The sequence below is a fragment of the Meleagris gallopavo genome, chromosome 13 (genome assembly GCF_905368555.1).
Source record: "Meleagris gallopavo chromosome 13, MGAL_WU_HG_1.1, whole genome shotgun sequence".
In the NCBI taxonomy this organism is placed as follows: domain Eukaryota; kingdom Metazoa; phylum Chordata; class Aves; order Galliformes; family Phasianidae; genus Meleagris; species Meleagris gallopavo.
Genome location: NC_139416.1, coordinates 6,352,883 through 6,909,906, shown reverse-complemented (window position 1 = coordinate 6,909,906; position 557,024 = coordinate 6,352,883). Strand labels below are relative to the sequence as shown.

At 37.1% G+C, this 557,024-nt stretch overlaps 7 protein-coding genes and 2 long non-coding RNA genes across 17 annotated transcripts; 5 read left to right on the top strand and 4 right to left on the bottom strand.

Moving 5' to 3' along the window:
• Positions 1-87,408: 87,408 nt before the first annotated feature.
• LONP2 (lon peptidase 2, peroxisomal) lies at positions 87,409-126,244 on the top strand. Its single transcript, XM_085234926.1, has 15 exons — positions 87,409-87,692; positions 88,541-88,775; positions 89,575-89,706; positions 91,352-91,474; positions 92,345-92,508; positions 93,247-93,341; positions 95,821-96,079; positions 101,587-101,728; positions 107,174-107,324; positions 108,296-108,422; positions 109,983-110,116; positions 116,087-116,229; positions 121,251-121,458; positions 122,737-122,927; positions 124,689-126,244. The coding sequence occupies exons 1-15, from the start codon at positions 87,460-87,462 to the stop codon at positions 124,908-124,910; spliced, it is 2,559 nt and encodes an 852-aa protein (XP_085091052.1). The 5' UTR covers positions 87,409-87,459; the 3' UTR covers positions 124,911-126,244.
• A 3,263-nt stretch (positions 126,245-129,507) lies between these two features.
• On the bottom strand, positions 129,508-146,687 carry SIAH1 (siah E3 ubiquitin protein ligase 1). 4 transcript variants are annotated; one of them, XM_085234928.1, is made up of 3 exons: positions 146,549-146,687; positions 136,682-136,826; positions 129,508-130,908 (listed from the first exon to the last, which is right to left on the bottom strand). In XM_085234928.1, the coding sequence occupies exon 3, from the start codon at positions 130,904-130,906 to the stop codon at positions 130,058-130,060; it is 849 nt and encodes a 282-aa protein (XP_085091054.1). In that variant the 5' UTR covers positions 130,907-130,908; positions 136,682-136,826; positions 146,549-146,687; the 3' UTR covers positions 129,508-130,057. The 4 variants fall into 4 exon arrangements, with proteins under 4 accessions (XP_085091054.1, XP_085091053.1, XP_010716090.1 ...); XM_085234927.1 differs by lacking the exon at positions 146,549-146,687 and adding an exon at positions 146,095-146,233; XM_010717788.4 differs by lacking the exon at positions 146,549-146,687 and adding an exon at positions 144,962-144,983.
• On the top strand, positions 136,825-139,632 carry LOC146543475 (uncharacterized). Its single transcript, XR_014886121.1, has 2 exons — positions 136,825-136,953; positions 137,999-139,632. It is a non-coding gene; the product is annotated as an uncharacterized LOC146543475 (long non-coding RNA).
• Positions 141,652-204,825, top strand: LOC104912946 (uncharacterized). Its single transcript, XM_085235193.1, has 6 exons — positions 141,652-141,706; positions 145,555-146,831; positions 148,003-148,109; positions 149,346-149,416; positions 149,747-149,852; positions 197,521-204,825. Exons 1-4 carry the CDS (start codon positions 141,652-141,654, stop codon positions 149,392-149,394), a joined length of 1,488 nt encoding a protein of 495 aa, XP_085091319.1. The 3' UTR covers positions 149,395-149,416; positions 149,747-149,852; positions 197,521-204,825.
• Positions 197,584-434,065, top strand: LOC109369780 (uncharacterized). Of its 5 annotated transcripts, none has more exons than XM_085234933.1 (8): positions 197,584-197,730; positions 226,895-226,999; positions 361,590-361,655; positions 423,698-423,762; positions 426,516-426,554; positions 426,823-426,868; positions 427,631-427,693; positions 432,766-434,063. In XM_085234933.1, exons 2-7 carry the CDS (start codon positions 226,919-226,921, stop codon positions 427,667-427,669), a joined length of 336 nt encoding a protein of 111 aa, XP_085091059.1. In that variant the 5' UTR covers positions 197,584-197,730; positions 226,895-226,918; the 3' UTR covers positions 427,670-427,693; positions 432,766-434,063. The 5 variants fall into 5 exon arrangements, with proteins under 5 accessions (XP_085091059.1, XP_085091058.1, XP_085091060.1 ...); XM_085234932.1 differs by lacking the exon at positions 197,584-197,730 and adding an exon at positions 215,109-215,482 and having other exon boundaries at positions 432,766-434,065; XM_085234934.1 differs by lacking the exons at positions 197,584-197,730; positions 427,631-427,693 and adding an exon at positions 215,109-215,482 and having other exon boundaries at positions 432,766-434,060.
• Positions 201,092-214,986, bottom strand: N4BP1 (NEDD4 binding protein 1). Of its 2 annotated transcripts, XM_019619679.2 has the most exons (7): positions 214,601-214,985; positions 209,116-210,884; positions 207,041-207,171; positions 206,484-206,580; positions 204,699-204,806; positions 203,069-203,176; positions 201,092-201,614 (listed from the first exon to the last, which is right to left on the bottom strand). In XM_019619679.2, exons 1-7 carry the CDS (start codon positions 214,844-214,846, stop codon positions 201,278-201,280), a joined length of 2,796 nt encoding a protein of 931 aa, XP_019475224.2. In that variant the 5' UTR covers positions 214,847-214,985; the 3' UTR covers positions 201,092-201,277. The 2 variants fall into 2 exon arrangements, with proteins under 2 accessions (XP_019475224.2, XP_085091051.1); XM_085234925.1 differs by lacking the exon at positions 203,069-203,176 and having other exon boundaries at positions 214,601-214,986.
• LOC104912948 (uncharacterized) lies at positions 424,969-435,722 on the bottom strand. The gene is made up of 7 exons (XR_795033.4): positions 435,513-435,722; positions 435,110-435,198; positions 434,308-434,398; positions 431,385-431,467; positions 431,172-431,299; positions 429,506-429,576; positions 424,969-426,860 (listed from the first exon to the last, which is right to left on the bottom strand). It is a non-coding gene; the product is annotated as an uncharacterized LOC104912948 (long non-coding RNA).
• A 20,887-nt stretch (positions 435,723-456,609) lies between these two features.
• Positions 456,610-459,137, bottom strand: CBLN1 (cerebellin 1 precursor). Its single transcript, XM_010717987.4, has 3 exons — positions 458,782-459,137; positions 458,529-458,648; positions 456,610-457,580 (listed from the first exon to the last, which is right to left on the bottom strand). Exons 1-3 carry the CDS (start codon positions 459,046-459,048, stop codon positions 457,383-457,385), a joined length of 585 nt encoding a protein of 194 aa, XP_010716289.3. The 5' UTR covers positions 459,049-459,137; the 3' UTR covers positions 456,610-457,382.
• Positions 459,138-459,408: 271 nt separating this feature from the next.
• Positions 459,409-497,493, top strand: LOC146543474 (uncharacterized). The gene is made up of 6 exons (XM_085235001.1): positions 459,409-459,577; positions 459,782-460,484; positions 469,228-469,330; positions 488,014-488,028; positions 492,722-492,813; positions 497,396-497,493. The coding sequence occupies exons 2-6, from the start codon at positions 460,199-460,201 to the stop codon at positions 497,491-497,493; spliced, it is 594 nt and encodes a 197-aa protein (XP_085091127.1). The 5' UTR covers positions 459,409-459,577; positions 459,782-460,198.
• Positions 497,494-557,024: the final 59,531 nt, after the last annotated feature.

Here is a 557,024-nt window from a genome sequence, read left to right as displayed (position 1 = left end):
ATTTCCTCAAAAGCATTTTTAATGCTATTTATGATGCACTGTTTGGGCTCCAAACACTAATGCAAGACAAACATTAACAGCGACCAAATAACAGGAATAATGTCTTTTGTGTGATTTTACTCATTGTGACATAAGCCTTCAGCCCCCACTGCACATATTCTTCACAGAGTTGAAACATTCTTTCATAGCTCTTTTAATGAGTGTGATACTATTATACTTTTGGTGTTTATTTTCAGGATGAATTTTGTTCCAGCATGCCCTAAAGCCTGAAGGAAAAAAAAAAAAAAAAAGCATAGAAAAGATATTTGGAGCAGATCTAAAAAATCCTAAAGATTGCTAAAGTAATCAAGTACACTTTCCATTCCAGTTTGAAGCTATGGCAAAGCTGCTTCAGAAATTAGCAGTCATTCAGCTCAGGAGATTATATGCCTTGCTATTCCAGGTGTTATGAGCAGAGCATGGACAAGACTCAGCTGACAGCTGCAGAGCTTAGGCCAAAAGGTACTTAATTTTTTCATGGCTTCTGTAAACAAATATTGGAACTATATATTATAACATAGAATGACAAAGCTTGTTGCAGATTTTCCTTTAAACGTTCAAATACATCATCGTGAGACTTAATCTCAGAAGTTATTTTTCTCAGAAAACTATACTTATAAAAAAATTGATAGTAAGAGGTATCAGAATGTAAAAATATACCATAGTATTTGTTTGAAATTGGTTTCTGAAACTTGCTTCTTACTCAGACTTAAGATTTTGACTTTCCTGTCTTTTTATGGCATTAGTCAAGACTAAAGGAGAAACCTTGCTAATTCTTGTAAATCTCAGCTTTCTTTACAATGCAGGTTTTCAGATCCTGTCTGCCAGCTTCCATATCAATTGCACAACTTCACATGAGCTTTGGGTCAAACCTCAGGTGACAAAATGAATTTACTTTTCATGAATTCTTTTTTTTTTTTTTTCTTATCATTATCTGGCCCCCAGTACTGGAGAATTCCTTACCTTGGAGATCAGATTAATAGTGTACTTGTAAGAACTCATTTTGTATCTTGAAGCCTTTAGGTTACACATCCCATTGCAGGCTAAAGTATTATCTGATTACGTTTTCAAGTCTTCTACTGTAGTTGACCTTCTAATTTGCTTTAAACGCTTTTATTTCAGAACTCATGAAAAAATACCTTGCATATCCCTGAATATAAATAACAGACATTAAGAGCCATTTACAAAGTAAGTGCTATATGGCAAACTGACATCCCCTCATATACACAGTGCACCATCACTGCATACCTGCAGTGCAATTTGCAAGTAGAAACAGAGGAGCCTTAAAAGACAGAAGCAGTTTATTAAAATTAATGTGACCTGCCTAAAAAATGGCAAAAGCATAGGTAAATATTTATAGCTGATATGCCAGATATCCTTTCTAGCCTGTCATTATACATTATTATTTAGTTTGTATCTAGAAGGCCTACTATGCTGGAATCCTGTTTTGTACCCAGCTTCAATAACAAATCAAAATTCAAAACTATTTTCTAGTTCCATTTGTTTGAGAATGCTACATTTTAATTTTTCATCTAAGAGATGAGATGGAGGACATATCAGCTCGTTTTCATTGCTTAGAAAGGAAATTAGCTACGCCTTCACTGACAACAGCATAATCACTAAGTGTTTGATAGCAATGTTCAGAGACTGAAAGGAAGCCTGAAATTAACATGGAATTAACTGAAAAACAGACAAAGAAAATCACCTGATCCGCATTGCTATGTGTTCTTAAACCAATTTTTAGATATCCCAATTTTAAACATGCATGAGTAAAAGCTTGCAAATTTCATACATAGTTTTTCCTTGCAGACACTTAAGTCAGATCTCAAAGCATTTGGCACAGAGAGAACAGGGACAGGCACAGATAAATGCCTGAGCCTCGGATTAGTGGCAACCATTAAATGACCCAAGCTCTGCTCACCTGGGCTAGCAAAAGCATTCACCTCGTCTATCCTAAAAGTTGTCTCTATATTAAACTGCATTTTTCCCCACCAAATCTTCGCAACATGACATTGCAGATAGAAAATCTTATTCAGTAGTCAGCATTTGTTTTCAAAGATCTCATTTCCACATTAACTGACTGCTGCCTCTTCTCACATTTTTGCATTGCAGTACAGTATTTCAGGATAGGCTGAAGAATGCCAGACATAGCTAGCCTGAACACTGTATCATCCTCTTAACATGTCTAGGGATCTCATGTTCATCTCATGTACTGCATGTAAAGAAAGTCTTAAGCAGGCAGAAGATGACAGTGTGTAGCTCTTTTTAGCATTAACTTCTAGGCTGAGTTAATGCAAACCCCCATCTTGCAAAGACATCATACTCATGAAGTTCACATATAAAGTACATATAAAAGAAAGAAGTCTTTCATTGTTTTTTCTTAAGTACAGCATTTACTGTATAGGAAATTACTCTAAATATTCTAGAATTATACAGCTCTTAAATCAGTGCTTTGAATTCCAGTACAATCTTAGAAAGATAATTCTTGCATTTATTTCATTGGCAAGATGCAGTGCATTTCATTTGCATCCCAGTCAGGGATCTGTTAAGGCCATATATCTGTTTTATTCGGAGCGCCTTACAAGAAGATTTAAAATCAATTTTAAACTTGAGAAAAACAGCCTTGTAGATAAAGAAACCACTCCATACTGCCTCACTGACAACTGCAACATTTCAAGACATAGCAAACATATTCCAAATTTTCAAATCAACAGCTTTGGCTAAAGAGTCAAATACAAACAGTAATACAAACCTTAGAAGGCTTGGTCTTTTGAGCCTACGTATCTCAAGGACTGTACACGTTGTGGTTTGCACCACAGACTTCCATTTCAGATCCTGCCTTTATGCAGTCCTTAGCATGCACAGTAAATTTAAGATTACTAACAGATGTAATTAAGACTACTCTTGAATGAAAATCTGTCTGTATGAAATTATTAGTGGGATTAAGGCTTTTACATAAAAGTTTTAGTATACTAACAGCCCTTTAATGTATAAGTCTAATTTGAGATGATAATACTTTGAATTATTTTACAAATTTTCATTAAAAAACCTGACATGAAGTTGCAATCAAGACACAAACATTACTGCATTCCTAAGCTAATTTTATTAAAAATGGATACTGCCAGCAAGTGAGAACTACTCGCAGAGGATTTTCAAATGTATTCAGTTCAGTTCTTGATGCTGTTCTCTATAATACCAATGGTCAAGTTTCCGTCAGCTTCTGTGTAATCCCTAGGCATTACTCATTTTCTTTTCTCGGGGTTGCAACTGACATCTGTGACCCAATGCAAGTCTCAACCTCATGCTGTCCAGCTGTTAAAATCTCATACAATTATCTGTTTGAGGCTGTTAGCTTAAATGTGTAGTTTGTTAAATAACACTCTACAAGGAGTTAGAAAAACAGTATTACATTAGAAGACTCGATGTGTCTTTTAGAGAAAAGCTCAAATGCAGTTTGATCCAATCTGCAGTGCTGCAGACTGGGAAATGGCCTGTGAAGTTTTGTACTGACAGACCTAGATAAAATTTTAGAAGAGAAAAATCTGAGCAACTGCAGCTGTCTGGCATTCCCCGTTATCCAGTTTCCATGGATACAAGCATTAGAAATTCTGAAGTGAGTATTATTTAAAAAAATAAATAAATAAATCACCCTCTCTCCCAAAAGTCCTGGTGACAGAAGATGTGTTAGAAATCTTGAAACTCTTGGGTTGAAAGCCCAGCTACATTTCCAACATTGCTAAAATGAAGATTATGAAAGACAATAAATAAAGCAAACATTTCCCGTTTTGTTTTAGGTCAGGAAGACTAAGAGAAGGAGAAAAATGGTAATATATACAGGAAAATGGTTTCAAGTTACATAGATTGTCTTGTAACCACAAAAATAAATAAAGAAATAAAGCCAGCCTTCTTTCTGGGAAAAACAAACACACAAACACATCAACAAAGCAAAACCACAACAGAGAAAGGAAATTGGCTTTTTGGATAGTGATATATGGTACACCTTGGCCCATTTCTGTTGACCTCAGAATACAGTACTCCATGACAAATTCTGAATAAAGCTAGATCATTTTCTTAAACAACATTGGATAGGGAAATAAAAAACAAGATTCAAACCAGTCAAATGAAACACAAAGTAAGGCGATGTGCTGCCAACACATAAGGAAGAAAACTTTTAATTCATATGCCTACGTGACTCATTGGAAATACTCCTATTATTTACTTCACTCTATTAAGTAAGCAAAAACTGGCTGCTAGCGGTTATCTTCTAAAAACAAAGGAGAATGAAAATCTCAAAGAAGAGGCGTATTCATGAAGGTAAACTTCATTACCAGCTTTGTTAGCTACTATCTGTTTTTATGTGCACAAGGAAGTTTCATTTAAAACACCTCATTATTCTTTCAGTACCACTGCCTAAGCAGACCTAATGCCTTCTTTTTTCTGATAAGAAAAAGAATGTAATTCAGCCTTCTGAAAGATGTGGGAAAACATGACTAATGCGAGGAAGGAAAGTTTGTGTTTTTCTACTCAGACACTGTTTACTCAGAGAGTAACAAATGCTACAGAGTTATCCAGGAGAGATTTCTCTGCTAAATTATTCTGAAATTCATTTCAAACTACATTGGATTTTACCTTATAGATGTACCAATTACTAGCTGCCCTGAAGAGAGCTGATGAGCTCGTCAGATGCTTCATGACTGGAGAGTGGCTAACTCTATCATGACTTAAAATTTGAAATCCAGAAATTCAAAGCCCACATCTGGTTGCCAGCCAAACCCAGGGGTCTAATAAACTCTGTAAGTAAGTGATCAGTCTTAGAATCTTACACCAGACTCCATACTACATAAATTGTGTGCTCATGCTAATGGCCTCAGATTTTATTTTATTTTTTTACTTAACTCAAAGTTAAGAACACTTGGAGTAATTGCCTCTCCTGCATTTTCTACCCTAAGGCACTTGGTTAGAATTCCACTAAACACACTCTTTGACCTAACCCTGCCTGTTATTTAAAGGTAATTTCCCCTGCAAATACGACTGACTGCCGTTTTTGTGTTGAAAATTAGGTAAACTTGTTACTTTCAAGCCCCCTCCCTTTCCCACCATTCAGACTCACAGTGGGCATCATCTTTGCTTTGGACTTGTTGAGAACAACATATTGAAGAGGGTTCACTTAGATCTTGGCAAAATACAGACATGGCTGAGATGCAGAAGTCTAGCAGAAGCACTCATCCAGCTCTTAGGCATTTACTGTGACTGTCACACATAGAAGGCTGCATACTCAGAATGTTTCTTTAGAGATTAATTTGTTAATCTGTCCCTTAGATTGCGTTATCGCTTTTTCACAAGCTGACTACAATTAGGCTGGCAGCAAGTTAATGAATATTATCTCATTTCTTTGAATTCCCTAGTCTGTCTGTTTTCGTTTTATTTGCTTGTCTTACACTTCAAATTTCAAGCTCTTAGGGATAAGAATTATGCTTATGTTTTCTGTGGCATAATAATCCATAACTAGGGCATTGAACACTATCCCAGTAAAGGGTTCTGTACTTTTTCAGTTGGGAAATAGCAAAAATCAAAGCTATATGGTGGGCAAACAGGCAGCATAAACAGCCCTAGAGAGCACGTGGTAGACTAACTGCCAGAACTGATTTTGAAGTGATTAGCACAACATGCGTATTTATTGACTGAACACCTCATACTAAATTAAGACAAATTAGATTTAGAAGTTACGCTAGATTTGTGTAACATAGAAAAATAACTAAATATTAAGCATAACAAGCTTTTTTAAAAAATTGTTAGATTGAGCCATGAAATGGACTGGGATAGTTCACCTCCTTCCCACCTCCTTGCACAAACAGATCTCCAGAGCATGCATCCACGTGGAAAGAGAAGGGAGGGAGAAGCTAACACACACACAAACAGGTCCTGTTTCTTGTTAACTACTCCTCTGGGGTCTCAGCACTAGGATGGGAGCCAGACTATATTTTATGTATTAGTCCCCTTTTTCAAAGCTCCAGATGCAGTTTGTTTCTTTTAGTATTTACTATTGCAAAGCCAGTCCTTGGGCACACTTCTGGGCAATTGTCTGTTCTCTAATAGCTTCTGACCAAAATCTGAGCAGAAGCTGCGCTATCCAACAGTACTAAACCTTCCTACTAGGAATGACAAGCAACCTGAAATCAGAACAACTTCCATCAGACAAATGAAACAAATCCTCCTGCCTCTCATACTTTAAAAGGAAACCACAAAAACTGAATTAGAAGAGCTGACTCATTGCATATAATAATTAGGAAGGAAGCAGGGAAGCGTGAAATCCTATTTCTGTAGTGACAAAAAGGCTCAAACATGATTTGTTTTTAGAGAATAAGGACTGCTGAGGTTCCCCTCCAAATGACTTTCCCTACACTCGTGGTTAATGAGAGTCAGCAAGTATTGGCAGGAGGAGAAAAGACCTAGAGGACTCTGGGAAAGGTCTGTTTCCCAAGGGAATGTGACAGCTTCAGTAGCAGTTGCATTTTCTTTTCCACTCCATGCAGTATAACCAGGGAATACACATCTCTTCTATCCCTTTTTAAAGGCCACATAAAGAAGAATATATGTAATGTGCTACCAAAATTATTCTAACATAATTACTAATTTTTCAGGTATTTCCTTATAGTTTACTGCAGTTTTCTGATGTCTGTACTACATAGCCAGAGGGAAAGGGACATACATACATATTCATTACAAGTCTGCACAGCAAGGTTTAAAATACAAGTAAGATATTAACGTGGAAGGTGTCAGTGACTCCAGACAGGAACTACTGAAGTTAAATGAAGACTGAAACAGCATCAGGCTATTTTGGGGAAGCAGAATTTATTTCTGTAACCTAGATACATTTCCCTGTATAATCCTGTCACACACTATGTTACTGGCTTGCTGTCACTATAAAGTTTATGATTATAGATTGCTGGCGATACCTAGGAACATATAAGGTAATTTATCTGTCATGACATGCTGTACTAGTAAACATCACTTAGATAAATGGAGGGAATTTAAAACTTTAGTCATGAAAAATTTGCCTGTTTACTTGTACTTCCAGAGAGAATTTTTCATATTCCATAATACAGGAGGAAAGGTGAAGCTAGCCAGCAACTGCATTTATTTACTAAACATGCTGCATGTGGATTCAAATGGTTTTTCTTTAGGACAACATATCCCAGCAATGAAATGGGTTTCCACTACTTCCAAAAATTGTCTTGACAGCATGCATTCTTCTTTCAGTGCCTAAGCAGGCAAGAACTATTTAAGTGCCTTTAACAGTCATTTTAGTCATTTTATTATTGTTTCCACACAATGCAGCATTTTTAGACTAAAAGTTATAAGCCATGTATGAAGAGGACAACTTTAACAACCATTATCCAAGATAGAACGAATGTATTTCTGATTAATTGTTGAACAACGGCACCCCGTTCTCTCTCTCTCTTTTTTTTTTTTTTTTTTTTTTTATAATGCAGCAGAAGAAAAGGCTTTCCAATTAAACAAGTCAATTTGTAACTTGACATTTTCTTATTCCAATTCTCATCTGAACCACAAGAGATGCATGACTTCTTAGGAACTACCCCTGAGAACTTGCAGAAGCAGGAAAATGCCAGCAGCCCAATAGGCTAATATTCTAATATGTAAATTGTAAAAACTACATGCAAACATCCTTCTCCTCACGCTTCAGTGAACCACTCGGTGGTAGTTCATACACGTCTACTTACTATTGTATAACCATATATATTTGTTTGTGCAGTACCTTTATAACCTACACAAGCCTCTTCTGGAGGCTGAGTGCTTTTTGACACACAGAAATAGAATTTTGGGGCAAATAGCACAGTGTGAAGTTAGGATGCTTAAATATTGCCATACTCCCTTTCGAGAATGGAGCTTCAACCCTTGTATTTCCTAAACTGAGGCAATTGGAACATTCCCTGTTCTAGTTAAATATTGTCATGGGAACAAATTTATCTTTACCATCAGATCTGATACATTCTGTATCTAAAAATACTGTAGTTGTCCTTGACTTGTAGGTTTCCATTTTCTTTCAAGTTTCAGTGAAGAATATTTTGTGAAGATCACGTCAAGTATCGGTATGTGTTAGATAAAGCAGATAAGGTGCAATTACCCTGAAAAGATTTTCCTCATCCAAGATATTTAAGGAATTGGAGTCCATTCAGTATTGACACCTGCCTTTGGTAAGCTCCTCCCTTTCTAACTCATATCCAGGCATCCTCAAATATCTGTTATAACCACCATGTTTATAGACACACCACTTCCAAAAGCTTTATATTTGCTCCCAGACTTCGCAAACTGGATGGCCAACCGCCAAGACTTGAAAGCAGAAAATACAGCATCGATAGAAAAATTGTGTAAGTTGAATAACCTTATAGCATTCAAAAATAAGAGCAAAACCCCAAACACACTATGCCCTGGAACAACGAAAGAAAATCATTAAAGCTGTGAAATGAATTTTTCAGACCAACACAATTGAGCCTAACTTCCATGAAAGTTTTTTTTTTCTCCTCATTATCTTACAATATCTTCTCTTGAATGGGATGCTGAGGCCATTAAGACATTAATACAAGTTATTTGAGTAAAAGCTACTCAATATACTTAAACATCTGTTCTATCAAGTTTAGTGATAAAATCTGCTTTCAGGATTTCATTTGCATTTCCTGTTTTTCCTCCTCAAATTTCTTTCTGACATTTCTACATTAATTTTTATGTACAAAAAAATTCTAATTTATTTTCATGTATATCTCAGTCAATTCCACTGACAACCAATAGTGCAGTTTTGCAATGAAAAGCTCATTAGTTATTTTTTCTGCTTCCTGCTGAAGTGCAATCAGGTATCCAATGTAAGTCTTCAGAAAAACCTACAAATAATATTTAAGCTGTTATGCTTCATACTTAACTAACAGCATTTTGGGGAAAACAGAAAAAAGCATTTTATGCATGAGAGATGCATAGTGATAACCAGATAAAAAGGTATAAATGAATTCAAATTTTTGTTTTCACCACTGACAGTCATCATACTGAGCAGAAGTGGTACCTGTTCTTACCAACACCAGTTAACCATGGAAATATTTAGTTAGCTTGAATAAGCTCCTTGGCTACCCACTTAGCCATTCTTCTATGCAGGAAAATGAGTTCATAAAAATGAAATTATGTGAAACACATCAGGTTTTACATCATTATAGAGGAAGTAATAATTGAGATAGCAATAGGTGTTGGCACAAAAAACAGAATTACAGTAATACTATTCGTTAGTTGAACATATACATATTGTGAGAAAATATAAGTGAGGTAAAAACCTATCACCCAGAAAAGGAACATGGAGATAAACCTACAAACAGGGACTACCATCCACTTACTCAATTTATTTTTGGCTTTCAGAAGAAAAACTGTAGCAAAAACCTCCTTCTATTAAACTCCTATTCTCTCCATGCTATTTGTTACATATGGTTGATAAAAATCAAATGAAGACTCAATACCAGAAGAATAGATTAGTGCTCAAAAGTGGGGGGGGGGGGGGGGGGGGGGGAAAGGGGGAGGGGAAATGGAGACCAATATAATTTAGGAAAAAATGTCACAAGATAAACAATACACTGCATGCTGACAGCACACTGTATTTTTATTACATAGTCATTTTTTATTGTCATTTAAGTAGATAATTTTTGAGCTTGGAAAGGTGAGAGAATTCCTAAAGAATTCCTGGATCAATGGTTCAAAAACACAGTAAGATCTGGTAATATTTCAAATCTGTGTACATGTTGTTTGACCTCCCATAGAGTAAATATTGAATTTCAAAAATTACAAATATAGCCGAAAACAAGCTGGAAACTGCAGCTTGATTAAGAAGAGCAACACAGATTAAAGCAAGAGAGAAAACAACGTGCTGCAGCACTGAACCATGTCGATTTGCCCAACAGTGATGGCAGAGATTGAAAATGGCCCAGAACTGTAGCACCTGTTGCCCTGCAAATTAAACCCCAACACTCCAATTACTTTTTTTTTTTTTTTTTTTAAACACAAAGAGCACATTTTCTGAAGCAATCACTACTCCCAAGTCAATTTGAGACACACTGTAAACAGGCTTACATTGACATAATTTATTTTCAAAAATGCTTCACACTATGATGCAATGAACAGCAAAGCCCCAAACATTCATGGAGAAAGAAAACACAGGAAAAAGTGAACTGCCATGGCCACCCCACATAGCAGCACACACATCCTGCTCACTCTGACAACTAATACGGGTGCCACATTTGCAATATGGCCAAAATCTCCCCTATGATGCAGACCTTTGAGCACAATATAGATTTGGGTACGCTCTTCCTGGCAGTTGCCCTTCTGCCTTCCTTCTGAGACTAATTACAGTATCACCGGAGCTGCCCCAAGCTAGTCTGTCTCTCACCACATTTGCAATTAACCTTGAAAGGACGCTGGCCTTGCAGCTCTGGGAAAGAATTCCTCTTAAAGGAGAATCAGAGGGATCAATTAGATGTTCAAAGAAGAAACAGAATGAGAAAAAGCCTATCCTGTCCCATTCAAATCATACTTGACTGGATCCATCCAGTACATTCACTTGTCATTCTTTGTTTTCTCATCAGTTCTTAGGCAGATCTGTCTTCTGGACGCTCCTTTCTCAGTAGACACCTGTATGTGCACAAATTTTTAGAAGTGACTTGCTGATAAAAATGCTACAGCCACATCATCCTCAGGTATATCGTCTGATAAACCTGTTCCATTTGGGAGGATACATTATTGTGTAACAAAAGGAAAAAGTTTAATTACCTGTTTACTACAGCATTTCAGGTAACTGTAGCAGTTTGGTTTGGTTTAAAAATCTATTCCTATCTGTACTATATATATTGACAGGATTACCTTAAAGACAAATAAATAGCAAAAAAAAAAACAACTCAAGCAATTGATGTAAAGAGCAGAAAAACTGCTCTAAGGACATCAGCAGAGCTGTTTCTGTTTAAAAGCCTTCTATGCTGAATCCATCTGTTTTGTGAAAAAATGGCATTTATTCTGCTGTAAGTTTGAGGAAGCCTTAGATATTATTCCCCATCTGCAACATAATGTCACCTTGCATTGCTCATGTCCTGTTATGAAATAGAGTGGGACTGACACAATCCAACCTTACTTGGCAGAACCTGAGTTGACATCTATGCAATCTGTAAAAGTAGTTTTCTTATGCTGCAGTGATACAAAATGCTTTTTACATCAGACTATTTTTCAATACTTAAGGCAAAGAAAAACTATCAAACAAAATACTTTATTGGCTTCATCTGAGTTTCTTCATAGGTTCGTTTCTTCAAGATACTCATAGGCAAATTTCTGCTGATTTCATGACATGAATTAGAGCCTAATGATGAATGGTAGAATTAATCCAAGTAGGAGGCTGTACTACTTTTCCTGATAACCAACAGCCAGAGCTGCTTAGATAATTTCTGACGCCTCCTCCAAAATCATGATGTTACAGAAGATTCAGTAAGCAACTTAACAGCTTATTCCCTATCCTACTCTGTTATACTGTGCCGTTTCCTATTTTTATCATGCTTTAGGTCATAGCATTTGCAGTTCTCTGAACATCAATTTAATGCAATGGTCCAGCAAAAAAACAACAACAACAACAAAAAACAAACCTGTAACTACTGATTCAGGGAAGAGTCCAGTATTCCTCATCATGTCTAAATTAACCAAGTATGAGCAGACAAGTGCACAGTCACAATGAAGTGAAGCCTGCAAATGTGTGCATGCACACAAACATCCTTCTTGTAGCAATGACCCAACCCTATTTGTTTGGATTGTCCATCTGAGAAACTGCCAGAAAGACCGATAAACACAGCATAAGCCAGTGTTCTCCCCTTTCTCTTCTCTTCCTTTGGCTGCTATGTGCTAAACCTCTTCCTTGGAAGTTTACAGCATGACATAATTGCTCAGGAGAATCTTCATGAAGAATAATTAAGAGAAATGCATCAAATAAAAGCAAACACTGTTTAATAGGAAACAAGTTACAAAAGAAAAGTAGTAATGAAAGTCAGATACCACAAAATAAAAACGTGGGTAGAAACTGAAGGAGAATGTAGCATTTTGAAGATGAAGCAACTTGCAGGCATACTATTACATTAAAAAATTGCAAGTGTTCTTTCTCTGGAAATTTGAGATACATTTGCCCAAATAATATTTGAAAATGTTTGACATTCTGAATGTATCAGTGTGGAACATTTTGTGGGACTCAAACTGAGAAACAGTACAAATTGAACTTCATATACACGATACAAGTTTAATGGCCTTGCCATCCATCTATTCTTTTGCACTGATATGTCTCAGTATGTTTCATTTAAAACTGCAGCCAGTCATCTGAGATCAGCTTTTTATGTTTAGTTGCTGTCATATTTTTCTTATTCTTGATATGAACCATAAAACCCTGTCAGCCTCAATGTATCATATAGTAATATTTCATCTTACTCCTTTGGGCTCCTCTTTCTATGGGAAGCCTTGATAAGTTTTTGCATGGCAGTGTTCTCCAAAACTCCCCTTGCATATCTAAAGAGGCACAAAACAAATAGATTCATTTAGTAGAACGTATCAGCAGATCACAGTGAACTGTTCAACACTCAGATCTGCTGAGCATAGATGTTACAATGCTTAGTTCTCAAAGATATTCTGATATCAACCCATAAGATACAACAATCAGGGAACCCATCAAGAAATCCATGGTTACATGAGACAAGAAACTGCACCTGGCATCTTTGCCTGGTAGCTTAGCCATTCTTGGCATACCACTTCAGATGTTGTCAGAACTCATTTGCTCTTTATGACACAAAAGCACGAATCTTTGACTTGTACTTCACAGTAATATTTCTTTTCATGACAGAGTATCAGAAAACAGCATAGAATAAACAAATCAAACAGGATTATTTGTATGGCAGTGACAATAGAAAGGGGAAAAATTCCAAACCCCAAAGTCTAATCTACCAGATGAGTTTGGCCTCCAGTTTAAACCAGGAGAGAATAGCTGGAATGACAATACTATTTGCTAAGTTTTTAATGTTAATTAAGCAAACGTCACTGAAGGAAAAAATAAGACATTAAAAGTTATTTTAGACCTACCATTTCCAACAGTGATTCAGACTTCTATTATCCAGATCACCACATGTATTTAGTTTCATAAACTATGTTGTTTTGAATATTGTTTATATTACCATAGTCTATATATCTATAAAAGCAGTAAAGAGTTCTCTACATTTCTGGCAGCATCCCAAACAACTCTATAGAAGTACATAGTAGCAGAATGACCAGTAAAGACTGGTTCAGATATACACTACTTGCCTTGAAAAAGTGCGACTGATAGAAAATAGAAATGCACAGCAAGACTATACAGCAAAGGCAAGCTTTACTTCCTTCTAATAGATACAATAGGAACTTTTGGAACTTTTCCTGCACTTATTTTTCTCCATAGCCATCTCATGCTTTATGGCAGTCATTGTTCATAAAAATGTTCAACTCATTGAGGTGCTCAGGGATAGTACACCATCATTACACTATTATGAATGGAATTTAAATGCATGACAAAAAAGCTAAAGGTCACAAAACCAATACAAATTATATTGCAGAAGCGTTTAAATGATATAAGCTAATATCCTAGAAAGGGAACATTTCCTTCACAATTTTACTTTTTTATTCCTAATAGCATTGTTTTGTAATCAAACACTTAGCTTGTGTGGCAAACAAGATAACTTAAAATTACATTGGACTGCATTATACAGTTAAAAATTACACTGTGCACAGAAGCGTTACTTACTGAGATCTTGACATACCACTTCAACTATTGTACTACTAGCAATAGTATGGTATCTGAATTACTTTACACATACTATGAGTCTATCAGTAAACTTTGGACTCAATGAGAGAGTATCTCACATTCAAAATTAGCTTTGGATTGCTTCCACTCTTTCTTGGGAGCTGTCGTGCAGCTCTGGCCTGCAGAAGCATTTTCTAGTTCTGTTATTACCTTGGAAAAAAGGATTTTCTCTCCACGTATATGCTGTAGCAATTCAATTTTGAAAAAGTGAAAAAGTTTTACCTATTTCATCTAACATTTTCTGTGTTCTAAAAAAACTTTTATGAAGTTCGCATCATTATCATATTGCAGAGACATCCTGGTCCTTTTAAATAAAAAACCTGTCCTGTTCAGAGCAATCTGAAACATTAACAAAAAATGAGATTTTAAAACTCAACTGACAGAAGAGGTCTGATTTTTTGCTCTCTAGACAAATGCTGGGACTTAATCAGAGACAGCAGTGGGATCTTGTACTAAGAATACTTCTGGGTTTTGCGCATAACCTCACTCCTGCCGGCATGACTTCAGTGTGCTCTATAGCACTTACTGATCATATATGTTAGATTTAGGTAGGAAAATGGCTACTATAATGATACTTATCAAGCTTAGAAGTGAGATATGCACCAGGAAGCCCATAATGCCAAAAGCAGTTCTGGACTTGTATAGAGGCAGAGCTTTGAGCTGCACATCAAACTTCATCAGATCTCTTCTTTAACTTCAGTGCTTTCATCGTGCCTAAAGCTCATTTTCTACCTAGACCTCTTCTTTGATTCCCTAAGTCAAACACTTGCAGGTATTATAAAAACTAATGTTCATCACAGAAATACAGATGAGAACAATAGAAATAAGAGGAATTGAATAAGCTGGAGAAAGAACAAAGTATTCCCAGAAAATGGAACAAGTGCTGTGAATAGATTTGAAACAGCCACTGTAATCTTCAAAAAGTGCTACTAACTTGCTATGCTCTATACAGTGATTCCACAGCCACTACAGCTCCTTTTAGAATTCTATTTTCTTTTTGTTTTTATTATGCGTTATTCATTATCTGAGCTATTCATTCTACATTGGCAGCAGCCTCCTGTTTTATTATGTTGGCCCACAGTATCACAAGTGGATGGTGGTGGTATGGCAGTAAAAGCGGAACTTTCTCACCAATATTCCATTGCATTTAGTTGTTGTGCAACAGATGGCAGCAGTCTGACAAAATGGCATCTGACATGAAAGTGTGCTGGAAGCAAAGGTATCTCACTGAATTCCTCCATGATGAAAAGCTTACACCCACAGACATTCACTGACACTTGCTGAATCTGTATGGAGACCAAACGGAGGTGCAAACACAGTGAGGCAGTGGGGTGGGAGCACATTTCAGCAGTGGTGACAACATTCGGGATGGCCATGCACAGCTGTCACATCATGAAATAAAGATATCCCAATCAGCTCCTCTGTGTGAATCAGCTAATGGTGATAACTGTGTTAAAAAACACTGTTTTGTAGCTTAGAATTTGCTCTACCAGACAGTGTTATTGTGCTCTTTTGTATTTGTCAAAGTTTCCATGGAAATAAACAGGAGGCATTATTTTCAGGGCAATCTACATAAACAAAAAAATCTAGCTATCAAGAAGGCAAACAAGGATACAGGAATTGAGTATCCATTTCAAATCAATTTCTTAAGGATGTTACCATGCTCTATCACCCATGCTGGTTTAAGACAGAATCCACATTCTGCAGACCCAATTTTACTGCTTTCTTTTCAGGCCATTGTGAATTTCTATGCTTAATTCTAAAGGCTATTACTCTACTAAGCTTAAGGGGAAAAAATAAACTGTTTACATGTAAGCAAATGCATCAGAATGTACTTCTGTATGTTCTAGAGAATGTTTATGCTTCCCTTTAAAGATTTCATCAACAATTGCTACATTATTTATATATCATCTGACTTCTAAACAAAATCTCTTCTATCGAGAAAAAAAGTCTTTCAATCAGTCTCTTTGCAATATCATTACAGGATTTTATACAGGTTAATACTTCCTAGGCTACCTGGCATGCACCATCAAATAATTCTAAATTATTTTTCTGTAAGCACTCACAAGTACTTGACATGAGAATATTATTGTAGGCTGGAAAGTCAATATAATTCTCAACTTTGAATTGCTAATTATTTAAATGGAATTTGCCTGGAAAAATTTGGTTTTGTTATCTTAAGTTAAGACATGCATCACAGACTCTGAGTGGTAGGTCTTGAATTTAAAACCTCTTTCTCAATTGAAGAGTTCCTCCAACATAATCTAAAGCACAGCAGGCATACTTTTTATCCAAATGACTTGAATCACCCTGGGAAAACATAATGAGGTCCTCCTCAAATGAATCAGATATTTCAAGTTTAGCAAATTCAGAAGTGTTCTCCCATTATCTAGCCTAGAGAGCCAATAGCACTTTCTACTACTACAACTGCTCACCTAAGCAAAAAACAAATTCAGAACCTGCTCTTTGAATCTCATTGAATTCCCCTCTGCACAGAAGCATTCATCTAAAAATTGTCAGAAAAAGCTTTATGCGTTTTTAAAATACAAGATTCCACATTTAAAAAAAAAAAAAAAAGACAGTACAGAAGATAAGGAGCCCAGAACAGCAACTAGGTAAGAATAAATCAAATTGCAAGTAAAAGTTAAGGACCTGCAAATGAAAGAGAAAAAAAAAACCCACACTTTTTTTTCTTTGAAATTATGCTGCCCAAAGAAATAAATTACTAATACTAGAGAAAGAAAAGCTATTTACTTTGAAGGATGCTCTTCTTCAAGGTTTGCATCTTCTCAGCAATTAATCAAGATATATACTTGTTTCAAACATTGCCACAGGCCAAATTTATTTCTACTGAGTTGAAGACACTACTTGAAGCAAAGTATTATTCTTATGTAAGGGAATTAGACTTTTTCCTCTATTTATTGAGAATGTTAGTTTCATAGTTCTAGATTCTCTGTCTTCACTTGTTTACTTCACTCTCTTAGTATTCAATTCCTCAGAGATTACTATGACAACAATTTAAGAATAAAAGGTAGAATATTCTGTGCATTTGTCAACACAGTATGAATAAGTCATAGAAAATACAATTGAGGAACACATCTTCCTTCCAGTTGTTCTATGCTGGATTTTCTAAAGCTTCTTTAACTTCCTGTAATGAGAAAGAAACAAGCAAAGAAAACAAAACCTCCAGAAGAAATCACTTACTTTAAGAAGCAATAACTTCTAAAATGAAGGTCTCACCCACACAAACTCACTTGAAAGGACATAAAAACTGTGCTACCTAAGTTACCTACTCAGTTAAAAGCAGCTACCATTGATCTTTCCAAGACTGTAGTTCCTTCCCACCTCATCAGTGCTTGTCACAATATTCTTCAGTTTTAATTCTAGCCATGTTGGATTTGGACAAATGAGGCTGAGCAAGGGCTTGCAGACTCTGAGCCTTTCTCTTATTCTCTCCCAAGACAACCATCATAGGCAGCATATGCATGCACTGATCACTAGCTATTAAGCATAAAACTTCTCAAATTATTATAGACAATATCTACCCATAATTCAGTTCAGAAGGAAAGCAGTATATTTGCCATCCACAACATGACAAGTCAAGGGCGTTGGAGCAGTCTTTCAGAAGTCATCCAGCTGAACAGGTGTCTCCTGGACTTGCCAGCACTGCTAACATAGACAGTACAGCTCTGTTTGCACAACTGCAAAGTAAGATGCCATGGTAAGGTCTGTACACTGTGCTACTTGAATCCTGCAAATGAATCAGTATGCTGATAATGATAAACACATGTAGCATATACAAATCCACTATCTTTTTCTGATTGAAGGAAAGTACACTAACGTGGTTTTATTTAAACCAACATACAAATAGTAAAACACTCAAATTTACATTTGGTTACATTTTATCAATATTATAACTATCAGCACAGAACTTCTGCTTGACTCAAAAAAAGGGCAAAAGTCAAGATTTTTAACTACTCAGGAGATTACATTATTAGAATCATTTAACAACCAAAATGAATCAGTAGTTACTGCAAAGCAACTCTTTCCCTTGTAGAAGTAACTTTCCTTGCAGCTAAGGTATTACAACTAGATTCCACAACTTTCTTTATAATACCTTATGTAAATCACCCACCGATATTTTTACACGTTCACATATCTTAAACAACAACAAAAAAGCAACATATCATCAGGAAAAGTGAAATGCCACACATGGTATTATGAGCCCCGTATGCACATAACTGGTTAGTTACAAAACCAACTCTGAGCAGCATCAGGCACATGAAAGAACAGCACTGGTATATAAGGAGACATTTCTTTCAGGCTGCTCCTCCCAAGTCCAGCTCTTTAGCTGGGCGAGCAGAGACACCCATCACAGTGCTATAGAACCCCAAGCTCCAACCGAACCGTAATTACTGCTCACTTCATCGAGCAACACGAAGCTAAAACAGATATCAAGAAAAAAAACGGCTCTAGAACGAGTGCTGTGCTTGTTTTAAGAGAAACACGATAGAAAAAGTCCAGCAGATAAGACCCTGCAGCACCGGTGCTGGGTTCTACCCGAGATGGGCGGGAAAGTCGGAGGAAGAGCAGGGCACGCGCCAGCTGCCACGCGCCGCGAAACCCGTGGCTTCGAGAAACCTGAGGAAAATACCTACAAAACTGACGGTCCTCCAACTAAGCCGAAGAGTGCTGACGTTTCCAACAGCCTTCCCCGTCAGGAAAGGGCTTTACAGATCACGGCGGGAGCCACCACCCCTACCTGAAGCGGGAAGCCGCCTTCATGCCCATTCCCGCCAGAAGGAGGCACCGCCATTCTAGGCGCTCCTCAAAGGATGAGAACCGAGGCTGCGGCACTCACACCCACTCCCACCTTCAGAGCACTGCGACTGTCCCGAGATATTGAAGGCTACCCCTTTCTTTAAACCTTTTACATCAGTCTTTTTTTTTTTGGGGGGGGGGCCTCTTTCTGAGAATAGCAATACCTTCTCAGATTGCCTGGGGAAAACATACTAGAAAAGAAAGCACTTTATTTCAGTAACTGCCAAGTGAGGATGTAGAACCAACTAAACAATTTGAAGTAGCATTACTTCAGTCTCCTTTTTCAGGAACTCACAACTTAGAAGAGAATGAGCAACCACACATTGCCTGAGAAGAAAGTGCCCCACTGCTCGGTTAAGAAGGTGCCCAGAGCGCAGGGAAGGTCAGGTGGGTGCTGATCAGGTGAAGAGGGACAGCTGGAGGCAGGTGGGGCTGGGGGCCAGGAACTGCTCATAAGGGCCCAGGAGATGGCTATCAGCTCGGTGGGGGGAACCTGTGCTATATCTTCATGTTGTAATGAAAATTGTAGTTTAAGGTAGAAATAGGTGTATCTGGCATATGTCTTATAGTAAATAAAAATGCGAACTAAAAGAAAGAAATGGTGGAACGCTGTTAGTGAGCATAATCTGTTTTTACAGAGAAAGAGGTGATGCTTGAGTTTGCTTACTAGTAGCTTGTAGGTAAGAACCTGAAATGTTTGCTTTAAAGGGCATAAGTGCTCAACTGGAAGAGTATTTCATTTAAGTTAAATACTAGTATCAGTAGTTCTCATTAGTTTAACTTATCTCTGAATCAATTATTGTTCCTGAGGATTTTGTTACTAGGCTGTAATTGCTAAACTTGATGATGAGTGCCTAGAACAGATCTTACTAAATCAAAAGTGTCTCTGTGGTTCTCTAATTTCGGTTGTCATGTGTGTAAAATTAATTATTGTTGCAGTAATATGAAGGTTCTAAAGTAGAGGAAGACAGCAGATTAGAAATAATTGTATCAGGTTATTTGGGTCTGGGTTCAAACCACAGTAAGGGTGACTCTAGTGTGCTGTAATTTTGGATCAAGGCTCGGTTAGCATGGTGTCTTTAATAGTTTTAATGGTCTGCACAGTCTATAATTTAAACCATTTAAATTTGCTTGAGCATGTTATCATTCCAAAGCAAGGGAATTATGTTAATAGGATTATTGTTATATTAAAAACTATGCTAATTTAAGGCTTCTAAGAATACAAATGTACGGCTCAAATGCTATGTTCCTGCTAGTCATGCAGTGCAATGTGACATAAAGTAGGTACTTTGTCATTGTTAGAAACAGAATGGATTGGATGAACAACAGATTGCACATCTTTTCATTAGGGGAGGGAACATTCTTGTCAGCAAAACAAAGTGGCTCATAGGAAAACATTGCGGAATATAAGTACAAAGGGGAAGTTGTTACCTGTAGAAATAAAAGGGGGAAGAACTGTAATGTTGATGTATTGTTATTTGCTGAAAACAAAAAATAAAATTGTTACCTACTTTATGGTAAAGACTGCTTTTAATCCACTAGGGCAGATATAATAGAAGCCAACTCTGTTATCTCAAGTAATTGATTGATTTTTAAAAATGTAATGACTGCATTATTTAAAGAAGTAAGAAAGAAACTGCAGCTGTTAGGTCTATTGGGGGGGAGGGAGGAGGGAAGGAATGATGGAATCTTAGACATCTGCTGCAGAAACCACTGATTTGGAATGCCATGCATTTGTTTGCTTAGTGATACCTGCAATTATTTTAAAGAAATGTAGTGTGGGGAAGTATTTTGACGTCAAGAAATGAACCCCAATGTAATATTCATTTTGAAATTAATTATTTTAATTTATGCACAAATTTAATCACTTTTTGAGGAATGCATTTATACAAAATACTTCCACAAAATTGTAAGTAAACTAAGGAGATTTCATGTTTGTTCTTTTCCAGGCTTCTGAATGTTTATCCTTGAACAACTAACCTATTTTAATGAATGCTTCCTTCACCAATGTTAGCAGTGTGTTTTTTTTTTTTTAAGAACAAGTTGTAAGTTGCATTTGTATAGCCAGTACATTCTCGTCTGTGATGCCACTGGCGAGCATGCCTCAGTTAGGTTACCCACAGATTAGGTTGGGGTGTCAGGTTCTTAATACTTTGAAGTGTTACTTTTAGCAGATTTCTTGATCCTGGATTTTGTCTGGTTTGTGTTTGAGGGAATAAAGGACGAGGAAAATGTGTTCTTTATTCATGAAATAATTCATTAATATTTTGGTATGTTTTCCTCAGTAGCTCTTTGTCATTATGATGAACTGTCATATGCACAAATGCAATTTGGAATACTTGTAATTGATAACTGCAAAAGCAGTGCTATAACTATTTTTCTAATGTACATGTAGAGAGATTTTTAACCTAGAGGAAAACGTGATGTAAGTATGAAACTGCTTTTGAACCTCTGGAAAAAAAGGTGGAAATATGCTTTTATTGTGTTTTTGAGACTGATTTTTCTGAATAGCAGAGTGAAAAAATGTAACATTTAGTATTTTAAAAGCAAATGTTGGATGGAGTACATCTGAAAACATCTAATGTGTCTGCTGTGCTTAATGATAGATAGATAAAATTGTTAGTATCTGATGTGAACCGTGTAATCTTCCAGAAACCTCCATTAGCTATCAGTTTCCCTGGATGGATAATAGCTTTGATGGAGAAACTCTTGCTCACATTTCTGCACTACTGTTTTTCTTCTTACTCTCGATTCTGAGAATAAAAACAGCTTCTTTGTTATTCATGAGATGCCAGGTTTTACTAAGAGAAGTATGGACAAATAGAATGTAAGAAATGAAATGCTATGTTTCCCTCCCTCTTTATTTTGATATCAACTCTTTTTTTTTTTCTCCTGTTTTTTTCCTACCACTCCTCTTTCCAAACTTAATTTAAGACTATCTCTTTTCTTTGGCTGCTGCTTTGGATGAATTATCTAGCAGTTGCTAAGCAGATGTAAATCAGTTCATCAGATTGATCTCAGCTCTTTTGTGTATGTTAGCAAGATAGTTTCTATTACCAGATAGTCTTGAGAGGAATGGAGTATCTTTCTTCAGGTTATTTTTATTGTTGAATTCAGTGCAGTAATTCTCTTACTTGTTATTTGGATATTTTGAATTTGATATTTTCTCTAGAACATGTGAATGGCACACTTAACCCTTCAGTGAAACTTAAAGACAGTTATTTTAAGGAAATGTCACCTATTCTGTCATTTAGAACTACTTGTGTGCTTGAATTGATTCTTTCACTTGTAAGCATTGATGTCTTTCTCAATGGCAGTTGGGGTGGCTAAGGTTACCTTCACCTAATAGTCCAAATGAAATTCTATGTCTGTTTTAATAATATGTGGAAAAAATGCATTGTAACTAAAAAGAAAACAGCTAAAAGAGAAACCGCAGAAACCCATTTCATGTATTTTGTGGTGTATCTGAAAGTATACAACCCCCCCCCATCTCCAAGTTACCAAATTACTGTTCATCTGGAACATTTCTAATGTTACTGTAGTTAAACTGCATGTTAATTCAATACTGTTGTACTCACAAATAGCATATGTTTGAGTTTGAGATTGTGCCTTTGAGATTAAGGTGCTAGATGGAACCTAGAAACTCATTTTAGGAATGGGAATTTTAAGTTGTTAGAGCTATTTTGGAAGAAGAAATCTTCATGTTGTTTGCATCTGTTGTTGGTATAATTTCAAGTACAGATGAGAGAATGAAGAATGCAGACTGAGAATGTTCAGACTCTTGTTGAGTCCTGTGATGCAATATGAGTGTTCAGGCAATTTTGCAGGCTCTGAGAACTGGTATCTAAGGAGGACTGAATAAATAGAAAGCTGCAACTTTAATTATCAAGTTTCTTGTTTCTGTGAGTACGACTTTTGTAGTTAAGCTTGATCACTGCTACTCTTACATCTATACCAACAACTGCATAGATTAGGTAGATATAAGTACTGTGGAAAAGGACACTTAACATAATTTACAGCTGTCTTATTCAAGTTTTTTGAAGGCATTCTGTTGAAGTTGGAAAGCTGAACGAAGAAAGCATCTGAGCTCTGTTGTAGTGTGCATGTTGATGACATTTTAAAAAGTTCATGGCTAGTGTATATTTAATGGATAATTTAATGTAAATCATATTTTATCAGTAATAGTAGACTGCAATTCTATTGAGCTGTTTATTTGATGTATGAAAACTGGTGTTCTTATTGGTTGTTTTTTTATCCTTTCATGGTAAAGTGCTTCAAATGTAATACTTTTAATGTTTGCATCTTTGTTTCTTTTTTTGTGTGTGTGGAAGTAGACCTCCTAATCAATTTGTTGCAACTGCTTTTTAATTTGCAGCCCTTATTGCTGGAGGATTTGAAGAGGCAGCTAAAGGAATAACATGTTTAATAAGGAGATCTGAGAGGGCATCTTAGCAAAAGTTGTAAATCTCTTGGTACTAGCTTTTTAGATGATGAGGCTAGGCTCTTTTTAACTATCTTAGAGTGGATAAATCCTTAGTAAATAACATGAGCTATAGCAATAAAATGGCTTGGCATATTGAGTTATACATCAGTGAAGTTAAAATTAATAAAAAAAAGATATAATGTTATCTTAGAGAAGAATGTTGTTTCCTTAAAAAGAAAAACAGCACCAAAACAAAGCAAACTTAAACAAAAAAAAAAACTCCAACTTTTAGGCCTGTTTTTTTTTTTTTTCCTATTCCATTACGTACACTCGTGTCTAGAAATGCAGTAAAAAAAAAAAAAGCTCCTGAATTGGAGCCTGGAAGTTAGAATTAGTATTTTCAGACACAGACTGCATACAAAACAGGGTATAGAAAAAAGTAAGCCCTACTCATAATGCATGCTCAATTAAAAATGTCAAAACATACACAGTCTTTTAAGATGTTTTTATAAAATTTTCTTCTAATGTGTATAATTATTAACAAATGGTACGTAAACCTAAAGTCTGGGAGAAATGTTCTTCCAAGTATGACTCCAGGAAAATTCTTAATGTGGTGATGATATTTAAGAGCACTATTGATTCCAGTGATAAATGACCATTTAAAACTCAACGTGTTGTGCAGTTGATATGCAGAAAAAATCTATTCTTTTTTATAAAAGATAAGTGTCTAAAAATGCAATGTGCAGCGTAGTTATTTTTTCTTTAAGGACCTTTCTTTCTATCTACATGTTCTCCTGACATTGTGTAGAGCTACACTGTACAGCTGAGGGCTTTTTCAGGGGGCAGAAGCATGTTTACTCTTTCAAATTATTCTCTCAGCAATATTAAATGAAGCTTGTTTGCAGAGTGCATTAAATTAAGCAGTGTGTTGGTTTCATCTTCATTACAATATAAAACTAATACAGGTCAATCCAGTTGGTTGTGCATGCTGTAGGGGTTTGATTGAGTTTTCAAGTTTGCTCATACTTTTCTTAACTTCTTATTCTAGATGCTATTTCTTTGTCAGATATATATCCATCTGTTTCCTTGTATAGTTCTTGCATAAATCTTTAACCTGCAACTTCTCAAAATTCCAGCTTCAGTAGTCTTCTGAGGAAGGTTAACAAGTTAATGGCATCATGTTTTTAAAAGGACATGGTTGAAAGGTGCTTGTCAGACTCAAATAATTATACACCAGAATACATGCTAGTGACTGTTCAGGTTATGTTAAATACTTAACCCTCACTATTTCAAGGTGAATGTTATTACTCTTGGATGTTATCATTCTATATATTTCTGAAGTAGTGTATGGTGTCTTATCAACATAGAACTCTGTCCTTTGCCTGAGCTCTTTGCTTCGTATAAATGGGATGAGCAAAGACAAATCTGTGTGATTCTTGGTAGTGATCAGAATTGATTCACAGTATCCTTAAAACAAGCTCATCGTTTTCTGTCCTTTGAGAGAGAATTTCTAGGGTGTCTGAAGGATGTAGCCATCCCAAGAATCTGTGCTGGGGTATGTAGTTTCTTTCTAGTTTTCCTTGATTTTCCTTTTGGAAACTTTTTTGAAAGATTTTCATAGCTGCCTTGCCTGATGGGCAGCAACAGCATGGAAAAACAGTGCTTTTTCATCAAGTAACTTAGTTGCTTATGTCAACGTTCTTTGGTGGAATTTGGATCAAGTTTGCGTTGTTTACACAGTATAGGCTGACATCTCTAGAACTGCCAAATACTTTGCACTAAAGCTATGCCTGATGAGATTTCTTCAGTGAGAACGTTTTGACTGCACATGTATTCATCATGTTATCTTCACTTCTCTCATATGATTTCATGCATGAGATAGATTGCTCTGAAGGAGGAGAGGTGAAGGATGTTGTGATGCCATTATTATGGAAAGCACACAGGCACAGTATGTCCTATTACAGTGTATTCCTTGAAGTCATGGTAAGAAAAAGCAAGTCCTTGTTACTCTGTTGGGCTGTAGATATTGGAAAAGGTCTTTTATCTGAAGGAAAGGTTGAAAATGCCTTATGTTATCTAAGCAAGCTATATTGGATGCTATAAGGACAAGTTTTATGACTATATGAACAGCTTCGCTGTCAATAAAACCTGCTGCTCTTCACAGGTAGAGGTTGTGTAGACATTGGACTTGCTGCAGTTCATAAATCTAGGACCAATGGGTTTTTGTTTTTCTTTTATTCTTTTCTTTGTGAACAAGAATGATGCAACCCAAAATAACATCCTATTTGAAACATGTATTAAGAACTATACTGTGCTGTCTGAAAGCTGTCCTGAATGAGTTTTATGCTTGGCGATGCCTAACTTTCATTAAAGTGTTTTTAATACTATATGTGCAGTGTGACAATATAATCTAGTTGTGATTTATCACTTCACCAAACTGCACTATTTTTCCTGCAGTTCACCAGTGATCACATTGATAGATGGCCTTCTGAGAATAACAGGGATGCCATCAGAAATCACAGTGTGAATATTCTGTTTTTAACCTCCTTAGAACTTGATTTATAGCTGAATTTTAAGACTTTTCTTGCAAGTCTGCATTTCTCTGGTTTGTCTCTATTGCATTCTCCTGGCAAATTATTTTCCCGAATTGGGCAGGCTTAACTAATTCTAGAGTGATTCCTCATGATGCAAGTGAAAGCTGAGAAATAGGAGTGTTGGGCACTAGTAAATAAGTGAATCATTGAGTAATTTTCTCTTTTGCTTTTTCTTTCAACTTTTTTAGAAAGCGCAATTTAGTTCTGATGCTAGGAAAATACAAAGTAATGTTGGTGTGTTTTTGTCAGATTTTTTATTTTGCTTTCAAGTGAGATCTTTGCATATGTCAGTGTGGATCTGGTTATTAGAATGGTGTGGCATCATTCCAGCTGGGTACACTCTTAGTCATAGAACTGCTGAACACTTTTGGATTAGAGAATATGAATAAGGATCAACTGACCTACTGTTTCTCTAGAAGCTAATAAACATGAAATGATATCATAAAGCAAGATTTCTTGTGAATAGAAAGGAAATATATTGTAGTGTGCGTGTGTTCAGTGCAGGAAAAATGGTGCATAATATTCTGGTAATATTTGGAGGTGTTTGAAATGTGGGTGGTGGTCCTTAGGGACATGGCTTAGTGGTAGACTTGAAAGTGTTATGTTGATGATTGGACTTGATGATCTATCTCAAGGGAAGACTCCAGTCTAAATTCTGTGATTCTGAGGGAGATAACTGGTGGTGTACTGAACTCAGTCCTGTGCAGAGGGGCATATGATGGAGTATCACAGAGGTTTTAGGTGCAAGTCTGTTCAGAAGATAAATATCTGAACTGCTTTAAGAAATAATAAAAAATGCCATATATTGTAATTTTTGTTTCCATATGGCCTGCATAGCTTATTTCCATAAAAAATCCAAGATACTGTGGTGCAAAGACAAACATTTATCAGCAAATGCCAGGTGTTTGAGAGGTGACTGAAACTAATTCATTTGAACTGCATTGGAAGTGGCCTTTTTGTTTTCTTTGCTTAAAGCAGCGAAGCGTACTGTAGGAGTCAGGGTTTTGTTGCTTCAATTTCTCTTGATAATGATTCTAATTAGTGTTGTAATAATTAGGTATAGATGGCTTGCAGGTGGGGAATGCCAGGCTTCATCTTTTCTCAATTATTCCATGTCACCTGCTTCACAAATGAAGAAAATCTCTACAGCTCTCACCCACCCTGTTGATAACACTGAGGCTCCCCATGATTTTGTGGGAATTTAGTAGAGACCATAAATTCTACTTCGCTTTTTGAGATAGCTAACTATTTTGCAACTTGTACAATACCACGTATTCAAACAGTATGAAAGCAGTATCTTGAGGAGAGATGCTATTTGTAGATGAGTTGTGTTCATGATATCTTACTCTAATTGTATCCTTTCGCTTGTGCCTCTTAGTCCCAGGGAAAAGCTTTCTCCGTATCCTTCTCTTCTTTTCACAAGCTAGTAAAATCCTGAAGTGCATGAGGGATTGTAGAGGAAATTATATTTATCATGGTTTCCCATGGAAATGACTGTGTATGCTCTGCATCTTTTAGCTGCTGAAATCTGTGTCTGTCTTTGAATAATTGGGCTGTTCTATGTAAAGGTGGGAACTTTGAAAGGACAGTTTCTTCATTCCTGTCATACAGACAAGACTAATATAAGTCCCCTAGCTGGAGATGTGTTTATTGCTTGAGGTGCTAATATGGGTGTTGTCATCTAAGTGTTTTCTTGTTCCTCCAAGCCTGAGTCAGTTTGGTTTTCTGTTTATTTTATTACCCTTTATGTTCCGTGTATTTCCTCCTCACACAATTGAGGATGTCGAGTTCATCAAGCACAAAATATCACAGAAGGTTTAGAAAAACAACAGAAAAGCAGCAATTGAAGCTAAAAGTGTCTTTAAAGCATTCTGCTCGATGTGATTAAGTGGTTTGGAAAGATACCATTATCCTTGGAAAATGTAGAAATTTAAGAAATAAGCATGAATTTGGCAGGACTTCTGACCTGATTTATTTTATCCTTTATTATACTTGTGCAGCTGGCTGATCAGCTGTGTCCTAATGATCCCTGAGAGGCACACATCTCTGTGATTGACTGTATTTCTATATTTTCCTTGACTTTCCTGATTCTTTCAGAATGTTCTGTTCCTAAGGGATAGAAAGGACACTTCTTTTATTTTGGAGTCAATGTGCCTCTCTTTGGACTCCCATGCAGGAACTAGAGCTTAAAGGATCTAACACTGTGATCTCAAGAAATCGGTAAACCTCCTAATTAGATGTGCCCTAATCGTCAAATAATCAAGTTTGGTGTTCTGCCCACTTCCAGGGAGCAGGCAGATAGAGAAACTGCTGTTTTGCCACTTCATTATCACCCAGTGCACTGAACAGGAAAACTCTGTTGATGTCACAGAGTTGCTATAGCAACACTGTCCTTGCTTATCTCTGTTTCTCTGGCAACAATCCTTTACTTTCTGCTGTATTCAGGCTCTTTGTTGCTATAAAATTCCTTCGTTGTTTTTCATATTCACACTCACATCAGGCCAGTATTTAGGTGCAGACTTGGTGTCTTCCTTACAGAGAATGTTACTGGACTTTTACAATTTCACATTAATTCTGGTAGACTTTGAAATTGGTGAAGAAAAATAAACCTCTTAGGAGACTGTAGAGAGGTGTGGTAGAAGAAATATTAGAAATTCTTTTCCATTTTATAGGACCTAGGATTCATTTGCAAATTACCCTGGCTTGAAGTTACAGACATGGGATTCCTTGGTAATGTCCAATACCTGGGTTTCTGTTGGTTGCTGTCTCTCAAGATGACAAACTAACCAGCCCTGCTGGCTACAGTTTTAGTAATGCAGTGCAGATTGAAATTGGTGCAGAGGTTTCAGAACAAGATACAAAAAAATTCTATGAACAGTAGGTTCATGACAGTATTCTATAACACAGTATTCTTACTAGTTTTAAGTAATTAGCAGATTTGGTAGCTCAGGAAAAGGCCAAGATCTTTTGATATGGTTGGCATTGGCTGCTTTGATTATTCCTCAACAAACACTCTCTGTTGCAGAGTTATAGATAAATGACCTTTGCTAATGTTCATATGAGTCTTTCATGCAGGTGTTCCTATTCATTTCAATGAAAATTTATTGCTCAATATCTTAGAAGTAGAATTATGACCTGTGGTGCTTTGTTTATCTGCAAAGACAGTCATGTTTCTTTTCATGTGATGTAGTGCAATACTGACTGTTGAAGAAAAAAGGACTATTTCTGAAGTTCTTGTTAGTCTTTCTAAAGCTCTTATTCACAGCTCTTACTTTAGCTCTTGACAAATTTATGGATTGATGGATGCCGAGTGTTTATTTCATATCAGCACTGGGGCATTTTATCATTTCACACTTCTCTCACTGGAGAGACATGTTCTCCTCACATTAGGTCATTTTCTAAGCTCTTTTATTTGATGAAATATGAAACATGTACGCAAGGAATTCATAATGGCAAATTTGAATGAGCTCCAAACTTGATAAATTCCTTTTGGACGTAGTAACTACTTCATTCTTTTTATTATCATCATTATGTGATGGTTGGGTGTTCTGTCCATTATCTGTATGATTCTTGGGGCCTGAGTGATGGTGGAGAGGAGCTGATATGGGAGGAATCAATAAGGCAGTGTTGTGGTTTTTTGTTTGTTTGTTAGAATAGATACTTGCTGTCAGAGTACTCCCAATTAAGGTGAATCAGGGGAATTTAACTACACTCGAACTCTCATTTAAATAGAAATGGGTACATAGTAATTCAGGTTCCATATAAAGAAGGAAAGCAAACAGCATTTTATAATATCCTTAATGCTTTTGGTCCGTAATGAGCATCTGAGCTCACTTGGTTTATTACTGGAGGGATCTGTATCACCTTGTTCTTCATTATGTCACGAGAAGAAATCTGATTCCACAGAAGAAATTAGTTAAATATACGCTAGGTGATTCTTGATAATCTATTTTAATTTTTTTAGCTATTTCTGCATACTTGCCTGTTTTGCTTTACTACTGGTTTGCCATCACAAATGCTGGATGACATTTTCATGTGTCTGATTGCAAGAGATATTTCAAGCACAAGTTCAAGCCTGTGTGAAGACCATTTCTTGTAGTGTGTTCTAAGCACTGTTCTGGAAGGGTGCTTTGTATTGCACTGAAAGGCTGCTGATGAGAAAAGAGAAGTTTTAGTCTTAATATTTTCATATACCCATTTTCCCAAACCATGATCTTGTCTTTTAAATCTAGCTGTTTATTGCATTTTATGACCCTTGTCTATTAGTCATTCATCTTGAGAGCAGGTGAGATGGGAAGGGACATGATGACAAAAATCAGAAGTTATGGTTTTAAATAGCATTCTTGACAGATCCTCAATAAAAGGTAACTCAACAAATTGCCAATGCTTCTTGATCAGAGAAGTATTCAAAATGCAACAGAGAGGTGACTTCAGGCTTGGCAGGCTATGATCAGCATCCAGTGCCTAAGAGTCTTTGTGATTTGATATGTATCTGTTCTGTCACGTTGCTAATCAGTAGTCATTCCACGTCTGACTCCTTGCCTTGTGGGAAGACTTCTGAATGTAAAGAACATTTTGAAGTAGAAGTAAATGAACAAATCACTGATCTAGGACATCCGTTCATGCCATGTGAGATTAACAGCTGAAATAAATACTTGAGAGATTTTTACCTACAATTTATAATTATATTTAATGAATTTACACATTATCAGAAGTTCCTTAATTGTGTGCTTTGTTTTTCAGTTTGTGTACTTCCTGGTTTGTCAGGGCATCAAATACTGGGTGCTCAGATTATGACTAGATTTGTAATGCTAAAGCAAATTTATCAGAAGTCTGTCCATTCTTTGGTATTCCTGCAATACATCTGAGTGTGTCTTTGTGTATTATCTTTGTAGTCCTGTGTTAATATCATAGGTGCATGTTTTGGAAAATAATTCTCCTGCATGCTTTTAAGCTAGCTGTTATTAACTGAGTGGTTTTCACAGGCTTTCATGTGTTGCTGGAGACAGATTTTGTATTTACTTTGTATAAATACAACTAAATTACGATGTCTGAGAGTGCTGTAGTGAGTCATCAACATCTTTATGGCTATTATATGTTTTAGTCCATATAGTGCTATTCCTGTTATGTTAGTCTGTCATTAAAGACTCAAAATCACAACGTAGCTGTTGAAATAGATGAGTTGTGCCATGCAGCTCATTGTGTAGCTCTTGACATAAAGGCTGTTTAGTTCTGTCTTCTGTATAGAGTTTGCGTATCTGCTATTTATAGTGCTTGGATGAGATTTTGTATTGAGTTTGGTTTTGTTTTTAAATAGATGCATCAAATCTAGTACAAGGAAGCTTAAAAAGCAGGAAAAGGAACATAATTAAGAAATTGCGGAGTACCAATAAATGAATTGAAATGACTAAACCTGCTGGTGGCAATCTAGGTGTCCTATTAGGTCAGAGTAGCTGGAATGTGAAATAAATTGTGAATACCAAGGCTGAACCAAAAGTAAAGCCTCCTATTTTATTATGTTGACCCATGATATGAGAGTTGGATGTTTGTGATATGGCAGTGGTGGTTGAACCTTCCCACCTGTGTTCCATCACCATGCAACTGATGGTAGCAGAGGGGCAGTCTGACAAAATGTCTGACACGGATGTGCATATAAAGCAGAGGTGTGGAATTTCCTGTTGGGAAAAGTGCACCCATTGGCACTCATTAGTGCTGAACATATTTAGAGATACCAAATAGTAACAGTGAGGTGGTAATTAGTGTGTTTCAGCAGTGGTGACAGCAATATTTCAGATTATCATGCGGATTTTTACAAGTGTGACATGCAGGCTATTGTTCATAGCTGGTGAAGATATATGGATAATGGTGGTAACTGTGCTGAAAAATGGTGTTTTGTAGCTGAGAATTTGCTCTAAGTAGTGTTATTGTGCTCTTTTTAGTTCCCATGGGAGTAAATAGGAAATATTACTTTCAGGGAGACCTGTGTACTTTCAGAAGTCACAGAAAGATGATGGGACAAAGGAACTGTTGACAGTTCAACTGTAAACATAGGCATGACTTTTTTTGGTCAGCATACTAATTCTAAAAGAATATCTCCAGTCCAGACAAAATGAGACTATAAAATTTCATGATCTCAAATCTTATCTACATTAAACCGTTCAGTTAGGATCAATGCAAATGCTATGAGTTGGTCTATTTAGAGATGATTTTGAATCACTTGAAGATGAATTTTATGTTTATGATGCTTGTGCTCATCTCTTCATTGATTAGGATAATTTGAGTTGAATGAAGGTATTGATCAAGAAGAGCATTTTACCTTGATTCTAATTAGTGTTGTGTAAGTAGTCCCAATTTATGACCATTCATGTCTCCATGCAGGAGATGGCACAACATAAATTTGCTAAGATGGATTTTCTTATGGAATTTTTTATTTCTTTGCAACTTCACTCACTGGAGAACTGAATGAACAACTCACTGTATTTTTTTATCTGGACTTCCCTTGTAGCAAGAACTTAATTTTAAAACTTTTGAGATATTTTAGCTAAGAACTGAGTTCAGTCATTGTTCTAGGAGGGGGGAAAAGGGAAGGATAAGAAGCAGAAAGTATCAAAGCCTGTTGCTTACTCAGCTCGTGGCACTCATATGTGACAAACTGACTGTGATTTGCACTTTCCAGGCCAGACTATCACTTCACTGGGTTTTGTTTGCACATCCTGTTGGTGAGCTGCTGCTTCCATTTAGCACTTGCTTGAAAATGTTCTTATTAAAAAAATGCCGGTTTCCCATCTGCTGTTCTCAGATCAGACTTCATAATTCTGTCACCTACTTATATCTTTTAGAGAAAAAATGTCTACAATGTTTTCTATTTTCAGTGTTTTAGGATTATCTGCTTAGATTTCTTCTACTAGGATTTATAAGAATTGGGTAATTAACTCCAGTTTTGTTGTTATTGCTACTTTAAGGCTAACTTAATCATACGGAAATCTTATGTTGAATGCTCCTTGTTACCAAATAGATCTGGATAGGAATCCCTGTTGTGGTGAAGTAATTGATAGTTACGTACAAAATGCTTTAATATATGAACAGCTGACCACAGTTTGTCACCATCCATGATTCCTGGATGTATTAGGGTGCTGATTTTAGTGGTTTGCTCCGAGTTCATGTAATACTGACCCATAACATCTATTTTGTTAATGCTTTATCTCATTTAATACAATCTTCCAAGAGCATTAACTTATAAAAATGTCGATAATGTATTCTTTGCAGCATAACAGGTGTTCTTTAGTATGTTCTCCACTTTTGTGAAGAATTGTTATGACCTACTTTTTAGGTAATAAATTCTTTATAGTAAGTCATTTGACAAACTTGATGATAATCTCTGGTTTGGTATAACAAGCACGTGGAACTGTAATTTCTAGGTCCCATAATTGTCATCTAGTTTATGCATGTTGGATTATATGTCAAAATTGTCTTCATGCCATCTGTTCAAGTTAATATGTTCTGTACTACTTCACTGTAGTTCTGGTGTCTAGAGATTCATTCTTCACATTAGTTTGCAACATTTCCTTTCTTTCAAGGTGCTGTTAACTTTATTTATTAATTAGAATATTGAGAACTGACAGTAAGAAGGCAGAATAATGGAGTCATTTACAGAATCTGAACAAAGATCTTATTCTGCATAGATAAGAGTATTTGTACTTAAGTGAGAACTACAAGAACTGTTTTTTGTTTAATCTTGTTTGCTTTGGTAAATGTGGAAGAACTAAACTTTTCATAGCCAGTTTCACTCTGAAATGAATATATTGAGGTAAGCAGATATGGTTATTGCTTTTAGTCCATTTGATGGATGAAATACAGGATCCTACTGCACGAAAGTAATGTCAGAATATGGGCTATTTTAAGGACTTTTAGGCTACTGAGACTGCATCCTGCCTTATTAGGCTGGTAACATTTGAAGTGTTGTACTGAAACCTCTTGACCATCATTAGACTGTAATTAGTTGTAGTATTCTTGCCACCGTGTGTGTGGATCATTGCCAATGCTTCTCAGTATCTATTATACTTTATTATTTTCCATTTTATTTTTGACTGAGCTGGGGACAATCCTTAGGGCTCTCCATTCTGTGCTATTGTTTCAGTTACAGTTCTAAAAGATGTTCCACTTACAATTACAGCCTTTGAGCACTATCTCTAAATACAAGTTTTAACAATGAACTTAATCTTATAGCCAATGTTTTATTAGAAATATGAACTTAAAAGCCCTTTACTAGAACTTTAGTCTTAATTTTAAATTCTTGACAGACCTGTAGGCACCATCATAGGGTTGCGTCATAGAAGGCTGAGAGAACTGGCTGATGTCACTGAGAAGCTAATGACTGAGTTGTGTTTTGGGGGAGATTGGAGACTGAGGGAAGTTGGATCGTGTTTTCCAGAGGAGATAGGGGATTCTTTGCCTTGGGAAGTCTTCAAATCCTGTTAAACTAAGCAACCTGGTCAGAATTTGGTGCTTATCCTGTTTTGAGCAGGAATTTGGACTTAGATTGTGTGCAAAGAGTTCTCCAATGTGGATGATCCAAACAGATTGGATTTCTAAACATTAGAAATATCTGTGGATGAAGTTTAGGTTTTTCCTCACTCTGAAGGTAGGTAAATGTTTCTTTTTGTAACTTTTCTAATAATGAAAAAATTCCAAGCAAAACATGGGATTGTTAAAACCTTGTCTCAATTTTGATTTGTCTGTCAGTTTGAGACTTGTTTTTTATTCTTACCATTTCACTTCGGCAAATAAACATAGTGCTGTGTCTGATTTCTGCTGTTTATAAAAGCTCTGTTTTTCAGAGATAGCTAATTGTAGAGTAGATAAAAGAAGTGGGGAAGGAAACTGGAAGGAATAACTAGAGAATGAATACTGTGTAACTGCAAATTTGATAAAGCAGTCCCTCTTCTTTGTGGAACAAGACAGAAACATAATCCATCAGCAGTCTTCTGATAAGACAATTGTGAAAACTCAGCCACTGAAGTTTTGACATTCAGAACAAAAGTCTAAAGACACTTTGTGTTGTGGCTTCCATATGCCAGCTGGGGATGTGACAGGCTCCTACAGTATGCATGTTAGAAATAAAATAAATTTACTTTGCTACGGTTCTTGCTGACAATAGAAATTTATCCAGTGTAACGTATGAACTCTCAGAATTTCATCTGTAAACTGTCAGGAGGTTTTCAGGCAGGGGTGGTAATGGTGATGTCAGTGAAGAAAATCTGTGATGGAAACTTCAGGATCTTGATTAATCTGCTTTCTTCTAATTTTGAGAAACTTGGTATTTTTTCTTTTATCTGGCCTTGTGGATCAGATGGCTATTTCTCAGAACTCCAAAAAACGGTCCAGACGGTTCTTGCAGTGTGTTGAAGACAACTTTCTGATGCAGGTGGTGGAGGAACCGACGCGGGGAGGGGTGTTACTGGACCTTATTTTCACCAACAGGGATGGACTTGTTAAGGAAGTAAAGGTAGGGGGCAGTTTGGGTTGTAGTGATCATGAGATGGTGGAGTTCAAGATCCTGAGCGGAAGAAGCAAAGCAATAAGTAGGATTGCTACCCTGGACTTTAGGAGAGCCAACTTCGATCTCTTCCGGGACCTACTTGGAGCTATCCCGTGGGCTCGGGTGTTAGAAGGTAAGGGGGCCTCTGAGAGCTGGTCAGCATTTAAACAGCTCTTCTTCCAAGCTCAGGATCGGTGCGTCCCTGTGAACAAGAAATCGGGAAAAGGTGGCAGGAGACCTTTGTGGATGAGCAAGGAGCTCATGCGCAAGCTCAAAGGAAAGAAGAAGGTCCATGAAATGTGGAAAAAGGGTCTGATCACTTGGGAAGAATATAGGAATGTAGTCAGGGCCTGCAGGGATGCGACGAGGAAGGCTAAAGCCCGTCTGGAATTGAATCTGGCTAAAGTGATAAAGGATAATAAAAAAGGCTTCTTCAAGTATGTTAATAGCAAAAGGAAAACCAGGGAGAATGTGGGCCCCTTACTAAGTGAGGGGGGGGTCCTCGTAACGGGGGATGCTGAGAAGGCAGAGATACTGAATGCCTTCTTTACTTCTGTCTTCAGTGAAAAGGCTCCCCTGCAGGAATCCCACACCCTGGAGGTTAGGGAGAGGGTCTGGGGAATGGGAGACTTCCCTTTAGTCAGGAAAGAGGATGTGCGTGAGCGCCTAGGCAGTACTAAGGTCCACAAGTCCATGGGACCTGATGGGGTGCATCCACGTGTGCTGAGGGAGCTGGCGGAGGTCATTGCCGAACCGCTCTCCATCGTTTTTGAGAGGTCTTGGACAACAGGGGAGGTCCCTGAAGACTGGAGGATAGCCAATGTCACTCCGGTCTTCAAAAAGGGCAAGAAGGAAGATCCGGGTAATTATAGGCCTGTCAGCCTCACCTCCGTCCCTGGAAAGGTGATGGAACAGCTTGTGCTGGATACCATCTCCAGACAACTGGGAGAAAAGGAGGTTATCAGGAGTAGTCAGCATGGGTTCACCAAGGGGAGGTCGTGCTCGACCAACTTGGTGGCCTTCTATGATGCTGTCACATGCTGGGTGGATGGGGGAAGAGCGGTAGATGTAATCTACCTTGATTTTAGAAAGGCGTTTGATACTGTCTCCCACGACATCCTTATAACAAAGCTGAGGAAGTGTGGGATAGACGAGTGGACAGTGAGGTGGGTTGAGAACTGGCTGACTGGCAGAGCGCAGAGGGTCGTCGTTGGTGGTGCAGAGTCTGGCTGGAGACCTGTAACCAGTGGTGTCCCCCAGGGGTCTGTGCTGGGTCCGGTCTTGTTCAACATCTTCATCAATGACCTTGATGAGGGGATAGTGGCCACCCTCAGCAAGTTTGCTGATGATACGAAGTTGGGAGGATTGGCTGACACGCCTGAAGGCTGTGCTGCCATTCAGCGAGACCTGGACAGGCTGGAGAGCTGGGCAGTAAGAAACCGGATGAGGTTCAACACAAGCAAGTGTAGGGTCTTACACCTAGGGAGGAAGAATTGCATGCACCAATACAGGCTGGGGGATGAGCTGCTGGAGAGGAGCTCTGCAGAGAGGGACCTGGGCGTCCTGGTGGACGACAGATTGGCCATGAGCCAGCAGTGTGCCCTCGTGGCCAAAAAGGCCAATGGCATTCTGGGGTGCATTAAAAAGAGCGTGTCCAGCAGGTCGAGGGAGGTGATCCTCCCCCTCTACTCTGCCCTGGTAAGGCCTCATCTGGAGTACTGTGTCCAGTTCTGGGCTCCCCAGTACAAAAAAGACAGGGATCTCTTGGAAAGAGTCCAGCGGAGGGCCACAAAGATGGTGAAGGGCCTGGAGCATCTCCCCTATGAAGAAAGGCTAAGTAAACTGGGTCTGTTTAGCCTTGAGAAAAGAAGACTGAGAGGGGACCTGATCCAGGTTTATAAATATCTGAGGTGTGGCGGCCATAGTGGTGAGGCCAGTCTCTTTTCAGTGGTACGTGGAGACAGGACGAGGGGAAACGGACATAAGCTGCAGCATAGGAAGTTTCGCACGAATGTGCGTAAGAACTTCTTCACGGTGAGGGTGACGGAGCACTGGAACAGGCTGCCCAGGGAGGTTGTGGAGTCTCCTTCTCTGGAGATATTCAAGTCTCGCCTGGACGCCTACCTGTGCGACCTGGTGTAGGGAACCTGCTTTGGCAGGGGGGTTGGTCTCGATGATCTCTAGAGGTCCCTTCCAACCCCTACAATTCTGTGATTCTGTGATTCTGTGAAACTATCAATTAAACGTACCTGTACTTGATATACCTGAATTACCCTGTCATCTAATTGCATTACAGATTCATAGATGTTACATCTTTATCAATGTGACATAGATGATGGGATTAGTGCACACTCAGCAAGTTTGCAAGGATGGGTGGTGTGGTTGATAAAGCAGAAGGGAGGGATACCATCCAAGGGGACACTGATGAACTTGAAGGCTCGGCCCTTGTGAACCTAGTGAGGTTCAACCTAGCAAAGTGCAAGGTTTTGCGCTTGGGTCAAGGTAATCCCAGGTATGCATATAAACTGGGAGAACTCATTGTGAGTAGCCCTACTGAGAAGGATTTAAGGATCCTGGTTGAAGAAAAATTTTATGTGAGTCAGCAGTGTATGCTTGCAACCCAGAAGGCCAATGGTGTCTTAGGTTTTATCACAAGAGGAGTGAACAGCAGGGTGAGAATGGTGATTGTTACCTTCTATTCTGCCCTTCTGAGACTCCAGCTGGAGTACTGTATCCGAGTCTGGGGTCCCCAGCAGGGCAGGATGTGGAGCTTTTGAATAGTGTCCAGAGGAGGGCCAGAAAGATGATTCAAGGGCCCCTCTCCTTTGATGACAGGGTGAGGAAACTGGGCTTACTCAGCCTGGAGAAGAGAAGGTTGTTGGTGGAACTTACTATGGCCTTTCAATATTTAAAAGGAGCTCACAAACATAAGGGAAATCAACTTTTTATATGAGTAAATAGTGATAGGATGAGGGGGTATGGTTTTAAACTAAAGGAAAGGAAATTAGATGTCAGGGCAAGTTCTTTACTGAGTGGTGAGGTGCTGGAACAGATTGCTCAGAGAGGTGGTGGATGGCCCCATCATTAGAAGTGTTTAAGGCCAAGTTGAATGAAGCCCTGGCCCATCTGTTCTAATACTTGGTTCAGCAACTGGCAACCCTGTCTGCAACAGGGGGGTTGGTACTTGATGATCCTTGAGGTCCCTTCCAACCCAGCCTTTCTATGACTGTTACTTCATCCTGTGATGTCGACAGTTTCTATGTCTGTGTTACAATGTATGTGACCTCAGGAATTTGTTACCTTTCTGCATTTCATAAGGTTTCAGTCTTTTTTTACCTCTAATCTAAAAACTGTTTTTGCAGTATCATTAAAGCTTCTTTTGTTTCCTTTTAGGAGATTATCACTGCTGTTTCTACGCAAAATCTTGCCTGCAGCTATATTTTTATACTGTTCACTAAGCTCTTGTAATTCTTCATATTTCTCTCTTCTGAACATACTTTTCATGCTCATTGCAGTACCAAGAAACTCACATATACGTTGAACAATATGGAAAAAAATGTGTTAGTGCAAAAGTATATATTCCATGAAGTTGAAAGCTGTTTTTGCAAAGGAATTTGTTGTTTTAGTTTACTGTGTAGTATTTCTGTGCATTGTACAAAAGACGTGAAGGACGTAAGAAATATTTCAAGTTAAATCTGCAATAGATTTAAAATATCAGGAAATATATATTTAATGAGTTTGAAAGCTATCTCTCTCTTTGCAAAGGAATTTGATTTTTCAGTTTACTGTGTAGTATTTCTGTACATTGTACAAAATATGTTAAGGATGTGAAATAGATATTTCAAAGTAAATCTGTAGTAGATTCTAAATAATATTAGGAAATGGAGGAAATTTTCCTATCTGTCAATGTACAGTAGGGCAGACAAACATCTTTGTTTTTCAATTAAATGCTCAATTTGTACATTTACCTTGTCAGCTGCATAAATGCAAAGTAGTTTTCTGGCACTACTGAATGGAAAACCCAATGAACTTACAGGAAGTTCATTGTGTTTAAAGGGCGATTTTTAAGTAATAGTCAGAAAAGCTCCTGAGGAAAGGGAATATTTAAGATATTGTAGTGTTGCTGTTCTATATTGGAGCACTTAAGTGAATTCAAGCATGGTGTGAATATTTATACACTGTGTATCCTTAGATCTGTATCTTTTTACTCCCTGGAGTCTTGATAAATGTATTCAAAATTCTTACAGCTTCCCCCACTATTTTGTTGTTTCAGTACTCTTGGTTGTTTTGTTGTTGTTTTTGTTTTCTCTTCTCTTGTTACCCCATCTTAACCACTTGCTCACAGATCTGTGAAGATGACAAAGTAGTTCAAAGAGCAGAGAAACATGGAGATTTGTATCATAAATACCTCTTCTCTTGATTATTCTACCTTTTTGCTACTAGAATATTGAGTGCTTCTAAAAATATAGAGAACAAGGATGTTTCTGCAGACATTCTGAAGAATTGTACCCGGATGGCTGTAATGTAGATGGGTAAATATTAATATAGTAGCAAGGAGTCAATTTTTGTTACATATACATAGGAACCCAGTTTGTATGTTTATACAGAATTACATCCCCCTCACCCTTCTCCCTTTGCCTCAAAAAAAAAAAAAAAAAAAAAAAAAACCACAAGAATTTTCTAATTCTTTTAAGGCTATCTGCTGTGATCAAATGCAGTCCCCAGCTCTGTTTAGTACAGCAGCACATGGTAAGTGGAGACTTATTTTGGAAAAAGTTTTGGGAGGCCCATGGGTAGTACCTTTGAGTTATCAAGCCCTGCTGTGTGTCAGTTCCTTAAGGTATGCTTCATAAAAGTGCTTAATTCCTGATTAAGTCAAATCAATCACCTAGGCACGTGGAAACATAGCAGTTATCAGAACCCGTTATCGAGAACTCTTTTCTGTTTACAGAAGCCATATCAGACAAATTCTAGGAGAATTCCCTTTATAAAGTTAGTTTTGCATCTGTTGTTACTAATGGACAGAGTTAAAGTTCCTTTATTATAATAGATTTCATAAGCAAGAAACTTCTTACATGTTAATGACTGTTCTAGCAACTTAAACAATTCTGTATCATAGCAGCTGGTGTTTTGGACACTGGTTACTAAAATAATTTAACCTTTTCTACAGAGTTTTCTTTTTCTTTTTTTTTTCTTTTTTTTTTTTTTTGGAAAGCCAGAACTATGTAACTTTGTATAGATGTAGAAACTCCTTGATCTCTGAAAACTCTCATAGGAAACAACTCTGAATCAAGAAAAAGGCAGCTGCCAGAACTTTCCTTATTCTCACTATACATTTGCACTCCAATTGTGTAGCAGTTCATTCAGATATTTTAATAGGATGAGAGAAACCTACATGGAGGACTTGGGGGCATCAGCTCAAATTGCAGGCTGTTGGTCTTCATACCAGAATCTCACAGTTTGCTTTATATTATTTGCTCTTTCAAGTCATGTTAATAATTGTCTGTCTTATCAGTAAAATGAAGCAGAAATTGAGAAATTATTTCCTGTGATAAAGCAAATACTGCATACAAGGACAATGTCAAACATCATGAAGAAGCTTGATGTGAATTCAAAAGCTTGAATTCAGCTCTGAATTTAATCAGTGTGTGAGACTTGTATTGATATATTATTGATAAAGATGACCTTAAATGCAGAAATGGTAATGTAAATGTCAGTATCATTGGCTTCTGAGAAGGTCTGTTAAATGTGTTTGGGGGTGTGTATTAATTCCATTTAGAGATGTGACTATCCTAATGAATGTGAAGCATAAAAAAAAGAGATAAATGAGCAATGCAGCAAAAGTAGCATACCCTTTTCTTCCTTAGATTGTCCAGTGTGCCTCTAGGTAATGTTGGCTGGTATTCAGAGAACACCAAAAGTTGAGGAGGAAATGCTCAATCATGTGATACACAGGAAGTGACTGACTAATATACTTTGTCAAAGAAGACAGATGTGTAACTGGATATGATTTTAAATAAAAGCATTTTTCCCCACTTAACCAGCCTTACAAGCTGACAAGAAAATCCTGTTTACTCTCCTAGGGAGAGATTTCCTGTGATGTTTGAGGCAATGATTCTGCTTGTGGTCCAGAAAAGAACTAAAAACCCGAAAAGCTTACTGTTAGATTCATGAGACTCTTATTAAATGCTATTAGTTTCTTAATTGACTGCTTCAGTAACTGAGGAGGTGGTTGGTGTATGTGGTGTCATCTTACTTTCACTAAGACAACGTCAATAGCATGCAAATAGGCATATTATTTTGGGCATACTTGATAGATGATTGCAGCAGATTTCAGAGACCTGTATCTGGAGACAGACTACATGTGCATGCCTTCCTGAAGAAGGTGAATCATGCATCTTCCCAAGTACTACAATTCCTGAATAAACTGGATAAATCCTCTGTCAGGATTCTGTCAGTTTTGCCATCAAATTGAATTTGAGCTTCAAGTGAACCTACTGCGTCTCAGCGAAGCAAAATTTCTTATGAAGGCTCAAATATTTCATATTCATTTCATACTGTTATATATTTAATACTTCTAGAATGTAAGGACTCCTCAGGTACGTGGTTCCATTTCTTGATGTTGTCAGTTGTGTAGTGAAAGCAGGGGAGAGTGGTGTGAAACAGGAAAACTATAGATGTAGTTACAGATCTGATTGAAAATATTGACATATCAAATTTAAATGTTTGCGTTGTCACTTGACAATGTTTTGTGAGTCTCTGAGTATTGCTACCTTGCAGATTTGTTGAGAAACTTGGAATAGCTCAGGATAATTGTTAGCACTGCTGGGGTTCATTTAAGTTAGTATCATTTCAAGCAGGAAGATTCTGTTAGTCAAAAGAAACAACTTGGGTGGCTCCAACTTCATTAAAACTCCCAGAACGGTTTGAGTGCCACATCTAAATTTCAGTGCTAATTCTTCGCTAGAAACAACAGGGGGAGTAGGTTACCATTTGCCTGTAGCATGAAAGCCTCCCTCTGCCAAACCATTGTTTTGTTATATTAAAAAACATTGTTCCTGCTGTGTCTTTTTATGCCAAATGTTCCCTGTGGTTGGGCATGCAGGCTGTAACTACCTTCTGACAATTGCATCAGAGCAAATGAGCTGTGATACTGCTTGCCTGTTTTTAAATAAGCTCAATGTTGTCCATCTAATGAAGTGCTAAAGCATACTGTGCCTGTGGGAAATGCAGGCTTTGCATGAAGAGTAGTTAGGAAGTTTTGTTTTCAAACAAACAAAACAAGTATGTGTTCTCAGTGTTGCCATAACCAGCTGCTGTTTAACTTGAGCAAATCCCAAGTTGCTGATTTTTAGTTAGAATGGATGGCACTGATAATTCTGAGGAATTATGTACTGACTGTGTTAAATTTGTTAACCACACTTTGAGAACACTTCTGGAAATGTTACCTTCCCATAAAACAAGTTCCAAACTTGTGTTTCTTAGCTTTGCAACAGGAGTGTCTGGCTGTGCCTTTATTAGTTTGACAGTAGGCTAATGAGTATATGAAGATTTGAAGGTACCACAGTTGGAAGTAAATCTACTTGAGTGAATCCTAAACAGTTACCTATTTTGTTCTCGGCAAATAAGTGTTGGATCTCTTGACAGATACTTGGATTTTGTCTGAAACTCTTCACTATTATTAAGAAATGTCAAAATGTGTCTAAATGCCACAAAACTTTCCTTTCACGTCTGTGATTAACTTTCATAGAGCTCATGTTCTCTGAGCATGAACAGAAGCCTATGCGTTGTGCAGTTGTTTCAGTTTCAATTTGTTCACTGCATGTGAAATAACAGTCACTGAAAAACTGGCAGGGATTAGTCCTGCAAAGCCAGTGCTTTATTCAGATAGGTGCTATTTCTTATCGTGCTTCAAATGGCACAGTCTATTGTGGAAAAAATCATAGTCATCAAATTTGCCTGTGTTTTAATTTGAGGGAGATCGGTGCATAGCCTAGAAAGTAAAATCAAAAGTAGTTGGTGTTGGCATTGCCATTGTAGGCTACATGACAAGTATTACAGATAGCTAATAAAGCATTTTCCAGTTTTCCACCTTCTTTTTTGGCTTATGAAAGTGTGGCTTCCTCTGATTAAGGTATTTTTGCAATGAAAACCATTTATGTGCACTTTAGACTTTTTATTAGATCTCATCTACCTGTTTGGGAAATCAAAGCTTCTGAGACTTAAGCATTTTATCTTCAGTTACTCAGTGTTCTTTCCAGCTTGAATGACTTCAAAAGGTGCAAAAAGATTTTGCTTTATATCTTAATATCTCACATATGTAGCATCTCACTTTAGTTACTTTATTGCTCTAGTGTTGCCCGAAGAAGAATACTGAGTATGATCTGCCATGCGAGTTCATAATAAATCAAGTCGTCTTGTTTATTTTACCTTACATCACCTTCAGTGACATCATAATGGAAAGAAAAATACCAAAGATTCCACTCAAAGCTGTTGTAAGATGATGTAAATTTATTTCATTTTTACATCTAAATGACAGTGTTTATTGTAAGAGCTTTTTAAACTTTTTAATGCATCCTCCATGGCTTTTATAAATAGTTCTATCAGCGTAACTTTAAAGGGAGGAATCTCAAGAGGTAGAGAAGCTATTTAGAAGATGAAAGCTTAATTCACAGAATTCTTGTTTCAAACACATTTAATAGTCAGACCCACAAGTCTTACAGTCAATTCCCCTGTTCAAAAGTTAAATTAATACTTTTTTGCACTTAGAAATAGAAATTGTTCAAATCTAAAAGCGATGAAATTATGCTTAATTTACAAGATTGCTGAGAACATAAACTTTCTCCTTTCTACTGCAAAGGAATACTTTTTTTTTTGACTGCCTGCATAAAGGCACATATATAGCATTATTTTATTTGCTACAGGCATGTTTGAATTAATATATTTGGACTAGAATTTAGTAGTGTGAGTGCTAGTAGTGCTAGCACAATGGGTTAATAGCTGAATATTGTGAGAAAGGCTAAGATGAGGAAAGGGCATACAATAGTGAGGGAGAGTAATTCTTAAAAAATTCCCAGAGATATAAAGCTGAGTAAGAAAAAATAATACAAAAAATACAAGTAATAACAATTTTTTATTTGGAATCTATATGAGATTTATTGACATTTGATGTCAAGCATTTCAGTGAAAGGATAAAAAACCTTGTGCAATCTTTTTTTGCTGCTATTATATTGAATGCTTTCGGGAAAAGAGCTCATGGCAGGTAATGGTAGTTGTAAATTTTAAATCCTGCTAGTTATTTAAATAATGTTCTGTTATTTCACTAAGAAATATGAGTTCTCCATTTCTGACCATGCTGCTTGAATTCCTATGAGGAACTTAGAAGTGTCAGTTTTGAGTGATTGGAAGCTGGGAATGACTTTTTATTGGTAAACAATAATGCTTCTTGTAGATTCTCCACAAGTATTTGCATCAGTGACAATTCTGGCTGTATTTTCTTAATTTAAGGTCATCTGACTTCATTTAATAGAATAATAGCTGTTAACAATTTCAAGCTTTCCTTGAAAAGAAAAGTTTGGGTTTCAGCTACCATATATTAGCTGAGAATGAGAAATAAGGCTATCAAATACTACTGTTCTAGTAAAATTTGTTATTGAATTACTGCATCAGTTAAAAAAATAATTTAGCTAGAGATTTGGCAATAATATCATAATGTGCATTCTTTAGAGAGATTTGATTTATTGTTGTAGGAATAAATGAATATGAATGTGATCCAGTAATACTCTAAAGTTCCAGAGCCGTTTTTCATCTTCTACTTTATAAGGTGAAAATAAGCATTTTCTCTGCAAAAAGTTGCAATATTCTAAGTAAACCATTTAGGATATTTAGGTTTCAGGAGTCCTTAGTAAAAGTGCCAGTCGTGGATATGTGTAGATGAAAAGCATATTGATATTAAATTAAAGCCAGCAAGTCTTTACAGCTTATTCTAGGAGATTGTTTTTCTTCCAGGTTGTGGCTTTTTGGTTAAGCCTGATCTGGAACCTGTTTTAAGGAGAGAGTTAAGCCACTTCTTTGTTTGACTTATTCTGGAACAGCTTCACACCAGTCCAGCTACTGAAGGATGAAGATTTTCCATGGAGGTTAGTGATTCCAGGTGGCTGTTGCAGATACTAGAAATTTCTATAGCTGCAGGTCAGTACAGCTACACTTGCAAGCTAATTGTAGAAGGAGTGTTAGTTGTACAACTGCAGTAATTGTGGACCTCCTTGTGGAGTGCTGTGGTAGACTACATCCTAGAAAAACGTGGTGTTTTTTGTTGTTCTGTGCCTTTGTTTTTCTCTATTGTATGGTTTTGTTGTGGTTATAAATTAAGAATGAAACCAGTACAGTACAATGAGTTTACTTCTTAACATAGTGTTTAAAATATTTTTCAGTGTTATTGTATTTTAAAGTTACAAAGTAACATCGGGAAAAAAATATAAATACTTTCTCTGCCATCTTGAGATGGGATCATTCATCATGCCTCAAACAGAAGCAGGAAAAGCATTCAGCGATGTTCATGCAGTCTTTTAGCATCTATCTTTATTTGGTGGTGAAGAGGTTAATGTCTTGAAGAAAAATAATTGGTGTGGATGATACAGTTGTTTTTAACAATGCACTGCATAGGCAAAGCTCAATGCATTTGACACAATTTTCCACAGAATAGGAAAATGAATTAGACTATTTATGTTCTAGCTGAAGCTTACAGTATTTTCAAAAGCCACCCAGTTGTTTTAGAAGCAGGGAGGGAGAGCATGGTGAGGGATGTGGGTTCTTTCTTTTCACACACTGAGATCTAACTGATTTATTTTGGTTTGTAACACTACTTACAAATGCATATTCATTTTCTCCTACGATTTTCCCAGTCAGATTTGCAAATGGAAGTTCTACTGTTATTCTGTCATCTCAGACACTGAGATAACATAGGAACTGTAATGAGTATACAAGCAACTGTTGTGCTTTGCAATGTAGATAATGAACTTTAGTGCAGTCAAGTTAATTTTGCTTCATTATGCTTTAAAAAAAAATAATCTTATGGAGTATTATCTTCCAGTAGTTCATAATCCTGGAAGTATAAAATTGGAGGACTTCCATGATCATATTTCTGAAAGATGCCTAAGCAAGATGTTCTTGGTTGATCCAACAGTGAAGAGGAAGGAGGGATCTTTGAACAAATAATTTGGTGAATGCCTTGAAGATAACGTTGCCCAGGATCTCAGCCACTGGAGTCTTGTGATCTGCTTTATGAAGGAAAGTTCTTGTAGCAGTTAGTTCATATTGCTACTTTTTTTTATCAAGATCATAGGGATTTAAGTAAACAGTGCTGTTTCTTACCAAGATGCATCCTCAGAAACTGTTTTTTCTCTTCTTTACTTCCACAGCTCCAGACACTTGTAGTGCAGGTGTCCAACTCAACAGCAGTACCACCTCCAACACTGCTACTGCTTCATTACTTTTTATTTGATACACCTCAAAATCATAGTTCTTGCATGGTTCTCTTGCAGTCTATTTTACACATTCTTTCCTATTCTTTTTTTCTGTACTGAGTTTTCTCTGCTAGTCTCTCACCACATTCTTCTTCTTTGTCTGTGCCTGTATTTCCCAGCTGTGTTGTGAAAGGGAAGGAAGACATAAGCCTTTATAAACCTCTCTATCATAGTATCTTTCCATTATAAATGTCTAGCCTGAAAGTGTATGCTGTGGAACATTGATGCAGGGAAGTCCTTAGAATTTGAATTTATGCATTTTGGATTTTGGCTTTCTCTGATGTTTTGGACATATCACAGAGAAGCTCTGCTCTACTTGTTTGTAGAGTATTTACTGATTACCTAGCTCTGGAGAACAGAGTATGGAAAGGGATGTCTCATTATTTCACAATGGCTCCTTTGAAAATGAAGCACTGTGTAGTGGAATGCTTGTTTTCTCAAACTAGATTCTACCAAATATCTTAGCAGTAAGGAGAGCTTTGCCTTCCAATAATCCCGTAAACAGAATCCTAATTTAATATGGCTTGCTATATAGGCTAAGGGAAAGAGATTAAAGAAAAAATTGTCAAGATCAAGAGATCTTGCTTGACTATCTGTAATATCGACACACTTAATTTTGAAATACAGCTCCCTAATAGTCTTCTAATGTTTTCCACTTTCTGTAGGATTTCAAAGCTGAATGCTTAGATCCAAAAACATACGGAGCTGTGCATTAGGTGACTTTTCTGCCAGTAGGGATGACTGGTGAGGATGGTGTGGGCGGATTGGAATTATTTTTGTGAGACTGAAAACAGTAACCAAACCATTCTATAGGCAACAGTGATGTGGGTCTGTATTGTTTGAAACTATCCTCAGGCTATTCCTTATTGCATCTTTTTAATAGAAAAAGGGAGATTGGGGAATCAGCTCCTCTAAATTGTTTGCCTTTTTATGGTTTCTACCTTTTCCTGATCATCCTCCTGCTGCTGCCTGAAGGTAGGCAGGTTCCTGAGATATGTAGCAACTTTACAGAGGTCAAAAGATTTCAAAAACAAATAATTTTAACAAGGGAGCCAGCTCATAATATCCAATTTAATTGGAACAGAGGGCAACATTCTTGGGTGCAGAATTGACCCTACCTTTCAGGGTTGGCCAGTATATTTTGAGTTGTCTCATCACATCATTAATTCATCTGAAATGCATTGTGCTTTAGTGAGACAAGTGATCATAAGAATTCATCTTGTAATAGCGTGCAGAGCATAGAGATTCTCTGATCTTACTTCCTGAATAAGGGCCAAGTATTTGTGTAAGTATTGCTCCTTAAAGTTAAACTGCTGAAAATCTGGGTTTTATATATATTTTTTTTTACCTAGGGGTGATGAACATGAGCTCATGTTCTATTTGTGTGCTTCTATGCTTTTCAAGGAAGAGTCTAAAAACAACCTTTCTGCCTCTGTCTGATCTTTATTTTTTGCTAGTGAAGTGCAAGCTTTTTTTATTATAACTTTTTCAATTCCATAGAACATAACAACTAGTATTTGTGATTCATAGGTGTAGAAACACCTCATTTGTTAGGTTATTAAATAGTAAGGCTTTATCTTAGGATGTAACTTCTAGTCTGAGCAACCTAGAATGAGATGGAATGCCTTTTCTTATGGCTGTCACTATTTAAAACAAAACCCCAAGACCAAAACATGGAAAAAGAAGAACAAAAAGGACTTCTGCCTTTTCCTTACTTTTGTGTACTCATGCTTGTTTGTAAGCATTGGGAAATATGAATAGATAAGGTGAGAACTGAGTTATAATCTGTAGTTGCAGATGACTTTCTACAATTATTCTGGCTATTGGTTGTTACATCATTTTCTTCATCAAATTCTTTCACATAAAAGTAAAAAAGAACAATAAAAAGGAAATCCTTAAAACCTATTAGAATAAATAAAAATCTCTCATAAACCTCCCATCACAGTGGGTGGTGAATGGGAAGACAAAGTTATTGTTGAGCCCAGAACAAGTCACGGGAATGGATGAGGTTTTTCTTGTCTTTCATGACAAAAGCTCGTGTTCGTGGACATGATTTTGTTGTTCTTGTTTTGTATGAGGATCCTGAAAGCAGTTATGTGGCTCTGTCAGAGACTCGGAGTAGAATGAGGTCCTTCAAATAAGGCAAGTATGAAGGTTTGGAGGTGGAACACAAAAAATACATATGGAGGTTGTCTTTCTGGTGTTATGAGATTAAATGTCGAAGTCCACGTTTTGTGCTTTGGTGAAGGAGCCAGGACATGAAAGGGTTTTTCCTAGCAGGACTTTGATATGCTCATTTTGTTTTTATTCATTTGCTCTTAAATAAACTTAAAACTGCATGGATACAAGAAATTAACAAATCTCTCTGAAGACTCCTTTGCAGACTGAATGCTGAGGCTAGGAAAAGCAAGCAGTTGGAGGAGTCCCAGGCATCTCTTTCCAGTTTCTTCTCCAAATGGGGTGGAGCTGCCACTTGAACATAATGAATAGGGATAAATGAAGTAATAGAGCTGTCTGCATCCACAGCCATATGGTTCTTATTCCCACAGGCTTGGCAACATCAATCAAACGTGAGTTAGAGAGACGCATTATACCTCTGTTGCATATCAGATAGCCATTCAGGCATTACCAAGTGTAAGTTGGTTTTAGAAGCTTGAAATGAGACAAAAGCATGGTAACAATATAACTAGAAACTATTTGCTGTCCTTGATTAAGTCTGTGTAGCACAATCTGTCTCAGCTTCTCTTGCAGTACAAGTCAAAGGTTTGATTCTGTAGTGACTGAATAAAAAAGTATCAATAGGCAAATCATCTAGAAAGAGATGCGTAGTCTTCTAGCTTGTACCATCAGTATGATGTTCTCATGCATATCTGGTGGACAAAGCTATCTTAGAAGAAATTTAGCTGACTGCTGAATCCCTTTCCTTTTGGAAGGTTGTGTAGAGGAAGTATAGGTGTATATGCTGCTGCTTCTACCTTACTCAAGAATGGCAGTCTGTATTTAGGTGATGGTGTGATGCAGCTGCCCTCGTTATACTAAAATACTTTAATCTTGCCTGTTTTTTTTATGAGATTAAAAACAGGTAGTTCATAATCTGGAAACACGTATAGGGCTTTCCTGTATTTAACTATGACTTACTAATGTAAAACTGTGTCTCTGCTACCAGATTACTGCTGTATTAGATTCAATACAACTTTTAACGGGAATTCAGTTTACCAGCACTGATATGAGTGAAATGTTTTAGTGAAAGGTCGCCTGTACTAATCATAGAATCGTAGAATCGCTCAGATTAGGAAAGGCCTTGTAGATTATTACATCCAACTGCAACCTAACTGCTGCTCTAACTTGAACAACCCTCTGCTAAATCATGTCCCTGAGCACCACATCTAAATGGATTGTAAACACAATCAGGGATGGTGACTCAACCACTTCCCTGGGGAGAAGTTTTTCTTGATATCCAACCTAAACATGAGTCTATGAACATTAGAGGCTTGTGCTACCCCAGTCATTCATTCTGGGAGGCTCCAAACTGGCAAAATAAAAATTTTTGGTGGCCTAGCTAAGATTTGGGTACCAGATTGCCTGTTTTTTGCTGTTGCTTAGTCTTTAGTCAGGTATCATGCATACTAGCCTCAAAGCTAGTCCCAAAGTTGATATTTGACATCTATGTAGTAGATGATAAAATTACTATACCTATAATGTTGGGGTAGAATTTAGCTCCCAGTAATAGCACTGCTGTTTTTTTTTTTTTTTTTGTCTACCTTTATAAAAAAGGAAGAGTCTCCATTTTGTGTTTCAAGTGAATAACTTTTATTTTCTATGTGCTCTACTTAATTGTCTGAAGTAGTAAGAATGGTATTGTATGCAGTTTCCATGCAAAAAGACTTAGTGTCCTCATTTAATATTCCTTCTCTTGCTGCTATTTGTCCTTGCTCTTGGTTTTTGGCTGTTTACAATCTGACATTTTCTTCTCCTGCTCCCAAAATGTAGACTTTAAATAAACTAGCGCCACGCAAAGGTCTCTTGGAGCCAAAAAATGTATATACTTTTAGACAAAGTAACAGCAGACAAAGTTGCTAAACTTACAACTTTGTTATCCTGGCATGGTTAGAAGTAGGGTTGTATTTAGATAATGTATAAAATGTTTGCATTTCAATTCCCATGAAAAATGCAAGGAAAGGCTATAGCTAGTGAGAAAATACTGGAATAATATATAAATAATTTGGGTACTAATATGTAAGGTGATTATTTATTGATGTGTTCTTTGTTTTATCTCTTACTCTTGATTTGGTTTCAGTCATAACATTTCTTGATTTCTCGCAAGTATAATACCTTTTTCAGTGCCCAGTCCCACCAAGGTATCACTTCAGACAAGGTCTGTGTTATTTGATTTTTGTACAAATTACAGTAGATTTTGGGTGAGTAGGCCTGAGTTACTATCTGAATTCAGAGTGTTGTTACCCAAATACTAATAGGAAATTTCACATGATGTATTCTGTTTTCTTTTCCCACACAGTAAATGTAAATTTACAAGGTAAATTCATAGTAAAATGAAATCTGAGCCCCAAGGAATATTTACTCTGAATGCAGAATACTTATCTACTACTTGGTTCAGATAAATCATACATCTATAGTGATATGTGATATATACATCTAGCACTGTAAGTGAATATGTGACTTTACTTATGATTACAAATGTATGTGTACATATGTATGTTCATACCAGTGCATCTCCATTTGGGTTTCAGATTTAGGTTATGGGCAGTAATTCAAAACTGCAGTGGTTGAACTTTGTTCTCCGAGCAAACAAAAGACTCCTGAACCCAGGAAAGCATGGAGATAAGATAATATAAGCATTTATAAGTAAAATGGTTTGTTCCAGATTTTTTTTACCTATTTTACTTTCTATAAGGTATATTTGCTTTTTATTTATGAAGAGGTAAATGCTTCCTCTGAGGTGATTATTGAGACAGGTGGTATTGCTCCCAGTGCCAAATCCAGAGCTTGCTTTTCAGACTTGAATGCTGATAACTGCATGTGGGAAACCCCAAACCCTCTTTTTTTAAACTTTTGACTGTGGAGCTTAACAGGACGCATTTATCAAGATTTCACTTTCAAGATTCACAAGAGAGAATTCATTCTTCCTTTTTCCATATCAGGAAGATAAGAGATTTGTATGTCATTTTGAGTTGAAGGTTAGGTGTGTTTTTTTTTTTTTTACCCCAGAACTAATTGTTGCATTACTTCTTCTTTGCCAATTATTTAATGTCTTTTTTTTTTTTGTAGGCTTTTCAAATCTTCTGATTAAATCAGGAAATGATTCTTTTTATATACTGAAGTCAATCAGGGAAGAATTTGTGATGAGAAAATGAAAAAGCTGGAATCATGTTGTTAGGACTTCATTGAATTTACATAAAAATTAGGTTTTCTCTTTAACTCCATTTTAAACTACCTCAGTAGTTAAATAATCCCAGAAATTTGATCAAGAAAATTATTTTGTAAAAATAATCTCAGCGCTTAAAATGTGAAGACCTTTAAAATCTGAGAATTCAATGTAAGTTGAAGGGCTTCAATATATTTTTACCTGCTGTAATATATATGAGGAAAAAATGAGGAACAAAATCAAGTTTTATGCTGTCATTCTTAGTAGCTCGTGAAAGATCTTTGACATCTCAGACTTGAAAATATGAAGAGTTTCTTAATTTTTTTTAGTCTAGACCTGGGTGAACTGGTCTAGAAATAATACAATAAAACAACAACAATATTGCACACAAACAAAAAAGAAATACCCTAGCTGTTTTGCAAAGAAAAGAGCAGAGTAGAAAATTAAATACCGCAGCAACACATTTTTGCCTTGCAGTGGTCACTGAGTTCTTTTTTGTGGTTCTAAGCATTCTGTTTCTTCTAACCAGAGCAACATCTAGTGGCTGGAAAATACTCAACTCTGAAAATAGAGCGGAGTCCTGGTGTTTGGAGGGCAGGAGGCAGAGAGATCATCTTTCTGATCAAGCATGGAATAATTCCATAATGATGGCTGTAGGATTGCTATAATTCACTTAAATGCTACAGTACATAATATTTTTTGCTCAATGGTCTTAGATGTATTTGATTGTGAACACCAGAGTAAGTCTTAAGCTCAATATTTCAGCATCTGAAGAAACACAATGCAGCTGATATGCAGCTTGATATGAGTAATATTAGAAATCAAGAAATAAAGTTGCAGGTCATCTGATACTGTGGATTTTTGTAGGGCAGATTTTGGCCCATGGAGGTACGATTGACGGTTCCTTGAGAGCCAGTTCTAAGGAGCAGAGGGGTTCAGAAAGGTTGAGCACTATTATAGAATAAGATGTTGTAGGCACAGAAACACACTGTCCTTATGTGCTGAGAGATGAGTCAGTGCAAAAAGGCCATCCTGGCTGAACAGAGTTTCTTCTGCAACTCTGGAGAACTCTTTTGAAGAAGGACAAAGCTGTCCTGTGGCTAAGCAGGGAGGCAGGAAGCAGAATGAGGCCAGGAGAAGTGGTTAGCTGTCTACCAATTATTCACCTGGACACCCACAGATCCGTTGAGCTAGATGGAATCTATCCAGGAGTTATGGAAATGCTTACCAAGCTGCTCTGAGTAATTTGTCAGCAGTCCTGGCTATCTGGGAGGTCCCATTTGACTGAAGGCTGGCAAATGTTGTAATGCTCATACAGGAAGGGTGGGAAGGAGGAGCACTGAAATTACAGACCTGTCAGTCTGGCCTTAGGACCAGGGAAGGTCTAGCAGCAGATCATCTTAAGCCATCACATGGCATGCATGGGAGAAGTGGGTGCTCAGACCCAGTCAGCATGGAAATATGAAAGGCGGGTCCTGCCCGACTAACCTGATCTTCTCTGGTGAGATGCCCAGCTTCATGGACGGCATCTGAAGTTTTGCATAAATTTTATGCATTACTTCATGTTTGTGTGCTGCTTTTGGCCTTGGTGGAATATATGAGAGCTGTATTTATAATTCAGAATGGTTATCTCCTTTGTCCCTGGAATACACTTCTTTTCTCAGTTAAGACTGTTGCAATTCAGTTGCTTACTTGTTTATCTAGACTGCATATTTGTTTACATTAAAGAGGAACATCTTGCAAGTTCTTATGCTTCAGTTCTGTGCTGGTATGCAGTCACCATACATCTCCCACCAGCTCACAAAGATGTAGGCAGTTACACTGGGGAAAGAGTTAGGGTATGAGTGTCATTATCTGTTCTTGTTTGTTTTTTTTTTATCTGATATGGCATAGCCTTATCTGCTTGAGGTTGTAGACAGTCCTGTAGATTCTTGTGAAACAACTCAAAAGAGTAAAGTGCCTGCAAGACCATTTCAGTCTGTTTTTATCTTGGAACCTTCTAGCATTTTTGCAGAATAAAGGGCTAAGAATAGATTTTTAATATAACTTTTCTGCGTTCTTTTGAAAACACCATGATAGTCAGTGTCAGGTTGGAACTGCTGAGTTGAGAAAGTTTAACCTCATTTCAGTACTGAAACTGGAAATGAGTTTTTTTCCTCTTTGAATTGATTCCTGTTGTATATATACAGATATAGGTCTTGGCAATTTTGAAAATCTAGCCACACACAAAAAATATAAAATCAAGACTTTTGAAGCTGTGTTACTTTTCTTTTTAAAATAAGTTTGCTAATGAGGTATAGTGTAGCATGCTGACTACTAATAAGCAAAAAGCAGATGTACTTGTATATTTTTCTTTAGTCCAGCTGTGACTTGTGAAGGGCTCTGTGAAATTAGCTCTTTGATTCTGAAAGTTTGCCCAATTACAGTTATGTGTAGCATAAAGCAGGAACTTCTTATTTAGAATTCTTTTGAGGAAATTTACATTTGGAGTAGTGGAACTACGGCTCTTGATCTACACTTAATTAATGCTGACAATGTTACATTCATTCAGCTAGATCTAAGCACAGAAATATGTAATTTTTATGCCAATTAGTCCAGTCAAGTGAGGTTAGCTAATGAAAGAGTATATTTAACTCAGGAAGAAATTGACTATTTGTTTTAAATATATATATTTTTTTATTCCAGCCTCTCTCATCATTGTTGAACATAGCATACTGATCATATACCTGGGAAGGTGCCCCTTGGTGGTGTGAAGATTTACATGTTTGAAATCTTGGGGCAAACAGAAATAAGATAACAAGTCTGTGTTGTAAATTGATGGGAGCAGGTGATTTTAGTGGTTGGTGGTTTTGTTTTACTGTTGGTGCTAGCAGAGGAGAGGTCTGGTGAGCTCTGTGAAAAGTAAGCATGTGGAGGAGGTGTAGCTGCCAAATTTGATCGTGAGCAGAGGGAAGCAGAATTACAAAACTGTTTCTAAGAGGCTGGGAAGTTTTTGTGGCCGTGTTAGTGAATTGTCATGAGCAATTGTCTCGCATTTACCTTCTGAGAATCAATACATGCAGGATCTAAGTAGGAAGATGAAAGTGTGGAGAATGATCATCCATGGGAAAGCTGAAGACTCTATATGCTGGGTTTTGGGATTGGGGTTAAGTAAATCTAGCCTGTGATAGACAAAGAAACTAAAGTGGAGAATCAGCCTGATCAATTTTACATAAACTGGTAGAGAAATCCATCTGTTATTTAAGTGGGACTTGAATCTAGAAATGGCAAATGCTGTCAACAGTATTTTCATGTGGTGTGTGTGTGCTCTGGTCACATGATGCAACAGATCACTAGTGCTTATGTTTACCTTTAGCAGGTAGTGATTTGTAATGGAGAAATATTCTATTTCTTGAGTTTGTATTTTATCATTCAATTTGTAGATACGATAGAAAACTATTGTGTAAGTTGTATGTAACATGTCTTTCAGATGATTGGTAGAAGAAAACCAGAAATAAAGCTATACTTTAAAACTGTAGTGAATTAAAACAGTAGTGCTGGCTTCTGAGATAGAGCAAATACTTGTATAAAAAGATTACCTCTGTTTCCTTACCATAATCTAGAGACAAAATTAGAAAAAGATACAACTTTAGTAAGGAAATAAAATGAAACCTAGCTGTTCCATGCACACTATTTCCTGTTTGGTATCAAGCAACAGAAATTCACTTTAATAGTATCTATGTTAAACTATAAGCAATGCCAGCTTAATGAATATGAGTTGTTTTCTGGAGATGGATATATACTGTATTTTTCTTCCCCCGATGAAAAGCCATGCTCTGTTTTGTTCTGCAGTACTAAATGTTAGGAGATGATTTGGAATTTTCAGCAGAGGAGTCTCCATGATCTGAAGCAGGCTGTTCCACCTACATCTGCTGAGCCTTGGAACTTGAAAAGGGCCTGAAGAGCCCTGAGGAAAGATGAGCAAAAGTCAGGAGAACTGTAATAATGGTTCTGTTTGTATGAAATGTATAGACTGCACAGCTGCTTGAAGGTAATATAGTTGGAGGCTTTGCTGATCTCTGTATCAGTTAGGTTGGATACGAATTCTGTAAATAGAACAGAAACCTCAGGAAGGTTTTGCTAAACATCATCTTGTTGTGCACTCTTGTGCTAGCTGCTCAGGTTGATTGTTGCTGATGTTGAACAGCTATTGGGGCTGTCTGGCACTTCATGCATCCCTAGCATAAAAGAAGCAGGACAGATATTGGCACTTGAAAGTGTTAAGTGGTTTTTGAACAACTAGCAACTAGTTTTGGAACAACTAGTTTGATTAAGCAATTTCTGTATTTAGGTAGCTTGTGTAATATGATTTTGATCACAGGAAAGTTTAAGAGCAGTGTTACATGAGTTATGACAAGTACTGCAACACTACAGTAACACCTTTCAGTCTGATTACAGTGTGGGATTGTAAGCAATGTTCATCTAGAATTTGATTTGAAGCAATGTCTTCCCAAACTCAGCTACCAGCAAGTTAGAAGAAAACGGTTTAAGTAAAAACATGACTGTTCCTCCATTCATCTCCTTATAAAGCTAATTTGGGTAAGAATAGAGGCCATGAAGTAGAGCATTTCGATTCAATTTTTTACTTTTTATCAGAAAATAAGCTGACTTGAAAACCCAAAAATAAAAGAATTCAGAAAACATTCTTTCAAGTATTTGCCAGATCTGATCAAGTATACAGTTACCTAAAGGAACTAAATTGTATCTGAAGGATGAAGAAATAGAATTTAAAAAGGTGAAAATGCAGGGTAATAGGGCCAAATTACTAAGTTACCTTTAACTCTTTGTTGGAGTAATCAAATCTTTGCTATGCATTTTAGTACAGTATTTTCATTCTATTTCAAATTTTTCTGTGCTCAAATGTTTATGGAGTTTTAACAGGAAAAATAACCTGGTTTCCCAATGACTAGCTATTAACACTTAGGGAATCATTACCATTCTCAAGAAATTGCATGTTTTTCTCAAGTGTTAGCTTCCTGCAAGCAATCTTAGCTAATTAATCCTTGCCTCACTTCCGAGAGTGGCTGCATTTACCTGTCTGATTAATGTTTCTGCAAGAAGGATAGTATATTATGAAGGTAGGTTTATAAAGGTCATAATACAGGCAGCTGTAACTTTGACAACAAAGTGAGCAAGGTATTCCAAGCATACATAACAGTATGAGAGATGACACTGATAGTCTTGTGGAAATGAAGTGGGTACTAGCAGTTACTAAGTAAGACTTTAAAGAGGGGAGGAAAAAGAGACCTGGCATTCATTAATTTCTTCTGTGTTTAGATGACATTACTCTCAGTTCTGAATGTAGGTGCATGAACAGTTGTACACGCCTTGAAAACATTGAAATAGAAGGCCAGAGGTTGTGTGAGTTTAACCTTTCAGTTAGTCTAGTGAGGAAGAAGAGTGATCATCAGTTACAATGAGGAGAAAAAGCATGCTGGAAAATGCTTTAGAACTCAGCCTAAAATAACAGCTTGTTAACCCAGCGTGTTGTGGTACATGGTGACATAATTCTTAAAGGAGGGAGATTTCTTGAGACTGCTCCACTCATCTATAGTTAAATAATATTAGTATTTCTATTATTAAAAAAAGTGATATTTCATATATTTTGAAATAGCTTTTGTAGTAGTTTTCAAAATCTTATTCATTGTGGATGCCAAGGCCAGTGAATGAGGTTTGTATTTAGTTTCCAGCTTTGTTCAGACTGTATAAACTTGAGGTATGCTCCTGACAAAGTCACTTGGAAAACAGAAACAGACCAACTGTTATGAGTGCTAGTACTTTTTCCCAGCCTTGTTTTTGCTTCAGTTGTTTACAGCTTGCAGTCTTCACCTTAAAGCCATATAATGAAGTTTGGATCTCATCTGAAGTAGTATTGGAAAAAACTGAGCTTAGATCATGGGAATTAGAGCTTCTATAACAGTACTGCGAATTAAAGTGTACACAAATACTTGTTTTTGTTAATCCTTTGGGAAAAACATGAGTTTGTGATCATAAAAACAACTGTCATTATTGGACTGGTTGCATTCTTGAGGAATAAGAGTTTGCAACAAGAGAACAAGAACATTAAGAACAGTGTAAGGAACTGTACCGATTTCAGAGCTGCCCACCAGGATCGTACCAGAAGTTGGTTCTGCTAGTCAAAACTGTGCTAACTCCATTTCTAATGGAGACTTGTCTGCAGAAAATGTAATGTGGAATGATGTTTTAAATAGTTATTCATAGCAGATACTGCACATAGGAGCAGGGGTTTATGCTGACAGTCCTGTGATTGAATATCTATACTTTTATTTTTCTTACAGATAAAATGTAACTGGCCTGAGTGCAAGATTGTGTCATTACGCCACATCTGTCAATTGGAGTGCAAGAAGAATGTACCATATTATGGTATGTGAAATATGCTCATACAGCTTTCTGCTTTCAGGTTGTACACTGAAGATGTTAATAACTGCTCCTTAAAATTAAAATGGTATTATAATAAAGGTGGTATTCGAAATTCTGTTGAAAACTGCTCGGAAGGTTTGTGATTTTTAAGTAGGTAGTTTTAATATAAAAGTGCAACTGAGACAGTTATTTCTGCTGGTATAGGATGTACAAAATAAAATTAGTATACAGCAAACTGTCAATAGCTTGTTAGATTTGTCAGTTTCAGAACTAACAGTTTAGAAATGTCCATGACAACTCACAATTCTTAAATGTTTTTTAATCAATTGAAGATGATAAAATCTGATTTAATCTGCGATGTTTATTCAACTGTAAATGGACAAACAGATATCCATGTGCTAGGGTAACATTTTCATTATTTGCTGAGTAGGCAACATTATTTTCAGTTTGTGGAAAATTCAAGAAGGAACTTCTAAATCTCCTGTCCTATAGATTGTTTACATGGCATAATGATATGTTGCATTGTAATACCAAATCTGATTATGTGCTCTGACATCCTATACTTATGCTGCCATATTTACATACTGCTTAACATACATTAGTAATCTCTGTTTCCCAGTATTATTCATTAACATATATGGACTGCACTAGATGTAGTGCTGTTTTTTCCTTAAGGTAATGTTTTTACAATTGTTGTATGCCACTTTACTGTCCTGCATTATGTACTGTGGTTCTTGACAGAATAAAATCATAGTTTCTAGATAACTGTATCTAGAACTGTAGGTCAGTAAGAAATTTTGTATTATATGGAACAAGAAAACAAATGTGGACTTCCTTGTTTGTTGGATCTTATCAGAACTTGCCTTTCTGAAGCTGATGGTTTCTTGAGCACCATGTTTGATATTTAAGCTTCTGAGAACCCATGGGCTGGTTTTCTTTGTTTTGACAACCTTTAAATATAATTTCTCTGAATATTTTGGAACATCAGGAATATTTCTCAGAAGTGGGGAAAAGTGTATTATTGAATGCATGCACTGTCTGTTTTCTCTTATATTTTAACAGAATTTAATGTATTTGTATAAGCTGGCTGTCACATCCACAGGTATCTCTTACCAGGGCATATTCCATTATTCAATTGAAGTAAAATCTTGCATGATTCAGTTCCTATTCTTACACACACCTGATGAGGTCTGCTCAGCCAGAAAAATATCAGGTGTAATTATTGGAATATCACTTTTGTTCATCTTTATCTATAACTCTGTTGGGGTAAGGAAAGTGACTAATCAAACTAAAAGGCTGCTTAAGAATGAAGCAATATAAAGCTCATCAACAACAGAATTCAGTGATAGACCCCAAGGCAATTTCTAAGCTATTATAACTGCCTGTGGTGACTGCCAAGCTGCAATAGCTAGAAAAATAACTTTCACAGTTTGATGTGAAGTCCTTTGTTTTTCTGGCATCTCTTCTTACTAAAAGGAGATGTTGCATAGCTAATGAAGTGCAGTAAGTAGTATAGTTACTGTGAAATTTTAAATATATATATTCTGACAATCCTGTGATAATGTTACTACGTTGTGTTGATTCCTTTGTGCTAGTTTTTGATATGCTTGAATTTTAAGAAGTGATAGACTGAGGTGAAGAAACTAGTCTGAGAAAAGCCTTTATTGCATATCAGCATTTTATTATGATTAGAAATACTTGCAAATATAAAAAAATGAAAAGATAACTGATGCGATACCCTGAGACTGTAAAATGGTGATGTTTATTTTAGAAATAACGCTTCCATTTATTATGAAGTAAGCAGTTCTGTTTTCTTTTATGCTGTGAAGTAAACCAATTTTTTCTTAAAAAACAAAAAAAACCCTTTTCTTAACAAAACTAAGTGTTATTTAGGATATGTAAATTCTAAGTTTAGAATAATTGGTTTTTCAAAAATTTAATAGTACATAAAGATGGTAATGAAAATTGGAGTGCATTGTACAAAATATGATGCCCTTACAAAATGAAATAAAATTTTAATTTTGCCATTTAATAAATGAAAGACTTTTAATCTAATTTTAATAAGATATTACAAGTGAGTTCATACAGCATTTTGTTGTACAAGAGCTCTTTCCAAAGTTTGGCCTTTTACCTCATTCCTCCATTGCTATGGTGGCAGAATGCTGTTCGATTATAAGCACAGCAGAAGGTGGCCCAAATTATTTTCTCTTGAACTGTGCAGTATAAACAGTGGCTAAAATGAGAGAACTACATTTAACAGTATCATTTGGTGATATCAACCTGTGAATATTTTACCTGGTAGGATAACATTAAGCCTTTCTGTGTAGTGCTTATAGGTATAGGCTCTAAACAACTAATAATGCCAGTCGAGGTCACAAAACTAATGAGAATATCAATTCAAAATGCAAACCAATGTGATACACAGCTGAGTAACAGAAACATGTTTGGCATTTACTTAAACTTTTTGTACCTGAAATGAAAGCAGTTTTCTCTAAAGCAGGTTCTATATAAATTGAAATTTCACATCAGTTGAAGTGCTGGTTTTAACATAAGCTTCATATATGTTTTTATTCAAAATACTATACAAATTGACTGAAGCAAGTATGTTCATAGAATCATGGAGTCCTTAGAGTTGGAAGGGACATCTAGTCCAACTCCCCTGCAATGAACAGGGACGCCACAGGCAGATCAGGTTGCCCAGGGCCTTATCGAGCCTCACCTTAAAAGTCTCCACAGACAGGGCATCAAGCACAACAGTAGGCAACCTGTTCCAGTGCTTCACCACCCTCACTGTAAAGGATTTTTTCCTTATATCTAACCTAAATCTACCCTCTTTGTGCTCGAAGCTATTTCCCCTTGTTCTATCACCAGAAACGCTGCTGAAGAGCCTGTGCCCTTCTTTCCTACAGCTCCCCTTTAGATACTGAAAGACTACTATCAGGTCACCTCACAGCCTTCTCTTTTCCAGGCTGAACAGCCACAGTTCTCTCAGCCTGTCCTCATTCCATTCTATGGATCATTTTTGTGGCCCTTCTCTGGACACACTCCAGCAGCTGTCTTCTGTACTGAAAATTCCACATCTGGATGCAAATCATAAAGAACCAGTTCAGAGTACTACATTTCTGAAGTGAAATACTAAGTTCCAAAGCAAATCTGGTAGGTCAGGTGTTCTTATTACTGTGTTCTCATGTGATCAGGGAACCTGGACCTCTGCTTGCCTCTTGGTGAATGTGTTTCCTAAGAGATTCTCTATATTTTCAGCTATTAGTTTGAGAAGCAATTTTCTTGAGCATATTTAATATTTTCTCTTTACTAAATATAAAAGTGTGTATAAAAGGACTAGTATTTGGTATAGTAATAAAATGTCTTGTTTACCAGCTCTGACAGACTGGTGGATAGACTTTCAGCGCACACACTGAAAGGTAAGTTCTGTGAGAGTATGGATACTGAAGATTGCACAGTGTGATTGCCTCTGGACTTCATAATCCACCTTGATTGTGTGGTCCTTTTAGATTAGAATGGTATCAGTTAATGAATCATTAGATTACTAGCTTAAACAAATCCCATCTAATGCATTCTCTGTTCCTTTATGTACTTGTACCTTCATACTCTTTGCATACTCTTTGGGTTGGATAGCTTCCTCAGTGATACATACAGTAGTACTGGTTCTGTTAAGAACCTGCTGATGAGTCACTGAACTCTTTTTCTTTTAAACAGTTCTAGAAATTGCTTAAAACTCAAAGGTAAAAGCATGCGCTGTGTTTAAAATTTGGCACAGTGAGAGGGAATTGTATTTGAGAAACTTTTCTGAAGATCTGTAGTAGAAACCAACAGCTTTCTTGTGGGCTGCTCATTTTCTAAATATGAAAAGCTACAGGATTGTTTCTGCTTGTATAGCATGATAACTTTGAAGACATTCTTTTATCATCCTGTCGAGGTTCCATCTAAGTCACTTGGGTTACCAGCCTATAGTATCTAAAATCAGCTCCATCTGAAGGCAGTGTTACCTATTTAAATCAGAAAAAATGAAACAAAGAATTTGTGATTGTTTGATACAGTCATCTTTTCTGTAATAAACACAGATTACTTTGAGACTTTGCACAGAAGAATATATGAGACTAAGCGGTGATCTGCTGTTTTCCATTATTTTCAGTTCTTGATTAGCTCTCAGAAAAACTCTGCAACACAAAGGAAATAAAATACACCAATCTTAGGTGTCAGTAAAAACAGTGGGTGAAAATCACAGCCAATTTTGTATCAATATTAACTCATGTCAAGCAATTTGATCTGAAACTTTTCAATATGTGAACTAAAAGCATTGTTTATGCAGTATAATTTGGCTTGAATGTCCATGAATGTAGAACTCTGTATATTCTTTCAGTATCTGCTTTTATTTTCATATCAGCTGAGTTCTGCTTTCAATTTAGAGAAAATTGAGACTGTGGCTTTTTCTTCATTTTTTTACATTAAATATCATGCACCTCCAGAGAAGTCTACATGAAGGTAGTCCCTGTGTTTCCTGGGCACAGTGACAGCAATTTTATCTGGATTTGGTAGAGCAGTAGAAATTTAGAACAGTGTTCTTGCATGCAGTTTCCAGAAATACTAATTTTTAGCAGTCTATCTTAAAATGCCATCTCTTCTTTAGAGTAGTAGCTACCATTTTCAAGTTCCCTTCAGTTTCTCAGGTCACTTGGCAGTTTTACTGTGGCAATTTGTGTACCTAATTTTATAACCTGTCACTTCTACACCTACTTTTTCAACTCCTCCCTGAAGGTTTTAACATAGAAAAATACTAATAAAGTACTCAGAATCTCCTGTTGTGTTTCAATATGCATAATGCTTTACTAATGAGATTATGCAAGATTCTCACCCTGTGAAATCTCTTACATTAAAATCTCTTATATTACTGTGTTCTTCTCTTAGTGATGGAATATGAACATTGAAGTATGGCAATACATACCAGAAAAATAATTATAATTCTGTAGTTATTGTCAGAAAGGGAGAGTAGGCTGAGGAATCAAACCTAATCAAGCATCTGCCTTTCAAAAAACAAAACAAAACAAAACAAAAAACAAACAAACAAAAAAAAAACAGAACACCTGAATTCTTTCTAAACTCTTTGAAGTTGTGGCTGAATGTAAGGTGGTATCTTTGAATTTGCTGTATTTTTGCGTTGTGGATTGCTCTCTCACTTGCTGCTCCTGCTAATATGGCATATTTCTGGGTCTTTGTTGCTAGCTGTGGGACTCTGGGTGAACAGGCAATAGCATCTGACATGTAACTGTCATCTCATTCTACACAGGTTAAGAGACTTAGCTACATTAAGGAAAAAAAAGGTTTAACCAAAGACTAAATGTAGCCCTTTATATAAAACAACAATCGAGGGCTTGCTGTGTTGGATGTGCTTGCTATTTAAGGGTCTTGGTTCCTCAATTTTCAGCTTCTAACTCTGCCTTTACAAATGAATCTGCAGGTCTGAAGTTTTTGAATAAAATAAGGCAGTGTACTCTGTAAGCTTTTATTGTTCAAACAAAGGATCATTCAATATCTTGAAAGAAATGTACATCAGATTGCTTTAAAACAAAACAAAAATAATAGCTGATAGCAACTTTGATTTGCAGGGAAAAAAAAAAAACCATGAGTTATGACTGGAATAAAGAATGCTTTAAACTCCTGCAAAAAGTACTCAGCATGAAGTGGGACGCTCATGACCAATTCATCTATATTATTAGGAAAATGGTTCATTAGCCTGCCAGTGGGAGTTGCATCTGAGAAACCTGTTGGACTCTGTATCTGTGGACAAAGGAAAGAGCAGAATCACAAGTCTTTGCCTTTTATTGTAGCTAGAATTTATGTAGTAGTGCAGACAATAGCTTTAATCTTGGCCAAGATTAAAATTACAGGAACAGCAAACAATTTTATTATAGCTTTTACAACATCATCAGTAGTAAAGCAGGTTTTGAAAGTTAAGTAACGATCTTGAAAGTAAAATAAATGTTTTTAAGTCTTTGTTGTTTTCCTTAAGTAAAACAAAATAAATGCACGAAGGCAAGAATATCAAGAATTTGATGACTTCATAGGAAAATTGTACTACCTCTACTCAACTGGGACTTGTACACAAATAATAGCAACTGAAGTTACAGCAGATTAAAGCTGCTATTACAAATGTAGGTTCACAGAGTGATAGTTACCTTTTTGCTTCAGAAATTTGAGATTCTTTATGAAGATTAACTGATTGAAATCTTTTTAGAGATAGTACTTCCTATCTGATCTTTTTTGCTCCTTACAAGCAGTCAAGTATACACTTCTAGAAAACTGTTCTTGTAATTAACATACTTCAGGTATTTTATCTCAAGATGGGATGAATCTCACTTATGCGGTTTGTTTTTCTTGAGAAAGGGTTAAGGAAGTCTTGCTAAACTAGTATTAAATAAATATTCTCTACTAAACATAAATCTTAAAACTAGTTGCTTTAATTTATAAAACAAATTGTTGTGTAATATAGAAACATCCCGTAATGTTGTCAACATAAAAATTAAGCCTTTAATGATGCTTAATGTGCTCATGGTCACCATGCTGATTCTATGGACTGATCAATATAAGTATGTTGTAGGGTTACTCGAGTACTTTACCACACATTTTATGACTCAAATGCTGTTTTTCCTTCTTTTTTTTTTTTTTTAAGATTGTTTTTAAATGCATGACCTGAATCTGTTATCTTCACTTATATGGTAAGTAGGAAAGGAAGATGACATGACCCCTGAAATGGAATAATATTATAATGCTTTCTTTTAAAATAAATAACATGAATTTAGAGTCTGAAGAAAAATGGTTTGTTTAAAGCAGCTTTAGGAAGTCTCATGCATAATATATCTTTATTCCACTTCATTTTGAAAAAAGCCTTTAAGGCTGTAGCATTTATATGAAGATCTTTATTTGTATAGGTGCTACATTTTCTGTATTGAACTACAGCTTTTTTGTATTTTTGTTGATTTGGGGTAAGTGTTTATATAAAGGTTTTCCATGCTTAATTTCACCATCTAAAAAACACATTTTGACCTACATTTTACTTTTGTCTTCTTTCAATACTTCACTTTCACTTGATAAGACTAAGCGTATTTTAGCACAAAAACCAGAGAAAAGAACTTGTGTTATTTTATAGGAACATTTGTCAAACGTATTTACTAATTTGTAAAACCCTTGCCATAAGACAGCTCTTAGCAAATACTCCTTCCAGCTTTATAATAGCTAATGAATGACTAAAAAACTGTGTTTAAATCATATGCACTTATTAAGAATGATGGATACATTTAAGTCTGCATACAGACTATTTGATTTTTTTTCCTTCCTCATCCTTGACAAAACAAAGTCAATACAAAGAAATGCACAGCCCAAGTTTTGTTCTTTGTTCAAGTAGTTAAACTCAATTTTTCCCTTTGTGTTTCTGAATTGAACTAGAGGGTAGAATTTTTCAAAGCATAATTGATTCTGCTTTTATAGTGGAATTAAAAGCTGTCTCACTTGAATAGTTCTATAGAATCAGCAGGGTTGGAAAAGATCTCCAAGATCATTTAATCCACCTACCATCAATATTTCCCCACTAAACCACGTCCCTTAGTACAACTTCTAATCATTTCATGAACATCTTCAGGGATTGTGACTTCACCAACTCCCTGGGCAACCTGTTCCAGCACCTGGTCACTCTTTCAGAAAATAAATTTTTCCTAATAGCCAACCTGAATCTTCCTTGGTGCAACTTGAGGCCATTCCCACTAGTACCTATAGGCCTACTATATTTGCAGTGCCCTTAATCTACAATTATTTCCACTGATTCCTTAATGAAAATCTTGCGAAAGAATTAACTGAGGAGACTGAGTAGTATTGTTTGAATAATTGTTTATGTTAATATTCTGCTCTGTGGCAGATCTCTTACAGTCATCCCCAAAATACATATTTGGTGCTTTTGTGACTTCATGCAGATAGGCTTGTAGGTTTTTTGCTACTGAAGGGTAACATATGCAGTAGATGAACACAGGTGCATTCTTAGGAGAAAGTGTTTAACCTTAAAAGACTGTGTATACAGTTGTTTATCTGCAACCCTGTACTGTGAAAGTAAACACTGCTGTTTAAGTGCAACCAGAAATGATAAGGTGGTCAGCTGAAATACAAAGGAAAGAATTAGTTAAGGTAAATCCTCCATCAGTGTTAAATCCACCAAGTTATGCATGTAGTATTCTTTTTATTGTTCTATGTTGTGCTTGTTTCTAACTACTAAATCATGCAAGATCAGTAGAGTAGCTGGCAGATTATTCTTTTAGGATCCTCCTGTGTTGTGTATGCTGCCTTTTTTTATCTCTCTAATCTTACGATCACATTAGCTGAGCCTTTGATGCATTAGCATTTACTCTAGGATATGTTCCTGTTTTTGATTAGCTAGGACTTTTTGATTAGTATAGAACAGTCTTTTCTAGCTTATCTTTCTAGTCAGCATATGTTGATTTGTGTACCACATGCTGGCAGTTTGCTTTTATAAAGCTATAAAGAAAAATCTTGGAAAAATAGAACAGAACGTTTTTTTGCGATGTAAATGTTTTTTTGCCATGTAAATATGGAAGGAGAAGAGTAATGAGGGAGCAGAAAGAGAATATTTCTCTTCCAGGGTTGTAAGAAGGTAAGCATGAGAAATTCCATCCATAATTCTGAACCAAAACATCTATGCTTCAACTGTGCACTTGAGCAAAAAAAGGTGGTGATTTAGTGGGTTGGAGGTGCTTAAAGCACGATAAATAGCTTATTGTTATGGAGATGTTTACTTGAGCATAAACCTAGTTCTGCTGGTCCATTGGGGCTGTAGAAATTCAGAAGTCTGGGATTGTGTATGAGACAAATTAAATTAGCTGTCAGTGAGGATGAGTTTAAGCCCGTGAAGAGCTTAAATCAGTCTTTGCCAAATCTGAAATTAAGTTGTAGGTATCAGCTGTTTAACAACCATGTATCCATTAAGAAATTAGTACCTAAGCTTTAAAGGGAAGTCTAGAGGTGAAAAATCATAAAATTTGTGTAGTTGTGCCCTACTGACACCTATCTCTCTAGCTAAGAGAGGAAGACCTTAGACAAAGTAAGGTAGGTGTGTGGATAACTTATCTATTATAAGCTGACCTAGAGGTGGTCTTACATCTGATGTTTGAAAGTGGGGTCATTTTCATTCCGCTACATTTCTGAAAGAGAAAGATGAAATCCTGAGGGGGAAAAAAAGCCTGTATAACAAGGTGCTATCTTGATACATGATTGCATCAGCTTTATGACTGATCACATTAGCATTTACTCTGATAATTAGAACTGCTATATAATTTGAAATGCATACCTTTCTAGTAGTTGAATTAACTTAATCAGCTGTAGTATAATTTTATACTGTAAAATTTTTCATCTGCATTTAGAATCCCTAAATGCAGATCCAGGATTAGTCACTTAAAGGAAGTATATGATTGCCTTTAACATATTTGAAAATGTTTGCCCTTACACATAGTCAGAATCTTACAGGATCAGGAGAGAAAAAGACAGTTTTACAGTTAATTTATCTTTTGGAAATAGCTGACTTAAGCATTGAGAGATGCTTAGCATAAAATAGTGTAGCTATACGTTCACTTCAGTTTACTACAGCTGAGACACTGGCCCTTGTTGTTGGACTCTAAATGGCTGACAGGGACCGCACAAACCCATGGATGCTCAAATAGTAGAAGAGAATACCATCTGTCTCCTGGGTCTGCTGTAGAGCACTGCTTGCTGTAAAATCTGAGTGAACCTCTGCATATTTCATGATTTAATTTTACCATCTTAGCTAATGTATGAGAGTATGTGATGTAACTTTACTCACAAGAGTATAAGAAAAATATTAAGATAGTAGAAGTTGCATCTCTTCATATGTAGCATTACCTTGAAAAGACAGATATTTCATGGCTTATTTGAGATTCTTAGAGGCAAACTCACCAGTGTTTAAAAAAAAAAAAAAGTGTCACCAAATTGACTGCACTTAGAATTCACGTGTGCACGCACAAAGTTTAAATTTTAAAAGTAGTTCATTGAAACTTTGAAGTTCAAATACTACAACTGTATCAATCATTTTGAAGTCCGTTTAACTGTGTGGACTTCTTTGATAAACACTTCTAAATGTATTTTTTTAATTTATTATTTGAAAGGAAGTTCTCTAGCTTTTTAAGAGCTAGCTCTTAGTATGGAGATCATTACAAAACAGAAACAGAGAAAACACACTTACCTAACCTTTGTTGTTCTTTTCACTGAGGAAAGTAGGATAGCAATTGAAAATTAGCAGTAGGTTAAGCATGGAAATTGTGCTTAATAAATACCCTAAGAGAATAAAAGGAGAAAAGAATTCAGTGGATTAAAAAAAAAGTAGTATTTGTTTTAAAATATAATAGAGCACAAGTGCATACAATTAATGTGTGTCTTTTTAAAGAAATGCGACCTCTGTGGTTAAATCTAATGCAACCATTTAATTTTTCAAGGCCCTAATGAATATCTGAATAGCAGCAGTTTCTTCGCTGAGACTTCTGGTACATTACTTTGTGATCATTAGGATTCCCTGAGGCAAACTCTTTCTGCAAGTAATGTGGGTGAAATTAGATGAAGAAAGCACTTGTTCTTTTAACCGTAAGTCTTCTTGCCAGCCAATTTTCTACCATTTTATTATATTACTACTTAAGCTACCTTTTTTTGTTTTTTAATCTCACTTGCTACCTGTTTAATGCTTTATAAGAAGTCCAGCAAAAATACAAGAAAATCACATGCAATTCCCTGTTTTGCTCAGTATTCACTGCCATTCCTTTAAATAAACTTGTCAGGTTTCTTGCTAGTGAGCAAGTATCAGCGAGCCTCTAACTCTTTTCAGCTTCAAAGTGAGACTGTGCTTAATACCTCTTAAAAATGAATTAGGTGGTTTTCTAGGGCAGGAATGAGATTTAGTGGTTCATAATTGATAGCTGCAATTTTTCTCTGGTCAGAACTGAACCTTGTAAATTAGTATTACAAGATGAATGATTGCAAACATCCACTTAGATGTTATTAAAAATTATTAAGAAAAAAAAAGTTTATCTTCATTTAGAAACTGTTGTAATTAGTAATCACCTTTGTTTATCAGCTTCATATTTATCTTGAAGTATTTAATAGTAATCATTCTTGCTTCGGGGTACCATGCAAGCTGCTCAGGGGAGTAGTTAAACTGTGGCTTTTTGGGAACAATCATTTAATACAAATAGTGGAAAAAGAGGGGAAAAAAAAAAAAAAACAACAAACAAAAACCACCTAAATTTAAAGGGATTTATTAAAACCAAAGCCTCCCTGAGGGACTAGGAAGAAAACCAACAAGTGTCTCTTTGGAGGTGGAAAATAAAAGCTAAAAACTAACAGTCCCCATACAACTGATGCAATTAGTTTCAGGACAGTAGCCAGTACTACACACAATAATTGTCAGAGCAAGATTTACACTCTGTAAATATTCTGTGATTTCCAAAAGGTTCTTCTCTACGTTTTGTGTACTTGCAAAATACAAAGAGTTAAAGATCTTAGAAAATTTTTTTAAAAGCATTACAAAATAAATAGTTAAGTGCTGATCATTCTATCTGGCAAAATGTCCTTTACTGATTTTCCTTCATGAAGTTGTGATTATTAGCATGTTTTGCATGCGTGAATTGAACTCCTATTTTCTGTACTGTTAACTGCATATTTTGTGTAACAAACAACAGAAAATAAGTAATCAATTTGCGTATTGTATTTTAAATGGAAGAAGACACTAATAAAATATTTTAAGCAAATGCATACACTGCAAGACAAACTTTCTGAAAACTTATTTTTAATCTTTTCATGATGCTTGACATTATTTTACAGTGTTAGAACTGCATTATATGTGAAATTCTATATAATTTCTATCTCAAAATTATCAGAATTACAGTGCACAGGTTTTCCTCCTATCAAACATTAGTTGCCGTAATGATCAGGATACAAATTTACCAGATGAATAATTTTGCTTGTTTCATCATTTTCTTTTGCAAGTGATCTTAGTCTGAGATGAGTGTTTGCTTGCTCAATCTACTAATTTCCCTTTTTTTTGTTGTGTTCGGTACCCTTTTATCTTTATTCAATTCTGAATGTCTCTATTTTTGTCATTTTTAACAAAGCACACATATATGACTATATGACTATTCTGCTCTCTGTGTACATACCGATTCCTCTTTACCAATTAGGCCAAAACTGAGAACTATACTGCATATTACCCAAGATGTTACATCTCTGTACTTATCCTACCATTCTGTATTTGTTTTCCATCCCATTTGAAGGTAAGTATTAGTATTCACACAGAAATATACCTTAATACAGTCTGATCTTGTGACCACATTTTTTTAAGGCATCATATTTACTCCTTAAGATCAATACATTCAAGACTTGCTGTCTTCCTACAATTTACAGAAAGTAAGCTCCAAAAAGATTGAGTTGTTCCTCAGCTACCAACTTCTAGGGATGGGTGATTTGAGAGAAATAGCATCAAAAGCTATTTGGAGAATAAGGAAATAATTTATGAGATTAAGTGAGTTAATTATGCATGGTTTAGTTAAAGAACACCTGTGTGGTTCAAGAAGATTGGCAGATATTTAACAGATAAAAGCAGCAAGGAGAAGGTAAGTGGGATTGTTCAAGGACTGCTGATCATCTGACTAGAATAGGGAAATGAAACTTTTTTTAAAACAAACAAACAACTCCATTGTTTCAAAAAACTACAATGTATACTCTTTGAGAGCCTCCTCGTGTTGGACAACCACAGTTTTAAAGTATGCTTCTTCAAAATTATAGTTTTTTGATTACTGTTGCTGAAGATATTTCCTGAGAGTGTTTTATCATCCATTTAATGTGTGTTAAAATCTTAGCATTTGCACCCATTTAACTTGCTGAAATTGCTGCTAGTAAAAAATAGCAGAGTTTAGCCATCTTAGTCAGCAATAAATTTGTTAAAATGATTTAAAATTATTTCCACAATACTAAAATATCTGACCAAGAATGAACAACAGTGGAAATAATTTTGTTGTAACATAGAAATGATATAAACTGTGCAGTGCTTTAGTGATGCTTTAAGCGATATTTATCTTCTGATGTTCATATTTTCAAGCATATGCACATCTGTATTCATTCATTAAGAATGTTAGTTGAGGCTGCCTTTCTGTATCTGTCATTGTCTTGTAACAAGTGCATATGGAAAAAAATCAAAACCAAATGATCCTCCGTGTTAACGGCTTGATTAGATATGAAGCAGGTTTACATTCAAATATAGAAAAATTAGAGCTCCTGAAAATATGAAGCAGTTCTTTCCATGTGAAAGTCTTTATTTCTTCAGGGTTTTATAGTGTAAGATTTTATTACAATGGAATTGGAAATCTTCATCCCATGAATGATAGGTAACATATTCTACTTTCAGAAATTTCAGCAATAATGGAACTACTATGCCTTCCCTGAGAACAAAACTTAACTGATATCTTAGGTTCAATATTTAAAGGTGATTTCAAGATGAATTGCTTTGAAGACCCTTGGTGACAGTCCATGGATCCACATAAAATAATGGCTTATTATATGAGCAATGCTTACCCTTGCATTGCTATGAAGACCCCTGTCTGGGGTGTTGTGCTCAGGCAGTGCAGAGATGAAAATTAGAATGTTCACATTACCTGTGGGGGTTAAAAAAAAAAAAAAAGTCCCGTTAATATGTGAGATGCTTATGTAGGAAATGCTTGAGTAATAAAATTTATTGCCTTACTCTGTCAGTTCATGTGAAGGCATCTTCAGGAGCAATACACTGGGCACATTTTCATAGAGCAACAGCTCATGGAAAGAATTCTTTATGCAAAATGATTCCTCTAGGAAATTATTAAAAATGAATCATTAATTGAGAATTTGTTTCACAAAGACAGACAGTCTTAATTTTCGAGCTAAATGTAGACCACAGTGGAATAGGATGAAAACATGGTAGTTTTTTTCTTCAATCTCTGGAGTGAAGTCATGGAGTGATAATATTAAGTTGAAATGAATGTCAGTTTCCAGCACTAGAAACCAAACTTTCTTCAGGTTAATATTAAATGTAAAACTCATTTCCTTTCACAAAGCTTTGCAATACTTTGGACTTGATGCTATAATATTCTCTGCATCCAACCCTACTCCATAAACATGAATTTTGGGCTATAAATATGTTTTATTGTCATCTTCAATGTTTATGCCAATCGGGAAAAGGACATCTGGATTGGATTCAACTTATACAAAAGCAATTTAAGGCTTCTGTTAGTTTTTGATTAGGGCCACATGCTAGTTTGGCTGAAGGCACATGCAAATTGCTGAATTTTGAGAATAATTCTTCACACCCTTTTTCATTTTATGGGTAGAGACTAGAGATTGTTCCACAACACTGCAAAAAGAGATGAGGCAAACCTTTTTTTATTTTTGCTTTTATATTTATTTTGCTGTTTTTCTGTTTATGCAGAATTCCTACTTGTCTTTTTATGTTCTTTTCCTCCTACCATTTTTATTTTATTATTCTGTCAATCCTGTGCTGAATAAGATTATATTAACAGTACAAACTTCTTTGCTGCTAATCTATACAAATTCTTCAAGCTTGCATGTATCTCCAATCATGAGTAACTCCAGAAGGTCACAGAAATAGGAATCTTGCAGTAATAATTGGCTAGAACTGAAGTAGTAGTGCCATTTTGTCTACACTGTTATAATATCGTAATGGTGGTAGGCTATCCAGTAATGTTGCATATATATCCTTCATTAAGGGTAAAAGCCAAAGATACATAACGGATGAGAACAAACATATTTGCCATGTTTGTTTTATAGTTGTCAGGTTGATCTTATAAATTTTAAGTACAGGAGAATTGTGTTCTGAAGCGTATAAAGATCTTTTGATGCTTAAAGACCATCATGCATTTCTTAGGAGTGTGATAGACAACCTGAATACACCACTTAGTAATTAATGGTAAGGCCACGTTCATGGGCTAAGAACTTCTTTCCATCATTGCATGCTGTTTGCTCTGCTTCTGTGATCTGAAGAAGCTTCTGCTTCTTGAAGTCAACTGGCATTTGCTAGAAATAACCAGCACCCTCCTCATACTGCCAGAGGGCATGCAGAGAGCATCAGTGTGTATGTTCATGTTACCTTTCAACATTGCTGAGATGTCGTATCCTAAGAGTTTAACTCAGCTCAGGTTGTGGTTAAAGATTATGTTGACAATGCTTTGACCCTGTTAAAAGAAAGAAAAGTAAGCAAGACACAGTATTTTATGATGATCCAGGTAAAGAAATTTCAGTTGTTCTGTATGCTTTTTATTTTTCAAATACAAACAGATTTGACTTTTTTTTTTGGATGGAAATCAGTTTTTAAATTCTGTTCCTAGTTGTGAAGGTTTTATTTAATTGTCCATCTGCCTATTTTCTACTGGATTAATTAGTATGCTGGCATTTCATTTCCAGAGTTTCTTATCAGAATTTCCCTGGAACAAAAAATTAAGAATGTGCAAAATTAATTTTAACAATTTTAAAGGAGCTATCTAAGCCTGGTGGCAAACTTCCTGAGAATTTTCCAGTTGTGAAGAAATGTTATTAACAGGGATTTAGTGAGAAGTGTTCCAACCGTGTATGTTAATGTGCATATATTTATATGTGTGTATCTTAACTAGTGGAGACTTACAAATCCCACTGATGTGAGCATGTACAGGACTAATAAATCAGACTAGTTTAAATCTTCCAGTCAGTATTTTTCTCCATTGATATTTGTCAGTACACATTGCCAGTGGTTAGTCCTTAATCACAGGCAACGGACATTCAGAATATTACTTCTGTTACTCCTTAACAATCTTGTAAACTAGCTGAATGTAAAAGAAATGAACGACAATAACAAAAACCAACCAACCATGGACCTGACTGTTTGTGGTTAGCACTGATTGCAGAGTTCACAATAATCAGAATTATAAACTCTTCAACAAGGAGAGCTGGAAGTGAAGGGGATGTTACTTTCCCCACCCCTCCTCTGATCTTAGTATTTCATGCTTCTCACCCCAGTCTAAAGATTCTGGGTGATTCTGGATGCTTCTGTCACGTCATTGTTTTGTTTCTTTTTTTGGGATGAGAGGATGGAGGGGAGGAGGAGGACTTACAGTCTTTTGGTCAGGCGTCTTTCTAGCTTATTATTCTCTTAGTATTCTGGTCTTGTCAGACACTGCGTTTTCTGCAGGATAATTCTGATTTCACAGGCCATCTTTTCTGCCCATTTATTTTCTTTGTCCTTCATGTAGATCTTGCTGCTTGAAGATATTTTTCTCTGCTCTGTTTGTGCAACTGTATTACAAATCTGTTTGACTTCTGATATGTATATAAGAGAATATGCTTAGCTGTGTTACAAAGTGCTTTTGTTATGTTTTGGTGTTTTTTGGGATTTTAAAAGATGTTTTGATGCTCCTAAATGCTTTCTACATTGTCACTGATCTGGCTGTTGTATAGTGCCCTTATGTCTAAGTTTAAAATACAAAAATATTATTTGAGTAATGCATCAGGCTTCTGCCTAGGCTACAGAAGTTTCTCCATTTTCATCTCTGTAACAGCTGAAGTGGGTGTGTGTGCGTATGTATGTATGCATGCACGTGAAAAATTAATATTTTAAAATGCATACCTAGGTACACAGACATGTATTTACAAATACTCCAGAAATTCTGTAGTTTCCTACTTGTTTTCTAGTGTTTCTCTGTCATTATAATTCCCTTGTATCAAGTTCTATATCTTCTCCCTCCTTGGAGTTTTTATCATCTGCATATTTGATCAAGGCACGGCTCTTTCCAATCTCCATAAATATTAATTATGTTAATTAAATGAATATAAATCATAATTAAAATTAAATGATTAAATATTTAGAGATCTATTGTTGAAGACTGTGAGACTAGATACCAGAAATTCTCTCCTAGTTAACGGTGTACCATTTATAATTGTTATGCTAATGAACGAGCAGCCAATTACTTGATTTAGACACGTATTCATGTTGAAATCACATCATTCATTTTTCTTAAAATAGATTTTTTGGGCTGTACCACAGCAACTGATAAAAATATAGCAAAGATTTTGATTTTAGGGAAAATGATTTTAGTAGAAGAACGGAGAATTTTACTGACTGAAGGATGCTAGTGTTGTAAGAAGTGTTGGAAAAAGGAGCTACTTGGTCTTTCTCTGTTTTGTGCTGAAATATTCCTGATTGTGTATCATGTGGCCTTGTATGTTCAGCTAAAGTGCAAGCTTCTTGACAGCTTTATGTCTTACCAAGTCATCTTCAAAACTAAATTTGGAGCATGTCTTAACATAAATTTCAAGTGTGATTCTGCAAGGTGAAAATGTGAAAACTATTTTGCTTGCTTTTGTCACATGTTTTCTCTTACAATATTTTTTGTATCTTTTCCATGAAATATTATTTTCTGTGAGAATTTGAGCTGTAAACCGTTTAGGGATAGAAGAACAGACTTCTTAGGGGCTGTTTTCAGAATCCTAATCTGTTGCAATTCTCAATGTGGTGCTGTTTTTCTTTTTTTCTCTCTTGTGGGGATCTCTTGTTCATCATTTCAGTAAAGAGAAATAGCTGCCAATTGGGGAAAAAAGGAGAGCATTCAGTACTCCAGAGATTTTCATGTTTCTCATCTTGACTTCATACTATAGCAAGGCTACATTATGAAGACTAGACTATATGGTGGGAGGTGTGCTGCTAGCAGGTGGAGGGAGGTGGTGCTTCTCCTTTACTCAGTACCAGTAGGTCTGGAGTGCTGTGACCATTTCTGGGCTCCCCAGTGCAAGACAGATGTCGACACGCTGGTTTGAGTCTAGCAAATGGATGTGAAGGTTGAGTATTTGGAACACCTAATGTCTGATGCTTTTCAGTATGGGAAAAGAGAAGGCTTGGAGAGATGTTACCAAAGTAGGTAAATACTTGATGGAGGATGAAAAAATGAATCCAGACTCAAGGTTGTGATATCCAACAAAGGTAGAAGAGTCAGTGGGCAAAACTGGGATAACAGTTTCTATTTAAGCAGGAAAAAAAAAACTATGAGGGTGACCAAAAGCTGGAGTAGATTGGCTAGTGAGCAAGTGGAACAATGCTTGAGATGCTCAAAATCCAAATTGATCATGCAGCATACTTTGGTCGATCCTGTTTTGAGCTGGGTTTATACACTAGGCATCTCTAGACATCTCTTCCAACTGACTGATAAAACACCTCACTAGAGTTAATAACAGAACTGATGCTAATTTACTAGAGCATGTATATGACAGCATGGAAAAAGTCACATTGATATTTATAGTATTTGCATTGTCATCTCTTTGTACTGCTTAATTTAGTTTGAACTTTTTACAATTTCCAAATACCTGCCCACCTTTTAAACAGGCAAGAAATCTGTCTTAAATTATTTACGCTAAAACAGCATTCATGAGAAAGGTGTGAGGAGCTGGCATGGTTCCTATAAATAAATAGAAGCGTAATATCTGATATGAAATGCTGTTATCATTTTAACCTGTGAAGAAAAAGATAAAATGTACCTGAAACCTAGAAATCCAGCATGTCTGAAACAACTTATTTTTTATGAATAGGACTAGATATCATAGGCAGATTAAAATAAAACACTTTATGAAACAAGCTGAATATTCAATATATATTAATTGTGAACTCTTCTGTGAACTAGGGCTAAGACTTTCAAAAAATGCTTGAATATCCTATCCTGAATTGCATGCTTTAAAAGAAACAGGGAAAGCGTACTTTCTTCTACATCAGTATTCATAGAATTTTTTTTTTTTTTTTTAAATTTAGCTCTTGTCTTGTCAGTTAATTTCCTGTAGGCTACATTTCCTGGAAAACTTCTTTGCTATTTTTTCCCCTTCTTGTTTTTCATGTAGCCACTAAGAATTAAAAATAATTATTCATTTAAAATGCATTGGTATTTGCTTTGCAATAACAATTGTACTTTAAAAGATTTTTAATTGCTATTAGAATTAAATCAGAAAGATCATGAAATACTCACTCTAAGTACTACCTGCGCCACCTAGTGTTGGACATCTTAATATCAATGCTACGTTAACCTGCAGTCCGTTGCTCAACTTTTGTTAGTCTACCATAAGTATTGTGGGTAAAAACAAAAGACTTCAGACTACAGGTTCTTCCACATTGTGCTTGCCTTAAATAGGAATTAAAACTCTTGTAGCAGTATTAATAGTAGTAAGATCAGTTTTGTAAAGCATAGGTTTTGTAAACTTTTTTTTTAAGGTTTGTGGGTTTTTTAAGCTGTTCCTAAAAGAGTTCTTTTGTATTGACTTATTGGAATGTTCACTGTATAGTGACAAGTCACAAATAAGTGCTTTATAAATACTGCTGTTGAAGCAGATGACACTAAAGGATAGCTTTCCCTGTATTTGGAGTAAAATAGTGAGGTATCCTGACTTTGAATAAAAACTGTAACTTCAAATTTGGTATTTTAAAAAAAAAAAATTTTTTTTTTTGAAAAAGTTACAGTTAGGTCCTAAATATATACATAAAACAGTTTGTTTCTCCCTTAAAAGAGAAGGAAAAGGGAGACTATTACTGGGCATATGTTACATATTTATCAAGTCTTTCCAAATCTCAGGTCCTAATAAATTCTAAAGCTTTTCTAAAACATTTCAGTGTTGATGTATCTAAAATTAATTATAAATTAGATTATACATCTAATTTAGCAATGTTGTCAGCCATCAGGGGCCAATTAAGTAACATATTGCTACCACAGAAGCAAAGCGCTTCTCGCTGGGCTGTGCCTACAGGTTACTCCAGAATGTGCAAATTCACAGCACTTTAATATTTCCTAGATTTAAGGATGAAGATGTTCCTATCATTAATACTTTTATGTCAAAATCAAACCTAATGAGCATTCTCTAACGCAATTGATAGGAAAGTATGGTCCTTCCTTCCTAAAAACCACATAAATGTTAGAAGAACCTTTTTTCCTCTCTTGTTATCCATTTCCATAATGTTAAATAGCTTATGTCAAAGGGAACATACATTACATGTCAGTACCATATCAATATTAGTTCTTTCCAGAGGTGATTAGATTCATCAATAGAGAAGATTGTTTGTGTCAGGTGAGGGCATAAGAAAAGTGAGGAGAATGGAGTGGACTATGACGTCAGGATTTATGCAACTACGTATGGAAATAAGCTTGCTTTTACTTCTGTTTATTTGTCCATGCTGGTACTGTTCCAGCACTGTTTTTTCCTTGGTGTTCTGAAGAATGAATCTCAGCTTGAGTGATTGAATTAGAGGCAGTTGTAATTAATAGTTGCATGACTTGTAGTCTTGGATGTTGTTAGAGCAGAATGTACTGTACTCTTCATGTTTCATTCTGAAAACTGTCCAACCTAAGAAATCTGCGTGTATCACTGTGACATGGTTAATCTCATACTTGTTGTAGGGGTTATACTGTCCTTTGCCTCTCCAGCAGCCAGAAAATGCAGAGATAACTCACGTCTGCATTATAATATCTCTTGGCAGTTCTTTCATTTCTACACGTCCCTTTTTACAGCAGGTTTTTTGTAACAACTGGGACCTTTTTGATATTTATAGACATTTCAAATTTTGTAATAGATGCCAAAGAAGAATTTTTACGCACAAATGTAACAAAAAACAAGGGAATAAGTAAAAATAAAGAGGTATATCTGCAATGTTTTTTGTATCCTGTATCATACTATTTTATTGAGAGCCAACTAGATTAAAATGTAGATTCTGCCGAGCTTAGCTAATACAATCATTTCTATGAAAAACAAGATTTTTCTTTTTAACTTATGTACATTAAAGAAATCAGAATGAAGTAGAAGAGTGGGTGGTTGCTGCATACCTGTGATATGTTTCAATCAGAAAGATTACAGAATTTGAAGCAAACGAGGTCAGTGGCTACTTGACCTGAATTTAGACAACTGCATTAGAGAGCAAATTGGTTCTGGTGTATTATTTCTTGAAACATCCTCAGGGAGTATGCAGTTATGATTACTTAGTGGCTTTAAATCAATGCAGCTGAAACAATTTTTATGATACTTGGCACCTTAAAAATACTTTCGTAAACATGAAATTATGGATGACACTTTGGCTAATGACTCTAGTTATGATGATAACCAAAACCAGTAATGAACAACTGCATGCTTACGTAGCACTGATTCTGCCAAATGGATGTGTGAAGAAATAATTGCAAAGAACTGACCAGTGTGAAAAAGATGACCTGGCTAATTCAAGATAGAACAACTGCTTCTCCAAGTTGAAACTTTGTTTTTGAAATCCTTTGCCTTTGGAAAATTATTTAATGTAGATAAAAGTTGGATGAATAACTGAATGTAGGGTAGGTTCATGTTTTGTGTAGGAAGTCCTATTTAGGATCAGGAAGTGAAACATTCTTGGGTTGGCATACAGAGTGCAGATGATGTGTTATCAAACTGTAAGAACGCAGAAAAGTGTCTAAATCCAGGGCAGGTAGACTATTCAGAGTTCGTCTCTGAATGGATATGATAGAAAGCACATCATATTGCGAGATGAAGAGGAGAAAGGAAGAACAGAAATACAATGAAGGTGGGAGGAAAAGGGAAGTTCAAGGCAAAATACAATACCAGGAAGGACTGAAAGCACCTTAATGCATGCAAAGACTGCTAAACAGCTCAGAAGTTGAAGCTGTTGAAGCTGTTCAGCAGTACTTTTGCAATCAAATGATCTAGGGGAAAAAAAAAACAACAAGGGGAGTAAATGGAATCAAGAAATACTACTTGATCAAAAACATTGCAAGTGATGCTAAAGGAGGAATAACAAGAGTATGAGATTTTATACTTACTGTTGCTTAATACACCCAAATGTGAGGCAGGGCAATAAGAGGTCTCAGAAAGAAATAGCAGAATTTGACAGACTGTAAGAGGTGCAACACAAGGCATTCTTGTTTCCTATCTCTCTCCTTTTATATTGTCTCTTCATCCTTAGTGCTTACTGTGTCTCTTATCTCAGTTGCCTGTTTCTTCTGTTGATCATTTCCTTTATTGCCTGCTACTCTGTATTCTTTCTGCTTGTGTTGTAAGGGTTATACTGTCCTTTGCTTCCCCAGCAGCCAGGCCTGCTGCCACATCTATCTTGTGAGCTTTTTGGCACTGCTATTCCATTCTCTCCTGTTAAAGCAGCACTATTACAAGAGCTAGAAGCAAAAGCCAAAGACTTGATTTATATGCTGAAAGGGAAAAATAGCTAGACTACACAGCCAAACACCATCTAGGTGGTAGGGAGCATCATTTGGAAACTACAGTTCCTCAATCTAAGCTAAACCCCCCACAGAGTCAACACATGCAAAGATATAGAAAGACTAGTTTGTTAGTAGCATCTTAAATTGATAGCATGAGATTGACTCTTTGTTTCATAAAGGAATGTAGAAAACCCAGACTCAGAGCATTTATTTTATCGGCTGGTCTGGGACCCTGCAAGATTTTCAGGTCTTCTTCCATAACAGAATATTAAGTAGTTGATAAGACATGTAGGCAAAATTCACATTCATAATACTACAATTTTGTTTAGATAATAAAAGTGAAAAACAGGCTTAAGGGCTCTGCTGTCCCGCAGAGTGTGGATTTTTTAAAAGGGAAATCTCAGAAGTATTCCAGAATATTAGCACGCTAATTTTAGATTGCAGTCAGCAAACATTCCTTTGAACAATGGAAAAGAAAATGTTTTATCTGATAAGAGGAATACAAGGAAGTGATTCTACAGCTCTTTCAAACTGTTACTTCATTAAAATATGGACTTATGAATATGGTTGCATTTGACTCAGGAGAGTTATTTACTTCAAATAAGCCACGGCAATAACTGCAGTATTTTCTATGTTTTATCTCATGTTTGTTGGCTACTTTCTGGGCTTATTCCCTTTTAGAGTAACAATTAAATAAAAAAGGGGACAGAGCTTATAAAAATACACCAAAGTTACACGAACCTCAAACCTGTCCAGCTCAGCTCATTCATTCAGTTAAATTGTGCAAAGGAAAATTTTTTTATCTCTCATTAACAGTTCCCATAAAAAGGTTGATTTGGCAGAATGCAAATTAAAGAGAAAAAAAATCTAGGTAGTGTGACAATGTGAGTGTTAATCAGCACAGCTGTACTGACTCCATTTCTTTAATTTCTGGTGGGTATTTCCTGTCCTGCAGAAATTCTTCTGAATTCTTATTATTTCTGTGAAATTTATCTGTTGTGAAGATCTTGTCTTGCCTAGCCAGACAGGCAAGGGCTATGCTATTCTAGACCAAGTTTCAAATCTGAACAGTTTGAATTTTCTTCTTAATTTTCTTAATTTTTCTTCTTTTCGTTGGACCTATCGCTTCTGAATAGAAGATGAAGTGTCTAAATTCAGTTCTTGTGAGGTCTGTTACCAACTGTAATATGCATTTTACAATTACCATGAAAGTCCTACTCACAGCTTTAGAAATTTCCAAAAGGTCTCACATTCCCTTAGTCAGTAATGTTCTGCCAGCAATTTCTGGCATCTGTTCCATGTGCTGCATAACCAACTGGTAGCTTTTTCAGCAAGCTTCATGTGAAAAATCAGATTCTCTTGTATGAAGAAAGAATGATTAAGGATATGTAATACAGAGCCTAAAAAAAAAACCAACAGATTTTAAAATTTCCTCTGTAAAACTAGTGTAGAAAAATTAGACAAAAACAAATGAACTTTTAAATACAGTTAAGTTACATTCTGGTATAACTTTGAATAGCTTACATAATTTTACTTCCTAGTACAGTATTTTAAAAGTTTTTGAAGAGTTGACAATGCAGGCAAAGATGCTAGGAAGCTAGGAATCATCAGAGTTCATGCAGCACTTGGAAGAGCATACACTAAAAATAATTTAATGAGAAATAATTGAATGAACAGTTGATTTGTGTGGTTCATCTTATGCATAGGGAATGGACAGTGCCTGTATAGAATCTCTCACCTGGTAAGAATGCAAAATCTACATAGTTTATCAACTGTATTGTGAAATCCTGACAGTAAGTCCTTTAATCTGCACTAGTCTTGCATATTTTTTATTCTTTCTATTAACTGATATATAAAAATACAGGTTGGACTAATTCAAAGCAACAATTTACATCTTAAAGCAGTATGCTTAAGTACTTTCTTGCAATGGAAAACAGATTATATGTTTGTTAGGAGAAGCTCAATTTTTGTGGAGAGAGAATTTGATAAGAAAATTGACAGTTTTTTCCTCTTTCATTCACAGACATAGCAGTTGAGACTAGCAAGAAATAATTCCTTTAGAATACCACTGCATCAAACAATCTGTAAGTTTAAACTAAAAATAATATGAGAAAGGGAAAGTTTGATGACAGATTGAGTGTCATAACATAGCTGCAGGACCTTCAAGTGAGGGCTTGTGAACAGTGGGGATTACCAGTGAAGGGGCAGAAGAATAGAAAGTAAATGGACATCTTATGCAGGAGAAGAGAATTTACTTGAGAGGCAATGAAACATAAACAGGCTAGGAGTCCATACTGTATGGAAGCTTAATAGTGGATGTTGTTGGTTAGAACAGTGTTTTTATTATTTAAAGATGTATTATTTTACAATTCAGCTTTGCAAACAAATTCAAACGTGTGATGAGGTTAACTTCTACAGAACTTCTCACACATATGAAACTTCTACCACAACCCCCAAGGAAGAAATATCTTCAGTATATGCAGGTTGGCAGCTGCAAGAATGACTTGTACCTCTTTCTTGATTTTTTAAAAAGACAGAATCATTGCCCTCAGATAATGAGCCTCTGGAGAAGGCTAATTTCATAGAGCTTTCATAAAGCTTTCACTTCTTATGTAACCAGTGTCAAAGCGTTGTTATTGGGCGCCCTTCAAGGTCTTAAGACTATTGATTTGGAATAGAAGGACTGAAAAGTTATTGTTAATAACTGCCATCTAGTCAATACAAAAATAAATAGTATTAGGACTGATGAGCTAGTTAATGTTCTAGCAACTCTAAAACATGCAACATATTAAAGATGCACAATCTTAGTGAAAACAATCAAAATGCAAAGTGGCTTAACGTTTGTATGCATCTATAAAGTCATATTTGTTATAGCTGTATTTTCTTTCTTCGTGTTAAATGACTCCCACTTTAAACTAATAGTAAATATTATTTCCAAACAGTAACAGTGGGTGCGAAATAATAGAAATGTGTTTCAAATGCAAATTGGTATATGTACAGCACTTAGATGGTATGTTCCAGTTGAAGGCTTTAAGTAGTTCACAATACAAATTTTCAAAAATATAAAGCAGGACAATAAGAATAAAGAAGCCATCAATTTTTAAAGGAAAAACTACTGAGCATGTGTTACATATCTATCAAGCCTTTCCAAATCTCAGGTCCTAACAAATTATAAAGCTCTTCTAAAATATTTAAGTCTTGATGTATCTAAAAGCACTACACAGATATGAATATAGACAGAAGCATTGTCCAGATAGAGAGATTCTAGTTATTCTCCTACCAGGAAAAACTAGGGGGAACTCAGCCATTATCACTTGCATTTGACATCGACCAGCTGGTGAATTAGCGTGCTTACTGTTCCAGCTGAGCTGTTCACTCTTGTGCTGTTTATTGCGTGGCTGTCTGGTGTAAAGCAACCCAGATAAGGACTGTGCGAGGAATCCAGCAGTACTTGGGGTAGGGTGCATAGATGTATTTTCCTGCCTATTAAAGCTCAGAGAATGATGATTTTGGAGAAAAAGATAAATGTTGATACCACTCGTCTATTTCTGAATTCTCTTTTTTTTTTTATAATTAGCATAAAGGTTTGGTTGAGTTAGGTTAATTTAGACAGTCATTTTATGCAGTCCCTAGCTGAACAAAATGCTTTCATTTATATTAAAGTCAGCTGTAGTGCTTATGAAAATTAATAGTGAGAAGTGATGCTCAAGTTTATTTATATTGTATCTTAAAATAAATGCCTACATCCTTCAGTTGGGAACAAGGAATTTGGAATATATATGATGCAAGGGAAATCAGATCTGTGCAAAGTGGAGAATTATAGATTAAGGATCCTGAGGTCTTTTCACTCTTTTTCTGCTGATACGCTGCATGCCTGAGGGATGGTGCTTCAGCTGCGTCTTCTGATCTCAGGCCATGTTTTATGGAGCTACTGAATTCTCCTGTTAATGAAGGTGGAAGAATTAAAGCTGAGCTGGGGGAGAGGGGGATAACTTAGGTGAGTTTTATAGGTGTAAAATAAACACATTTGTGAATTGCTTGAAGACACATGTCTTGCAGAAGATCGGTATTGCAAAATGATTAGTATGATCTTGTCAACAAGCTCAGACAGCTTTGCTATCCTTTCAAACTTTGAAAGAATATTAATGGGACTACTTATGTGCTTAATTTGAGTGAGGTTTTTTTTACCTTGCAGAGCTGGGATCTAAAGCGGTGTAGATTTTTTTAGTCAATGAAAATTCCCTGAGGTCTTGTTGTGTCAGTCTAGCTTGAGAAAGTGGAAGGAGGAGTCTGCAGAGCTCAGATGATCAGCACAGATTTATAAGGTGGGAATCATAGGTGCTCCATACCATCTGGTATCACATGCACTATCTTGTACCACATCACAGTGATACAGATCACCATCAGTTAGATTTGTGCTGCATTCTTCCCACAGTATTAGTGCATAAGCTGTGTGAAGTGATGCCTAGAAACTTCAGGCTTGATTTTATGAGAAGAGAAATATCAGACTGAAATCGGCATTACCCCCCTTATACGTCGGTGGTGAGACTACTACTAAAATGCTAGTTATGGGCTATATACATTTTAAGTAGGACTAAATCACATTAAAACATCAGAAATATGCTTAACAAAGAAGCTTGATCCAAAGAAAGTTAAGTGGTTAATTGATTGTGAGGTGTTGGTAATGTGCACAAAGGAAGGATTTTTCTCACAGTAGGCAACTCTTCAATCTGTTAGGTAAAGACACAGCAGAAACCAGTCTTAAAAAAAACTGATTACAAGCAAGGTGCAGATTTTGGCCATGTAATCAACTATTAAAACACTTAGCTGTGCAGGTGGTAACTTCTCCATTTCAGTAAGTCTTTAAGTCAAGGCTGAATTCCTCTCCAGAAAATACAGTGCATCTCAGATACTGTGGACTGATGGAGAAGTTGCTAGTGAGATTCAGAGGAGGTCAGATCACGTGGCAGCTGCCCCTTCTGATCTGAGGTCTCTGAGGTGCAGGCACAAAATTCTCTAAATATCTTAATTCTGATTCATTTCTCCAGGCGTTGAGAAGTTCAGCACCTTGAGAAAAAATTTCAGAAGAGTTGTTGCTCAAGTGTGACCCGATTCTTTTCAAGCAAAAATGCAGTAAAACACTGCATAGACATCCTAATCAGATGGACACTGTATACTATGTTTGTGTAGTAAAACACAGGATTTTAAATCACCCATATATATATTTTAAACATTTCAAGAATGAACTAAGGAACTGTTTCTGATGACCACAGGGACTCATCTGGGGGAAAAAAACAACACCTGGCCTGGAGAATAAACATGATGAGATTGTAGATTCTCTTTAATTGAAAAGATTCAGGCTGAGAGAATCCATCAGTAAATGTGATGAGCAAATGCTTAGCCCTTTGGTTAGATTTGTGTTTGCATTCCAAACCAAGATAGCTAGAGAAGCTTAAACAGTTGGAAGTTCACAAAACATTTTCCGTATTTGTGTTAAGTGCTCTCTTACATCAGTGCTTTCTAAATACATATTGAGCGTTACGTAGCATATTAAATTCTGGGTTTCTTTCTAAGTTACCTAAGGTGGCTGCTAAAGGAGAAGATATTTATCTCAGCTGCACTTTTGTTGTATTTAATCGTAATTATTTCCATATATCTTGTTACCTAAGTGTTCTACAGTAGGTTGACAGAGTTGAGCTGTTACCAGACTGCATGACTCAGCGAGTTTCTGCCTGCAGCTGTGCTTGTGCATTTCACACGGTCAGTTGGTGTAAACACATTCCTTACTGAGATTTCACCTCTGTACAGGGTTACCTTTGTTCAAAGCATAGCTAATAAGTCAGTGATTAACAGGGGATTGGTTAACACAGCTGATTATGTTATGCAATTTGGATATTGCACCTCTTTTCTCCCGGGGAGGGTAGGGAAGAGAGAAAGGGGGGGAGGGTTAGGAAGAAAAAAGGAGGGGGAAGTTTCTGTGGTTTCTGGGCTCTGCTTGTTCACCTGAGCTTGCTGTAGGCCGGAGTGCTCAGAGACCAGTCGGGTCACACAACCGAGTTGGGCACAGCAGAGCTGTAGCCATGGCCAACGCCTCCATCTTGATGGAAGCCGCACTGAAATAAAACTCCCCCAGCATTTACAGGATCCCGGCACGAAGGGAAAGCTGAGGCTGGAGCTGGCAGCAGGTGCAGGGGACGCTGCTCCCCCGCCTCGGGCCAACTCTGGGCGGGCTCCTGCCCCTGGGAGCGCAGCGCGGCACTCTAAGTGCTCGCCTGCCATCTGCTGGTAGCAGCAGCCGCGGTACGGAGCTGTGCCCGCGCCGTCACCCACGGGATTTTAAAATCGGCGGTAGGGGCGGCTGTAGGCGCTGCGCCCGGCAGGGTCCCGCTGTGGGCGGGGATCGCCGTGCTCGGCGGCGAGCGGCGCGCTGAGCCCAGCCCGAGCCTGAACCTGCCGGGCGCCCGTAGCGGGGCGGGGCTCTGCGGAGCGGAGAGGCGGCCATGGCGGCGGGCAGCGCCATCCAGATCCCCAGCCGCTTGCCGCTGCTGCTCACCCATGAAGGCGTCCTGCTGCCCGGCTCGACCATGCGGACGAGCGTGGACTCGCCGCGCAACATGCAGCTGGTGCGCAGCCGGCTGCTGAAGGGCACCTCGCTGCGCAGCACCATCATCGGCGTCATTCCCAACACCAGCGACCCCACGTCCGACTGTGACGACCTGCCCTCCCTGCACAGGTGCCGCCGCCGCGCCCTGCCCTCGCGGCCCTTGGCCACGCTGCCCTCGCCTAGTCCGCGGTCGCGCTGAGGGGAGCGGAGCTCTGCTCCCGGCCGGGGGAGCTCGTGTGCGTGGGGCGGGGGCGGCGCCGTGCGGGTCTGCTGGGCGAGTCTGGGAATGGGAGCCGGCCGGGACGGAGGCGCGATCCGAGAAAGCGTCTCGGGGTCATTAGGGCTGTACCGCTTATTAGTGATAGAAAGTCAGTTAGTTACTTTGTTTGGTTAATAAGAGTAGTGTGGAAGATCCAGTTCATGTGAAATGAAAACTAATTGTATTTCTGAGGGATCAACTGCGTGTAAAATGAACGTGCTGTATTCCTTGCAAAACTTATTTCCATCAGTGGATTTAGTAAGGTTTTGCAGTTTGTTTTAATTCTGCTTGAACAGGCAGTTTGACCGGATAAACGTGATCTAAAGCGTTAGTTTTGCATAAGACAGGCAGTTTTGCTAGAAAACTGGAAAACTGTAAATTATGAAGAATCATTTTTGTAATGCATGCAGTTTTTTGAGCAGAAACGCAGGTTTTCTGTTCCTGTTCCAAAACTTAGTAATTTATTTATGAAAAAATTACTTTTCTCGACACATGTATGTGTTATATTACTATCATTCATTTTTTAGTTGTCTTGTTGTTTTTTTTAAAATTCAAAGTGTGGTTTCATTGATCTCTATCACAAAGGAAATCCTTTAATGTTGGTGATGAGGATCAATGATGGCCTGTGAGGCTCTGTAGCTCAGTTGCTTCATGTGAGGGGCACATGAAATGTTCTGTGGAAGGTGACAAATAATACAAAGATTTGATCTGTTTTCAGGATTGGCACTGCTGCTTTGGCAGTTCAGGTGGTTGGTAGCAACTGGCCCAAGCCACATTACACACTGCTGGTTACGGGCCTTTGCCGGTTCCAGATCTTGCAGCTGCTGAAGGAGAAGCCATACCCTATTGCAGAAGTTGAGCAATTGGATCGACTCGAGCAGTTTACAAATCAGCATAAGTCTGAGGAGGAACTTGGAGAGTTGTCAGAACAGTTCTACAAATATGCTGTGCAGGTAAATTGGTTTAATCCTATTCATTTTAAATCAGTGTATTGATGCATGTGCTTTGTTGCTCTTTTTTTCCTTTTTTTTTTTTTTTCTTTTTCATTTGTTTGCTCTCTTCTCTTTGTACCTCTTACTTTTTTTTTTAGTGAAGGTAGGATTTCTGCTAGAAAAGTATTGTCTTTGGGATGGCTTGAGATTTCCATGTTGAGTTTGAGAATCTGTATGCAGTGCATTTCAGGATGAATTTAGCTGTACATGTTAAAGTTACAATAACTTTATAGTAGTTCTTATGTACTGGTACAGTAAGTACATTGTAGCAAAAAACAAAACAAAGCATATTTTTATGTATATACATGTATTGCTTTTGAGAAAGTGTTTTTTCTAAAATTCCTGGTACATATAATGGATTTTTAAAACTGTGTATTATTAAATGGGAAAAAAGCACACCTGTATAGAATCTTTTTATAAATACATGTCCTCAGGTATAATAAATTTAGTGTTTAAAGAGGTACAGAGAAGGGAACTGGAGTGATTTTTATTGGGGTATTTGAAAGGTAATAGAAGATGTCGGCATTGAAGAAAGCACTAGGAGCAGTGATGATAATTATGATCTTCTTGAACTAGTATAAAGTCCAGAGTCTTGGTTGTCTATTCTCCTATGTGCAAATACTTTTTTTCAGAACATTTTTGGCAAAGCATTTATGCACATTTCAAGGTGCAGTGCTCTTACAGTCAGATACTTGATTAAATAAATTAAAGAAGAAACATCCAACAACTATGAATATTGTTCATTGTGTGTTCCTTACAGTTGGTTGAGATGCTGGATATGTCTGTTCCTGCAGTTGCAAAGCTGAGACGTCTTCTGGACAATCTGCCTAGAGAAGCTTTGCCAGATATACTGACTTCAATTATCCGTACATCCAACCAGGAGAAGCTTCAGGTATTATGTCCTTAAACTGTTCTAAGGTGAAGTGTTTGCTACTTTTCTATAGTTATAACCGCTTTTAGGGTAATTTTGATAGGTGGTGATAATATTGTGCGAGAAGGTATTTCTGTTACAACCAAGCAGAAATATTTCTTAAATGTTTTCATGCTTTTGTTTCATATATCTTTCTATATACCTTTACATAAGAATTCACTTAAAAGCTAAATGAATGTAGATAGTGTGGGGAACTGTTCATTTAATTGAGCGACAAGAGATACAGCCTGGATTTCATGGAATTGTAGAATGTTTTGGGTTGGAAGAGACCTTTTAAGATCATCTAGTTCCAGTGCCCCTGCTTGCAGGAGGGGATATCTCCCACCAGACCATGTTGCTCAAAATCCTGTCCAGCCTGGCTTTGAACATGTCTAGGGTGCGGACAAGCACAATTTCTCTGGGCAACCTGTTCCAGTGTCTCACACAACCCTCACAGTATAGAATTTCTTCATAATGTCTGGTATAAATTGAAAGAAATAAAATATAAATTTTATAAAATATAAATTTTAGTATATAAAATATACAATAAATATAAGTTTGGGTTAGATATCAGGAAAAACTTCTTTACAGAAAGGGCTGTTGAGCACTGGAACAGGCTCCCCAGGAAGGTGGTTCAGTCAGCATCCCTGGATGTGTTTAAAAACCGTATGGCTGTGGTGCTTAGGGACATGATTTAGCAGAAGGTTGTTAGAGTTAGGGTAGTATGGTTAGGTCGTGGTTGGACTCGATGATCTTTAAGGTCTATTTCCAACCGGAGTGATTCTATGATTCTATGATCCTGTTGCTGCCTGCCCTTAGAAAAAGTCCCTCCCCAACTTTTCTGTAGGCCTCCTTCAGGTACTAGAAGGCCATTAGAAAGTCCTCCAGGCACCTTCTCTTCTTCAGGCTGATGAGCCCTAGCTTTCTGAGCCTGTCCTTGTAGGGAAGCTACTCCAGCCTTCTGATCATCTTCATGGCCCTCCTCTGGGTCCACTCCATATCCTTCTTGCACTGGGGGCTCCAGAACTGGAAATAGTGCTCCAGATTGAGTCTCATGAGAACAGAGTGGAGGGCATTTCCCATTGCCATGGTAAAGATGATAAGCCTTTCTTCAAATTGTGTTGAAATCTTGCTTATTTAATGAAGCTGACAGATCATTATATAAATTTTGCTTGTTTCTGCACATCAACTTGAACAAACGTGAAAGTGAAATAATGTATAAAATACATGTTTTATTTTAAAAAGCAACAAGGAAAACATGCCTTATGGCATAAGGTGATTTTTTTGGGGGGGGAGCTCTTTTCTGAGATTCAGTAATTGAGAAGTAAACCGCTGGTAGATGTTTTCTACATAAAATGTAACCAAAATAATAAGACAGTTTAAAACAGAATAAAAAATTACATATTTTTTGGTACTTTTGAATTACTTTGTAGTTTTGCTGTCCAGACCTTGAAGATAGGTTTTGTGTGCTGTATTCTTTTATTTTCTTGCTACCTCTTTTTTTCCCAAACCATTTAATTTATAACTCTGATCAAAAGATTGCGATGACATCCTGTGTGTTCCCCTTCTCCTCAGCGATGACCCATTAATGTGAATTTGTTGGCTTCTCATAACTCCTTGCTCTTAGATCCTAGATGCTGTTAGGCTGGAGGAAAGGTTCAAGATGACTATACCGTTGCTTGTTAGACAAATTGAAGGACTGAAGCTTCTTCAGAAAACAAGAAAGCACAAACAGGATGATGACAAAAGGGTATGGACCTTTAAATCTGGGATTCTTAAGCATCATACATAAATATAACAATGCTCTTTTAAACAGACTAGTGAAGGTGTGTAATTGTAATCTATTCAAGGTTTTAACCTGTGGTCATAGTATTTAGTGCTTAGGCTGTATCAGTGGAGAACACCCAGCTTGCAACTTCAGCTGTTCAGACATCTGAAAAAGAAAACATTTTTTTAAAGCTGCCTGGACATCATTTATTTCATCTGAGCACTTTCTGACTTCACAAAGGTTCCATTAAAGAGTCATTTGATAGCCAATTAACTTGCATGATATGTGCACACTGCAGTGAAAAGTGCACATATCAATAATAAGTGCTTATTAATAGCATTAAAGGTGAATCACAGCTTTTGAAATGCGGATAATTGATGTGTGTTGTGAAATGTAGTTTGCTTAACTGCAACAGGCTGCACTTTTGCTGCATCTAATTGTACATGTACAATTTAGCAAACAAGAAATAACTGAAAAATGAAAAAGAGTAAGAGAGATTACACCTGTAAATATTTTGCTTATCCTGCTTAATAAGATGGGCTGCAGTGCCAGCTTTTCAAAATATTGGAAAAGCTTTTTCAATTTTGGTTTTGTCTTCTGTTACCTACTAGATTATGGTAGATGACAAATGAACTTAGTAAATACATAAAGTAAAATAAAAATGGTAACTTTTTAAAGTAGTACCAATAACACTTTGTTTAGCTGTTTATTGGATTAAAATTTTCAGACTTATTCTGTTAAGTAGTTTCTCCCCAATCCTTGCATGTTTTTCTCATGGTATCCATAAAGTACTCACCTTATTTAAAAAAAAAACACAAACTGGTGCTACTTTCTGACTGTTACGTTTCATAGGTTGTAGCTATTCGTCCAAATAGAAGAATCAATCATATTCCAAGCACTGCAGAAGATGAGGAAGAGGAGGAAGATCATGATGATGTTGTCATCCTTGAAAAAAAGATTAGAACTTCCAGTATGTCAGAACAAGCTCTTAAAGTTTGTCTTAAGGAAATAAAGAGGTAGGATAATCGGAAGTGGTGATTTCTTTTTTTTTTTTTTTTTTTTTTTAAACAAATCTTGCATTAACATTTTACTTAATGATATATTTGTGTTGGTTGTGTTTTGGAAATAATTTTTAGAATTTTATTTATGTGCTGCTATTTTGCTTACAACTTTCCTCTACTTGTTGTTTTGGAACATCAGAGAGGAGAACAATTAAGTCTTTTACATGTGGCTTATGAATTAATATAGCTTTAAACTGCAAGCTCTAGATCTCTATGTTATGAAGTGAATGCCTCAAAAGAAAAGGAGAGGAGACAAATAACACCACAGTTGTTAGTAATTAATGAGAAAAGTGGTCTGCATATTGATTCTTTTTTCCTTTCTCTGCCTTTGTGAGCATATAACTGATATTGGGGATGATATGATCATTAACAACCTCGTCAGTGATACTGTGTTTGTGCATATGTACATGCATATCTACTTATATATTTATACTGTGGTGCATGCATTTTGTATGCAGCGTATGCTTAGGAAGATGATGTTTGTTTTTTTTTCTGCAAATATCATACAAATAAGCTATCATTACGCAAAGACAAATCTTGTAATTGATGTAATAGTGACTTTCTTTTTTAGTATTACAGGTGTTGGGAAGTAAAAGGGTTTGCTAAATATTTTTTTTTTTTTAATGCAAGTGAGTGTCTTAGTTTGCTGTTAGTTCCCCATTAGCCTTATTAGTTCTATGCATGTACTTCCAGATTAAAGAAGATGCCTCAGTCGATGCCAGAATATGCTTTAACAAGAAATTATTTGGAACTTATGGTAGAATTGCCATGGAACAAGAGTACGAAAGGTAAACCCTTCTGTTATTGTTGACTGTCTCTTGCGCAGACATTTTCGGACAAGTAGCTATGATGTAAAGACAGAAGAACATACTTAGTTCTCTCCCCCCAATTTTTTTTTGCATTGTCTTGTAGTAAAATGCTATTAATGGACTTGAGTCTTGCAGTTTACCATGTTTAAATGAAGACCTGTGTACTGAATAGCCCATGTAGCTCAGTTGTACACCCAGAAACGCAAGTTAAGCAAGCAATATCTACACAATAAAATGGCGGTGTTGTTACTTGCAATCCCGTGCTATTGCATACTTTGTTATTCTAAAAACTGGAATGTGGTTACATCACAGTGCAGAGGTTATGTTATATTAGCTAGTCTTTATGGCAGTCAAGAGCTCTGCATATTTACAGCTTTTTTATTTTTGCTAACTGCATTTCAGGTAGGATTAATTGCATCATATCATATTACTGTGGCAATACAGTGAGACACTAGTAAACAAACCCATACCGTGCTTCTCAAAATAGTGGGTTTCTTTTCTTAGATTTTTCTCACTGTCATGAAACACTGGAATTGTTTTCCCCTTAATTTTTTTTATTAGTCTCAAACAGACTATTTTATAATCAGTGATTATTTTCTGTTGGGACTTTTTTTGTTTTTCATGTCTCACTGCAGACTCATTCATAGCATATTCAGCAGTAGTGACTGAGATGTCTCTGCTTCAGAGACTCTTCTGGATGGCAGTATTTAGTAGTTATGTTTGTGATCTGCTTTTGGAAAAATTGAATCTAGAGTCATTATCCTGGAAAGCTGCTCAGGTGAGGTTTTTTCCCACATCAAATAAAGGTATTGTTCTGTTAAAAGTACCAAAGAAAGCTGTTGCTATCTCTTACATCAAACAAAAAAACTTTTTAACATTTCTGCAGCATATATCTTCCTGAAGAAGGTTCTGGTATATCTGATGCTGATCAAGTTTGTTAAAGATCAAGAGGATGAAAAAGCAAAGTTGTATTTACTTTTCATAGTTACAACTTTGGATGCAATAGGAAGAAAGAAGTACCATCTCAAATTTTTACCATTGATTTCAGAAAGTTTGAGCAGAAATTGCTATAAATATAGGAATGGGATACAAAAATGGATATCAGGAAAGTGTAGACGAACATGAATAGATTCATTGGGCAGAAATGCTTCCCAGGAGTGTTCTGAAGAATGAAGCTTTTGGATGGCATTTAAAACAATCTACTTTATAAAGAATGTGCACACCAGCAGAAACATTTCTGTTTTTTGCCTTCTTAGTGCACATGGTGACAAATGTTGACCTTTTTGAATTAGAGCCTAGCATGTTCACCGATCTACTTACAAATATTTTCTTTAATGACTGAATGGCAAAAAGATCTGCTTACATGTGTCAGTGTTACTCAAAAAACCACAGACTGGGTTGCCTCTCGTGTCCTCTAACAGGAATTTGCTCTTCAATCTTGCAGAACTATGCAAAGTCAGATGTGGTTTGAAGGTTTTTCCTGGAAACAAAGTTGGAAAAAATTATATTTGTATTCATATGAGTGATGCTTTGGACTTCATGGGTAGAGAGAATAAAAATATACATGAGTGGAAAAATGGGAAATACAATTAAAAAGACCTGGAAAATTATTATCATTAATTAGTTTTTTATTCAGTAATTTATTGCAAAGGATGACATGGTTGATGATGGGAATTTCATAACAGCTGTCCATAAATGAAACAGTTACTGGGATGAAGAGTTTGTATCTGCAGTGCATAGAAGCTGAAGGGTAGGTTTGTGCAGAGTTGATCGACTTTATTGTTTTCTGCTTTCTCTTTTATGTCATAGAGCAGATACAGCTGCTTTGTGCCAGAAATTCGTGCTCTGTCTAATGCACTAGTTAAAGTCCTTTTATTATGCATGACAATTTATCTCAACTTATGGCAATTGTAAAAACCAAATTTTTCCAGTCCTAGTATCAAATGGGTGTTTTGCGCAGCACAGTCACTTAAAGTATATAGCTAGCAAAGCCTGCCATTCAACTCTTGTGAGGTAATAACAGACTATAGCGTAAGTCGGTGAGATGAAGACATAGGGTTGAATTTATCTTTTGATAAGACCTTATGGCTTCAGATTCAGTTCTGTGAGATGACAAATGCTGAAAAATGTGCATGTTGTTCAGTTGCTGTTCCAGGACAGATATTAAGTTCATTTGAACCAGATTTTAAATCTATGACACAGTGAAAGGATGTTTCCATTTCTGTTGTAAATTCTCTTATCTATAGAGTGATCTCTCCAGCTTGTGTTTACATTTCTTCTTAAAAAAATAAGGCTTATAATTATCTTAGCAAAATGTTGGGTGGAATATAAATGTGAGTATTGGGTGATTTATGTTGATGAACATGTGAAAATGCATTAATTTCTGTTATACAGTAGAATTGTTTCCATTTCTAAAGGTAAATGTGCTGATATCCTTTCTGTTGTTAACGATTGATAGATCGCCTTGAAATTCGTGCAGCTCGAATTCTTCTGGATAATGATCATTACGCTATGGAGAAGTTGAAGAAAAGAGTTTTGGAGTACTTAGCTGTCAGGCAGCTAAAAAACAACCTCAAGGGACCCATTCTTTGTTTTGTGGGACCCCCAGGAGTTGGCAAAACCAGTGTGGGGAGATCAATTGCTAAGACTTTGGGTCGAGAATTCCACAGAATTGCTTTGGGAGGTGTCTGTGATCAATCTGATATCCGAGGCCATAGGTGTGTATTTCCTTTTTTATTACATGTAATTTATTATTTTATTACAGAACATGCTGATTATTTTTGTTGTTCAGCTGATGCGGAGAAGTTTTACTTATTTCGAATACTGTTATCACTCACTGATTCTCTTTGGTATTCAGTGGTATTATTCAGGAGAGAATTTTAATAATGAGAGTGGGCATTCACTGTTGAGATTTGTTCTTTATTCTTTTCTGCTACTGCCTTTTTATTCTAAGTGGAGAATGGGATAATCATACCTGGATCTGGAACTGTGGCAAGATGCATGACCTGTGAACTTCATGTGTTTGGGATAATTAAAACTGCCTTTATATTTCTAAGTCATTTCTGATCTTCAGGTTTTTTGTTTTTTGGCATTATGATTGAAATTTTTGAGTTCTAGGAGGAGTGCAAAAATTCAGTTAAATCAAATAGTGTATGACTAACAACGTATTACTTTATAACTATGTTTGTTATTAAAACTGTGAGAGTGATTCTTAAAAGTTGCTTAAAAGTTGGAGAACAGCAACTGAGTTACTGAGAGTATTTCAGCCTTGTTAGTATGTTTTCCATTTCAAGAAGGTATTTATTCAGAGACGCTTATGCTGAAAGAGTTTGATGCCCTTTCCTTAGGGCTTATTTTTTTAATTGCATCTCTTTACATCTCCTTCTCAGTTCTCTAAATGATTTGTTTAAGCAAAAGGCTTAGTGGGAAATGTACTGAAATTCTTGTACCCGAACTTGTAACAATCTAGAGTTTAATATACTGTTGGTATACTATTGATCACTTTTTAGACCAGAATGTGAGAGAAGAAACATTGGAACAGCAATGTTGTACTTGACACACCTAGCTACACATGGAGTTTGTGGCATGAATGATATTTGTGAGGTTTTCTTAGGGTAGGTTTGATCAGCATGCACAGAAGCGCTGGGGAGTTAAATATTGAGTTTGGTTGTACATTTGTTTGATTAAATAAATCAGGTTTTTGTGTATAGCAGCACTCTTTGTGGTTGTAAACAGGCTGTTTTGTAAACATTTGTAATATCTGGCCTTTTTGCCCGTTTACTTAGACACTAATGGAAAAAGAAGCAGAACTGTTCTTCACAGGGTTTTATTCCTTGTATTTCATAAACTGACACTGTTTACTAATGTTTCAAATTATTTATTGTATGAATCCTAAAAAACAAGCATAATGCAGCTACTACAAGTTGCTGTTTGATATTGGAACCACTAGGGGTTGTTGAATATTAAGCATTTGCAGATGCTAGGGAACTTTTTCCAGGGCTGAGTAAAACTTGAGCCTTTCTAAAACACCAATGTGTATGAAGCAGATGTTATGGAAAGAAAGTAGAACTGTCAACAGCTGTTACTCAATTGCCAGTAATTCCTTACAGGTTGTTTGTTTGTTTGTTTGTTTATTTTTGGCTTTGTAACTTGTGTTTACTTCTGTTATGGAGAGCTGCAGTCATGGGATAATGACTTCAAAACCAGAAATTCAGGTACTTGTGGTATTTTTGCATGTTAGAAATTAATCTTTAGTACTGAAATAAATACTTAAAATTAGAAAGTATTTGACAAGACAGGAAGAGAAAAATACCATCTAGAATTAACAGGAGTTACAGATGGTTACTCTTCAGCCGTGTAGCTGAAGACCAAAACTTAGTGGTGGTTAGTGAGGATCCCTTGTAACCACCTGTTTTGCATGTTTCATGTTAAGTAAAATCTAGCAGTTGAATGCAGATTTTTTTTCTGTGTTTCTGTTTCATTGTTTTCTGTTTCTCCTCAGCTTTCCTGTAATCTTCCCTCCATAATGTTGTTTTCATAAATAGGTCCTCCAAGTTAATCCTGGTCAAGTGAATCCATATTATGCTTCCAGTGGCAATCACAGAAGAGAATTTCAGAAGCAATCTAAAAGTGAAGAAGACATAAGCTCTTCTTCTCCAAGTTTCACTTTTAAGTGGGCCTATTTTCTAATACTGCATGTTAGGAGCCCTCCTTTTTAGGCTTTCAGGCTTAAGTTAAGCATTCCTATTAATACTGCAGAAGAAGGATAGTATATGCACCTACTAATGTACTAAACATTTACAAAATGTACCAAATGCACTAAAGCATTGAAAAAGAAATGGTGGATGATTTTCACTTGCAAGCAGATACGACCTGGAATAGCACTCACTTTGGCAGTGGGTAACTGTTACAGGTGGAAGGAGCAAACTGATAGATCTAGCAAGCAAAACAAAATATCTTGCATTGCAGTGTGGAGGGCGGTGATGTTTTAGTTTAGATGCTGCTCGGGAAGAGGTGTAGCTTGGGCAGTCTGCAGGCACTTTTTATGCACCATTTACGTGTGCATCGTGTGGCTGCAGCGGGGGATTCTGTGGGTTCTTTTTTGACTGGGTGAAGATATTACAGGGCTGCGTTCTCAAAATGAAGTCATCATCTCGGTACAAATACAGAACTGCTTTATCAGACATGCCCCAGCTGTTAGCATTTACCACTCATCTGTACCATATGTAAATGCTTGCTGTTGCATTTACTGGTAACTTGTATTTATAAAAGCGAAAGAAGACGGTCTGAAATAGTTGTTTTTATCTGAAAATTTCCCTGAGCTTAAGATCTCCTCAGTACTGATACTTTGTTTAATTCAAGAACTGTATGATCTTCTCTACTGCGTGTGAGCAGGTTTCTATTTTCAAAAAGGAAAGATGTTGTTGCACTATTTATAATAGTGCTAGTGAGATATTTTTTTTCCTTCTCTCACCTCTGTGTGAGGCTTTCTTTTTTTTATATCAGCACTTTTCATTTTCTGCAAGTTTGGGTAGTTTACTTCTGGTTTAGTCCTGTACTGAATATTTGCTCAGGTGCATCTGTGCATGAAAAGGTGAGGTTGCACAGGACTCCTTGCACTGGAAAAAAGCAAACGGGGTTTTCACCTGGGCAAAGTAACTTTGTTACACAACTGCAGAATATGGATACACATGTAAAGTAACTGCAACCTCTGTCCTTGAAAAAAACAAACCAAGACAAAAAAAAACCTCTGACCTAATGCAAGTAAGTTCATAAATGGTTTCTTTGGTAGTATGAACTTTTTTCTTTTTCTAATTTTGTGATTTGAAAACCACTGTAGTTTAAAACAACTTGAAACCTTCTGTCTTTAGAAAAATATGAAGAAATTAGGTCGTGTTTTTACCAGTAATACTAGTACTGCTTTAGGGGTTCTGATACATAAACATTCCCAGTTTACACTGGGAGAGCTGTTAAGTTTTCCAGCTGCCTTTTCTGTGATACGTACCTCCCAATGGCAGCTTTAGTGTCTTTAAAGGGTGATTTTTCACTGATCTAAGAATAAGTAGAAAGTTTACTGAAGTACAGACCTTATGTGGCATGATCTGTTAAGGTGTTTTTTGTTGCTACGTAGGAGAGTGCCAGCAAGATTGTTCTCAGCTTCCTGTTTCAAATGGAAAGCAGCTGATTTCTCTTCGTAGGCTGAATGCATGGAGAGAAACTGTGTGTCAAAATAATGAGCAAAGCCACATTTGTATCAAAATGCTATGATTAGAATGCTGTTTTTCTTCCTTTTAGCTGTAGCTACAAGAATGGAAATAATGACTAAACATCCTTACAGACAGAGGCTGCTGTTCACAAACAGCAGTATTTAGTTTCACAAGTTACAAGGCAAAGGTTAATGTCCAGACAGATAAATAGCCATATCTGCTCGTAATTTTAATATGTCATAGTGGTTTTTTACATAAATTTCTGCAAAGTCTATCTTACAGAGAACTCTTGAGTTGTGTTCCCTAATAACCAGATAGGAATAAAAATAGGTATATCTAGGTTTGTGTTTTTAATGTAAAGTACTAGGTTATTGTCTGTTGTCACTCTATGTGTGACATTTGCATTCTTTATTCAGCTTGGAGATCTTGAGTCTGATTAGTAGCATATAATAGATACTGGTCCATCTTTAATAAATGCAAATGTAGTGAGGGCTTAGATATGGGAAGAATAAATTGATATTTAGGCATTTTTAATCCTAAAATTCATAGCCCAATACAATACACATTGTGTAGCATATAAAATTATTTACTAGTGTAGTAAGCACCTTTTGTAAAAATAGAAAATTGTTGCAATGATTAGTTTGATTGAACTGCTAAAAGATTCACTTCTGTGAACTTCAATTCTGCTTTGGTCTCATAATTTTTTGATAGCATTTTGTAGGATCTTTTCATGCTTTTGGCAGTGTTGACTGTATGCAGATGGAGAATGAAGTGACATGCTAATATAATAGCTCCCCCATGCAGGTTCTGGGTTGGTAATAAATGTAATGTAGTATACTTCTCAGTGGATGGGAGTGTACTCACTCACTGCAGAATGAGGCTCTGCACAAAAGCAGTGAGGTGACAAACTTGTGCATGCTGGCTGCTCCAGTCTCTAGCAGCTGTCTCGTGAAGGTGGTAATAGGCAAGTTGAATTTCTGTTGCATTTCTGGCTGTTTAAAAGATGTCACTAACCTTTACCTTTGCTCAGATCCACAATTAAATACTGTAACTTCATTTTTTTTTTCAGTCACTTGATAAATATTACCTGGATCTGACATTTTTTCCTCTGTTTACTCTGTGTTTGGAGGCTGAGTTGTTTTTGGTTTTTTTTTTTTTTGTATTGTTTTTCCTCTTAATTTTTAAAAAATATGTTTAAGAGTTTTTTGTTGTTGTTTTGAAATTACTCCCATGGTATTTTTTTTCATCATTTTAAATTTCATCCTGTTTGTTTTGCACTGTACGAAAGCAGAACCTATGATAAAGCCTGTTCTGTGTATGTGCTTTGGGAGGATCGTGAGATAGGTGCTTGTAGTTCAGCACTTTGTGTAATTCAGCACTTAATGCATCTCTTTCTTCTGAGTGACTAGCATTTTATACTATTAATTACTGTATTTTGTTTAGTTGGGCTCAGGCAGAAGAAACTGTGATAAATGCAGAAGTTTTACCAGCATTGCTGAATAAAATCAGATGCCTTTTTGTACTCATCCAGTTCACATTTCATAATGTTTCAACATATTTGGACATATTACCTAACTCGTAACATGCTTGTGTGAGCTCTGTTGTGGTGACAAAAACCCATTATTGTTATTTATTATTAAACTGTTAGTATCAATAAAATTCCCAAATCTGCTTCTGCTTGTTCATACAATACAAAGATACTTGTACTGGTTGGTGTGAAATGCCTGTAAGCCATTAAATTTCCATTTATTTAGATGCATATGTAGTTTGTCTTCCCAGACCAACTAGTGCACCATGGAACTTGAGTTTACACCCGCTGATATGATTGCTTGTCTTAGTTAGATGCATATTCCATATTTTTTATCTGCTAGATCTAGAAAGTTGTTTGAAAGTGGAAGAATTGTTAGAAGACTTCCTATTCTTGTATTTTCCCTTGAAAGGTTGTCTTTTGAATGCTTCTACTTTTTTTTTCATGCATCTGACCCATATTTTTCCCATCATATATTTATTGCTCACAGGCGCACCTACGTTGGCAGCATGCCTGGCAGAATAATCAATGGACTGAAGACTGTTGGGGTTAATAATCCAGTGTTCCTTTTAGATGAGGTTGATAAACTGGGGAAGAGCTTGCAGGGAGATCCTGCAGCAGCCTTACTAGAGGTAAGAGCTATCAAATTACTAACATTTTTTTATTTGTAACTAAAAAGAATTAATATACTGTATATTATATACTGAAGATTGTTCACATCTTACTGTCCTAGCACTGCTGAAGAGGAAAGGAAGGCATGTGAGAGGTAATAGTGTAGCAAGAGTCAGCTAAACTGAAACACTTAAGACTTTCCAGAGTAGACATAGCCCTAGTGCACTTAATGATTTTGGTATTGTGTACATTTAGAATTTCATTGTACTGATTTATTGTCTAAAACTTTTGTGTATTCTGTCTAACTGTAGTGGCTACCATCCTACCACTGAAAAACTTGAGCTGCTTCTGTGGTTCTTTACCGGTTTTGGTCAAAATCAGTTGGATTAGGAAAATACGTATCTAAATTTTTAGGGCTCATTTTAGCTAAATGATACTGGGAGTAGTCCTGGAAGGATCTCAGTTTTCAGTAGCTGGGAGGTTATGGGAGGGGATGAAAGTAAGTAGTTCTAGTGATATTTGTGCACAGTGGCATTTTAATGACTTTTTTACTGATAGTGCTTAATATAGTGCTTTGAGGATGAAGAGTACTACTTGCAGTTACATTTAAGTGTCATGCTCATCTGTGTGCTATATGGCTTTCTACAAATAAAACATCATTTGACATTCTATGGATGTCATTGTTTACTTCCTGCTAGATAGTACAAAGTTGCTATTTTGGCAAAGCCAGGTAGTTCTTTTAAATTCAGTGTCTGAACGGGTTAGGTTTGAGAGCTCTGCTTTTATCTTGGGATGTTAATGTGATCAAGCAGAGCTAGAAAATAATGTGGCTTAGCTTTTTCAGCTTTTAAAAATGAGAGTTATGGTTTTTTACCTGTCTATTTCTCAGGTGTGTGGTATACATTCCTAGAATGCAAAGAAAATAAGCAAGGGAGTCTAACAAATATTTAAATTTTCTTTGTATTTTTCTCTTATGAGATTTTATTTAATCTTAATCTTTGCTGTTAATGATAATGAAATCTGTATTTGCTCGTGGGTTTTTTTTGTTGTTGTTTTTGTTTTTTGTTTTTTTTGGTCATTTCTCCTATAATCATTAAACTAAACTGACCTTACTCTGGTCGACACGCAGATAAAATTATTCCTGAAAGTCAAATTCTTTTAGCTTGCTGAATGTGGTTTGCAAGGCAGTCAGTCACTAATAAAGCAATGATTTGTGTTTCCTGGAAAAGAGAATAATTTTTTTTTTTGAAAGTGTTCTGGTTACAAATCCTGAACATTAACATTAATCTGTTAACATTGTTATTTCTATTCAAACTCTGTGTTGCTTTTTAAATTTATATTTCCTTCTTTGTCCAGCAGCAGGTAAATGATCATTTCTGTCCTTTTCTTGTCCTTTCAAACAAGTGAAAGCAAATTAAATGAATCTGTTTTTGAATTATTTGTATTTGAATCTTTTATTTTTTTCCCCAACTGCTGTGGGAGTACAATGTTTTCAACATTTTAAAGCCTTAATCTTAGTGCAGGTACACAACTCATCTTTTGCTGTGAATTATTCGAGCTGAGGCTCATCGGGTTCGCTTTCACCATCTGCTTGGGCTGCAGTCTTTATGTAGGTTATTGCTAATGGACCAAAGGTTGCATGTGGAGAAGTAATTGCTGTATTAACCATGTCCAGGCTGCTCTCATGTGAGTTCTGTATATCCCTCTACTGTTGTCTGAACATCCTGAGACAGGTGCTTACCTCTAAGAATGGAGAACTCACGCTTGAACATAACAGCTTAATTTTTATCTGCTTCTGGTCTTTTACGCTGTTGGAAAGTGTGTCTGGAATGCACAAAGATAACTGTTATGTAGGAAAACTAACAATAGTAAGGGATCACCTGGATGACACTCTTGTTTTTCAGATTTCTGTTTCTTGTTTGATAAGTGCTGTCATTATGTGTAAGTGGTATGTCCTTTCTTCTGTATTGTGCAGGTGTGTTTGGCACTGTCTACAGCACAGTGTAGTGTGGAGGGAGACTGTCATACTCTGTGAGCTTGGAAGCAAAGCTCAGTGTTCCAAAATTGCTGAATATGTGTTAAGGTGCTGCTGCAGAGTTGTTGCTTGAGCAAAGCAAAATGTCGTCTTATCCCTGGTTACTGTTCATCAACAAGGGAATGCTTTGGTCTAAATTTAGGTGACCTCAGTTTAAAATAGGAGAAAATAGAAATGGATTCAAGTACTTCATAGTGAGTATTTGTATGCAGGAAATTAGACCAGGAACATAGCCAGGCAATTAAATGTTCATGGAACTTCTGGATTTTGGGGTAATAAAATGCTGATATAGAGAAGTCTTTGTACATATGTGAGCTGTCAACCATAAATTAATCAAGATGTTTTGTTCACTGAATGCTCTTTTTGTACGTAATGTTTTTCAGTTAGTTGAGTATCTGAAAACTTTTGAACTTGAACTTTGGCATAGATACCTAGCTAAAGAACAGTTCTGTTTGGTTTGGAAAATCTGTGCTAAATGTGTGGGTCCTGTTTTATGTCTTACTCTAAGAAATGATTACTATAGGAATGAATTATTAGTCTGTAGAAACTAAAGCCCGTGCATGAAATATCAGATAATTCACATACATTCAGCTTGCTTTACCTTTATCAGCTAGCATTGTTTGTGCATGAATAGAATAGCATCACTATTTTATATGTAGTATAATGTTCTAACGAGCAGTCTAGCGCTTAGTAGAAGTTGTACGAATTTCTAGTTACAGACTACCAGGAGAAAGAGATAAATGTATTTATAACCATTAATAAAAAAATATAATTTTTTATTAATAATAAAAACAAAACAAAACAAAAAAAAACACTAAAATGCTTGAGTTAATAGACTAGAATTTTGTGGAAACACTGTGTTGCCAGTGCAAGCTAGATTAGGATTTGCTGTTCGGATCAGTTTTGAAAATTTTTTAAGAGTACACTTTGAATGGAAGACTAATGTTTGATATAGATCAGCTGTCTTTAAAGAAAGTTGTAGATATTCTGCTTGGATGCATTATATGTGATTGTGTCCCCCTGCATTTTAGGACTAGATCTTAGGACCAGTGGAGGTAAGAGGCAACTTCCTAAGCTCTATTAACACTACTGATGGAATCATTCATCTGTGCACTTGACTAGTCAGGAAACTTCATGGCCTATGCTTTTGTCAGTAAAGAAGGGAAAAAAGGATAGCAGCTGTCTGCTGGAGAGGGTAAGAAAAGAAGTTTTTCAGTGGCTTGTAGCCAGTGAACAATAATCCTCATAGAGTTACAGCCTCAGTGAGTTAGAGTTTAGGTATATGCTTCAGTATGTTTAAATATTTCAATATTAAAGAGGAAGTATGATTTGTATTTACTGTAGCCACAGTACATTTCCATATATTCATCTAAAATCTTTGTAGTGTTTCAAAATGAAAGCAGAAATTGTTCTACTTAAAAGAAGTTCTGCTTTGTTTTCAGTATGCTAGAAAAAAAAAAAATATTCAGAATTACTTTTATCCAACCTAGCTAAGAAATGTTCAAATTTGATTTTTTAAAATTAACAACACTGTTCTTGGCTATGATTCAAATTACTAAGACGTGCATTCATTTTGGTACGGGCAGATACATTATTTTGACAGCAGTGTGCTAATTCTGAGGAGATGCTAAGGTCCTATTATTTGTAACGTGAGAATTATTCATGTCAGTGTAACATTGATAATTGAATATGTGGGAAGAAAAAGCATGGTAATGCTTTAACAGGGGATGGAAAGAGGCTGGTACATAAATGGAAGTAAAGAACAATTTCTGGTTGCATGGGTGGGTGCGCAGTGATTGGGAACAGTCAGTGTGGATTTATACCAGGGCAACTGATTCCTGACTGACCAGATTGCTGTTTACAATGGAGAGATTACTGAATTTGTGGACAGAGGAAAAACAGTGAATGTAACTTACCTTGACATTAGCAGTACTTCTAGCAGTTTTGCCCCCAACATCCTTCTATGTAAATTGTAGTGTTACAGTGTGTTTGGGTGACAACTGATGACATGCATAATTGGGCTCAGACTGCAGTGGTTAATGGGTCCTATTCTGTCAGCATGCCTGTAATATATTGAGTGCCAGAGTACCACAGGCTGTACAGGAAGCAGTCCTGTTGTTGCTATTAACAGTAACCTCAAGGAGATGAGGGCATGCACTTGCATCACATTAGCAGATGTTGCCAAATTAAGGAGGGCCGGTCAATAGGCTTGAGGGTAGGGCTGCCATCCAGAGGGACCTAGACAGGCATGAAGTGGGGGCCAGCAGGAACCTGAAAAATTCAGCAAGGACAAGTGCAAAGCCCTGAGCTTGGAGAGGAGCAACTTTATGCAAGGATGCAAGCTGAGGACTGGCTGGCTCTGGGTAGCTCTGTTGTAAAGCTGGAGTCCTTGTTAACACCACAGTGAACGTGAGCCAACAGTGTACTCCAGCAGTTAAGATGGCAAACAGTATCAGGAGTTGTGTTAACAGGAGCATAGCCCATAAATCAAGGGATGGGATTATCCTCTTTACTTGGCAGTCGTTAGGCTGCATCTAGAATAGTGAGACACACTTTGAGTTTCTCAAAGCAAACAAGATATCAAGAGAATATGTCTAAGATTAATTTGGAAGCCTGTTGTTAATACATTAAATTATATCAGTTGTGAACAATATTAGTATAAGATGATCCTTTGAAAAAGAAATAGGAAGAAAACACTTTGCATTGAGAATACTTTCTCAGGTCTATTTGCAGTCAAATTTCTCTTTACCTCTGTATAAATTGGCCAGAAATGTTTGTCTCTGACAATATGAACTAAACATGGTGCATATTAAGGTTTCTGTTTTGTGACCTAGCCAAAATAGAAACTGATAATTTCATGTATGGAGGAAAACAGCAGAGAGAATTTTATTTTGTCCATTTGGTGAAGAAATGCAAACACTTTTTTTTTTTTTTTAAATAATTGTGCTATTCATGCAAGTACACTGATAATGAAAGGAAATGTTACATTCCAAAAGTATAAAGAGTGAAGATAGGTTGAATCTTGGATGTACAGTTAAGTTGCTCACAGTGACTTCAATCTCATAAAGAGGGGGGGTCCTGCACGGGACCTCTTCAGCCTTTGGCATTAGCTGCCTATCTAAAGTTAGGCTGTCTGCAGTGGCTAGAGATATTGCTGGCATTGTGTATTAGAAAAATTGGAAAGTTGTTAGGAAATTAAAAAAAAAATAAGATAAAAATAATAATGAAAAAAGCTGTTTGGTATGTGATGTGAAATCTAGTTTAAGGTAATCTGAATTTGGCAGAGTATAACGAAGCTTCAGTAATATTCATTGTGTATTTTGTAAGTGTAAAGTGAGGTTGACAGATCCAAGTAGAGTATTAACAAAATGCTTATACTTCATTTACTTCGAAGTGAACAACTGCATTAATTTTGTTAACTCCTGTTAAGGTCCTGGATCCGGAGCAAAACCACAGTTTCACTGATCACTACTTAAATGTAGCCTTTGATCTGTCTCAAGTCCTTTTTATAGCTACAGCCAATACTACAGCAACTATCCCACCTGCTCTGCTCGACAGGATGGAAGTCATTCAAGTTCCAGGTAATGCTGAAGTGTTGTCATTAAAGTGGCTATTGCAAGTCCTTAAACAATGTTTTACCTGGAATAAAAAGCATTTCCTTAAGCTTCCTAGGAAACTAGACTGATAGCTAAAATCATCAAAAGAGAGTATTTGCAATGCTTCCTTTACAGTCTCTGTCACTTATGAAGTAGCAGTATGAGAAGACAACTTACTGAACTAAACTGTTTTCTGGAATTAAGATTTCTAATTGGTGTGAAGTAATGTAGTAAACTGAGGACTGCATCTTTAGAGAAATGCAGGAGGTACGAGTTTGTGGCCTTACCTTTACAACCTGAACTGGGAGCCTGCCTTCTATATACAGTAGCTAGTTTTGTTTCTATAGCACTCACCAAGCCATGGGAAAACTGTGTTCCACTTTTTGTGCTGAAGACTATTTGTCCTGTTAGATTAAATAATGATTTGATAATATTCTGCACCTATCCCTTCCCTTTTCTTTTAGACTGCCTAGTGACTAAGATATAACTATCCAGGGTGACTACCACCACACCAGGCATCAAAACAACTTTTAGGATCACTGAAATAGTGATGAATGCTGTCTTTTTTTTTTTTGTATGCATGCATACATATGATGCCTAGTTTTGTAGACATATACAATATATGTTTAATGATTACCCTATCAGATTAGCTCTGTTTAGAGATGTAAAGAACTTGTGCATCCTGATGCCATGTACCTGAATTGAGAATTTCTTTAACAGGAGGAGTTATTTCTTGATATGTGTGCCCAGCAGCTTAGTAAGCTAGAACTACTGTGAATGTAAATGAGAATGTTTTTCTGATTCTTCTGAAGTCTTACTTTAGGGCTCCATGTCATTTTTGTTTTTGAGGTAATTTTAAGGTAACCTTTTAAATTCAGTCAGGTATGAAGTTGTAAGAAGTTTGACATTATAGTGTATAAGCAAACAGATTAGTACAAATATTCTTTTTTTTCTAGGATATACACAAGAAGAAAAAATTGAAATTGCTCACAGACACTTGATTCCTAAACAGCTTGAACAACATGGTCTTACTCCACAGCAGATACAGATTCCACAAGTAACCACTTTAGACATAATTACGAGGTAAACCCGTTACTCATCACTTGAAGTTTTCAGTAACTTATTTTTCTGGTAACTAGTAAATTTTGAAGTGATAATACAAAGCATTTTGTAAGATCTGTTCTCCTTAACAGGCTTGGAATTCCAAAAAATATTAATTTTTAGAATTGCTTTTTCTGTGCTCGTTTGGGTTCTGCTTTCTAAACTGAATCTTTCTTCCTCCCCCTTCTCTTGTTTTTGGTTCTCAATCAGTGGCTCCCAATCAGCTGTGTTGGCACCATTGATAAGGCAGTATAAATAAATAGAAACACTTGATGCTAATATTGCTTCAGTGTTCAGTATGTGCATCCGTGCTTTTGGCAACGGACAACTCTTTTTTCTTAAAGAATGGAGTTTTATTTCTGTCATCTTCATACAAAAAAAAAAAGAATTATCATTTTGTTTCTTGTGAATGATGGACCACATTTGTCTAAAATTGGAATTAGTTAAAATTAAAAATGCATTTTTGAAATAGCTTGTATTAATTAGAACTGCTGTGTTCGTTGAACACGTTAATCAGAACATTTTTTTGTACTTGGAAGTGACTTGGTTACAATGGAATAAGTGTATTGGTAATGAATGAAGTATTTTATGACCAAGAACAGAATTCTGGCATTTAGTAAGTGCTTCTGCCTGGCACATCTTTTTAATTCATAGGTTAAAAGAAAACATTCTTTTTCGATCAGTTCATGTAATGTCAATGATCAGTGTTTTGAATTTAAAAATGGGTAGGTTTCTCTGAAAGTAATGCCTCCTATTTATTTCCATGGAAACTACAACTGATACAAAGAGCACAATAACATTGTTTGATAGAGCGAATTCTCATCTACAGAGCACTATTTTTCAACATAATCACACTGTACTTTTTTGACAGCATTTGAACAAGGGCCTGCATGCTATGCTCATAACAATCTGTATCAGTGGACATGACATGCTGTCGCCACTGTTGAAACGTAGCATTGACCACCGTGCTGTGCTCACATCCACTGTTTGGTCTCTATAAACATTCAGCAAGTATCTGTGAATGACACTGGCTGCTATTTCTTCTGCATGGAGGAATTCAATGACACACCTTTGTTTCATCCACACCTCTACGTCAGATGCAGTTTTGTCAAACTGCCCCTCTGCTGCCATTTGTTGCACAGCAACCAAATGTAATGGAATTGGTGGGAAGGTTCAACCTCCGCTGCTGTACCACCGCCATCCACCTCTGACATCATGGGCCAACATAATAAAATAGAAGGCATTATTTTTGGAGCAGCAATCGTAATATCCCGTTGCAGTATTTTATGATTTGAGAAGAGCTCATTGTTTTCGAAGCATTGTGTAGCATTTCATTAAGGTTTGACTCCAAGTGTTGCTTATGTTTCCTTCCAACTCAGTAGTTTATCTTTCTTAATTTTATCAGCAAACAACAATTATTTTGATATTTGCATATGATAGCCCAAGATCTTACTGCCTTCTACATTTCATTTGGATGTGTTTTTAAAAAGAAAATGTGTTTAAATACAAACAAAATGTCACTTACAACTGTATCTACACTAGGTACACTAGAGAGGCAGGAGTCCGCTCTCTGGATCGAAAGCTGGGGGCTATTTGCAGGGCAGTGGCAGTGAAAGTGGCAGAAGGGCAGCATAAAGAAACAAAGCCTGATCGTTCTGAACTGGGTGAAGGAGAAGGTGTGTATCTTTTTTGTGTTTTACTAAAGAGGACTCTTCTAACATTGCAGGCTCTAGTTTGCTGATTTATCAACGTTTTCTCCTTTTTTATGCTTCTTTAAAGGCTTTATTTTCAAAAGCTTTGCAAATAGACTAAGATTCTTAGTGTGCACATTCAAGTAGTACTGAATTATGGCTTGGGACAAAAATGGAATAATTTCAGCCTGCCAGAGTGGTAACTGAGAAGGATAGTGAATCTGTTTGTTATCTTAGGTAGGCAGTTCTGATTTGTGTATTTCGTTATGCTTTTTTATGCAAATCTTTTACTTTAATTTTTCCTTTAATAAAAGGCTTAGCAGTGGCTTTAGTTAATGTGTTCCTCTGTGTGGTCTATCAACTCAAAACTCAGTCTGCTTGTTTTATTGTACTCTAAAGTAAGTGACTGCTTGGAGATCTTTGAAATTAGAAAGGTTTGGAGGCTTTTTTAATGTGTCTTTGACTGCAGCATATCCATCACTTGAGGACCATTCATTTAACTTAATAGTTAGAACAGAATCCTAAGAAATGATGCTTAGGGATCTTCAGTGATTAGAGTTTTAGCACTTTCTGTTTATTTATTCATTTGCTGTCTTGAAGAATAGGAAGCTTTGACGTTTCACTTAGCTCTGAACAGTGGAATTGATAATTTTGCACTTTAAAAGTAGTAGAATTTGTATTTGATCCAAGTGTGTAGTAATTCTTAGTCTCCTGGATTTTGTCATCTTCATTAAGTCTGTTCTCCAAATATACAGAAGACAGTGATGCATTATTCCCAGTGATCCAAAATTTTGTAAGCTTTGTTAGCAATTGCAGCAGTTCAAGGTAGATGAGGAGTGTGAAAGGACTAAATCTGTAGCTGACCTTATAAAAATGTGGCTATTTTTAAGAGTCAGAATAGTCTGGGATAGGGAAGACCTTGAGGATCATCAAGGCCAACCATTAACTTGACATGCTGAGTGCCACTGGTAAGCCATCTCCCTTAGTGCCATATTAGTCACAGTAAAATCTAGCAAGCAGGGTATTGGGTGATTTGTTCATTTTCTAAATATTGCTGTGAATCTGGTTGACGCTTTTGGACTAGAAGTAACTGCAAGTCTTTGTGCCGGAAGATATCAGAAAGCAAAAACTGCTGAATGGCTGCTTACTTTTGCTTGAGACATGAAATACTAACAAGACCTACTGGCTTGATGTTGCAAAAGATTCTACAAGTATGCCAATGTCAAAAAGCTTATGGTTTTTCCTGCAGCAAGAATAGTTCTCTGCTCGTTTACAGGAGGACAATTAAGGGGACTTGTAAGCTGCCTTATTTTATTGGAAAAGATAAGAAGTCTGAATGGTTACCCCTTACACTTCAGAGTAAAATCAAGGGCAGGAAATAGAACTGTACAACAGTATTGTTAATTACAAGAGCATTTGAAGAAGAGTCTTACCCTAGATGTCTGTTTATTTAGTCTTTCAGCTTTTTCTTGCCTTTTTCTCCTAACTTGTTATTTCGTTTCTGAAAATTAAGTCTTCTTTTATGTTGTTGAGTTTTCTAAGATGATCAGAATGTCTGTGGAAACTACCTGTAATAACAGAAGTTTGTATTTGGTCCACAAATCAATGGTTGCTTAAGTAGATACAGCTCAGTTTTCTCTGAAGGCTTAAGGAAGATAATCTTTCACATTAACAGTGGCTATGCATGAGTGAATGACTGTGCAGTTTAAATTGTCCCATCTACATGCTTATTTATTAATGCTTTCTGTTTCTACCTGTATGCTCTTCTTTTTGCTGAATATTTCTGAAGTCAGATTCTGAGTTTGTTGACACTTCCATGATGCTTGTAGTGGCTCCTGAACCAGGCTGCTGTGCCTTTAGGCTGTGGTAGCAATGCTCACTGGCAGCAGGCAAAATCAGTTATCTCAACTACTGCCACTGCTGTGATTTTGACCCGAGTTACATTTTTGAAGTATTTATTTGCACTGAAAGATAGCAAAATATGTTTAAAAGATCTAATATAATTGCTGAATAGAAGACCTATTATCATCCTGCTCTTCAAGTCTTTCAATAAAATAGAGGAAAAGTAGCTTCGGAGCACAGCTGATACTGTAAGATGAAACATTTTGCTATTAAAGCACAGAATGAAAAAGAGCTGCAGTAGATATTTTGATCCAGTAAGAGAAACATTTGCAATGTTAAAATTAGCACTGTGCTTGCAACTTAGGAGAGGTATTTACACTGTTAAATTTAGTATGGGACTTATCGAAGTTCAGCAAAAACAGCAATCTCAGTGCTCCAACAGAGGGCAAAACGCGAATGCTTTTGGTTGACACATGATTTGGAACAATTTCAAAAGAAATGATCTGTAGTTGTCTTTGTGTTTCTGGAATTGAAATTATCCATAAGAAAAAGCTGTGTCAATAAAACCAAAGTCCAAAGGAGAAGTGGACCTATAGTTAAACTGGAGTATTACAAAAACACATAAGAGAATGGTGTGGTCAACAAAATGCTTATTTTCTGCTAATGATGTGCTCATGCCCAATTGTAATTTAGCAAAATATGTCACCTGCTGAGAGTGTCTGAGAATGGGACACTCATTTAAAAACAAAACAAGAGCAACAACAAAACTCTTGTTTGACTTCCATTCAGTCTGGAAACAGCCAAGTATTTAAAACAAAATTTGAGAATAATCCCCAAACTCTCAATACTTGCAAGTTGATGCAAACAATGGGATTTATAACTTAAATTTCTTAATTTCTTTCTTTGATTGTATTGGATCTTTTTTTTTCTTTCTTGTTCTAGAGTGGACATTTTTGCTGTTGTGCACAGAGACAGTGAATTTTGATTTCATGTAGTTAAAGACTGGAAGAACCATTGGTCAAGTTGCTATGTAAACATCATTGTGAAAATTAATAGTTTAATTTTAAACTATTTCCTCGTTCATTTATTTTTATTTGTCTGTATAAAACATCATAATTCATTTTTGCTTTAAACATTTGTTAGTGGCTGATGTGGGATTGGGACTGCAGTTTATGCATTTGTATGTCATGGGTTTGAATACGAGTACACTACAAGCTCACCTTTGCTAAAGCGTATTTTGTGTGTGATTTGTAGGCTATCAGAGCAGTGATGTGCATATGAAGTTTATTCAGTTGAAAGCCTTCTGGCTTGTGGCTTTATAATAAAAGGTGAAAGTAACGAGATGCTAGAATCACAAAATTTCCATCATTATGTTGATTAAATCAGATCATTAACTTAAGTGGAGCAAGTGTTTCCAAGTCTTTGTAGACACGCGGCTTTTGACACTGTTTAGTAGTAAGCTCTAGGAGTGCAGGGTGCCTGCTGTGGCAGAGTTAATGCAAGGAGGTACACTGTCACTTTCCCAAACAGTGTGTCTGAAATACACTGGCAGCTTTGTCTTGCCTTTCTCACTCCTTTGACTCCTGGGCTTTATGACGAAGTTGGCAAGTGGAAGGCTTCAGTTTGCGTCAGTCATTGGATTTGTGTGGTAAGCTTCAGCAAAAGCAAATGGAGTCATCTTTCTGACCTCTCCAGAGAGGTCTTGTGTGCAGTAACATCATCCTTGTATACAGTGACACACACTATCTGCTATTTTACTGAAACTCTATCTCAGGTTTATGAGATGCTCCATTAGACTTTGATGCTAGAAGAAATTCTAAGTGACAAAAACATGTGAGACTTTCCTGTTTTAGAGCAGCTGCCTCGAAAGTACAGTGCAGCAGCTGAGTCCTAAGGTGTCTTATTGTGATAGAGTGGTTGAAATCCAGAATGAAAATATGTCTTTTAACTTCTACTGTGATACATGGTTGTTCCTCTGTGATCAATGGGAGCACGTATATGTCATCATTAATGAAAATCTTAATTGAGTCTTTATAGATTCTTCACAGTCATCACTTCAGTAAAGACGATGAAATCATATTTACAGATGCATACATAGAACAAAGTGGAAAAAGAACTAGCAGAAATAGGAAATAGTGTTGGTTAGATAGTAAAACCTTTTAAGTTCACTTTTGTTTTATAACGTGAACTGCTGTATCAAATGGCTTGGGTTTTGGAGTAGTACAGTTGAAATCTGAGTTGCAGGAATAGCATGCAGGGTTATGTTTCCTAGACTTGCTAGTATTTATGTATACAGAAATAGTTGTTCAACAAAAGTACAGAGACAAGCTGGAACAACAGGAGGGCCTTCTGACTAAGGCAGAGTTTACAGTAAAGGAATAGGATTTATGCATTGAGCAGTGAATTGTACAGTGGAATGATTAGTGGCTGTTGTATGATAACTATTAGATTTTAACGCTGCATGAAAGCTGAGTTAATATTTTAATAGTGATACTGATGTAGAATGTTTTCCTTGGTCCTGTATGGATGCATTAGTGAGAATTGCACTGTAACAAAATTAGCAGTAAGAAAACTTTTCTCATACATCAGGATTAATAAAAGTGTGGTTTGTATCTCATGAAGTGAGACATTTTCTCTTATACTGAATGTGACACAGTGCACCTCTTAATGTTATGTTAAATAGATCAGATCACCGGTTGGTGTTTTTCCACAACTGTTTGAAGTGCTGTAACTTCAGTTATTGTACATGCATTAATATGTGAAGGAAGACAATTTTTCACTGAAAGGGAAAAAAATTCTAGAAAGGAAGCAACTGTAGCCAATTTTCCAAAATGTGCTGCAGAAGGCTTTGGAGCTCAGTGCCTGGTTATGAAGGCTGTTGCTTAAAATGTGTCTTGATTTTGTATGTTTGGGATGGGATGAAGCATCCTCAGTACATGTATTTTACAATGCTTAAATGACAGCTTCAGGGAAGGGAGGCATTGCTGTAGAACTCTGCTACAAAACCTTAGAAACATCTGGACTGTTGAACTATTTTTCATTTCTCTGATAAATGTTTCACTAAAATATTGCTTGGGGCTCTCAAGAAAATAGCAGTGAGTCCTTTGCATCTGGCTCACATTCGATGGGAAGTCACTCCCTGCTTGCATTCTCCTTGTGTATGCAGTAATTTAAGTATATGTCAGTGTAGGCCTAATACAAATGATGTTTAAAACAATTTTGATACTTTCATGCTTATGTGTTCTTCATTACAGTTCATTTTTGTGCAGAAAACAAATTCTATCGAAAGCCAAAATTTTACCACTAAGGAAACAATTGTATAATCAACAACACAATCATACTTAAAATGGAGGCAGAAAAAAATATGCTTTTGAATCTGTAACTATTGCTGCAATTGTCTGGTCCATTCGTGTTGACCCTTGAGTATGCTGTATTCAAAAGGGTCAGGCCAACTGGGTTTTATAGCCCTTCCAGGGGCATGCATCACACCTATAGATATATCTGAAAACAATGACTATTCTGATATTTGGAGTTTGTTTTGCTGCTAGTGTCTTTTGTTCAAGACATATCAGAAATACCTCCTTCAACAAAATAGCAGAGCCATATTAAAGGATAGTATTTCAAGATAGATAGAAGCCACTGATGAAGGTAGTTATAGTGAAATTGTTTGGAGATTTTTCACTGAACAGAGGCAGTACACGCTGCGTGGTCAAGTAGGTGTTAAAAACTGGTTTTGTGAATTAAGATTTTACATAATGAAGCCATAGTAGTCAAAGAGACAAAAATCGAAGTGGAAAGCATAATGTGAGAGCATTGCTACCTATTGCTGCTATTTGACCTACTTAAAAATGTACTTGAGCAGGTGAATTGTACATCTGTCAGTGGTCTAGATTAAATATTATCCTCATAGAACTGTTAGGACAAGTTTAGCATAAGTAATTAAAATTTGATACTGTATTACCTTTAACTTGTCAAGAATTTTGTGAAAGATAACTTTAAGCTTATTTTCATGAGCTTTTCAGGTAATTCCTCTTGAGTGTTTTCCTGTCATAATTTCTTTAATTCCTCTGTCAAAGACTGTTACAAATCCTAAATGAGATTTCCTTCTCTTAGACTGCAAAGAACATGTCACAGAAGATGCAAAATCAGAATCCATCAGTGACACAGCTGACCTGGCTCTGCCACCTGAAATGCCAATTTTAATTGATTTCCATGCTTTAAAAGACATCCTGGGGCCACCCATGTATGAAATGGAGGTAACAACTTCATTCGTTTCTGTTTGACTATTGTTGTGTCTGTTTTCAGTAGTTGTCTATTTTATTGCTGTTGGCTGAATTTATACATTATTAACTTACTAATATGTGCATTAGAAATAGGACTGTGTTTCTTTGTGTACCACCGAATATTTTTTCACCTCAAGAATATGTATATATTTAATTCTGAGTACATAAATAACATAATGTCAGGACTTCCTGTTAACAAAGATGCCTCCCTGCAGCACTGCTTAAGAATGTGGTGGCATTTTTTCAGTTCATAACAACTTTGCTTTTGTTTGAGGGATGTTTTGTGGTCTTGGGAAATAAGCCAAAATGTAACTCAGGATTCTTGTCTCTGTAACAGCTGTGTTAAGGACTGTCCAACATACCTCCTTAATGCCTATCAGTGTTCTTGGGTATTAAAACCACTTCATTTTAGGCTGGATGTTTTCAAACATTCTTGTTAATGAAACTCTTATCTATTACAAATAATTTTAGGATCAGTCAGTCACCTCCAGCTTCCTAGTGCCTGCATTGTTCCTAGCTGGCCTATTACAGAATTCTTCCCCAGCTATATTTTATGGAAAAGGCCATTCATGAAATTAGTTACTTAAGCATTCTCCTTTCACTATTTACATTTCAATTATTCTCTGCTTTACTTTAGGCTCATGAACTTACAAGTGTAAGTAGTATATATAATACTGACAGCAGGCTGTTGCTGATGGAACACCATTTTTTTTTCTTTTGTTCTCCTGGAGAAAAGATTGGTAAACCAGTAAATTATGGAGAAAATAGCAGTGAAAGAAAAACTTTTAACAAATGTCCAACTTCTGACGACTTACTGTGGTGATTCATCCCTCTCTCCTAAATGAGAGAACCAGACACCAATGGGATGTGGAGGACAAAGAGGGGACAAGGTGGTAGCAGTAGTAGCAGAAGATGACTGATTGCTGAGGAGTGCGCCAGTTTTTTAGTTCTGAAGTTTTCAGACATAAAGATTTTTTGTTCTTGTTGAAGAAATTCTTAATGAAGAGGCAGAATTGAGGAAACAAGTTAGAAAGTTGCTACTGAGAGTTTTAGATGATGATGATGGTAGAAGTGGAAGTTAGGGGGAATTGGGAGCTAGGAAGATCAGGTCCTCAAGAGACCATTACTTTATGACTCCCTTGTCTGAGTTTTTTCATGTTGGCCATTTGTGTTCTGATCTTATTTTTTTGAAGAGATTGCTTTTTAGGCAGATGACCTCATAAGCAACTTTTGTTAATTCTTTTCAACTCTCAGAAGCTGCTGTGCCCAACAAAATCACATAGGGCAGTGTGATTTTAGCTGAGATGGTAGTGTGGATATACCTCAGCTTCATTTGGAATGGCTGTAGCCATCAAACTGTTTGTAAGACTCCTATGGACATTTTTAATACTCTGCATTACTACTTGTCTTCTAGAAACTTACTGAAAAAAGCACAGGTTTTATTTTGTTTTGGTTTTTTTGTTTGTTGTACAGAAAAGTAACTTTCTGTCTGAATTTTCACTTACGATGGATGTTACATACTTTGGACACCTGGTCTTTAGAGCTAAAATACTGCAGGATTATTTGGTTTTTTAATGCTCAAAATATAGATGCACATAAAGCTGCTAGAAAAAGTTGCTCTTAATATTCAAGTCTATATTATGAATTCCACTGATTCCACAGTGCTTATTATTTTTGTAAAGGTGCCTAAAAATTAAATGTTGCTCATCTGTGCAAAAGTTTTGGTCACTCACAATTCTATTCCCAGTCAAAAGTAGAATTAATTCAAATAAATATGAACTTAACACACATTTTAAAAAATGAGTTGGTAGGCCCAGAAGTACGCGTGACTTTCTTTCGATGTGCTGACTAGTTCTGAACTTGCCCTGGAGCCAATTATTTGTTTCTATGTGATAGTGCAGCTGAGTTGGCAATTTTCTGCTCTTTTGTTCTCTTTCTGCAGGAATAAGTTGTTCAAGTAGCATTTCTAAGGTGTGCTTCTTACCTCTGAATATGCAAATGTGTGAGTGCTGGAGTTTCTTTTTGCATGCACGGTTGCCATGAACGTGCTTATAAGCATGTCAGCCTGTTTAAGCTGAAGAAAGACCTGACTGAAGGTTTTGACTTTGATATCAGAAGTTTTTTAAATGATTCCATATTTAGTAGGCAAATTAAGTAGTGCTTAAGTAGAACTGGGCGAATCCACACAGCATCAATTCCCTGAGCAGTTTGGGATTAATTTTCATGTACTATTTACTGCATGCAGTAAAGAGGATATCTTCTTCCATACACATGCTTTTGCTCAGTGTAAATTGTTTGGATAGCCACATAATTCCAGTGTTAATGAATTTTCCCAACTAATCCATAATTCCTTTGAATTTCACGTGGTCTTAAGATCCTTTCAGATCAGTGTAGCTCCCGTGTTGGTGGTGCATCTTAGATCAACTGCTGCTGTTTTTTCAGGTGCACTGTCTGCAGCATGCCTTTCTTTCTTCACAGAGCTTTTAAAGCTTCACGTTTGACCCTGTTTTGTCATTTGTGATTAGCTGAAATAAAAATACAGTGGAGGCAGTCCTCCTGTCAGTACTTTGATGAGACTGAGCAAACAGAACAGAAAATACGATATGACTTAATTGATCTGTGGTCCTTCAGGGGATACCTTTAAATGAATGACTCGTCTTTTACCTGTTCAGAATTTGGTGTATTTTCTGCAGAGGTCTCCCAGCAGAAAGGCATGACAGATTACTCAGCTCGTACTTGTAGAATTAATTCATTTATCACAAATAAATAATTGTATGTGTCACCCTACAGAAAAAATGTTGAAATAAATCACTAAGGCTTTGGAAAAATAATTTTGACAACAAATGAAAGTGTAAGAGACTTAATGAAACATCTCAGCACAGTGTGCATCTGGAGGAAGAGGCTTGTGATATATCCAGCATTTTTATAGTGCTCTCTTTTGCCTTGGAATTTAGGTTTTTTTGTTGTTCTATCATCTTCTGAGCACAACTGTGTGTTTGTAAGTCAGCCATTTTTTAATATTTGTCTTTTTTTGGCTGATAACCAGAGGTAGCAGCTATAGGGTGAAGTTGTTCACTCTTGCTGTGCAAAAGTAGCCACTTTCTAATTATGAAAAAAGAAACTGATCATTAAGAATATTGTAGCTATTGTGATTATATTTTATGATTGTAATTTTGCGATGGGACATGTTTCAGACTAATACTGAAATGTTAATGTCTGGCTTCTGTTAGAAGGAATGTTCTCATTTTGATAATCACATGGAAAGCTATATTGTTTGTTTAGGTAAGCTAGTGCTGTTGTTGGTCTTGAAACAGAACAAAATGCACAACAACTTCAGGCCTGGGTACTACTTTCTGACTTTGTTTCTCCTGGGCCTGGAGGGAGATATTTTAGTAGGAGACTACAGTGGTTAATACTGTCTTAGAAGCTCACAAATCCAAGTATTTCTAATACAGGCATTTCAGAGCAGAGCCATATGGCTTTCTGCCTCCAGCTAGTTAAGGTGCATTTCAGTACAGGTGCCTTTCACTGAGAGAACTCCCATAGCTAGGCAGCCTTCCCACAGCCATCATCGTCCTAAAGAGGCTTCTATACAGATTTCTGTGATCTTGCAGTGGAGCTAATGGTTAAGAGAAGTCAGCACTGTGCATAACAAGTTTTGCATTTTTGGTGTCTGTACAATGTCTGATTGGTTTACCCTCTGCTGACTCTTGGAAGGAGACAAACAATGAAAGTATTTAAATTATGGGAAGTTGTACAGTGCAGAATGAATTGGTGCTAGAGGGGAAAAAAACATTCTGTTGCTCTGGAGTGTTATAAAATGGAATGTTGAATGTTCTTAGAAGGAACAAAGGTAGTTTGAGAAGTTTTAATGTGGACTTCAGAGTTGTCATACTTTTATTATGGTTCTGCTGTGATGCTCCATTCACTTGTTCTTTATCCAATAAATGAAACAATTCTTGAAATTTTCTCAACAGTTTAATGAAGAATTCATCCATTTCAGAAGTGAATCAAATTAACTTTCAATTCTGCATTTCAGTCACAGACTAAAATATTTTAAAATGGGCCTATTGCTTTACTTTACAAAGGCATACTTGTCTTTTGCTATGCTCACAGCCTGACATTAGAACTTTATCTGGTTTCTTTTCTGGCTTGTGAAGTAGCTCAGAACATGCAAAAGAGCTGTATGGTCTTTCATAGGAGCTTCTTCAACTTACTGTAGCACAGGATAAGAACTTTCTATATATTCTAAAAGTCTTTCACGGAATGGAAAAAAAAAAAAAAACCCCCACAAAACTAGAACACTCACGGAAAACATCTTGCCTCTCTTTCCTTCTACTCAACACGAGAGACTGGGATTCAGACCCTCCCATTGCTCTCATCAGTATCTGGGCAGAGTTTTAGATAAGTAGATCAAAGCCCTGCATGGAGCAGAGAGTTTGCTGACTACTAGTAATAACTAATGGAGGCAGTCAGGTTTCCCATCCTACATCTAACCTGAACACTCAGTTATTTCAGATTGCATGAATCACTGTGCTGTCTGACAGTATTTCAGGCAATAATGTCACCTTTGAAATGGCCCAAATGATAGGTAGTGTTTGGGCTAAAAACTGGCTTTTTCATGTAAGTAACAAGAGTCTGGATAAATACAATTTAATCCATCTGCTGGAGGTGTTTAGCAGTCGGTCAGTATTGACTAAATACTTAAGAGTCCCGTGAAGTGAAAAGAAAGATTCTCATTGAACCATTGGCAGTGGGGAAGGTTTGGAGAGCAGTTTGCCATTGCCGGAAGGTAAGGAGCCACACATGGGTACGATTGCTGTAATTTGCGTTTACATGTAGGCAGTATTACTGCTGTATTAAGAAAAGAAGAGAGATCAGCCCTAAACCTTTCTATTGTACTCAGTACAGTCATTTTGAAGGCAACTATCAAACTGTTTTTACTATAGTTTTGTTGCAGCTGTTTCTTACGTTGTTTCCTGTGATTCTTTCAGGTATCAGAACGCTTAAGTCAGCCAGGAGTAGCCATAGGCCTGGCTTGGACTCCGCTGGGAGGCGAGATCATGTTTGTGGAAGCCAGCCGAATGGATGGGGAAGGCCAGCTCACTTTGACTGGTCAGCTGGGAGATGTCATGAAGGAATCAGCGCATCTTGCAATCAGCTGGTTGCGCAGCAATGCAAAGAGATACCAGCTCACTAATGGTAGGTTGGGGAAAATGACAAAGACCGCATGAATGTATTGCATCACAGATATTGACCTCTCACTGCATGGATGCACATTCAGGAAGCATTGATATTGCATAGAAATTAAATGTCCTATCGCTTGGTATGTTCCAGTAATTAAATAGAAGGAAGCATTGCTAAATAACAGCGGAAGTTACCATACTTGTTACAGAAGTACTTTGTACTGCCTTAACAGAGAAAGGGTTTTCCAGCAATCAGTGCCATACAGAAGTTGAAATCAGCCCTAGAGGTCTCTGATGACTCTTTTTCTGATTTCTGCTCAGTTGCGGTTTTAATGGCCCTGTGAACAGGTGCAGCCTAGGCAGAGAGTGAGTTGTCATTGCAGATTCTTTCAGCCAGGTCAATCCCTTCCTGCACCAACATGGATGGCTGTGGACTCCGTGCCAGTATCCTTCTATGGGTTGTGACAAGCACTGCCTTTTACTCATTTTTACATGCAGCCTTTCCAGCAGTAGTTTCGTAATGTGGATACAGGTATTCAGGGCTGTAGTTTTCCTCTAAATCTAGGCTAAGGTTTCTGCCAAAAGTAGTTTTATATGTCTGCTTTTATATTTCGAGAATATTGAACTGAAGTGAAATAGGATCCAAATAACTTGTTTCAACCTCCAAAGAGTACTGTGTAGTTTGATCATCAGCTGATTAGCCAAATAATAGCTAAATAATTTTCTGGCATCTGTCAGCCATCTGTCCCTATTTACAGAAGCTTAAATAGCTTTAAAAAAAACTAAATAAATAGGTGTGTAAAATGCTGCTGGTGTAAACTTGAGAGGTAAACATAACATACAGTTAGGTCTTGAAGGTGAAGTAAGGTGAAAAGATGTAAATGAGAAATCTACATTATTATATTGATTAATACTGCTTTTTTTTAAGAGTGATACTTCTGTGGTATTTTCACTGAAATCTGACATTTATAGTTTAGGACCTAAAACTAAAAATTGTATGTAGGAATTCCTTGGTCTTTACAGTAATCTCTACTCTGAATTTCAAAACACATGCAAATGCTGAGCTGATGAGTTACCTTGTTATGATTTGTATTCTGATGTACGAAAGCTTGTGGGATTCTCTCCCCCCTGCACCAAAGCTAAGCAATACAGTGGTTTTACAACACACTTGGAAAAAAGAAATAAAAAAAATAATGCTAAGACTTGTAGTTCTCCAGTGGCCTTTTAAAAAAAAGACTGGGAACAAAATGGGTTTAGATTTTTCACATTCAAACCATTCTTTTTTTTCTTTAAGCTTCTGGAAGTTTTGATCTCCTTGACAACACTGACATCCATCTGCACTTCCCAGCTGGAGCTGTCACAAAAGACGGACCATCTGCTGGTGTTACCATAGTAACCTGCCTTGCTTCCCTCTTCAGTGGGCGGCTGGTGTGCTCAGATGTAGCCATGACAGGAGAAATTACACTAAGAGGCCTTGTTCTTCCAGTAAGTATTGTTTGGAAAAGAGCTACGTTGCATTAATTCTCCATATTCTAGGTATAAACTCTGTTTTTAGCCATTTTCAAAAGCATAGTCTTACTGGATCATCCCTTAGCAGCAGTCTAATCCCTTCTGGTGCAGCTGTAAGAGGCTGGTAGAAGACAGCCTAGGTTAGTACTAAATGCTTGTGTGCCTGTTTTGCATTCAATGTTACAAATGGCCTTGATGCAGTTTTCAGGAAGCACATGTTATTGATATGTCTAGTTAGAAAAGAACCCTAGAAATCCCAAAATTCAAGATAGTAATAGTTCCAAGATGCATATATTGCTGTTTCTAAATATGCTTCCTCAGTACTATTATTACAAGATTATCTTCAGTTGAACTGAAAAGCTGTTTCTTGGAGTTCTCACAGTATTTTCGTATTAATTATTCTTGAAATTTTCTCTATACATGTAGATATTTGGACTCTTCTTAAATGTTGCTCCTTATATAGAATTCAGCTGAATGATATTCCTATAAACCTTCTTCAAAGGCAGAAGGGCAGTTTTCAAGGACACACAATTTTAGTTTTACATATCACGTGGAGACCGGTATAATTAATTAAAGCAGGTAAGAGTTCTCATCCCATACCATATGCAGGACAAAGGAAGGATGAGGTTGGAAACAGTATTTTGTTTCATGCAGTAAAGAGCAAAGCATAGATAACATCATTAAAATATGTTTCAGAGTTCTTAAAAGAGGATCACTGACATAGCATTCTGGCAGCAGTTAGACTGACAAGATTGCTGCTGTTCAGGGCTCTGGTGATAATTAAGCAACTGCATTAACTCTGCTACAGTGCTCGTTTGCTTAGCATTTCAAATAAATTGTTTTTATCACACCAATGACTGTATTTGCCTGTTGTTTGAAGTGAGGAAATATCTGTACTTTTTTTTTTAATAAATCCTTACTGTATAAAGGTTGTTTAAAATCATTAGTAATTTTCATATTACTTCACCTGCTACATCTACTGCCTGAAAGAAAGCAATGTGGTAAGAAATAAGTAGCATTGCCCTGCCTAAACTGATTGCCATGAGTATTTCTGGTTCTCGATTACCTTCTTTTATAGAAGCCTGTTGCTGTGTTACAGTACAAGGCGTTCCTTTCCTCTAAAGCAACACAGAGCTATGAGTTTCTTCTGTAAGATGGTCTTAAAATAGGATTTGAAAAAAGTGCAAGAGGAAGAAGCTACAGCTGTGACTAAAAGAGAAGCTAATTTTAAAACTGTCTTTGTGTGTCATCACAAACATAGATACAGGTAGCTTGCTGAAGTGATGCCTACTTTTCTAGAACAAAAACATCCTTGTAATTTTGGGGCATTTTCTTTTGTTCAAGTGAATTTTATATAGGATTGGAAGACTTTCCTCCCTAAACCTAATGGTTTGAAATTGAAAGAAAATTGTTACGGGCAACTTTCTTTAGAAAAAGTACATGCATTCCTGGATTTTTTAATCTAGGGGTCTTTTTCTTCTGTTATTATCTGTAACGAAGCATGCTGTAGCATATTATATTTGGAAGTAGGTCCCTTCCAACCCAAACCATCCCTTGGTAAGCATATAGCAAGCTAACAATACTGTTGCATTCTTAATTACTTTACTAAATTATTGGGGGAGGGAGATGCTCATTAAAATTTAACTCCTGGTGTGATTTCCAGATTTGGTACAATTATTACTTTATGAGATTAGAGTCATAGTTTTTTCTTACAAATATATTTCTTTTCCTTATTAGGTTGGAGGAATTAAAGACAAAGTGCTGGCAGCGCACCGAGCTGGACTGAAGAGAATTATCATTCCTCAAAGAAATGAAAAAGATCTTGAAGAAATTGCATTGAATGTACGGCAAGATTTGACTTTTGTTATGGCAAGCTGTCTGGATGAAGTTCTTAATGCAGCTTTTGACGGAGGATTTTCAGTTAAGCCCAGAGTTGAGCGTTTGAATAGTAAACTTTAAGTAGACAGGCTGAGATTACTTCTATATCAAATTTTAATAGAGAATAGTAACTATCAACTAGAAATATATATCTAATGTAAGTATAAATATGAGCTTATAGTTTAAAATTCAGTGTAAATGCAATCAAAATAAAAATACTGCTTTAGCAGTTAACAACCCAAACCCATATTTGCTGGGTATGCTGCCTTTTACTATTACCAGCAAAGAATCTTGAAAAAATATTTTTTTCCTGATAGTGAGATTCAAGCATGAGTAACCTAATGCTATTGAGAAACAATTCCTTACCTTATCTGGTGTGTAGTTATATCAGTGTCAACAGCTAATGACATCTGCAAAGAGTTCAGGCCCACAGCCAGGGAATAGTACGCAATTTGTGTAGTCAGAGAACACAAATTGCAGCAAACACAGCACAGAACAGCAAGAGGGGTAATAATGGGGATGTTAACCAAAAGCAAAGTGATTTGGTGCACAGGTGTTTTCTTTTTAGGAAGTAACATTGAGGCAGTCTGTTAAGGAAGGCTGGCATCAGAAAAATCAAGATTTTGGAATTTGTTAGGAAATGCATAGAAGATTTAAGGATAACAGAAGCAATAGTTCTAGTTTGTAGCAATGTTAACGTAGGCATCATTTTTTCAAATGTAATTACAGGAATGCACTCATTTTTGCCTAGGAAGGGTAATAATGCATTAAGTTCACGTGTGCAAGGTTGTACTTACAGCCCTGGAAGTAGGTGGCACGTACTCAGAAGACTTATAGAAAAGACTGAGCCTGGTAACATTTGGGAGGGGCAAAGTACTCCTCCTTAATTCTTATGTGATACAAAACTAGGAACACTGCTGATTCTAGGATACTTAAAGTTCAGACTCTAAATACTACATCCATTTAAACAATACCAATAAAACTACTGGATAATTATATTTTATTAGGTAGTGCACACTAATAATGTAAGATTTGAGAAAGTGTTAATATCCCCTCTGAGTCAGTAGCTTTGTCTCTTCAATGTTTCAACACAGGAATTTAACTTTATGGAATCTACAATTCTTGAGTTTTTCATTGTTTTGTATGAGGGTAAGCCACAAGAGAAAACCTAGTCTCTAGTATTCTGTTCTTGCTCGTTAATTCTGAAACAACTGAAATATCCTTATGAAAATGCAAGTTGTATCAGTGACAGAAGAATCCTTTGTTTGGCTTTAATTTCGATTGATAAAAAGAAAGCTGATTTACCTGGAATATAACGGTAATTATATTAATAAATTTAGTGGGTATTTTTTCACTAGGTTATAAAAACTTTCACAGAAGACTTAATCTAATAAAATGATTAAAAAAAAAACAAACACTTTTTGCGTTACTATTTTAAGAATTACACACTTCAGTTATTCAGTTATATATTACCTAAGTTCCACAGAGACAACAGTCTCTATTTTTCTGCCTTAAAAATTACTTGAACGCAACAAGTGTGAAATAACTTGACAATCAATAAAACAGCAGAAAGGAATGGTAACTAGTATGCTGCTTTGCCTCTAATCAGGACTAGTAAGGGGAAAATATATTCTTTACTCAATACAGATCAAACGAGTCCTGCACTACTTAGCACTAGTAAGAGAACAGACGTGCAGTCTGTTTATACAGGTAGAAGAACTGCATTTTTTTTTTTGAAAGATAGCAAATACTTTTTTTTTTTTTTTTTTTTAATAATAAGCTTCTACAGCAACTTCAGAAGAACAAGGAATTGCTCTGAGGAAAAGATAAGCAATGAGTTTCTGCCACACTGCTCCAACTCATGTCTTGTCCACATGGACTTTAGCTAAAAGGTGAGAGCTACTTACAGCTTTTCAGTTTCCCACTTCAGAGCTGACTTAATTGTGTTACTTTGATGATTTTTTTTTAAATTCAAATAGACGTATTATCTATTATAACAGATACTGTAGTTAAATGTTTTTGGCTTTTGCTGAGTACTCTTGAGTATAGCCATCTGTGCAGCAGCAAGCCAAAATAATAAAGATCTTTTAAAGTAAAGTAATTTCAATACACTAGAGGCTATCCTGCGTTGCAACTGACAGTTAAATAGACGTGGTGATAAAGATGAGTGTGTCTTGAGGCTATATTGTAAAATAACTAACTTTATCCAAAGCTAAGAAGCAGCACTGGTATCTCCTTTCCTCTGTCCACAGTCCACACTGTAAATTGCTACAGATAAAACTGTCTCGCTAATGCAATTCATGCTTTTAATCACAGTAGCTTTGAAAACAGACTGCTTAATACAATGGCATAGGTAGCAATACAAAACAGTTAATCTGCTTAATCTATTTCAGTTTTAAAGCAATACTGCAAACGTGAACTAATGAGAAATACCAAATATTAACATCCATATTTATCAAACATTTTCCTTTTAAGGCTTTCTTTTTTTTTCTCTGAAGGCAATGAAAAACAACAGAGGTAGTACTAGGGGACAAATGCAAGATCTACTGCATTTCATTTAATCAAGACAAATGTGAGTACTATTTCTCCATACAGCAAAGTACTTTCTAAAGTAGCTAATGCTAAAACACTGCCAGGCTTTAATACACCATTTATTTTAGGTAAGGTAGTAAACTGTACAGATTTTTACGATGTTTTCATTTTTCATATATAACAGAGCATGGTTTTATTTACCAGATCCTCAAACTACTAAGAGGAAAGATCCACTGACTTATGCTTCCACTACTTCTGAGGATCTAGGCCTAAGTGTAATTTGTTTAATCATTCCATCTGATAATGGACATCAATTTTTTATACAGGTTGCTTTTTGTGTTTTAAACCAAATGGAACACTAGTTTACAGGAAGTCAGTACACATTATTTATGCTATAGCATTTGTCATCTGTAAAGCATGACTGAAGAAGTCTGACCGTTACAAACACAATTTTTACTCCCCTTCAGAAGTATATACTTGATTTCCAGCCTAATAAAAATCACCGTAGAACAGTGCAAGAAGGCTCGAAGTTCTTTTGGGCAACACAACACGAGTACAAGCAGCAGCAATCTCGCTAACTCATGCACTTACACAGCCCTGTGATGCTCAAGTTGCAAGTACCAGACTGCTCAGGGTGACCCTAGCAGGCTCTTAGCTAGATTTCCTTTCAAAACCTGAGCTCAAAAGCAGATAATGAGCACATGACCTTCATCCAAGCCAGCCAATGGGGGGAAATGGGTCCATGCCTATAAAAATAATTTGCATATTTAACCAAGTTTCTGTCAGTAGACCAAAAGACAAAACTCAGATACATGTAGGCACACCTAATCAGGTGAGTACTGAATTCTGAAGACTGCACACAATTTGTTGTGTACTTGTAAGGAAATGTTAGACTGAAGGATTACCTTCTTCTGAAACATTTATGTATTGCCACAGGATACCCATACATCTTGTACATTAAATCTGTGCACAATTCCAACAGCCTAAACTAACCTAATAAGTAAAACTTTCCTTCATTATATGACACCAACTGCTTCTGTATTATTTTATGAATCCAACTTCCAACTTGGTAGGCTTTATGTTCCTTACCTGCAGAATTACTTACCTCATCATGCATCAAAATAATATGAACAAGAGTTGTCTTAATAGATCTATTTCTGATAAGAAAGTTAAAGACAGTGCACAGTAAATAAACCGTATTTTAATGTGTTACAAAAGGAATTAATAGTCAGGCTACCTCTCCAAACAGATGTCCAATACTACTAGGTTTGACAAAGACCTCCTTTAAATAGCTTGAGATGAAACAGCTTTTCACGTTATCCTTTTTTCTTTCTTTGCATCTGTTTTGTAACACAAATACCATTTACATTCATGGTTAATTTTTTTCACATAGAGGCAGTCTGCACAAAGCCCATATCTTACAAAAGCTGTTACGGCTGGTGAATCATATCTGTAAGAGATTACTTGCATTTGACTGTGTATCATAACACCAAAATAATATACAAAAATCAGTTCAAGAAAATTACTTCAGTAACAACCGAGAGACAGGAGGACAAGAAAGTGAGCAAGAGTAGTAGTGTGTCAAACTTTGAGCTAAAGCACAAAGCAAAAAAATCATTTTTAAATTTGCCAGGTATTCTCTTAATGAGAAATGTAAAAAGACTGAAAACATCTCATTCTGTGCCCTTTGTTTTTTTGGTGTTTTTTTTTGTTGTTAAACAAATGGCCTGTTGTATAGTTACAAACACTGTGAAAGACAATACCTTCTTTGTACCAACAAACAGAAGGATGCAAGAGTTTCTAAGCATCTCTAAATTTGAAACATGATTTTTTTTAAATGCGGAAAAATCTTTGTAATTCATTTTTGTTAGATCATAACTCAAAGTACAACAACATCTAGAGCTGTTTTTAAAGGAGCTTTCTTTCCTGATGCATCTTTGAACATAATTACTCCTTTCAAGTTCAGTACGTTCACAAAATAGCTCAATTAAGAACAGTATCACCAATTAATTGACTACTGGAAAGAGACAAAATTTACCAAACATACAGAAATATTAATTTTACCATAGCAATTATGCATATCAAAAGATGACACTTGTATTTAATTTTTTAAAGATACAAAAAAAAAAAAAGAGAAAAACCTGAATTACAGAAAAGAAAGTCATATTTATTTAATGAAAAACTAGAAGTTAATAAAAATTAGCAAATACACAAAAAATATACACAAACAGCAGCAATACTATGTAGTGACTTACAAAGGAGGGGGGGAGGAGGGGTGCGGGAAGCAGCGGCCAAAGCCCAAACCGCTCAACATGGCTTGTCAGTCAAAGGGGGAGGAAAAGAACACAAACAAAACACGAAACAGTATCCTTTTCAACAGTACAATCAATCTACAAACAAGTTTTTAGAATTATTTTACAACATTTCCTGTAGAATCAATTCCTAATACAAAAGATGCCCATTTTGGGTGTATATATATTTTCAGTGGTTTACTGTTGACTTATTTTAAATATATTAGTGTTACTACATGCAACTGCTTCCTGTAATTTAACAGCCTTTCCTTTTATTTACCTTCATATATGTCTATCCTCCATCTACCAAATAATTTGTCTGACAGTCAACGATGGTTACCCTAGTTTCTGCTAAATTAAATGCAATGGTTTTAAACACTGGCCTGAAGAGGTTTGATTGCCATTTCAACACATTGATATAGTTACGTTGATGCCTAAATTGCCATTTTCTGCAAAGAGCTGTGCAATGCTGGTGTCAAAGACTAGACAGTCACTATTCATAATGGCTGTTGCAATTCCCTCATGGATAGATCGAGGAGTTGCTTCCCAAGTCAGTCGCCGCCTATGACCGTTTAACTCAAGTCGATAAGCAAAGTTTTCTGCTTGCTTGCGTGTTCCTATCAGCTGTACAATCGCAAAGAACTGCTGGTGACCATCATATTTTTCCTGTTTTTCCAATACTAACATGAAATGAAAGCCAAAACAAGACTGCATCATAACCCAGTCAACAGCACCAGGAAGATTAATGTCTGTAGCAAGGAACACTATATCTTCTCCCTGAAGTGTTGTAATTGACTTATGTTGATGCATCAGATGTGGCATTACAGCATCCAGAGAACCTTGCCATTTACATGAAGCACCAGGACATGGACAGGAATAAGGCCTAAACTCACATAGCTCCTCATGGTCTGCTTTTTCTGTGTGTGGCAGAGTTATCTCACATCCAGAAGAGGCATATTTACACGGGAATAGTACAGAATTGGCAACTTTCTCCATAGCCAGGTTACGAATGGAGCCCAGCGGGCCTCGGCAAGTTGGACAGCACGTAAGTTTGGGGCGACAGTTGCTACAAACAAGGTGGCCACTCTGACACTGAAGAATTGGTGGCAGCACATAGTCAAAACAGACAGGACACTCAAAGAGACTAGCCAAGTCATTATTGGAAGCTGTAGTGCCAGTCAGTGCAGGCACTCTCTGTGATGGCGTACACTTGGAAGTACCTGTAGGTAGTGCTGTAGCAGTCTGACGGCTCATTTCTACAAGAGAAGAGAAAAAAGAATGAGGATACTGCAGAGATTATATCTAAACACATTTTATTTTATTCTGCATACTGTATTGATTACAAAAACAAATCAAAATAGATTAGACAAAAAGAAGTGAAACCCAAACATGCAATGCAACTGTGCATACTTTACACGTGGATTTCCAGCTATGCCCAAGAGAGTAGACACTGGTACGACACAGATCTAAAAAGAAAAGATGTTCTGCTAACTGTTCTGAACTGGAATTTACCTATTGGAAGCTGCAGGGTAAATGTTACAGAAGTATTAAGCGTAGCTGAAATCTTCAAAGATTTTGTTGTTTTCTGGTTGATGCTGTTGTTTTTGTCTTTGTTTTTCGCTGTTGTTTCTTTTAATATTGCACTTACAAAACATTCCATCCGGTCAGGTGGGTGTAACAACTGAGCATACTACATAAAATAAATCTAAAGCTGAGTTTTAAGCTTTATGTAGAAGAAACCAGCCATTTGAAATGAAAAAAGAAATAAAAGCTTAAATATCATACTCATATTTACTGTATCAGGATAAACAACAAACCACCAGTTACAAGGAAAAACACATCTAGGATTATTACACAGCTCTTTCCCAGGATAGGATACTGACTCTTCACTTCTATAGCTTTTGAAACACATCCATTGCTTTCACTTGCTGAACTAAACCATGTGTGAAGACACCAGGAAATAAATAGAAAACAGAAATTATTTTACTTAGCTTTCTAAGCAAGACAAGAAATTCAAAAGATGAAATTTGGGAATTAAGAATTAAGCACTGCTCATGAAGTTTTACATTCAGTAGAGTTTTCAGTTCTATTCCTTCCAATGTCTCTGAATCAAAGTGACTGTCTGACTGCACAGTGCTTTCAAGCATTCAAGGAGCAATGGTAAAAGACCCGTATGTCTTAACACGTACAGGTACCATGCTTTGTCCTGGTCCTCCTGACTCCCCTCCTACTTGCACAAAAGAACTACTAATATTGCCAGGAAAAATAAAACCTTAAGCCAAGCCTTACCTCCATAGGTTAAAGTAAAACGCTATCCAAAATTGGAATCCATTATACAGAAACATTCTTAACTACCTTAAGTGTTTCTGTGCAAGTACATCAGCTCTGTATCTGCTGTGTATGAAACCAAAAATAAACTTCATCTTTAATCTCCTTTATATTTGACATGGGAATATTAAGCAATAGGCAAGCTTCCCATATTTAGAATTATTTCAGCCACAAACAAGCTTACTCATACTTGGACTAGATACCTCAAAGCAGCATACCGTGCGTGCTTTAGCAAGGCATGCGCTATTCAGGGCACCCGATGAACAAACTACAAGATTCCAAGAAGCAAAACAACTTATCCCTTGACATTCACAGAACAGCCACAGTGGTCAACGTCACTCTTCAGCCAAAGCCCCTTCTCTCCAATCCAGAGCTCAAACACAGGTGTTTGAGAGCTGGCATTCAGTCTGAGACTTCAGTCTCATGTGCCCCAGACCAGCATCATCACATCCCTCCAAGTTCTTTTCTTCCACCTTGAACGTGTTGCTCTCAAAATATCCAGATCTTATCTTTGGAAATAAAACCACGCAGTGGTTTTCACTACTGGACCCTACTGGTCCAGATCCAAAAGGAATGGTAATTTTTGGGCCTTATTTTCCTACTTCAAGCATTTCCTCTAGGTAGAAAGTTTAAGTGATCTATGACAAATCAAATCTATGCTCTGGGGAAGTGATACCCCACCAGCTTGTTGCAGAGAGTTCAGACAGTAAGCCCCAGTGATGACTGAGCACTACTGCTAGTTTTCTCCAAAATCTGTAGATGGGAGACTTTGATGTCATACTGCAGTCCAGGAAAACAAACTGCACACATGGAGTAATTGCACAGTACTGCACTGCTTGGAAAGAGCATAGAAATCACATACATATTCTTATGTAAAATTCTGAAAACATCACTTTCCAGAAATTGTAAACCCATTTTGGAAAAGTTTTTGTGTGCTTCATCTTACTTGCATCCATAACTCCTGATCCCCAAAACCCACAGACAACACTGGGAAAACCACCGTTCCCCAGGCAGTCTGACTGGCCGGGTGAGCTTTGCTCTGGCTGATAACACCCCCAGGAGCCGGTACCACAGTTAGGTAAGCAACCTCCAAGCTTTGCACAAGACCTCGCACACAGATGCACTTCCACGTTAGCTTTCAATGCTTCAGAAGCACTGAAGAAGATACTGCAAAGCCCTGGTTTGGTACCACTCCTGCCTGTGCCTGGCCCTCAAACACAACTGAGCACCATCCTGCCAAGCAGGGAGACAAAATGCACAGGAACCTATGAACTGAGCCACTGAGACGAACAAGGAAAGAAGAAACTGGATAATGCAAGAAACTGCAGTTTACCAAGCCCAAACCTGTCCAAAGCATAAGTTCCCATCATTTGTGAACATAAAAGATTAATAATGCCTCACAATGGAAAAATAAAAAGTTAATTTTTCATAGAGGTCTTAAAACCTACAAGGTAACAGCAAATCAAAGTGTTCATAGCATAGTACAGTTAACCTGTATTTTCCTTTGTCAAACTTTCTCAATAAGTTACCAACCAAAACCAAATACCTAACTGGAAATAAAAGTTTAATGTTATTTTTAGTTACAAAACATTTTCTATGGGCCAAAAAAACCCACAGAAGAACCCAAAACAATGCAACCCTATGTGCAAAGCTTGCCATTAGCTTTGTTCCACACACTGGGAGCAAGTGCATAAGCAATACCGCAGGATGCTGGTTGTCATCTGCAGAAAGTAATTCCTACAACCCCTGCCATTTGAAACATCAAACAAATTTGCCTACGTTTAACCAGCAGAGTGAAAGAGGAGACGCATTTTAACACTCTCTACCTCCAGCCTGAGGACAGCTTTGGGTGAAACCAGCCCAGCCCGCTGATGGCCAGCAGTGCAGGAAGCACATGGTAACGTCACCTCCTGCGAGCCATGGGGCTGCACTGATGACAGATCCGACAGATCACACGAGGCACATTTCAGCAGAGGCAGCACAGGAACACACTTCCAAGAGCTGTTCTGCTCACAGACAAAGCAAGGCTGCGGTACCTGAGTCTTAAAAATGCTTTCCTACTACTTGAAATTCAGGTTCTGAAATTCAGGCAGACTGTGGAAGCTTTTACTGACTCCATAATGCATGCAAGTTAACACCACTACCAAGGATTTGGTGCTCTTAACAGAAGACATTGGCTAAACACATGGTATGTTTACAATTCATCACTGTATGTCCCACCAGGTGAGAGTCAAGGAAGTTTCCGACCCAGGGACCGAGACGAAGAAAACCTGCAGGAGCAACCTGTGGAGCACATGCCTGCCAAGAGCTCAGCAGTCAGTAAGGCATGCCGAATGCCCGCGGCTCCGCCTCTTGCCACGCATGGCTGTCCCAGCAGCTGCCAGCCCTGTACAGAGACATGCTGCAGTGTGCAACACTTGAACAGGCTGTGAAACCCCTGAGGTAAAGTCATAGTGAGAGCAGGAAGGTACAGCAAACTGACTGAACAGCCCAGCTGATGTGCAGACACATGGAAAACAGTTTCAAGAAAAGTTCAGAAAGATAACATACCTCACGTGCCATGGAAGTAACAAAATACATATGAATAGATTTATGTCATCTCAGCTTCTCACCTCTCCAAGGCACTAGCTTCAGACACCATCCTGGAATACAAACTTAACCCGTTCCACTGAAATAGAGGGTACTTTTGACACCCTCAGGCTAACACCATCAACTTTTCCAACACCTTCACTTGCTCTCAATAGAATACACTGGGGACTAATGCTTTAAGTACCTTTTGAGAAGGTAACAGTATTAGTGTTGGGGGAAAAAAAGAAAAAAAAAAACAAACTACCACAAAATATCTGTATAGTTAACTTAGTGTTTGAAACAAGAAAAAAAATCTCTGTAGTGCCTAAGAGTGGTGCAAGGACAGAAAAATGGCTTAGCAAAGGCTTCTATATGTGATGCAGTTATTTCAATCACATTTTAGAACTAAGTGAATTCAGAGAGTTGCATTCAAGAATCAGTAACTTTTAACACCTAACAGTTATGACCAAGGTAACACAAAATCTTTTATTTTTTCAGCTGCACAATCATATTTGAGAATGATACCTATAAAAATAAAAGCCCAGTTGTGGAGCACTGAGAATTAAATCCCTTTGTTACACAGCACTCAAACTTGTGGAGAACACTGAGAGCTGGCTACTTCAAGATGCTGTAGAAGCCAAAGAATGCCCAAACCCCCAAACTAAGTCAATTGTTGAAAATACCAATTGCTTTGCAGGTCTAAATGATAACTAACAGTAGATACAGTTAGCCACTGCCATCAGAAATGCATGCAATTCAATATTCATAACATTTATAACATAAAATAAACTGAAGGATTCATATCACCAGTACTTCATTGGCAGCAGAAGGAAGGTTTAATGAATTATATAATCATGGGACTGTTCATCCTTTTGATTATCTGCAGTGAACCACCAGACCCTAACACTCAACATGTCTGATACTACCACGTATGCTCCCTTGCACAGAATGCTATCACCAGCTGAGTCATTACCAGTGGGCAATCCAGATCTTTTCCAAACTCAGCATCTGTAGTAGATGCAAACAGCACTGTGTAAACACAAGCACTATGTTATTACATCCGTTTAACTGTAGTGACATGCATCTCATCCAGTACAAAAACTTGAGTCTTGGCTAGTGCTATTTCATTTCAACCACTGTCATTAGCTCTTTCTGCCTGTTTCTAGCTACCAAAGGTTTTCTTCCCAATAATTTTATGATCTAAAATTAGGAAGGAAGAGCAACCTAGACAAGGTATACAACAACCACATAAAATATAGCGCTTTTTTTTTTTTTTTTTTTAGAAGAAACAAAGAACTTCATCAATTTCAAGTGAATAATCCATACTATATCAATCCAGGACTTTGCAGTTCAGTGTATAAATTCCAGAGAATCAAGATCAAAGTTAGCACTGAGTATCAGAGACTATACTGCTAGGAAACTAGTCCTGCAGAGAGATGAACTCTGAAACAAAGTACATAGGAGAAAAAATTCTAACCAATAAAACCCCAGATTTCATTCTAGAATGAAAACCAGAAATGTCAGATCAAAAGCAGAAATCCTGTGTCTGGCCCACTCAGTCTGTTCTATATAATTAGAGAATATTCCGTGTTTCACACATATTTATGCTTAGAATTAAATAAGAAAACAGATTGATTTGTACACTTAGGCCATCAAAGTGTTATACAGCACTATATGACATTTATCTCCCCCTTTTTTTGAGCTTGAAAGGAGAGGAAGCAGAACAGAAATAAAAGAGAACATATAAATGAAATTTCTGAAAATTGAAGCTGTACTAAAATCAACGCCACCACTAGAAAAAGAAAATGCAGGGATACACTATGTAAACTGGTATAAGCAAAAATCACTGATATTTGGTTGTCTCTTGTGATGAAAGGCTAGTGAAACAATCTTTTCCATTACATATAGTTATAAATACAGAAGAAAAAGAACCATTCTTTAAATACAAATCAAAACCAAATGCTGGCATTAAAAGGTTGTGGATCATTTTCAAACAGAAGTTTAGTGTATTTTTCCTTTTCAAAACCAAGTAAATAACTCAGCTTGCTGATACTGCAGGTCCCCACCCACCACAGACGAGTCAAGATGGTGATACAGAATCACTGTTCAGAGATGCACATTCTTGCACTGTACCTTTAGCGGTGCTCTGTGACCAAGCCCTCCTCTTTTCTCTGTTCACCAGCTCTGTGTCTTCAGTGTAACTATCAGCAGTCAGTCAGTGGTCAGAGCATTCCTTGACAGAGGACGCCAGAACCTCCAGCATGCCCGCACCTGGAACCTACAGCACAACAAAGTGGTTTGAATTCAGAACAACAGCCGTCCCGTACCGCAGCCTCCTCTGCCTACCGAACTGAGTGCACCTTCCTGCAGTCTGCCACAGTTTGAGTGCAGCAATGCTAACTGAGGTAAAGCAGAAGTATGGATTTCAAAATAAAGATCATGGCAGAAACCAAAGAATCTAACAAAATAAAGACATGGTTCATACGAAAACACATAAAACTCCACATGAACAACTAGCAACAGGAAAACAGTTTTAATTCACTTATTTATGTTTTAGCAGTATCTCATTTCCTTTTACCATGACTAGAGCAAACCAAACTACACTACCTCAGGATCATCCTGAAACAGTAATTCTGTCTATAAAAAATAGGTAAATGGATACCTTTTCAAAAGTTCCAGGCTTAGCAGGTTGCAATAAAAATTAAGCAAGGCTACAAGTTGCAAGTAAATCAGTAAGTGGCAGGGGAAAACAAAAAGTTATTTTTCATGCTGTAACACGCACTACCATCAGAAGAATCTGATGCAGAAAGCATTGAATCCTGCTCTATGAAACATCACATCCACAGAAGGACTCTAGACACAAGTTGAGGAAAAACAAACAAGCACAGAACAACTCTCCAAGTGTTAACAGCAAATCCTACCAAGTGCGACAAATTGAGGGCTGCCTTTCTCTCCTCAGTGTGATTTTGCAAAAACTATATTCTTCACTGTATACTGTAATTGCCATGCAATATTGCATCACCACTGCTGTGTCTGTGGCAGACACAGGGAAGAGGGTGTGGCATAGAAGTGCCTACCTTAACTCAATAAAGCTAAACTGAAATAAATATCTATGCTTTGACGTGCTTTCACATACAAAATCTTCCTGCAATAGCTATTCCAATTCCAGATCTATTTTATACTCAGAAACTTTCCTGCATAACTAAATAGTACTAGGGAACAGACCATCAAAACAACCTGACCTGATTCCAGAAAGACGTGGCTCACAGGAGACCAATCATAACACACAGAGCTACTTTGTAGAAGGAAGAGTCAGAAAAGGATTAGGTATATAGACTATTTTAATACAGACCTCTCCATTTTGTGCATTGCTTAGGTTCATGCGTACTTTTGTCTTGAATATTAATTGCTTCTTGTGTTCTTTAATCTGTTCTGTATTCCTGTACACAGGGCTGAACAATGGAACCCAGTGGAGACGTGTGAAGAATGGGTAACCTGCCTGGGTGACCGTGTTCGGGAGGGCACGGAGACCTTTCTGCCACAAGGTATGTCAAACACAGATGTACCACAGTGTGTGGGTTTCAATTACAACCCCACAGCTGTAGCACTGAAAGCGTAACAGTACAATTCACAGATCTGATTCCTTCCTATAAAATAGATATCCAACTGTCCCTTTTCCAGTTCAGGTATTTAATCTCCTGATGTGAGCTGGAATGAGAACATTTAGAAGAATGACAGCAAGACAATGTCCTCATTTTCTCTCTCACACCACACACAAATGGGATACAATTTTAAGAAAGAAACCAGTCCATATTCTTAAAATGGGCATTTCTACATTTTTGAAACAAAATGTTCATACTATAAATGATTGTTTAAAACTTTTCAGTACTTCATTTCCTTAAATTCCCATTTTCTACATGCCCTGTATTACTAGCATCCATTCTTTGAAGTACATATGTCTCCACTAAACCCAAAACTGTTTAAGTGACTTATTTGGTCTCTGCTCATTAGTTCTGAGTCAACTGCTCCTGTTGTACTGTAGCATAAGGATTCAACTTTCACCACTTAAAATCTTGTTTTTAATTGTTATTACAATGCTACCTGCATTCTTAAACTTGGTTATTGATAAGTTTACATGGTCCTATTTCTGCACAGAGCACCAACTCCACATTCCTTATTTCTTCAGAACACACTTTCCAGGAAACACTAGCTTGAGTACATGGCTTTATCTCACAAACAAAAGCACTTTTCAGTCTGTCTTATCAACCTCAGGCACGGCAACCAGAAATGCTGTGCATTGCTGACTCTACAGACCACCACGTTCCACAAGAAGTTTCAGCATTCCTTGAGATGTGAAAAGTAGAATTAGTGGTACTGAGCAGTCTGTGGCGTGGGATATTCGTGGCAGACCTGGGGTTAGTTCCTGCTCCATCACAAGTGTCTGAGTCACTGCAGGCATCTACTTCCCTGCCTTTAAAGCACTGTGTGTAGCTGCAAGTCTCAGACAAAAATGCAGAAGGTAATGAATTAACATGAGAAGGATACTAAATTAACTCCACAGACCCTTTTTAAATTTACTTACAGTCAGCAGTAACTAAATGTCATGACATGCTGAATGACATTACGTTAAACTATTTCAATATCTCAATCCTAATCCAGCAATAGTCAGACTGCAATCACTGATTACTTTCCAAGGATGATCCAAGTCCTGCTCACACATGGATAACTGCCTTCTTTCAAGCCCAGCATTTTCTACATCAGAGAGACAAATTAGGGAAATGAGGCATTTGCAACATCCTTCTCACTGACTTTATCTAATCTGAAGACCCTCTTCTTCCACCAACTCCACACTGACATTTTATGGAAAGCCAGTAATAGAAACCTCTCTTTGGAGGAATCCCTCTATTACCAAAAAAAGTTCTCTCAACGTTCTCTCTGAAGATCCAAGGTGAATAACCCAGGTTTTGAAGCTAGCAATTCATATTCAGCAGAACAATAGCTCTCAGACCAGAGATCTATATTTTCTTTTATCACTATTAATTTGTTCAGGTTTATCAAAAATATGAATAAAATATGCAATTTCACTCATTTGTATCGCCTGGGAAATGCTTCACAGCATACAAAATTAAAATCCAGCCATAATCTCTCTGAAGTCAGGCCGAGACTGTGCCAGAAAATAAACCACAAGCCATTACAAATGCTTGGGAAACAACAGGTGCAAGTATACCTTTCTGCCACTTCAGTGCTCCCTCAGTACTTTCTAGATCCAAACATTACTACACCCTTCTCTGCAAAGTATTGTCCCTCCCTTCTGTCACATGGTTAAATCAAAACTTTACGTTGCAATGCTGAATCTGGAACATCAAATCCTAACAATGACTCACTACCTAAAATTTAACTGTAAACTTCAGTATTTTGTAACCTTTTTATTTTATTGGAGTGTTACAAAGAAAAAAAGAAAGGCTTTAGGTTGGATAATCAAGCACTCAAAATTAGAAAACAACGAAAGTTTCACACGCAACTCTATTTCCTCCTATGCATATTAAGGAACAGCTCTCATGAAATACTTATGTCCTCCCACTCAATCCTTTAGCAGAGCAGAATCTGTATGTACCTGGAAGAATTCTATTTGCACAAAGAACAATACTTATTCTTTAAACTGATCAGCTGGTTTAAAATAAAGCAGTTTAGGACAGCAGATATTTTAACACACACAGAAATGCTCTTAAAATTACTGCTTTACAGGTGCCGTTTTAAACAAACATCCATCTCAACTTCTGTTATGAAGTGCCTGCTTTTATTTGTAAACTATCTATTTTACATGGTTGTACTTGACCTAACATAAAGCCAAACTAAAATTTTACAGTACACCATCAACATCTGCCAGCCAAATCTTCCCCCGTCACACCTGTGCAACCAGTCTTCAATTACACCCTGGGCACACTTGCATAATCACAGATATCAGCCGTGTGGGGACGAGGCATACGCAAACGTCTCAACTGTGTTAACTCTTCTGTGCTCCAAAAAGGGGGGAAAGAAAATTCTGCACATGGAACTCATAACCCTTATGATTTATACACATGTATACAGGTTTATGTATACTTCAAAATAAACAATTCAGTAATCAAGGGATCGGTTGAGAAGATTTTCATTGCTTTTACCAGAAGACAACTGCACATGCACAGAAGCAGAGGGCAAAGACCAAGACTTTAGGCATATCTCTATGCAAAATTGAACTACTTCACATCGATTTAAAAACTGGCTTTAACTAGGAGTTTATCCTTAAAAATGGGGTTATATATGCATCAATAGACGAATGTATATAGAAATATGTGTTTCAAATGTGATTTCCAGAACAACACTAATTAAATCAAGAAAATCATGACAATTAAGATATCTGATCCTAAGACAGGAGGAGAGGAGAGGAGAGGAGAGGAGAGGAGAGGAGAGGAGAGGAGAGGAGAGGAGAGGAGAGGAGAGGAGAGGAGAGGAGAGGAGAGGAGAGGAGAGGAGAGGAGAGGAGAGGAGAGGAGAGGAGAGGAGAGGAGAGGAGAGGAGAGGAGAGTCCATTTTCACAGACTGGAGGAGACTAAGGTACTGGTGCTGAGCTGATACAGTAAGCTATAGGTACTATTTTTCAAAGAGCAAGTAGCAATATTACACGTTTTAAGGGCTCTTAAATATTTTAATAGCACTTCTAAGAACTGCTCACTGTTCCTGAAGAGCCTTCAGATACCATTACAAACAACTGAAGAAAATGATTTATCTACAGTACAAAGAACAATCCGTCAGATCTGCGCTGCAGGACTCCAGGCACGTGTACATGGTGTGCCAGAGTGCAGTCCCACCATTCCTACAACAAACAAAAAGGAAGCTGTGCTGCCTTGTACCCATTCAGTTTCTCTCTGTTTAAGGTAATGCATTCAGCAAAATCAGCCTTGCACAACTACACGAGTGCTTACACTGGTGCAAGGAAGACATCAAAAATGAGCTGGCAGTGGGAGGGCAAGACTCTGAGCTGTAAGTCTGCACTTCCACTGATCCCAAGCTCTCCTACAAGAGGGGATGACCTCTCTTGCAGCAGCTCTTGCTCTTACGTTACGATGCAGGAGGCTATTCTGGGAAGTGAACCAGATAATAGTTGCCCATTCCTCACAGGTGATTAGTTTTCTCCTGAACCTGGAACTGAAACAGCCCCACTGCACGTTCACGCTGGTGCCAGCTTCACTGAAGTGCTAACATTGGTGTCACCACTGGTAGCCTGAGCAGAAGTTGTCTTCAGTAGCCCAGAAACCTACTCTCAGCATACTACAACTTGCTTGGGGCTACATCTTCTGTTACTTCTTTTCTAAAACTGAGGTGTTAACAGCAACAAATCACGTCATTTGGAAATAAAGCTCTCTATTAGAAAAATCACTTTTAAAATCCACTTCAAACCAGTGTACACATCACATTTTGGCATAAAGAAACAGACTAAGATTTACAACATTTATAATCCTAGTATTTCAGTTATCAACCCCTTAGCAGGTATAGAAAACATAGAACTTTTTTTTCCCATGAAAGTTCTATAACAAACAAGAGATGACTTTATATACACTTGCATTTCTAAGCTAAACATCAGCTCTAGCAATCTTTACATAAATGAATTTATTTTCAAGCTTTCTCTTCCCTAATTTAACACTAAGCTGTTTTGAAATACTTCTTCTCCACGTAAACCTTTTCAATCTTTTGACAATTTGTACATTAGTAAAATGTAACATACAATTTTCCTTCAACGTTTCATCTGAACATGTGTTTGAGAACAACTCTTAAAACTGCAGCATTCTACATTCTCCCCCTTGACAGCATTCAAACTACAAACACAAACACTGAAAAGCCACTGCTGTCTTTCATCAAAGACTAAATGAAATTTTGCTCTGCTTCGTACTACATGTGAGAAACGTAGGAAAGAACATCAAAACATGAACTTAAAAGCTTCATAGCATAGACACCAAAGTTCAAGAATTGCTGCTTCACTTTAAAGGAGCTGATGGCTACTTGGAACAACAGACATTATTATGCTCCGCTTTTCTTAGCATCTCAGTAAGGTCATCAAACTGTTACAAGAAAAGATACACAACTGCTTCTAGATAAGGCAAACAAAAAAGGAAACAGTCAACAAATGTCTGCAAATGGATTTCCTGTTCTTTCTAAATCCATTTCCCTGCAGGAAAATATTCATAGCAATTTTATAAACGCATTTCCGGATGCAGAAGGACAAAGACAATTGTCACCATTCAAATGTTTTATTTCCTACTGAAAACAGACAATCTCAGCTTCCATACTGAATTCTCAGTGCCATGCTTCTACAAAGAGAAGCAAGTCACAATCAGAAATGCACCATTCGGTTAATTGTAATCATCTAGCTCTTTATCTGATTAGAGCACTGGGGTATTAGTAACCAAATCTCTCATTATTCCTGTAATAACACAAAAAAATCACCATTTTTATAGATTAACTCAAGCAGGAATATATTCGAAATAGTTGTCCAGAACATTACAGAAGCATAGCATGTACTGTGGATTAGAACTAGAATGTGTATGTGTTTATATTTTTCTCTTTTTTAGATGAAACATGGCATAAAACTTAAGAGTATTAATGGAGCATTACTGTCAGGTTTTGTTTTCCTTTCCTAGCATAGCTAGCATCTGAACACTCAATAGCGTGGTAAAAAAAACCCAAACCAACAACCTCAAGTTAGCACTTGGGAAGATTTGTTAAGAACAACTGAGAACTAACAGGAAAAACTCCATAAAACCTGCCATGTGCAGTGAGCATGTAGCATTTATACGCATCTCTCCACTGCTAGTTCACAGTGCAATACTGTAACAGAAAGCACAGACCATAACTGCTTTTCTCCCATGACGCTGTGCTGATGCTGCTGAAGATATTAACGGCACATACATTCTGAGACAGTGCAAACTACCTCCAAGGATTCTTATTAATAAAACAAACAACGGAAAACATTTCACTGAAGAAAAGATGCCTCTACTTCTAGTGTATTTCTTCCCAAAAGGGAGATCTCCTACTGTTCTTTTTTTTCCCACGTAGCTAGTTTTCACTTTTCTTAACGATAATTTTCCTTTAAAAAAAAAAAACAAAAACAACAGAAAAACAATTAAAAAAAAAAACATTCAATCAATTAAAAGCCATCTCCTAAATGTTCACCTCAGAGAAGAAAAGCTAAGCTTTGAGCCTTAAGCAATAGCTGAGATGGACTAGAGCTTGACAGTGTCTTCACAGTGCACTTCACTGAGACTGGCCTCCTATGCTTCCCGTTTCTATGAAGCACTACCTGTGCTGAGGTGCAACAGTGAGGGATTCGGGTAACTCTACAGACAACTGCGGGAAACAGTCTTCACCCTGAGCACCCACAGACTGCAAAGGTGCAACACAGCTCAGTAAATGAGTTAGTTCCTTATGTGCGCTCAGAATTTCTGCCTCCATAGATTCACCTTGATTACTGTGGTTCAGCTCTGCTTCCAAAAATGAGACAACTGCTAAAGCAACATACACAGTGATATTCTACTTGGCAAAACTTTGCCCAACTTTTAAAGCTAGCAGTTAAAAACTAGAAATGCTATTACAAGCAGAAAAATAAAACAAAACTCTTCTAACTTAAGAACATCGTGTTTCTCATAAGAACCGAATATCCAGTTTTCCAGTATATTTTGTGTGAAGACCAGAGCTCTTAAAACTATTCTGCCTGATTTCTTCGAGCGTTCAGACCAGCAGGATTTGCTTCTGACATACACTCACTCATGCTCCCCCCTCCCTTGCCTGGGAGCCTGTGTCCTTGACATCCAAGTAGACTCCTTTCTCCGTTCGCACTGAGCAGACAGCAGCAACAATACTCACACCTAAGCACAGAAAATACTTATGCTATTTAAAATATTTACTTTCCTTAGTTCACACCTACTTAGCTGGAGCCACTGGATTTCAGAGCTAACTAACTCGTAGTACAGTCTAATAAGACTACAGCATTAGAACCTTACCAACGTAAATATAGATTAATTAACGAGATACTCCGTCATGACGCGCTTTCAGGATGAAAACGCTCATTATTTCATCTTTTACAATTTGTGGGTCACAACAGACTCCAAAAAGCATACAAGAGATTATTCTTAACCTTGTGCCTTCCTGCATAACTTTTCCTTACTGTAAAAATGCTGAAGGTAATTAAGAACATCCGTTTCCATTGAACTTCATGCAATTATCATTTCCAGCACTCAATTTCAACGTCAATATTACAGCATAGAGCAAGTGATAGAAACAGATACAATGTAATTTATTCTTCAAGCAGGCGTACTTTTCTGCAGCAGCCAGCCAGCCCAGAGATCTGAATTTTAAGTACCAGCCCCAGCATTAGTCTACCTGTTCTGCAGCACCTCAAGTGTTCTGAAAGATCAGCCAGAGGAACTCAGGGTTGAGAAGAGTCCCTTCTGTCTTCCTCCCCCTCTGGAATGTGCAGTGCTGGCCTCTGAGTTTAGGAGGGAGATAAACAGACAACTGAAACTACGTCCTGTGCGTGGAACATCCCACGTCCTTCCTGACCTACTGCAATTTGCTATGAGCCTTCCTAAAAACCACTCGTGCACCTCAAGAAAATTAAAGCCACTTTACCTATTTAACACTGAAGCAAATCCCTCATTACGAAAAAGAGCTAGCGCTCACCAAGACCAGTTGAAATAAAGACCGAAGAGAGAATATTAAGAAATACATTTACAGTTGTTACAAACTGTGAACTCAAATTACTCAAAGGTGCCACCAGTTCACCACTGGAATAATCACTCGCTTCTTCCTCTCAAGTAACATCTCCTACAATACGTGGTGCTGTTCCCCGTGTTTTAAGACTACGATAATTAAGAGTAGAAAAGGGAAAGAACTGAAGGTTTCCAGCCTTTTAAACGTGTAGAGCTAAGCGAGAATGTGCCCCACGCGCTGCTCCCGCAGGACCTGAACGGCAGGGGCACGCAGCCGCCCATGCCTCCCGCACAGCCGCCTCCCGGTCCCCACACCGCTCCCGCGCTCCCCCCGCCGCCGCGGCCCAGCTGACCTTCGGCGCGCGTCGCCCGGCTCGCACAAAGCGCGGCGGCGGGGCCGGGCCCACAAAGGGGCAGGCGGCCCCACGGCCGAGCGGCGCAGGCCTCGCGGCAGGCCCCGAGCCGGATCCGGACAGGGCCCGCGCCCGGCGCACGATAGCTCGGCGGCACCGCCCGGCAGCTGCCCCCCTTCCCCTCGGGGACCCGGCGGACCCGGCCGCGGAGGCCCCACCGCGCCTCGGCGCCCAGGTCGAGGCCGCCTCTCGGCCCGGCCGCGAGCAGAAAACCGGCCGCGCTTAGGCCGCGCCGGGGCCTCGTCCCGAGTCTCCCCGGAGACCGCCGCGCCGTCCCCGAGGCGGCGCCTGGGCCTTCCCCGGGCGGCGGCCCGCGGCCCCTCGGCGCCGACGCGGGGGCTCTCAGGGCGAGGCGCCGAGACCGCCGGGCCGCGTTCCGCGAGGCGCTCACCTGCGGGCGCCGGGCCGGGAGGACCTCGCTCGGTCGGCCTGGCTCCCCGATGGCGCGCGGCTGCGGGGCGACGTGCCGCGCGGCGCTCGGCGAGACGCTGGGTGCCCGGCCCGACCCGCCCGCGCGCTCCCTGCCTCGCTCCCTCCCGCCTGCCGGCCGAGGAGACGCCGCCGCGGGGGCGCGCCGGCTGCGGCGGAGCTCTCCTGCCTGCCGCGCGCGCTCCCGAAGCGGGCGGGCGGCGGCGGCGCGCGGCCAGCAGCGCCCCCGCGCACGCGCACCCGGCAGCAGCGCGCGCGGGCCTGGCCGCCCCGCCGCCGGCGCGGGGAACAAAGGCCGCGCTCCTCCGGCCGCGCCTCTCCGCGGGGCGGCGCCGGGCTCGGCCCCAGGGCCGTTCGCCCCCGCCGGCCGGCCGACCCCTCCGCGCTCCCTTCCTCGGCCCGGGCCCGCCTCTCACCTGTACCGCCGCCGGAGCCCCGTCGCGGCCACCCGGCTCCGCTGAGGGAGCGCGAGCGCGGAGCGGCGCCGCGAAGGACGGGCACGCGGCGCTCCGGGCCGGGCCCTCGGCCCGCCCGCCCCGCTCAGGGGGAGCGCTGCCGGGCTGGAGGCGATCGTTTTGGCGCAACGGCATCTGCGGCGTCACGGCCCCTGCGTTCCACCCGGGCTCCGGCAGGACGGCTCTCCATGCGCCGAGAAAGGAGAACGCCCGCAGCCGGAGCCCGTCCCTCCCGCCGCTCCCGGTAACGGCCGCACCACCGCCTCCTCCCCTCACCGCCCTTGCATAACGCAGCCCGGGCCGGCCCCGCTCCAACTGCGTATGTAACTGCAGCGCTTCAGCTGAAGGGAATCGTGTAATTGTGAGCGTGCTTACATACGCAGGGCTGGATTGGTTGTCTGCTGATGGTATTCAGCGGTTTGCCAGAGGAGAGCCGTTGTTTATCTTACTTCCAGTAAAATATTTAGGATGGCAAACATACATACATATGTATACATACATATAGACACAGAAAATATTTCTTTTAGCCACCAAAGCAGATTCTGGGCTAGTTTAATTTGTTACCCAGATGGTTCTTGCTATCCTACTCATTCCTGCTGGTGACCAGAAAGCACTTCTTTGTCTCACATTCCCATGTTGAATATGCCAATTCTGCCCTTAGTTCAAAGATTGTTAGGATTACTTTGGAGAAGGTGCCTTCAACGTGCATCACCACAGAGATGCAGTAAGGTATGCATCAAACCCGCTATTGAAGAATCTTCCCAACTGTAAATAATACCAATTATCTATTGCCGAAGAACACCTGGTACAGAAGCAAAACTTCCTTACGCACACTTTTTCTCTGCCCAGTTGTAACTTCGCAGTGGTTACTGAGCTTTCTCCTTAAGTATTCATGAGGCACTATGCAAGTGGCAGTGACTGCCAACCTGTAGTTGTCTTCCTGAATACTTAAGGAAATGCATTCTGATTAAGCAGAGTATTATTCTTGTTGTGGAAGGATATGTTCCTGAAGCATCGTGTTATCAGTATTAAAGGTGTTTTTTTTTAAACCTTTGATTTCAGTATAGACATAGAGAAGTCTATTCAGTAATGGAAACTTCAAAGAAAGTTGTGTTCTTTAGATAACAAGGAGAAAACCTCTATAGCAGTAGCAGCCAGTATTTTTAGGTAGGAGAACCACAGTGCTTATCGTTTGCAGCAATCTGCGTGGTTTACTACAAAATATATCTATGATTAAGGCTTTGATTCTGCAAATCTGCACTGACTTTTTGCATATGAAAAAAACAAATATCGGTACAGTCTCACAATCCTATATCAAATCAATGCATAGCTATAAGCATTTGCCTTTCAAAGAGTAGAAACTTGTTCCTTGAGCAGTGAAACTGGATTTTTCCCTACCTCTTTCTTTACCACAGCATCCTCTAACTTTGCTCTTGGCAACCTCAGCTCTGAAATGTGTCCAGCTTACTGGAACAGACCCCATAGCAACACCACAGAGGCCCCATCACAGTAGGAAATCAGGGTAAAAACATTTCAAAAGGTCATATAAGCCACCTTTCTGTTCCAAGGTAGAATCATCTGTGCCTTCATTATTTCTAGCCAATGTTTGTCTAAACAGGTCGTAAAAAACTCCTACAGTTGAAATATTAAAACTTGCCTTCTAAAACCTATTATAGTGTTTATCTGTCTTTAGCATTCCACTGTTTCTCAACATATATAACTTAAGTGTCCCATTATAAATTTAGCGCATTCTTGAAATGCTTCAGTGAACATACAAGCAATTTTCCCCCTTTCATTTCTGAAGATGTGAAGTGCTATTTAGGTTATTAGTTATATTTTACATTTCTGTAAACCTCATTCTTTGTTTCAAGAATGAAAGCAGCCACCAACAACTGCCAGATCTCCAGATGACCGTGGACTAGCAATGTATTGTAGCATTCTCTTGAGACTGAGAAATATGATTGCCAATGGTTGCTGAACTGGATACTCAGATTTTGTGGCTGGATCTGGTTTCTCAGGCAGAAGTACTGCTTCTGAGCATTCATAGTAACATTTGATCATGGCAGCTAAGTGCCTAAGTCCTAAGCAAAGCATCCACAAATAAACCCTTATCTAAGTCCATGTGTACTATCATTGAAGCCAGCAAAAATATACATGCTGAAATGAATTTTCTTTTTGCAGCATCTTAGAGTCTCTAAAAGTAATGAAGTATAATCTTTTACAAAGTTCTGAATATCCTATTTTGACTACTTCTTTTGGTATGAAATGAGAACATTTAGTCTTTAAGGAAAATGAATACACAGGTCCATCAAAATACAACTATTTTGAGACTTGTGTTGGAGAAGTATCCAAAGGTAACAGTGTGTGCTAATTACAAGTTAGTGATTACGCAAATGATAAAAGGAAATCTAAGATAACCATTTATAGAAGTAATAAATATAGTATAATTTCATGAGAAATATGCATTGTTCATCTGAAAAATGTTCTATTTACAAAAATAGAAGAAAAAATATTTTTACCTTCTTTTTTTCTGACCAACTAATGTATTCCTCATATATATTAGCACAGTGAATGCACTGTAAGGATTTCTACTGTCCATAATTTCCCAGTATCACAGAAGGGAAAATTACAAACCTTCACATTTTATCTCAAACATTCAGGAGAGTCCTAGAGGTGATACTATTGATTAAGATGGAAAATCAGTTACTTAAATACTTAGGTATTAATTTACCTACTTTTTTAAATCTTCATTTCACAGGCTGCAAAACATCTGTATTCCCAGGCAGAAGAATAGCAGAGCTACTTAGAGCAGTTCCATTACCCAAAAAAGTAAGATTGTTTTTCTCAACCCTGATATCTGTTTTGTATGTTTAGATCACACATTTTGTATAGTGGCACCATTTTGAACTGACAGGAATCCACAAGAAAGCAATTTGAGGATCCGCTTAAGATTTTCACATGTATTATTAAACAAAATCTGATTTGTAAGAAAGCACACATTCTCTGAAGTATGAATGATATCCTACTCCTAACCTGCAAAGTTTCATACATATATATACACACACATCTGTACAGACACAGACAGTATTGCTGACTCCTGTAACTGCATTGATGAGTACTTAACATGACATAAAGCCCTTTTTTTCTTTTTCCCTGCAGGGCTGTCTCTAACGTCTGTGGCATTTGACAGAATCCCTCAGGTTTGATCTCACCAGAGAAAGGGAACAAGCAAAACCTTCCGAAGTAGAAGCTGAAGTTTTAGAAGGTAAATGAATAAAATCCCAAACTTAATATTTTATATAATAAATATTTCATTTTAGAAGTAATGTTATGGTAGACTAGTTGGATTTGGCAGTCCTGATGTACCAGCTGACTTCATTGGATATCCTCATAGAAAATGCATGTTATAGTCTATTATTAATTACTATGCAGCTATGCACAAAGTGTTCAAATATTTAAAAGACAATCTGAAAAAATACCACTGACTTTCTGTCCTTAATAATAATTGACTGATTTCACTGATGCCAGTTATTTTTTTTAGAGAAAAACATTTTTATTTATTTACTTATTTATTTATTTTAGATTTTATTAATTTGGTTTATTTACCACTTATGACCACTTTCAGAATTTATAGGAGGCTGAAATTGAAAGAAGAGACAGAAGATAGGTTCTGTAGAAAGACTGAGGGAAGAGGAAACAATTTTTGGTTTTGCAATAGGGACAGTATTAGGGAGACAAAAAAAAAATGAAAACCTTTAATGGGAAAAAAATGTTAAGTGCTTTTAAAGAAGTTTTTCTTGAGGAGAAACGGTGCCTTGTTACTCTTTAGATAATATACACACAGAAGTATACTACAGAAGTATTTTTAGAACTGTAGAATTCAGAGAACAACAGATCTACTCACTCTTCAGAAGCAAGTGTAGTTGGTATAAGACTTGTCTTTTACCACAGCTTCATCCTGATATTAGCCAGCAGCTTGACAATTTGTAGATATCCTAGCATTTAGAAAACGTGAAACTAGTTTGCACATATTTTTTCTATATGTAGTATTTATTTAGAAAATATTTTTAAAATCTATCAACTAATTTTAGGCTATCTAGCAACTCTGATGTGTCACAGAGATCCACAAAAGTATTTGTGATCATCATATCTCTAGACAATTATTACCTTGCTATTTTAGAAGGGAAGCAAGTGATTGTCTGCCAACATGGCTGAAGTAATTCATCTATATTCTGTTTTAGAACAACAGGCTCTGATTTTCAAGACAAAAGTAGCAGCACATTGAGCCAACACAAGCACTGTCCGCCTGAGAACCAGTATGAATCCAAAGAGGAACTTAAGACCATCAGGTTCTTTTCCAAGAGTCCATAAGTAGTCATTAGACAAAACATAGTTCCAGTCAGCACCGTCCTGTTTTACATTACAACTGCTTAACTAAATTTAAAAAGCCTTTAAACCAATTAAAATCTCCTGAATTACCCAGTTCTTACATATTTAAATATGCAGTCTTCATTTGACTCCTCCCGAGTAAAGAATGAAATGTATAATTTTTTTAACAGTGCAAATGGCTTAACGTCATGAAATTTTTGTGGGCATGTAGCACACAAAACTGCACAGAAATAAATTCCTATCTGTTTAGTGATTCAATAAGAAAATTACAAGATGAAGTGATTTTAAAATAACGTAAAACACATAGTAACGTTTTGGAATATGAATGTCCTTAATAAGGTTAATCAAGACATGAAGGCATTGGCAAGGTTTTGGGGAGGTTATGCCTGGGAGGAACAAATCCATCTTATACCATGATCTGAAGAACAATTTAACTGGGCAATAGTAGGTATGCTATTAGAAACAATACACAAAATAAGTCATCTACTAAAAAATGATTTAAAAAAAAAATCTGCATATGTCAGGGACTATTACTCGATCTGAATCGGTTTGACACAACATACACAGATAATCAACCACTGGCTAGAGCTTAAATGTGATATAAAATGTTCTGATCCAAACTCAGCAGAACAAATAATATATGTGAACATTTTTAGCTAGCACACATAAGTTAGTTTTCCAGGAGGTACTCAATCCTGTGCCAAGGTAGTAACCGTGTAAATTTTAATATATTTTGTTGCATTGTTATTTGTCATTCAGGCAAACAGCCAACATTTAGAGCCTTCCTGCAATATTTCTATCAGGAGGTGACTCGTGTAGGACATAGGTGCATCTTTGGCATAAGCCTATTTATTCAAGAAATGGTTTCCTTGAACATACTGGAGGAAAAAAGGAGAGTGGCATCACTTTCCTTGCTTACAAATTCTTTTTCTGTTTTTGTAAAATAAGTCTGACAGAAGCTCATGGCTGCTCTTCAAGTTTTCTGATAAGAAAACACAATCCCCATTTCTATACTTGGACAAATCTCCCAAGGCACATGATTAACACCTTGCTCAGATCCTGCCACGTTTACCACCTCCTACTGTTCTAGCTCTCACAGTATGTATGAATGTTTCATTGTTCCTGTTCAGCTCTTACTTATTGACTGTACTCAGGCCCATGACTGAGCACAGTCACAAACATTTGTCAGAATAAGAGTATTATGAAAATACCTACAAAGCGATGGTCATACTTCCACCCTTCCCCCCTACCTCTCCGTCCCCATCTTCCTCTAACCATACAAATAGGGACAAAAAGTCTCCTGTTTTTCATTTTCTGCATGAATCAGTCAGAATGAGAGCACTACTGTGGGCAGGCTTGGACAAAGAAGCAAGGTTTGCATTCAGCTTTAAATGAAGGAAGATTAGGGAGGTTTGGTTTTCCTCCATAACATTTCTTCAGCATACTTAAGATGGTCATCAAGGCATAAGTGCTGCAAGAACATACATTATGGTAACAGTCTGCTTTATTCCCATTCCTGTTCATGTTTAAAATGTATTTAGAGTCATTATCGTTCTCAAGAATGTCACATCACCAGAAATACATCAGCAAGTCATGCACTGGCTAAATATAACACCTTACATCAGGTTCTGGAAGCAGTACAAAGTCAGGATATTGAGTATGAGGTATCCTTTGTCATGCAGCAGCATTCCTTTTCATTTTGCTGGGAATTTGGTCTGAGCAAACACCACAGAGCATAATGAGGGTTATAAAACTGCGGGGCTCACCAAAGAAGCTGTCACCCACAACCAAATCTGATTATGGGCTTTATCCCTGACGCTTCTGATTTACCAGAGAAGAGGGAAAATTACAAGAGACAATATTCTGTTTTTCACACCTGAGTACAGATAAAGCTTGAGGCATTATAATGTACTTTTATATGTGTGCCTATTTTATATTGCAAATGTGATTTTTCTTGCTACTGTGATATCATTTACCATCATAGCACCTCTTGCTTTCAGCTCTTCTCCTCTGCCAGTACCACACAGGGAGGCTTTTGAGACACAGCCTTCATTTTACTCACTGAGCTTACTAAAGTAGTGTTATCCATGGTCTCAGAAGAATAAGAAAAAAAGAAAAAAAAAAAAATCAAGCAAATAATAATAATTAAAAAAAACATAAAAAAACCCAGTCTGGTTTGCAACAGAATAATTCAAAGGTGGCAAAAATAGGTTAGCCATCCTAATAGGTATGCTGACACCGAACATAAATATTGTCACTGTAATTTTCTGTACTAATTTATGGTTACTATTTTCCTTTTTTTTTTTTTTTTCCTGTTATGTGGAGAGGACATTCCTGATTAGAGTGAAATAAATTTTTCTTAGTGATTAGCCTTCATTCACTGAAGATTAAACACACATAGAAAAGTAAGCCCAAAGTTATGTATCTACTCTTAGATAGCTAAAAATACATCCTAACTTGTTTTGATTATTTTATGCATTTGCTTAAAATGAAAAGCTCATGGGAAGATCATACATTCACAGAGCTGCCTGAGAGAATTTATAGCTTGTCAGCTGCATAAAGATATCATCTTCCAAAAGTATTTTTGGGTGACACGGTAACAACTTTCAATAAGATGTTAAACAGAAATCTTGTGCTAGCTTTGCCTGTATTCACTTGTGATACTGCTTAGAAGTTTATTTCTCTTGAAATGAAAGAAAATAAGTGCCATATTTGAACACAGCGAAATACACATCCTTTGTAATAATTCTGGAACGAATCCTACCCTGCTAGCCCTGTGGGGATAAAGAGAAGCATTGCACAGTGCATCCATTGCCACATGTACCCTGCACGCTAGGACTGAATTCCAAGAGGCACACCCCAGGGAAGCACTTCAAGACATTATGAAATATTGTATGCCTGCACAGCCTTATATACAGCATTAGGAAAGCCTACCATATCACCATCTTGTTTCTTAAATAATATGCAATTGAAAGTATATCATGTCAAGCTAAGACTGTTGCAGGCCTCTCCCTACTGCAACCCATTCTCCCTTAAAAAAGGAAGTCTGAGGAGGGTGCTAATGGACAAAATCCCTGGTTTGTTCAGGAGATCATAAACTCCACAATGGGGGCATTTCTTGCTGCAGAGCTGTTGTTGCTGTTGGCCATCCTACATATGTAGGAATTTTGGATGTGTGCTAGGGAAAGCTACTGCCATAGCAATAAAAACAAATCAACCCCTCTGTGACCCCAGATCACTCTATTTGGGGACCAGTTCTCAAGAAATGGACTGCAGTAGTTTCACCAAACATGTCTGTCCCTTTAAACCTAAAACCAGACAATTTCCACAACTAATAAGTTTCATCTGTGAGCTTCTAATAAACAACTCCTGTAACTACAGTGGGTAGCCCTGGGATGTGACCTGTCCTGGTAACTAACCAAAGCAGCATCTTCTCCAGCTGCACATCAAAGCAGCAGGAAAACTGAGTTTTAGAAAGGAATTGTAATTCATATGGAAAATCCAACTAATTAACCTTATCAAAACTCCCATCAGTGACTGCAGAGTTCCTATAGGGCTGCATCCAAAGTAATTTTTTGTTTACTGAGAAGAAATATTTTACTGTACTCATGGATACAGGAAATAACTAGTACATCTGCTACCTCTCCTCATTTCCAATTTAATTTCGACTATTTTGTATCCTTTTGCAATATCTACTCCATTAGGCTCAACTTTGATAATTGTGCACTGTTTTTCAGAGTGGCAGATGTTGCTTTTTCTTTTTATCTAGGAAGACTATTAAGAAACTGCTTTAACCAATGATCGCTTGAACCTTTTCCTCTTTTTTAACTGCTATTTACAGTGAGCCTTTCCTTTTCTCTCAGTATTATTGTCGCCTTCTGGATTGCTGCCTAACAGGCAGACATTAAAAAAGCAAAAGGGTATCTGGCATTGCTACCAAGGAGAAAGTACCCCCGGGAATGAAAACAGGGCTGCTGCATCTGCTGAATTCTAATGGAAATGAATTTAATTTAGTTAGAGGATAGGCATTGGGGCTTTTTAGTGCCAGAGGCCTTCTAAAGCGTGTACATGTTTATAATAAATCCTCAAAACTATTTTAAATTTCATTCATATTTGTAGCTTTCTGATTTTGTATCTTTCTTACAACCTGGTGTTTAGTGAAGCCATAACACAGTCCTTTCACCATGCAATTTTTTTTTTCCAACGTGGCTCATTCGGTACAACCTGGCTACCAGCACTATGAGAAACTGCATGGCAGAGGTGGAAACCTGCTTTTGTTGGTAGTGCTAAATGCATTGTCTAAAAAGCCTAAGCTTGCAAGTGTCAAACCTGTAACAGTCTTTTGGATACTATATCCAAAACCTCCTTACCCCAGAGAAGATGATGACTTTCTCATAACCTAGAATGGAGGTAAGTCTCTACAGAGTTCTTCGATACAAATTAAGCATAGAAGTTATAAAATGCAATCTCTCATGCTGATGGAGGAAGAAAAAACAAGCAAAAAGTGAATCTCACCCCTAAAATTCTTGGCATGAGTTAAGAACTTTTTTAACCCATTCACAGTTTATTTTCTTTCTTTGAGTTTTGAACTGCAGTTGCAATGGCTCCGAAATGCATTGTGGTGTGGCTTAAGTGTTAAAAAACGAACAAAAAGACCACTATACAGCTAACTTGAGTCAGAAACCCTCTGAAATGCCTATTCCTTTGTCTTTCAGATCACTTGCCATATACTTTTTCTTTTTTCATGTGTCCATTCCCAAAGAAATTAGCAGACCAAGCACTGTAACTATACTATGCACTATTTCCCAGACAGACAAGTTGCAGGTTAAATGTCTTTCTTTTGGAGATTGGACAGACGTTATTTCCTATATGAAAAGGATTATATTAACTACAACAAATTCTGAGTAATGTAGGCGTTATACTATAGTGATCCACAAAGATTCACTTAGGCAGAACTAATCTGGGAGTACCCTTTCTAATACATCCCCTTTGTACATACAGTACCTACCTTCCATATTCTATAATATTCTGAATTCAGAAAGTTAACAAGAGTTTTGTGTCTCTGCCCCAAGGACAGATTCTATGTATCCTGGGGGAGCATGAAATTACTGTTGCACTTCCCAAGTACAATTTGTGTGTGCATGAAAAAGACCACTACTAGGATTGTTCCTCTGCCTTACAGTACCCACAAGGACTTGGAAAAACCCACTCTTCATGACTGAAATTGAAAGAGTATCCCAACTGAACAGCCATGACACTAGAATGCTGCTGGACTACTCCTTACCCCTTTGATGTCACATCTGAGACAACACAGGGAAAAGCAGCAAAGTTGCCCATAAGCAATCCCATGACCAAGGCGCAGATACACAGCTCAGATGCAGGTGGCTCAATTTCTGTGATGTAAGACCAAATTTAAATCTTTGACTTCTACAAATGGCAACAGAGCACCTCTTCAGACTACAAGACGCTAAAGCATATTAGCAAAACACGCCAATTAGATTTTCAGAGATCTTGCTCATACTTTCCTAATCTTGTTTGATCACAGATCCCTTTACATAGCCTTCATAGCATCAAGACCTGTTTCACATCAGGCTAAGTTGCACAGGTAATTATTTTATTAAGTGTACCCACGTCTGTAATTCATAATCGTATGTCAGGGTTTCAGTATGTTAGTTTATGAATGAACTACAATTGCAAGGAGACTTCCTGCCCCATAGAGCTTATTATATAAGATGGGAGAAAGAAAGAAAGGGAAACAGACGAAAGAAATTGGCAAGACAATAAGAGCTAGCAATATAGGAAGTACTTACAGTATACTGACATCCTGATATTTGCCCTGCTTTGTAGGTGTGGGGGAAAATGTTTACTGGGATTTGAAGGAAAACAGTTTTACAGATGTGCAAAACCTATAATGAAGCATAAAAATCACAGTAGAAAAATGGGATTTAATCATTCAGTACAAGAGGTACCATTAAACCCATTCACTGCCTTTCCTGTAAGCAGAGGAAGATGGCTTCTTTATTTGATGCAATATGTAAAACTGTACCATCTCAGAAATGGATGGTATTTCCAAAGACACTGTCTAGGAAAAAAAAACAAACAACTTTTTAATCAAAATAGACAGCAGAGAGAAGTACCAGAATAGGTTTGTTTACTGTGAGGAACATAGGATGTTAAAAATACTTTTTTTTTTTCCCCCCTGCTGATATAGTATAACTGTTAAGAAGAAGCGAGCTATAGTTTTGACAGTCAGCCCTCACAATGTGGTTTTGGAAAGCATTTTGCATTTACTAGCTACTAGTTTAAACAGAAGAATCATCTGGCATCACCACTGGCTTACACACAGATTCATTTATACACACTCCATTTTTCATGAGGTGCCCACATCAGTCATGTAATATTACTTCTCAGAGAAGCCTTGTTGATTTTTCTCCACTGTTTTTTAGTAGGACAAGGCTTCTACCATTTTCTTTCGGCTATTTCATGTCCCAAGGCACAGCAGAGAAGCTCCTGCCTTTCACTGTATTCCTCTGCTGGCCGTAAGGAGGGAGTAATTCTCATGCTTGATGTGTATAAGACCTTCATTAGGAGAGATCCATTTTATCCAGAAGATCTCTCTGGTCTGTAAAAAGGTCAAGGCTATTTCTTTGGTTACATCTCAGCATTAGGTCTTCTCTGCTTACTAGGCTGAATTTCATCTTCTAAAGAAGTAGATTTTTGTATGCTTATGTATCTGCATGAACAGTTACATTTAACTTACACAGGACTGAGTCCTGCTTATAAAAGACCTTGGAAATCCCACAGTATTAGGATTGTGTGTAGCAGAAAATATTTGTATCCCATTTGTGCTATGGGAACACAGCCCTTTGCTATCTCAATAGCAGACACACAAATATTTGAGGGCCATGAATAGCTGAGCTGTAGCCAATAGATCTCCTGGACAAACTCATACATTGTTTTTAAGAACTGCAGGTCTTCCTGTCCCTCTGATGATTGTGCAGTGGTGAACAAAAAACTGCATTCTACCTCCAGTTTTGCAGAGAGTGGAAACTGCTATCATAGTTCTTCTGTAAATGTATGCTAAGGTTCTTAGCTACAATTCATAGACAGTTTCCCATAGGCTTCAATAGTTGGTGCAGAAGAGCTGAAAGCATTAAGGTTTTTTTGGTTTGTTTTCCCCTTCCCCCCCCCCCCCTCAACTGTTTTCATCAGTAGTTTTAGATATTAATCCCATCTGATCTCCATCGATACAAATGTAATTGGTCAAGTAGCAGGTCTTCAAGAAACTCCCCAGATACTTGCTAATAATTCTCAGGAAAAGCTCTACTTTATTACATTCCTTTACTGAAACAGAGGCAAAAGAATTGCTCAATCTTTCACAGTTTCTGAATTTCTAACAAGCACTGTGTTAGAATCTCTGTGGCTTTAATGATTTGAGCCTAACGAGTAGACTAATTGCTCAAGTCATTGAATCTCTCAGCTGGAAAGAGATTGCTACCTGTAATTTAATTTATTAACTATGCACCTACCTTTAATTCTCTGTAGGAACTAAATAAAGGATAAGAAGTGGAATAACAGCTCTTAAAGCCACAGATTTAAGTGGCTATGAATTAACTTCTCTAGTTACTGCATAATCCATCATATTCTCTTTCTCTTATCTTCTGTACTACTGAAAAAGCTAACTAGATAGTGGAGAAACAAAGAACTTGTGAAGAAATAGGACCACTTGACACATAACTGGATATATGCAGCAGGAAATTGAAATTGTTTTCACATCCTGATTTTTACCTTACTAATCTTTTATAGAGGTTTTGCTGGCAACTTCCTGTTTGGAAAAGAGTAAACAAGAGTCTACATAGTGAGAAAGAATCTTCTAAGCTTGATTGAGACTCTGCATGGAGGACAATATATGCTCCTCTATATGATAAGGCTTCAGTTCATATTGTTGCAAATACGTATTAGTTTCATCACTTAAGAAATGGAGAACAGTGGTAGCCTCTGCACCTCTTGCTCAAAGCATAATTCAAAAAAGGAAAATAATATTCTTTTTAAAAACACAACTGAAGAACTCACAAATGATGAAATAACAAGATTTTGGAGTTCATATAACCTGAACGTGGTCTCCTTTCCAGAGACCATAATCTAATTTCACCCACAGCAAGATCTGAAATAATTTGATTACTAGAGGGGTAAAATATACTGCACGTCTGTAAATTAATCATGAGAGATAGAGGGAATGTTTTCACTTGTCTCACACAGGAATATGAGGTTATGATAAATGTAATCACTTCCCACTCTATTGAATAGTGCTCTCCAGTTCAACATATCTGGCTATACAGCACTTACAGCCCCTACAAGGAGAACAGCTCGCAATACAAATTAGTAACTTCTTGGGTAACAGCTCAGTGATGTTACAAAGAACATGTCTGTCATACTACCAAATTCCTCCCTTGGACATGATGCAAGTCTTAAACGTCAGTCAGCGTTTAAGCATCAAAAAACAAAAAGGAATGTGGAGTCTGTATCTATCAAGATGAGGATTTTTTTTTTTTTTAATGTTACCTCATTTGTTACTGTCTTATTTTTAGCTCACTGTATTGATCTGTTACAATATTCAGCCTCCTCACTGTCACCAGTCTAGTCACACAGTGATCATGCTCATATTCTGTAATTAACATTCTGCACTTAGTATATTTGTGGTTTTATATGGTATATTTTCAATACAGAAAGTATAATCAGAAAAAAAACACCACCACAGAAGAAAACCCCATAAACACACCAGCACTGAAATGAATGCATTAGCATAAAATCATAAAATGCTTCTTCAGAAAAGACAATATATTCAGTTCATATCACCAACTGCAGACACCTGTATGATGTGATACATACAGAACAGATATAATAGAATCTATGAAACTACCTGACACGTTTTACACACTACACATCTGCTGCCCATTGCAGAGACACCTGGTGGCCTTGGATTTACTTAGGTTTATTTTTCAGGGATTCTAGGAAGTCTTAAGTGGACCTTCAAATACTGTGAGAACACCTTTAATTTGTTCTGAAATGTATGCATTGACTGCACTCTAAATGTTTAGAGTTAACTGCTGCTAAATGTTTTCCACCATTCTTTCCCTACTGGCGCTATGCTCCTCTTTGCAGAAAGTGAACTTGATAGATGGCAGCCTGTAAACTTCTCTTGACCCATGCAAGAGGCCAGAAGAACTGCACACAGTCTATTTTAATTTCTTTACAGTCAGCTTGTGAAAAAGGTCACTATGCAGAGCATGGGTGTGTCAAAGCCCATTGACACAGATAGCAACATTACGTAGGTGCACAGGCGTGAAGCTTGTGCAGGAAGTTGCAATTCCAGGTTATGTGTAACCTCTCTCTGCTACATAACAGAAGTCGCTGTGATTGGCTTGATTGGTTCTAAGAAGTGAACTGGTTAAAAAAATAAGGGAACCTATCTACTTTTGTCATCCACTTTGCTTTCAAGAGCAACATCATGCAATAAAAGTGATACTCAGAGCACCAGAATAAGCCTTGGAGTCATGGCCCATTGCCCACGCTGCACTGTTTTAATTTTAATTCTCACCCATGTCTCACCAAAAGCTCTCTCCACCCCCTTACTGTCTAGTCTGATCCCACAGTATGTATACTTTTTACCTTTAGCATCTTAATGATTTTGAGTTACAAACTCTTTCACTGGTATACAGTCCAAGGAATATCATTAAAGTTTAGAAGAAAAATTAAAAGATGCTAGTATAAATAGTTTCTAACTCTGCATAGAGTAACATAACATACTGTTATAAGCTTGTGTAATAGAATGCATTTCTTAAATGTATGTATTCATAATTTTGACAAGGTATCTAAAATTAATATTTTTATTCCAGAATACGTAGAAATAAAAACTTAAGTGAAGTTCCCCCAAACATGTTTTGTTTAGTTTAAGGGACTTCCCTGTATTTCTCATTTGGAGAAAAGCAGAATATACCATGCTTTTCCTGGCGTACGCATTTATTAATATTTCCTCTTGAACTGCCCTACTCAGAAGGGAGTTTCCCAAAGGAAGGCCTTCCAAATAGCTCCCCGTGTCAACTTGTGACCCTGAAGCAAGCTAGCTGACATGCCAGTGTCTTCCAAGGGTGACATATCTATTGCCATGATATATGAGCACCTTGAGCCCAACGTTATGTACTCTGAATTGCAGGGATGAATTCAGCAAGATGCAATACTGCTGATTTAGTTGGATTACATAGGGTTGCATTTGGTTTGTGGAACTCAGTAACATTTTCACCTCTATTTTGAAAGCATACTGCAGAAAAGCAAAAAAAACCCTAACACCTGAGTAGATCAGTTTCTATTTCCCCCCCTGCTACTTCTCTGACAGATATTAGCCTTAGAAATGGAGAAATTGCAGCATACTATGTAGATACTATGACTGTGGAAAACGTCATTCTGCTGTTTCTTGCACTCATTTTTAATGCTATTATGATCTTTATAAATAGATCTTCTGAATACTTGTTGCTTTCTGACATATTTTTCCTGTTTCCACCACCATACTAACTAAATTTTAAAACAGCAACATTTAGCCTCCCAACTATTTAGTTCCTATCTAAAGGTGTTACCCAAACCTAATTTTCAAAAGTATTTTTGAATGGAGAATTCTTCTCCTTGAATGTAGCATGGATACTTAACATCTCTATTCATTTTTCCAGCACTTTTAAACACAGGACAGCTGTGTCTTCTTTTTTCCCCCCAAATGATCATCCAGGACCGTCCAAACATTTTATACTTTGTTTCCAATAAAAATATTACTGTATGATTTGCCAGTTCTCCATAAGTCTTTTCACATGCGGTGTTGGCCTGGTCTGACCCTTCGCCCAAGCATTATGATATTAGCCAGTCATTTGATTTTTCCTATATTTGTCCAATTCCTATTAATGCTTCGTGAGTATAGAGAAGAAAAGAGAAGACAAGGAAGTGTGTTCCATAGTTGGTGCATCTGGTGTCTCTCATCTTTAGGAGCAATTATAAGAACAACACAGCTTTTCAATGTTAAAAATACTGCCTTATTCTCGTGGCAAAGGCAGCACCAAATGCAATAGCTTTGCTCAGACATAGCAAAAGAGAACAATTCAGGTCCAACATCCTCCTCAAAGCAGGTCCAAGTAGATCTAGTGGAACAGGGCTTTTGTCCTGGGCAGTTCACTGAGGACAAAGATACCATGACTTCTCTAGGCATCTGTTCTAGTGTCTAATCAATCTCACAATGAAATCATTTTTCTTCATATCTACTCAAAGTTTCCCGAGTTCCATTCATTGTTTTTCATCCCGTCACTCTGTACTGCTGGTATGAATCTGTCTTTTAAACAGTTTGGAGAACAATAAGGCTTCCCCCTTATCTTATTTTCTTCAGGTTCAGCAAACCCAGTTCTTGATCTTTCTTCATTTACCATGTACTTCAGCATCCCTGGCTACCTTGTTGGCCTTTTGCTGAAGTTAATCCAGTACATCAATGCCTCTCTCATACTGAGGTCATTAAAAGGTTTCTATCACTCATGCACCACTCAGATATACCTCAATTAAATGGCTATGAAAGGTTTGAAGTTCACCCACAAGTAACAGTATTTTATTTATTTTTTACAAGTGTATCATAAAGTGTCATATTTCTGCATTTTATGTCCTCAATTTTGCACAAAGATTTTATACACTACAATATACACTATTTAATATTTAACCATGCAAGAAGCTGTCAAACTTCTGCTCTGAAATTTTTCTGCTGGAATTAGGAACTGGAAACTAGGACGCTTGCTGCGTAAGCCTTACCATCTCTCACAATAAAAAGAAATATTAACGAGGACATCAGGACTTTGAAATGTGTCAAAGTTTTGCCGTCCTAGATTTAAAAAAGGAAATAGCAATGCAGCGCCTGCTACATTGAGACTGACTCCTGGGAGCCAGAGGGAAAGCAGATGAAAAGCAACTTCTTTTTTTTTTTTAAATGATATCACAGGTTTCTAAGTTTAAGTCTGTAAATAAAGGCATCTTGTAAAGATTTTTAAGTAATACCTTGTCTCAATTTTAATGTTTATATTTTAACATTCTATTCATATACAGAGAAACAATGGTACAGGGATTATGTCATCTCAAAAACACATAAAACAACAATCAGTATTTCTGTGCTTCAGAACAAAAACACTCATGATTAGTGTTGACAAAAGCTAAACAAAATACATTCTCTTGCTCGCACTATCCTTCACAAAGCACAGCTCCAATGAGGACTGTGCAAACAGCAGAGGTAGGGCAACAAACTCATATAGGCTATGGTGATGGAGCAAACACTGCTTTTTTCTAAGACAAGACTGCCTAGAACCCTACAATACTGCACCTGTATGTGTCTAGTAGTGGCAGATTGCCTCATGTTCTCTCCGAATGGCTTCTGAAGCACTCAGAGAACTCCATGGCTCCAAAGGAGAATCAGGTCATGTACAATAAATAAATCAGGACCCTGCTTGAATTCATTCTCAGTCAATAACATACCTTCCAAACACTATTTTTAGGCCAAGGGACACTTGGAGGCAAAAAAGGGACTCAAAATCCTTAATTCCCATATAAAATGGATGACTAGATTAATCAGATATTTAATTTCAGATACATTAGCCTGCACTGCAGACACAAAATATTTGACCTCATTCGTTTACTGCATTACTGCAAAAACAGACAAAGAAAGTAGCGAAAAATATACTTAAAAATCAGAAACTGAGATATTCAGACAGCATGTGCTAAATGCAGTTTTTTCAGTGTCAAAGGAGGAGTGCTGGAATCAGGAAGTTCCATGAGAAGTGAAAATGACAGCAGCTTGTATAGTGTGAAGGAAGTGAGAATTAATCTAGCTAGCTCAGTCTGCGTGTAGGCAACATCTTCCTTTGTATTTATGTAGTATGGTTCTCCATACAAACCTCAGTTTAACCCCAATTAGTGAAAATTTCCAGCCCCTGACAAGTATCTAAGGCGACTAGTTAATAGTGACAAAGGAATTAGACAGATCTGCTGCAAACTTCTTGTATAAAAAGGTACAGTTTGCATGGAAGCAACTGACCTTTGTTGAAAGTCATATCAGCATAAACAGAAGTGTTGTCTTTCCATAACAAATACTTGCATAACAAGGGCAATCCCTGAACAAATGAATTTCAGTACCTTTACAAAATACAGTGAAACAAGACTGTAGCTGGAAATTACCACACTCACAAAGAATATGTCTATTTAGTCTCCTTTTTATACTTCAGAAAATATTCAGAAGGACTGTCACTTCCACTTCTGTGTAGTGGTTCAAGAATGTTAATTAGCCATCCTAATTTTCTTTCTTTCTTTTTTGGATTGTCTTGTTGCCAATCTGCAAGAAATTTGAATTTCACTCTTGGTATCAGGCTGGAGTTCGTAGTTGTTGTTTCCAGTCAATTTTCTAACCTTAGTTTTTCAGAACTAAGATGTTTAAAATTACTAGGCAGGCCAGTCTCTTTCCTGATGGATTATAATCAATATAATTGTTGAAGGTCATCCAATAGAATGACAGGGAAATTAATTTGAAAAAGTTTTTGTCTGAAGCACTTAGATACTCTTGAGAAAAAAAAAAAAACTAATCTACCATTCAAGAGCAAAATTATGCATAAAACTTCAAAACAAAGTATTAGTTTCACAAGTTAAACTAGAAGTTTCAAAAGAAACATTTTTTCTTCTCAAATACTGCCAAGAGTGACAATATTATGTTTATTGCATTGAAGATCAGTGTAAAACCTGACAAACCATATTGACCAAACTAGTAAAAGCAAACAAAATGAAAGCATAAAAATTATGTATTTGTATGTCTTTAAGAGCTACTGATAGAGGAAGGATATGCTGTTTCAAACTACTGTCTTTTTTTTTTTTTTTTTAGTTCTTTTTAAAACTAAATAATAAACACACATAGGTATCCAGCTTCTTGACACAACACAGTTAAGGTAGACCTCTGATCTTACCCAGCTCACCACACCATTTTGGAAACTTAATCTATTATACCTCTGAATAACCTCAAAAAGGCCTAGAAACAAAAATACTAAAGTGAATTCAAAGTAGTCATAGGAGGAAATGGGCAGGGAAGAATCTGTTCCTTTTCAATATAACATTTAGGAAGAGACAAAGTAAATACAGCACAATCTCAATCACTTAGATGCCAAGAAAAAGGATCAACTGTGTTTGAAACAAGTGATTTATTATGGTTTATATAGTCCACGTATGCGCCCACATCCCCCTACAGCTATTTGGATACCAATGTCACATTGACTTCTACCTACTACAATCTGGGAAAGAGGCCAAAAATAACTTTTCCACTGGCCTTTGATGGCTATGTTTTCTACCAAGCCAAGAAAAATTTCAGAGGGACATTCAAAAAGTAAAAGTAATTTTATACTAAAATCTGGACTGATTATTTTTGTAAATAAAATATTACAAATCCTAAAAAGAATCTCACTAACTGCATGCCTTATGAATATTTAAGTGCTTAATTAAAACTTGGGTAGCATTTTCAACAATAAGGTGGTGTTACAAAATTAATCCTTATAACCTGTAACACGTTAGCATATCAAAACTTTAAAAACATAGACAGTAATTTAGATTACTTTGACACAAAGGACTATAAAAGTATATAAGGACAGAAAATTGAGTATAGTAATTTATTATAGAGCCGTATAGGTTGGGAAAGACCATCAAGATCATCAAGCCCAACTATCAACCTGACCTACTGAGCCCCATCTCTAAATCATGTCTCTCAGTGCCACATCCACATGTCTCTTACATACCTCTGGCAATGGGGATTCCATGGGCAGCACATTCCAAAGCTTGACCATCCTCTCCATGAAGAAAATCTTCCTAATAAGAAAGCTCAACCTCCCCGGTACAACTTGAAACTGTTTCCTCACATTCTATCACTTGTCACCTAATAAAAGAGTGACATCCTCCTTGTTGCCAACGCTTTTCAAGTAGCTAAAGAGATCAGTGAGGTCTCCACAATGTCAATATTCTTCTGGTACTGATGAGCTCAAAGCTGAACATAGCATTCGAGGTGCTCTCTCACTGGTGCCACATAGAAGTGGATATCCGCTCCCCTAGTCCTGCTGGCCACACTATTTCTAACACAGGTCAGAATGCCTTTGGCCTTCTTGGCCACCTGAGCACACTATCAGCTCACATTTAGTCAAACACCAACCAGCACCCACCCCCAGGTCTTTCCCTGCTGGGCAGTTTTTCAGTCATACTTCCCCATGCCTATACCATTGATCCATGCTCAAAAGCAGAAAATATTATTCATATTATTCATATTATTACATATGTTCAACTAAAACTCTGCTATTCCCTACTCCCCAGAATGATTCCTACTATGTTTATTAACTGCAGAATGAACACAACTTGACCATGCAACTTAAATTCCATCAAGAAGGCTAATTACTTTGAGGTTGTAACTACATTATGGTAGTAAAGAATTACATTTGCTTTCTAACTAGTCAATGATATCAATGTCTGTCATCGCTACTAACATTTAGGGACAATAACAAATACACTGGGAGATATTTCCTTCATGAATATATGACAGCATTGCATTTTCACGCAGCATTTAACATGTCAAGAGAGCAGCTCACTACTTCTCAGATTTGGTCATAAAGGCCAGAATCCATTAACTCTTGAAGGAAATAAATTTATCTGCCAAAGGCTAGCAAAGCAGTCTGTCATATTTATGCTATGACATCAATGGCAAAGAACAAAAATGAATTCAGAGTGAAGACTTCTACTTGCCAGGATCATAAGTTATTTTGCTGTTCTGTTTTTTCAAAGTGATTCCTAAAATGTTTTTGTAAACCTTATTACAAATACTATTGTTAGACTGTAGCAGAATCCTGCACTTAACTTGAATTTCGTTTTGTATTTATTCTTAAGGTACTTAGTATTAAAAAGGCACTTACTGGATCTCAGTTAGTTGGATTAATGGTAAATTCTATCTCAGAAAAGTAATGCAAACAAAGCATTCAAACCTCCAGACACCTATTGCACTGCATTGGAGAGAGGTCAGTTCTCACTCTTAGTGTTCTTTAACTAAATTGAATCCAGATGCTTACATAGAATAAAATATTAACAAATGTCTCCCAAGGGCAGCTGATCATTATTGAATGCTTTAATAACCTAAACCAAAAATTCTTTGAGGTGACAACTAGCCTTTAGCCAGAAAGATACTTTTGTTTATTTTACTTTATATTTTTAATAATCCATGGTATATTATCCTAATTTAATTCCAGCTTGTCATCAACAGAACACTTATCTCAGATAATTCTGAAAAAGCTGTACAACAAACCATTTGTGAAAGCAATAATATCTTAGTTCTGAGCATATGGTTCTAATTTTGTTTCTTTCTTCCCCCATCTATAAACTTAAGTTACTTGTTGTAGTCTTATTTTCATAACACAAATCAGATATCTTTGAGAACGAGATGTAGACATGAAAGAAAAGCTGTATTTACATCAAGAAAACTTGACTTCAGAAGCCCACTATTTTGTCCTAGTAATAATACATTCCCATTCAGCAATCTCTCAGTTCTTGAAGACTGAATTCATAGAGAGTCTGTTACTTAGTAGGAACTTTGTGGAAAGACATTTCATATATAGATTTATATTGGAAGATTACTCGATTCTCTCTAAAAAGAAAGTACTGCAGCTCGTATACATACACATTTAAGTTCTAAATTTCATGTAAATCAGTGCAAAATTGACCTGTGAGGACTTACTATCATGTCAACTAACAAATATACACTTTCAGTGTGTTTACACACGCATCAAAGCAGCATGAGATTCTTTACATTTCAACTCCCATCTTGAATAGTTTGGCCTAATTTGCTTTACCAAGAACTTGCAATATGCAGGAAGTAAATTTATAATTAATTTTACTTCTAAAATATATTTTGAGAATTTCTTATATTCTTCAAAAACATTTTTCATATTCTTTCTTTAATGCATTTAGCCACCTGGCCCTGCCTCCCTAGTCCAAATACAGGCCATCTTCACATCCTTGAAGATTAAAGATGCCCATTCTTCTCACATGTAGAAGTCTTGTCCTGAAATGCCAGTGTTAGTCAAGGAAACACCATACCTAAGACTCTCCAGGAATGTGATGTTTTTTCTCTCCTTCTTTAAAGTGACTCTAACAAATCTTTTCACCCTTCCCTGTCTCAAGTGTTATAGCCATTTTCCATGCGAGGAACCTGTGAGCTCCTGGTTTAGCAAAAATATTCACCGTATCAGAGTAAAACATGGCTGTGTCATGAGGAAAATTTTTACTCAAACCTGAGAGGGGGAAAAAAAAAAAAAAAAAAAGTATTTTTGCAACCTTAAGAACTGTTTACATTACATGTCTGATAAAAATGCTATATTGTCAGAAGCTGGAGTGTATAGAAATTTCTAGAGCATTTTTAAACACAAATGCTGTGAGGAAATACTATTATGTTCAAAGAATGATCAACGTCGGATACACTGGAGAGCTTACAATCCTGTTTTAGAGAAGTACAAAACAAGAAGTGGAAATATCTGGGACATATTAAAAGATCTCAGTGTATTTGTCACAGAGACAGTGAACACACAAAAATGCATCAGCTACATCTCTTATATTCAGAGAGGAATAGTTGTGGAACTTACACACCAGACATGCAAAGACCAAGCCAAAATAAACACAGAGTCTGAATAGGTCTTTCACCATCTATCTGGTGTCAAAGGCAGGAGAAGGTATCAAATTAATTTTACAACCTGAAATAGATATGGAATCCAAATTCCTTGATCTGCTTTTCAACAACAGTTACTTATACTAAAATCAAAAACAGTGTAAGAAGTCTTTCTGGTCTTGCTTTCTGGTTTACTCCCAAGAATTTCTTTCAGTATCATTCTAGGGTAACAGCCTGCCAAGCCTGCTTGCCCACAGATATACGTATGGAATCTTCTCTTCTACTTGAGTTTCATATCAGTTACTGAAATAGACACCAAGTATGTTAATGGAAAGAAATCCACTGTTATATTGACATACAGAAGACATGTCACAGAGTGGATCACGATACTGTGATTCTTCCCTCATCCACATAGACTGGGTGCTGCCACCAAAATATTTTGGATTTACATTATTTGGAGAAAAAAAAAAAACTCAGGCCTACATTTTATAGTTTTGTGACAGACTCTTGATGCTCATGAGGTGTCAGGAAAGCAGTAGCTGTCAGGAACGTACTCACACACTATAGGGATAGCTGTAGTACACAAATCAATAACAACCGGATTAAAGCTCACTCCTTCCAGGTCCTTCTCACCCTTTGAAAATCCTGGCATATTAGTGTATTTCTGTGGGGTCCTCTAGTTCTTTTAGGCCTGTTCTTTTAGGCAAAGTTGTCATCAGAAACAGTAACACCTTTACAACTGCAGCTATTTCCCCCCATCTCCCCTTCCCAAATACCAAATCTAGCTTCATACACCATACCTTTAAAATAAGTCATGGGATCTGTCCTATCACTTTAAATTTTTGTGGTAGTTTCATGTCACAATGCAATTGAAAGGGTGCTTACAGAGTACAAGTTGCCCATGTCAAGCCTCGGTGCTTTCTTTCTTCTTCTTTCTTTTTTTCTTTCATATTTCATTCCAGAAAACTCATTATTTCTAGGATCTTTGAAATGTTCCACTTTGGAACCAAGATAACGGGCTGAGAATTGCATCTAAGAAGTAGGATACTGACTGTATTTATGGCCTGTAAGCGCTACAGAATAAAAGTTTGAGTACAAGCATTGAGTTACAAACAACTGTAACAGGATTGTAGCATAGAAATACCTGCGATTTCATAGATAAATTTCTGTAGCTATTCAGAACTGAAAATATGAAATAATAGAAGTAAAGCGTACAGCTTCTGTCTTTATATTAACTGTGCTCATATTAATGTGGAAGACAAAAAGTAACTAAAGTATTTACTGATTATCTATAATCTGTCTCTTTTCTGAGTCACACAGTATAGCATTTATATCTTCTGTTGATTCTGGATTTGTCTATATTTATGCAGGTGCTTTGGTAGGAAAGAGAGCTTAATCTTTTAAGGCTCATTTATCTTATCCTACTCATTAATTCTTGCTACCTACAGTCTTTAGAGGCCAAGTAAAGAGAGCTTTTGATTTAGTCTTTCAGTATAGCAAGAATCTACAGTGCTTATGGAAAAAAAAAAAAAAAAGCACAAAAAAGTCAAGATATTTTAAATTAATCTACAAGGAACAGACAGTAAGCAAAATTTGAGGATGCCATTCCTAGACAGTTCAGAGTTTTTTTTGACTGCTCTGAATCAAGAAAAGGATTCTGAAAAATTTTCTGCATTCATATCTTTCCTCTCCCCAACTTCCTTTTATTTCTTCGTTTTAGATTAGTCATAATTTTTTCTCACTCCTTCGGGCTTGGTGGTTTCAGCTACACAAGTAAGATTAGCCAGAGTCTGGTCTCTGACCCTCAGGACAACTAGTGCATAGCCCAGCCTGTATTTCCCCTGGAGTACTCCTATTCCAACCCCTGCCCTGTGCTTTCTCTCCTGTACACCTTTGCAGCTGTTTGAGCATGCCTGCCCTGCCCCAGAGGCATGCTCTCACTCAAACAGTATGGATGACTGCCACTGCACGAATCTGCAACCTAGCTGACTTAGCTTACAAGCAAAGAGTAAAAGATAACTTCCTTTTGCCCTACTGCCTCGCTTTTTCTTTTCATATATTAGAAAATTTGCAGTCATACCCAACATCCTCTTCCTGCAGCAGAATTTTACTTCTGTGAAATGTTTGGGAAATGTAATGGCACCATTTAAAAAAAGTACAATTGGTGGCCACCTACTAGATTATAATCATAGATATGCTTGCAGCTGAAAGCTTGCTTTTAGCAGGAGCTCTTTTTATTTTATCATTTTGCTTGGTGTTTTTTGAAGAGTGTATTTTTCAGCAGTTGTTGAAGACAAATATCTGAAGGTTAGATCATCTAGCATTTCTCATTACCACACAGAAACCAGGAAAGGAGAGAATCTATCAGAAAAGAGGTAGCAGACTTGAACATATACGAGGGCAACACCAAAAGTAATGCCTCCTATTTTATTATGTTGGCCCATAAAGTCAGAGGAGAACGTTGGTGGGATGGCAGTGGAGGTTAAACCTTCCTGCCAACATTCCATTACATTTTATTGTTATGTGACAGATGGCAGCAGAGGGGCAGTCTGACAAATTGATGTCTGACGTGGAAGTGAACATGAAACAAAAGGGTGTCACTGAATTCCTCCACACAGAAAAAATAGAACTCACTGACATTCATCAGCACTTGTTGAATGTTTATGGAGACCAAACAGTGATGTAAACACACTGAGGTGGATGGTGCATTTCAGCAGCGGTGACAGCAACAGCAGGCCACCTCCACTGGTACAGACTGTGATGAGTGTGGCATGCAGGCTCTTGTTCACTGCTGGCAAAAATGCATAGCTAATTGTGGTGACTGTGTTGAAAAATACAGTGTTCTGTACCTGATAATTTGCTCTATAAAATAGTGTTAATTATGTTCTTCATACCTGTTGTAGTTTCCATGGAAATAAATGAGGAATTAATTTTGGAGATACATAAACATATACTTTCATTTAAACTAAATACAAAATACCACTACTACAAGACAACCAGTACTAACGCTCATAAGTAAACTTCAGCTTAGATAAAGTTTGAGAAAATGAGACTGATTCAGCTATAAAATTCAATGTTCTCATTTCACAGTGGTTTGCAATCTCTTCTGGGCCACATCTTGGAGCAACAAGTCATCAATAATGATTTGCCCGAGACCTATCAGTGTATTTCCTTCTCTTTTAATCTATCGCTACAGTGTCTGACCACTTTCTATTTAGAAAGCAGTAGAACTAGGAGTGCTTTTCACAAAAAATCTGTCATGTCTATTTCTTGAGAAATCAAGTTCTTGAGAGGTTTAGTTTAATATAAAACATTTCTTTTCATCAAAATTATTTGATGCCGCCTCAGCTTTCTTGCTCTGAAGCTGGTATTCAGATTATAGATATAATTCAAATAGTAAGAAGAGATTCTCCATTAAGGTTTTGCAAAAGTTCCTGAAGTCATTCAGTGCCTGGCATTAATCTGCCCTGGAAGTATGCTTTAGAGCTAGAACCACTTACATAAAAAAAAAAAAAAAAAAAAAAAAAAAAACGTATCCAGAGCTTTCTGATCTACATCATCCCAGGGGATTGCAGCTGTTGCCTTAGTATTTCAGAGACTGAAATATCATCTTCAGCATAGCTGTGGTTTGATCTATTAACTACTGTGTCACCAAGTTAATGAAAAAAAACTTGGAAGACAAAGTTATGCAAATGTAATTCATGTAGCAGAGGCATTATGTAGCTAAACATTACCCTGGAGAAATCCATATTTCACTGAGTGTGACTGCCACTGTGTATGATATTCTGAACTTTGTTTAATAACAATCTGAACAGCCACATCAGTTACATAAGACAAGAGCTAGAGACATGATAATGAACAATTCAAGCACAAGACTGATGACAGGAGAAGCATCTAGCAAATATGTTTTGCGTGTACAGTCCTCTTGAGAAAGAAACGATGCTGGTGAATAGGAACCACACAAGAGACAAACTTCCTGTTTGTAATAGCAGAGCTGACACAAGGGGAGAATCAATGTCATAAGCAGTTCGAAATTTAAATAATAAAGCACGTTAAACAGAAAACAACAGATTCAACAGCAAATACCTCTACAAAACACTTCACAGCCTAAAACAATGTTGCTTTAAAGTCAATACAAGCGTCTAAGCAAATCACTGGAACTTATCTGTAAAGTTATCCCAGATGGTCCTTCTTGGCTAGACACCACAGTAGCTGCCTCAGTGACAGGAGTAATAAAACTCAGTCATTGTGTTAAGATAACTAGGCAGCTAAGGGAATATATAAACATTTGGAAGTTCCCTGGAGAATTCCAATGAGCCAGTAAAACGTCACATATTATCAGTGTCTAAAGATGACCAGCACACTCTTACGGATGTGCTGAGACAAGTGTGGGGGCTTTCTGGAAGATGGAAGAAATAGAATTTCTTCCAGAATCCCAAACATGTAATATAGAGATGATTATAGAAAATACCTTAATTTCAGAATATCCACATTTATTATGTCCTTTTATAAAAGGAAGTCTCATAACAGAAACAAAAGCTCATTTACTATAAGAAGTGCTTGAGAAATGAACTCAGTAACAACTACATTCAGAGAGGAAACAAAAATCCTCCTACTTTGTCCACTGGCCTAAGGAAACGCTTGAAATGGGAATAAAAAAGTTCTCTAACCTTATTTTTAATTTCTATTACTTCAGAATCTCCTTGGATACTCCTTTTTTGTTTGCTACCATTCCTCATTGCATTGGAGTTAGTTCATGAGCTCCTCAAAGGCATGTTCTGTTCATACCATACGCTATTTAGCTCCCAGAAGGATTCTCATTGATAAATTCTCAACTATTCTAGAAACACACCAGAATCTCACACATTGCAATTGTGTGAATATTTCCTATTCATATCAGACTGGTAATAAATATTACTTTTATCCACCCACCTGGTAAGAATTTCAGATGCAAGTTCAACTTGATACTGGCCTGTACACAATTTCATAGGGCCTAAACTGTGCAATTCTTGTGTATCATTCAAAGGAACTTTGGATTACTCAAAGTACTGCTTTAACAGGACAGTGTAAATGCACACTGAATGAGAAATAAGAGAAAAAATTCAGAACATTTCAATATAAAAATAGTTAGAAATGGCAGAACAATAATGTAATTACTATCATCTCAACATTTAACATTTTGTTTCGAGTTTCAAAATTTAAAAAGCTAAATTGAAGCTGCCTTCTTCAAAACCAAAACTGAATTTTCCCAAGTTTCAAGATTTAGTCCATTAAGAACTGTGCTAATGGATAACAACTTTTCTTACTTGTCTCTAACTTTTATTTTGTAAGAGTTAGCAACAAATACCTAATAAGCAGACAGTTTGTTACTGGTATGAAAGTAGGACTACTAAAAAACAAAGCCAAAAACCCTGTACTTAAAACCAAACCCAGACCTGATTTCTAGTTCAAGTACTTTCAGAAAGTCTGCAGAACCAACATAGAAATGGTTCTAAGTGTTAGAGAAGGTGATTTTAATCCCGTTAGCAAGGCAGCAGTAATTGCCTTTAGCATTCTCTTCAAGCCAGCAATGTGCTAACAGACTTGCTGCTCTGCCAGGCAGCTGTGAAGTGTACTCTTCCTTTTCCCAGGGCCTTAATTACTGCTTCCTTCAGTGACCACAACAATCCATGCTGACTTTCATTAGAGGCAGCTGTGGAGTGAAATCCCCTTCTACAGACAGAGCCATAAGAAATGAAAATGCTAACACTAAGTCAAGTGAATTCTTCATAGCATTCATTGTGCACTTCAAAACATGTCAGAGAGCTTAAACTATCACCTGTAATTTCAGCAACATTTTCACATAGTGAAAATAAAAAAATTAACTACTACTACAAAACACAGGTGTATTCAGAACCTGTAAATCCAAACTAGAACCAAATCCCATGTTGTCTTCTGTACCCCCCCAGCTTCCCAAGGACAGGATTAAAAACAGTAGATCAGTTTCGGTGAGCCAACCCTTACTGCGGCTTTCTAGCCCCCAGGATAAGGCCCTTTACTTGCACTGGATGAGGATATTTTTTAGAAGTCCATTTCTGTGAAAATTCTCCTAGATTCTTCTGCAAGTACTAAATATTCAGAAATATTTAAAAAGTGCACAGGAAATCCTATTTCAAAAGAACAAGAACCACTTTAAACAGACAGCCCGACAATGATATGGGTAATTCTAACTAGATCTGAACTTTTCTAGAATGCAAAGATCTTTGAAATCAGTTTTGGCTTTCATCTTAGAAATGAGATTTTTTATGAACAATAGTTTTGGATCTGCTGCTGAAATGGAGGAAGCGCTGTTACCATGCCCAGCTCTGCTATGGGCTATGCACTGACCTTTAAAGAAGTGATACAGAAAGCATAAAACTGTGCTGCACTAGCTGAGAACTGCATGCAAACTCATAGTTTTTGTCTTCTCTGACAAGCAAGCAGTGTGCAAGTTACTTGACCAGATTTGAAATCTGATAAGCTTATGCAGTCGAGTCCTGCCATGGAGTTTGCCCCTTTCTCATGCTAGGAATGTGACTTTAAATAAAACCACATAGCTGAACCATGCACCCACATTATCATTCAAAAATTAATTTCTAATTGTTTTTTGTGATCCCACTTCCAAAAATTTTGTTGATTTGTACATTTAATCCCTCAGATAAATACAATGCTCAGATTATGAACGTTCACATAGAATCATAGAATTTACATAATCCTTCATAATTAGCAGGGCTATCTGTATACTAGTTATCTAGGTTTTTCTGTCAAGTACACATACACTACAAAGCAGATCTCAAAAATAGAAGCTTCCATTTAATCTCCTCTGCATTACACAGAAATATTTGGCACTTGTTCATAATGCATTAGTTTCTGAGTAACATAATAACAGAGCTAGCTGTCTGACTCAGGGCTATTTCTGAAGCTGCTAATTTGATTTTTTTCCAATAAACAGAAAACTTTCCCTATTATACATACCCTTATGTAGCTTTTTTTCTTGCAATGAATTATCCCAGATTGCTACATAACTAGATAATCTGAAAAGACAAATGTTCTTTATAACTAATAACCTTGGTTCATAGCATCCCCTACATACAGTGATGGATGCAAAGTGACAACATAGTGCTTTTTTTAATAAATATACCTTAACATTTTGACTGATTTATGTGACAGTAATATATCTTATAAATCAAAAGAAGTGTGTGTGTTCAGGGGCTGTTCTAGTACAAATCTGTAACACAAATATGGCACTATGATAGATAGACAGCTACAACACAAGTTCCTTCTACAGATGCAGTTGTTCTAGATCAGCATTGGTTTTATAGATAAATTTACTTTGTCTATATGAGGACTTTTTTCTATATCTTAAGGAGAAGGAAAAAAACTGATAACCTTTGGAGTCACCAATGTAACTGTCTGTTAAAAAATGGCATGCTAGTACAGCATGCAAGTGTACTTATATCAATAACATGTCTCTAGTTTAATTCACAACTTTAAGACAACACCAAAACTGTACAGTCCTACCTCAGACTGCTCCTGAGCTCAGTGGAGCAATTTTAAGGAGAGATGAGAGGGAATTTTTTTCCATTTTCTGTTTAAAGAGCCAGCAAAGCTGAAGCCTCTAAAGAGAAGTAGTGATGGAAGAGTCCTTTTGTCTGGTTGGTACATGAAAACTTATTTGGCATTTAAGCATTTCACATTTAAGTTTTGGTTTCATTATAATTGTGAAAGAGTGCAACAAACAAGTCTGAATCTAAAAATTGAATTTACACATACTTCAGCTTTTACCTCTCCTTTTACCTCTCCTATTTCAGATTTTGTTCTAAAATGTTGACTCTTCAAAATTTCAGTCTGAAGAATTCTTGACAGAGATTTAGTGTTATTTTTGTTAACCCCTTAGGGTGGAAAATTGATTCAGAAAGACAGTGATTTTTCTGGCTATTCAAATCCAAACTAGATATGAAATACTTAAAGGGTTTTTTTTGTTTGTTTTTTTTTTTTGTTTTGTTTTGTTTTTGTGAGGGGGAGGGAAAAAAGCAACAACAAAAGAACTATGCTCAAATCAGGTAATTTGAAAAACATACCAAATTACATGATTATGATACTCTGTTTAAGATTACATTAATCTCCCTAAGTGTTGGAGAACCTAGTAGACAAAAAACATCAGTCCCACCAATAACCACGTTAGGATTTGGGCACAATCCACACACTGGGTCAAAAGGAGTAAAGAAAGAGTGCTTGTGTAACAACAAACCAGCAGAGATAATGATAGTGATATTGGTAGTGGCAGAGAAACAATGGAAGGAGTGAGAATTGAGAGAATTTTTCCATAGCGAATGGTTTCCTGTACAAACATTTCCTCGTTAACGTTGCTAGAACACATTCAAATTCCTGAAGACAGTGTGTAAGCAACATATAAACAACTCATTTTTGCAATAGAATGAATTTTTTAGCACTGCTCTCCATTGCTGCTCCTTTTGTAAATGCAAAGAGAACTTCAGCAACTACATTTAGACTCCTGTCATTTTATTCATCGATTTTAGGAAATAATATTTGAGTAAATAGCATCGTCGTTTCATCTTTCTTATCTGCTTTCATGAAAAGAGAGCAAGTAATGACTACTACCGACATCATACTGACATATTTCTAGCCGTCTCTTAAGTCATTCTGATCACTGCCTTCCAAAAAAAAAAACAAAAAACAAAAAAACAAAAAAACAACCCATCAAAAAAGCAGCAAACCACACATCACCTTCTCACCACCAAAATTCTTTTTAGAATGGACAGCCACCTGCAGGACCAGCTGACAACAATGGAAGATGCACGAACAGCTTCAGCCCTTTTCAAGTCACCTGTTCCCAGTTAGGCACTCAGAGGAACTCCAGGTTTGTAACAAGCTGAGAATATTTTTCATGCTGGTCATGAGGATCCAGCAGGCCAATTCAGGGACAGGAGAGGAAGGAGTATTGGATTGTTTGCGTTTCCAATTCCCAAGAAGCCTTCATGTACACATTTTTTCTCCCTCCTCTAGTTCCATCTTTTGTTCTATCAACCGGAAGATAAAATAAAAATAATATAAATTTGCAAAGAGAAGTCACAGGTCAACACAGGATGTGGATTGCAATGAGCAAAATTCACCACCCATTTGCTGCTCTGTAGTTTTCTATCAACAGAGAGGTGCATATATTTCTGGAAAGACAAACAAGCAGAGAGTAATCGAGCATCTGGAGATGGATAGTGTGTGTTATAAAGGGAGCTGAAGAATAATAGATGGAAGTTTCTTGTTAGAGCAAAAAGAATGCATGCCCCTAGGCTTCAATAAAGAACAAGAAATCCCAATTCCCATTGTCCTCAAGTAACCACTGCAACCATCTCTGTAGACAGCATCTTTGTGGCATTAATATCATGCTGCTATTCAGGTATTTCCTTTCCTAAGTACCTGGACCAAACCTCTTACTTGTAGGTTTGGTTACCTGCCCTTTCCTCTATAGGTCACACACACAAAAAAAATGAAGCCTGCTAAAATGAGATAATTGATGTTAAGCCTCCAAGAAACACTTAACTGGCATAATTCAGTTACTTCAGCATTGCACCGAGAGAATTTCGTTAATGAAAGACAAAGTTGCCTTCACAGCACGGAAAAAAACTTCCACGTCTTATTTCAGCTTATAAATGATTCATAATTTTAGAGGAAAGAAATACCTCGTATGCAGGAAGATCAAGCAAAAAGAGACTAACTCTTGAATAAGATTCCTTTAAAGTTAGGGTACCATTACTTCAGTAAATAGTTCTGTAGAAATCTGGAAGCAGTTTTTTTGTCACAGAAAATGTATTATGAAAAAGGTCCTTTCAGGCTGGGAAGGGAGTGCTGGATTACAAGCCACGTTATGCAAGCTTGCTACTCCAGAAGCCAAAACCCTGCCCCATCAATTGCATAACCAGCTCCAAGGGAGAGCTGGGCCCTGTTTCTTTATGAAGGAGCCCCAATGGAAATACAGCAAACTACCAGCCTTCCGCAGGCAGTAAACAAGGCATTTACTGTCACTTAGTATTTACTGGAACCCATCATGTGCTATTTGATTTTTTCCTCCATCTCATTTCACAGTGAAAATAAAGAAACAACTTGGGGAAAAAAAAAAAAAAGTGACGCTAGGCAGACTGTCTCCTGTTGACACCATTCTGATCTGAGAATCATATTGCCCCTTTGAAATGCTGAAAAAGCCTGTAGGCTCCTGGTACAGTTCTGAAAGGAAGTGGGAGAGGCAAAAGCAAAACAGGATGCTCTGCAATGCAATACAGGGAAGAAAGCCAGTATTTAAATTCATCAAGTGCAGGACAAGACCTACTAATCTTATCCGAACAACTGAAGCTAATACAAAAACCATAGAACTGATGTATTTAAACATTAAAAAATAATTATGCTTCACTAGACATCAAGAGACATCTTGACAATCCAGTTATTGTACTTTTACTATATTTTTATATACTATATTTTTATATATATATTTATATATAATAATATATTTTTATATATTTTATATATTTTACGTTTTTTCTGTAGCTCTCAGTCTTGCCAGAGCTCACGCTAAACTGTTGCATAGGCGAGCACATGTGAAAGGTTACAGAGAAACATAGCTGAAAATAACAGGGTAACTCATTTTTCATGGATGCCTGCTCTGAATCTTGATCAGTATTACCATTCTTTTTTCTTCCATTGTTACTATTGCACTACTAAAACCTTCTGCACGCATGTTGCTCTTGTTTGTACTGTTCTCTGTGAACTAATTTAGTGCTCAGGATGCTGCACTGTTGTTTTTCCAGCAAAAGGAGAAGAGGAAGTTACAAAACCCATCTGAGCTTTGAGAATCTATTGGGCAAGCTTGGTCAAGGCATTACACTTCACTTTCTATAACCAACAGTGTGTGACTGGTAAAATGTACTGTAATTTATAAGCACATCTCTACTCTCTAGCTTCACCCTCAACCCCCTCTATATTTCTTCTCTCATCCTTCTGATCAAATTCAGCTTGGAAAGGATGACTAAGAGATTTCAGTCAATCACCATGCTGAAATTAAGAATGCAGATCTTTGAGACAGATTTATAAAGGTTGCTTAGGTTTCTTGCGCAGCATTGTTTTAATCTTGATCTAAGGGCAGATTTTTCTTTGTGGCTAGTATGACATTTTTCTGACTTCCACATTTGAGATTTTTTATTTTAACAACATTCAGATTTACATAGATTTCCCCATAGCAGCAGTTTACAAACAGTATATGCTGGAAAAGTTTCATGTTATTTATGTTATTCATACAATACATACAATGGTTTTGTCAATCTTTTCCTTCAGAGCATTCAGTGGAACTGAAAGAACTGTAACAATTGGAATTGTTTTTTTCTTGAAATTAAGAAAGACTGAAATACAGCAAAAATACAACTGATGAAAGCAGCTACACAGTCACCCAAAAGGAAGACATACTCAATTTTTACACTGTTGCATGTCTCATTTGACTAAAAAAGATGCCACTGTCTTGGTTTCAGCTGAGACAGCGTTAATAGCACAAAAAAATATCTAGCTTAATATTTCTGAAGACTCTATATGCAAGCAACTGTAAAAAGCAAAACAATATTTCTATTCATGTTATAGAACCCAGCAGTTAAAGAATTATGCATTAATAGGAAGCTCTCAAAAGACCTTTTGAGTTTTCAATTAAGATTCCTTAGATGTGATTCATAACATTAAAGCTGATCAAATTCAGAGCCAGGACAAACCTTTCTCTCTTCCTTGTATCAGTCTGCACAACACAAGGTATTGAGCAACACATCTTAGCTGCCTTCATTACTCTAGCTCAGTATAGCCATGATTACAAACAGCTAGATAACCAAACACAAAGACAGAAATTACAATAAGAGATGCATAGACAGGAGTATTATTCTACATGATACACAAGGCATGAGTTAGGTACAAGAGCTATCAAATGTCATTAACAAGCATCTACATCCAAACCCTCTCTGAGTACATAACTTTTTTCCTTTTCACTATCAATTTTCCTTTAGTCTGACGATGTTGCAGGGGGCATACAAGTGATTTCATCTGCTTTGATCCTTTAATAAAAGGATTGTTTTATTTCTATTTCTTCCTGATTCCTGAAATCCAGTGGCTTTGCTTTTAGGTTTCAACATTCCCCAAGAAGAACGTTTCTGCAGCATCCTGAAAATCACTTTAAACACTGGTGCAATTAAATAAAGCATGATCAATTGAACACAGCTTAGCTAACGAAGGCCTCTTCAGTGATTACCACAGTTCTCACATTGTTTTCAAATTAGTTACTGTGTTTGAATCTATGCCAAAAAACACACACAATTATAGCTAAGCACCCACTAAAATTTTGGTCAGTAGATTAGTTAAGTCGCACAATCCCTTTTAACTCTGTCAAGACAGATAAAAATTGCCATGATGACATGTAGACAGTAAGTAACCAAAGTAAAAATATGTTCATTGTATATACATCTGAACTATTTTCAATAGTGGAAAACTTTTGACAGAAGGGTATGCAACAACTCCGAAATTACTTATTTTGCTTTGAAATCAATGGAATGGAGTCAAGGCAGTTTTGATAATTCCCTTCAGTGTATTATCTGTATATTCAGCTACTGAATTACCATTATAATCAAAATTTTCAGTGAACTAGAGTAGCCTAGATAAATTTCTTACAATTCACTGTGGTAGCCAATGCCAAATATTACACTTGAATATTAGAGTTGCATCGTCTGAAGTAAAGCATATTCAAGTGTTTTCATTATGTAATTTCAAACAAGTCAGAGATTATATCATCTCATGACAAATAAATTACTCATGTTTTTGACACAAAGTGTTATATTCTCATAAAACAAAGAGATAGTCAAGGAAAACACGTAGGTCACTCTGAAAGTAATCCTTCTTTTTTCCACTATAGCAGATACAAAGAGCACAGTAACACTGTTTGAGAGAGCAAATTCTCAGCTATGAAACACTACTTTCAGCACAGTCACCACCATTAGCTGTGCATTTTTGCCAGTGATGAGCAAGATCTGCATGCTGCATTCATAACAGTCTGCACCAGTGGAGGTGGCCTACTGTAACTGTCACCACTGCTGAAATGCACCATCCACCACCTCACTGTGCTCACATCCACTGTTTGGTTGGTACCCTACAATAGGTCACACACCTGGGTGACCTGCTGGGTCTTGAATATCTCCACAGAAGGAGACTCCACAACTTCTCTGTATCTGTGCTCAGTCAGCCTTAAGTTCTTCCACATATTAGTACAGAACTTTCTACGTACACATTTTAGGCAATTACTCCTTGTCCTATCACTACACACCACCGAGAAGAGCCTCATCCATTTGCCTCCCACTTCCCTTTAGATATTTATAAACATTTATCAGATCTCCGCTCAGTCTTCTTTTCCCCAGGCTGAACAGACTCAGGTTACACAGTCTTTCCTCATATGGGATATGAAAAAAAGTATCATCAGGTTTAATTGTTTTATTAAAGTTATCTAATAAGCACCAAAATATTTATTAAGTTTAAATATTGGTAATGAAATGTTTCCGTATTTTAAAACATGAAATATTACATTTCTACCTGAAAACTATCTGTGCGCATCTTTGAAAGACAGATACTCTGCAATTCTGATAAACATACTTAAAGAATTAAAATATTTTGGAAAGTTTCAAGCACAGAGGCCCAAACAGTAGCACAGATTAGATAGTTGACAGACTGAAAATTGCTGAGGATATTGATAGGTGACAGTCACTAAGTACAGGTATTTGTACATTAAAATAAGCTTTTCACTTTGCTGGTAAAGAAACAAAAACAGAAGTTAAACAAAGTAGATTTCACCCTTTCCTATTATTGAGGTTCCATTATGTTTGTTTTTTTTTTTTTTTTTTTTTTGAAAACCACTTATCATAGGTAGGTAGCAGGAGAATCTCTCATCTAGCTGTTTACTTAAAACCAGATGGATTTTAGTGGCACACTCTTCACTAATTCTCTGCTTGCAGCATCTAATCTCCCAGAATGCCAAAATCCAGACCCTAGGTCAAACCATCTGAATTATTAGATGAAATGTAATTATCAGTTACATATCAGACTATACGATCTAGTTATTTGGCTTCAAACCCTGTGAAAGTACAGTATTATTAACTATAAACCACACAGACTAAGTACAAATAGAGCAGCACAGCAGTAGCTTCCGGAGAAGCAGATCAGTTGTTTCTTACATAGCAAACTAGTTTAAAAAAGTATTACTTAATTACAACAGAGGGCACGTAATGAAGAAACGAAAGTTAAAAATACGCAGTGTTTGGCTTTTAATTAGACTAATTAAGTTATATCAAGGTAGCATTTTGCCTCAGGATAAGTGTCAAATACTTTTCAGTAGTATGTATGCATACATTCAATAGCAAAACATATTTGAAAGCAACTTGGAATGTTCATGTGTTCACTGAATCCATTACATCTTCTCCCTAGTCTTTAAGAACACCCAGTAGCTTACCAGGCAAATCTTCTTAGTTTAGTAGTAAAGAATAAATATATCTAACAAGGCCTAAGAAATACAGCAGAGTCTCTGTTATGTTCAAATCAAATTCACCAAGAGGTTACAAGAGAAAACTGTAATAACTAGTTTTGCTGTTCCAAATCTGCAAAATTCAGGCATTTCATGCTTTCAGTGGACATTTTTATCCTTTGTAACATGATCTAAAGAACAAGGCTAGCGTGATTAGGATTATTCTGTTAATATAGTATTTTGCACAGTGAACTTCATGGTACTGCATACCATTTCCTATAGAACTCAAACATACAGAACCACAGCTATCAAAATTTAAGATTTAGTGATATCACCAGGAAAATACGGATACTTCTAAGATGTATTTTCTTTCAATTACCTTTGTTACCACCAACAGTAGCATTTGCAGGCGCACGTTTTAATAAAGCAACTCATTATTAAACTGCCAGACCAGACTTTCAGCAGATGGAGTTAATTAACAAATGTAGCATACCAAGCAGGCAAAGATTGTCTCAAAAAAGTTTAAAGCAAAGTGGTAATACATGGAATATTGATCAACACCATACAATTTGGTAATTGTGTTACCATTAAACAGATCTTATTTTCCACTGACTTACCTTGGTGACTAAACAAGCACGTGAACTGTGAAATTTACAGTCAATGTGTTTTTACAACATAAATAAATACATTGACTTGCTCTTAGTTATCAACCTAGTTGATGTTGGCAGGGTTTTCTGTTGCTGAACAACTGGAAAGTTTAAACTTAGGCAGGTTTTCTGCGCGTGTGATCTCCTAACATATGTACATAAAAACAGCACATAAAGCTCTCTTCGTCTTTGCTTTGTTTCTGAGCAGAAACCTGCCACACTTCTAAATTTTTCTTCACGAGAGACTTCCTTTTAGAGTTTCAGAGGCCATTTCCACAATTACATTCTCAATCACATCCAAGAAGGCAGTTCTACAGACTAAAATTATAATGAGAAGTCTGTTTGACATTTTCAACTTCGTTGAAAACTTGGCTTCAGAAATTACAGCTGCAGCTCACTTTGGGTGCCCAAACACAAGTCATAGATGAGCTGGAAAGAGAGAGCTCAGAAGAGGACCACCAAGATTGTCAAGGCCTGGAACATCCACCTTGTGAGGAGAGACAGATGAAAGCAGGCAAGTGCTACCTAGAGAAACGGTGGCTTTGGGGACATCCCATAGTCCTCAGTACCTGCAAGGAGGTTATTAAGGAGACTGAGACAGACTCAGCATAGTAATATATGGTGGGAGAGTGAGAAGGAAAATAAACTGAATTGAGAGAAGTCACAATAGATACAAGGAAATACTTCTCAAGCATGAGGACAGCTAAGCATAGAACAGTTTGCCTAGTCTCTATTCTTGGAGGTTCTGGATAAGGCCCTGAGCAGTCTGATCTTGTAGCTGGTCTGATCCTGCTTTCAAAAAGAGGCTGGACAAGATGACCTCCTGAGGTTCCTTCCAATCTGTGCTAATCTGATTATACTGACTTGGTAGGCAAAACTAGGCTCTATTTTCCACCAATTCTTACCGAAATTTAAAGTTAGGAAAAAAAAAATACGGATATGATCTTTCACCATAAATGTGTAAACCTGACAGAAGCATTCACTACAGATAACATAAAGAACATAAGCATCAATAAATCCCAAATAATGAAAAAAGAATAACCTTTCCTTAGAAAAAAAAATAGAAAAAAGCAGTAATTAACTTCCAGCTTTGCTACACTGAGAAGATGTACTGCATAGAGATGACACTGCAATATTTGTGGAAATAAGAGTTTACATAACAAAATTATTGTATAAATATATGAGCAATTCTCTGTCTTATCCATCTCGAATGGAAATATTGCAACATCCTTTGCAGGCCTGAGGCATAAGCTTGGATTCTTATCTTTAACTTCAATTATACTAAGTTCTTACAGATACAGTTTATGGGTAATCTTGAATCCTAGTTTACATACATATAGCTGTAAAATCTGTCAATACAGAAGGGATCCCTTACAGTTTTATTTACTCAGGTACATAAATATTCATGGACATCACAAAAGTATCTGAAGTTAAATATTAGCAACTTACTGTAGGTTGAAAAGATATGGGTTTTTTTATGCTTAGATCTTCACCAAATAGAGAGCAATTATCAATCTTTATAGAGATACCTTCAGTCTATAAAGGAAATTTTATTCTTTTGTTGCTTTTTTTTTTTTTTTAATATGAGACCTTATGTTGGCCATCAAGTAGACAAATAGAGCAATCCTAATGAATTTAAATAATCTGTGTTGTTTTTTTTTTTTTTTAATCTTTGAAGTAAATTACACAAGCAATTTGTGTAAGAGTCAGGCAAGAGGACTTGGACTGAAATCTAACAAACTCAGATTATCACAAGAAATAGTCACAGAGTCAAAGGCAGGATGGAAAGAATTGGAAAAAGTTAAGAGGGGAGGAGGAACAAAAGATTAAGGTTGTGGGAAATGGGCAGACTAATCTATTTCTAGAACAAAAATATTTACAAATGCAACTCGCTCTGCTTGAAAAAGAATTACTACAGTACTAGAAAAACCATATACCCAAAATAAAGGAATACTTAATCTCCCTGCATTTGCATCATCATTGCGGCAAAAGGGCAAGAATCATTTCTTATCTCATCGGTTCATAGAGAAATTAAGTTTGTAGAGCACTGGATTCTAATAAGAAGCAAGATATGAAATTGTGGAAAGAAATTAATAGTTCTGGCTTCAAAGTAGGGTTTAAACAATGTTTAATCAAAAGAGCTAAAGACTATACAATGATAAGCAAAATATGTTATAGTTGAATATTAAATAAGCAGCATTCCTTTATTATTTTTAATATTTTCTGAGGACTACAGAATGAAAACCTGTCATTAAAGCCAGGGATTTTTAATATCAGAAAGAAAATGAATGGAGTTATGGAAATGTAGAATTAGATGCTTTGCTTTGAACAGCCCACATACAGTTCTAATAATGACAGGTTCAGTCAAGCTGTGATAAAATGGAACTTTGATAACACTTTTAAACAGAAACAAAAACCACATAATATGAGACAGTCTTCTAAAAAGTGCAAAATATCTGCATAATAGCACTAATAAGTTAGAGATTCTTCAATTTGTTGCACTGTTTAGTTCAGTATGAAACAGCATATGTGGAAATATTAAAGTATCTGATAAGGTCTCTAAAGATAAAATATTTAGCAGGAGTTTTGTTGTGTTTTTTTCATACTAACAAGATCAAATAACAAGTGTGATAAGATACAGTGCAAGTTATTCTCCAGCTAACTTTACATCCTGATGCTCTACTTGAACTTAGCAGAGCTTATAAGTCCACAGTTTGCATTGCTTTTGCACACGCACAGAATTTGGAGCCAGGCTCCATCCCATTGCCTAGAAGCCACAAGTGCAACCAGCTACTCTTCAGAGGCTTGTGACTTGGCCAAAATGCAGTGAATTTCCTCTGAGACAGTGGAACGCAGTAATTTATTTAAAAACAACAACAACAAAAAGAACACAACAATCCATTAACCACACTAAAGTCCTTAATTCCTGGGAGTGCTCCTCCATAACAGCAAAAATATAAGTAAAAGTGTTAACTACTTTGGAAATTCTTGAAAAAAAAATTTTCAGAAGAAAAGAAACTGAGACAGACAAAATACCAAATATCAAGATCTAACTTATAATATTTGGGAAAGCTAAGATGTAACCACAGGATTTTGAAGAATAAATGTCAGATAATATTATTATTATCTTAATATTACCATTGATTGTATGAAAAATATTCTGCGTGAGCTTACCTATATGAAGACTAGGCACTGTACAGCCAGCAAAAGCCAGTATATCATAATATCCTAAAACCTACTGACTACCTACTGATTATGACATAACTTTCAAATAGAAGATATTTATGAGAAAATGGGAACTATCATAATTTTCTTTAAGGGTATGGCCAGTATTATTACTTTGGTAACATACAGTACTTATCTCAAAAAAAGGCTTCATTATGCTGCATGCATTTAGGCCTCGCTCTACAAGCACTGGGTTGCTTACCTTAAGAAATCCTGTTACAGTTCTACAGCATATTATGATCACACCACGTAACTCAAGTGGAAGTTACAGACCTGTCTCGCATTCACAGGTCAAGAGACAAAGGAATATCATGTCTTCGTTCAACACTAAATAATAGATCAATTTCTGCTAAGGTACAGTGCTGATATTTGGAAGAAAAATACCATTACTTCTCTTTCCCTTCCTCTCTCTCTTTTGTGGTCTTTTATCCAACGTAAATGATTTGATCAATTCTGAATCTCCCTGTGGGACCTGCCTGTTATTCCCCTTCTCATTATCTCACTAATACCAATGAAGAAAACATAAGAAGCCAGAATATATTGTGTCTTAAAAAAAAGAAAAAGGAATAAACCTACTTTACACTGTTTTCCAAGGTGAATTATAAATTATATGAACATAAAATTGTAATAAATTTTTAAAGTATTTATTAGATATTGTTAATGAAACTCAGAAGGCTATAAGCTTCCTAAACAGCAATTTCGCTGTCATATGGATTGTTTCCAGTGATTATTTTTGCAGCCTAGGTTTTTAGCATCTGAGCTTTCAGACCCATTTAGTTGTTGAGAGGGAGACAACAATTTCAGTGAATAGATTACAATGGGAGCTGAGCATCCTGGCTAAATAATGAAACTTCATACTGATTTCCAGGGACATATATACTTCCCCAGCAAACTCCTAAATTTGCCCTGTAGATAAACCAGCTGGAACGGTTCTACAGCAAGCACTAAGATGTACACCCTCTCCCAGACCATATGCTCCTTCCAACACCATATGTCCTTTGTGACAGACCCAGATTAACCCAGTTTTGTATGAACCCAAAACCCACACATGGCACCTTTGCGGGCCATTTGAGCAACTCTCTTTAAATAAAAAAATACCCATCTTCCCCCAAATGCTGCTCCTACCCAAAAAAACACAAAAAAACAAACAAGTGAAACAACCCCACCGCAAAAGACAACCCCGAAGATAAACTCATAATGCAGACATTAATTCTTAAAAAAAAAAAAAAAATTAAAAAAGAGGGCACTTCCAAATGAAACTCAAACTGTACTCCAGCTGCAACAGCTACAGAATTTAAAAGGATGTGGCCAAATGTCTTTTCTTTTTTAAATAAGCAACCAATTTTGTTTCATGAATGAAAGCAGTGGTACATTCAGTAATTCTTTTGTAGATGCATTGACTCTTGCAGTGTAATTAACCGGTTTGCTGACTTCACACATCCAAGCTTTTCTTCATGGCTGCTTTACATTAAGCAATTCACAAGAAATAAAAAATAGCATAGAACATTTCTGCAATCAAAAATGCCATGACACTGTTAACTATTTTCGTGCAATAGGAACTATGCTAATATACAGGCAGCTGGTAGAGAAGCTCTTATGGTTAAACAGACCATCATCTCTTTACCGCTGGTTAAGCACACGGCAATTCCTAAGGAGACAGACAGTGGTAAGAAGCTTACCTCCCAACTGCCAGGATAGTCAGATTAATGGCACTGCCAGTCGCACCAAGTCACCATGATTGTTACTTCACTTTTATGAAAGCCTTCTGTTGCTTGCTAGCTACATATTTTAAAACTGCCACAGCTTATTTTCTAAGAAAGGTAATAATAAAAAGCATAGAGAAGTTTCAAATAAGCATTTATACTTACTACTGTATTGAACTGCACTCGAGAGAATTCAATGGTAGAGGGTGAACTAAGGGCCTGGGGAGCACCACAGCAAAACCAAAGCCCAAGAGGAAGACTGGGAGTTTATTAAGAGGATCTTTCAGACCAACACAGCTCTGATTTCATATTAACGTAAGATCGAAGCATCAACAAGTTTATTAGGCCAGAGGCATCCAGAACAGTTGTATAGAATATTTCCAGTAGGAAGCATGCCTTTTCCTTTGGAAAAGCACCATCCTGGGCTAGATTTGGACAAAACCAAATACTTTGAAGTATACTGGAGCACCTATGAAAACATACCTAAGGCAGCCTGTACAACAAGATCCTGAACCAACTGCCTTTAATGCCTGCAAGGGACAACTGGTGTTGAATATCTTAGGACTCTTAAAGAAATGAGCACATAAGAGAATTTAGCACCGAACACACGATGACCCCTCTAAAAATATCTTGGCCTGCACAAACAATTGCAGTGAAATCACCATAGCATCCTACTATGTTTAGAAATCCAGTCTGCTTGTTCCTGTGCAGCTTGCTACAGCACAGCTTACTGCAGGTTTATGCCTCCAGCTCACAGCTTCTCTTCTTAGATCCCTTCCTTCTTCATGAAAGCAATTTTAGTAACAATCAGAACTAGAACAACATCCTGAAAACTTTATAAGTCCCTGTTTCGTTATTGGGAAATCAGTCCTAATTTTCTCCTCTCTGAGTACAGTGGATCCTGCAATGGCATGTAGCCACATTCGAGGAGGCACTGCTGCTGTTTGCTTGGAAGTGCTGCACAGCCAAATAGCTGCAGCTATGCCTTCTTGTGACACATGACATGCTGCTCCAGATGGTGCTAATGGCAAGTGACCTAAAGTACATTTACCTCCCACTGTAAATCCACATCTGACTTTCCTTTCCTGAGATAGTAGCATTTTGGTGATAACATATGAATGCAAAATACATGCTTTTCAATAAGTGCTGAGATGTTAGAGCCACATTTGCCAAAGATCCTTAAGCATTGAGGACTTTGAGTGGTGTTTATGTATATAGAAATTCCTGAGAATTCTACAAAGCTCCTATCTGTATCCTCTAGAGCCTTGGTTACCCTATGAAGCCCTTCACTATCATTTAGAACAAAAGTTAATCTGGTTTAAAATACAAGCTGAAATTCCTGAAGTATCATCCATTACAACTAGATGAATTGACAGGAAGAAGATATTTGCTTACATCTTTACATCAGCCAAAAAGTGATTCTGAGAAGACAGAAAAAAAAAAGAGGTAAAAATACTAAATGATAGCTGGATGAGTATTATAGCTACTGAATAACAGGAGAGAAAACAATTAAAAAAAAAAACATAGTTTTTTTTTTTATTTTAACTACCTGCTAGCTTACATATAAATAACCCATAAACATCTATAGTTTTAGCTTTTTTCCACTAGTATATTGTTATCTGTCTTGCTATACAAGATGCAGCAATCTGATTAAAGCCAACATGAAAATGAACCTGTGTAGATGCAGCAAAAGATCACATCAAAAAACTGTCCTTATAAATTATGGGCCGTTCATGTCCTTTTTCATCTCAAGATTTTATCATTTCTTTTCTCCCTTCTCCAACTCATCAAAACATCATAACATACATATCACACTGCAGGCTTATATCAGAACAATAAATAGACCGATAAAACAACAAGAAACTGAAAAAGCAAAACAATGAAATGTACTTAATAAAATAGAGGGAAAAAACATCCCAAAATGTACACGATTAACAGCCATCACACTCTTGACATACCTGCACATCACACTTCGCAGTTCTTTAGGTTCTCAGTTTCAGAATAAAGTTTCCCTGACATCACTCTGTGCTCTGAACTTGCAAACCACCCACCATAGCAAAAAAGCCTTAACACAGTTGGATCTGTTACTTGAATGATTACTAATCATTCACATACATACTCTGTTCACCTGTAAGTTAAACTGCATTGTCAGTGCATAGCCTTAGGAGTCAGGGGGGTGGGCTATCACAGGTGTTTTTAATATAATGCTGGCAGAAAGCTCCAGAGAAAAACACGATTGAAGGATGAATGCAGGTACGAATGCCACCTGTCGTACATAACACACGAAGCATTTTCTTCCTTATGACTCTGTTAAGAGATGCTGAAGTCTTCCCTGCTCTTTTTTTTGTCATAGCAGCCTTATCTTTTAGCTACTGGAGGGACTACAAATTACTTCTGATGAGCTGCATGACGATAAGTTCTGATACTGACATCCAGACACTTTAAAGCCAATAGCTGCATAGACTAAAAACCATACCGAATGGTGACAGTGCTTCAGTGGGCCATTTAGAAAAAATACAGTATGTTGTGAAAAACAAAATTCAGTCAGCATACTTTCTCTTGAAAGTTGCCTTGTGTTGGTTTTCTATTCTGCATGACCAGAGGGTATTTTATTATGTAATCCACATACATAAATTCTGCTTTAAACTTCTTTGGTTTGGTTTGCCTCGTATTTTTTCTATTATTATCCATGAGACATGGTAGGTATTGGCATTCACATGTTGGCAAAAATATTTTTTTATACTGAAAATTGTGATGCATTCTAGCTCTAATATTTGGTATATGTTATGACATGGCTCTTTTCTGTTAGTAACCTGCATTGTGTCCCAAAACTGCATAATTTGGTATAAAAGTACTTCACCATGACTTCTTCAACTACGTGATTTCATGTCCTATAATGGTAAAGTGGGGGAATACAACTCCATAAAATTACCATGGAGTTCCAAGTTGTTATAAGCAGCTACCATGCATTCTGAGTGCCCTATCAGAACCTCATCATCCAAGCAGAAGCAAAATGTACTGCCCATACAGTGTACATCTATTCATGTCTCTCCACGGGAAATTTTTTAACCTCTGGCCTGGGATACAATAATCTCCATTTTAGTATTGGTTTACATAAATCCCAGTTTCTCCTCTGAAATGTGCACAACAGAGAATATGCACTTATTACAATATGTAATGTATCTAATCAATTAGTAGAACAGACAGTTGGCAGAAATATTAACCCAGATCAAATGTTACTAAGTATAAAATGTTAAGCCTGCAAACCCTGTATTTTACAGTAGGGAGGATTTAATGCCTAGCTCTTCCATAGTACAGAGACACAGTGAGACTGTAGTGTTGTCTATGGTAGTTTGCTAAGTTGTTGAAACTCACAAAAACCATTTATTCTGATATACAAACACTGACTTTTCAAATATGTGGCCAGATTTTTACTTGTGGTCTAGAACTCTCTCCGTATGTGGACTCAGTGTTTCAGAGACTTCTGCTGAGTGCTGCTTATCAAATTTCTCACCCTTTGCACACTGATATCTGATCAGACCTTCTGCCCCATGTCTGCATTCTCTAACCACAAGATAGCCTCAAAGTTCTAGAAAATAGACTTTGTGTTTGTTTCACTCAGGAAGAAAGTGGAAAGACATTTTCATTTTCATTATTCATTATTTAAAGAAACGTTTACATTTACAGGAATGTTTCTGTATGTTTACAGTATTAGGAGATACTATCATAACAAAACTTGCAATGTATGTCTACCTGTCATTTTATGGGAGGGAAAGAAAACCTGCATGCAACACTAGTATTTAATCCATAACCACTAGAACTAAATAGCAATTCTAATAATGAGAAGATATCACATATGCTTTAGGAGGGAAGGAAATACATCTGTTTCAGTCTCAGCCACTACAGCACCAAATAACCATTGGCAAGTCACCGCTTCTTCCCGCCAGCAGCTTATGAACAGATGCACCCAATTTAAGGCTGACTCCTATTACGTCCTTCTCACTTTGTATTACTGTTAGTGCACTATGATACAAACAAGAGGCAATCAGGGGCTCATTAGTGATAAGAGAACAAAAGGACTATAATTTTTTTACAGGAACATCACAATCTCATTTAATATGCTTTATTAATTATATATAATTAAATAATATATTAAAATAAATCTTAACGTCCTCTCTAAAATAGCTCCACAAGCAGCAACTACTTTCACCTCTTACTAGAATAATGTCCATGAAAGGCCCTGAAACTAATCCCATCACATGGGTTTACATATGAAACATTTTACTCCATCATAATTTTGAAGACTTAAAGTTGCTGCAATACTAGAAAGCTTGATTTGATTTCCGTGTGTAAAGTCTAGCTGTGATGGATGTTATAAAACAAAGGATAGTCAGCTAACTTCTGTATCTTCTCCACATCATTACTGACAGCAGAGAACTGACTCGTGACCTAAGCAGTTAAAGGCAATCTGCCAGCTGTGACAATGGAGGCACCAGCACATGGCACTCCTGCAGCAGCAAGGGTAGCGAAAGTGAATCTCCCCAAATTAACACCAGCAGCATTTTAAGCCACTCCAATACGTACCACTTATGAATTACAGCCCTAAGTGATGTTTTAGTCAAAATTAATGTATTGAAAATTTTCAAACAAAATCATTTGTGCGCACACTGAATCAGTAATAAACTCTACAAGTTTATTGCATGTCTACACTAGTATTGTCTTAAACCATTTCATTTTCAGTGCTATGTCCTTAATCGTGTACTCAAATGTCAGTTTCTGGCACAACTCTAGAAGGGAAAAAAGTTTAAACATTTTGAAACTGAATGTTGAATTATGTGTTTCAAAGTTACCAAGCTCTGGAAATTTCTTTTAGGTACTAGCAGCTGCTAGATCTCCCTGCATCTGTGCCAAGAGAATTAAAAAGTTGGCTAAAAAGTTAAAATACAGAAAATTGTACATCTCTAATGTAAAGAATACTTGAGTAGCTTTATCTGAAACAGAAAACATTAATTTCTTTCCAAGAATTGGCAAATATTACTGTTTTAAAGTCCCTACATTTCAGAATGTCAAGAATGTCATTATCCATATTCTTGGTGTTCTGCCAGTAGGAGATCTGGCAGAGGACTCTGATGTGCTCTTTTTAATTCAGGGCCCTCTGCTGCAAAGATCTCCCACAGAGAAGTATTTATAAACCACCATGTATCTCCTCCTCCTCCACAAAAATATTGCCAGACCTTCATGCTCTTGTCTTACAAATATTCATTATTTTCTTCTGCCTTTGCAAGGCACGCAACTGACTGAGGCTCATTTGGACTCAAGGAGCAGTAGTGCTCCTCACGTGAAGATTCAAGAATGGTTCCAGTGTCATTTCATCTTGTGTCACTGTCCCAGCAGAAGGGTTAGCCCCTTTCTCTCTGCTTTCGGATTCTGCTTTGCTTCATACCTAGTTCTGGTAAAGGTAGGCAGGCTCTGCTCCTCTCCTGTTACATGCATCTCTGGGATATCACATCTGATTTTTAACACAATCTCTCTCATGCTATTTTTTTTTTCTTCCTTATGCTTTAATTTTTAGATTTTTTAATTTTTTAATTTTTAGATAGCAGAGTTTTCCCAACATTTCTCATTGCAAAATTGAATTAAGAGTCCTCATAACAAAGGCAAATTGTTACTACCTATTTCATCCTCATCTCAAAACTGAACTGTTAGCAAATTTAAAAAAAAGTACCATCCCTGAGCCAGGAAGCAAAAGGGAAAGATAAAACATGAGGATACCAGTAAAGGTGTAAATTGAAACAGTAAGACAGACAGTGAACTTATGCACTAACAGTGAGTAACTGTGAAAATATTTGTTAAGTTTGTATATAATTTATAACATTCTATCTTTTCTTTGGAGACTGAGTGCAACCTTTGAACTGAAGAATTAACAAGTGGCTCCCTCTACAGAAATGAGAATGCTATCACTACTTATATTTCCAGAAACTTTTAAATGGTTTTATGACCCTCAGAGTAACAGTGAAATTAAAGAATCAAAACATACAGAGTTTGGATTTATCTTCAAAATTTCTTTTAAAGAGGGGGGAGGGGTCTATGCCTACAAGCTTTCCTCTTAAAATTAATAAAGTGAAGACTAACTATTTCAAATAATGCATGTTCATTCAGTAGTTAGGCAGCAAAATTAGCTTACTTTGGGCTTGAACCACAGTACAGATAAAAAATTAATTAGTCTATTCCAGCACAAATCTGATATTACTGGAGAATAGTTTCTATTTTTTTTAATTAAAAACATAACTTTTTTTTTTTTTAGTCTTCAGTGCATTGAAAAAAAACATTCCTTAAACTACTAAAATTCAAGTGAAGACTGAAAAAGGGGAACCAACATATTCAAAAAAGTTTCTTGTTCAAAACATGTTACCTTTGAATTGCCGTTAAAATTATATAATGCATGCTTGCAGAATTTAGATATAAATGCAAACAGCAAAACTTGGCTTGTTGCACACAGCTCTGAAACTTCAACAGTACAATGGAACACCATTCATAAACAAGTTCATACACAGAAAGGTAAAAAATGCTCATATCTAAAATCCATCTTTTTTTTTTTTTTTAATTCATCATTATTATTTTTGCGTGAGCAACGCAGTATTTTAGTGTGTCCATAGAATTACTTCCCAATATAGATGCACAGAATTGAGTACACAGTAAAAATACTTTGGACGTGGCTAGTTGCACTGCTGCCAGGGCCTTGGGTTCATGTTCTTTGATAAAAGGAAGAAATTGAACATCTGAGAGATGCATCTGGTTTTGTAACCATACTCCTCCTGATAGCAGAATCCCCTACCATAGTCTCCACAGTTTCACACAGCACAGTAGGTAGTGTTTGAACTTGCAAGGTAATTATTATTTTAAATATCATTTATTAGAATAACAGGATATGTGCATGAATTGCAGCAGAGCTACAAGTGTCCTAAAAATCAGAACGTAAATCAGATCCAGATCTAAAAATGGCATTGGATGCAGCTACAGAAATAATCCAGTGAGAAAGGCATTCGTAGCAAACACAGTCCTTGAGCTTGTGAAACAGAAGAAAACACTGTCAGAATTAGAAAGACACTGCGTGATTCACTGTTTTTCATGGAACTTTCTCAGGCACTTTCTCTGCTGTTGCAAAGGGCAGTTCAGAAATGCTCTTCCAAAAACCTGACTGCCCTAATATGGCACTGACAGAAAAAGGAAAAGCACCACCAGCACTGAATACTAGGACTTATTTGTAGCTTTTCTTACAATGTGAATAAGACCACCTATATTACACAAAGTCAATCTTAAAATGTAGAGAACAAACTTCTTTTGACAGTTAACTCTTGAATTTAGCACAAATCTCATACCCATAACCAGAAGTCAGAGTTTGAAGAGTTTATCCTGAAGATGATTCTATAAAATATTAAGGGATGGAAGAGGATAACTTTGCACCGCTCATTCATAGGAAATAGTTCCTGGTATTTGCCATTCAAAACAATGTTTCTAATTATTTTTTTTTTTTTAATTAGTGCAGAAAGGGAGAAAAATGTGACCATTATCAAAACATTTCCATTTTGGTTCTATCCTGCGGAGTGCTGGGAAGTCATGTGTGTCTCTATGGACTGTAAACCAGGAACAGCCAGTAGAGCTAGAGTGACACTGAAATGTAGAACTTGTATGTAATTTGATTAAGTGCAGCTGTGTTGTTATGTTTCCTTCAGTAAAGGTTGAATAGCACAATGTGTGCTTTAAGAACAGAATTTAGAGAAAGAGATGAAGATTGCAATATACACATATTCTCACATTGGCACCTAAAAATAAAAATGTATGAGGCCAGGATACACGAGTGAAAGAACTGTGCTCAGACATGAACACAGCTCTAGATGATTTAGGGGGCCTATAGTTAACACCAGTCCAAACATAACAAATAGAGAAGCCATTTCCCTTTAAAACCAAGCACAAACAAAGTCCCCAGACCACATTGGGGTTCTGTCTACACTTGAGTAAGTAACTGTGACTTTGAAGTGATTCATCTATTCTTGATTAAGTCCAAACATGAATATTTATTTTGGAATAAGAACATAATACTTAACATTTTTCAGGCGTAGCTCAATCACTCAGGACAAGAAAAACAAACCCCCAGATCTCAGCTTTCAGTTGTGGCAAAGTAATTTATACCAACAGAGGTCTTTCCGCATGGGGATGTAAAAAATACTGAATCCCATCTCCTTCAACAGATTTCTACAGTGTTTACACAGTATTAAATCATAGACATAACAGGAAGTGCATTCTGTAAAAACAGAAGCGTTCTGACCCCTCTGACATCCCTTGCTTTGTGTGTAGGCTGCTCAGCGTAGCAGCATACCTGCAGCTTACCACTTCAGCTTAGTACTGACATGATGACACCCTGTTGGGGCCATCAGTGCAGACAGAATGGTGAGATGTAAGCTCATTTAAAACATACACCTATTGCAGTGCTGAGGGGGGTGCCTTGTGCTCCACCATCCCCTGCCAGTTACCTACCAATCTCTCATCTGTGTCACATTTACCTTCTGCAGCCCAGATTGATACACAAGCTTGCAAAGCCTTCTGCTAAGCAGAATATCAGCCTTCCTTTCTGCTTCCTCACCTCCTTTTTCCTGTCCTCCTCACAACAGCTCACCTGAAGTGAAACAAGACGGACACCCTTTGAGGCTGCACAGCAACAGGGCTGCCTTGGAGCCAGCAGCAGTGATACCAGAGCCAACTGAGGAAGAGCCCTCATGTCAGCACTGCACGGTATCCAAAACAGATACCGTGGTGGGATGAGGAGGATGGACAGAGCAAGCTGTTACTGTGGTAAGGCCCTCAGGAGCATTCGGTGTGAGGTAAGTCAGGTCTTCCTTGTGCCACAGCGTCTCTCTTTGACAAGTGAGAATGATTTAACTGAACATCCACATGAATTCTAAGAATTTTATACACTAAATAAAGGAGCATTGCAGACAAACTTTCATGCATAGAAAAGCAGATTTTTTTTTTTGCCATTAAAAAATCCTAAAAAAAAAAATAATTGTTTTGATGAGCTTTTAATGATGGTGGTTCCAACAAGGCTTTCTCAGCTGCTCTTCTTCATGCAGTCCAGATCTGTTGTGCACTGAGAGAGGATTTTACGGCTGTTCATACAGCAAGTAAGCTAGTAGGGAATCAGGAACAAGTGAAAACAAAACAGAAACACAGTGATGATTTTGTTCAAAACATAGAGGAAATGCAATCAAGTGTTCTTCTACCATAGACATAGCACTGCAAAAGCTCTATCCACTTTCTTCAAGGAAAATTGAGACCATAGTGACAATGGTCGGAGCTAGTGCCTAAAACTCAAACCTGAAGGCAGAACAGAACCTAACAAACCAAAATAAAATAGAAAACAACCTGTAGTCTCACTGGGACTCATTTCACAGGAACAATTCAATTTCACAGTTTAGACAGCTTGCTTTAATATCCATAAATGCCACAGAAATCAGTTAATTTGTCTAGTCTGTGCTCCTGGGAAAAAGCAGTTAGATGACAGGTTTTAGAGCTACTATTCCCAGCTATGCTTCTTACATCATGCAAAAGTAATCAACTACTACTCTGTTGAGCACTTGACACTACATTCCTCTTTAATTCTTTTCAAATTGGATGTTTAGCTCAGAAAAGAGCAGCACATTAACATTTACGGGTATTAATGTAGCCCTTCAATCCACCGCTAGCTAGTGAGGAGTTTACTCTTCCCTATCTCCCTTACTGGATGTAGTCAACATGGTACCTATCTTTGGCTGCCCCTGCAGGGTCATACTCTTATCTTCTTCACTCCTTGTGAGAGTTGAAAATAAAACTGTATTTCTTTACCTGCACTTCTGCTCTACATGATTCATTTCAGTTTTGAGTATACTGCTGAGCAAAGAAGATATAGAGTAGTCTGTACTGGTCTTGGCTTATTTTTCTAATTTTCCTTATTTAGCTTCAGTTGGGGCAGAGTTGCTTTTCTCCACAGTGCCTGGTATGATGCTGTTTTGGTTTTAGGAGAAAAAGACTGTTGATAGCACTGATGTTTCTAATTGTTGCTGAGCAGAGCTGTACAGTCAAGGATGTTTCAGTTTTCTCTACTTCTCCTGCTGATATCTTGCAGAACAAAAGTTTGAAAAACTGGGGGAGTTAGATTGGATGACCTGCTGCTGCTCAGGCACCAGCTGCTAATTTGTTGGTGGGTGGTAATCGCTTGTGCATCTGCTACAGACATAATTATTAACGAATATCATTTTCTCCTCTTCCTTTTAATTTTTATCTCAACCCTTGAGTTCTACTTTTTTTTTTAAAAATAATTTTCTCCCCATCTCACTTGGAAGGGGGAGAGCATGCAAACAACTGTGTGGTGCTCAGCTACCACACAGGTTAAAGCACAACACTTCTAGAAGAGCTTCTTAGAAGCTGATCAAAAGTTTCTCCATCTCACTCTGATGCAATGCTAAGCAGAATTATCAAATTCAGCATCATTTTCCTCCTCAGGATCCCATCCCACTTAAGTGGGAATCCTCGACTGATTGCAACTTACTTCCCTACAGCTCATTAAAACACCCTCTCACATCAGTGATGACAGGCTTTAAAGACCTAAGACTTTGTGAAGACAGACATTGCTGATCACACAGGATTTATTAGTTGAGCATTACTTCTTTTGGAAAGTTGTGCAGTTAAGATAACTTCGCTCACTTGGCCAGACCTATGAATTGTCCACTCAAGTATGAAGGAAAAAAAAAGCACAGTCTATTTGGATGCATAACCACATTCGAGCAATTTCTTCCTTCTCACTTTGTTCCTTTTTTGAGTATGTCAATAACTACTCCTAATATATTTTAGTTTTGCTCTTGCTGCAGCTCCTATTGAGAGAGCCTTCTATTTCTGAGCTCACAATGCATATGAAGAGGTCATCTGAGACAACTGTGAGAAACTTCCAACACCTATTTCCTTAGTTCATCAGTAGATCTGGCTTCTAAAGCAGTGATTTCAAAGTCCAGGGAAAACCAATATTCCTACTCTTCAAGATAAGGCTCAGCATGCCAGAAGTTTAGCATGCGCTCCATACCTCATGCTTTCAGTCACAAGAAAGAAAAAAAAGCACAAAAGAAAATACATTTAAAGGAAAGCATGAAGACTTAAGTGTGTACACAGACACATTGTAATCTTCACTTTGCTCCTGGTCCTACTTGCCAGTTTCTGGAAACTACATTCAACTTTCCTGCTACCTTACTTTTGGGCCAGATCCCAGAACAGGTTTAAATGCAGTGTACTAGCTTTGCACAAGGCACAGCATGTAATTCCTATATAAACAGCATCATGTTTTGTTAATAGCCTATTACAGGATTCTTGTTTAAAACAGGCAGGGCAAAGATAAACAAAACACCACAGGTACTTAAATTATTCCAGAGGCATACTGATTAGTATCAATTAGTATTTTAAGAGCAACACATGCATCACAGAAATTTTAAAGCACTAAAAGCACCTTCTATTGATGAGAGTTGTGATTTTACACATTCTTGCTGGAATCTTACTTTTAACTGCTCTTACAATATAACCCACAGTCTGGATGAACAGGCAAAAGGCTTTTTTTGTCTGTGCACTCTTTGGCCTCCATCTTGGCCATGTACACAGAACTTACTAGTCACCTGTAATATTACCTGCAAGTCTGTTTAGTATCCAGAATTTATTCATACAATATTTAGTATTATCCATAGCAACACTTACTGTTGTCTGCTTTGCATTTACTCTTTATATAAGAACTAGCACATCTGAATATGGTCAGAAATCTTGGCTCTTGATCACTAGAAACCAACAGGTGCATAATGCCATCTTGTGATAGTATTGCAACAGTACACCAGACTCCAATACAGCTTCCACACAGTGGTCATCAGTTGTTCACAGACCCTTAGGAGTATACATTACTTCCAAAATATATGATGAAGACCTAAGGAAAGCACATAAACATTATACAGCAGTCCCTGTATCTGAAAATAATAAAATGCCTGTTTGTATTTTCACCAAGAAATATTTGGAAGGTTTTCAGTGAAGTAGGTACGAGAAGCACATAAGTGCTTTTGTTTTCTAGAACATACTAACATGTTATTTAAAATGACATCAGTTCTTTAGAACCATTACTGCTTTAATAAGCAATTAAAGTGAAGTGGAAGATTTTTCATAGAAAATATTACACAGATCTGTAGTAGCAGCAGTTTTTAATTTACCAAAAACTGGCATCTATTAGCAACAGGACATACATAAAAACATTGTTTATACAAATAAAATTAGGTTCTGAATATTCACAAAGTAACATGACAGAGCAACATTCTTACTCATACTGACATTTAGTCTGATCAGTTGTGATATAAAAACCCTGTATAATCTTCAGTCAAGCACCATGGCAGATAGTGCATTAAGATCTCTCATGAATGGATGATCAGCTAATATTTTATCAATCTTCTGTCTTTGCTCATAATCAGGAAATATTTTTATCAGGGCTTCTCTTAATCGTACTGTTTCTGAGGCAGATCTTTGTGGTGGAATTGACAGACAAGCCTTCATATTTGTATCCAATGGAAGCCATGCTGCTGAACGATCACCATATGCTCGATTTTTAGGCTGTTGACTGCTGCTGGTTGGATTGGTAACGTGCATGAAGAAAGGTGTCTCAGAAGAATATTGCTCTCTGCTCTGTAAAGTTTTTTGTGCTGACAGAAAATTTCTATGGAATAAAATGAAAATTCATTAAATTGAGATAGAGCGAACACTGTCTCTGTACAGCCACAGAGAAGAAGAAAGCCTACAACTCCTGTACTTCACTGATTGCTCAGTTACTGACTGAAAAAATATGAATCATTTGATTCCAAAGTGAAACAAAACTGTCAGTATAACATTTTTCAGCTTGAATCTGGCATGACTAACAGTATTAAACAACATTACCTAGGACCTGTTCCAATATACCGTGAGCACTATGACACCTACCTGGCAGAGTATAGCAACAGTCAAAGCTCATTTACTGGAAATATCCACAGAAACGTCATTGATTTAAGTGTATTAAAAGATGTGTTTAACACATATATACTGATTCAGAATGTGAAAATGCGGACAGACGGGAGACACTTCAGCCGCTCCATGAGATCATTCTTCATCTATTCGTGTCCACATTTTAGATTGTGGAATTAAAAAAACATGGCCTTATATTTTTAATGGGACAATGAAGTTTTTCAGCAATTTTAAGATCTGAGTATTCTATCTTAATTATTGATATTTCATTTCAGACTATTTGAGAAGTTGATGCTACTCAAAACTGCTATCAATTCAGAGCCAATTCCACTTCACGTGCCAGCACATAACACAGAAATATGAACTAGAACTCACATTACAGTTTGTTCTCCTGCTACCAAGGGAAACTGTATAAAATTACAAAGCTCTATTTTAAGTTATACATTAATCCATTTATAATTGTTGGGCTGGTGAAAAAAAGGAAGAGGAAGCCTAATTCTAGTTTAAAAGAACAAATCCATTTTCAAATATTGGCACATAATGCACAGCAAATTCATCCTTCTGAAATACATGCATATTTAAAGAGTACAATCATAACAACATAAGCTTATTAATATTAAACATTATAAATCAAGTACAAATGCATTTAAATAGCAACACCCCTCCAAAACAGTTTTATTAACAGTACCATAACCACTTGTGAAATGAAATGTCTCTCCCATGACAAAAGATATGAATTTAGTGTTTCTTTTGTGGTAACTATTGTTCAAGTGTTAATGAGCAAGTGTATTTTGGATACCAGCACTGTAATTGGAAGGACAGACTACCGTATATCTCAACTACCAGTAGGTTTGTGCAATAATGACATACAGTTTGCACTACCTTTGTATGAAAACAACCACAGTGAAACCCCAGAGGAAGTCATTTGAGGCATTTATCTTATTTCAGTTGTGAGAGAGATGTTGATGCAAATGTCACCAGCACTTTCTGAACAGTCTGCAGTAACAGGAAAAAATACCCATGTTTTTAAGCTACTACCTGCTAGTATTCTTGTCTGATTCTACTGTACCCTTACTATATTGCTCTACAGAAATGTTCAAGTGAGCCACAAACAGTTCATTTCCCATCTGAAATCATAACTATCTCAAACAGAAGTGAAAACAGAAATTATACCTAGAACAGCCTTCACTTTGAAGAAAGTCATCTAATCTAGGTCCATTTCTTCCCAAGGGATCATCGGGAACCATAAAAATGTCCCCAGCAAAAGTGTACTGGAGCAACCTGCAAGAGAGTTCTTCCATTATTCTTTACTAACAATGTATTCTCCCCTTCCCACCGTTTATCTCCATAAAAGAGTATATGCCTAGAACAAACACTCCATTCAACATCAGGAGTTACTAGAGCTCATCTAGTGAATACCCATTTTAATTGCAGCCAGCAATCATTGTCAAAGTAACTTTAAGGGAGTGTGTATGTACACTGTTCTTATTTGCACTGCAAAACACTGAGGTGGTTGAGTTTTTTTTTCCTTTTACAAACAGCATATGTCAGGTGACTGCATTTTTTTTTTAAACAGAGACCAGTGTGGAATTTTCCAGATGATTATAGAAGATTTTCTGGTTGTTCAAACTCCCCTACTTTGTAAGGATCTTGAAACACAAAGCAATTAGTGCTTATGTTATCAGAAAGCCACACAACTAGCAAACATTTTTAGATGCTTATGGTTGAAACACAAACGCTTTTTTTTTCTGGAATTATTTTGGGCTGGTGGAAAATCTGCCTTCAGGGAAACTCAACTAAAATTTGTCTGTGAAGAGATTTGGTATAGTGGAATTTCCCCAGAAGTAAAACTAACAGCAGACTAACAGCAGATGTTAACACATGATCTTAAATAAAAAAAACACAGAAACAGACTAAGAATGACATTAATTATTCTTACTGAAGTACTGTATGAGAACAGAACCTGACTTCTGTAAAACTCACTTAAGAAAGAGTGAAAATATCCATGTGAACCCAAGTCAGTTTTCAATTATTTTAATGTATGTATACAGAACCCAATCACTGCAGCAAGTGTTTGCTCAGAGGATGTCAAAGACTGAGGGATTAACAAGCAACTTGGTCAAAACTGAACAGAAGAATGTACCGTCCTATTAAGAGGACCTGATTTAACTGGAAGAAAAAAAATGGAGATCAGAAAAAGAAAGAAACTGGTTTGCACAAGAGAAACTATGACCTATAGAGAATCCACAAATTGAAACAGGGATACTTGACAGCTAAGTGAACTCTTCTAGCCCTACAGGATGCTCAACAGATGTATGGAAACAGCTACAGGGATAACATTCATTATTTTGCTTAGCTACATCTATTTGCTGTACTGCAGTGCAGAGTGAGTAATTCTGAAACTTTAACAGTGACACTGTGTCTGCATCAGCCACTGTATCTCCTTGAAGAAATGAACTGACAAAAAGACTGAGAACGGCTTGCTAAGTGTGTACTCTTAGCAGAATGTAACACTTAAACTTCGGAAGCACAGCTTGGCTGCCACAGAGGAGCTTCTACTTAGATGAGCAATTAACAGACACGCATTAGAAGATCTGTGAATAACAGGGATATCAGGCTACTCAACACACAATTAGAAGGTCACAAATCAAAGGGGTGATACTAATAGTAACTTTTGTGCTCTAAAAGAATTGCATCATAGGTTACCTTCATGTAATTATTATTTAAAACTTTTTTTTATTAGAGTGCCTGCAACTTTAAGGACAAACATCTTACAAGGCTTTATAGAAATCTAAGTAATTACCTTTTCTGAATAATTTCTCTCCAGGCAAATGATTCTGTCACAAATTCTCTGAAGTTATCGTTAGTCACAATAACACCTCCAGTTTTATCAGCAAGATGTAATAAAAATCTGTAACATTCATTTCAAAGACAGTTATAGTAGTCCTCTTTGCTGAAAATTGTTCAAAGACCTAGAAAACTAAATATTCTTAACATCCAAAAGTAATTTATTTACAGGAAGAAATTTAAACACAGGAAAATTATTTTTGACCCATTATTAACTTTAAAAAAAATACAGTTTTAGGCAGCATTCATTATTTGCTGCACATAATTTTTATGGGAGGCTTTTTTCCCCCACCTGAAGACAAAAATACCGACATGAAAGCATAAAACCTTCCAAACACAGAATTAATGGATTCTGAAATATTTGTAGACATAAGTGGCTTTTTTTTTTAAAAAAAAAAGTACAGTATTTATTATGGATTCAAACCCAACTTATTCAGATATACCTTTCTGCTTAATATTAATATGTTCTGCAATACAGTGTTTTGCACATTACTTAGTTTGCTTTGTCAACAAAAACTGTGGCTACCATTTTGTTAAACAAGTTATGACACTAATTTAGAAAATTCCACTGTATTTACCTATTTGAAAATAAGCTTTTTGCTAGTTGAAACACTGCACAGAGATGACTTTAGCAAAGACACAATGGTTGGTACTTTTTTTTTTTTAAAGATGGAAAATGAGACATTTCAAACAGTGCAAATGTTAATGCAACACTCACTTCCACAGTAATCTTAAAGTTACTGCACCTATATAACATTACATATACAAGCTGCCTATATGTAAAATATTATTATGTAAACTACTCCAACTTGATCTCTCCTACAAAATTATAAAATATTACACATTTTTTCTACATTATTACTAAAGAAACTGGAGTTTGACATTTTAAAAAGTATATGAAATTACAGAGCACTTCATTTATATTTTGCATATCAAATTTGCAGCCAGGTACATGACTGTATGATGCAACAAAATAGACATGCCCATGATGCAGAGAACTTGACAATTCCACAGTCAGAAAAGTACAAATTATTATTAGAACTAAACTGCACTAGCTGTCTGACAAAGATAGAAATAGCTCATCCAAGCATAATTTGGTAAGCTGGATGTAGAAGAAACCTTTTTACTACTATGTTCTTCTGACTAGGAGGATTTGGTAAAACAAAAAAGCACTAGCGCACTCCACTCCATCCACCAAAAACTTAGTACTGCGTTGTCCATTGCAAAACGATCCCCACATTTGGAAGCATAATTTTGGTTCTCAAATTAACTTACAAATTTAGCAGCCCAAGCAGTGTTACAAATATACCAGCACAAGTACATAACTGTGTCTATATGCCACAATGACATTAAGAAGGAAAAGAACGAAATAGATAAGTAGCTAGTTCGTGCTAGTGCTCCCCAGACTTACAAGATCACTTAGGGATAAATCAACGATCAGGAAAGCATAAAAAAACCTTAGTAAAACATTCGTTTTCCCCCTCAATGCAAGTAATGACATTTGAAACAGATTCACTTAAAATTTTGCCAAGAAAATTATCCAAAATTAATTCAACGCAGCATGTACAAGAACACGATTTATTTCATGTTACTGTTACAATATAATATGTGAAAGTCAGTCTAAAGCTGAACACATAGCACTCTGTCAAGACATGCTGAACAACTAGATAATAGTACTGATAGTGAAAGACTAAGCACAATCAGGTGTAAAATGTTTTTAACAACTATGCGGATTCCATACCTGTCATCATGAGAAGCAATCCTTGCTCCCAACACCATCCTTGAAGGAGTTAAAGACAATATTCCAACATCTTCCAGCTGTGTTAAGAAATCCTGCTCTGTTAAAGGATGAAACAACTGTTCAATAAAAATAAAAGCTTTCCTCCAAGCTATGTATGGATTTGACAATTAAAATATATATACACACACAAAGATATATATATTATATATATAAATAGCAGAGAAGATAGGTTATTTTTGTATCTATTAATTTACAGAAGCAGCATACTGATAGCTGAAGAGTTATTAACATATAAGCAGAGGGAGAAAAGGCTGAAACCAGAAATTAAAGAGCAAAGAAACAAAATTGCAAAAAAAAGTCTCCATCTATGGCTTATCAGCAAGTCTATACAGAATATCATAGTATCTCACAATGTATGTTGAAAACAAATTATTCGTGCTTAGCACAAGTGTTCCTTCCTTTGTTTTATGAAATATTTGTTCTGCATTTTCATAGGAGTACCCAAATAATTATTTACAATTTAAATTAAGAAAACATTAGGAAACTATTTGCCACACCTGTAATGGAAGGATCACGTCTTGTTCTCCACTGTGGAACAAACACAGTAATATTTCTGTGGCCACGTTTCCAAAAGTAGTCAACAGCTATTGCAATTCCTCGACAGGAGAAGAACTTCCTTAAACCATGACTTGAGAGGAGGAGGAATGGGAAGAAAAAGATAAGATTAAATTCAATAGAGTTTTACTACTATTAATGCAACAAAACAGAAGTAGGAAAATATACCTACGGCCTCAGCAAAATAAAAGCTAGATAGATATTACAGATGAAAAATATTATAATGAAAAAAATGTCTTCAGCACAGGAAGAGAACAGTATTATCACCTGCAATTTAATGTAGTTCAGTCTTCTTTAGCTTTCATTAGTACAATACCTGGGTAATTAGAAGTACATTTACCTTTAAAAAGAGGCTAACAAAAATTGTTTCAGAAAATTATACATAAGACCATCAGCATGCTATGTATCCAAAAACAATCCCAATATAAAACAGTTTAACTAGTTGCCCAAGATTAACTGATAAATTCAATGATAATATGAGATGTTAGGGCCTCCTTTTCCTTTTCAACAACCTGAGTTACCATTTTCAAACAAAATAATAAAATGTCTTCAAAAACATGCCTTCAAAACACTGTAGTGGCAATCCTTTAGAAATTAAGATGCTCGTTACTTGTTTTCTACAACTCAGTTAAGTGACTCTCGTTAAAAATCAACAATTGCCTACTATGAATGATGCAGAGTTTGGAGTCGACCACCAGAAGTTGATGAAGTTGATGAACTATATAACTAGGTACTTCAGGGTTATTATTTGGCACTCTACAGAAGTTATCAACAAATACCAAGATATCACAAAAGGAATCATCAGGTTATGATTGTATGTTCCAACTTTAGGGAAGTCTCTTGCATCTACTGCCTGGAAGTAGATGACTTATCTTGACCATTCAGATACAATTTCTCAGCAGAAAAGTGTATCTTATAGAATTTGTGAATCACTGATACTATTGCCACCTACTCATATACAGTACCCCATTCAAGAATTATTATCCTAGACTTAACTAGTTAAGACTGATAAAAGGCTCTTTTGGGTTTCCAATCTCTCAAGTCAGCTTTTTATTGTTGTGGCAGCAAGGCTGCAAGCAAACAAGAAAACCCACTTTACTCTTAAGCTGAAGGTAACTTCACTTTTCTCTTAGTTGCCTGCAAAAGCAAGTCAACTTTTGTTAACAGAGCTCTCACTGAAATTACTTCTGACTGAGGCTTTAAATACTGAGATGAACAATGATAATTCCAAGTACGTTGCTTTAAAATGGCACACATGTCATCAAAGCTTGACAGTTGCCGAAATATTGTAGAATTCAATTTTCATTTTGTAAACTCTTGTTATCAAGAAGGAGCTCATCTACCAACTAAAGTACATTTGGTTTTAGATTCCATCAACTATCCTGTTAATTTTTTTTTTTTCAGATATTAATATTTGGATTTCATAAATCTGAGCTGTTTTAGAAATTACTGAAAGTTCTACCAAAGCAAGAAAGTTTAATCTTAAAGGGCTTTAGAGCAAATCTTTCCAAGAATAAATAATAATCACCTACCAATTCAAATCAAAGCCAGAGACCTTCCTTTTTCCACATGGTCAACTTTAAACTATTTACTCTTTTTTTTTCTTTAAAAGTAAATTCTATATTAATTGTTTTTATGATATAGTAAATCATAACTACATTAGTTAGATTTGTAAACTGGTATAAAAGTCATATACAGAATCAGCTAAAATCTTGTGAATAGTAACTTAAGGCTGTCATAAACATGAACAGTTACTAAATGGAGAATGAAAACTATCAAAACTGCTATGTTTGAAATTAAACTGGCTGTCACTTGCACATAATCTTTCATTATTAAACCTTACCCTAACTTATCAGTGTAGCCACTACTACTGTCTGAAAAGCACAGCTCAATACATATTGATCACCAAAAAGCTAGCTACCAAAAATTTTATACATACTAAAGCAACCTCATCGTCCCAACTTCATGTGAAAGTTTACTGAACGTTTAATAAAGAGATAGCAAGAACAGTACTTACGAAATGGCAACATTGCTTCCATCAATAATGATATGTTTTAAATGTGGTTTCCCAGGTTCATTTTTCAACTCCAGTCTGTATGGCTTTTTGAGAGATTCCAGAAATCTTTGGACACCAGTAATTGATGGATCAATATGACGTCTGTATGATCTGTCCATCTCTCTGTCAGGATTTGTAGAATTTATCTCTGAAGACGATACATGGGCTTGGGTAGGATTTTCAAAATTCGACATTTGAGAAGCGTGTTGGTTGGGAGATCTCACTTGATAAGAGCTGCAGTGTCCTAACTGGTCCTCTACAACAGAATGACTATTCTGCACAGGTGAGGACCCTGCAGATTTTTGCTGAACTGCATTTTTACTCTTAGCTGAGGTACACTGCACATCTGAGCTCCCTCTGGCTACAAAATCAACATCTTTGGGAGCTCCAGCCTGCGTAGGACTGAGAGGTACAAAACCATCAGTTTCTGTATCACTTGATGTTGAGTTATGATTCTTACCAGGACAATAATTATCTCTTTGTTTATAGCATATAGCTGAACTTTTACCAGGAGAGACAGGTTTGCATACAGATGCATGCATTTTACCTTCTGCATCAACTTGAGTACTTGAGATCTCTCTGATTTTGTGACGTTCTGTTCTCGTCTCATTTGAAGTATGACTGGTTTTAAGTGGATTTTTCTTGCAAGAAACATCCTCATCTTCTACTTTATGTGAACTATTTGCATTACTTCCTAAACGAAGATTTGTAGTTCCAGGCGTTTTAGATGACCATTCTTTTTCTTTTTGAAACTTTAAGTTTTCTTTTTCAATTTCTTCTAGCAATGTTAAGGGTTCCACAGACTGTCCTAGAACACCAATAACTTTTTCCACAATACTTTGTGAATATCCCATTGTTCTAAAAAAGTTTACAAGAATCTTATATTCTATTTCCTCACTGATATCATCACCTTCTTTTATACAGTAACTGGGATCATCTAATTCACCACAGCTACCTGAAATCAGATCGATAACTGTATCCCTCTTGGAAGGATCGCTGTGCAAGACAGAATTCACTTCCTGGTCATTTTCCAAAGAGAACTGCTTTTTAGGGAGACTTTCCTCAGCATCAGAAAACCTTCTTTTACAAGATTGTCTTTCTTTAGATGCCATTGCCTCTAATGGAGGCACAACATTTATGGGAACAAAACTTTTTTCAGGAGCATCAGAAAACACGTTGTCCATTTGCTTTGTAAGCTCAGTTACAGGAGTCCCAGCATTGTTTCTCTCTTCCTCATCCCCTGTTTTTCCATCTCTGCTTGTAACAATAACTTCGGAGGTTTTGTCCTGTAAGAGCTCTGCTGGGCTTCCAGATCCTGTAAGATCTATAATAGTACCCCCTGACTCACAACATTCAGTTTGCATAAGAGTTAGGAGTTCTCTTTTTAGCGAGCTAGGCAAAATCAATAAATCCATTGTATATTTATCTGCATGTGCTTCCACAAATTGCCTAAATTGCTTTTTAATATCTGATTCATATTCGCTTGACAAGCTTTCATTATTCTCAAAAAGCTTCACAAACTGCTGAACTTGACTTTGAGCCATAACAACTGCTTCTGCACCCCCTTTAATACTAAGCAATCCTATTTCCAGTACGGTTATGTCAGCACAGGTATCTTGGATAAGACTGTTGAGAAACATGTTCTGTGCACCAACAAAAATACAGTGCATGTCCTTTGGATAGTATTCTTTTTCTTCTAGTTCAGGTTCACAGAGACCCTTAATATACTCCTAGAAGGAGAAAAAGACAGAGGAGTGAATTTTGTGAAAAGCTGATATTTAAAACTAGTCAGTAATGGACCAATACATTAGAGTTACAGAACTGCAGGGGTTAGAAGGTACCTCTAGAGATCACCTAGTCCAACCCCCTGCCAAAGCAGGCTCTCTACAGCAGGTTGCACAGGTAGGCATCCAGGCGGGTCTAGGAGATCTCCTCAGGAGACTCCACAAGCTCTCTGTGCAGCCCGTTCCAGTGCTCCGTCACCCTTACCATGAAGTTCTTATGCACTTTTGTGTGGAACTTCCTATGCTCCAGTTTGTATCCGTTTCCCTCTGTCTTATTGTCACACACTGCTAAAATGGTCTGGCCTCAGCCCTTTGCCTCCCACATCTTAGATATTTAGACACTGATCTCAGTCTTCTTTTCTCAAGGCTGAACAGACTCAAGTTGCTCAGCCTTTCCTCATGGGAGGCGGCCCAGGACCTTTATCATCTCTGTGGCCCTCTGCTGGACTCCTTCCAGGAGATCCCTGTCTTTTTTGTACCTCGGAGCCCAGAACTGGACACAGTACTCCAGGTGAGGCCTCAGCAAGGCAGAACAAAGGGGGATGATCATCTCCCTTTTAACTCACCCCAGGACACCACTGGCCTTCTTGGCCACCAGGGCACACTGCTGGCTCATGGCCAACCTGTTGCCCATCAGGACCCCCACATCCTTCACTGCAGAGCTCCTCTCCAGGAGGTCAATCCCCCAGTCTGTACTGGTGGTTAACATGTGGTGATTCTTCCCTAGGTGCAAGACTCTACTCTTGCTCTTGTTAAACCTCACCTGGTTCCCTCTCTGCCCAACTCTCCAGCCTGTCCAAGCAAAATAAAAATAAAGCCTGGTTTGCACAATAAATTTGAGAACGTAAATACTCCAAGTAAACTACATAACAAATACAAAACACATATCTGAAGTGATTTTTAAATAGATTTCATAGAAAGCTAACCTTTTAATGATATTCCATTTTTTATAACTAAATTCACTTGAAACTGATAGTAATTGAGTATTTAAGCTGTGGTTCCAAATACACCATATATTTACTTTATCACTGAAAAAAATCTTAATGTTCTTGATTCTCAGAACTCTTAGTATCTGGAAGCACTCAGCCTCAAACAAGTAAAGGCATTGCCATTTTTGCCTTAAATTTAAGAAAGGCTGAGTAGTTACAATTATGATATTTGGACCAAACTCAACCTTTACTTACAGTATTTACAGAGTAACTCACTCCTTTGGATTTCAGAACGGTATCTATGTCACTCAATTAAAAACACAGCTAAAATGAAGCAGTTTTCAATTACTTACTAACTTTAGTAAAATAATCTCTTTATTTTACTAGACTAAATCATCTAAAATAAGTCTTGATCTTTCCCACAGTCTTTAGTTTTAGCATTCACTTTTAACAAGACAAGTCAGAAAGATTTATTTTGTTATACCCACTCTTTGGTCAGAGAACACACACTTCATCAGAAGCACCTTGCACTAGAGTAAACTCATAGCAGAAGACTTGTAAAGACCACTTCTGAAGAACTCCCAAAGAGTAACAGCAGAAGTATTTATATTTTTGTCTATTTATTTTATGTTCTTTGTCCTATATTTATTACTGAGGCATGACACAACACAAGTAGTAGCATCCATCAAAAGCTAACCTACAGAAAAAATTAAGAAAAAGCAAGACAAAAACAAAAAGAGGTGAACAATGCCTGGACTGCAACAGATTTCATTAATCAAAAAGAACATTCACATTTTTCAGCTAAGAGTAGAAAAAAACCATCTACTACCAGAAAGAAAAATCACAGCCAAATTCTTAACAGCAAGGCAGCTTTTGACTACAGCAGGGTATTTCAACAGGGTATTTTGATGAGGGCTCATTACAGGGTATTCTGAAAAAGTAGACAATATTGACAAAATATTGAGAAAATTACACAAATCTCCAGTTCTGTGTTAAACATGGACAGAATTGCTAAAAGTTCAGGATTTGTTGTTGTTTTTATAGATTAAAAAAGGATTGTGATTTTCACCACCCAGAAGTTAAATAAATAAATTCTCTATAATACTGTGATCTAAACATGCCAGAGTTCAGAAGCTGCCAAAGCACAACCCTATTTTTCTGGTCAGGCAGCATTATTTTTCTTAAGTCTACTGTACTTCAAACTCTACAATGTAGTGAAACCACTTTCTAAGCTGCAGTCATGATATTTCCAGATTCTGGAGTATATCAAATTTTACTATCTTCCCTTAGTCTTGGAAATTGAAATTCTCTTCTAAATGAAACTGAAAGCCATTACAATGCAATGAAGAATGCAAGGACACTTTTTATCTCTGAGTCATACTGGTGTAAGCATCAAGGCAGGGCGCTTCAAGACATTACCAGTACAAATTGTTTCTGCAGCAAAGTCAACAGAAAAATGTTTGTGCCTTAGCCATCACATGACTGCTGTTGCTAAAAACAACGGGATTAAAAAACTTACGTCAAGATCTGAGAATGAAACAGCACTGAAGAATGAATATTGCAAACAATTGATGAATTAAAACACAAATTGCTGTAATAGAATGTTTTAAGAGAACAGAAAGGTGTGTGATAATACTTTCTAGTCAACAAGCCATCCAGATAAGGTCTAAAGAAGGCTTTAAATGTAAGGGAAGAATCTCCTACACCCTTTCAAGTATGTGGAGTAAGGAGCAATTTGTAAGCTGCCAGGAAAAAAGCAATTACAAAATTGAAAATTGTTTTCCAGCCTTTTTTCTGAAAGAAAAAAACGAAAAGGAAGTTGTACTGCAGCTGCCCAGAGAGGAGAAATATCCTTTATGTCACCTGTAACAGCTTCCAGAGTCTCTGAGCCCAACAGTAGAATCAAACTGGTTGAGATCCAGAGTTAATTCAGCAACCTTAACTTTCATGATGTCTTTGCTAGAACTGTTGCATTACACAGGGAAAGGAATCAAGTTCTTCAAAGCGGAATATTTAGACAGTGAATTACATCATAAAATCCACTGTGTACCTGTGTGTTAAAGACACAAAAAGCCCAGATACTAGGACTTCGGGCTTGAGAGCTACCTGCAGCCTACCGGTCCTCACAACTGCTGCACTCAGCACACAAAATGAGCACCAGCAGAACACAGCTCCTGCTGACACCCCTACATGCCAGCTGAACAAGGGGTGTAACTGATTTTACACAAGCACCTCGCAGCAGCCAGCACCATCACCAATGGCACAAGCAGCACTGAGAGCTTTCTTCTCGCTTAAAGAAAAAAGAAAGCTCCAGCAAACAGGTGAAGAAGCCCGGAGCTGCCAACTTTCTTCCTGGAGGAAATGAGAGCACGGCCAAGCCGTCACTCAGAGCCCTGCCAACAAGCCACGGAATCAGCGAGGTGCGTAAACCAACCGCAAAACCTGGCAACACCCAACCGAACCCTGCGGCTTCTGGAACCGGAGAAGAAAAAGAAGTTAGAGAGAGCCGCGTTCTGCTCGCTCTGAGCACCGTCAGGTGCCGGAGGTCGCACTCGAGGACTTTGCGCCGCGTCCCCGGCAGCGCTGCCCTTCGCTCTCGCAGTTCAGTAACTTCCGACACGGATGCCGGCAGGTCCCGGCACGTCCTCACCCCCCACCCGCTGCTCCCCGAGTCGGCCCCGGCGCAGCCCGGCGGAGGGGGTTCAGTCGCGCTCCCCTCCCCCCGCCCCGTACCTTGGCGCTCCGCACGGCCTTCCCACCGCCCGCCAGCTGCACCCAGATCCTGGCGGCGGGTGGCGGCTGTCCCGGCGGCGGGAAGGCGGGCCGCCAGTCCCCCTGCGACTCCAGGACGGCCAGCCGCACCTCAAACAGGCCCTGAATGCGGCCCCGGCTGCCCTCCAGGAAGCGCCGTTTCTCGGCCGGGACGGTGAATTCATCCAGGCCCGGCCCGGAGCCGCGGGCCGCCCAGCGAGCCGCCATCAGCGCCAGCCGCGCCGGGCCGCGCTCCGGCCTCCCATCCCGCCGGGCCGCAGGACAACAACACGGGGAATCCCCGGGTTCCCTTCGCTCCCTGCGTGCGTCATCAGGCCGCGACGACGGCGGCGGCGCCGCCTCACCAGGAAATGGGCGGCACCCCCTGCACGCTCGGGCGCCATTTTTGCCGAAGGCGGTGGCGGCGGCTCCTCTCGTTTTATCAGGCGTCGCCCCGCCTTTACCACCTGATGGGCGGTTTGTTGCAGAACTCGGAGCCCAGGCGGAGTGTAGCGAGGCAGTTTCTCCCTTTTTTTTTTTTTTTTTTTTTAACAGTTCAGCTCTCGCTATGGACTGCCGTGTCTGCAAGGAAGCGCCTTAGTGCCGCGCGCTTCCACCACAGAGCTGGCAGCGCCATGTGCAGCGTTCACTACGAGCAGCCCTCACAGGGACGGCCCCGAGGGAGGGCGTGGGAGGGGCTGCCTGCAGCGAGGGAACCTCGTTCCTCTGTGCGCTTGGGCAGCCTGGAAGCTTTGTGTGAGCCCTCCTTAGTGGTTTCAGCAGTGTTCTGGTGTCATCGTGGTGGATTTCGTTCAGGAAAAAAAAAAAAAAAAACAACCAAAAAACCAACAATTAAAAAAAAAAGTAAGTTTTATCCCTTGTGGTCGTAAAGGGAGAAACGTCCCACCAGTAGAGTAGTTCTGAGGCTCTACCTGGTTCTTGAATAGTTGCAGTTGTCAGTACGGAGCAACTACTGTACAAAAGGGTAAATATTTTGAGTCTTTCTCATTTCCTAACCTGAACACAACTGACATCCTCCAAGTTCTCACTATTTGATCCCCCCTGGATTACATCTATCTCTCTGGTATTGCTGTGGTGTTGGTTTTTCAAAGCTGTTCATTAAATGTATCCTCCAGACGGAGGGTGAATATTTTCTGCATCTAAACGTCCCTATTTTGTTCCGTTAATACACAGCGTTACAGTGGGAGAGGGTAAAAACAAGGTATCATTTTGATAAAGACACTTGTTTATCTGTTTAGAAACTTCTTAACTCTATGACAGGCTGCAATGAGTGTGCATCTGAAGGTCACACCAAATACGCACAGCTGTATACTTTTTGCTGAGTTTACAACGTTATATCTTTGAGTGCAACGTAATTGTTGCTGTGGTTAAATGGGGTGACTTACACCTGTGCACACAGCATTTACACACACATGTGCTCTGAACAGGATACGGTTCTAATGTTCAAAGTTATATTTAAGAAAAGTGATTGATTTTCCCAAAGATATACTTTATTTTTCAAAAAAGAATCCCCTTATTTGTACTTTAAACACTTATTTGCTTTCCCATCAGTTAAATTATGCTCTAACAGGCACACTGGGTTGCTGGGCAATTTCTGGAGGTGGTTGGTGCCATCGGCTGTTATAACGTGGTCACTGCAGCCATTGCTGCATTGCAGCCTCTGTTAGTTATAAATGAAATTGTAAGCAAGAAAATTTACAGTAAAAATGAAATGACAAGCAACTTTAAGATACAAAGTATAATTTAAAAGCTGAAATAAGATGCTTTTGTTTTTTTCAAACATGTCAATACTACTTTTTGAAATGCCCCAGGATAGCTGAAAATGTACCGGTTTCTAGATAAAGTGCTTGGTGCTCTTTATATATAGATGGGGCATTTTGCTACATATATGTTGTAAAACTTGCTCTTACTGCAGAATTTATTGTAATCTGTATAATTCTCTATAATCTGTATTCAGAGGTGATTTTTAGCATTACAGTGGTATGAAAGGTCTGTCAGAGAGATCGTTGCAAGTGAGTAAGGAAGGTTCCTTAAGACTGCACTCCAACGTGCTAAGCTTATGCAGAATGTGATATTTTAACATTCAAGATAAACTAGAATCCTTTTTAAGGGGAAAAGATCAGTGCTGTAGAAAAGGTTTACTTATGTTTACAAGATGGTTCTGTTGTTAAAACTAGTTGGAACTGTCTCCATGCATTGTTGTGAATGAGGACTAGAAAAATATTTAGATAATTTGTTTCCAATTTGAAACTGCAGACCTACTGTAATGCCCTCCATTCTTTGGAACAAGCCTCTTGTCCCAGGTGTATATTCAGCTGTATTAAAACCACACTTTGGCTAGGCTGAGTACACCAGAAATTCTCTTACTTTTTATAACAGACTGATAAAGAGAACTTGTCAAGGTTGAAAGACTACAGGCTGTTCACGGTAGAATATCCAGAGTGATAGATCCTGTTTAGTTGCTGGGGTTTCCTGACCCTTTGGTCACATCTTGATACCTTACTTTAGGAAAGGGAAAATGTAGTGCTTAACTGGTAACAGTTGAGGGAATTGTTCACTGAATGCCTGCACTTGTATTTCCCTTTGGAACACCAGTGGGATATTATATAAGTTGTCCTGACTATAAGTAAGCAAGTTGTTGCCAAGTTTTTCATTAATTGTATTAACGTTAGAGAAATACTCTAAATATGTTTAAAAGTAGTTTGCTTGAGCAACATCTTGCTTTTCAGGAAATATTCTGCAATTAAAAACTGGTTGCGTAAATGATTTTGTGAAACTGGGCCTTCTGGAAATGTTTGGGCGTGAGTGCTGTACTTGAAATAGGGCTGTGCTAGTTCAGAAGAAACTGAATCTTAAAATACTTTCAGATCCATGAGCTATGCAGTCAATGATAGTACACTTCACAGATTCTGCTGTGATCTTTGCCATTAGTATTATGGCCTTCATTGGTGTTATTCTCATGCCCAAGTTTTAATATATGTGCAATTACTTGTAGGCTGGAGTTCTAAAGTACTGGGATGTAGAAGGCATCCTGCTTTAATTTGAATAGCAGAAAATTGTTATCATAATGTAAATAATGCAGTAGCAATTTTTTTTTAAAAAGTACCTCAATTCAATGTATCTCAGTCAAGGTCTCAGGAGATTTTGCTATATGCTTTAATTAATGGGTATTGTTGTTTGTTTCTTCACAGAAGTACAAAACAAAAAGGCAAAATTCATTTGACATAAAATAACTGTGCTTTATAAGGTTAAATTTCTAGACCTTATTGCTATCTCTGGTTATGTAGCGAAAGACCTGTGTAATTGCTAGACAGCTGTGATTCAGAAAGCTTCCTTTTTGTAGAGCTGAGTGCAATGCAGAGTTCTTAATGAACCCATTGATCAAAGCTTTTGTTTTATTTCTTTGGTTTCCAGAGGAAAACAGAATAATCCAAGGTATAGATTCTGCAGCTGTCAGTTTCTATTACTGATTTTGTATCTGTCCCTTAATTTTAAATTAAGTACCTTTATTTGTTCCAAACTCTTTTTAAAATTATAAACATTTGAGTCTTTCAAAAAGGAAGAAAAAGAAAAGCATTGCAATTCCACATGCATTGGTTGCTGAACATTGGTAATAATTCTCTTCTTGTGCAATGGAGTTTGCTTTTCCTTTTTGAAGCTTTTTGAGTGTGTTAGCTTGGGTTTCTTAATTAGTTGCAAAGAGCTGCAGGTGTATTGGCAAAGACCATCTTTTAGCTGGGAAATGTTCCAGGAAACAATGTAGGGGTTTTTTTTGTTTGTTTTTTGTTTTTAATGTAAATATTTAGCTGTGTTATTATGACTTAATTTAAACATTCCACACTGTATGTTTGCTGTGTATTTAAATACGATAGTTTAACTTGAACAGCTGACAAAACAAGTAATAACCTAAGAGTATAATCTTTGTTGCGAAAGGGAGTGAGCACTACTGAATTACTTGTGGAAAGGACAAGGGGAATTTGAATGAGTATCACCATCACACAGCTGTCTGAGGAATCACAGCTCGGCTTCAGCTGATATGCTGCAAGTGTGCCTTGCTCAATTGCCACTCTGGGGTGAAAAATAGGTAATGAGCAAAGTTTGTGCAGTGGCAAAAATGAAAGCAGCAGTCTTGCTCTTTACAGCAATTTTCTTAGTTCATCCAAAGCTATACTTGGGATCTTGAGCACCAGTATGGCTTTACTGCTTTTGCAGCCCAGGAGACTTTTTTCTTGGTTTTTACTAAATTAATTAATTAATTAATTGAATTTTCATTAGTGAACATCTTGCTCCTAGTGTCACTACAGAAATGTAAACCCTCTTTTAAGATAGAACCTTACCGGTGATTTCTGGGACGTTTACACCAGCATAAAAATAAGTCCTTGTCTGGCTATGGTATGGTATAACATTCCAGTGAATTAAGTTATTTCTCCTGGTCAGACATCTGCATGGGCACTGATTACTTCAGTAATGTTTTCCAGAAACTGATCTTAATTTCTAGTTTTATTTGAATGTAGAGAGACTGTAGTAGAGAATGGCAATATTTGGCTTAAATTTTCTTGTACAGAACAAGATTTATTTTCTTCAGTTAAAGAAGAATATTTTTCCCCATAGAATCTACTGTGCTTTTTAAGCTTTAATGTATAGATAGATGGTAGGACCAGACTTTCTCTCTATATGATGACTTCTTGGATACAGATAAGATTTTGCTAGTATATTTACATTGTAAGTGACAATTGTCTTTTGAAAGATCCTTATAAAAACAATGCAGTCAAGAATCAGGTTTGCAGACTTTCTGTGGGAATACTGTCTAATGTAATTGTATTAATGTAAGTGGAATTAATCACGAGCTGTTGTAAATTGTCACGAACTTCAGTTAAATTTGGCTGATCAGACATGCTAAGCTTGCACAATAGTGGCATAATTATCAAACTGACCTGTTGTTCCTTACATAAAAACAGTGATGCATTTACATTTACATTTGCTTCCAGTGTATTTTATTGTATGTCTCAGAGCAAAGATAGTTTAATTAAATATCAGTGAAAAGCTTTTTCTAGACACAGACCTCTGGAAATTGATTTAACTCTCTAACATTTAGAAAGCATACTTAGAGCAATAGGATGCTTCCTTCTATGTGCTTGCTTTCACAGTGATGGAAAATTAAAAAAAAAAAAACAAAACATTTTCATGAAGGTTTGATTCCATTTCAGCTTATTCCACCAGAAGTTATAAAAGACAGCTCTAAGTTTTGTATTCTGATAAGGACTTCTGGATCAAAATCTAGGAGGAGGAACTTGGAGTTTGCATTATATGACAGATGAAATTTTTGGAACTTTTGTCAATCACGTTACGGACTTCTTCATACTGGTGTCCTGCCAGTCCCCTACCATCTCTATTATATCCTCAAACAATACACTTTTTCCTAAGTTTAGGAGCACAAGAAGTCAGGACTATCTTTGACTATATTTGAGTACTGTCAAATGCAATTTTGTCATGGAAATGAAACGTAATTATTAGAATTCCCTGCCTGGACAATGTCTACTAGTAACTAGTTTTAAACCACCTTAAATGACTTAGAACACTTTGTATTTATTTAAACCTATGCCTACTTCTGTGCCCGGTTAATCTGTAGTGATTTATATTAGATGAGGATTGGAAAGAGATTAATGCGTACTGATTTAGATGCTGTTTACTTTTCTACTTTTGAACTGTAGCCTTTTCACTCTTCAAGCTTTGTACATATATAGGTAATAGTGATTTTAAATTTTGTCTTAATTCTCAATTCTCAACAATGCTGAAGATCAGATTATTGAAGGCTATAATGTACCTAATGTCTGTTCATATGTCTAATTTCAAAGTAGAGAAGGTGGGGATTATAGCAGTGTAATTGGGGAGTTAACTGTATTTATATAATTGGGTCTATTGTGGCTTACAAGCAGAATGCAAAAAAAGAACTATTAGTAGTTCTTTAGTATTTAAACTCCTACCCTGAAAAGCATGTCAAATAGTAACCCTGTTGCTTTCCCTGCCCACCAAGAAACTCATTACAATAGTTGCTGTGATACCAGAACTGTACAACTGAGTTGGGAATTGAACTGTGGTCTTCCACACCTCAAAGCACTGCGTGATCTATTTTAGTTGTTAATTAATTGTGTCAATTTGCTAGATGACAGCAAAATCAATCCTATCAGCCTCACTATTTTAGAAACATCATTACTATTTAAAGTTATTTCTTGAAATTTGATGTATACAGAATTATATCAAGAAAAATACACGCACAAATAATGAAAATCTTCATGGTTTCTTTACCCAAATGTGTAATTTCGGAGAAACGTAGGATTTATTTCACCTTGTTTGTTTCCAAGTTTCCTCTACCAGACAAAGCCCTTCATATATTTTAATTAAAAGCCAGAGAAGAAATAAGTTGTCCTTGGCATATGTCATGCTAATAAGCACTGGTTAGTTTGAAAATACATGTTCATTGGTTTTACATGATAATTTCCCTTTGAACCAAAAATCCCTGTTTATACAGAAACATTTTCAGGAAGCAGTAGGGGGCATCATTTCACTTTTGTAATTCTTCAGAGACATTATCCCAATGCATAATGTGTGCAAACTGAATTTTCTGTTTTGTTTATGGCATTAATCCTAGGGTTAAGGTTGGCCTGTGGTGAGCAATAATAAGTTTAACCTTTGACTTTATACAGTAAGATGTAATTTATCATTTCTAGACTCTTTTCTAAGTGCCATTACCCTCGGTTCTCTTTAAAATAGAGACAAGTAGTACTTGATTTCACTTAATATCAGTGATCTCTAGATGCAAAACAGTAATTTATTTATTGTCTGAGCCCAGTTCTTATCCTGTGAATAAGTCTTTTAATCAGAACAATTTACTTGCTATTAAATTTGTTTTAGTCAATTTTTATAACTTATAAAATGTTATGTCTTCACATATAAATCAAACAAGTAAAATAGAATGTCTCAATAGACCCAAACTGTAAGAAATATGGAAACAAAGCAAGCAAGCAAAATGTTCACATTTATATCTTTATTTGCTGCGCTATTATGATCAGGAAAGCATTTTAAAATTAAAGACAAAGATGATTTAAGAATTAGCAGCAGGTGTGTAGACAATTTTTTGTGGCCATTATTGTTCACTCATAAGGTATGTGACTGTGTTAGTTATAAAAATTCCCTGGTTTTATGTTAGTGGGTTTTCTTTTAACTTTAAAGAACTGTTTTTTTAGTTTGCATTATATATTTATGTTATTTTGTTTTGTAACTGAAGAATAAATTTATAATAGGTTCATTAGTTAGCATCCTCTTCAAGGAAGAAAAAGTGTATACTTTTAAATTGCGTGCATTGCGAGGGCATAATCTTTCTATATTGTAAGAAAGTGCTGATTCCTCAAAGATGTTTGGACAGGGTGTAAAATGTCAAACATATGCTGATTTCTTGCAAGACATTTTAGTTTCAGGGAAGAATCATTTAGGCAGACTCATTCAGACTTGTGCTCTTTAGTAAGACCAGAATTTTGAAACTTTCTTTCCATCATATCAGACCTGTTATATTTTGATAATGAGGCCTGTCTTTATCATAGCAACCATCTTATTAAATCTTGCCATTATTTATAAAATATAAATACGAGTTAAAAGGTAAAATAATTTGAACAAAAATAAAAGTTATATGTACTCTTCTGGAAGAGTACTAATGCTTGAAAACGTTTAAAACATATTTTTTTCAACCTTCATTTAATCTTCCAGGAGGAAAAAAATGAGCTGTAAGAACTCTAACCACTTTTAGCCCATTCACCTGAAAGCTGATACAGAAAATAGGTGCACTTATGTAATTTGCATGGTAATACAACCCGTGATCATTACATTTAGTCATCAAGAGCTACTTGATAGTAGTTTCAGTCTTATTTTAGAATAATTGTTTAGCAACTAAAGAGGCTGACAATATCCATACTATCTGCTGACATTTGAATCTTCGCTAGCTCGTTTAATAAAATTTATCTTTTGGCTGAACTTGCTCACAACAATGAAAAAAAGATTAGTTGATTAGTGTAGTTGTATGTAAGAGATATGTAGAATATCTAGAATATATAGAACGTGTAGAATCCAACAGTACCAGTTGACTCTTATAGCATACATTAAAAAATGATGAATTGTTGGAGTAATAGATTCCTCAAAATTATGGAAGGATAACTGAAAATCTCCCTGAAGCCTGTTTTTCATAGATATTCTTTGTAGCTTCCCTTAATTTTTAATTAATTTAGATAATGAAGATGTAACAGGAAGAGTTAAAGGTACCATAATTTATGGTTTCACACACTATAGCTATACTGAGTTGAATGTGTTTAAGTGTGTATTAAGGAGGAAGAAGTTATTCTAGAGATACTGAAGGGAAAAATAAGAAGAAAGGATTTATTTTTTTGAAATGTCACACCCCCTGTTCAAAAAGATTAACTGCTTTTTGATAGGCCAACCTGCTGCATTTGAGCACAGAAGAGCTGTGTGAAAAATGAAGGGTGTGCTGGTTCTTGGTGAACCAAGAAAATGTATTGTGCTAAACTATTATTCACACTGTAATATGTTACATGAAAATAAATATGTTTTTAATAGATACCAAATCCCAAGAAAGGCAATCTTTCTCATGTTGTTGGAGCACCAGGGTATGCTAACTTACACCGGAATAAAACGAGAATTCTTCAGCTAATGATAATGAAGTGTAACTTTGCATACTGATTGTTGGAATACCTGTAAACAATTGCAATTTGGAAATGAATTTCTCCTGTATGCTAAGAATTTCTAGATAGAAGTCTACTTAAATACCCAATGTATGCATTTGACTCATTAGCATACAATAAATAGATGATGTGTTTTTGTGCAGTAACTATTTTCTCCACTATTATGGGTACCTGGTGGCGTTAGCAGAACTGTTGAGTTTGGAAATACCAGAGTATTGGTGTAGTGGAAATGCTAAGTCACGGCCTGAAGCAGTGACTGAGCACCAGATGGGAAGGCTCAGGGGAGCTCAGGTGCATACAATGTACCTGAGTGACTTGAAGGGGTGGAGCCAGGATATGCCCCTTCTCAGATCTCATCTAAGGGTTGGCAGTGGAGGTAAGGAGATTTTGCTGGAGATCTTTGCATTCTTGTGACCTTCTGAAGGTAAGCAATTTCTTTGTTTCTGTGTTTCTGTGGCTGTTGCGTTTGAGCATTATCTCAGTTGTTGCTGTTTTTGAGTGTGCTGCTGTTGGTAACTGATACTTGAAGTAAATTGTATTGATAATTGAAAAGCAAATAAAATGCAAAGATAACATATTATGTACGTATATTAGTCTGATAAGGGCAGTGGTATTCATGAGGTGTATACAGCAAAATTATATGATTCCTACCATTCTCAGGATAGTCAAAAGGTTTTTTTTGTTGTTGTTATTGATATTTAATGTGTAGTTATGACTATAAATAAAATGGCAGAGTACTGGGACAAGACATAATATTTCTTCTGGAATGTCTGTACTGGATAGAACCTACTGCTGAAGAAATGCTGCCATGACTGCAAGGGCCAAGAGCAATACAGGAATACTGTGTCATTCCTCTACTTAGAAAGAACTGACCCTGTGAAGCTCACATAAATGCTGCTAAAGTAACTGCTGCTTCCTTTGCTGTCATGTGTTTTTCCCAAGTTGCTTGGGGAGGTTATATTCATAGCAGGAGGGATTGGAATGGAAAGAATGGAATGAGAAGTGCTAATGTGAACATGTTGGTTCTATATGTACGTTGCTCTATATGGACTTTAATTCCTCATGTTACATGGATTGTAACAAATGGCAGGACTATCAAGATACTATTCTGAAGCCTCTTTCTTAATTTAAATATTTCTTCTTTGAGATAACTCACTGTTCTTTCAGCTTTTTTCTAACTGTCTGCATGACATGCTATCTGCTGTGGATAAAGTGTTTATGTATAATTAAATATGTGGGGACCATCAAATACTAGTCTTTTAAAGGCTGAGATCCAGTGAAATATGGATCTGATTACTGACGTGTAAATATACATCTTCATTTTTTTCCACATATTTCTCTGTGCCCTTTGTTGTAGAAACCATAATAAGAAAATACTTATAAGTAAATTTGTTAGCTATGGGGGAAAAGTAAAAGCTTCCTTACTTGTTAGAGGCAGCATATGTGAAGGTCTTCCATGACTCATCTTTGTAAATAAGTGGGAATGTCCTCTTTCCACTGTATGGATGGTAAGAAAGTGACATCTCAGTGGCACTGAACATGGATTAGGATCTTCACTCTACCTTCCCTTTCTGGTGAGTTTCTACTTAGCTACAGCAGACTTTTTTAGGTCAGCAGGATGGTTAGCCTTTAAAAATAGCAAGTAAAAATTTGGAGAATAGGAAAGTTATGGCTCATGTGGAGAAGAGAAGCATTTCCGTGGATAAGGACGAATAAAAGTCTTGCAGCAGGGAGCTTCTCCTGACCCATTACTTTTAATCATTCTAGAGCTTTTCTGCAGTGCACACTTGCTCTAACTGCAGCTAAGTTATTGGTGCACCTGAGCTGATGCAGCTTCTGGTACAGATAAGTAAAGTTATTCTTTGCAGGATAATAATGCTTCAAATAGGGATAAATGCTCCTGGTGCAGTTAAAGTATTTGCTTATCTGCACTGGAACTGTGTTTTGGTGCTCCTGGCTATCAGTGGCTTTTCAGTGGGGCATGTTCCATTTTAGAAACAGAAACTTGAAAGCTGAAGAAATTAAGTGGGAAATTATAGATGAGTGAAAATTACCTCTCACACGAATACAAGCGAAAAGCAAAGAACTGTTTTTAAATTTTCTTCTGTAAGAGAGGCTGTACTAACTATGGTAATTTTTTTATCTTCTCGAAAATCTATGCTGCTTTGGCCAATGGCCAGGAGAAGAATTGCATTCTGACAGTTATGCCTTTTTATAATCCTATCAAATACTCATAAATGCCCAATTAAGGCAGTTTCTCTTCCACTAACATGCTTTTTCCTTGTATTTTCTGTCAAAATTTCTTTTTCTTCTGAGCTTAAATACTTGAATTACTGCTTCAAAAGGACAGATGAACATTTTTAGATATGCTGAGATTGCTTCATGTGTTTTTTTTGTTTTTTTTTTCTCTGATGGGCTGTTATGACTTAAGGGCTCTCCAGATCCTAATGCAGTGGCATCTGAATGAAGTTTCCTTGCATGTGGAGTCTGGCTGCGGGTTTCAATGTGTTGTCTTTTCTCTCTATTCTTTTTGTAATACAGAAATTTCTGGGAATATTCAAGGAGTGCAGTACTCTTCATTTTCAGTTGTCAAGGTAGCTGACAGCTTATTGTTGTATTGTGAATAAATTATGCCAGGGTTCACACTTAAAACAAAAGCACAAATGCTTCCTTTTTTTCTTCAAATTTGACAGCTTAAGTTTATATTAAGCATAGCATCACCTGGTTGCATACTGCATGAAAATAGACTATTCAGAATGAGTTATTAACCCAAAGCTTTTTCAATTTCTCAGAAGCCCTGAAGTGATTCTGTAGGCTACTGTGAGGATATAAATATGAGAGAGAACAGGGGGCTTCCAGTAACGTATAACAGGCTGCAGTATCATCAGATGTCATTATTTGGCCACTGTTTTCAATAAAATTGTGTTCTTTATTGCGAAGTATTGTGTTGAGATGTCTAACCATATTGCAAGAAAAAAGCGCTGTGTTTGTGTACTTACTTCAGGTTACCTTCTCATATCTGAAGTGACTGCATGACTGGGTTTGTGGTTTAAGTGTAGTCTGTATACCTGTAAGCCAGCTAGCTTTGGTTCACATTTGGTGCATGTTTTTTAACAGTGACATTTCAGATGTCAAAGCTTAATCATATCTCAGTGCTGTCTGAAGAGCTTCTGGTTTCCATACATCTCAACAAGACTCTTCGGAACAGACAGTTTGCTGTCTGAACTGTAGATATGGTCCTTCATTTAAATATTTGATCAACATAGGTGGTAGGTGACTTGGAATTCACAAATATAGAGGCAGTGTGTGCCAAAATAAAAATTGCAGTTTGTCTTTTGTTCTTTGATTTGTATATATTGAATGATTGACTGAAGAGCATGAAGGCATTTTATGTCTTTAAGATGGCTGCCTTTAAATTCAGTGGTCTTGAAATCATTTTCTTAGTGATATATTAATGATTGTCAGAAGGTGTAGTAGATTTTGATCCTGATTCTTTTTTCTTTTGTAGCTCTAGAATGCCAGAATATATGGAATGCTTACTCCATATAAAGAAGGGGACCATGCTCTGAATAGTTTGAGAAGAACTTTGTTGAGAAGAACTGCTGCTTTTACTGTAAGTTTTAATGCCAAGATCTTTTTTATATTATTATTAAAGGAAAATGCCAACTGTCACTATGGATAAGTGAGTTAATCCAGAAATAGCAAAATAGTTCAGACAGTAAATATGCAAGCCTCAAAACTCCCAGATAGTTGTAATGCAGGGTTGGAGAAAATGAAGTTTAGAGTTAGCTAAAATACGTAAAATATTTTCCAAGTGACTTCAACTCTGTGTATGATCATTTTCAGTTTGCTTAGCTTCCCATCAGCTGCCTAGTAATGTTTGTATCCAATAGAATGTTAAGAGTGTTCTTACAGTATGCCTGTTGTTGTTTCATTTTAAAATGTACAGAAAAGGTGAAAAGATGCTGTTCTTCCCACTATCCTTATCTCCTATGGTAACCGCCTGTTCATTTTTAAATAATTAACTTTTCTGTTTCTTCCTTTACCTGTGTTCCCTTCTGGTGAATGTTTTAAATCTTTATTGTTATTTCCTTTTTCTTTCATTTATTTTTAAATTGCATAGCTATATTCAGAGGTGCAATGAGTGCAGGTATCTGTTGCATGGGGGGGAATAAAACCCGATGGACTGAACTATTATTTTTTTCAAACAAATTTTATTTTTATTACTTAAAAAAAGTACAAAAAATCCAAACCCCATACCGACTAAACTTGAATGTTCAGTGAAATTACAATTTGCTTCATGTTCATCACAGGAAAATCTGCTTAGATTTTCTCTCATCCAATGTATTTGAAGCAAAGCTCTGCTATTGCCATGGTTTGTAGTAGATAGTGTTGTTTAAAAGATTGTGGATTTGACAGGTTCATATATATATATTCTTCTGCACCTTCATGACTGTATGAAGGTCCACTTGTTTTATTTCATAGCTGCAAAAACTTGTTGGTATTTAGGCATTATTTTACTTATTGAGAGAATGAAACATTTTTCTGATTTTTTTTTTTTCTTCAGATGAAATCAAATAAGTCATAAATGTTTTTGAGTATGTTGAAAAAATTAAATGTGAAAATGTTCCTGTTCTTCCAAATTTTACTTTGAAAAGCAATACCCTTTTCCAGCACTGGCTTTTGGTCTTTTACACAGCAGCTTGAATTTCTACAGATCAGAATGGTTTAATACCTTTTTTTTTTTTTTTTTTAATAATAATGCAGCCAGCCAGAAAAGAAGTTGTACTCTGGCTTTTTTTTTTTTTTTGAGAATTCTAGGTCTGTAAGGATAGCAATTTCCATGGATGTTCCTGTTTTATTTTTTTTTAAAGTAGTTATATACAGAAATACCTGGTGCTCATGCTTTAAATAAATTATATGTCCAAAAGAGACTATTTACTCATCTCAGTGAATGAAAACTCATTCCCTTTGACTATCAGAACCACCTTTACTGTTACAGTTGTAGAAGACAGTAATTAAAATATATTTAATATAAGCCACCCTCATTTTGAAGCTGCCTCAGTTTGAGCCCTAAGGGAAGGCAAGTAATTAAGTTTGGAGGCAGCACTGAAGCAAAGACAAATAATGATTTGGATAGCACTAGCATAAAGGAAGGCTTCCATTAGATTCTAGAATGCTGTTTTTTGACCCTTAGTGGATATACTGCTCCAAGTGCTTTTAATTTCATTAAATGTTAATGTTGGGTATTTTAAATAGAAACAATAATATTAAACCGTGGTTATTCTCCAGAATGTCCGTTCCATGCTACAAAAGTAATGCCTTTCAACTCAAGAACCTGATTGGAATTGGCAATCAAAGTCTCTCCAATAGCACCTCCCACCACCATGCATACAAACCAAAACTTGTTGCAAGAGCAGACAATAAAGTCTCTTTAGATGGAATTACAAACAGCAATTGGAGTGATCTGTTAATGGAGTGGAGCGTTAGACAGTAGGAATGTGAGCAGAGAAAGGCGAAGCTGACTTTGGAAATTAATGTTTCTGTGAGCTAGGTAAAATGAGCAGTTATGTGATTGTAATTCCACAGGAAATTATATTTAAGTACCCACCTCTGAAGCTAAAATTTGGGGATCTTGATACTTGCAATCATGATATAATGAAGATAAGTACATGACTGTATCTGAAAAATTCCTTTTTCCAAGAATTTGTAGCTCTGTTTGTCTCTTCACAAACTACTGAGAGTTTGAATGAAGAATTCCAGAATGACTGTCTCATTTCTATTGAGTTCTGCAACTTAGATTCTATTGTTTACTGTATGTTAACTGTGATACAACATCTGTTAGCAATGTGTGTGTACGCATATAATATGTATTTGTAGGCATAAATTTCTTATTTCACTGACTGATATAAATTAAACTGATTCTGCTCTAGGAATCTTATGTTGTGTTGTCATCAGCAGAGATGTGTATGTATATTTATATTTTTCCAGGAAGTCTGGCAGTATTGGTTACACAAAACATTAGGATGCCTGCATTGTAGCAATATTTTCACTACTATTTTGTTCAAGCTTCAATTTGCAATATTCTGTTGGAAGATGAATTCTTTCACACCACCTAAGTAAAACCAGTTAACACATTTGATGTGAAGAGTCTAAGAGGATCCTTATCTTGTTGAAGAAAAACTTGTCTCAGGTCATTTTTGTGAATAAGAACAGAAATAAACCCTGTGTTCCTGGGCAACAAGTCTTCTCAATGAAAGAATTTCTATTGCTTATGAATTTGTGAGCTTTTGCTGAAAATGTTGTTTACTGCATTTTCTTGTACTCACTGTGCTGTCAGTAAGCTGCTGTGTTATAAAGTGCTTTGGGACATTCTGTCCATAAAGAGGTACAATACAGAACTAAATTCTGTTTTATTTGATTCCCTGAAATGGTGCAATTCATTTTTAGTAAATACTGTTGCCAAAGTGATCTAAAATCATTCTGTATAAACATCTGACGATGTCAATACAACACTCTTTTGAATATCTAATTTGAATACCAAAAGGAAATAATAGGAGACTATATTGGTAGGGATGGTCAGAAAATACGATGAATAAGTTTTTCAGGGCAAACAGTATTCACTGCACTTAGGAAACTTCAGGATTTTCTGTTCTTTCTCCCCACTGTTGCCAGTGAATTATTTTTCTTAACAAGTATTGCTAGGCAAAATATGAGAAAGTCATAAAGCAGTGGAATTAGAGTGGCATAGAATTTGCTTGTACATTAGAATTATTCCAATATTTTAATGTGTTGAGATGCTGGAAGTTGTGTGAACTTTTTAATCCAGTATCTTGTGTTTTAATGGGTCACAGTTAGATGTATACCTGTTATATTTCCAACTAATATTCAAGATATAATGAAGACATAATTGGGGTGGCAAAGAATTGCACGTAAGGATAAGGAAGTAATTCCACTCACATTACTTTTTTTTCAGAGATTTTTAGGCCAGAACATTTCTTTTTCTCCTATCTATTTAAACATTTTTATCTTTATGAGCTTGCCTGTTAGGCATGCTCCAGAATGGTTCTTCGTTTTTTTCTTTGTTATTGTACAGACTCAGCATTGTGATATCAACTTTGATCTCAGAAGAGTTGGTAACTATGCATTCTGAGTTCAGAAGGATAACTTTTAAGTATATATTTCAGTATCGTGAAGTGCATGTTTACCTAACTGTCTAACAGTCCTGTATTGTTGTTTATATTATATGTGATAAGATCAGCTTACTGTGATAAATATTTTGGTAAGGGTGAAGGAAAGATGCAAAGAAATACCTGGAGTATTTATCCAAAGTATACTGCCTAGAAACCAAGCATAAAGGGAATCTTCAGTGGTTACTATGTCCTGTACTTGGATGGCAGTGAGAAGCTATCAAGGTATAAATGAGAATAGATTTTGGATCAATGACTGAGCAGTTTTAGAATAACTGTAGACAAAAGAAAACTACTATCAGCCCTTTAGTATATATTGCTTCCACTTATTGTTATACCATATACCTTTCTGAGCTGACAATGCTAAATTTCTTGTTGTTGTTGTTGTATTCAATATGCTTCAAGAATATTTAGCTATATAAAAATAATAGGCTGTATTTTATTGTTTATATTTTGCACCATTGCCAGTGCTACCAGTTTCCCAGTAATGAAGTGATTGCATTCAGATTTTTCTGCCTTTGGGAAGGCTAACATTCTGAATCATGTTTTTCTTTTTTTTTGTTTTTTTGTTTTTTTTTTTTAACATGAGTCTCAACCTTCAGCACAGGGGATAATGATTTTGTCAAACTTTAATAATCCCGAGTTTTTTTTCCCAATTCCTGATTATTCTTCTACTATGAAGTTTCATAAAGTCATACTTCCTGGAGCTGTTGTGTTGTTACACATTGCTTACTAATACTTCTGAAAAGAAAGCAAATGCAAACCGCTATTAGGAATATGACTGAAAAGGTACAAATGAGAGGTATATGTACAGAATCTTTGCCTTTTCTCCATCCCTGAGAAATAAGTGAAATTGTATAGCATTTCCTTTTCTTATGATCTGTATAGATCTAGGATCCTTAATTGGTACTTTACCATCCTTGTAAGTTAGTAGGTCTGTGGAGTTGGTTTATGGAAGGGTGACAGTGGGGAAGAAAGTATCTAATAGACTATTGTTTCTACCACTAATTTTCTGAGCTCTCTAGAAGCTTCATATTTATTGTCAGAATTTGTATTCTTCATTGGGTACCAGACTTCCAGTGTTCTAGTGTCCTATGGGAAAAGAATGAGCATTGAGAAAGCAAACTTTTGAGAGACAAGAAAAAGATACAAATGTCTGCCATTCTGAATGCTTTTTGGATTGAAAGTAGTTGAATGCTGCTTTGAGTGAAATGCTTTGGAAGTTATCTGTTCTCAGTCAGCTTAGTGATGTCATGTAGCAGGTGAAGTCTCACAACCACTTTTGTGCTATGGTTCACTTCTTTCATCATAGTTAGGGAATACTGCTGCTGCTTTTTTTCTTATAAAAGTTCATTAAATGGAATTGTGCTGCTGCAGTTTTAATGAGATTGAGAAAAGGCATGTATTTGTATAATGAAATGTACACATACAGCACACATTCTTTTTCAAAATCAAGTATGTATAACACTGTAAATGTATCTAGCTGCTGCAGGGGAATGAAGGAACTGTTTCTGGTACACTTAATATGCTTATGCACTTAAGTCAAGTGGTTTACTGCAAATAATACATTATATAGGAAAGACACATTTAGCCCTGGTTAATGTGTCTGTCTACGGGATAACATTAACTGTGGCATGATTGATGCATTAAAAACTGAAAAAATAGTTATGTGGAATATGGAAAGGATAGGGCTGTGTAGCAGACTTTGAAATGTCAGCAGATTGCTCTTTGCAGAGGAAGAACTGTGTGTAAATTGTAGTTAGATGGAAACATAGAGAAGAAAAAGGATGTCTACTCACACTTCAATATTAAAAATTAGAAGTAGACTTATTAATAGGTATAGAACTTAATTCCATGTTGAAAAATACCTTCCATCTTGGTTGATTCTGTGAACGATATAAAGAATTTGTGTGATGCTGGACAAAGGAAGGGCAACTGATGTTGTCTACTTGTGCAAGGCCTTTAATACACCTATTGAAGTTTAATAAGAATTTCATTTGATACTTCATATTTACAGTGTGTTTCAAGATTTCCTGATATGATACAATTTTTTTCTGGAAGAAACAGTAACTGGCATTCTGAATATTGCATAAACACCATGTTGGAGTTAAACATTTAGCAATAGACCTCTCTTTCATAAAACACTGGTCTTTAATATTCTTAGCTCTTATGCTTGAAGCATAAACTCTTAAAGCCATTAAATAAAGTTCCTTAGAAAGGGACTTCTTGTTTGTTGTTGTTTTTTTGTTTAATGCTATGTTTTAAAAATGAATATAGAATGTCCAGATGTAATGTGGTCTGTGAAAGCACCTGAAATTTTTTTGTGTAATCTTATATCATCAATTAGGCAACCTCACAAATACATCGACTTTGAGTAGAAATGATCAACTACAAATATATCCTTACATTAACAGTACTCTCTCTTATAGAGAGGGGGAAAAAAAAAGATATGCGATCCTTTTATATTTTATCCACTGGATAGTCATTTCCCCTTGTAATGCAAACAGAGCAGTGCTTCTGTGTAAGGTTTACTGATCTTGAAGAAAATATGCAGAAGTGAGCTCAGATTAATCAGTTTAATAGAGAAGTTCCTACATTACCAGAGGTGGCTGGCCAGTAGAACCTCTGCCAAGTTCCAGCAATGGCCAACCGGTATACGGTCTGCCCTGGGATTACCTTTAGCAGACTCTGGTGGCGTCTGGCAAGGTGTCTGCACCATCTCTTGGTATTGTGGCCATATATATATCAGCAGGAGACAGTGAAGCATCATGCATCAGGATAAGCAAGGTCACTTGTAGAAAGCAAGGAGACTTAGTTATAGCTACAGAGCAGTTCCTTGCAAGCAAGTTTCTCACAGACAAGTTTCTTCTAGCTACATGCAGAAGCTAGAGGTGGTTTACTTGCATTCCCAAGCTAACACACTCTCTTCCTCTGGCTAGTCACTGTTCAGGCAGCAATCTGTGTTTTTCCACACATCCCACACTGAGTAATCCACTCATGCCAAAGCCTTGTAGTCCTTGTGTATGTATCTTCTCAATAATATTGTTCTTCTTGACTGGTATTACTAGTTTTCAGAACAATTCCCTTCACATTGCACAGAGCTACAAATTTACTGTTTGCTTCTTAGTGTTCCTCTGCATCATCAGTGAGTGCTGACGCAGTGAATGGCCTGTCTTTGGTGCAGGGACACAGAGAACTATTGCTGCAAGTGGTTTTACTTGTCAGGCTTTCTGTAAACTGAGAAGCTGCATAAGGGGTACTCAATCAAGGCATAAGGTTACCTAACAAATGATTTCTCAATACCAGAGCTTTTGCTTATGAAATACTTTAAGAATATCCACAGGGAAAATCTTTGGTTCTGTAGCTTCGTATTTAGATTATAGTAGTTGGAAGTTAATTAGCCCTGCTAGCCCTTTTCTTTTAGGCTAATTAGTAAGAAAGCTGGATATAAAAAAAAAAGTCAGTCATTTTGAGAGAGAGAACCTCACCATTTTGTACATAAAAGTCCCTTTGGAGGATATTATCTCCATAATGACCATAGGATGCTCTCCGTTCTGACAGAACGTAGTTCTGCAATCTCTGGACTCATTTAGATGATGTCTTAGTCATTAATGATTTTAGGCCTAGCTGCTTGCGATTGCCAGATGAAAACACATGACACGTTGTTTAATTATGCAGTGATCAGCAGCCTTTACATTTTAATTAGGAAGCCACTGTAATGAAGCCGTCCCACTTTACATATGGCTTATTGGGCTGAAAGGTCTTCTTCACTAATTGGTTGTTTGGAAATGTAATTTTGACACAGCAATGCAGGTAGACTTGCCTTCCCTTCTAATATGTTTCCTGATCTTTTTTTGATTTGGCTAATTAGTGCTAATAATTTAAAAGCTGCTTGGCATTCCAAAACTCCCGCTGTTTATGATGTGTATAGTAGTTTCATTAACAGATTTTAGTTCTGTTAGTATGTGGTGACATACTGCTAGTATCTACTCACAGTTGTCTTTGGTTTTGGCAGATTACAGAAACTTTAATGTCACACATTTCATCCAGTTAACTGTGTGTGAAAGAGATTCCCGATGTACAGTTTGAAGATCTATGCTTTAATAAACATTCGCTGTACTCTTTTGAGAAAGTGGCGTTGAAAAATGCGTGATTTGTTAAAAATTTTAGTGATAAATTCATGAATATATCTGCAAGATTGCTGAGGTCTCCAACGTAATGAAAGTCTATCCTTTTCAAATCCTAGCTGTCTTGTTTGATTTTTTTTAAAAGAACATTTTGTTCTTTCTATCAGAGTTTTGATATTATTTTGACAAGTAAAAGAATTAATTTACATGTACAGGATCCAATAGGTAAAGTTTCAATCTTCAGTTGCATTTTTTATGATGTAAGATAAGCAGAAACACTTCCTGACTTGCTCCACCAGTCTAGTCTGTATGCTGTACGAAATTCTTCTCTTACTTAGTGTTTCATTTTATTTGGAAAAATAAAATAAGTCCATCTACGTACATTATCAGGCTGGTATTTAGCTCTGTGTCCTTTTCCCCTTAAAGGTAATTATGCTTACTTACAGGTAGTATAGGGTAATTAATTAAAATTGACTAACAGAAGATCTGATCTTTTTGAGGGACTTTATGATGTAGGGTTATGAGGGATGTATGATCCATCTCCCTGCTTGTAAGGAAGATAACTTCCTCCAGCACATGCTTAGGTAGTATAAACTTCTCTTCAAGAGGCTCGTGTTTCCTCCCACATCTTGAGTTCACAGTTCCTCACATGAATACTTGAGGAAGTACAGAGATGGATCCTCTGTGCTATAGGATTCTGCTGGATGGCGCTGTAAGAACGATCATGTTGAAGTAATGAACAGGGTGCAAACTGGAAAAAGTAACAGTGACTCCCGTGACATACTGACAGATTTTTGTGTTGTTCAGTCTAAGTAAGATAATATCTTGTGTCTTCTTGTGTATCACAAAATAAATTGATGAGTATGGGATACACAGCATTGAAAATTAAACTTTCTGTAACTTCATGAAAACAACTTGCTGGGAAGAAATTTACAGTTCTTTAAAAATGTCTTTCATTTTTTGATGTGAAGGTTTTAATAAATTTCTCGTACTTTAATCTTTTCTAAGCACATTTAGTTTCTTAATAGCTTGGACACTGATAAACATAATTGAAGAAACTTAAATATTTGAGAAGCTTAAGTTTCTGGATTATAACTAAAAACTGAAGGAGTTTACTCTGATTTTCTGTTCTAGACACCAGCTTAGAATGTATCTAAATTCAGTAAATGGCAACTTAATCTTCCCTATAGAATAAGTTGTTTCTACTTTTAAGCTTCACCTTTATAATAAAAAATACTGTATCAAAATATCCTGTAGATTTTTTTTTTTTGCTTCCATTCTTTTAAAATCAAGTAGTGTAAAAATATCTTCTAGCATAATTGCCTGTGATTGCATGTCATGAAATATTTTCTCTTATCAATCTCTTGTATGGATTTTTCTGGACATACTAGTTAAATTACGTTTTACGTTGTTGGTTTAAAAGTTTATGTAAATCTTTCTCTTATTTGAAGTAGTCAGGGATTCCATTCCTGATGTAAACTTAAGTAATTCTGCCATGTGCTCTTCTTTGCTGGCTTTTGTATTGTTCTTCTCAGCACCTACTGCTAAATTAAGTGGCATAATTCACTTATAGAGTCATGTTTGAGGGTTGCTCTGAAAGTAATACCTCGTATTTGATTATGTTGGCCTACAACATCAGAGGCAGACTGAACTTTCCTACCAAAGTTCCATTACATTTTGTTACTGCACGACAGATGGCAGCAGAGGGGCAGACTGTCAAGTGGCATCTGACATGGAAGTATGAATGAAGCAAAGGTGTGTCACTGAATTCTTCCAAGTGGGGGGGAAAAAAATTGCATCAGTAGGCAATCAACACTTGCTGAATGCCTGAAAATGCATGGCTAGGATGCTATGTTGAAAAAGTTTTTTGTAGCTGAGAATTTGCTCTACTGGATGGTGTTACTGTGCTCTTTGTATCTGCTCTAGTTCCACAGCAGGAAATGAATATGAGACAACCTACATACTAGTTTGGCTTTCAAATCACAGTAAGAGCTTAACAGTTCTTTGCCAAAATATTTCTTCTTTGTATGTGAAGTTTTTTCCATCCCGCATTATGGCAAATTGCTTACTGGATTGTGTGACACACTGTAAATAGATGTCAGAAAACCACTACATTGCCCTCTCATTTTTGTTACAAAGCATCTTTTTGAGAAACACACACAATTAAAGGTAGGCAAGTACATGCTTGGTATGGAGAGGAAGTAGGTAAAGGTATTTAATTCACCAGCTGCTGACTTTTCTGTTAATGATGTCTTTGCCTCAGGTTTGTATTGTTACCATTTGCCATAATAGGTTTCAACTAGATACTTTTGTAATTCAAGTCTATTATCCAACATGAAAACAGGATGAAGTTTTAGTAATTGTATTAGGGTTCTTATGATCCTGAACTTTAATTGTGCTATATCATCATAGCTGGTAAAATACCTGTGAATATGAACAGGATTGTTATCCCTATGGCTAGCTCAAAACGTGAAGCATTTGCTCTGTATACTATTTGTGCTTTGCACAGTACCATATAGCATATTAACAAACTGATTTGTTTTGCAGATCAAGTGAGGTAAGAAAGAGTTCCTATATGCTTAGACAGGGCCTGAGCCTAAGTCTGCCAGAGCCAATGGGAACACTTGTGTGGATTTGAATTCAATTTTGAATCAGAAACAAAGTACACCAGGCTGATCGTAGGGTGTATGGGTCTTTATCTAAAATCAGATTAACTGAAGAATTGCACTGTCCCAGCAGAATAGAAATGAGAAATGTCTGCATCGTGCAGAAGTGCAGGTTCCATGCTGCTGAGGCATACTGACTATGTCTGAAAGGAAAACTGTTGCTCTTGTTGCTGACAAAACTCATTTCCACAACATGAAGAGTCACAATGAAAGCTGATTTTACAAATAGAGAGGAGAAATGCAAGCACAGTAAGGGAGGGCATCTCTCTGTATGGATGTGCCTCACTGAGCAGAGAGTCCTGAACTTACATAAGCTGAGCCTGTGATAGAACTCAAGTCAGTATAAGCACACTGGCCAAAAGACAGGTTTTACAGCTTTAGAGAGCATTTCTAAAGTTACTGCTCTGTTTCAGTTTTCTTGTGTATTTACATGCCAGTACAGGGCAGCAATTGGACAGGGACCCCCATTTCATCTTATAACAGATGTGTCCATACTGACTTATAAGATGCTTAGTCCTCTGTAACACACAAAGCACAAAATTTGGATCTGTATCATCTAGTTCAGTGCGTGGATCAGTCTTTTGCTTTAGGAAATACCTGAAAGTCTACAGCATATTTACCATATTGTCCAGATACTGCATGTAACCAACATTCAGCTTCACAGATCCACCAGGTGAACACTTAAAATGAGAAAATCAGCTTTCCATTCAATCTGCCATGCTCATCCCCAGAAAATATTTGGAAATATTAGAGATTTAGTTTCTGAGAAGTAGTTAAATTCTATTTTTGTTGTTATACAGACTTAAATTTATCATGTAAAAAGAATGAGATTGGAATTAGCATTACAACTACCCTGAGAGTGTTAGAGAAACCTTGAATGTTTTCATATTTTACTAAGAAAGATGCTTTACGATACTGAGAACTGTATCTCAGTTGATATATCTCAGAATGAGCATATTGGAGCTCATTTATCCTGAGAAGGTTTTTGGTCATCAGGATGGGGGGAAAAAAAAAAGCATTTCTAACAGATCAGGATGCTCTGCTGGAGAGTCCTTGTATGGAAAGATACATCTGTAGTTTCCTGAAAATTAAAATTCCACACTCTGTTACTCATCAAAGAATCTACTCCTGGCAAAGAAAAGACTCCTTTATTTCTTTTTTTTCTATTTCTTATTTTTTCTGTTACTGTGTGAATGACAAAATGTTAGCTACCACTCAATGTTCTTACTGCCTCACTACCTCATTCTAAGTCGAACACTGATGGTACTAAACTGCCATTTTACTAACTTGGTTAAGATGAAAGAACAGTGGTTAGCAAATGTGGTCAATTAAAGGTCATTTTTATTGTTTGAAGATGTGAGCCAGTTAATTATCTCACCTATTTAGGACAGTTGACTTCATGTTAACCCAATTAAATATTTTAAGCAGTGATTATATTTTTCTTTTAGCACAGCTGCCTCTTAGCATAACAAAATGTGACAAAATAATTTTGCTATGCTGATTACTTTCCTTGTATGGAGCGCTGCTATACTGCTGCAGTTGCACATAGAGACTGTCTTTCTGACTTTTATTTTGTTTGCCATTCTCTCAGGAGAGATGGAAGTACATGTTGCTTCTAAGGGAACCTATAGTGTTTACTTATTTTTTTTATACTGTATTTTACATTGCGTTAAATTTGAAGAATAAATATCACTTATAGCCTGAGGGGAGTGGGGGGACCGGAGGGGGAAAAAACAACTTACTATTGTAGTGGGCTTACTAACACAGTGTGACAATGTTGTATTTTCTAAGGCTCTGTCGAGTATGGCTTTAAATTATTAGCTAACATGATTAGCTAAACAGGATGCCTTACCACTGTTGAGTTTTAAATAAAAAGTTAAAAGATTATGTTGGACAACCTCAATCAGCTCTAAGAGCTTCAGAACTGGGTATCTCAGAGTCCCTTTGAAACACAGCTACTGGAAAGCAAAAAGTAGTACCCAGTAGGTACCTCATAGAGAAGAGTTTGGGTCTTATTTTAACTGTTTCCCTGCAGTAATTGTCACCTTACAGAAAAATCATATTAATTTTGGTGGTACTCTGCCATCATAATCACCCACATAGAGTTACTGTCTGTGTATTTAAATGAGACATCCTATCCAGAAGTTAACCAGTGCTATAGAGTTAGTTGGAAAATTATCAGTGTTTTATTTTTTTGTTGAAAAGAGCTGTATAGACAAGCTGTTCTTGTGAAGACATGTAGGTTTTGTGGAAATTTCTAGAACAAAGAAAATACCAGAAAAGACTGCATTTATTCATGGAAATTTATTTTTTCTATTACTGTTTTCTTTTTTTCTGCTTTATACTGTCATAATTTTGTATATGAATTATAGTAGCTAAGTAGTAAATACTCCTTACTGCTTCTTCATAAGAGAAAAATATAACAGGTGCTTAAAGATAATGAAAATCATTTTAACACTTGTAAGCACTTGTAAAACATTACTAATTATTCAAGCATATTTCATTTAATATAAGTACATTTTTAAATGATAAAAAATGGAGAAACTGACTTAAAAAAAAAACTAAAAATGTACTTCTACAAGAAGCAAGGCAAAACTGGCAGATAAGTCATGTTAAAATTTGATTAAAAACTGGTATTCTGAAATTCAACAGGATACAGGATAGTTTTGGAAAAATATGATAAAACAGTTGAAGGTAATTGCTACTAAGATCCTTGCTAGGGTGATATTAATCATTCTTATAATAGATCTCAAGACCTCATTCTCATGTAGATCACGACCAGCAGAGGAAGAGACAATCCTGTGGTCACATCCTGTACAGCTGTGACATGGTGTAAATTACAACCTTACAGCTGAACTGACTACTTTCTATGATTTTCTTAAAAAGCCATTAATGATGACCAAAATACAGTGAACTAGCAGTAGTACAACTGTAGCATAGTAAACATGAAAAACTCAACTGTTATTGGAGCAGGGTTAAAAATGAGACCTGATGCTGTCCTCTTAGAAGTAAGCTGTTAATAGGACATTTTCAGTGTGAATTCCTACTGTGTATTTTTTCCTTCAAACTTTCCTTCCTTGAACTTCCTTGCTTGACAAAAGATATTTTTTCCCAGTCACAGTTTATTTAAATTAATGACTTAAACTGCATACGGACAAATGTTAATTTGCCTCATAGTGACAAGTACTGGTGAGTTACAGAGATCCTCAATGGTTGTGTAACTTTGAAAAACAGGTGAAATTCTTATAATTCAAGATGATGTTAAGCAGAGGTTAGGTCTAGAAGACTGGTTCAGGGAGAGATTACAAGTTACTACTTTTTTTTAATACAGGAAAAAAGTAGAAATCTTGACCTTATAAAGGAAAGTACTATTACTAGAAGTAGCAATATAATAATACCAGAGCTCATCACTTCTGTGTTAATGAAGATATTAAAGAGGAAGTCCAAAAATTGCATGATTATTTTTTAAATGCAGTATTTTGATCCCAGGTTCAACAAAACCTTTGAGAACGTACTTAATTTTAAGAGTATGCTTAAAATCCTCTTCAGACTTAAATAAATTCCTCAGGAGTGTTTCTGCATGGCGTTGGCCCTGCATATATACTCATATTTTGTTTCTCTAATCAGATGTCACTGTTATTTTAATTGGTGTTATTACTTGAATGTAATCCTCATCCATTTCAGCAGAAAATTAACATGGGAAGCATAATAATTATTTATTATATTAATATTATATTAATATAAATATTTCTGCATTGCTTGTACAATTTAGGAGCTATTTGCTGAATCCTAGCTTAAAGAAAATGGATCTTTCTCTAAAATTATTTTAAACAAATACTGAGGTTCTATAGATTTTCTTAGGACCACTTTTGCTGGGTTGGTTGACTTGAAGGTTTAGCAAATCTCTAGCAGTAAACAAGCATGTTGGACATGTTTTTTGATGAACTTCAAAGATTTAAGCACTCAGCTTTAATTACTGATGGTTTTAGCAACAGCACAATAAAGATAGGCTCCTGCTTCACTAAATCAAAGAAATGTGACTGTGGGCCTTCTGATCCAATTGTTCTCATTTAGTTCAGCTCTCACAAACATACTTGTAAAATATTATTGTTGCTTGAGCTGACATGAAACACCATTGTCATCAATCAAATGGAAAAAATTAAGTGTGAGAATCAATACATAACACAAAAGTGGTGGCTTCAGCCACTTTATCAGCTACGTTTACTTTCTCATTTTGTTCTCCGACCACCCCTTTTTCTATATAATTTCTACTTATTTTATTATTTGTTTAAATAGGTCATTTTGCAATCTGATAAGGCTTAGCTGCTGAGGAGATTAAAGGATGAAAGGAGCACTTCTCAACCAGGATTGCTCCTGAAAGACACTCTTACTGTATAACATTCAAGTGCTAATGCTACTCAGCAAAGCTTTGTACCTTTTAGTTTTTCAGTAATCATTTTTTGTTTCCCTGTGCAATACAACTATGGACTATATTTAATAGTTATGATTGTGTGCTTTGACAAGATTCCAAGATTTTGTGAGACCCTACTATATGGGAACATTCAGATCAGTGAGGCAGGTTTAATGGGCAAGTTGGATGAAGCATGAGGCCAGCTGGTGTCAGCTGCCTCTTAACAATAGCAGTGTGTATCAATCACTCAGCATGGTTTTTTTTTGTTGTTGATTTTTTTTTTTAATCTTTCAGGTCTCTTACCAATAAAAATTATTTACTGGGATTTAAAGGGACAGCTTTATATGTAAGGGAGAAGCTGAAATGTTCCCTGCTGTCCTAATTTAAGCTTGTGCTGAATAGATAATCTTCAGCCAACAACCAATACCAGCTGACACATCCACTGTCAGAAAGATAATTCAAAGAAACTTGATGGGGAAAAAAAAAGATTACTTTTTGCTGGAAGAACGCTCTCTGTGTAGACTCCAATGCATGGTCTATGCAGTATCAGGTGATTTTATTTATTTCTAGTTTTAGTTTCTTGCTTTCTTTCTCATTTATTTGTTTTTAAGCAATAGCACTTCAGGTAAGGTAACTGATTTTTAAAAAGTGTATTTCACTTCTCAGAAGTATCAGAATATCAGATTTTTCTGAAATCTTTATGAATAGTAAGTATTTAAGTGATTTTTTTGTTTTAAACAAACTCAGAAGTCGAAATTTCTTGATTCAGACAGACTTCAGAAAATCATATGCCTGCATGTTTAAATATATACATAAAATGAATTGTTTAGTATAGTATGATTCTATTGACTTTAATGAGTTTTGGGTACATGTTTGAGTATACTTCTTAACTGTTTTTTTAACTGACTATACCATGAGAGCAATTTATTTTCTAATGATAGTTTTTCCACTTCTAAATAGAAAGAATGCAGCCAAACCTGTAGCAGTCCACAAATGGAATGATGAGACACACATTAGGTGAGGACTGCCTTTATTTTGCACTGGAAATGCCTTGTTTCTGAAGAGAATTGCTAAGTTGCTTAACAGTGAGAAAACAATAAACTAGAAAAACAGTAATTAGCCATATGATTATTTGGTTTCATCTAAACCTTGCAGGTAAATAACACAGATTGCTGTTCTCCCATTTCCTCATCATAAAAACCTTAACAATGTAAAAGGTTATTTCAATGTTTTCTTTTATTAGTAGTTGCGCTCAGATACTTGCTTTTCTCTATCAAGTCTCCTATAGACCAAATATCCTCCAAATTTTTTTGTATAGTTTTGAAACCTACCTATTTCTGACTTACTTGACTTTTTGAGTATCACAGTGTCTGCCCACGACCTGGCAAATTTAGTCTAGACTAGGTGTTCTTCTACATGAGCTACTTCTGTATTTTCTGAAACTGACTTGTTTCTTTTGGATCCCTCCAAGGAAGCATCACAGTCATCTGTGGACGTGTTTTGAAAGTGTTACATAAAGTAGGTCTCTGTGGACAAGGTAGAGCTTGGAAAGACTGTGCATTTACGCTGCATTTTTGATTGCAACAACTTAAGCAGAAAGTCTGTGTGGTAATTCATGTTCTTCACCAGTTCTGAAGTATATATTCCATATCAAACACTCCTTCTGTAGTCACAGCAATGAAAGGTTAGTCCTGTATCCATATATTACTTCCAGCAGAAGGTCATGTTGGGTATGTGTAGTAATGCTGCAGATACAGGTTACTAAAATAAATTCTAGCTTTAATAAGTCAAAAATACAAAAATACATCTTCCGTCATTGTCCCAGAATGGTATTGAGCTTAAAGATCTCTAAAAATATTGGCCACTATAATGACACTGTAATGATTTATTTTTTCTACAGATCTGATATTAATGCTATACATCTGCTATGGATGGCTTAGCAAGGTTTTCTCTTTTAATGCGAACTTTAATAAAAGGTGAAGCAATATAATTAAGAAGCTGAATTGATTATTCTATCACATTCTATCACATTATTCTATCACATTAGCTATATTGTTATCCATCCAAACAAACATCAGCTGCACCAAAAACGAAAAATCCTTTCTGAATTTTTGTCTAAACCGCTTTCTTCAAAAATGCCCCTCACAGTACAGGATGCATTGTAGCAACAACAAAAAAACTTAGTGTGGGAAAGATTCTTAGACTTTTTGCATTGCTGTTTTAGAGGAGGAGAAAAGCAGCATGGAGGATGGACCTTGAAGACAAAAATATTGTAGCCAATTAGCGAAAATGTTACAATTGGTGCATTCTAAGCTTGATGGGCTCATTAAGCATTAAAACTCCCTGACATTTCCCTGTTGTAGTGATAAATAGGAATGAACAGTTTGTGTTTTATGCTTTACTAAAGTGTGTGTCTTTTTGGCTTCTTCATGTCATGTTTAAATGTTTAATTTTTCATCTGTTTTATTTAAAAAAAAAATCTGCATTTGTTCCTCTTGAAATTATCTTCCTTCAAAAAGTCCTTGCTTTGTATCAATGATGTTGTCTTAAAGCTTCATAGTCTATGCTCATTGTTAATTAGCCAAGAGGATATAGGCTAATTTAGCATGTCACTGGTGAAAATGCCATCATTAGTGATCCATGAGTTTCATAGAAACATAAGAAGGCCAGCAGTCTTAAAATCATTTGGAGTGTTTTTAAATCTATTTTTATTAAAGGGATGGTGAAAGGAACCCTCCCAAGACTTTTTTTCTTTCCTTCATAATAGTTTAAAATGATACTTAAATGGAATTATAAATACATTCTTTCCATAAACAGGAAAGAAAAAAGAAATTTTTTTAATGTTTGTTAGACTTTTTTTTTTGTTCAAGAAATGAAACTCAAGACTATTTTTTTTCCTATTTTTCCTTTTTTTTTTTTCTTTCCCGACTTTTAAACCCTTTATGTGATCATTACAATGTTATTCCAAGTTCTCAAAACAAACTGCCTCGATGAGTCCTAGTGGCATTCTATGATTCCATGAACTGGAGAAAAAGTTTAATTCTATCTTTATATTTTTGATTTATTATTCATAACTATAATACCTCTTTTAATTTTTTCAAACTATGTTCCCTCTCTCTTTCCTAAGAAATAAAAACTAATTTTCTCTAGATTTTTACAGATAAGCAGCATTGAATACTTGTATGCAGACCATGAGGTCTGAGTAGCATAAGTGGCTGCAGGAGTGGCTTCTGTGGAAGGAGTTCAATGTTTCTTAATTTTTGTTGGAAAAATTAGTCATAGATATGTTTGGGAAAGAGATTCGAGCTATTTATCTAATATGCTGTACATCTAATTATAGAGCTGATTTTCCTTACTTTATAGAGAGAGTGGGAAAAAGATAAATCCAGCTTAGGGAATGAAATGCGTTTTCCTAATCCTAAATTTTGATTTTTCTTCCTCACTGTCTCGAGCTTCAGGGCTACAGATGATAAATTTCAGCCAAGAAGTTTCTCATAAAAGAAAACATTTGAAGTTATTTTCTCTGCTTTCTTATTTGAAATTGACTTTTCAGTAGTGCTGTGTTCTCATTTTTACAGTGGCTATATTCGTCTGTCATTTTGTTTAAGCAGTCGCTCTTTAGGTCTTGATTACCCTTGCTTTGGGCAATCCCTTCTCTTTTAAATAATACAATGAAAGCAAATCCACTGAGGCTTACGCAATGAGACCTTTAAGGTGCCACCCAATCCTATTTGGTCTTGCTGTGACAAAGATTGGTCTTTCTTTTCAGAGAATTTGAGAGCACAAATGCACTTGTCATTATATTTATGAAAAAGAGCCTACGCATGCAGCTACTTATTAACTGTATCAATAGAGGTCTCATTCTGATACTGATTTACCAGTAACAAATGTTTGTCAGTTCTAGGGAGGGAATAAAAGTATTCCAATTGAGAAGAACACTGTTGTCTTTCTGGACAAAACTCTACATGGCTCTCAGTATTCTTTTGATTAATTTTCAAAGAAATTATGATAGTAACAAAAACTACTTTTTAATGGGTTTTTACTTAAATTGAAAATCCAAGTTATTCAATGTTTAGTTTGGGATATTTGTTCATACCTGTCTCCGTGGAATCTATGTGGATTTATGAACCTTGTTGTACTGGGGTCTGCAGGCTATAAATAAGTAGTGATGCAAAGGGGAAAAATAACCCACAGTTCTGACACAATGAAAGCTGATAGGAATTGTCTTTCTGAGGCCATAAAACATTAATAACTCTTAAACTATGTTACTAATTGTGGATTGTTTTCATGTTTTGCTGGGTGTCTTCATAAATAGTTCAAGCAGATGAACAGCAATCCTGATCTTTAACACAAGTTAGAAGAAAGGGCAACAGTTTCTTCTAGTATTGTCTTTTGTTTTGGGGGTTGACTGCAAAATCTTCAATTGCTTTGCATCAGACTCCTTTTTTGTGATGTGTTTCCCTGGCCAGCAGAGGCACTCATCGCTATCAATACCTCAGTTGCAGGGAGTGAGAAGCTGAGAGTCAGCACTCTGTGCCAATAAATCAAAGATGCTAAGTCCTTTCCAAAGGTGTTTGGTAGAGGATGCTTGTTTCCTTTCCTCTTTGTGCTATAACATCATAGACATAATTTAGCTTTTTTATAATCATTTCTGAGCTTAAAATTTTTGTAGTGCTTTAACATCTTTTTTTTTACATTTCTAATTGTAACTGCATCCAATTATTAAATAATGAAAAAAAATTAGAAAAAAAACAAACCACACAGAAATAATATTTGTACTCAAATTTTAAAACCTAGGTAAAGCCATCTGCTTGCTTTTCATGCTGTAATTACACTGACATCAACAAACTATAGATGGTTTTATTAATGTAGCTCTGGGAAATAAAAGGGGTTATGTGATAAGGCTATTACATTTGAGGCCCCCCTCAACGCATAGGAAAAGCAATGCTGATAAAGAACCTTGATAAATCTTTATTATAAAAATATTTAAAAAATATTTAACAATTTAACTTTTTTTTTAATATTTAACAAATATTTAACTTACTGCTTCAACTTAAATTCTTTAGCAGGAGATCATAGGAAAAGTCAAGAGCTTGAAATGAAAATAATTGCAATTGAGAAATGTGTTTTTTTTCTGATTCAATTTAGGCATGTAGTTTAAATCAGTTTATTGGAATGCAGTTTAAAAAGGTGGTTAAAATTAATGTGTTCTTTAAAGTGCTTGATAAATTTTCCTATTGGGTTTGTTTATGGGAAGTTACACAGAGCTTGGCAAATAAAATGACTGAAGTTTTTTCCATTTTTCTGTGCATTTTTTTCCCCACAAACAAAAAAACAAATATGAAGTCAGAAGGGGTAAATGAGGTTGCTGCAGATAGGAAGAAAAAAAATAATTTATGAATATGTATGCTGAATAATCAAAATTTTTCCGAAATTAAGGACACCACGCAGATTTCCTTCTTACTTAAAGATATTTTTGTTTATGTAAAAAAGCAACAATAAGTTACACCAGGGATTTTGTTGCAAACTGCAAGATTTTCTGATAGTGAAGCTTCCACAGCAGAAATGCAGTTAGATAGATATACCAAGTTTTTTACTTAAATGAAGTTTACAAACCTATACAGCTATTTTTCCACTTGTGTTTTCTTTGTGATACTTGTGCTGGATAAATCAGCAGCCTCGTATACTTCTAATCACAGTAGCATAACACTCCACTGATGACACCTGCCATCAATTTCGTAGTTTGTGTTCTCTCTACAGTGGCCTTAGCTTTTAAATCGTTCATTCATTGGAGAGGAAGGAAAGGTCAGTGATTTCTTATTGTTCAACAACACCAAGGGGTTTTCTGAGACTGGCAACCAGCAGGCTGCTGCAGTGAATGTATTGTATAAAGCTGGCAGCACAGGCTTGCATAGGTCAGCATTTCATTGCAAAGATAGAAAATAACTGAAGTATTTTCTAGGTCAAGGTGAAAGAATTTAAGAAAATAGGGATACTAATGTCTTGAGTAGGGAAAGATAATTATTGGGCACGATATTTCAGCGACTATGAATGCACAGCATACTCATTTTTTTTCTTTCACTGTGTAACGTATTTAAAGTTCCAAGCACTAACATGCTACCTATGGTTATAATGAATTACAAATAATATCATGCTTATCTTCATTTATTTATCTCCTACGCATTATAGCACTCAAATAGTAGGCATTAATCTGGACAGAGTTGACTTATTTCCCTTCCTAGAACAAGTATTTTGAAGAAAAGCCTGCAATCACTGTGGTACTTGGAGAGTTTAATGTTTCTCTTCTTTCCTTGAAACATTTTGTGTGTTTGGTTAGGAAAGAGGAGTCTAGGTACAAACACTTGTAGTACTTACTTTGAAGGAATATTAAATGTCTGTCATTGTTTTAGGATAAATTATAACAGTGGCTTAGTAAAAGCTCAAAGTATTTGCTTTATTCAAAAAATGTCCTAATAGCCATAGCATATCTCAAATGAGCTGGTGAAACTGGAGGTTTTCAGGGATTCTAATTAAGATCCTGAAGGCAGCAAGAGCAAAGATGACTTCTAAAGGTGGTTTCTCCAAATCTTTGATAGTCTGGACCTATTCAATTTGGAGATATGAGAATAAGGTCTATGTTGTCTGAAGGCAAAACAATTAGGAAGAGCGGGCTCAACAAGAGAAGAACATTGAAAGACCTCTTATGGTTCTTTACGACAATTGTTTAGTTTCTCCACTCTAATTATTCTTAAGTTGTAACTATTTCTTAATTATTTTTCTATCCTGAACTAAGAGGAAAAAATAAGAATTTCTGCCACTGAACAGTTAATAAGAGTAACATTTACTGGAAATTCACAATCTGTAGCGCAACATTAGAGACACTTCCAAGTGCCTACTGGAAAAATCTAATGACGATGACTTCTATTTCAATAACTTTTACAGGTGATTGCCTTTCCCCTGTCTTCTTGCACCTTCTTTGTAAAATGAACAAGATAAAATTAAATATTTTATTTACTTAGGGTAATTATTTGACAGCTTACATTTAGAATTTGCACATTTCAGAAAGAAGTCTGTGTCAATATGATATAGGTGTGAGTGTCAGTAGCTGATTCTTAACCTCAAAATGCTTCTCTAAATGCAGTTCTGATGTGTGGCAGATAGATATCCACCTGGATAAAGCATAGCGCATCCAAGTAGCCTGTTCAGTACTGACCTTTTTTGCTGCACATTCAGATAACTCTTCTGCTACCTAAGATGTAAAGAAGATATTGTAGTTTTCTGGTTGAGCATTTTCTGGGATTTCTTAATTTTCTTTTTTTCTTTTAGTTGATTTATTTTGGTTAATTACGTTGTTAAGCTGTTTTAAATTGTTGCAAGGGAAAATGGGCAGAAAACTTAGAAAGCATTGATGTATTTGTGTTTGCAGAAAAGTGAGAAATGACTTCAGAATTAAACATTTGTTAACATGCAAAACCTGACAGCGTTCAGGTTGAGCATCTGTGCAGATTTAGGTTCTTTCTTTGGAACAATTTAAAACAGAACTTCTTTTTTTAAAAAATGAATGTATTTCAGTTTTTCTTTTTTAAAAAAGCATTTTAGTTTTAGCCTTTGCAAAAAATCAGAGTCTTTATCCACAAGACAACTTAAGAGTTGTCAGCAAGCTGCCAGATAACAGGCTTATACTGTTCAGGAAAATATATTACAATTTTATCTACTTGTACTGTTCAATAAAACATTAGTATCTCAGCATTTTTATTTAACAATAGGCAACCTTAGGCCAGTAATTATGCAACAATTATAATCATAAAAACTGTCCCCTGCTGCTCACCTAGAAACAAGAATATATTAAACTAGAACTAACCATCTAAGAGGAAAGCAACAAACTACACTCATTTTTAATGCCCCTGCAGTGCACCATGGGAAGCTAATAATTCACCCTCTAATTAGTATCCCTTCTGCTGCTGTTGGCGCAAGGACAGACAAAGAGGTATCCGCTTCATTACAAACTTGCCTTGGTAATCTTTAAATGTCTTTCTTCTCTGCAGGTTGAATGCATGCAATAGGGGCAAATAGAATGTGCAATTAAAAAAGGTTTTCTGGAATTGCTATTCTGGCCATGCATGCTAACACTAATGAATATACTAAAAAATAAAATTAAAAAAAAAGCTATTTAAATGCACTTTTTCCCTTTTGCTATGGTATATTTTTTCTTTTTTATCTTCATTAGTTTCTACATTAGTGGAAAAAACAAAAAAAAAAACAAAAAAAACCCCACACCAATGGGATAAGCAAATGATAATTTCTCAGCATACCTGCAATGACTGTGTTGTTTAGACTTTGAGCATTTGGTAGACTTGATTAATCTGGTTTGGAAAAAAAACTGAATGACAGTAGGCCTTAATGTTTTTGAAGATTGAGCTTAATTGTTTCCATAAATGTACATCAATATTAATAGATTTCGGTTTAAAAATCAGAATAATTTTGCCGCAGGCCACTATGGGTTTGAAATATGAAATATTTGTGTTATTGTTAATACTGTAGAAATTATAGTGCTAATAATACTGTTACAACGCTGCTTAACTTAAACTGGCTTGTTTACATATGCACAGTGTATCTGTCGATTAATTTAAGCTTACTGAAAAATGTGTTACATGTCTGAAGGTATTTTCAACTTGCCAATACACAACTGATTCTAATCATCGTAAAGAAATCTTCATTGTAACCACGGCCTACTGATATGGTAAGAAACAAGGCCAGCAGTGTATTGGGCAGCACTAAGAGCTTGTGCTCAAATATGGCTGAATCAGTTTGTAATTTGCTTTTGAGAGCTGCTCAGTGAACTGAGTGAAGCCTCAGGACAGAATTAGGTGAAATGTTGCCTCTTCAGTTAATGTCAAGGATCATCTACTGGGTGTCATAGCACCTGACTGTTACTTCTGTTTATGTCCAGTCTTGCTCTACGTGAGCTTCTGTTTGTGTAATTAGTTGTTCATACTTCAGGGAGATGACTGTCATATCTTATTTTTGTGAATGGTCAATAGAAAAGCTGAAAGTGAATGATCACATTAGTTAGCTTAAATTTTTGCCTTCTATTATGATATAGATTGGTACTGCTTTCTGCTGATCAGGTGAAGAAACTTTCTATTTTTTGATAATAAATAGCTTGAAGAACGTTAATGGAGCCTCATAGTCCCTTGAATATGCCCAAATGACAGCTAGTGAGGGCTGCATTATCAGTATGAAAGTATGCAGCACTTATCCAGCAACTCTATAGCTTCACTGGTAGAGCTAGTCCTGTCCCACAAGCAATGAAGCTCCTTTAACCATTTCCATCTTTGTCTATATCTGTTCCTGACTCATTATTCTTCCTCCTGCGTTTTTATTCTTTGTAACTTCATATCTTTTGTTTCAAATGAGTTTGTGCTTGCACCTCTTTGAAGTCCTGGCCAAAGGAGAAATTCTACTTCACTTATGCTCTATATCCCATTATACCTTCAAAGTTTAATGCAGGGAAATGAGGCCAAGCAAATAAAGCATCTCAATGACAAACATCTCTGATTATGTTTGCTTTTATAATGAATGATGGCAACTTGGGGAATTATTGTGATAGTAAATATATTAGATTTAAAAGTTTCAGTAAATAAGTTTGTATAGATTCCAGCTTCACAACAGCAGTATTTTAATTACATTACTTTATTTATTCTTGAACTTAATTTTCAGATATATCACTATTTCTGCAAAAATTAGTCATGTATATCAAATTATCATTGATTCTAATCCAGAAGACTTTTTTTATATATAAATATATTCTTAAACTTTAGAAAACCGTAAACAGCATAGAGAATATCATTCTGGTAGACAGTTTTACCTCAGGATTGCAGTTCATTTTCTGATTATTCACTGCTTTTATCTCAATATACTGAATTTCCAACATAAATACAGTATTTTCCTTAAATACAAGATGTTACATTTTTGTGAGATGTGCGATGTTTGGTAAGGAAAAGCACAAGATTAGATTTTCTAGATGTTTTAATTGTTCATTACTACAAGGTAATTCATGTTACTTGCTGATGAAACAATTTGCATTGCACAAAGTGTAGTAAATCATGCTTCTAAGATGTTTTTCTCCATGCAAAGGCATACAGTTTGTAAAGTTCTTAGGACGGCAGAAAGGAACTCCATATCACTAACCTCTTAGGTTAGGTTTCTGGTGCATCTGAATTCCCCTAGATTGCCCTCAGCTGATTCATTTTTACATCCTATGAGCTTTAGAACAGTTTTATGCCTAGTAAATCACTGAGTTTTCTCTACTAGTTGTAATGCAACCGGATTCAATTTCTAGTTTCTGTGTGTGACACTAAAAATAAACAAAAAAATGAAATAGCAACTATTTAAAAAAAAAAATGCAGTGTCATTCTTCAGTAGCTTTGAAAAAGATCCCATTATTTGCATAACGATCCATTATTACTTGATCTCGTGTCTTGTGAAATAATTTGATTTATGGTATGTAATGTGTAAGAGACAAAAGGGGAAAGGGTAACTAAAAATGTATTTACTATTGTGTAGGGTAACCAATTCCTGAAGCAACCTTTCACAAAAAACATATTGTACCATTATACCAGGTTTTTGTATAGTACAGCTAGCTACTCCGCTTGTTATGTATTTTCATGGGCAGTCTAATGATAATCCACAGCTTGGCCTAGTATGCACAAGTACAAAGCACAAACAACGATGTTCCTCACTGTTGTCTGGGAATAATTGCTTGAATATTTTTAAAAAGTACAAATTTACAGCATATTCAGACTATCTTACACCTAAGTCTCTGAAAAATAGAAAATACATCCTTAATTGAGTTTTATGATGTTTACATAGTAATGCATAAAAAGATAGTAAGGCTATCAGCATCATCACTTTGAGCTCTTGATCTATTACTTTGAATGTGAAGTTTCTGTAACCTATGAGTTCATTAAAATGGAATATAGTTTGTGTACAATCAGTACTGTATAACTTCAGGACTCTGAAAGCCTTAGAAAGTGATGCATAGCATAATGGCTGGGTGATAGGGAAGTGGGAAAGTGGTGACTGAAGATTTGATTGGCTACAATATCTAGATGGAGAATAATTTTAACACAGCGTATGACTGTTAAAGCGTATTTGTACCTGTATTCCAACAGTTCTTGTTTGCGACTCTTATTAATTGATAATAATTTAACACATTGGTCCATTAGAGGACTACATTGTAAATAAAAGTTCTTTTCTGAGTTGGTTTAATATTATTGGGCTTAATATGCTGTGCATGCACAGGATCAAATGATTATTAATGGTTTTAGTCTTTCCAGGGTTGCTAGCTGCACAATAATGAAAAAAGCAACATGGTCAAGGTACAAATGAGCTTGAGATATCTCCTATGAACTTTTAATTCTGAATGTATACAAAGCAATTAAAAAGTTTGTACTGGCATCTTTTAGACTACACTCTTCGTTTGGAAGGAAGTAGGATTAGAAGAAGCATTCTGATTAGAAGAGAGCAGGAGTTCAAGATACATAACATTGTTCTAATACTTTCCATATCTCTATATGGTGTATCTTGTTTCTGTTTAGAAGTATTTACGGAAATTTATAATTATAAGATGAGAGGCTTTCCCCTCCCCAAATTCTAAAATGATTAAAAACAAAAAGAAAAGAACAACGCTTCTATAAATATACCTATCCTACTATATGCTTTGAGACTTCTCCTGGAGCCAAGGTTTCTCACATAGGCTGCATGTACCCAAATCATGCATTTTGTAGACAGGTAAGGGATCTATGATCTACAGTGGAGGAAAGCTCCTTCATAACTTCAGAAATTATTGATGGATGAAGAATTAGGAAACCCACAGATTTTAGACAAGAAGGTTGTTTGAAAAAAAAAAAAATACATTTAGTGAGAATTGAGATGTTTTGTTACGAAAACTAAATTAATAATTGGTGGAAGACCATTTGTCACAAAGAGGAATTAACTTTTTTGATTCTGATTTTCCCACTTCAGTAGGGTTGATGCTATTCACTCTTTCGGATGTTGGACTGTGAAGTTTTTTTCCACTGACTTTTCATCTTGTCTATCTTTGCTTTAGACTGATTAGATTTTTATTTTTATCTGCAGTGTCATTGATACATCTTCTCATTCTCTGCTGAAAGAAACGGTCGAGAGCTTTGATTGCTGAGACAAGATTACAACAGTGTATTAACAGTTTGTCTGTCTGTCTTCTAGATATGCTGCAGGCTGCTTCTACTGTGTAGGGTACTAATTATTAATATACTTCATGAAGTGTGTCAGGAAGAGTGTCCCCAACCCTTCAGTGCCCATTGTATAAGATGAAAACAGAATTTAAAGCAGCAGTTGCCTAAGGAAAAGCAAAGGTTTTGATGCTATTGCTGACAAGTACTGAAGAATTTGCACAGTCCTTCTCAGAGCTGGTATCTAAGAAATACGTTGTTTGAGCATCTGTAAAAAGATGTAGCAGAAATTGATTTTATCTGTGAAGTAGAGCAGGAAAGCGAGAGAAAGGGAAGGAAAGAGAGGGAAAGTGAGTGTCCCATCCTTGGACATCTGAGCTTTTCCCATAGAGAATCAGTAGTGCTATTTCTGTAGCCATTTCTATACCATGCAGCCTACCACAGAGACTTGGCCTTTAATGCTAAGTCACTTTGCTTGCTAACCCTCACATTCCTTCAAATGTGAGGATCTTCAAGCCATTCTCTGCTTATATGGTCTCTGTGTTTTTATTGCTGCTGGAAGATATGTCTGACAGCCTTTTTAGTCTTTCTATGATTTTTCAGGTTCTTGACATGGTCTTTAACCTCGCTGCCTCAACATGCTGCTGTTACTCTCATCTCCTCTGTTCTTGTATAGAATTTATGGCTAGATTGTTCAGCCTCTGTCTTATAATTTAAAAATCTGATGCAGTCTTTAACAGAGGAATCTTACTTGCGGGAGTGCAACATCACACGGATGTACAATTATTGCAGTCTTCACTTCTGCCACCTTGAGCAAGCAGAAGAGTTACTGTTAAAGTAGGTACAAAGTGGGAGCAAGCTGTCTGCTGTCTATGCCCGTGTCCGCTCTAAGTTAAGGGCACAGATGAAACAATTCCAGTATCTCCTGAAGGGCTGCACAGTAGGATACTTTGCACCAACAGCTCCAACACATGAAAGGCTGGAGCAGACGCTTCTCTCTTCGCTGTGCTCACCACTGCAAATTTAGCCCGAGCATCTTTAATAGATGAGCCCTAGCTAGTGGGACAATATATTGATGGTCATCAGGGATTCATACTAGTACGAAGGAGGAGTCTTTCTTTCCTTCCTGTCTTGTTCGCCAAACAGTAGAAACAACGTGAATCTTACTGTTCAGGATATTCTGGTAGCTCAGGAGCTGAAGCCTATTTTCATGTTTGTAGAAAAATAGGGAGAGTATTATTCGAACAGTATCTGCTCTAAAATGTAAGTAGTGCTATCTGAAAGTGCTGATTACACTGTGGCCCAAAATGAAATACGTATATACATATTTAATTATTCTTTATAAACAAAGATTCCTATCTGCATTTACTTGCTTTAAATTTTATGGAAGCAGCAGTTTTCTCACTACACTAAACCCAGATCAAAAAGTGTTTTCTTTTGAATTCAAACCAGCCAAATGGGCATCTCTGTCTGAATTCATTTGTGCTGCTGATCTCTGATCTGGAGCATAGCTAGGAGTTTCATATGGTAAAATAGGTGTGCCTCATTTACAGTGAATAATGAATACATATATAATATGCTTAAAATAGCCTGAAGCCAGAGAAATATCCTCCAGCCAGCTATCTGTGCTTAAGAAAAATGACTGTCCAATCATGGAACTACTCTAAAATTTAGATTATTTGTTTTTTACCTGCGTTATTGTACTATCAGACAATAGTGTACTACCTTCTTTTGGTGAGCTTCTTTTAGAAAAAAAGGACTTTTGTTATTCAAAATGATAATATTTTTACATACCATATGAATTCCCTACACCATTTAAGAATCCATTAATTTTGATCTACTTGTGGAGATACAGAATGCCTCTAGTTCTTAGGATTTCCCATAGATGTCACTGGACAGGAGAATTGTACCAATTTTCCATTGTTGTTAGTTTCGTACAAGCTCTTTTTTCCTTGTAATTTAAAAATGATTCTATTGTGAAAAAAGATGTCGATGCATTTTTTTTGGAATTTGACCAATATTCAATTTTTAAACTTTGTTTTTATTCAGTGATGTTAAAATTTTGTGGGAATCCTACACAGAGCGAATACAAACCATTAGGTAAATTGCTATAATTTAAACAGTGCAAATCTTCAGCATGCCCTGTTGTAGCAAAAGATATCGGGCCTATTCATCATGACTGCTGAGCATTTATAACTCCAAGGGAAGACAGCAGGAAGTAAAGTTTCTCAACTTCTCTGTGAGTAGCATGTATTACATTAAAATAAATCTATCATAGTAGTTGAAATGTTACATGTACATAAAGAGTTCTCTGACATCAACTTTAAAATATGTATCTCTGGAGAATGATCACACACTGTAGTCTGAGGTATAGTATGAAAGGTGGTACTTTCAGAGCAGTCTTTATAAGAATCAGGGCTTTTCCTATTGTTCCTCTCTTTTTTTTAGTAGGCATTTGTGCTTCCTTTAAAAGTTGAAGCTCTCATTCTGACTCACATTATTAGGCTGTACTTAGGCACATGCTCTCCTTGCTCCCAGGTTCTCCCTGATCTTGGTTGCTTTCGGATCAATGACAAATATGGAGCGTGCATCATGATCTGGTGTGCACTTGTAGCTCAGCCTTACAACCACCAAGCTTGGAGTCACTTGCAATCGTGGCTTTGTAGCCCTGGATATGTCCTGAGACCAAAATTGTGTCAGCAGATAAAACAGACTGGGCTTGCAGCTTAGGTAGCAAAGAAAGCATATGTATCTGTGTGGACATGATATTTATTGGACTTTCCATTTAGTTTACACATCATCATTATCATCTTTCATGTCATGTAAAAGCTTCAGTGGAAATCGTACTCTGAACTGTGGAATAGTTACATGAGATCCCTCTCCTTTGTTAATCAAAATTAAAAACAACTATCAAAGCATTCTCAGACATGATTATACAACTGTATGTTCTGTTTCAAACAGCCATTTTTTTGTCAGTCCATCTCTCTCGGAACAATTTTACTGAAGGGGATATACGTTGTCATGCTAGGGGAAATAATCTGCAGTGGCTATGGAGCTGCTGACCTGGAGAGTTGCATCTTGGCTCCCAGTTTACTTTAGAGGTGGTAAATTGATGCTGCTCTTTACTGGATGTTTCTACCAACGCCACAGCCAGTACCTGGCAGTGCTTTTTCCTGCACTGCTCACCACACACTTGAGGCATAAGGCTCCTTCCTTTGTAATCCATCATAGTAGAATTTCTGTAGTAATCCCTGCAGACAAAATTATTTATTCTGTTAGTCCTATGTTCAGGTTTGGTAACGTTGCAGTATTTGTTTTAGTCATAATGTAAACAGCGGCCTTGGAATTTTTCTGTTAATCTAAACTGTTCTGTACTCCTATGTTGACGCAGTGCAGATGTATAAAATTATGAAACATCCGTGCACTCAGCGTATGTTAGCTAATGAGAGAGAACCTGCAGCTGGCAAATATTGAAAAATAAATGTGTTTTAGCTTGCTTTCAGCAATGGCCTAGCTGTTAATGCTTGTGTTGAGAGGTTGCTTGAAATGTGCATGGAGTTTAGGTAGTTTAATGCTCTGCTTAGATCTTAGATTTGCATCTTAGTGCTGTCAGAATGTCTCTTACCGAGAGGGATTTTTTTAATTATTATTTTTTAAAGAATTTATTTGGTGTGGAGCTTTATTGTATTTGAACTGAAGATGAGCTGTTGTAAAGGAAATCCTTGGAGAAGCTCCACCAGTACAGGATATAAACACAGCAGCAGCTGCAGCATCAGCATGCTCCTCACACTTTCAACTAGCAGCTCAATGAAAGATTTTGGCAAGGCAGAAGACCCAGTGGGTGCCAGGTTGGCACTGGTAACTACTGTATTTTCTTTGCCTTGCAGGATTTAAAAAAGAAAAGTGAACCTATTTTTATGACGCTGCAGTTTGAGATGAGTGAAAAAGGGTTTTTTTTTTCTTTTTTTAGGATTTCTCCCCTTTTGTCTTTATTCTTCTACATTTTTCATCATATTAATAGGGAAAAAATATTCTAAGGACAGATGTCAAGGACAGTGTTTCATGTATGATGTATTAACACTATAATTTCTTATATATATTGGTGCACGTTTTCAAATTTAAATGCTTAAAGGCATGTTGACCTCATGCAGCATCTCTTGGAACAGAACATGGTTGCCCTGTTTCCAGAACCAGAAGCAAACAGCTGTGCTACTGTGGTGTAATGCTCAAGCTAAGTGGAGGACCTGCTGAGGACAAAGAGTGTCAGTTCAAGAGAATGGGCAATATGACTATTGGGACTAAGTTAGTAGTTCCACATGGCCGTGCATTATATAAATATGCCAACTCAGATTGTTGCTTGCTGGCAAATTGCTGCCCTGTGTTGTATCGTAAGATTGAGAAATCCTAAAACACAAACAGCTAGCCATAAACATTTAGATCTTGAAGGACATCCCAATTAAATGTACGCATTTCTCAAGGGGTTGTATATCTTTAATGTTGTTGTGTTTACATAATGTACACATTCTCTCTTGCCTTATGTAGGAAACAAGCAATTCCCTTTGGAAGAATTCCCGATACCAATTTTTTTCTTTTTTCTTTCTTTTTCTTTTAAACCTGTACAGGAGCTTCCTGTTCTTGTGTTGGTTTTTTGTTTTTGGGTTTTTTTTTTTGGTTTTGTTTTGTTCTTGTTTTTTTTTCAGTTTGAGTTATCCTTTTACTACATATATTGTCGCTTTTCTAAAACACATCCAGCGAAACTTCCCTTTCCCTTTGTTGCCTTTTTTGATAGGAGAATAAAATTTTCCTTTTTTAAACTAAATACCTTTTTATTCTTAAGTGAGAACTATATGGGCGTTTTGTAATAATTGATTTTTTTTTTTTAAATCTAGAAACATACCTAATTTATAGGCATACAATTGTTGGAATTATACTGAAATCACAATCTTTCATAATCTAAAGATTGGGCTTTCTTTGACAATTTCAGCAAAAGTATGTGATGACACTTTTCCTTAGTATTTGTCTTTTGAGTGGAAAATACGACTATTGAAATTAATACAACATATGCCTGCCTGCTAAATAGTCCCTCACAAACATAGTGTGTCGGGTTCTACAGGTACCAAAGCTTCCAATTAATTTGCAGGCTAAATTCATGTTGCTGCTCTTGGCCTGTAAAATCCGACCTGAAACCATGTGATATTCCTGCAGAAGTCACTAGCAGATCACCTCTGATAATGGGCCTCATCTTCAACAGTGCAGAGATGTGTTCTGTTTGTTTCTTCAGTCTTCTACATGTGGAGTTACTGGGGATGAATGAATTAAATGATCTAAAGGAATACATAGGTGCACAAATCAGCAAAGTCATTTTATTAGTTTTTATTTAAACAGTAAGTTGTAATGTGCCAAAGTAAGTCATTTTTCCTTACTTCTTCCTTGTGGAATGATTCCTGCTGTGCTCACACAGAATGTCAAGGTAAGGCTTAATTTAATCAATATCACTTAGAAATGTTTTTTCTGTGTCAGAAATGAAAGGGAAAAGGGAGCTTTTAAGTGAAATATTTCACTGGAAAGGAATAATGGTGTGATGAGTTTCATACTCTAGAGAGCTGAACTTGGTTCTCTTTCCTAACACAGAAACTCTTTGAAATGCGAGTAAATCACTTAAATTTCAAACTCCAATTAATTTGAAGAGGAGTAAAATACTTAAATACCTACTGAGAGGTAGGACTCAGCCACTCAATGAATTGGTTAGTAAAAGTTGATAGCTTTTTTTTCCCCTCATAAATCTTTGAATATTTTGAAAGTGCATTCTGTGTGTGGGATGTGGTGATGGACACCATAGACTGACAAGATATTTGTATATGTAACTGTAAAATATTAGTGAAAACATCTAAATGATAAGAGAATCTCTTCATAGGGAGAATCATGTAAACACTTTAATAATAGTATGGCTACATTTCTTGTGGACTCAATCCATGTGTCAATTTCCTATGTTCTGTACTTGGATGTTCATCACATTTAATAGAGGTTTTTGGTGTTAATCTTTGTGATCCCTTACTCCCAGACTTGCAAATGATCAAAAGAAATTAGCATCTATTTATGTAGAGGTTACAGAGGTAGTGCAGGAAAGTATAAAAGGGATGACATTAACAAAACAGAACTAACATCAGAAAAAAATATTGTTTTATTGTTTTTCCACTATATTGGGTGAAGCTAAAAATGGAAAACAAAGAACCTAAATGAAACTGTCTCTGATTTCCTTTCAGATCAGGCATATAGCAACTCATAGCAAATTTAGAATTAATATAAGCTCATAATGAAATATGAGTTAGTAAGAAATTTGGAGTAGCTCAGAGTAGATAATTTTATTCACTCTTGTTAGCTAGACCAAAAAACTTGCTTAGAACAAATGTGGTTGCCTTTGCAGATACGAACCTTCTTAAACTATCTGAACAGGTGATTATAGTTTGTATTACAAGCAGCTATGCTCAGAAATATATTTCTGGAGAAAAAGAAATGCTAGGTGTCAGCATGATTCCTGCTTCTATCACAGCACTAACAGAATTGAGCAATAGCTTATTTTAGACATTTGAACTTGCATTTCTTTAGAGAGATCAAAGCAGTTTGATATAGTACAGCAGTTAAAGAATTTTAAAAGTCTTTCCTACAAGTAGAGTTTGACAGTCTTGTTTTGAAAAAAGTATTTTGATAATTTGGTCCTGTATTTTGCTTGTGTTTGGCTTTATGCATCTCACTGAAGCCAGTGAAATTATGTATGGAGAGTTAAACTGCTTATATCTTTATGCTGTTGAAGATCTTGACATTATTTATTGCTTAGCTATTCTGCAGTGCAGTTGTCTCCTGAAAACAAAGTGGGTGAAATGCAGAAATGTTTTTAAAAAGGGGAAGAAAAAATCTGCAAAATGAATTAGTACTTATTGGCAGCTGAGGGTTTTGCAACAAGATTTAGAGCGAAACTGTAAGATGGTAATTATTATTTACTGCGCTTTAGTTCTTTGAATACAAATTAATGTGTAAGCTAAGTAGATCATTACCTCTGCTTTTATCTCCTCATAGATGAACTATGAGGAAAAAATGCCACTGATTTGAGAAAGTGTGCCTGTGCAATTATCTGCTCTCTTGCTGTTTACCATGTCTAAGTACAAATGTTGTATTTTGCCCTGACCACGTTAGCATGAGAGGTCAGTACAATTAGCAGATTGATCCTTCTCACACTCGTTTTATGGCCCATATCCATTGTTAGTTTCACTTCAGTGACTTTTCTGTTTCTTTCACTTCAGTTAATTTAAATAAACAAAGTTTGGGGCTTTCAGCTCAGCTTATCTCCTCCTTTTTTCTTTCTGCTTGCTTTTTCCCTAAGCTCTCTACTCTTCATCTTCTCAGTCATTACGTACTAATGCTATCTTACTGGTTTTCAGTTCTTTCTATTGTTTTATGACTCTTTCTATTGGATAAAAGTGGCTTATCTTAGCTAGTCTCTATTCATATTGGAGTGAGTATGTTTCTGGAGTCCTTATTATGATTATTTTTCTTGCGGAAATCTACACATTTTCATAAGCATTAGAATTCAGCAAAGATTTAATTTTCATTTAAGACTGTTATTAGCAGCTTTAATTCGTTCTTGAGAATCTATATTTTTATGCACATTCACATGCTGATGTTTTAGTCATTTGTCTTTTACTTCATCTACAATAAGATAGTAAATTCTTTAACATAAAATTAACATTTATCCTTGCAAATGTGAGTGAATTACATATCACTCTTCTAACAGTGTTTGGTCAAACTGCCAGTCACTCAGCTTATTAGTGTCAACACTTGTTTCTGATTTTTACTGTTCTTCAAGCAGTATTACTTTCTAGTTCACTTCCTAGTATTCTGTTTCTGCACCCGTCAGTACTCCTTGTACCCAGGGCTCTGTTCCAGCCCACCTCGTCTGTCAGCACCAGACTCCTGTCAGACACCTGAGCTTTCTGACAGTCTCCAAACAAATGTTTAGAGCGGAACTCTGCTTCTCCATTGTATTTCCTATGGCACTGTTTCTCCATCTATGTTTACGTGTCCTCTCAGAAATTGGTAGTGAAGGGATTGTGCAAGCAGACATGACTGCTTTAGTGTTCTTACCTGAGTGTTTGTGCAAGAACCCTTCCTAAGAGATGAGTTATTCATTTTTGATTCCTAAAAGTGCAGAGGCTGTGATGAGGTCTCCTCACAGCCTTCTCTTCTCCAGACTGAACAAGCCCAGCTCCCTCAGTATGTCTTCACAGAAGTGGTGCCCCAGCCCGCTGATCATCTTCATGGCCCTCCACTGGACCCTCTCCAACAGCTCCACATAAATCATATATATAAAAATTATATAAATTAAACATGAAGGATGCTTTAGTGAAGAATCTAGCACTAGAATGGAAAAGTCCATAGAATCAATGAAATAAAATTTCTATGTTTATAGAACCATGTTACTGAAATTATTAAAAAAAAAAAAAAAGATATGGAAGTAATTGCAAATGCCATGACATAGTGGCAAATTCATGACTTAACATGAATTTGTATTCTGGTCACCTTATCTTAGAAAGTATACTACAAAGGAAGAAAAAGATTTCACAGCAATTATAATACGCGTAACCAACTGATATTTTAAAGCTTGTAAGTCAGTCAGGTGTGGGAAGGAACAAAAAAGCAAATTGTTTTGAATCTAGTATTTAGGGCAGCATCAGAAATCCATTTTGGTGCAAGGCCCTGTTTGGGTGTTCAGTACAGAAAAGCTTTGTACATACTGAGAGTCTTAATAAATCAAATGAGAACAGTGTCTGTGGTTGTGTTTCTCTGCAAAATAACAGGTGTTGAGTGCATGTATTAGGACACCTGTTTTATTTGGCTGTTGTTTGTCCAGAGAAGCTTATTCATGCTAAATTTAGCTAGGCTGTGGCAGAGCATGAGTTCACTTGGGAGCATGAATCTCTGAAATATGCTTTCACTGGAGCTTGATGAATAATTTAACTCACTAAATCTCTTTTCCAGCTTGCCATTTAACTGTGAATAGATTTCAATTTTGATTTATTTTTTTCTTTATTTGCGTAATTCAACCAGAAGTTTATGCAAATACATTGCAGCCTAAGGATAGCTCATATATTACTCACGGACTATAGCTTCTGCTTCTGGTGATGGGATGGACTTGATGCCCATTAAAACAATTGGAAAGGTTCCTATATACTTCAGTTATAAAATTCTGTAGATATTTTTCCATTGACTTCGATAAGTGTGGGCTGAAGTTATGTTCTCAGCTGGCTACTCATGCTGTGTGACTGGGCTGATTGCACATACCATAGGGCTTCTGTTGCTTAACAAGATAACTTGAAAGTCTACAGAGTTTTTAAAGATGAAAATGTTTTCTCAACAGAATGAGTACCATGATGTTTTCATTTCCTGCAAAGTTTGTTGAAACCTCTGTAGATTTGCCAAAACGTCTGCACAAAGTAATTTAACGTTTACATGGTAGATTCTTAAATTCATTAAATATTCAATATAGTTTTAACATTTATCATTCTAAAATCGCTTTACTGCCGAAACTCCCAAACTTATGCTACATATAAATGGAAAAAATCTAATCTGGAAAAAGTTTTAGTAATTACAATACATAGTATTACTGTTTAGGAGGACTTCATAGCATTGTTTCTAATAGTTAAGGTTGTACCTATTTTATTGTTAGCTAGTAGTTCACAGTTTGCATTTCATTTCATATAATCAGAAGTCCTATTGGGGAAAGTGTATGAGAACTATAGAATAACAAGTGTGCACAGAATGTTTGGCAGAACAGAAACATTCATACATTTCTAAATTACATATTTCCTTTGATCTTTGATTTTTCTATAACAACTATCCATGAAATTGTATCTTCTAAAGTAATATTTCTTGAGATGTTTCTTTCAGAGTTTGCAATTTAGAACAGTGTATTCTGTACTATCAAATCTAAAATATCTGAAGGTATTTCTGAACCTAATTTTATGATTATTTGGCATTCCTTAGTTGTGTATGGATTTAGAAAATACTTGCTTCATTGTTTTATTTTCAGTGACTAACTGTAGAATAGCCTCTGATCGTGTTAGTTGCTTAACCAAGTAAAAGATTCAGTTATGTGCACATTTCCTTAGTCATTTGGCAATTCTTATGGCAGCCAATTCCTTGAATTCCCTCCTGGCACAACTGATGATAAAGCATTTGTAGAGACTTCATTTATATGCATAAGTATTGCTTGTTCAGTCAATATTCTCTCAGTTTGCAAAGTCCATAATATCTTATACTTTCCATTTATGCAGGTGTCATCTCAATGCTACTAAACAGTAACTATTTACTGAGCAGGATACCCTGCTCCTTTCTCTTTGGTGATGTGAACCCTTGGAAGTCTATTTCATCACATTTCTCTTAATGCCAAATGCTGAATTTCCAGATTTCCTTGGATATTTGTAAAAAAACAAACAAAGGACAAACAACAGTAAATGTATTTTGTTTTTCCTTTTTGTCCAGTTGTTTTCATGTTACAGGCTTATAATTTCTTTTAGTTGTTAATGGCCAGCTGTTCCACTTGGGATTGTTGCAAGTATTCTGTGCCTATGCGAGGTTATCTACAGTAACACTGCAAACATTTGAAAGGAATAACCTTATTTCTTTTGTGAATAACCTTCTGAGAGTGCAAAGGAAAAACAGCAGGTGATATGTGAGTTGAAGTATCTTTACTATAGCAATTTACTATAAAATTAACTGGGCAACAACTTGCCTATGTACAACGAATCAAAGATGACGTTCTTGTTGAGCTGTGTTTTAAAGAGCTCAGTTAATTCAGTAGATGGCACTATTCCTCCTGTGTCACTGAGCTGATAACCTGGCTGTTAGAGGATTCTCTGCTATGACAGTGTCATCTTTTTCTCAAATGAGACCAAAAAAGGTATTTGAATATTTTGAGTCCATTAAAGGGATTGGGATTATTTGTGAGAACATGGGCAGCTTTCTGCCAGTGTTGAAGTTGGAGTGATTATTAGATTTGGGTAAATTTACAATTGTGTTCCTGATCATCTGAGTTGTGCTTTGAACTCTTTTGAGTTCAAATTTTCTCAGCAATGACGTGACTAATATTGTTGTTGTACAATTCAAGAAAACCTGCATAAACCATTACTATTTCTTTAAAAAATAAAATAAAAAGCAGAGCCTCAGCCTTTACTAATTATTTCCATGGCATAAAGGGTTTGGTGCCAGTGGTAATGGTTAGGATTAAACTATCTAAACCAGTTCTTTTAGGAATACCAACAGTATTATGCCAGCTTTATGTGTTTATGATACTGTGCTGTAAAGAATATTGCTGAGTGCCAGTGGAAAGAAGATTTAAAATTTGCTCTAGAAATGCTTGCAACTCTGAAAATTCAGACTGTGGCTCAGTATGGACTTCTGCTTAACCAAAAATACTGTAGCCACGTGAGGCTTTGACCCAGTACGGCTTCCCTTTCTAGTCCCTCTGATCACAGCAAAAACAGTCATAAACTGTAAGGTGTGTACTGCAAGGCTGACAGCAATGCCATCCAGTGATCAGACCTATCACAAGCAGCATTCTGCTCTAATGTTGATGGTAGAAAGAACTAAACCAATGATCTGTGAAAAATGTTGAATTCCAACAGGTATGAAGTTGCTTCTTTCATACATTCTCCCTCCTTTTTTTTTTTTTTTCTTCCAATAAAAGCAATTCTTTCTTAATTCTGAAGGTTTAAGTTTTTTGATGTGCCTAATTTTGATTTGAGAGATCTGTCTTTAAGGCATTCACATAATTTTCCCAAGATTAAGGGGACGATGTTTTAGTTTGCTCTCATGGTTTAGAAAATTAGTCTGTCAATAAATACATTCTTTACTTTCTGTACAGAGCAATATTGATTATCCCTGCATTCCTTCAAATTCACCCTGAATTCTGTCACTCAATAATATGCCATTCTTGTCACTCTAAAAGGATCCCAGATGAACGTAGCAAATCAACAATGTACTCAGCTCTGGTGAGGGCACACCTCGAGTCCTGTGTCCAGTTTTGGGCCCCTCACTGCAAGAAAGACATTGAAGCCCTGGAGTGGGTTCAGAGAAAGGCAATGAAGCTAGTGAGGGGTCTGGAGCACAGGCCTTATGAGGAGCGGCTGAAGGAGGTGGAATTGTTCAGTGTGGAGAAGAGGAGGCTCAGGGGAGATCTCATTGCTCTCCCTACCTGAAGGGAGATTGTAGTGAGCTGGGGGTCGGCCTCTTCTCTCGTGTAACTGGTGATAGGACTAGAGGGAATGGCTTCAAGCTGCACCAAGGGAGATTTAGGCTGGATGTTAGAAAATACTGCTTCTCTGAAAGAGTGGTCAGGCAGTGGCATGGGCTGCCCAGGGAGGTGGTGGAGTCACTGAGCCTGGAGGTGTTCAAGGAACATTTGGATTTTGTGTTGAGGGCTATGGTTTAGTGAGTACTATTGGAGATAGGTGGATGGTTGGACTGGATGATGTTATAGGTCTTTTCCAACCTTGGTGATTCTGTGAATGCATCCTTCCTTCATTTATATTGTTTAATATAATTGTTAACAGATGAACCTGTTTGAACCATTAGCATACACATTTTGCAAAACCAGCTTCCATAACATTCCTGAAGCAAAGTAATTAAGACATTATTTCCCTTAGCCCTACTGGCTCATAGTGGCTTCTTACATATTTTGTGATAGGAAAAAAACAAATCTGATCATCATAGAAAATTGATATTAAATGGGGCTGAGTGTTTTATTTATTTATTTTTTTAAATGCACTCTTTTTTGGTCATGTAGAATGATTCCTTGTCTTAGGAACTTTTTTTTGTCCTTGCAGACAAAAAATGGTTCTGTGCTAATGAAGACTTAGAAGCATTTTAGCTCTGGTAGGACAGAGAAATTTTCATTTGCAGTTGTGATGGCCATGAGATAAAGTCAACGCTGTGATTTGTGGAAAACCTGTTTGTATTGAAGTACGTCCACTTGGGAGTTTCAGAGTTAAATTTGGCTGTGAGGCCCTGAAAGCTTTAAAGCTTTATGCATTTTTTCTCTTTAGAGATGTCCAAGGTTCGTTTTTTTTTTTTTTTTTTAACAAATCCTCCTCTGTGAAATTGAGGCATGTGCATGTGACAGTCAGTTTTCATGAAGACAGATCACTGTCTGTGCAAGGTCAAACATCCTGAAGCCCATGAGTTTTGGCAGCTGCATCACTCAGAAATGGCAACAATCACCTATCAGTCCTTTGGCTGTCTGTCTTGTCAAAAGCTTTTGTGGAGCATGTTTTGTCACTTAGAATATCTTTATAATGAGTATGCAAAGTTAATTTGGCATGTGAGCAACTCGGAAAAAAGCACAACAAACCAACAACTAAAACCCAAACAAAGCATTTAACTGCTGAAAGGGTCGCAAGCAACAGTGATTAGTTTGAAGCTACTTTGCTGAAGCATGTGACTGAGAAAGGGGTGTAACAGACTTGATTGTTTTCCAGTAATGAATAACTAGAATTTCTAGAAATGGATATGTGCCTGTTAGTACTATGTGCAGAGTTTCCAGTGTTCATGGGACCTAGAACAGGACAGATGCTCAGCAACTCTGGAAAGGATTTATTTTAAATAGAAAATAAAATGAAAAGCCCATCTTCAAAATCTTCAAGCATTTATAATTAGAGACAGAATTTTAAAAGATTTTAATTTCCATTAGGACGCAAGTATCAGGACCAGACTTCCATATAAACTCACCAGCACGGTTTACATTGTAACACCTGTAATCAAAGTTCGTAGGGACTTTGGCCACCAAATCGCTTAATTCTTCTGCAAATCTGTTTGTAACTGTTATATAACAGAACTTTCTTTGAAGCATAAATATCTATACCTAAGAAGAGACACTAATAGAGCATTTTTATGTGTGAATGCAATAACTCTCTTGTTCTTCTGATATTCTCTCCCTTTTATGGGGATGCCTGAAACTATAATTAAACTTCCATGATGACTGGGGTAAATAGGATTCAAGGAGATTGTAAGAATAATCCTTATCTGTCATAGGTAAAGTAGTATGATGGTAGACCTACTTCTCTAGTTTCTATTTTCTGCTTTCATTACTCAAAGAGTATCTGAAATTAATGAGTCCAGGATATAGTCAGCTGAAGTTCTATCAGAAAGAAAAACAAATTTGTTTATTCACGGTCACGTGAAGCAAAGTATGTTTCTGAAGCTATTAGTTGACAATAAAAATAAGATTCATTGGAAAGGTTTTTGTTAGTTTGTTTTTAGTTTCTCTAAAATAAATGCTATAGCTCAAAGCTTTAAAAAAGGTATTTTTAATAAGATCTTAAAACCAGGAGATAACTGGGCAATCAATAATGTCTTCCCTCTCATAGGAAACAACAAATTACGTGGTGCAAGAACTATTTCCTTTTAATGGGAAAAACAAGTAACAAAGAAACAAAGTAACAAAGATTTCCTAGAGGAAATGGACCTGGGGGTATTTATTGATGCTTGGCTGAACATAAGTCAGCAGTGTGCCCAGGTGGCCAAGAAGGCCAATGGCATCTTGGCTTGTATCAGGAACGGTGTTGCCAGCAGAAACAGGGAAGTGATTGTACACCTGTACTCAGCTCTGGTGAGGCCGCACCTCGAGTCCTGTGTCCAGTTTTGGGCCCCTCACAGCAAGAAAGACATTGAAGCCCTGGAGTGGGTTCAAAGAAGGGCAATGAAGCTAGTGAGGGGTCTGGAGCACAGGCCTTGTGAGGAGCGGCTGAAGGAGGTGGAATTGTTCAGTGTGGAGAAGAGGAGGCTCAGGGGAGACCTCATTGCTTTCCCTACCTGAAGGGAGGTTGTAGTGAGCTGGGGGTCGGCCTCTTCTCTCTCTTCTCTCGTGTAACTGGTGACAGGACTAGAGGGAATGGCGTCAAGCTGCATCAGGGGAGCATCACCTTGGTGATTCTGTGATTCTGATTCTGTGAAACTTTAAACGAGAGAAACTTTCTGATTCTTCAATTACAAAATATTTTAAATCTAGGAAAATATGTGGTGTATTAAGTGGAAAAATTATGGTAGATCTAAATTTTTCCTTTTTAATATTTAGCAGATTGAGAGATAGACTTTATACACTTAATTTTTCTATTTTTTATTTTATTTTATTTTAGTTCTTCAATGTAATTGAGAACTCATGAAAGAATGTTATAAGTGTTTAAATGTAATTAGTCTGGCTATTGTAAACCAAATCCTTCATAATCCTAGTATATACAGACTGAACGACTGAATTTGTTTGTACTTGTAACTCCTGAAATGGAGCTAATTTGTAGTGGTTATGCTGATTTAGCTTATCTTTAAAATGAGCACACATTACAAGAGCTGTTTTACAGTTTTAATATGCTGTGATTAATTTTACATTTAATTTAAAGACTTTGGCAGTAATTGGTGCTCTCCCTTTCCCTCCCATCACCCTCAGCAAAAAGTAGACTTCTATAATACCTTGACACAGGAGCACACACCAAATAACCTCCTGCAGTCTCCTCTACTCTGTATTTAATGCTAAGATGAGCAATGTGGATCATAAAGGTTTAACAAATAGTAAGTAGTTCCTTATAGCTGAATATGCAAATGCCTACCTACGTGTTGAGATGGCATTTCCCAGTTTAGTAACATCTGTGGCCCAGGAGAGACAATTTTTGAATATTGGAATTTGGTCAGCTCTCATGATTCAAATTCAGCAGGGCCTTGCAAAACATTTCGAAGGGTTATTCAGTAGTTGCATCTTTAACCACATTCTAGACACGTGTAAAATTACTTGCAATTTTCTTAAGGTAGTAAGTGAAATAGAGCCTTTCAAAAGTATCTACATAGTTCGAAGTAGATGATATAAATTCATTTATTTTAAGGATGACTGGTGTCACTAATTTATTTGACTCTATTTGTTAGAAAGTACTGTTTTCATTGCATATAAGTAATTGTTTGAACATTTACATTTGTTTTTACAGCCACCATAGGTCACTACTAAAATACCGTGTCGCTGACAGGTTTATAATTCTGCTGACACAGGTTGGCAGATAGATGAGCATCCCCCATGGAATATAAACATAAATTTCAATGAATAAATAGAACAAGGTCTGTTAGTGCAGTCATCAAAAGAGAAAAACCCCATAATAAAATAACAAGGCTTTTGACCCTTTAAATTATAGCTTACTATCACACAGCTATAATGAACAGAGCTCCTTAGCACCGATGATACTTTGACTGTGCCTGGCATCAGTTTGTGTGGTATTCACATCAAAACCCAAATGGAAGGTCGAGTTGTTCCTAGAATTAACTAGACGGTCAACTACTTTAATAGCCCAAGTTTAAAGCCAGAGAAAATCTTTAAAGCTGTTCTGGAGGATTTGAATAGTGTAAGTTCAGTGAGTTATAGGAAAAAGGAAGTTATATTTTAATATTTTTTAATGTTTTCTGTTTAAGTTTTGTGATTGTTCCAATCGCTCATTCTGTCTAACATCTTCAAGGTTTATCATACAAACATTAAAACAGTGAGATAGAATTTTATTAATTAGTATTTGCTTTCTTAGAAGTATTTCACAGACACAGGGGTTATAACTTTACCCCACTGACCTTGCTGAAGGTAAACTGAGTTATCTGCTGATGTGACCTTAAGCAGGATTTCCAGTGAGAAATATTGTCCTACTAAAGTTTGAAAATATTTTGAGGACTTCAGATATTCAGGTTATTTTACAAATTAAGAAAAAGATGAGCATAATCAAGTAGCTCAGTGTATTGAAACCAGTGATGTACATCCTGCCTATATTGTTTATGAATTTAGCTCATCTAATCAATATAATTTCCTTCTTGCCAGAGGAAAGTTTCTTTCTTAGAGCTGAGATGGAGTTCAGTAGTTCAATACACTTCTTTTCCAACACAGAAAAATAATCACAATTGTTTATCAGTCTCAGTAATTGCATCTTTAAAACATTTTATCCTTAATATATATGTGTACATGTACACAGAAATGTACGTAGAGGTACTCTCAAAGTAATGCTTCCTATTGTATTCTGTTGGCCCATGACATCAGAGGAAAATGTTGGTGGGATGGCAGGAGAGGTTAAACCTTCCTGGCAATATTCTATTACATTTTGTTGCCATGTAACAGACGGCAGCAGAGGGGCAGTATGACAAAATGGTGGCTGACATGGAAGTGCATTTGAAGCAAAGGTGTGTCATTGAATTCCTCCATGTTGAAGAAATTGCACCCATTGACATTCATTGACACTTGTTGAATGTTTATGGTGACCAAACAGTGGATGTGAGCACAGTGAGGGTCTGGGTGGTTCATTTCAGCAGTGGTGACAGCAACAGTGGGTCACTTCCGCTGTTGCAGATTTTTACGAATGTGACGTGCAGGCTCTTGTTTATCACTGGCACAAGTTCACAGCTAGTGGTGGTGACTGTAGCTGAGAATTTGCTCTATCAAGTAGGGTTGTTGTGTTTCTTGTATCTGCTGTCATTTCCATGGAAATAAATGGGAGGCATTACTTTCAGAGTAACCTACTTACAGCCAAAATGGTACAGTCCCCAAACACAGACATGATGTGACTCCAACTATTTGTAAATTGAAGGGAATGTCTATTTCAGAGTTGGAGATCTTTTCATCTTTGAGGATGTAATTTCCATAAAATACTTATTAGCCAGGAACTGATGCTGGATCCATACCTAGATCTTGATCTGCTTTAGGAATCTTTAGGAAAACTTCGTGGCAGCTACTTTTACTTATGCCATTATGATTAGCAATAACTACACTAAAATTGTCTGGCATCTTTTCAGCCAATTGACTAAACATAATCAAGCTGCTTTTAATCTAGCTTGTTATGATACTGATATAAGTCAGCCTTTCAAATGTGAGATTCAGTTTGGGCTGTTTCCATCTTCCGGTGACTTTGTCTTTTTTAACTCAAAGCTGTGGCCCTGGCTGAGCTATCTGAATTAGAGCTACTCAGATCCTGTTCACTAATGTTACAATTACCCCTTTTAGAACCTGTTCTTAGTTTCCTTGGTAATCTCTTTGCTTATACTGTTCATCCTTCTCATACTTATTATTTCTATTACTCCAATTACAATCTTTCAGCTTTCAGTGAAAGTTTCATCTATGTTGTCGGAACAGCAAATGTGAGAATCGCCACAATAAAGGACGTGAATTTTGTGATTCAGATGTATTTAGCTGTTTATAATAAGTGTCTTAAAAGTTAGAGGAAACGTGGAGGATTTTTTCCTCTCAGAAATACAGTATAATTCAGTGTTTGTGAAGGTTCCAGAGACTGGAATTACTGGAACTTTTATAATGGATTCAATATATATGGGAAAATATGTTTTTTTCTCTAAACAGATTCAGCCTGCCAGCAGGAAATTTTTGTGCTTGTGCTGGTCCTTTCATTGTAGGGTTGTGGGGGTTTTATTTCTCTTTATACTTTATTTTTATTTTATTATTTTTTACTGGTATCCTTGTAAGTGCCTCTCACTGAAATTTGTCATTAGCACTTTGACTTTTCATTATTGACTGATGTTTTTGAAAGACATTGCATATTTATGCTACATTTCTTAAATATGAATATCTTAAATAGATTGAATACAATGTGTGTGAGTTCTTGCAAAAAAAAAAAAAAAAAAGAATTTGGTGATTGTTCTAATAGCTGAAAATATGCCTGCAAGCAAATGAGAAGTCATAATTTGGAGTTAAAGTTTTCTATATCCATTAAGGAGAATTGTTTTCAGTTGAAATCTTTTCCATTAACAGCAAAGGAACTATTTTCCACTAAAATCTAGCTTTTCTGCAAGATTTCTCTTTTCTTGAAGACTGTTTGCTATGGCTACCATTCCTTTGTTCTCATTCAGCATTTACAATGATGATCTGTTAAACTTTTACCTCTTCTTCATACTCCTATCTTGACTTTACCCCAGTTAACGGTTTGTAAGTTAACCTTAGGAAAAAATGCACTGGAGGAGGCCACAAGTGCTGTGACATCACAAACTCCTTGAAGCAAGGGCTTAAGCTGCCTTGTAGAACAGATCTATTTGTTCAAGGGGAACATGTCACTTTGAGAGATTGGTTTGTTTCTGGCAGAATTTGTAGTAACATGTGCTTCTTTAGAATTGCATGCTTCTTGGAATCAAACATGCATTGGCTTTGTGCCATCGTTTCCTGTCTTCTTTTGTGTGTGGTGTTTGTAAAGCAAACCTGAGTGTTTCATTATGATTTTTTTTTTGTAATAGTAAAATACAGCCTGATGTTCTCCTGCTGTAAGCATAGTTGCATAGTTCCGTCAATCTAGACTAATTTCAAACATATTTTGTAACTTCTGAATAACTGCAAAATGTATGGAAACTGTCATCGTACTGATTGGCTTTGTATCTGGAGCTGGGAATGTGTTTCCTGGTGAAACACCAGGTCTTGGTTCAAACAAAATTTTTTGTTGAATTCTGTGTGTTAAAGGCAAAAAGATATTTTGGGTGACAATTATGGCTGGTTTTAATATTTCTAATATGATGTTCTTTTTCTTCCTTTTATTATTACTCAAAGCATAGCCATAAAATGTTTTTGTTTTTTTTTTTTTTTAATTTAATGTAAGACAATTTATTGGTCTTCTTAGAACAGAGTTTTTCTTTGTATAAATATCTGACTTCAGAATAGGTGCAACAAAGAGTCTATGAAGATACAATAGGTGTCTAACTTAAAATCAAATCCAGTTTTTGCAGAGGTCAGAGGTAATAGCAAAGAGATCAGGTAGATGAGAAGAGAGATGAATCCATCATACTTCCTGACTGGGCTTCTTCATACAGTACATAAACTCTACAGGTTAAAAACAGACACAAAAAGACTTTCAGAGAAGAACGCGAAGTATCCACCTGCCTTCAGTGTAGGTAAAATAATTCCAAGCTCTGTAGTCCACTGCCAAAGTTAGGATGCATTTTTGAGCCCTCTAATTTCATATTTTGAGGTAATATAATTCAATCTTCTCTTCAGTCTTTTTATGGAGTATCACTATCTTGTCTGGTTGAAAGATTTCAAAAGGTTTTGTCATTGACCGTGTGTAATCAGGGCATGCTATTTGTCAGTGCAGAACTTTAATTACATATTTCATGTTTCTGGTATAGGGGTTTTCTATAGATAACATCTTTTTGAAGGAAGGAACTCTATTTTCAAGCCTGGTCACCCTTACTAATTTCTAAGACCTTGTTTTTAATTCAGTGATATAGTACTCATGAGTGTTGAAATTTCCCATGTAAAAAGGCATTACTGCTCATAGCAACAACTTGCAGACCCTCGGTGGTCAAGGAGTAAGCTGAATCTAAGCAGCAGTGCTACAATCCAGTAATAATATACAATAGGACATTAGGATCATTTTATGGTTATTACACCCACAGATCTGCAGTAAGGTGAATAATGAGACATAAGATGAAAAGCTAATGCTTTCAGCAGCTATATAGGGGTGTTTAATGCATAATAATTTTTCATTCTGGAATAGTTTATCCCTGAACGAGATCAAATCTGTGCTGTAACATAGCTTAATTTATGAATAAATTAACCAAAACCCAAATACACTCCTCTTTCATGAGACATATGAAAATCTAGAATGTTAAACTTAAACACAGTAGAATTCCACTTGCTCCTGCTGCAGCCATACCTTGCATAGTTACTGCTTCCCTTGAGGCATTTTTTTCTACAGTGTAAATACCTCTTTGTAATAGCAACATCTAATACAATTTAATCAGCTTTTATTAAATACTGATTGGAAAAAATGAGATTTGGATTAGGCTGATAGCTAATTTTCCACTGGATACAAGACTTGAATGAAGTAAGCTACAAGAAGTATAAATAACTTGCTCTGGTGAACAAGAATATTCTGACTGCAAATTCAGAGCATTTTCAAGGACTGACAGTTTCCTTTAAAGCAGTCACCAGTAGGTATAATTAGAAAAAAAAGAGGTGTGATTTTATGTTAAGATTTATATCCCATAAAGATTTATCATACTAAGATTGTTCTAAAGACATATATTGGTATGAAGGAAACAAGAAACTGGTCTTCAGTCTGTTCTGTGAGGACAGAAGCAACTACCACTGTGTATGCTTGTGTTTATATACAGTGCAGCCTTAAGCAATCAGATTTTTTTCAGAATTCACAAGGTGAATGACTTCCCAAAAGGAAATAAGTTCATTTTGCATTTATGGTTTTATTGAGACAGAGAACAAGAGGCTATTTAAGGCATTGGTCTGGGAATTTACTGACCTGAGATTAGTTTCTGGTCTGCTCTGAATTAATATCATGATCAGGAATAACTTAATTTGCTCTTCAAAAAAGCAAAAACAAACAACTGTTCAAGATGCATTGAGAGGCAGTGTTGTGTCAGAATACTTGAGCAAAAGAAAACGCTACTGGAAATGTTGATTTGTAATGATGATGTTGAAACAACATAGAAATACTTTGACTTAATTTTTTTCCTTTATTATACATTCTCAATTATTTTAAAATCCATTTTATTCTTGTTGCCTTAATTTATTACCAAGAGGCAAGCAGATGGAGCAATTTTTTTTTTGGAAGCAATCTGAAAGAGATATATTGTTCCACACAGTGCAACTCCATTGATTTATAGCTTCTACAGCTCAGGAAGCATCTTTGGATATGCCTCTGTTGTTTTGTTCAATGCAAGGGGAAAGGGTTTTCAGTGCAATCTCTCTTTTAATGAAATAACTTCTACATGAAAAAGTTGCACAATGAAACATTGTCATCAACATATAATCAAATTGAAATGATCAGATATGATGATTTTGCCAAGACTATGATTTTTTTACTGATTTTTTGTTTAACATCTAGACTGAGAGAATGAGAGATTAAGCACCAATTTATACAAAGAGGTTTTTTGTGCCATTACAAGCAAATTGTATCTTGATGTGAGGAAACAGTATCAAGTTTTGCCAGAGGTTTAGTTTGGGCAATAGAATTTCTTGAAGCATTGGAATGGGCTGCCCAGGGAAGTGATGTTGTTTCCATCCCTGGAGGAAAAGACATTTGTGGATGTGGCACTGAAGGACGTGGTTTAATGATGGGAGTTGGTAATTCAAGTTGATGGGCTTGTTGATGATCTTTGAAGGTCTTTTCCAACCCTAGATGAATCTGTGATTCTATTCATGCAAGTATCTGAAGAGCTTCTGAACTGCCTATACATTATCAGACATGTTCTAATTAAATTGCTGCTTAGTACAGAGGGTTTTTTTTTCAGAACATCACACCTAAACATGTTCTGATAGCACACAGTTTTTAGGTAGTATTTCAGCTGTTCACACTAAAAGTATTTCTTGAGCACTAATAACTCAGTCATTATAAAAATTATCACCTAGCAAGATAAAACTAAAGCAGGAGGGTCTTGGCCTTAAGATAAAAGCAGTGGAAAAATGAGGTATGAATTTGGAAATTATCATATATATTAAATTTGAGGTATTGATAGTTCAAATTTAAACCTCTTGTCTAATGAGACAAATACTTAGAAGTGACATTTTAAGAATAAATGAGACTGAAAACTGTAGTAAAACCACAGGAAGAGGCTTTAGATCTATGGGAAATGAAGTGAAAGCATTTGTATTTATGATATTATATGATCTCTTTCATTGTTACAGTAGTGATGGAGAAGAAGAGGAGGAGCAAGTTATATGGAGATATTTAGTGCAACATCTGGCTGCCAGAAAACGGACCACTTAGATTATAAAAGGCACCTCCAGATCACACGCACAGTGATGTTCTTATCAGAAACTTAAGTGTCTTCTAACAGGATGAGCAGCTATAAATTCATAGTGCCTTCCTGATGGAGTGCATTTAATATTATCCATGACTTTCCCAGCAAACCTAGAGGTTGTGGGAAAATCTGCTTCAGCCATATGAAATGGAAGATAGATGAGTATTAGTGAACAGAATGAACAATGAATAAATTAACTTAGGCTTTACTGTTAATAAGAGGCCTTGAACATATCCAAGGATATAATGTTATAAAGGATTGGAACCTCCATATATGAGACTCAAGAATGGGGGGGACTGAAAGAGAGAAGAAAATACCAACATAAGGGGATCACTCAGTTTGTACCAAACTGCTACTGCTTGAGATCCCTTTGTACTCTCTTGCCAATTCCATCTAATTTGCATTGAAAGAGGTTAAAAGATGATGACAGCTGTGCACAGTGTATCAGTGCATGACAGAGAGTAAATTTTGTCAAACTGCAACATAGAGCTGGCACTGGTCCAGAAGTATGAAACGTACTGGCTTGGCTCGAAAGGAAAGTAATAATTAAATAGTGTTAGTAACATGAATAATAAATATGAACCAATAATTGGTTCTATAATTGCTAATAGCTTCTTCATTATTATTGTTGTTGAATTTGTTTGTATTGTATATTATTTCAGGGCTGATTATGAAAGGTGCTGCATGTGTGCATACATCAATACACCTATATGTTCATATATACAGACAAAATATCTATACAGAGAAAATACTGAGAAGATATTTGGCTTAAGGAGTCATGAAAACAACTGAAGCAAATACACACTACGTAATATGCGTCATGTTTCTAAGTAGTGGTATTTCTTCTTAGTAATTGCTGTAACTCCAGAAGAAGTAATGAATGAAACTGAAGAGAAAAAGATACAAATGACAGAAAGATTGAAAGGAGAGAGAATGATAGTTGAGGAAGAAAATTAACTAAAAGACAACTGCAATTGATTTGATATAGAATATATTGGTGTGGAAGAATGGAGATAAATAACAATTCCAGCTATACCTTTGGGTTCTAATCCTACACTATTGGAAAGAGCTTTATAGACTTTGGTAAGCATAGATTTCTGCCTTGGCAGGATTAAATCTAGAAGACGACATATGAGACATTAATCCAGTTTCTTCATTCACTTCAATTCTGTAGTAACAAGTACATTAAATGAATGTCTTCTGAGTGAGCTGGTTTTTAGAATTTTTCAGTATAAAAAGGGAACGTAATGGAAATGCAGAAATGACAATCAATAGTGTCTACATTATGAAAAAAAAATTAAATTTTTTCATACTTTGAAACCCAGATAGCCTAAAACTTCATTTGAAACTATTGGCTTATTTTTACAGCTGCCTGCTCTCACCTTTATTCACGTTGACTTTGCTGAGCCAGCACTGCCTCCTGTCAGTCTTGTACACTGAAAGGACTACATCTAGAAGAGCAGGTTGACTCAGCAAGCGTAAGATCAGCAGGATGGTGAAAGCCAATTTCAGCAGGAGGATTTGAAAGTTATTACATAACTTGCTCTGCAACCTGTTCAGCAAAACAGATGGAGAGTAGAGGCCAGATGCAAGGGCAGAGCTGAGTAAGAATGCAAGGATAATAGGACAGTGAGGGGAATATCAGAAATAGACAAGTAAATAGAGGAGTGAGGAAGAAGAGATTTCTTTAAAAACAGAACGACACTAGATTATCTTAAAGAAATATAATGGATTGCTTAATCTCTAATTTCAATTTCATAGTCATCTACGCAAAATATTCCTGGATGAATATACAGATGTATATTAATTTTTTATAGAGTAGACATTTAATAGTTGGAGTTTACTGCTGATGCTTACCTGACCTAAGCATTATTTTAAATAGCAGATTATTTCAAGACCAAATTAGCTTTCTCTTGTAGATCTCTGCACTTAAACTGTCTGCTGAGAAAGAAAACAGAAATAAAACACCTACTATTTTACAGTATTATTCATATTCGTGATACAATATAAAATGATCAGCATTGCAGATTTGGTAGACTATAATTGCACTCTGAACTTTTTGTATTTTATTCATGTAGAGCATTCTCATATTGTTCTGGAGAAGCTGGTGATGTTTATGTTTACAGTTGTACAAGGATACAATAGATACTTTTCTGTTATTCTGGTACAGAGATTGTTTTCTTGGTTTTGCCGTATATGTTGTTCAGTATAATATCACAAATAGTTGTATGACAGTCTATACAACACATCTAACTATTATTCATATATTATTCGACTAATTAAATCAGCTTTTGCTGTACTATACATTTTTCTTATTCAGTAATTCCTTTAGCAAATATTTATTCAAGATTTGAGTGCAATTATCATTCTGAAAGAACTGTTTATATTATGTTTTACATGATTTTTCTTTTTTTTTTCTGAAGTCTTAATATTTATGTAAGCACATTTCTGGCATATCTCTGCTAAACAGTAAAATTGTAGCCTGCTCCTAAGTTTTGTGGAGGAAAACAGAGGTCCTGTTGCTAATCAAAAAGACTTCAAAATAAGTTCATTAAGTAATACATTTTCTATTTCTGTGTAGCATGGGTAGGCTAACAAATAAAGAAAGCTAAATTTGGCTCATTTAAACTAAATTCATCATAGTTGAGCATTTCTAGCTCATGAATATTGGCTAGATAACCTGCTATAGTTTGAACTTTCTTACACTGTGTCAAGATCAGAAAAATGATGACATTAAAACGCACACTGCTAAGGAAAAATAATAATCTAATTTTACCTAAGATGAACAAAATTAACCTTCATTTGAATAGGACAGCATATAGAGCATTTGGCAACCTGAAACTGTCCTTTTCTGAGGACACAGAAGACAGTGACGAAACTGCCTATATACCAGCTTAAAACTTTGTTCTTAGAGGCTTTTACACATGAGTAAGTGCTAAATAATAATAATAAGCAGAGACTGAAACAAACTACTGGTATCTGAAGGGTGTCAACGCAGTCAAGATAAAGAACTGGGAGCTCTTCGAGTGAGTCGGGGTGTGACAAAATCTGTACTGATGAATGCTGACATCCTGAATAAAATCACTACATGACTTCACGTAGGTCAAGAAACTACATTGTTTCCCTGAGCCACAATGACAGCAGGGTGACAGAGATTAATAGCTTTGTATTGACTGAGCAACTTCCAGTTCCTTATCTTTGTCAAGTCAAGGCTCTGTCCAAGAGCTGAAATTGTTATTAGACTTATAATTGCAAAGACATTTAAAGGGTTTCCCCTTAAGGGACTATGAAATCCAATAAACCTTTCATAAAACCTCAAGCATTCAAGTGCAAAACCCTTGTCTCAGAGACAGGCATGCTCACAGCCATAACAGGGGAAACCTTGAAGCCTCATGCATTGAATAATGTTTGATTTATGAAGTTGGTTTGAATTTGTATCAGTTTTATTAAAAATATATGAAAGAATGTTTTAAATATGAGTGAGCCATGTTCACTTCTGTCTTGATCAAGTACTCTGTGTCTGAGCTGGAGGTCTTTCTTCACCTGTCACTTAGATTCATGAGAGCTCAGGAATACTGAATTTGTATTGCTAATTTAAGGCGCTTAATTCAATTTGGATGAGATTAAAACTCAATTCCTCACTGAAGTTTCAAAATAAAAGCTTTAAGATCAAGCTTGAGTTTCATTATTATTGTTGATTTGTAAGGAAATGTTTGGAGCTTGTAAAGAGTTTTCAGTGCTGTATGTCAGATTTATTTAATGAAAATCTGTGAATGAGAGAATGCAGTGTTTAAAGCAGTAGATTTAATGCTTATCTCTGTGGCTTATTTAGTGTGTTGTACTGGAACTGCCTAAATTGAGAGACAGGATTGGCCTCAAGAGATACCAGATTCCTCCTTTTGTTTAAGAGACTTGAGCTTTGCTAGGAAATTGTGGCTTGTCAGTAACCCATAGTGTGCTGAATTTTCTGTTACTCTATTTTGTTAGAGCTTAGAGGGCTTGAATTGATGCCAGTCGTAATGGTGTCGTTGCAGTTATTTTGCAGTGAAGCAAGGGACGTCACATAGTTCACAGTAGTGGAGTATCTGCTCCATGATCTTAAAAAAAAGGAAAACCTTAAAACATTACTATGATGCATTTGTTTTCTAAACTGTGGTGGTTTTTTTTTTTTTTTTTTTTTTTGCTAAGACATTAGGAAATAGTTAATATTAATTACAGTTACTATAATTAAAACTATCTTTATAATAATGATAATTTTAATAGCCATAGTTTAGTTAGGCAATATACCTTTCTATAAGCATATATCATTTCTTCCACTTCAAACACAAACTGGGTGACATCCATCAGAACTAGCTACTCCAAGTTACACAGCTCTAGGTGCGTCTGCAGCCACAGCAGAATACTCTTTAGATGTTCAGAATATAGAGTATCCCAGTGATTATTTTGCCTTAATGTGTCCACTTAATTCACATGCATATACATGACTAATGCAAGTTACCATGCTCTAACCGTTTTTATGTTACAAGAATTAAAGAACTCTTGAAGATCAACAAGTATTAAATACAACTGAGGATCCTTTCTGCACATGGAGTATAATATCTATAGTGACGCATAAAAGTTAACAGAGAGATTTCAGAATTGATTTTTCTACCTTGTCTTTGGATTCATCCGAAGATTTGTTGAGCTACATTCCCAGGCAGAATTAAGAAAAATAAGAAACAGTTTCTGCTGACACGAGTTTCAGTCAGTATAAGAACTAAAAGCAACACAGCTAAAACTAGGTATTCTTTCTGATATTGAAGAGCCATAAATTGTAGGATTAGGAAGGGTCTCTGGATTGTTGAAACTGTTGGGAAGCATTTAAAAACATAGTGCTAAACTAGTGTATTTGCCTTGGGGGCAGACTTTTATGAAAGACTTTTTTTTTCTTTTTGGATGAATTTTTGCTTTTACTTTCAATTATTTAAAATGCTTGCTTAGCAAATAAGTTTTTATTTTCTTCAGTTTCTGAAAACTTCTTTGACAGCTTTACTACTGATTGATTTGGTGACTAATGTAAGAAAAGTAAAATGTGGAAAGAGGTGGGTTGTGACCAAATATACTTCAGATTCTGAAGGAGCAAATATTCATTAATTCCAGGCCCTTTTGACTTAACCTTTAGAAAGAATAATGAGTAATCTTCTTATTGCCTAAAATACTTATTTATTTTTGTAATTTAAGGATTTTTTTTTTCCTCTACGAGCTTCCCAGCTGTTACAGTCTACAATCTCAAATAAGGTTGTATTAGTTGCATTATTTACATTTGCAGGTACATGTTTATAGAATATGCTACGATGCACGCATTAGCATGCTCTATTTCACTTTCAGTACTGAAACTTGCTTTTAATTATGTTCACATGATTATAGAAAATAATAGGGAGATTTTAAGCTAGTGTTAAGCTTAGAAGTGAAAAATCCCACTCTTCTTTCCTTCAAATCCTGGAAAGAAATACAGGGGTTTTGTTCTCACAGTGCTGACTGACCTCTAATGCTGTGAGTATAAGCCACATCTCCTTACCTTCCACTGTGGTTTCGTGTTGTTTCTAGCATAAGATTTTGCTTTCCTAGGGATATTTCCCTCAAAGCAGTTTTCTGCATGTGGCCACTGAACTTTGAGTAAGAGCTGCAATTTAAAAGCAGTCATTTCAGACGCAGTTACTGCTTGACGCATTGTTCTCTTATCTGCTAACTTTTTTCCCCTACTTGAGTAAGAACTTAAATCAGCATTGTATGCATATTATCTAAAGCAATTGTTAGAAAGGCTTGAAGTGTAAGATGAAAACTTCAGAAAACCTTGGTGTTTATTTCTATTTGGTATTTTGATGTCCATGGAAAAATGAATATCATTAAACCTTCTGAGCATTTCTGCCAATATTTGATTTTTCATATTATGCTTTTTTTTCTTCTGAAGTTTTTATATATCAATGTAATTGCTAATTTCTAATTGTATTGCCACAAATTAAATTGCCTTTGTTACTCAGTGTGTGGGGAAAAAAAAATAATTAAATGGTGTAATTGTGATGTATAGAAAATTGTTAGTCACTGTTTCCTGGCAGCAGATGAGCAGCTTAACATTTTTTTTCTCTTCTTGAATTCTTACCATTCATTTTACATATATTTGTGTGTGTTAATCTGCATTTATTATTCTTAAATATATTAAATAAGAACTCTGTATTCTTATTCACATAAATACATATTTTTTTGTGTCCATAACTCTATTTAAGAGAGAAATGAATAGAGTAATTAATACATTCTATTTCTGGGCCATGTGGATTCTACAGTGTTTTGCTTATCCTAATTGTTGCCTGTTAATGCAATGAGTCATGAGGCCGGGGAGCTGAGGACCTATTGATCACATTTCAAAGAATAATGGAGTGAACAGACTATGTCAATGTCTGCAAAGAACAGGTCAAGTTCTTAAGTACTTTTTTTTTTTTTTAAGCAAAATTTCAATCTCAGTAATAATTTAGTTGTCTGACAAATAGAATAAAAAAATATAGATTGATTGACATCTTAACATAATACCTGCCTTGTTGTTAATCATCTAAAGCTGTAGGACTCATAACAGATGGTTTTTGTTGGTTGATTGTTTTTTCTTAAGTCTGTCAATTTTTAAATTTTTATGTTGGGCCATCTGAATAATTGTTATATAGTTGTGATTAGATTTAGTTACACTAAATATAACCATCCTTACCTAAATTTCTATTAAGAAATTTAAAAATGGTAAATGATCCACTAATAAACTAACAATTTAGTTGCTACTTTTTTTTTTTTAATGGATGCAATGAGCTGTTTTAGAAATAATTAATTTCTAGAAATTAAAGAAGTTTAAAAATATGCTTTATTATACCTAGAGGAGAGTATCAGTCAATGCAACTTCTGTTCAGTCATGGCCTTCGTGCATCTCTTTAGTAAACACACGGCGTCTGAATTTCTCTGTTATCTGTGAAACAGGGTTAATACCGTTTGCAAAATACAGATATTAAATTCATATTAAAATTTCATATCTTGAAATCCATGTTTAGCAGATTTGATGGTCACTCAAGATTTCATACATTGACCTTACGTTGTATTTATTCTTTGGGGGGGAATAACATTTAACATCAATGTGGGCAATAGATAATTGGACGTTTTCCTGTCAGATATTTCCCATTGATTCTTACCAAAGCTTATATATGGCAATATACTGGAAGAAGAAAAGTTTTCTAGCATGGATAAATAGCTTGTTGCGGAAATATCAGTGTTCTAACTAAAATTGTATCTTGTTGGTTGTGCTAGGAATTGGTTACAGTGGACATTTGGTTGCCAATTCATCATTTATTCCAGCAGATGACTTATCATGAACAATTTTGCTGTAGTCAATGAGAAGCTTAAAGCACTGACAGCAGAGAGACAATTTGAGCCCAAACCTTTGCTATGTTATTACTGTTTACAAACTGAATATGAATGTAGCATAGCTCTCCCTACCTGGTTCTACGTTTTTGTAGTACTGTGTACTATGTAGTAGCTTTCTGTACTACTATGCGGTAAATGCTCTCATGCAATGTTAATATGACCTCCCATTATAGACAACAGTCAGTGTTTATCAGGTCTTCATACTGTTGTTGGTTGTCAACACCTCCTAATAGTTATCTTACAGTGGGAGCTATGGCAACTGTTGCTTTCCCTTCACTGTTCAGGAAGTTTTGACACTAACTATGCTGTTAGTAGTTGCCTGTTTAATTTTTGATACAAATCCTATTTATTTTTTTAAGCTTTATCTGTGATTATTATTGTTTGGAAAACCCAATGCTCTACAAGATAGTCCATGCTACTAGTAATTGTGTTTTTCTCTCAGTTTTCTTGTCTGTCCCAAGGTAAATTTTAGCCCAGTTTCTGAGTGCAAATGAACTTTGCCAAGTCATTCCTTTTTGAAGTTCCAGAGTGGAGGTAGAATAGTTTCACTCCATTCATAACAGTATTAATTTAACTGTACAGAGTAGAAAAGATGGGGAAGGATAAAATAGAACTCATTGCATTACTCACTGCATTACTCACAGGAGAGTATGGTATTTCTTCTAAAAGTTTGGATGGAAGTACAAAGGGATGAAAAGATAAAGCCAAGTATTCTTCCTTCCAATTACTTTTTCTTCAGCATTGAATTTAAATTAAGAGGCCTTATAGGATAGTAATTATTGAACTAAGTAGAGCTGCTCTCCTATTGTAATAAAATAAACTGTTTCCTTTTCTTAATTTTACTAGTTATTCACTTGAAAAAATGCAGAAAATTATAAAATCTGCAGCAGCTGATGAATGTATTTATTACATAAACATAAAGCTAGAAAATGGTTATTTCTATTGATATTAGATTTTATTTCAGTACAACTGAAAACTCATTTAAAATGGTGTATCTACTAAATAAACATGATACATTTAACAAGTACATCTTCAGAGCAGCTTCCTGCCCTGAATACTTAGTGGCTCTTCTAAGTCAGTGACATGTGTAAATACAAATCACATAAAGTAATATGGTTTAAGTATTTCCATATCCTACATTCAAGATTTAAAGTGCAGCAGTGAATAGAAGAGCTTAACTGGATCAGGGCCTTATTTAGAATGGGGTGCCACAGTGGCAAGTAAAAAATCTTAGGAGAGAAAATTAGGTTTACTGTAGTGAATACATACAAACACATGTCACCACTGCACATGACTCCATGGTTTAAATTCAAGTGTATTGAAAAGACATGTAAAGCTCTGCCTATTAAAGCTTTCTAATGTTAGATCTCCATTGGAAGAAGAAAAAGTGCTTTAAGAACATTTAGTGAAGAAGAAGAAGATTTGACCTCTTGATTGATAGTTAATGTTTTTTGTTTAATATGGAAAGTGAGAATTTATTTTTGGAAACTATTGACTCTAAGGATCCTAGGTCTATAGGAAGAATATTAGTTTATAATCAAAATGTAGAAAATATTTCAGTTTCTATAGCCTTGGTTCTGTTTCTCTCCTCAAAGTAATAAACACCGTACACAGGAGTATTGCTAAAGTAGACTTCTGATGGCAACCTGAGTTGTTGGATAAAGTTACATTGCTCTGGGAAAAAAAGAATAGTGGTGTTTTTATGAGTATTTTTATAGATGAAAATGCTTGAAAGAGGGTGGGGGAAGGGAATGGTATCTGAGCTGTCTTCAGACTAATCTACTATTTTAAAATTGTTTGAATGTGTGGCATCACTTCCCACAGGTTGTTTAGGTAAACAGAATATTTTTTTAGTATTTTGGATTTACCTGAATTCTCTTGCTAGATGCTTACATGTGCGAGATGCAAGTTGTTATTTTGTGTGGGGGGCCTCAAGTCTTACGATGTCACGTTTTCGCCTTTTACTCTGTACTTGGGATATTCTGTGGCATATTTCTTGTATCATATCACAATAAACATGTATTCACTCAGTGACAGATGAGGTAGTGCCACAGTGGCATTTACTTCCAAAACAAATATAATTAGCTAATAAATAAAAAGGTTGGAAATGATGCCTCCTGTTTTTCTGATTTTGCTGCTGTTGCTATTTATCTGAACAAAAATGTTAAAAAATCATATTTTTTATGATATTCCTCTTGACAGCGAGTTTTTTTGAACTAGATAGAAAGCAGAGACTTTCAACTGAGCAGCACTAGAGCTGCCACACTAAGGACAGAAATTACCAAGAAAGGAAGGAAAAACAGCCAAAATCTTGAGACATCCATTTCTGTTTCTGGTTTACTCCTTTAATACTCTGGACATCTATAATCATCATTCTGATGAGTACTTCTTAGCAATGTATTCCTAAAAGGATGAGTTTTGTTCTGCATTGGGAACATATAATTTAATCTAAAGAGACTAGGCAAAATCCACAATATGTTTCATATACAGTAGTTCTGGATTAACATTGGTCCTCAAAGCAGATACTTACTCAATCAAACTAGAATTCATCTGCTGACGTAGTGGTCTATTTGAAGTGATCTGTGATTGTCTGAAATTCAACAGATATTGTTGGGTGGGGAATAGTATATTGGTAACTTGATAAAATATCTCCCTCTGCTTTTTAATCTGCAAAATAGGATGGTATAATTTTGCAATGTAGTTTCACTTTTGCAAGTAATATACCAAATATCATTTATCTTACTAAGTATAAAGAGTATAAATTAAATAAGATTTGGTAGATCTGAGCTTCTCACAGCATAGTTTCCATGGCTAATGCCATTTTAAGAAGACAACAGCGTTGTGTTTTCTTGGTAATAGAGGCTGTGCCACTACAGAATGAATGAGAAGGTGGCTAGGAGAATAACAGGATAAACAGAAGATTTTAGTTTCACAGAGGAGATTTTAAGAAAGTGGAGGAAGCAGATACAAACCAGTTAAAGAGCTATAAAGAGTGACCAATGTTATTTGGTAAAAACAGATGGATTGGCATTCAGAAGAAAGATGGCTATGCCTTAATGAAGACAAAAGAGACAGTATTCAAACAGTGAGCAAAACAGCTTTGCCCAGTACGGGGCTATGAAGGAAGGTTATCAAACTTCCCTTGCAAGTAGTTGTTCTTGCCTCAATTGAAGGGGAACCATCTTCACCAAAGAAATTTTACTGCTCCTAAGGTAGAACATAGTGTTTGTGACTGAATATTCAAATATATTCAATTAAAAATAAAAATAGAAGGTCAACTTAATTATCTGATTAATCTGGGAAATTAAGCAGTATTATTGTTATTATCATGAGACCACTTTTTTTTTTAATGAAAGTAATAGTGGGGTAGAGAGTTCTTGGGAATTTGGTGTGATCAGTTCTGAGTGGCCTTAAAAGGCTGCAAATTTTCATGCTGCCATATGTAGCCAATAATTTCCATCACTACATCTCTGTGGAAATTGAACAAAATGTCTTGATAGGAACAAAATTAACACAGGTCACACATCACTCCATCTGGCAAGTCACTGTGCCAAGGTAACTCAAGGTGCTTTGTAGTAGATAGAAAGTCACTAACAAACACCTTTCTCTGTCAAGCAGTGTTTCTGTTATCTAAAGGAAGTTTGACGTCTATGTCTTCAGCCAAGATCCATCAGAGGTTTTCCATTACTTTATTACATTAGTTTAATGTGACCTCGAAGAAGATACAGATGCCTGACTCCAGGCATCTCAGAACTAAGCTTAAGCTCTGTATCCTTCTGTACTTCCTTCAAATACCTTGAGAAGAAAAAAACAAAACAAAACAAAAACCATTGGAATTGGAATGTTTAAATATAATCATTATCAATTGTTCTTAACTATACTTTTGCTTGACCTGTACAGTCTTCTTGTTCTCTTACTGCCTCTGTTCATCTCTCCCCTATTTCTGCGTTTCAGCTGGGGAAAAAATGGGGTACATTTTGTTTTTTAGATAACATATGGGAAGTTGCCCTCAACTGTGACCACATAGGAATTATAGTTGTTTGTTGTTTTTTTTTTTCCTGATTTACTCCCACAATTCAGACTGCAATATGAAGGATCTGTAACTTAGCTGGACCATTTTAGTCATCATCACTGACCAGAAAGCTCCTAACTGAAATTCTGTTTACAGGGCCAAAATTTCACCTATTGACAACATCTTCCACATACAATTGTGTCTGTGAAAACTCTGTGTTTCTCTTACTGAATCAATGATTGTGTCTAGAATTATTAGAATCCATAATACTGCCTTTAGCCTAACATTTTCACGCTGTAATCTACATGCAGGTTTAGAAACCTGTTTCTGAAAATGTCTCATTAATAATGCAAGATTATGACTCTTGCATCTTGCAATTGGCACGTACATATACACACAAAAATATGTTATTCCCAATATGACCATGACTCACAGAATCGATGTTTGAACAATTATTCTCTTCTCTTTGTTATGGGCCTTCATGTAGATGTAGCACGGTTTCCATAGCACAGTAATAATTTTCTGTCCCAGAACAAGCATAATCTTGGTTGCACACAGAAGGAACCAGCCTGTATGATACTTATGCCCATTTCTATGTTTTTATAAGTTTATATAAACTTTTAAGTAGAAAATCAGGTCTAAAGATGGAAATGATACAAGCCCAAGTGCAGTAATGACTGTATTGCATAATTTGGCACGTACATTACCTCATTATATTTTTTCTTACCAATAAGTGACTAGTGGAGTTTTGTGTTCTTTTGTTTTTACTGTTCAAATGAATGTTTTTCAAAGTTCTCAGGTAAATGATGCTTTCCTAGAGTAAGCCTTTACAGTGGCACCATGGAGCAAGGCTCACTGTCCCAAGTACATTTTTATCTGTTATGCAGTGAGGACCAGACTCAATGCTCATCCCTGTTACCATGTGTACTAAATTTCCATACTTCCTCTTTGTGATCTCACAGTTGAGAATTAACTTCCACAATGGTCTGCACTCATGTTGAGGGCTGTACTCACAATATTGAAAGACAGGATGATGTAAATGGAGTAGAACATCTGGGTCTTGCTCCATACCTCATTCTCACTGCTTTTTGATCTGTTCTCTTCTTCCTCCAGGAAACTTAGTCTCAGAAAAGATTATATTCATCAAGAGTAAAAGATTTCTGATGCTTGATGCATGGAAGCAACCACCATATTATTATATTTGTTCAGTGGAAACAACTATGGATACTATCTTCTGTTCTGGATTTGTATTGTGCCTAAAAAAAATCAGTACTCACACATGAGTGAAGCTTCCAAAAGCATTATCTGTTTTACTGACTTTTATGGGAAACTAGCCTTGTGATATTTATTTAGAAGAAGAAGTAATGTAAATGCTATTATTGTTATCATCAAATTCTTAAGATGCTGTGTATTTATTTCCATTGAAATTGTGATGTAGCTGAGCAAATCTTTCGTAAGTGTTGAAGACTACTCTGATTTGTTGAGACAGTATCTGGGTAAATATTCCAAATGTTGGTCTGCTTAAAGGCTAGGATGCCTTCTCTCTCATTAAATCAAAAATCCAAAAGTATCTTCTTTCTGCCTCTGAATGATAGCATTCTGACTTTCTTATTTTTGTCCAGAAAGCCTGGATTTAACAGAGCTTTAACAGAGATTTAACAGACTCTGCTACACTCTACACATTTCTCAGATTTTATTGTACATAACTTTTCAGAGTCTTGAGCCTCCTATGTAATATAAGGTGTTAGAAACTCGAGTTATTACCAAAGTGGAAGCCTCAGGCAGGAGAGAAAATTGACAGAAAAAGACACACGCTTACTTTCTCACTCCTTTCCTTCCTGCTGCCTTTACCCTCTTCACCCAATGTACCACAGAATTTCAGAACTCTAGTTTCTGAAATGTCATTTTTGCTGTACTAACTTTAAGCATTTCAAATGTGAAAGAAATATGAAAACATCTTTGTCTGCATTTTTATCTCTCTGTAATTCAGTCAATCAAGCGTTTACATGAAATTGTGGCAGGATGCCACTCCCACAGCAGCAGTTACATCTTCAAGGAAGCTGCCCCTGTTGCTTTTTCTTCATTCTTTATTTGTAGCTCGAGTAAATTCTCCATTAAACCCCTGCCCTAACCTCCCCTAATGGTATAATGCTATAGCTCCATTATTCCCCTACAGCACTGATCTACTTTCTGTTGAAAATTAAAGCAGCTTCACTGAATTCAGAAAGGTTCAATAAGGCTCATAAAAAGAACTATTACTTAGTACAAAATAAAATCGTATGATTAAAATAAGAAATTTACTCTTCAGACTGCTCAAATATCCAAACATTCATAGAACGTTTTAAGAAGATGTAGGGTTTTTTTGCATTCAAGTGTCAGAAGAATCAAAAAGTGAAAATCAACATTACTTTCCATCTGTATTTTACTTTAGGATCAAGCAGCAATGATTTAACACTTCAGATTTTTTCAAAATGCCCTCCTTGAAGATTCGACCTACAATCTATACAAGGATTCATTTTCTTCAAGTTTTGTTCCCCTTTATCTGGCTCATCCTCTAACCATATATTAGGTTTCATTTGTCACACAGAAGTAACAAGCTGTGGTATTACTTTACAGCTTCATGCAACCACGCTTGGGATTGCATTTTTAGACTTCTTGATCTCTGTCTTTGGTGTTATGTTTGATACATCGCACTGTAGAACCATAATGCGGTATTTTTATATGAATTCTTTACTTAATGGGCTGGAAGAATGTCAAGTAGACCCTTACGCTATTGCTCTGTGTGCATGTTACAACTGAGAAAGGAAGATAGGGAGCTGAATACTTCTGAATTTGCTGAAGTAGTTCTGTGGTGCTACTCACAGGTGGCTGGAATTAAATTGACTAAGTGGTTTCTCCAAGCGCAGCACCTGTCATATCTTGTCTCCTTTTCATAACTTCAAAGATATGAAAGTCATAAAACTAAGCCCAGCAAGGGTCAGAAGTCACCAGCTTCTTTGATTGATGTTTTGTCATATTTTGGCTCATTACTTCACCAGAAATCTTCTCTTCTAAATGTAAGAATTTATTAGCTCCCACAAAATAAATATTATTAAAAACGAGGCAAGATGGTTAGAGTGAATATAAACACACGTGAATCAAACCCTTATGTTTACAGGATGCAATTGGAATAAGAAGATACAATAGAGATTACATTCAATGTGTTTGTTATCTATTTCTTTGACCTTACAGCCACCTTACAGTGGCTCAACAGTTGTTCAAGGAAATATTTTTGCTGCTGCTGAGTACAGAACATTCTATTTAATGAACACCACAGGGTTTACTGATCACTCTTAATGAGTTAGGAACAAGTGTCCTGCAAGTAAATTGTCACATATCTTTAGAAAAAGACCAATCAATGAAGGTGATGTATAGAATGATAGTTATCTGTATTTCTCCAAAAGAGAAAACAAATATATCAATGTCCTTAATTTTTTATTTTTTTTAAATAAAATACACTTAAGGAGCTAGCAAAAACTTCATTAGACTTGTGTTTCAGATCTTCAGAATCAATAACAGAGTTAAACTGAGGGACTCTTTCAAACTGTGGCAGCAACAACATTTTGAAGGAACTGAAGGTTGTCACCAGGAGAAAAAGTTTGCTTTTGTCACAGTGTTTCAGTAATTTTTACTATCTTTTAGGAGAAATAGCAATCTCTGAATGTTACTGTAATGCACTCTCTTTTATCTGACGTGCTTACTAATATCATTTCACAATAACTTTGACTCCTCTAATAATTTGTGGTGAAAATCTGCTATTCTGCTAGAATTCAACCAAGGAAAGCAAAATAACAGATATTTTAAAGATGCATTTATTTCTAAATATTTAGGTCTGCATCCACTGTTTATGAAATGTTCTTATTTTTTTCAATTGAATTTGATGCAAGAGAGGCACACTCATTTATGTACAGCTCCTTAATAATCTCCCTCTCCATGAGCAAAGGATGTTTTTCTTAGTTGGATGATACTGAAAGAAACTTAAAGGTGACAAAATTATTTTGTGTGAAAGTGTAATGTATTGCATCCCTCCTTCAGTCTAACAGCAACAATTTTTACTAAGTTTGAACATGATTTTTTATATATCTGCATCTTTTTTTTTTCAAATTTGTGATGATATCAAACAGCACAAGGCAATCTTTTCTAAAAGTTGATTGTAAGAAAGAAAAGGATAGGCTTGCTAACAGAGTCTGCTGTGATAGGATAATGGGAAATGGTTTCAAACTAATATGGGAGATTTAGATTGGATATAAGGAAAAGTTTTTTTACAGTAAAGGTAGTGAAGCACAGGAACAGGTTGCCCAGAAACATGGTGGATGCCCCATCCCTGGAGACATTAAGGATCAGGCTAGACCAGGCTCTGGGCTCCTAATTGAACTGTAGGTGTCCCTGTTCATTTTAGAGAAGTTGGAATAGTTGGCCTTCAAGAATCTCTACCAACTCAAATAATTCTATGATTCTATTATTTAGATTAGCTAACACAAAAACCAAGCTATATAACAAATACAGAAACAAATGCACTTTTGTTATTATCTGTTGTTATCTGAACATATCTCTGGTTTCTTAATGTTAGGATTCTTTTAAATTATTTAAGGTAACTTTTTCTGTAAAAACAATAGTTATTGTCTTGTGCTCTTCTGTTATTTTTTGTGCTGAAATACATAAAGCACATTTCTAGTTTTTATAAGAATTTGGAAAGATCATGCTGGGATGTTTTATTGTAATAACTGCAAATAGACCATTGTTATATAAGAGACTTGTACTTCTAGTTTGTTAGGTGAAACATAATTACATTACGTTTACATAATTACATTAAGCCAGAATAAACACTTACAGCTATTTCTGACCTCAGGAAGTAGATGGTATTGAGTGGGAGAAAATGCTGAATCAAAAACTAAAGGAGAATTCTGAAAAAGCTTACCAGTTTTTATTGGAAAAATATCAATCAGTTCGTAACAGTACTTTCTTTTTAATTTCCATTGGTTGAAAACATTTTTCATTTCAATGAAAATATATTTGTAAACACTTGGTTTTTAATCTTTTCCTTTTTTTCTTTCCTGTGAATACAAGAATCTGAATACAGATATTCAGAATTTTGAGTGCTTTTACTCATTCATTTCCAGGTTTCTTTTTCATGTGAATATCTCCCACACAAGACAAATTAGAAGGGAGATAGGGAGAAAAAAATTGATTGCTATATAGACTTTTCTGTGCTAGCACTACTAAAAATTCAGCAAATTTACTGTAGGAGAAATTGAGGAAATCCTTTATAGTTCATCTGATTACTGTACTGGCCAGAGCAATGGAAGGAAAAGGGCCTTGGACATTCATGCAATGTTTTTATTTCTTGAGCATCAATCTGCAGTCTAATTGTTTGGATGAGTGGTGACAAAACTTCTTGTTATCTGCTGTAAAAATTAATTTTAATACTGCAGTGGATAGTTGTTTTTGCTAACTTCAGATTGGTGATGGTGCAAAACTTAGTGCTAATGCCAGTTCTTTGCCATCACAACTGCAGAACATGCCCCAAACACTCCAATTTTGAACAGCAGAAATTCACTGATCTCAGCAATGAAAGAAAACACTTTGTACTTGGGTAAGTGATTTAGGCAAAATTAAGAACAGACATTAAATATTTATATCTTATTTATCTGAAGCTGATGCACCATGAAGAGCAGAGCACTTCTGGGTTGTTATTAACTAGTCAGATTTTCCTGACCAGTATGTTTTTCTTGGACTGCTGTGCTTAAAACGGTCACCTTGTATGAGATGTTCCAACAAGTGGTAACACTTCTCTGAAGTGTGGGAAAAGCACAGGCTTTTCTATTCTGTGACCTCAGAATGTCCTTTAGATACTTCTGCTGTTGTTGTCTCCACTGGTTCATTTCAAGAATTTAATTCTCATGCCAGGGTTATTCATCTTTGTTCTACTATTTAGTTATATTTAAGAACATTCCTGTAACAATCAGTTTAGTACATTTTACAATTGCCAGATTTCTGCTTCTAAGCCACTCATTACTTGTCTGCTGTGAATAGAATCTTTATCCACAAATATTAGCTCCTTTGTTACTTGAAGAGAGGCAATATGGAAAATATAGTTATTTGAGGTGAAAGTATGTGCAGTCATTGCTCTGCGTGAAAACATCTTCAGTTTTGTAACAGCGGGGATAGAGATGGAAACTTCTCTTTGGCTATGGCTTGAGGATAATCATTTTCATTGTTACTTGTAATTCTGTTTTGGCTTCTCAACTGAAAAGTCTTTGCCTTTTTCTCGGGTTTTACTGCTTAGTTTATAGTTCTCTTGAGTTGCAGAATATAAATTACTTTATCATTATTTTAAGCCGTGTATTTCTTGTACTTGCATTTTAAAGAGGATCTTTCACTGTGAAAGCACTCCTACAAAAAACATAAAATTTGTGAATGCCATTATAGATGTTTGTGGCCTTAAAAAATCAGAGGTATTGATACATACATTTTATTTCACAATAGATTAATGGGTTGTTTTACAACAGTATCATACTACAATCTTACTTGTATATGGTAGTGCATTTTTTGTTGAGTTTGCTTAGTGGTATATTTCAATTTGTATGCTATTTGCCTACCTAATTTTTCTGAAGCCTATGCAGTAGGATTGGATCAATTTAAAACAGAGCTTATCCTCTTCTCTGTAATTCAGGTTAATTGTTAATTGTTTTGTTAATTTTGCTAAAGCTTAAAGCATATTTATAGCCCATTCTTGAAGATACCACTTCAAAGTATAAGCCTAGTTATATAAGTACTAGTTGTCTGAATATTATTACTTGTGAAAGCTGATTTTCTTCTTGGAATAAAAGTCTGCAACCTTAAATTTGGATCAAAACTCCTAAAATTTGCACAGTAGCACATTAATTGAACCGAGATTGTGACAAGACGTGAGATACAAATCTTGTGTAGTGTTTGAACTATACCTAAGCTGTAAGATCAGAACTAGTGATGCACAGTCCATGAAATTTGTGGTAATTTATAACAAACAAGTTTATAACAAAGCCCAGCATTTCACCTGAAATTTTTCTAGTCTGTATATTTAGGGTATGAAGATAAACACAACACTACTGAATCCTAAAATGCTTTGAGAGATTTATTCTTAAACTCACAGAAAAGAACAAACTTTACTTTGACTAGCAGGAGACACGAAGAATTTGGCAAAATGATATTTTTCATATGTCTGTCACTTATTCACTGAAATGAATGCACTGAAAATATACTGTTTTTTTTTTTTTAACTTCTTAGTTTCTTTTGAGAGAAGATCTAAGTAAGATTTCAGTTTTATCTAATTTGCTTTTCTTGTATCTAATGAGACTGAGTTTTAGCTGTTTGAATTGTAGCTTTTGTTTTGGTTTGATCTGTTAGTTCAAATATACCATGTCACATCAAGGAACCCTTGATTTATTTCCAGATCTTTTGCAAATGGATTTGCCAAACAAACAATTTTTATGGAATTATTTAGATTATTTTCAGCACTTGGATTTAGTGAGAAAAGTCCAATAGATCACGTTTTTATTAACACTTTAAATGTATGCTGATTATACTGTATGCAGCTTTGCAGAAAATCAGTATTTATTTAAGCTTGTTAAGGTAAATGACAAGGCTGGTTATTACTTCTGCCCTCAAGTGACTGTCCTCATGTATATTTCTAGCCATTCACAAACACTAGATGATGTTGGTTTAAAAATGAACCTCTTTGAGGTTCCAGTTATTCACAGATTGTGTATTCTTCCCTCAAAAATAGTGTGGCATAGATTATTTTACCAATAAAACAGTGTTTGTGTCATAATCGAGACAAATATGATGTTTGTAGGTTGGATCTTTGTTTACTTACACTATATACAGAAAAAATAAATCTGTATTTACAGTTCTGACAAGTAAAAACGTAGAATAGAGGTATCTGAAATCTGTCAACAAAATTTCTTTTCCTAAATCACCATATTGAGTGAAATGAGAAAATGTTATTAAGAGTTTAAAAGCTTTTTGAAATCCTCCATATAATAGATTACCAACTAAATAAAATTCATGTTATTCTTGCTATTGTATTCATTGTCTTGAGTGGGAAAGCTGTGAAATATGAAAACAAAAAAAAATCATAAAAAACATTGTCTGGCAAATTGAAGACAACCAGTTTGGTTTTTTTTTTTTTTTTTTTTTTTGGTTGTTTTTTTTCATTTGAAAGAGGGAGATCTGACAATAAGGTTGTTTACATACACCAGAACAAAATTGATGAAGTATTTTTACTTTTCTTTTTGCTCCTCTGCTACATGTAATTGCAGCAAATCTTTCCAACTAACTGAATAAGGAGTGATCCTGGAGTCTTTTTCCCTTCATTTTCCAAGCACAGGGACAGATTCTTATCCTATATTCATTTTCTGCAATCCCTGTCAGTTTTGTATTGAATGGTTTCATAAAAAATAAAAATAATTTAAAAATACATTTGTTTAAATGCCTTTTTGCACATCGGTCTCTGAATTCCTCTCTATTAGGCTCAGTAAATAGTACTGACATTGGCATCTTACATTTTGATCACTCTTAAACCTTGCCAATGGTGATGAAACGCAGAGTACACTTAAACGGCCAAAGGCTGTGGCCGAATCCTTTATGTTCATTTAGAATTAGAGAAAAGAAGACTGTTCCTTTTATTCAGGTAAATCTCCTTTAGCAAGTTTTGCTTTTCTAAATTAGTAAGATTTCTAAGACATTAGGCTGTTTAATGGTAAATTAATATTGTTGAACTTATCCTAAAATTAGAAAATAATTGTCAAAGGCTTTGCTAAAATCTAGATAGACTGTCAACAGCCTTTCCCTCATCTAACAGTCTGGTCACCTGGTCATAGAAGGAGATGAGGTTGGTCAAACAGAGCCTGTCTTTCATGAATCCATGCTGGCCAGGCTTGATCCCTCAGTTGTCCCATAAATGCCATGTGATCTCACTCAAGATGATCAGTTCCATAACTTTCCCTGGCACTGAGGTCTGGCTAAAGGCCCTGTAGTTCCCCAGATCTTCCTTACAACCCTTCTTGTAGATGGGAGTCACGTTGGCAAGCCTCCAATCCTCTGAGCTTGATCTGTTTAACCAGGAATACAGTCACTTCTGCTAGCCCCCTCAGCATCCTTGGATAGATCCCATCTGGCCCATGGACTTATGGCAGTCCATGGAATACCACATTCCAGATGGAATAATAGGTTCTTAACTGTTTCCCAGACTTCCAGATCAGGGGATAGAGTACCCTGATGATAACTGGTTTGACTACTAAGGACAGATATAAAGAAGGCATTGAGAACCTCAGCCTTTTCCTCAGTGGTCCCCAACACACCCAGTAAAGGCTGGAGATTCTCCTTAGCTGTTCTCTTACTGTTAATATGTTTGATTTAAAAAAAAAAAAAAAAAAAGTTTTGCCTTTAAACAAATGAACTCTTGCTGTAAATTTCTTATAAAACTATGGAAATTCTTGATGTAACAATGTTCTTTTTTCTCAGCAAGAGAAAACATTTCTGCAGCATAGGTCCTCTAGAAATTAACTCTGATTTTTTTTTGAAGCCAGTTCCCTCAAAAAAAAAATGTTGTCCTTATGACAGCATATGCCTCCTTAAAATTTGAAACCATTGATCATTTTTTAACATATTTGACATAGAAGTCTCAGATATTAAGTTCCCCCACATTTCATAAAAATTTGCAGTACATATTGGAGAGACTGAACCATGCTCTTACTCTTATTCAGGGAAGACCACAATTAAACTAATCTCTTATTAGTCATTAGAGATTCCACATGGACTCATTCTTGAAGTATAAATCTCAGCTAAGATATTTGATTTTGATAGTTTTGAGGGTCAAAAATTAATCACATGGGACATGAGAAGGGTCCCAATATCCCCAGTCAAAAGGAGCATCCTCATATTTTGAATTAGAATAACTTCAGACATTGAAATAAATAAATTGCCATTAGAGGTCTGATGAGAGCGTTCAGAATACATGTCATTTGTGACAATCTGAATAGAATGTGAAATTGCTCTAACAGAATAACAAAGCACTTAGTAAACAGAAAGGAAGTATGCAGAAAATACATATTTACATAGTTTATAAGACTTGAGTAAAGGTGAGGATTTGCTACTGTTTCTGTTATAATATCACTGAGAGAAGAAAGGGAAACTTCCATACAGTGTAGAGTTTAAGGAATACCAGATGTGTGCTTTTTCATCCCTTAGTTACCATAGTATCTGGTTTCCCTGGTTACCGATGACCAAGGAAGGGACACTAAGAAAGCTGGAGGCTTTTCTTTTTTTTTTTTTAGGGGAGAAAAAGAGAAGATTTTTAGTGTGTGAGAATGGAATGTGAGAATAGTGCTGGAGGATAACAGGCAGGAATAGATTTTCTCTAAAATGGAATTTATAGATTTGACTGGAAACAGCTGAAGTAGTTAAAAGAGAAGAACTGACTATGAGAAGCAAATTCTGATTTAAAAAAATAAAGACAGAAGAGAGATGAGATGTATAGCTTTGTTCCTAAAACAATGGAAATAAGTAATAAATCGTGTCAAATAAGAAAATATGCAAATACACTGTGTGATTTGACCAGATTTTTTCTTTCAGAGATGGAAGCTTAGGCTTGTTTCTTATTCCAGGCCACTGTTCCAGATTATCTAGAATATTGTCTTCTCCATGAGGCACAGTGCATCTACTTACTGATAGTCACAAACGACTGTGGTGACCAATCCAAATGATCACAGGAGCATTTAGAGGCTGTGCATCTGAACCACTTCTTTCTGTGCTGGGGACTTTACAAATAACCAGCTCTGTTGTAAAGAGAACTTTATCCTGTATATTCATAATTCACATAATTTCACTGGTAACTCAGAGGCTGGAACTCTTATGTGGTTCCCAGAAGGAAAGTTTAAGGATATCCTTTTAGTGTTTCCTTAAGGTGTGCTGTGTTGCAGAACTGGAAAATTATTACGTATGGCAGATTAGAACAGAGAGAGTTCTCAGTTTTGTGGTTGGTTCTTGGTTGTTTGTTTGTTTTTTTTTTTAGATTTTTTTAAAATCAGGGTATTGTTAATTTTCCTTTTTGCTTTCAAATATACCTTTTTCACATCCAGAAAGCTTTCTGAACGAGTCTGCACTTTAACAGAAACCCAGTACATTACATGCTTGTAAGCAGCATTCATTTTGATACTTAGAGAGCAAAGGAATCAGTAACTGCTTTCATTCTTTGGACTTGTTGACATGTAATCAGAGCTCTGATCTCCAGGGCTTGGAGATTTTTTGACACCTTTACATCAGTAAAATATTCTTGGACATTTTAATATTTTCATTCCATGAAGATAGGCTTATGCTGGAGAAACTCTTTACAGTGAATTCCCACAATGGCAAGAACAGTTTTGCTGCCTCAGTTCTACTATCAGTAGCAGTTTAAATGGAAACAAGGTTTCTGCTGATGGCTTTTTAACCATATATCTGTTAGATATCTTCATTTCTCTGGCAAATTACAGCTAATTGACTGACACAGCTCCTCCCTGTCCCTAAATCAAGATTATATAGAGCCTTAAATACAAGAATATTGAAGTTTATTGCATGTAAACTTTTGTATATGGATGAAATTGTAAAAATTCACAGTCTCTAATATGCTCTTTCAGTTCTCTTCATGTGGTCCAGATAGTAGGTAGGAAGCAGGTGATTTTGATAGCCAGAGAATTTTAAACGTGTGATTGCAATGTTAGTAGTAAACGGATGATTTTGCTACTTTTCATTGATGGGCTTCTGTCCTGATTTTAGCTGAAACCAGGACAGCTTGGTCAACCTTCAATAAGTAAGTTTTGTTTCACAAAGGTTTACTTCACAATTTTATTTACTTAAAATTTAAAAAATAAAATGAAAAAAGAAATTATTGCTTGTCTTCTAAGGCAGAGATTTATTAAACAAAAAGGTAGAGAGAGAAAGAAAAATTATTTAGATGGATCCTTAAATTCATTGAGTCAAATAGGCTCTAAACTCTATCCCTAAATGTAAAGTTGAAGACTGTAAATAACAGTGCTGTGATGATTTTAATATTCATAGCAATTCAACAGCTAAAGAATACCTTAATTCATGTAAGTGCTTCTGTAGCACTACTCTGAGATTACTAATAAGTAACTAATTAGGTTTAACTCAGTAGCTACGTGTAGTAGTTTAGGATGTTGTGGGTTCTTCCTATCCTTTTTTTTGAGTATATGGAAGTAAAATGAGATTTTGCATTTTGAATCTTCAGTTGTATGAATCTTCAGTTTTGTTTGTCAATACAACTCAAAATACTTGGAATCTTTTTCCAAATTCCCCAATTAACTCTCAATTTCTCTTATTTATTGGATTTTTTCCCACTAAGCTTTCAAAAGGGTATTTCTGTTTTGATCCTTATTTGCATGAGTACATTGTCAAATGTACATATGCAAATGTATATTATGATGGATGCAGTCATGTTTTTTTGCATTTGCAGGTAGTTTGAGTATTGTGGAGGTTCTCATTTGTGACAGCAAATGTGAATTTTATAAATGGATTGGAAAAAAAGTATTTAAGGAGAGCCTTCCAGCTTTGAAGGGAACAAGGGAAAATGCACAAACATGGCTGCTTGAAAATATGAGAGGTTTGGGCCAATGTCATGAGCTGATCAAAGTTTGATTATTCCCTAAATGCATTTTGTGCAAAGTGTAGGAATAACTTGGTTCCTTGCAGGTGCTACTATCTTCAGTGATAGTTTTTTTCTGTGCCTGTGACACAAGTCAGGTTTTCCAGGCAATTTATCTTCGCAAATTCTATGTTTTGGTGCCCATAAATCAGAGATGATTTCAATGGTGCTCAGATTATGGGGCTGAAAAAAAGCCAACTGACATTTGCAAGCCTTTGACAAAGATAGCCACAGCAGCTGCTTCAAGTACCAGGACCACTCTTGGAAGTAGAGCTGGGAGCTACTTTCACAGAAGTAGAAGCTGAAGCGTCCTCTTGGCCCCTGATGGTCAAACTAGACTTCCTCAATTCTGAATGAGAAAGGAAAGCCATTCCTCTGACTTCAGCCACATAATAATATGTAATAAGTCCTCAGTTACTAAACAGCAGGAACTTTCAGTGATAGTCGTCTGCCATAGGTCAATTCTCTAAACTGTCATCTTTGATATCCAAGAGGTGATCAATCTGATCAGAGCTAGAACAGTTTTCAGAAATGAGATTTCCCCCACCCCCAGTTTTTAAGGTAAAATGTAACTTTCCACAGGTAGAAGTACTTGTGTCTAATTTTGTTGATAAAAGCCAGCTACCTTTTAATATATTAACTACAGGTTCTAAATTGCCTTCCTGAATGTTTTCTCGTATTTAGTCTTTTACTGATAATAACTGTTCCCTAGGTATTATTCCTGTCATGCTGCTGAAAAATATTCTATTCAAAATGTGACTTATAACAGCTTAGATTATAATCTCCTTAGAATACACTGATTTTCTGTTTATTTCTGTTTCAATGTCCAAATGAGAGTAAAGTCATAATTATGTAAGTCTAAGACAATTACTGTATGGAACTTTATATAAAATCTGCCATACAAATAGAATATGTATTGAAAAGGGCATTCTTCTAGAATTCAGTCAAAAGGTTCCAGTGCACATATTTTGCTACTTGTGCATAAATAATAATTTAATTTGCTGTTCTGTTTTGCTGACATGTTCCAAAAATGTCTATCATAAAAGTGCACTAAATTGACCTTAGCCTTACTAAATTTTACAGACACACTGGTAGTTAATTCACTTGAAAAAGGCACTGTTGCCCGTAGTTATTGTTAACCGTAACCTCAAATGCTCATGGGTGGTAATGAAGTTTAGCTTTTCTAAAGGGAAAGAAGAAAAAAGTAAATAAAAGGAATTTGCAGTCAGAGTGCAATAGTTTAGCAAAGGCAGGAAAAGTGTGTGTGAAAATAACTAACAACCTGTAGCTTGATAGATGAATGCCTGATGAACTCACCAAAATAATCTGAAGTACTGGTGAAGCACAGGTGTTGTGTCTTTGTTCTCAAGGTTTGCAAGTGCAACCAATATAAGTAAAGAGTCAGCAGTTGGAAAGTGAGATATATAAAGAAATTTTGAGGGAAGCATGATAGTAATCTTAATTAATTAATACAGAATTTTGTTCAGATGGTTTCTAATTGCTGTGCAAAATGTCTGTAGTTATATAAGAGATCTTAGTAATTGGTAGAAAGATATTAATTTGTTTTCAGAGAGGAATGAGAAATAGCTGTTATGTAACAGTAGTAAAAGCTAACTAGAAACTGGAAACACAAGGAGGGAGTGAGTCCAGGTAAGAGCAACGTAGTAACGTGTATGTTTTTCTCTACAGATAGACAGGAAAGCTGTACTAATGATCTGTTTCTTAGAAATATTTTAATATTTTAAACTGTGCGTACTCTCCTTATGAAAAAGAGTTTTCATGTTCCGGGAGGCTGTAGAAAGGGATTCAAGCCCATACTCTAATGTATTAATAACTACTGTCATATAGTTTCTTTTTCTGATTGCTTTCATAGTTGGTAAATTGTAGTTTATGAAAAGGTTTCATGGTGTGAACAATGTACTCGCATAGTGTTCCTAAAAATTTCAGAAAAAGATGTGATTTTTAACTTTTTTTTTTTTAACTTGGATTTCCTGAATCTGATTTGGGCAACTGCTTGAGAGATGAGAAAATCTGCACATACCTTGTTAGTATTGAGTGCGGTATCTTTATATACGTAATAGAGTAGATGTGCTATGCATTTTCATTCAATGAGAGAAGTAAAAGATTTCATACTAGTATATAGTGTAGTATTTTATGGAAGACATCTATATTGTAACAACAAATGACCTAAAGATCTTATTCATATTAAGAAATAATAGTAATTGCTGTTCAATCAAAGCCATTATTTGAATGCGTGCATTCACACTCCTAAAAGATGAACACAAAAGGTAGCAAATCAGTACAACTCCACTGTTGTATTAGTGTCTTCAGAGCTGCTTTGTTTTATGCTTTCTTTCCTGAGGAGATCAATAATGGATGGTTGACATCATTCCTTCACTGCTCAGAAATGAGAAAGCCTAAATGCATTTCTTTAGGGCAGGCATGTTTTTCATCCTGAGCTGAAAAGCCTGTAATTGAGTGGGGTTTATAAGTGTGATTGCTATCAGTGTGTGTTCCAGTTTGATGCGCCTGTGAAAGGTTCCGCTGGCATTTACCTGGCTCTTAGGGATGTTGACCTCATCTCCTAAACCGGCCAGCATGTGAAATGTCTCTGCTGAGAGGTACAAATACAGAATGATCCTAATACTCAGGAGCATTAAGGCTCAGTTTGTGATTGTGTTGGTAACTTTCTTGAAGTTTGCCAGCATAATTTGCACATACCCTGATTTAAAAAAAAAAAAAAAAAAAAAAAGAAAAAATAGAAGGTATAGCAGAGAATAGATGGGGATGGTTCGCTGCAATGTTGACCTATACTTGTGTCCTTCCAGTGAAGCGAACTGGGAGACTCTATCAAGTTTGCTATCAGTAAGAACATGGGAGAACTGGACAGCTTGCTTGACAAGTATTTCTGCTGCTGTTCTTACTATTATTCATCAGCCAGCAGCATTTACTTCTCCAGTCACTATTAGAAATGGAAATGTACCAAAGTAATGTTCAAGAGACAGAGCAATGGCAACAAAGCATGGCAGGATTGGTGTGACTTCAAAGTCACACCCTCATGTAAGCTGTTCTTTTGCAACTCCAAGTACCTTGAGGCATCCCAGGAAGCAAGCACTGACACAGTGGCTCTTAGGACTGACTATGTTCCTGTATGGGAATTGTTGAGTCACAGTGTGAACCCCTGATTGAGCACCTGGGGACAGGACCTGGGCAGCTCTGGGAGCACAGGTGAAGGCAATTCAGCTGTGTGAAGGGTGGAGCCTGGCTGCACGTCTCTTAGACCTCATTTAAGGGCTGACTGCCACAGGGGGAGGATCCCTAGTTCAAGATCTCTCCTTGATGAAGCTTTCCCTTGCAAACTTGGAGTATTCTGCTACAGGTGAGCAATCTTGTTCCTTTCCTTTATAGCACCTTGCTGTTATGCTGGTCTTTCTGCCATTGCACTTCTGTTGTAATGCCTTTCCCATTGTATTGATCTGTCCAATTGCTATAGTTCCCTACCAAACTGAAAAGGGCAAGAGAATTTTCCAGAGCTGCATGGCTGTCCTGATCGTACTCTGATTTTATCTTCCTTTTTGGTATACTTTTAACAGTATACGTGCAACAAATGTTCTCCAGATTGGCCTGTGTGTACAGATGGATGTGGTGAAGGTCAGGCTGACTTTGCAGTTTGCAGCTAGGTTTGCATCCTATCTGTTTCGTGACTTGGATTTGCATTTCTATTGATTTCTATTGTCCTGGTGGCTTATTTTTTTTCTTGGTTATATTTTGAAAAGAAGTACTGACTTTGGCATGTTTTGGGAATTCTGGAGAATGGTAATTGTGATCAGGGGAGGATTGCCTGCCATTGAGTGGAGCCACGCATCATTGTTCTGCATGAATGTGCTGTGAGGAGGGGCTGAGCTGGCCCCTGCCAGCAGGGACGGGTTCTGGCATGTTCCAGATAGTTCTGCAGCACCTGGCACTGGGCACAGCTGAGCCAGTCAGCAGTGCTGCGGTGCCTCTGAGGAAGCATGTTTGAGTGTGGGCAGAAAATGCTGGAAAATATTGGAAGGAGGGGTTTTAAAAATAATAGTAATATAATGATAAAAAAAAAAAAAAAAAACAGGAGAGAACACCAAGGTCAGGATAGGAGGTGCTCTGTGAGGGAGCGGATGCCCGCTGCAGCCCGCACTGGAGCAGGTGGATGTTCCTGGTACTTATTGCTGCTGAGAGGAGAGCTGGGGCAGCTGTGGGTGGGAGCGGGGCCTGGCTGGGTGAGCTCACCTCAGGGTCAGTGTGTTGTGGTGTTGGAAGGTGCTGCTCTTACATTAGTTGTGACCACAGAATTTTGTTTCCTGGAGGACAGGAAGCCCACTGTGTGCTGTAAGTCAGCTCTGTTTCTGAAATCGGATTTATGTTTTCCTGGCTTATGTGGATTTGGTTCTATTTGAAGCACATTTCTGTGTTGTTTTTTTTTTTGGTATGCAATAGAAAGAGGTGCTGGTTCTCTTGCACGTAAATATGCTATTTGTGAATTGAGTTTCAAACTCTTCTATCAATGCTGATTGCTGCCTGGGGAAATGATTCCGATATATCACGGTCTGAGAGAAAAGAGACTCGGGAGTAGCTGGATGTTCCAGAGCAGAATGAAAAATGAACACGAAGATTCATAACAAATATAAGCAATTTGTAGCACAGAGGTGTAGGCATTGTGTTAAATGCATTTAAAATATTGCATGTAAATTGAATAGACAGCCAAGTTTTAAGAAAGAGGAAGAAAATGTGCTGCGAATCAGTGGTTAATAAGGTGTTTATGGGTAGTGAAAGACTTAAAAATCAATTAAAAATAAGGTTACATAATTCAAGTAACTTGAATTTTTTCTGTCTTGGAATCAGCCACATTTGCTTCTGTTGAGTAGTGTTTTATTAAAAAAAGATTTATTCATTTGCTCTGCCTACAGCAGAAAATACTACTCAGTGTTGGGAACATGGCAGCACATTCCTTGCAGCACATCTAAAGACAGCTGAAGGAATAGTTTTCCTTCCTTTGCCATGGTGCAATAAGAAAAGTGTACTGGAAAAGATTAAAAAAAAAAAATCTTGAAGGTGTTCAGTTTGGGTGGCATCCATTACTTAGTCTTGCTCAGGTATTTATTTTAAGCTTGTGAGTAAATCCACTGGATATTTTCAGGTTGGTGTTTTTGTTTGTTTTTTTTAGTTTTTGCAGCGGAGACATAGCAAATAGCGAAGCCATTCCTAAAGAAAATCAGCTTCTTTCTTAGACAAAATTAGGTAGCTTTAGTAGCAGAGATGTTTTGCTTTATGTAATGTATAATGCCTACAATTGAAATGACACAAAGAGGAGTAACGTTTTATAAAAATAAATGAAATGTATTGAACAAACTTAGAATGTGATTTGATTATGTTGATAGCGTAATATTGATAGCGTAAACAGTTTAATTTTATGGAAGAAGCACTAATCTGATAGTTTTAGCATTATGTTGTGTAGTAGGTGTACGTTCACATGGAAGGTACTTTCTCTTGTAATATGTTCATATTCTTAATTTTTAAGACATTATTTGCAGATTTTTCCGAAACAGGAATACATTCCAACAAAATGCAGATGTCATTTGGAACATCTTTGGAAGCAAAAAATCTTGTGTGACTTGGGGATGCTTCCTGGTCATCTCTAAGCAAGAGCTCTAGATCTGTCTTTTCTCAAACATAAGGACAATTGTGAATCTGTTCTGAAGCCGAGGATTTTACTGTAGCTCTTTGCTGAGAGAGACCTTAGCTGTAGAGCCAGGCAACCTCATGAAATGTGCCAATGCAAAAATATCTGACAGAATGTTGTGTATCAGTTTTAATGATGTCACATGTTCCAGATTTTGTTTTCTATATTTAATAGAAGTTGTTCTGAAAGTTGTTTTAATAGTTTAAGGGCATTGTGGATTGAACAGCTGCTTTGAAAATATGGCTCCCAAAAAATAGGGTCTCAGTCTTGCCTTATCTCAGTCTAAGTGGCAGTTTTCCTGTGGAGTTCAACATCACTTTTTAATGCATACTCATACAAATAAATGGCTGAGAAAAGTCATGGGGATTTTTTTTGTGTGAGTTAGTAACTCATATGAATGAGTACTACACAGATTCTTGTGTGACATGATGGTAACACAGTATGTCTTAAAGATTCTGTTATTTCCTTTAATATACTCCAGTGCTTGAAGTGTGAAGCTGGCAGTATTCAGCATCTTATTTCAATCATCATTTGACACCTCATACACCCTTACAAACATAACTAGCCAGCTCATCTGTTACCTGCACTGTATGATTTTGACTTGTCTTAATTTATTGCACAATTATATTATATTTGGCAGTCATTTGAGATTTTTTTTTCAATTGAACAAGTCATAAACAAACCTGTGGTGAAAGTTACGATGTTTCAAAGGACATACAATCTGCTGTGCTTTTCAAAATCCCAAAATAGGTAAGATATAATCAAATTTTATACTAGATTGTGTTTTGCCAGTCAGGCACCATTATAATTTGACAGGCGTGATGTGATACAGTGAGATGTGAATGACATAACTTAGTATGACATAACTGATAGGCCAACATAAAAACTTAATAAACATTTCCAATAAGTTTACTGTACTCTGTTGTACTGCCCTGTGAGTTCCCTGTCCTGTGTCAGCATTTGGGTGAGATATTTGGTGTTAAACCAATTACAAAATGTAGCAGTTTATTTGTGAAAAATGCTACAGATGTTTCTGTGTACCCTTTCTGGATGTGCTAAATATGAATAGTGTGCAACTATAAAATTATTGCAGTTTACTTACCTGGGAATTATCTTAGTTGTAAAAGGTCAGTAATGTAGCTAGTGAATACTCTTCACTTTGCCTGCTTATTTATAAGTTGCCTAACAGATGTGTGGTGTTGTGACTAGCTCGAATTTGACTTTTTTTTTTAAGCTACAGAAGAATTAATAGAGACACTACCCCAGTAGTTTTCCTGTAACTGATCATGATGTTAGCTTACTCAAAGAATTGTAAACAGTGTCTGCTCATCTTCTGCTTCCCGTTTAGTTTCATGATGCCATCAGGTTTCTCTAAATTAATGAGAACCAGTTCCTACAACTTGATCCTAAGCCTCCTAAAATGGTATTTAATAAAAACAAATTTTAAAAAAAAACCTCTATAATCCACTAGATATAAGTACTGCAGTTTTGTTGGTTTTTTTTTTTTTCCCCTGTCTATAGAAAGCTAATGAATTAGGTTCAAGAGTGTTAAATTTCTGTAATAATTACTCACGATTCTTATTTCCTCAGTGGAAACTGGCCACCACACAGATAAAACTTAAAATTAGAATTTATTCTCACGTTTGCATTACTTGTATTTTATATGGAAAAATGATTAATATTGCACATAACAAAGGATGTGTTTGTAAATGTTTTTTTTCAGGAACTTTATAAATTGCTTAGAAGTTTTTTGCTCTTTATAAACAACTGATACAACTAACAGCTCTTGCAGAAGAATTCCATTCACAACTGGAGTCAAAACTGTGCTATGGTTTATTTCAAACTACTCAATGTAAATGTTTACTGAAAATGCACTGGATTATGGATTCCAGAAGGCAGTCATCATGCTTCATGTTACCTTTACGTTTGAAATCTGGAGTAAGGAATTTCATGCATAGGAATCACATGGAAAAAAAAAGTACATGCAAACCATTATCAAAATTGTTACAGTTGTTTTTGGAGACAAAGAATAATATGAGCAGATCTTGATAATTTATTTCTTGCAACACTAAAGTGAAAATTATTTCTTTAGAGTTCTAGGAGCAAAAAGGAGTCTGGATCTCTTTCTTTCAAGCTTCAGCTGTAGACGTACATGGCAACTAAGGTAAAAATAATTTCATATATCTCTAAGGAATAAAACTATGGATGCATATAAAACAATAAACAATCTAGTAATTTTTCACTTGTATAATCTAATTCAGATTTCTTTTTGTGTAAAGTGCAAACATTTGCAGGTTCAATTTTTTTTTATACTGGAGTCTAGTATAATAAAGCTTTTTTCCCCCCGGAAGGACTTTCCCACAGTTCTCTTAAGTTGGACAAAACAGCAATGTTCTTCACATATTTAAAAAAAACCCGCAAAAATAATCAAGCAGAGCAATGTGGGGGCAGCAAAGGAGGGGAATCACTGAATGAGGAAATGAATGGCTCCTTGTAGCTTAATATATAGGATTGGGTGGAAGGGTTGTACAATGGGAGGATTTCAAGGATATCACAGGACATCACAAGTTTGTTTGGAATGGTCCCTACCAGTGAGTAGCTATTTTATTGAAAGCTTGATCATTGGAGTCTTCGTGTGCTACTATTGCACAATGAAGGGTTAAAAGACCACAACAAATCTGAACGTTCTGTCTTTACAAATGGACTCAATTGGCATTAGCAAGTGGTGACTTGTTTCTCTGTGAAAAAGCAAGTTTATTTTATTGCTTGAGTTTTAGACCTAGAAAAGCCTTCTTGTGGCAGCTTAGAAGCATAGATAGTGTTCCTTAGCATTTTCAAAATGTTCATGTTTGCTAGCAGCAAACAAGAGTTGTGTTGGTATTTTTTTGTATGGGCACCGCCTCAACTTATAGCGCTTGAACTTTGTGGCCAAAGGTGGGAGTAGATTGAAACTTGCTTTATGCCCTGACAAACTTTGATCCATCTACTGCTTGTGGGGAGTCTGTAGGTTTGTACGGATCGCATCTATCTACCAGGATGGCAGCAATAAAGCTCTTGCAGGAATGGTGCAGGATTGCAGTATCTTCATTATCAAGTGGGTCATATTACAGGAAAAAATAGCCATGATGATGTACTGTATGTACTCATGTAAACTGAACTTCATCAGGTTGTCTGAAGCTTGCCACAATGCAAACCTAGAATTGAATTTGACTGGAATTCATTCAAATATTCAAAATATAGCATGAATATACTCAGTTGTCTCCCTAAAAGTAAGAAACTAGTCTCCATGTGACTCCCACTATGAAAGTCTTATGCCTTTATAACACTGCAGAGTCCATAGAGTTGCTTTGAATGCATATTTCACTTCAAATTTATGCACTTTTTTTATTATAGAGGAACTTTATTGTTGAAGGGCATTGGAGTAGTACTTGAGACCTGAAATGTACTGATAGGAATTAACTGTCCACTCCCTGTGTATAGTAGAAAGTCTGTAACTGTTTATTTCCTCAAGTTGGTTACATCTGGAATGTTAAGTCTTAGTACTTTTCCCTGCAAAGGCCAGGAGTAACAAAGGCGATGACTGTAACTGTTTTTGTAAGTAGCCAGATGGTATTGTTTCATTCACGTGAATAGATAATAGATATCCTAGGAAAGAAGTGCTTATTGTCAGCTGAGATGTTATTATTTCTGGGCATAGAATATTGACATTTAAATCTGCTGATTTTTGTCTTAATTTCTATCAGAAATATTTTTCCTGAGGAAGCTAGATTATATAAACTAAAACTAAAAATAAATGAAAATATTTAAAGATATTAAGTTATGGAATAATACTTAATATTTTTAATTTTTTAATAAGAAAAAACTCAGTTAAATCTTACGATCTGGTATGGAATTTAATATAGTCATCATTATAGTGCATTTTGGGGCTATTTTTCATGAAAAGCAAGTTATACAATAAATTTCAGTAAATTTGAGATATAAATTTGTAAGGCAGAAGAAGTGAAAGATGAAACAGAGGTAATGATAGGATTAAAAGAGATTTGGAGATATGTTGCTAATGAATACGAATCTTTTCTAAGTTGTATTAGTGCCTGTATTCAGGAAGCCCCCAAATTTTTTTCTGCAGTCTTTAACTACGTTAATCTGTACTGGGAGCCTCTACGTGCATTTGTTTTCTACGTTTCTCTTGTACATGTGTCTTTATGGCTGGCCTCACAAGGATATCCAGAAATAGGAGCAATGCAAACAACACAGCAGGCTTCTCCGAAGCTTTTATGAGCTCACTGATGAACACTTGTTTTATAATTTTTTTCTACCTTTTAAAGTTTGTGACTCAGCAAGTAATCCTGAGATACCTTACTAGTTATTATATAGTGTATGTATTTGTTGACTAATGTAAGTGTCTTTCATAAAAGATGAAAAGGAATTAGACGCACGTTAGTTTTTAACATATGAACAATGGACCAGATTCATCCCTTAGGGAACTGCCCTCTTTCCCCAGAGGTGATTTGTTTGGTTCATAACTCAATCTTTACCTAGCAAGCAGGTAGTTTCAAAACCATGTAAGTGGTGTGATGGAACTATTGTACCATGCAGGGGAATTTGTTAAGGTTAAAATCAAATCTATTACTAGTTACCAGTAGATTCAGAAGTCTTAAGACAGAAAAGTATCTAATTTCAAGCTGTTCATGCATCTGAAGTGCCCCTCTGGTACATTCCCTCTCCTTTTCTCCCCCAAGAGGGAGAGTGGTATGCTACTCCATGCATTGCATGTATTTTCTTTGCTGAGGAAAGTGTTTTGTTTCTTGCCTTCCTTCCATTCTGTGTAGTATTCTGTTCAATGAGCAACTCTTTCTAGTAACCAATGAATCATTTTATTTTCCAAATTTTCTAAGAGCCTGTCAGTCACAAGCTTATCAGATAACTTTGCCCCACTCAGGTTGAATTTGTGCCTCCTCCTGTAGGAAAATATATTATCTGCTAAAGGTGATGTAAAGTTAAAATAAATAAATTCCTTGGAAATGTATGTTGGCTGCTTAGCATTTATTCCATAGCTTCAAGCCTCATCTTTAAGTGCTGATATTTATGCTATAAGTTTGCCACACTAAGTATGTTGGTGTAAGATGTAACAAGGGGCAAACTTGTTCCCCAGTCCAGCATAAATTTGGGGTCTAAGCTATGAATGTGATAACTGACTATACATTATAATTAAATATTCTTAATTCTGATATGGAAACAAATGAAATTCATCATTAACAATTGAGTTTTAGAGTGAACTTCTGTGGGGCATGGAAATATGTATGCTGAAAGAAATTTATGCAGATTAAATCCATTAGCAATTTTCTGCATACCTCATTAAGCAAAATATCAAATTCCACTTAGTTCTTCTGCTGCTCTCATTAGACAACTTAAACTGTACTATTTCATACCATGGAAATAAAAATCCCTGATGTAGTTTCCCACTAGTGAATTCTCAAATATTTATAGATGTCATACTAACATCTTGGACTAATAACATTTTGTCACTGTACTGTTCCATTAAGTCTGTAAAGAGACAGACTGCCTGGCTCCAATGGTGGGGCTCTCTGGAAAATAGTGTATATGTATTTCTTGTAACAGTAGTTTGGCACCATAACTTTAAAGCATTTGTGTATTGGGTGTTGAAATACTTTAATTAAAATATATAGGTATTTATATTAATCTGACAGAGCAGATTAGTTTTGGTTTGGTTAGGCTTGCTGGCTTGCTGATCTGATTCACCACCTGGCTTTGCAAACGTTCTCCCACAAGGGAAGAGAAGAATGTACAGATTTGAGTCTAGAGGGAGGGAGGACAGATTGCTTCTTTTGGAGGAAATATTGGCTTCTGGTGGTTTAAGTCTTTGTGATACTGTGGGAATATTGTGATCGAAGCCCTAGAAACCTGAGTTAAATGAAAGTGAAAACCATAAGGGGATTTGGATTGCGAGAATTTGTAATAACGTTTGCAGGGAAAGGGGGGGGGGGAAAAGTGATCCCCTTGTCTGTCCATTCATACACAAAAATAAAAGGTGCAAAAGAAAGTACAAGCTAATATTTTTATAACTTTCTCTACACTGAAGATCCTGAAAAAACAGAGAAACTTCTGTTCTCTCTCCTTGCTGGTCTCCATGATGTGGATACTATGAAGTGCCAAAGAGTTTTCATTTCCATACCTAAACCATTTTGTCCAGTGCAAGTTTTCACAGTTTAGAAAAAGACCAGTTTCTCAGCCAGAGAATGGCAGGCAGGTGGAGAGAACCCTCACAGTTCAGGTCCATTTCCTTTTTTCTCCTTATTTTGAATTAAAACAATAGAGCCAGAAAATACTAACATAGATGCTTAGTTCCCCTCTGCAAAGAATGCAAAGCAGTATTTTGATTTTAAAGTAGGCTAGTAAGATTTTTAGCTTATGTCTTTTCCTTCTTGCTGATGCCAGAGCAGTTAGAATTTCTGGTTTAACCTTACGCTGGAAGCAGCGGTGTATAAGGGAGTAGATGAATTCTTGCAGTGCCATACATAGTGTCCTTTGCTGCCTTTGATCATTTGTCATTTTGATCATTACACAGTTTGAACAAAGTAACTAATCAATCCCTTCTCATTGTGTCCTTCACATACTGCCTGCTATCAGCTTTGTTCATTTCCTTTATATTCAAAACTTCAGTAAATAGTACCAAAGGTCTTTTCAGCACCAGTGGGTGGGCCTGCCATTCTGCTGTGAGAGAAGGGGTGTTCTTGTTACCAGGTGGTACCCAATTCAGTCAATCAGGAATGCTGTGGAGCCACAGGAGGCTCTCTCCGTGTGAGAAAGACTTTGTATGTCATTATGCTTCCTTTCGATGAAGTACACTCCATGTGCTAAGAAGCAGGGACATAAGAAATTGGCAGATAAGAAAATTTCTGGAGCACAAAGACTTCTGAACCCCATTTCTTCTTCTTTACATAAAGAAGACTGAACATCTCGCATGTGACAGTTGCTAAGTAGAAGGCTAGCGTTTGTGCTTTTTATTGGGTTTGTGTAGACTTTAGGGGGGAAGAAGTTAAGGTTGCCGGATATCGTGCTGGACCTGGGACAGTCCTGTGTAGACAGTTTCAGTTATTTTTGTATCAGTCATCTGACAGTCTGATCGTCAGCCTCCACTGACTGTAACCCTGTATGAAAGGGAGGCCTGCTGGCTGCTTCTAACTGTGAGTTACAGGCACAGTCTGGGGCTCAAAGCTGCGGATTCTCTGAAATGATCTAATCAACTGAGTTCAGACTTGTAAAAAGAATGTCTTATTTTTCTTGACTATGTGTCATCTGGCAACTCGAGCTGAATCCTTCCCCAGCTGTTGTGAACTCTGCAGTTCCCTGGTCTTACCAAGCAGGAGGAAGTGTGTCACCTAAAGACTTGCTAGCTCATGAGCAAGTGCTTACAGTGTCGAGTGAGCTCATGGCACAGAAGTGAGCCCTTGGTTTCATTTGAATTGAGAGAGGATGAGAAAAGAGGAGAGGAAGAAAGTAATTTCATGTTTGTTGTTTTTTTTATGTCAGGATTGCTTTTCCTTCTGGACTGTAACCCATTCCAAATTCCTTTGTTAAACCATGAATACATGGTATGCTAACCAAATAATTCCTCCTATTATACTTTACATGCAGTAAAATTCTTCAAATTCAAAGGTCACCAGCCAGACATGTAAAATGACTTCATGAACGACTTCAGCTCATTAATCATGCCTTGGTGTAGCAGTGACTCTCCTTTGTTCATTAGAATAACATTTCTTTGCACTTTATGGCAAACCATCATTATAATGCAGAACAAGGACAACGGTGTGAAAGACTTTTTTAATGAGACTTCATAGTTGCTCATGGTGGGACTCCCCATCCTGTTTGCTCTTGAAAGAGTTGCCTGACAAAGGTTCAGAAGAATTTCTACCTGATGAAGAGAGCCAAGATGAGAGCTTCACAGGGAAAACTGTCAATGAGCTTATAGAAAGCTGCATAAACCTGGCTGCCCTGTTGGCCAAGCTGTCGGTCTTCAAATAGATACAGAGAGAAAATTTGTAATTGTTCTCACTGCACATAAGACGTTTTATGCTGTATCATTGTCATATGCAGGAGTTCTTAACTTGCTGAGGAAAAGCAGCATTTAAGATCCCCAGGATCTTGAGTGGACTCTGTGCTTAATAAGGAGAAACTCTGTAGTTTAATAGTTATCAATTACTGAGGAAAATAAACTCTTCATTGGAACACCTGAAACTCAACTGTCTCACCAATATTCATGTCATTAGTCTAATATTGTTTTAGTCCTTACCTTGGATATAATGAAGAAATGCAATCATTCCAACAGTGCTGGACTGACCTAATTTAAATCTTCTTTAATAAATATTTTAAGGGATGTAATAATAAGGGATAATAATAATTTAGAAAATAATTTAGAATCTTTCTTACATAGATGGAATAATGAAATTGCAAAAATGGCTTATAAAGTTTTGTGGATGTTCATTTTTAATTAAAATATTCTCCTCTGTTCTCCCTCAGGAGTGTAGCTACTTCATTAAGCGCTAGAGAAGATAGCAAGGTTCCTCATAAAAAGAAGTAGCAGTCTGACTACTGACCTCATGATGCTATAACTCATTTCTTGTCTGTGAGGCTGGTACAGGTTCTCTCTCCAAAATAAATACCTACAGATCCAGGTCCTAATCTTCTATTTCCCAGTTTTCAACTTTTTTTTGAAGGCAAATGCTTTGTTAATTCATATAAGAAGCAGCTTAAGAACTGTTCTGCTTTATTCTGGTAGAGAAATAGTAGTAATTTGATGCATACCTTAGAATCAATTGTTTAACAAAGGTTGGAAAAGACCTCTACAGTCATCTAGTTCAGCCATCCACCTGCCATCAATATTGCCCACTAAATCCTGTTGCCCAATACTACATCTACATGTTTCTTGAATATCTCTAAGTTTGGTTACTCTACTACCTCCTTGGGCAGCTCATTCCAGTGCCTGACCACTCTTTTGGAGCAGAAATTTTTCCAACCTCAATCTCCCATGGTACAACTTGAGGCTGTTTCCTCTCATGGTATTGCTGGTTACCTGGGAGAAGAGGCTGACCCCATCTCACTACAACCTCCTTTTAGGCCGCTGTAGAGGGTAATAAGGTCTCTCCTGAGCCTCTTTTCCAGTCTGAACAATTCCAGTTCCCTCAACTGCTCCTTACAGGACTTGTATTCCAATCCCTTCACCAGCTTTGCTGCCCTTCTCTGGATGTGCTTCAGAGCCTTTATGTCTTTCTTGTGATAAGGGGCCCAAAACTGAACACAGTATTCAAGGTGTGGCCTCACCAAAACTGAGTACAGGGGGATGATCACCTCCCTGCTCCTGGTTACACTATTGACTGCCTTGTGTTCCTAGCCTCAGCAGTTAAAATAACATGTTATCATCAACAATTAGATTTGGAGGTCTTCTGCTTTGCCATCTGTCATTTTTCTAGAGCTTGTGACAGTGACGGCTGTAGATGTTCTTCTAATTCCTATACCTCATCTGTGTCTAATCTCCTGCGCTTTTTTCTGTGCCACTGAGACAGTTCCCCACCTATAAATTCTTTGTGTGCTCCTAATCACTATGTCCTGAAATTGACTTCGCTCTAGGAGCAGCTGTCTCCCCAGCTTTTCTGCAGTTTTTTTTCTGCAGTTCCTAAGATGGATGTACAAAATATCATATTTTTCTTCATTGGCTGAGGTCTCTCTCCACATGAGTAACAGGGGTGTAAAGTGCAGAAAATTGTTTTCTGTCAAGACTGGAATTAAGAAGAGGTGATGTTCTTCTCAGTCTCCCAAATGTTCCTATCATCACTGGTTGAGGCAAGAGAAATACTGAAGTGGAAGAGGCCGATGTAAGTATAAATTATTACTAAAATTTTCACGAGCTTCGTTCTTCAGCTGCTGTCTTCTCCAAACCACCAGGCTGCTTTTGGTACATTTCCTATCTTTCTCTTTGCTAAACCAAGAAAAGGCCTTTTTGTTCCCTTGTAATCTCCTTGTGCTGCTCTGATCTGCTTTGTCAAGTGATCAAAGACCCTGTTCAGGTGGACTGTTGCTTAGTTACCACATGCTAGGAATTCACTTTTGATAAATTGCTTTGTCTTCAGAAGTAGCCATATCTTCCCCTCCCCCCCACCCCCCGGGTGCTCCATTTAAATGTATGATCTAAGTTTATCAGCCTGCTCTATTAGCAATACATTAGGTGCAAAAATTTTCTTTGTCACCTTCTCTGGATTTCTAGGTTAATCTGGAGAAAAGAGGATAAGAGACAAGAATACTCTGCAGTTTAGAAAAATAGAAAGGAGCCTCCCAGGGGAAACAAAATGCACTCTCCGAAGGCAAACAGGCTGTGTGTAGATAGATGTCCCTGACAGTTTCAAGAGCAAACCAAGATATTTTAATTTTGGAAACTTTTTTAGATTATTGTCTCTAGGATTTGTTTTTCTTGTAGTCTTTACCTAGGTTAATTCCATAAACATATACGAAAGTACCTCTCAGTGATAACATATAAAAAGGAAAACGTGACAATCTGCAATATAAATGTTTTTGTCCCAAACAGGCTGAATGGAAGTTTTTTGTGCAAAATAACTAAATGAATACTACCATAAATAAATCCAAGGCTTTGGAGGAGGAGGTTGGCGAGAAGAATGGAGTGGAACAAGCTATTCCAACTTATGGTGACTGTGCCTTTAGAAGTTTTTCTTGTTATTGCTTGTTCCTGTTTGACTCTACCATCACAAAAGACTTCTATAAGGGTGCTACCTTCCATTATTCTCTGAACTTAGTATGTTTTTTCTTGTCATAAATACAAGTTTTGATTTTGCATTTCCTGCCAACCTTCCTTTTATCTAACCTGCCTATAGACTCGTTTATGATGACCGTGCTGTATGTACTGAAGCAGACGGAGTTGTGACCCACTATCAGAAAGTAGAGAGCAGTGATTCTGCCATAGTATGGTGATTTCTTTTGCAAAGTGCAGGAGCCTGAGGGAAGTGTGTAAGATAGGCCTGGAGCAGGATCTGGTAGGTATCGTACTTCCAAGGTACCAGCTTTGTAGCTTAGGTGTACTGTAATGCTCCAGGTCTTGGGTCTATAGTTGACCTTTCCTATGAAGTTCATGTATTTCCAAAAGCAGATAGGAAGGTGCTTTTCTTTACAGCAGGAAAGAAAAAAGTTAAAAAAAAAAAAAAAAAAAAAAAAAAGGTTTAGTTCTCGGTTAAGTGTTTCTGCATGTTCCAGCCTCCATCTTTTTCACTGAAAAATAAATCTGTAAGTAGTAACAACCGTATTGGAAACTTTTGCTTATTAAACCAGTGAGGAACAAATTCTTACTGCACTATTGATCAAGTGCTGAGCTGCATTTTCACAATAGGAAAATATAAATAGTGATTTCTATTACTGATAAACTAATTTGATATTTGAATATGAATATATGTTGCTTTTACACCTTTATAGAATGTAACTGTATTTTGTGTGGAACAGCTCTTTACCAAAGTGGCATGTAAAATAAATAGCTTTAAATAACACGTACCATAATGCTAAGTGAGTTCTCCTAATGCTCTTTTTGGATTCTCTCTGAAGCTGTTTTTATATTAAATCTATTTCTAGTTTTTGTTATACAGTATTTGCTGTAATTATTAACTTATTCCCAGAATTACAGTATTAAAAACCATTGAATGAGAAAGTTCGTGAGGTTGTGACGGGGACCTCTGAGGAGCCCAGCCCCATGCTTTGTTAATCAAAGCAGGGTATGCTGTGGCAGTGTGCTCAGAGATGCATCCAGTGGAGATCTGAATATGCCCAAGAATGAAGTCTCTTTAATCAAACAGTTCTTGAGTTTTGACAGTTTAAAAAAAAAAAAAAAGTCTCACAGCTTCATCTTATTTTTTGTTCTGTCATCATTTACACACATTTAAAAATGTAAATACATTAATTATGAAAATCAAGATGATAATTCTGGGGGGCAGCAAAATGTGATGCATATATAGTGATATCAAATTTCGATGTGAAGCAGCTTGCAGTATGAGAAGTGAAAACAGATAAAAGATGGAAAAAAAAAAAATCAAGATCAATACTTTGATCAATCGTGGAAGACTTGACTCAGCTGCAGCAGAGGCAGATTTTTTCGTCATTGCCTAGCTAAATTTTATTGAAGAATAGGGATCATAAAACTATCACTCCTCTATTGCTATTTGTAGTCTCTGTTGTTTGCTACTTGTTTTGTTGTGGTTTATTTGTTTTTCAGTGTGTTTTTTGTTACTGGCATGAAATTTCTTTGCCAGCTGCTGTTTAATACCTTTAAAAGCAAGGACAAGAAAACTCTGAACCTTGAAGTTAATCTTAAATCTGACGTTATCATGATTTTGGGTTATGCCTGAATATTTACACTAGGACTGTGAATTTGAAAATGAGGGGAGGTGTTGCCACTGTTTTGTCACTCTCCTCAGTTAATGATTAGCCTACTGTAAGTGGATCAACCAAAGTTAGCAGACTGGTTTTGCTGCCATTTCTGTCAACTCTAGTTGGCTTTGTTTACTACAGCTAAGTAACTTTTCACTGCTAGAGTTTCATAATCAGAAATAAGTCAAAGAAGAAAAAAAGAAATGAAGAACCCAAGGAGGTTTTGCTGAGATATTTGAAGAGTGTGGGAATTTTGTTTAGTATGGATGCATTATCTCTTTTTTGCAGGTTACAGACCTGCAGTCACCTTCAGTCACCTTCCCAGCTGCTTTTCTACCTTAGCAGTTTAGGTGACCAAGACCTGTGCATGTTTAAATGTATGTAATTTAACAAAGCCTCTCAGAGTAAACTAAAATTTCAGATGATTAGTTTAGGCTGGATGAGAAGAGGTAGAGCCCTTTGGTTTACTATTTTTGTGTGCCCATTTTCTACAAAATAATTACATCCCTGAAGAAGATACTGGAGCCTGAACAACCTGATGCATTAAAATTGTACTTGGTCACCAGGTTCCAGCAATTGCAGATATTTATGGCAACAAAAGTAGATTTTATATTTAAGATTAGACAACAGTGCAGATGTTTGTGTGAAGCTTCTGTGACAGGAGCTCATTAGGGATGCCTCCTAACATTTGACCTGTGCATTTACAAGGCAGCAGAGTAGAAAAACTTGTTCAGTTGCATCCAATTGTTAAAAGATTTATTTTTCATTATAAAATTGAATTTTGCAGGTCATATAATGTCTTGAATATTTTAGATTTTAAGTATTGTGTACAATACCATCTTCAGTATGTCTTTAACAAAACTAATAGCAATTGAACGGTTAGTCATTTGCATAAGTATTAATGAAATATGTGTCAATTGATGATTAAGAATTGAAAGTAATATTTTGTAGGCAGTTAATTCTTATAGCAGGCTGTTGGTATTTTGAAAACATGAAGCCCGTCAGCTTCAAAACAACAAAGATATTTTAGTTTTGGTTATATCTTTGCCTGAGTACTCTAAGAGCTTTTTTTATGAAACTGCATGTTCTGATTTATCAAATAAGAGTAAGAGAAGCTACAAATAATGCATATTTTGTGTGCATGCTGGGGCTATCCTTTTGAGTATGGGGTTATACATAGAAATCTTGATGTCTTGTGTTTCTATTAATCCCAAGAATGGGTATGCACATTGGATCTGCCGTTTCCTTTTTACCCATAAACTGCAGAGATTCACAATTGCTGCTTCATAAAACCTGGACTGAGAGTTGTAGGTTATGTAATAATGGTAACTTGCAAAGCTGAGTCATAAATATACTTGAAGTTCCTGAGTTAAGTTCTTGTAACTAGATCCATGTAAAGAGGTGAGAACTTCTCTTGGAAAAATGATTAACTTTATTCTAAAGCTGTGGTTGCTGTGGTCTCTGCCTAAGTTAGAGAAGTACCAGTTGACCTGAGAATTGATATGGGAAAGTAAACACTTCTCTGCTTCACCAACTATCTTCTCTCCTTGGCTGCCTCTGCAGTTGGTGGAGGTGTGAGCTCTTTCCATTTGTAAGCAAATTGATAGCTACTCTTCCCTCAGGGAGTAGAGGAAATCCATATGACTGTATTTTGGCTCTTCACACTGCTCAAGGGCACAATTTGAAATATAGGAGAATATAGCTTGCCTTTATTAACACCAGTCAAAAATGTCTCGATTGTCATTTTTTTTTTAATCCACAGAAGTGTTGAAATTTTGACATAAAACCGAGAAGAGGTTTCCAGCACACTTGCATTTTGATACTGCTCTGTTACAAGAAGAATTAGTATGAGATTAGTATAACAATACTAATAACAATAATCTCATTTTTAGAAAGCCTGATAAGGGGAAAATTGAGGAGTTGATATAGCTTGATTAAGAATTTCACTAAATTCACTAAATGAATCTGTGTGGTTTTTTTTGTTTGTAATTTCTTGCCTGAGGAAGGCTTATAAGGATGATGTTTTTGTTCCTAGACAGGAAAAAAAGAAGTTTGCAAGCATAGAGTAATAGTCTGTGGTCTGTTGCTATACTGACCTTTAATTTTGAAATTGAGCGCATTCTTGCATAATCCTTCTCTTTTTATTCTCTTGAATCAGGAACAAGAGAAGCCATAGGAGTACAAACTTTTCTCTTCTGGTCCATCTTGAGGTTTATTTTTTCTTAGTCTAAAGGAGATTTCAGAGTGAGACAAGTCAGTTCAGTTTCCAGACCCACTTTCCTCTCTGAGTTTAGTAGCACAGATTTCAACTGACAGTTGAGATATCAGTGTTGAGCATGACTTTTAAGACATGGGTGTTTTTCTGTGTTGTATTGAATGCGATATTATATTCTTTCATAAAGGTAATTTGAACAGCTATTGAAGTGTAGAAACTTTCAGTCACTTCTGATCTGAGTCAGGTTTTGAACTGATGACTTGCCTGTGAAAATCAGATTTCAGTCCCCTTAGTTGTTTAAGCTGCCTGCAAATACATAATTAACATTAAAGATGCAATTTTGTTTTTAGTAGCAGGAGATGAGTATTCAGTGTTTAATAATCTAAAGCACTCTTATAAAGCACTTGGAAGAAAATATGTGTACAAATGTAAAGTGCAAAATGTGATGTTACAAAGTCACAAATCAGTCAGGGTTTAACTAAATAATCAGTAACAATTTTTGACAGTTCACAGTATCTAAATGAGGAATTTACCTTAGGAAAGGCTATGTCAACATATTCTGCATAGCATAATGGTGTTTTTTTGTCTGCTTTACAATTCAGGAGTTTACTTTCAAAAGATTTTGATTTCATCTTGGTACGGAGTAGTCCTTTTGGTTATAGTTTGTTGTTTTTTTTTTTTTTTTTTGAGAAGTAGCATTTAGTCTGTTTAGGAGAGTGAGTTCCTTTCAAAATAATGATGTTCTTCATGTTAAGCCAAACTTACTTTAAAATGTGCCAGTGATAGAACTTCTGTGGCATCTCTTGGAAGGCTTTCTGGTAAACCAACAGATTGACTTTTGTTGATAGATGCAGTAGCTATGTTTTCTCTTAATATTATCCAATGGCTCCTCATTATCCCCATTCAACTTTTAGCCCTGTTCCCCTTTGTGTTTGCAGACATCTGTATCTGCAAATTTTCATGAAATGAGCAACAGTTACGGCCATTGGCAGAGAAAGAAAGAAGGAAGATAGTTATAAGCTGGATTTACACAGGAATATATTGAAACATAAATGAGAGGCAGTTTTCTTGGCATGATTTATCTGTAAAAGACTTAGTGTCATAGTGTCTAAAGGCTCCTAAATCTGAAAAGAAACAGCTCCCCTCTTCGTCAGTTCTCTTTTTGAAACAGAATTTTTCATGTTGAAGTAGAGCTACAATTATAAATGTCGAGCGATCACCAGACGGTCGAAATGGTTCTCAGCTGTCAAGTTACGGTGATACTGTGGGGAGCCTGTGTGAATACTCTTCTTGTTCTTATTTGGCTTTGTAAAGAGTCAACTTTGATGTCTATGTACTGTTGCTGAAAGGGGAGTGCTAGGATATTTGTTGTAAAAACACCTGAATGCTTGTGGATGGAATCAGGTGAGATTATTGCCCCTGTTGCGCTTGGCTGCTAGCAGTGGAGCTGCTATTAGTGAAATAGAAAGATCTGCTACCCAGGAAAAAAGATGAGAAGGTATAGGAGTCCTAAGATGGGATAGAAATGGAAGGTTGCATCTACTGGAATATTAGGATTGTGAAAGGTTTGGAAGTTGGTCTCCGTAAGGTTGACTTTGAGGAGAGCCTTTCTCCATGGTAATACAGAGCTAATAGTGTTTGTGCAAGACAGTCTAGCAGATTAATTCCTGGTTATATGTGATGATTAGAATAGAAATCATGAATAAGGAACTAGAATATGACTGAAAGCAATTTCTCAATGCTCTGTCTATTCAAAAGCTCTTTTCTAATTTTTTACCTAAATTAATTTGTGTTCTGCTTGCTTCTATTTGGTCTTATGGCACCATTGTTCATAAGCTTAAGAAATGCTCTTTTCCCCCAGTGATGCTTCTTTCCCCTCCTTTATTTAGAGAGAGACATCATATTCCACTGTGCCTTCATTTTGCTAGACTGAGTGAGCCAAGTTCTTTTACCATCCTCTTTCAAGCTGTCCATGTATAGTTTCAGTCTAATACCCTTTCTGATTTTTTTTCCAGTTTAAGTTCATCTTTTTAAGCAAAGGTCACGATCATCACTGTAAATAGTGTTCCAGAGAATATTTCATTTTTCCTTCCCTCACTGAAAGATTTCTCATGTTATGGTCTCACTGAGAATGTCACGATTTTGTACAGATCAGAGAGGAATCTACCTCCTTGTTAGAGCTATAGGTCTTCCCTTTCTCACTCTTTCATGATTTCAATTACTTTTGATAGTATATATGAACAATTTTTCTCATCTCCAGTAACAAAAGGCAAAATAGAACTATGGTTTTGTTTTGGTTCATTTTAGTGAAGGAACTTTGCTTCCTCTCTTTTATCCCAAATGCTGTGTTAGATTAAAACAACAGGTATTTTTGTAATAAAATTGTGTGTTAAGTAGCCATCAATGATCATTAAATGAGCAAGCTAATAGAATTTTAACACTTTAAACTTACTTTGTGATAGTGTTCAGTTCAATGTTTTCTGCATGGACAAATGTTTTCATAACTACTTCAGGTAACATAATTTTAATATTAAAAGTAGTTCCAAGACATACTTGGTTTATGTACCTAGTGTTGAGCAGAATACAACCTTAAAGAAGTTAACCCCAGACCAGACCAGCACTTTTTCTCTGCATCCTTGCTCTCCTAGAGAAGGGACTTTTGCGAAAAAGCTTATGGTGACATTCGTTAGAGATGAGAACTTGAAGCAGGGAGAATTCCTTGCCGGAGTTGCTAATAATCTGTGTTGTTAGACATTTTTATAGAAAGCATGGCCACTTCAGTCAGTAGGAGTTTGTTTGTGAATACTTACTAGATTGTGGAAGATAAATGGTTTTAGCTGTTAAGTTGTTCTAAAACTGGTACTCAGATACAAATATGAATTAGCCTACTGTTAACAAATGATTGTCTGAAATAATTACAATGTTCCATAAAGTGTAGGTAATTATGTGCTAGTTGTACTTGACACACAAGCTTTCATTTAAGGAAGGGATGCCATTCAGAGGGACCTCAACAGACTAGAAAGGCGGCCTTTCTCATGGAATCTCATGAGATTCAATACAGCAAAGTGCAAGGTTTTGCACTTGGGCCGGAGGAATCCCAGGCATCCACATAGACTGGAAGGAGCAGTCCTTGAGAGCAGCCCTGCAGAGAAGGACCTGAGGGTCCTGATGGATGAAAAACAACGTGAGCCAGCAGTGTGCTCTTGCAGCTCAGAAAACGAATGGTATCCTGGGCTCCATCAGAAGAGGGCTGGCCAACAGGGACAGGGAGGTGATTGTCCCCCTCTACTTTGCTCTTGTGAGGCCCCATTTGGAGTACTGTGTCCAGGTCTGGAGCCCCCAGTACAAGAAAGACAGGGAGCTGTTGGAGAGGGTCCAGAGGAGGGCCACGAAGATGATCAGGGGGCTGGAGCACCTCCCCTATGAAGACAGGCTGAGGGAACTGGGCTTGTTCAGCCTGGAGAAAAGAAGGCTGAGTGAGGGGTCACCTCATTGCAACCTTTCAGTACCTAAAAGGAGCCTATAAACAGGAGGGGAATCAACTCTCTGAAAGGGTAGATAACAGCAGGACAAGGGGAAATGGTTTCAAGTTAAGGGAGGGAAGATTTAAGTTGGATGTCGGGGGAAATTCTTTACAGAGAGAGTGGTGAGGCGCAGGAAGAGGCTGCCCGGAGAGGCTGTGGATGCCCCGTCCCAGGAGATGCTCAAGGGCAGATTGGATGGACACTGGGCAGCCTGGTCTAGTATTAAATGGGGAGGTGGCAGGGGATTGGAGAATTCATGATCCTTGAGGTCCCTTCCAACTTAGGCCATTCTGTGATTCTGTGATATTACATTAAAAATTAAACTGCAAAACCACTTTTTTCCCCACTATGAAGTTGCTGTATTTTTATAGTTTCATCTTGGCTGAAAAACAGCTAGTACAAAGGGCTTTTGGATGAGCTAGTAGTCAAATTACTTTTCTTTTTAACTTCATGGTATCTTCAGCAGGTTACTGTGTAAATGAAATCAGCTAACTTTTTTTTAATATACCTTAGAATGATTCGTTCAATTATAACCTAACCCTGCTCTATCATGTAGTCTTTGGGCAACAGCAGTGCTTTATAACTCTTGGCCACTTCAATTGTGTGGATCTTCATTGCATACAGAAGAATAGGACCGATATATATACATATATATGTACAGTAAGAGAGAGATGTGTTCTTTCCAATAACATTGCCACTTTCTAGAGGATGCCAAGAGCAAACTGTGTCAAAATTTCTTGCTAAAATTTGTATATCCTGTACAAAGCAGTATCATTAACTTCACCAGTGGTGAAATGCTAGTTTTGCCTGGATCATCTAAATTGCTTTGCAGCAGTGATGGGAAATACTGTTTAAAACCTTAATGGTTTTCAGCATTGACATTGAACATGTTTGTTAACAGATATGACTGGTTGTAGAAAACAACCTTGTGCAGTTTTTCAACATGACAAAAAAATGATTTCCAGTTAAGAAGTTTGTTTAATGCATCTATTATGCCAGCTGGCCAAGAGTCAAATCCCAATGATTTCTGAGTCCTCAATAGAATTGATTTTTCAAATTACAGGTGGTTTCAGATGAGATTTTTTTTTCTACAGTGAATACAGTTACATTAGGACACACAAGAACACAAAAGTCACTAGTTTAAATTGATATAACTTGAGACACAAGATAGTAGAAAAACTGAAGTTGAAATGAGTTGAACTGCTTGTTCAATGAACTGATCTAACTGCTGCTTAAGCAAATGACCTATGAGCTAGAAGCATCTCACTTGATGCTGAAAGAAAGCATTTATGTTTGAGGGAGATGATTAAGCAAAGATATCAGTCATAATTATAACCTTGTCTTTCTGAGGAAGTGAAGTAGGTGTGGGAAGGAAAGATTACAATTAAATTGTGTCAAAGAACAGAAAAGATTTCTCATCCTCTGTCACTATAGGAGTTCAACAGGTGAAAGATGGCAACAAAATTGAAATCTGTATTGTGGACATTCTGCAATTTGTCATGTCAGTGGATAAAGAGCAGGATCTAAGCAAAATATTGTACTCTGTTAATTTCCAGAAGAATAAAGGATGTGCTTACAAGATATACCTGCAAACTGTTCTGAGTACACTCAGAAGAGTTACTGAACAATTTTTTGATGTAAAATATCTATAATCTTGGAAATAACAAAAAAATAATGTGCTTTGATTTTTTTTTTTTTTTTTTTGTTCATGTACATGGCTCTTAAAAGCATTAAATGCTTATTCTGTAAAACTGGTGTAGCAAACAATGATATAGATCTCTTGGGGAAGATGAGGAATAGCTGTAGGGTACTCCAAATAGCGTAAGTTAAAGTTTAGCTATCAGCTTTTGCTGACAACGACTTAAATGCCAAGTTAGTACTAAAGTACACAGTGCAGAAGTGGTGTCACAGAATGGACAACTTGACTTCTGCTGGCAAGTTCCAAGAGTGGCATCCATACTTAATAGCAAAATTCCAGTTTGATTCCAGAGCTGATCTACTAATTAAATATACTTTGGATTTCAAAACTGAGTTGACAGAACACTTTATTTTGGAAAGTTTGTTGCATTCTTAAGTGGATATTTATCTTCTGGCTTCCTAAGAGATTTGATTTAGTGATTTTATATATTATATTCACTGTCAAGGTCTTTTAGAGGGGAAAATTGTTTAAAAGGTCCAAAATTTAAATACTTCAAAACATTCTAGTAAATAGGCAGGTGCTTAAAATGTGATTAAAAAAAGACAACATAACCTCAGTTTATCCATGTTTTCTGCTTTCATTTTGTACTTAAGCATTATAGTTTTAGGTATTTTCTGTTCCTAAACTCTATGTATAAATTAAGCTATTCGATTCATATTTATTCTTTATATACAGGATCAATAAGAGTAAAGGATTATTCTACATTATAAAATCCTTATGATGGCTTTGTGATGAAAATGCAATAATGCAGAGATAATACAATCTTCTGTGCCTCATCTTACATGATGGTGTTTTCCCCAGAACTATTATAAGCCCTGCTCTTTTTAACAAGAAAAGTGTCTTCAGATGTTTATACGTTCTTTAAACATCTTTACCTTTCTTCTAGTTTCTGTGGTTTGCCAAGCATTGGAGGAATTGTAACTTGTCATTCTGGAAGACAAAAGTGCCTAGGTTGCTCTGAAAGTAATGACTCCTATTTATGCCCATGGAAACTACAACAGAGGCGAAGAGCACAATTAAGACTCTTTGATAGAGCACATTCTCTCTCCATACTTTTAAAAAATCTGCATGGCTATCTAGAAGGGGTCTTGTCTTTTGTGTCACTGTAACCACTGCTGAAATGCACTACACAGCACCTCACTGTGCTCACATCCACTATTTGGTCTCTGTAAATATACAGCAAGCATCAGTGAATGTCAGTGGGTGCAGGTTTTTCCACATGGAGGAGCTCAGTCGCATCTCTTTCCTTCATATTTCCATGTCAGATGCTATTTTATCAGACTGCTCCTCTGCTGCTATCTCTCACAAAAAATAATGGAATGTTGGTGAGAAGGTTCAACCTCTACTGCAGTACCGCCAAGATCTGCCTCTGATGTTGTGGGCCAAGATAATACAAAAGGAGGCATTACTTTCCAAGCAGCCCTCATAGTTCTGTATCTTTTTTCCCCCTGCTTTTTTTTTTTTTTCTTTCTCATCCCTCCTTAATTATAAATGTCAGTGAATGAAGTGAAGGGTGATGTCGCAGAAAGCAGTGAATGCAACAGCATGTTCCTGAAGAGAGACCTAATACAGCAGCAGATGTTTGTTTTGGACTGGCAGTCTGACCATCCATGCTTGTACTTGCTTGCCACCTCCCTCAGATGAACAAAGGACACTGACCAATTGATGAGTAGGCAGAGTGCCACCTGAACACATGGGTGTGAATCTGAGTAACAAGGAAATGTCTGAGTTACAAATGCGTTTACCAGTTCATGGATCCAGAGCCTGGTGCCCCAAACACATTGGAGTTATGCATCAGTGCACAGGAGATTGTGAAAATGCTGATCTAACTTTTAGCTGGATTGATTTAAAAAAAAATGTCTGCATAGAGATTTTGACTTTTTTTTACATTAATCATGGCAATAGACAAAGGGAAGTCAGGGACCCCCAGAGAACTCTATAATCTATCAGACTGAGGAAAAAATAACATATCCTACTGAAAGAGTTGCACTTGCCTGTGTGCTGAGATGCCAGAACTGTGTTGGCTTTTGTGCTGGAAGTATCAGTGGCTCTGGCCATTTCAGAGGTACCTTGTTTCACTTCTATTAATCTATTGCCAGTGCCATGTCCTACTGAAAGAATATTAGGCAAAGCATCGTTTGGTGTAGATACTCTGTTACGGCATTGAGACAATTACAGTGTCTTCTTTCCAGAAGCAGTAGGCAGTATTTCTTTAGTGAATAAGAAAACGTACTGACTTTGTTCAGACCTTTAAAATATACTTACTATCAATGCATGTAAAACCTTTTTGTTAAATTTTTTAATCAATTTTTTTTTTTGAGTGGCAAATAGACTTGTACAGGCCTGAAAGCTGAACTTCTGTAATCAAGTTTTTAATCCAGGAATTGAAGGTGATGTTTTCCAGGAACTTGATGCCTCCCTTCTGATGCATAGGGTCTGTGTTGAAAGAGTCAAAATCCTATAGTGAGGCTTTTAAGATTATATAGTCGCATATCTAAGGAGAAGTGGGATATTATACATGGACTAGAAACTGAATCTCTGTGAACCTGTGTATTGGTGTCTTTGTGGATTTTTTTTTTAGAGTAGAAAGGACAAACCAGCCCGAAGTTCTGCTGTCTCATGCCTATTTTTTTCGGTCTAGTGTCAGTAGTTTCTCTTGTAAACTAATTGCTTAGCAACTGTTTACATACAATTTCTAGATGCTTTCGTTAAATCAGAAGCTATGCCAAGTGCATGTGCCCATCAACATCTGCATCCAACACAGTAATCATAGCCATCTGCTGTGAATGCCTGCTGGTCCCACTCTCTTCTGCAACCAAGAAGCTCAGGCCAGTGAGACACACTGCAGCCCTGAACTTCAGCTCATGGCTGGTAGGTAGTGAGACTGGCTGAAGTAGGAAGTGAGAGGGCCTGATAAGAAGTGTGTTTGTCTAGAAACAAAAGTTAATTTCCATAATGTCTTTTGCTGCTTCTCCTGCATCCTCCCTCATTTTCTTTTACTCTGTGCATGTGGAAACAACTCCTTGACAGGCATTGCATCTTTCCTGATTCACAGAAGCTTCAGGAGAACAGTAGTTGATCAATAAAGACTGTAAATTTTATTTTTCTAGACATGACTGAAGGAAAAAAAAAAAGATTTGAAAGAGCATTGTAAATTAAATGAGATGATAGTATTTTGTATGTGACCAGTACCATATGAAATGGTGTAACTGTTAACAAATATATCTAGCTTCTTTGTGTTTTTTTTTTTTTTTTGTATCTTGATGTATCTTGACTATTTGATTCCTTAGTGGAAAAGTGGAATAAGCTGTAGAAACATGATAGCAAATTAATCTGGAGCTCTTCACCAGTTAGGTATCTCTGTACTCAGAAAACTTCTGTGTCTACAACAACCTCTAGTTACTTATTTTAATGATACACATCTCAGTATTTCTTTGAAGTCTGATATTTGTCATATTTATTTTTGATGCTGTTAAATTTGTGTTGTTTAATTAACGTATTACTATGATTATCTTTAATACATAATTCCTTAATACATTATATAGGAAATTCACCTGCGTGAATGGTAGGCAAGCAAGAAAACCTGTCTTCAAGAAAATGCTTCTTGTTTTATAAAACGTTAGAGGTTTACAGTCTCCTTTAATTCCAGTTACCATTTCCAGGGATCAGGAGGAACAGGGAAACTTGTGGTCTATTTTTCTGCTGGTAAACTTAGTCAAATAATTAAAAAATGGATAATGAATACAATTTTTGGAAAAACAAAACAAAACTATTTGAATTAATGTCACTCCTTTTTGCTTGTTAAAGAATTGTTTCTGAATATTAAATGACTCTTAAACAGAGTACATTTGTGGGGAGAATAACAATTATTATTTTCCTGTAAATGATATGTTATCCGGTCATATATTAGAAAAAATATTGACTAATGACTTATTTACATCACACCATACATTGTTGTATAGTATTGAAGTGATTTCTCTGCAGCCTGGAAATTGTCTGTCTAACTCTGCTTGGAAAGGACTTGAAAACAGCAAATACCTAACAGAAATCTCAGTGATTTGTTATCATTCATTTCAATTCAAAAATTAGTCAGTTCTTTACTTTAAATATATTTTCTCAGCACTTAATAAATACTAATTAAACTTGTGTAATTCTTTCAGTGAGAAAGGAGATCACATGGCTGGTGGTCCATAAACACAGTAGCTTTTAAAGAACACTTTCCTGTTTTTGTCCAAGTAAAATGCAATCTTGGTTTTATGTCAAATTTATTGGCTCCCTTGTTGATTAGAAGTGCATAGTTTGCGAAATGTCATTTTCCTCAAGCTTTTATATACTGTTTGTTATTCACACAGCAAACACAAAACAAAGCAAACCTGTTTTTCCATGTTAATGTGCTTTCATGTGCTCCAAACTTCTCAGTGTATTCTGAAGACGGAGAGAGAGGCTGAAAGTGGGCAGGAGTCAACAGTCTGACAGTATAGGTATCCCTACAGCTGAGCGATAGCATAAGCATTTTTTCCCCTTTGAAACTTGAATATTGAGCTTTCAAAATTCAATTTGTTTCCAGTGGTATTTTTATTTAACTGAAAAAACCACTGTGCTCCTTCAGGTAATATGGTACATTAGAGTCTATATGAGAATGCCACATCCTCCCTTTGTATTTACTATATAAAATGGATTTGTGCTGTCTGATCAGAGAAATAACATGGTCAGTTGGGTTATAATGGGGTATGTGGGTTATTTCACAGATTTGTGAAACATTTATTGTGACATTTGTCTTAATTCATTTTAGAGATTGAAATGTAGTTAGCAATGGGTTCTCTCTGTAGTAACTGAAAGGATTTGAGCACTTTCAGAAAGTAATTAGTAGTACTTTAAATAATTTACTTTAGTCGTGTGTGGCACCAGAGGTTTCTGTCTCTCTCCCTCTTCCTTCCTTGTTCCCTCCCTGTTTTCTCTGTTGACATTAGAGGTAACTACAAACCTAGCTTAGATGGGATTTCTGACTTTTGGAGAAGTTAGGTGTCATGTAGTTTTCGAGGACTTTGTATTTGTTGTGTATATCCATGATTCCTTGAGTTTTCATGTCAAGGGATCAACTGAATAGAAATTGTTACTTTATTCCTGAAGTTATGTCAGATCTTTTGCACTAATTTCTAGGTATTCCTTCCCCCCTTGAGCATCTCCTTTTATTTAAGGTAGCCCACCATGCTGCTAATTGCACTATATTTCATTCGATTAGGTTTTTTGTCATGGGCGTATTGACATCAACAACATTTGCTCCACTATTCATATTTGCATAACGATGCATGCATGAGATTTGTAAAGCTATCATGCAATAATAACCTGCGTATTTCCATAATTATATCGTAAGCAATTCTGCTGCATGTAGTGTCAATGAAGTCAAATAAAGATGATATTACAGTGGGAAAAGTACTTATCTGCAATAATACTAGCAATGGTGTTACAGCTAGCTACTGGTATCTCAAGTGGAACTTCATCATTGCAAACTGAATAGGTTGATTGTCAAGTTTATTTATAAGAGGGATCTAGTTTAGTGAAGTAGAAGTTTTCTATTGCAAGTTTTCCCTAAAGGTGCCACAAGAACTCAGCCTTATTATGTGGGTACTATAAGGGTACTTCTATAAACAATCAGGAAATGGATATTTCTGTTGTGTTTAAAATGAGAGGGGATGTAAATCTCAATCAGCATGGATCACCATGGTCCTGTGATAAGGAAGATGGGATATGAGTGGGAAAATAATTCAAATCAGAAAGTAAAGTTTTCACTTGACTCTTATCTCTGTAGCTGACGTATAAAACAGTACCTGTCTCCCTTCTGCTTCCCTTTATGTACCCTTGGATGGTTTGCAGAAGGCCATTTATAGCATGATGTTTGAGTTCTTTGATGTAGTCCCATCTGTACTTTAAAAAAATTATACATGCCTTATGGCCAGGCTGTATATATTTTTCTTTTCTTGGATTGCTGTGATGCTCTTTTCTTGTTTTTATCACTTCAGATCAAAGGTGGGCTTTAATGAGACAAATCAGAATGTCAATTTTATTCTTTTTCCTTCATCGGTTTATTTTTAATCCTTTGTAATAAACATCAAGAAGAGATTAGTGAAGTATGAAAATTATGTATGCGTTCTTTTAAAATAGAAACATGGAAGCTTTGCTAGCATTCAACAGTTCTTACAGAGTGAAACTGAAGAGAACAGTAGCAAGTTTTTAAATAAGAATAACTAAATAGGTGACCTGCACATCTGAACGTTTCCTCTAACTGGGTAACGCAGACCGTTTATTTAGAATAGTTACCATATCGTGTCATCGTGCAAGTATATTTAATGGTTTTTTCATTTTTGTGTACAACGCGATTATGGTTCTGTGATTTATTTTGATGTTTCCCCAAAATAACTTACAGTTGTGAATCAATTGTATTTGGGAGTAATTTTAAGATCTTAAAATATTATGCAGTGCAGCTAGCTAGAATATAACTTACAGTCAGTACTTGTACGTCTTCGTTTACTTGGCTGTGAATAGTTACCCTGGGTTTGAATCCTGTGCTTTATTTTCATATTTAATATACCATCTTACATCACTGAGTGATTTAAACATTACAACAATGACTTTTCCAGGATTGTTACCATGAAAAGCAAATATGCCTGAAGAAACATTATTGAAAGTTTATTATATTGATGCTGCTTATGAGTTTCTGTTCAGAGCATTAAAAAATCTTAGTGAAATCTGGTGAACTTTTCATCAACTAATTCTAAATAAAACTGTAAGAACTGGATATAAACAGTATGATATAATACAAGGACCTGGATAGTCCTTTTGAAATTGTAAATATAGGTGCCCATGTCATGCAATCATGAGAACTAATTTGTTTAGGAGACTAGTGTAGGTGTGTTCAAATGGTATCAAATAGAAACCAAATCACTCATAAGATAAGCTTTCATTATCAATTCTACTATATTATTAGGTATAAAATTTATTATACTGACTGAAAGCAATACAGCCATACACCTCTGCCTTTGTTAACTGTATTTTTGCCTATAAAGAGCAAATCACATACATAAAGAGCAAATCACATACATAAAGAAATTACAAATTGAAAATAAGTGCACATCTCTCTCAATCTTCCAATAAGAGCTTTTGAACCAAGGGCACAGACTGCCTGTCCAGTGAGCCGTGTGATAAAGCACAAACAGTGCAGGAAATGAAAACCCTAGGAGTAGCAGATGATGTGGGCAGGAGGCACAGGTATTTCACTCAACTCTATCTGGTTCACTCCCCAGGCTCTCAAAGAAAACTTAAACATTATTTACTCAACCATGTGCTAGTTAAAACCAATATCTCTAGGCCATCTGCTCAGGAAGATGACCTCATGCAACTTTCTGCCCCAACATTACGTCAGTGTAATTCTGACTAATCAATCTCTGCTTGATCACATTGTCTTAGAGTTTTACTTACCTATATGAAAGGAAAAAGGAAGATATTTCAGCATCATTTTAAGAAACAAATCCCCTTAGTTATTATAAAGTGCCTCAGCTTTGCAAGATCTTCTGAAGTTCTCTGATAAGTGCCAACTGAATGGCCAGCCGATATATATTTAATATATCATGACTAATTATCCAGATAATGCTAATATCGTAATTGTATTTTACAGTCTTCTCAATGTGAAATATGTTCCTGTTCAGAACGCTTCTCAGAGATGTCAGTATTAGTTTGGACTTTTCCCATCTCCAACTAGTTCTAACTCATCTAATTATATGTTCATATTAAGATGAGATTGCTTTTATAAAAAATAATGTGTTGTATCGATGCCTAAAATACTGTTAAACCCTTTGGTGCGAAATGCAGTTATCTATGATGGGCCATTTATGTTAGACAGAGAGCTGGTCATAACAGAAGAATTTTACAAGTAAATAAGGGTTGCTCCCGAAGTAATGCCTTCTATTTTATTATTTTGGCTCACGACCATACAGGTGGATGTTGTTGGTATGGCATTAGAGGCTGAACCTTCTCACCAGTACTTCCTTATATTTTGTTGCCATGTGACAGATGGCAACAGAGGGGCAGTTGGACCAAATGCTATCTAACATGGAAGCGTGGATGATTCAAATGGGTGTCACTGAATTTGTGTGTTTTTTAAAAAAAAAAAAAAAAAAAAAAAGCACCTACTGACATTCTTCACCACTTGCTGGACGTAGATGGAAACCAACCAGTGGGGCAGTGGATGGTGTGTTTCAGCAGAGGTTATAGTGGGTTACTTCCACTGGAGCAGATTTTTTGCAAGTGTGGCATGCAGCCTCTTGTTCATAGCTGGTGAAAATGCATATTTAATGGTGGTGGCTGTGCTGAAAAATAGTATTATGTAGCTGAGAATTTGCTCTATCAAACAATGCTGTTGTGCTCTTTGTGTCTGTTACAGTTTTCATGGAGATAAATAGGAGGTATTACTTTCAGTGTGATGTGTATAAATCAAGATCATAGTAGAAAAGCAGTTGAGTATCTCTGGGTGAAAAGAAATCTGAGTGAGGCTTTCAAACTGTGTGTGTGTGCACGAGCATGCTTGGTTTCTGGGAGTTTAGCACCAGAATTCTTACAAGAGTTGTAACAAATAATATCTGCTTAGGGTACTGTTGATTATTTTTACCATATTTGTATTCAGTAGCAAACTGATGATAATGCATTTTGAAATCTTATTTTATTTCCAGATTTTATGTTGTGCTTATTTAGTCAAATCCAATTCTCACGTACCTACCTTAATTCCAATTTAACTGTGAGAAGGATTTGACTCAAAATTCCCCTTGAAACACAGTGAAAACCTAGTCAGACGTTCTTGTACTTAACATGGTTTTACAGGGCATTTTCACATTACTGTCACTTTTGTTTATTCATTCACACCTTTGCTGCTTCTGATATAGTTGCTGTTTGTTGCCAGGCAACTCTAGCTGTATTATGCAGTGTTCTGCAGCACACCCAGAACTAAATTGCAGCATACTGTAAAGCAATAGCTGACGTTAGGCTGTGCTATTTTTTTTAATTATACTATGCCTTTGTTTTCCAACTGTTTTATTTCTAATTAAGTGGAATTCATCACAAGGATGTAAACTTTGCAGATATGTAGACAACAGCAAGATCAAAAATGCAGTGAAGTGGGGAAAAAAATCAAATGGCATTCTTATGTTTTTTCCTGCATCTTTTGAAATACCTTCATGACAGGCCATGCCTTTTTTGAGGCATCAACTGTTATGGCATGTGTTGTTATGCTTCTCAGCTTAAATATGTCGTATCAGATTTCTAGCAAGCATCAGCACTATGCAGAAACAGACAGGAATACAAGGTGGCTGATTAATCTGTTATTATTTAGATGGTTGTAAAACCTCCAGGCACAAAAAGATTCTCTGTGTGCATGTGTTTTTATGGTACAGTGATATGTGAGCCGGTGGCTACTGCTGTTCTATCCATTAGAGCTATAAACTTCTTTAATGAATCTGGACAGGACGTTGTAGGGAGAATGTTTTGTATCAGGTCCTGAAAAATTTTTCTAAAAAGACAAAGAAGGAATGAAAATTACAGCTACTGGGAATTAATACATCCAATGCCAAGGAGGATAAATCTCACACAAGGGAATTCATTTACATACTATTAAAGTTGACATATTAATATCAAAGCATTAAAATATGTAAATAGCATAAACACACACAAAATCCTAATTACTGCTTTACATTATCAACTCATTTACTCTTTATGATATTTTATGACTGTTCAGCTGTGTCAGCAGGCAATTATAAAAACTACTACAAGTTGATGATAATGCATTTTTTGTACATTTCTATTTCTTCCTGAAAAACATTCTTCCAATTCTGAAAGAGTATGATGTGGAAAAGATCCCTGCTGCTGAATGTCCTTTTTGCATGAACAACATATGCTTTGGGTTTCTAGTGGTTCACTGATCTTTCCTTTAACCTGCTTACCAAAACAGGCAGATTTATATGCAGGCTAATGAGAACTGACATTTCTTACACTATCTGCTGCAGTTACAGTACAGATTTAATCTATTGCAGGTGTTATATCATTACAAAATAAGCTAGAGGCATATGAGCATTGGGGAAAACCTTAACAGTTATTATCTTAGAAGAAGATGCTTCATTTTATGAAGCATTCTACCTTTTCAGTTGTAAAGACTTTACAGCAGGGAAGAAATTTGTCATAAGATCTGCACTGCCAACCTGTAATGAGTCTTTTTTTTTTTCCCCAGTAACTTCAAACAGTTATTGAAATCGGAAAGCAGTAATGTGATATTTCTTGATTTCAGTAAAAACGTCTGACTTCTGGTCGTGTTTTATTAATCTGAAGCAGTTGCTTTAAATTAAACGTGCATTTCTTTGGGGATGTAACACTGCTATTGTGGCGAGTCTCTTGATTTATAACGAGAAACCTTTCGTGTCACAGCAACTTGAGACTTACTGGATTGTGTTATGTCAGCGTCTTCAGTGCTCTTAAAATGCATTTTTATAGAAGAAAAGAAAATGTATGGGCAATTCTTAGACTATTTGTATAGAAAATATTACTGTTAGAGTCTTCTATGTATAATAAAACTTGACTAAACTTAGTTTGAAAAAATTACTTAGGATTTAATTTAACTGGGAAAAAAAATATATTTTTAAACACTTATTTTGGAATGTCTTTATTCTTTGCTCATAGAAGATTAGGTCCTATGTAAACTGAAACTGTTTAGTTCTTTTTCCTATAAGTGAACGTGAAGGAAGTCAAATCCTCGAGGACAGGTATAACCTAAGCCTCTGCTGTTGCTGAGGAGATGTGGTAAAGAGGATAGGAGGGGCTAAGAGACTGACAGAAACAATTTCCTCTTTAACAGAAGTTAGAGACGAAAGGTTCACACAAGACTATTTTAAGCTAAGGGCAGATAACACAAGACTCAGAATTTAATGAGCCTTAAATGCCACAAAGAAGGTGCCAGATGTACAGTTATAGATAAAACCTCTGCACAGTTTCATATCTTCCCAAACCATTTTATAGCCCCTCAAAATTCACACACTCGTTAATTCATATTATATGATGCTCAGAAATAAAGCCCAGACCACTTCAGATGGTTGCCAGAATCTGTTTGTAGTTTGGTTTTCCTGGTGCTACAGATTCCTTCCACTGTAGCATCATTGTGCACCCTCTTGTTGCTCACATGCATTGTACAGATGGGTGTAACTCTCTAAGAGGCACCCTGCAGTAGGCTGTCCCTGTGCAAATAAGCAACTCCCTACTGTGTCACTGTTTGCAGCCACTGCTTACTTTCTTTGCATATCCGAACTCTTGGCTTCATATTCAGATATTTTTATTTATCACAGTTCCTACTGGTACTTTGTTTTGGTTCGTAGGGCTGTATTCATATCTCATCCAAATTACAGTTATATGCCATGTTTGTGCTTAAATGCAAGTGAGTTAATACTGTTTAACAGTGCTTCATATCGGATTTAGAAGACTTTGCATGCCTATGCAGACGATGGTGAGTGGGATGGGTACCATACTCTGATCGTGGGAATGCAGTTATATCTTATGATCTTGGTTAAGAGCATGAATCGTTCTTTTAAATTTAAACTGTCCAGAAGACACTGGTATCCATTCTGTTTCTGGTAGCATCAGCTACTTGAGGTACTGTGTATACGTTAGAGAAATTGTTTTTATCAACAGTGTTTTGTTTGATTTTTTTTTTTGTTTTGTTTTTTTAAGAATATTATTTTAGTGGGATGAAATTCTCTGATTTTTGACTACAGGCTGAGCTTGTCAAACCGTTTCAGCTGTAATGAAACACTGACGTTTTCATGCAGTGTTTTATAAAGATTTTTTTATCATAAAATTCAAAATTACTTCTTGAATTAAAAATTGATCTACTAGAGCTGCTCCAAAAGTAATGCCTCCTATTTTATTATGTTGACCCACAACCACAGAGGTGGATGTTGGAGATGTGGCAGGAGAGGTTTTAGTACCTTCCTGCCAGTGTACCCTTGCATGGTGTTGCTGTGTGACAGATGGCAGCAGAGGGGCAGACTTATCAAATGGTGTCTGACATGGAAGTGCAAATGAAGCAAAGGTGTATCGTTGATTTTTCTCAGTGTGAGACAAAATGGCACCCACTAACATTCACTGATGCTTGCTGAACATTTGTTGAAACCAAACAGTGGATGTGAGCGCAGTGCGGTTGTGTGACATGTTTCAGCAGTAGCAACAGCACCATGAAAGACGTCACGTTCCAGACAGCCTTGCAGGTTTTTATAAGTGTGACATGTGGCTCTTGTTCATGGCTGACAAAAATGCGTAATCAATGGTGGTGGCTTTGTAGAAAAATGCCATTTTGTTGCTGAGCGTTTGCTCTATCAAATGGTGTTATTGTACTCTTTGTATCTATTGTAGTTCTCATGGAAATCATTAGGAGGCATTACTTTCAGAGTAACTTTTGTAATATATGGAACGCATGAGAAAATGCAAATGTCTCCCTTTGAGGATTCAGAAAATAATTCTGAAAGTTCAGATTTGTCTTCCTCGTTTTGAGATTTAACCACCACATTAAAAAAAAGTATCATCTGCTTAACTTTTGTTTCTGTTGTTTACTTTTTGCTTTCTACTCATATTCTGAACTGATCTAGATTAGATTAGTTGCCAAATAAAATGATTGTATACCTTTACTCCAGAATATAAATAACAGCAATATTTAGGGTTCTGCTTTTACTGTCTGTAGACTGAGATTGAATTGTTCTTAATTACATCACAGTACTTTACAAAAATATCCTATGGGACAGACTGGTTCAGTGGTGGTGAGGACAGCATGCTCAGTGGTGTCCCTACTTACGCAGCAAAAAGGAGCAGTGAATGCTCCCTTAGAGCCATATGGCATCATTTCATGGCAGGAGCCGTGGAGCCTGAGAAGGTTCAGTGCCAACTGGCCGAGTCCTGCTGGAGTGATGGCCCATGGTTGGTCATCCTGACTTGCTCTCAGCCTTAACCTCTATTTTGCTCTTTCCTCTTACATGTGCAGCAGGGAGGATATATTGCCAGGCTATCTTTCTCTTTATTATGTCATTGGGTGTGCTAGCGACAGAGCAGAGTGCTCTTTGTAAGAACATTTTATACTGGAGATCTGCTTTTTTGGTGTTTTTGTTTGTTTTTACTTTTGTTGTGTGTGTTTGTATTACATGAGAGGTTTTCATATTGTGCTCCAGGAGTGGAATATACGTTCAGAAGATGATATGCTTCAGCACCCAAAATCAGGGAGAGCCATTACAAAAATACAGTAATTAATTTTTGAAAAGGTGTGACTAGCTGGCTATGCTTTACAGACCGTATCACTGCAGCAGACTTCCACACAGATCTCAGTTCACATTTCAGATCCTAACACAAAACATGTGCAGGTGTGAAGAGGAGAGAAAAAAGTGATGGTGAGGTTGAAAGGTGGATCATTTTATGTTCTGAAGCTTTTTACTTTTGTATACACCGAAAACAATTAAAATATTAAGATGGTAAGTTAAATATGTTGGAAGAAGAAACTTGAAACATGCTGTACAGAAATGACAGACATAAGGGAATCCTTCTTGTTTACGTTAAAATGAAGATCATACATTTCTCTGCTATTTCCGTTTCTCCTATATTATTTTAATTTACTTGTGGGTGGTTTTGGTTTAGTTTTATTGTTTTTGTTTTTCCTTTTTACTTAGAGCTTTCTTTACACATTTTCTTAAATAGGTATCCTGTACCTTCACTTTACTGGTATTTCAGGGGGCTTTGTTCTGTAAGTAACAGTAGCCAATTGGAAAAATACTTCTTCATGACTTCTGCTTTAAACTGATAGAAATAAGATGCTAGAAAATGACAGAAAGAAAAAAAAAAAAAAAAAACAATTTACAGTCTCTCCTTAAGTTGTGAAGTTATGAAAGCAGACTCTCCACAAATATATGGATAAAGTTTGAAACTTTACTGGAAATTTTTTGGCTTTTCTTACTTTCCAACAGAAAAAAAACTCATTAACTACAAAATTGCACAATTAGATATGTAAGTAGTCTGGATGAATTAAATAATGAATATGCACTTTCTTGTAGAATCTCATCTATATATCAGATTCAACTTTCCTGTCACCTGCTCCACACCAGATACCATGTCTGAGGGGGGCAGTTTTTCCCTCTCATCTTGTCCTTAAATCAGACCCCTGATTTTTCCCTTAAAGGGAAAGCAGGTGCCTTAATGTTTTTATTGCCTGATCTGTGCAATGGACTGTACTGATGGCATCTAATTAATTACGTATTTGGAGACTGACAAATATCATTGAATGAAGCTATGCAGTGATTCGACGATCCAATAAGGGTTAAATTTTAAATTTGTTTCCAGTTTTATGAGAAACTTAAGCACATTCTTAATATTTCAGGTATTTGCTTATGTCCTTACCTAATCAGTATGTCATGAAATCCTCTGCCTGCAGGTAGTACATACCTGATCCAACTTGTTTTATTTCTGTTAAATAACAAAAATAATAATTTAAAAAAAGTTTTAAAGGAAGGCCTTGCTAGAATCTTGAGAATTGTTGTACTAGGTGTATTTGAAACAAATCCCCTTTGTCATTGCTTCATTTTTTGACTTTGGTAGAATTTTTGCATGCAACTCAAAAGTAGATGTAGCTTCTCCATTCTTGTCTTTATCTTAGAGTGTTTCTTTGTAGACTTCCCTGAATTCAGCTCAAAGCTTGATCTGAGTGGATTGCAACAAAAATTAAGCAATTCAGTAAAAAAGTTAATTTTCTGTTATAAATTAGCATATTGTGTTAAAATTAGTGGCTTACGTATTGCAGATAAATTAGTACTTATGTTTACATTGATAAGCATTATGTAATACATTGTTAGTAAGAGTGGTTGTGTTGTTCTAAGAAGTTGTAACAGTTATATTATGGACTATCGTTTGATTCTGAAAACCATTTTCCCATTTGGTTTCCTGATATTTGTGCTTGGGAAGAGTGACAAACACAAGAGGGATTTTAATATTTGTATGACTTAGGCTTACTGTGTTATCTTTATCTTTTTATTTTAAGACCAGGATGCTGAAAAAGTGTCTCACTGTTGTGATTTGAAGTCCTGCCAGAACTCAGGCATTGGCAGTAGACTATTACCTTGTCTGCTTCCAAAAGGCTGTTGACATTACTCCATTGCCAAAGGCGTATAAAAACCTTCTTACAGATTAAAAAAAAAAAAAAAGAGCAGGCAGCATGAATGAGGATGCAGATAATACATCAACAGGTGAAAATATGAATAAGAAATTAAGCAGGCTGAGTTACTGTCCTCATTTTATTTTATTTGTTATTTTATTTGTTCTCAATTTGTTTTGGAGAAAATTTGTAATTTGCGGCAAATGTGGGAGAAGCTGAATGAAGTTTGCGTATGGTGAAAATAAATGGTTAAGAGATCTCACAAACTAATCACAACACACAACAAACAAGTATTTTAAAACTTTTCTATTGAACAATATTTATGAAAAAAAACTAATTTATAATTAACAGAAGTTTAAATTCTTCATGAGGAGGTCCAGTTTGTTAATGTATTACCTAAATGGTTTAATATTGTATGTAGTGAAGTGGTTAGCAGTAACGTACAAAGTCATCATTCCCTCAAGTGCAACTTCATTGTTTGCACCCAAGTTTGTTTAAAATTTCCGTGGGAAGTCAGAGTGCGCTTTTAATGATAAGAATTCTTTAAGCATACCTATGATTTATATAATAGGAATTGCTTCATTTATGCAAAAAACTGTAAAGCAGTTGTAAAGGAATGGATTTTCTTTCAAAGATAAACTTTATCAGTAAAGAAAATCAGTGCTTGCATGTTGTTTGCTATCAGAACTGTACTAAACCCACTGTGGACTTATGTTTTTACTGTCTACCTTACTTTCATATGTTGTACAGATTCCAAGTTAAAAAGCATGCGTATATATCTAAAAAAAATTTTTTTTTAACTTTCAAACCTTTTGGCAGTATCTGGAATCTAGTTAATTTCACTCTGGTTCTTAATTAACTTATTCTAACAAAAGCTTGTTTTCAAGGCTTTTTTTGAACAGTGGATAATGAACATATGATCTAGAAAATATTTTGTATCTCTTTTTCATAACTTATATAATTTATTCATCCTGCATATATATTATTCATTATTGCAGTATTTTCACACACGTGAAGATAGTTATCGGCATTAAAACTTAAAATCTCAAGAATTCAGTGGTAGTGTCATTTATATCGATTGTTTTAGATATTCCAAAGTTTTGTAAAAGTGATTTCTTGTAGACAGCTTCTCTCCTGCTTCTAATCCATCTCCTACTTGCTCATTTCCTGCTCTTTTTATCCCAGTAATTTTTCTGACTGATTTCCCTCTGTTCTTGATTCTCTGGATGGTTCTGTGATTATCACAAGACTTTTTTTTTTTTTTTTTTTTTGCACTTCTAAAGACACTGTAAGCAGTGTAAGTTTGGTAGTTCTGTGGTATTTTTATGGCTGTGGTACAGAAAATTTTCTCTTTTATTAGTCTGACCCCAAGCATCAAAATGCTGCCTGTTGAATTGGATTGGTGGCACATCACGTAGGATTTCTGACCTAGTCAGAAACATCTACTTTTCAGTGTGCATGACATTAACTAGATCTGAGTTTGCTCAGAGCTTCTTAGTAGGAAGATTTGTGGTTGTTTATATCAGGTTTAATTTAACTGCGTAATCAGTTGCTGGTGTTTTTTAAAATGCTGAAGCTAGTAGTACTGGCAACATTTAAATAGTTAGACATTATCATTGTTAAGTTGCTGTTAAATTGCCATCACTCTTAGAAGTGTGATTTGTATGAAAAGTCATTCTTTACATGAGCATCAACTTTACAAAGCATGAACTTGTTTCTAGTGAAAATTCAAAGCATATATAAAAAATTTTTTGTATTTACCAAACTGTGATGAACCCTGGTGAAATTTGCAATGTGCAATTTTGGAATGCTATGTTTGAATACTCACATTAAGGGTTATTGCTTCTTGTACTATTTCATCAGTATGAGCTGCATTATCTGTATTAAAAATGAGCCTAGTAAGTCTAAAGTCTGTCTAAAAGTGTAAGTAATCTTTTTTTGTGACAGAAACTGTTATTTATTGTTATTCCCACTTACGTATGGAAAATAAAATTATTAGAGATTGTTTTTACTTTACATTCATCCCTGCTCACGTTGTTTATCTCAACTGGGTCTTTCTTACCTCATCTTTTCCACAGTTTATATTGATCTTTGCTATCTGCAGACTGAGTTAGAATAGCCTCTCGGTTAATAGATCAATATGCCACTGGGCAAGTTGTAAATGACCTGACTTAGTAAATATGAAGTAGGAAAAAAGTCTGGAACTATTCAAGTAGCTGTGTTCAGTACTCTGTTGTTGTACTGCCATTGCCTTGGCTACAAACAACTTGCCAAGAGCTAAGGGAGCAGTTCCTTTCCTGATTGTTAGACAAATTTTTCATACTACTCTTCTCAAATTATTGGTTAAAAAAGTGTTAAGATTTAAAGAAGTCATGAGAAATAATGTAACATAAACAAAATTAGAAAACATTAAGTTCTTGAAAGAGAAGAAAAATGTTTTCCTTTGATTTACTACAGATGCATGAACAGATGTGTTAGTCCTAATGGCCTTCTGTAGAACATAAAAACTGAAATCCATTTAGTTCTGACAGTTTTTAAAGTATTCTGAGTTGTGATGAAGGATACCAAGAAGTAAATGAAAGAACTTCAGCTAGAGGTGGTTTTGAGAACAGTTCCATTACAACTGTGCACTCTTCATTTATAAAACTTTACTGACTTGATATTTATTATTATATCTCATCATTTATATTCGCTAAAGGAAGAATCATGTTGTATCAAGGATGTTTTAACTGATAGTATGAGGTGATCAAGGATTATGCAGTGTTGAGTATATTAGGCAGAGTAACACTGAACAGATACACTGGGGTTGTGTCAGATAGACAAAGAGCATGTTTTGGGTCCTCAGAAGTGTGCCAAACCTCAGCTGGTTTACTTTATGTCTGTGTGACTCCATTTACAGGACTTAACTTAGGACCGAGGGAGTGCACAGTGTAAAAGGCAGGTGTCCTAGAAATAATATGCATCCGGGAAATCCTGATGTCTACAACAGCAGTAAAGGTGTAGAAAATTTAACTGGCAGTCTTGCTTGCTTTTATGAAGAGCTAGGGCTTTAATGTCATATTCTTACTGCTTTCTTTACTTCACATTTCTGCTATGAAATAGTGCTATCATCAGCCTTGTTGAAATTATTATCATTTAGAAACAATCACTTTGCCTGAGTACAACTCTAAATGGATCTGCTAGACCTTTTAATTAGGCAAGCACTTCATCATATTGTAGCAATTTGGACCAATCTCCTTCTGAAAGACATTGAACTGTACTGTTTTCCTGAGAACTATTATGATATGGATCTTTTTTAGGAGTAGCTGATGCTTTCAGATATAAAATAATGATTTTGAAAGCATTTACTAACTTTGGTTTGGAAGCTATAGCAAAATGCTCTTTAGTTCAGGCACAGTTTAGTTTAAAAAAATATTTATATAAATACATATATATGTAATACTAGGGGAAAAAAGAAAAAGAGACAAGAGAGGCCTGACTGGCGTCCTTATACTTGTACAGCTTTGTTAGCTGGGACCAGTAGTTCAGCATCAGTTTGGCAGTTGAACTGCAGTGTCTTGGTGAAGGGACGCTATCTTTGCTGCACTACACAAAGACCAATCTTAATTCATTTCTTCCTATTCCAAAGAAAGTGCTTTGTCTACAGTGGTGTCCTAGGAACGTATGCAGTTGTTCACAAAGTGCAGCCCTGAAACCTTTACCTAGTTAGGTGATGGCTTTGAATGAATGAAGTCATACAAAACTGAAACAGGATCTTTTTCTATTTTATTTATTTAACGCTGTATGATATCACTGTGGTTGTTCTTTCTATTTGTCTACCACAATAAAGCTGTAGACAATACTCCACAGGAAACTTTTAAATTTAGTGAAAGGAGGTTTATTTTTAGAGAACGATAGTTCTTCACTTGGAAGCGTGTCTGCTATAAGCAAACACCTAGGAACACAATTCCAATCAAACATGAAATACTGGCTAATGTCATTCTTGATTCTGGCACAGCTAGTTTCTGCAATCTTTTATTTTTTTTACTGAGAAAAAATATGCTATATGTGTATATATTATTATAATTTTTCTAGTTGTCTGGGACACCATTTGTCCTCTTGAGAAAAAGAAATGTGGAATGGAGATGTGCTGCTCCACCTACTGAGGCAGCAATGCAACTTATGATAGGCTGGATAATATTTTACTCTTTCTCAATCCGATAAAATATAATCTGTGCCAGATTTAGATTATTTATATTCTGATATAAAAAAATATAATAATATAATATAATATAAAATCATATAAAAAAATGTTCAAATTGATTATATAACAGCTCAGAACCACTGTATTTCCTTTATTTTGTAGAGTGCTGATGACATTTTGCCAGGAAATCACAAAATTTAAGTTGTTTCATTTTTAAGTTTTTTTAATTAAGTTTCTCATTTGCAATATAATGCATGTATTTATACAAACATATGCGTAAGTACTCAGAAGGAAGGCTGCCTAAGAATATAATTTCTGTTGTAAATTTTAGTTATAAATTCTGTTATAAAATTTTAGTAATGAAGTATATAGTATTCTAATGTTATGACTGTAAAGTAGGCATTAATTTAGCCAAGCAAATACAATATAATTCGTTTTAATATCTGTACATTGTGTTCATGCACTAGTGTTTTATTATATTATATTTATGATTCTTAGTTATTAAGAACTCATTATAAGTGGCACACATATGTCCACAAATTGGGAATTTGTAGACATTCAAGAGTATTATGACAACAATGTTTCTCTGTTTCATTGCAAATGGCAACACAAATCCGCAGTTTCTAATCTCATTTCCACATTTAGGTGTCAGTGAGGGACAGTATGTTACGGATTCAGGATTTGTGGTATCACAGGTTTGAGTGATGTCTATAAAAGGCTGGTAGCCCCACTTGACATGAGGTGGAGTATAATCCAGTGTTTTAAGTAAGCAGTTAAGAAAATATGCTGCTACTGGACGAAGAAGATAGCATGTGGTATTTTTAGCAGCTCAGTATTTCTGATAATAATTTAAGTGAAGTCAAGATAAAATACATAGGTGTGTTTTAGGTTTCTTTTTTATGCCTCCTCTATGTTTTGTTTTATATTGTAATATATAATTCCATTGTTTTTTTCTGTGACATCTATAGCATCCAGTCTCCTGCTTCCCTTTTAGATAGAAGTTATTATGTGGTGTCTAAAACAATACAGCTTACATTAGTGATAGAAGATAGGATAGGATATGGATTGAGGCGTGAAAAAAAAAAAAAAAAGACTATAGAGAAAGGTGGAGCAGCAGAGCACAGGAAACTGAATTCAAGGGGAATTCGGATCTGGACAGTGTCATTGTACTGCATCCGGGTCTGGGACCCCCAGCGCAAGAAGGACATGGAGCTGTTGGAGTGGGTCCAGAGGGCCGTGAAGATGATCAGAGGGCTGGAGCATCTCCCCTACAAGGACAGGCTGAGGGTGCTGGAGCTTCTTCAGCCTGGAGAAGAGAAGGCTCTGGGGAAACCTTATAGTAGTCTTCCAGTACCTGAAGGGGGCCTGCAGGAAATCTGGGGAGGGACTTTATATAAGGGCATATAGTGACAGGACAAGAGGAAATGGTTTTAAATTGGAAGAGGGTAGATTTAGACTAGATATTAGGAAGAAATTCTTAAAAGTGAGGATGGTGAGACACTGGAACAGGTTGCTCAGTGAGCCTGTGGATGTGCCCTCCGTGGATGCATTCAGGGCCAGGCTGGATGGGGCCTTGAGCAGCTTGGTCTAGAGGGAGATGTCCCTGCCCCCAGCAGGAGGGTTGGAACTAGATAATCCTAAAGGTCCCCTCCAACTCAAACCATTCTATGAGTCTATGATTGCACTGCATAACCCTCCAGTTAAATGGCTAGATCCCTGGACACTGCCAGTTTAGAATGAGAAATAGTGACCTCAGAAACACCTACTAACCTAATAAACAAAAAGGGGATTATCCAAAAATTTCTTAAATGGCCTCTTACTTTTCAGAGCTACCTTAATTTGAAAATACTTTTTAGCTAGACATCAACGATTAAGCTATGTTGATGCCATTATCCTTCTGAATTTTGCTCAATCAAATACAGGAATATTTAATATTCCTCAATGTTTCTACGAAGCCTAATAGCCACTTTTAGGGTAAAATCCTGCTGCCTCTGGCTCATGAAGAAGAGGTTCCTTTTGAAATATCTATTCTTAGGAAACAGGACTACTGAGCAATAGAATTGCTATGCATAATGTTAGGGCAATTTTCTTTTTGCCTTTAGGTGATTTCACCAGCTGACATTTCAGCACAAGGATCCTTCAGAGCAATATAGAGAATCTGATGTGACAGTGTCTCTGAATCAGCCACTGAACTTAAAGTATTAGTTATACATACAATATGTGTAATAGCCTCTCATGTAGTCAGTTTTCTTTCCTTCCTTTTTATTTTTTTTTCTGTACACATTTGTCTCTTCAGCTTCTCATTTTCATTTTAACTGAAGCATGCTTTAATGATCACGCTTTAACCTTCTTTCCACTGTGTAGAACTATGCCTCATGCATTACCATTTCTGGTTCCTCTCTTTTTGTGTTATGATCAGACTGCTTCTCTTGCTAGGAGTACCAGTGAGGGAATAGTTTAAGTGCAGAGAGCTAGCAGCTCCTTGCTTTTGAGAAGGCAATAGCAGAAAATGTCCAAGTTTGTCCTCTTGAGTTTGGATTAAAGCTGGTTGGAGAATTTGGCAAATACGTTAAAGGCAAAGCGGAGACGGGTGCTGGAAAGCTGTGATTCGAACAGTTAAATTGGCAAAGAAACTAGCAAGCAACTTTCTGTGAAGAAAAGAATTAGGTACCCTATTATATGGCTTTATTTGCTCCACCTAAGATAAATATAATGTTATGTAATGTTCCTGAAAACTGAGGTTGAAAGGAAGTGTTCTTGAAGGTGCTGAATGGCAAAATTTCTATAGCTGTGAATGGGGCTGAGGCAGGTCAGTTATCCACAACAATAACTTGCCCTGTTGCTGCTTTGAGCACTTGATTTGTAACTTCCACGTTCCTTTGTATTTTATAGAAAAAGCTTGATGGGTTCACCTGCTCTTTTAGAGTGCATAATGTCCTTTCTAACCGGTGGAGGGCAGAAAAGAGGTAAGCCAGCAGAAGTTACTGAAAAACACGGATTTCCTCCTTTGTGGTTTGAAAATTTTTTACTCTGGGCAACACTGCTGTCTGGGGAGAAAAGGCCCTTCAGTGAATGGGGATGGTCTCCTTTTTCATCTCTGGAAAACCAGTGATAGTCCAGTATCAGATACACCAGCATACCACTGCATTCAAGTGACTACTTCTGTAGGGGAACGTACAACTGCTGCAACCTCCTAGACTGTGCCAATTGGGTCACTGATTCACTTTGATTGCAGTGTTACTCATTTCCTGTGTTAAAAAATGTATAGGTTATTTATATGTTGCACTGTAATCAAGTCATAGCTTTTTGATCTCTAAGGTGGGTGTTGCTGCCTTTTGTAGAAGTGCAAAATCTGAAACTCATAAATCATTCTATTCTATTATTATCCTTAGTAGTCCTGTACTGTACAAAATCTCATAATAAACCGAGCAGGCAGGTCATTCTGTAAATGTAATGGCATATCACTTAAAACGTCATGTTATTACCAGGTGTTTGTTGGAATAAAAATTATACCTTTACAAATTAAGTAAAGAATCACTAATAAAAGTGAAACAGACATACATTATACAGCATGGGGTTCATAATGAATAATTGCTAGGTTATTAGTGCTTAACAGATTAAGGGTATTTCCATTTATTACTGTGCTCCACTAAGGATGAGCGTTAATTTTTTTTCAAAGCAAATTCACTGGAAACAGACAGTTTAAAATTTATGCTTGTAATGATTGCTACATGGTCCATTAAGACCACCTCTAAGTGAGCTTAATTTGTAGCAGATAAATGTACATGTCTACATATTTTTCAACGTAGTTTATGGTGCGTCTTGCACAGCTGTGCCCAACTGATTAAATCCTCGCAAAATTTAAATAGGAAGCCCATTACATAGACAGTATTATATCCATTTATCATACACACATTTTCAGTTAACTCTCTAAGCCTTTGTGCAGGATATTTTTACTGATTCATTAAATATGTATAGCAAGGCCATTTTCTCTGTTTTGTTTTGCCCTTTTTGTTTTCTGGGTTTGTTTGGTTTATTCTTTTCCATTCTGTCATCCAGTAATTAAGAATTTCTGCAAACTGAACATCTGCTGCAGTTATCTTAGTAATGATTCTAGATATGATGGTCACTTAGAAAATTCAAGATTCAGAGAGCTGCTTATCTGGAGCTATAAACCTGGTAAGAAAAGTGATTGGCACTAATGCCTTCCTTGGCCTTTTGGGGATTCTAGACTCAGCATTTGTACTGGGCAGAAAAGCAAACCACACAGGAAGACAGATTGGGATTACAGATTTTTCTTCCCTTCATATTAGTTGGTTAGCTCTGGACATCTATTTGTTTTGTTAAAATGCTCCCTCTGTCTCATTCTCAACTGTTGAGCTTTATCTTTGCTTTATATGAGTCTCAAAACACCTAAACCATACTTCTAGATCCTAGAAACAGGATTGGAAGCATTCAGCCAATTTTAGAGATCATATTTTGTATCCCTGAATTATTACCTGAAAGCCTGCTTGTTTTCATTGACTATAAAGTAAGTTTTAAGCTCTTCACTTCAGCGCTGGGCCCTACCTAGATGGTATGAATTTTTTCTCAGGTAAGAAACACATTCTCATACTAAACTTTCTCTCAGGGTACTCCTGACACCTGACTTTTTAAACAAACAATTGGAGAAACTAATGTTTGCTTTAATGTAGAAAAGTATATATTGAAATAAGGCTTATAAGTGTGATGCTATCTTAAAGGATTACATGAAATGCTTAGGAATACAGATAGTAAAACAAAACAAATGAAAAAAAAGAACAAAAAAAAACACCAAAAAATCTAAAAAACTATATGAATATTTGTGTCAGTTCAAGAATCTCACAGAAACAGATGTAGCTGAACGGGGCTGTTCTTGAGCAACCCATGGGTGAGGTTGCAATTTTTAAAGGCATCTGTGAGAATATGAATGTTAGGATCTATGTCTCGGTGCATTCAGAGACATCTGTTTCATTGTTCATTTTTCTAGTGATTGTTGCCAGTAGGAATCAGTTGTGACTATTAAAGTGCTGGCTCCAGGGTCTTGACAGTTGGTGGTTTCTTCAGAGTGTGAAAACAACAAGTTTCTCTCATCACAGGTGTGAAAATAATATTGCAAGTGCATATGATATTATTTCTAGTTTTCAGGGAGAGAATGACTCAATGAGTGAATTATAGGTAATGAGTAAGTGTTAGTAGAGTAGAGTTTTAGGTAGAGGTAGAGTTTTAAGCTGTGATGTGCTTAAAACTACTACTACTACTACTGTTTGTTTCGTTAGAAGTGGGAAGACTATTCACTAGGAGTATTAGTAGCTATCCAGAATTCAAAGGCACTTCATTAAAGCAGAGGACAGTGTCTTTTTCAGCCGTTCAGAAGTTTTTGGAGGCTTACTTTTAATATCAAGAAATTGTAGACTCTGGGATTCTAGTGCATATACTGCCATTTCCTTCATCTATTTAAAAACAGTGTTTGTGCTTGTGATGAAAATGTTCTTTGTATGTTAGTGGATAAACATTTTAACAGAAGTGTTTATTTAAAATGGCATAACAGTGGAAATGCATGAACCTGAGGAGGTTTATGTCACAATCTGTTATCTTGAAATCTTACCAAGACAAACTTACTTCAGGGGAGTCTGTTTTATTTTGCTGCTGGCAGCAGGATGATTAGCTGCAGAATAATCTTAGAGAGAGCTGGTTGCTAATTAAGAAAAAAATAAACTATTCCCTGTACCATATTTTCAGAGAAGTCTTCCTTACAGACTTAAATTTTGAGGAATAGTATATGCATTCATTATTATTATTAAATAATCATTGCACTTTAAATAATGATTAGCAAATTGTAGTTATTCAGGAATTTGTCAGCTCTTCAGTTTTTATATGAAAGAGATTATTAAACTTGCTATCAGAAACTTGAAGGCTAATCATTTCTGAAATATTTCCGGAGTGACAAAAGTGTAATTGGTAATTGGATTACTAGAAATGAATTGGCATTTAATCTACTGAGGATTTGGAACATGATGAAGCTTGGGTCAAAATAGATGCTTTAACATTTGGTTCTTGGGTACTTGGCTGAACTGTAGCCCATGCTCCATCTTACCTCACCCTTAATAATATAAACATTTTTTTCAAAGTATGGCCCCTTCTAAAGGCACTCTAAGGAGAGGCTGCAGACCCAGCAGTCGGAGATAGGATCTTGCCTTAAAGCTGAGATTTAAAAAAAAAAATCAAACTCCTACTTTTTGTTCAAAACATAATCTATATGTAACTTAAAATAAATATAGAAAACACTTTCCGATGAGAAACGGAGACGTACTGTCAATATTGGTTCTTAAAAGTGTTTTTTTCCAAGTGAGATGTTTGTCATCCTCAAAACTCTAGCAAATTAAAATATATTCATGGCAGAAGCTGACCTTTATGAAAATACATTTTGTCCTCAGATGAAAGAGGCATTATCATACAGTTACCATTGCACATATAACAATACCTGCCTTGGAAAGCAGAAGCCATCAAGCTTAATTAGATTTTGTTTTGTTTCAATTGAATTGGAAAGCATCTTCATAATTTAACCAAAAATGAATCCTCATTTAGTAATACATAGATATAACACCATTGCTGCAGAGAGATCTTCTGAAGTTGTGAAGAAGACTGAGGTTGTAGTCACTGTGCTGTACCTTATATTGTCTGATTGTATTAGTGTTTTACATCTTACTGTATTAATTGACAGTGTTATAAACTGTAGTCTATCTTTTGTTCCTCTATGTGTCATATGATTTTCTTCTGATAAGATTTTTTTCTACAGTATTTCTTTTCTTTCCAAAGCACATTGTTGTTATTTTTTTAACCATAACTAATTATGTTACATGCCAAAACACTTCAAGCACTGCTTAAATACGGAGGAAATGTTTTCAAGTAATCCTGTAATGGGACGTTAAACAGATTTAACACGAAAGCCTACTTAAAACATGTATTATTATCTTTTTGTTTTTCATGAAACGTCACTTTAGTGTCTGTCTCCCCTCGGTTCTTAAGAATTATTGTGTCTGAAGCAAATGGTCTGAGCCTGTGGAAATAAAGAGGAAAAAGTGAAACACTGAGGAAACAGAAGGAAAATGAAAAGGTGGATGAGTAAGAGTAGAAGGAAAGATGGTTATAGGACCTAAACTTGCAAATTCCTTGGATTCAGACAGAAAGAATACCTTTGTGTTACAGGCCTGGATCTAATAGCAGCCTTTGAATTTTTCTGCTTCCATTTCTTCATTTTGCCAGGGAAGGCTGTGTGCTTATAAGCTGGTACTTACAAAATCCCAACACCCTCTGGGTAATTGCCAGCTGCTGGGTATTCTGAATAACTTGATCAGTGCAGTGAAGCAATGCAGAGGAGCTAGCATTGGCTGTTTTAGTGGTGCAGCCACATCCGGATATATTCTCTGAGCCAAAAAATGTTCTCTGCTGAAATCCCTTGTGGCCAGCGTCATCTTCTAAAAGACTCCTCAGGAGAAGCATATTCTTACCAAGGTCCCTTTGGCAACATGAGCGATTATTTTCTGCTCTATTCTGTGGCTTATCATTGAATCATCCTTTAAGGATATGCTCTGGGCTGAAATCCTATTTGCACTATTAACTTTTATTCTGTAATAAGTCATTTAAGAACATCAGATTGTCTCTAAATAAGCTTTTTTATTAATGTTTTGTTTAAAAATAATAAATTCTGTTTATGTTAAAACAGAATTTTCTAACCTCTACAATGTAACCTTGAAATTTCAAAACTCTAAATAAAAACCTAGTGGAGCCTTGCTGATAGATTGAAGAGCTTATTGTTTTATCAAAGAAAAAACTCAAAGAACTGCTGATTATTTTTCTTCAAGCACTAATACCTTAGCACTACGTTCACTCTAGATTTGCTTGTATGTAAACATGTAGGATCTATATTTTGGGAATAATTCTGCATTTTGGGTATATTAATAGCTCACAAAATGTAATTAGCCTTTTCATTATATTCTACCTGGTTAGTTTTATTTGTTTGTTTTTTAATTCATTGTTTTTCATGATTAATTTTGCAGGTTAGGCATTAATGTCTGATATAGCTTGTATGAACAAGCATTATGTTTAGATGTAGGAATTCACTGGTACTTTTCTGTCAGCTCCTTGTTATGTTGGGGCATGGGCTACTTGGTTTCTGTTCCTCTCTCTGGTTTCCCACATGGGAAACACTAGAGCATTCTTCCCTGGGAACATTTTGAAACCTAAGTGATGGCTTCTACACTTCTCCCTATTCTCCAGCTAACTTCATGTTATAGAAATTGTTTTAGACTTATTCCATTGTACATCTTTTGCAAATTCTCTGCAAGAATTCAAAAGAAAGATGGAACTTTTTTTTTTTTTTACTTTCAAATTGAAATTGTTTTATGAGGTTGTATGGGCTAAGAGATGGATGTTTGTGCAAATACAAAAGGCTACTTCATATTTTAAATAATAGGCTGAGATTTTAAAAACGATGTTTATATTGTGAATTTCTCATTAGAGCTTAGCTTGTGCTGAATTGCAGCATATGTGGGGCTTTGTAGACAGGAAGAGAACCTAATGAATTAAACCAAATAGTCTTTCTACACTTAAGATATTTCATTTAATTTACCTTGGAAAGTTCTTAAGCAGAAATGGTCAGGCAAGATGTGAGCAATTTTGTTTCCAAAATGTCAGCCAAACACTGTAAAACTAAAGAATAAATTGTGCCTTTGGTGTTGCTCTTAGAGCAACAGGGAAACACTATTATTGCAACTAGCAACTTAACCACACAACTTATTTTCTTCAAACACAAGGCAGTCTGTGTTGTATATCAAAATAAATTAATATGCATCTAGTGACTTCTTTGTACCATGATAATGCGGGCCGCTACCATACGTGACTGGAAGTCAGTCCAGTGGGAATTACGCAAACATCGCTGAGAAAAAAGATGTGTGTAGTTGAAGAAGAGCTGAGAGGAACGTGGCTTTCTCATTTTACTACCCAGTGTAGCACGTGCTGTTTTCATGAGACTGTGAGAGTGGGGAAGCCACACACATGCTGCTGTCAGTGTTGCTCCTGCCTATAGACCGATCTATGGCTTATGTTTTTGTGTTCTCTCTTACTGTAGAAAACTTGTAGGGCCTTCATACATACTGATAATTTCCACTAAAGGAAAGGCTTTGATCTGAATCCATAAAATGCTCTTGAATTTCAACTTTCATCTTGATGATATGAATATTTGGTCCAGACTGGAAGGATAAACGCAAGCCCGGTTTCTGTATGCAGGTCAGATGGCACCCAAGGTAGAAAAAAGTTGATGAGTGCCGGAAATCTCAAGATAACAGTTCAAATGAAATTGTGCTGGTGTCTATGATCTTGAATGGTAGCCCAAGGACAACATGAGTCCTTCAGCCCAGTATCAGTTTAGTGCATACAAAAAAAAAAAATCATAAAAATTAATTGCATGTATGAGAAAAAGACATTATTCTCAATTTACTTTTGCCTATATATGCAGAACATTTCTAACCTTGCTACCAAACCAGCCTGGCTGGATGTAACATCTCTCTCAGTAGTCTTGGTGTGCCACTAAAATGTATCTCCTGATACAAAGATAACACTTTCTACTGCTCTAGACGGTGTAATGCCATAAAAACTGCTTGTAAGTACTTATCAGGAATTATTGAAGGAGTTGACCTTCTTTGAAGTCTAAATGACATTATTGAGTTATCCTTTAATACTGTTTTTGTTATCTCTGCCCTTGTAAGTCCTCTCTTTCAATGTTTAGCTTATTAGTTTATATGCTATTTTCATTGCAGTTACAGCTAGTGCAGGAATGTTTTGTTACCTTTTTAACACATTGTCACCATACATCATTTTTAGATCCTCATTGCTCCTTATTAGAGGTTATTTAAGCTCTCAGCTCTAACTGGATAATGAAGCATGCTTAGGATACAGACTAGTTAAAGCGTTTTTAAAGATTTTGTTTCATTGGTGATGGTCTGTGGTGTCCTGTTTGGGATTTTTTTTTTACTTTTTTGTTAGTGTACGTCACCAGTTAAGTTAGTAAAATTTAATAGAAATGTACATGAATGTCAGCCAACTTGTGCAGCCTTTACTAGTATCACTACATGCATGGCCAGAATATGCCAGGGGTTGACAGTTGGACTAGGTGATCTTAGAGGTATTTTCCAATCATTAATGATTCTGTGATTCTATTATTATTTGAATTCGTTCTAGAGATTAGAGGAATACAGCCCTAGGAATGCAGAGGTGCTCCAAATAGCGAAGACCATACTAAGATGAGAACTGGGATTGGCACGTGTGGTGGCACTGTGTCTGGGTTAATAAACAAGTCTCTCAGGAGTGTCCATACATGCAGATGAAACACAACTCAAAGCTGGGATTGCCTAAGTAGTGCTGATGGGACAGATCTTGTATCCTCACCCTGTACTGCACTGTGTAGCAGTGCTCCCAAAAGCATCATTAGCATAAACTTCTGTGTACTGCAGCATCTGAGTCATGAAACATTTTGAAACTGAATCCATGTCTCCTGAGTTCTTCATTAACACCTTAGGCCATTCTTCTTTTCATTTCTCTGTGTAAGCTAATCTCAGTTTTATTTTCATTTTTCAGGATTCATACACCTGTAAGGCCCTCTGTACAAATGCCTTCTTTTTCTTTTCTTTTTTTTTTTTTTTTTTAATTACACAGATTTCCCACCCATTAAATTCTGGGAATTTACTCTTCTCCTACAGAATTAGATGGTGGACAGCGTGCTGATTCCTAAACCAACTCACATTATTACTTGCACCACTGAAGTACATTGGCAGAGCAGATTCGTAATACTTGAAGGACTCACCTGTAGTGAATCTTATGTTTATACCTCCGGCTCAGAAAATAAAAATAGCCATTCCACTCAGTAGTGTAGGAGAATGATATGGCGAGATGGAATTGTCTATTTGCTGTACTTAGATCCACATGATCTAAGTGATTCCCTTTCAGCTTTTAAAGCCAGGAGGATCCAGTAATGATTTTTGACCATTAGTTTTCAGTGATTAATTTTAATCATTGTGGTTCCTTGCTGTGTTGTTGATAGATAGGAAGCTTCAATGGGGAATGGTCATCATTAATTGAAGTTGACTGACCAGAGGGTACACCTGTCTGTTCAAAATATTGAGGAGTAAGATAATGTATACAATTTATTGTGTGGCTTCAAATGATGCATCAGTTCTTTTACTTTGAGAGAAGGTCATATGGATTAAAATGATACCCAAGCATTATGGGAGAATGAGAAGCCAGAGTATATGATTTCAGAGACTTCTATAGGTATCTGTAGGAGAAAAATAATCTTCAGTTACTCTTCCATTGTGTTTAATTAAGATTTTATCAATACTGAAAACTGTGATTATAGGCCAGACTGTACTTTTTTTTTTTTACTCATTGTCAGAGGTGTCAGTGGATTTACATATATATAGCTAAAAGAAAAGTGTGCCTGTTCAGTTCCTCGGACACTCATAACAAAAGTGAATTTTGAGGGGTATGTATTTGGGATTATGGGTAGTTGATTTCTCTTTTGAATTGGATTTAATGACTATTGTTAGCAAGGTTGTTTCTTTTTATGTTGCATCTTTGAGAGTGGGTGTTTACAGATGCACTACTACTAAGACTGCATATAGTAATATCCTTGATGAGTAAAGTCAGGCAGCCTGTGCTAATTGCTGTACAGAGACACTCTACTATGTAATATACAATGTCACTTAAGCCCTGTTTATAATGACCTCGGTTTTCAAATGTTCAGTGCATTACAATGAGTTTTGGTTTGGGCTAAATTGCACTATTGATTTCTTGGTAATTAGGTTTTAATGAATTGTATCCATTCAGTGCTACGTTTGTCAGGGGACTTCAGAGATTGGATTGTGATAATTTTATTCACTTTATTTATTTATTTTTAATGAGTCTGACATTAGAGAGCTCCCATTCTAGACATTGGTAGTTTTGATTTTTGTGTTAGCTACTTCAAACTCCAGCACTCACGTACCTGTATTACTGTATTAATAAAACGGGCCTAAGATTGTAGGAATTTGGATAGCCTAAAATGTATGTAATCCAGCACTTAGAAATTTGTTTTCTTATTGTTACTCCTCTACACTATTTGGGTTAAACTGTTAGAAACTGGTAAATACATTGGACGTTGACTCCTTAATAGTTGCTTACAGCTTACTGCTGTTTTAATCTTTATCACTGCACACTGAAAAGCTGTTTTTCCTTCTTGATTTCTAATCAAAGATGATGATAGCAGACAATTCCCTGTTCTGGTGTGGTAACATACAACGTGTTATTTTACAGGAGCTTTTCTTACACTAGTTCAGTAAATTTAGTCCTTTAGAAGGAGAAACTTGTCTACATCAACTCCTAAAATACTGATGAAATGGTCTTTGTACAGTTTAGTTTATTTTTGAAGGGCCAGAGCAGTAGCTCTACAATTATGACTGCTTTTCATTCTTTTCATTGAGAAATCACTTCTTTCCTTCAATTAGTTAAATAGATTGAAAGTCCCTGTTGTGTTTTCTTTCTTTATTTGTCAGCTTTTTCTTTCTCGTCATTTTTGCTGATATATTGGACTCTCCTCTTTGCTAGACAGCATTCATGAATAATTTTTGCTGTGCTGTCTTGGGTCAGCACAGACTTCTTCTGAGCTGGGCAGTGAGAATCTGGCCCTTGTGTAGTAATGCTGCAAGCAGGACAGCTGCTGCCTTTCACACGGTCTCCTGTCTGTTGTCTGTTGTAGGGGAAATGCTGAATGCTTCATCACACTTGAGTGGGCGTTATCTTTCTTACTGTGATTGAAGCTAGTCCCCAGAGCACATTAACTTGTTCTTCCAACTACAGCCATCCTCCAGATTTCTCCCTCCATATCACAACTGTTTTTAACGTCTGTCTCTGCGTAGCTACAGAGCTCTTTGCCAACTCAGAGCAGTGGGGAGACACTTTTGAGTGTCTTTCCTGACAAGAAGCAGAATAACAGTGTTGGAAAGGTCTGAACTAAAGTTAATGCATCCCAGGGAAATGTGAAATACTGTCGTGATTTAGTTCCTTAGCCTTTGCATTAAAATTATGCATATATACAGCTGGTTTGTAATGCAGAGAAATGGTTGTAAAACTGCTTGCACACATGTTGTTTTCTTTGATGCTGACCCACTATATGCTCTTGAGTAAATAAATCATTGAATCTTTCTGTGCTTTTGCTATTCCTGTACTTCCTCATTCTACTGTTTATATTTGATCCACAGTATTTCTGCTTTTTATACTGAAAAAGAAAACCAAACATTTTCATGTATATTTCACTGTTTTAGTCATTAACCATTGCACAGAAAGAGTCCAGACTGAGATTTTTCTGTATACTTTACACTTGCTTAGAAAAGAATCATTCAATTCAGACATGAAAACATGGACAATAATATTTTACAATTCAATTTCAATAAATATGATAATTTGTATCTTTCAAACTACATATTGAACATAACTTTAGCTCCATGTTAGGTTTTACCATCAGCTTAGTGAATTGATTCTGTTCAGGTTGGCTGTTGAATCCTTTGGGTTTTCCAGAACTATTTGGGCATTATGTCCTTTTATGTACAATTTAAAAAAGCACACCAATCTATTACAGCTGTGCCTGAATACTACTTCTATATTTGTGCATAGCTTTTCCATACAGAAATACTCATTTTATGCATGTGGCTGTGCAGTTTAAAATCATTAATTTTAAGTTTATGGTATGAATGCACCTTCATGTAAGACTTTAAAATCTGGTCATGCAGATCTTTCCCTTTTAATGAGCTTTTCATTTTATCTTTTGGACAAAAATCTGCATATATTTGCATAATTCATGTGTATTTTTAGAAAAGGTCACTGGAAATTGAACTTACAAAATGGTAAAACACAGCTTGGGTATATCCAAGTAACTCATATAAATATAAACAAGGATATGTATCCCAAAATGAAGAACTCAGATGATCTGACTAAAATGTGATAAATAGCTTTTCTCATTGGCTAAGGACAAGAAGAAACTCACGACCACAAGAATGTGTTCTCCAACCTTACGTTTTCTTCTGGAACTTTTTACTTTGAATTGTAGTTTATTTTGTAATTACTATATTGACATTCATTTTCTCCCTTTCTGACTATGATGTAGTTTATTGATAGTATTGGTTGTAACTATAGAGTTCCTTTTGTGCAAAATAGTGCCAAGCTTTTTATTTATTGGGGTATTACTGGCTGTTTACAGGGAGTGATGTTTTTGAGGTCTTTTAGAGCATTTTAGTACAACATCAGTAATTTTCTGTATGAGCATCTGGAGAGGAGAGAAGAGTAGGTTTTCTGGAGGCAAAAGGAGAGAATTCCAGATGAGCAGCTGCCTTCTTTTTTCCACTTAGAAACATCTCTTACCTTTGCTATAAGTGTCATTCGTGGACTCCTTTGCTTGTGACAGATTCCTTGAGCTTAAATCCAAAAAAAAAAAAAAAAAAAAAAAAAAAAAAAAAATTAATTTGTGTGAATGGGATACTTAGTGAAATAAATAATAAACAAGCTTTTCCTGATCCCTGATCCTGATCTCTTGCACTGAATCAATTCCAGACAGACTGTGCTTGAGTTTGGGTACAAATACATTTTAACTTTTCCTCACAAAAACTCTGTAACTCTGGTGCAGTAAAGTGAAAAACGTCAGAATGAAAGTGAGCAGAGGATGGAAGTGGTAGGAAAACAATACAACAATTAAATATATAAAAATCCATTGTTACCCAGAAAATAGAAGAAGAATTCACAGAATAAAAAATAGTTATCAGGAAGCAAGATTTGCTCACTCATTTTTTTTATGTGTCTATATCAAAGTGGGTTTTTTCCCAGCAAAATTCTGAGAGTTGGGTTTTTTTTTTGTATTTTCAAATACTTCAGATTACAGGATTTGAGGGAACTCCTTTAGAAGATTATTCAATGGGCAGATACATCTATTTATTAGCATGTTCTTTCCAAGTTCTGCCTTTGCTCAGTTTCATTCCATTTTTCCTCCCCCTTGGGCCACATAAAACAGTTTTTTCTGATTCTTGATATTTATGTCCTTCAGACGCTTAGGGATGCTTATCATTGATCCCTCAGATACAGGGGAAAAAAAAAAATTGCTTCAGTAGTAGAAAAGGCAGGAGATACAGCAGTTTTAACAGCTGTACGTATCTTAATAAACCATATTACAATATATTTGCAAAATATAAGAGGAATAAAATTTGCATATGTATATTTAATTTTTGAGCTTAAGTGGATTTTTTTTTTAGTGATTAAATCTTTTCAGTTGACCTGTGTTACAACAGTTGGATCAGTCCAGGACTTTGAATCATCCAGAATTTGCTCCGCTTTGAAGGCAAACCAGCCTCTTAACTGTTTACTTCTTTCTGCTTAATGCAGTGTCAACTGGGGGACCAGATCTATCTTATTTCCTAGTAACATACTGAAATAGTTTTCTATGAAAAGTGCTGCAGTTTTTTACTGTACTCCTTTCTTGAGATTATAATTGTTTCCTATCATCAGTGATTCTTCTTTCTTCTTGTTCTACTTTCTAGCTCTCAGTATTGTTCTGTGTCTTGGAACTGCAGGTTTTCCACAAAAGAAAATTTGGTTGTGTCAAGGTAAGTGGACAAAACTATATTAGATTGCAAACATTCTTGTGTTTAAAAAGGTTGCTTTTATGTTTGACGTTCTGTGGTGCTATTGTCTGCTTGTGTATGTACGTATGCTTCATGGTGAACATCTCCACCTGAGGAATTATTCAGCTAAAGCATGAACAAGAAGCAAAAAAGCTGCTTGACTATAAACCAAGCTTCATAAAAGAGATGCATTAGTGCTGTCAGCAAATATTTCTCCAAGATCTCAGAAGGTAAACATTCATTAAACAGAAGTTATGCTGTTACTTCAACAGGACCTATTTCCTTTTTTACATTATTACTATGTACTAATTCTATACTGTTACTCTGATTATAACATCGTAACTCTTGCAATAAGAAAGAGTTAAGGAAACCTTTGAAGTTTTGCCTTTTTAAGAAAAGAAGGGACAATGGTACAGAACATTTAGAAAAAATGTAATCTGAAGGACTCAGATAAATATCATTGGAATTATATCTGGAAACATTACACAATTTAGTAATTACTGCCCTGATGTGGCTTATATTTAGTAAATTAATTGTATTTGCATATATCAACTATATATATGGAGATGTCAGCGTAATCTCTGTCAAATTCCATGAATCTGTGAATCGGATAAACATCTGCAGGCAGTACAAAAAGTGTGCTTAGTCAAGCAATTTGTCAGAAGTGCATAAAAACTGCTTCTCCCAACCCTTCCTTATTAACTGAGCCAGGATTTAAAACAGCATCTGCAAATGTTTCACTCTTGATCCCAAAGCAAGGAATCATTGCTAAGCTGTTTATGGAGTATACTTTGAACGTGTTATGTCCTGAAGAGCAAGATAGCAGACAACCAGATAGAACTTAAATATTTGGGATAAAGCTGACAGGTGAAAGTCTGTTTTAACATTACTGTTGCTGAATCCAGTTCTGTCTTCAGTAAAGCATATGTAGCTGATGAAGAAAATGGCATCCTGGTAGTAAAAAAAAACTGTGTGTATCTAGGGTGATCTGCAAAAACCATATTTTTCCAATGCTGACGGTGTTTATCTTGATACAATTACTGGTGATTATTAATGATTTTCATAGTTGCAACTATAAACTAGAGCTGAAGTACTGTGAACACTGTAAAGTTTCTAAAACTAAATATCATTTCAGGTAGTTTTCACCTGAGTGTAACTATAATCCCTGTTTTTTGATTATTCAAAAGCAGCTGGAGATTCAGTAACTGCTATTTGCCAGCTATGTTTTTAGACTGTGCAAGCAAGTAGTTGAAAACCCTCTGTTATAGTTACAAAAATCCATACAGGCCTGAGCAGGCAAGACACAAGATACAGTGTCTTTCTCTTTCTGATACACTTGAAAAATGGTTTTTAAAAACAGCTTGAAATACTTGATACTCTAATGCTAAACACAGAATATTTACCAGTCTGATTCTCTTGCCTAAATAATGTGAATTTGTACTTGCAAGCATATTTTAAGATGTACATTTAGTAGAAAAGATTAGTACAGGCAAAGAATTTTATCACTAGATTGAATAGAAGTTGCTCATACTGTTCTAGATAGTTGAAGAAACTAATGTGAAATGCTTCTATAGGCAGTTCTATTCTGCAGTAAACACAGGGATAGTGGTGTCAAGATAGTATATTCATATAAGATAAGGAAAATATCAATTTCAGGGATATTCCAGCAGTCTCAACTGACAATACTGTTTTCATTTGAACTCATTTCACTGTTTAATAGTCTTTTATTTTAAAAGACCATAGCCATGTATACATCTGATTGGCTGAGCCTTTATGAGAATTTTGCATTAAAATTGGTCTTGAAGTTACTCATAGAATTTGTGAGTCAGTAAAATTTGAATGATAGTCATCAGATTAAGCAGAAGGGTTCAAAGATCTTCTATTTGTAAATAGAGATGGTGGAGAAATATTTTTGCAGATCGTGTTTCTTTTATGTGTATGTCATGTCTGTATAATCTTTTTTTTTTTTCCCTTGATGGGGATATTTGAACTATGAAACAAGGAATCTGTTTTTCTGCTTTCATTGATCAACTAAAGCAGTCAAATTCCTTATTCCCATCTCCTCCTCATCTGTATCTTTTTGGCGGCGATCACGTTTTCTAGGCAGCACTTCCAGCACTTCCTTGCTAGTCTATAAAGGCCAAAAGGAAGATGCAAATCAGTCTAGAGATAAGTAGTCAGGTCATCTAATTTATCTTTTCTACACTGTCTTTTTTCATCACTTAAAATGTTGCTCTATAGATGAGACAGTCTAATTAGTTACAGAGAGTATAATCCAGGAATCGCTGCCTTCAGTAAGGTACTGTACTTCAATTTTAATGAAGTATTATGGAAGTCTTAATTTTAAATGAACTTCATTCACTACTGCTAAGATAACAATAATAGTAATAAATAGTAATTTATCTCGATAAGCATTTTATGATGAAAAAAAATCTAGGAAGTGATGCATTAAATAACCAATAGCCAGAATGTTTTAGAATGAGTGGTATCTATTATCTTTATGTCCTTGCAAATGAGGAAAGTGAGACTGTAGATGACAGATCCACAGCAGTTCTGAAAAGAATAAAAATGTTCCAAGTGAATTTTATGTTTTCATAGCTACTAGAACATTTTAAAAACTTGTTCTGAATTTCCAAAGCAGTATAGCACCATTTACAGGCAAAATAAAGTTCTCTTTTTAGGATTAAAAAATAATAAAAAATCTCAAAGAATAAAACCAAACACATTTAGAAAATCAAAGAACAGTTTAAAGCTGACAATCTCCAGCCAATAAGTATGGTTTCATAAAACTGGATGCACTTCCACTTTGCTCCTACCAGATGGGAGGGCTCTGTATGAACTCTTAAAGTTGTCCTTCATGTTTTCTTTCCATAAAATCAGTTAAATGTTGTTAATTCAATTTATTTCTGAAGGTGACTTCGTTTTCATTCAGATAGTGTTTGCCAAATAAAAAGCATGGCAACATTAATGAAGGGAAATAAAATCAGTAACTCTTAATTATGTATGCTGAAAATTATCTTCATGTTTTAGAGGAACTTAGTAACTGAGGAATTTGCATCTTTGCGTCATAAATCTGCACCTTCCTGCTTCTGTTATTTTGTAAAATTTCCCCTTGAAAAACTTTGTTTTAAATCCCAAAAATTCGTATAACAGGAAATTCAAAGACCCAGTAAGATTCTTCACCTGAAGCTCATTTGGAGTGCATCAGTTTGTCACATCCCAAAGGAAGGTGTTAAAGATATCTCAGATGACCCATCCTCTGGAAGTGCCTATTTATTTCCAGTGGCCATAGAGGGATCCCAGACAGCTACCTCAGATACTGATGTCGGTGCAGATCCAGAGATTAAGCAAACAAGTGGAAATGCCCCTCCCTCTTTTTCCTGCCACCTGCCCTATGTCTTTCCCCTGACTTCAAGGACTTAGCTCCAATCTTTCATCCTCAGTTAATATGAGAACTAAAGGATGATTTGCTTTCCAATTCTTTTTAAGAAGAGAAACAATCATTTTGAAGGAAATCTGTAGATAGCTTATGTTAGTGCTCAATTACCCATCATTCAGACAAGGGTAAATATTAGGATTTGAGAATCTAGCACAAGTAATAGATTTTTCTTTTTTAGGGAAAACAGCCTATTTGCTTTAAAGCCAAGCATTGACTGTTTCAATATGTTCAAGCCTAGAAGGCTGAAAACGACAACACAGATGTGATTCACATAGGGATCACCAGCATGGTGCTTCTGTGTTCTGGCTTGTTGGAAAGCTTCCAGGGGATTTAGGAAGAGAACATACTGCAGAAATGCAAACCATTATTTAGCCAATTAGTTAGGAAAATGTGTTGTTTCAGCATGATCAGATTTAGCTTTGTTAATTTTTATTTGTTCTCATTAAAATTTCCGCACACAGAACAAAATATTTAGTCACAGAGCTGTTATCTTTAGTTAAAATGGCTATTTATCAATCAGATGTTGTTTGAGAATATCCTGTGTATGGAGGAGCTTACATATCTCCTAGGTGACTGTAGGAACAAAGTAGAAGCACACTGCGTAACAGCAAGGCACATCCATTATTCTTTTAGCAGTGTAGTATTTGAGTATATTTTGTACATTGAATTTATCTGATTATTTTGAACCTATAAAATCTAATTAAAACACCTTTAGTATTAGATTCCTCTTTCCTAGAAATTGCCAGTATGTTTGGTCTGGGGAGAGGTGAGAGAGACTGTAGAAAAATGCCCCTCAGCGATGTTGTTGTTCTTGCATAATATCCTTATGGACTGGTACAACTGAGCAATGCACAGCCATTTTTTAAGTGTGTAGGTAAATCACTTTGTTTTAAGTAAGCATGAGACGTATTAAGGTTTTCTTGGTCTTTAGATAATCTACTATAGATGCAGAAATTTGTAGATGAGAATCGAAAGTGGTTTTACAGGAAGGACTTTCCAGGTTTTCCACATAGTAATGAAATATGATATAAAGCAACACAGTGTCAATAAATCTACAGGATAAAGGTCAGGTTTACATCGATGGACAGAGCTGGCAAATACATTTGTTCCTGCAATGTCTGTGTTTTAAATGCCAACCTCTGATGAACCCAGTGTAGAAATACACTTTAGGGTTTGATGAGATGTCAGTTTTGTTCAGTGCTGATCAAATAAGATGAATGAAAGTGAAACAAGAACAAAAATATTACTTCTGTCATTTATTTTTTATGCATTACAGGAAGTGGGTCAGTCAGGGAGATTTCTCTTAAACAAATAGCAATCACTGCACAATATCACCCATTGATCTATTTCACAGCAGGCAATAGCCTTTTTGTCAGAAAGGACATACCATTCAAATACCACAGAATACATAGAAATGCCCATGACAGGTTTGAAAAGTATCTTCCCCTCCTTTTATTGCCAAGATTGCCAAGCCATCTCCTTTCACAAATCAATCTAAGCAGCAGAGGCAGAGCATTGAAAAAAAAAAAAAAAAAAAAAAAAAAACAACCACAAAAAACTTTCAGTTGTATTGTGAAGGCAGATATGCAATAAAAAAAATGTAGCATAAATATTGCCTAATGTAATGGAAATGTAGTGTTTGGCAAAATATAATTTGTTCTCTGTTACGTGATCCTGAAAAGATACCTGACAATTAGGCAATTGCAAAAGAGCAGCCCTAGCAATTTGAAGGCCCTGTCCTTAATCTGAGTAATGTGTCATATCATTAATTCATCATCTTCGTGAAACATTATCAAATGCTAGAGTCCATGTACCTCCCAGGACTATAAATGTTTGCCTTAAATAAAAAGTATTTTTGTGGATAAACTGTTTTGAAAATGTACCACCTGCTTTTATGCTTGATTTGGTTAGGAAATTATTTTAATGCATTTAAATGCAATATTCAGCTCCTGTTGTGATTTGAAGCAGCTATTATGTATCTAAAGTGAAGCAGCTAAATTTATATATATGCACCAAAGTAAAAGTGGGTTAAGTTCCTAAGCATTTATGACCTGTGTGGAGGTAAATGTTACTCCCAGTTTGTCACCTGCATGTTGGCACAGCTAAAGAGCAACACAAAAATGTTCTAATAATATTTTACTGTTGAATTTGGAATGTTGTATCCATTATTTATTCAAATAACTAAATTACTTCAATTTGCTTGACAAGATATCTTTGCTGATCTTAAAATTCATGGATTATTGTATTCAGAAGATGTGTATTTCAGTGCAGTGACATCTGTAAATAGAACTGATTAGATTTAATTCAAAAGACATTTGTCTACTGCTTTGGCATGTTATTTGTGGAGGTCAAATAAACTAAATCATAATGAATGCCTGAAATCAAGTAAGCATTCATCTAGTAATGAAGTGAGATGTGTGAGAAACCTCTCAGCTCTAGCTGAAGTCTGGGTTTATAGGCAATCTATAATCTTGAGTATCGTGTTTCTTTTTGGAGATAAGAATAAACTTCCTTTTCAAAAATGCAGAGGAAAATTACAGCACTTGTGAAAGGGAAAATTTGGTTACAAGAGCAAAATAAACAGAGGAGACAGAGACCTACATCCATATGGCTGATTCATTCCTGCTGAGTCCCATTGTTGGATTAGTTGCAAATATGTAAGCATTTACCATTCAATATAAAAACTACAGAGCTTAACCATGATAACCACCGTACTACTCACTATTTAGAATTACCTGTGTTACCCTTGCAATGACAAGAAATGCCAGTAGAAGATGATACGAATTTGAAGCTTCAAACTTACAGTTTATATTGTAAAATGTATTTTTTTTTAACAAAGAAACAAAGCGCGCTATATATAATTCCACTTAAGTTCTCAATAGATATCCAGTTCTTCAGAGTTCTTACAGAATTGAGAAGAATTTAATGGTAGGGGAAAGCAGCGAATGATTCTTGTAGCATGACAAATCTGGAGCTTTTGTGGAAATGACTTACATGATCTTTTCTCCTTTCTAATATTGGATCTGAGTAATTTTGTAATAATTGTACTACTGAATTTTAGCTTTACTTTCCATTTGGAATTCTCTTACGTGATGCTGTATTCTGTGTTTACTTATGTGATATAGCAGTACATAGTTGAATCTGTTAATATGTATTATTATACACCTGCGCATTTATCAGCACCACAAAAATGAGACAAAGTGTGGATTTTTTAAAAGGTTAGACATTATTCTCAAAAGAATTAGTGTGAAAATTTCTATTTTGTATAGCAGGATTGAGATTTGTTCCATTTCTTAAACCTTTCAACTGCTAGTCTGTTAGTACTCCACCATTCACCTGATAGTGATCTTGCATCATACTTCTCGTCTGACACATTAGTGTTTGGTTGGACACGTTGAGGTTTGGTGTCAGGACCCAGGACACGTCCCTTCAATATGATGGCTTAGCTGCCAGCGGCTGGGAACCTGCCGTAGTTATGTCCAATAACAAAATAATGAAACTATGACAAATTAACTGTACCACTGTGTCTGCAAGGAGAGCCAAGTGATCAGTGCTCCTGAGGGTCATCCTGGCTGAGCTATGGGGCAAACATGCCTATGTCCTACTCTGGTCCAAACTCTGTTCGAGACGCTTGATTCTCAGATCACTCTATCTAGTGATCTGAACTCTGGGCTAAGCCTGGTTCCCTTTCCAGATCTGCTCTGCTTGTCTTGCTCAGGAATGGTGGGACTGCCCTTTCATCTGTGATGCCGCTGCCTGCCTTGTTTTCTCAGTGGGTCTCTGGCTCTGCTCACCAATTGAAGTAGTGCATAAACCACTTTGTCAGCCCAATTAGGGAAGAAAAGAGGGGTTACCTCCAAAACTGGAAGTGAAATGGGCAAAGCAAACCCAAAGGAGGCAGTAGAGCTTCCTGTAAATTACCACTGATCCAGATTAGGCCTTTCTTTTGATCAATCTATGAAAGTCTTACCTAGTTACCAGACAAGTATTAATTGTACCTGGGGAAGTAAGATAGTATCTTGTTGCTCTTTTGTGAGATACAACTCTCTTGATAAACAGGAACCATTCATATTGCATATAAATAACTCACAAGTTTAACTATACCTAATTCCAGATGAACTTTCCAGCAGCTGCAGACTTTATGGAAGTCTTCTGGATGCATATCAGAAACCTTAATGCAATATCCTTCATGTGAAAGGATATCCTTCAGCTACAGTTTCCTTCTCTGAACTATCCGCTAACTTACTTTTCTCCCTCAAATATCTGTCAGATCATTGCTCTGTCTAAAGCACTTTCTTTCCCATCATTAACATAAGTAATTGACCTTTTTAATAATGACAGAACAGAGAAGAAGTGTGGAGGGAACTCTTGATATCGACATGGTGGGGTTCTTGGGTGTGTCCTCATTTATCCTTGCAGATGAAGTAGTTAAGAGTGTTCAGGGACGATGAACTTAGTGGCTGTGTTTAGGGCATATTTGTATTATTTTCTATTTTGACAACAGCAAATACTTGGCTACCACACTGTAAACTATCCCATTGAATTTTTTTTTATCCCCAACAAATAATTTGACTCATGCTTGTTGACTAAGCAGTTGTTCTTACATATTGTTTCCAGTTGTACTTAATAAATGACTTTAATTTGCAGCACACTGCATGCCTATATCTCTACAACCCTGTGCAGTAATTTGTATATTTCTTCTTAATAGTTTAATTGTTTGTAATTGTCATTTTTGAAAGTAACTTCTTGATAATTCAATTGAACAGTTTTTATTCCCTTGCTTCTCAATAGTAAAGCTTTAGGTACTTTTTATTCAAATTATCCAAGGTACTTATTTAACATCTCTTTCTAATCTGGTTAATAAACAGTACTATTCTTACTTTTCCTTTGGGAAACAAAGAAAAAGCACTACAAAAACGTATTTCTTTACATAAATGCAAACAAGGCCATTTAATTAGGTTCGGTAGCGTAGCTGATGAATGGTCTGTATATACTATAAATGGAGTATATATATCATGTATACATACACTTTAGTTAGAACTTTACAGCATCTTAATATGTCTGTGTAAAAAAAAAGGCTTTAGTTCCAAAAAGCTGCTGCTTAATCAAATTTGACAGGGGTTTTTAGTATTCTGAGTTGTACAGAATGGTTCCTGTAACTTCACACAGGAGAAAATTGTTGCGTAAAGAAAATTATTTACTAGATGGTTATTCAAAAGTACACATGAAGAAGTGATAGGTGCCTAAATATGTTTTTAAATCTGCACTGAAGTCTAATTCACAATGGATTGTTGAGTGTATGAAATAAAATATCTGTCTATGGGATAGGGAAGAGAACTTTGAGAAGATAGTATTGGTGTTTTGTGTTTTTTGGTACTGGTGATTTTTGCTTGTCGGGGTCTAAAAAGGTGTTAGAAAAGGATTCTAATCTCTATGATGCTCTTCTAAGAATAGACTTTGACTTCGCAATCTCATTTTAAAACAAAAACAACCCGTCTACATCAATGGGTATATAACTTAAATGTAAAACATTTAAAACGTTTATTGATTTTTTTTTGGAAGATAAATCAATCTTGCCAACTGTTCATGTCATTTTCTTGCACCTAATTTTCCATTTCTCTCTGTTGTGCAATTTTGCATCACTTCTAAGATGAAATAATGCATCTAAAAGCTGCTTCAACCCTCATTAGCTGATGAAAAAGTTTTTTTAATTTGTTTTTGTGGGTGTTTTTTTTTCTTTTTTTAAGACAATATCCTGTATTAAATGTTTTCTAACGGTCCATTTCCAGTGTGTTTTATGTTTCACACATAAATACAGTTACACCTAGGCACAATATGTCTGCTGGATTGAATCACACCGAGATACAAGAAACAAAGCAAAATTCTTGTTCAGGTTTTAGCTTTTCTCCAGTACTGTCACATCACTTCAAACTAGCTTAGTGACATGGAGACTGGGAGAGATCAGTCTGTGTCTACTTACTCTACTCAGTCTACTGAACGCGCTCTCCTAGCAGTGTTGGTGTTCTGTCTGGTCAGTTCATCAGAAGTAGCTGAGTCAGGTATCATAAAACAGCTGACCTAAACCTACTTGCAAGTAGCTCAGGCGCATCATGCTCATTGTTTAATGCTTACGGGTTTATTGTAGCAATAGAATACTATAAAACTTTTATCTTGTCAATACTAAATCACTATTGCTTCTTTAAACAAGCATGTCTGGAGATTATCCAACTACGAGGGCAGTTCTGTAAGTAATGCCTCCTATTTTATTATATCAGAACATCAGAAGCAGATGTTGGTGTTAAGGCAGTAAAGGTTGAACTTTCCCACCAGTACCCCATTACATTTTGTTGCTGCGTGAGATGGCAGCCGAGGGGCAGTCTGACAGAATGGTGTCTGACATGAGAGTGCCTATGAAGCAAAGGTGTGTCACAGAGTTCTCCCATGTGGAAAAAATGGCACCCACTGACATTCATCAATGCTTGCTGAATGTTTGTAGACACCAAACACTGAATGTGAGCACAGTGAGGCAGTGGGTGCTGCGTTTCAGCAGTGGCAACAGTGGGTCACCTCCTCTGGTGCAAATCTTTACAAGTGCAGCATGTTACAAGTGTACATGTACAAGTGCAGCGGCTCTTGTTCATTGCTAGCAAAAATGCATAGTTAATGGTGGTGACTGTGTTGAAAAAATAGTGTTTTCTAGCTGAGAATGTGCTCTATTAAACAGTGTTGTTCTGCTCTTTGTGTCTGCTGTAGTTTCCATAAAAATTAAAAGGAGGCATAACTTTTGGACCAACATACGTACTATGTATTTTGAATTGAAAATGAGGGAGTCCAAGCTTCACTGAAATTTTACTGAATTGCTATCAGAACAGATACAGCTGATGCCAATATTAATTTCTGAGCACTGCTGATGCTAAAGAGGGGCAAGAGCTTAGTGTTAAGTTGCTACGGTAACCCTTATAGGCATAGCTGAGAACGTAGACAGTGAGGAACTGGATCAAGAAAGATGATGATTCTCAAAGTGATTCTGATTATCAGGGACGGAAATGAAGTCCAAAGAAAAAACTAAATAAACTTGGAATTGAACATACGAAATCAAGAGAGCAGGATAGAATTAGAAGTAATATTTCAGGAGAGATGTCTGAAGAACATTATTGATGGGAGATTTTTCACTGCTAGCCAAGGTTATTAAATCAGAAACTAGAGAAGTCCTGAGAGAAGACAAGCATGTGATTCATGCGAGGAAAAATAGTTTGAAGGGCATAAAACATTGTTAAATAATATTCATTGTGTAGGTGAAAGAAAATCATCTCCACGAAAATCTGAAGTAACATCTCCCACTGAAGGTGTCAAAAATAATCCTTTCAGATATGAATGATATGCTTGCAGAACTCAGAATGAATTTGGATGCAGGGTGAGAAACTGGACAGTGACCTAGCAATTGTGTGAGATTGACATAGTACAAAAGAAGGGTGGCTGGAAGGAATGTATGAATTACTGAACAGTTTCTTTAGTGTTGCATGTCAGCATGAGGTAAGCCACTCTGGAAAGGATTTAAAAGAAGATGAACTGAATAGGTAGAGCTCTGAAAGGGTAGCTTGAATGGCTAACCACATGACCACGATTAAAGCACTGTGAGAATTTGGACAACAGCCTTGCTGATCTCGGAGATGCTCAGTTTGGGAGGAAAAATTAAGTGTGAGTTTATGAAGAAGGCAGTGAAGATGAGGCTACTGTCAGAAACAGAGTTTAAGGAGTTGTTTAATTATCACAATCAGAAACCATCAGTGAATCTACAGGAGCAAAACTGGAGAGAATTGTAGAATAAATATGAGGTGATTTGGAAAAATGTAAAATTACTATCTGGTGCTGTGCTGAGGATAGGTGATTCTTCATTAGACCAAGTGAAGGAGATTTATAGAAGGGAAAAGAGGGAAAAATTGAATAGTTTTTCTTGGATGAAAAAGTGTTATTGAAGATGATGATGGTGTTCATGGATTAATTCTTAGCAATAATCCAACTTAGAAGAGCTCTACTGAAAAAACTACTATGATACACACATCATATGTTGTATGCCAAATATTTTATTCCTGGTCAGAACGTATGTAGTTTCCAAAGGGAGAATTTTTGGCAAGTACGGTGCAGACAGTGGACCTAGCTTTGCCTAAAAAGTCATTACATTTTCAATAAGATTTCAGCTACTACTCTTGAATGCCTATTTTAATTTCTTTTAGTATGAAACTAAAAGAATCATGTTTCAAATGCAATTTATCAAAAGCATTTAAACAGTACAGTTCAAATTTCAAATAAAAATTGCTTCGACTATCTATAAATGAGAAATATGTGTCCATTTTGCAGGCTGTTAAAAACACATTTGTGGTGAACCCTCAATCTCTCTGTCATATCCATTTTGCTTGTTTAAACCAATAATCTCTGTTTAGAGAGGAGTGGGAACTCTGCCATTCTTTATCGTGTTCACTTCCTTTTTTTTGACTCTTTGCTATTAATTTATTTTTCACTTTTAAATTGTGTGCTTATCAAAAAAAAATCTTGTCTTTATGTGTTTGTGTTGGCTGTGCAACTGTTGCCAGAGATGCAGATTGTAGGAAAGATTGAAGAATATATTTGACCTGAAAACTCTAGTTACCTGGAACTACTTGAACATAGTTATACGGGTATATATGCCTGCATGCTTCAGGGGGAAACATTTATTTTGTGCAGAGGGAACATTCATAAGATCTGGTAGGTGAAATCATGACCCAAGAAATTAGTGATGAGTTCGATATTACTTTAAAACAGACCTGTACTTGAACGCATAGAACAAGCTAGTGTTCCTGCCAGTTTTGCAAACCTTCTGCTAATGTGGGTGGTGGTTTTGTTTTGTTTTCCAGTGGAATCTGAGGAATCCATATTATAGGATAAAATGGTAGAGTAGATTTTGTTGATGGTTGGAGGAGCAATAGTACCATTACCATTGTTTGGTTGCTTCATTTGGAGTTTCATTTCATTCAGTGGTAGCATAAATGAAAAAAAAAAATCTCAGGACTACTGAATTCTCTTCCAGCGTAAGTAAGCATTCTGAATTTTTTTTCAAAAGGTAAATATTTTTGAAAGGCTGAGGGGAAAACACGAACATATGCTCTTGAAAAGCACGCGTGTTTTAGGAGCTGTTGTCCCAATAACTTGCATTGAAATGCAATCCTCTAACTGCACATATTCTTTCTGAAAATGGAATTTGGGTGATTTCTGAAATGGATTTTCTTCATTTTCAATGGAATTAATCAACAAAAGCTTTGTTGTGTTGGAAGGGATTATTTTAGCAGCTTCCACATTTAGCTACGTGTTTAGAAAAATGCAGTTAATTTTCTATTTACCAAAGCAGAAGCAGTTGATATGACAAGATACTGAAACAGAATGTATTGTATCTCCTTGCAGATTGCACTTTTGCATTAATGAACTGTCAGGAAACCCCAGGGAATACAACCAAAGAGGTATTTATTCTTCTGCCTATATGGTTCAATTAAATATCCTGCTAATTAATTCAGAATCACTTTTCCACTGTAAATAGTTCTCGTGAAGTGTTTACATCATTGTCCCTCTAACATAGCAAACAAGGCAAAAGTGGTGACTTCTTGGTCTGTATGTTATCTGGTGCATAGGAAAATAGGTCTCCATTTCTGATAGTTTTCTAAAATCAAGCACATAATTCCAGTCCTACTAAGATCCATTTAAATTTCATAGAATCATCATGGAATTGTTTGAGTTGGAAGGATGCTTTAAAAGTTTTCTAGTTCAATTAATCTATGATGAATAGGAACACCTACAGCTCGACTGGGTTTCTCAGAGCCCCATCCAGCTTGGCCTTTTGTGTGTCTAGGGATGGGGCATCCACCACCAATCTGGACAGCATGTTCCAGTGGTTCACTGCTGTAAATTTGATATATCATCTATGAAATCACGTAGAACAGACTGTATAAACAAGGTCAAAATCAAGCTTAATTCCAAAAGTCTATGTGATTATGGGACATAATTGTTTCCTGCATTGCCTCTCATGACTCCTTGCAAAATTATTTGTTTTTCCTTGATATTAATAATCTGGCTGTATGTCACTTTGCAATTGCATAACTCTGCTTTCAAGGTTCTGAAACTTAATTTCTGTTCTGTATTGGAGTACCAAACTTTTGGGACTTATTTATAAAACAGAACCTTACTGATTATTCTAAAACTGAAAGTTCAATTTGTCTTTTCTCAAAAAAATTAGAAAAAAACCCTAATCAGTAAAAGAATTCCAGTAGGACAGCCCTTAGTTGGATGAGCAGCGGGAAGCTTCAGCCATTGTTAGAACTAGACTTTTAGAAAATGCTTCTTTTGCTGCAGTTTTGAATTGTTAATATATGTCTTTATGGTTAGCAGATTTTGTTACTGTTTTGTTGCTTGTTTGTTGTTCTAGTTTGGTTTCTAAGTGGATGCAGATGAGCCAAAATACAGTAAGAAATCTTTTGCTTTAAATTTCAATCCCAGTCTTGAAAATGCCATATTTATGATTTATATTATAAATTTCATGCACACTGTGCAGTTTAGCACTCCATTTTTAAGCGTATTTTCCCTGACTTCCACTAATAACTCACATTTCATTCGTCTTCTTTTTAGAGGATTGCAAAAAATGTGTTTTAACCAGACTCTGAAGCCCCAGGCCCGTAAATACTGAGAACTTTTCAGGAGGCTAATTCCTTCATTTCTCCCATGCCATAATTGCTTATCTCATTAAGAGATTGCTCCATTAAATTTATATTTGTATTTTTTACATCTTATATTTGAAAACATGAATATATAATGTCTCCCTGGGACTCTGCACCATTATGATGAAAGATACAAGTGCAGGCTAAGACAGACATGTTTAATTAGTGAGCAAACTTGACATTTTCAGTGTTTAGGCTAGACAGGGAAAAAGCCAAGAGCAAATTAGCATGATTTTTTCCTTAATTTTATTTTTTAGATTGTAGACAGAAAATAATTTATTGAACTGAAATGAAAATGAAACTTCTGTACATACGTAGTGGGTAAAAGACTATAAGAACTTGGACTTGGTATTTAATCACAAATCCAAATATTCCAAATACTTAGGAGCGATTATATCCTTTCTGAATGACATCTCAAATGCTGTAGGCAGCAGTGGCAGACCCACATCTTTCCTAATAAAATATATTAAATCATCTCCTTTTGAAACCCAGAATGACCTTCTGAGATCTATTTTTTTACTCTTAACAAAAATTGTTGCACGTATTATTGGAGGCTTTCCGTGCTCCTAAGACTGTCTAAAGAGATACTACTGGAGGTAGTTACAAGCTTACAAAAATAAATAGATACAACTCAGTTTCAGAATTGTTCTGCTCCTGGATAATACCAAAATAAGTTTGAGGTGCTCAGAAATGACTAGCTTGCCTTACGTATGTCAGATTTCAGAGTTATGTAACATTTAAAGTGTTGAGCTCTACAGACTCAAGCCACTCATTTTGCTTCAGGTGAGAGCAGAGACGTTTACACATATTATAAATACTTAAAACCACCTTTATTCTGATGAATCCTTAATACCTTTTATGTATCAAGATTTTCTTATTTTGATTCTCCGTAATTCTTTTTCAGTCATAAAATACGACTCAAAAATGTCCTTTACATATTTATAGGACAAAATATGGGATGTATAGCACAAGTGGACAAGTGCAATCCTAGTTTAAATGGGGGAAGATAATGACAGAAAGGATCTGCTGTTCTTTAACTGCTGGTGTCATAAAACACGCAGGGCTAATCATGGGCAGGAGACAACAGCTTCTCAGTCTTCCAGGAAATCCATTCTGGGAACTAATAAAATGTCCTAACACTTGCAATTAAAGATCAGCCATCACAAAAATTCACAGATGTACAACAAAATGGCATTTGTCTTAATTCTTTCAATCTGTGTGTGTGTGTGTGTGTGTGTGTGTAGTGGGTGGCAGAGGGGGACAAATGACATTTTCACCCGTTTAATTTATTTTACTATTTTAATTAAGTTAATTGGGACTACCTTTTTTGGTAACTTTCAAACTTTCACACCCAGCTTCACGTTTGTCTTCTTAAATAAAATGACTAAGAATCTTGACTTGTTTTTTTTTTTTTTTCATTGACCACTTTTAAAAAAAATATTGATTCCAATCTGAATTAATGGAAAAACTATAAATAGAAAGTATTATTTTTAGGTTCTAAGAAATTCTTAAAATCTCTAAATGCACATGTGGATTTTTTTTTCATTCAGAGTGGCAAAAGCTGATCTTGGCTGTATGCTGTGTGGCTTGTAAAATTAACTCACTGCTCCATGTGTGAGATTCAGTGGATTTAGCTCTGCAATGCTTTGAAAAGTCTTTTGGTGTGGTCTAAAGTCAGCATAAAGCATTGACTTGACATTTAACAACCTGCCAAAACAGAAAATGTAACATGGAAAATCATCACATTCGTAGCAGTGGTATATTATTTATTCAATAAAGATGGTAGATTGTGTTACACTGTGGCTAAATCAATGAGATATTTCATAAAGAACTACCTCTAAACTAATACACTTTTACAGTGATACTGTTTTATCAAACACTTATACCAATTGGTTAATACCAAAGAAAAGAGGCAACTCCCATATATTAAGAAAGATACAGTGATACTGTTGGTAGTTTCTCTTTTCTTCTCAGAAGTGGCACCGTTTCACATCAGGACAGTTCTGAAATAAGAGCTCTGCTTCCAGGACACTTGTTTGAATCTGATCAGCATTAGTTGTATGTGGTCTTTAGCATCTAAAAATTGGTTAGAGGCAATGCATTAACTTCATTTTGTATTTATTGATGTCTGGTGATCGTCAAATCATCAGAATTCAATCAGGGTATTTGTTTCTGACTTGAACATTATTTATTGGCTACTGGTGGTGAAGTTCAGAGTCAAATGGGTAGAAATACTGCCTTTGTTACTTGTGGTAGCAAATTAATGGAAGGCTCTGTAATGTTAGCCATGTTTTTCCTAATTTAACATACTAAGATTTGCTTATATATTTGTTGCCAAAACTGTCCGAATACACACAGTAGACACTTAAAATTAAATCGAGTGTGATCTTTTATCACTTGTTAGCTTTCCCACCTCTCTTTCCATTTTTATTCTTTCATTGTGGTTCCTAATGGTCATCAAATCTTTACAGAATTAAAGGCCTTGTGCCTTGGAATTAATTTATACCAATCCAAAATGTTACAGAATCAGATCTGTAGTATTTTATACTTCCTTCAGTATTGTATAGCAGTGTCATATAAGAGGGCAAGCCATTTAGGCTGGCAGATTGAATGTGCATCTCCTGCTACTAATTCTGTACAATATTCCTCAGCAGATCATTAAGACTTGTGATCAGTTTTTGGGTTCTGTTGCTGGGGACTTTTTTTTTCCTCAACTGGCAATAGAATTTTCATTCTTTGAAAATCTGTTATACTTTGATGGGTAATGAGTGATTCAGTAGAAAGAAGCAGGAATTTTTCAATTTCACAAACATTTTTAATATGGAGCTGGAGAATGAAAGGGAAGAACCTGCAGAACCTGGGAGTTAGGGCCCTTAGGATTTAGTGAAGGCCAACTTTCTCATCTGTGAAGTTGTTTTTCATTACATCTGACATTTTTTGAGGGTGAGTTTTGTTACAGACTATTAGCCTATGGCACTGGGCTGGGAAGATGAGACTTCACTGAGATGCAGTACAAATAAAAAAAAAAAAAGAGTGAACAATTGAAATTACAGGGTTATTGGTATCTTGTTGTCAAGGTAGCTTGAGGTTGGTTTTGCACAGAGAGGAATTCAGCTTGCTTTTGAGTGTGATACTGAGAAATGAATTCTGCACCCATTGTGCCCCAACACTAATTATGAAACTTTCTGAAAAACAAAGAACAAAACTGAACCAATTCTTTTTAGCTTTCACTGTTTAACTCTCGTCATACCTTTCTGGAACCAGTCTGTTGAAAAAATTGAAGGTTTTCAATGTAATCGATTACAGTAAGTATCTGTTCTGTCTTGGATTATGTATATTCCTGGAAGGAAAAGAACAGGTAGCTTTGCAGTAGATTGTTACTTCAGAGATGTAACTTTGGATATTTAAGAGTCAAGTTCCTGATTTCTCTGCCATTTACTTCAAAGGGAGTGAGCCCGTGTCAGCAAGGAATTAACAATTGCCTGCGTGGCTTTTAGGTAGATAATCAAGTAACAATCGTGTTGATGTCATCAGATATTACCAACATATTAAATAAAGGAGGATCCAAAAAAGGATATTTCTAGAATAATTTAAGGAGAAACTTCTGAGCAACCTAAAGATATCTTGGTTCAACCTTCCTCAATAAGTGCAAGGCATTAAGCCACTGAGTAGATGTTTGTTGCATGAAGGATGTTTATAGACAGTAGGCACAAATATTGTCTGGAAGAAAAAAGTATGTGGTCCAGTATATATTCAAGGTATTATGATTAGACAGGAATATAAAAAGGGAACAAATGGCTTTGTAGCAATTTGCATCAAAGGACTGTAAGTTTAGTATGAGTTATCAAAAGTATTGCCATGAAATGTATCAACAGATAATTAACCAGGAAAAAGTATTTTTAGTATGCTGCTTACCTGCAGTTTTAGTTCCTGAGTGTTAAATAAAAAAGTTTGGATCATTGAAAAACTTTTACATGTTTAAATCTCTTATTGTTCTGTCTTGGGTAGCCCTTACTTTTAGTTGCATTTTCTGGATCTCTGATCTGTCTTCTGAAAAAATGGCTGTAAAAGAAAGGAAATAATTTATTTTCTATATCAGTGGTAATTCAGAAGGCAGTATTATCTTTGTATTGCAGCAAGGACATTCAGATTAGTTACTGGAAAAACCTTTTAAAGGTAATAATAGTGGTGCATTGGAATAGATAGCCTGGGGAGGTTTTACAATCCTCATAGTTGGAAGTTTTTAAAAAGACAGTCTAGACAAACATCTGTCAAGATTAATATGTTTGATCTTGCCCTAGGACAGAGGATGGATGAAATGACCTCTTGAGGTCCCTTCCAGCCCTATTAGGAATCTATCAAATCATGTTTAGGTTCCCAGGGAAAAAAAGAATTATCCAAGCACAGATAATCTGCTGCAAATGACCTTTGATAATTTCATTGACAAAAATTTGGAAGCGATCTCAGAGTATAACTAGTGATGATTAAATGAAATTCTCCAAACTAACATTAATCAGTAATTTTTTCAATTATAATTCTATATAAACACTTTTCTAGGCTAACTGTATGCCCGTATGACTTAATGCTTCTTGTAAAACATAAAATTAAGATTTTGTGATAAAAGAGTCTTTACTTAAAAAGACTTATCCAACTGCAACAGAATTGATCCTAATTTCTCCAAGACAAGCCCATCAAGGGAGAATTTTGATAAACCTGTCTCTCTCTGGATAATGGTCTAGCTGCAGAAGACTGTATGACTTGTTTGGAAGAAGATCGGTGTCTTCATTTCACATGTCGAAAGACAGCTGGAATTTGACTTAAGAGTTTGTCTGTAATTGGCTGCTCACCAAAGATGATAATTTCTTTTTTTTTTTTTTTTTCCTGGAATTCTCTGGAGCAATGTTTTTCAATCGTTTACAATTTTGAGACCTTAAAAACTTAAACAGATTTTGCTGACTGCAGACTAGTGATAATAAGTTAATTAACTGAAGTTTGGTGTTAAAGGAATGGCAGTGGTAATCAGAAAAAGGACAGAGCAGTTTGAGATCATAGGTGTCTACATCAAAGATTGATGTCAACTACTGTAGAGCTATGTACTGTGTCATAGATAGTACATATCTATGTACTGTACATAGATATGCAGTAGACTATAGCATCAAAGGAACAAAGGGCAAATTCTTCTAATAATTTAAAGACACCATTTTATTTAACTAGTAGATAAAGTTCTGTGAAAAATACTGTTAAAATATAAAAACAAGAAAATGAAGAGTTTTCATAGAACAACAAGATTTCAGATAGAAGGAGACTTCAGATAAGCTTGAGTCCAATCTTTTGCTCAAAGCACTGCTGGATATGTGAAACTGAGATGAGGTTTTTTGGGTCTTTATCCAGCTGGGTCTTCAAAATTTCCCAAGACAGAGACTGCACAAACTCTCTGGACAACTTATTAAGCTGCCTGACTCTCTTATTAATCTTGTAGTGCTTTACTACCTTTATACCCTCTCATGCTTAGAAGGGTAATGGAATGCATTTTTTCTTACTAATGATAGTATCTCAATGCAACACCAGCAACCAAATTTCTCAATGCACTGCAAAACATTAATCTTTATAAACAGATGTTTATGACTTTGGTCTTTCAGCTGCCTTGCTGTCATCTGTATAAAGGAATTTCTTTGAGTATTAGAGAAGCTTTGGTAAAAGTTAAATTTATGCTAATTAAGATTTTTCTTTTACAAATAAAGATATTTTACTCTTGCATAAATATCAACAACCAAATCTATCCCTTTTTACACTTGAAATATTCAAAACTGACAAAGTAGTAGCTCAAGGACTAATTTAATGAGAAAATGCTACTACTATTATCTCTTACTGAATTAAAGAACATTGAGGCAATCAAACAGATTCATCTAGTATGTTGAAAAAGCTTTATAAATTCATCTCATTGAAAAGAATGTCTGTTGATTTCATTGCTTTCAAATACATTGGTTCTGGAAATAAAGTTAGGTATCATAATGTGAGGGAAAAAAGTTATTTAATATAATCAAAATGGAAAAACAACAAAGAATTGAATATCCTTCTTACAGATGTGAAAAGCTTTTTCTAAACAACTGAATTAATTATCCCTACAAGCAAAAAAACAGATAAATAGTTTATGTGTCTTCAAAGAAGACAACTTTGCAGTAAGTAATATTCTTGAAAGAAAATTGATAATAATTCTTTTTCAAAGGGTGTAATATAATTTTGGATAATATTCCTTTTTCTGAGTCATTTACATAAAACATTAATTTAAAGCAAATTAATGAAAGAATCTCTCAAATTATGATTCACTGTTCTTATCTGGGAAGACTTTAAATGAAAATGTTATGAATAATCTCACAGATATGCTGCAGAGGAGCAAAACAGTTATGGAATGTTATAGTGAGGGAAGAATAATAAGAGTAGGTGCCAAGTATGAGTGTAAAATGATGCCTGCACTCAAGTTTGCTTTGTATACTGTCCTTACAACTGTACTGTCACAGAAACAAAAAATGCAAAATTTAATGGACAGCAACCTGCTGAGCTTTGTCCAAATATCCATCATTCATATCAAAAGGAACTTTCCTGTTTAGAAGATTTAAGAGTCAAGATAGAAAAACAGTATAAAAGGAAATCTATTATGTATTATGTAGCTCAGCTGGTAGGTCTAAGGACAAGCTATTCATTTTATCTAGGAATGAAAATCTCTTACTGAAGATGATTAAGGCTTTTAAAACTGCAGACATTCGTTGCCTTATAGGTGATTTCTCCAAATTGATCAGGTTGTGTTTAAAGATATTTTTAGATTTGGAAGAATTCTTCTAAATCCTTGTAAACTGTTTGACTGAAGTTCTGTCTTTCTATAAAGAACAGTAGAAGAAATGGCTTATTCACTGCCATTCCAACCCTGCCAGTATGCTTACAGATGCACAAATGGTAAAGGACATTTGACCTTATTTATTATTGGGAGCAGTTTGAAGTAAAACTGTAAGCCCCCTTGGGACACTTGATAGGGCTTTTCCATCATGTGCAGGACGTTCTGAAAGTAGCAGAATGTTTTCTTGCTAGCTGGAAAAGCTGTGATTTGCTGCTCTCCATTTTTTCTGTCCTAGTTCTTCTGCCTAAACTATGTGAAGTCTGCTACCTTTGATAATCTTGCCTTACTTCTTAAATATAGTTTAGAATATGACTTAAAGTGTTTCTTTTTTGTGTCTTATTACTAGCGTTTGTATCTTTCTCTGGAATATATATAAGCTTTTAAATTATTTATGATAGGCAACATTACTGGGAAGAATATGAATCAAAATGACAGACTTTGACAAATAAAATTATTGTTTTTATCTACTATTTATCCAGTGAGAAGAGTGACAAGTTAAATGATTTTCATAAAGGAAACTATCAGAATAGATAGTATATATTATCAACTAGGTTTCAGTTTTGCATACACATACATATATGATTAACTTTATCATAATAAAATAAGGCATTTTCGTAAGCATATTTAGTGCTCTTAAAAATCTTTTTTTTGAGCTGGGCTGTAATGATAACTCAAACAGAAATATGAAGTAGAAGAGGACAACCTGCAATAATCTTTGCAATTTGCGCTTGTATTTTCCTCTCTGTTATTTTCACTTATGTCTCTGGGCTAAGTTTGAAAATGGCCATTCTTCAGCACCTCTGTCATCTTCTGTCTGATAAACAGACGAGTCAGTGGGGAAGCACTCTTACATATAGCAGTTCTTTGGGTTTACAGAATTGTTTCTTTGAACTTCTCTATAAAGAAATATTGAGATAAACCCTCTTTGCTCTCTTCCCCCTTTTTTTTCCCCTCCACTTAGGTTCACTGATAATTGGATTTGGAACCCAGGAGATTTGTTTGTAGAATATAATACGATAAATAATTATCAATCAGCATAGGAGACTGCAGTTGAGTTAGACTGCAGATCAGGATAGTTAAGTCAATAGCTGATTTCATAATTAACAGAAAAAGAGGTCCAAGGAGATTTCTTCTCTTTGCCTCGAAGCAAACTGTTGTTCTAGTCACAAGTGATGGACAAAGAATGCTAAAGCAAACCTCATTCAGGATCTCTGTTCATCTGACATAGGCTGATGTACGTAGGGTTAGGATTTCCTCTACTGTGATATTTTTAGGAGCGTAAAACTTGAGAGAAGCTCCTCCAGCTAAGACAGCTTTTGCAATCAAATCTTGCAGTTTGATGGATGCATGGCATTTAGGTCTGTTGTTCAATGATAAAATAGCAAGGAGAGAGGATTTAAGATTCTTTGTTGTCAAAGCTGTAGGGGGCCTCCTTTGTTTCCTTCTGATTGAAATATTTAAGGTTAAAATACCCATGCTGTCATGGAGAAAATGCTTGTAAATGTATTGCTTATTTTAAAATGTTTATGCTCTTAGGTTGCTCAAAGAAAAATAATTATAGAAACTTCTAACTTGCTAAAAGCCTGAAGTGTTAATACTGAGGCTGAACAAAAAGTCTTCTTCCTGAAGCACCTCACTTTTGTCTTCATAAAGCCTCAACAGTACTTACTTTTGCAAACATTATTATTCTGAAGCATGAAAGTGATTTTTTGACAAGCTGCGGGTACAGTTTCAGATGTTGGTACTGCCATCCTCAGCATTGCCCTCTCCAACTGCAGAATTGATTCGTGCTGTATAACCAAAAATCAAGATTAATTGCTTAAAACTTACTGGTGATAAAATCAACTATTGTGGCAGTGGGAACTCTATACTACAGAGTTTACTTTTGCTTTCGTAGCTTCTGAGAAAGAAATCAGCCCTATTTGTTACTTGTTTTTTAATGATTGCTCATGAATTTTCTTAGGAAGAGGTGCTTTCCTCCACATCATGGATTTTAACTTTCTTTTTAACCAGTTAGTTTTGTTTTCTTTTTCACCTCAATGGGGACAGTATCTAGGTTAAGTCATAGCAGTCTCCCTTGATAGAGATTAGGTCTGAAAAGGGAAAATGCATAGCAAGGGATAATTTTGTCCATTTTTGTAGTTTATAATTAAGGAAGTGGTTAAAAATCAGAATGTAGGGAAAGCGTTGTAAGCTATTGAAAGTACAGAAGTAGTACCAAAAATAATTTTAAAAATCTTTGTGTAGAAAACAGATAACTAAAAAGGTTTCTCTGACTTCTACACGTGATCAGCAGGGAATAGTGAATTCAGAGCAGCATAACAGTAGAAAATTTAGGATATTTCAGCTCCATAAAGCTGTTACTGTATACATAAGCTTAGAACAGAGCTGATGAGAAGTAATCACTGCATACACTTCTTGAAAGTCTGTGACTAGTGCTTTCAGATACCTACCGCAAGAGGAAAGAGAGGGGAAAAAAGACTTCGATCCCTAGGCAAGGTAGTCTCGTAGTTAGGAGACTTGCTGAAGAGTGGATGTATTACCTTTCTTTGGGAATACAATGTGCACATTAGTCAGATATTTTGGTAAGTTGACATGAATTCTGAGATGTTTTCTAGGTGTACCAATTGCTGTTTACTCCTTAAGTGTCAGCTTTTGTACAAGTGAGATGTACATCCGGAGCAGTTACTCTTCATCACAGAGCGTAGCTGAGTGCATATTGTTATACAAGTGGTGAGGTTCTTTTAGTATTAACAAGTTAAATATCTAGCATACTATAGTCTCTCTATATAAAGCAATATATTTCTTCTTCCTGGCAGAAAAACTACTTAGAATTCTCAGATGAGAAGTTACGGTGTTATTGAAAGACAATGGATATGCTAGTTCTCCTCAACCTGCTTATCTCATGCTTTACAGATGGAATCATCATGCAAATAGTAATTAAGTTTTCTATTTTAAGATGCTTCATAGATTTCAAAGTTATTCCACTAGTTTATTGTTCATGTAACAAAATTCATGCAATCTTGAATTGTGCAATCTTGCAGATGTTTATTCATAGTAGAAAATAATTTTTTTTCTGTGCTTAATGTGTATGGGTGTTCTACAAGAAACAAATTCAAAATACGGTAACTCAGCATTTCACTTTAACATTTCACATAATGTTCCCTTCTGCACTTCTCTTGGATCGTATGGCTGCTGAAATAATAATGACCATGTCTACATATCATGCAACAGAGGCAGAACTTAAAGAACTGCAGATGATGGAAAACAAGAATTCTCATCTTGCACTTCAGCCTGTGTCCCATTTTCTTTTTATTTGACCCTGCCTGAATAATTAATGTGGGATTGGTATCCAAGGAAGTATCTAAAGAAAAAAAATAAACATAACACAATTACAGAAATATCATTATACAAATGCAGTATGTTTTCTATACAGAACATGGAATAATTGACTGTGTTGTAGTAACCTGTATTAATGAGTCAGAAAGATCATTTTGTGACTATTACTTCATTCTGTTTTAATGTGTGGGAATTTTTCATTTTATAAAATCAAATAATATGAGATTTCTCAGATTGGAAATTGGTTGATGCTTCATTCTATAGTTCCAAAGTAACACACAAATTAACAAGTATGGGACTGAGTACTACTTTGTCATCTTTATTTGTCTTGACGTAGTATAGTTGGCTTGAGGGACCAGCAGACTTGTATACTCATCCAAAGAACACTGCTGAGCAGTAGAGCAGTCCACAACACACAAAGACACCTCCTGGTAGAGAGCATATAAATAGCTATTATGAGAGCTAAGCTATAAAAAGGCTGAGTGAAATACAGTATCACTAAAATGCATGGCAAATATCAGTATGATTTCCATGCTGCCAGGATTTCATTTTAATTCAACAGAAGTTTCTGGAATGAGAGGAAAGGTCAGATACACAAACCTGAATAAATCATGAGTACATTTTAATCAAAACTTCCTTTTATTGACCTGATGTTTCTTAAAATTTAATGTGGGCATAACTGCTGTTCTTGTACTTAGAAAATCTTGTTTGAAATAAGACTCAGAAAGTGTTGATGCTTTTCTATAGCTAAACAGAAGTATTGAGTCTGCAAGAAATAAGCTGAACATTTGCGAGAAATCTTTGAAATACTTCTGTGTGCCTAAAATCAGAGACAAAATTGCTACATAAGAGAAGCAGTCCTGACCTGGCTTCCAATGGGGATAACCGGCTGAAACATATATAGCGTCCTACTATGTTGTAAGAGATTGAATTCTCAAGGAATGGGTAGGTGTCAGGTTATTTTAAATTTAGTATTTACTTCTTCATAAATGATTAAATGTGGTAATTTCTGCTTTAATAGACTACACTAAGACGTTTCTGATCCTATTCAGAAGGTTACAGTTAGCATAATATTCTTGTTCCCTTTTCAAGCGGGGGGGGGGGAAAGGAAAATAAAAAGTTTCTCTCTTGATTTAAAACAGGTAAATCATAGTTAAGGAATATCCTGCAGCATTTTTTGAAATGCTATCTTCTCATTTTTATCTACAAATAATTACAAATGCCGTCTCAAAAATCAATCAGTTGGGAGTTGAGTAAAACACCACCAATGTTAGAGGCACTGCAAAACTCCCATGGTCTTACCAGAAAGTTATGGGACCATTAAATCTTTGCACCTTTAATGAACTCATTCAGGTGTATCTGAACACGAAGATTATGTTGGTTCCATTAGGATTTGACATTTCATTTTGTAGTATTGTTCTAACAAACTTTAAACTACAGTACAAAGCGCTCCAAAGCACACAAGTCTTTTGTTGGTGTGGTTCCTGCCGTTTATTTGAAATGAATACTTCTGATCGTAAATTCAAGAACTCCCATTAGGAATACAGTTATAAGCAAGTCTAAAATGATTCTTGCAAATGATTACAAAAGCATGTCAGTGGCTGACTAGCCCAAAGTCAAAGTCAAATTGTTCCCAAGATGGAATCCAAGAGAGCTGAAGGAATTAAAATGTTCAGAGTGAGATCTACAAATCCCCATTTCATTTTCATATTACGAAGATTTGTTTGAACCTTACTGAAGTATTTTCTGAGAGTACTTTATTCTGTGGAAGGCTGGATCTTGTCTGATCTGACATACAGAGAGAGCGTGCTGAATAGAAGCAATCTTCATGTTCAAATTTTAACTTGTATCTCACCATATTAGTTTCCCTTTATGCTTCCAGTTTCTCTTCAATCTGTTCATAGTTTGAGATTTGTAGAATCATAGAATCTCCAAGGTTAGAAAAGATCTCCAAGACCATCCGGTCCAACCATCCACCTATCACCAATATTTTCCACTAATCTTTGTCCCTCAGTGCAACATCTAAGTGTTTCTTGAACACCTCCAGGGACAGTGACTCCACCAGCTCCCAGGGCAACCTGTTCCAACACCTGACCACTCTTCTCAGAGAGGAATTATTTCCCAATGTCCAACCTGAATCTCCCCTGGTCATCCAGATCGTCAGTAAAGGTGTTGAACAGGACAGGCCCCATTACTTAATTACCCCTGGGGAGCACCAAATGCGATCAGCCACCAAGCTGAATGTAATTCCATTCACCACCACACTCTGAACCTGGATACCCAGCAAGGTCTTTACCCAACAAAGAGTATAAATGTAGGGAGAAAATATTTGTGCAAACTCGAGCATATAGCTCTAAAAGTATTAAATTGTTAAAAAATACGCCAGTATTATTTTCAGCAGGTGACTTTTCTAAACTTGCTTGTATCTTCCTTGAAATTTGCTTACCACAACCCTTCAGAGTTGATCTGGAATATTCCTGTTCAAAGTGGAAGAAGAGGGATTTCTTAGCACTTTCTTAATTATTTTGTGATAATTGCCACAATTTAAAAAAATTATGGCTTTTTAAAAGCACAGCTTCCAATAAAACAGATAGTAGTGATTATAGAGAAAAAAACAAATACTGACCAGATTAAATAAAAATAAAACATACACGAGTGATTTATTTTTGAATTCCCATCAGGCAGCACAGGAAGTGCTGAATAGCACCCTTTCTCTGCTTTATTCTACTTCATTGCATTTATTTATTTATTTATTTATTTATTTATTTGAACTTTTCATAAGACATAGTTGATGACTGGGAAATCTTACTCCACATTCTGGTTTCCCAATAACACTCACATTTAGCTCTCAGAATGTTAATTTTTATGGAATAGACTGCTGCTGCTGCTCTTTTCTACTCAGAAAAACATAAAACATGCCAGAGTTTTAAAGCACTTAGGCAGTTGGAACAGAATAATACCAGGCTTTTTTTGCTGAAATTTTCTTAGAGGCAAATGCTAGTGATACAAATAAAGTTACTTCCAGCTTCACATTCTGTCTGATCTAATCTTCATATATATTTGATTACTATTGCCATGGCATCTGAAAAGCAACCAGAAATAAATAAAAAAAAAAACAATCTCCATCATCTGCCCTTCTTCTAATCTTCCCAGCAATTATATTCCTTCATTAAATTTCTGAAGAGTTTTCTGGGAGGAGTGACAAGAGCCATACTAAGAAATAGGCAATTTACAGAGGAAATCTTGCACATGGTTCTGATCTTAAATGTTGTTCTCACATGCAAAGTGCTCTTACAGAGTTGAATTTTTCCAAGAGGTTTGTCCCTTAGATCTCCTGTTTTCAAGAAACGACATTTTATTGCTACAGCTCTACTCTGTTTTAGTTAGAAGGGGGGGTGTATAGAAGTGTAGCATTTCCCTCCTTTGCTTTTGTTACATAAATATTTAATAGATCTTCATTTGTGACTCTCTTTGAATTCCTAAATTGTGCTGTTCCTTCTTTATTAACACCTATGGTAATTTACAGCTTCAAACTGCAATAGTTGTCATGAAAGACTGGGAACAGTAAGGGCTCTCTACAGAAAATGATAAAATCTTTGTTCTTCACATAAGCTTATATATAAACATTGCTGCAAAAATCTTTTTCAGGTTCCATTACTTGCTTGTACTTTACATGTCATTTCAACATGGACTGGAAGTGTAGGGGTGACTTTTATAATCTCATTTCCTCAGTTTTGCCTTGATCACAACATAATTTCACTAGAGGATGGTCTCTGCAGGAGCCAAGTTTTAACAAGGAGACATCCAGCGTAGAGTTCTTAGACATTAGTATTTCATTTGAAGTAAAATGCTTTGGACACAGGTACTTCAGGACTTCCATACTGCTACACAAGTGGGAATCACTTAGTTTTGCTGAAGTTGGCCTGTTCTGATAGTATTAATAACTAGTTGAACAAGCCATTGTTTGGGGGCATTTCACTCCTCTACATATAAAAAGCTGGCAATTCTGTCCACATGTTTGAGCTTCAATGCTTGTACTACACTTTTACTCTCAAAATACGTTGGTTTTGTTTACACCTGCTGTGGCAAGCAATGAAGCTCAGTTTTATTATTTCGTAAATAAGAAAACTAATGCAGCAAAACATTGAACAGTGGACTGTTTGCTGGACAAGAAACTGATTGCTAGATCATGAACAGTGTTGTATGGACAGTTCAAGTGAATATGCAAAACAAATTCGCAAAATTTGGTCCAACTCGGCTGCTCAAGCAGGACCACATAATACAGGTTGCCCTGTGCCATGTATAGACAGCTAAATTCTTGTAGTATCTTGCAGCACCTCAAAAACTAGCAAACCTTCCAGCTATGTCTTGCTGACTGACAGAATTGTTATGATAGAGTTTTGGAATTGGTTACTTTGCTAATAGAAAACACCATCAGCATAAGACAGGGTTTTAAAAATGTTTATTTAATAAGTGCTGGTTATATTTCACTGTGTTCTACCTGAATGGGAAGGTTTTCATTTCATGCTCCTCTATACTTGTGGCAGTGTTATAAGACTACAATTTGTTAAGGCTAAGCTCTATTTTATTTCTTTCCGTTCACAGTCAAATGATTTTACGTATTAATTAAGGTCTTCTGCAAAAATCATAAACATTAACTGTTTCTATTTTTACTTCAGCTAAGCAGAAGTCTACCAAAATACTTGCTTTCTAATCAGACAGATAGGCAACAATATTTAGGCTCATTAAACTGCAAAACTGATTAACATATGCTGCAATCCACCTACAATCTTTAAAGATTTTACTGTGTGATTTTGTGATCAAATGTATTTGTAGAGACCTACAGAGCTAACTAGCCACACACATGCAGAGAAAATCAATTTCCATGTACAACCATTGGTGCATTTCTGGGGAATATGTTGTGTCTGAAACTTTAAGAAATGTGATGCTGTAAGAATTTCAGATTTTAAAATTTCTGTTTTTTAAGCTAAATGGGGGATTTTGATGCCCAATTCTCATTGAAATACATTTGCTTCTTTTGAAAAAGCTCATCTTCAGTAACTGTTGATTTCAATAGCTGAAATAAAAAATCAGAGCAACCAACTACTCATTAATTTTCATGGAAGTTATGTCTACTAACTTTTTTATGGAAATAGAACAATATTTCTTTGACAATTTACCAGTATTCAACTTGCTGTTGCTAGAAATACTCTTATCCATCAGGAGGATGCAGTACCCAAAACATCAAATTTTATTGCTGATTTCAAGTTTAGGATGGCATCTTAAGATAGACATTGCTAATATTAAAGATAATAACATGGTTGGGGTAATATTATATCCATAGTTATACCCATGGAATATTATATCTATGGCTATATATCAGCAGTTCATGGCATCCATGGAATGCTATATCTATGGATATATGACAACAGTCTGTGATTTTGTTGTCTGTGACAACACTCTTGATCATCTCTTTTTTTTTCATGTGTTTAAAGATAGACTCTCAAATAGCACATTATTTTTAATAAATTTATTCAGAAATTTTACAGGTAACAGAGTAAAAATGAGTTTTAGAAACAGTTGGGTTGTATTACTGGAATAAGGGTCTGCATAATGATATATCAGCTCAGGGAAGACCCATATGTATTTCCTTTGTTGGGCAGACCTCAGTTTGAGTCTTGAGTTTTTTACTGTGACTAGATTCCATACAAAATATAGTTCACTTCTGATGCAGTGCCTTAAATTATTTTTAAATCCTTAAAAACAGATTTTCAGTTTTTTAGGGAGGTTATACATTGCTAATACAGATTTCAATGCTTATTGAAGATATTTCTTCTTATTCTTTGATGTCTAATAGCATGCAGGTTTTATTAAATGTAAAATATTGAAAGGAACACAGAATCTGTATTGCATGGCATGTCCTGCTGTGGCCTTACTTTGCCAAAGAAATGTAGCAAAAATGTGCTGGTAATATCCTTTGTCTTCATTATAAAAATCTGTTTTACTACATTCTTTCTGATGTAAGGCCATTTACCTTGACTCCCAACTACATTTAATCTCATTACGTTCACTGTCATTATAGCAACATCTTTATTCCACTTGAAAGACTTTAAAGCTCTGGAGAATGATATTACAGTAAGAGCAGAATATGCTTTATTCAATAGGGTCCTGTGTAAATTCCAGATATGATCATGCTATCCATTTTTATGAGTCTCCTCACATGATCCTTAGTTAATGCAGCAATTGTAATTCTTCCAGTTAAATATGAGAACGGGAAATCAGACCATAAATAAATGTCTTAAATATTTTGATATGGAAAGAGCCTAAAAAGATGTATTAAAAGATCTTAATATAGATCTTGACTCAGAAATGAACTTCTGAGCCTTTCTTGCAAAAGACTCTACAAAATGAAAATATGTAGATATACAAATGCTAATGCTACAAATAAAAGTAAATTAATTCCAAGAGAGGAAATGACATCACTCTACCACACTTTCAGTATAGAATTCAATATTTCAAGGATTATTTTGTGTGTGGTTTTTTTTCTAATTTCAATAATAAAAAGTACAGTCCTCTGTTGAATAAGCTATACAGTGGGAAAAGGGAGGGAACAAAACAAAAATGAAACATAAAAAAAGCTACTTGACAAAGGATCAACATCAGAATGGAAATTTCCACTGATCAAATGTTTCAGAAAATAAAAAGCCAGAAAGACAGTATTGGGATTCTCATCTCTTACAGCTTGTAAATAGCCTGTGGACCTGTTAAATGTTTCCCGGACAGGCTTGAGGGACAACAGAACTCCCACCAATGTAGATCCCAACAAGCTACTGTCATCTTCTCTGTTCAGCTTTCTTAGGTGTTTAAAGTACATTTCTGAAAATATATCTTTGTGCTCGATTGCCTTTCATTCTTTATATTCTTGTAGACAGTTGTATAGAACAGTAGGTATAAGTTTAATGCAAAATTTCCTTGGGATCAGAAAAAATACTTTCTCATGTCTTGCTCTAGACAATGAAATAAAATGCTATATAGAATTAAAATGTCATAAAATACGTTTTATGAAAAAAGATAGGAGAAATTTCTTCATGTGCATCTGAATAAAGCTTTCTTGAATGCTCAGCTTGACTGTGCTGATAAATAGACTTATTCAGTAACTTAAAAGGAAGTTGTTGGTTCTTGCCTTTGGTCAGTGACAACATTGTCTGTGCTTGCCATTTATTATGGTAGATTTTATTAGGTATGCTATTATATGATACCTATAAAATTTTATGTACTGGTGGAAGATAAAATTATACTTTATCAGATTATTTCTCTGCCTCTAAGTATCCCAGATGGGTCAACAGAGATTTGGAAGGTATAGAGCTTCTTAATAAATACAGACCTAGAGAATGATAATGTTAAAGAGGATTCTGTCTGCCTTTTAGTCTTTAAAGTTTCAGCATCCATTATTTATCAGAGAATAACCAAGGAAAGGGTAACAGTAAAAACTGTTATTTTTGTAGAGGTGGCAACTAAAGAGTTGACTGCTTTGGGAATTTCTGCAGAGTGTAAAGACCAGGCATGTCTTAGACCAATATATACACGATATCTTTTGTTTATTTTCAGGGGCAAGCTTTCTGCTTTATTAGCTTAAGTAACTGTCCATGTTGCTAATTGGTAAAATGTTTCTCTGAAGAAGACTTCAAATGCAAGATTAGTGATACTAAGATAAATAATCGCCCACTTAGCTATTTCAGTAACCTCTGCTATTCTCTCCTTTTTATCTCCCTTTACAAAGCAACTTCATCAAGCCATAATAAGCACTGGTCACATAGAACCTGTAAGTCTTTCTTTAAAGAGCTATATAAATGATGAAAGGAGAAACAAGACAGTTAGGGAATAGAACTCAGTGAGTTTATAGAGTCTTGCAGACTTTTCTTCTGAACTGTTATTCAGTAAAAGGATTTTCCTTTCCCTCATGCCACAAAACCATGTTTCTATGCTATATGTTCCTGGCTGATGCATTGCAGAAGATCTTCATCATTTCTATTGAACTTGAGAGACATTGGATCAGGCTGACACAGAGCTTCCTCACAAAAAGATTCATTGGTTTTTCCACCGAACATAGTTTTCATTACTGAGGAACACAATCTAATTTCCACTTATACAATGGACAGGTCCCATAGTTCACAAAAATATATGGAGAGAAAAGATGTCTTGCAAATTGACCACTTCGCTTTGATTTCCGAGTTTATCCTCAAATAAGTTCAACAAAATTCCATTTGTATTTCCTTTTCATATATAATTCCATATGTAAGTGTAAAAGTGAAGTTTGTCCCAAGGTATGCAGTCAAAGGTTTATACAAGGCTGTATTCCTGATGCAGTAACTACACACTTCTTTGAACTTTCTTTACAGTGTTTATAGGCATCTGTGAAGAATTTCAAAATATTCAATTTCCCAGTTATTTCAGTAAAGACCCTTGCTCTGTAGTGAAGCAAATGGCATTTTTGCTTTTCTCCTTTCTGATCAACCAGAAAATAATTCCTTTTCTTGTGTGCTCACTCAGACATGTTCTGTTTTTATCTAAAAATTAAGAGTTTGATCCATGTCTCCCTCTTCTGTATTAGAATTAAGTGGATTTAATTTAATATTAGGAAATATCAAGTAATCTGCAGACAGCTTTCTGTTCCAGAAGTATTGTCTTCATTCTACTAAATATTAAATAGTAACAAGTTGGCCATTTTTTTTCATCAGCTCTTTGTCTTGCTAGGAAGCATTTCTACTGTAAAAAAATCAGATAAGGTCAGTTGATTTTGTACTTCTGAAACTTAAGCAGATGAAAACAAATAGTTGATGTAATTTGCTCCTTTGGGAAGAGAAAACCTAACAATGGCGGGTGAACAAAGTAGTAGCAGAATCCTAGCAACAGTTAAACCTACAGAAGAAGCTTAACATAACCTTTTTGTTTCTTCTTACTAATAAAAACAAACAGCTGGTAGGTATTTTTTTCCTCAAACTGTATGTGAATTTAGTTATGTAGAAGTTGAAAAAGTAGGCATGTTAGACTATTCCTAGTGGACATGCTTTAACCAGCCTTGACTGCCTTAAAGGATTCCCAAAAATCATAATTTTGAAGGAGCATTTTTCTTTGGAAAAAAAAAAAAAAGAGGTAGACAAAATTTTTTTCAGAGAGTGTGTTTGTAGAATTGGAATCTGAATTACTTGCTGACCCAATTGTCCCCATTCTTCTTCCGAATTGAATTTTAATTCAATAATCAGAGAGATTTTACAAACCTAATCATTTGCTTTGATCGTGTGAATACATTCTCCTTGAATAAACAAGAAATCAATAGGAGAAAACAAGTGGTGAGAGGAAGAAAAATCATTTTCTTATGTTCTAAAATTGTAGCTGTCCATTGACAAATGATAGCATATTCTACAATTAGCTTATAGCATAGCTCAAGGTGAAAGATACAGAAAAGACTGATCAGGTTCTCTCAGAGGAACGCATCAATGTCTAATGATGGATATGATTCAAGTTCATTTTGTCCTCCACCACCTTGCCAGCAATTTTCTTAAATTTAGTTAGTAGCTTCTTGAAAACAGTTTTCTATTTGCCATTGATATGTACAAATTAATCAACACCATTAATCTGCATTCCCAATATTTAGAAAGTGTGTTCCCTACCACTAACAATATTTTTTTGCCTCATATTTGCAATTCTATTGTTTGGTGTATGTATGATATCTACTATTATTATCTAATTTATTTGATTATAATAAAAGAACTTCATCTTTAAATTGCATAGGAAATGCCTGAGATTTTGGTAAAGGAGACACATTTTTAATTCATCTGAATTTACCTATAATGTGTCTGTATTTTTACTTTTTGTATTCCTTTTGAGATAAACGTGTTGCGATGCTGGTTGAAAGCACTGATTCTAAAAGCTGAACTGCTTGGCTTACTTTTTGACTATTTTGTGTTTATATGAACAGTAATTACAAACCTACTCCATATCTCTTAAAAGTACATGAAAAGTTTCCAATGGAAGTCCAGTTTGAGCCCTGAAATACACTGACATTTCTGAAAATGATTCAGTATTTCAAGAATCACGCAGTATTACTGGATACTCTGTCCTTCCCCAAAAATTTCTTTTCAGCTTTTACTTACTTATATTACAATTGTTCTCAAATACATCATATACAAGAAAGTCAGGACTTTCTGTCCCAAAAGGAGAAGACTTGTAAAATACACGAGGGGAAGATTTTGCTTTTTTACCCTGATATCTGACCTTTTCTGATTTATTAACCTCTTACTGAAGCTGAACAGAACAGCTGGCAGTATACAGCACTTCCTACAGTCAGCATCATCATTAATGTTAAATTTTCAAGGCAAGAGCTTAACTAGAGTGAGTGAGGAACAACATACCTTCCTTTTCTTTAGCTCTTATATTTCATCTGATTGTTTTCATTCATGTATGATTTAATGTCTTTATAATTTCCATAATGTGTAGTGCATGTTTCACATAGTATTTTCATAATGTATTGCTCTCCCTTCCTTTGCCTGAGCTACCATGTTGTCTGTGCTAAGTTCTGTATAGAAGAACCTTCACTCCAGGTTTTGGCTTTTCCCTTTTTGCTTTTGTCAATCTACACCAAGGCTGTACATCACACTACTCCAGATAGGTTCCTCTGCTGACCCTGTGTGGAATGACCACAGGAGGAGGCATAGTAGTCAGTCTTTGATTTCAGGCAGTGACAGACAGCAATATGGGGTGCCATGCCTTGTGTGTAAGCAGGTAGTAGCAACTATAAGCAAGGACATTGCAGAATTTTACTCACTGGTGTTGAATTCCAGGTTTATTGGAGAAGTCTACAGAAAATGAATATACAGTGCATGCCACTCACTTAGAAGATATTTCAGTGATACCTTTCCTAACCCAATCTCTGACAGCACTTTCTAAAAGTGAGCGGAGTCATAGAATCTCAGATTGGCTTGGTTTGGAAAGGGATCTTAAAGTCAGCCAGTTCCACCCCTCTGATTTGGGGGCTACCCGTGGCCCCATCCAGCCTGACCTTGAATGCCTTCAGGGATGGAGCATCCATACCATCAGTGGGCAATGTTCTAGTGCCACACCACCCTCAGAGTGAAAAATTTCCTCCAAACATCTAACCTAAATATCCTCTCAAGTTCTGTCTTGGGGGATATAGAGGAAACAACAGAGGTGTAACAAATTGAGCCTGGCTTAATGAATGAAATATTAGTTCTTAATTTCCTCTTTGTTTGACAAGCTGCAAAAAAATTTGTATAATAGAGTCTGCAACATTTTTTTTTTTTTTTTTTTTTTTTTTTTTTTTTACTAGAGATCTCTATCCAGGAGAAACTGTGGCTTAAAATTCTCAGTCTTCCAAAAAAATATTCTGACTTCTTTCTTGTCAAAATAGAATCAAATGATCACATTCTCCATTCTATTACTTGGAAAAAGAATTTTTAAAATTTTAAAAAATGCTTTTCCATTACTTTATGTTCTTACCAGAATCTTGCTATTCAAAGAAAAAATGCAGATGTTTTTGCTTTCACTGTTTCTCTTACAGGGGTCACGTGCTTCCTTTAATTACAGCCCTATTCCCTGCTGAGGCCTGTGCAAGTATTACCCAGAGCAGTGTTTTAGTCACTACATCTAGACTGAGACAAAAGCTAATCTTCTGTGTCAGAGGTTTACTGTACTGGGTTTATTAACACATTCATGATCTTCACTAGTCCTTTAAAATTCTTCAGGTGAAATGCATCCTAAGTGAAGTCAACCATAATAAATTCTAAAACTACAGGGTGATTTTGTGACAGGTGATGAATTCTATGCTATAATATTACACTACAGAGACATAACTACAAAGAAAAAAAATGAGCATTTGCAAATACTTATTGGCACAATAATTATCCATTACAAATAACTAATTGATAACTCAAGTACAGACAAAGAAAGAATCCCAAGGATGAGGAATCAAAGCAGGAAAAGACTGTGCTTTGTGTCATGTAGTCATCGATCAATCTATGCTATTCAGAATGTATCTTTGTATAGTTGTAGAATGGTTGGGGTTGGAAGGGCTCTTAAAGTTCTCTTCCTTTTATGTTATGTTTCATTAACTCTACAAAATAAGTGTAGAAGAAATAATGTGTCAAGAAATTGATTCCTTCAGTTATGTTTATGTGGTGTAATTGATTTAAGTAAGAATGACAAAAAGTATTATTATTAATCAAAACAGAGATCACATTTAAACATCCAAGGGAAGAATATGGTACTTCAGTTGCAAAGTAGCGAAACGCTCACTCCAGTATTTCATTCACATGCAGTTTTCTAAATGAGTCTCAAACTGTTCTTGTATGTAGTGAGACTCGCCTGTTTCAACAGCAGGGAGTGTGTAGGCACATGAGTCCTCTATTTGCTGCTGTACTAAGCAATAAACTAGCAAAAGCTGATACAATGTTAACCTCCTTTAATTACAGTGTTCTTGGTCTGTTTGCTCTAGTGTGTGTATTGTGTAGTCTCTGAGTACTGTGGTGTTTGCAGTGTGATCATAAATAAATGGCTGTGCAGTTCATTTTCAGGTATGAGTGATGAATGTTCATAAGCCTTCAGAAGTGCTTAGAGAAGAATTTGACTGTTTCAAAACATTAAAGCAAATACTTAAATTGGTTCATAAATTCTGTTTCCATATAGTCTCTTTCAGATACTTGATAAGAATTTAGATTCAGTTCACAGATAACTTACAAGATAAAATATCATGTAAGTGTATTACCAAATCCAGAAATAATCGAAGACATGAGGGCACAGGTGAAAATGCAAGTGGAGATCTGGGAGTGCGATGAATCAGAAAGTTAGTGTCTTGGCAGGTGACAATCTAACAATGCCCAGTTAAAACCAGAGAGAATTATATGGGTGTAAGTAGTAAATATTTGATGAAATGCAAATTTCAGGCACTGAAAGCTACTGTAGGTGGGAAATACCTAAATTTTGTAACATGTTCCAAACTAGATGTTGTGCACAGGACAACCTATCGCAATAATTATCAGTGTTAATCGGGTGGCTACGTAATGAAATTCTGCTTCAACTATTTAATCCTGTAGACAGATTTATTTCCATGTTCTATTCTACAGTATTGTTCTGCAAAATTAAAGCAAGTCAAAGTTGTATTGAGAGTAGAAGATTTATTTGTCACTGAAAGAATGTGTTAATGTTGTGGCTGATTTTTGTATCATCTTCGTGGAATAGAATCTATATCAGATTCAGGTCTGACAGAGGTGTGACAGAGGTGTGACAGAGCGCTGCTTGCACTCTGAGGTGTAGAATTAGTGTATGAAGTGTTGTACAGCTGAAATTAATTGTGTGCAGCAGAGTTCTTTTATACTGTTTTGCTTATCTTTAAACAAAAAGTATTGCAAAAACATTTTCTGAAAACATTAGGTTTCTTGCAGTGGATTTCAGTTCAGTATCTTTGAACTGATATCTTCATGTTAAAATTCCAACAAGCAAAATACTTAGGTTATTCTGAAAATAATGCCTCCTACTTCATTCTATGGAAACTACAAGTGCAAAGAGTACAGTAGCACTATATCTGATGGCAGAGCACATTCTCAGCTACAAAATACTATTTTTCAACGTAGTCACCACCATTAACTATGCATTTTTGCCAGGAGTGAACAAGAGCCTGCATGCCACACTTGTAAAAATCTGACCCGCTGTTGCCACTGCTAAAACGCAATGCCCACCAACTCACTGTGCTCACATCCACTGTTTGGTCTCTATAAACATCCAGCAAGCATCAGTGAATGTCAATGGGTGCTATTTTTTTTGCGTTGAGGAATTCAGTGACACACCTCTGCTTCATATGCACTTCCATGTCAAAAGCCATTCTGTCGGACTGCTCCTCTGCTGCTATATGTGACACAGCAAAAAAATGTAAGGGAGTGTTGGTGGAAAGGCTCAGCCATGCTGTCTGTGTTTTTCTCTGACACTGTGGGCCAACATAACAAAATAGGAGGCATTATTTTCAGAACAGCCCTCATATTTTCTGGTCATCTGTGACTCCAAGAGTTTGGATTTTTTCACTGACCTACATAGATGAAGCTATCCTTCGTATACAATATCCCAACTTAAAAAATACTTTATATTTCCAGAAGTCTCCCAGCATTGGCATATTAGTAGGAGATGACTGGAAAACATATTCTATTACATTATGCAACACGTTTTTCAAAGCCACAAAATAGCACAAGATTTGCTTTTACCTATTCATTGCTTATTGTTATTGTCTCCGTGGGTAATTATTCTTGCAGTATCTGTTTAACCCCTCAATACTTAAACTCTTCTTGTACATGTTATGTAGTTGGCAGAGAAGGCTACAGCAGAAGACATGAGTGGTTAATTGACTTTAATTGAAGTACTTAATAGCTTGCTCTTGTCTTCATCCTTAAACGCTGTACACTAAAATCTATTGGGATGATATTTTTAAAGATGTTTAGTTTCCCTCTACTCTAAATTTTATTTCTGTTGTTTCTTCTTTTTTCCCAAGATACTGTGGTGATAAAAAGGATAAAGCTATTGCTACTGAGTCTTTTTTTCTTAAGAGGAAACATATTAAATTATCTTGCCTATTGAAGGGCAGGTTTTGGATGTTTTGTTTTGTTTTGTTTTGATTTTGCATATGGCTTACATACAGTTCAGTTCATGGAGCAGAAATTGTGCTAATTCACTAGGTAGCTACATTTTGCTTAGCTTATTTAAACTGCTGTAAAGAGATCTGAGATCTTTTTAAAAGATCAAATCTTATTTCAGTTAATTCTAATGGTTTTCTACTTGCAGTATTCCACCATTATCACCACTCTGTGTGTTTGAGCTCTATTAAAGATTTAAATGAAAGTTTTATGGAATACGCTTTTTTAGAATTCAGAGGATTTTATGGATTGTTATTCATAACATCTGCTGCTTACAGGAAAAAAAAAGCCTTAAAAAGCTCATTTAATGTGTATTTAATGCTGATGATACAATTTTATATTAAATAAGATTTGTTTTAGTTTAGCAGTTGTGTTTGCGTAGCTGTAGGAAAGATCTGTTTGCTCTATAATCTCAGGTCTGAAGTTTATAACTGGGCTATTAAAACTTTCATTACAAGGAAGGTTGATATTTCTCAGCATACAACGTGTTTTTCTGGAATAAAGAGTACAAAATGGACATTTTAATACTAATGAATGCTTATTGGTTACTGAAAAGCATTAATTAAAGAAATAATGGAGAGGCCTTTCTATTTTCCTGCAGTATGCTTTGTAATTATTTGTTTTTCCTCTGAACCCAAAACTTGACTCAAATTTGAGATAGCCACAAGGGATATTTTGGGAGGTATTGTAAAGGCAGAGAAATCAAGCTTAAGCCCCTTTTTATTACTATGTTTAACCATAGGAAACTCACATTGTTCAGTTTTGTCTTGCCATTGAACGGGCAGGTGTGTCCACATAAGGTGCAACAGAGAGGATTTGCATGCTGGCTTGCTGAAGTGACAGAATTGTGCAAAATAACTGCAGTGGTCTGGCAAGCTTCAGGAAGCAGTTGGGTCTGAGTTGCCTGTTTCCAAAATGACGATGCTGAAGATGCATGCTTGCCTGCTGCCTAACTGAGGACCTATATACACTTTTTTTTCATCAGGTTATCATTCCCCAAGCTCCTTTTCTGTACATCTTGACATATCTGCAACTGTCTGAAGCTGGGTAGGGTCGCCTATAACTCTGAGCACATTCAGAATTGAGAAATTATATGTGTATCTGTGAATACAATAATGCTGTGAGCAGAATTCGTATATGCATATAGGGAGGCATAAATTTACATACAAGAGATGTTGATACTGGCTTTTACTAGATGCAAGTAATAGCATTCATTAGATTTAGACAGCCATTTCTCCTTTGTATTTTTATGTTTCTTCACTTGCCTTGTTAAATGCTGTTAATATTTAACAAATATGATAGATTATATCATTATTATATTAATCAGCAAAAATCCTTTTTTTTTTTTTTCCATAAATGTTTTTATCAGGAAAAAGATTGCTCAAACTGAAACATATAGGAAATCATGAAAATTTCATCTGGGAACTTTTTCAGAATGGATACAAGTCAGGTGAAGAGACCAGAATGGTCAGCAATCTGGTAATTAGAAAACTTACCTGAGAGCATTTGAAGTACTGATTAGAATCTAGCCCTGCAGAGCACAAGGATGTGGCTGAACAAAGAGGCAGTAGCTATTCTGAGGTGGTTTTCTTTCTCAAAAACAATGAATTACAAGGAGATAATTGGGAGCAGTCAACAAGGACTTGAGAATGGTAAGTCTTACTGTACCAGCCTGAAAACTACTCATCTAAAGAGGCAGTGGTGGAGAAGGGAGCTATAGTGAATGTACTAAAACTTGACTCAAGAAAGGCTTTTTGCACTGTCTTCTTTTTCACAGTATTCACATTTGGAAAACAAAGTTGGGGCTGAATGATTGGGTAGTTAAAGGGTCTGAAAATTAGCTAGACCATCAAAGGGGCCAACCATTGCTTTAATGTGAGAGTATGCAGGGGTAAACACTAAAGCTGTTCATGTGAAATACCTTAATCAATTACCTGGATGATAGGGAAGTGGTGGATTTGTTGGAAGTATTTAAGAGATGTGTGGACACAGTGCTTAGGTCTAGTGGTAGTCATTGTATTATTGGTTAATTTGATGGCTGGACTTGATCTTAAGGGTATTTCCAGCCTAAGTGGTTCTATGAAGCAAGTGAATACACAGTTGGCCAAATTGCAGATGATCCTAAATTGCACATGTGTTGTAGCAAAAGATAGAACTTCAGTGCAAAGTTTGAGAATCTAGCCAACATAAACTTCATAAGGATCAACAAAATGAAGATCAAAGTTTGTAGTGGGATGGAAAAACATTATGCCTTGATAAAGACTGGGATCCCACTGACTAAGAAACAGCCAGCCCTGCTGGAAACTTGGAGTTACAAGGGATACAAGACTGAATGTGAGCACGCAGTGCCCTCTTACTGTGAATAAGGCAAATCACATACTGGGCTACATTATATGTCATCTCGTTACTGTTGTGGCTGCATCTCAAATATCACATCTGGTTTCAGGCCTTTCAGGTCAAGGGAAATGTTGGCAAACTGGAGAGGACTCATCAGAGGATTGTCAAGATATTTAGGGACTTAGGACATCAGCCCTCGGTTGAGAGATTGTGGTAAATGCATTTGCTTTATCTGGCAGCGATTCTAGTAGCAGCCTACAGCCATAGAAGTAGAAGAGGAATTGCAGAGATGACAGAGGCAATCTCTTCCCAGTCGATGACATAACACGGAACAATAGCTATGAATAGTGGCTTGGGAGGTTTGAATGAAGCCTTCAAATCAAGCCTGCCAATGCAGATTGAGAGTGTGCTTTTCATTCTCTCACATTTCACAATCATTTATTTTAATATCATTAACACTTTTTGTCATTTCAGTTGCTTTTAACACAAAATGAGTTTAAACCAGGTGAAAATTTCTACAGTCAATTACTCACACCTTCAGGTATCTCTTGTCATGTCAGTGTATTTAAGTCTCTTAGGGGTACAGTCAGATCTCTTTTTTTGCAGAGTGAAATGAATGGAAGGTAAAATATCAACTTGGAATTTCCCAGGAAAAGAATTTCAGTCAGCTTTTGTAACAGGCTTTAAGCAGATTCAAACAGGTTTTTAATTTATGGATTTATAGCACATGCAATGCATCTGCATTCACCCCAGTAGACATGAACTGTTCTGTCTAAGGTATTAAAGTCTGTTGGGTTAATGATCAACTGATTAAAAATTCTCAATAGGCTTTGCCATAATAGACTATCATATTCTATTAAGTAAACCATACCAGATTATTTAAAATTGTAATTCTGATTAAGAGCTATTTTTCCTGAAATATAATAGAGAGATCTGGAAAATAAATTGCTAATAGAATTGCCAGAATAATTTACTGTTGCATGACATGAAAGTGGCTTAAATCTCTGCTGGCAGATGAGCACACACAGTAATGGTTCAAAATGATCATTACTACTTCATCATGACACTTTCTGCTGGAGGAGGTAGTTATAATTTTCCAAAATGATACACTTACATTTCCTCAACTCCTTCTCTTCTTCCTCTGAATGGTATATTTCAAGTGACAAGACTCATACTGAAATGAAATTTATTCATATCAGTTAGTGAATTAGTGGAATGACCACAAAATAGTTGTTTAAACATAACTAAAACAATGAAAAGCATTTCAAACCATAGTTATCACTTTTACCATCACTGACTTGGTAACTAATAGCACATTATTACTAATCTAATCATTTATATTTTACTGATATATTTACTGGTAGCAGTCTCTTACATGGTGTTTCATATCCCATTTCTAATGTTTGGTTTTACTACACTACATATGCATTATTTTCCTTTTCTGGCATACGTTAGAAAAAAAGGTTGTATTATTGTTTTTTCTTAATGTATCAGTTAACCTTTTTCAGCAAAAACACCTGTAGACTCAAAGAGCTCTAAAAATAATATTAGACTTTACTGGGTGTAGGAGTGTCCAGTAAAGTCCTACAGTGGAAGGAGACTCAGTGGAAATGGGCAAGGGAGATGCCCAGAGAATAATGCAGGGTGTAACTGGCCGCTGCTGTTGCGAAGAATGCTGACTTTACCCCAGTACAAGGGGACAAGAGGTTGGCCTTTGTTTTGAATAAACACCTGTGTCTGTTGTTTGGATCAATTGATTGTTTCCTAAGTTTCGTAGTGTTTATCACTGAGATAGCCTGACAGGCGTGGGGAAAGTGAGTACATTGCTTAGCCAAATATAAAGCATAGAGATTAGGTATCTAGCAAAAGAGTTTCAAAAAGAGCAACTGGCTTGTGCTGGTTTCAACCCACTATTTCTTCCTGGCTGCTGGGAATACCAAGCATTGTGGTGGTGAGTGTAACAGAGATCAGTAATGAGAATTATGTCAGTATTGTGATTGAAATTAAAATCTGTGCTTTGTTATTAGTCTTCCTTACTTTAACAGGACTGAGCTACTTTAAAAGTTCTGATTTCACATATATGTAGTGTTTAAAATACATTTTTCCCCTTAAATCAGTATAATTAGTGGTAATATATGTCAAGTATGTTTGTGAGAGCAGGTTACTTCTTGATGTTTCAGTAGTGGTTTCTGGTTGTTGGTTTTCTTTGGTCCCATACTGGGCTTTGCTTTCCTTGCTTTCATTGTGTTTTCTTTTCCCTTTTCGAGTGTCCTTCACTGACATACAGTTTGCTGTGCTACCTCCCTGACTTCTGGTCAGGATAGAATGACTTATCTTCATTTTTCCTTGCCTGTTATGTCACTAATGTCATTTACTGTGGCATGTTAGGTCAAACCATAAGAGGTGGGCTTCTTTTGACACTAACTCATGGAAAATGCCTTTCCTGTGGAATCATTGTAACAGTTAAAGCATTGTAACATCTTCCTTTAGATCATTTAGGTATTTAGGCATTTAGGTATGCATTATTGTTTTTGTGCCTGTAAGATCTTCAGTGAAACATGACTCTAAACCTGAATTTTCTGACCAGTGTTTCTTGCTTATGTTTGCCCATGAAGTCCCAGCCTATGTCCTGAAGGTACAGATGCTACACAAGATGCTACATTGGCATTAGAAATTATAATTTATCAACAGACATATTGTTCCTTACAACTAGAAAAATATTTTTAATGTACCAAAGCTAGTTGTTATATTCAAAAGAGGAACTCTACTAATCTGTGATAGATCAAGCCTGGGTCAGGCTGTCTAAAAAGCTCTTGAGTTTTGTATCAAGTCAGTAATTATTGAAATACCTTGAAAAATATACCTCACCTTTAGGTTTTGTAGAATAATACTTTTACTGATCTTTTTTTTTTTCTTTTCTTATTGTGTGCTACAGTTGTAGGTAGTAGATTGAAAGTACATAGGTTGCTCTGAAAGTAATGCTTCTTATTTATTTCCATAGGAGCTAGAACAGATACAGAGGGCATAATTAAGGCTATTTGCTAGTGCAAATAGTTTGGTCTCTATAAACATTCAACAAGCATTGATGAATGTCAATGGGTGCCATTTTTTTTCGCATAGAAGAATTCAATGACACACCTTTGCTTTATAGGCACTCCCATGTCAGATGCCATTCTGTCAGAGTGCCCTTCTGCTGCCATCTGTTACACTGCAACAGAACGTAATGGAGTATTAGTGGGAAGGTTCAGCCTTTACTGCCATACCACCACCATTTTCTCCTGGCATTGTGGGCCAACATAGTAAAATAGGAGGCATTGATTTTGAAGGAGTACTTGTAGTAGTGCCTGAAACAATATATAGAAAAATCAGGAAACGCTACTTCAGAGTTATAAGAGAACTGCAGTGCAAATAAGATCGTATTTGGCCCACAGGCAGTGACAATAATTAAAGGAATTACTGAGATCATGTGCTTATTTCATATGTCAAGGAAATACTGGCAATTGCATTTGAAAGGGCATAATGTTAAAGTTTATATACAGGATAGAAACAGTGAATGTTAGATGATCTTGATAGCTTGCTATAGTTTACAAGCAAAAACAAATAAAGTTAAAATTAATTTATTTGATATAAGAGATCTAAAAGAAATGATTTTGTTCTTTTATAAAAACTACAGAGAAAAAGATTTAGAATTGTAGAACTGAGAAAGAAAATTACTCTGGGAAAAATCAATAAGGCAGTGCACAAGGGAGAAAGGGATACTCGGCATGAGGGTTAGTAGAAATAAACCTTTAGTGTGAAACTCAATCCTCTGCTAAGTACCAACACAGACATCACACAAACCAATTAAGGACCGTTTAAGAATGATGTACCTTTTCATTAAGTGTCTCTTAAATGTAAAACTTGACTAGGTCCCATCAGTCAAATATTCACTTAAAGGTGACCAATAAAGGCAGAGGAAAAGCTTTCCTTTAAACTACTTTCTCTTTTGATCAAGAAAAAGCTAGCTGAGAAGCTTAAAAACAGTCTGTAGTAACAGGAGATGAAAAAGGTAGTCTGTGATTTTACAAGTACCTTGTTAATTTAGAATTTAGCATTGAATTTTGCCCTGCAAGACTGAAGTGCCTCGTAGGACAGTTTGGGACTTGTAAGAAAGAGTAATAATTGCTTAATCATTAATTATCTATTCCATATTTCTATGTCATCATTTAATTCCATTAAATTTAATATTTATATAGGTATGGTGTTGAAGGCCTTGCATGCAGATAGTAATGGAATACACAGTGATCAGTGAACTAGTAGTGACACAAAACAGTCAATTTCATCAGTATTATTTTATCTGTTTGCAGCATTACAATAGAAAACTGGATCACACTAGGAGATGCATTTTTAAAGATCCTAAATTAAGACCAGATAAAATGATTTCTAGAGGAACAAAACAATAAGAATAAACAATAAGAACAAAACCATGACAAATCCAACCCACCCAAAAACAACAACAGAAAAAACAGAGAAGAGGCCAAGTTTCTAGCAAATGAGTAATAACCGGAAACGTAGCATTCCTCATTAATTATAGTTCTTTCAAGATACCATGATGACATGACAGATGCTTTTCAAGAGCTGCATTTTCCTTTCCAGTACAGCTGTTCCCAGTTGTTATCGAGAAAACTGGAATATAGAATGGTCTGTCTATGATATCTCATAAAAATGCAGCAAGCTAGTGAGATTTACATAAAAAGCACTTCAAAGACTATAAAAATTCGGAAGATATGAACTGCCTTTACCAATTCATACCAGTGAGATTCTCATCCTAGTGTGGTTTTGTTTGGAAAGAGTGGGAAGCAGTTGGGAAACAGTCCAGTGTTCAGAAGGGCAATAGGGGTGTTTTCTGCATTCATATTTCAGTGAAAGAAATGTCTCATGCAGTTCTGGCCAGTGAACTTAAGACACATAAAAGAAAATAGGTAGTCCATGGAATTTTCAATGGAACAGAAAACAGATAATGTGTCCTTACCTAATAGGCTGGGTAATTTATATTTACTAATACTATTTGTAGCTGTGATTGTACAGATAATCAAATTTCATGAGTCAGAGAAATATGGTGAAGAAGGAACACTTTTATCTTTTTCTTGCTGTCATTCAGATGCTTTATGGTCCTATAAAGTGTAAGAGGAGTTGTAGAATAGTAGATGGACCCGTTACAACAAATTCTGTATTACTTGCTATTTGAATATCCAATGTAGTATGCTCATTTCTGTCAAACCTCACTAACTATTTCTATTTTAAGAGTTAGTTTGGACAAGCAAGGCTGATAAACGTTAGAGCCAAAGTAAAACTAAGGAGCAGAGCTAAGTGACCCATTAAAAATATCTTAAATTTTTTTTTATACCTATGACATCTAATGTATAGGGCTGTAGTTCCAACTGATTTCAGTGATTCCTTGTGACTTACAGCACTTTAAATGAAAGTGAGATCAATCATTGCCCAAAAAGGAATTTTCAGTTGAGATTTTTCTGTCTCTGTGCTGTGTTACAGAGGCTGAAGCAGTGTTTTCTCTTTTGTCACTTTTTGGTCAAGACATTCTCTGTAAAAGGTTCTGGGAGAGTTCTGTCACATTTATACTTTTTAACTGAAGGCATCATTTGCCACAGACTGTATTCAGTGTCACACTCTTTAAAAGGATTGCTCTTGGCATCACAGCCTAATGGTATTACAAATCCTGTCACAATATCAATAGTGAAGTAGTAAGAAAGGAAGAAATATTAGAATGGTTCTCCATAGTCATATAGCTTGGCAAAGAATAATCTGGCTCTTCTCTTGGTCATACCAATGAAATGCTGTCAGTCTTAACTCCCTTGATTTACAGTCTGATTGCAAGACCACTGGAATCAATCTTCACCTGTCCAAGGGGAGCAGAGAATTCTCATTTAAACACTCCGCAGTGTACTAAGTAAGAAGAAACTTGAACTCAGTGTGTCAACAGATCAGTGGCAGCTTCACTTGTTTCAGATTTAGCAAGGAAGCAAATTCAAGCTAAAGATTATTTTGGATAAATTATAAAGGAAGATCATATAATCCAGCAACCTCCACCTGGACTTTTGTACCGAGTCTAATCTGTCAAAAAGACACCTAAGAAAGCAATAAGCGGTGTCAAATTTGATCATATTAGACTACTGACTGCAGCTTGTCTCTCACATAGCTCCACTAGATAATTGGATAAGTAATAACATTTCTGAAAACCAAGTACGAGAATTTCCAAGACACAGAAGTTTTAATTTTAGGAAATTCTGTGAACTTTCTAAATGGAAATCAGGAAAGCCCTTTTTTCTAAAAAGAAAATTACATAATTATTCCATTAGCATTAAGACATATTTTTTATTATTGCAAACGGTTTATTCATGTTAACATGTGGCATTTCAATCAGCTGGGGACACGAGTAGTTCAGATGCAGCTTGTACCTCCTAATTCTCTGTGCATGTAACGAACCCATGACAATCTCACCAACTGATGTGTTTTTTCACTCAGTTGACTCCATCAATTTCACACATCTCATGAAGGGCACATTGAGGTGGTGCGTATACCACTTCAAATGACATCTTTTGCTCTCAGTAAAAACAAATGTGTTTAATATGGCAATCCTGACTATGTTTGCCAAAAGAATTGTAACAGCTGTGGCTGGGATGGAGTTAACTTTCCCACAATAGGCCATATAGTGCTGTGCTTTGCACTTAGAGCTAGAACAGTGTTGATATTACACCACCTTGATGCCAGCAATAAGAATTCTAGTCTATTGCTGATATTACAGAAAATCAGGAGGAATGAGTAAGCATAGCTCAAATGGTGGAACCTAAATATATTCAGGCTGTCCAATAATCTCTGATTGATTAGTCCTTAATTACCTGCTTTTTATTATAAGTTTCTTTAAGTAGACTGCATTAAATCTTTACCAAACAAAAAATTAAGAGCAGTGGTAGAAATAAAACAGATGCATTGTGCAAATACAATTAGTCTTTTTTCTGTAATGCCAGTAGAAAACATAGTGGCTCCCTGAGGTGTGTTTAAATATCCTTTGAACTTTCTTGTGTCATGCTTGATTGTGTATATCACACACTTCTAAAGAACACGTACAGTGGAAGCAATCACTCCTGTTTGACTGCAATAACACTTTGTTTATCCTAGAATAATAAAACAGTTTTGGTGGGAAGGAACATTTAAAGGTCTAGTTCCAACCCACCTGCCATGGGCAGGGACATCTTCCTGTAGACCAAGTCCATTGGAGCTCCATCCAACCTGGCCTTGAATACTTCCAGGATGAAGCATCCATAACTTCACTGGGCAACCTGTTCTAGTGTCTCAGCACCTACATAGTGAAAAATTTCTTTCTTAAGTCTAAAATCTGCATCTACCCTCAATTTGCCAATAGCTGTGCAAGAACACCCGTATTTAGTACAATTTTCAGTGAAACACTCGTCACTCGTGTGAGAAGATTGTTATCTAGAAGGTAAGGAAAGACAAGTTAGGTTGCTTATTAGTGTAGCATGTCAAAGTGATTTTGGAAGGCTGCAAATAATGTCTTTTTAAAGATCCTTATTTTTGTATGTCCACAAGTCTACTAGACACCGAGTCCAGAAACAGATACAGTCAAATATTAGAGTCACAGAACATCCCTGTAAATGTTGGGCAGCATCCCTGCTGATGGGAGTTGGTATAACCCTCCCTGGCTGTTGCAACAGAGAACAGACATTTCTGCATCCTCTTGATTTTAGCACTTGAAAAGAGAGAACTTTTAACGTTTCATTAAAGGATGTGTTTGAAAAGAACGACTAATTATTATACTATGGAATTTTTAAGTTTTGGTCCCTGACTTACATATGTGGAAATACATGAAAATTACTGTTTTTTACAATAGTGTTGGGATTTTGGTGTCCTTGAAATTTCTTCTTAAGAAGTATTTCTTAAGACTCAAGATTTCTTCTTAACAAGAGTCCTTCTATTCCCTACACTTTTTTTTTTTTTTTTTAGTATTGGTTCTGTCCCACCATCCTTCCCTTTTTCACTCTTAGTCCAGTCTCATTCTTTTCCATTATTCAGGATCCATAGCATTCTCTGGTACAGCATCCGTCGTCTAGAGCACTCAGCCTGTCTCTCCTGTACAATACTGTCCATTTCCAGAATCTGTTAATTCCTTCTTCAGTCTCTTTGCATCAACATTCCTATAAAATGTGTCCCTGTAATGAGCTTGTTCCTTGCTCATCGAAATGGCTGAATTTCTCTGGCAATTTTCTGATTTTTTTTTTCTGAAATTTTCTAAAATCAGTCTGAGTGCCTTTGAAATTTCCTAGAAACTTTCAGTCCAAATAGTTCCTGTTTTGTAAAGTTATGAAAAACAGAAAATACAACTTTGTGATGGTGTAATGGAAATGCTAAGTCACAGCCTGAAGCAGTGATTGAGCACCTGGTAGGAAGGCAGGGCCAACCCAGGGGAGCTCAGGTGCATGCAATGTTCCCTGAGTGACTGGAAGGGTTGGAACCCCTTCTCAGACCTCATTTAATGGTTGGCAGTGGAAGTGAGGGCATCTCAGTGGAGATCCCTACCTGAGGTCTTCTGAAGGTAAGTGGTTTTTCTTACTCTGTTTCAGCATCCGCAGCTGCAGCGCTTGGGCTTGTCTTCATTTGCTGCAGCCTAGGGTTGTGCCACCCTGCTACTATCACTGTACTTTCTGTCACATTTTAGTATTACAGATCGTAATCACTCCAAGGCTTAAACCTTTTGGTATTTCCTTTTCAGCTGTGCCTAATCACATGTTGGACTAATTACATAATTTCACTGAAATAGCTTGTCCTTGTTATCAGAAAATTAGTGGCAATGTCACTGATTATCACTGTTTGTTGTCTTTTTTCTGTGTTTTCTATATATTCACATAGATGAATGATTTCAGAATATCTGTGTTATATCCCAGTGTAAACAAACTCTTGTAGACATATATGTAAATGTATAAATGGAGGACAGAGCAGAAATGACACTTTTTCATTACTATCAGTACATTCTTTTCTTTAGAAGAGGATGGGGTGAAGTACATTCTTTTGATGTTAATTCTATTTAAAATTAATTTTTAGGGTCATAAATTAACATTAATATAAAGTGTGAAAACTGAAGTTTCACTTTGACGCTGTACATTAAGATTTAATGACCTAGACTTATTTACACCTAAATGAGTTTTTTAATGGTCTAATTAACAAAATATATCAGTTTGCCTCTTCAAATTAAGCCATTCTGGGAGTAGTATTTAGTCATTTCAAATGCTTAATAAAAGATGAAAGCCTTCCATTATTTTTAGTGAGTACTATTCTAACAAGCTGTTTTATCTTAACACGTCAGAAAATCCACATTCAGAATAAATCCAAATTGGGAGGAATTAAATACAAAATGTAGAATTTTAACTGGATTTATACAGCAAAAACAAACAAACAAACAAAAAGACATATTTAGATCTTGGTAAACTTCAGTATGAAGAATGCTAAGTCTGAGGAACTGCAGTTTCCAAAAAAGGATCCTGCTTATACTTCTGAAGTGCTAAAGGTCCAGACTATGAAATGAGAAATACAGTCTTGGCACTGAGGAAAAATGAGACCTTTCTCTCAATTGTTGATCTCTAGTGGCTCAAGTTCAGTTATATGGGTTTGACTTTCTTAGAAATTAAATTATGAAAGACTTTTAGCTGACTTTTTTTAAGCCTTCTTTCCAGCTGTGTTCTCTAGGATTCAACTTACATTGGAAGAATGTGGTCTATTCATTCTCTTAATAATATTATCTTTTGTTTGGAAGCTTCCAAGTACTTTGTAGAGATAAATGTTACCTTCTTTTTATGAAGAGCAGGAAGCTGGGATATAAAATGATATAGGACTTGCCCAAAATCAGAGGAAGTCAGTGACAGACTCGATTCGTTCTTAGGTGTTTCTTATTAACTTGGTAGAGGGTAACATTTCTAAAGTGCAATGATAATAACTTATGTAAGCGACAAACATCAAGTAGGAGAGGACCCCTACTGCTTTCCACTGGGGCTGCTTGCATGAATTGGCTTGAGCATTCAGATAAGGTATTTGCAGGATTTAGGCTTTACGTATGATGGAGAATTGAACTTTAAATAAACTTTAAATAGATTCCCAATCCTTTGTGCTTCCCATTATTCTGCATTGCCTCTCAGCCTTGAAATAGGGCATATCAGACAGCCAGAACTGAGCAGACAACTAGAAGGGGGAAGAATGTCTCCTATGAATTAAGTCTAAGGACTGACCACCCCCCTCCCTCCCCCCCCCCCCCCCCCCCCCCCAAAATCATACGCTTCAGTTTCAATACCCTTCATAGCTTTGATATCAATCCTGTGATTCTATTTTGGTTTGTCTTCTGATTTTTGAACTCCCAGGGTTGGCTGCACTGACATCATCTCTAAATTTGGTGGAAAGAAGGATGAACACTGTTAGGGTGAAGGCACCTGAACAGCAGCAGCTGCTGATCTGCTCAGCCAACACAGTCTATTTTATCATATCCTGAGTTTGAAGGTTTCTCAACTATATTTTTAGCATGTTAAGTAAAAGCTCATTCCTCTTTTTACTGAGGTGATTGTACCATTAGTGAGGTGCTACTGCTTGTTTTGCAAAATAATAAAGATGGTTAATTTTGTGATAAACTTGTAGGTGCAAAATGAGAATCACTCCAACTTCTATTATGTTACATTCATAGTCAGAATGTTCAGAAAACAGACCTGCATGTATGAAATCATAATCATCTCTGCTTTAATGTGCATTGCATCATCTTTTAGAAAGGATTAAAAAAAAAAAAAAAAAGTTACTTGATTCTCTTGTTAGGGCTGGAAGGCTATGCGATGGAAGTAAATAGTATCTGGATGTATCAAGTTCCCTAATATCAGAAGAGATGCTTCTGTTTATAAGTTCCCAGATATTTCTTGATAGGAACAACAGGTCAATATGCAACTTTGCTTTTAGTACCATGCTAATTTGGAGTTATCACTGTGTGGCACTCATCACACCGTATAGATGTATATCTGGTGAAATGGGAATGGAGAGGGAAAACCGTAGTTCCTGTTAAAGTATATAGGAGTTTCCATGTTGATTGTGTGGGATCAGGATTGATGGTCTTTTACCGGCTTGGGATCTCCCACCTATTTGCGGGTTCATCCCACAGCTGGTAGCATCACAATCTATTCATTGTAATTCTTGATGCTGTTCAAGTTGTTTTGCAACTGTTATGAACTGAAGAATAAAAGAGAAATCTCTGGCAATGTCTTGTCCATTTAGACAGAAATGCCTTTAGGAACAAGGACTGCCTTTTACTGTCTGTTGCTATAGCGCCTAGCACAATAGGGGTCTGGGGCTTAGTTGGAGTCAGTGCAGTATGCTCATCGTAGTGATGAATGTTCCCGAGGAGACAGAAAAATAAAACAGCTACTCTGTAATGCACTCATGCACCATAATGGAATAAAACAATTTAACATAGAATAGTCACATTACGTATGTGACATTATGTGTGCAAAAGCTTCTCAGACACTAAAGTAATCCTTCTTGTAGCATTGATGATCTTGCAGTAACAAAAATGATTTTTACAGATCCCCAGGCTCTCTCTTACACATAAAGATAGCATGTTCCCGTGCACTCCCATACACTACTGTACTTAGGGAAATGCAGCTACACATGAGAGGAAATGCAGAAAATATCTAACAGTACAAGAGCTTAAAAAGATAAAAAAGCAGAAATTTTCCAGTAAGCAATGCTTAATTAGGAAATTATGTTATTGAAAACAAAATTTATTCCTCAGGAAGCTCTGTGGGTCTCCCCAAGCTACCAAAACACAGACAAATCTCTATTACTTGTTGCTCTGCTACAGATCTGTGATTCCAAGGCAACTTGCAGGCTGCCTGTAGCTGAACCCGAAGATCAAATACCTTGTAAGCACTTTTGGTTGATTTGGCAAATTTCTGATGTCTCTGGCTCACGTTGGGGCTTTTGCAGCGTGGTCTTCCCTCTGCACTGTTAAAAATTGGTTAATTTTAGTAACTACTGTCCCAAACCATAGCCTGTGGAGGTGGAAGCCTGGCACATCAAGGAAAGCTTGACCAGCAGGAGCAACCACAACACTGGGCACTGTTGGTATCAAGAGTGCTGGTTAAGATGTGGCTGTCCCTATTTATGAGCTTCCTAATCTATTTTACATGATAAACAGACCCCAGGAGCCCTGAGGTTCTCAAATCTGTTGGATTCACAGTGGGATGTTTCAAAGGCTTTTCCAGAATTTCTAGAGTTTGTTCCATTTGTTTCAGACAAAATAATCAGCACCAAAATAATCTCATTTTTCACATGTTTAAAAAAAAAAATCACAATTTCAAAATTTCTGAAGGTGATTAAAAATTTTCTGTTTTTGGTTTAACTTTCATTGAAAACAGAAACAGAGATCTGGAATGTAAGTGACAACAGCTCCACTGGGGGCAGCCCCCTGCTCTGGCTCCTCAGGCCAGCTGCTTCACATGAGCTCCTAGCACCATTCCAAACCTTTTGTACTTGGAGGTTTACCACCTGAGGTGGTTTCAGTTAGTTTTTCTTAGCCTGTGATAATAACTGTTGTGCCTGCATTGGGAAGCTAATAATGGCTGGCAGTTAATTGTTGGTAGTTTATGGCTTACAGTGGAAATGTTAAATTTTCTGTAACCTTCAGGGGGAAAAAAAAAAACGCTTTTTAAGAATAATTTCTCTGTTCTATAGTGTGAAGATGTGATAAAGTGTATGCGCACTGTGCTCAGTTATAATGTGTGCGCAGTACTAAGCTTTGTGACTCTTACAGCAAATTTCCCTTTGCATTCACAGCTATAATCTTCCCTCATGACAGAAACAATGAAAATATTATGTAATTGTGTGTGGTGAAGATGCTCCCTACTACCTGTAAAAAAAGACGTTTGTTGCATCAGAATTAACACTGAATGGTGCTATGAATGTTGCTACATCTCCATGTACAGTAGATAGATGGAAAACTGCATGTACATGTCAATTGTAGGCATATTTACCTGAGGTTCTCCTATGGGGTGCCTTTGTACCAAGGCATGCTTTGGTCTGAAGTACTTGAGAAAACAAACAAATGTGGTAATCGCATAGAGAAGAGTACTGAGTATTGAATACTCAACATTAGCCTTCTGGCTGCATTAGGACTATTCCTATGTGGTGAAGTGTTTGCAAGATCAGGAGGTTCCCGACCCTAACCCTCTTCTCCCCCCCCCCCCCCCCCCCCCCCATTGTTCTGCAGGAGTTATATTAATTAACAGTTGATCTGGGAATTATTCTAGCAGATTGTGTACAGGGAGATCAAAAAAGAAATGGCGCTGGTGGTTTTGTGAAACGAGTGAGGTGTCAGTGCTGTGCACTGATCTGAGCATACTGATGTCTAACAAGAGAGGAAAGGTGTATGCTGGGGGAAAGAGAGGGGTGAAAAAAAGAAAAGTTCGAGATGGTATTTGTTTAAAGCAAGAAATCAATCATGTGGCTCTTGTAAATGAGGATAAAACTACTCTCTCCAGCTGCATACAAATGGGAGAGCTTCTTGCACATTAAAATGGAACTGGGACTTTCAAGTACTTCACTCAATATGCAGAAAATGATACTGGATGTTGACAGCTTTTCTCCAAAAAGAAGACAGCTGTGGGGGTCCTTTTATTAGATTGCATAAAGAATCCTGAAGTGAAGTTTTCCCAAGTAAATAGGCAAATATTCAATAAAACAATCAAGTACTGTTTTTATTTCGCTGTTCAGTATGAAGTTTGTTACATTTCCAGCAAATAATACACAAAACCAATTCTTTTTTAGGACTGTGGGAAGTACTCGCATATGACAAATGGTGATTGGTATATAGATGTGCTGAGCTGGTAATGTCTGTGTTCTCCAGAGCCTGTGAATCATCTGACAGTGCCAGTGTGATGTTCAAGTAGAACAATATTTTCCTTCTCCATTTAGGAACTTCCTGCCTTCTGCCCTAGAAACAGGGCAGACAAATCTCCTTAAAATTAGAAATGACCCCCTGTGAAACCATAAATCCTGTCCGTTCCCATCCTCTTTCTATTTCCCTGTATGAGCTATATATATTGCCCTTGTTCTTATACATGCACCCTAAGCAGTGAGCTGAATTCTGGATTCAAACAGAATTACGTGCTAGCTTCTAGCTTACTTGAAACTGTGTTATCCCCATCTCTTCCTGGCTGACTCTGTCTCTGAAGGCAGCTCTTTAAGGTGTAGATGCAAAATGACCGTCAGGGAAGGAGTTTGTCATAGGAACTGCCTCTTCCATGTTCTAGTTAGCTGCTGAAGAAAAAAAGCTTATTCTAAAGTAGTTTTGTTTCTTTTCATTTTCGGTTTGAGTCTTTTCCAGAGATAAATGAATAGTTTATTCTGTTGAAAGTGATGTCTGTATCTTCCATCAAGTATTTATGATCCTTGTGACCATGTGGGATGCAAAACAGTTAATAGGTGAACAGACTGAACTGAGATACAACAGAACATCAGGAAAGACATAGTATAAATCAGACAGGTGAAGCATGGAGATGAAGATCAGCCTAGCAGCTCTTAATTTTCATTTCCACTCAAACTTCAACAAAGATGAAGTGCTGCTCCAAAAAGCTGCTGCACTTTTCTGATGGTTTACTTGGCACAGACTCAAGAAGGGCCTTTGCCTTTTAGAGGAGGAATGCTTCTTCCCCAAAACCTTCTATATTATCATCTTATTCTTTCCTATCTTAGTCAATTCCTGGAAATCAAGCATACCAGAGAATTCTTATTTGTCTTTCTGTTTGCTTGCAGAGCTACAATTAGGAGAGGTAATCCTTACGGCTTGGACTCCGACAAGTTATTCCACTTGCTTATTCTTTGTCTTCTGAAATACAGACAATTCTCTTTGACACAAAGGCCAGCTGAAGATTATTCTGTTCTCACTAACTAGTTGACTTTTGTTTCTTTATCTGTCAGCATTTAATGAAGGGTTATTCCCTATCTTAATTAGCCAGTACCAATTCTTTATCATATCTCTCCTAACCTCTTCTGTCATGTTTACCCCAGGCCCAGACTTTGACCTGTAGCTCAGCAAGGTGCAAACTGTTCCCTGACTTGCCTTTCTCATCTATATCCCCAAAGCTAAAACCAAAAAGCTTTGGCCACTTTATTGCAATCTTATTGAATCTTCTGCAGTATATCTGCAGGGGTTTCAATGCTACTTGGGACTTTGCAGTGCTAGAATTGCATAAGTATGTCATGAAAATACGGAAAGGAAGGGGAATAGGTTGGAGTCAAGTTAGCAACAAACACTGAATAATGGAACTGGAAAAATGCTGGGAGTCGCTTTAAGCTGGAAGCCTACATTAACATCTTTATTCTACAATTACATGGTATACTCAACGGTTCTTATTTTTGGTGGGTGTTGCGCAGTAAAGATGCATTAGAGTAATTATATTGTAATGACAGATCATGAGTTAAAGGTGTTGTGGATCTTGTTAGTATACACATCCGAAATTGTTTGGAGCTGACTTGGGAGGTGTATCCACATGGAATTTGATAACACTGATATTGTAATTAAAGCTGAGGAGATGGGGTTTGTACTTATTTCCTACTGCTGCCTGTGAATATTAATTAGCTCATGTAATCACCTGACCCTAGCAATAATCAACTCTGTTAGTCAGAGCAGGAGGAAAAATGTGAATTGCCCACTAAATATTTATTGAGAAAACTGAGATTAAAACAGCCCAGTTGTAATGGAGTACAGAGGCTCCTGGAAGCACAGGAGCCTCTGTTCTCCATTCCTGGTGCAAAAAAGAACAGAATCCTTCCAGTCTCCTCCAGCCTCTGCTTCATGGAGGACAAGGACACTTGCACCACAAAGAAGACAAAAACACACCTGGTTTGGCACACAAATGAGAATTATACTCTAAAGAGATATCAGGTTTCTGATGACAGCTGAGATGACTTTTTGTTGCTTGTATTCCTGCCAGCGCAGGCTGTAAGGAGGAGAGGTGATCCCAAAAGGCAGAAAATGTAGATCTGAGCTGAAGGGCACTCTTAAGTCTGGACACCCTGGATATAAACTTATGTGACTCTTCCTGAGGGCTTCAGCATCACCCTCAGAAGAGGAAAATACCTTCTCTTGGCAAGTGATGAAGTGTTATGTGGGGAAAAACTTGTCTCTTCTACCAGAGAAAGCCCTAAGAATTAAACTAAGTAAAACTGAAAAGCCTATCCTTGAGACAGAATACATAAGTAATAAATGCTTTTGCATGGCAAAGCAGTCCCTTTCACAGCTCACACCAATGGTGTAGAGTGAGCTTTGGGGATACCCAGGAAAAAGGGGTTTCAGAGAGATTTGAATGCTTCCTTTTTAAAGATGGCAGTTTTTAAAGCCATTGAGAAAATGAAGAGCTGTCTGTACCTGTAGCATAGCTTGGTAGCTCTGTTTGTCTCCCTGTTAGGTTCTGGTCTTGTTTGCTGCAGCAGCAGTCTTTCTAATGGTTTCCTGATAAAGCTCATTAGAGTGTTCAGATTTTTGTCTCCTTCGGCTCTTCCCATCACAATCCCCTCCCCAGTCATGAGGCTCTGATCACCCGTGGTATATAGCCTTCAGAGTCTGTGTGGAGGGGCAGGCTGTGCTGGAAATGTGGTGCATACTGAATCGCTTCAGGGTTGGCTAGGCAGTAATTCTCAGAAGAGGTGGCAGAGCACGGTGCTGCTGTGTGCTGGTGCCTTACTGCTGCTCTGCTGGAGATCCGTGAGCAGCAACAGCACTGCAAGTCCTTCTTTCCTGACAGTGCTGCAGTACCTGTATCTTAATCAGTCAGTGTCAGACAGTGTCACAGGCTCCGAATGCTTCTCTAAGCAAAGCACAGCACAAATACCTCCCTGCTGCTTGTAGCTTAGGTTACCATTACCAGACTAAGCTCCTGATGTAACAGTTAAATGCTCCAGAGCAGCTGAAATCCTCAGGCACATTGGTGCCAATGCATGTGCAGAGCAAGGCACCCTTCGGCCCACACCAGAAGGTTTGTGTGCTCTCATGACTCTCGCTGCAGCTGCCACTCCAGTAGCGACAGCACAGGCGGAGGCAGAGCTGACAAAGGATCGCTGGTGTGGCTGATGCCATTTCAGTCGTGTATGTTATAGGGAATGAAGAAATCTTGTATATCTTATATCAAAATACTATGTGCTCCTCAGGATATCTGATTTGTAACTTTCCTGAATGGCATGATTGAAATTGGAAAGGACCAAGGGGGAAACGTATTCAAAATGAAACAGTGACATAAATAAGATTTTTAGAGGAAACAACTGAGCAGCTGACAATAGGTAATAATTGCAGCTCCATCAAAGTTAGAGAGGTTTACTGTTCCCAGTAGTGAATGTAGCATCAAAGGGAATCCTAAACCTGAAACACTTGGAAAGAAGTGAGTTATCAGCAATACAAGGTGATTCCTGTAAAGAACAAAGAGAACGTTTTGTGAGCAGGACAGCCTGCTCTGCCCCTACTCAGAGGCAGAGTGCTCTTCCCTGAGCATGCTGAGGTTAAGATTGGGCTTTTATGTCTTTTGCTGTGTTTGCATTTTCCTCAAGGCCTGGTACCATTGAGGTATGGAAAAATAGGGCTCTATTTTTCAAAGAATTACTTAAGTTGCATCTGTTCAGAGGATCTTGCCAGAGAAGTCTTCAAGTTCCCTAGGTTAGACCTGTTGTGTTAACAGAGAAATCTGCTGAACCTTGGCGTAATAGGCACTGAATATTTACAGCAGCTTTATTGAAATTTTGGTGTTAAAATACTTTACTGAATAACAGCCAGCAATCATGAATTTCAGTAATTTGAATTTTAGTTTGTCAGTTATCTTTTGAGTGTTCTTCTGATGCTGTATAGCTGCTTGTGTGTGGAAGAAAAATAACATTGCTTGGAGCTCTGGCCTATGTTTAATTAACGTGGAAGTGCAGAGGGGTGATGATAACTTTACACTAGGTGTTCCAATTTGTCTGGGTCAGTCTGTGCACTAACATAACTATCTTCATGTGCAGAGGAAGGCAGGTGGGGTTTTACTTTTGTCTTTGATTTCCATTGACAATATTCCTTCTGCACCCTTTTAGACCATAAGCATTCACCCGTTCCTGGGGCTGGGTTACAAGAGTGGCTCAATGTGGTATATCCTCCACAGCCTTAGAACCAATCTTACTCAGGTCTTTCTACTTGATGGTATAATAACAATTTTAAGATGTCTCTTTCCACACGTATTCAGAAAAGGATGAAGAAATAGTGGTGTTTTTATTATATGCAAAAGGCTATTCACCCACTGAGCTGTTGTCGAATTGAGACCTTGTTCAGAAACAAGATAATCAGTAAAAACAGTATGCTCAGTTTTCATCTTCGAAATCTTACACAGATTGTGAGTGATTTGGGAATGAGAGAGAAGACAAAAATGCTTAAATACTGCATATTCAGAGGTCTCTGATTTAGTAAAATGTTATGGCTTTACGACGCTGCCTTGTAACTCATTTCATCTACCCCAAGAAGTAAAAAGATGGTGTTTCAGGGGCTGACTGCAGAGGTCGTAACCTTCTGTACACAATATATTGAGCAATTCCATCATTCTTGCATTGAAAGTGGATTTAGACTGACATAGCAGAATAGAAAAAATGCTTAATAAACTAGGAGTTTTATTACACACACACACACCATCTTGTAGGTATGCATTCAGCAAAGAATGGGTGTGACACTGTAATAGGTACACTAAAAAGGGCAGTCTATTCCCATTAATATCTGCATTCAACACACTGAGATTAAAAAAGACTGTTCTCACTTATTCTGCTATTTATCCTGATCAGCTTTCTGTTTGTTTAGAAAGCAAAACAAATTATGCAAAGTTATTAAAACAAGTTATGCAAAGTGATAAATATGAAATTTAGGAGACAGAATTTTTTAAGAGTAGTGGTAGATGCTGTGCTCTGAGCCAAGTAAGGGATGGAGGAGGCACTGTCCTGGCAAGCATTGGTCTGTGTGCACGTCCTCTGGTGAGGAGAGAAACTTTCCGTTGTGCTGCCCCTCCAGCTTCCTCAAGAGCAACCAGGGTGAGTGCTTCCAGGGGCCAACTCATCAGCCCATGTGCTGAATCAGCCCAAGAATTTTTAGCTACAGGAGAAAAATGCATCACACCAGAGGACTTTCTCCTTGAAGAGAACTTCAGCCTATTCTAATCAGAGATGCAAATTACTGAGGTATTCTGGGCTCCTTTAACCATTCTCAGCATTTTATTGCAAAAAGAAATGGAAATCATGGTCATGCACTTCTCATCTTAGGCAAAATCGTAGTTAACCCTTTGATGTAATTAAAATACATAGGGAGGTCTCCTAGACTTTCATCTCCTGGGTAAGAAAAGCAAGAAAACCGTAGTATGCCCTAGGAGAAGCCTTCCAGCTGTCTCCTGCCCATTTTCCAGATGCTCACTTGAGCTGTAGGAGCTGTGGACCAATTTCACCAACAGATCAGTCTCAACTTTTGAGACTCTTGGGCCTGAGCTGATCCTCTAAAAATCAGGACCAAGGATAGGATGCTGAGTTTTAAATCCAGGGCTTGAAGGCCTTAACTGTTGATTAGAACGCAGAACCATCCTTCCATTATAGAGAAGTTCCTCACCATAAGTAATTCTTCATTGTCATCACTTGTTTGCTAATTGCTTTTGCTTTGCAGTCTGACTTTCATTATCACGTTGTATAACCACTGCTACCTTACTTCTCAACCATATGTTGTCAGTTGTACTTTTTCTTCTTGTCATTGCATTATCGTCATGCTCTAAGCTGTTTATGAGTTTTGAAGTATGAAATTTTGGTCTTGCTCAGTTTTAAGCTAACCCTGCTGCTTAAATGAAGGAACATCGCATTTACCATACAGAGAGATTTATTTAAAAGCCAACTGTGAATTACACTGAGGAATCTGCAGTAAACCATGACAATAAATAATGAGAGAATGTTTGCCTGGAGGACTTGTCCCTAATGAGGTTTGGTCTTAAATAGGCATTCTGTTTGGAAATCAGATACCTTTTTGTTTCTTGAGGTTTTCATGTTTCTCCCTATTAAGTAGGGTTTTCTGAGAGATTTTGTTAGTAACTGACCATGGGGTCAGTAATCGTTATACTTTACAGGAAAATGTGTGACTATGAAAATACTTGGTGGGAGGATGGGACAGAGGGGAAGGAAGGGGGAAATAATAATGTTATGTCCTATTTACATGCAATTCCAATTTCTGATATTTATTTGCTTGTTTGTAACCTAAAAATCTTATCAAGATAGCACAGTTGGGTTTTCCTCCTTACAAAACAACATTTCTTAAAATGAGATTATGCCGTTAAGTATAAAATATTATTAGGGTTCATATTTCTATTCTGAAATGCACCTCCTTATATTGTTACAGTCTTGTGTAGGAGCTGTTCTCAAATAATCTTTCCTCAATGACAGTAGTTCTCCCTCCCAAACTCCTTTTCTTTCTGTGTGCCAACCTTGCTGTCTGATTGTTCACTCACATACAGGATCTATGCTCATACAGAATTACAGCAGCAACTTGGATGAAAATGTGCCCCCAGTATTCCAGAAGGTCAGTCCATTGCTTTGTAAGGTACACAAGAACAATCTTCCAGCACTGTATTTGGGACAGATTCTATTATAGGAGAATATGTGGAATCAAAACAGAGGTATATATGGTGCATGCACAAAGAAAATCTGTAGAAAATGATGCATGATCTCTTTTGGGAGAGGTAGGTGCAGTTCTCCTCATTCTTTGTAACCCTTGGTGCCACATATCTTGAAACTGTATGTTACTTTCCGGTCTGTAAAAAGTACTGTGCTATTTCCTTAAATCTTAGTGCAGGAGCAAGAAACGCACTTTCTAGTTGAGCATTGGAAAGCATGACAATGACCACCTGGAGACCTGGTGTCTCTCTCCAGTTCATTAGGTCTGGAGACTTATTTGCTGAATGCTCCTTTAGGTACCAGAAGGTAAATGGATAGCCTGGTAAGAGGATAGGAAAGTTACCAGATCTTGAAATTCTCCTGTGGACAAATTCCCACCTATTGAAAGGTAGCTGGAGTATATGGCAGGCCACAACTATCAAAAACAACATGTTTGACAGACGTTTTGTTTGGATCTTTCAGGCTAAATTAACTTCCACCCTGATTTCTAACAACTGTCTGGGATGAAGTCCTGCTCTGCTCATTAGCAGCTTGTTCCTATACTGGGCAGAACTCTACATAAAATAGAGGAAAGAGGGGAATAATATTATTAAACTCCTAAATTAAATAAGCTCTCACATGATCTAAAGCAGCCCAACCATTTACTTACTGCAGTGAGCAGCATGTCCTCAAGTTATAGAGAATGACAGTGGAAAAATCTTTACCTCAGCTGCACATCTGATAGCCCTGAGGCAGAAGACAGGTTTGAAAAGCATCTTACCATTAGCTGTGCAGTGTCTGGCTATTCAGGTGGTGCATGATTTGGCAGCCAAGTTAAAAAAAAATTCAAGGCAAAAAAAAAAATTGCTCCTTTCCTCCTCACCTTTGGCAACATCTGCTTGAGTGACAAAGTAGCAGTAGCTCTGCACTCCAAAACCTAGTTTTATTTCTGACTTGCATTCAGTGTGCTTGGTAACTCTATGCTTTGCACTGACCCAACTGTTTTAACCTCTCACAGTGCAAGGAACTACATAATGTAATACTCAAATAAAAGATTGTAAGAGAATATGTTAAGCTGCAAGCTTAACATATCCCTCTGATTACTTTATAAGGGAGAGTTAGGTTCTTTAAAAAAAAAAAAAAAAAAAAATCCCCGGTGGCCTCACTGTTTTCCAGGCATCTTTCTAGATAAACTTCTTCTATGGTAAAATCATTATGAAGTAGAAATACAGCCTCTCCAAGGGCTACCTTGAAAATCTAGTCTAATATAAAGAGCTATAACACAGTAATGAATCCTGTAGGCAAAATAGGGCTTGTTTTGACTGACTTTATAAAGTGAGGAAATGGGAGAAAACTTACCATTAGGAGAATGTGTAAAACTGTATTTTGGGATGTTACAAAGCCAGGGGGTCTCTCAGAAGGCTGGAGCCCAAACTCTAAACTGAAAAACACTTGAACTTTGTGAGATGTGAGCTCTTATCTACACTGTATGTTTGAAAAGGAAAAGGTAGTGCTGAGAATGCTGATGCTTGAATATCTCTGAAATTTAAATCTGAAGCTAGTTTCAATTTTTGCCTCTTCATGGCAGATGCAGCATTTTTGTGCTTTCATTCCTTCAGAGGCTGTTGCAGGGTGCATGTTCTGAGATAAAAGAGGCTGTGAGTATTTTACTGCTACAAAGGAAGAATGTCCCTTCCCAGTCCCCTACAGCTACATCAGGGCCTCTGATAGGTGACAAAATAACAAGTATACTTCCACCAGAGAAGCATAAAGAGAATCCAGGCCAATATGCCCTCACAGATTTCTCTTAGAATACTTACCGCGAACTCTTTATATGCAAGGATAACACAAAGACAAGGCCCTCCTAAAAGAAAACTTGAAACCAGCTGGTGGGGTAGAAAGGGAATGAGGAAAAACTAATTCTTAGTCAAAAAAAGCAAATTTCTTTTTGAGAGCAAGACAAAACAGGTAGCTAAGTTAGAGATTCTGTGAGAGTTTAGCAAGCATACAGAAGTATATACACAGTACTGAAAATTAATTGATCTTTGTGTGTAATGGGGAATTTTGGATGTTTGTAGGTAGTAGAAATGCTGCCATTTCAAAGAGATTGTAACATGATTCAGTGCCTTAACAACAAACTTATAAAACAAACTTGTAACAACTGTACTTCAGAAGTGTACCTAATTTCTTTCCAGCCAAGCAATAATCTCTACGAATGAACCCATTTGAGTAGTAAAATTATACTAGATGAATGTCAAAGATCATCTTTGGTCCATTCTGAGAATATTAGCAGTTACTGTAGCAGAAGTGGGATTTGTGGCTTAGTTGGGTTTTGTTCCTTTTTATTTTTTTCTTTGCTTATTTTTTTTATTTAATATCTGAAAGTGCCACATGGTGCCCTGCTGCCCAGGCATAAGGTTTAAAGTTTTTTGTTGGTGGTGGCTTTTATTTATTTTTGGCTGAACCAGTTGGTGGCACCAACACCACACACCCTCTTATGATTTTGTTTGTTGCTGGTGGTATTTGGTATTGCTTGTTTCTTTTTTGTTGTTTTATTTTTGTAAGCTATGCCTATGAAAAGCTCTGATTGTATGTTGCCAGAATGCCTGTAGAAAGCTTTGGGGCTGCTTTGGGTCAAATTTTATTTTCTCATAGCTGATGGTGTTTTTCTTTGGACAGGGCAAAACCACACAGACAGCATACCAAGATGAGCCTGAGGTAAGTACACCAAGCGTTGACATTTGTCACTTGCTGCTACCAAGAGGCAAAAAATGGCATTCATGAGGCAAGGATGAGAGCATGAGCATGTACTTAAACAAAGCATTTTCTGACGAAGTATGCAGTTCTCTGTTGTGGTGGCTTCTTTCAATAGCCGCTTCCTGTCATCGTGCTGCTAAGCTTCTAGTAAACACTGTCACCGCTTTTGTAACATTTTATAAGCTCCTTTCCACTTCAGCATTAGGAAACTCAGCTCTACTCTCTCCAGGTATTCCCAGTTGGTTCATAATGTCTCTTGTCATTCTCCTGTAATGGTAAGAAACTGTTCATTACTTCAGATCAAACTGTGCCTTTTAGGCTGGTTATAGCACTGTGAATGGTACTCCAGTGGCTTATTTGATTGATGAGTTGTAATAACTGCTTTTGGATCCCTTTGTTGTGACAATAGTTCTTCAGCTTCATCCATGTATAATAAATAGCCTAACAAACACATTATTTCATTTCTTTATTAAGTCATTAATTACACTGCAAGTTCTTTAACTGCAGCAGAAGAGTTTCTGGATAAAACCAACTTATTGTCATCATTGTTGAATGCACTACTCTTACATGGACTATGTGGAAGTAAATCTATACGTAACAGAACCTGCTAACACCACCAGTCTTTTCACTTAACACTTTTAGTCAAACCACATTTTATCTAACCTGGAACTATTTGTTTGTTTTGGTAATAGAAAGATCAAAATGTTCTTTTTAATGCTTTTGTCATGGATTAAGAGAGAATGTATGGGCCACATGTTCAAGTAAGCCAAAAGCTGTATTTCTGTAAAAATGGATGAACCCAAAATTTTCCTGAGTTTCAATCAGTTGTAACAAAGAGAAAATATAGAGAATACAGACAGTACAAATACACAACAGCTGTTTACATATAAACACATGCCATTCAGCTAGTCAAAAAATTATTCAGACACCACCATTTCAAAGGCATATTACTGACATATGGTGTCTGACATGTTTCCACAACTGAGTACACTGGCTTTGATGACAACCATGAAAATCACATCTTTCCATGTGAGCAGTTATCAGAGAAACAGTCACATGAAGACTATTCTTACTGATTCGAAAGGACTGCAAGAACCAAGGTAAGTCTTCTAGCTTTTCAAAACACCAGCCTCCTTTGCTTCAACCATTCCATACCCTGTTCCTCACCTCACAATGGGACCCCATGAACAGCAGAGCATAACTGCTGCTGCTATTGAGCTGTTCTCCCAGAGGCAGGCAAACAGACTCAATTAGACACAACAGGCTATTCCCAGAGCTAGTCTCCAAACTGACAGCTTGAGATCCTTGGCATATGGCTTGCGGTTTCACTGTGTACGGAAGGTTACTATTTTGTTATAGGAAAACTAGATATTAAAGCCTCCTGTGGAGCTGAGTCAGGTTAAGGCAGGGCTAGATACTCAAGTCTTCTAGCCCTGTCAGGACTTGAGGATATCTCAGTGGAAAAAGGTTTCTGGCTCTGCAGGCCAGAATCTCAAGTACCAACTTAGAGGTTGACAAAAAATACCTCGCCCCTGTAACTCATATGTGGGCTTAGAAGGGGAATTGAGATTTTTGCTTTAGAATTCACTGCCCAAATTTTGTTTACACTCCCAAGGGGGCAGTTGCTCAGCTCAGAGCCTATCAGAGCAACAATAAAATAAAGAAAGGCAATACTGAAATTTACACAGACAACAACTTTGGAAGGCCAGACTGTTTACAGAATGCTCTGCCAGCATATATAAATAAACAATTCATTTATAAAAAACTAAACATCTGCACAAAACTAAATTAGCGCAATTGAACTCCCTTCTCCCACCACTTAATTCGCTTGTCCTAAATAAGTATTTTTCTCTATTAAATAGTAACATACTTCTCCCTGGGAATGTGCCTGAGTCTAGCAGTTCATTCATCATTATAGGCCTCAAACTCCAGTCAGCTGAGGAATGTTTCCCTATGACTACACTAAATTAGGAACATTTCCAAAGCATTATTCTTTCTCTGGCCCTTTTCAGAGTCTGTTGCAGTACCCTTGCTGGTCCCACTGATGCATGGACAAGGCTTTCTGCTCATAGCTGCCTCATATCCCACCACACTGCAGCACAGCAAGCAAGCTGCCCTCCCTCTGTAGGGACACAAAGACTGCCGCTCAGCTCGAGGTGCTGAAGACACACTAACTGACATTCAGTGTAAAAATGCTAACTCTTGCAATCAAACCCGCAATTCACTTTGTGTTTTCTGTACTTGAAGTCCCAAGCTTTCTCTTTTTAAGTAAAAATACTGTTAGCATACATAGAATTTCCATGTTTTATTTTATCAGCCTGTGTTCTCCCTGGTGTAGAACAGAAAGAAAAAAGGGCCGTATATTTTCTTTAAGTCACCAGTTGGTCCTCCTTTAAGGACCTTGTAAGACAGTTTTTTTGTGTATTGTTTCTCTGCATATGTGGGCAGCTTTACTACTTCATCCCCCTCAGGACCACTTAACAACATCAGCAAAGCAATTAAGTGTAGTTTTCAGGAAAATGCCAGAGGCATTACACTGTCTGGATGGGAGTCTCAACCCAATTATTTTCAGCTAGTTGTGAACTGTGGAAAGTGGACTTTACTTCATTATAACTTCAGTTCCCACTGATTAAAAGTCTAGTGTGTTACAGACAGTAAGGAAAAATGAAAACAATTAAACTTTCCGTCAATAAAATGGCTGCATATTCTTCAACATAGGAGTTTACTTCTCTCCAGAGAAGTGATTAAAATGAACTGATTGAACTATAATTTGATTGACTGAAGAGCCTCAATCCATTGCACTAAAGCTTAAATTCCATCTTATTGCTCTATTTAACTCTGAATATAAAAAAATTACTGACAGTCTCACAAACCTCTTACACAGTCATCCAGTTGAAATTTTTACTACTCACAGGCTGTGGTAGATTCCATTCCTTTTCTGCATGATTCACAACAGACTGATGTTGAAAATTGGCAAAGACCCCTAAGAAATGACATTAATATAGCTTTAAAATCTTTATCTGGTACCTATGACATAATAGTCATTTGGGGATTCTAAACTCACCCACAGATAGAGTTGACCTAAGAAAATGAAAAAGGATGATATTCAGGTTGTCTACAGCTGTTGCAGCAAGAAAATAATCTCCTCATGAAAACCAAAGCCATGAGGCTTCCATGTGGTAGGAAGCCTCCTACCCAAGATCTGCTTTCAGCAAGGTGTGAAGTTGCCAGATGCACAGGTTTGTTTGCATACATATATGTGCCTCTTTCCTTCAAGGAGATATTAAAGAAAGACACACATTAGCCTGGTCTCAGTGGTAAATTGTGCTGGCTAAGAATCAAGATGCCTAGGTTCCCAGGCAAACATCATTTTCTTTGGAACTTGGGGCAAATTTCTACAGTGTGTTTATTCTACAAGACTACCATCTCTACAGATGAGTAACTGTCCTGCCAAATTCTGAGACTCCTGGTGCACTAACAAAAGCTAGTCAAGAAACATTAAGACAAGCATGCTTTCATTGACAAGCTACTATGATACAGAAAATACCCAACTCAGCATTCACTGCTCTGAAAATTTAACTGAAATGACATTCCCCTTTAGAAGGTTGCCACTCTATTGTTTGACATTTTGTTTCTCTATTTCTACTTCATATTTTGAACTAAAACACAGCATTTGAAGTACAGCTGTACTGCACTAAAATCGAATTGGAATATATTATAGCTTTAAATTAAATTATGTTGGTAATTAATTGAATGAGGCTGGGTAAGATGAGCAAATAAAGATGGGCAACAAGCACTGGGTTAAATTCTTACATGCTTCCTTTCACAGGCAGCTCAAACTGCCTGTGAAACAAACTCAAAACAAAAGGAAGGCAGTGGATATTTTTCTGTTAACATCAGCATTTGTTACTGAGCTCATTCTGCTGTTGAGCTTCACACTTCTGGCTGTGACTGACCTACAACGCTAGCTTCACAAGCAAGCCATAGATCTAACGCAAACAGTTCCAACCTTTAGATACTGCCAAACCCGGCCTTACAGGGATTTCTGACCACACTCAAGGGTCACTAATTCACTATATTGTTTGGTTCTACTATGCATAGTTTATACCACAAACATGAAATTCTCCGTGTTTGTTAGCCAAAAGCTACAAAGACTGCACTAGAGTCACTAAGGGAATATTGCTGCACTAAGGTAAAATGCTGCCTGTCTAACATAGAAGGTCCACTTTTTCCACTTTTGACTAATTTTGTAACATAACTCTCAATAACTGCCTTGCATTACTGGCCTTTTCTTTTGTCTCTCCCTTCGTTTTGATTACCAAATACTATGTTATTCTCTACTTCATCTCAACTAACTAACTGTGAATGACAAATACACAGTAACAGGAAAGGAGACAAGGGCAAATGCTCAACCACAAATGCCTAGGTGCCTCTAGAGACTGCAGGATGTTTGTTACATTCCCTGTTACCAGTTTTATGTTACACACAACAAAGGCACTTAGGGCACTAAACAGCCTAAATGCCTATTTGAACCTTTCAGTTCTTACATAGATACACTCTCGCAATTTACAAACCCACCTTTGTCTGCGTAACAGCTGCATAAGAAGGAGCTGTGTTTGAAGTCATTTTCTTGCAGAACAAGAAACATTTTTGACAGCAAAAAGACAAGCCCCAAGCGTGAAAGTAGCCCCAAGTCTTCTCTTTCTCTGAAATTAGAAAGTGGCATTTATTTGTCTTTCATAGTGCTCCTACAGCCATGGCAGCAAACAGCACATGGGCAGGGTTTCTTACCATGCTGACAGAACAGTCATGAGTAAGCTGAGCAGCGTGCAAACAATGTCAAGATGAGGGCAAGGCCTCCTTCCAAGTCCAACCTGTGAGAAGCAGATGAAGAGGCATTTCCTCACTCAAGCAATTGCTTAATATATGCCCCTCCCTGCAAAGCATCATCAACTGTATGGTCAGGAACTTGCCAACACCTCCACCAAACTACACTGGACATCCGGGGAGGGAAAAAAAAAAAAAAGAATGATTCAAATGGGTGTGATACACTTTCTGCATGCAGGATCAGCATTTTCTCTTTTCAATATCAAGTTGATTTCAAATATCTGTAATTATGAAAATATATTAAAATGTATTAGCCAGTAGATTTATGTTTGAAAGATGCCATTTTAATTACACAGAGGTCATAATTCTCACTTTTTGAGGAAATGTGATTACTGCAATTTCTTCACTGAGTTATAGTTTCACTACTTAAGAAAACATTATTTAAAGGGCAGAGTGTTAGCCACCTACACCACACTGATGAAAATCCCAGCAAAACATAAGCAAACACTTGAATACATTCTTCCTAGCAACCAAGGTCTTTCATCAGAAAAGCAGCATTTTTTTTTGTTGACTTGTGTTGTTTTTTTTTTTTTTTTTTTCCTTCCCTGAACATTATATTTCTAGCTTGCAGTCCCTCAGCTAATTCATCAAATCCCTGGAATATACTTTTCAGTGAAAATGTAAGCCATTGACAAAGCCACCTCACTGTTCATGTACTAAAAAAAATTGAATTTTTTTTTTCCCCCCAAAATCCATATTTGAATGCTTGTGTCATCACTATATATGTGTTGCATTATGGCAGCGAGGCCACATTCTCAGAATTCTGTGCATCCCTGACTTCCACTAACAGAAATACCAGGAGGTTAATTTTCATTACTAATCTTCTTCACACACACTGACCTGGTGTATTACTTCCTTAAATTAACAGCAGTATTCTAAGAAGTGCTGGATTTCTACAATTCTGACTGAGTAGAACATAGAGATATCGAATACTTCCCTGACTGTTGGTCTGTCTTTTCAGGCTGGGATAACTTTGATGTTGTTACTCAAGAAATGGTTATTTTGGATCTCCTAAGTACTTCACACTGTGCTGGAGATCCAATTAAAAAAGAAACCCAACCCAGACCTGTTAAATTAAATACTAAGTAAAAATGAGTACATGTTGATAAAGAAAAACAAAGATGGCCATTTTGAAAAGGTTTTTCCAACAGACAGTACCATGTCTTCCATCATATACCACCTCTTTTCTTCTAAGAAAAGAACTGTTTTAAGCAGAATTTTCTGCTTCTGTATATTCCTTCTTTTCTTACCTAAAGGTTTTTATTCCTTTCTTTCTTTCTTGTAGGAGGGAGACCAATGGTTTTGTCACTAACTCTTCAAGAAAATCAGCAGAGCAACTGGGAAATCTGTCTTCCATGGAAAAGAGGAAAGATGCTAAGGGACAGGATATATCCTCCTTGACATAGTGTGGTCAAAGAGCCAGCTTCCTCACTTCTCCCTAAAGAGCTCTCAGACAACTGTCTAGAAAAGTGCACAGTCTCCCCAGCTGTTAACAGCAGGATATACTGCAGCACTCTGGACTGCTGCTGCCATGTCGTTTCTGCACCTCCAGGGTCAGCTTAGTGTATTAAATTAACAGTTTTCCCAGGCAAGGCAAAATGTCTGTGAACAGAATGGTGCAGCATAATAATGGGATACGAGGGGAAGATACCTGCTGAAATATTAGATGTTTTGGTAAGAGCAGGAAACATTGAAGTGATTCTGACTTATGTGGCTTGGTGCCAAACACACGTTACCATACAGAAGTCCCAGCACACTGTGCGTCTGTTTACCACCACTTAACATTTTCATAGCTCATTTTAGAATTGTTGCATTTTTTTTTTCACCCTTAATAATTTATGAGCTTAGAACTATCGATAACGTGAAGCTTCATTACAAGCTATCTGGAGAATTCTCATTTGACTCGTCCCATTAAATTATTATTCCCAAACATGATTTATATTTGATAAGACATCAATTGAACATCAATAAAATAGTAATTAATGAACTATATCTTCACGGAAATACTAAGAGCTTAAATACACAAGCAAATGCAGCGTGCGGTCTGCAGGTCAGCTGTCAGATCTCTCTGAGAATATTTGTTTGTTTAGTATTTAGAGTATGATTATCAAGCACAAAAATATTTAATTGCTATAGTCATCAGCTAATTGTTGTGACAGTTGTGGACCACGCCATACTATGAAGTAGTAAGGCAGAACTGGGAAGTAACAATGTGTTCTATGTAGGTGAGAAGGTAATCTCAAAACACTACAAATACTTAAGGGATTTCATGTTTCTACAAAATGAAATGTTGAAAGAATTTTGGTTTGGGTAACTGTTTTTTTCCTTAATGTCATCTATTGAATTGAAATGCTCTATTTCTCTGTATGGAAAGTTAAAACAAAAAATTTTAATGACTGAAACTTCTGCCTAAAAAGAAAAAAAAAAAAAATCACTATTAAAATAGCCTAAAATTCAACAGTGTTGTTTGGGTCTTCTGTTGCAACAAACCATCACTCCAAAGGGCAAGCTTCACCAAATATTTGTATTCAGAAAGAAGTGACATTGCTTCATCCAAGGGAATTTCAGCAAAGGCCTTTATCCTATTGCACCTCACAGCTTTGCAGTAGTGTTTATCACTAATCAGGGACCACTTCTTTTTACATTTCCTCAGCATATACAGATCCCACGTGAGGAAGAGAAAGAACAGGAGTAAAAGTTTTTTCCAGATTTTTTTTCTTAATTTCTAGGTTTTATTTCTTGCTTTTCTTTACTGTTCAAATGTCACCAGGTGTTGAACAAGAGCTTTAGATGGACAAGGTGACCACATTGTCAGTATCACGCTTACCTTCGTCCCAGTTCATTAAGAAGCATTTACTCCCTGCTCTCTCACACCTTCATTTATGTAGGATTTACACAAGGGCTTTAATTGCAGATCTCTGGAAGAAAGCCAAAAGACATTACAGTCCTTCAATGACAGTTTGATTTTTTTAATATTCATTGAATCTCCTTTTCATCCACGTGTGTCTTTTTTAACTGCTCGTGTCCACTGTTCAGCTTCTCCATTACACAATCAAGGATTATAAGGGCAACTGTCCTCTGGTATAAAACAAAAAGACATGAACACATCACGGTCTCATTTAAAACTTTAATGTCCCTTGAGCTTGAGATGTTTACAGCTCTATAGAGATGTGCTATTCAAACCCCAGCATAGATAGGTTTCAGTTTAACTTTCTTAAAGCATTAAGAGCGAAGGAACTGTAAAAACATTCTGGTCTGACCTCCTACATCATGTTTTTACTCAGTCACTCCCATCTTAATCCCCATGATATGCCTGAGTCAAACCCATCTTCCTGAAAGGCTTGATATCTTAATCTGTAAATGAAAAATCTATTATTTTACTGCCACTTTACACTAGCATTATTACCTCACACTCCAAAGCACAATTGAGAAGTCCAGTCGAGCTTCTCGGTTTGTCACTCCCACCTCCAGCCAATGATTTTTACTTTTCTCTGCTGCTCAGTGGTTTGGTATTCCCTATTTTGGTCCCATGGGGGAGCTAGACACATCAGAGGTCATAGCATTTCTACCATCCAGAAACATGCAAGCAATAGCACGCACACATGTACGTCTCTAGTATGTCTTCTTACCTTGAAGGACTCATCAGAATCCAAAACCAAGCACATCTGCTGTGTTCTCTTCCTCCTGAACAGATCCAAGTCCATTCCTCTCTCAGATGCTTCTCAGGGAAATGATGAAAAATTTAATATGGAAAGAATGTACCCATAGCTTTGAGAGACAGCTCTATTTTTAAAGCAACCAGCTTACCACATATTGCGTTTCCTCCCACTTAACCCACAAGTTTTAAAATAATAATTTCTCTTTTTTAAACACATCCACTCTGGACTAGTTTCACCACCCTCATTCGATCAAAATACTCACTAATTTTAATGGATATTTTTCTTGAGTAAGAAAGAATATAACCTTTGGTTTCCGAGCCTTCTTTACAACGGATTCTGTGAAAGTCAAAACAAATAACATACAGCAATTCACCTTTAGGTAGTGCTAAAACAGTCCCCAGAGCAATAGCTTTTAGTTCATCTCCAGTGAGAGCTGTATAAGCTGTAAGCTCTTCTATAAGCACACCAATGAATAACAATCAGTCTCTTACTCCTCTCAGTCTCTCGTGTGACAGACCCTTAATTATGGCTATTAGATTATTACTTTCTCCAGAGAATCCTGTAAGGCAAAAGCAGTGTTCTTCTCTGGACATCAAAGACAGAATTAAGACCCTGCTTAGGAACACTCCTCAGAAACAGCTGCTGTTCATTCCCACTAAGGAATGCCCTATTTGAGACAAAGGGCACAGCTGCAGCTCGCCGCCTCCTACTCTGTATGAGGCGCCCTGCAGAAATTGATACTCCGCTTTGAAGGGAAAGGATGTCCACCTAAAACACAGGGAAGCCCACCTCCTACTAAGCTCTGAAAAATTGTTCAGCTTTCTGTTATCTTAGCCAGACCTCTGTACCGTGCAAAGATTACCCATTCTCAATAAGTTCTGGACCAGCGAGGCTTGCGACACAACAGTGCAAAAGCAGGAGCACGGATTATGACTGTGTAACAGAGAAAAGGGAACTAGAAACCACCCACCTAAGGCACTGCACCACCAGCATCTGTTAGTGCACATATCTTCTTTTTATGTGTAATATTTATTGGCATCCTTCTGGGATAACTCTGCATGCTCCTACAGTCAACTAGGAAGAACGTCTGTCCCCAAGGAGAGAACAGCAGGGCAGAATCAAGACTCAGGCTGACACCAAGCAACAAATGATTCCTGAACACTTTATATGTAGGTAACACGAATCAATTCTTATAGCAATTACTAGAAAATTAAAGTAACTACCTCTCAGGAGAATTACTGGTTAATACTATTGTCTTCTGTGGGCACAGCAGATGAGAATATGTGTTATGATAACCTATGTGGTTTAAGCTCATTTTGGAATATTGTAGCAACTTATTGCTAGCCAACATCTTACAACAGCACCAACATAAAAAGTAATGTCTGGCACTTTATCAGTTCTTAATAAAACACTTAGAAGTTTAACTGTTGAAGCTGCTCTTGATTTTGATTCAGCTGATTTTTGTCTGGGCTCAGCACTATGGCTTATCTGTTTTTTCCTGGTTCCTTTAAAATTTGACACTTCCAAATTCTTACTTGACTGGACTTAAAAAGTAAATAAAAATTAGGAACTGCTTATGCAGCACTGTCCCTATCTCTCCCCAGCCTGTGAAATTAACATTGGTTCAAAATGCTGGAAATGCCAATTTGCACACTAAGAGCATAGGTTCCAGGATGAACATCGCACTACCTGTGAATTCCACAACGTAAATGCACATTGTCACAAAATAAAGTGAAATCCAGGTAGCCTGTATGTGCCAAGCAGGTTAAGTATTTTCACATGAAACACATTTGGAAAGGTAAGTTCTTTCAGAGTTGCACAGACACATGGTTATTAAGCAAAAGAGAAGTATATTTAAAATGACTCTGCCAAAAATTGAACTGGTTCCATGCCTACACAATTGTAATTACTTAGATGCTTCTAAGGCACGACTGCATTTGAATCAGAATATATCACACATCACAATTGTCAAGAGCTGTCATAAGCCATTATGATATACAAAGACATGATCCTCAGTTACACCCTTAGACAACGGGTAACACTTCTTTGTGAATGCTTCTCTGTCCAAATATCTCTTGCCTGCATGCATCGGATACTCTGTGAGATACATCCTTCAGCTGTGGGAGCTCAGCACATTTCCAACAGTTTAAGTCAACTAATTGGGATTGCTAAAGATATCTCTCGTCATTCTGAGCTCTCAAAAGTGTTCTGAAATGGGACATTTAAACTATTTACCATAATTCTTGTTGTAGTTTAAAAGCTGCATAATATTTTTGATGAAGCTTTGTGATTCCAGAAATCCGCTGTCTAAATGAAGGTCTGCTGGGAAAAGAAAAAATAGCTGATTTGTCACAAAAATCAATCTTCCACTGCCCAATTCCATTCTTAATGAATGAGACAATTCAGAAACCTATGGGAACATGCTTTATTGATTCATTCACAAGTCAGTAAAACCCACTGCCTAGGCTCCCTCCAATAAGACAAACCGCACAGTGCTTCAAGTGTACTGAATTGCAGGAAAAGCCGATGACTCCACATCTGTTCTGCTGGAAGTCCGGTGAGACTAAACATAGCCAATAAATCTAAAGCAGCACACCACTAGGTTAATGATAAATGTGTGGAGAAGACAAAGAGACTTGCATTTCCTCTTTATTATCCCTTCAGTTGAGCCACTGCCTTATCTGTAATTTATTTACCCAGGACAGTTGGGCCCAGATGCATACCTGTTTTTTCACTGAAGTACTTGTTTTTCTCCATTTTGCAGATGGATTAAATAAGCCAGGAGGAGGCCAACCTACATGTGTGAGGTCACACAGAGAACTGTAATCTACACTGCAGTAGATGCCTGAATCCATTCAAGTTCAGGACCTAATTTGGCATAAAGCTAGTGTGTAGCTGTACTGCACTGTATATTTTATAAACATATCTTTCAATAATCTCCTGTGCTTCTCATGAAAGCAATAACAAGCAGTAAGAACAGCTGAGTCTGTATTGGGCAAGCTTTCCTATTAAATTCCAGCAATACATCTCAGCTGTGACCTGTAGCAATTTGGGTAACCTAATAAGGCTGACGGTCCCATAAGAATCAGGGATGATACACTGTCTACCCGCAAGATATGAGGAAGTACAAGAGAGCAACTTTACAGCAACGATCACCTAGCAGAGCAAAAGTGAAGGATTGGAAAATACAGTAAGAGAAAACACATTACTGAGAACAGAAGATTTGTTTATATAGTCCGATAGACACTTACCACCATTTCAACATTCATTTCCAGCTCAAAACATCACATCTGCGTGTCCTGTTTAATGGAGTGTGCTATACTGAGACTTCATACAGGGCTTTCTGGTAACTGTAGTTAGTACAATTATTCCAGTGCATGTTACCTGAAGTTAGGCATTTTGTCAGTCGCCCACCTTTTGCTAGAAATCCAAACGGTCTTCTGCCTTATGATGCAATAACATTCAAAGAACTCCTCTTAAAATCATTCTAATACATTTGCTTCCTTTACATGTGCATTTAATAAATGTGCACAGGTTCAGTCAGGCATGTTATCTCTACTTCAAAACTCACCTGTTCAGCTGTATTGTGATTTCTGTCCCCTGGTGGTTTCTAGTACAAACTTATCTACAGAACGGCTTCAGAAAGTGGTCTCTGCTCTCACATATCTGCTGGATAAATAAAGCAACAAGCAATTTAGTGAGGACAGAAGAATTAAACAATTTTAATGCACTTCAACGTTTCCCCTAATTCTAAAAATCAACCAAAAACTTCAATATAAAATTCACTTTTCCTTTAGAAATGTCTCTCAGCAGGGTAGTGCTCATAGCAGCATTGTCACTGTGCATTCAAAGCCATCAGTATTCAATGTGCTAAGGAGCGACACTGAATTCTGCAATCAGAACTACAAAGTTTCAAAAAAGATTTCAGAAATTATATGAATATAAATAGCTGTACTGAACGCTTCAAAGATTGAAAACATTGTAGAGATTTACATTTCAGTCTGTTCTGACAGATAAACAGACAAAAATATATTTTGGAAAGGAGCAGTAAGATTTCCACTGTAACACTTCCCATAATTAGATCGTAAGAGACACTGAAATTTTTACATTCGCTGTACTAAAGGCTTATGTCTCAGTTCTGCTTACTACTTGAGCTCCTGAAAAGCACCTCATTGTCTAATCTTAATATGTATTACTGTGAACCCCAAGCTTTCTGCAGATGTTCATACCCACCATCATTTATACCATCATCTTTCCCTCCCTGCTCACTCCTTATTGTTCAGTGGAGAGATTCACATTTTTCAAAGGTTTTTTTTTCTTCTGAAACAGAAGCTAATGTTGCTTAATGCTTAATGTTAAGCATTAATACACATATCAAACTAAAAACATTGATAAAAACTTTCCTCTGAAAGGAAACGTAATTGGAAAGACGCTTTTTCTAACAGTGCTTCCTGTCCTTCACTCCAAATGACTGAAGTGTTTTTTATTGTTTTCTGTGTTCTCTCTTAGTGTGGCATAATTTGTTTGAGTTCCAAATCCCTCAAGAGTTCTGTAACCAACCTCCAGCATGTTTCCAGGATGTAAAGGTCAGAGCTGAAGACACAGGCAGAGGGTACAGAAGAAAAGTCTCAGAACCTCTTGCTTCAAATCCATCACTTTCAGAGGAAAAAAAAAAAAAAAAACCACAGCAAAGCGCTCCTCTTTTAGAGGCAAATCAGTCGTGGTGGGAACCTCTCAACCTAGAACAACTGAAAATGGGCACTCCTGAAATCAAGGAGAGAGGATGGCTTTCTCAGAGAACTTCTGCACAGAGATCTGGCTTCTGAATTTCTTGGATTTCAGAAATGAAAATCTTACACTGGGAATTCCAAACAATACAGCCTGTAATGTTTGGCTGTGTTCCTGGACTTGCCCCACCCCCACACTACAAAGATGTCTTTCTCAGCCAGCTCTCCTGCCAGCCAAGATCCTGGTGCTTTGGTCTGAACACTGGTTAATCTTCCCCATGCTGCCTGGCCCTGTTGCTCTTAAGAAATGCCATCCAATCTCAACCCCAGTGTTCACCAACCGCTTTATTCTCACTTTCACATTTTATACTTTTTATAATCACTTCTTAGGAATAACTGCAATACTACTTAGTGGAACAGGTGTCATTACTAATAAAGTCTATAAAAAGGAAAACCATTATCCCACCAAACATACGTAGAGGATGCACCTTCAACATTAAAGTACTGATTTACAACCTGAAAGAATTCTCTGCTGCTTTTGTACAACATGCTTAAGTTTTACCTTATTTGTTGTTGCCTGTTTAATCAAGGTCTTCCATGGTACAAATGTGATCACCATTATGCTAATCACTGCATTAGACATGCTAATATTTAAACATTTGTGTGCCAAATTATTAAGTTTTTGTCTATAGTGTTATGCCCGTTTACTATCTATATTTTATGTCTTATGGATTTCCAAACATTTAGATTTATATCAGTGCTGTCACATATCTGCAAGCAGAGACAGTTTTATGAGCACTAAAAAAGCTGCAACACACAGACACTAAATACTAATGACATAAATGGTATCCACTAATGGTCTCTATTTTTATTACAATGCAAAACTTCAATATATTGCAATTACCACTGCTCTCAGACTGAGCCATACATGGCATATAATGCCAGCTTCCATCTCTACAGCATAAAATGGCATTATTTGTTGCATATAGTTCAGCCCTGTACTGCAGATGTTGACTGAACGCTCAAGTCAGCAGTTGCAGATAAAATTCACTCTATTTACTGAGTCTTACTGTTAACTAATACCCTAAATTGTCAGATATGCCAATGCATTAGACATTTTTCAAAGCCTACTGCACTAATAGCATGTAAGCGTAGCACGTCTTGTTGTACCTGTCAACAGCCCAGTAACTTTGCAAAGGTAAAACATGTCAAAAAATGAAATTATCTTTCCATGCTTCTGCCTTTAAAAATCTTCAGCAAGAGATTTTTCCAAAATGTTTCAATACAAAAGTGCATATGACAAAGCTTATTCTCTTGTATCTGTTTTAGCTTTTTAATGATAAATGTTACATTCTTTGTTCATAATTAGAAGAGTCTCTCCTTTTAAGGCAGCTATCAAAGAGTGAAAAATTTGTTCTTCAGATTTCAAGACAGTGGAAACCATGCCTCAATTACATCCATAAAACTGGGTGAAAAAGGAATATGGCAAAATCTCTTACAAATAGTTGGGAGGAAACAAAACTGATTTCATCTACACATTTTACTTGCCAGAAACTTTCACCAAAATGGAGTGCTAAGACCTTCTTGTACATATTTATCTGACATAAAACAAGCCTAGTTACTCCTTTCCGTTGACTTCAGCTGAGAATATCCTCCAGTAGGCTGGAAGCTTGTTAGAAGCAGCAGACATTTTTCCTATTTCCATGCAGCTGGGTACTCTTTTACACAAGGAAAACACTGGAGACAAAGTAGGTGTCAGACTTGGTGGCATTTTACATGCGTTTTCTGACACAAAGCAGACAACAGAAATGTGCACACAAAATATTTCCCTTCAAGGACCAGCTAGTGAGAACAACAAAACCTAGTAAATCAGTATAGTTATTACAGTTATCATATTTCCAAATGATACTTGCCTTTAAAAATGCAATGGAATTATTACTGTTAACTTTAACTGTGATAAACCACTCCACTGGAAGTTAGTATTTTTCTAAAATGTTCCCACTGGGCTTGCGTAAATCTAAGCATACATGACTGACTACAGAAGAATGACTGATGCGAAATCCATAAAATAATAATATCTAGAGCTTCCAACTGAGAATACCGATACGGTATTCCTTATTTTTTCCATCATATTTTCTCTGACAATAATATTGAATACGACAAGTGCTTTCTAATGTAATCTGAACCACCTCAGCGTTCTAATCTTTTGACCAAATGGGTTTCTATCAGTGATCCTAGTTAACTGCCTCTGCTTTGCAATTACAAAAAAAAAATTCCAACTGAAAATTCAGTGATGGTTTAATTTCAGAAAACAGGATTTCTCAAAAGAGCAAATACATTGATTTAATAATTGGACAAAAATACAGGTTTTCAATATAAGTAAATATTTTAATTCATTTTCTCAACCAGAATTAAAAATTATGGCTCATTTTCTCAATTCCAAATGTTGGTTCTCTTCATTTGCACTCCTCCCAACATACCGTGAGAGTTGAAACAGTCTGGTTGACTTCAGTAACATCAAAATGGAGAATTTAAGTACATGAAAAGCATTTTATTTTCTAATGAATTCCTTCTTAAGGAAATTTCTGGGTAAATATAACCCGCTTTGAGGTGTATTTTTGGACATTATAAAATTTCATCTTTCACAAACTCTGTTGTTCACCGAAGTTCCCTCTCCTTGCTTAACAATTACTTTGCACAAAAGGAGAAAGCTCTTTTATGAACACCATGGACAAAATCTGAAGCATATCAGCTTGAAAGAAAATGTTGACTTTAAGTTTCTAATTTAATGCCTCCGATAGAAAAGAAGCAATAGACCACAGATCTGTTAATGCCAGATCAAAGAGAGTCTTTCCCACTTTTTGTTGCTTTCCTTTTTTCCCCTTAAGTTGGAGTTCACAGGTTTGCCAGAACAGCTCTCTATACAGCAAGGCCTGGTGCCATCCCCCCATTAGGTAGCATGGCACTTGGATCCCCCACTTTCCACCTGGCTGCATACAGTGCTCCTTCACTGAAATTACAATAAAGAACCTATGGAAACCAACAAGAGCCTTTCTTACACTTCACTGGGTGGTCAATCAAGCCCTAAATTAAAAGTCACTTGCCTAGAATACTTGGCTACAGATGGTTTTCTTTTCACATGCAGACATCAACTACCTTAAGAAGTGCATTCTAAGGAAGTCAGTTGCCCACATTCACGTGCCAAAGGGACTGAGGTACAATATTTACACCTAAGGAAAAAGGTTCTAAGGTTTCTTCTTCTTGTAACAATTCAATAAAACAGCTCTACTATAATATCTGGAAGATTTAGACTTTTGTCTTGTAACCCTGCAAATGAATAGCTCCAACCTTTGAAAGAAATTGCAGTATGAACGTCGTTTTTATTCCAGGGTTGTGTCTGAGCAGACTATTAGCAGAATACTGCTAAATGCTACAATAGCTATTCTTTTTCCTCCCCTTCTGCTTTTATGCCACTGCCAATACCTGTCCTTCCCCCGGTGCTTTCAGCTGATGCCTGTCTCATAACTCTCCAGCTAACAGCATTAGAAGAAAAAGAAATTAAGCTCAAATAAAACTGCCAGGTAGGATTCAACATTATGAGATTACGGACTGAATTGTTTTCTGAAGCAGGCACATATATGCGCAGTTGCACCACTAATGACCTACAAAGGACTTACACGATAAAGGTTAATCACTATAAGATTTTTTTTTTTTTTTAAGAGTAAATGTATTGAAGCTGATTATCTTTCCTCTTCTGGTAGTCCTACAGTGTGTAATGGCAAGTAATAATTAACTTTGTCTTCACTATACCTTTCTTGAGGTCCACATTTGTCACATCCTACACTGCTCCATGTCTGCACACAGTCAACAGGTATGATCAAATCATTCAAAACATGCATGTTGTCAGCAGGACAACAAGCAGGCAGTCTTAGGCACACAGTTGCATCTGTACAGTTCTAAACATTTGCACTTTTGTAGTAAGTTTGCAAACATAAGGAGCTGCAAGCACAACTGTCCCATGAGTAACAATAAATCACTGAAATGATGGAAAAGAACACTCAGTATAAAGACTACATAATATTTATGAAGAAATTTGAAAAGTAATTGCAAGCCATGCAAGTAAGAAAAGATGAGTACTCAGTTGTAATGGCAGCTTAAAATAGCAGCATGGAATTGTTTATGTGCCTTTGTGAAACAAATGGGTGAAGCCTAACACATCACAGAAAAGTTACTCGTGCTATAATTTATGCCATATATTCATCTTCAAACCACAGTCATATATTTCTCTGGAGCAACTGCCATCACCATCAGAAACAATCAGTGCCTTAAACAGCTCTTTCAAGGCAGCTGAACAACAAAGTGTCACAGAGAAGAAATAAGTTTTTTGCTCCCAGAAGTAACATCGTTCGAGAGTTTAAAGGAAGCACCTATATTCCAGAGCAGCTCATAAGGCTGTAACTCATGTTCCATTTTATTCATAAAAAAAAGGTATTTTTGCTCTTACAAATGAAGGTTAGTAAAAAGTAATGCATGTAATGAGAGAAAGAGAGAAACAAAAATCTCTTTTTCTCATAGAAATCTAAATATATTTGGAAAGGAGCAGAAACTTCTAGATGTTTGTCCAATCTAACACAGCCCAACATAGCAACTTTCTGTTTGAAAAGCTCAACATGTCCACAGTGACCATAACAGGTCAACTGAGAAATAAATTGACTTGCACAAATGGAGCTTATGAATAACTAACTTTTGCTCATTGCCAAAAGCAGCACTGGCAGAAGAGCAAAGATGAGCAATCTTGGGAATACGTTATAACAAAATTAACAGCAGAACTCCAAGCACAGTGTGTATGAATGTGTGTGTTGAGCAGGAGACCCAAGGAAAAAATGGCAGTTTCCAGGAATGCTGAGTCAGCTGCAACTCCGTTGGTTGGAAGCCTGGGCATCAACAGATGTCAGAGGAAATCCCACATATCAGCCCACAAAAAGAAATCTGACCCATGGGGAGTTCGGTGCACAAACAAAGGGCTATAAATGTATTAAAACACTACTAGAAGACTGAAAAAGAACTAGCAGTACTAATGGCTGAACGTCAATAAATGCCAGAAGCACCAGAAATTAGAAGGGTGCAGTAGTCATGGTGAAGCAGATATCAAAAGATGAAAGGAAATCAGAGTAGATCTAGGAAGGCAGAGAAAATTGATAAACGATACATAAAGCAGCAGCTGATGGAAAAATGGGAGCGGCAGTTAGGACAGAAGAAATAAAAAGAAGCTAGAACGTTTATCAGGAGATCTATGTAAAGTGATTTGGAAATATCTCTTGATATCTGTAAAAAGGAAGGATTTCTCTTCAACTATTTTCTCTTATTTTCACCTATGCTCAGTTTCAAGGACTTCCAGTTTTGGAGATTACATCATATGCACATCAGTTTTCCAACATACCAAAACATTACTTTCTGACCTTTCCTGAAGAATAAGAGGTATGTCTATGTAATTTAGTCTGATTCACTTAATTCCTAATCTGTCACCACATCAAATATCTAAAAGATACAGAGCCCAACTATTTCAAAGAATGAACAGAGTAAACAGACCTGCTGGTATGGTACATGAACAACTTCAATGACTACGCAGACTCACCTAGAAACTGTGAGAACTTTAAACCTGCTCTCATCACTTTCTCACCGCCTTCTCTGTGGAAGCACGGCTGTGTTCCTACGTAGGTGAAGCACACGTAGAGAGGGAAATGGCTGCTAAGCAGCACTAAGTAGGAATGCTCCTTCCTCTCAAGTTCTATCACCAGAACTGTCCCCTTCCACACATCCATCTCTTCCTTGTGATGGCTAACGCCAATATTCTCACACTTTCCAGATGGAAAACAGCTAATGAGGATCTTAGAACATCGGCAGTAGTGACTTAGAATTTTACACAGGGCTTGATGAATGCCCTGCTTATCAGATAAAACCTCATGAAAACCTCCAGTTGATTTCCTCATCCTGTCTTGCTCGTACTCATGCTGCAGAAATGGCATTCGAGTTTCTCTACTTCCCATCCCCACCTTTAAAACTATTGGCAAAGAGAACAAGCCACTGCTGAGATGGTGAAGCTCTAATCAGAATCCACTAGTTGGCATCTGCTTACTTTCTACAGTCAGTCTTTCCAATCTGTGACCACAGCTAACAGGAGATTCCCTGCTAGTGTCAGCTTTCACCAGTATGTTTTTCATTGCTCTTTCATATGAACCATTGTACAATCAACAAATATACAGTTATCAGAGTGGTATGGTTAGGATGATATTTTACAGGTTGTATAATTAGAAATATTATCGTGGTGGAAAGAGATAATAAAAAATAAATGAAATTCTCACCCACATCCTAGGCTCGCAGTAGAAAACTCCAAAGGGAGCAGTCTCCATAAAGAGACCCTTCCCTAGTGGCAACCAGCATTAAATGAGGTCTAAAAGAGGTGCAGCCAGGCTCCACCCCTTCCAATCACAGAGCTGAATTGCCTTCACCTGTGCTCCCAGGGCTGACTCAGTGCTTGCCTCAGGTGATCAATCAGGCCATGATTCAACAGTTCCCATACAACCATAAACTCCAAATATCTGAGGTGTCTAACTAGGGGAATGAACCAGAATAGACTTTAAAGGCATCTGCAACATGAAGGTTAAAAGCTAGGGATTTCTTCACATAGCTATGCACTAAGCAGTAAGAAACTAAATTAAATGCAATAGTAAAGCAGAGCTGAACTTTCAAATGCACCCCCTCCACTGGATACGTCTCTCCTTCGTAATGAAGATAGTGCTCAAAAACATAAAACCTAACTAGCTGGTATAAACTAACTTTACATAAGCAGTTATGACCTAAACAAAGTTTGAAGAGTACACAGCCTCTGGGTACTCTTGCCCCAGTAAGACATTCCGAGTTTAAATTTAGATTTTTATTGCCCTTGGAATGCTGAGATAAACTTTTAGTCCCACCGGTGCAACTCCAGGAAGAGACTATATTAAATTTTGCTGTTCGTGAGGGAGTGAGCCTTCCTTCTATTCATTACCAGGCACGCAAGCCAGGTAATAAAGCTGAGTTTTTATTGTATACAATGTGCACCTTATTATGGCTAGCAGAACTCTGCAGGAGCAGTTGCTGTTAGCAGGTGGTATCCCATCAGCTGGAAATTACACCAGGGGTCTGGAAACACAGACCTGACACACGCTGGGGCCTTTCAGGGTGCGTTCAGACTGCATTCTCTGCTTCCCAGCCCTGAGACAGTTACCTCTGATTTCACTGCTGCTGTGGAAGAAGGTTGGGAAGTAACCAAAATACAAATGTATCAGCCTACTGAGGTGGCACTGTGACAATACAACAGCTAAATTAAGCACCTGAGTTTTGAAAAGACAAACCAAGGACCTGTTATTTGACAAGGAAAAAAGGTCCCAAATGCCCTAATATTAGTAACATGCATTAGTCTTAAGTGCCTAGCATTTTATGAGCAAAACAAACTAAGTACTTATTGCTAGGTCCAAGTAAATCAGAATCAGGAATAACGTGAAATACCAATGGAAGCAAAAATCCAGTCTGTGGTTTCAGTTAACTGGGAACACGAAGCAGCAACCTTCGTCTCCCAAGTTGCAAGGAAAGATTCATTCACTTCATTACATTTTGAGTCTTTTTAAACTAGAAGCAGCATTCCTTATTTCAGCTGTAACAATCCATACCATTGCGCAGGCCTTAGGCAGAATGTTTAAGGAAACTGTTTTATTATGCAATGAAGTAGTGATTCCTACACACGAGAACTGATGCAAATTATCATTTGACTCAATAAAACTCAAAAAGCAACATACTCAAAGTTACACAGATTCTAATAACCTGAAACCAGTTTTCAAGGCAAATAACGGAGTCATCCCTATGACAAAAGAAACAAATGCTGTGTTATTTCTGGCTGTAACTTGTCATTATCTCATTGATGTCCTCTCATCAAAATCTCATGCAGTTCCACTTTTATTTCAAGCAAACCATTCTCAGCCTTCAAGGCACTGTGCTCATGCCACAGGCTGATGCTCTCCACTGGTGGCAGAAACATTTCCTTTCTGAGAAAACAGACAGAAGTTACCCAGATCTTGATTCTGCTAACAGCAGCTGGAGTTGGTAGGAAACGCAGTGCTAAGAATGGAGCACACAGCACCTTATTGATGTTGTTCTCTATTTCATTATTTGCTTTTCAAGTGGTATGGAAATGAAGCCCTATGGTTTTAATCATGCTGCGATCTCACCTCTCACATATTTACTAACTTTAAAGGAGAATCTGGGCTTTATTTTGCCCTTGTTTTGACTGAAGGAAATTTTTAAGATTTATAGTTTGGACTTCTTGTTGTTATTTGAAGACAGAGGAGGTTTGATGAGAAAGCTGCAGGGCTGTTTGTTTATTTTTTTTAAACACTGTCTCTGTAATATAGTCAAATTGACTGTGCTTCTCTGATCCTTTACCCAGAGGAAAGTTTGTGATTATTTTTTTCCTTTCTGCACACAATATTAATCAGAATTCCTTAACATTCCCTACCTCTTCAGTTCCTAACCTATTCAGGACTGGCTTAGATGAGCTTCCCTTTTGCTGGTTTGGGGGACTTCCTCCATCTTCTGGCTTCACATTTGAGTCTTCCCAGAGTTGTTTCCTCCCAGAATAGATCTGATTTGTGATTCTGATTTGTGTTTCTCACTCTGGTCCTTTCTCCCCTTCTACTGTGTTTTGAAGTTAAATAGCGCTTTTGATTTCATTAAGTTGGTTTTTCCTCATAACTCCTGCAGCTATCTCTTTTCTGCTTTCACAGATATTGATAACATTATGAATTACATTACACTGCGCAGAAATAAAGCTCAGAAATAATTGAAACTCACTGCCATTTTCTTCCAGTTTTTGCAAAGGGTTGAGACTCCCTGGGAATTTATTTAAAACTCTCCTTTAATCCTCCTGCAGGACTGATGTTTCCTTTCAGAAAAGGAGGACGCCGCTCTAGCCAGAAGAAATGACATAGCATGAGGAAAAGAGGAAAAAAGTCCTGAGTCATGAAAGCAAAGAAAAAAATGCAGCTGAAATAGAATTGAGAGACGATTAAAATCCACAAACTGCAAGGGACAGGAAAGTAGGATGGAGCTCTAATTGAAAGGAAATTGAGGACTGACTCTACGTAAGAACTAGGCAGATCAAGAAGGAGTAGGAATTTGGCCAAGGGAGAGCTGAACTACAGAACAACTCTCACCTTCCAGCTCTGCTCATTATCCACCCTCTGTCTTCTGTTCCCACTGAGAGCCTGGGACCCTTTTGACAAAACGTTCTCCAGCCACAGTCAGTCCAGAGCTCAGGAGCAGAGCCTCCGGGACAGGAGCTGTTCTAAGGTCAAAACAGCACTGGCAGGGTGCAGTAGTGGATCTGTGCTGTCCTCAGAGCGGGGGCAAATACCCGAACTACAAGGGACACCAGTCACTTCTTGTTCCCGCATTGTGGAGAAGAGGGAAGAACTGTACCTAAAGTTTGCAAGCTGACATACTTTGTGAATAAGCACTTCCCTTCGTTCCTGGTACCCTGAAAGTCTGATGGCTGCAGAAGGAAAAAAAAAAAAAAAAAAAAAAAGCAAAACCTTCTGCTAAGAGCTAAGCACACTGCAGCTGTCTTTCAGACATCAGAATGCCTAATACAGTCATCAATAACTAACCACCATCCAAGATCACAGACCACAGCCTGCTTGCTTCAACTGTGTGCAGTCTAGCTGACTCCCTGCAGACTTTTTGTCAATTAGAAAAGCTTTTTTCCCCCCCCTTCCATAACTGATTCATTAACCTTCTTTCTACTCCTATAGACCATTTTGGAAAACCCATGTTTACAGTAACTGAATCCACTCCACGCTCAACAAAAGAGGTGTGAACAGTGTTAAATCAGAGCCCACAGTTACGGAAAGTACTGCTTAATCTGGCATTCTTAGCAGCTCTCTAGTGTGAGGTAACAGCATTCAAAGCACAGCAGTGCCATATTAAAAAGTTGAAAAGGGCACTGTTTTCTACAGAACTGGATTAAAAAAAAGAAGTGTGATCCTTTAATACTCATCTTTCTCAAGTGGATATTGAGAATTAAATCTCTGAGCATTCTGGATACATTTTAAAGATGAGTCCAGCAATTAAAAAAATCCTGTGCAAAATTAATACATTTCCTAACAGTTAGATAAAAAAGAAGAAATATCTCAATGTATGACATGTTTGCCACACAGGTGATATTTGATGCTGACATCCTAACAATAGGAGGCTATGAAGATAATCTGAAATTATTTTCTGTTCCTTCCCTACTTGCTCTTCATCCTTGGGTTCTTCAGTGAACCAGATTTGCCAGCAAAGCAATTTAAGCTTCCGGGGATAACAAAATTCTTCCTTTTCCAAAAGAGCTAAGAACTATTGGACGAGGACAGAAACCCCAAGAGGAAGAGTTATCTACTGACACCGAGCTACGTTTTTATCTCTAGGAATGGAAGCAGCAGTATTTTGGAAGAAATAACATTGATTTAGCTAGGGCACAAGGAAGACATCTTCTATTTAATATACGTTGCTTCCTGGGCAAGGGTAGGACAATAGCTTGTATGCCCTGAACTAAATGCCTCCTGCCGTGTTTTCGCTATTATTTAGTGAGAAGTATTTTATTCCCTTGTAACACTAAGCTCTGAACCATAAGAAACTTCGTGCTCAGCCATGAACCTGGATGGATGCTTAGCTAAGGAGCCACCTTTTTGGTAATTCTTCTGGGCTCTTATGTCATGCATGACTGGAAAAGGGAAGAGTCACTCTCCTGTCCTGCACAGATAATGAAGCAAAGCATGCCAGCCAAAGTAATGGGTACAATTAATCTCCTTGTTCAGAAAGCAGACACAGAAACCAGCCATCCCTGAGAACAGACATAAGGTTTGCTGCAACCTGGCCACAGTGTAACAGGAGGGAAATTTCCTTGGACTGCAGAGGTGGAAAGCTGAGCGAGAGGCATCTGAGCCAGCTGGGAGCTTCCTGCACTAGGAACAAAAGCCTCGGTGCAGTATTATTGATGAGACATTAGTGTAGGTACAGAAAGATGGGAACACGGAGCGCCATGACATGCTGTCACCATGAAGGTAAGATGTGACAGATGTATTCAGAAAATATAAAATATGTTCCCACAACTTCAAATTAAGAGAATACATGGGAAGCCAACCTGAATAAAGAATCCTCCCTTCTCTGAAACATGCTGACACTAGCTGCACTAATCACACCAGATCTAATTACATCAATTTAGAAACAACACTCCAATGTTGTATTTGCAACATCTTCCAGCTTTGCTGAAAACACAGTAAGGGGAACATTAAAAACATGCGTAAACATTAAACTAAAATTATCATCCTGCAGCTGATCTATAGTTACACAGGACTCATTTATCTTCCCAGCTGCTGAAGTATAACCAAAGGGATGTGGCTGCACTACCACCGTTCTTGCCATTAGGCAGCCATAACCACACGTGGGGTACAGACCAGTTGCCTAGAGAATGCAAACATGGGTTCACCTGCTTTCAGAAGAGTCAACACTTCCTGATACTCTGACAAACCATGCTATAAAATGCACAAAAACACGTCAGCAACAAATGCTGTATTTGTCCTTGTTACTGTTCTTCATGTTTTAATATGTATTTCACTTGTTTTAAAACAGCTCCAGAACAATTCAACTGCTTCTTTCCCTCCCCCTCTCCCCATACAAGACAATAATTTAAGTCTTCAGTATCATTTAAGAGACTGCCAGTGGATAGAGGGGAGATTGTTTCTTTATAATTCCATCTACTGTTTGAAGAAAAAAAATAACAAGAGATGCTATACAATTGAAAACGTAATAAATAACTTTTAACCATTTCTCTTCATTTATAACCATTTATTAAGGACAAGAAAATATTTTAAGTAGGAAAAGCTTCTCACGGAACTAGAGAGGTTAGGCAACTGAAACCCTGTACTGATGCAACTCGATGCAACCATCACCAGGACCGCTGGACAGCCCTGACCTTTTGATATAACAGTTATTTAAAAACAAACAACACTTGTCTTAGACATCTTAAATTTTGGACAACAAAGGCATGCCTTTGCACTGGGATGCCCCCAGTAATCCAAAAGTTTTATGCGATCTTAAAAACGGGGGTAAAAGTTGGTTACATAGGCCAAAGGAAAAATAAGAAAGTGGCAGAAAAGGAACATGGATGTGTTTCTTGCCAAGTTCAAGTTATCCACGCCACCTCTGCCTCATGCAGGTACAGCAGCTGCATGCCACAGCACAGGTAATAGAGCTGGGACACACTCCTGTAACAACATCATTTCCTGGCTTCTGCCACAAGGTCCCAGATGTAAAATAAGATGCAAGAATCTGCACTGCAATACAGCTATGCAAATTTTCGTCAGCAGAAAAACCTCATTTAACAACCCACTGGAATTTAAAGCTACGGTTTGAATCCTGAGCCCTGGCACCACTGCCGAAACAATGAAAGATCCTCCTCCTCCTGAAGATTTTTCTCTCAATGTACCCTTTCCAAAGTACCTTTAAGTCAGTGAAGTCTTTTCACTATGCACGTTAGGAAAACAAATATGACTTCCATAGATAAAAAATGCTGCATTAAACCAGTGTTTCCAGACTCAACACTGCCTTAGCCCAGTGTGGGAAAATTCTGATCAGAGTCATACAGTTTTTATGTACATGGCACACAAGATGTGAAGTTGGTAAATTTATGCATATTAATAGTAGTGAATTACTGGCCAGATTCCCAATTAGCTTAATCGAGCCACAGTAGAGACCTGGGAATATATTGCAGGAAATTCAGTAAATATCTCTGCTCAGTACACCACTGCATGATGTTGGCCACACGACAAACTGCACAACTACCTCCATTATTATTTCTATTATGTACCTAATAAGTGCTGAGCCTCATTTTGTTATCATAGATACAACCGGTTGTGCCATTCCTAAAGAAGTGTTTTAACACCCCAGGCTGCAATCCTCCAGGTTCTAAGAACAAGTGACCCCTTGGAAAGGTGCTCCAAAGACTGAAATAGCAAGATTAATCACCAGAAAGGAGACAGCAAAGGAACAATAAAACCAGATTAAAAAGAGACAGATCAGAAGCTTTTCTATCCCTACAACTTAACAGACAGAGCAGTAGAGAAATTCAGCTCTGTTGACAGCTCGGAAGTACAAAACCAGGCAGAAGAAATGACAAACACTCAAAATGGAGCAACAGATCAACACCAGTGGAAAGTTTGAGCAGGTGACTCAAAATAAGTACAAGGATTATGGGGAAGATAGAGTATGAAGGAGAACTGATGGGATTTCAAGTTCTGAAGACCAGATTTTAACAGTTATGAATTCAAGAACACCTTGGTGGGAAAGAACACCATGTTGCTCTGTTCCTCCAATGGAAGTGTTATTTATCAGGTCAGCAGACCAGGCAGCCTGACCAGCACCCCACAGTGCTTCACGAGGAATGTTGAAGGAAAGATGTTAGAATGAGTAATATGACATGTTTACCTTTTCTCCTTCTCTCTCCCCACACCCCACCCCAAAACCCAGCACTTTCATTTGACAGCAGAAAGAGAAAAGTAGAACTACTTTGGTGACAGCAACTCTGAAAACCACCGCCACACAATTACTGGCTGTTTTTATTATTAATTCAGTGGGTTTGGGATTACAGTATTTATCTTTTAAGTAGCATCATTTACCACTGACAAAGTTAGGAAACACTGCCAATATAGAAGCTCGAGGAGGATGGCCTCGACCTGGGTGACCCTGAGCACAAAATACCAAAAGCACATTAAAATGTATTAGCATTAAGTGCAAGTACGAAATGAGAATTTCCACTATGAGCTGAGTGACTTCTAACTGAAAAACAAAGCAGGAGTCCTGTGATCCTCCTGTCCTTGAATGAGGGTTGCATAGACAAAACAAAAAGTAAAGCCCCACGCTATTTCTGGATGAAAGACATTTTCAGCCCTTCTGATGGGATTTATAACTGAAGTTGATGCACTGATATTTCTTCCGACATACTGTACATAGCAGAAGTTAATGACAATTACATCTCCAGTCTTTATTGTACTCAAACTATTCCAGCATCCCTTCCTCATATCTTCATCTCCTGATAGATCAGCAGAACTTTGGTCTCCCCCAAACAGAATTACTCTCAAACATGCAGCAGAGGGGCACACCAAAGAAAGAGGCTAAGCCCAAAAGGTGTATGACCTGCTATACTACAGGAGAAAGAGAATTAAAAGGCTGCTGATGCGAGAGCACTAGGAGTTGCATTCTTCAAGGAAGGCTCCCGACGCTCATTGCTCTGTTGCCAGTGATACAAGCGCAAAAAGCAGGAGAGTCCTGGGCTTTGCAAGTCCAGGTATCATGCAGCGTTAGAACCTCTGATAGCACAGCTGCCTTCCCAAGAGCTTTTTCAGCCCCAAGGCCCGAGCTCACAACAGTAACTGTTGCGTTTCAAGAACCCCACGCTGTAAGAAACTAAATTCAACTCCTGTAACTTAAAAGGCTCTTCCCTCATCATCCCAGTGCAGACCTGAAGAGGCAGAAGGACAAACAGCATCATCTTCCTCACTCGTCCAATAGAAGGCTTAAAGCCGCTGTAAGACGAGGAACGGAGAGCCCCGCACCAAGAGGTTCACATCGGGGCAGCGCCTGGCGGGAGGTGCGGAGACACCCGTATCGCGGATAGCCGCGGTGCAGCGCTCAGCCGCAGGGCCGTGCCAGGCCTTCTGGAGCGGACGGAGCTCAGCGCTGTCCCGAGGCGCGTACTGACCACCACCGCCGCCCTCGCCGAGCCCTTCCCTCCCCCCGCGCAGCACGTGGCTCGCGGCACTGCCCGCACACCCACGCGGCGACTTCTCGAGGCGGCCGAGCACAGCCCCCCCGCCAGCGGCGCACCCCGCTCCCCCCCCCCCCCCATCTCGCACAGCTGCGCCGCGGGGCTCCCGCAGAGCCCGATTACCCTCCCCGCCTCCGGCAGCGCTCCGACCGCTCCGCTCCACAAAACCCCTCGCGTCAGCGGATCCCTGAGGTCACCCTCGGGGATAACGCGCCGACGAGAGCCGACGGCTACCGCGGGCTGCTCTAACCCCGCGCCTCGCGCTCTGTTCCTCTTTCCCCGCCTCTCGAATCCCACCTGACGGCCGCGCCGCACCGCACGGTCCCGGAGGAGCGGGGCAGGCTGGCTGCCGGGGGCGGCCCCGCGGCGCGAATCCCCCCTCGTCGCCCGGCCCCGAGCCCAGCCCGCACGGCACGCGGCAGCTGCGGGCGGCGGAACGCGGAGCCCGAGCCGCGAGGGGAACGCTGTGCGCGGCGCCAGCCCCGGAGTTACGCCACTTTTCCTTTCGGCCCAAACTTGCCGTCTCTTGCCGGCGCCATTAATCTCCATCCCCACACCGCTCACGCAGGAGCGAGGCGGTTGGCTTCTCCTTTTCCTCCCCTCGCCCCCACACGCGCTCCCTAAAAACCCAACAATTATCAATGTGGATTTTTTTCCTTAATTCCCCCACATCTGCGTCGTTATATTCGCATTAGAAATCAATCAGCTCCGATCATTAGCATTAGCGATCTACTCATAAAGCAAACACCCGTCACGCTAATGAACTGAACGAGGCATAATTTCTTGTTGTGTAAACCGATGCTCAGCTCTAATCAGCAATAAATTCAATCAGAAATTACTTACATCAACCGGAGAGCGACGGCTGAGAGGAACGGACCCCCCAGGCGCGGGCAGAGCGCTGCGGAGAGGGGAACGCGGCCGCGGAGCCGTTGAGGGGACGCAGCCCTGAGCCTGAGGGAGCGCTCGGCTGCAGCCCCCGCCGCGTGCCCGGCCTCGAGACAAGCCTCGCGCTTCTGCTCAGGGCAGCGCAGAGCGGCGGCGCTTCGCTGCAATCGGGCAGAGCGAGCTCCAGGTGCAGCGAGTTAACGAGGTGCTCGCAACGGGGGGAGAACTCACAGCTGAAGGTGGGGGGTTAGTTACTTTGTGGGGGGACAAAGGAAAAGAGAGAAGGAGGAAAAAAAAAAAAAAGCATCAGCAGCACCTGCGGCCCTTAGGCGGTTTTCTGCAGCCCGGCGGCTCTGCGGCTTCGGCCCGGCCGCAGGACACCGCGCTGTGCTGCCGCGCTCGGGAGAAGCAATGACGGCTGTGTGCGGGGCTGCGGCGCAACTCCGGGAGAAGACAGCCCGACTGCCGTCCGTTATCAGCCCTTCCTCGCAGAAGTTTCCCAGTCGCGCGGCTGTCGGGCTCCCGCTGAGCTCCCGAGGGCGGGTAGCGTGACCGGGGCCGCCTTCCCTCGGCGCCCTGAGCTCCGGCGGGACCCGAACCGGCAGCCCCGGGCGTGGGCACAGAGCCGCCCCGCCGCCGCGCGCTCCTCGCCCCGCTTCAGCTCGCCTTCGCGTTTCGTTCCAACCGAAATCCTCGTCCGCACCTTTTAATAAAAGTAGTTATCTGTCCGAGCGCTGCAAAATTACAGCATTTCCACCTTTAAAAGACCGTAAACAAAATAATACTGGCGAATAAATGTTGCTAGCATCGAAGGATAAATACGTCGTAAAGCTGCTTCAGACGGCCGTATAAAATGCGCTGCGCTTTATAGGCTGGAGTACAGACAGACGCATCGATAGTGCGATCCGGGAGCCCCTGCCTGGGGCCGCGCCGCCGCCTGTAGTGAGGAACCTCAGTGCGGGTTAAGAAAAATAAAAGTCCCATTTAAACTTTATTGAATTAAAGCAAAAATTAATTTTCAATATTCACACATATATTACAGAGTAATAGTAAAAGTTCAATATACTTCCTGGCGTTTAGTTGGGCCACATTTTACAAGAGCAAAACAAGCGTCAAAACATTTAGCAGCCTTAAATTTCACAATCACTCAGAATTACATAGAAATATTGAAATACTGCGGTCAGCCCTCGCTGCAAACAGTTCTTCACGTAGAAACGTCTCCTTCAGCCCGCACATAGCCAGAGCGGCATCTGCTCTTCCACCGTGGCATCCACGTATTCAAAAATACTTTGCGCTTTTGTTTTGTTGTGTGGGTTTTTTTAAAGTTAAAACTCAGAGAAAAGAGTTGAGATTAACATGTTTTAAAAACAAAACTACAAAATATGCTGCAAAGGACAATGGAAATACCTAAAGTCTACTTGTGTGAGGCAGAAACCATGGGGAACGATGGCTGGTTACATAGTGACACAGAGATGGGAACTAATTCTGTGGGAGGAGAGAGGAATAGAAATGGGGCTGTGATCAATTATAGTGTCTCCTGCCTGTTGGCTGCAACACAACGGAAATAAGGAGTAATTCTTCAAAGCGATGTACACAACCTAAGCAGGATTTAGCTTCTTAAATATTTGCACGTAAAAAGTCCGCTGTCCACAGCTCCGTACACCCAGCTGGGGCTGGGGAACTTCTAGGAGATTCTCTGACTTGCAGCTCTCCCTTCTCTCAGATGAGATGTGGTTTAAAGCGGGAACACCAGAAATCCAGAGAATGTCGAGTACTTCCAGCCCCCCATCAGGTTCCCTCTCTCCAGTTTTAGATAAGCTCTGTCTCCTTTCTCCATCTGTATCAGCACTCCGTTGCTGGCAGCTTCTCGGGTCACATCTTGGTCTCCTGCAAAGGCAGAAATCACTGGCCACCCATTTAGCATCAAACTCACCTAAAGAGCAAGATAAAACAAAGCCCTCCGTCAGTGCAAGGCTCGCCTCGCAGGGGAAAGTCGTTAGGAAAGGGCCTCTTTTGGCAGCTGCAACTCCAGCCCATAAAAATGAAACAGCGATGTGAGCCCAGCTGAGGTGTGCCCTCCAAGGGAAGAGGGCTTTCACCGCTGTTTTAGAGCGGCAGCCACATCAAAACCCCTGGTGCATATAGAACAAGGCATTGATCCTATTCTGAAGGATTTCAGTGGGGTGCCCGTATGTTTTCAGGCTATGAAAGAGCTCTGCTCACACTCAATGAAAGGTGGCTCTATGCGGAACCTCAGAGCCGTGAGGAGGGCTGTCACAGCCGCCCCTCAGCACATCTGAGGTGAGTTCAGGGGTGTTTGCCTTTGCCAGGCAGCAAAGACAATGTGCCACAACAGTCAATAGGCATTCCTATTGCCTACTGCCGACCCCAGGACTGTGTACCCCGCATTAACAATGCGCTCCCTGCCCAACCTAACGTGGGAAGCACTACGGCGCTGCAGCTGTGCATTCACCTTTGCAATGCGCATCGCTGCACAGACATTTTCTGCCTGGGTTCTGCTACCTGGCTTCGGGCCGGTAGTTCCGTATCCCTGCCCAGAGGTGCGTGTGCACCGAGCCACACACCAAAGGCGTGTATGGGGTGCCAGCATGTCTGCATGCGGCGCTGCATTCATACGTTCCAGATGGGTCCGTGTCCCGGAGCCCCCCAGCTCCCTCGGTCTCAGGAGCCTCCGGCGGCCGTGCAGAGCTGCCCTTCCTCCGGGATTTCAGCTCCCGGCCCGGGGCTCTCACTGCCGGTGCAGGCCTCGTGGCCGCGCGGCCCTCAGGCGGGGCGGCGGGGAGTGCCCGAGGACACGGCACGGCCCCACCGCGTCCCGCTTCGCTCCGCTCCCCCCGCGCCGCTGCTCCCGCGGGCTGACCTGGATGGTTTGCCTGTTGTAGACTTTCACCACGTGAAAATTAAAACTGTAAATTCCTTTCCTGGGCGCTATAAACGTGCTCCTCTCCGAGTCGAAGTTGCTGCCGATGTTCACTAGTACCTGCAAGGAAAGGGCACCGTCAGCGCTCCGCCGAGCCCCGGCCCCCGGCTCCCCCCTGGGGAGGGCAGAGCCCCGCGGGGCGGTGCGTCCCCTCCAGCCCCGACAACTTCCCGTCCGCAGCCCCGCTCCGCACCTGGTCGAAGTAGATGATCATGGTGCGGTTGCTCATCTCCGAGGGCTCGTGGTTGGTGCTGCGGATGGCGGAGAAGGCGACCTTGGCGCTGCCGGAGCGCACGGAGATGCCGAGCGCGGTGCCGGTGGGGTCGGACGTGGGGTTGGAGTCGCACACCACGAGGCACTTCCCCTCCAGCACGATGGGCTCCGTCTCGTTCTGCCCGCACACCAGCCACGCCGCGCCCAGCAGCAGCCCCAGCGCCAGCGCCGGCCCCGGGCCCCGCATGGCGCCGCGCTCCCTTCGCTCCGCTCCGCGCCGCGCGGTACGGCACGGCACGGCACGTCCGGGCACGGCACGTCCGGGCACGGCACCGCTCCGCTCGCCCTGCCCCGCCGCGCTCAGAGCGGGGCCGGGAGCGCCCCGCCGCGAGGGAAGCGGCCGCGAGAAGGCACGGCAGCGCCGGCGCACATAGCGCGGAGAGGTGCGGGGAGGCGCGGTGCGGGGCCGAGCGAAGCCGTCCGCAGCCGCGCGGGGCTGAGGGAGGCGGCGGGAGGCGGCGGCGCTGCCGGGGCTGCCGGCGAGCACAAAGACGGCGCGGGGCGCGGCCCCGCCTCCCCACCGGCCCCGCGCTGGCGTCAGCGCCCCGCGCCCGCCCCCGCCGCGCCCGACCCAACCGGCACCGGCCCCGCACGGCCGCCACCAATGGCCGCGCGGTCCGCCTGCCGCCGCCGCGCTTGTTAGGCGGCGCGGGCGCGGGAGCAGGTGCCCAGCAGCAGGTGCCCGGCAGCAGCCCGCACCGCACCGCGCAGCGCAGGTAGGAGCGCGGCGGAGCCGCGTGGGGCTGGGGCGGCGCGGAGCGGAGCGGGGTGGGGCGGAGGTGCGGGAAGCGAGCGGCTGCGGGCGGGGTAGGGGCCTTCGGCCGCCTCCGAGCAGCAACGTCGGGGCGTGCCGCGATCCCCGCAACCGGCCCCGCCCGCGTTACGGGACGATGCCCTGACCGCGCCGTCTCGTTCCATAGGAGCGGAAGGGCTCGAGCGAGAGGCGCGGTCCCGGCTGTAAGCAAGAAACTTTCCTCGCTCACCGAGCCCTCTTCGAGCAGCGCGGCGCTCCGCTGCCAGGGAGCTCCTGGCGCCGGTTCGGCCCCGCCGCCGTGCGCAGCGCGCCCCGGCGCCCTTCTGGCTGCGGAGAGGCGCTCCAGGCCCCACGGACTCCGCGCCGCGTCCGTGCCGGAGGGGCCGCCGCCAAATCCGGGCCGGAGCAAAAGGGATTCACTGTGAACTATGAGCGCCGCAACAGAAGTTTTCTAAATGGCAAATGCGTGCACAAGTAAACTTGTATTCAGAAATTAAAATCAACTGGAGTTGGTAGCATCCTCTCTGGAAGTTAAATATCATTGAAAGCTGGGGCGGTTCGGGGGTCGGGTTGCGCGTAGCCGATGCCTCGGGCCGTGCGGGAGCCGGTACCGCTGCGGGAAGGGCAACCGGGAGCCGGGTACCGCTGCGGGATGGGCAGCAGCACTGAGGCGGCTGGGAGCAGCGCAAGTGCAGCAAGGAGATGGGGGAAGGAAGACGGACAGAACGGCGTCGGAGACAGCAGAAAGAAAAACTCTCCTGAGAAGTGTGAAAAGAAAAGGAGGGGGAGGAGCTATCCACAGGCTGCCAGGAGCCGTCCCGCTGGCAGCTTCTGGTCTCTGCTGTATCGTTGCCGAACTGGGTGCCAAGGTCAGAATCAGAAACTTTCTTCAAATAAAATGGTTATTTCTAAATATGCCTAAGGGGTAAAGCAAGTCAGAATCAACCACAATAAGGATTTTGCTTCCTTATCAATACTGGTGAAATGGCAGAGGGAAATGCTAACTGAAGGAGCACAACTTTGTTAAAAGTTCTGAGTGCTTAGCTGCGTTCTTTTGACATTATGAAAATGTATCTGTATGTTCCTCTTTTAAGGCACTTCCTCTGCACAACAGACACATCTCTTGTGCACTGCTTTCTGTAGCACTGTTTTGATGGGTTCCCTGCTCAGCTGGAGTTCACCCATGATGATTGTGGGGGACTGCTCTGGGAGAAGCAAGGGGGGCTCTGGTTCCCAGCTCCGTGGGCTCAGAGGGATGGAGGTAATGGAGAACAAGAACTGCAGGGGCTGGGAAAAGGAACAGATCTGTCGATTTCCTAGAAGCCCTACCCTACAAACAGGAGGTGGGCAGACAGGCAGGGAGAAGTGCAAGCCTGCCTGCGCTGGTCACCATCATTCCTATGGACTATCAGCCTTGCACACTTGACTTGCACTGTAGCGCCCAGCTTCTGCAGCTCTGGCTTTAATAAAGTAACGCCAGCCATGCAAATGAGATATTACTTCATTTTCATTAAATGTCACATGCTGAGCTAAGCAGTTATGACGGTTTTCTCTGTACTGACAACAGGCTGTTATTTGTACTGGGAACAAAGAAAGGATGCTCAGCAGGAAGATGTATGCACTGATATATAAGAACATGCCTTAATTAGTGATGTGTGGCAAAGAGCTCCCAAACTAGGAGTGCAGATTTGCAAATCCAGATGTTTACAGAGGGCTGAGAATTACATGACTCCATCTAATTACAAACTGCTTTCTTAATCAATGTCACTGAGATACAACAGGACAAGTGTTCAGATACAATGGCAACAGTATCAATGCATTAACAAACTATAGTATTTGTTATTTGCTATTGGACTGAAACTATGGTATTTCTCACGTAGGGCCCTTTTTTTGGTCTTTATTTTCATAAACATTTCTGTGGGTATGGAGAAAATGTGTGAACCATCCACCTTGTGGTAACTAGCCCTGAGCTGGTTATGTGGCTGGTTGGCTGGTCTGGTTTACAGATTCAGAATGGACTGTCAGTCTGCAAAACTCCCCTAATGCTTCACCTGTTCTTGAGGAAAAACACCGACTTGGAAATAATCTGGACCAAAAAAAAATAGTTCAGTGATCCTCATAAATTTCTGATGATCCATTTCAGGACTGGTTACTGTCCTGCTCAGGCAATGAGAGAGTTGCTTGTTTTAGTCCAGAAAAATACAGGAAGACCAAAAAACCTTTTTGTTTGTTTTTTTTTTTACCTTACAGAAGGAAGTTAAAATCTCAGAAGTACTGAGCTGATGCCTCTAGAAACTGAAATATAATTTAGCCATAAAGCAGTTTAAACCATGAGCAACAGCAGCATTACCTGCCCTGCATTATGTTATCAGTAAAACCTAATCCTGTTTTAGGGAAATCACCCTTGGAAACTCAGTCTCACTGGGCATTTAACTAGCTACCCTTATAAAGAAAACCTCTAAGGGGAGAAACTATAAGCTTCTCTGAAAACAAGTACAGAAAAGTCTATTAGAAGCCTTTTTTCCTTCAAGAGAACAATTTATCAGGAGTTTAGCTGGCTGTATAAAACCACCTTTTCATGGACTACTTGCCTTTTGATTTAATCCTTTTTGAGTTATAAATACAAGGTCTGGCCTGTAACCAGATAACTTATATGAAATGTGGTTTGTTCACAGTTCTGAAAATGCAGTTTGTTCTCTGCTATATTAGTTGAACAGCAAAAAGGCAATTCAGGGATTCATACTTGCCCTTATAAACTTCAGATACCCCTCTTCCCTAGCATCTGCTGGGATTTTGTACAAAATCTGAAGATGTATGAAAATGAGATTTAAAGCAAAAGATGCTTGCTGGTCTATACTGTGCACTACTACAACTGTTTGATTTGCAGTTGTAAAAGAGATTTGTATGTATTTATGGTGATTTGCTTATGGTGTCACCTTCAGTTTCCACAGCAAGCAATTAAGGTATCTCAAAGAGCAGGTTGAGTCGGTGAGAGCACACAGCAGGAACAGATAAGCTGTTGGGGTCCCACCTAGCAGCAGCGATCTGTCAGCCCACTCCCTATGGAATAAGAATGACTGCAGACTTGCTGCACCGTGTGCCTGCCAGCACAGGTTTTGCACAGCAGAGGAGAGAAAGAATGGCACAGGCAGGCTGTTTCAGGTGCCAGTGGGGAACAGCAGTGGGCCAAGGGAATTCTCCTGTGATTATGTCTTCTTGTAAGAAAAGGCACAGGCACAGAGGGTAAAACCCAGCCAGTAATGCAAACAGCTAAAGAGTGCATAAGCTTTCTGAGATGTGCACCCAAGAATAACTGCCAGGTAGACAGTTGTGTATATTCATATCCAAACATTCTGTAATTTTATTTGGCCCAATTAAACCAGATTGGTTCCCAAATTTAATCATGCCCTGCTTGCTATAGAAAAATAGTTCTGATTTTCTACTTTCAGATCTTACTTCTGCCCAGAGACTAACAAAATAACCTTGGTGTTTTCCCAGTAAATTGATGTATTTTAAAATGTTTGCAAAGATTGTGATAAAATGTTTAAATAAAAATCCACATTTTCCAGTTACAATTTTGGCAAATCTCAATCTCAGAAATGAGAATTTTTTATCTTAATAGGTAGCTGTAAACAGGAGGATAACAGGGAAACTGTTAGATGATCTTAACCAAACTGGGGACTGCAGCAGTAGATGAATATAAAATTGTTGACCTTGAAGGATCACTGGGCTGCATGGATATTGGGTTCTGTACCTTCTGAAGAACAAAATTATTAAGACAGTGTCGGTAATGTCATCTGCTGCATTTCATTGGGTGCCTGCAATATAGTCTTTGACTTCTAATCTTCCATTTATACATTAGATTGGATGAAGTTAAAAGTGAGAAAAATATTAGCTCAGTGTAAAAGATACTTTGAAAAGCTATCCTTGAGAAAATCATTAAACATTCTGGTTTATATAGCTATTTGTCCATATATCCATAGTGCTGCCAAGCTTTTCTTTCTTTCTTTCCTATTTTAAATTAACTTTGGATTTCAGTCTTACCTTGAGAGAGCGTCTTCTTTAGAGGCAGATCTCTTTGGTATTTACTGATGCCATAAAAGTACTCAGAATATCAGCAGGTTTTCTTTCAGGTGCAAAAAATTCCTAAGCAAGCAAAGATGCAAGTATCAGGAGCTTGACCTGTTTTTCTTGTCAGACACTTCTGTCAAAACAGGTGCATCGTTACAAAGAAATAACTCAAATTGAAAATTATTTGCTATTCAAATAGGTAATTGTATTTTAACAGGGCAAAATCCCAACCCAACTTGCCAGAGAACACTCAGCTAAAGCCAGCATGTGTTGGAACAGCGTGTGTGCTCACTGTAATTGTAAATGGGGATACTGTGATCATGCTGCCTCTTCTGATTTAAAAGAATTAAAACCAACACTGTCCAAATTTTAACTGAAACTCCTAATAATTAGGGGTTATTAGGGGCTGTTGGCTAGCTTTATTTTCTGCAACAGTTCTGTTGTATTTGGAGATTCTATTTAAATCCAGAATTAAGAGCTGTGTTTGAACAGGTAATCCAATCTTCTCTGTGTAATTTAGCCAATGATTTTTTTTTCCTGGTCCTTAGTTTTGGCTGTGTTTCAAGATAAACATTGAAACTGCAATACTAAAAATAACCTCATTCAATATATTTTACCTGAAAGGATATACCAGGACACCCTACAAATGATTTGTAAAATTCTGATTTACTTATTTATTTTTTACTTACTGAGGAAGCCTCAGTGACAGGGTACTGATGGGGACTTCACAGTGTACATCCTCCCCTCTAGTGGCTGCTCCTCTCACAGAAAAGTTGCACACTTCAGCATTTCATCTGTACTAGGTACAAAGTGATGGGCACAGCATGGAGGAAAGCCAGACAGGAAGAAGACATTAGATACAATCTTTTATGCACTAAGATATTCAAATCTTGGAGTGATAAGAGCTATATGAAGACAGAGATGCACAATAAGAGCTGCAGTTTGACAATATTTTTGTGAAAAACGTGTTTTCCTTGAAAGATGATAGTAGCTGTGATCACCTGCATGCAAAGCCAGCTTCACAGCCATTTCTCAGTCTCTCAGACCAATCTTTTTGTCAGCTTGTCTTGCTTTCCTATATTGCCAGTGCCTTACAGGACTCACAGAGTAAAAAAAAAAATGTCAGTAAGCCTATAGAACATCTATCCCTCTTATTTCCTCCAAACCTTTTTCTGCTATCCACTACATTCTCCAATTCATCTGCCCTTTTGTCCTCAACAGTAGCAAACCCATATCTCAGTCTTCATGTACATTGTTTACTTTTTTGCTATTTCTACTATGAGATAAGTGCCTCTAATACAACCCAACACCCATTCCCAAATTGCTATCAAAGTGATGTGGCAAACCCATGACCCTCAGGAGAAGAGATCACTGCAAAAGCAGAGCTATCCATAAACAAGGTTGCAGAGGCACAATCAGCACATGGAATATTTTGTAAGGATTTATTTCTTGCCTGCACACAGGGGCAAGTGGTCATGCAAGGAAGTCCCTGCACTGTACTGCAGCTTTGGCCAGCTTTTCCAGGCATTGAACCAGGGACACTACGAAGTCTAAACATCTCAAACTCTGGAGCTAGGCTGGAAAAAAAAAATCAGAGGGGGAGAGAAAAATTGCTGAAATTTCATTCATGTCTCACAATGGGAACCAAACTGTGAGAGTTTTCCAGCCCTTCAACTGAAGATATCTCTTTTTCCTCTGCTTACTGTCACCCTATTGATTGCATCCACTTACCAGTTTCATAGCAGGGTTAATCTCTCCAGCTGCATTTGTCCATTCTGGTTCTGAACAGAACAGTCTAGGTCTTTGTAACCTACAGTAACTAGATTTCATTAGTGTTTGTCAGTGCTCTTGGCAGAATATACCAGCAAAGGCTATTAGATACCTCCCCATTTTCATAGCACTCACTAGACATACAGTCTCAGAGTACATTTCCATCAAAAATAAAAAATCTGGCATGATGTAACTATCAGATCTGGAGACTTTTAACCACAAGTCACCAGCAATTAAAATCCTAATATTAATATTTCATTAAGGTCTGCTCTTTCTGAGTAACTAACTCATTATTCAACTAGTCAAATGTGTTTGCAGCCTTCCCAGCAGGATTTAGATCAACCTGTGGTTAGAGAATAACTCTTAAATGATGGGTTACTTCCAATTATTTGAACTTCGTCTGGGACAGTTCTCACTGCATTTTTTCCTCTCTGGATTTAGATGGGAAAATTATTAGTAGTTACATGTATTTTCAGCAAAAAAAAAAAAGAAATAGAAAATTCCATCAAATACTGACTACAGCTACTTTTTATCATAAAATTTTACAAATTTCCCACCAGTGAGCTCATTAGTGTAAATTATAGAACCTTATCCCAGGTTTAAAATCAGCATTTTTCCTTAGCTATCAGTCTGTTTCCTTTCATGACATGATAATGGAGGACTTTACTCTTGAGAGTAAGGAAAATATTCTTCTCTGATTTTGTAGGGCAATCAGGTAAGGCTGTTAAAAAAACAAGTGGATCAAGTGAGATTTTAATGTTGCTGGTATCCTTGTGGAAGCCTTTTCCAAAAGAAGCAGAGCCTCTGCAGGAGAAAGAAGTGCACACTGTGACTGCCTGCAAATTGCATGGGGCAGATGTCAAGGGAAAGCAGAAGATGAAGGCTAAAGAAAATAATGCTCTTCCCTCCTTCTCTATTTTGCCCTTCAAAATCTTTGTAACATTGACTAATCACATCTTCATGCCCGTCGGTAACCCAGTATAACTTCAGTATTGCTCAGTATACACTGGTTCTTCAGTGCTGGGAAACCACAGTGATGCTGGCAACAGGTGCAGGAAGTGGAAGTCTTCTTGCTTTCCAGAAACAAGAGGTGGCTGTGAGAGGTATGGGGTTAAGCTCTTAAAGACACTGGCAACTGAGATAAAGGTAATGCTTAAAAATTTTAGTTGAAAAGGATGACTTCAGATTACTTTAGTGGCTGAGAGAGCAGAAAGGGAGGGCAAAACCCTACATGCCAACCAAACTTTCATGAATTCAGGCTGGAAAGTAGAAATCTTATAAGGATAGGGTTAACCCATAAACGAGCATATAACACTGTTCATACTGCTCAAAGTACATCAAAATATCTCTAATGAAAAAGGTCAAAGGCTACAGTGGCACTGGTCATAGGGCTTGCTGTGTTGGGAGCAGCTGGTTAAAAAGAGAGGTGAGCTCATATTCAGCATGTTACATGCTCGTCTGCTGCTTTCTGAATTTGTAATATTGCTAATTTCCATCTTCTGAATACGTCCAGTATTGAAAGAGTTTGTGCCTCTGAACAAGTGTCCCATCCCCCAGAGCTCACTCAGGCAAAAGCTTGTTTGGCTCCCAGCAATGCTGGGAAGCTCTGCTCGCATCCTCACCCACAGGACCCAGTGGCTGAGCGGGTGCCTGGCACGACAGCCCCCAGCAGGTTCTGCGAGCTCCTGCGGCTCTGCTCCGACCTCAGCGTGGGCGAGCTGCAAGGCAGTTCACTTGAGTGACACAAGAGAAAATAGGATAGCTGCAGACACGAGACCTTTTCTGGTGAAATGCTATCAGTTTGCAGCAGTGCAACAAACAGAACAACCGCAACATAAAGATGCTTAGATTTTGTATGTCTGAATTAATAAAGAGAGAGACATACCTACTTGTGACATAAATTCACTGATGGCTTTTCAAGGAAACCTATTACTAGTCAAGTGCAACTGAGAAAAAAAATGCTGAATGGAAATACAGTGTTTTACTTTGGGGGAGAGAGCGAGATCTCAGAAAACAAAATGTCTTCAGTAATTGGAACAATATAGTTTAAATACTATGAAGCTATGAAACAAAGTGCCATTAATAATGCTTGGGCCACGCTTGACCCACCTCTAAATACTGCATTTTCAGCTGTGCAAGTCAAGCCTGTGTTTCACACGTCCAGATAGGTCCCCATTGCAACAGCATCCTTTGTAACTCTTGTAAAGCTTCATCCAAAGCCTATCAGGCTCCAGGTCCATTTTTTTGTTCTTTTATCCTCTCTTAGTCTTGAATTTACTTAGCAATCTGTGGATTTTGATGTTTTCATTCATTTCTGAAGCTGCATTTGCACTACAAGATAAGAGGAGAAAAAGAATAAAAAGCAGAACTGCTTTACACAAAGAGTGCAGTTTTAGATTTCTGTGTTTTTTTTCATGTTCACAGAGCACAAGGAAATGCCTGTATGCTGCAGTAAGCTCTGGATCAGCTATAAAGCTCACGGCTGTGGAGAAGGGATTTTTTATTTATTCAGCATCATAAGGACCCCCTAGTGACACTGGTGTGGAGGGTGGCTGGGATATGCAGTTCTGTTCTTTCCCAAGAGCCAAATCTACTTGTTTAGGAAACTGCTGATGTATGTGAACTTCACAGGAGATACAAATTATGCTTAGTGTAGATGTGGCTACTGCCTGGCCCAGATTCTCATTTACATTAAAATAATTTTTGCATGTGTATTAAATATCACAGAGGTGGAAAGAACGACAGATAAAAATAGGTACCCAGCTTCCTATATGTGTGACTTCCACATGTACATTTTATTCCTGAAAAGAAAACTCAAACAATACTAAGCAGAGCCTGTCACAATTACCGTATTTCCTTACATCTTCCTTCCCATGACTATACCCACAAAGCATTAGTCCATCAGTGCCCCCAGCAGCTTGTGACAAACTGCTGTTTCAGTAATTACTGAGCATCCATATCACATCTGTGATACTACTCACTGGAGGGGTTCAAATCTAGAAAGACAGACATCATCATTTTTCTTTTGAAGCTGAGTCTGAGTCACTGAGCTGGACACTGGCTCAGCAGATCAGCAGTGGCACCAAGCATATTATGTTTATTGAGCATAACAGAGGGGAACAGTAAGATATGGGATGGAAACAGCAATGATACAAAGGGAGCTAGACAGCACTGGATAAGGAATCAATTCAGGTATTGGCCAGCCACCAGGATGACATATTCATAACAAAGATCATTTGATGGTCAGAATCAAGAAATAATGGGAGTTTTGCTTTGCAGTACCATGTTTGGAATGATTCGCAGTTTATCAACATCATTCATTGTTATGTATTTGACAAGATTTAAATCTAAAAGGACTTTTTGCACTTGATGATTTTTAATTATTCTTTTAGCATTTTCATGAATTTCTTCATTTGGATTATGTAAAATATTTACCAGTGGAGAAGCCTAGCTGCATTCAATGACTCTGCATTACTCCATTTTCTTAGAGGGTCAGCACAATTTTTAAAGGCTGAAGTGTTAGAATTATGTTGCACTGCATTTGTACACTGCCTGTCCTTTATTGATGGAAACTCACCCCACTGGCCTAAGCGCTTTTGCATGCTGGGTTTTATTTACAAATTGGCAGTAAAATGCTGCAGTCTCTTGGACTGTGTGCAATTAATTGCATGCAATCTCTTTAGGCTTCAAGATTTCATAAATGATGATAGATTATAAAATGCAGACCCATCGGCTGTTTTGCATATTGCATATATTTTTCATATTTCCAAGACAGGACATATGCAAAATCATTTCACTGTGGCATAAACACAAGAAAGATGATTTGGGAGAAAGGACAGGGGCCAGAGTGTCTGTCTCTTATTCTCCCACTCACGTGCTGCAAACTGGGTAAGACACCTAATACCTCTGCCTTTATTCTGTTTCTGCACAAGGTTATTTTTTCTTGAGAGCTTGAATTCAGTGAATGAAATTCTAATTTATTATTATTAATATATTCCAATAAATGGTTGCAGTGCTTTAGCATTGCTTTGAAGTCAGTCAAATAAGTATTAAAGAAATGGTGAATTGCAAGAAACCTCAGTTCAATCCATCTGATATGCCTCTGTTGAAATGTTAGTTGTGGGATGACCTTCTCAAAACAAGAAACTGATAAATTTACATGTGCTAAATGGATCCTGGAGGCTTGAGAAGCTTTTTCTCTAATCACTTATCCATTATGAATACACTGACATGAGTCGTGGCCCCAAATCACTAGAAGTAATTTTGACAACATAAAGCATTTAAATGTGCTAGTAAATACGTTATAACATCATCATATCTATGGTTACTCATACAACTTTCTTCTATCTACTTTTATTATTCTTTCCTTCCTGCCTTACTGTTGTGAATTATGGGCAGCTGTTGGAAAAGTGACACAGACTCTAATTATGTATGTAATACCATAATTGAATCAAACTACTTTGTTTCCCCAAAATGCTATTCTTTATCAGCTGGCAGGCCGTTTGTTTGTGATCCTAGCATTGTTGGTCACATCAGGAAAGCCATCTCAGTAATAAAATAGCTATTGTAGGGGAAGTATTATTGGTTTTGTACAAAGCTCTTTACCAGTAATTACGTGCAGCTTTTAGTTACATTGAAGCTTACCCAAGCATTGCTGAAACAAACCATTTGCAATGACATGCAACAATGCCTGTACAGTATTTTTACAAACAAACTGAAATAAGACATTTTGGTGGTAACATGTAAATTAGCCTTGAGGCTTGCAATGCAATGTTCATCAAGTGTGTAACATTTAATTACAAGACCATTGAGCATGAGTCCTCTGAGATTTTTCATCCTGACAACAGAAAGATTATCCCACTGAACAGACAATTTGATTCCTCTTATCAGATGTGGAATGAATCCTCCAGTCCCTCAGCAAGCCAAGCAGGCGTTTAAAGAGTGATGAGTTTCAGAACCCTACCTGGTAAAGTACTTTGTGGAGGTACCAGTGCTTAAGATACCTTGCTGAATTCCATCTGCAAGGAATTGAGACTTGTAGTCTCCAGGTACAAAGTACCACAGTCATGGGGAGTTTAATCTAATAAAGAGCTCAGTCTGGGTTATCTTGATTTCTACCTTTATAAACAAAGCCATATTGCGCTTGAAGAGCTACATCATGGGCACTGCAGTGTCTTCATACGTTCATTCAGAAGTGGTTGTTCCCAACGTGCCTCAGAGCATAGCAGCACAGGAAACTCCAGCAGTTCTGGGCCGATGCAGTTTGCATCCACATGTGTACAGAAAGACAGACCAGATTTTTCATTGGCTCCAGCCCCTAGCACAAACAATACTAAATTATTTGTCTCAGCTTCTACTTCTAGATGCTTCTAGAAGAGGTAGTGAATATTTTCCTGTGGGGTTTAGGTTGCAAGGTGGCTACAGAAGGGCATCTGTGGAGCTTGCTTCAAAAGTAATGCCTCCCATTTATTTCCATGGAAATTACAACAGACACAAAGAGCACAATAACCCTCCTTGGTAGGGCTCAGCTACAGAAAACCATTTTTCAACATAGTCACCACCATTAGCTATGCATTTTCACCAGTGGTGCTTAAAAATTGCACGCGAAGGTTGCACCTCTCTCAAAGGCTGACCACACTATATGAAATAGACGACCTTCCTCCATTTGTTTCTCTGACTCTGACAAATGCCTGCACACTTCTGAGCTCCACTCAGAGCCTGGTTAGGGTCCCCCAGTGACCTACACCCTTTCTGTTAGCATGTTTTATTTTTTGGTTACCTACACTTCTCTTCAAGTGAATCAAGTGCTCAACGAATATACTTGTGGGTGTTTTTCACGAATAACCCTACTAGCTGACATTGACAAAAGGCAGAAATCATCTATGTGGAAACGTCAAAGTATCTCATATAGGTAAGTTTTGTGGCGAACACAGCTTAGTAAGCGTTGCCTGTTTGATGTTGAGTGTTAAAATTTTATGTTTTTTTTTGTTTTGTTTTTTAAGTGATAAAGCTTGGAGTTATAAATGGTGTATATAAATGTGTGTAAAATTTGGCATTTGTCTATAAAGAGTGTAGAAAGATTCTATCCTCATTTTTAGTCTGTATCTTTGATGAACTGCATTTAAAAAAAAATCAGAGAGTTGAAGTGGGAAAGAATAAACCATACAAAAGTTTTGCTCATCATTCTAAGAGCCTCCTCGTTTTCAAGTTTGGAATACTTGAAGATGACATTAGCATTTTGTCAGGAGGAAGGAAAGTTTACAAGAATTTGATTACAAGAACTGACTGAAATTAATTAAACTGAGTTCTGGATTATAAGAATCATACAAAATCATTAGCCATTTCAAAAATCCAAAATTGATGCTATTTTCAAGTATACTTGAGAGACAAAACAATATCCTGAAGATTTGCTGGAGATAGGATTTTCATTTTCAATATCTACTTTGCACAGCAAATATATTTGCTAACTTATTGTTTGTTTAGATGCTGAAAAATGAGAAGCCTGAGGAACTGGCTGCCCTGCTGGATGTGGCAAGGGATACAACCAGATCTGGGACAGCTACTGTTAATGTTCTGACAGCATCTAGCTTCCCAATACTCAAATGTTAGCTTTTTATGCAAATAGTCATCACAACAGCATGCTCAATCTTTGCTATTGCATGATTAGTGTTCTCATGTCTAATCAATAAATCCCCAGAGCCTCTCCATCTAATGGCCATTTTGCTTAGTCTCTCCAGTAGGGAGGTCTGTTTAGCAGCAGGTTTTCAGCAGAACAAAATGTGGAATCAATAGCCTGAGAATAACCTGCCAGGTTATCCTTATGAAATATTTGTATTTTTCCATGCAAGTTCTAACAGACCAAATGACTTTTCCAATACGGAAGGGCTTAGTGCCTCGTATGGAAATACATCAACTACACAATCACCAGCACACACGATAGGATCTGTCAAGGTCACTGGTGAATTGACTAAAGAGCTTCAATAAAGCTTTAAAGTCACATCATGCAGCTACTGAACACCCACCTAAATGTTTACTAATTGCCTCTCGGAGACTACAGTGTGCAGGTGAGCATGGCCCTGGGATGATGTGTGGCTTTTGTCTTCAGAGCTCGTTCCACACCTCTACCTCCCTGCTGCTGCACACAACAAAAATCGAAATCTTCTCTGCTCTCTGTTCTAGGCCTGATCTGGGGAAGGGATCCTGATGTCAGCTTCCTCTCCTGTTTGGTTTTAACCAGCACAATATATGACAGCAGCCCACTCCTCCATGCCCCATGAGTGGAGTCAGAGCCAGGGACACATCTGCATGCACATCTACACTCTGGCCTGCAGGCAGCCCACTCCATCTTCTGTTGTGCCAAGTGATTTGAAAAGTTTAACACACTAATGTTCTTATTAATAATTATAATAGTAGTGTTGATTTAATAGGATTTAAGAGCTATTCACAACTGGTTTCTTTTCTTGACTCCTTTAATACAACCATAAGAACAGAGTAATCTCCACAGATGACTTTTCTGATCTGGGATACATATGTTCTTATCCTGGCTTTCAAAGCCCTCAGGAAAGGGTCTGGGGTTACATTTTCTTTTTTAGCTTGGTTTCCTAAGGAAATAAGGGTCATGCCACTGCTGTTTGTCTGTCTGTCTGTCCTTGTTTTTCTCTCATACTGCCTCAAAGAAACTTTCCAGCTTGTGAGAAAATTTCAGCCAAAATACAAAAGCATTGCATGTCTCGAAAAATAAATGCATATTTGCAAGAATTCATGGACATTTTTGATTGAGTTGAGCATGGTGAAGCAGCTCTCACACAAGACCATTACTTTTTTCTCTATACGGTAGGTCTACACGCTATCACAGCATCATTCCTGTTACCTATGGAGCATGATGGAGCCTGACCCTGCGTCATCTCCCAGTTATCTATAGGCTACAAGCAAGGGATGATCAGATTTCCCCCAACCATATCCAGAACTCTGGTGATGTGGCTAATTGATGAAGGTGCAATTACATGCTAGGATATTTAGCTATGTCATAGCCAAAAATGGAAAAGGACCCAAATCATGAAAAACTACTCTCTAAAAGTCAATCATCTCCTGATCCTGTAAATAGTCACTCTAAGCAAGAGCTCTTGGAGCTCTCTGGAACCACAGCAAGCTGTGGCTTGGGAGCTCCCCCTGAGCCTTCTCAGGGAAGACTCCTTGAGGTGTCACAGTCCTCTGCTGATGGCCAAGACATAACTTGTTTGTGTCATATTTATGATTATTACCCTGTTAAATATATGTTATGATTATTACTCTGTTGCAGCCTTGCAACAATAAACATAATATTGCTTCTCTCTCACAAGTTATTTGCATTGCTCCCTTCAGTGACAGAGAGGAAGGAGAGACAAACTCCCACTGTTACTGAGCATTCAGCAATAGCCAAAGGACAAACCAACACTCATCACTATTGCTACTCATCAGCACAAGGCTTAGTTTGGACAAGCCAGTGCAGCAACTGCATCTTAGCTGATGAGGGTGCATTAAGGATACCCGTTGGCACACCGAGAGGCTCCAAGGAGCACAGCTCTCATAGGCAAGCCTCAGGTTCTGCACTTCACAGCTGTAGTTACAATTATGTCATCTTCAGGATGTTCTGTGGATGACACACAGGAAGACAATTTCTGTTTTAGGGATTTTACAATTGAGCGGTACAAATTATATTCATTCTTAAAACCTACTGTTTGCCTAAATCTTCAGTTACAGATTGTAACACAATCTCACCAATCAAAAACACCCCACCTTCTCTCACATAAGGTCTGATCTTTTTTTTTTTTTTTTTTCTGAAGCAAGGCTCCCACTGAATATTATGATGTAGTATGAAGCTTGAGTTGTGCTGCTCTGCGTTTGTTTAGTACCACTTGATAGGGTAATGTAAGTATACTTATCTGTATATGCTTTGTAAGTAGCAGCACTTGCTGGTAGACAAAAACAGAGAAGTATCCACAGAAATAAAAAAACCAAACAACTGATGGTGATAAAGAAAAAAAAATCACCATGAAACATAAAATCAATAGATTATGAAAGCTACTCCGAGGCTTCCAGTACTATAATCTCAAGGTTTTATTATCAAATATCAAAAAATCATTACTGCAATATCAAAACATTCATAATAACAAAATAAAAACTCCACTCATTCTATTCCTGCAGGGTTCTGATCGAAAAATCCACAAGGAAAAGAAACTACATAATTGTTGAATTGTGAAAATGGCAGTTGGTCAGTTCAGTCATTCAGTCTGTGTGGGTCTGTAACTGTACACTAGTCACTGCATTTCAGTGCCACCACCATAGATAATTTCAAAAGAATTGCTCATGCAAACAAACTATTACCAAATTAGACAAAACATGAAGCCTTTTAGAAAAGCTCATAAGTGCTACTATCAGGTGCTTTATTTGAAGCTTAATGTCTTTTTAATCTAGCATAACTCATTCTCTATCATTTTGAAATAAAACTTACTATTATAAATAAACCCTACATTGCCTCCTTCTGCAGTTCTTACCAACTTTAACTTTCACCACATCTCCTTTCCTCAAAAGCAAGAGGCACTCAAGATAGCATGGGAAACTTTCATTATTGCTACAAGGAACAAAGCTTTAATGAAATCAACTCTCTGGAACATCACTTTTGTTCATTTGACACTAATTTGGCACCTTTCATATATACTTACACACAGTACTTCCAAAGCTAACAATTCCTTTTTAGCCTACAGATAAACATAGCTTGTAGCTCATAATGGCAGCATTTTAGGGGATGATATTCCATTTGCTTGCACAAGAAGGAAAAGGAAAAAAAACTTTCTGGAAAAGGAAAAAAAGCTTTCTGGAAAAAAAGCTTTCTGATCTGTTTTATTCCTGTTTGACATCTATAACCCTAAGTCTGACCTGAGATTCATACCCCAATCAACTCTTTGTAATGCATTAATGTATTTAACAAATATTTATAAGGTCCTCCTTTACTAGGGAGCAAATCATAAATATACACCAATAACGAATAAAAGGAATAAAGCTTACTGCACTTCCATTAAAACTTGGAAAAATTATACCTTATCTGGCTGGCTTTCCTCCTGTGGATGCTGGTAGCTGATGGCCCTTCTTAATCCCCAGAAGATACACCAAGTTAACTGACTAGACAAAAATAAGAAGATTTAAAAATTGAAAGGAATACACAGGAACAACAGAGTTAAACCAGGCTACTCAGAGTTGGACAAGCTCACATGGCCTTGTGGTGTGATGTTACATATGGGAAAAGACTTGTGAGAAAAGTACCCCAGCCCCCACAGAATGAGACCTTTGTAGGTGAGGAACATCAAACCAAAATAGCATGTGAACAGCATGCAGATCTGGCTTATGCATTCTGCCCACATGTCCTTGCCTTTTCTTCTGCTACGGGAAGAGTATCTGAAGCCACCCTCCAGCCCTTCAGCCAATAACCTACTTCCTGACAATAACTAGCGAGCACTAACATTGCACTTGGCTCTGCAGTAGACTCAAAACAGCCCACAGGCATGGTGCAGGGTCAGCCTGCTGCTAGGCTGTTTGTTTATTTTGGTTGACATTTTCCTTTGTTGAGTATCTGTTCCTTGTTATTCGTATGTACAGCCCTGCACATATCCTATCTGTTTAACTGTCTTTGGATAAAAGTGAGTATTTTCCCATGTCAGTAAATGTTCTGGTGTGAAGCTGTGAGCTGGCCTTCGAGAGAACCACCCCCTGCTGTGTATCTCACTTCTGCATTGAGTTTTCTTTGTTAATCATGTGCAAAATAAGAAGGCTTTCTGTCTAGCAAAACCCATCATTAATTTTTCATATGAGCACTAAAGTCTTGAGCAGAATCCTTAAGTGGCTTAAAAGAAAAAGGAATAATAAAACCAAAGAGCTAGATTTGATTTTCCTTTCCCCTTTCTTCATTATTTGATATTTTAAGAAAACTTCTTAATGCATTTCTCTCGGTTTCATGGTGACATATTCATTTTGAAGACTACATTTGACCTTCAACTTTGTCCTTCATTAGCAGGACTACACTTAAGCATGCCTTCACTTTACTGCAAATGAGACAGATGCAATGTGTATTCTGTTCAGCCCCAGCATTAGGATTATCCCAAGAGTGGCATTTATGTTCTTGTAGTTCTTTGGTATAAATAAATATCAAAGTAGGAAGACCAATCTGTACTCCACCAGGAATAATAAACTAAAATAATATGGCACTGATTCTGTTTGGGTTGTCTAAATGTGTTTTTATGATTGTATATGTTTATGGCTTTCTCACACAGCCACCATGAATTCCAGGCAATTAAAAAGGACATGAGTTCTGAAGCATTTTAAAAGGAACTTTGCTTCCAAATGATATGTATTAAAAGTAGAATACATTTTTTTGACAGGGCTACTGCAAAGTCAACAGTCACACATTTCCCTTGTTCCAAATTTCTTCCCTTTCTCCTCCTGCCTGCAATAACTAATTAGAATATTCCTCTAAGCTGAGAAAAAAAGGGAGGGAAAGACTACTTTTACGTTTGCACATATATTAGATGCATTGCTAGCATAAGCCTGTGGGCCCCAGATTTCAAAGCAGCTCAGAGACAGCATATAGCAGGTCCTGTATCAAGAGTATCAAACTACGTTTATGCTAAACCACCTGCTTTTCTGCACTGAACAAGTTCCACATCTCTGTGCACAACTGAGAACATGCCTGTCCTTGCTGTACAATGCCCAGTTTACCCCCACTTGACTGACCAGCACAGATTTTTGAGGCATGGTCGTAGAAAAGCGCCTTATGTAATTGGAGTACTTCTGCTCCAATATACCAAGAACTGGCATAAGCTACTGAACAAAGATCTGAAGAGAAAAGTAAAAAAAAAAATGAGAGAAAAGGCTGTACTTTTGATCATAAAGTTACAAACTGTTGGCTTGGTTTTGTCATTTACATAAATTCAAACACAGAATTGAGAGAAAAAAGACTAAGCAATTTTCCAACTATGAACTAAATCCAGTCCAGTTTCAAAAACCCATGTTAAATACCACTTAGGAAGACTAGAAAATAATTGGTTTTATAGGCAAATCAATTAGGTGTATTTTTAAAGGTAAAAATATATTGTTTCCTGCACATGTCAACTGCAGAACTTTATACATAAGAGGATGCTAATAAGGAAAAAGAGAGAAAGAGAATGACAAAGTTTGTTTTTTCTCTTCCTCTCAGTAATTTTGGGGAGTTTAAGCTTCCTTAATTTTAGCAATCTATGCCCTGTTCCATAAAGTATCCCACGCCAGTCAGTGGAACAACTCATAATCTTCCTCTCTTTTCTAATGTGGAATCAGGTTAATGGACTTCTCCAGGTGATGTTTTAAGGACTCTGGAAGAGATGCAATAGGGCAGGTACTTATAAACTGTGCTGCTGAGCCTTCCCCCTGTCATCTGCCACAGCAAGCAAGAGAAGGAGGAAGACTGAGGTGCTGCCAGCCAGACTCCTCTTTCCCTTTCTCTATGTGGCCTGTAGAGATGTTTGCATTCCACAAAAAGAGTTAATTTAGGAGTTATGATGGAATGTCAGATTCTTTTTGTCCATCCTTAGCTTAAACTCCTGCACTACTCCTTTGCTCTTTCTTTGTAAATTAGCAGTTTAAAACTCAGTACAATTGCCATTCAAATTTGGAGTTGGATTAGATGCCCTTTAAGAGTCCCTTCCAGCTCAAAAGATTCTATGATTCTAAGATTTTCTATCATTTTAGAGATGTACTCACTGGAGAAATGAAATCCTGTACAGGATAGAGTCATGTCAGTCCATACAGGCACCCCCAAGTACTGAAAGATGAGTTTTCAATAGGTGAAAAGCAGCAACCATCACCACTGACGCTATGTGACAACGAGCAGAGTCAGATCAGCCTCTTGGACAGAGTGCACTTGAATCATTGAAGAGAATGTCCCAGCAGCTAATTAACTGCATGGCAAAGAAAGAGCTTCTATTTCATTTCTCTTTAGCCTAGTAAAGTATGAATAAACAGTAGGAGCAGGTACACACAAATGGCACAGGCAAACATATAACTCAGAGAAAATAGACCTTTCTGAGTCCACAAATACCAGTATTTTATGAGAAAATCACTGGGGATTTCTGCCACTTTGGTCATAAGACATTGCCTCTTCTGTACTGTTTACTGTAGCTTTGGACATTCACCTATTACATAAACAGATTAATCACTGTGTAGTCATAAAGAGAACTATTATCCCATCGTGCTTAAGCGCAGAATACCAGCTGTGTTAATAGAAATGTATCATCATGTCATCATTAAATATTCATACTGTTGTATCACCAAGAGACCAATCCTGTCAGGTTTCCTCTGTTAAATTATTAATAAACAATAGTCTCTGACAAGCTGACATGTGTCTGTGAAAGAGTAAGAACTGACACAAGCTTCCTGTGTTTTCAGAGGAAGTGTGTAAATCCTGCTCAGGACCCCTGTTTGCAGAAGATGGAACAGGTGCTCTCGAGACAATCTTTGGCAGGAGGAAAAATCTGATGAGGGCAAAAGTGGTTCCAAAGGCAAGTGGTAGTAATATCACCCTGCTAAGGAAATTAGGAGGCAAGAAAAGAAAACAAATAGAATATGCAGCTCATTACAATTAAATTATAGCCCAGTTTTCACAGGTATACCCAAGCCACGTTCTGAGCCTAGAAAAATTACCCCTAAGTAATGAAGACTTCCCTGCCTCTTCAGGACTAGCATCTAGCAGCAGACTCCAGAGCTGCCCCAGGTAAGACTGCTGCAGGAGCAGAGCTCTCCTCCTTACTGTGTGGAATGTCTCCTGCTTGTCTATTTCAGCAGGAAATGTTTTGAAATCTGAACAATGCAGGAGATCTGAGGGCAGACAGCACAGATAATGAAAAGAAAAAAGAACTATTACTTGGAAATGATTGTTGCTTTGTCACTTTTCCTTAATTTCCTCAGTAACTGGTAGAAACTGTTCCTTAGAAAATATTTAGGAAATAACATCCATAACACCATTTCCCTGCCTCAGTCTTGCCCATTGTTTCTGTGCTTTTACTTTTGATGACAGGTGATTTTCAATTGTAGTCATTTTTATGAATACTCAGGGTATAAATTATGCAAATAGTCTCTAATTTCAGAATACATTTCAAAGACTCCCCTCACCTTGAGATGTATAACAAGTTCATAACATTTTATTTAATGCTTCAGATGCTTTATGATAAAAAAATTTGTTTTAGAAAATGCCCATAAAATCACTACATTCCCTTATGAAGGCAGAATTCTAAGAAAATGAATAGCAAAGTTTGCATTGTTTGATCTCCAGTTAATTTGTTAAACTTAGGTAAATAATACATGTTCACACTGTAACATATAATTTGAAAGAAAACCTATTTTTGTAATTCATAATTGAGTATGGCCCATGGCTAGAACAAGCTGACCAGGAGGCAGGCTTTAGCAGATGCAAAGCTTATTTGATGCTGTTGGAGCTATTCAACTCTAACAAAGACTATCTGTATCCAAAGGGAGTGTTACGGATTTGATGGAACCAAGGGAACAAATCTCCCTTGGTTCAAGGATGGGAAATAATTTCCTGCATTGCCATTTTCATTTTTGAACCTTCCCCTGCTGTTCATTAGCAAGTTCAATAACATTCTCTGTACAGTGAAGAAAACTTCTCATTTCACAGAAAGCTTTTAGATTTCAAATAAACTTCTTGTCAAGTGTTGGCAAGAAAGATTTCTCAAAATGATAAACTCTCCCTCTGATGCCAAAATACTTTCCCCTGTGCATAGTCAGTGGATACTTAACTTCTGTAACATTAACCAACTTGATCATGAGCAATTCAAGAAAGCTTTGGAGCAGTCTGTTAACTGACAGCTAGGTGACACAGTAAGGATGAGAAAGGAAAAGCATGTATTTTGTGTGTTGATAAAATCAGGCCAAAAAACCTGAACAGCACTTTTTTGCACTTCTTGCACAAGCTCCTTGAGTACTGAGCTGCTGGCCACAATGGTTCAGGCAAAGGCCTCAGTTTCATCTGTGTAAGAATCAGTGTTTTGGCACCAACAAAATATCTTTGGTCTTGAAATTCAGTGCCTTACCATGCCCCACCATTTAGCTCAAAATTACCTGATAAGCTGACTTGAATTTTCTTAAATTAATCTTTAAAACATTGAGATGGTACCAAATAAGGGAAACAGAGAAATCTGAAATTGTCTTGAAAATCATGTGTCTTCCCTATTTTTCTTGCATGACAATTAATGAGCTGAAGGTCAGCTGCAGTCTTGCAGCCATTAGGTCTGGATTGCTGTGTGTCACAAGCCTTTTCACAAGGACCTGACAAATCTCTCTCATTAATAACAAACGACAATCTCTTTGGTGCTACAATGCATGTAACATTTAATCAATTTGCTATTTGTATTCATTGTGTACATCTACTGTTTGGATCATGAAAAATTGAAAAGTAATTACAACATGGAAGAGCATCACGGATAACAAATGAGATAAGACTAGAAAATGTTCTATTAATTGGTCAGTTGTGCTTGTCAGTACATTGAAAGTAGTTAAGACAGGGAATGAGTTAAGACAATTCTATGCCTCTGAAGTGATACAGAGCTTAAGGATAACCACTGCTATGATACTTTTGTTATGATAAAAATTCAATCATCTAATCAGTATGGTGCTACAAGGAGCTTTAGAAAGCTGTTTAACTACAGCTATTACTTCAAGAAGTCAAAGTAACTTCCCTGATTGAATTGTATTACAGTAATGTCTGGTAGCACAGCCACACTTTTGCCTCTACAAGAGAGATTTGCATTTGTTGGACCAAACACTACTTGCATTTAATGAACAGATGCCAAGTACTTCTAACCTATTAGCTTATAATCCTTTGATCAAACCTATGAGTCTACGTTACCTTTAGACACACAAAGCAGAATTTCTATGTTACAGTTTTGTAGCTTTCTTAAGCTGTATAAGAACAAGGGCTAATATATCAGTAGCAGAGGCAGTACTGCCGTTTTTACTCCCTTTGTTTCTTTTCCCCACATTAGCAACATGTTTATATACAATAACAGGCACTCTGTCCACTAACACAGACCAGCCAAAACTGGGCTGATCACAGACACTCTTTTGTATCTGTACAGTTGGAAAAAAAAAAAAAAAATCCTAAAAATAAATTTCAAAATATACATCTGGAATTAAAATAAATGTACAAGTTCTTAACTACTTCCTATGCTTCAGAATTAGAATTTGCCTGTATAATTATGCTTCAGAAGAGGGCAGTGGTCAGAAGTTCCTGCTATGCAGAGTCTACAATTGTAGACTTCAGACTGTTTCTGCTGAAAGGGGTGGCTTTAAGGTTGAATCAGAACAGAAAGCAGAGTAAAGAAGTTAAGAATAGAAAAAGCCATAGCTGACAATCATGTTCTTGAGAAAGAGAACCACAGTGACAAGGGAGGGCAAAAGTGCTGAAGAAGGTGATGACTGCATTGCTCTGACATCTGGAAAGTAGAGTTTGGTCATAAAAACTCTGCAGCATTAGCAATTAGAGTAGCTTTTCTTTGACATTGCCCCTGAAGTTTAGAGGGAATATCATTGATTTCATAATGAAAGCTATTCATTTTGCAAAGGTTTGTTGTAAAGTGTCATGAGGAAAGGCATCCTCAAGGCATTAGGAAATATAGCGAAAAACCTGCAAAAAGGTGTAAAGAATTCTAAATCACTGAATTGTCTATATATTAATGTAAATAGGTGCTAAATGCCTTGGCTGATTAATGCTCCCTTCCCATAGGGATGGAGAATTACTAAAACAATATTAAAAGAAATACAGGAGTGAATAAAACCAGTACTAGCAGCATAGTGATTACATAGGAAACAAGATGCAGTTAAGTTAATGCCCTTTCTCAGATAGGATTTGGTCTAGAAACTGGCAGCTAAAGCTATTCAACTAGGCAAGACAAAGCTTTCATTACCTTCACATAAAACATTTTTTATCACTCAAGTAAGTATCTTGCCAGCTGTGTGTGTGTGTGACACTATGTAGTCTATTACCATCAGCAGTGAGGTGTGAAAATTCTTCATGAAACCATTCTAGAGAAAAGCTTCAGGTTATCAGGGCACTTCTTAAGGAGCTTGTTCAAAAGTATTAGAGCTGTTTAATTTTCACCATCCTGTAGGCAGCAAAAATGTTGGGGTTTTCTGAAATGGTAGAAGTATAAGGTTTTTGAAGAAGATGCTGCCTGCATGTACATGTCTACTCTAACACTCTCTTTGAAGGAGATCAAGGATACAGGCTCCAGACATTTCGTTGGTGTAAACAAACCAGTAAAGGCAAATGTAAAAAAAAAAAAAAGCAGATATGTGGAATAGAATTTTCTAGACATGTGAACGTCTGGGACATGTCCTAGTCAGCCTCAGTGTGATAAAACACACTGGTTCCCAGTACTTTGGGAAGTACTTTGGGAACAAACAAGTGTTTGCTTGGCCACAAAGATTTTTATTCCTGCTGAGCATGTCAGCACAGTGCTGCACCTGTGCTGGTGGCTCCCTGCAGGCACAGCACTCTCCCTGTGTTGCAGAGTTGGGGTTGAAGTAGAGGTATTTTATCTATAAATGCATAGCATATTTATATTATTACAAGTGTTAGAGGATATAATTATGTAACTTACAATTGTGCTTTGCTAGATTTATTAATGTATTGTAGATCATGTGGTTACTTGGAGAGAAATGTTTGCATCAAGCAATCTGAGTAGTGGCATATACTCAACTTTTATTGACTCACAGATGGTTGGAAGTAATAATATGATTTCTCAGTAAGTATCAGAAGTTTGCCATAAAGTTCAATTATTCTGACGTGAGAGATCAATAACAGGAATCTGAAGCAATTAAAGACACATAATTCAGAAACTGCTTGGCTAAAAACAGTCATGGAGTGAATCTGTTCCTGACTTCAGCTACAATGTGAATGTAAGTTCAATCAGAGGTGCTGTTCTTCATATCAAAGCAGATATAGTCAATGGTTTAAGCTGTTAACATAAGATCTTGTTATTATGCTCTTCCCAAGCACATTCCACATCATGGGCTTCATCCTATACTGAACACATTCTTTACCACTGTAACTCTGAATGTAATACTGAAATCTGCCATCATTCATCTCTGTGAAAAGCATAGAGATAAGAGTACACATTCACTATTTTTTTTAAACCAGCATCAAAACACAATCTCTTGCATTAAATACTAATTAAACTTTAGACTTAATAAGTTTCTTCATTGAACAAACTAAATGCTGTACTGGGATGCCCACTTGCAGGGCAGATCCCAAGCCTTACTACCACTTTCACCCCCTTCATTCAAAAAAATTTTTTCCCTTTGCTTAGATTAGCAAGATATTTGTGCACATCAGGCTCTCTGTCTGCTAACTCAGATGGCCAATGTCTCTTCTGCAATAATCAATCTATAGATGAGCCACTGATTGCCTCCCTCCATTCCTCACCAGCCCATACTACTTTATAACCCCTGCTGCCATGAGACACTCTGACAAACTGCTGCATCTGCCTTTGGCTCCCTTTGGCAGCAGGTTCTGCAAGTTACAACTGAGTTACAACTGAGTGGTACCAAGTAATTACCCTGTGCTTCCCAGCTCCTCACCAAGACGCCTCCTGTCCAAAGCAATGCTGGTAATATCTAAAGACCTTAATAATGCAAAAGTACTGTATCCCTTTAAGTGTTTTTTTCATTCCCAGTGTTTTCTTCCAATTCTTTTGCTGTAATAAGCAGACAGCTGGCACCAAACTCCAGTGTTGTTTTTTTTTCCTGGGTATGCTAATGATCTAACATAAAAGATAATGTTAGTCACAGTTAGGTATAGATGTGACTTCGGCACTTTCCCTCCTTTTCCATTTCATTCTGCTGCCTTTGAAGGAAGACTGCAGCCAGTAAAAATTAGCAGTGAAGTATTGCTACTCTCTATTTTGTGTACAAATGCTACTGCATCTGGACAGATGTTGACTGCCATTTCATCTGAATGGACCTAAACAAGGTCAACTGTTAGGAATTTGAGGCATTTCCACTTTTTTACTGCAGTTATTACATTCCAAATATGTTGAGGACAGTTCTACAGTACAACAACTTACCCTACAATACAAAAATATAGTAAAATTACATGTAATATGGGCTCCAATATAGAATACCAAGGGTCACAGTCAAGGCTGTCTTGTAATCTATATTAAACAGTATGACTAAAAGTTTGACTGAACAAATAGTAAAGCTATGTTAATAATGTGTTGTTCTTTTTTCTTTCTTTCTTTTTTTTTTTTTTGCAAGACTTATTTGATTCAAAAATCGTAAAAAACACAACTAACAAAAAACAAAACAAACAAACAAAAAGAAACCAACACAAATTAACAACAAAAAACACCAAAGCTCCAAACCTAAGAAGAGTCTCCTTCAGGAGATTCAACAGTTTGAATGGTTTTAATCATAGAGATGAGCGTATACTGAGTCCTAGTGCAGACAGTTAAGAACCTTTTGGTGTCCCTCTATAGATGGCTGGTAAACACAGTGCATGCAAAAAGATCAGGCAAAAATATTTCCTTTTTTCTTTTTTTTTACTTTCTATCTTAATTTAGCAGTCAAAAATTCATTATTTTAAAAATTTCAACAAACCATAGAATGGAATAGAAGCAAGAAAAAGTGAATTGTAGATTTTGATTATATTTTCACTCCACCAGTAGTCAAAACATTCATATTGCATTTTCAAATCCATAATTTTTTACAAGCTTTGCTCACCAAAAGAACCTGAAAAGCAAGACAGACTCATGCCACTGGCAAGTTTTAAAGAGTGTCCTTCAAGTTTCTAGAAATCAGAGCTTTTGAAAAAAGCAACCATAAAGATTTAGTGTAGACAGACACTTGGGAAGCACAGACTATAAGAAAAATCACAGCACATTTCTTTAAAGCATAATCTACTAATATTTTATATCTTAAGATCTATAAATAAACTTGCTGATTATACACAAGCATCATCACAATACTAGCATGGTCTTAGCCTTCATAATGGTACATGTCTGAATTTCAAGCGTGAATTCATTAACCACTGTGTCCAAACCTCTTTAGACCATTCAAATCATGTCTTTCTGTCAGTTGTCTTATATGGGGACTCCTCAAATGAGACCTTTGTAAATGGGACTCACTACTATTTTCCGAGGGCTGCTCCTGTAAGCCGCTGCCTATGTCTGTGCAAAATCACAGCTAAAGCCATTTGTTTCTTTGCAGCACTTCTATTTGTGAGCGTGCTTGGAATCTCCAGGTCTATTAAAGGTAAAACACACCAGCACCTCAAGCTGCCAGCAAGTTCTTCAGAGGAATCTCCTGGCTTGGCATTACTTGTGTGCTTTGTCCAGGGAAAGAGCATTTATTTCTTAAAACTGGAGCAACCAGCACAGTGCAGCAGCCAAGCCAGGTCATGCTGCCTAGATTCTTCCGGCTGCTCTGCTGACCAGTTCTGTGCCAAACTCATCTGCTACCCACACAAGTCTTTCCAAAAACAAGTTTCTTTCTGGCTCTTTTCTGAAGAACCACTGACTCCTGGGCTTCCCCTGACCACTGGGACACAAACAAGGTAGCAAGAGCAAGATTCACCCTGCCTATCTTAAAGCGAGCAACAGCTCCTGCATACAACTAGTATGCAAGTTTAGCAGTAGCCTGTGTTACCTGCCGTGGTTTTTGCTTTTAATTAAATATTCACATGTATTCCCTTCCCTTATTGTTTTTGGTTAATTTGTAAAATTCAAAGTGACGTTATTTTATTTTTTTCCTTGTCTGGTTCTGTGGAAGAAGTCTGTGCCATTCTGGTAGCGTGAGCATTGACAAATACATCCCTGAGAGACAACTGATTAATTAGTCACAGAGAGGCTTAAGTCTCAATCCTAAATAAGGAGGTAACATCATGGTGGCAAAACCTGTCACCTTTGCCCAATCAGCCTGGAGGGAGAAAGTCTGTTACTGCACAGTCCAATCCACTTGCATGACAGAAAAGGATACTGGGGTGGAAAATGTAATAATCTAAAAACATTCAAAAAGAAATAGCCTACATTTGCATGGGCTACACTCTCTTTCCATTGCGACAAATGAATCAGAATATCAGCAACTAAGTGATGGGCAGTTATTTAATGAGTTAATCTCATTAGGATATTTGAACTCTCAGAAGAGGCTCAAACCATTAGCTACATGAGAGCTTTGAAATAAGCCTTTCAAGAGGACTATAAGAATATATTAAAAAGTGGTTAATACACTGTGAACTTTACCAGGATTCCCCTCGGATCAGGCTTTCTGGAAGGAGGTTTTTACTGGGGAGCTTCTCCACAAGTCTTGCAGACGCAGTCACTAATAGGCTCAAGTTTCCCCTAGAGCCCATCAAGTAACATCGCCAAAGTTTGGATTCTGGCAGTTTCTAAGGTTGGCCTCAATATGTTACACAATTTCACCTTGCTTCCCAATTTTTAAATCCTTTAGCTTTAAGTCTGGATAGTTAAAACTGGAATAGTCATCACATTATATATCTGACTAAAAGACCTGATAATACTTTTAAATACGAGTTATTTAGCCTCACATTCTCTACAGCGGCAGTATCATTCCCTCTAACCTTTTCCTTTCTTCAACTTGAATTTGGGCACAATCTATGTTTATGTTAGCGTATAATTAACTAAGTTGAAAACAGCAGAGTCTCCTCTCAATCACCACTCCATTGTCACACCATGTCAAACAATTGCACCTCTTGAATTTAGGTTGTATAACTATTTTCGGTTATCTGTTTACTTTTATTAGCTCTAGTGGAATTATTCATATCAATAAAATGAACAGCATTTGACCCTCTAGAAGTAAATGAAAGACATTAATAGAAGAATCTAGAGAATATCTTCCAGCAATAATTAAAACTCAGAGCAGAATAATTTCTTCAGTCACTATAAATCATAATGCAAAGTGGATACCCAATGTCTGATGTTCAGATCTGCTCCATGAAAGAGTCAGGAAATGTCCAGCTCTTTTAATTGCTAATAATTATTTTGTAGTTTAAGAAGCAGTAGTATAAAAGATTCTTATTGTTTAGAGTATTATAAAATTTAACTGTAAGTAATGCATTTTCAAGAGTTTGGGGAACATTATTAAAGTTCATTTCCATGCTGCAGCTGCAGGAGTTAGAATTATGGAAGTGAAGAAGCTGTAAAATTGAAAAGGTCAGCAATGACATTCATCTATTCCAGCTGTCAAATCAAGGGAATGTTAACAAAACTAGTCACTGGTAGAAAAGCTAATGGTCTACATGTATTTTGGCTGCTCCAATACACATACTCCAGTGTGGCTAACCTATAGAAAGACCATGTTGGAACAGCTCATCTTTTTTTGAACAGACCGTTTGCAAACAAAGGAGCCTGATTGCCCCAAATAAGCAAGTTCAAATGACTGTGTAACTTCAACCAGCCTAAAAAGCAGCTAAATGTTCCAAGTCAGTGTTTAAAGAAACAGGCAAATGAATGAAGTTTATAGACTCCTGGAAGCAGAGTTCAATTTTCAGAGTGCTGGCAATACAGGGCAAATTTAAAATTTTACTCTAATGTTGTGTTCTTAAAAATAGTATTTCTAAAACGTCTCCTGCCAAGGCATGTTTTATTATAACAACATATAGAAAAGTCTCTATTGCAGACCAAATCTTTTGTAGATGACCTGGATTTAGTAATCCCTCAGTGTGAAGGACCTTCTCTTCAACATTCTATTCCCCACAGGGTGAGAAGGCAAACCTAACACAGCTAAACACGGATCATCAGTGAAGACTGAGTCTAGGACCTTTGCTATTGAATGACAGACCCCTGCCTTGTGCAGGAGGAGCTCTCAGCAAGGAACAGTGAGAGACTTATGGCTTTTATTATGCACCAAATTCCACCTTCCTCAGACAATGACACTCCTCAGCAATTGAGAGCAAAGAAAAGTGACCTCAGATGTGTAGCATGCCACACATTCAAGGGAAACCGGTGCTTAATCTTCTCTAGACAAATTCATTGCAAGCTCCTCTGGCTATTTGTTATTGTTTATTTTTTGTATTTTCACCTTATATGTTGCAGGTGTTCTCAGAGGTCTATACACACAACTCTACCAACCACAAGTAGCTGATTGTCAGTGTGAAAGCTGTATTCCTATATTGCACTGTATACATCAACTCACACCTCAATTTATCCAGTGTTATGCAATACAGATGTGACAGAAACTATCCAATTTGACCTATGACAACATATTATTAGGTCAGTATGTAGCTTTCTGAGTAATTTTTTAAAAATCTGTTATCTGACCTTTGTGGGTTTTTTTTTTTTCCTATGGAGAAGTATTGCAAAAGCCAGAAACAATACTGACAATTCATGAAATATTCAAGTGTACAGTTGCAATCTTTTAATAAATGGAAGTGACCTTCAAAAGAGACATCCCAAAGATTAAGAGAACTTCTCCATAGATGGCATTTGTCACTAATCAATGTCTGAAAACTTACACTCTTCCTAGAAATGAATACAAAAAAGATCTTTCAGAATTTTATCACTTTAAAAGTAAATTGTTCACAAAGCCCACAGAAAAGAGCATTAAAGAGCTAACAAAACAACAGAACAAAACATCAAGCAGGCAAATTGAAAGGATACATCCCCCTGTGCCTATTGGTTCCTATGTCCATATTTAGAGAGCTAGAGACTCATCTGCACATCCACGCACCAGTCTCTGAGGCTAGATGATTCTATCAGAATTAACTGCATTTCTTCAACTGCATTGATACGTCAAAATACACGCAGCATTTTACTAACCAATTTTCTTTTTCATATTCACAGAGATATTGGGCTCTAACTGGGTCGTGGTATTGGAACAGATGTAATCTCAGCAGAATACTGTGAGAAATCTGGGCTACATTAATGACTGATCCGATTACAGTGGAAATCTCCAGAAAACCCTAATTTACTAAGAACCAGGAGATAATTATGATGTACTTCTAGGATGACCAGATGGACCAGCCAGTCTCAAACACTATAAGGAGACCAGAGCTGAATGAGAGGCAGCCGTGCTGTTGTCTACATAGTTGGAGATATTCCCATTCTGGGAATATGATGAAAACAGACAGATACTTTCAGCAGACAACTGAAGGGACTGGATCAAAACATATCCTATACTGGAAAGCAGCATGGCTTATGCCCTGCTGTGACAACAGGGTGACAGAGGAATAGGTATCAGAAGAGAATGAAAGTGCAGGAATCAAGAAACCACAGGCAGCAAGTCATGTTTTCTCTCCTGAATAGGCTATAGATCCCACCTTCCAAGCAGCAATCTGATACCACACCTAGGCAAACCCAACAATCTACTGTAGCTTTGCACCCAGAAAGAAAGAAAAAAACTTGAGAAATCTGAATATAAACATCTCCTTTCAGCAATCCAAAGGCAGGCAAAATTTCATAGCATCGTTATCTGTGATCTTGATAACATCTTTTAGAGATAACATCTCTGCCTCTATGAAAATTACCCCATGTAGTAGTCCCGTTAAGATAATTTGGATCTTAGAGGATGTATGATGTTAAACATTTAGTTAATTATAAATGTTGCTGAATCAAGATTTTTTTTCAGATAAATATTTTACCAGAGAAGATATATTAAACAGTGGAAAGTAATATTTCTTATTTATAGAACTTGCTGCCAACTCCAAGCTAGTAAATATTTACATTTCAGGCACTTTGATGGCTAATGTGACCTTTCTGTTGCACACTTTACACCTGTGCTGTATTCTACTTTCAGTGTTAACATCCTTTCTAGTCCATCTTACATTAACAAGCGGTATTTAAATATATGCAAATTTCATATTTTAGCTGATGTTTTAGGAACATTTTTAAGGTCACACTGTTTGATCTATCATACAGACACAGCAAATTTATGCACCATATATCCTATCTCTACTTGTTTTTACCTACATCTGTCTTCTCTGATTGCATTTGAATGGGCTTATTTTCTACTTTAAATAAAAGATTTATGCCTTAGCTGTCAGTTTGCCTTTATTTGAAAATTTAATTTTGTTTCTAGGAGTCTAGATTAACTTATTAGATTTAACTGTCCCTTGTGCTTTGCAGTGATAGCAGAAGTATATTTTCCCTTGCGGAGAGAATACATAAACAAAATGCTCTTAGCTTAAGAATAAAGAATGTTATTACTTAGACCAATACAACACAGTTGGTCCAGGATACAAAAACTGATGTTATGATATTTTTTTAATTTATGATGGCCAGCAGTGAGAACTGACTCATAAATATGACCTCTCACAAATCCTGGAGCCTCCAAAACTTGTAAAATGCTTTGCAGAAAAGATATGTTCCCCCAAAATGTCACCTACATTTAGGATATAGAATACCCTTTCATGAAGCAGTACCACTGGGAAACACAATTTGATTCTTGATGCTCATGGATTTACTTAAGTGAGCAACAAATGAGAATCTGCCCCACTGCTTCCAGTTAGTCACAAGCCTATTTATTGATTCAGTGTGCTATTCCACATCTTCAGTGTGACATATTCTTTACTGTCTCTCAGTAGAGCTACATTCATAATACTGTTCATCAAGCCCTGGAATTTCAGGGCTTGTATGAAAGGAGAACAGGCTCACTCAGTTGCTGCATATGGTCCTTGCAATGCCCAAAACAGCTGCATTCTCCAGTGGGTGGGCTGGGGTGTCTGGGGAGGTTAATCTTTTCAACCTCTGTTCATCCATTTTGACCTTTTTCTCTATTTTTCATTTCTAGAAGTACCTGGGATTCTGACCAACTTTGATTTTTCTCTTTTTTTTTTTGCAATATCCACATAGATCTGAATAGAATCTGTTTTTAATCAATCCCTACACTTTTTATAAACTCTAAAAACCTAGAGCTCTCTTGGTTCTGCACTCTCAAAAATATGCACTGCTTTTGAAAGGAATTTAAGTGTTCCCTCATCAATAATGTTTATAGAAGTGCCAGGAGATTGCAAAATAAGAATATCAGAACAACGAAAGTAGAAAATTGAAGGACCGGTATTTACTGAGCTACTCTAGCAAGCCTTCAGTCACACAGCTGTTAACTAGATCCTGATTCACTTTGTTAAATAGGGAACATCACAAGCACAGGACTTTTGTGGAGAAACAGGAATTCATTATACAAAAAAACAAATATACATTTATGATGGCTTTCATCACTCACAAAATATCAGCAGAGATAAAAGACACATAAGAACATGAGGCCCTCTATTCTGCCAGTCAGAGCAATACAGCTGTTATATAATATGATAAGCAGTGATGAAGAATAACATGACCAGCAGTAAAATAATAATAATAAAGGCATTAAGGTGAGCAGAACAGGACAAAACTGATCCCACTTGATAGCCTCCAGTCTGTGACACCGTATGTATAAAGAGAAAACAGATTCAAGAAAGGACAGTAAATAGTCTTGGCATCAATAAAAAAAATCAGTGAAAATACCATGAAGCACAATCTCTGCATGTACAGTGCTATTAACACAAAGCAGAGTTTTCACAAAGTTCTTCAAAAATCTCTTCAGCTCAGAAATTCTCTCTTTCAGGAATAATCATAAATATGATCCATCTACCATCATACCCAGGTAAAGAATACAGATGTAGCATGTATAACACTTTGGTGTGGTTTGAACACATTGGCAGAGGCCCTGGGCAGGTAACCATCTGGCAGGGAAGGCTTACGCTCATCTGCTCTCTTGGTAGTGAGTTTCCCCGCTACTGAAGGGCAGAAGTAAATCTATTCCAGTCATTCCCTTCTGTTGTGATAGCAAAAACTTATCAAGGATGTGTTATGTTAAATACTATGACAGGAACCATTTCAAAGCATCAGACAAGACAGATAATAAAAGGGTAAAACCTGCAAGGAAATAAACCATGCACTACACATGTAAAGAATTCTTTATCATGCTTAGGTAGAATAATCTATTATTGTGATAATTATTTAGTTGCAGAAAGAACCACCAAGTAACAAACTGATTGTACAAACCGCTGCACCAACAGAGCTGATTTTTTTCCAGCTTCTCCAAAGACAGTAGTCTGGTTTTGATTTAACAAGTAATTAATGAATACATAAACCCTGGACAGAACTTTAATCTATCCCAGTGCCAAATAATTAATCATTCATTCCACGTTTAATCCTGTTCTGATAGATGTAATTAATATTTCATCATGGCACTGCAGAGTAGAAGAGTACCTGGGAGCAGAGAAAGGCAGCCTTCTATCTCTCCCCTCATTGCAACTCTGGAGTGAAAGGCACTGTCTACAACTGACAGGTAGGTAATCCAGAATACAGTGTTCCCCTGCAGCTGTAAATTAGGTTTTATCATGGCATACATTGTGATTGTAAAGAGGCTTTTCTTCCTGTGACCTATTATCAACATAGCAAAACAAGATAAAAACCAACAATGAGAAATACATCACCAGAGCATGGTAAACTATCTGACAGCATTTGGGAAACCAGCACTTGCACCAATGTCTTGGTTTATACAATGCCACTGAGCATATGCCAGGGTTGTGAAGAAAGAACAAAGCACATCTAGGTTGTCTGTTTCTGTCCACAGAAAGCAGCACTATGTGCACAAACAAGTGGGTGAAGATTTAAGTAATAATTTTACTGCAGGGAAACTTCAGCATCTCTTCTGAAAACTTTCAGTGTAATAAAGAACCATGTTGATAGGTAGAAAATTAAATTGCAAGAAACACTATGCTGATTTTACAGGGTGTTTCATCTCAGGAACCCACAAATTTCAGCAAAGAGTTCTGTGAAGAAGATTCTACAGCAAACAAATTGCATTGGGATCCTGCTGCACAATTACTCAGAAACAGAGAGGCATCTCTTCACAGTTATCTCCTTGCTCAGCATTCTCCTGTATAGCCACAAATTGTTTTTGCTGAACAAATTTTAACTATACTTACAATTATAATTCCCTCTCATTCAAATGCAGGAGGAAAAAAAACCTACTGCAATTAGTTATCCCAGTTGCCCTGATGAATATTTACAGTCCTTGCAAGAAACCCAGCTTGTGGTGTACGAGTCTCCCAGCGTCACACACTGACACTGAAAGGAGGCTGTAATTTATCCCCTTCCAAAGATCCTATATTATGCTGTTATCTCAGCTGTCATTAATCTAACCCTCTGTTATGTCCCAAATCAGTAAGGAGACAACTTTCTAATGATAGGGGAGTGTCTCTGGCAGAGTAGGACTAAGCAGAGCTACATGAAATCAAGTGATTTTAGTTCAGGGGCCTGCTAGAGCTATTTTATACACATCTCATTTTCACTCTTTGAAACTGCTCATTGTGGTGACTGCTATCTGTAACTTCTAGACAGCTATTCTAGATAATTACGCTGGAAAGCATTTACACATTTACAGAGAATTTTGATTATGGATAATGGTTTTATCAGCTACGATTCATTTCAAAATATTTTGTTTTCCAAATATTCTAAAAATGCACTTAACCTCTTGCTACTCAAACAGAATCTAAAATTGTTATGAACCTGAGTCATTCCCCTTCTCAAAGCACTTTTCAACACTAAAATAAATGTAGAAAGCTTTAAGTACCTAGGAAGTACTAGTTCATACTGTGTTCATAAGAAACTAAACTGGTTAGGAGCATTGGATCATTGAGGCAAGGATCCTGCTTCTGACATTGACCAGCATCAGAATCTTCAAAGGAATAAATTCTTGCCTGCAATATAACCTAAACAGTGTAAGTTTTTACTTTTTGTGTATCTGGAGTGATTCAACAGCTCTTTTGCACCAGAGCCAACTTAACAAATGATTGTATATGCCAAATTTTAAACTTCTGCTTGCAGCAATGGATGATATATACCCTTGCTCCAAAAGTCACACAGCCCTGATGGCCAGCTGCTGCACTGTCACCTCATTTCTGAATCCCACAAGGAAACCTTTTCCATATTCATAAACAGTGCATTCATTTCTAAGACCCTGGAAACCTTCACTGAAGCTCACATTATAATCCAATTGATTCTTTATCTCCTAAGATCAACAAATCCTTAACTCATTGTAGAAAGTGTTGTGCGATGTTTCATATACATGCACACAAACATTATTACATCTTTCCTATTGTACACGAATTTTATTTCCCTTAAGTCATTCATTCTACTTGTTTAAAATGGGAAAGATTATTCATAAACGTGAATCTACCATTCTGTGTTGGATTTGATGAGGCTGTATTATGAAAAACATCTATCTGCTTTGTAAGAAAACTGAATTGAAACAGTAGCCATTGACTAAGGTTATATCCATTCATGCTAATACGACCTTCAATTAGTGAAGCAAACACATTTTGAGATCCAGCCATTTTATCAGGCACTCACTATAGGATGAAGAAATGCTAGTATCCTTGAAAAATTCTACTCCGAGGTGACCTTCTACTTTTCCAGGCTCATTAGGCAAAACAAAAATAATTGTGCCGTTTCTTTCTGGTCTCTCTTCAGAAGGTTTTCAGGACACCTCAAATTACAAATAATGATTTAACCCACAAATTCATGCTAATACATACCAGCTTAGACAGTTAACACATTCATTCCGTGCAGTTCCCCAGAGACACTGGTTTACAGTGTTTTCTTTTACTTAGCAGCAGCTATTGGCATTTAAATAGAAACCACTACAAATCCACTTAGTTCAAGATTTTTGAAAGAGTAAATACCATTGTGGCATCCTTAAATCAGCAAAGAAGAATGCAGTAGTGCCTCTTATTTTCATCCACATTTTCAAGGACTGGTAGTTTTCTCTGAGGTGTCCAAACAACAGCAAAGCTCTTCTGAAAGCCAGACTAACATCAATGCTTAAGTAACTGAATTATGAGAATTTTTATTCATATTCAAAAATATAGTACCTTTGATATGCAAAGAAGTAGAGATACATATTATGCTTCCATTTGTGAGGTCTAATATATTTAAAGAAATTTGTAGCTGCTAAAAAAAGTATTTATCCAAGCCAGAATGAAAAATAACAAGATGATCATTTTGAATTTTCTCTCATTTCTATATGAGCCTTTTCAGCCACATGCTGTATGCTACAAAGTAGTTAGATACAATGCTTATTTATAAACAGTTGTATTCCTGTTCGGTCACCTGAAGAGAATTGAATTAGAGAGAGATGCTTAAGCACCTAAGCTGAAAAAAAATATATACCAATTAGAAATAATAAGGAAGAAATCATTCATCAGAAAGCTGAATACTGGGAAGTAACCATTGGGGTAAGAACAGTGCAGACTTCATGAGACCAAAGAGGATGTTAAGCCATGGTAAGACTCAGTTCTTAAAGACAAGAAACTGGCTGAACAAAGGAGGGCTTTCCCAGGAAAGGTCGAAGAGTTGGGAGGGCTGGAGAGGGATGCCAACGTGTACAGCTGGTATGTGTTGGCACAGCTTGATGAAGTCAGCTGAGGTATAACAGCTGACATTAATTAAACGTTTGGTTGCACAAGCCTAATAGATAGAATGAGATAATGGACTGATACAATTGGATCGTGATGGATTCCCAGTGCAGGAGAAAGAATCTGAAATAAGCTATATTACATACATTAATACTCTCCCATTTAGTTTGCTGACACGCTGCCTTTTTGTTTGCTAAAAAAAAAAAAAAAAAAAAACAACAAAAAAACAGTTTGTTAAAATACCTTTAGTTTCCGTGTTCCCAAATATGTCCTAGTACCTTGTTTCTTTTGAAAATTGTCTGCTCATCTGAAACTATTTCCATTAAATTCCCCTTGTCATCATACATGCATCCACACTTCTCCAGGACTCTCCCAAGTAGGGGAGCATGAAGACATTTGTGGGCCTTCCAGCATACTGTTACAGCCCTGGTAACGCTCACAGCCAGTGAGATTCCAAGGACGGAGAGCTTTCTCTCATGAATCACATAAAAAGAGCTCTAAATCAAACTTTAAGCTGGGAAAGGGCAGTTAGGCTCTTAAATCACCATGTGCTCTGAAGCTTTGAAGAGGTTTCCATAACTTCGGGAAGCAAATGTTTGCACTGCTTCCATAAAATCTCTTTCAGCCAGGGGATCAGGCTGGACATTAAAACCAGACTCTACGACTGGCTCTACTGAAATTTAGCTCCCTAAATACTGCTGTGACCACAAGACTGGTGTTTTTCACATTTCTGAGTGGAAGTTCTTGACATTTACCGTTTTCCTTTCCTAAACTATACGAACTGCACTAGCGGAGAGCAGGGGTCTGTGGGAGCGTTCTGTATCTCCTTCCCATGCCCCGCTGCCAGAGCGCAGCTCGCGTCGCTGCTGCAGCACCAGCCCCACCTGCTGCCCCGCGCCGGCAGCTGCAGCCGCGGCCAGGGCCAGGGCCAGGGGCAGGCCGCAGGCAGCGAGCCGGCAGCGCGCTCGCAGAGCTCCTGCTCCTTGTGTGGGTCAGCAGTATTTACGTGACCTTTTCCTGGACGGCAGTGCTAGAAACTCGACTTTCTCTACATTAGTGGAAAGGAATAAAACCAATACAGGAAAAAGGCTCTGATATGAGTGTGGGTAAGTGCAGTCGTTAAGGTGAACGACGGAAGCCGTCGAGCAGCCCCACAGCAGCTCTGCTGAGTTTCTCGGGGAGATGGCAGACATAGTGGACTGAAACAGCTCATTCACAGGAGTACAGCTGCATTTCCTAGAACGCTGTTTCTAAATCGTACCTTTGGAGCAAAGGAACATCTTTTTTTTTCCCCGAGATCATCTTCTGTTGATCTGCCAACAAAAAGTTTATTTGCAACCAATTAAAATACGTATATACACTGTTGACTTCATGCCCACGCACACTTTGCTCACAACTTGCAGGAATGTGTGTCAGCTTTTCTTAAAAGGGGTTTTCTTTCTTTCACAACTGCTTTGACAGAAGACCTTCTGATGTCCCACAGACCACAGCCTGAGAAACAGCCTGGCAGCCAGGCTATAAGGATACCTCGTTTATCAGTTGTTTGATTCATTGGATTCAGGCTGATTCCTGGCTTCACGGCTTTTTGATTTAACTTCAGTTTCTAGCATCTGTAGTGGATTCTTTTATGTACAATCACCTAAAACCATGTCTTGTACACAGGAACAGAAGCAGTGATTTGATAGTGTGGTGTTCGTTTTGGCAATGTACTTTATCAAAGATGTATTTTGCCTGCAGCAAAATGAGCTGTCAGCTGTTACAATGAACTGTCACATATTCACATTTTAATATGAAAAATAATTATGCCTCTGTTTCTATTAAACAGGTACCTATTCTTCAGGCTGGAAATCAGAACTGCTTTCACAGGGTATCCAGCTCGCTACTGAAATGATTAAATGGGTCGAGTGTAACACTGTAAATATGATCAAGGCAAAAAGCCAGTCAATAAAACTGGCGGTTTTATCCTAATAAAACAGGAAGGCCTCTGCCATTTCTCTGTGGCAGCTAGTTAATTGTTCAGCTGTACACAACTACTTCAGGACATCTGGCCACTTAACCAATGAGTCCAAGGTCCGAAATGCCAGATGACCCATAAGTGAAATAATGAGTGGTCTGACTCATTTATAGTGAAGTCCCTGCATGCAGCTCTGACATCAGTGGTCAAAACTAAATTAACATGACTGCAAGAGCTGGTCTTACTATATCCCCAACACCTGCCTTAAGATACAGCTGGGTACACCAAGAGCAGCAGTGGTCCCAGCTGGGACTCAGACACAAAAGTCACAGCCAAGATAGCGTGGCTGCCTACTGCTCTGCTCTGCAACAAGGTTGTGGCTTACCTGTATCCTAATTTAGGATGAAGAATGAGTTCAAAAAGTATGACAAACATACGGTGCAGTCAACACTTGGTACTGCCTCTGTGTAAAATCAAAATTCTTTGCTTCAGTCATCCCAAAAGCAGCTTCAGCCCAGGCTGAAACATCAATGAAGCTATACAACTAACCCAGCCATCTCCTCCCCCTGCAAACCCTTCTGTGAGACCTCAGGTAGTCCAGAAATCACCTTGCTTTATCAAACACACAAAACTAACTTTTGTTGCTATAGTTCAGGGCTTAAAAATAGACTTGATGTATGGATTTTCTGTTTTATAGGCAGAGCTAAGGTTCAATATATTGATTTGAGCTGTAAGGCTTACTTCATTCAGGGTGCAATCAAAGCATGTGGATTTCTACAACCTCAGGTGCACAGTTTTGATCAGACTGGGGGTACAGAAGTTGTGAGACAAGCCTGCATGAGCACGTTAGTGGGCAATGCTGACATATCTGCATGCTTTCATTCCTACTATGATCCCATGTCTTGTGCTTTTAGTGAATTAATTTCCTCCAGGATAGCTCTAGAGAGCAGTTAAGAGATACCTTCTAATGAGGTAACTGCCCTCACTGCCATTTTATCAAGACTTAACGTCACTCCTTCCTGTGTGGTGAGCTTAACGCAGATATCTTCGTTATCTCACAAGAATGGCAGTGATGGACTTGGAAGGCCAAGAAGCTTTGGTGATTCTCCTTCCCTGCCTGTACTGTCAGTGTCAATTACAAGGAGGCTAGGCTAATGCATACACTTTACTGGAGAAGTGATAGGAAGTTGTTACCAGCTTATCTGTTTCATTATAGTTGTAAGTTGTCACACAGCAGCTGCAGGAACCCTCAGACTACAGAGGGCTTCCAAAATACAGGAATGAAGCATTAACCCATCACACACAGAAGGAAAATAAGATAAGAACACAACAAGTCAGGGCTAGAAATAGGACAAGACACCAAATATCCCTCTTTTCAAGGTGAATTTCTCCTTCTACTGAAATGGACAACCATCCATCACCTACCATTTTGCTTATGCTTGTTCAGTTGCAGAAAAATCTATCTGAAGAAGTGAAACAGCACCTCCAAGAAATGAGATAGCTGTTAAGTGAGAACACTGGATTCATACAGGCTTCATGGCAAATGCCTTAGGACTGATCTGTTCAACCTGAAATGGAAAACAATTCTGCTTTTTTTTCCTTCCCACAGGGCATAAGTCTTCCCTGTCTCTCTGTTGTGCTAGTGAAAGCAAATTTAACCAGAAACAGAATCCATTTACAAATATTTTGATAGATTGAGGCAGCTGCTCAGGAAAAAAGAAAGATTAAACACATGCAGTTAAGATATAGTGTCACACGAACAGCTGTTGCAGAGACCCATAGCCTATGTGGGCTTCATTTTATTTATGCCTTTTAAAGATTATGTGTTTTTTTCTGTAAAATAGAAATAAAGTGAACACTATTTTTGTTGGTAATAAATTAAAGAAAAATCTCAGATAATTAATCCTCCAAAATGCACAGTCTTGACTTTTTTTTCACTTGTTTTGGCAGGAAGACAGACATGCAGAATGTACTAGCACTGCTTTTGTATATACTCACATCTCATTCTGTAGATCCGGTTGGCAACTCCTTCTGAGGCTCTCAGTTTCTGACTGGAACAGGTCATTATGTGTGTACCTCAATCCATCACTTCCAAAGCATTCTGTGAAGAAATTGCCATTAGAAGCCAGTGTAGTGAAACCAACTATCTTCTATCTAAAAGCATGACTTGCATTTTTGTACCACATCTCATTTTTTTTATTCGTAACATTACCTATCTATCTGTATAGTTACTTTCTGTAGCAGCAGAGATCGTGCTGTATCTATTTTTACTGCACCAATTACTGCTATTTTAAGACTGAATAGAAATGTCTACAGATAAAGATTAGCTGAAAGTTCCCGATGCTTTCCCTTGCAACTGTCATTAGAACCTTACAATTATAAAAGCCCATACCTATAGCAGTTATAATTGATTATGTTTCAAATTCTGGACACCTGAACAGTGCAGTACTCATAATGTTTCAAATACCAGGATCGGTCTACAAACAAAGGGCAACAGATTTCAGATGCAGCTGTTGCACTGAGTGACACAAACGGACAAATTGCTTCTTCATAAATGCCACTATTTACTATATCTCTCTTGTCCAGGCTCCATAGTGAGTAATCACTATCAGCACAAAATTGTGATGCTTTACTGCATACACACATTATATTTTCTTACCTTTACAGAACTTGAGATACATATTTTGACACACAAATGCACATGCTTAATCCATCACTCAAAAAGAAAACGTAAGTGAAGAAAAATAACTCTATGTATGTATGTATTACTGAGAGTTCAAATAATCTTCTTTTCATGTGATAAGACCACAGCACACAGGGAAAAACAAGCTAGTTCAATAGGATCACAACTTAAACAGAAAAAGCAGGGTGCTCAGATTACAACAGTGAAATAGTTGTGCATGGTCAGAGCTGCATTTCATGTGAGCAGTTCTGTGGGACACAACAGGAGAACAAGAAGGCTATCTCATAGCCCTTCACCTGTTGACACCTGCCTGGTGGCAGCTGGAATGGGGCAGGACAAAGTAGGATCCTGCAGTGCTGAACAGGCTGCTCGTCTTCAGACAATCAGTACTACAGGATGTCTGCTCTTTTGAATGTAAGAAGCAATGCAGCAGTCAGCATGAGTCCATAAAGAATTTAGTGGTGAAGAATTTAGGCTAGCTTGAAGGCAAATCTCACAAGACTAACAGTGCCAAGAGTTTTTAAAGAGTAAGCTTTCTGGCCCCTGACAAAAATCTGATAATAAAAATAACCTATAAATGCCCTATTCAAATGTATAAGACGCCTCTTAATGTCTGTTGTTCTCCAAGAGCTTCTCTTGTCAAATTCTACTTTGCAGCTAATGAAAAAAAATATCTCCAGTGTTTCATAATGACAGGACACAGTTAGTTTACCGCTTCTGAGGATTAAGGAGGCCTTGAACACAGCAACGTTTGTTGTTTGCCACATCAGAAAATAAATGCCAAACCACTTCATTCAGGGTCTTCCATTCATCAATCTCTTAAAAAAAAAAAAAGAAAAGAAAAAGAAAAAGAAAAAAAAAAGGAGAAAAACATCAGGACTAGAAATAACACTATGTGGAACAACATTCTCAGCTCTAGTGCCAGCTCACTGGGGAGCTGCTGCTTGTGAAGCAGTGTTACCATCATGCATAGTTCAGGGACTATTTAGCCTATGTTTTCTTCTACTTTGAAAGTTTAGTGGAGAGCAGCTAAGCTCATCTTTAAGAAATCTGTTCGTAGGGTTGGCCACTGACAGCTAGATTATCTCTTTGTATTATTTTTCTTTTGAAATTTTGTCATTTGATAACATAATGCACTTTGCATTTGCTGAGGTCAGTGGGAGTCTGACCTCCGATTAAAAAGCTTTTTTTGCTTGGAGTCAAAAGACAAAAAGCACCTACAGTTTCATACGGGACTGTAGGAAAACATCTCACAGCATGGACAAGAAAGAGAACAACTCCTAACTATGTAGGCAGGACCCTGCCACAACATCAGTACTTACAGGGCTCTGGTGCATTGTGGGGATCAGACATGCTCAGAGCAGCTAGCCTGTGAATTGCAAGGCCATAGTTCACTATCCAGTCTCTTAAAGGGAAGATACTGTGACTTCTAGTCTTACTGAAACAGTTGCAAAATTATTTTTTTATAAAGACATTTTTCTGAGCTGTAGAAATAGTTTTGTGTCACTTTCTTTAGAAATATTAAGTGGGTACTTTTACTACAGAACTTCCATGTCATAAAATATTTTCAAACTTTACAAAGAACCTTATACTGTTGCTAATTAAGATGAAAAGTTTTAGGAGATTCAGAGAAAAAAACCCAAACACCTTTACTCATAAAACTTGATGACAACACCTAATGTGTTAGAGAGAATAGTGATTACACTACTGTACTATAATACTTGATATATAGTCTCTTGGCTCTCCTCTGCTGTGTTTTGTATAACCCATGAAGCCAACAAAGCAGAGATAAAGAAATAACTCAAAAGTTGGACTCACATGATTCATATTTCAATAAAGAAGAATTAAAATAGATAATGGTTCTCAGACAAACAAGAGAAACACTGTATTTCTTGTAATATTCCAGCTGTGACCTCCTTAGAACTTCATTATATTGCAGATCCATTCTCTCCAATTAGTCCATACATTAACTGTTCAGATTCACTTGATTTCAATTTATGAAATATCTCTTCAGCACTAGAATAATGTATTTTATGTGTTAGATGGGTATTGAAAAAGTTACATTCATAAATTAGATGCTTCAGGATCAAAAAGTATTCCAGTGAGTTTGCAAATACCTTAGTGCAGAATCACCAGTCCCCTGCAGGCTTTTGCTGCGACAGGGCAGATCCTGTCAGTGAAACAGGATTTCTACATCTTTCAACTCTTTTCACTGTTACTGACTATTAAGCATTTTGAAATTCCTGTAACTATCTCTCCTTCTGCTCACTCTGCGGGAGGCTCAGAAGGAGGTTCTTAACTACCTCTATTTTTTTCTTCTCTTTTTTCCTTTTTTTTTTTTTTTTAACAAAGAGTCGTGTTACCAGTTCTAATCTAATTAGAAAACTTTACATGAATGGTGATTCACATCCACCTCAAGCAGACTACAATTTTTTTGTTTCATTTTCCATCAATGTCTTTTCAGCTTTGTTGTGACAAATAGACAACTTGTGAAAGATCAATCAAACATACTTGTATTGTTGTTATTTTGATAGAATATACCTACAAATATACAAATTACTTTTTCTGGAAAAAGAACATATTTGAGGGCAGATCACAAGACAGAACCACAATTGGAACAGTGACATTTTTATGAAATCCAAAGAAGCAAAGAGTGCTGTTGATTCTCATAAGTCTCACTGACTTCATTTGCAGAGCCCTCTCAACCCATGGGTCTCTTTATTCTTTTTGGATACCTTCCTTGGGAGTTCGGGCACAGCTGTTCCAGAACAAATGACTCCAAGCACCTTGAGACAACTAAGTGGTGGCAAACTTCCAAACACATACAGGATTTTTTAAAAGCACACAAATGGAGCCATTTTCCATTGCCCTAAACCTAGCATAGTATTTCACATAAGGGCAAAGCAGACTGAAAATGAAATCAGGATCAGAACAATGATGTGTTAATGTTATGTTCTTTGTATCAGTCTAAATACTTTTAAGAGAAGAGAAAAGCCTTCCCATAAACAAATACATTTTTTTCCTATCTATTGAATTGCAGGAGAAAAGAGAAAAATGGATGGCAAAAAAACGGATTTGAAAAACATTATGACATTCCTGATATAAGTCATCTAATGAATATTTGAGAATCTCTACCTTTTACTAGAGACCCATGTTCTCAGCAAGCTTGAATAGTTGTCCTTAACCTTCTCCTTATCTGAGAACAGCAAAGCGACCTCATTGAAAATTTCTTTCCATGCACTATTTTCATCTGCATCCTCCTAAACTCATCTCTCTCAACTGCAAAGAAACAAAGAAACTGAAGAATTGCTTTAATGAGCGGGTGAAAAACAAAATGCAACCACTTTATCTATACAACACACTAACAGCAATCACATGATAAAGACCTTTGTTTCTATGAACACACAGAATTGCTTGGTGACAGAAGCAGCATATTGCCAAAGCTGTGATGGCACTGACAGCCTTGTGTGGGGCACAAAAGCACAAATGCTTTTCCTATGAGAGACCTTGACAGTACTGCTCAGGAGCCTACAGCTTTGAGTACCATGAGAAACAGCTTGCTGCTTTTCTGTGTAGCAAAAATATTCATGGCTACCAGCTGCTGCTTCAGCACTTGCCAAAGGTATCAGCCTCACTGTTTAGGCAAGATGCTGGAAGTGCCACAGTAAACTGTTCAATTGCCTTTCCGAGCTGATTTTGGCTGAATACATAAAAAACATAACTGTGTTTAAACAAGTCAGTTTTGATGCAGAATCATTGGCCTGGCTACACATCTCTTATTTCTCCCGTGTTTAGCACAACAGAGAAGGTTACACTTTAGGTAGTTCACTGTCTAAAACATTTATGTGACTTGATGACAGGACTGAGCTGAACGTTAATTGTTCAAGATGTACTCATCCACTCATAGTAAACACTAAAAGCTGATTATAAGTAAATATTTGTAATGCTGAGAAAGCAAGTGTGGATAATTTTTCTTCAGCAATGGTGTTTTCTTTGTGAACGGGAGTGAGCCGTCTCCTCGTGGACAGGCTGGGTCCTGCTCCTACCTAGCTCCATGTGTGGAACTGTAAAGAACCCTTCCACTTTTCTGAATCATTCACATCACTGATGTACTTGTAGTCCCCTAGGGGCTCTGGTACTGCTGAATACAGATCCACACAGTTGTTGTGGTCTTTGATTTACGTACCTCTGCATATAGGTGCTTGGTTCAAAGAAGAATTCAGGAAGCCAAATAACGGATGACAAAATCAGTTAGGAAGCTATGTCAACATGCTGGTGTGTTCATATCTAACTGCCTGAAACACAGATCTTAACTTTCTTTACTAGTTATTCTATCTTGCACATTCATGCTGAGAAAAAAATTACGCTCACCGGCATCTGTGTTTAAAGGCAACTCTGCACATACAGCTGTGACTCCATGACACAGAAGGGAAGTAGCAAGGACTTCTGATGTCGTAGAGAGAAATGGGCCCTCATAGTCCATTTCCATCTGCAGTTCTATTTGAGGTTCAGAATCCTTTGTCCTGCAGATAACCAAGAAAAGAGCAGCAAATGAGAAAGAAATTACGTGTCACAACAAAGAAGAAGATTCTGTCCTCAAAGTTCAGATTAGAACCCAACTTTGCTCAAAGTTAAGTGACATTCAGCTCTAGAGTATCCTTCAAGGACAAATCTGGGAAAGAGAGAATAAAAGATTTCATTCTGTGTCTCCACTGCATGAAAAATCTCTTCAACACACAATGTGAAAAGCTTTATATTTTAGAAATCTATCGACCAGGCCTAGTGAGCATTGAAGTTAACAGAAAGCCTCCCACAGGTTTTACTGGGCTTTGGTTTAGGTGATGTGTTTTAATTCTTTTTTTTTCATATGATAGTAAATTACAGAAGTTGTGCTTGCTCTGTTTCCCTCCACGCTGCAGGCAGCATACACAGAAGCATTTCTCCATCTTCCTCAGTGTTTGTGTTTGATGGGGGCTCCAGTAAACCCTCCTGGATGCTACTGCTCAGAAGGATTTAATGAATCCTAGAATCACCAAGGATCATGGAAAAGACTGGTCTTTATCCCTCGTAGCATTTTAAAATAGCATTTATGTAAAGAATTTATGCCAAATTGGTGTTATGTTTTGTGTGAGAATGTAGGAGCAATAACAATAATAACCAGAGAGCAAAGCTTATTTAAACACTAAGGCAGGCAGGTAATGCTACTCATAGTCAAGAGAAGTGAAAATATAATACCGAATCATCATCATCTCTCATACTATCATTTTCACAGTTAAAATTCAGACACAAAAAAAGCCATTTTTTTCCTGACTTTATCACAACAGAAATTATAAACACGAAGTGTGATATTTAATGTTTTTTATTTTAGTGAATATCAGAACAAATAAATACCAGCAGTGTGCAACAATCCAGCCCCAACCTTTCCAACCTTCTTTGTAATACCCTAGGGGCTAGGACTCTTAAATGTATGTAATCAAATACTTTAAAGGCCAAAACCCAAAGCTTTGGTGATTAAATACCCCCGTTATCCCTGGGAGAAGCATTCAACATATGCTTCCACCATGGCATTATAGATTAATTTTATTTCATCACATCCGTAGCATGTTTTATTACTTCTAAGCAGCATTCCCTAATGTATACAATTGCCAGACAGAGTCTCTGAAAATGAGAACTGATATTTGGTGGGAAGAGATGTCAGAAAGACCATTTACTGTTTTAAAATGCAGTAGATGGATGACCAGTGAACTCATCCATTCCAAGGCAATTTTCTTGCTTTACTACTGAAAGGTTTCATCCCCTTGGATAAGACGTTCACTGAAAGAAATGGAGGTAGTTCTTCATGATGATGCATTAGAAAAACTTTTTTTTTTTTTCTTTAAATATTTGGGCATTAACAGTTTTCTAAATCAGAGAAAATCAAAGTTCTTCCCTCTGTCATAGTTTCTGGGAGGAGGCAGAGGCAATTCATTTGTTTTCTTGCTGTCAAAAACTTTAGTATGATTAAAACATAAAAACAAGTTTAGAATAGTCCTAGAAAGCATGTCCAGTCTCATTAGCATTAGAAACACTGTTCAGATCACACATATTTAAGAGTCCTTATGCAGCTCTTTCCAATCAGGCTTTCAGTGATCTTTTGTCAGCATCATGGGACATGCTACTATTTCTATTCCATGCTTTGACCATTTTCAAAACCCTCTTGCCAAGTCTCTGTTGCTTTAAATTCATCCCTACCCAACTGCTCAACCAAATGCTGTCTACTCTTTCCTGCTCCATCTCATCTGCCACTGTATCCACACTTCTTCCTCCTGCTTAGGGCTGTTGCCACAGCTGTTCATACAGCCAAAGAGAAGCATCACTGAATTTTGCAAAAGAATGTGAAGCCCCTTGGTTTGTAAAGAGACCCTCCACATCATTTCTTTTCCACCACCTCCACTCTAGGCTTTCTAAATGGGAGGGGGGATCTGGGCAAGCATGCAGGCAGAAACTTGAGCAAAGCAGCCCTTTCATGTAAATAAAACTTCCAGATTCTTGTTTATAAATCACATAAGCTAGTATAACTATATAAAGCAACTATAAATTGCTTTATGATAAAGCAATTGGATAGAATTTAGAGAAATTCTGAACAATGCTTTAGAAAACAGAAGCTAATTAACCCTGTACCATATGTAATTGCTGTCTCAATATTAATGTGTTATTCACACACCATGGCAGCAGAAAGTAGTACATATATATATTTTTTAAAAAATTATCATATTAGGTGTTCTCATAAATCTAGATTATTAGGCTACCTAGTTAGTGGCATGGTTTATATCCCCTAAAAGTCTGAGCATCTGCTAGGTACTTGTGGATTTATTCACAGGCTACCACAATGAGGCAGTAGTAAGTTGCGGTAAATGCGCTATTTACAGCATAAATGATGCTGAAGTGCTAATTAGTGCTAATTTGACTTGGCCCATTTTGGACCTCTGACAGTAACAGCTCTTCGAAAGCAAGCAGATCTGGCATACCTAAGGAAAAATTCTACCTCTCTATTTCTCTATCTGTTATGATATTTTTAATGCAAGATGCAAAGAAATTTAAAATACTTGTTTTCCTAAAGTGTTAGCCAAGGACAGTTGCTACTGCAGAGTTACTTCTGAAAGAAAACATTAAATGCGTTTGTCTTAACTAGGATTATTAGAAGTGTTAGAGAAGAAAGAAGCTGGGGATGAAATACGTCACTGAATATTGGTTCATCTGTTAAGTTATGTACTCATCTGAAAGTTCATTTTAAAAAAAAAAAAAAACCCTTCAACCTCCCCCCCCAAAAAAAACAACATAAAACATCTTTTTTTTTTTTTTTTTTTTTTTTTCTTTAAGATAAGCAGAAGCTGTTTCCTAAAGAGAGAGTCAGCAACAGAAGAAGCCAATTTCTCAGCTTTCATTGTCTGCCTTTGGGGCCCTGATAACTGTAGACAACTGTATTTTCCTCCATTTTCACTAGATAAATCAGGCTAGTGAAGAAGCTTAGAGATTCAGTAGGTTCATCCTTTGAGAAATATGATGCAGTAAACTTTCTTGATCAGAAATATTTTTCTAGTAGGACAAGCAACATAATTAGGTTCCTTACAAAAGAGAACTTTGAAACTACACTTTGCCTCCAAATACTTGTCGTTTGACCTAGAAGGCAGTAAGTGAAAAACTCTGAACAAATAAATAAATAAAAAAAAGCTGACACACTTTTCTGGGCATTAAAGCTTTCATGTGTTAACAGAAGGTTTGATTCTCACTGCCTTTGATAACTGTAGAATGACAGGCAAAGTAAAGCACTACTCAGAGAATGAGCATTTCAGAATGTATCCTGTGGAACCATTACTCAAAAGAGGAGAGTAACTGCTTCAGCAATCTCTCAGATGAGTGGAATACTGGGCAAAGACTGATGGATATTTTCTATAAATTATACTCTAATAATAATAATAATGATATATTGTAATGCTTAATTTAAATACTTAAGTAATCCAATTTCATGTTTATCAGTTACATTTGTGCTTTGTCTTTTCTTATAGAATAAGGAATAAGCAAAATATTAGATATTTCTGGTAACTACTCAACTGAGGAAATTACTGCTACTAAAAAATGAGCAGTTCCAGCACCTTTAAGGGAGAGCTAACAAAAAAAAAAAAAAAAATCACAAGAAGATGCCTGACAACTTCTGATGTTAAAAGCAGGAAAAAAAAAAGCTGTGGATTAAAAGCCTGCAGATCCTACAGTTGGGAAGATAAGTATACAGTAAATGAAAGCAGAAGTAATTTAAAAGAATATGGAACAAAATTAAGAATTACATAAGGCTGCTACTTTGCTCTCAACGACACCAAAATACTGCGAAATTTTTTTCATTGATATATTTGAAGTGAAGCAAATTTTTGAAGTTTTGATTTTAAGTTTGTAGAAGTGAAGATTCAGGTACAGCAAACATGGTTGATCACAAGCACCTGAGAGCAACAGAAAGGCAACATACTTTAGAAAACTTTCACAAAACGGCCTGATATTGTCTATTTATAATATTTCTCATCGTATACTGGCGTTAGAAGCCTTCTTGTGCAAAGTAACATTGCAGTACTTCTGAAAGTCCCCATTTAGCACCAAAAGAAAAAGGGTGATTTTAATTTGCAAAGCTCCTGTTGTGACTGTTAGTAGCACAGGGGCACTGCAACCCTCTCAGCAGCAGGGGGCTCTTGGAAGTGAGAAACTTGTTCACTGACTTCCCAGGAAAAACATTCTAAAGGTGCTCTCTACACAAAGATTGTTAAGGGTGTTTGTCCCTGCACTGCAACCAAGGCACTTTCAGATCGGAGCTGGACCACATGCACTGGATCAGTTTCTGATCATCAAAAAAAATCATTTGCTTTGCACTACTTCAATGAACAGAGCCATTCCGTGTGCATCAGAGCTCATACACTTTTGTTTTAACCAGATAATTCAGAGAACTACTACTTTTAACAAGGGCTAAAATTTTCTTCATGTAAAGAACCTACATTTGCAACATTAAACAACTTTACTGGGGAGCTATTTGTGCCAAGAAAGATAAGTCTCAATATCCTTTCTGCTTTTCCCCACCAGGGCTATTCTTTAGTAGGTAACATCTATTTCCAGCATTTCCAGCACAGAACAGCACAGCTACTGCATAACTGTGCAAACCACATACGCTGACAAAGCTGAATGCAGCGTGAGTTAGACAAGTAGTTGTCAAAGATGATCAAGAACTAAGGGCAGCTTAATTCAGACAAATCAAATATTGCTTTAAAAACATCCCAACTGAAAACAAAAGTTTAGAATAGGCAGACATCATTCATAAAGAGAAACTGTTGGACTTGGGGGATATTTTGTTAAAGGAATTTTAAAAGAGGCAATAAACTTAGTTAGGCATGAGAATATAATTTTTCAAGTAGAAGCAGAGCAGAAAATCAGGCCCATCATGTGCAGCAATCCATTTACATCTGTGACCAGCAGTTTTCATGCATGTTTTTTGTTTTTTTTTGTTTGCTTGTTTTTTGTTATTCAAACTATGATTATAGTTGTAATGCATTTAGGGTAAAATTTAATACTCTGGATAATAGTTCAAGCATGATCTAGAAACTGATAATCCTAGTTTGTTGAGGTGTTACATGTTACATCTCTTAGTGGATGAATTCCTCTACAGTCAAGCATCACCCTTTGTTCACACAGCTCCATATTGATTAGCCCTGAAAACTGGGTACTTTTAGTACAGAAGAAATGGCATTTCTAGACATAAAACCCTGGCACTGTTTCAGACAGGAATTATTTTCTTAAAAAGTCTTTGAATTCCTATTAAGTGCAGGTGGTTTTTATTGTTGTTGTTGTTTCTGCAGAATATTAAATAGATACAAGGATGTGTTTCACTCCTGTTGCAACTGTAAACCTATAGCAGAAATTGTTTTCCATTGACATGTTCAAAGAGAGTTTTGCTTCAGTAAGTATTAAAGAATTGGTTCTTAATAGGCCCACAACAGAATTAACTGAATAAAGATTTCTGATGCAAAACATATTCTCAAAATTTCTAATAATAGGCTCATGCACTACCAAAGTTCCACCTAGAACAAAAGAGTTACTCTGTGCATTCCAGCAGCAAGGCACCAGCAGCACAAGCTGGGGGCTAAACATACTTACTTACACTGGGGAAAAAAAGATCTTAACAGAATAAAAATATTGTTAAATAATTTTAAGCTAAACATCTTGTGCTTGGATTTTTAAAGAGCTAAGAGTGTGTCAGATGGGGGATAATCCATCGTGATACAATTAAAGTGCAGCTTGAAGATGACCTGCCTCCGCATCTCACCCACTAGAGCAACTTTTATTTTAAGCTGTCCCCTCTGTTTGCTTCTCAAATGGTTTTGAAGGAGGAAAGCCACAAGTTCTTGACAGTGCTATTAAGGCAAGTAACGTGTGCTTTCTGCTCTCTTTTCCTCATATCAGTAGCCTGTCTTGTCTCTAAAATACACGGGACAAACAGTTTTGGTGCTCTCTTCTCATGGAAGTACCTGCAACTGCACCCCCACAAATACAAGTATTTGGTCTCCACAAAATGATGCACCAGGTCTGTCCACATTGTGAGGCAAACTGAAACAACACTGCTGTGTTAGCATAATCCTAAACCAGTTCTCTCATAACGAGTTGGGTGAGCGTGATATTAAGTTGTGGCAAGCTGACCGTGGCTACATGGTCAGCTTAAACAAGTCTTAGGCAGATTTTACACAATTGAGAGTGTGTTCAAGAGACCCTGGAGACCTACTTATACAGAGTAACGAATATGTGGAAGTAGGATATACAGAGAAAAAGCTAACTGCAAAATCTTTCTTTTTGATCTCAAGTGTAGAAACACACTACGCCAGCCCATGTTTTCAGCTGAAGCTAAATAGTTAGTCCATAGCTTTGGTAATCATAGAATATCCTGAGCTGGAAGAGACCCATAAGAATCATCAAATGCATAGGCCTGATTTACTAATACACATAAGAATATCTTAGTATGGTCATTATCTACAATATGAGATTACTCTACAAGAAAAGACTAGCAGATTTTAATGAGAGGTTGGAATGTTCTTCCAATACTGGAAGACAATACTGGTACCAGGTAGAAATTAAAGTCCTGAGTTTTGATCCATTTCTCTGCTCTGACTCTCATTTGCTATGTCTTTTTGGGCAGATGTCTCATACACTGTCCACTTCCTTTCTTCTTTCCTAGTTTGCTTACTCATATTAGCAGATCCACGAATCAGAAATGTTTTCTCTAACACAATTGTACTCTCTTTTATCTAGGACCTGAAGATCACCTCAGATACACAGTGAGATGGAGGAGCAGAGACTATAATGGAAGCTGCTGATTGAACAAATAATAAAATGTCAAAAGTTGTAAATACAGTCAGTTAATGAAGAAAACTCCTCCCAAACAGTCACATATACAGGAATGTATAAAATATCTTTCACGTCATTAGAAGAGTTCTCATTCAGATAACTTCGGAGGAGTGGAGTGGGGAAGAAGACCTCCAGAAGCCCCTTAAAATCTTAACTATACTGTGATTCTGTAACTGTCACAGTATCATACACACTTGTTAAGCTTAAACGGATCATCTCCCAGTCAGTTCAGAGAATTTTCTTTTAGCTCCATGTGTAATTCTTTAAATAATTACACATGCAATAAATTAGTGAAAAATCAAAGAAACTGCCTGCACTTAGACTACCAGCTTAATTTGGCATGCTCTGTTGCACGCTTCTAAATGCTCAAAGTCTTTCAGGCCCTGCTTAAACCAACAGCCTCCTCACTGTGCAAATAGTCTTTATTAAAAAAAATAGCAAATTAAATTTGGCACTTAGTGAGGTGTGAAATTCTTAAGCTGTTTTGTTTTTTAAAAAAAAGGGAGAGAGAGAGAAAAAGAGAGAGAGAGATTGGGGTCTGCTACTGTCTTGCCTCCAGGAACATGTTTCTGTCTGGAAAGTGAAACTCACCAACAATCATCAAGTTAGGTGGGAAACAAATGCTGTTATAAATCCTCCCTGCTCTCTCTAGAAGCCATAGTAAGTTTTTTAAATTGTTATTTTAAAATCCTCTCGTTATGTGGCATGCACTGATTAAACTGAGCTGTTTCTGCTTGTCTTCTTCCTTGAGCAGAGTCAGTTTTCTCAGGTGCTTCAGCTGACTTTCTTTTTATGGATAAACATGGAAAGGGATAGAAGTCTCATTCATGACATGGTAACACAGTGTAACTTGGAAATATAAATGTGCAGAATCTGTTTTGTTTTGCTTAAAATAAAAAAAAAATAAAGTGCAGTATGAAAACTGAAATGATTAAAACTTATTTGTCATCAAATCTAACAAAAATATTTAATATCGTGAACATTTAAACAGCTTCATATGTGAAGCAGGATCATTTTCAGGGCAGAAGTTTTTAGATTGTTTTGAACTGCATTGATTAACATTTCAAATCTATGTGAATCTCCCTAGAGCTAATGGGATCAGCTCTCTGTCTGTACAACGTTTTCTACTTACAGGAGATAAGGATCTGAGGACCAGACGTTGGTTGGCATGTCCATATCTGAAGGAGCTTAACAGTGCAGTATCACTTAAATAATGAAGCACCCATCTGGAAGAAGTTTGCGCAAGGACAGTTCAGCCTGAAAATTAAGTCAGAAGTTTACAGGGCAAGGCACAGAACCAACTGATATATCTTGGGGACTGTTTTGCATGTACAAAGTCTTTCTTTTACAATAATTTTCTATTTTGTAAATATAGAAGGGAGCACAGCTATTCCTGTCCTCAGACATGTTTTCTGAAACATTTCATTACTTAATGCACATCTATTCTAAAATATATATTTTTAAGAAAGGTAAGCACACTACAATACAGTGCAAAGTAAAATTTATACGTATCTTTTCACAGAAGATCTGCTTCACTACTATGCTTTGCAGATTATTTGTTAGTCTTAACAAAGAGAGAATAATCCCACAAAGCTAGCAAAACTAGTTAAGGATTAAGTTCAGAAAATATATTTAGTGCTTTTAGTAATTTTCACAGAATGACAATAGCTGTTCAGAACAAACTTCGGTATACATTAATCATAATGTATATTATGTAGCATAATACATACCTTTATCATCTTGCTTTTCAGAAAATATGACAACCTTGATGGGAAGAAATTCAAGCTGAAATCTTATAATTAAAAAACAGACATTTTTACAAACTCAGGCTAACACAGAAATGAGACAAACATACTGAACCATCATTTTTATCACTCAATAAATGATATTGTGGTCTACAGTTTGAAAAAGGAACAATAACTTTTCTCGTTCTAACAATTATACAGAATAGACTTTCTTCTGCAGCTATCCACATCCCAACTCAGAGCTTTAACTGCAGTAATATTTGCCTCTGAGTCTTTGGTGTTTAAAAAAGGCATTCAAACTCTCAAACACTTTTTGCAATTTAGCTTATTCTCTATTATTTGAACATTTCAACTTCAACACTGTTTTGTTGCTGCTTTAGTGGTTTTTTTCCTATTCCTTTGGGCAATCATTGATTTTCCATTAATACTTCTGACAGAGCACGAACCAGCTGTTATATTTCATGAAGTGATAAGAAAGGAGTGCTCACCCTCACATGGATGCACATACAAACACTGAACTATCAGCAGGAGAACTGCTCTCTCTCCCCCATTCTTTTCTCCTTCTAGTTTGTTCATTTTTGAAGGGACAATGTTAAGTAGCTACCCAAGGGAAGGGGTCAGAAAACATCTTCCCAAGTTGGCTGTACTTAGGTTCCTTCTCTGATGGTCCTCAATTGCCATACTAGCAGATATCAGAGCTTGATTGCTTAGCTCTTCTGAATGGTGCTGGCTCTTTGCACAGAGTGGCCTAGTGCCTTAGTCACCACAAATCATGCTGTCTAGCTTGCTGTTTCTTGGCATCCATTTTCTAGGGCTTTGTCCTGGAGTGATAGAATATTCAGAGAAAAATTCTAACAGGTACACAAGTGTACAGAGTAACTGGTACAGTGTACAGATAAGTGTACAGATAAGTGTACACTGTACAGGTATGTTATCATGGTTTTCTATATCTATTCCATATCATGACACCATGCATGGGACTGATGGAACTGTGACAGCTGCTAAGTGAGAACCACAGGAAAACTACAGGAACTATAGTTACCCGAATGCTCCAATCTTTCCTAAGTGGTTTCCAGGAATCACAGAATGGCCTGGGTTGAAAAGGACCACAATGATCATCTAGTTTCAAACCCCCTGCTGTGTGCAGGGTCACCAGTGACCAGACCAGGCTGCCCAGAGCCACATCCAGCCTGGCCTTGCATGCCTCCAGGGATGGGGCATCCACATCATCCTTGGGCAACCTGTTCCAGTGCATCACCACCCTCTGTGTGAAAAACTTCCTCCTAATATCTAACCTAAACCTTCCCTGTCTCAGTTTAAAACCATTCCCCCTTGTCCTATCACTATCCACTCTCGTAAACAGCCGTTCCCCCTCCTGTTTAAATGCTCCCTTCAAGTATTGGAAGGCCACAATGAGGTCTCTCTGCAGCCTTCTCTTCTCCAAGCTAAACAAGCCCAGTTCCCTCAACCTTTCCTCAAAGGAGAGGTACTCCAGCTCTCTGAAGGAAGGAGAGGCAAAGTGAGTTAATGACAGAACGATACCCCTTTTTGACTCCACCTGCCAAGCCTTGCAGAACAGTTAGGAGACATTTCCTTTCCCATTTCTTTGATTTATTAATCTTGATTTCTTTTGTATTGTATTATATCACATTATTTTACCTTTTCTAGTAAATTATTTTTATCTCAGTCAAGCTCGTCTTTCTCACTTCTCCACCAGCTTCTCATGAGAGGAGGGCCGATTCTCCCATCACATGACAAAAGACTCTCAATCTACCACATGCGTACACATAAGTCTACCCAGAAATCAGAAACAAGATAAATATTCACCTTTCTTGGCTTCTCCCATTATTCTCATATTACTATCACATGAGAATGGTCAGCTTCTTTTAGGCCCAGTATACTGAAATATGAAGGTAACATCTGAATGTTTCATTACAGCTAAAGGTCTTTTTGATGAGCTACCCAGATTCTTTTAAAAATATTCTTCATTTTATGAGCTAGTAATTTGTTTTTTTTTTTAAAGAAGAAAGCATATTCGATATGATAGTACAATTCCCCTGCAGAGACGAGTAACACCCCACAACTCAAACATCATTTTCTGAATCACAATCTGAAAGTGTCTCATCACTGTGTGCTTGGTTGTTTATCTCAGAGTATGCACAGAGAACTATTCAAGGTGCTTTTTCTCCTGTGGGGCTCAAGAGCATTCTATATGGCTTACCACCAAATAGATGTTACTTATTCAACATGTTACCATGGAGAGGAGCCACTTCACGCTTTGCTCACGTTGCACTCCTTCACTTGTTTTTCTACCTTGAAAGCAAGGACATTGTATTCTTCTATACGTGGAAAGCATGAAGCACATTCACTTCAGCATCACTTCTGCTGCACTGTTCAGAGCAGCAAGCATCTACTGTCAGATCAGTTTGTACTAACATTTGTGTTCCTTCTTGCCTCTAACTTGGTCAGTCACTGAATAAAACTGTTATTCTGCTTTCTCAACAAACAACCTCTATCGGCGAGTTTATTGACTTACGTCTTTTCTCATAGCAAAGCAATAAAAACAGCTAAAAAATCACAGCCCCTTTTGGTGCCCCTTTTGAAAAGAGGTGACACAATACATAGATTCAGGCATTCACACAAAGGTCCAGCAGCAGTCCCACTTCTGAGCACGGGAAGCTCTGTGATGGCTTCACAGCCCTGGGGTCTTCCCTCTTCGCAGAGGCAGCTGGGGGCTAGAAACTTCAGGAGAGAAAAGATCACTTCAATGGGGATGGAAGCTGAGCTCCTAGCCTAACTACCTCTACTGCACTGTGGAAATACATTATTTCAGAGAGGGGTCCTGGGGATCTGAGGGCTTCAGGTGCTCCCAGGTGGCCTTCAGTTCTCATTCAGACTCCAGGTGGCTGCCCTCACCTCATCTCATCCTGCCATATACACTTTTGCTAATAGACAATGAGGTTCCCTGAGATGTATGTGTTAACACTCCAACTGAGCTGGAGCTCACTACCCTAATCCTGTTTCAAGCTACCATCAATCTGCATCCCATCAGGTAAATATTCAGGACTTTTACTCTAGCTGCTAGAGTTCAAACTAATAATGGCTGTCAAAGAACCCAGAAGTACAAGATCCATATGCCCCAGGATCAATCATAGAATGTCAATTTCCTAACACAGTTCCAGCCCCACAGAACTGTAAGAATGACCGTATTTATTTATTTTATCTTGCTTGAAAGATCAACTTCATTGTAGAAATGAATACCCTATAAAAGTAATTAGTTTGTGGACCTTGGACAGGCTTCACAGAACGACCAGCGACCTGAAACTGAAAATCAAGGGGTTTTACATGTTCCTTACCTTTTAAGGCTTCTGGACAGTGAACAAGAACACTACTTGGGCTGCCTTATCCTTACTGTCCATGTGAAAACCCCTAGGACAAAGTCTCAGATCTGCTGAGTTACATGCTGGCAGCCACAGAGCAGCAGAACAGACAAACTCCTCTTGTCTGCAGCGACACCAGAAAACTGCAGTAGTGCCACGTGGATCCAGAAGTCATCTTTGCTTCCAGCAGACACCAAAGACATGGATCTCTTCTTGACATCTTTATCTTCTGTGGCAACTCACTGCTCATTTGTTCTGCTGAGGACTGGGAAGTTAGAGCAAGAAGACTGGAGAGAGTGCAGAGCAAGCAGAGGGTGGATATTAGGGTGATGAGGGGGCAAAGACCTGTCTCAATGGGAAAGCTTGCTGAACAGCTGCTGCTACCACAGAGACGCTGCCCAGTCCTGTTGTTCCATCTACTTCCTGAAAAGAAAGCTGTTTGTTGATGTTTTCAAAAGCTTTGCTTAGGGAAGAGCTAATACCACAGTGAAATACAGCATGTGCAGTCCAAATAGCTGTCTCAATGGAGACAAAGGAGGTAACAATCACATTTTTTTTTCCCCCCCTCCACTGAAGCATACCTAACAGTAAGGGAGAAAAAACAAATTCTAACTGCATGAATGAAATAAGCCCATCTGGTCTGGTGTCAGGTGTGAGAGCCCGCTCTAGCCAAGGATCTCACGTGTATTGTCTATGTGTTTAATCACGTTAACCTAGGATGTGAGAAGCAAAGAGAGCCAGATTCAGTACCTTGCACTTGCAGCCAATGCAAGGGTCAGGAACAGCACCTGGACATCTTGAAAGCTAGGCACTACTGCAAAAGCATCTGATTTTGCCAAACTTGTCCACACTTGAACAATTACCTTTGGCAATCTCAAAAAATAATTTTAAATTCTCTCTTCAATATCATCGTTGAATTCAAACTGTAATATTTCCTTTAAAAATTCACAGTCATTCTCCTTTCTACCTCTAATTTTCTGGATTGCATCCATACTATGAGCAGAATTGTGCTTCATGCAATCATTCAGAGATTTCCCAGAAATTTGCTTTCCAATTTGATTGAAAATGCCTCAGCAACTGCTTTTTGCACCACATTTTGCATGTAGCTGGTTTTTCTATAAACACAGCCTATGAAATGTAGAAACACAATATTGCAATTGTTTTATTTGTTTGTCACACCACAGAATCTCATGGTGTTGGGTGCTGTACATAAGTTCAGGTAAAAAGACCATTTTCTGTGCAAAATAAATAATATTTTAGTAGAAGATTAAAAACAATAAAAAATACTGAAGTGAGTAAAAAGGTAATGTTGAAATGAATAGGTGCTTTACTGCAAGAATGATTCTATAATTCTCTAGCAAAGGAAAGAAATCTCAGCTCTTGTGAAAATCCAGAGCTTTCCAGACTGTTATTTACATACATGTTTTTTATGTCAGGTGACCTCTCTGTCCCATCATTTACTCATTAGTAAAATGGAAATATTTCTTAAGATAACTCCCTCATGAAACATGATTAAATGTTTCTAGTGCTTCACAATTATTTTTTTTGATAGTATGGTTACAAAAAACTATTGCTAAAGGCAAACTGTGCAGTATTTACATCTGTTAAAGTATTGACTAAGCTCATCTTTCCTGCTTTTAAAGTTCTAACTAAGCAATGCTTAATGAAATTTGCTAGACTAACTGCTCGTGTTGTCTCTGCTGGTAACGCAAAAGCAAACGACTGTAAGTACAGTACCCTGAAGGCAGACATTAGGAGTTTCTCTCTTGAATCCAGCAGAGAAGTTTCTTGCATCTCCGTTGAATGTCATCATGCTGTGATTAGTTAATCATTAAGTACATAGTGCTTTTAATTAACTGCCAACTCTGCTTGGGCATCTGTTCTGAAAATCACATCCGATCATGCTTTTCCCAGTCTGTGGCTATGGAGCTCTTCAATAATACAGTTGTTGCTCCATTCTCCAGCTCTTTCTGCTGCTAGATAGATCGAGTCCAAAGCATCCTACATGAAATGAAATATAAATGATTTGCTTTACCAAGAGAATAAAATTAAATAAAAAGTCAATAGGTAATAAATGCTACTATAAAAAGCAGATGGGGCCAATTATCATTTTTCTTCTGGATGAAAGAAGAATATTTTTATATTTCATTCCCATCACTAGGAGGGCTAGCTATATTTCTAAACATTAATCTTTAACTGTTGAAAATAATTCTTTTCTCTTTATAAGGGTGGAAGAGACTGACAACATATACGAAAGATTTAGCAAAATATTTCATTTGTCTTGAAGTGAAAGAAAGATAGATATTGCAAACTTTTCCCTGCAATGAAAGATCAAGACATGGCTGTGTTGCATTCTGCTCCTCAGCCCAGACATGAGGCACTGGATCCCTTCAAAGCTCTGTCCTGCACCTGAACAGTCTGACCTGCAAGGTCAGTGACAGAGCACGCACTTCACGGTACAAGAGGTAGCTGTGCCATTACGTGCCTGATTGATTATCGCAAATAGCACTAGGATCGCAAGCAATAGTCTCAGCCAACACTCTCACAGACTGCATGAGAGAAGCTTGGTCACACTGCTGGTGTGTGTGTGTGTGTGTGTGTGTGTGTGTGTGTGTTTATGAAAGTTCCTGGACGTCTGGCAACACGATTAGAAAAAGCCAGAAGAGTGGTCACATGCTTCTCTTTCTACTGAGCATTTCTTAGACAAGGACATGCAAAAACCCTACATTTGGTACAGGACCAGTGGCAGCTTCCCTGCTTCTGCTCCCAAACCAGCAGGAGCCAACTTATATTCTCCATCTCCATCTGGTATTTTTCATGTATGAATCTGGGCTAGTAAAAAGGTAAAATTTGTAAAGTTCTCTTTATTTCTATATAGAAATATATGTCAAGGAGAGAACATTCTTTGTCAAGTACCAAGAGTGGAGAGGAATAAATCAGCATTAAATTTTAAATGGTGGTTCTTAAAGGAGTGGAGATCAGAAACCCATATGACTCTTGCAATGTAAAATAAAACATTGTAGTTAAACAATAGCTAGTCTACAGCAGATAGGCATGAAATGATTACAGTTAATGTAACAAACACTCACTGCCAGATACACATTTTACATAACTCTTTCAACAAGGACAAAGTAATTCTCTTATTTTATTTAAAAATTCCACTGTGGATGTCAAGATGTGCCAACAGATTGAGAAGAGGTATTTCATAACGACATAAAAATATGAGTTTCTAATTGTTTCCATACTGAACCACAGCAAGGGCAGCACTTTTATATATGGAGTTCAAGGTATTCCTTGGAACAGGCTGTTTTCTGATGACATCATAAGAGCACGGTCACTCAGGTAACAACTTGTTACCATGGTAACTACAGTTTTTACAGATGCTAAATGCTATGAGGTTAAAACCACTGTTTGGAGATTTGCTAGGTAAAAGTTTGCCAATATTAGATGTAAGAAGCAACAAGGAGTTCATTGCAGTCGCAAAGCATTGTGCAGTTCTTTATCTATTATTGAGAAGCTGAGAACAATCACAAGTTCTATCTTCCAGACAAGGAGTTCCTGTAGTAATCACACTTTTAGATATGTTCTGAAATGCCACAGCAGCAAGAAATAAACCTGAACATTAACTTTGTGATTTGGGAGTGGCTGGTAGAAAAGGATTGCTTCTCCATCTAAGAGTCCCTGAAAATATTGATGTTTGGGAATCCATATTGTCTCTTCTCTGCAGAGTATCAAAACTATAGACTGTGAATACAGTTTGTAATTATCCAAAGACATCTTTGGGAAAAAAAAAATCTGATTTTGATTTTGTTTCTCCCTAACTGCAAAAAATTATGATATAATTATATAAAAACATTTGGTTTTGTAAGCAATTGCTATCTGTGCTCAGACTACCGTCAGATGAAACCAGCGAGTCTCAAAATCTTTTAAAACATGCTTCTGTCCCAGAACTTTTTGCATTTTGCCAACTGCAAGCAAATCTCAGAGTTTCCAGAATAACATCAAGTTTAAGATATCAACCTGCCCATTAGCCTGTCCTCTGCAAGACACTGAGCAATTTGATAACCTAAATCACAGATTTTTCAGCTGGTTTTCTCTCCAAACAATACTGAAGAGGCTTGCTGCTAACATTCCCAGTAAAATGAATTCCCTGTTTTAGAAAGGGTCAAACATAGGCCACACTTAAGCTATGTGGCCATTACTTAGCTTATTCCTGGGATGGTCTCAATTACAGAATACTGAGATACAACAACAAGCTTCAAGAAGCTCTCCTTTTCTGTATCTATATGAAAGCCATCCACACCAGGGCAATAAAGACAACATACTTTCCATGCAACCATCTACTTCCCCCTTCCCTCCTCCCCACATATATTGTACCAGGCATTTCACACTGTTCAGGATATTTCCTTTTTAGTCCAGGATAAGATTAAGACCACCGCTGGTTTTCATTTCCACACATTATCCAGCAACCCCTGTTCCTATTGGCAGAAGAGCACCTTCTTCACACAATTCTCCCCCATCATCTGTGAGAACAGAGAAGTGGAAGAGGCCAATTACCTTTTGGAGAGAAGGAAATTAGTTGCTTATAATTGAGTTCTCTGAATATGGTGTCCGCTATTATGAGCCACACTCATCCTCCCACCTCCCCCTGAGAGCTGGGGTTTTATTCCTATTTAAGTTCTAATTATTATAATTAGTCTGAAAAGGATTTGGGAGTAAGGGGCTATGATATGCCATATAGACCCCTCAAGGCATCTTTTCTGTACTAACTCATTATGACCAGTTCTAAACTTTACCATTTAATCTAGTCATTCAGTACCCAAGGTCACAACAGCTGAGACCCGTTGAGCATCAATCCATAGAGACTACCACCTTCAGAGAACTACAATTAAAAGGTAAATAATTCCCCTGCTGCCTTCTCTGTGAGGCAATGCTTTAAGTTAGAGAATGGAATCCAACCTCAGCCTAATTACTACTCCAGTAATTTATGGAGTTGCAATGAAAAAGTTGGCAAACATTTTTCATTAATCAAAACAGAAATGCAAAGCCAATAACAGTTCATTTCAGACTGGAGTGGCAAGAGTCAGTCTTACAACACTCAAGTTACAAACTTTATCTGCATCACCCAAAGTTCAAGGAGTTCTGAAGAGCAACACTTCAAGAAAGTCAAAGCATCATTACAACATGCAGACCATGGAAAGATGCAATCCTTTGTTTATTCCATCACAAAACTGCTGCTGAATCAATGCAGTAAGAGGTTTAAATTTTTTTGAATCAGGCTGTGCATAAAAGGGTTCTAATCACTCTAATCTTCTCTGAATCAAAATAAGAGCAAGTTCAGGTTCTTGTAAATATCATCACCTATATTGAAGCATTCCAAGAAATTTAACAGATGCTGGTATTTTCCTGAATGACAGCAGCCTCCAGGCCTGAAAACTGTAAAGTAAATCTTGAAATTCACAGAAAAAGAGTATAAAATGATATTAAGTAAAATAATTTGTTACAGTGCCAGCAGCTGGATTCCAGTGCATAGTGTCAGTACATAGCAAAGGTTGCAGACTCAAAGACTTCTGTTGCTGAATTTTTGAAATATAAATTAATTATATCTGCAAATCAGAGAAATGCGTATCTCTACCAACAAAATATATTGTGCAATAATGTAATACTTCAAAATTATACAATACTTGTCATTAATCACAAGTACAAAACTCAGTGGCTATATTGAATTTTCAGTGACAAGGCAGCTCTCTGATTCAGAATTTAGTAGTGGTAATAATGTACACTAATTTCTATATTAATAAATTCAAGCTCACTTATAAACAAAAGTATGTTGATGAACAGTTTCCTAGATTCTTTTTTAATGGGCAAATCACAACATACTGCATGTGATTATAAATATATTATAATGCAGTGTGTCAAATTTCCATAGTGGTTTGGCAGTATGTGTTAGCGTCATCTGACAATTCCAAGTCTTTGGCTTCAAGTCAGTGTATCTGCAGGAGAGCTGTATTTGTTTTCACTTTCCACAAGGACTGTAAGTGCCAGTTCTTCAGACTGAAAGCAACCTCATCCCTTCCCAGGGAGCACAAGTGTAGCAGCTTCAGCACTGTCCCTAGCCATATCGTATCCTCCTAACCAGTGAATGCAATTAAGCACAATAGGTAATCTTTGCTGTGAAGCAGGGCCTGCAAAATGAATTCTCTTACTTCCAGTTGACACTGGGATCACACTAGAGGCCAATATGAAGAAGTTTGCACTGTTACTGCCTGAGATCTATGTTTGCAAGTGATAAATAGTCTCCAATTTCTAATTTTGCTGGGTCAGAAAGAGCCTTCTAATTTTCCTAAATTAAATCATAGGTTACTATTATATTTGTCGCAAGGTACATGAAGCAATATTTCAGTTGCTTCTGCTTATTCCTCTTAAGAAAATAAAATGCCATGTTGAGGGAGAGAAGGTTGAAGGGCAAAGGCAAGAGAGTAGGTCATATACTGGTACCTTAATCTGGACACATTCAAACAGCTGAGATCGTATGTAAGAATTTTGGCAAGACTAAAGGTTTACTCCAGCCATCATACTACTTACAGATTCTGAAAATCAGTTTTTACTGGTGGCCATTCAACTCTAACTACATTTTCAGAAGCATACAGATCTCTAGGGGCATCATTTAGAAGAGAAAGCTCTTTAGTTTCCACCTATTAACTGAGAAGGTTGTGTGTCATGGGCAGCTCAGGGTTTTCCAGCAGCACATATAAAAGCTATTTTCTCCTCCTAAAGCCTGAGGAACAAAATAACATATTTTGTATTTACCACTTGCAGTAGCAAAACTTTACGCATAGTAAGGCAGCTTAAGAGGACTCCACATTGTTGTCTTCTTCCAATCTCAACTCCCCAGAATTTGGAGTCCTTGATTCTTCCAAGACACACAGCTTTACTCATTCTGACCTGGCCTGTCTCTGTCCTTCCCACTCCAAAAAGCACCGAAATCTCAAGCCAGGGAGAGCTCAGGAAAGTGAAGATTCCCTTTTGTCACACAACACAGCTCTGGTGGGAAGCCAGACTCAACACAGGCTGTTTAGTCCCCGCTCCCCCAAGCACCCTGCCTGTGCCCAGCCTCTGGGCCGAACACTGCACTTCACTGACTGAAAGCAAAAGGTTATTTCCCTCCAGAAAAAGGTTGTGTGTTGCCCAGTAGACACACATGATTCAAGCAGGCTATAATTATAAATTAAAAGGAAAAATTAAGGTGCCAAGTCTTTGATTTGTAATCCTGGCAGCAAACTGTCAATAACATGGCTAGCTGCATTTTTGTGTTTTCCCAAATGTGGCTTTTACAGAAGGTTTTATTTTAAATCAGAATACAAACATGGAGAAAAACACTCCTATTGAAGCTTGTTTATGGTGTGTTTTCCTAGGCTTTATCCTCTCCAGTACACACAGTAAAGGTCACCACAGCCAAAACTGCACAGATTCACTCCCAGGTCCTTTTGTAAAGTGCTAAGAAGAATGTATACCATGGAATATTGTAATGCTACTGCCTTCCTCTAACAATACTGTTAAATGAGATCTTAAAGACAAATACACAATTTAGTCTCCAGGATCTGATATCTAGAATATGTTATAACCATAAAAAGCCACAAGTCTCCCCCATAAAGCTGCTCTCAGCAAAATGTATCCAACAGCTGTTAGTTCTTTGCTCATCCAATAGCTGTGAAGAGGTCTATTGCTATTGGTACCTGTATCTCAGAGGAAGTACTTTCCTTTGAGCCACTCTGTAGCATCAAGTTATTAGATAACCTGAAGTTCTTGGGAGACCCAGATTAGTGAATCTAGACTTTTGCATGAGTATTTTATTCCTGACGCTCCACCTTCTGAGAGACAGTTGCAAGAGATTTTTCTGCTGTGTCAGAAGATGTATTGGTTTAAATCAATGGATTTCTGTAAACAATCACATTTGTTCCTCACCACAAATAGCTACTGAATCTGAGCAGCAGCAAGATGTCTGCCTTCCCCTTGCAATCTTTAATAGCTATCCACTCCCAGAACCATGCAGCACTGGTCGTACAACTCTGAACTCAGGGCTACAGGACAGTATTCAGGAAGCAAAGTGCTGGTTGTGGATTTTGGCTGCCCATGTCTTTTACATAGGATCTTATTATCTCTTCCCCTTGTTACTTACATTGATATCTATTGCAGCACTTGAGGATGATGACACAGAGGTACATTAAAGCTCTGTAACAAGGAACAATGCAGAGAAGAGCATGACTGAATGGAGGTGAAAAGTTGCAAATTCTGTTTTCTGAAGGAGGGAATACACTCATGCACTTTTTCCACATTGAAAGTTTTGAATTTTTTTCTCTTCTAGTCACTGGAAGCTCAGCTCTGACATAAAAAATGCCTCTGCTGTACCTTTGGTCCCAATCATATTCGTAACAGGCCTTCAATGCCTACCATTTGTAGTATGCTGTCAACATGAACAGATCAAATATAAATCATCCTAAACATATACATCATGGCTCAATTGTGCAATTTTTAAAACCTCTCTGAAAACAGGGACCTAAAAATACTAAAAATGAAATCTTGATCATAGTCAACAGCCATGGGCTATTTTCTGAACAGCAGGAAAGCAGATTTGTTACGTGCCACATGGCAGCAGAGACATTCATCCACCAAGATGCTGTTTTCCAGTGATTCCACTGCAGATAAGCAACTAATACATTTATCTGGTTGTATAAACATGAAGTAAGAAATTTGTTTCCAAAAAAGCCGCAAAGCAGAAAAAGCAATATTAATGTTTCTTGAAAAAAGGTTTATAATCCACGGTAAATGCACTGAATGCAGAGCAAAAATGCAGCCTTAAATCATTCTCTTGTTCAAAATGCTTGTGTATACTAAACAGTTTTACAGTTGTGATCTATTTAATGCCTCTCATCATCTGAACACAGCTACAGATGCAGCTGAAACAAGCTAGCTTTGCCCTGCTACTGGAGCCACTGCCCAGTTAATGCTTTCTCTCTCATTGCCACGGCATCACTCCATGGCACGGTGCAGTTAACAACAGTCAATTTCTTCCACGTTCTGTGCCTTTATCTACCATCCTAGCAGCTACCTAAGATGAATCATTAGTAGACACTTTCATAGAACTTAACTTTAATAATAAATACAGAGAAACAATGTTACCCTAAATTAGCAATCTGTCTTCTCACACCCTCATTAAACCTGGCTGACACGAGTTTGAAGACTGTAATCAGGGGTGTTATAGACAAGCTGGGCAGTAACACTGCTAAGACATGGAAAACCTTCAGCAACAGCAAGCCAAACCAGCTATGCTGTGAAAAAAAAAAATGTAGATCTTCTATCTTTTCAACATCTAGACAAATTGCTAGATACAGGAAGAAAAAGACTGAACTTTTCATATACAGAAAACCCAATGGAAGAGAAGATCTAACTAGTCATAACAGCCTTAATCATAGACATGGCACTAGTTATAGCTTCAACTAACTCAAAGATAGACAAACCTCTATTTTTCTCACAAAAGTATATGACTGTCCCATCTAGTTGCAAAATGCTAATTGTCTAATTTATGACACTTTTCTCAACAGTCACTTTGGAAAGTACCATCCGCTGGCATGCAATAACAGGCCAACCTATTACATCTGGTCTCAGAGTGGTTCTAATGAAACTCAGCAGTGCCACTCCAGTGAGCCCTGCCCAACATTTTCAGCTTCCTGCAGCATTCAAACAAAAGAAAAGGTTCAGATCGGAGAAATTACTCATGTCACTTTTTATGAGGATTGATTTATGAACCAGATTAAGATAGGTATCTTAATTTAAGCTGGGACAGAATTGTTTTCTTCAGAGATCCATTGATTCATTTTCTTAACTACAGCAATTAGACTTAATCTGAAGATATCTCCCCTCTGCTTTATTGACAGTTCTTTAAATCTAAATGATATTTTTAGAAATACTTCCTAAACAGCAAAACATTCGTTTTTCTTCTGTCTTTCATTTTAATATAATTAAGAGAGAATGTCAATGGAACAGAACCTTGCCAGGAGATAATGATCTCATGCTGACAGATAAATAGTAAGGTATAAAAAAGCATAGTGAAAATATATTTTCTTTAGTTCAGTGATTTAATTTGCTATTATGTCAACTGATTAGCATCTTAAGTACTGTTGTACTTTATCAAACTGACAGACTGGTGAAGAAGTGATAAAGCTGGTACCATAAGCCACCACACACTGACATGACAGTTACCAAATTTATGCATGTCCTGTCCCTATTTCCCTGCTCCAGGAAGAACAAGTGACTGAGCTTCTGAGTATGTGCACTGACAGCCTTTTACAGGACATGTAAAGATACTGAAGGGCAGATCTGTTCTGTCTGAATTCATCATTTTCTTACAAGTTTTCATGTAATTTTAGCCCTGCAATTTCTGAAGATCCTGAGTTTTGTTCTTGATATGTCAGTAGGGTGTCTTTTACCTATTCCAAATAATAAAATATCCACTACAGAGCCTGTTATCACAAGATGGCTTTTATTCATAACTTACCATCAATTCAATTGCTTTCCTCACCACGTTGGTCTTATTTTTCTTTTTTATTTTCTTTTTTATTTGTTAGTAAAAATTAAATAAAAGTCCTGGTGCTTGCTTATAGATACATCACAAGAGACACAGTGCTCTGTCCCATGCACTGAATTCACTAATTTACAAGTGCAATACTGAATGTAGATGCATCCTTAAGGAAACCTGCCGTTTATATCAATAAAACAACTCCTACTCCAGCACTTACCATCATTGCTCTTACAAGGTCAGTCCTACTGGGCCTGATCCAGGATGTTGAGTGTGCACAATATCACTATTATATTTTTTAACTTCTCAGTGGAATAAAACCTGTAAGACCTAGAAGTATCATGGAAAATCAAGTCTTTACCTTGAACACTCAAATTCTGTCATAAAGGACCTAGAAGATTAAAGTAAGTAGTGAATAATTCTTCTATCTTTAGCCTATATTGTGGAAGTCATAACAATATTCATACCAGTTCCTCAATTTTTCAAACCAGCAGACAAAAAAAATTGGACAGGTGAATTCTTGGTGACAAGGACGTATTTCTAATTCTTAGACCCTACCTGCAGCTGTGATAAAAGTGTCATTCACTTCTGAGAAGTGACATATATTTGTGGGGTGCTGTGATATTATCTTTCAATATCCATGGACATAGTAGACATAATGATTGTCCCACATTTAGGGACAAGATGACTTAAAGTACTGGCAACTAAGGTAGACAGGTTGCAAATTAAGAGGAAACAGTATAAAAAGCAAATCAAGACAAGTAAAAAATTCTTTAAGCATAAAGGATGAATTATAACTGTGAGAAATAGCACTAGGAAACAGCAATAGCATGGTGGTATGACATACAAAAGCAGAATGAAAGATTTAATATTTGGTAGCAGATGACAAGATGGGAACACAATAATACTATGTGCAAGCACACAAGCTAATATGGTCTTGGATGAATTGCAGGGAAAGTGAATACTGAGCAGGCATTAATAGCATTGCCCTGCTTAGTGATACACTACAGCTGGCTCAGGTGCTCTGAGTTTAGGAAGAGTGTTTAAAATATTAGAGGAAATACAAAGAGGCAATAGAGGAATTAGAGGGTAAGATGTGCGAGGAGAGACTCTGGGAGCTAAACTTACATAGTCTCAAAGAGAGAAGGCTCAGGGGGCCTCAATCACAGTCTATAAATACCTTCAAGGTAATAATATAAATGAAGGAAGGGAATTCTCCAGTCTCAGAAGATAGCAGGACAAGGAGCAATGGCCTGGAGCTAAGGAAGCAGGAGCACAGGGTAGGTTGGGGAACGCTTCTTAGCTCTGGCCTCAGCCGTGCTGGTTGAATTCAATGTGGGAGGAAAAACCGTTTTCCTTCCAGCAGCAGTGGGGCTCCGTGCCCACACACACACACACGCGCCTTACCCAGTGCATTCATGATGACACTAGCCTGCAAGCTCCTCTTGGAATCTGCATCAGCACAGCCATGGCCACGTCGTGTGGGCTATTGCAATCTACTGATTGCAATAATGCTGGCTCGTAGGTCTTCCTGCAGTCACGTGACCATTAATACGAAGTGATTTTAGATTAAAGGCACTCATCAAATTGGGTCTGTTTTTCTCGTGGAGAATATCATTATGGTTCTCCATGGCTGCACTTTGCTGCACTGGATTTTTCTCTATCTTAAAGCACTGATACAAAGGCTGGTTTTGTACATTCTTTGAAGGATGAATAAAGCTCAAGCCATATATTAGCTGGTACGTGTGGTGATTTGACTTCCATTTATCCACTTAGTTCAGTATAGAACAAAAATTTGGTGCACTGTACCAGTTAAACAGAATGAGTCCCTGTGAGTCTTACCTACTGCTAAGACACATCACGTGCAGAAAAAGATGACTCTTCCATTCTTTGAAGGATGTCTTCCCTTGTCCCTTGGGAAAAGACTATCCTTTTTAACAGTGATTTTGTGCTACTGTGTCCCCCAAATAAATACTGCTGCTATGCAAAAATTGTTAAGACACAGGATTGAAGGGGTTTAAAACTGTTTTTTAAGTCTATAACTGAACACACACAGTAGCATCAGCTCAGTAAATGTTACTCAGCCATTTGCTGCAAGTTACCACTTAAACGTACTAAAGCATATATTTGTGTAAGCTACCACACTACGTATGGACTGAAAGGCTAGGCAGCTTTGTAAACACATACTGAAGAAATTATCTGACTTATTTGTGTGTCGTCAAGAGACTGGAATCACTTCTGTGTAAATAAGATGCATTCATAAAATTATCTAATTATGTATGGTACTTGAAAGACCTGTGGCCATTTTGGCCTCTTAGGAAAAGAGCATACATGTTTTATAACTATAAAATAATGATTTCTACTAAAATACTAGGAAACATTGCAGCTTTAAGAATTACATAGTCCAAATTGGAGAATGAAATGAAGCATACATTTGTCATGACACTAACTAAAGTATAAGGCAAGGTGACACAAATAACTTGAAAATGTGCAACAATTCACTTGTTATCTGCATATGCTTGAAGTTACTGTGAAAATCTGTCCAAAATATTTCTCCTAACACTAGCCAAATTTAGGGAGAAAAATTATACAGAAGTTCTGTATTTAAAACAAAAAAGTGATATTTTGTCCTACTAATGTTATGATTCATAAGCCTTATTTGCAAACCTTACCTCAGGCAAGAAGTCCCACTAAAACTAATAAAACTACTCATATACTAAGCTTTCTTGCATAATTTACTTTTTAAAATGTCATCTATAAGGTTTAGGGTGGTAAAACTAATTTTCATTGTGAAAAACAATCTTCCGTATCAACAATCGTTTTCTTATAAAACATAGTAAACTGGAGATTATGGTAGTAGCACTTCTGAATTTTAAAATCTAAGTAGGGGAAAAATATCTCTAGTTGTGGTATCTATCAGAACATCCTATGATTGACAAATATTAACATTTATATTTCGTAAATCCCAGAGCTTTTCAGTACGCAAGGAACAACATGTAATTCAGCTCTAAAGAAATGACAGTTTTATGTTTCAAATATCAATCACTGAACGTGCATCTATCCTAAACAGTTACTCTGAAAAATGACAGCAAGAAATCAAGGAAGCATTTTAAGGTGAAAAACACTGACACATTTTTAGAGGTCTTTGAAATCTTTATTATTATGCAATCCTGCTTGCTAATGGCAGGGATCCAGAGACCATCAAATGATGCCAGTTGATGTAGAGCTATGTCACTGCCCTTTGACAGCCATTGCTACCCATCCTTCTCCTTGAAGCAGCAGTATCCTCCAAGTTTACAGATTGCAGTTTTACTTTTTAAGACACATTTCTAGATTGACATTTATAGTCAAAGGCAATCTATGTCTACCCTCTACAATGCAGGGTACACTTCTCAAAAATTGATTGGGAGGGGGGGGGGGGGGTTGGGGATAAGAAGAGGAACAAATTGGGGAAAAACAGGAGAGACACAGAAAATGAATAGAGCCCAGTAACTACTGAGGGAATCTTTGGGCTCTGGAGACATGTGTTCTACTCTCTGCTCTGCCAAATTCCTTGCGTAATGTGAGGAAATCAATTAGTACCTTATCTGTGAAATGGGGATACTCAATTACTCACAGGGGGATTATGAGACTAAATAAATAGTTACAAATTTCAAGTGATTTAGACAATATAGAAGTAAAAGACAAAACAGTACCACTGAGAGAGAAGCACATTAAGATTCCTGTTCCCTGTCACCCCGTCCTACTCCCAATAAAAGTACTCCAGTGACTTTACTCCTGTCAATAGAAACTACTCCTCTACACCAGACATTTTAACTACAAATTCCAGTGACCCAAAAAGAAACTCATATAATGTCCCAAAGTGTCTCAAAGGCAGGGAGCAGAATAAAACAGTTATAACAGGGATAACAGTGTCTTACCCAAACAAGAAGTTACAGTAATGTTTCCTCCCTTGCAAAACTTATCAGAAATGGGAGAGAAGTTGTCATCTCCTTAGCTTCCTAGCCATGGAACAGCTCTGCTCTTTCAACTGACAAAAGCTGGAAGATCTTCTCTGAAAGTGTTAGTGGTGAAAATAAATTCTACCAAACACTACTTCTCACTTAGACCTGAAGAATTACTGAGCTGCAGGTTAGACTATTATTGCTGTAAAAAGAAAATTTATACAAGATTTATGGAGAAAATAGGTATAATGGGTGTCATTAACAACTCACCAGCTCCCAACAGTGAGCAGACAATGTCACGTGAGCAACAGTATTTAGATTCTAGAGCTAGCCTGGGAAGCAACCTACACAGCACCATGTGCTGTTGTAGGCAAATGATCTTTTAATGGCAACAGCTATATGGGGTTGCAGCCATTCAGCCACCACATTGCAAAAATGATGATAAATGATAATGAGAAATTATTGCAACTATCAGATGTATTACTAAGTATCCCTACTGATTTGTATTATAAATCTGAGAAAATCTTTAAGACTGATGTCAAACTGCATGAAGCACACCATGCAGTTAACTTGACAGTTAACTGATAACTTCAACTTTGGGACTAAATTCAGAAGTATTAGGCCAGGAATTCTTCAAAGGTTAAAACAGAAACATCCCATATCAACCACTACTTTAACTCCTTTCAACTTCTGAACTTCAAAAAGATGCAGCAGCAACCTGAACTACTCAGTGGTGCTTCCTGCTCGAACACTGGCACAGAATGAGATGTCTGGCTTAGTGCAGTTGCCCAGGCTTTGCTTCCACCCTGTGCTCTTGGACAACAGATTGCTGAAAAATGTTACTTTCAACAGTGGTGTCACTAGGGAGTGTAATCTAAGTAAGAACCTCTGTATGATATTTTTGCCTCCTAATAAGGGTCATTTGTTAGAGATAAATCATCATTTTTATTTCATTTTATTAGAAAATGCTGACAAAACGTTTCCCTTTCCCCTCACCCCTCTTCTTTCCACTTACCTAGTAAAACATACAAGGTGTTAGGGATTTGTTAGTAATCTGATTTCTCATTAAAATAATATAACAATGTAACTACGACAATTAAAACCAGGCAAATTAATGGGCTACCTTTTCCTCCAAATAGTGCTGAGCGTGCCACAGGCAGCCATCAACTTGAAATTATTTTTGTTAAAGAATGACTGTGTGATTAGAGTGTACAACTCAAGAAACATTTCTGAGGAATTAATATGAAACCATTTAGTAACAGCTGTATTTGAAAAAGTCTACTAAAAAAGTACAACATTTTTGCAGGACATTTTGGTGTGTTTCCTTGCATACACCTGTCTTTATATCCCTGGACCTGTCTCAGAGCAATATTAACACAACTGAATTGGATAAGGAGCCATGAGCACAGGAGGTAGGTGTTCACCTTCACATTAAAAATAATTTTTAAAAAAATCTAATGCTTTCTTTCTCTCTGCATGTGTTCAGAAAGTTGTATGTGCTGTATGGGTCCATCCAAATACAGTAACAAAGATGTTGCAAATAACAAACTTTAGGAATCAATGCATCTTAAAAGCAATCAAGATTACCAATTATATTTTATGTTGTCTGCTCCAAATATCATTGCATTCCAGTTCATTTGGTCACTGAAAAATGATCAAACTCAGCTATTCCTTTGCATGCAATGCTGCATAAAATTTCAAAGTCTTCATAAACTCATTCTGTCAATAGTCTGAACTAAAGAAAGACTTGGTTCTCTGTAAAGGTGTTTTATCCAATGATCTATGCCCATGACAAGCCATCAGTTTGAGGTTTGTGGTTTATCAATACTTCCAGAATGTTTTCCAGATATTTTCAATTTTCTCAAAAATCCTCTAATACCCAGAGGATAATTTACCCTGCCTGGAGATGTAAAAGTATTTTTGATTTTAAATATTCTGTATTGAATTTCCCAAATCGCACCCTTCTTCCCTTCCAGTCCGTTTCTTCACATGCTAAAAATGTTATCTGTCAACCAGCTATTGCTTCTCCTACACTTGATTATATCCACCCTATTGCTTCCCACTGCACATTACCAATGCTCCTTGAAAAACATAGCAGTGCCACTGAAAGGCAATATTAGTTCCCTTATACTTATCTAATTTCAGATTTTCTCTTTACAGTGGATTCCAATCATCTGGCATTTCACAACTCTTTTTTTGCCTAGTAATAGAAAAATAGTCTTCATAAGGTACCACGTGACAGACTGTAGTGTTTCCTTAGCAGAATGATGTTCACATCCTGAAATCTATGACCCAAGAGGCAGCCCAAAGTAGGAATGTGACCACATTTGAATCTGATTAGTCTTCGTGTCAAAGCCAGCTTCTGCAAACATAAACCATTTCCAAAATTGTGTCATTTATAAATTCTGTACAGAGAAAGCAAGCCAAAACAAAACATACAATTCATTTAAAAATACCGAGGTAGAAAAGCAAGATATCTGCATTGTTAAGTGATACAATGCTGTTACAGAGAAGAGCAACTCTGACTTCAACAGCTGCCAGTATGAACTCAAAACCAAAAGAAGAGTTAGTATACCACTGGTCCTATGCTCCTTAATAAAACTAAACCAGAAAATAACAACCTTGATCCCTAGAGAGACATTGGAACTGTTTTTGCATAAGGTTCTGAAACCTTGAGAAAAATCAGCCTTGACTACACACAGAATAATTTTTGCAGCCACAGGACTTAACAGTTTGTAAGAAATTCCATTATATAAATGCCTTTTATAAACTTTCACTGTTAGTACAAGTTAAGCTGCATGCTTTTCAAGGCATCATAGTCAAAATAGCTCAAAAGAGAACAGTAAATACCAGCACAGAAATTAGTCTCTGTGAGAAATGGCGATTCCGTCAGCGTGACATGATTTCTTCCATCCTAGTCAGAATCCAAGACACAGCCCCATCAGCCCTCCAGCAAAGTGGGAAAAGGGTTACAATTACAGAGCTTGTACTGCACAGGAAGACAGTGCTGAAGGGAAGAGGAGTGTCTGATAAAATCCCTGTACACAGAGCACCATGGAATAGCTTCTCTATGGAGATTCGCAGCAACTAGATAGCATGAGATGGCATAAATATTAGTTCAAGCAGGGAAGCAAAATGCTTGGTTAACTTAACCATAATTCAATTTCCCAGTCCTCCAAAATATTTTAAACAGAATACTTTTCAAATTTTCCCAAAGAACAGCATGTTGTAAAAAAGGGTCTCATATTGGTGTTATAATTTACAGCTAAAGCTAAAAATTATGCAGTTCATTTAAAAAAAAAATAACAAAAATAAAGTGATTTAGTCAGAACGAATGATTGTGATGGAAGACCTATGAAAGAGGAGTTAGAGTATTACTGATTAACATTACATGCTGAGTAAACTCCACAAACCACTCACACTGAACTTATCAGTATACCGGAAGACCAAAAAACATGAATGTAACATGGGCAGATCAACAACATGTCAGTGGTTCCCACTCAGAAGGGAAAAGCAGGCAGGCAGTGTCTGTGTAGGTACCTGCAGGATCCAAGAACACCTGCACTCTGTTCCTGTGCTGAGCACATCGCCACATTGTGGGCAGTCTGACTTATGTCACAACAGAGCTAACCCACTAAATATCTCAGCATTTCTAATTTCAATGAATCAACAAATCAAATGTATAAAAGTACATAAAAAAATTAGTTTCAACATTAGGTGGAATTAGAATATGAGCTATATTTATAGTTCTGTACAGCTTTACAATCAAAGAGTATAAAAACTTAGAAGTTTGAAGAAATGAATGAGCATTAAGTTTCCACCTGTGGATTAGGATTAACACAGACCTGAATCTGAGTTTGGATGCAGATTCCAAGCCCAGCTCCCCATGCAAGGCTGGAGCAGCTCCCACACCTCACAATCCTACAGCCTTGTTCTCTGCCCATCCCAAACCTTGTCTGTTGGATGAAACCTGGAGCAGGCTGACCTTGCTGAGCTGTGGCTTATCCATACCCACCCTCCAAAGAGAGGGCCTAGGAGGCAGAAAGGATGCTGTTTCTAGGTCTCTGGCAAGAAGAGACCCCCAAAACCATCACAACCTGACTCAAACTGGTGCAGATATATAACTGGGGCCACACTGGCCTTTTGGGTCACCCCAGCAGTCCCTATTCTTCCTGCTCCCCAGGTCATCTCAGCAGTCTCTGGGTAAGGTCAGACTATCTTGTCCACAAGATGTAGCACCAGGGAGATACATTCCTTTTCACTGCGATAGGTATTCAAAGCAATTTGAAAAAACAAGTTTAACACACTGTTATGGCAAAGTCTGAAACCACTGTCAGACCAAAAAAGATACTGCTGTGACAATTCCAAACTCTTCAGTGCTTGCTGCTAATCTGGAAAGCAAGTTAATGTAGGCCAGCTCCAGATGAGCAATAATACAGAGATGCTCTACAGGAACTTCATATACCAGGCCAGGCAGTACTACTTTGCTGATTCATTTTTCTAGTCCTCACAAGCTGGTGCATTGCTAAAATTTATCTGAATCAGATGTGAAAGGTGACTATACCATAACCAAGCATTTGTATTAAAACTCAATCACCACAAAAGGCTGAAAACTATCTGCAAATATTCCAAACATACATTTTTCCTTCTTTATTAAGACATAAGTATTACTTTCCAATGCACATCTGAGCATTAAAATTAGAGTAGAAATTACGTTTCACCTAGATGCATTTATATCTGATAAATCTTTAGTCTTTTGAAAGGACATTTAAAGTCTTTTGTGAATGTTTTCCCTGTAGTTTCCCCAATAGCTCTTTCTTTAAATCACCACCAGATGGGGCTCACTTATAGCTGAAATCACTGGACATTACACAGTTTTATATTATACACACAATCTTATACACAAATAGATATGTCTATTGCATGAACATTCATTTTCATGCTATAGTTGCACACTTTTTATCTTTTTATCTCATAAAAAAAAATCCATGCTTTTGAATTAGTAAAACAATCACTTATGGATTTCCTTTTTTTTTTTTTTTAATAGACACACACACACACATATATACATGCACGTTAATTCCATTATCACACTGTCTGGCCAGTTCAGATCAAGTTGACTGTGGCATGAAGAGCGGACGTGTTGCTCAGGAATTATAGTGCCAGCTTTCTAACTAGTTTATATGTTCATGAAACCTGTGACATGGACTGTCTCATTACATGCTTCTGAATTATAGAATGCTTTAAAACATGCTATGCCCAGTTCCAGTGTAATCAGCAAATGCAAAATAAAATGTAATTCGTTTAGGAACTTCAAGTCTATTAAGAATCTCCAATACTGATTTGATGTACCAGTTCCCACTCACCCCCCTCGCTTTTTATTTTTTTAAGGTCAAAAATGAGGAATGAAACCTCTTGCTGTACAGCCTGGAAATTCAGTCAGGAAAATGCCCTATTTTTATCACCTACTTTCTCTCTTTCTGAAGGCTTTCCTTGCTATGTTATTTTCCCCCCATTTCCCAGTTATGCATGAGCAATAATTCCCATAGAAAATAACCGAGCTTCCATTTTAGCTATGCACATTTCTCAGGATAGATTTTGTGAGCAAGTAAGGGCTTTAGCCTGTTCTCTCAGCCCAAGTTAGCAGCACTGGGTACTCTCTGGTTGATGTCAATCAGAAACATACTGTGCTAAGGATAAGCAGCAGCAGGGACCCCCAAATGCCTATTTGATAAAGAGATGCCATAATGGTAGGCAAAAATAAGAGGTAAGAATTGCAAAATGGAAGAGAATAACTTAAAGTCCATCAGATGCTTAGCTACAGTGCTGAGAATATAAAATTAAAATTAAGTTGAATGCCTGTAAATCCATTTCATTCTTAATAGCTTAAAGCTGTAGCCAATGTTTTTTAAAATAATAAATTCTGTGACTTCAGCTTTGAAGACTCCAGGGGGCTTATCAGACCTGGCTCCTGCACAGGCTAATCCCAATTCTCCAATAAAAACCATATCTCCTGCACATAGTGCCTCTGACTACATGGTTTGGCAGCACCCACTTGATTCACATGGTGCCTACTGCTGTAGCTCCCCATCAGTATTTTTCCACAAATGTGAAAAACAAGAGCATCTTTTCAGAGAGTGACTGACCTAGCAATCGGTTAGCTTTCAAGATGCATGAGATTGTAAATAAAATCTTCATGCAAAAAAATGTGTCATTTTCATGCAACGTTACCAACATACTGTGACAAAAGTTACCCATAGTAAGTCACTGTTGCATCTGATGCCAGTTCTTTTTTCTCAGTGGGTGCCTAAACTCAGAACTTCTCTGTCTTAAAAAAAAAAAAAAGAAAAAGACTAAAGAAGCATACTTATTTTTACTTATACTTATTTTGCAGATCACATCACTTAAGGAGACTGGAAAGATCAGATTTCAGATTACAATGCACTTTCAAAAATATTAGCCTCTGGCTGCATGTCTGACTGCATAGCTCAGGGGGGAAGCAGTGGCCAAAGATCACCAGGGAGAGAAGGCAGACTGAGAAGCAGGCTCTGAGTGCCACAAACATCACCCAGTCCCACTCCCAGGCTATGGCTTCAGTTGGGAAAGCAATAAAACAGACAAGAATGAAACTAAGGATTGCTAATTAAAAAATAAAAGAAGAGAAGGAATTCCCTCCAGCTTAGCCAGCTCTCCTAACAGTCTGAAGTATGGGCAAAGCTACATTTACACGAGAATAAGAAGAATTAATTCTTAGTAGCTGTGTGAGTAATGAACATCATCACATACAGGGGGAGAAAATGTTTATACACTCCATTTGTATTTGCTTTTTAGATAATTATACAAATCAAGTTTCCAGACTTCTCCAGGTTCCTCAATTATATGGCTAACGTTTAGTTTTGCACAATAGCATTTTTATTAACACTAACTTGCATATATCTATTTCTTCCAGTAATTTTATAATGAGAAAAATAATAAATTTAAAACAAAAAACATGGTCAATAATTCCCATAAAATTCCTAGAGGCGGATTCCTCTCACACGTTTCAGCTCCCCAGCATAGGCAGAAAGGATTAAAAGTTTAATTGACAATCTACGAATGATTTTGTTATTTAATACTTTCATATTAGAATGGATTTGGGGGAGGGAAAATGAAGTTACTCTGCAATCAGTACAGTAGCAGACAGAGAATGCCAACCACAAACAGTACTTACTCATTTATATATTTTAAACCAGAACTAACAGCAAAGCAGCTGCTATCAAGCAACTTCAGAAACTCCAGAAATTCACTTGTCTGAATAGCTTCATTTTATACCCTTGACTTTAAGCACTGTATCCAGCAGTAGCACATTGATATCAGAGGGCAATACCACATTTAAAGTCTCCACTCCTCTCTTCTTTCACACCCCTGATTTGCACAGTACTAACTAATAATACCTACTAAAAATCCAGTTTTTGTTGTGTTATTGGAGTGTCAGATTAATTTACTCCAGTTTTACATAACATATGAACATGTTCTTTAGCCTTCACACTGAAACCACTACTTCTTTAATCTTATGAATGGTCCCAGTTGGCATTCTAAGTTTCATGCAGTCTGTCACAAATTTGTGTTTCATGCTTCAATAGCCTAAACCAAGACATTATTTCTGTGTTGAAAAGTTGAAAGTCTTGTTGGATAAGGCCAGATTCAAACAGCCATTCTCAGTTCTATCTCCTTCAGTGTAAGTCTTACAACTCAAAAGCATCTGAAAACAGGTTATCTTCTGCTGTAACAGCCCTTCAGTAAGATTAGCATCAAGAAAAGGTTAGACCACTGCTGCAACAGCTGTAAACTGCATTCATAATTTGGCAGTTAAGGCTGTTGGACATCTGAAAAATCAAAAATTTGGAAAATCGAAAACAGAGTTGTTCATTCTGCTGGATCCAAAGCACAGGAGAAGAGTTTTGGCATATCAAATACATTTTAGCAGACTGAACTTGAGTATTCATTTATTCTTACAGTGCATCAGAATCTATGAAGAAACATTAAAACATAAAGCCCTTCCCGATGAGCTTACATTTGAATGTTTGACAAGACCATGACGAGCAACAGGAAGGGAGAGGGATGCATGCTGAGAAGAGTAAGAATCACAGGAATAGGATCACGAGACAACTTCACTTAGCTGGGGTACAGTTTGCAGGTCTATGAGCTTTCTAAGAACTAATTACTACACTAGTGAGTGAAAAAATAAAAGAGTTTTGAATGGAGCTGAGTAAATGGGGAAATAGAAAAAATTTTGATGTAAATTATGAATAATAAAAGATCTCAAGACTCATATCATTTGCAAAAGAAGTAAACAAAAAAATGACAGGTCATACAACCAGGCCAGGGTAGAATTGTAAGTGGTTTTGGAGAAGCAAGAACAAGCTGTAGTGTTTCTTTCTGGGAAGAATCTGCAAGGGTAAGAAAAAAAATAAAGCAGAAAAAGCTGACTTAGATGCCACATAATAAAATATTAAAAATCAAGTACTGAAATGCAGCATCTGTATTGAACACACTTGACTGTCAACCCAAATGCCATAAAGTTTAACATTTCAGTTTGAACAGATGCTTAATTGTATGCACTTAATGAACCATTGTAAACTAGAAAGATTCCTGATATGGTTGTAAGCAAAGTGTTGCACTGCATAATTGGAGATACAGATAAAGGAATCTCAGCCTGGTTTTGAAATTGTTACCGTAAGCATGGTATGGCAGACTCCAATAATCAGAGAACTACCAGGATCTTGATTTTTAAAAGCTTTAGAAATTCAGTGGACTGAATTTTGTCTGAAAATGATGAAGGTCCAGGAGTTCAGAAAGCACTGCTGACTTTCACCAATGAAAGAATTGGAGTAGAACTGGAAAGAGTATTGAGTTTCCTTCAATAACAGTAGTTATGAAACAGAGTAGTACAAAAAAAACATTGAGATGCTAGAAAGAATTCCCCATTCATGAAGAAATTCTCTTTACTTATGCCACTCTCGAAATGAAAGACATGCTTTGTTAGGAAGACATCTCAGAAGACAGCCAGGAGGAAAATCTGCAGGCAGAAAACACCAAACACTGCACTCACAAGAGGCTCTTTGGGCACTTGAAGGCACACAAGGAATGGATAGGCTCTACTCAGGAGCCCTTTTCCTGTCCTCTGCATAAGGACACACCAGGCTAGCTCTCATTCCAGTTCAGGGAGGGAGATGCACTGAGATGCAAGATAAGGTGGTGCAGAGTGAGCTGGAGACCATTATAGTCAATTCAGCATGGGCTTCTAAGATTTACAGCTGTTAGCTTTGGTGCCATCTAAACACTACTGTGCTATGTACACCACATAAATTGCGTAATGCTACCTGAGGCTCTCAGAGTTTGATGGGTAGGACCTTATTTTTTTCCAATGTTGATCATAAAAATTAATAGATTTGTATCATGAACACGTGAACATAGTGAAGAGCCACATAAACTGTCTGAAGAGAAGTTAATACAAATATTACATGCTACACTCTCACTAGTATTGTTCAATCTTTGTGCGCAATATGCATACTAAATCTGTAGCTCCTACACCAGTCAGAAATGCAGGATGCTAAAGATAAAACTACTGAAGAAGGATAATTTCTCATACTTGAGTTTTGGCATCTGTGCATTTTTTGAAATCTTTTATTCTATTTTGTAAAGGATCCAGCCATAGAATCACAGTTTGTCAGAGAGCTATTGATCTGCATTTTTCCCCCCACGTTTTTAAATGAGTTGTAAGGGGGAACTGAGGTGCCTTTTAAACCTAAATCACTTAAATATATTTAAAGGTAACTTGTGACATGCACTTTAAGAAACGGTTGCTCTGCATGTTTCCCAGCTTCCAGCTCCTTGATGCTCTCTGCCATTCTGTAGGTGGCTTCCAATCAGAGCGGCTGCCACCGAGGGCTGGGGAGAGGGCTGCCAAGGTTTTATTTTATATTCCAGCTACAGTGCAGGGAATGTAAGGCAGCAAGTGTGTATGGCACGAATAATGAGTTGTACTAATTCACAGAAATTCACTTTTTTTTTTTTTCTTGTCACACACTGCTCCTTTTTCTATAGACCAACACTTTGAAAGTTCATTTTTATGTGTCATTTACTTCCCTAGGGAGTAAAGCCTGCTAAAAATAGCACCATTTCTTATCCTCTGATAAAGGATTATTTATGCAAAGGCAAAATAATTATTCTTGACATTCCAGAAGGCTCCTCTCCCTACCTAAGGTAGTTTCAAATACTACCTTCATAAAATATAGCAAAAGTCAATATTGCCAGTTAAAGCTCAACACTGAATATGAGTCTTGTGAACTGAGGAAACTGGAAGGCTTATTAAATGAAGGGAATTATTTTGCAATTTGACAGGGCATTCAATTTGAAAGCATGAAGGGAAAATGACTGGGACAATGAGGTTTCTGTAGCCAGTTACCCCATTCAACCCTAAAGAAAATGAATTATGATCCGTGTGCTGTAGAAATACAGTAGCAATTAAACCAGGCAGAAATATATGTGAGGGAAATCCTGACAACTGGCATCAAGAGGTTAACTCTTCTTTTCTTTTTAATCAGTAACTAGTTCTGTCATCTTTTGGTTCAGTGCAAAATCTCCCTAGAGAAGCGCCTCCATTCTTTGAATGTCCATAAGGCAATTAGATTTTACATTTTTAAAACTGAAGGGTTTTACAGGATGAGCCAATTTATATGTTTCCATAATAAGAAAAGACTCAGGGCTACTGAAGTATCTATTTCAAAATGGCTTAGGTGGTGCATTATTGAATCCTACAAAGCCAAGGGGCTTCCAGGTCCCAGAGTCTTTAACAGTCATTTTGAGGGAACTACCTGGGCAGAATACAGAACAGCTTCATTTTAGGAAACCTATAAAGCAGTCATTTGATATTTGGACTTCCTTTAACATGCGCAGTACAAAGCACTGTAAGGAGAGGTCCTGGCTCGAATACAGGCACTAGGAAGTGGAAGGGTGCTGCAACAGCACTAGTGGTTGTATTTCTTTGTTCTGGAGCCTTATTATGATTTTAATAAATGCTGGTCAAGTCTCAGTCATAAAAACAATTGGGTGGATATAGCTGTGAGCAAAAATGTGTGATAGCTTTCAAACTGGAATTGTGTAACAGCTCTATCTACCAATTAAAGCCATTCAGTGAACAAATCTGATGATTAACTGGATATGTAATTAAGCCTTTATTATTAGTCTAATTGGATGGTTAGGGGAATTATTAAAGCCGTTAAGATTCTGTGTAGCAAGCTGGCGGTTCAGTACAGGCAATATGGAATTTGGCTCATTACAAGCAAGGCCAGATGAACGTATTTTAGGGGAAATTTGAGATAGCTGTATCCATGCCTTTCAAAACAAATTCAAACAAACCCAAAGAAACCTGAAAGCCATGAGTTCAGCCCAGCAGAGATAGACATAATGCCCTATTCCAACATGCACGGCAACTAGCCAAATGCAGGCATATTCCCAAGAAGCAAAGGAGAGTAGAGAGTATTTTTTTTTCCTGTGGTGCCAGCTAAGGTATCCTCCCTCCATCATTACTTACTTCAAGATTAGGAGGAATTTTTGCAGCAGAGACATCTGAAAAACTAGGAGTCTGAGCTATGACGGTCACTGAAGTACAAAGAGGAACAAAAATCTAGTTAATTCCTAAAAGAATTTGGTGTTCCAAAATTAGGTCTTGGGAACATGTAAGTACGAGAAGGAACGTGTATGTGGACCTCTGCATATGCTTAGCTAAATACTATGCTTCCCACCATTGTTTACTCCATACTCTGCTTCTGTCAGGCCAAAGTTTGAGCTCAGCACTGTTCACTGCCATGAGGAAACAGCAATCAGACTGATTTTTCTAACAGATTTTAAACACTTAAACAAAGGCAAAGCAAGTATAGAAGTATTGTTGGTATGGCTGGATAATATCAACTTGAAAGGTCAAGTAAGCAATTTTCCACAATATGCTGTGATCTCAGCATAAATCACAAGGTAGTTGAGAAACAGGTCTGCTTACCTCATGTTTGAGAAGGCAGTTTATGCAATGGGCAGGCAAGTGGAATGTGGCAATTGAAGAGTTAATCCAACAGCTTCGTTGAGGCCAATGGAAATAACAAGATGCTAAGTGTCCTGTTACAATTCTGTTGGAGAAAAAAACAAAAAAGAAAACAAAACAATTTTGGTGGTTGTTTTTTTTCCGACAACCAAAGCAAATGCCTCAAAAATTACTGCGTTCATTCAATATCTCATCTACTGCCCTTCATATGTGGAAAAATTGCAACAGAAGAAAGTTCTGCAGAAGTACAATTCAAACAAGCGAGCTATTAGTCAAGAATAACAATTGCTGGAACTGAGGCTGAAACAGGTACAGATCAGTTACATTGCAATAAAACTGAAAGAGCCTGCATCCTGGTCGAATTTTCAATGACTGCAGATGGTTTAAGTACAGCAGTACATAGTTTTCCCAGGCTTGAGTATCCTTCCAAACTTGGCTGCAGTCTCAATAAAACAGCAAAAGTGAGAGCTACAGTCATGTGTATGTGCACACACACAGATTGTGCCAAACAAAGCCACCCAGTTCTGCTTATCAGCACCGCAAACACATAACAAAATTCTAATGACAAAAGGTACATAGATATATTTGGGTTATATTTCCCAATTGCCATCTGTTAGGCCAGTAATTAAAGTCAATGGAAAACCACAACACCACGCTCCATTTGCAATCAAGCTTTTAAAAATTCCAGAAGTGAGAGAACATATGATCTCAATGCTGTCGCATGCATACAGAATTTATCTAACTCTCTGTGGAAACCAGCAATAGATCTGATATGCTTTAACTCTCTGGATGATAAGATAAATCTAAGTGACTTTAAAATGATACAAAATGTTACAGAACTCACAGTATGGGTCTTTGGGTCTGATTTAAGTTCTTCCCACATATGAGCTGAATACTGTTACTAAGGAATTTAATTTAGAAGGGGCTGCTTCAACTTGCAGCCACACAGAAAAACTTTACTATTCTCTGTGATAAAGTCTGGTATGGACCAGGCATTGGCATTTCCAATTAAACAAGCATAATTAAATGAAAGAAAACATACAATTTTATTAATTCCAGAACTTTTCCTATAGAATAACACAGAAATCATAATCAAGATATATGTTAACTACAAATAAGTAAGCATAGCACAAAGAAAAGCCCTACTACACCAATATTAATAATAAAAAAATCTAAAGAGACTCAACTTCATTTACAAATGTAAGATTAGTTTTGTACTGGTACAGATTTCTTTAACCAAAATAACGTAGCAAGAGGAAAAAAATCATTTAAAATAAATAGCATATTAGATGTAGAAACAGGCTTCCCATTTCCTTTTGCTGTAAAGGAACATAAATAAAGAACCTAAAAAAAAAACAAAAAAAAAACCTCTTCTGTTGTCCTTAAGGTTTTCAGAAGTACACTTCTTCTCATTGCTCTTGATAAAAACCTGCTGCTCATGGATGCGTGCACACATCCACATTAACAGGAGGAAAAAAACACTGCATGTAATCTTAAATATGGGAAATATGGGTACCTTGTAGGTCATGCTAGCAATTTTCCCCCCAAAAAATGATGGGGAAAAAAAAAGATTTTCTCTGAGTCATTGCGCTGTTTCAATTTATTTTTTCCAACCGTTAAACATTTTATTTTTTATAAAACTCTGAAGCTTCTGAAAAATAAACAATAGACTTGTGTGAAAAACAGAATTAATTATAAACAGGTACTGAGCTTTTCCACAAGCAAAACTGCGTTCCTTTTAGGGTCTAATAGAAATGAAAACCGTGGGTTGAAGAAAACCAGCTATTACTTATAACCCCTCAGACCAGCACCTTGGTGTGAATGTACCTGCCAGTGCGTCTGCACAGACTCCCAGAGCAGGAGTGCTCAGGAGCAGCATTCTGCACCTGCCTGCAGTGAGCTGCCAAAATAGAGCCTTACACACATGTAAGAATAAAAGTCTTGGGGAAGGCACAACAAAATTTGCACTTCGTGTGACAAATTCATCGTCTCTGTTCTGAGGTGAGCATTTCTAAGGTCAGCCTTCTAGGACATTTAAGCAAATTTGAAGACTCCTACATATTTTCATAAGATAGAACATAAACGTAGGGAAAAATATGCCAAGATCACTGGAGAAGAAAATACAACTGATGTAAAGATGACACTGCAACTTACAAAATATTCTGTAACATCTCTCAAGAGAAAGGTGAATCAAAGCTGCTATTTTGCTACTTTCTTCCCCATGAGAAAGGTGAAGACCTGTCATTCATCAAAGCCTACCTCTTTAAGTTAAAGGAAAGTAGAAAAATGTACCATGTAACATTTTAAAGAGTAAAAAAAAAAAAAAAAGAAAAAAAGTCAGATGTCACCATTCAGTTTCTTCTCTAAAATAATTTCTATACTGATTCCAAAGTATATATGCACGGACAGCTGTGTGCTTCCATACTGAGGCAGATTTCTGAACTGGACTTGTGCACACAGCACCTACACTGCTGTGACAGGAGTCCTAGTGGAGACTCTCTTCCCTGTCCAGCAGCATATAAGGGATTGACCCCCCCTTATACACAGCAGCAAAATCATTGTTACATAAGTAATAACCACAGTTCTAATTACAAAACTCACAGTACTTATTTTAGCTGAAACTGACTTGTAAGATTACACAAAAGCATTCTGCAGCTGAAAAATTATTGCATGTAAAATAATATTATATCCTCAATGAGTTAATAAAGTCTTATTCTCAACAGAGTCTCTCAAAATACTCTTCAGTGATGCAAGTGTCTATTTTGAATGAAGCCCACAGACCCAGATTTCTAGCACTCTACAAAATATTACACAGATACAGCTGTAGAATGCCTTCATTAGAAAAAATGTGTGAAAATTCTCTGTCCCAAAGGCTTCTAATAGCACTTCTACTTTTATTCTATTTCAATTCAATGAAAGTGATTTCATTCATTTCAAATTTTGGAAGAGAGGTCTAGATGGAAGCAGTGCCTTAAGAGACAAAGAAAATAATATATTTATTTTAGAAGTCTACTTGCACCCATTCATCCCGACTATTCAAGTTTTTCCACTCACCTGCCTTGAAAAAGCCTAAGAGCAAAGAAACGTTATCCTTTCACTGCTTACTGCTCTGCATTGCTTCTTACACACAGATATCGTCCTTCACTAACCCCATAGCTATTCTTGAGAAATCTTGAATTCAAGGTTTTGTTGTAGTGTTTTGGAAACCATACTAAGCATCTTTGTCAAGCTGTTACAAACTTGACTGTATTTCTGTCCCACTATACAACATGAAAAGCAACTAGACATACAGAACTGAAAAGAAAGTATTTTGAGTACTTCAAATAACACAATTCAATCAGTGTACACCATTTCAGACTTTTCACAGTATTTGATGTATATTATGTGGTACACAAAAATAACTAAGCATTTGAACTTCAAGATGACCAGGCAGTATCTTTCAGACTGACTGCCCATCTCTGGTAACTCATAAGCAGAGTATGAAGACAACTAGCCTCAAACAGAAAAATATCTTGTACTATTAAGATTATGACATTAGGAGATTTTGTCACTTGGTAGGCAAGAGCAAAAAGTTACTAAAAGAGTTTTCAATAAAACCATCAAAGAGTTCAAGCAGAGAGAACGTACCTTTACCTTCTAAGTAAGTTTTAACTGTTCTTCTAGCAAGCTACCACAACTTCTTGAATAGAAAACACTATCTGTAGCAGTAGAGAAGCACACAATATACCACGTTATAACCTAAAAATTAACCTGAAAGAACAAAGGGCTGGGGTACTGATGTGAACTCCTTGCAAAGCCCAGCCTCTGTGGAGGAGGAATTTCAGAATGCCTAAGTTCTTACTCTGATTTCATACAAGTGGAATGAAAAAGTAAATAGCAGGATATAAAAGGAAGTCTAATGAGGTATTAGACACTTCTTAAAATAAAGCAACCCCTTGAAAGCTGGGAACTAAACTTTAATCATTTTGGTTGTAATTTATGAAATAGTAGAATTACAAAAGAGGAAATCTGTGATATTCGTATCTCTTACAAACAGCACCTCGGCTATACTTACTGTACTGCTTGCCCCCACACCCATAAAAATGGTTAGTAGTTACTGTACAGAAGATGAAAATACAACAGTATAAAAAGAAAACTATGTTACTAAATAGTCTATTAGAACCTCAAAATATCCTCTTCAAAAATTATTATTCTCAAGAGGCATGAGTGGCTGGAAGATGATCAACATGCAAGAAAAATCCCAGAAAACCGTATGTCAATTGCAAACCTTTTGCAAATAAGGACCTTTTTTAAGCTGCTTTTAGCCAGAGTTCAGAACCAAGATAATCGAGAACAATAATACAGAGCCATAATTTCTGTGTTTATAGGTGGTTAACATAAAATCTCTTATGTGTCCAATAAATGACCAGTGGTATGCACACAAAAAGAAGAGCTGCTCAGAAAAGCCTCAGCACTCACTATTGCCAAGAAGTTCATACAGAACTGTGTGACAACAGATGTGTAATTTCTAGCAGTGCAGAAATGGCTTCTAGTGAATGGCTTCTAGTTAATGACAAGAATCTAGTGATTAAAGTAATATCAACTATATACTACACCATATCAAACCTCTGCTGCTGAATTCAAAAACTGTGGCTAACTTCATGTAGTTAATACTTGTCATCTTCTCGTTCAAACATTCAGTCAACATGTTAAAAATCAAAAATCAGTTTGCAAGTAGAGATCCATAATGTAGTGAGAAGTTTCTGTTCTGCATTGTCACGCAAATGTTTAGGAGAAACTGATGGAACAAATAGGTCTAATTTTGGCACCATATAAAAGATACCTTGGCAAATCAGAGGAGAAGCATGTAAGGTCCATGCATGCACTCAGTTTTTCTGCTTCGCTGTAAATCAATTTATTTATTGCCATTGCTACCCACGTGTGAACAGCTCTTGGGATAAACACCGTTATAGAAGTGCAATCTTCAAACCTGAAAATGAATAAAATACAAATATTACTGTGAAAGGAAAACCTTGCAAGGTCAACTGTAGAGCAAGGGCAAAACCAGCAGCTACACACAGAGACATCAAGCGGCAGTGCGTGTGGTTCACATGCAGGACTCCAAGGAAACTCTGAAAACAACAGGTCAAAGGAAGTATTACAGCATCAGCTAGGTCATGGTCTTAGCAGCTGAGCAGCAAGAGATATGCAAGTAAAAAGAAAACCACAATCACTCTGCCAGCTCTTGAATAGTCTCAAACCCATCAGTATCTTGTAACTGATTTTTAAAGAAGGAGCTAAAAAGTGCTTAGCAACCACAGACACCAAACACAGTGCTGAAAGGTCAAGAAATACAGTATAAAAATAATCATCTAAACATAAATGGCAAATTCTCACTTGTGGTTGTTTCACTGAACAGACCCACTCCTTAATCAAGGGCAGCTCAAATAAACGTTCACGTCAGCCTCTGTTATCGAGTCTCAATTGCAATTACAGTGTAATTCACAGTATATGATACTACTTTTACAAAGAAATCTATTTCTCTTAAAGATTTTAAGAAACTTGGTTGTAGCTTGGCAAAAGTCAGGAATATTTCCCGTAGTGTTTAGCAACAATAATATTTCTGTACATACATCTGGTACAATGACTACATCCCCAGATTTGTGCCAGTGCACCTAAGGAAAGGCAGCATCAGGTGTAAAATTGTGATGTGAAAGCTGCAATACAGTAATAAAGATGCCCAAGGTCAATAACAGAACCCAGGTCTACCAGTGCCATGCAGAGAAGTCCAGTCTTTTCCAGTCAGTGCAGAGCAAGCTAATTCCAAGCACATGACATGAACACAGCTTCTTGTTGCCCTATGCTAGTCAGCCTGGTGCCTGTGGAGCATAGTGCAGTGCTAGCATGCCTATATTGATCCAAAAACTTGAGTTAGCAGTCAAGTAGCCTTAGTGTCATTATGTGGCACTCTGTGTGCCATTATGTAGACAAGGTATGCTTAAGAATCCTGCATCAAGCCCCTAACAGTCCCCACTTCCTCACTGCCCTACTGCTGTCATCTTACCTGCAAGCAGTAGTGGTTGAACAACATTCAACACATGAAATAAGCAACCAGAACAACCAGGACCTCCATTTGGAAAAAAATAGTTCAATAAAAAATAATGCAAAGTATCTCCACTATTCTCAATGACTTCAACATTCATTTATTTCAGCACCATTTACAAAACGGATTTCAGTCCATGAGGGTATTTATGCTCTGCTGGTTTGGGTTTTGTTTTTGGTTTGTTTGTGTCTTGGTCCACTTCCTCCCTAGCTTTTGAGACTAAACAGCTTAAACGCAAATGTTAATCATCTCCCATGATGGAGTTAAGTACGTGACACCTTCCTCCGAATCCTATCTACTGGGAAGGAATCCAGTTTAGCATCAAATTTAAGGTTCTCACTGTGTAAAATATACTCAATTTCTGCCCTATGTTAAACTCCACACTGCCCCCATCTGTCTATCCCATAAGGCCTCCCACACAGTTTTAACTGCTTCTTTGTCACTCAGCTAACTGCACAGATATGTCAAGTCTTCAGCGTCCCTTCAATACCCGGATTTATGTTCCTCCTAAATCCCAACTTCTGCTGTCCAGGGAGGACCTAATTCATTTTTATGAATCATTCTTCTAATCCTTACTGGTTATTCCAGGATTTCCTAACTTCTACTTAAGTTTTTGACTATGAGCTTAAAGAATTCAGAGTGCCTTCACAAATGAAAAAAGTCCAGAAATACTATGTAAATAAGTACTTTTTTTCTTTTTCTTTTCCTTTTTTTTTTTTTTTTTTAAGATAGGGAGTTTAAAGAAGCTTAAATTCACAAATAAATACATAATTTTCATTGTAAAGTTATGGCTGAGTAAAAATTAATGTTTGAATTAAAAACACATAAAACATCTACATTATTCACATACCACACTAGGCTGATTTTAATTTATAACATGATTATATACCTTATGATTTATAACATGATAGCTATGTTGAAAGATGTTTTTTGTCATGCCTATAAGAATAAATCAGTTTTGAAGCTATGATACGGAAAGAACCCCTCTCTATCAGACACACATACAAATACACATGTAACTATCTATGGCACGACCCAAATTATTCCTACTGGGGGGGAGGGTGCTTTACAGAGCAATACTATTTGTTTGCATAAACCTTGCATGCCTTAATCTTGGCCCTCATATTTGTTAACACATTTTATTCATTGAAAAGAATTCATACATATTTCTAACAACACAGACTTGCGAGCCCTTTAAAAAAAAGTCAAAAAAAATCTCATACATGAACATGTAACATTCATACATGAAAAGGGATTAAAATATGGCATTTTGATGACCTGATTATGGGCCAGAGCTGGCACGCACACACGCGCCCACACATAAATGAAGATAAAGTAGATTCTTTTGTTGAAGATGTATTTGAGATTAATGGCAAGCTGGCAGACTGAATGTGTTCCACTGCACTGAAGCAATTACTGTAGTAGGTAATGCAAGTGATAAAGATTTATTTAGTACAAGTCTGATATTCATTAATCTCTTTAAATCCGATGTAAAGGTGGTTTAAAGTACTGTAGCTCTTCTCTGGAAAGGTCTGTTGAATCTATGACAGAAAAGGCAGACCTGCATAAATGCAGTGCAGGTCTCCATGGACTATGACATTTCTATACCTCCACAGGGAGGAAAGTATTTTAGATTAGTTTAGTTAGCACTGCAGATGCAGCATGCTGATTTACTAAACTCTGAAGCAAGTTCCAAAAATAATTAGCTTATCAAAGATCCACTTTCCTTCCTCTCTTTTATTAGTGTGCTAAATATGGCATTGTTGCAAGGAAATAATTTATTTCAGTAGTATTCAGACAGAAAGTGCAGACTTGCCAAAATGAAGTCTTATTTAGTAAGAGCTTATTCTCAGTGCTGGCTTCTTTTGAATGATGCTCACATTAAATGACTAACCAAACAAATATCATTCAGCTATGTAAGTCCTTCCATGCTATTACAATAAAATGAGTTAGGAAACACTTCTGAAAAGCATTTTATTGGTTTAATCTCATCAGAGCAACTGTCATACCTACCTACATAGATGTACTGGATACCAGATTTTTATCAACTGAGCTTGAGGTTCCACATGAGAAACCTGTTGAATGGAGAAGAGGCTAAAAAGCCCTATAGTTTCACATTTTTATAGCAGACTTGTTAGAACAGATATTCGTTTAGCAGGCCTCTTTTTTTCCAAGGGAAAAAAAGTCATTTTGCTTTGGGATATAGAAAATACTCTCTTTGAAACAGGTTAACTTCTTCAGTGTTTAAGCACATCAGTAAGAAAGAATGTTATTTCAAGAACCATGGTCACTGTTCCTAGATACTGCCAGCATGCATATAAATAATCAGCAAGACACTCACTGCCCCACCTAATTTTTTATCTTCAGAAAGCATATTAAAATGATTTATTTCTAGTCTGCTACTCATAGCAAATTCAAGTCAGTCTCTCCTTTCCTTGCCAGTGACAGGGATTTCAGTGGAACCCCAGGTACCAGCTCCCCAATGAACTGTGCCTGGGGCAAAATCAGCTGTAATAATTCCAGAAACTGGAAATGAAAAGGAGTGTTAACTGTAGAAGCTAAACCAGCACACACTGTAGTTGCATCAACAATGTGAATTACGTAGCAGATAAAAACAAAAAAATCAACACTTCTAAATGCAAAAATACTGTCAGTGAGACCCCACGTAAGGAGAGAAACATAATTTAATGAGTTTCAGTTAGAAGATGTTTAGTTTATGTTACAACATTCCGAAACTACTAGAATCATGCAGAAACTGAATTAGAAAAAAAATAGTTTTGCACACAAAAATGTTGCAAGTCAGCAGACGTCATCTTCATTTCAATACTAACACCTTAACATTTTTTAAGTTTTTCATATTGAAGGCTTATTTAACCTAAGTTAGCACAAAATAATGGGTCTGGGCCACTCTTTCTCTAACATTTTTTCACCCAGGTTCCTCCTTATCTCTTTCCTGTTCTCCTTCTATCTATGTGGCCTCTACAGTTTCATATCTTCATTGAAATGCCTCCCAGAAATACCTTTTGTTCCTGCAACACAAGATGGTTCCATTGTGCTGACAGAGTTACCTTTTCCAAAAAAGCAAAATTCTCTAGAGACTGGGGTTTCCAGATCTGAATGCTTAATTTTATATTCTAGCCCAGCAAGGGCAAGGATACAAAGAGTCTGGATCAGGTGATCAAACTACAGGAGCCAGCTATGTTGAAATATTACCTCTTTTTCAAATGCTGTTTTAATATTAACATCCATCAAAATATTTTTGAAGACAGTATTAACATCTCACAAGCCTCACAACAGCTCTGCCCACTACCCACATAACTCTGTGCCAGTTATTAACTGAAAATGAAAGGACAAATTTACAAATAATTAGCAACCACTAGCTACTTTTCCCCCAGTTGTTGCTTGCTTTGCTTCCTTGGTTGGAAAGTAAACAAACTTTTTTAATACAAAATTTTAAAATACAAAGCCAAGATGCATTGCCCTGAATTTAAGAAAAAGAAATGTTGCTATCACATGCATCACACCAGTGTTACAGCTAGTAATTTTCAACTTGTGATCAGCTGAGAGACTTTGTCATTATGATTTTTTTCTCCCTGTCTTCTATTCCTATTCTAGTATCAAAAAGAAATCTTTTATAGTTTCCAAGCCAAAATCTAGAAATTGATTTATCTAACTGAACTAAGTACAAGAATAATTGAAGTCTCTAATGAACAAAAATATTTCCTTCTCTTTCAGGTATTTCTTAAGTACTAAAAAAAGATTTCAGTGAAAGGAGAAATACATATTTTATGCCATTTATCTTCATTTTGAACCCGCATCTCTAATAAAAACAGTATTATGAAAATAATGCAATGAATTAAATTTATTCCATGCTATGATTGTTACTGGTTCAGCAAAAGGAAATACCCCTGTATTCTAGTAACAACCAGGGCACTCAGTGTTTTCACACTCATCTCTACCTTGAATTGGAATCAAAATTCCAATAAAGAGCCGAATTTCCTAGACAACTTCCTCAATATCTATATAACACAGGGCTGTCTATCACCCATTCTCAGTAACAGACAAACACAGGGCTCCCTTCTTATTTGAAATACCTCCAACATCATGATCAGGTGTAAGTAAAGGAAACAACAAGGCAAAACTAACATTTAAAACCATTTTAGAAAAAATAAAAATCTTGATTAATTTTTTTTAAAATCAACTTCCTCTACTCATTGGTGAGATGCTCCAGCCCTTCATCATCTCTACAGCCCTTTGCTGGAATATCTCCAGTAGCTCCATACCTCTCGCCTACAACTATTGGAAAGCACAAAAAGAGAAGGGAAGAAATCGTGATGCTAGAAAAGTTGTTATGACAAATTGAATATGGTCACATTACTCACAAAAGGTGAAGTCAGTTGTGACTTTGTTCATATTCATCAGGTGCATGCCAAGCTGCAGCACCAGATGATCACATTTCTGCATGAACCAAACCATTTACAGAAAAGCTATTTTAAACACTGCTTTTAAGAATTTCCAATATTTTCATGTCCCAGTACCTCTCAAGTCAGGCTCCCTCAGTGCCTTCAGTCAAATGATATCAGCCTCAGAATGAAAGAAAGATTTTAACAAATACATTTTAGAAATCTCAAAGTGATTAAAGTAGTTTTTCTATGCATAGTAATGAGGTGGTTTTCAGTTGGTTCTTAAAGGGCTCAATACAGGTTTTAAGAGCTGAAAGTGGCATGCCCACTGCAAAGCTGGTAGTATCCCCTTCACATTATTGCGTAGAAGCTTAAAGTTTCTAACCTTGCAGACATTAAAATATCTGACTCACCTCTCATCACTACTACCAAAATTTATCCCAGGTATCAAACCATGTATTTTGGTCAGAAATCCTACTTGATGAAAGAGGACATATTTATTTGTAAATGGTTTTTAAATGACTAAATCAATCATTTGTACTCAGAACTGGAGGTTAATAATACTACATAGCAACAGTAAAGTCATCACAGTGCCACTAAGAGAGCCAAAATATTTGATAACCATTTTTCACATAGACATATAATTAGCACCATCTCTCTGCTACACAGGTGTGAATTATTAAGGATTTATGCCGGAGAGAGGTGTCACTAAAGATAAACTTGATCAAAAGATTCAAAGAAATTGTAAAAATTCTTGTTACTAAAATGAGTTATACTTCCTTGGTAGAATTCTTGGTATTCTTCATTTGAAAGATTTCTTGAAAACAATCAAGATCTAAAAAAAAAAAAAAAAAACGAACCAACAACTCTGAATCTGAAAAATAAAAATAAAAGTAAAACAAAGAACAACAACAAAATAAACAGGACAACCCCGGGTTTTTAGGTCTAGCTCTCAAGGTCAACTGATATCATTAGACTTACATGAACTCAATTCGAGTTACAGCAGGGAAATCACATTAGGAAATATGGGTCAAGTCACCATGCAGTAATAAAGCTGTTACCTCCAGATTCAATTTCTGAAATATTCTTTCAAACCTGTCACACTTCACTATTTCTAACATTAGAATCACAACTGAATAATTGAATGTACCAACATTTAAAGTGTCCCTTAAATTATTTATTCAGGTGTTTTGAAGAATAAATATAAACATATAGACCAAAACAACATCTCAGTTTAATCTACAATCGCTTTGTTCCTAACCATGTTCAGGTAGCATATATATCTATATCTATATATCTATATCTATATCTATCTATCTATATATATATATATACACACACACGTGTGTATGTATACAAATGAAAATGTCTTATGCCTTTACATATTGAAATAGCTAGCATAAAGAGCAACCTAAATGTCTGCCTGGGTACAGGTGTAGGACTGATACAACTAACACAGTAAAAATACAAGGACCAAAGAGAGATACAAAGAATAAACGTTATATAAATATGAATGACAGTGCCAAATTCAGATAAGGTGATGAAATGACATCATCAAATAGATACAGCACTAAATCTAGGGCACTCAGTTACTACAATCATAAGCTCAGTAGAAAAATTAGGTTGCAACATTCTCCAATGTATATTCTCATCTACAGTTTAGGGAGGCATTTTCTAAGCTCTCAATGTTGGCATAACTACTCCCAGTGAAGTCGCATGGACCTTAACAATTGATTTCTAAGCAAGCAGGGTTAGACTGAGTACTTTTGAAATCCCATTGTAAATGATTTTCATTGAGAGAATCTGAGCTTGTGAGGCATCCTAAGGATTACACGTACCTCTAAGGGATTAAAAAAAATAATGATTAGATACAAATTAGCACTCAGTTTGCATTCAGTAAAAGCCTGCAGAAACCCTTGGACATTCAAACCTGCTTAGCTAAGAAGGAGAATGTACACAGAATGTATGCAAACATCCATTTTCAGCAAGTGCTTTTCTTACAAAAAAAAACTGGCAGATTGTGAAAATCAGGCGACAGCCAGGAGCACCAGGCCTCCCCACAGATCTTCACTCCACCCCACCTATTCCCCAGGTCCTCGGTCTCTCTTGAAACTTCACACTTCAGCTCCAGCTTTCTTCTCACCCTCTCCCCCCTGCGTAGAGTACACAGAGCAGTTCTGTCTGCAGAAGCAGCCACAGAGCACGTCAGGGACAAACAGCCCTGAAAGCAGGGCAGGAAGATACACATGCTGGTGCACTATATCGCCTGACATTGTGTGGGTTTAACGTGGATGCAGCCGCAGCTTCAAACATGCAGACACAGAGAAAGCTTGCCAGCACTCTATAATTGGTTGTCAAATGCTGGCATTGTTACAGTTAATTACAATTAGTCAAACTTTTCTTGGTATGATTCTAGTCTGGTACTTTTTAAGATTTGTTCTGTGCAATACCTTTTCTAGTATGCAACTGCATACAGTTCTTCTATAAATCACTCAAATGTAGGCCTCAAAATAACTGTTGGATCTCTTTTCAGAAGCTACATGCAGCGGAAGTCATTTAAATAAATATGGCTTTTTTCTTGTTTTTTTTAAATTAAGGAGTAAAGTAATATAAGTGGGACATGTTAATTCCCAGCCATGTGAGATTTATTGTCACTTAAATGTCCACAAGGAATAATTTACGCATCCTCGATTAAGAAAATATTTTTAATTTGAATTTGCATATTTTCCTCATTATGACTAACCTTGACACAGTCCTTTTTAGAGGTGCCATGCCCTCAGGTGGGATTGTACAAAGTGCCCATTTACCAGAAAGAAATAATGCAAA

Coding starts and splice junctions, on each gene's coding strand:
- LONP2 (XM_085234926.1), top strand. CDS start 87,460: ATGGCGGCGGGCAGCGCCATCCAGATCCCCAGCCGCTTGCCGCTGCTG. Junction 87,693..88,540: donor GACCTGCCCTCCCTGCACAG/GTGCCGCCGCCG, acceptor ATCTGTTTTCAG/GATTGGCACTGCTGCTTTGG. Junction 116,230..121,250: donor CACCCATGTATGAAATGGAG/GTAACAACTTCA, acceptor TGATTCTTTCAG/GTATCAGAACGCTTAAGTCA.
- SIAH1 (XM_085234928.1), bottom strand. CDS start 130,906: ATGAGCCGTCAGACTGCTACAGCACTACCTACAGGTACTTCCAAGTGT.
- LOC104912946 (XM_085235193.1), top strand. CDS start 141,652: ATGCAGGAGGCTATTCTGGGAAGTGAACCAGATAATAGTTGCCCATTC. Junction 141,707..145,554: donor TAGTTGCCCATTCCTCACAG/GTGATTAGTTTT, acceptor CCTGAACGGCAG/GGGCACGCAGCCGCCCATGC. Junction 148,110..149,345: donor CATCACAGTAGGAAATCAGG/GTAAAAACATTT, acceptor TTCATTTCACAG/GCTGCAAAACATCTGTATTC.
- N4BP1 (XM_019619679.2), bottom strand. CDS start 214,846: ATGGCGGCTCGCTGGGCGGCCCGCGGCTCCGGGCCGGGCCTGGATGAA. Junction 206,581..207,040: donor ACGTGATCCTTCCATTACAG/GTGTGGCAAATA, acceptor ATCCTTTAACAG/AGCAGGATTTCTTAACACAG. Junction 201,615..203,068: donor CAAAGTGAAGGCTGTTCTAG/GTATAATTTCTG, acceptor TTTATTCCATAG/AAATTTTCTGTCAGCACAAA.
- LOC109369780 (XM_085234930.1), top strand. CDS start 307,388: ATGTTTCAAAGGACATACAATCTGCTGTGCTTTTCAAAATCCCAAAAT. Junction 307,438..308,779: donor TTTTCAAAATCCCAAAATAG/GTAAGATATAAT, acceptor TTATTTCTTTAG/AGTTCTAGGAGCAAAAAGGA. Junction 423,763..426,515: donor TGCCCCCAGTATTCCAGAAG/GTCAGTCCATTG, acceptor TTCTTTGGACAG/GGCAAAACCACACAGACAGC.
- CBLN1 (XM_010717987.4), bottom strand. CDS start 459,048: ATGCGGGGCCCGGGGCCGGCGCTGGCGCTGGGGCTGCTGCTGGGCGCG. Junction 458,649..458,781: donor TGATCATCTACTTCGACCAG/GTGCGGAGCGGG, acceptor CTTTCCTTGCAG/GTACTAGTGAACATCGGCAG. Junction 457,581..458,528: donor ACAACAGGCAAACCATCCAG/GTCAGCCCGCGG, acceptor CTTGCTCTTTAG/GTGAGTTTGATGCTAAATGG.
- LOC146543474 (XM_085235001.1), top strand. CDS start 460,199: ATGCCTCGGGCCGTGCGGGAGCCGGTACCGCTGCGGGAAGGGCAACCG. Junction 460,485..469,227: donor TTGCCGAACTGGGTGCCAAG/GTCAGAATCAGA, acceptor CATATTTCCAAG/ACAGGACATATGCAAAATCA. Junction 492,814..497,395: donor GCACTGTCTACAACTGACAG/GTAGGTAATCCA, acceptor TTTCTTTCACAA/CTGCTTTGACAGAAGACCTT.